Source organism: Anomalospiza imberbis, chromosome 6 (genome assembly GCF_031753505.1).
Source record: "Anomalospiza imberbis isolate Cuckoo-Finch-1a 21T00152 chromosome 6, ASM3175350v1, whole genome shotgun sequence".
Classification (NCBI taxonomy): Eukaryota; Metazoa; Chordata; class Aves; order Passeriformes; family Viduidae; genus Anomalospiza; species Anomalospiza imberbis.
Window position 1 is genome coordinate 56,328,161 of NC_089686.1, and position 543,414 is coordinate 56,871,574.

The following is a 543,414-nucleotide window of genomic DNA, read 5'->3' on the forward strand; positions in this document are numbered from 1 at the left end:
GTCTCCGTTGTGCTTCACACTCTTGTGCAGCTCTGGAACACACAGTTCCCCATCCTCAACCTGTCCATTGTCCAGATGTTCTCCTATTCCAGACACCTGAAAGAGGGAATGTGGCCTCACCTCCACTTTCCCCAGACAGCAGCTGTTAAATGATATTTGTCATCAACTTTCATCATGAATTTTGCCCAAGTGTTTCCCTCTGGAACACTGTGACACTGTGGGTTTATTGCTCGAGTTGCAGGGGGATTTCAGAACTTTGAAATTCTCGGATTCTTCACTTTTCTGCTCAAATATCATTCTGTTTAGCTATGGGAGTCTGAGGTGGTAGATGTTGGAAGTCACTTGAACACATCTAGCAACAGGAGTAAGTGTGCTCTGTGTAACACCAAAATTGAACTCTGATCTCAGTGTGCTGTGATTTCCCTCCTGTTCCTGTGGCTCACAGCAGAGGGAAAGACTCCAATAAAATATCATTTTTAGGGAACAATTTGGCAGCACCATGAGCTGCCTTTGCTTTTCAGGTGGGGAGCAGTTCTGGTCTGAGGAGACAGAACCTTTGTGCTTATGGAGTGGCTCTTGGTGATGTCCAGCTGTATTAAGAAGAGCCTGGAAAAGTCTCCTCCAAAGGTTGCATTTCCAAAGGGCAGCAGTGAAATGGGGTAATCACAGAATATCCTGAAGTGGAAAGGATGCACAAGGATCATCCAAGTCCAGCTCATAAACAATATCAGAGAGTTCTTACGGAGAGTTGCCCTTCTGCACCTTGAGGGCTTCCAGGGGTGTAGCTGTTAAAGTTACTTATTTTTCCCTGCTCCATCACCAATGACTGGTATTTGTTTCAGGAATCAGTGTCTCCAAATAGCTGCATTTCCTCTCAAGCTTCTCCTGTGCAACATCTGGATCCTGCAATAATCATACCAGTGCTTGATCCTGCTGTATTTTGCAAGATCCCTGTGGACCACCGGAACAAGGCAGGAAGTATTTCAGGCTCTTATGTCTCCTGCAGTTTAGTTGAATTTCAAGCAGATCATCAGGGTCTCGCCCTCACTGTGTGTGTATTTATCTCCTGGAGCCCCGTGGGTTGCTTGTTCCATGTGCCAGTTCCTTCCCAGCTGTTTCCCAAATTTAAAAGAAATAGGAGAAATTTGGTACTGGAACAGGCTCCCCAGGGAAGCAGTCACAGCTCCAAGCCTGAGAGAGCTCAAGAAGCGTTTGGACAATGCTCTCAGGCACATGGTGGGATTTGGGGACTGTCCTGTGCAGGACTTGGAGTGGGGCTCCATTCCTGTGGATCCAACTCAGAAGATTGCATGATTCTATGGAAAAACCCCATTCTGCAACTGATGGAGAGGCTTCAGGGATGGGGACTGTGGTACTGCTAAAGATCAAATAACTTCTGTGGCTTGTTGGGTCTGCTTTAGGGCTTTAAGCTCATTTTACCAGGAAAATACGGAGTTTTCCAGATGTTCTCACTGCTGCCATGTCTCACCTGTCGGTAAGACCATAGAAGCCATGGACACCTGAGTGTTGCAGTGAGGACAGATTCTGTGGGGAAGCTCTGGGACACCTGAGAACTCCCTGTCGGCCTTTTCCCCAATAAAATGCAACGGGATATTCCCCTGGTGCTGACTCACAAGGCTGCTCAGGGATAGCTACCACACAGGGGTTGTCCGTGGCCTTTCCAGTGCCCATCTCGGGGTGGGAATGATGGGCGCTCAAAACCGCTCTGCCTTTTGCCTCTCCTCCCTGGCAGCTCTCAGCGGAGCTCCCGCCGGACCCCTGGGACATGCAACTTTCCCGGAGTTTGGATGCAGGGCTCGGTTTAAGGGTGACTGCCCCCGGGATGCGCCGGGCACACCCGCGAGGTGTGAGGGCGCCTCGGGCGTCTCTGAGGGACCCACGGGGGGGGGCCCGACTGGCGCGCGAGGCCGCCTCACGCCCCCGTCCTGTGAGGGAATCGCGGCCATCGGGGGCTACCCCAGTGCTCCCGTGGGGCGGTTTTCCCGGTTTTCCCGGTTATCCCGCGCCACGGGCGAGGGGCGGCAGAGTGGGGGGCTCCGTGAGGGGAGTGGGGGGGCGCCGAGGGGGGCTCGGGGCGGGGGCGGGCGCGGCGGCGATTGGCCGGCGGCCGCGGGGAGAGGCGGCCGTGATTGGCCGGCGCGGCGGGGCGAGCGGCGGGCGGCGGGCGGCGATTGGCTGCGGACGAGGAAGCAGGAAGGAGGCCGGAGGCGCTCGCGGCTTGCGGGGAGTTCGCGGCGGCGGCGGCGGCGGCGCCCCCGGTCCCTCCTCCGGTCCCTCCTCCGCCCCCTTCTCCGCCCCTCCCGGCCCCTCCGCCGCCCGCTCCGGCCTCCGCCCGCCCGCCCGCTCCGCGACGCCCCGCGGCCAGGGGCGGGCGGCGGCGGTGGCGCCTCGTCCCCATCCCGCAGCGGAGGAGGCGGCGGCGCTGACGCAGCAGCAGCGCGGAGCTCGGGACTCGCGGCGCTCCCGCCGCTGGATTTCTCCCCCCCGGGGCCTGCGGCAGCCTCCCGGTGAGTCCACACGCGGTCCCCGCGGCGCCGGCTCGTCCCTCCGCCTCCGGGAACTCCGCCGGGCCGAGAGCAGGTGCCGCCGCCCCGGGGTTTGGGGGGCGGGGGGTACGCGGGGCCACCGGGAACTTCCCGCGGCGGCGGGGAAGCGCCGGGAGGGCACGGCGGGCTCGGTGGCGGGTGGGCCGGGCCGGGCCGAGCCGCCGTTACCCCGCGCGGTCCCTCCGGTGCGAGGCCGGATCGGCCCCGCCGAACCCCCCCGGGCTCCTCCGCCCCTGCCGCCCGGGCAGCACAAAGGCGGCGGGGCCGGGCCGGGGCGGCCCGGGGGAGTTGCGGGGCTCGCGGCCCCGGGGGGCTCCTTGCCCGAGGGGCTGCTCGCCTCGGCATCGCCGGATCGGAGGCGATTCCCGGGGAAAGCCGTCGCTGTCCTCGGCGCCTCCGGATCTCGGAGCTGAACCGGCGCTGCCCGGCCGGGAGTTGGCACAGGACGGGCTGGCTGGGGCTTGGTGTCCTGGGGCTCCCCACGGCCGAACGGGGCGATGAGCCCCTCCCCTGGAGGGTCGAGCGGTTGAGTCCGTCGAGTTCCCGATGGTTTGCAGGATGTGATGCCGGGCGGGCTGTGAGCCCCGTGTCCCTGTCAAGCAGGTACCACCGAGCCTCTTTGGGGGATAGCAGAGCAGTTTTCATTTCCATCGTGATTTTTTCCCACTTGCCGTGCGCTCCCCGTGGCTCTGGACATCTCTCCTTTCCTGCCGGCTGCTCCGGTAGCCGACGGCTTGTTTCCTCTTCTCCTTTTGTGTAGCGGTGGCTCCTAATGGAGGCAGCTCCGCTGGCTCCCTCTTTTCCAGCTGCTTCTATAAGGCGCAGGAGCCAGCACATGTGACTGGGCAGATCTCAGGAAGACTAGCAAGTGCTCCCCGGGCTCCTGCTTGACAGCCAGCCCCAACACGGGGATACCCACACCCCGATGTCCCTTTCCCTGCCCCGGCACAGGGAGACGCAGGAACCCCCTCTCTTTCACAAGAGCAGCCATGAAAACTTAAAAAATACGAGCATTTGGGATCTATTCTGTTTGCCTCTCCCCCTCCCCTCTCTCTTTGCACAAAATGCTTATCTGAAAGAGGTTCTGGTTGTGTTTTGTTTTAAAGAATCCAGCTGTCCCTCGTGCTCGCTCTCCATCTGAAGTCATCATTGTCAGGAGCAGGCGAACCTCAAAGCAAGAGGCTTTGCCGGGCTTTTGCTTGCCTGGTTAATTGATCTGTCCATCAGTTTGCCACAATTAGCGAGTGCTTGTGCCACGCTGAGGGGCTCAGTGGTGTTCTGGGGGGCTCGGGGTTTTATTTTAAGCCTTCTGGTTCTCGTGGTTGTGAGAAAGAGTGACACGAGCTGCGTGATAGACTGATGCTTTTGAAATCTTAATGTGATTTAAATACCAGCACGCTGCTGATCGCTTTAACAGAAATATCCTGCTCACATATTCATCCCGGGCCATCCTTCACGTTTGTCATGTCCTGGCTACCTGAATCGTTCCCGAGCTTCAGCTGGAACTGTCTAAATGCTTGCTGGTGATAGGAAATAGTGCATTAGTGTGATTTACCAGGACGTTTTGGATTTAAACATTGATTTCTGTTTGTTTTCCTCATGAACTCAGTGCAACATTTCCAACTGCTTTCCAGCTGGAGCAGAGAAGTGTAGTGCTACTGATAGGTGTAAAATCAGCTGGAAAACGCCAAGCCTGCAGGGAAAAACAATTCCTTGAACTTTGTGCGAGTGGATCCTTTCTGGATGCTTTGTTTGCTGGGGGTTGATGGTGACAGTTGCACAGAACAATAAGATGCAACTTAGAAATGTGGGGTTTAGGGGAAAAACAGTCACACCCTTGTGTCTTGAGGCAGAAATGTTATTTTGGAGGCCACTGACGTGTTCTCATCCAACTGAATCATTCAGTTAAGTGTTGGTACTCTGTCCTTCTTGCCAGTTCGTCTTCATCACCTTTCTGTTTCCTCTCTGGAAGCCTTAGTGTTTATTTGGCTTTTTAACCAGTTAGAGTTGGAAGGGCCTCTGGAGACCATCCCCACCTAGAGCAGGTGACACAGAAATGTGTCCAGGTGGGCTTGGAATGTCTCCAGAGAGGGAGACAGCCTGAGCAGCCTGTTCCTGTGCTCTGCCACACTCAGTGGAAAGTTCTTCCTCCTGCTGAGGTGGAACGTGTTGTGTTTTAGGTGATGCAGGTTAGTTTTGTTTGCTGTGGTGGTGTTAATCGCTGTTGTGTGACTCGGAGGCTCTGTGGGACACGTGTGCTGGTCCAGTCTCTGGAGATCCGATTTAGGGATCGCCTGGCCGTGGTTTGAGGGGAAATCCACCCTTCAGCAAAAGCTTTTCTAGTGCTGCTGCAGCACTGAAAATAAGCCCTTAGCAGCAAATCTGTCCAAAGTAAACAGTTGAAAAATAATTAGGAGTGGTAGGCAAAGGCATGCTCTCTGCTTGGCATCATGTTCAGATCACAAGCAAATGAATGAGTGATCTGGCTCTGCAAAAACAAGAAGGTGTGCTCAGATGTGCAAATATCACATCCAAAAGGAACTGCGTGAGGGTTTTTTTGCCCCATCTCCCAGTTAGTTGTCCCACTTTGGACATCAGGAGAGATTTCTTCATATAAAGGGCTGTCAGGCACTGGAAGGGGCTGACACCAGGGAGGTGGTGGAATGCCCATCCCTGCAGGTGTTCAAGGAAGGACTGGGTGTGGCACTGAGTGCTCTGGGCTGGGCGACAAGGTGATGGTTGTTCACAGGTTGGACTCGATGATCTTGGAGTTCTTTTCCAAGCTCACTGGTTCTGGGATCTCAGTTAACCACGGGGATACAACTCATGGAAGCAGCAGCAGAACAGCCTTGGCCTCACACCCAACCAGCCGAACGATGTCATAACTCTCATGTTGATAATAAAAAATGAAGCAGATGACTGGGGAATACAGGGGAAAAAAGAAAAACCAACCAAAAATAAGCAGCCCAAAGAAGTTGTATATCTGAAAATAGCTTCAAACACAAGCTGTGAGCTGGCAGGGGCTGGGGTGGCTGGGCTCTGACGAGAGGGATGTGCTTCAGTCCCGGGGGATTTCCCCATCCGAGGGCTCTGACCGTCTGGTTTGCTCTCCTGCTTGAACTCACGGTGTGAGTGATGATTTATGTGCCTGTTTCCAGCAGCTCATAGGTGAGCTGGTTATATTCCCAGCTGCAGATTTGGGCTGTCTTGAGCTATTCTCCAAGTGTGAAGGCTGGAAGACATCGCAGTTTTGGATGCAGACAGTGTTTAAAGGGAAGAACAGGGGATGTTTTGTGGAGGATGCTAAGAAGGAATTGTTCCTTGTGCTTCAGCATGAGGACTGGAGGCTTTGGGTCCTTCAGCCATGATCACAGCTGTCCAGCATGGCAGCTCCTCTTTTACTGAGACCAAAGACATGGATTTAATGGCAGAAAATACTGAAATTTGTGGCCAGATTGTTGTTCTTAGTGAGTGAGTTACCTGTAGGAAGACCATCACAATTTAACTCTCTATGCTTTCACACTTGTACTGGCACCTGATATCCTTGAAATGGGGAAAACACACTTAAATTTGATACTACTGGTTTTATCTCTTAAAAGACAGAAAGAAACAAGATTGTATGTGACAATGCCATAACTTTGTCCAGTCATTGCTCAGATTTGCTATTTTAGCATGGAGCTTTATTATAAATAAAGTAGAATAGAGTCACAGTAATATTTCATGTGAATAAAATAATAAAAAACCCCTCTTCCATTAGAAGAATAAGACACTGGAAAACTTTATCATGTAATAAAGTGAAATGAGGGACTGAAGTTACTAAAAAGAGAAGCCAAGGGTATCATTAAGAAAAATAAATATAAATCCGGTTTAAAATCAACTCATTTGGGCCCTGTCAATATTTGTGCCATTGGAGTTAATTGATCTGTTCCATGTTATTTTTTCTCTGGCCATGGGGGTGAAGCCTCTATAAAATCAGAGTATGGAGAGCTGGCAGGATATAAGAAGTATGGTCAGCAGAGGGAACTGAACCCCTGAACCTTTGCGAAATCTCTGGTCTCTCAAAATTACAGATGTATAATTTCCAAAGAATAATTTGATTTAAATCATAGTGGAAGCCCCTCAGTGGGGATGGCAGTGCTGCTCTGCTTCTGGAGAAAAGCAGCTGAAAATTAGGATGGCTGCCCTGGAGGAGCAATTGTTTTCCCTTCAATCTGCTACTTACTGATATACATTAAATTTCAGGGCATCTTCCATAGAGGTTGGGTGGTTATTAACTCCACATGGGTCAAAAAATAATTCAGGGGACGCTGTTGATTTTGGCCTGATCTGTGAGTGATGCTCACATTTGGCAGTGCTGGGTTCTTGCTGGTTGATGACGAAGAAACGCATGGATGCGTCTTTCCTTAAATTAAAACAGGTGGGAATGAGCCGTGTACCACCCTGCGAGCCTGGTGGCACCGGGCAGTCGCCCCTGGGGTCTGAGCCGTGCCGCTGGCGTGCAGCTAAACAAACACTGTTAACAGGGGAGGGAGGGAATGTGTGTCACTCCCCGGGAGCACGCCGTGCTCCGGGCCCTGCCGCTGCGCTCTTCCCACGTGGCACGGCCGGGAATGCCGCTTTTATCACCTCTTTTAGCAGCTCTGCCTTAGATAAAGAGGTGCATTTTCGGTAGAGGTGTTTGGCCGGACCTTGCCTGAGGGCTGTTTGGAATCCCTGGGTTTGTCGTTCTCCTTCCTGCACCGTTTAAAATTCCCAGTGCTTTTGGAGAGTTGGCAGCACAGGGTTTTGAGGGGTGTTTGCTGTCACACGTGCAGCCAGGCACCGTGACAGGAGTCTGGTGGCATTGGCAGGGTGTCAGCTCATCCCATGGGACGGCACAGCCGGCACGGCGATGCTGGGAGCAGGGAGGATTTGGGATCCATGTGTCTTGTGGCTCCCTCCTTCCCCTGCCAGAGAAAGGGATGCAGCCCAGGTGGGATTTTTCTCCTGCTGTATTCCCTGGGCACTACCCTGTTGTGGGCAGAAACGCTCCGGGAAAAGGCACGTGGAGAGCGGGTGGGATTTGCGTTAAACGTGTGGTGCTCAGGAATAAAATTACGCTTGGGCTCCGAGCTGCCTGGTGCTGCATTCCTTGTGTCCCAGTTCTCCTAAACAAAGATATGACTGAAGAAAATTATGATTTTTAGGTTTTCCCCCTTTGTAAGGCACATCACAGGAGAGCTCACTGGCACCCATTGTTCTTCCAGCAGTTTTTGAAGGGCTTTCTCACGCTCAGCTTTGAAACTCTACAGCTCAACAGCCTTGATTTTTATTATTTTTTTTTTAAATCAAAGATCTTGGCTTTTAGAGGCTGCCTGTATCTCAATATTTCAAATTATTTACGAGGCTCTTAGAAATAAAAGGCAGGCGTTTTCCTCGCATTGATTGGAATAAAACTGCTTTGTTGGCAGCTGATTTTTCGGTGTCTAAATTATCATCCTTGAAACAAAATCTCAGTGCTAGGGAAGCATCGAGATCCCGGGCACTGCTTCCTACTTACACCGTGCCTGGCCTTCTATTGTTCCTGCCTGTGGCCTGTGGGAAGCACGGAAAATCGGGAGCTTCAGCCAGCCTTCCCGCAGCACAGCATTATCCGGTGCTCGTCTTCATTGTGTCTCCGGGTGCCTGCGGAATACCTGGGATAGGCTTAAATCGACCGCGGAGGAGAGAAATGGGGAGTTCCGGGACGCGAGGGAAGGATGGCTGGGCTGAGTTTGGGAGGCAGGAGGGAGCAGGCGCCGCGGGGAGCGCGGCCGCAGGCGGAGGCTGCTGGAGCCGGGAGCTCCCCCGCACTCCCGGCTTCACCTCCTCGCCGGGCGAGCTGGGGGAACGAACGAGCATCCCAGCTGGAAAGGGACCGGGGCCCGCATCCCTGGAATCCCTTCGGGAGCGCTCGCTCTCTTAGGGCACTTGGCCGGTTGAGCGTGTTCTCGCTGGCTCAGGGTTGGGAATTCTGTAAAAAAAAGAGCAGGATTTGAGGCGGGGTGTAGAGGAGCATCGAGGTCTCTGCTGAGGGAGGATGGAGAGGCACCGGGGGGAGTGTAGGCAATGAGGATTAAGCTGCAATAATCACATATTGATAAATACGAATGATTTGGAAGGAGAGAAAGCAGGAAAGTGCTGGCTTGTGGAGGGAACTAGCAGGCTGCAGGAGGTTTATTTTTGATGAATAAAAAGCTCGTAAGAAGCAGATGCAGGAGGCATGTTTGGGTTTGGTCCTTTGTTCAGCTCAGCCAAAGTCAGTGGATGGATTCAAGGTTGGAGATGGCTCAGAGTAAGGAGACAGAGCAGCTCTCTCCAAGGTGAGCAGGATAGTAAAGGAAAAGGATCTGGCAGCTCACGTGTAGACAGAGAAAAAAGAGATTTTATTAAAATCCTGGCTAAATGCCAGGTGTCAGAACAGGTACAGAAATGCTGAGTTGGACAGGTAAATCCCAACCCAGGAATTCCTTAGGTTTCAGCAAATGGCACAAACAACAGAAGCAAACCAGGCATTTTGGGGATTTATTCTTTAAAAATTACTTAGTGACCCTGACTCTGTGGCATGTCTCTAATTCCTGGAGCTGGTGATTACCTGGAGATGGCCCCTGCAATAACAAAGCATGTGATGGGCAGAGTTCCTGGTGAGGGGGAATATGCAATGCCTGCTGGCTGCCCTCCTGTTCCTTCCCAAGAACTCGGTCATCTTGTCCTTCCTAGATGCTGGATTTCATCAGGGATCTCTAGGGATGTAGTTATGTGGGATTTCTTCTGTCCTCCTTGTGTTTTGGTTGGAAAGAGGTGAATCCTTTCCAATCCTGTTAGGGTAGACAATATGGTTGGGAAGCAATGTTTAACCTTAAAAAAAAAAAAAAAAGCTATTTTCATTTCTTTACAGTTCTGTTTCTTCTCATATAGTGGAAGAGGATCCAGGGAGTAATTCTCACTTGAGAATAAATTGCCAGCTTTGCTGAAAGTGCAGTCCTGCCAGCTCTGAGGCTGTAAAGGAGTGATACAAACCCTGTCCCTCTTGGTGTCTGTGGGTCAGGATCAGTTACCAGGAATAACTTCAGCCTAGGGATGAAGTTTTGGATGCAAGTGGCTTAATTACAGTGCAAATGGAGCATCGCTGTCTGTGCTCAGCCCACGTGTGATCTGCAGCAGTTCTCCTGCCTGAAACCACTAATGAGCTTAAGAACTCCTCTGTTTTCCCAGCGCTTAACAAAAATTAAATCCTTCCCTCCCAACAAAACTGGTCGCGTGCTCAGCCCGCTGCTTTCATCAGGAACAATGGGTGAGCGCTGACCTTCCTGAGATGCCACCTCAGAGCTCGTTACTGAATAATTAGGTGATCCTTCCCCTTCCCACAAAGCTTGGGGGCTGTTTTTTGTATTGATAATGTGACATATCCCAAGGCTCGGCCTTGAATTTCAGGCGCTGGGCTGTTCCAAACTCCATCTGTCCACTAAGTGAATGTCAATCCAATTTAAGCTTGCATATGTTTCCAAGGAAACCATGGGAGGCAGTGGGGAGAAATGGATCATGGAGGGGCAGGGAGCTAGCGCAGCAGCAGCGCTTTGACTTTTCACTATTTAAATAGAATTAAACCCCAGTTCACTGTAATAACCCTATATAGAGCAGTGTCTGGAGGCCTTGAGGGTCAGATGGTTGATCTTGGAGTACTCTGTGTTATGTGTAAAACAAACACAGTGAATTTAAAAATAATAAAAGGAAAGTGGCTTTAGGTGCTTCTGTGAGGCCTCAGTCCAGCTCATAGAGCTCTGCACTTTCTTATGTAGATCCCAGAATCATTTAGGTTGGAAAGGACCTCCAAGATCATTGAGTTCCATCTGTGGCTGATCACCACCTTGTCAGCCAGACCAGAGCACTGAATGCTGTGTCCAGTCATTCCTTAGACACCTCTAGGAATGGTGACTCCACCACCGTCCTGGGCAGCCACTTCCAGTGCTTGAAATCATGGGTTTGGGTAGTGAGGTCCTAGTTTTCTTTCTCTCAGGCTGGAGAGCTCATGCAGCCATATAAAAACCTATCCAGCCCTCAGCTGAGCAAAGCAAGATGTGAGTGGACCCAAAGGAGTCGTCATATGTGTATTTAGACCCCCACAAAAATATGAGTGGAAAGTGTTTAGATAAATTTAAGGCCAGTGTCCCTGTCAAGTTGAAAGGGCCAGGTTGGATGAGTCTTGGAACAGCCTAGGCTAGTGGAAGGTGTCTCTGCCTGTGGGGGTTGGAATGGGATGGTCACTGGGGTCCCTGCCCACCCAAATCATTCCAGGATAAAACACCTTAATGCTGCACACTGATGTACTTGTGTTTGGAGGGCAGTAACTGTGACAGGCCTTGCCAGGGGAGCAGGAAAGTCAGTGAATATTCGGATATTTGCTCCTGATCCCTCAGATAAGCTGCAGGTGCTGTGGCTCCCCAAGGGCTCATCCTTCACCAGAGGTGTGAGAACTTCCAGGCACACCCCAGCTCGAGCAGAGGCAGGGAAGGAAAGCTGTGAAGTGACACTGAGCAGGAGGCCCCAGAGGTAATTTGGGGTCTGTTCCTTTTGCAGACCCCGTGTCAACTACAGCAGAGACCTGACAGAAGTTGTGGCATCCTCTAGGAAGCGTCACTCAGCTCTGCACGTGTGTGGCAAAGTTGTAAGCAGGGTGGGAAACAGCGGAGCTGGAGACTCAAACGTAGACTTTGTGCTTGGTTTCTGTTCAGAAGAAATGAGGGTTCCCCCGCCCCATTTCCAGGAATTCATCTTGAACTGAGAGTTTAAATGCTGCAGAAAGCCAGGGCTGTAAGTCTGCCTGCCTTTCTGAAGCAAAGTGTGTTTCTACCTGTTAATACAGCTGTTAAATAAAATGTTTATCTTAGTTATTGAAATGAAGAGTGAGGAGCTAGCTTTGGAGCTCTAAAAGAGGATATTATCTGTCATTTTACTTTGAAGAATGCTGCTGCCTTAAAATGTTTTACTGTGACAAATAGCTGGAGCTGAAATTCTGGTGTCTGGGGATGTCCTGTGTGGACACGTCTCTCCTTGTGCGTTGTAACTGCAATCTGAGGCAGAAACTCCTCAGCTCTGAGCTCTTTGCAGCTGTTGTCCAACATCAGATCCTCTTTGGTTCAAATCTCCTGAGATTTGGACTGCCAGCAGCAAAACTGGCCGAGGGGAGGTTTGTGCTGGGCACGGGCACTGGGAATTGTCCTTGGGCCGAGCTGTGGGATAGCAGGGGGGTTCTGGCTGCTTGGGGGGGCTGTGCAGCACATTCCTCCTTATCAGCTGTTTACCTTTCCACTCTGGGCACAGCCTGGGAAAGCAGAGCTTGCTGCAGCTTGCTTGGATCTTCCAGCAGCTCCTGGAAAGTTCCTGCCAGCTCTCCCGACATTCGACCGGTAGCTGCGAGCGTCTCCCGCTGCCACTTTGGCTCTGCTTCAGCTGGCAGCTCGTGCAGCTCAGGAATCCCTCTGGGATCGCAGCTCCGGTCGCATTTCCCGTGGTCTGGCTTCACACGCTGTCTCCTTGTCCCCCACTCCTTGGAGCCCGGTGCTCTGAACCGTGTGCACCTTTTACCCTTCTGCTCCTGTGCCGGTGACTGGGATGAATGAGGGCAGTTTTCTCTTCCCTATCCTCTGACCCCATGCATTGAACACCTCAATGTGCAGTCAGTGTTCTCAAATCCTATAGCTGATAATGAAGGGGATAGTTCTGCTTATTTTTTTGTTTCTCCACCTGTCAGTGCTGGGAGTTCCTCAAAAGTTTTGCTGTTTTCTTCCCTATAATGAATATTCTCCTCGAGGCTGGAGGAAGCACGTGGGGGGTGGTATTGCAGTATCAGAGCATCACTGGGCAGAACAGTACTTGTAGGACTCTTCTTCCCGCTACTCAGCACACCTGGATGTTATGAAGCCACAGCCTGACTTCAAGGGATCTTCCTGAAAATTAGTCGGAGGCAGCTGTGGCATTTCCATAAAGCTAGGCTGCACTGTTTGAAAGCTTTGTGGTTCCCCAGAGGAAGTTGTAATTAGGCTCCTTTGCCAGAGAGCTGATGGTTTATCCTCTGGAGTTCCCACTGGCTCCATGGTGACCTACTCTGGTGGGAGAATAGAAGCGTTCAGCCTCCCTCCAGAATTCAACCAAGAGCTCTTGGGACCAAGGCTCTAACTTAGTCATTGCTCCTGATGCTCTTAAGTCTGTTTTCCTTCTGGCTGTGCAAGGTGCAGTGAAATCCAAGTAATATTTCAGTGTGATGGAGTCTGTAAGACCCACCTTATTGAAAGAGTCTGATCCTAGCCCTGACTTGGAGAGCTGAGTGTGTTTAATTGCTGCCTTTCCGAACGGCTGAGCAGCATCACGCCCGTGTGGGTCGATAAACGCGCCTTAATGAGTGCATATAAACCAGATCACTCCCAGCACGGGCTGCAAACCCTGTCCAGTCTGTTTAAAGGTGGTATTTGTTGCCTTGGCTGATCAAACCTGGGGCACAAGCAAAGGTGTGTGTTTAAATATGCCTCTAACGATGTGGGTAAGGGATGAAAGAGCTGGGGCAGCTCCTAATGGGAGTTAAACGGGCTCTCGTGGAAGCAGCGTTCCAGCGAGCTGGGCTTCTCCCTGTCTAAAGTGGCTGAATTGCCTGTGTTTGGCTTGTGGTTCCTGGGATTTTAACATGTTACAACATCCAGCTTCTGCTTGAGCTTTCTCTCACCAGATTTCTGATCTGTGCCAGCTGCTGGTTCCTAGAAATGTTCCTCTGGCTGAGCTCGGGACCTTTGGCTACCCTGAGTCCCCTGCTTCCTGGGCTTAAATGATCCAATTTGACCCAAATTTAAATGATTCCTCTGCTAACACCCTAGGAATTAAAGAACATGTTCTTGGAGGCATCAGCTGTTGCAGCACCATTCAGTAGTGCTACATTTCTTCAGACTGACCTAATCCATGAAACCAGTTGAGCTGTGAAATTTTAAGTGGAACTACTTCACTTTGTGGGTAACTGATTTGTAAATACTGTCTCTGGTGTTAATGAGAGGGAGGAAAGGGTTTAAAGCGGGTTTGGGTAGGTTTGGCAGTTCTGCCTTGGCTAAAACCTTGTCACCAGAAGATGTGTGAATATACACCTGTATTTATGGTGGTGATTGGTCCTGTATTTTGTGAAGGAAAAAAAAAAGTGTGTATTTTCAAACAAGATCTAGACTTTTATTCCAGAAGTTCCCAAACCATTCTATGATTCATGGAATGCCAGAATGTTTTGGGTAGGAAGGGACCTTAAAGCTCATCCATTTCCACCCCCTGCCATGGACAGGGACACCTTCCATCAACCTGTGCCAGAGCCTCACCACTCTCACGGGGAAGAATTAGGTTCTCTGACTCTAGTTCGAATCCAGCAAAGTTGGCTCTGGATTTAAGCTCTGCTCGGCATTCATTGCGGCACTGTGGTTTACAAGACATCAGGGAAGGAGAGGGTTTGGTTCCAGGAGTTGCAGTGGGAATGCAACCGTTCTGTAAAGTCTTTCTTTGACTTGAGTTTTGAATTGGTACTGAAAGTCTCAAATGGAAAAATGCTCAGCATAAGTCATCCTCTGTCACCTTTGTCCCAGCTGGGAACGTGTGGGGTTAAAGCTGGTGTTTCAAGTGATGATCAGAAAGTGAGAATAAAGAAGTAGAAAGTCTGTTTTCTTTTGAAATGTCTGTTAAACTTTGAAGAGAAAGAGGAATCAAAACCTTTGATGAAGGAAATCCCAGAGAGCTGTTGTGCTGTATGGACACTCACAACCCCGCTGAGGGTGAAATGGTGTGCTACTACTTTTTAAACCATATAAAACAAAAGGTATTTCCAAATGCAAGATGATACTGTCTGAAGTACTTATTCTAGAACTGAAAATAATTCAGGTAGCAGTTTTAGTCTGAAGAGGTAGTTCTGGTCAGTGTATTTCAACTGGAGATGAGTCAGAACACAAGAATCCTCAAAAATACTACATGAACTTGTTCTTTAACAGAACTTAGTTTTGCCTGCTTGGATTTAAAGCTTCTGTGAATTTAAGTCGAGGTTATAAACATGCATGTCTGTTAAATTTTCAAATTCAGGCTGTCTTTCGCACTCCTCAGAGATGATAATTCCTGGAGTCCATACCTGGAACCATGGTGCGAAGGATTTGGACGCTGAGGTGGGGCACAGGCAGTTTTGAGGGACACTGAGGTGAGGAACATAAGATGAAGATTATTTGAAAGAAAAAAAAAATTTAAATCAAGCATTTAGTTAAATGTTACATCGAAGGAATGCCTTCCCCTTCCCTGAATTTCTTGCATTTCTTTTATCTCCCCTAAAGCCAGTTTTGAACGTGTGGAGTAGGAATGTATTGTCTTTGGATCCTGAGGGTGCCGTGCTGACAGTTCCCAGTCAGGAGAGAGTGAATGGAGACCTTTGTGGGAGAGATGTACTGGAGGGAGGAGAAGGGAAATCCACATCCAGTGATAGGATGGCAGTGACAGCTCCGTGACATGGAGAGGAGCTGGCGGGGATGCACCTGCCCTTGAAATTCCCACAGGCAGCACAGTTTGCAGCTGCACGTGTAGAACACAGAATCACGGTGCAGCTTGAATTATTTAAGCTCAGCAGCTAGAAGGAAGCTCCTAAAGCAGTCGTGGAAGAGTGTGATTATAATATATAGAAGAACTTTAATATTTACTATAGAAAAACCTGACACCTTGTTCTTCAAAATAAAGCCTTAGGAATAATTTGTTATTCCATTTTGCCCGTGGAACAGGAAGGGTGCCAGAGCTATCTGAGCAAAGTGACATATGATTGATATTTTACCAGACTCAGCCTTCTGCCACGAAGGAATCGAGTTTGCATTTTGCATATATGAAAAATCAGATGAGCAGGGCTTGTGTGGGTTATTTTTTTAAAAACCTTGATTGGCAAAGCTTGTGCTCTTTCTATAAACACTACTGCAAAAGCTGTCCCGGAATATTTTTGACTTGGTTTTTCAAACTACTTATAGGCATGTTTTAGGGTGTTGTTGGCATAGCTGTCACATGGCAGCTTTGTACAAAACCTATTTAAAGTTGTAACAGGCAATTCTGTGTAAATGGGTGGTATTTAATAGATCTGGTATTTTATAGAGTCAGAGAATCCTAGAATTATTTGGGTTGGAAGGGTCCTTAAGGATCATCTCGTTCCACACCCTTCTACAGGCAGGGACACCTTCCACTATCCCAGGTTGCTTCAAGCTCTGTCCAACCTGGCCTTGGACACCTCCAGGGATGGAGTAGCCACAGCTTCTCTGGGCGATCTGTGCCAGGGCCTCCTCACCCTCACAGGGAAGAATTTCCCCCCACTGTCCTGTCTGACCCTGCGCTCTGGCACTGGGAAGCCATTCCCCCTTATCCTGGCACTACCTGCTCTTGTAAAAAGTCCCTTTCCTTCTTGCTGCTGCAGTTCCCTGGGATGTTTCAGGATTGCAGTATCTGTGTAAGCTTCAGCCTTCTCATTTTTCCAAGTGGTCTGGTGTGCACCTCCCATCCTTTCCCGTGTTTCTCTTGCCTAATTTCTGGACTCTGAATGCCTTCATTAAAAGGAAACCTTAGTAACTAGTTCACTGGGGAATGATGCAGCAAAAGCCAAGTGTCAAAGCATCTCTTTCCATCAAATTGTCAGCCTGGAGACAAGCTCAGCCTCGTGTCCACCCCCACATCCTTGTACTTACCTGCAAATGCCAGGGAGTTCCTGTGCCCTACCCAGGCTTTCCTTTGCAGCAGCATGCTTAAGGCTGCTTAGCCATGGTTCTCCATGGGTTGCTGCTGCTGCTGCTACAGCTGGGAGGCTCCTGTGGGAAGCACAAGTGATGGATGCTGTTTGGGAATTGCCATATGCTCTATCGCACTCTAGAATCCATTAATTCCAAGTTTCCTTCTCCTCCTGGTGCATCCCTCCCTAACTTGTTGAAAGGCAAAGAAAATACATCCCCTCTTGAGAGTAGGAAGGTAGTTGTGTTATCCATCTCTGAGCAAACTAAGGGCACAGGAACAAATCCTGGTCTCTGCTTCCAGTTTTCATGGCTTTGGAGTGGTTTTGGAGTTTTGGGGAGGCAAGGATACCTTTGCCTGTGAGTAAGTACAGCTTTTGCATCTCTTCTGCACAAAGTATGAAACTGTGGCGGTGCTATTGTCTCTTGAGCTCTGACCCCACTCAAGCCAATTTTGGTGTGATTTGGAAGGCTATGAAGAGCAGAAGAGGCACCAGAGCTTCCACAGACACACATAACAACTCTGCTTTATGTTGGGGTCACAAGCAAAAGGCTTGTGACAGCTCTCGGGGTGGAAATCTGCAGTTCTTCAAGGCCATAGGAAGTGGTTTTGCCAGAGTTGATCACGGGTGTTCAGTGAAGGCTTTGCTTTCAGAAACTTGGGGTTTGCTTTAATACAAATATGTACCAGACCCCAAAGCTTTGGGGCTCCAAACTTGGTCGGGGTTTGGCGCCTGATGTTGGAGTTGCTGAGGTCACTTATCAGTCCTCACATTAGATTTTACTTCATCATTTCCTGCCTATTTTGCTCGGTTACAGCCTGTCACTGGCAACGTGAAACAGTGTTACAGATTCTTACCGTGGGTAAAGAGCGGGGAGGAAAGCGGTGCTTTTCCCGGGGTCGTGTTCATTACCCAAACACCCTGCCCTGTTGTTGATTTTGAGGAAATATCCTGTGACTCTCCCCCACGCTTGTGCATTGTTCACTTCCACTGGTGTTTTCCTGCTTGTCCCCTTATTTCCTCCCCTCTTTTCCCACCCCATTTCCCTCTCTCATTTCCCCCACTTTTTCCACTTTTCCCCCACTTCTTCACCCCCATTTATTTTCCCCTTCTTTTTATCCCCCTCTTCTTTCCCCACCTCTTCTTCTTCCCCTATTTTTTCCCCTTTCCTCTTCCCGGAGAACGCTGCTTGTTGAGGCTGCGGAGAGTGTGAGAACAGCCAGAGAAATGTAATTTTGGCTTCCCCAGACAGAGCACTGCCACTAGGCAAGATCTGAAACCAGATAACCGGGGCTGAGCCAGACCTTCCCAAGGAATCAGCCGGGGAGCTCCTCGGGGGTGCTCCCAGCTCTGGCTCCGGGTAGCGCGGCTCAGGCCTGCGCCCAGCCGGATTCGCTCCCTGCGCCGCTGCTTTCGGACGCATTCGGCGCTCAGGGGTGCAGCCCCGGGCTCTCGTTGCAGTTGTCTGTGATTTATCACGGCCACACACGGGCTGCAGAACTCCCAGCCGGCTGGCTGGAGCACGCACAGGCTTTCGCAACGGGGGGATAATTATGGGCATTGGAGCAGGGAGTGAAGCAGAGCCCAGTCCAGGACAGCTCCCAGAGATCCTCTTGGCTGTGCCAGAGTTGCCCCACATCCCTTTTTAAAAGCCTTTTGGAAGCTGTGGAGGCTGCATGTCCACATGGCTTTTCAGGAGCTGCTGGCAGTGAATCATAGAATCCTGGAATGGTGTGAATTGGAAGGAATCTTAAAGATCCAACCCCCTGCCATGGCCAGGGACACCTTCCACTATTCCAGGTTGCTCCAGGCCCCATCCAGCCTGGCCTTGGGCACTTCCAGGAATCCAGGGGCAGCTACAGCTTCTCTGGTCAACCTGTGCCAGTGCCTGAGCACTGTCACAGGGAAGAATTTCTTCCCAGTATCCCATTTAACCCTGCTCTGATACAGTGGTCAGAGTTATGCTGATGAGTGAGAGAAGCCAGCCCTTGCTGCAGCCTAATGAGCTCTGTATAAACAGTTTCCTCTAGAGCATGTGCATGATGGAGCTTTCAGTGGATCTCAGGAGAAAAATCAGGACTGGACCCTGGGAAGACAAATTGTAGGTTCCAACAGCTACAGATTTTCTGAATGTTTGAGACAGAGGCGATGTTTCCACTCACAGGACGTGCGTGGCATTCAAGGAACTCAGCCTGGGATACCTGATGCTGCTGCGATTTATCCGGATTTCCCAAAGCTCCTGCAAGGCTTCTTCCACGCAGCACGTTCCTTAGAGCACTGGGAATTACTCGCCTGCAAAAGCAGCAGGGAGAAAGGAGCCAATCCTCCAGATACTCACAGTTGTAGGGCTGTTGTCACAGCAGAAGCTGTTCCAATGGAAATGGATAGACAGGATTCAAGTAGATGGGGCTGAGAGTCATCAGAGCGGTGCCATGCGTGGAGAGGAGGATTGGTGTTGTCGTAACTCTTTGTGTGTTATTGAAGTGCCAAATGGATTAGGAGCTTTAAAAGCTTTAATTTCTGTGCTTTTGGCACCGTCTCTTGGAACGCGCACGTCTCCGTAGTGAAGCTCTGGAGAGGAAATGGGGCTTGAAGGGGTAGTCCCAGACTAGTTTCTTCTAATTTCACTTGCAATCAAGTGCTGGAGAGAGAGAGACAGATGCTGCAGCTGCATGATTACAGAACATGCAGCTGTTATCCCACTTGCTTCTTTTCCTGCTAATGAGGCATCAACTCTCTCCTGAGTTTGCTGTTTGGGTAATGGTTTTATTCTAGCATGAAACTAGAAGTGGTTTTAATTTTTCTTTATTCTGATCTGGTTTGGGTTCAGCAGCTGGAAAGGTGGTTTTTCAGAACTAGTCTGGTTTGAGGAAGGAGTTGCCAGAGCACCGTTGCCCAGAGGAGCTGTGGCTGCCGCATCCCTGGAAGTGTTCAAGGCCAGGTTGGATGGGGTTTGGAGCAACTTGGGCCAGTGGAAGGTGTCCCTGCCCACAGCAGGGAGTTGGAATGGGATGAGCTCTAAGGTCCCTTCCAATCCAAACCATTCTGTGATTGTATAAGGAAGCAGCAATTCCAAGTGCTTGGTGGACTCTGGATGCAGCTGGATAGACTGAGCTGCTTGAAACTTTAATTTCCAACACCTCAATGTCTTCTCACCATTAATCCAGTTCCTCAGCCATGAGCAGTAAATGGGTGGTTCTGATTTAAGTATTTTCACTTTCAGTTCTTCACATTGTCTCGCACTTTCTTGGAGACTTCTGGGCACAGGCAGCTTTTCTGTGCTTTGTGAAGCAATATGAAGGTGGAGAGAGGATGAAGAGCTCTGCCACTCTCCCTTCCCAGCTGGCAGGAGCACAATACCTGCTGGAAGGAAGCTCGGCAGGACTCTTGATTTTGAGGAATGATGCATTTGCCTGTCAGAGGGCTGAGTTTTGAGCTGCGTTCAAAAGCTCTGTCTCTGTGTTGTGCTCAGGGAAGAGGAGGGATTGCTGGATCCCAGGTGAGCTGGGAGCAGGAGCATCCGCCTCACAAAGCACTGCATGCAGTGCAGGTGATTGAGGAGGTGTGGAAAAACCTCTGAGTAGTCCATACTGAGGATAGGTTTTGTTCCATAGGGGCTGGCAATGAATCATAGAATCCTGGAATGGCTTGTGTTGGAAGGGATCTTAAAGCTCAAACAGCTCCACCCCCTGCCAAGAGCAGGGACGCCTTCCACTATCCAAGGTTGCTCCAAGCCCCATCCAACCTGGCCTTGGACCCTGCCAGGGATGGCACAGCCTCAGTTTCTTTGGGCAACCTATGCCAGGGTCTCACCATCCTCACAGGGAGTTTATTCCTAATATGCCATCTAACCCAGCCCTCTGTCAGGGTGGAGCTGTTTCCCCTTCTCCTGTCACTCTAGGCCCTTGTTCAAAGCCCTTCTCCAACTTTCCTGTAGGCCCCTTCAGCTACTGGAACGGGCAATTAGGTCACCTCAAAGCTTCTCCAGGCTGAACAATAGACACCCTTCTCTTAGACCCCCTTCCCTCAGTCTGTCCCAGCCTTTTCCTAACTTTAGAGCACCTATGGCATGAACAGCCACAGCTGCAGCACCCAGTTTTTAGCAGTTATTCCAACTCATGTGGGCACAAAAACCCCAGGATATGTGCTGCTAGGCCAGGTCAGGCTCCTGCCTGTGGAAATCTGAGAAGAACAAGGTGCCTGATGCTGGGTTTAAGGCAAACCATGGCTTTTTATTTGTGGATTTTCACCTCTGCCAGAGGCTCAGTCTCTCAGTAGGGACAGTAAAAAATTGGATGAAAGTCGCAAGGAAATCACTGGTCCACATAGCCTGGAAGAGTTGTCCTCCCCAGGGCATGTTCTGCAGGACACCTGTTCTGCCTCTGCTAAATGCTGCTTTGTCTGATCCATTTTTAAAAATTGTAGTCCTCTTCCAAACTCCATAGGTTCCATGTGGTCAGTTTAGCCTTTTGTGCAAGAAGAATTCACTTCTGGGGGAAATTCTGTCTGGCTTGATCCTCCTAATGCCCAGAGCCTGATTTTCTAATAAGAAAAACGTGGACATATATAAATGTTTGTTCCTCACCAAGCTCTCCTCCTGGGGCACCAGCCATGGGATATACCCTGTTTACCAGGGTGGAGGAACTCAGTCACCCCAAAAACACATTGCCCAGAGGATGACATCTAGAAAAGCACCATGCAAACCCCAGCGGGTTTCAATTCCTGAATTTCCCTTAGTTAATGCATATATAAGTAAGGCAATTAAAACACATTGGGCTTATTTCAAATAGATAATCTAATTATCAGCTTGATTAAACCATATCAAATGAACAGTTCTTGTAATTCGGGAGCTTTGTTCTAATCACTGCCAAAGCAGTAGGAGCTTTAATTAAAAGCCTCAAAAGTGGCAGACCAGTGTCAATTGAGGGGAGTTACAGCCCGAATCCTGATTGCAGGGAAGAGCAAACCCCTCCTAGGTGGATGCTGATGAAAAGATCAGCTCTTTGCTGCCAATAAATGGAATCTGACTATTTTGTAAATACCATTGAATGAAAGTAATTGTCCTTTGCTGCTGTTTCTGGTGCTCAGAGACAGACTTCATTAAATCTGTTCCACTACCACTCATTTACACTGACATTTTTAATGTCTGTAGGTTGGTATCACCCAGCCATATCCTCTGTCAGCCTTGAACCTACAAGCTGTAGACTGCAGAATTTCTTAATTAAAAATTGGGTGATGGATAATTTGGGAAGTCCAGGCTTATTTTTCCTGCCATGAATATATCTTTGGGGCCTCTCTGCCCATTGTGATTTGGTGTTCAATGCCCACAACTTTTATAAAACACAACTACAGGGAATGACAAGAACAGTGGGCAGCCAGGTTCCAACCTGCACAGGGATTTGCATGTATTTAATTTATTAATGTTGGCAGGTCTCTGCTTAATAGCCCAAGTTTTCTTTTCACCCGAGTAGGTGGACTTTTTGTTTCTCTTTTGCCTAACTGTCTCAGAAAATGAAACTGGAACAGCCTGCCTGTATCAACATGCAGGTAGTCACAGGCTGGGGGTTATTTCTGCTCTGTGCCCTGGACCAGCCTTCAGATTTTGGAGATTTGATGGGAATTTGTAATGTGTTAGGAACAGCATCAGTGGAAGAGGGAGCTGGGTGGACAGCTCTCTGTCCGGACCCAGCTTTCCCCGGCTGCTGTGGCATTTGCCATCACCACCTTGATTTAATTACTGTCGTGTTCCATGGCTTAATATTAAACCACATCTAATTGCATCCTGTCTCTTAATTGGCTTAACTGGCCATCACCCAAATAGACTCTGCTGTATAGAAACAAGCTTCCCCAAATATTTCCTAATTGGCAGTTGGTGCTTTGTGAGGAGATTGGGCCCTCTCAGCAATATTAATAGATGTTTTCTCCCGTTCGTTCCCAGGATTGGACATTGATCCTATGACGCATGCCCGGAAAAAACAACTTTTCCTTCTGAAACATCCAGCTGGTTCTGCTGGCCAGGCCTCATCGCCACCAGGCAGCAGGAGGATGGACAGGGCCAACGCAGAGCAGCGGGACGGAGATGCCTCGGAGGCTCCAAACTGTCCCAGTGGGTTTGTAGGGAATAACAAAAGCAAGAGTTTGCGTGAAGTGCGAAAGACGTACCCGCTGCGGAGGCGGCTGCTCCCCTCGGTGAGCAAAAAGACCTGCAAGGTCCTCCTCACCAGGCTGGAGGATGTCGCTGGCTCTCTGTCCAAACAGACCCCGAGCTGTAAAAAAAAGCACCTTGCCAGCTGGGTTGAGGGTTTGGGATCTGCTTTGTTCTCGGAACAAGTTCAGCCTGTGGGAGCGGGCAAGAGTGAGTCATCCGGGGAGAAGGGCACAGTAACTTATCCCGGGCCGGAGCAGGACTTTGATCCTGCTCCTTCGGAGCCCAGGAAGCGCCGGCTGGCCTCGCTGAACGCCGAGGCGGTGAACAACCTGCTGTTCGAACGGGACGATGGCTTGTTATCCAGCAGGCGCTTCCGCAGGGACTCTGGGAAGGCTGCTGGGGACTGCACCCTCAAGGGCTTGCAGTGCAAAGCTGGTGACAACTGGCCTGCCCTGGAAAAACCGCCTGTGAAAACAGGGAAAGGAAAGAACCGGCATGAGCCCAGTCAGAAATGCAATAGCTGTGAGCATTCGCTGGATGAGGTCTTTGATGATGGGGCAAAGAGGGAGGATGGTGCCATCTCCTACCATCCCACCCCAAAGAGACTGGCCAGCCTGAATGCCGTGGCCTTCCTGAAGCTGACCCATGAGAAAGACCAACCCCTGAAACAGAGGAGTAAATCGGATGGAGAGGGCAAGTCTGAGAACCACTGTTCGAAATCTACACTCAAATGGGCCAAAGCCGGACGGAAGAACTGTGTCAAATCCAAGAAAGAAGTGGCTAGCTTAAAAATGGATGGCCAGCACGGCTGGCAAGGCCAGACCCTGGGCACGTTTGGGAAAGGGGAGCAGCGGGACTCTTCCAGGCTCTACAGGACGACAGAGCCCGTCCCCTACGAGTCGCTGTCTGGCTCCTACGCCAGCACGGAGGGCTTCTACCACAGACTGCCTTTGCTCATGGGAGGACAAGCTTCCATGAAGCCCGAGTATGGAAGACCTGGAGAGAAATCCCCAACCCCCAAACAGGAATTTCATCAGCCTTCCTTTCCCGTGCAGCAGTTCCCTCCCTTGCCTGTGCCCGGGAATCACGCGGATTGTGGATGTCTCTACGAATCCTCAGATCTGACTCCGTTGAACGGGTTTTATGTTTATTATGGCCAAAGCGGATACAGTGGCTATTCCCCCTGCTCCGTTTATCCCAAGGACGAGCTGTCGCAGGCTGCGACCTGCGAGGGGCTCCTGGTATCTTCCGGTTCCTTGCCATCAGGTGCTCATTTCCAGCCCCTGCACTGGTGCAGCTCTCCGTACTGCTGCGGGGAGGGAGCAGCCGTGAGCAGCTACAGCGTCTGCGGCGTGGTGCATGTGCCGGAGGGCAGGATCGGCAGCGTGCATGCGGGACGGAGCAGCTACCCCTACAAAATGCCTTTTGCAGCAGGTAAGGTGCAAAGTGCACGCAAATCCCGGCCGGCGTTCCTGGGAGAAGAGGGTGGCTCGGCGCGGTGCCCGCTCGCCTGGAGGCTGGTTCCCTCTGCGAGCAGTTCTCAGCTCCACAGCGGAGCTGCGGCTTGGAAGGGATCCGCCTTCCACCTCTCCTTCCCCCGTTTTTTGCCCGGAGGGTTTTTCCCACTGAAAGGTCTTGTTGGTGTGGAAAGCAGAGAATCGGTGAAAGGATTTTGGCAGCGAGAAGTTGACTCACGGTTTGTCACGCTGGAGCTAAGGCTGAGCTTTGATCTGTGTAAAACGAGCAGGGTTCAGTTCCTGCACGCCATCCCGCTGTGCCACTCTGAGCGCAGGGTCGGGAGCACACCAGCATGAGTTACTCCTCCCATCCCAAAGCCTCGCTCTGGGGGCTGAGGCATCCTCACAGAGCCTGTGGAGAAGCAGGCATTGCTGTTAGACCCTAGTGGTGCCGGCTGAAGGCTGCAGACTTTTTGGATTCCACGGATCGATCAGAGCTGGCAGGGCTGCGTAGCGAGTTTCACTGTGGTGGTCTAAGCGCCAGGTACACTGTTAGTTTGGGAATTCTTGAGCCCGTCTTTGCTCTCAGTGTCTGACGACGAAGCACTGGAATGAGGAGGGATGAGGGGGTATAGAAACGTTGTTACCTGCCTGGCTCTCCTCTGTCCCCGCCTGCTTTGCAGACTTCCTGCTTTATCTTGGAGCTTTGCCTCTGCCATTGAAAAATACCTTTTTAAATATTTAAAAGTGGAGTGCTGTGTGGGGGTTATCAGACACCAGTACTGTGTGTAATGCCGGGCTGGACAGTGCTGCAAACAGTCGGTCTGTAGAGGAGGCTGCTCTCCAGCTGCTGGGAGTGCCAGCGTGGGATCTTTCCACTAAGCACGTGTTCCAGCCAAGAGCTGGCATGACTTACCCGCTGAGAACAGATTTTCAGGTAGGTGGATGGAGTTTTGGTTCAAGCGAGGCTTTGTCATCTTCCGTTGTAGGAAGCTGCTGAAGCTCAGGAGCATTTGGTTGAAGTGTAATTTCTGTTTTCCTGAAATAGCCCCGCTGTCATGGTGCTGCTTCCTACGGCAGCAGCCAGACAGGGCTTGCTGGTGGCTTCAGAGCGCTTGAAAGGGGAATGCTCACAAGACAACCAGCTCAGCAGTGTGTTCTTGCCTGACAGTTTCTGTGTAGTGCCCCGAGGTCATACCAGTCTGCTTTGTTCCTCAGCTTTTGCATGCTAGTGCCTCTGATTTTGTGCAGCCAGAAGGATGCAGGCAGTGCAGACAGAGTATTTTCCAGAGCTCAGCCCTTCCTGTGGATTCAGTGATTTCTCCTGGTGCTGGCAAGGGCAGCAGCAGTTCCAGGAGTGAGTATTTGCTAGTGTGTCACCCCGCTACTGAGATCTCCCTTGCTGTGATTTCCTTGCTGGGAACAACTTGGATTTAAAAACCTGTAACAGCAGAATCATTGAGATTTTGGTTTGTGGATTGAAGAATATGAGGTGGTCTCAGAGAACACTGATGGGGCCTTAGGCTTAGGGATTGATTTTTATATAATTATGCACCTCTGAAATATTTTCCTTCCCTAGAGTGGGGCATTTTAGTGAACTGAAGAAGCACTTTGGCTGCAAGCAGCAGGCTCCCATCAGAGAGGCATCCAGCCTGACATGCCGAATGCTGTGTGTTGCATCTGTCTGCTTTGGCGTCTTCCAGGTGTTTGTAGGGAAATATCTGTGTCTGTGTGGTACAAATCCAGGGACTGGGCCATGATCTTGGGTGATGATTGGGCAGTGTGGAAGCAGGGTGGTGGAAAGGAGCTGGGACAGGCTGTGAGAGCTGCTTTAGTGCCAGTGCCGTTGGAGAGCCTGGAAGTGTGTGTGACCAAGGAAGGAGTCCCGGGGGTGCCAGCAAGAGCTGTTCTGCACCGGGGCTCTGATGTTCAGTAGAGATTTTTGTGAAGCTTTGTCCTGCTCTAGCTAAAGCTTAAAAGCTGCTTTTCTAAGCAAAATACCTGAGAGGTGATTCCTTGCTCCATGTGTCCCGTGCCTGCATCCTGATGTCCGGGCACTCTTGGAGGTTCCTGGGCATTTGCTACTTGGGATTGATTGATTGATTGATGAGGATGATGGCATCCCTTGGACTCACAGCTCCACAGTGGCTTGGCTGCAGCCCTTAGGGAGGGTAAGATGGGGAGGCAGGAGTTCCAGCAGTTCTTTGGCTGGAGCTGTGTGGCTTTGGGTGGAATTTTCCCTTCAGATTTGTAAGCTCTGGTCTGAGGCAGCTCCTGGAGCCTGACTGGAGCTGTGCTTTGGTCACCCCAAAAAGCAGTCTCCCATTTAGGGAACAGGGGTGCATCATATATTGGTCCAGGAGCTCTTTTCCCGCTGATAGGGCGTAATTACAACTGGTTCTTCCATTGGCCTGAGTTGAGACTTGTTTGTGACTCCTGAGTGGAACAGTGTATTTCTGGGATGCTCTGAGAGGCAGTGTCAGCCAAATTCCAACCTGCTGAGGCTCCCATGTCTGCTGCAGGGACACAGTTTTGCTGAGCATGCAGCATCTTGTGGTTGTGTTCCACCTTGTTTAATCTCTCTGGACTTAATTTGGAGAATCTTCTCAATTTTCCCTGATTAGTAGAATTTGGCTTTTTGAAAGAAGCTGGCTGCTTTCGGCAGTGTGATTTAATCCTTCTCATTGTTTCAATAAGCCTTTTATTTCTTTTATACACATTGACAGGCTGGAACTGCTTTGGACACTGGCCAGCCTTGTGTGTATTCCTGGCTGGCATTACTTGGGATTCAGATGGGTTTGTTGTGGTGCAGTGTCATCTGCGGAGCACTGGAACACGCAAGCTCGGAAATGGCTTTGCTTTTACAATCCAGTGACAGTGCAAAATGAAATTACAGCCTGGAGAGTCTTTACAGCTATAATGCAATAAAGGGGATTTTGGGCAAAAGCGGCCGTGGTGTGGGACAGTCCCGGCTGCGTAGTTGCTTTTTGTTCCAGATGAGATCCGTGACTCAATTCTTCCCTTCCTTTAGAAGGCTGCAAGTCTCTGGACCAGCTGAACCTCACAATCCCGGTGGCAGGACACCCCGCGTCGCCTGCCCACCCGCTCTCAGGATGTCCTGTGCCCAGCGTGCCGCCGGCTGCAGAGCCCGTTCCTCACCTGCAGACCCCCAACTCTGACCCTCAGACCATGGCCCGGGAATGTCCCCAGAGCGCCAAGCCTCCCAGCGGCTCCAAGTCCGGGCTGCGGAATACTCCAGGCTGCCTGCACGCCTCCAACAGCAAAGCGGCGGGGGGCCATTCCCACCCCAAGCAGCAGCGGATCAGCCGGCGCAGAGCCACCAACGGCTGGATCCCCGTGGGCACGGCCTGCGAGAAGGCCGTCTACGTTGTGGTAGGTGTCTGAGTGCTGGGGCTGGGCAGGGACAGCTGTCTGTGAACCCCCAGGCGTGAAGGCTTGGGAGTTCTGGGGCTCCCTTCCAGCTGGAGATGGTCACTAGGTGCTGTCTAGAACCTCCCGGTGAAATTCTGATGGGAGCAGAGGCACTGCTGGCTCTGTTCCCTGTGTGTCCTGGTGTTACCTTGCACGGTGTGGTTTGGGAGGGGAGGAGAACTTGCTGCTCCTGTGCTGGCCTCAGCTCAAAGGTGACGGATCCTCCCAGCTCCGGCACGTACAAGGGTGGCACCTGAGGCACGTGGGAGTCCATCCCACTGGGATCATCCTCCAGCTGCTTTCTCCTGGGTAGGGCAAACCTGTCTGAGACGCTGAGGGTTGTTGTAGCCTCAATTACGAGGGGCACGTCTAGAGGCAGCTCTCATAAGGTGGCTCTCACGGTGTCTGTAGCCCCACAAGGATTTCCCAGCACGCAGAGGACTGAGACAGTATTCTGGTTCCCAGGTGGAATTTTTCTAGCACCCAAAATCCCCTTTCTCTTAACTTGCATGGTGGCACAGCCAGTTGCTTCTCCAGGGATTTCCTGTCTGTACTTTCCCATTTGTTGCATTCAGGAGCAGAGACTGGTTCCTGTAAAGATGGGAGATTTCCTGCCAGAGAATTCAATTAGGTCCAGTCAAGTCCACTTCAATTGTGAGAGAAGGCAATATCCTTCATCTTATTAAAGCATCAGAGCTCAAAATGGGCCCCACGTGGTGTCTGGGAAGGTGGGACAAGGCACTGATGTGCAGTAGATGTCAGGAGAAGGGAGGGCCATGGTCCAGGCAGGATCTGTGCTGCTGCTTGGTGTGGTGGCACAACCTCAGGCTGCTGAGAGCAGCAGACAGGGTAGGTTTTGGAGCTTTAGTCTTTGGGACTGTGTCCAGGTGCCAAGGACTATGCCAGAATGAAGCCTGTCAAGGCCAGGGACTGGCCTTGTGCATCCATCCCTCAGGCTGTCACACCCCAAAGGAGCACCGAGGCGTTAATCTCCTTAAGATGCTTCCAGTCCTCCCTGGGAGATCTGGCAGGAGGTTAAACCATCCTGCTTAGGCATTCTGAAATGAAACTCAGAGCAAAAGCAAACTAAAAATCCCTGGTTCATAGTCCCAAAAGTGATTATTTCCTGCTGTCAGAGGGTACAAAGGAATCATTGCCAGTCCTGCTAAGGAAGGCTTTGTGCCATGGCCTCCCTGCCACTCCCTGCCCTGCTTTTGTCAAATATTTCATGTTTTATTGTTTTTTTACCGTGTTTGTATCAGAGAAACATCATTCAAAACACACCTAGTTTTTGGTGCCTTTGAATGGGAAGGAAAATCAGGCCTCCAGGTAGGCAGGTGGAAAGGTGATTTTCCTGAAGATTTTGCATGCAGAATGGAAGGAGCGAGTGTGATTTAATTTTAAATAAGAGTATAAATTTCAGCAATTAGTGCTTTTGTGAGATGTGCTGTCCCCCTGATGAGCTGCTCCTCATTGCCTGCACTATGGAGGAGAACCATGAAGTCGCCCTTTGCCTGTTGACTGGGGTTGTTTTGGTTCCTGTGTGTGCAGAACGAGCCGGAGCCGGCCGTGCGCAAGAGCTACCAGGCGGTGGAGAGGGACGGGGAGATCATCCGGGTGCGGGACACCGTGCTCCTCAAATCGGGGCCCCGCAAGAAATCCATGCCCTACGTCGCCAAGATCTCTGCACTCTGGGAGGACCCCAAGACAGGTACAGTGCCAGGAGAGTGTGTGTGTGCTCGACAGAGCGAGCTGGAAGAAGAGAAGGAATGGAGCTAGGGAGAGCTGCAGGCTGGTTAGGGTACCAGTGTGATGGAGAGGAGATGAGTGCCATGGCTTCCATTTGGATTGTTCCAGGAACTGAAATGCTCCTTAATCACTCATCTGGGGCTGATAAATGGAAATCTTCCTGGATATGAAAGCACAGAATATTTGCCAAGTGCCCGTCTTAGCAGCCCTCCCGTGTTATTTCGTTGCTCAAACATCGGGGGAGCTGCTGTTTGCTCCAATCCAACATCTGGTCTGGGAGCTGTTGGGAACAGGGCTCTTCTGCAGCAGCTCTGATGGACCCCAGTAGAGCTGGGGGTGGGAATTGTGGGGACTCGTGGTGAGATCTGGTGTCTGACTGGCAATCTCTGAGCCAAGGATACTGAGCCAAATGCTTTAAAGTAGAGGTCGTGCTTAAAAGGGGGCAAAAGAAACCCAAAAAACTCTGTGTAAAAGACATGAATCGAGGTGTGGTGGGGGCCATTGTGGTTGTGTCAGTGCAGCAGCAATTCTGCCCTGAACCTGGGAATCAATGCTGCAAGTTCACACCTTTGGACGAGCATCTTTTCCAGCTTGTGTGCTGAATGGATTTTTTTTGCAGGTGAAAACAGTTGATTTTTGAATCTTTGGGGAGTTTTTTTGTGCCTGACTTCTTTGGTATGTTGTAACCTGAGCAGAAGGAGGCAAAGGTGTAGTGGAAAAGCAACATGACCGACTCCATGCAGCTCCTTGCTGTAACAAAGGGCCACCTCATTCAGCATGAAATATTTATCAGCCACAGCTGCCTCTCCGTGAGCGCTGTGGGAATGAAGGGGATGGAGCAGCGGGAGGAAGCCGGGAATGAGTGGGAAAACACTCGGAGAAAGCTGAGGCTTGACTTGTTTTAATCCATGCTGTTGCAGGGGAGCTGATGATGAGCCTCCTGTGGTATTACAGACCAGAGCACACTCAGGGAGGCCGCAACCCCAGCATGCACCAGGTGAGTCCGGATCGGGGCAGGGCATCCCGGGCTCTCTGTGCTCCTGCAGGAGGAGGGGACTGCCCCAGCATCTCCCTGCATTCCTGGGTGGCCTCAAGCTGAGTACAGCAGAGCGCTCTTGCCTGTGATGCAGCTGTTGCCAGATGTGTTGAGTGGTGGTGTCCTATAGTTGGGCTTTTCCCTCAGATTTATTGTCCTGTGGAGAAAATCTGGGCTCTCAAAAAAGCTGCTGAGTTCCTTACGTGGAGGCTCTAACAGAGTCTGCTGAGTGTTGATGTTTCTCCCTTTAATCTGAGAAAATTCCACATATTAAGTAAAAAATAATTTTGACTGTTACCTTAAGGAAGAATAAGTTTATGCTGAATCAAGATCAGACTCCTTTCCAAAAGCATCTTCTAATTCCTACAGGACTGCAGAGCCTGATGCAAAAGCTCCTGCTGCCATTTTGCAGGAAACTGAAGTGCCTGTGTCATGTGCTGCCTTTTAATAAATCCCTTAATCTGCTTCTTAAACTCCAAAAATGTGTTAGTTTTGTACAGAAACGTGGATGCATCATCCTTGCCCTGCATAGATTTATGATGAGAACTAAAGTCTGGCTTGAGGATGCTGTGTCAGGATAATGGAGTTGCTTTTTAAAGAAAAAAAATGTGTGAATCACTGTGACTTCACGCCTTGCTCTGCTTTGCATGGGCTTGTGTTGGGTGACAGAACAAGCTGGTTTTAACTGGGAATGAAGAATTCACTGCTGTGCTCAGCCCAATTTTAAAAACTTGGTGCTTTCTTAATGTCTATTACTTTTTTAAATAAAAAAGGGAGGGAGGGTTTGAGGGCAGGACTCGGGAGCAGCCAGGGAATTGTAACTGCCTCACTTGCAGGGCACAGGTGAGTTTCTAAACCAAAATGTGGCACTTTATAAATGAAAGGTGAGTGTATCCAGTTGCATTTCAGTCCAGAGAGAATGCCAGGAGGAATTAAGCCAGGTTTTTGCAAACCCATTTAAATTACACAATTCTTCAAACGAGAGAGCTTGGGCTGAGGGCTGGGCCAGGCTTGCCAGGGTGACTCAGGTAGTTTTGACTCAAGGAGTAAACCAGAACCCCAAGGTGCAGAAGGCAGGTGTGGCATTCCCAGTGTCCCTGATCAACCCTGTCCCCAGATGTTCACCCTTTTGTGAGTTTTCCCTTCCAGCAAAGCAGAAATGGAGCCTGCAGGGAATGCTTCCAGACTCGTGCAGGGCATCCGTGTTCCCAGAGATCATCTCTGCTGATCTAACCATACCTGAAATTCTTCTCAGTGGCTCTGTCCTGGTTACCCTGTGTATAACCAATCCTGCTTGCTGCAGAGCCTAAATTACTCTGGGAAAAATTGAAGAGAAGTTTGCCAGCAGAGGTTGTGGCTGCTCCTCCTTGGATGTGTTCAAGGCCAAGTTGGAAGGGGCTTGAAGCAACCTGGTGTAGTGGAAGGTGTCCCTGCCTATGGCAGGCATTGGAAGGAGATAATCCTTAAGGTTCCTGCCAACCCAAACCATTCCAGGATTCTATTCCATGATTCTGCAAAAGGCTGTTGCTACTTCTCTCACTAAAGCAGCCTTTTTAATTGAACCGGGAGGAGGAGGTGATTGGACAAGAAGGGTTTCTTTAAGTTTTGTTATAAAGATGGATTAGAGATTCCAGGAGGAAAGGGGAGACTGAGGGCTACAGCCAGCCATGGCCTTGCTGCTGAAGAGCTTTGTGACATTGGAAATTCATGGGATATTGGAGCACTCGGTCTCACAAAATGTGCTGGTGGGAGAGTCAGTCCTTTGCTCACTGTTGCTGGATAAAAATGTGGTGCACAGGGCCCACGGCAGGTGCCTGGGTTGTGTGGGACACTGGCTCTGAAGGGTATTCACTGTGGGCGTGCTTTGGTGACTCCACATGTAGGTGATGGGTGAAGGTGCAGAGTTGGCCCTTCCCTCTCTGGGTGGGTGAGGGTGGAGCTGGCCGTGCCTCCCGGGGCTCCGGGCCAGCTGGGTGACCTGTCCCCTCCCCTCCTCGCGCAGAATGAGATCTTTGCGTCGCGGCACCAGGACGAGAACAGCGTCGCCTGCATCGAGGAGAAGTGCTACGTGCTGACCTTCGCAGAGTACTGCAGGTAGGTGGAGCTCTGAACCTGCTGCACTTCCCAAACCTCCCCCTGCCTCCAGCCTCTCTCACCCTGCCCATTTCCAGCCAGCCCAGCTGTCCCAGCCCGGCGGGCTGTGGTGTGGCTGGAGCTGGGGTAGTGACACTTGCTCTGCTGCTGGCAGGGGGCTTCTCCTGCTTCAGACCCATTGGATGTCTGGATTGTGTAGGATCATGGGATCTTTTGGGTTGGAAAAGACCCTTAAGATCATTGAGTCCAGCTGTTCCCCTGGAGCTGCCAAGGGGAGCTGGCAAGGTGGCAGGTGTCACACCACAGTGTAGGATTAGAGCTGGTCCTGTCCCAAGTGTCCTGACTGAGCCCACAGGATTCTGTGCTCCATTCCACACTGACCCGTGTCCCTAAGTGTCACATCCACGCAGCTTTTAAATCCCTCCAGGGATGGTGACTCCACCACAGCCTGTTCCAAGGCCTGGCCACCCTTTCCCTGAAGGAATTTTCCCAATATCCAACCTAAACCTCCCCTGGTGCAACTTGAGGCTGCTTCCTCTCAACCTGTCCCTTGTTCCCTAGGAGCAGAGCCTGACAGCCTCTGGCTGCACCCTCCTGTGAGGGAGTTGTATAGAGCCAGAAGGTCCCCCCTGAGCCTCCTTTTCTCCAGGCTGAGCCCCTCCAGCTTCCTCAGCTGCTCCTGGTGGTCCAAACCCTTTCCCAGCCTCTTGTGCTCCTCTCAAGGGACTCCCAAATACTGATGCTTGTATGACCACTGCCCGTGGTTTCAAGGAAGACAGGAACAGGTGTACAGGAAAACATGGAACTTGGAGCTAAAAACTAAGTGAGCTAGGAAGAGATCCTATATATCCATCTCTTGTGGGGCACAGGTGCCAGACTACCCAAAAAACCTGCTGATACAAGTGCCGGTGTTTGTGCTGGACACCACATCCTGGGATTTTGGCAGCAGCACCCCCTGGAGCAGTGACTCGGGCTGTTACAGCTGAGCTCTTGCTGCCTGAATTGCAGCTTTGTCAGTAAGAAGTTGCCATATTCCAGCCTGCCATCCCGTGATGGATACACAGGGCTGAAGGAAAATAGGGATTGAATGGGCACAAACCCATAATGCAAACCAGTGCTTTAAATCTCTTCAGTTCTGCTGGGCGCATCTTGTGGTCTGTGCAGTCCTGCCACGGAGGGGATGCCTGAGGCCTTCTCCTCAGCCTGCTCCTTGCCCAGGGCTCTGCTCTTGGAATTTCTAAAAACAAACTGGTGTACAAACTCTTTAGAAGCTGAATTTTGGTATTTCTTTTGAGAACACTAAAAACCCCCAAACCAACAAAAAAACCCCAACCTTTCCCCAAGAATAACAAACCAAACAAAGCCAACCAAACAAAATCCTGCGTCCCCAAGCTTTGGATCAAAGCAATTCCTTTCCATTCTAACACCCCAGTCTTCTGGAACAGCTGCTGGCAGGAATTATTTCATACTCTTGTGGGTCAGGTCACCATTGAGGGATGTTCCCTGAAGGCATCCTGAATTCTTTGCTTTCCTAAACATTGGTTCATAAGCATTTATTAGGGGCTAATTAACAAAAATTAGGCCAAAGCAGTAAAAACAAGGTTTAAAAACTTTTTTTTTTTTTAATAGCTATCATCTTTGGTGCTGTATGATATCCACCAGTATGGAAATACAAACTTGTGTTGCTTCCTGCAGGAGTTCTCTTTGAACAAAGCTTTGTCCACATTCCTTCCCTTCCCCTTATCCTCCAGCAGCTGCAGTTGTGGCTCCCAGCAGGATACAGGCAGCAGGAGAGGGAATGAGTTCATGGTCCCCAGCACAGGAAGGACACGGACCTGTTGGAGCGAGTCCAGAGGAAGCCATCAGTTTGATCAGAGGGATGGAGCACCTCTCCTGTGAGGAAAGGCTGAGAGAATAGGGATTGTTCATCCTGAAAAAGTGAAGGCTTTGGAGTGACCTAATTTCCCCTTCCAGTACCTCAAGGGAGCCTAGAGGAAAAATGGAGAAAGACTGTTTACAAAGGCCTGGAGTGCCAGGACAAGGGGGAATGGCTTCACACTGCCAAAGGGCAGGGATAGTTGGGATGTTAGCAATAAATTCTTCCCTGTGAGGGTGGTGAGGCCATGGCTCAGAGAAGCTCTGGCTGCCCTATCCCTGGCAGGGTCCAAAGCCAAATTGGATGGGGCTTGGAGCAACCTGGGCTAGTAGAAGGTGGAACCTAGTGAAAGGTTCCTGCCCATGGCAAGGGGTGGGACGGGATGAGCCTTAATGTCCCTTCCAACCCAAAGCGTTCCAGGATCCTCTGATAACTCTTCCGATGTGATTGCCCTGCAGATTTTGTGCCTTGGCAAAGCGTCGAGTCGAAGGGATCCCGGGCAGGAAAACCATCATGGTTCCTCCCTCGGAGGAATATTCCACCCCTCTGCACCGCAAGGTGCCCGAGGACACGGACCCCGATCTGGTTTTCCTCTGTCGTCACGTCTACGACTTCAGGCACGGGCGCATCCTGAAGAACCCGCAGTAGCACAGCCCTTGGGTCGGAGCACGGCGGGAGCGGGCGGCACCGGAGCACCCACGGCCTGGGACACCTGTGCACTCTCACCCACCTCGTGCTGCTGCAGGTGGGAGCGCCCAGCGCTCCGTCCTGGGACACGGGAGCGTGCGAGGAGCGGAGCCCGTGGAGGGGGAGGCAGCAGTTGAAAGCACAGCACTTCATTAAAAGCATAAATGAAAATATATACGTAAAAAAATAAATATATGTATATAGATATAGGGATTTGCATAAGTAAATCTATATCTATATATGTATGTAGAGCTGCATCTGTTGGGAGGGTTTGCAGGGGATAAAAGCCAGGAAGCAGTGCAGAGCCATGGCTGGGGGAACAGCGGGAAGGTGCAGGAGGGATGTGTCAGTGCACTGTTTGTTGAGGCTGGCTGGCACAGTTGGTGGTTTTCGGGTCCTGAACTGAGCCCAGTTCTTGGCAGAGCACATGAGAGTCTCCTTGGTTCCGCAGGACAGACTCTGAGGATTCCCACGGTGAGAGCTTCAAAATACAGCTTTGGGAGCTGCCTGGGTGCAGAGTGGCCTTGTGTCATGCTTGGATAGGAGTTGCTCCACCAGGGAAAGAGGTGACTCCTGTTTTCCCTCGTCTTTTCCCTCCCCTCACCTCGCTGCTCTGTGATTCACCACCTAGACTGGGGCTTGGAGCCTGCTGCATGGTGGAGCAGAGGGAGCTGGCAAGGTGGCAGGTGTCACACCACGGTGTAGGGTTAGAGCTGGTCCTGTCCCAGGAGTCCTGACTGAGCCCACAGGATTGTATGCCCCATTCCCAAGGCCCGGCACTCATCGCTTGGAGCTCACAAAGTGGGCTCTACTGGGGTCAGCCATGTTTCCTCTTCTCTTCTGAGTGTTGCTCTTTCCTGATGGCTCAGGGGGCCCTGGATTTTCTCTTTCTTCCCAATTTTTTTCCTGTAATGTCATTTACAGACCCTGATTATCCCCTGTGTCTGCAGTGGGAAGAAGCCAGAAGGGGAAGTGGCAAACCATTTTCATGCGTGTTTTTGGCTTTTTAAAATTCTTTCCCCATGTGACTGTCCTGTTCCTGGGGAGTGCTGTTGAAGCCATCAGCAACCTCTCCCCCTCCAAACTTACCCCGGTGTCCGAGCAAGCTCACCAAAGTGGCTTTGTGGCTCCTGAAAGGACCTGAGCATCGGGAAAGGTTCGCATGGACCGTGCGAGCCCCGCAGGTCCTGCCTCTTGCCTTACCTGTACAGAACCCAGACAGACCTTAGATCCCAGACAGACCTTAGCTTATCTCAATGCTAACTTGGAGTTAATCCCAAAGCAAACCAAAGGACAGTGTCACATCCTGGGCAGTCACTGCACCAGGCTGGGAGCCCAGCCCGAGATTGCACTAACTTACAGCAGAACTGACCCCGTGCCACCCACGTTCCTGCTGGAACCACTCACTGAAATGAGGGACCTGCCTTTTCCCAGTCTTTTGGGGCTTCTGAACTTGTGTTCCATGGTGGAAGTGTCCATTCTGCTTTGATGTCCTGTCAGTGGAAGCAGCATTCCCTGTACTCCCTGGGGACGCAGGGCTTGTCACCTTGCTCCAGAGGCCGCATACCTGCCTGGCCTGGAGAGAAAGCCCATGGCATCCAGTTCCTTACATGGAATAGTTCAGGCACACAGGAGTTCTCCAGAGATTTGCTCTACATACCAAAGAGGGGAACGTGTCCGGAGGCAATGGCTTGAGGGGATGACAAGGTCTGGCACCCGCTGCAGTGGGCGGGCATCTCCCTGCAGCTGGTGGATGATTCCTGCTGGAAAATCCCTGTTTATTCCCACCTGCATAGCCCAGGGAGAGCACCCAGCTCCAAGAAGGGGGATCCCAGGTGTGCAAGCAAGAATTGTCAGGTGAAGCATCTTCTCTCACTTATACCTCAAGATACTGTTGGTGTCAAAGGGATTGCTCAGATCTCTCCCGAACAATTCGCTTGGCACTGGGGGTCTCTTGGAGTGACATGGTGGGGCTTTGTTGGGTTGGGAAGTGGTGGCACTTTGGGGACACTCGGGTGAAGGGGTGCAAGGAGGCATTGGAGATGGTGGTCTCTGATGCTTCTGGGGGAGGATATGAAGTGGTTTCCCCTGTAGCAGGGAGGGAGGACGCTGGAGAAGTGGAGCTGCTCCTGCCCGTGACACGGAGGGAATGGCAGCTGCCCGGCCGTGGGAGGGGAGCGCAGCAGCTGCACCCCACAGTGAGTGGAAGGTGGTGGGAAGCCCTAAATCCACGTGTTTGGCTTCATGGGGACTCCTTTGTCCCCGAACCTGAAGCAGGAGAGCTGCTGTGGCCATTTCTCCCTGGCAGTGCTTTGGACACGGAATGCTGCAAGACCCACCAGCCAGGTGAGCCTGAGCACTGCTGCAGCTGGGCCCAGGTGTGAGACCCAGCCTTGGAACCACAGTAACTCGCCAAAATTCCTCCTGCCCCATCTCCCCCTGCTCCCACCTTGTCCTGGCTCCTCTCCAGGTAGCAGGGAAGTTATCCTTGCCCTGGGTCTATAACAGACTCCGGTCCAGCTCTGGAGAGGACAAACCTGACTCTTCTCATGTTGAATTTGCTTCAGGCCATGAACATTGAGGTTCACGTGGTTGCTGATGCTGTTGTGCAAACAGCATGTAAATGAACTGAAATGTCTTATCCCTAATGAAAAGATTTCCTGCTTTTTTAATCTATTAGATATGGAAATATTTTTTGAAACTGAAAAAATGCAGTCGGTAGAATTTAAATTGAAGCGTAATACATGTAAAATATATTTTAGTTGATAATTTTGTAAAATGCACTTTTTTGTGTCTCTTCCCTGGTTTCCCAGATCTGTATTTCATTGTTTACAGATGGAATGAGAACATTCCCTATTCCCTCCTTCTGTGAGAAAGATATATTAGAAGTAATTCTTAAAAAATAAATTTGAAAAATCGTATTGATTTAGAAAACAAACCAGTGCTGGACTGTTCTTCTCATTCCTGCATGAACTTCCTGCCTGGACCTGGTGGTTTGCAGGAGTTAGGAGTGCTTGGGAGCAGATGTGGGTGCTCAGGGTTGTGGGATGAGCGATCCGTTGGGTTTTCCATGGAAATAGAGCAAGTGGCAACAGGACAGGCAAGGATTGACTGACTTTTCTCCAGTCTGCTCTTGACAGCTGCTGTCAGTGGAATGTTTGAGTCTGTGCTGTCCAGGAAGGGCAGGTGATGGTGACAGATCTTGTTTCAGCTAGGCTTTAGGAACCCTGAAGGAAGCATTTGGGAATGTTGCTTTGGAAAAGTGTCTTGCTTGGAACACTGTCTTCACCAGCTTCTGCCATCTGAGTGTTACGGCCCCATGGCACCAGGTGTCACATGCACCCTGAGGACAGTTCCAATAGCTGAGCTATCTACACAGACATCCCAAATGGCCAGAAGGATTCCAAGTGGGAGAAGAGCAGACAGGAGTCAAATAACCTGCTTGAGGAGCAATGAGGAGCAGGATAATGGGATTGAGATGACCTGGTGGGAGTGTCTGCAGCCACATGCAGGTGAGAGCTGTTCAGGGGTGCTCCCAGCCAGCAGCAGGGCTTGGGGGCACAAGGCCGAAGGCACGGGCGTGTGCAGGGGCATTGCATGGGGCTCCTGCACACTCATCCTCAGGGGGAGCAGCCCCCATGGCCCTGGGTGGTGACGCAGCCACTCCCACACAGTCCTGAGCCATGGCTCCTCTGGAGCTGTCCCACAGGCTCCTCCTCCTCTTTCATGATTTCCATTCCATGTTGAGATGTTCTGCTGCTTCCTGGGGCTGTGGCCCTTGCACACCTGGGGAGGGAGGGGATGAGTTCTGGGGACAAAATGGGCAGAAGAAAAGAGTAATGTCTGACATGGCATTAGCTCCTAATTACAGAGACGGAAGCAAGGGGCACGTGTGGCTTGTGGCCTCAATGCAGATTAGCTGGGCATGGCAGAACTGCATCCACAGCCCTTGGATAATCCATTGGACCTTGGCTGCATCTTTCTGAAAATTTGCAGCATCTTTCACTGCCAGGTCACCTTGAGCAGGAGATTCTGAGATGGTCCCATTGGGTGAGCTGGGGCTCCTCAGTCCCTGTCCCCTTACAGCCCTGCTGGCATCACACCTGTTCTTAAGTTCCTGATTAAATTCCTTCCTAGGATTAGGGATTTTTCTAGAGGATCCTTGCCTTTTGCTTCCTGCTCCCAGCCTTGTCAGCACAGCTTTTCGCAGGGAGCTGCTGGAAGCACAGACCTGGAGAAGCAGATCAAACCAAAAGAATTCCTGAGAAAGGAAACCACAGTGATGATGTGAATTCATCCAGGAATTTTCCTCCCAAGGGGAGGAAGGAGCTCATGCAGGGACATGTACATTTGTGAGCTGCTGTGGGATCACTGAGCATGACATTCCCAACCCCCTGGCCTGGGATTTCTGCTGAAGAACCAATTTGAGATTTTCCAGTTGGATTTAATGTGACCTGGTTACTGGGAACCATCAGTGATGTGGGTGCCAGAAATGCAACAGAAACCTGACCCCGTGCGTGACCCACGGCCAGCTCTGGCGCTTATCCGGGTGTCGATGCTCCCTCAGAGAGGTCCTTTGGAAAGACAACTAAGAAAAAGCTTTTCCATCCCTGCTCTTCCTGCATGGTGAGCCATTACCAAAAGGATAATCTGTGGCGGGCTGAAAAGTTGGGATTAATGTCAAACAAAATTGGATTTACTGTTGAAATCTGCTACCCGAGGGAGGCGCGTGGAGCCATATCCGGCTCTCCTGGATCTGACATTCAGCAAACTGCTCTTGTATCATGACCGACGCTGCCAGGAATGTTCTGCTGCCACTGTGGCACGGTCCTTTTGGCCACTGGTTGTCCTCGGAGTCCCTCATGCATCAGGAAGGCGTGGGCTCACTGGCTGGAAAGCGTGAGGTGTGTGGCCATGGGAATCCCGCCCGGCTTTGGCCAGCTGGGCATCCCCTGGCAGGTTTTGGTGACCAGCAGTGGTTCAAGTACTTGGCAAAGCCAACCTGCTGTGTCCCATTTCCCTCATTTCCATGTCTGGTGTCTGAAGGTGACAGAGCCTTGTGGCAGTTGCAGGGAGAAGAAGCACTTGGGGTGCTGAGAAGGAGCTGATGGGGCTGTGGGCACTTCCAGAGGCTTTGGCTAAGATTTGGGCACCAGGATGAGCATGCTGAGTGGGTGGGAGCTGTTGAAAAGTGCATCCTGACCTTTGGGAATTAATCCTTCGAGAGGCACAGCAGTGTCCTGCAGATTCAGGGATGCTGGTATGGCTCTTTGTTCTGCTCTGGAGCAGCTCTTTTTTCCAGGGAAAGTGCCAGCTGGTCTCCTGATGCTGCTGTGGGAGCCTTCTTGGAGTTTCCTCACCTCACTCCCCACATGTCCCAGCCAAGCAGATCCAGAGCAGCATCCAGGACTGGCTGAAGTGTTTTCCCACCTGGAATGAAAGCCACAAGCTCCTGCTTGCGGTTAACTGGGGCTTTAATGCTGCTAATTATAATTGGCTGTAATTGTGCCAAAATCCCTGCGAGCCAAGAGGCGGGAGCAGTTGGGACTGTCACATGAATGTGGCAGAGTGCTCCAGCACCTGCCCATCTCCTTCCCTGCTGATGGAGGAGCCGTGCAGGGGCTGGGAGTGGGGTTTGTCCCATCGCCGGTGGCAGGACCAGCCCTGACAGGGTTGGTGCCACACAGGGAAAAGGGGTACACATCCCTTTAACCTCCAGGGACCTGAGCATGGGCAATTCCCTGTTTTACTGTGCCCTTGTCATCCCATCCATATGGGATAAACACTTGGCTCACCAAGCTGGGGGCTTGAGGGGAGATAATGGATAACTGCTCACAAACCCCTGCATGTCAGCGTTGGCTCTTGCTGTTCCATGCCGCTCCAAATGCTGCAGTGGCAGCACAGGGAGCCCCCAGCTCCATTGGCACAGGCTCCATCCACGGGAAAGCAGCCGCAGCCTCGCAGAGCCACTCTTGGAATGGCTCCTGTACTGCCTGTGTCATTCAAAGCTGAATTAAAATGAGGTTGAGCTTTTCGTGTTCTTCTCCAGCTGCTGCTCCTGCCATGGCTGCATCCCTGTGCCCAAAACCTCAGGGTCCTGGAGCAGCAGTTCAGGGAGCCATTTGTCTGGAAACATCAAGTTGGACATTCCTGGAGGCTCTTCCCTGTGATAAAGCCCTTGGCAGAAAGGTAATTCCGATCTGGCCCTTGGGAAGGGAGCTGTGCTGAGGGGTCACATGAGGACTGGCCAGGACTAGCCTCCTGCAAAACCCCAAAATCCAGCTAAATCACCCCTTTATATATGAATTTTCCTTAAATTCCAAATGCCAGCCTGGAACACATGTTGAGAGCTCTGCGAGGCCACTGGGAGCAGCGCTGGGAATTGTGAGAGACTGAGGCCAAAAGTAGGAAGAAAAGGAAAACAACAAGCCCAAAAATCAGGGGAACAGAGGAGGAAGCGGGTGAACACTGCCAGGTGTGCTGGGAAAGGCATCCAACCTCTATCCATGCGTTCCATGTGGGATGGGACTCACGGAGGCAGTGGGAACTTGCGGCACAGCGCTCAGTGCCGGCCTCGGGGTTGTAATTAATAGTGGGAGATGATGATTAATAATTGGAGGTGGTATAAAGAGGATACCTGGACTGGGATGAAGCCGAGGGGCTGGCACGGAGCGAGGGGTCTCTCGGAGCACGGCGTTGCCATAGGGATCCAACAGCTTCTCCGTCAGAGCCTCCAGCGAGAGCAGTTAATCCATTTTTAAGAGGAAAGGATATTTAATAAAGGGAGCCATTTAAACTGGATTTACAAGGCACACTGAATGGAGGCCCCATTTATTCCGTGACTTCATATTTAATTTTAATATCTCTATAAACCTCTCCAGAGTGTTTTGCACAAACAAGCTGAAGCCAGAGCGGTTCGACCGCCCAGTGATTCTTAAAAGCAAATTAATTTAACAGGGCTGGAAAAAACCTCCCTTTCCAGGAATATTCTTCTGCTCTCGGAAGGAGCACCGGAATAGCTCTATTAGAAAACAACAAACAAGCTCTTCTGATGGAGAGGGATTTTTTGAAAGGATGTGGTGCAAAGCGGGGTTGGGAGCCTCCACAGCGAGCCAGATTGTTGGGAATCCACTTTGTTGCTCTGTTTTCTCTGCACTCATAAATAATGTAATTAATAATCATATAACTTTATCAGTAATCCAGCTTTTTCTGTAGCCATGCTCACTGCTATTCCTGTGCTGCTGCCTGAGCAGGGATGCAGTGACTGTAGAAGTCCATACAAAAGCTGGGACAGGGACCATGGTACCTGCCAATATTTAGCACTCTATAAATGAGAAAAGGACAGGAAGGCAGCCGCATTTCCCACGAGGAAGCAGTTTGTGGCTGTTCCCAGAGTGCTTCTGCTTCCTGCACTGGGAATGTCGTGGGTTTGGAAGAATCAAGTTCTCTGGGAAGAGCTGGTGAGAAAACTCCCTTCTCCCTCTGCGACAGGTAAACTTGTGCTCCTCAGCGCCTGGCTGAGGGCACAGAGCAAATTCCTTGGGTTTCCTTTGTCCCTGGAACATCTCGTTTTTATTTCTTTTTACTATGTAGAGACTGTGCTGCACAAAGCTGGCTCTGATTTCTCCTCCGTCTTTCAGTTGGTCCCTGAACCCGCATTTAAGGAGCAGAGCAGGTGCCCTTGGCCACCACATCCCAGTCAGCCTGTGCCGTGGTTTGTGCTCTCAGATCACAGAATGTTCCCTCACCTCCACTTAATCCCTTTTTCCTCCTCTTCTTCCTTCCACACAAATGACCCCCCTAGCAGGAAACGGCATCCTCTGCCGTCCTGGGTCACAGAGATGGATTTCTCAAGGAGCGGACTCTGGACTGCTCAGAGTGAGGGTTTCTCCCTGTCCCAGGCTGGGGGATGTTTCTCCCTATCACAGCCAAAGATCTGTGAGTGGGATTGGATTCGTAGCACATCGGATAATTAGCCTGTAAAAAGGGAATTACATGGCATGTTAACGAGCACGGTTGAGTTTTGTTCTCGTCTCCCTGCGAGATGAAGGCTGTGACTCCCCGTGGGAATTGATTTCCTCGTGGGACCTCCCTGTCTCAGGAATGGGATGTCCCGAAAGCAGTGCCATGGGTACATGTGGATCTGGAAACCAGGATCCAGGCAGGCAGCAGCATCCCATTTCCAGGGACAGACCCCTTGCTCCTAACCCTTTTTTTTCCTAATATTTGAGCAAATTTTCTTATAATTTAACTTTCCCAATTAGTTTTCTTCTAAAATCTGGAAATAATGCATTTTTTTTATTGATGTGGGGGAAAAAAACATTTTCATCACTTTTTAACAGAAAGCCTGTCTTCTATGGTCCAGAGCAAGAGGAGGCACAACTGGACTGATTTATTTCATTCTTCCTGATGTTTATTTAAAATTAATCCTGTTGGGACAGATGTCAGGCCAGAATTCTTGCTGGAATCACTTATGTTCTTTGATCTAATTAACAATGGCTCATGTTTTATAATAACTCATTTTTCTAATAATTAATTTTTCATGAGTGATGGGATTCACTTACTCTTTGCCTTCCCCTAGATCCTGCATTTCCTCCCTCATTCTTCTTCCTTTCGTTTTCCAAACCACCTTGATGCTGATACATTTCAGGCTTAAAAACACTGTAAATAACTTTCCAAATATGCTGCATTTAGAGAAAATTTCAGATTAATTCTACATGTTTATTCATTAAAAGCACCAGTAGGATCCTGCTATGCACACACAGGGAATTTAACATGGAAAAACAAGTGGAATGTGTACATAAGTGTGTGACAGTAATAATAAAATAGGAGCCATGCTGCTGTGATTCATTGACCCAGGATTTCCGACTGGAATTTACAGTGGGCTTGATGATAAACCCTCAGACTTTCCTTGGGAAGTGCCCCTGGAATACTCAGGAAAATGCTTTTAGGGATTACACAGCAATTTAAACAACATGCTGCCTAGGATGGCCTGAAGGCACAAAACTTCCCGTTCCTATAAAATCCAGGCTACAAATGGAAAATCCTATCAAGAAGAATAGGGGAAAAGACCAGAATATTGAGAAGTTTTCCCCAGTACCACAACTGAAGATTGCACCTGATGATCCATCTTCCAAATGCTGGGATTCTGCGAGTCAGCCAGCCTGGACTCCACACAGATGGCACCATTCCTCCGATGTCTGACTGTCCCCTCCAGGATAAATTTGTCCATGTTTCCGTCCTGATCCACACCGCGTCTCGTTCAGCTTATCCCCAAAACTTGCCGGCGCCCATCACCATCAGTCTCCAATATCCCAGCCAAATACTTTCCCTGGGGCCAAGCACGTCCTTCACAGGCCATTATCACTCCTAGCACACGGAAGGATGTTACAAACCTAAATAGGGTTCAGTCAAATGGGTCCTTATCGGTCCCTTTCTGGTTTTTTTTTTTGTTGTTGTTGTTCTTGGGGTTTTTTTGTGGGTTTTTTTTGGGGTTTTTTTTGTGTGTGTTTTTGTTTGTTTGTTTGTTTTGCCTTGGGACAATGATTGCTGGTGTCAGGGATGAGATGCTGCAGGTTTTGGAGGTGTTGGAGCAGATTCAGTCCTCGTCCTACTGCCTGTGAAACCACAAAAACATTAATTGCCTACAAATTCCAGCAGGAACTTCACACGCACACAGTCACGACTTCATTACAGCCCCGCAGGAGCCGCCTGAGAGCCCCGAGAAGCTCCGTGTAAAGAGCAGCGGATAGACCTGGAATGAGTTAAGAGACTTGGAGACTCTCCTGCGACACAGGTTTGGGAGCCGTGTTGGATTTAATGTGTGTTTGTACTGAGCGCTGGTGGTAAAACCCCAGCTGGCTGCGACTCCGAGGATGCCCGTGTGCGCATCCAGCAGCCCTGGGCTCAGAGGGATCAGAGATGGGTCAGCGGGAGGATAAAGGGTGCAGCAAGGGAGCTGTGGTGTTACTGGCTTAAAGCTGGACGCGCTCAGCCTGGCACTGGGCTGTGCATGTCGACCTGATTTTTGGGGGGGAAGGTCTGGGAGCAGGAGAATAAGTGGGCGAGCTCTGCCTGAGCCGCTGTGCCCGTTACGGTATTCCTGCCCTCGCTGCGACCTCCGGCCCGGCTGCAGCGTGCGGAGCGTGTGACAGCTCTGCGCCGCTCGGGCAGCCGAGCCGGGGGGGTGTGGATCCATGCGGTGCCTGCCAGCCCTGCTGGCTGCCTGCCCCGCAGCCTCCGCTGCCGTCCCGTTGTCGTCTGTGCCATCCCCGGGGAGCGGGATGCGCTCCGGCTCGCTCCCTGCCTCCTCACCCCAAATCCTAAGGGGAAGAGCTGTCACGGCCTCTGCTGAGCGAGCGGTGCCTGCTGGTTCTCCTGGCGCCAAGGAGCCGAACCTCCCGGGAAGGCTCCGTTCAGAAGCGATTCCACAGCCGTGCCCAGCGGAGCAGAGAAAGCGGAACGGAGCTCAGCGTGAGGAACTGAGTAGGGATCTGAGCTCGCAGTTAAGGCACTGAGCTCAGAGCAAGGTCTTTGCAAGTCCAGCCAACTGCATAGCAATGAATTTATAACCAGATCCGTCAGCACAAAGTTTTCCTTGAAAACAGTGATTTTTGTGTTTGACCATCTCCTTGGAATCACACAGTGTATTCATCCAGAGTGCTTGACTTTGTTTAAAAAGGCTTTTTTCCCCAGAGATAAGGAACTCTGCCTCGGCAGTGAGCTGATTGTGGAGCGGCTTCTGTGCTTATCCCCTTGGATAAGAGGCTTTATTATACCAAATTACGGGATAATCTCTGGACACGCAGCCACAGCATCGTCTCTCTCCTCCTTTGCTTGTTTTACTTTTTGATCCAGAGCCGCTCAAACCAATCCAGGGGTCTCCTCTGATAGGAATCACCGTCCTGTTTCTTGTCTGGGAAGCTGGCATCGGCCCAAACTGATGTTTTTTCAAGAAACCTCCTTTTTCTTGCTCAGCTTTTCCAGACGCCTCACTCGTTTGTCCTTTTTGCAGTTCTTCAGACCAAAATAAATACCTGATCTCACCCCAAAGACCAGCAGAGCCTTGGCAGGGCATTCGTGATGATATCAGTGTCCAGCCTCACTATGAGCTGGAAGGACAGAGGTATCCCTCAGTCATTCTCTCCAGCCTCTCTGGGAACTGGCTTTTTCCTTGTCACACTGATACATATTCCTGATTTCTCACAGCCAAGGTGAGTTCTACAGCCTTCCTTAAACCTGTGTGTAAATGCTGCTGGGAGACAGGCTCCGTGTAAGTTGGTTGATAGTATAGTGTAATATAATAATAATAATAATAATGTATTTTAATATTGTTTTTCTGCTTGTGTGAGTAAACAGTGAGGAAAAGGCCCAGGGATTTACTGCTCCACTTACCCAGCGTGGAGGCTGTGGTGCTCTTAAGGTGAATATTGGGGTTTGGAGGCATTTTGAAGAGTGCTGGGAAGTACAAAACTCTTTTTATACCTGTAAGTGGGAATTTTAGGGATGAGGCTGCTGCTCCAGCCCCTGGTGGTAGATGACACTGAGGCCTGGCAGAGCATTTGCCTGGGAAGGGCTGTGTGGGTTTCCCTTCTCCTGCAGAAGAGGGAACCAAACCCTTCCATCATTGCGGTGTGTTCTATAAACTTGTAGGCAAACCACAGCAGCCTGAAGTTGGGTTTCCTCAGTGACATTTTATTTGCTAAATGTGCTTTTTCTGAAGGGATGGATCTGTCTGGGAAATATGTTCCTGTAGTTTTGCACATTCTGAACATGAGGCGGCTTTTAACTGCTTTAGAAAACAAATTAGTGCTCACTCTGGGTGTTAATTAGGCACACTGAGTGTAACCACAATTGATTTTCCCTGGTGACAGAGGGTTTAGCCCTGCAAACCAGCCCCTGAACCCTGTATTTGCTTGGCTGTGCTGTTCCTGTAAAGCCTCTGCATCCCACCCCATACCTTTGCTCTTCAGACCAGTCCTTAAATCCAAGTTCCCTTTGGAAAATAGCCCGCTGACCTCGTGGGCAGTTTCCTGTTTCTCTGCATTTCCAGAACCAGTGGGCTATCCTGTATAACTGCTCCTGACCTAGAGATATTAGTGGGGAATAGGAACAAAAAGGGATGAGCAGTGCCAGACTAACACGCCTTCGAAGAAATAAAAATTCCCCTTGGCTGCTTTGGAGTTTGCTGCAATCAGGTTTTTTTCCCCAGGAGGAGGGATTGATTTTTGTCTCAGTGACACGGATTATATATGTTGGCACGGCTTCAGTTTGGGCTGGTGGTGAGATCAGATCAGGACCTGCCCTCTGAAATGAGAGCAGGAATCTGATAGCACCTCGTGTGCAGCTTTGCTGGTGGCAGGGTCGGATATCGGTCTCTTCCTAGAGCTAATGCTGTATTTACATCCAAATAAAACTGGGAAATGTGCAATAATCTAGCTGCAGGCTCTCATGCTGCGCTCCAAGTGCTTTGTCTGCCTTGGCTGACAAAATGCTCTTGGCTCCTGATCAAAGGAAAGTAAGTGGAAGCTGGTTTTCTCTTGATGTTAAGAAAGCTCCTGACAGAGAGTCCCTGCAAGGCTGGTTAAGAGCCCAGGCCCCGTGGTAGGCTAGGAAAACTCATTGAAGGAAAATTCGGAGAACAATGGCAGTGTGGAATGATTTCGGAAAGGGCTGTGTGAGGAAATGGCATCCCAATGGCTGGGTTAGTGCCGCAGGCATCCAGGGGATGGCCTGAAGCAGCAGGTGAGCGGCTGGGGTCATTCTCCGTGGTGCTTTGGGGGAAACGCCTGCCAAGAGTTGGAAAATCCCTCCCTCTGGCTCTCGGTGGTGGCACAGCCTCCTCGGCTCAGCAGGTAGCCAGTGTCTTCCCCTCCTCCCGGTGCTAAACCTGTGCAGGAATTATAACATGCTAGAATTCCTTAAAGTGGGGCACAATGCCAAATTATGGATAGTTTGGCCTGGTATTGCAGAAACCATCCGTTGTCACCGCTCAAGGCCAGGGAAGCCCTGGGATGTGAACTGTGCTGCCGGCAGCGCCCGGAACCGCGGAGCAAAGCTGGTGGGCTGTTTGAAGTGACACTTCAATGTGTTTTGGGATGAGAGCAGTGTGAAGTGCTGCTCAGGCCTTTGCCTGACTGACATCCCGGCACGCCGAGGTGCTGGTGGATGGATGGCTCTGGACTCGCTCCAGAGGGATGATCAGTGGGAGTAAGTGCTGTGAGGAGCAGCCGAGGGAGCTGGGGGGCTCAGCCTGGAGAAGAGGAGGCTGAGGGGGACGTTCTCATTCTCTACAACTCCCTGACAGAAAGGTGCAGCCAAGTGGGGGTCAGGCTCTGCTCGCAGCGAACGAGGGACAGTAGAGGAAATGACCTCAAGTTGCACGAGGGGAGGGTCAGGTTGGACCTCAGGGGGAATTTTTTTCGTGTAAAGGGATGTCAGGTGCTGGAAGGGGCTGCCCAGGGAGTCCCCAAACCTTCAGGTGTTCAAGGAAGGACTGGACACGGCACTCAGTGCTCTGGGCCGCGTGAGAATCAGTCACAGGTTGGACTCGGTGGTCTGGGGGATTTTTTCCAACCTGATGATTCTGTGATTAGAGGACCGGAGCAGCTTTGCTCTAGAGACGGGCTGGGAGAGCAGGGGATGTTCAGCCTGGAGCAAACTCCAGGGTGACTTTTGAGCCCTTTCCTGTGCCTAAAGGGCTCCAAGAGGTCTGGGGAGGGACTTGGGACAAGAGATGGAGGGACAGGACAAGGGGAAACGGCTTCCCACTGCCAGAGGGCAGAGTTAGGTGAGAGACTGGGAAGAAGTTCTTCCCTGGGAGGGTGCTGAGGCCCTGGCACGGGTTGCCCAGAGAAGCCGCGGCTGCCCCTGGATCCCTGGAAGTGTCCAAGGCCAGCTTGGACGGGGCTTAGAGCAACCCAGGCGGGTGGGAGGTGTCGCTGTCCATGGCCCGGGGTGGCACTGGGTGTGCCCTGAGGTCCCCATCACTCCCGCTACCGGATTATCCCGTGACTGCGCGGTCCCCGCCGCAGGGCCCCGGCCGGGGCGGGCTCAGTGCGGGGCGGTCCCGCCGCCTCTTCCGCCCCGCGCCGTCACCGCGCCCGCCCCGCCCCGCCGAGCCCGGAGCCCCCCCCGCAGCCCCGGCCGAGCCCGGGAGCTCGCGGCCATGCAGCCCCGCGGCCCCGGCCCCGCCGAGCCCCGCCGGGCGGTCCCGCCGGGCCGCAGCCGGGCGCGCTCCCGGGGCGCGGCGGGCGCGGCGCTCCTGCCCTCCATGCTGATGTTCGGCGTCATCCTGGCCTCCAGCGGGCTCCTCCTCATGATCGAGCGCGGCATCCTCGCCCAGGTCGGGCCGCCGCCGCTGCACCCGCCCGCGGGGCCGTCCCGGCGGGACGGGCGGGACTCGCCGGCGGAGCTGGAGCTGGAGGTGCTGCGGGACACGCGGAACCGCACGATCCGCGCCCTGTGCGGGCAGCGCTCCATGCCCCGCAGCGTCTGGGAGCTGCCGCCCGGGCAGCGCCGCACGGTGCTCCGGCACCTCCTGGTCAGCGACAAGTACCGCTTCCTCTACTGCTACGTGCCCAAGGTGGCCTGCTCCAACTGGAAGCGCGTCCTGAAGGTGCTGGACGGGGCTCTGGAGAGCGTGGACGTGCAGGGGAAGATGGACCACAAGAGCGACTTGGTGTTCCTGGGCGACATGAAGCCGGAGGAGATCAGCTACCGCCTGAAGCACTACTACAAGTTCATCTTCGTGCGGAACCCGATGGAGAGGCTGCTCTCGGCCTACCGGAATAAATTCGGGGAGATCAAGGAGTACCAGCAGAAGTACGGCGTGGAGATCGTCCGGCGGTACCGCAAGAACGGGGGGAACTCGGCCGGCGACGACGTCTCCTTCTCCGAGTTCCTGCAGTACCTCCTGGACGAGGATGTGGAGCGCATGAACGAGCACTGGATGCCCATCTACAACCTGTGCCAGCCCTGCGCCGTCAGGTACGACTTCATCGGCTCCTACGAGCGGCTGCACGCCGACGCCAACCACGTGCTGGAGCACATCCGTTCGCCCTCCTTCGTCCGCTTCCCGGAGCGCCAGGCCTGGTACAGGCCCGTCACGGCCGAGACGCTGCACTACTACCTGTGCAACACCCAGCGCCGGCTGATCAGGGAGCTGCTCCCCAAGTACATCCTGGACTTCTCCCTCTTCGCCTACCCCCTGCCCAACATCACCAGCGAGTTCTGCAGGCAGTGAGCAGTTCCCGTCGAGAGACGGTGGGAATTCTGCCTTGGCTACAAGGATTTGCTCGCACAGCCCTTGCTGCTGTGTGAAGCACGCTCCTCTATGCATTATTTCCTAATTTTATACTTTGCAAACAGTGTTTATATAAAATTCTCTCTACTGCCTTCACTACTTAGGATCCTTTTTGTACCTCTCTGACTTTCCCGTGTACATACGCCACTGGCTCGAGCAGAATAGCTTTTGTATCTCTATTTTGCTCTAAATCCTTTTTTTATGGAGAACTCCTGTAAGGAAGCTGAGAAATTTATATATTTAAAATATTTTTCTTCCTTTTTTGGGTTTTGTACTAAACATTGGTTGAATTGAGATCGTTACATGGCAGTTAATGCACTAAAAATTAGCATTGTTAAGCCAGTCCTGGGTGGGTTTTGGCATAAGTAGAAAATAAAGGTATACCAGGCCCCATTTATCCTTTATTTTTTTTCATTGTAGATGGTACTTAAATGAGGCTGGTCATTTTTTCTGTATTAGTAGCACCTCTGGTTTTAATTTTTATTTTTATTATTATTATTATTATTTTATGTACCATTGAAATATAATTAGGGATAGGATAATACCCCTTTTTTGGGTGATTTTGGGAGTACAACTATTTACCCAACATCATGTATCAGATGCAATACCAAGCCATCACATTCTGCTCTTTTCTCTGAATTGAAGCAATACAGACTCAGGATAACATCAAAGCCCATCCTGGTCCTTAGGATGGAAAACAAATCCCACGGGCCACGTGCCAGCTTGCAGCCTCGTGGGTCCCTGCACGGAAACCACTGTGGAAAAACCCTTTCTCCAGCCATGTTTGAAACAATGGCGATTTATGGATTGATTTTTCCTCCTTTCATAGCTGTGCATACTCTTTTTATAGCTGTTGTATTTAATTATGGCTCTGAAATCGTAAAAGTTTGGGAGATAGGGCAGGATGTTGTTCCTGGGAGGCTGTGTCCTCGTTTCTAATAAAGTTTTTTTATGAATTAGCCTGTTAATGCTTTTCCTTGGGATTGTTTGTGTCCTTGGAGAGGCTTCTGCCCCCCACGCTGAGCCACAACACAAAGGTGGGATGAATTGGTTGTTCCTGTCGTAATTAAATAATGTTTTCATTGCCAGAGCAGCACCAACACATGGAGAATGGACACACTGGAGCCAAAGGCATAACAGGACACAGGGAAATGGGATGAAAAGCAGCAAAATGGGCTCCTAATTGCTGTGGAGTTAGTACAAAGTGATTTTGGAGCTGGCAACTTCCTGAGATTCCTCTTTTAATTTTCTTTCCCCATTTTTAAGGTGTTTTCTTCAGGATTTTAACATTTTCTGAAAGAAGGGCATGGAGCCGCATCCAAGCCCACTGTTGGGGTAAGTGGCCAAGGACAGTTTGGGCTGAGGGATTTTTACCTTTGCTGAGGAGGTCGTGGCTGGGTATGAGGGCAGTGACTGGAACATTCATGGATTTGAGCTCCTGGCCGTGTCCTGAATCTGTGGGCACTGATCCCAGGCCAAAATTGAGTCAGAAATTGGCTTTTCTCTCTTCATGCCCACTCTAAAATTGGCAGCATTCCTGTCTGTCCCCCGGGGTTTTGGTGCCCGGTGCTGGAAGAACTGGAGATCTGTCCTCCAGCCAAGGGCACCAGATCTGGCTGGGAATCAGCTATCTTTGCTTCTGGGAACATTTCCCGCTCATTTGGTAATTTGTTTTTTAATTAAATGTTTATTTCTCTGTATTTTTAAAGGTTTGTGCTGCTTGTTTGTTTATCTGCTGCAGCTTCTGTTCTCTATATTAAATTTCTGTCTCTTTTCCCCTTAATCTAATTTACTGTGCACAGGATTTTGCTTTTCTCAGACTCCCTCTCTCTCCTTTTCTAAGCATCAATGATCACCCTTTTCTCTTTAAATAAAGCAAACATGCTTCCACCTTCTTGTACCTTCCCGTGAGGAGGATTTTAATTCAGGTAGAGCCTTGTAGCTTGGGAGGAAGTTTGTCTGCAGGTCAGCAAAAATGAGAAATCTATCAGCTTTCCAGTATTTGGGCTTCATTTTATCTGTGACCAATGGTACAATTATCCATGGCAGCTTTGTACAAGTAGAGTGAAAAAAAAAGTCAGCTCCCTCTGCAGCTGTATAATTTCTTTCCTTTGTCAGGTGTTTCTCCAGGGTGGAATAAATCAGGAGGAGATTCCAGAGCTGACAGCAGGCGCTGGAGGTGAGAGGAGCTGAGCAGGATTCAGCCATCCCCTGGAGCACGGGGAAAGGGATGATGGCTGCAGGAGCAGGGAGGAAAACATGAAGTTATGAACTGGTTTGGATCTGCTCCAGACTGGCAGCTCCTTTTCCCACCTTTCCATCCCTACACATGTAGTTATCCCACAGAATCAAAAGGGAATCTTTCCTCTTGAATTCTATTTTGTTAATCCTCAATTCTGCACTGAATGACCCAAACTCCTCTGAGTGAACAACCTGAGGTTTTGGCATCAGGGTTTGTCCCTGCTTTTTCCTCACTTGCTTATTCCAATTTTGTGCTGATAAATCCTATCCCTGACCCCGCAACTCTCATGTTCTCCCTGTAGAACCCTGTCCAGGCATGTGGAGACACCCCAACAGTTTAATTCCACCTCATGACACAGAAACCTTCTGATTCCCTCTGAAGTACCACAATGCTACTGTATTTTGTCATTAGTCTCTTCTTCTCCTGTTCAGTTCTTGGAATTTGGAGCTGGTTTTATGTTCCCCTGCAGACCAGGGAACAAGACAGGTTAGGAACCTTTGCTGCTCCAAAAATCTCACTTCACATGTCATCTTCTTTACTAATTCCAACATTACACCTGCAAAGCCTCATTCCACCCTTTCCAAACCCCAGTCTGTTGGCTTTTGGCAACATGAAAGGGGTTTGGAATATGTTCCCTCTGGTCCCCATGCTCAGCGCAGGGTGTATGTCAGGTTCCTCCTCTTTCCTGTGGGTCTTGTGTGGATTTTGCAGGAATAACCAACTTCCTGGCCAGGCACTGGGACTGAAATAAACACATTAAGGCTGCCAGTCACCAAGTTGGCTGGTAGCCATGACCCCAGATCTAGCGGGAATAAAGCTTTGGGAATGGCGGCGGGAGCAAGCGGTGCCAGGGACGGCTGCTCTGACGCCTGCAGACGGCATCACACCAGCCTGGCTTCTGCTCCTCTTGGCTCCCAGCCTCCCTTCTGATGGACGAGAGTCACCACGGGCTGTGGACCTTGCTTGGAGCACGAACATCCTTGGGATGTTCCTTCCCTCGCAGGCAGGATTTTGGAAGAGCCAAAAGGAAGTGTCTCCAATGGGTCTATTGTGTGTCGAGATATTTTGGTATTCATAGAATCTCGGAATGTTTTGGGTTGGAAGGGAACTTAAAGATTGTCAAGTTCCAACCCCCTTCCATGGGTTTGAGAGGGTGTCAGGCACATCCCTGGGTGAGGCTCTTTGCCACTGTAAAGCAAGGAAATGAGGAAGGCTGGGATGAAAAGCTCCGTGCCCAAGCGCTGCCCCCCGCCCTGCACCCCTCGGCTTTTATCGCAGCTATTTTGCATGTGAATGAGAACTTTCCCATTTCCTTCTGGGGCTTGAATTGGCAAACGGGGAGTTGTTAAAAAATCTCCAGTCTTCAGCCCCGACAAAGGATGGTTGCCATGGAAATAATGGAAGTTGCATCGTGAGCAAAATATGTCCAGGCCCGCTGCCAGCGGGAGGGAGGAGGGAACACCTTGTCGGTCAGGAACCTTCTGCCAGGGCCCATGTGCCTCCACGTGGTTTTCCTTGTCCTTGGCAATTTGTCCTTTGGGATAAAAGAGGAGAAATCAGAAGTGTCATGATTGGATGGGAAGGGCTTGTGGAACTTCCCCCGCTCTTTCCACAGTGCTGGTGCCACCAAATTCAGCAGAGCTGCCCCACATTTAGGATCCCAAAGGACGCTGGTAGCGGGGTTGGAGCCAAAGCTGGAATCCCATCTCAGGTAACAGGCAGGAGTCTCCTGTCTCAGTTATATCCAACCTCTTCTTCGTGTCCAGGAATCTTCCAGGTCTGTTTTCCTCCTGCCTATAAAGACAGACAAGGTGGCTTCCTTTTCTTCTGGGGAAAAAGCACCTTTGGATTTTAAACTCTCCAAAAGCCTTTTCTTTGCAGACCCACAATGATAACCTGCATTTTCCGTTGCTTTCAGCAAATCTTAAGGTGATTTCGAGCCAAGAAGCTTGAGGATTTTGCTTTATACCTCTCCAAAGTGCTAATGGGAGCCGCAGAATCCTTGCTGAGCTATGAGAGGGACTAAAATAAATCTCCGTCAGGGTTTATCCATGAGCTGCAGAGCTCTTTGGTGAAGCCTGGAATCAGTGTGGAAACTGCACCTTTCAGTGGCTCTGGTGAGTGGTATTTTCTGGTTGGATCTTGGAATGGGGAACAACAGGGCACTCTGGGGCCTAAACACTTCCTTCTGCTCTCCTGAAAGCACCAGGGGCTTGGGAAGAAGCTCAAAGCAACCAGCAAAATCCTGTTTATTGCTGTTGGGGAGCATCAGGTGAGGAGGAAAACAGGGATGTGGGAACCAGCAGCAGCACACAGGTGCCTGAGGAAACCCCTGTTGAAGCTGCCACTGTTTGAAGGGATTTTAAGGTGCTGGAGTGAGGAGTAAAGGATAAAGAGCGTGGCTGGGTGTAGGCTCAGATCTCCTGCCACCAGCAGAGCAGAATTGAGAAGGTTCAGGCTGATTTCTAAGCTGGGAGAGGGCCAAGCAGGGAGAAGCAGAAAAGGCTTGAGATTTAAAATGTGAAAACATAGTAAACGCATATAAATATCTGGATCCTCATGCTACTTTTTCTTCCCACACCTCAATCCCACCTCCTGATCATTGGCAAGTCCAGGTGGATGTTAAGCTGATGAGAGCCAGCAAGCCTGACCTTTGGGGAGAATCCCAGAATGATTTTGGTGGGAACAGACCTTAAAAATCATTTAGTCCCACCTCCTGCCATGGGCAGGGACACCTTCTAATACACCAGGTTTCTCCAAGCCCCATCCAGAATCAAGGTGTTCTGTGGGATCCAGGGGCTCAGGAGGCTTTTGGGGGCTGGGGGCTTTGAAGGAAGCAGCAGCTGGGAATGAGGAGCTGGGGACACTTGGGGTGGCTGTGAAACCATCTGGTTTGTGGCAGAGCCCTGACAGCAGGGCAGGGCTGGGGGGTCTGTCCTGCTGAGTGCTCACAAAGAGCCCCCCGGAGCCAGGACTGCAGGAAAATCCTGGCTCCGACGGGCCAGAGCTGCAGAGGCACAGAGTCTGTGAGCACCATGGCCGGAGCCGGAGCCTTCCCCGGAGCAGCTCTGCAGGAATCCACCCTCCGCTCACTGGCTTCAGACAATTCCGTGTGAAAAATCGCTTTAACCAAGTCTTGCAATAGCAAGGGTGAGCCCCGCAGCGTTGCAGTGGATCTTTGAAGACTTGTAAGTCTTCAAAGCTGCCTTGGTGGGGACACTGCACGGTCCCACGGCCCCATCCCGGCCTGTCACATCCCTGCTCCAGCCTGGGATGCTCCTGCACACCCCATCCCTGCCACCCCTCTGATCTTCCAGGGCTCAGCTCCGCCTGTTTGTGCAGTGTTTAACCCATCCCCACCCCTCCCCGTGGCTCCCAATTCCAAACCTGCTCCGTTAGAGCATCGTCTTTCCGGGGGGCTCTGCCAGCTGCTCCCTCCCATCCACACGCGGCCCCGGAGGGCTCGGCAGAATTCCCCATCCCATGCTTCCCCTGCTGGCAGACAACATGTTTAGAGGAGACTGATGTCTCGGAGCCACCAAACCATTTAATTGCCAATAAACACAGCCCACGTGTAAATAATTATGGAGACCCAGGAACTGTGTCGTCTTCCATGGAGGGAGGGAGCTGTCATCCTGGAAACACCCCATGGCAAGGGGAGAAATTAAGATTTCTTGTTAATGCAGGAGGGATGAGCATCAGTAAACCTGCCTGGATATTTCCTGGTGTTGCTTCAGGCTCAGGGTGGTCCAGGAGGTGATGGTTCCTGATGAACTGAGAAGGACCAAGGCTGTGCTTTGGGGTGAGTTTGAGGGTAAATCTTGAAAATTCATCCATTTGCTTCACCAGGTTCTTGTTGCAACCCAGTGGGATGATTGCAATATCTTTTTTTTGCCACATGTTTGGGATAAAAAGCTGTGAGGAGTCTAGTTCAGAACTTTGGAGGTTTATAAACATCCTGCACGTTCTCGGCAATGCAGAGCCCTTCAGAGCCCTGGTAAAACCTGCAGGGACCCTTTGTTCCCCTGCCAGGACATGCCATCCCACCCCAGCCCCTGCCTTGAGCAGGGACACCCCCCACTAGACCAGGTTGCTCTCCAAGCCCTGTCCAGCCTGGCCTTGGACACTTCCAGGGATGGGGCAGCCACAGCTTCTCCGGGCACCTGTGCCAGGGCCTCAGCGCCCTCACAGGGAAGAATTTCTTCCCAATCTCCCATGCTGCCCTCTGGCAGTGGGAAGCCATTCCCCCGTATCGCTCCAGGCCCATGTCCAAAATCCTTCTGCAGCTCTCTCGGAGCCCCTTTAGGCACAGGAAGGGGCTCCAAGTTTTCCCTGGAGCCTTAGGCATCCCCACTGCCATCTTTCACCCCCTGAGGTTGCCCTGGTTCCATTCCTGGAGGAGGAGGGTGTCACCATGCAGAGCCCCCCACTGTCACCGCCACAGAAGCCGCCTCGATCCAGTAATTTGGCTTTTCCCAGGAGGTTGATGGTTCCTATGGCAACCAAGAGCCGCTCTGCAGCGCTTCCCTGCGTGGCAATCAGCGCTCACATCATCTGTGGAATTATGTGGAATTAGTGCCCGTCACCCTCACGCTGTGCGTGGCCTCGGCCTCATCCTGCTCATCACAGCCGGGACAGGGGCTGGAGCATCCAGGGGAGACAACCCCCCCTGCCTGGGGGGATCTGACTGCAGCATCACCCCGAGTTCTCTGCTGCCAGGGGTTGTGGGATGACTCCATCCATCCCTGCTGCAGGAAATGTCTGTGTCTACCTCGTTGCTCCCAAAATTGGATATTAGCCTGCAGTAAAAATGATGCTTTGAGTGGGAGGGGTTTGGGGTGTCTCCCAGCCCTGCTCAATCTTTGGCATGCTGGAGAGTCCCAGGCAGTGCCACCAAGCCAGGGATGTGTCTGTAGGTTTTTGGGGACTGGCACAAGGCACATCATCCCTCATCATCACCTTGGGGAGCAACGTTGAACTAAGTGTGGTAAATGCCAGATTTGTCCCTGAACTGGGGCGCGGTGACCGTGGTGTGTGACTAAGGAGATTCTTGGCAGCTGCAGCGGGAGCGGGATGATGGATAAAATAGATGAATGAGGAGCAAACTGGGGTTTAGGAAATCTTGGTTAATTTGCTGCAGCGAGAGCTTGCTACGCTCACAGAAATTAAAGTGTGAGTGCTCGCAGCGACGGAGGAGGAGGAGGAGGCACCGGGGGAATATGGGATGAGTCGGAAGTGGGTACATCCATAAATCACCTGTGGTGCTTTCAATAATTCAACAATGCTGGAAGATCCAGCAGTTCACAGAGAGGTGATGTCCATGGGAAGGTGCTCAGTCTGCCTGATCCAGTGGGATCCAGCCCCCAAGTGCCCAAGGGCGGGTTGGATGGGGTTTGGAGCAACCTGGGCTGCTGGAAGGTGTCCCTGCCCACGGCAGGGGGTGGGACTGGGTGGGATTTAAGGTTCCTTCCATCCCAAACCAGGACCAATTCCGGGTCATTACTGTGAGCCTGAGCTGTATCAACTGTGCTTTTAGCAAAAAGAAGTTAAAATAAGCCTGATTTACTCATGTACATGTCACAAACCTGCCTCTTTAACCAGAGCCAAGATCTGGGAAGAGAGCTGGCCACGGTTTGTACAGCCCATGGAATCTGCTCAGAGAAATGCAAAAGATATTTTGCAAGCTCTGTCAAGGAAATCAGAAGTAGTGGCTTGAGTCAGAATGTTATTCACAATAAACCAGGAAATAATGATAGTAATAAAAATAATAATAATAATGATAATAATATAAAATGAATCAGCAATTTCTAAGCTCTTTCCAGATCCACAAATAAAATTTGACCAATGATCCTGGCTCAGTGGAAGAGCTTCTCTGTTCTGGATTTTTGTCATCACTGGTGATATCCAGACAGAACAAACACAGCAAGAAGGGGACTAAAAGTCAGTGGAAAATTACCAGGCTAATTTTGTTTGCTGTGCCTGTTTTGGAGACAGAGGAGGAAATTTCTAGGAGTACACATGAAAACAGTGTTGATCCTTTGTGTGCATTTAGACCTGATCCTCATCTCAATTCATTCTGCAGTGCAGGACAAAGGGCCTCATCATCTGCAGCCATGGGAGAAACCTGGATGGGGACCAAATAATGGGTATAATACCTTGCTTGTAGGTAAGCTCTTTCAAATAATCATGTCTTGAGTGCTTTTGAGAGACCATCACTGGAATAAATTTTATTATCTGCCCCAATTATATTATCTGCCCCTTAAAGCTGTAAACACTTGAACAGGCTGACCAATATTTTCCCTTCCTGGGCTGTGTCCTGGCAGATGGGAGAGCTACAGGCACCAAATCCAGGTAGAGGAGGGGGTCACAGAATGGAATTGTTTAGGTTGGAAAAGATCTTTAGGATCATGAAGTCCAGCTGTTATCCCAACAAGGGAGTTTGGGAGGAAGAAACACTCTCAGGGAGAATATTGTGCAAAGCTCTTAATAATTGAGGATGATTTAACCAAAATATCCCCTTTATACCCCCTGGTTCCTGGGAGAAAAGCTTTGAGCAGCTTCCTGAGGAAAGCTCTGCAGAATTAGCCTTCAAACATGTTTTCCTCCCTCATTTATCTGATTAATTTGCTCTCATTAAGAAAACCAACCGTGTTCTCCTTTATATATCCAGTTTCTGTGAATCCCAGACTGCAGCTCCGGGATTTCTGTGTTTATTCTCAGACGTCTCTCAGCTTTTAGCTCACTCTCCCAAAATAGTGTTTTCCCTTTTCCTGCAGGTAGTTTGGGGAACAAGCAAAACATCTAAACAGGGGGACCTGAGGGTGGGGGTTTTCTCTCCCAGTGCTCAATAACTGCAAATTCTACTCTAGTCTGGAAACATGGAAGAGGAAACCTCTTTGTGGATCACTTCTCCAGGACGGATGTATGGATTTTAAATGGTCCTGCAGATAAATGCAGTGATGAAAATGAGTGGGTGGTGGAGTTGGGGGGGGGGGGAAAGGCTAAGAAGAGGAATTTAGGGAAACTTAGGGGTTTTAATTAAGAGTGAAATAATAGAGATTGTGATGGGATGAAATGAAGAGAGAAGGAATCAACATCAGCAGTGACAGGACCAGGGGAAATGGCTTCAGTCAGACAGAGGGCAGGATTAAATGGGATACTGGGAAGAAATTCTTGGCTCCAAGGATGGTAAAGCCCTGGCACAGGTTGCCCACAGATGCTGTGGCTGCCCCATCCCTGGAAGTGTCCAAGGCCAGGCTGTATGGGGCTTGGAGCAACCTGGTCCAGCACTAATCCCAGCCTGACCTCCAAGGACCTGCCTCTGCCCAGGACTGGGACAGAACTAACCATATCCAAGCTGGCATCTTCCTGGGATGTGGCTGAGCTGCAGTCAAGGGTTTCTGGGTTTTGTGGGATTCACATCAACACACACACAGCCCAAGCTCTTGAAGCCTTTATTACAGGAAGGACAAACAGGAATCTTCTGCCTCGCTTGGCTCCTCCAGGATGAGTAGCCCAGGCCCAGGGAAGCTGCAGGAAGCCAAGGAGGGAGCTGCTCTGTGGGAACAGGACAGAGGTCACTGGCACTACTTTAGATGGGTCCCTGTCTCTGCTGGTCACCTCACAGAAGACCACAAGTCCTTCTAGGGCCACCATGAGGGCCTCAGCCAGAAGGTGAGTGAGCTTGTGGGTGGCTGTAAGGAGAGTGGATTAGGGATCCTGTTGGGGTCCAGCCAGCTGTGTCTGCCCTGGATGTTCCCCAGCTGCTGGCGGAAGCGGGGATGATGGCCAGTGCCATGGGCAGGTTCTGTGCAGGGCTGAGGACCTGTTGCCTGGGGGCTTTGAAGTCCTGTCCTCGGGCAAAAGGAGCAGTGGGAGGTCACAGCTCAGCCCCACAGAGCAGGGCAGCTGGGAGCTGCCACGGCCCTGAGCTGTGGTGCCTATGGGCTGTTCCCAAGGCTTTCTCCTGGGAAATCAAGAGGTTAAAACCTACATGGGAATTGGGTGTAAGGAGACACTGCCTTCTGCATGTGCTGCTTGCACAGAGCAGCCTGAGAGGCCACAGAGGCACTTCAGACACCGAGGAGCACTGACAAGCAAACCCACCCTTCATCTGGTAGCTTCTGGGATAGAACAGCCTGGCACTGGGATTCCCACCTCCACTGCAGGACCCTGGACGTGGACATACACCAACCTCAGCTTTCCTGGGAGCAGAATTTGAAACATCATTCCTAGCAAACTCATCACTTGAGATCTTTTGAGTCCTACTCGGCCATGAAGAGCAGTGATGACTTCGTGGATGTGCCCAGCTGCATCTGCACCTTTGGCTGGAGAAACTGGGATGCCCTGCCTGGTTACAGGGGTGGCTCCTCCAGCAGGCCAAGCAGGTTATGAAAGTCACACCCATTCCAAACCAGCCGCCGCTGTCAGCAGCCACGTGCCCTCATCTGCACCTGCAGAGTGCACATTGTCCTAAATTGTCCTTTCACCAGTAAGCCACAATTTTAAAGGATAAATTCACAGCAATTTCATGGCTCCCTGTGCAAGTCGACCTCTTCCCATGGCACAAAGTGCTGCCTGTTGCTTAGGAACAATCTATATTCTACAAAATGAAGACGTGCACTCTCCAAAGAGTTTTTTACACAATGGGTGTTTGCTTTGCTCAGACACTGACCCACCTCCTGCATAAACCACAGGATGAAGTCTTTGTGCTCCAAATGTAGCACTGGACACCTACTACACCCAGCCATGATTCGGTATGTAGGGGTATGTCCCAGCTGTGGTTTGGGATATAGGGGTGTGTCCCAGCCGTGGTTTGGGATATAGGGCCACGCAAACCCAATCCCTCAAGGTCCTCCAGCTAAGGTAATCTGGACTGCAAAGCTATCTTGTCCGAGGCCCCGGTGGGAGCATCTGCCAGGGTGGAGCAGGTGTTGAAGCGGGAAGCCTTGCGGGACGTGCTCCTGGAGCTCTGCTTCTTGCGGTAGAAGTAGCTGCTGAGGTGGAACCAGAACTTGTCGTGGAGGGAGGCGTAGATGAAGGGGTTGTAGCAGGCAGAGCTCATGGCGATCAGGTGGCACGAGACCTGGATGACATTGACGTACCTCTTGTCCAGGATGGTGAACTCTTCGTCGATGTCCCGGATGAAGTTGACCACCTGCAGGGGCAGCCAGCAGACGGCAAAGCAGACCACAGAAATGGTAAGCACCCGGAAGGTCTTGTGCTTGGTCCTGGTCCACTTGGCCTGGCAGGGATAGGCGGCGCCCGGCACATTCCTCCTGCGCAGGTGGTAGGTGATGGCACAGAAGGAGACGGACACGGCCAGCAGTGGGAGCATGTAGGAGAGCAGCAGCATCAGGCACGAGTACAGCAGCCGCTCCCTCTCCTCGTGCTTCCAGAACTCCTCGCAGATGATCATGTCGTGGCCGATGGCGTTGAGGTCCAAGTAGTGGGTGTGCAGTGAGGTGGGCACAGAGGCCACGATGGAGAGCAGCCAAATGCAGGCCACGAGGCCGATGCAGGCCCTGCGGCTGATCCGCCTGCGGATTGGGTACGCCACCACCACGTAGCGGTCGATGGCGATGGCCGTGAGAGACAGCACTGACACGAAGACGGTGGCAGCCTGCAGCAGGGTGACGAAGTGGCACATGAACATGCCGAAGAGCCAGCCCCGCTCCTCGAAGGCGTAGGACACGGTGAGGGGGACGCAGGCCAGGCACATGATGAAGTCGGCCACCGCCAGGTTCCCGATCAGGAAGTTGGTGGTGCAGTGCAGCTTCTTGGTGAGGGTGATGAGGAGGATGAGGAAGAGGTTCCCAATGCACGCCACCACCACCACTGTGGCATAGAGCGGGATGAAGAGCGGCTTCAGCTCCAGGAGCAGGTCCAGGCCGGCAAAGATCAGGGCGGAGTCATTGTGCCAGGAGTCATTGGGCAGCGGAGCCATGGGAAACCCTGTGGCTGATGCAGCTTCTCCACAACTCAAAGTCAAACACAATGAGCCTCTGAGCTCTGGAGGGGACATAAATAGATTTTGGCTGAACTTCTGGGCAGAAGGACCTGTCCTGAGTCTTGGCCCTTTGCACAGCCCTGTGCAGAGGCACTGGCTGCTTTAAGTGACTTGCTTAAGAGTGAAGATGCCCTGTGACAGACACAGGGGAGCTCCGGTATGGAGGAGAATTGGAAAGCTGGCTGTGAAATAGTCAAGCAGCCAGCACAGATCTGTGGGGATCTGCCAGCTTAGGACAGATCAGCTCGAGAAACCTCCCACACGTGGGAGCTGTGCTGACTTAAGGCAGGAAAAAAAAGACACTCCTGCATTTCTTGCTTTTTATTTTTCCCAGTTAATTCCACCTTGACCCACCAGCCCCATGCCACCGGGCTGGGATGGGAAAGGAGCATCCTTTCCATTCCCTGCACTCCTCTATCTCTCCCACCCCAACCCATCCCACTGGGTTCTTTTATCCCCTTGGTGATGTCTTCATCACCCATGGAACTTTGGCTTCTCCTTTCTTTCCCCGTGGCAGCTGTGATAGGAGGGAGGGAAGGAGGGAGTGCCGTGCTCCCTGAGCACCTCCACAAACCCACTCAGAGTAGCACAGGGGAAAATGTATTCCAACAGAAAGTGTATGGAAATTAAGAGCTCCCCTCCAGGACCCTCCTTTCAAGCCCCACACTCTCAAAATTAGTATTTGATCCCCCTTACCAGGATCTGGACAGTCTTTTGCCCCCATTGGAGAGTCAAATCAGCATTAATTAAGAAACCCTTGTAATTAACCGAGGGATATTGAGGTTTTCTACATCCCAGATGCACTCACAGGGCACACGCTGTGATACCACAGCTCCAGGTCCCCGCACCCTGCCTGGGGCAGGAGCACAAAATCCATCAGGAAACTTGCAGCTGAGGAGCCAAAATGCTCATTAACTTACAGAATGTAAATTCTGAAGCTCAATTAAATTCTCTAATTCTGCTTCGTGTACCCACGAGAGTCAAACCAGCCCCTCTGTGCATCGCCGGGGTCCTGCTCCCTCTCCGATAAATGCTGAACCCCACAGCTCTGGCTGGAGTTTGGGGGGTCCAGGGTGTGGCTGCGGGACCCCCTGTCCCAGTCCGGAGCGCTCTTACCTGCCGAGGGGTCCGGGGCGCTCAGGGCCGGGAGCCGCCCGCTGCCCGCCGATGTTCCCGTGAGGATGAGGAGGAGCGTTCCCTTCGCAGGGTGTTCACCGGGAGGCTCCGGCACAGCCGATCTCAGCCGGGTTTTTGTGGTGTGGGGTTTTTGTTGTCTTGCTTTGTCTTTATTTATTTATTTATTTATTTTTCCACGCTGCCTGAGCCTTTCAGTCCCGGAGGAACAGGACGTTCCCACCCACGGCGCTCGGTGTTCCACGTACCCGGGGGGACGCGCACATCCCACCGCCCCGCACCGCAGGTGGAGCCGCATCCCGCCCCCCGGCCCGGCGGGGAGCACCGGGGGGCTGCGGGGAGCCCCTCCCTCGCCCTCGGGGCCGGATCCAGGGACATTCGCCCGACAGGGAAGGGGAGGAAGGCGCGGAGAGGACGGGGCGGGCGGGCACAGGGACCGCGCGGAGCTCCCGGAGTCGGCAGCGCCTGCCCCGTCGGGGTGTCCCGGCCCGGGGGCGAGGGAAGAGGGGGGGAAAGTGGGGTGGGGGCAGAGTGGGGCGAGGGAAGAGTGGAGTGAGGGTGGCCCAGCCGTAGGGTGACGGGCACCCAGCCCCGGGGTGCTGGTGGCCCAGCTGGGGGGGCAAGTGTAGGATGGAGCGAGGGCGGTCCAGCCATTGTGAATTGCCCCAAATGAGAAAGGGTACCAGCGTCAGCCTTACTTAAATAAGGGAAAACGATAAAAAATATCATCCATTGGAATTTTGGTGGGGATAAGAGGAATGGAAATTTGCAGAGCAGTCACAGGAGCTCTGGAAAATTGAGAGTTTTGGTGCAAGACGGTGATTAATTCATCCCAATCTGATGGAGCTGGGCTGGTTATTAAAACTGGCTGAGCCGATCAAGAGGAGAGTGCTCACCCCTGCCAAATAATCAGCAGGAAGAAAATAATCTTTGTCTCCATATCAGTGCCTGACGAGAGCTGCTGTTAATTTTAAAGAGCAGAACAATCAGATTAGGAGAGCCAGAGGCTGGTTTGAGAGGAGAGCTGGGCTTTGGAGCCGACAGCAGGATGATGAGTCCATCCCAAGGCAGGCACAGGCTCCATCCCCGCCCGGATGCGCCATGGCCAGGGTGACCCGGCTGCAGCGCTGGGAGCTCTTCTCTCGGCACAGACTCATGCTGGAAAAACCTTCTTTGACATCATCTTTGCTGCTTCCAGAGCCTGCAGAATAAATCGCTCTTATTCCCAGCGCTCGTATTGCCCCACTCCAGGTCCTGGCTCGGGGGTACAAGGGTGGGTTTGAAAGCTGCAGCCCACCCTGATGGTCGAGCTGGAGGCCTCTCCTGTGGCATCCTGGCGTCCCTCCCATCCCGTACAGATTATGGACAGGTATCAGTTTGCTGTGATTTTTGTTCTTTTCCATGTCATCAGGGTGGTTTCTAGAAATAACCAGAGATCCCTGAGACCCTGTCCATTCCAAAGGAGGATGGAATATTTAATGGCCATAAGCTGAAGGAGGGAAGGTTTGGAGTGGATATTGGGGAAAAAATCCTTTCCTGTGAAGGTGCTGAGGTCCTGGCACAGGGTGCCCAGAGAAGCTGTGGCTGCCTCATCTTTGGCAGTGTCCAAGGCCAGGTTGGACAGGGCTTGGAGCAGCCTGGCATAGTGGAAGTTGTCCCTGCCCACAGCACCGGATGGAACTGGATGAGCTTTGAGCTCTCTTCCAACCCAAACTATCCTGGAGTTCTGTGATTCTCAGCAGCACCACACGGTGCTGCCAGCTCATGCTTCTGTGGGATCGATTCCTTTGGTCCAAGCTTGTGGAGAAGCACATTTTTTCCTGTTTGGATGGGTGGGAGCCTCTCCTTGCTGCCCAAAGTGCTCGGTCAGCCCTGCCCTCCCCTGCTCTGACAAGGCAGCAGGTGGATTGTGTTAGATACTTTATTCTGCCCCATTATGAAAGCAAACCCCTGCCAGGCTGGGGCTGCATCAGCACGTGGGCTCTCCACTCTGTACCTCTCCAGGGGTACAGAAAGGCTCTTTTATTCAGAGAAAAAGGTAAAATATTGTCTTTAAAAGGTACAAAGGGGAGGGGGGGCTGCTGTTTCCTTTGTGATTTACTCATTTATCCTGCCTGAAAGTCACTCCCTGTATTTGCCCTGTATTTGGTCAAATTTGGGTACAGAAAGGCTCTTTCATACAGAGAAAAAGGTAAAATATTGTCTTTAAAAGGTACAAAGGGGAGGGGGGGCTGCTGTTTCCTTTGTGATTTACTCATTTATCCTGCCTGAAAGTCACTCCCTGTATTTGGTCTCATGAGATGAGACCATCTCATGGTCTGGACCTGATGCCACCAGGCACTGCAGCTGCAGATCTGCCTGCGCCTCTGAGGATGGGCCCTTTCTCCGTCCCTGAGATGTCACTGATGACTCCTCTGGGTTAAATTGTTAAAAACAGGCTGCCCAGGGCAAGAGTAGAGTCCCCCAGCCCTGGAGGGATTTAAAAGCTGTGTGACTGTGGCACTTGGGGACACGGGTGGGCTCAGCTGTGCTGGGCTTGGATTCGATGATCCCAGAGGGTTTTTCCAGCCTCAGCAAGTCTCCCTCTGTGGGAGTTATTTCCACACACAGCAAGACTGGTGTTGCTGTAGAAGCAAAACCCACCCCTAGTGAGGCTGCTGCTTTTACCACCAAGGGTTGGTTTGGTGGGGAGGAGCTCAGCAGCCTGTTTTTTCCCAAAATAAACCCCAATACTGGGAGGTAAAACCCTTGCTACTCAAATCGTGTGCCATCACCAAGTGCAGCGATACTGCTCGGACACATCACACTCCTATTCACAGTTTCAGTGATTTTCTAAAGAAGTTTTAAAGGGTTTTTTTTTAATGGTGATTTAAGTATAGACCCACCCCAAGTCTGTACTCTCAGTTATAATTTAATTATATGTAATTATATTTATGTAGCTATATTTATTATATATGGGAGGGAGAAAAAAGTTTACATAAAGGATTAATATAAGGAAATTATTGCTCAACCTTGGCAATTATCAGTTGGATTTTCTTTTGCCCCACATGTTTCCATAGAGCAGGTCACAGAATCCTGGAATGGTTATTATTTTTACAAGTGAAATGATAAGAGCTGTTCCCTCAGGTCCCTTCTCCAAAGGAAATGCTTGGTGATGTGGATGTGGAATAATTTCAGCAGAGTTCTTTTGGGTATATTTCTTCCTCAAATATGTTTAAGAACAGATAAGATAATATAAAGCATCCCCACAGTGCTTGCTACCCATAAGAAGAATTTTATTGACTGGGAAATAGGCTGGGGACAGAGAAATCGCTGCTTTCTCTCTCTGCACAAACCATTTCTGGGAACAGCTCAGAGTTCTGCATCTTTGTCACAGCTTTGTTACAGCAGGTGAGAGAGATCTGCACAGGGACACAGACTTAATAAAGGACAGTTAAACGATAAATTAAAAGGGACATTTAATGACCAAATCAGCAAGACACGAGGCTTGCGAGTTGTGCTTCACTGGCACTCAGATGATTCACCCCCTTCCTTGAGGTTTCAAAAACAAGGGATTGTTTTAATGGAGAATTCTGAGTGTGGGAGGGGAACTTTTTTGGGAGGTGAGTCTGGGTTGGGAGTTAGACCAGGAAAGCTGATGGTGGGAACAATCTCCGCGTTGTGACCTGGTGACTGAGAGAGCAGCGCCTCTATTTGGGCACAGAGACAGGAAACTGGGAGGCTCCAGCAAAAATTTACTCCTAAAAAAGTATTTTCAAACAGATACATAAATGAACACGGCATGAATCCGGTGAGAATTGACTCCTAGAACCACAATTTCCCCAAAGAAGCTCTGACAGACTGTGCTGCTTCCCTCTACCGACCTCCAGTGTTGGTGCTGAGGCAGAGCACACAGATCAGTGAAAAATCAGCACAAAATCACAGATTCTTGGATTAGTAAAAGGGAAAAACCCTTTGAAGAGTTAAGCAGGGTGAAAAAAAAACAAAACAATTAAATACTAAATAATATTTCAAGTCAGAGAATTCTATGCAATTCTGTGATGAAAACAAGTTGTTTGTAGCTTCCCTGGCTACCCCTCTTGGTTTCCCCATACAGAATCTCATGTAATCTTTTTCTGGAGAGGCTGAACAGGTACAAAACGACCAACAAGAGGAAAAATACTCCCCCTACAGTCTGTAATAGAGATTTTGGGCAATGAAGTGGGATATTAGGGGGTACATAACAGAGAGGAATGTGAAATAGCTACAACATCAATGACACCATCAATTCATTGACGGCAGCGAGAGCTTCCCTCAGGGTCCCAAATTCACAGAGGTGGGAAACATGTGTCTTCTTCCTGGCACAGCTTGAGGCCAAGTCAGATTGAAACAGTGAAGATCTGGAGAAAACACCGAAGCGGGTTTGGCAGGAGAGGAAAACAATGCCCAGCTGAGTAATGAAAAGGTAAAAGACAGAACAAAAGTGATTCAGTGGTTTCTCTGCTCTATTCTAGACCGTGATGTCTTCTGGTGCTTCTCCACAACTGCTTTTGTTGTTGTTGTTGTTGTTTAATGTGTCTCCTGATGGATTCCAAACAATCCACTTCCAGGCTGGAATGAAGAGGTGGCTGCAGGCTGGAGAAGATCCACATGAGGTTTTGGTTCAGCTGTGTCACAGGTGTTCCCTCTTGTCCCTACCAGTGCCAATCACTGCCTACGGAGCTCCAGAGCTGGAATTTGGTGTGCTGGGGGTTCTTTATTTTGAAAATTCCTTTCTCAATTACTGACAATTTGCTCTGTGCCCCTCTTCCTGCTATTCCTATGGCTGGGTACATCTTCCTGGGGGCTGGGACAAGAGGCAGCCCTGGGCACGGCTGTGGGTGCTCACTGCTCCGCAGCTGAAGGCTCCTCCTCGGCCTCTGGCTTCTCCGGCTGCGATTCCGGCGGGATGAGGCACTGCACCTCCTCGGAGCTGATGGCCACTTTGTCAGGCTGCAGCCAGCGCTTCAGGTGCTCCAGCGTGCTGGGGACAGCAAAGGGACACCCTGAGACCGGGGAGCGACAGAGCCGCAGGGGAGCGCACGAGAGAAGCGACAAGAGAAGCCTCCACAGGCATCTCCTGCCCCTCTGCGGGAATTCCCGTTCCCACAGGTGAGGTGAGGTGTGGGATGGATCCTGGTGCCAGAGGGAGAAGCAGAATCTGTCATTCTCCAAAGCCATTCCCTGCAGGAGGGCCTTTGAAACTGTGGTCAGAACATGTTTTATGCTCTGATTTCTCTCAGTGTAAAGGATTTGCACAGGATCCCTTTCAGCCTTTACACACCTGAAATTCTCCTCTGCCTCTTGTAGCCAAAGACTCCAACTTAGTCAGACAGAGGGCAGGGTTAGATGGGATATTGGGAAGAATTTCTTCCCTCTGAGGGTGCTGATGCCCTGGCACAGGGTGCCCAGAGAAGCTGTGGCTGCCCCATCCCTGGAAATGTTCAAAGCCAGGCTGGATGGGGTTTGGAGCAACCTGGGACAGTGGAAGGTGTCCAGGGCAGGTGGGTGGAACTGGATGGGCCTAAAGGTCCCTTCCAGCCCAAACCAATCTATGATTCCAGGAGTTTCCAGCTTTCTGGTCTGGAAGTAAAAAAACCTCTTGTTCAAACAAACCAAACCCCCAACTGCCTCTTTGTGATGAAGATCAGGAAATATGGGGTGGGGGAAGGGAAGGGAAAAAACCCAAAGCTGGAAGAATATGTCAAAATGTGTGAGCATTAATAGCACTGGAAGGTTAAAAAGCACTATAATCCCAACAGTCTAACATCATAATTCAGTGCACTTAAAAGTTAAGGCTTGTTTAATTACATCAGTGGGTGAGACTTAAAACTTCAGCACCATTCAGGAGTGACCTCTAACTTCATAGTTAAGTTCTAGGGACTGAAACTCTTTCATGGATAACATCCTCACCCTTTAAAAACAGTAGAAAGAGCATATAAAAGCTTGGTTTTAAATGTAAATAGCATTGAAGTTAACTGGGGACCAAAGAAACCATCTGAAACCTCCTTATAAACAGGGATTACTTTTCATAGTTCTGGCTTAAGTAGATTTTCTTGAAGGGAGAGAAATAATCTTCTTGTCATCCAGAAGAAATCATGGAAAATGTCAGCTGAGGAGTGAGGAATTTGGAGAGCATTCCATGTGATTGGGAATGGGAGATTGCTTAGGAAAAGGGCCCATCTTACTTCTGACATCATCTGTGAGAGGGCAGTGGGGGAAAGAGCAGAAGCACTGTAAGACAAGCAGGGAAGGGAAATCTCATCCCAGGACTGGCACCAACCCCAAATCCCCATCTGAGACACACTGGACATTCCCTCCTCTGCTCCATTCCTTCCCTACCCCACGTGTGAGGAGGGAAACCATTGAGTAGGTCCCAGCTGCTTCCATGCAGTCTCAGGGGTGCAAAGATCAGAAAGGAGCACTGGAATGTCAAACCCTAGGTGCTCTGTGCTCCCTCTAGCACAACCCCAATGGGCATTCCCCAAACGCTGCAGGAATCCTGTGGCAGCCTCTCCAAGCTGCAGGGAGAATGTATTTCTGTGCAAAGTCCTGACAAAACCTCCTTCTAGGTTTCGAGGGGTAAGTGGTGACCCCTTCCCACTGACTTGCTCGTTACCTCTCGTCAGCATCGTGGCCCTCAACGTAACATTCTGCCTCAAACTTCTCCTGCAGGAACCTGTCCCAGCATTCCTTCTTGGCCTGGGACAGCGTGCGCAGCATGTCCTTGGAGGTCACCTCCTGGGACAGGCCTTTGATCCTCATCAGTCTTCTCTCTGTGAGGAGAACAGGGGATTTTGTTATCTTGGTTATGGTTTTTTTTTTTTTTCCTAGAAGGAGAGAAGAGAAGGATCTGGATTTCTATATCAAAAAGTAAGTTAAATTAACTTTTCAAGACTAATTTCTATTTAAAAAGTATTTCCCCCCTGTGTTTCAAGCCTACATAGCTTTCTTTCCCATATATACACAAGATGGTGTTTTTCAGGTGATGCATCTGAAAGAAATAAGGTTTGTGCAGTCAGCCAGCTCTGCCCATTTGGGGTTTTAATAACTTTCACACTTACTGCTCAGCTTCCATGAAATCACACAGGACAGCACAGATCTCACAGGCACTGAGTTCCCACAATTTCCATGCAAATTGGAAAATAAATCACTCTCATTGCACTACTTGGCACGCTGCGAAACAGCAACGAAGGCACGATGAAAGTTCTGGCAGAAATAAAAGCTTAAAAAGCCACTTCTGCCACCTGTTCTGTTGCTGTGTGCAACCTCTTACTTATTGTGGAGGGTAAAAACCAGTTTTTTCAGCTTTTGCTTTTTATAAAGTCCTTTTCTGTGGCAGAGATGAAGAAGCTCTGACTGAGCTTCACCTTTCCACTGCTACACTTGAAGAAAATGACTCAGATTCTGTGTGAAATAGCTGGGAGACTTTTTGCTCACAGCACTGGCACAAAAAGCAGAGCTGTCACCAGGCACCTCAGCAGCGGGAGACACTCACCCAGGGACGCTAAATACACCTCTGAGTCGTTCAGGGGTGCCCAGGGCTTCAGGGTAGGCTGGGAAGAGCCCCCCGATCCACTGCCCTCGGCGTAGGAATCCACGAAGGAGTCCGTGAAAGCATCGCCGGCGTCCTTGTGCTCGGCATGTGGCAGACAGGAGCAGATCTCAGCCCAGAGGTCCTCGCTGGACCTGGTCACCACGGAGTCCACGCTCTCGATCATCCTCATCGTGGGATCCTGGGACGGGGGGGGGAAGAAACCGTGAACACCGAGCCGGCCCGCCCGCCCAGGCCTCCGCCACCCCCCTCCCTCTGCCCAAGTCACGCCAGCGGACATTCCAGGGAATTCTCATCCCACCCGGCCGCCCGGTCGCCCTGCAGGGAGCGATGTCCCCGCGGCTGCCCGTGAGGCGGAGGGGCCGCCCCGCCGCCGCCGCCGCCGCCGCTCCCGCACCCACCGCCCGCGCTCCGGGCACCGCGGCCGCTCCGCCCGCGCCTCTCCGGCCCCGGCCCGGCCAATCACCGGCGCCACCGGCCCCGGTCCGACCAATCACCGCCCGCCGCCGGCGGAGCGGGGACGCCCATTGGTCCGCAGGGTGGGGGACGCTGAGGCCGCCGCGCCGCCATGTTGGCAGAGGGCGGAAGTTGTCCCGGGCGGCGCAGGCGAGTGCGGTGTGACATCCCTGAGCCTCTGCCGCACCTGCCCGGGCTCTGTGAGGGCGGGATGTATCCCAGCGGGACACGGGGAGCTCCGGCGTGGCTCTGAACCCCCTCTCTCCGCAGGCCGCTGCCGTGTCCGTGGGATGAGCCAGCTGCCGTCCGGCGCCGTGCTGGCACTCATGGGGCTGCTCTTCGCCAGGACCATGGCCTGGACATCCAGCGGGAAAACGCACGCGGAGCTGGTCAACAACCTCTACAGTGAGTCCCTGCAGCATCCCTTGGAATGTCAGTGCACGGATATTTCATGTCTGTGTATGGATATTTAGTGTCACGCCGTGTGACACTGCTCACTCGGCAGGGTTGGGGTTAATGTTCCTGAATTTCGGCGTTTGCCCCAGCCTGAACTCGTTCTATTTATAGCTGGAAACGAGGTGTTATGCCAGGAGGGGCAGGAAAGCCTCTCCACACCTTCCTTGCCTGCCTTTGGAAGTGTGTGGCGCCCTTTAAAGTGCTGCAGCTCGGTGTTCCGAGCCCGGGGGTTGCAGCCGAGTGTCCCGCACATCCATGCTGTTCCTCCGGCTCTGCCCGGCGGCTGGAATGGTGCCCGCTGGTCCCGCTCCGCTCAGGACAGCGGGCTGGAACACACATAAAAATAGCTGTCAACTTCCCCAGAATTCCCGCAGAAAGGTGCGAAGGGATGTTGGATGTCTCGGCAGTCATGGCCCTTGAGTTCACTGCTGAAACCTGAACCGGAGTCTCCGTTTCCCGCCGTGAAACGTGACTCCCGTTACACTTGGCAGTGTCAGAGGCGCTGCGCATGCAGGTGGCCACCCTCTGGAGATGGGCTGGTGGCTGGGCCCATTCCCAGCGGGAATGGGAAAGGATGGCCTTCCATCGGCATTTGGTTTGCTGTCCCTCTCAGATCCACAAACTCCCTGAAGTGTACTTCCCCTTTCAAATCTCTTCTTGCTGGAATGCCCAGGATTTCAGTCCTGCCTGTCTCTCTTTTCCTTCTTTCCCAGAAAAAGGGATCGTTAAGTCTCAGCGCGTCTTCGATGTGCTGTTGGCTACGGACAGAGGTCACTACATCAAGTATTTCCCATACATGGATTCTCCTCAATCCATTGGTGAGTCACTTCTGCCAAAACACCTGCTGTCAGCAGGGCACAGGGTGCTTTGGCAGGTGTTCCATGGTCATGTTGTGGAATCCCTATCCCTGGAAGTGTCCAAGGCCAGGTTGCATGGGCCTTGGAGTAACCTGGTCTAAGGAAAGGTGTCCCCACGCATGGCAGGGACTGGGCCTGGATGAGCTTTAAGGTCCCTTCCAACCCAAATCATCCTGTGATTCTGTGAAAGGAGACAAGTGTTTTCCTATTTTTGGGGGAAGGCAGGGGAGAATTAGGAACTGTTCCCACTGGGAATTTTATTCCTCGTCAAATAACTTGCGTCACCCTTTTCCTTTTAGGCTACAAGGCTACGATCAGTGCCCCGCACATGGTAAGGTGAAAACACCTCACTTTCAACAGCAATGGAGGGAATTGCTTATTTCTCTTTTTATATTTAATTTTTCTTCAAGTAGAAAACTGAAACATCCCATGGACATGATTATCCTGCTTGTTTCTTTAGGGATTTTTCTTCTTTAGAGGAGTTTCCCCTATACTCTTTCAGTTGCTTTAAAAGTGTCCTTAGATGGGAATTCCATGTTGTTCCTTTTCTTTGCATGCGACCTTTTTTCCTGCTGTTTCACATCTAATTCCTGAGCCTCTGCCTAAATTATGTCCTGCAAAAGATCTTCCAGGTCTGACACTTGAGTTTTGCTCTGGAAGTGTCAGGCACGAGGCCAGGTGTGCTGTGATGAAATCAGAAAACAAGAAAAAGTGTTGGAAGAGGATACTAATCCCGGGATGTTTCCCACTTCCTTGTCCTGGGTGTCCCTGCAGCATGCCCACGCACTGGAGCTGCTCAAGGATCAGCTGGTGGAAGGTGCCAAGGCGCTGGATGTGGGATCTGGGAGCGGATACCTCACCGCGTGCTTCGCCAGGATGGTGAGCTCATGGCACTCTATTCCCAGCCTGGAAAGCACATCCCCTAATTAGCTGATATAACTGGGACCACTCAGCCTTAAAACCAAGGATGGGGCACAGGGCTTGCATGTCCTCTTCAGAACCTCTGCTCTGGAGTTTCTTCCTGGAGATTCCCTAGTTGCCACTGAAACCTGCCCTGTCTCTTCCATACGGGAGGCATCAGGTGTTTGACTGATGTTCTTTCCAGACTGGCCCGACGGGAAAAGCTGTGGGTGTGGAGCACATCAAGGAGCTGGTGCACGAATCCATCCGGAACGTCCAAGAAGATGACCCGACGCTGCTCAGCTCCGGCCGCGTGAAGCTTGTGGGTGAGCTCCCTGCGATCCTGGGGTTTTCCCCTTGGCTCTGCTCCTCGAAGTCCTTCCCGTTTGTGTTGCTGCTTTGAGTTGTTGTGACAACCAAAGTCTTCCCTGCATGTTTTCTCTCTGTAGTTGGAGATGGCAGGCAGGGATACCCCGAGGAGGCTCCTTACGACGCCATCCATGTGGGAGCGGCCGCAGCCACCGTCCCCAAGGAGGTAAGAGAGGCCGTGCTGGGTGTCCCTAGAGAAAATGAGGGAACCACCGCAAGCTTATCTTCAGTCACAACCTCCACGACGCTGCTTATTCCCATTGTCTGTGGGGGTTTTTTGCCTCTGCTGACTGGGATTTCTCCGTGCTGCAGCTGCTGAAGGAGCTGAAGCCGGGTGGGCGGCTGATCGTGCCCGTGGGGCCCGAGGGAGCGAACCAGGTGCTGATGCAGTACGACAAGACCAGCGACGGGCACATCGTCGAGACCCAGCTCATGGGCGTCATCTACGTCCCTCTCACAGACAAGGAAAAGCAGTGGCCTCGGTAAAATCTGCTCTTCCCTGAGGAACACTCCTTCCTCTCCCTCTGAGCTTGCTCTCCTTGGCTTTGCTGACCGAGTCCTGGATCCCTGGCAGATGCTGTTTGTGGAAAACAAAAGGAGAGAACAGCTTGGCAAAGCAGGGGTTGTTTTCTGTTTGATAGGGCTTGCAGAGTTTTATTTCCTCTTTTCCTGAAGCCTGTCTTGTGTTTTTAAATTCCATGTGATGCTGGCACAGAACTGAGGGAGTAGTAACTGTTGGTTTTCCTTTGCCTCAGGGATGACCTCTGACACACGGCTGGATGTCTCTAAAGGCACCTCAGAAAGCTCATGAGAGGGACTTAGGCCTGTAGATGGTCAGTATGGTTTGGCTTTTTAATGGAAATTTCATCAGTGGATAAAGGGAAGTTCTGCTTCAGAGGAGCTCGTTCTGGAGGGATGGAGAACAGGGAGAGGACCAGGGAAGGCTCTTGGAGGCCGTGGCAGCTTCCAGGGAGCGTATCCAGACAACTCCAGCTTTCCTCCCTGATAAACTCTAGATAACACCAGATCACAGAGAATTCTGACAGCAGACAGGAATGCCTAAAGCTTCACTAAAACCACTTTAATATCGACTACTCTGCCTAATGCTTGGCGAAAATAAGTCACAATTAGTGTCTTGGAGCAGCAATGTACCCTGGTTTGTCAGTTTTTAAAGTATGGGAGCGTGTTCTCTTCCTGCCTGCACCAACTAATTCAGTGATGGGATTTTGAGGGTACGAAAAACGCTCGGGGTTTTTTTCTGTTTGGAGTTTTCAAAAATATTCATTGCTGGCCTTGACCCTCTTTGGGGTCACCAAAAGCACGCATTTCTTGGCTTTTCTGATTGGGGTTACAAAAAAAATGCTCGTGTTTCGGCTTTTCCCTGACGCGTCCCTCCCGCAGGCGGTGACTGAGGAGGCTCACGAGGGGCAGGCGGGCTGCGGTGAGGCTCGAGGGTCATTTGTGGAGCAGTTCTGAGGGGGGACACTGCTGGGAGGTAAATAAATTAAAGAAATACGTAAATAAAGGCGGTCTCGCTCCTCCATCGCCTCCGCCTCACGACGCTGTGGGGGGGGGGGGGGGGGGGGGGAAGGCGGGAACGGGACGGGGGTGCCGGGGGCGTGGCCTGGCGGTGCCGGCCCGCGCTGATTGGCCCGCGCCGGCCGGCGCGGCGCGATGCGTCACGGCGTGCGGCGCGCGGTGTGGCCGGTGTGGGCGCGCGCGGCGGGGATCGGGGTCCGGCCGCCGCCGCCGCCGCCGCCGCCGCCGCCCCGCGGGGACATGGCCGAGCCGGGCCCCGGCCCCAGCCGAGCCCGCGAGGAGGAGCCGGGCCCCGCCGGCAAGGAGGAGGCGGCGCCGGCCCCCAAGAAGCGGCGGCTGGCGGGCGGCGAGCGGTACGTGCCGCCGCCGCGGAAGCTGAACGCCGGCGTGAGCTTCGGCGCCGAGCACTTCGCTGAGACCTCGTACTACTTCGAGGGCGGCCTGCGCAAGGTGCGCCCCTACTACTTCGACTTCCGCACCTACTGCAAGGGGCGCTGGGTGGGCCGCAGCCTCTCGCACGTCTTCGGCACCGAGTTCCGAGCGCAGCCCCTCGCCTATTACCGCGCCGCCGCCCGCGCCGGCCGCCTGCGCCTCAACGAGGAGCCCGTGCGCGACCTGGACATCGTGCTCAAGGTGGGCGGGCCCCGCCCTGGGCGCTCCCGAGGGGGATCGTGGGCTGGTGGCAGAGCCCGGCCTGCCCCAAGCCGTGAGCATCGCCCCACGGGCGGTGTGGTCGGCTAACGGAGGTTGGACTCGATAATCCTGACGGGTTCGTTTCAGTTCGACGTGTTCTACGGTTCTGTGAACGCTGTAGGGAGGTTGAAGGGGAAATCTAGGCTCCCGGGGAATCCCTGCCCCACTGGGAATGTGGGGATCCTACAGCCCCACGCGTGCCCCACAGCTTCCTTGGCCCCTAGGAATGGGAATACCCTATGGGCAGGTGATCGGATTTGCGTGGTGATGCACACGCTTGTTAGCTTGTCGTCCTAAATCCGGTATCCCAGGAGAAAGGGGCTTTCATTCTTCTCCCACAGTGTCAAGTCCCTGTTGTTTGTGGCCGGGTGGGTGGTTGCACAAGCTGGAGTCAGGCTAATTGTCCATACCCCTTCCAGAACAACGACTTCCTCAGGAACACGGTGCATCGGCACGAGCCGCCGGTCACTGCCCAGCCCATCCGCATCTTGGCGGAGGATGAGGAGGTGGTGGTGGTGGACAAGCCTTCGTCCCTGCCCGTCCACCCCTGCGGCAGGTTCCGGCACAACACGGTCATCTTCATCCTGGGCAAGGAGCACGGCCTGCGGGAGCTGCACACCCTGCACCGCCTGGACCGCATGACCTCGGGCGTGCTCATGTTCGCCAAGACCGCGGCCGTGTCCAAGCGCATCGACGAGCAGGTCCGGCAGAGGCAGGTGAGGGCTTGGAGCTGCTGCTGTGCTCCAAAGTCAGCTAGGTTTGGGATCTAGATGAGCTCAAGTTCCCCAGACAACTCACGGCTGTGTTGCCGTTCTTATCTGTTGGTGCTTCTCGTCCCTAAAAGGCTAAAGACACAGTAAAAAATTGAGTTTGGCAATACTGGATTGGAAGGGAGCTCCTAAAAAATTTAATTGAATTTGGTAATACTAGCCCAATAACATTAGAATGAAAATCCTAAAAATATGACTGCTTTTGATATTGGATTGAAAGGGATCTCCTAAAAATGTAGTTCAACGTGGTAATTTAATTTAATTTGGTAATATTGGACTAAAAGGGATCTCCTACAAATTTATTTTGATTTGGTAATATTTAATTGTAAAGGGTCTCCTAAAACTTTTAATTGATTTTGGTAATTTTAGGTTTAAAGTGATCTCCTAAAATTTAAATTGTTTTGGTAATGTTGGGTTGAAGGGGATCTTCTTCCTTAAGGGATTGTCCCACGGACTGTGCAAACTTACTGGGGTCATGTGAACCACTTAGAGATGAGATTTATTTGTGAGTGGACATATGTCAACTAGCCACCACTTCCGTAATTTTAAAATTCCCATTTTTCCAGAGTCTCTCGATCCAAACAGAACTTTTTCCAGGATTGGCTTCAGGACTGTAAGCCAAAGGCTGAGGAGAGATGGCTCCTGAATTTAAAACGAGGCAAATAGGCCAGGCCTTTCTGTTCTTGATTTCCCAACTAGCTGGGGGAAATGTGAGGGGAAATTCGGCTTTAAGTAGCTGATTGAATTATTTTCCCTTTCCTGTTGTGATAAAACGCCACCTTTGGGTGTATTTTATTGAGGGGCGAGGGAGGAGGAGCAAGGCTGGAGCTTGGGTGTGTTTTCCCCTGTGTTTCCTGAGCCTTCCTCTTGTGTCTCCTGGCAGCTGGAGAAGGAGTACGTCTGCCGGGTGGTGGGGGAGTTCCCAGAGCACGAGGTGGTCTGTGAAGAGCCCATCCTGGTGGTTTCCTACAAGGTGGGTGTGTGCCGCGTGGATCCCAAGGGGAAGCCCTGCCAAACCCTCTTCCAGAGGCTCAGCTACAACGGCAGCAGCAGCGTGGTGAGGTGCCTGCCGCGCACGGGCCGCACGCACCAGATCCGCGTCCACCTGCAGTTCCTGGGGCACCCCATTGTCAACGATCCCATCTACAACATGGAGGCCTGGGGCCCGGACAGGGGCAAGGGCGGGAAGATCGGGAAGACGGATGAGGAACTGCTGAAGGCGCTGGTAGAGGAGCATCGTTCCAAACAGAGCCTGGAGGTCTTGGGTATTGGGGAGGAGGACTTGAACTCCAGCGGTGAAAGTAAAGACTGTGGGAATTCAGGTGACTGCGCAAAGTCTGCGGAGGCTGATCCTATAAATGGGAGTTCCTGCCCTGCTGAGGACAAGAAGGATCCCGAGAGGAATGACGTAGCAGCTTGTCCGCTAAACTCTGATATCAGCCTGGAAACACTTGATAAAGACAAAGAGCTCAGTTTGTGTGGGAATCAGGATGGGCAAACGGGGGAGAAGGGTTGGGAAGAGAAGGACCCTTTGTGTGTGGAGTGCAGGACGAGCAGGCGCGACCCATCTCCCAAGGAGCTGGTGATGTTCCTGCACGCCCTGCGCTACAAGGGCACGGACTTTGAGTACTGCTCCAGCATGCCCGAGTGGGCCATGGAGGACTGGGAGGAGTGACCAGGATAGCTGGCACCTGCAGACGCTGCTGGCCGGGACAGCGGCGTGCAGAGACCAAAGATTGACTTTTCATTGTGGTTGAGGTGAACGAAGGGTGCCTTGAGCTGGGGTGGGAGGGAGCAGTGGGGCTGGAGAACTGTCCCGCTTCCCACAGGTGCTGTGAAAAATGAGCAGGGAAGCGAGGCTCAAACAGGAGTTTTATATTGCCCTTCAGTGAACTGGCAGTTGAGGGCAACAAGGACTGAACTCTGCTTGGCACAGGCAGCTTTGCCTTCACCTCAATGGATTCTGGATCAATTATCCACGTGGATAATGAAGTGTATGCACTAAAAGTCAAAAACTGATTTTGCTTCCAGCCTGCTGTGTTCCTGTGTCTTACAGTAAGAGCTGCTGGATGTCATGTCATAAAAAACACAGTTTTTATTGCTTTTTGTTGTGAGATAGATTTCAAAACTACAAGATTACCTCTGAGAACACTGTGAGGTAAAACCAGAACACTGTGATCTCTTTTGTGCCTGCTGTTTGTCAGCAAGATCCACTTGCCTTTGAAATTACCAACATTCATTCAAATAATTACTTCAGTTAGTAGCTCTGGGTGCAGGTATTGGGCCTGGTTTTGGAGGTACTGTTCCCTGGATTTTGTCTTGAGATTTTTAATATCATTTCAGTGTGACAATCAGCTTTCAAGAAAAAGAAAAGCAGTTTTATGAAGGAGAAGACTTCTTTTAAAATAGTTTTATATGAATGATTATTGTCACCATAGTTCTTGTTTTCATTATTGTTTACACAGTTGATTCTTGGCTTCTGGGAGGGTTTTTATATTAATTTTGGAGATCTCCAAAGGGAGAGGTTGGCCAGCCCACAGGAATTAGTACCTTTCTCCTCAAATTACTTGGTGATGTCACCAGGGTCAGGATGTAGCTACCAAATCACAATAAACCCTTGCTTGCTTCCAGCCACCCAAAGGAGCCAAGTGGTATCTTTGTCTGCTGGATCATCCAGCTGTTATTGAATATTTCCATTAAAATTCACTCAGGTTTGAACTTTGGGCTTCCACATCCTGCCAATGGTTTTGCGATTCTAATTTAATTCCAGATATTCAGAGAGGTGATGCTAAAAATCAGCGTTATCCAAATTTTTGATGCACTGGAATACACCTTTCATGGAAATAAATGGAACTTGGGCACCTTCAGTGTATAAAAAAGGGTGGCTGGAGCTCTTACTGGATTTGGATGCAGGGGAATAGGGGCAGATTTAGGGATGACAGTTAAATTAGATTTTGATGTGTCCCAGGTTATGCTGGGAGTTTTTTTGGTAAGAAATTTCTGTTACAAAAAAAGGCTCTGTCAGGGATTTTCCTGACTGACACTGGGGCCAAAGGGCCTGATGAGGAACTGGAGCTCAGCGCTGCTTTTTCTTCTTTTCCTGGAATAATGGCTGCAGTTGGCAACTTTTAATTTCCTGGTCAAGAAACCCCTGGACTTCTGTTTCCAAGATTCTTTGAACAATGAAGATTTAGGATTTAGTTCACAAGGATTGTACCTCTAATTGCATTTTATTTAATTTTAATTTTATTTTATTTTAACCGTGTTTGATGTTCTGTTAGCTGGGAAAATGTTGCTCTTGGAGATGCCCTGGGATAAATTCCCATCTGAGATTGGGTCTGAGGTAAATACTGAATCCTGGTTGTCAGCATAAAGTTTTCCACACAAGAAGAATTCCTTTCTTTAGTACACCTTTACTTGGACATGCCTTGACAGCGCTGGGTTAGGTTTGGACTTGATCCTGGATGATCCTATAATTCTGTCTTTATCAGGAAAATGTCTGTCTCACTGTGCTAAAGCACTTTTCCATACAAATAAACCCTCCTGGCAAACTTCCCTGTGCAGGACTGACTGGAATTAGCCCCTGAACACTCAGCTTCCACACAGTGGCTCCTGTCCAGTTGTGTTTTAACCCATACATCGTGTCTGGGAGCCTTTTGTGAGGCTGCACCGTTGTGACCTGGTTCACTCTCTGCCCAGGGCTGGGTATGATCTAATTTCAAGAAGGATTTAAGTGTAGTTAAAACTTTGGTAGCACGTGCAGGGAGGGCTCAGAGCTGTCCCGGCAGAGGTGGGAGATGTCCTTTCTCCTGGAAGCTCTGTGTTTCACTAACTTCCACTTCCAAGCCTCTAATCCCAGACTTTTTTTTTTTTTTTTCTTTTTTAAGTGAACCATGGATGGCGTAGGCAGAGAGGAAAAGTTTTCCTGTATCTTGTCAATACACTCATTTATGCTTTTTAAATTGCCGTAACTTGATGGAAGACAAAGCCAAATGCAGTAATTACTTACCTGAAGAGAACTTGATGTAATTTTCAGTGAGGGGCTGGGGCCTTAAAGCCCATCCACTCCCACTCCCCTGCCGTGGGCAGCGACACCTTCCACTATCCCAGCTTGCTCCAGGCGCCGTCCAAGCTGGCTGTGGACACTTCCAGGGATCCAGGGGCAGCCTCAGCTTCTCTGGGCAAACCTGTGCCAGGCCCTCAGCACCTTCCCAGGGAAGGATTTCCTCCCAATATTCCATCTAAATCTCTCCTTTTCCAGTCTGGAGTCATTCCCCCTTGTCCAAAGTCCATCTCTCGGAGCCCCTTTATGCCCTGGAAGGGGCTCTAAGAGTGCCCTGAAGCCTTCTCCTTTCCAGGCTGAAAAATCCCAGCTCTCTCAGCCTTTCCTCATAGGAGAGATCTTCCATCCCTCTAATTCTTACCCAGCCAGCCCTAACAGGACATTTTGTTGGGATCTCAGAGGAGGCTGAGATTAAAAGGGATTTGTTCCCAGTGTCACAGCTGGAAGCTCTGCAGCAGAGCTGTGTTCTGAGGAAAGGAGGTGCGTCAGGCACCTCAGGAAGGTGGATACTGGGTGAGACCCTTCAGTCCCTCGGGACACTGTCCTGGCTGTGACCCCTAAAATCTTTGGGACACTCTATCCGGCCTTGTGACCCTAAATCCCTCAGGATGCCATGTCCTGTCTGTCCCAGGTACTGCCTCTGCTTTTCCTTCTCCCCATAAGGGCCGAAGGGAAAGGCGGGAGGAAGAAGTCTCCTTAGAAGTGATGGGGAGGGGAAAAAAAAAAAATTGGCGTGAGGGAAAAGTTTTCACTCCCGACGAGGATGGGATTCGAACCCACGCGTGCAGAGCACAATGGATTAGCAGTCCATCGCCTTAACCACTCGGCCACCTCGTCACACCGGCTCCTTTCTCACCGAACCCATAAGGAAGTGTGCTCACCGCTTCCACCATTTCCTCCCGCCCGCCGCTCCCCTGTGCGGCGGCGCCAGTTACGTGGCCCTGCGCGGGCACAGTACGGAGCGAAGCCGCCGCACCGCGAACGAGCACCCCGCGGAGCCGGTGCAGCACCGCACCATCCCCATCACCGCGGCGGCGGGCGCGCGGGCCGCGCAAGACACCGAAATGGCAGCAGCGGGACGGTCCGTGGAGAGCGCCATGTCGTACGGCACAAGGGGGCGCCATGTTGTACGGAGCCGGGAGCAGCCGTCCTGTACGGCGCCAACGTGTCGTCACGGGCGCGGGGCGGGCGGTTGGATTTGAACGGGGCGGCGGCGGCGGCCGGGCAGCGGGAGCCGGGGCCTGGGACCCGGAAACCGGGATTCGGGAGCGGGGGGCCCCGAGCGGGAGGTAAGAGCGGCCGAGGGGCCCCTCGGAGGAGGAGGCGGCGGCGCGGGAGCGGCGGCCGCCGTTGGCAGGGGCCGGGGCGGGCGCTGCCGGGAAGGAGCGCGGGAGAAGGCGGGGGGAGAAGGTCGGCGCTGCCCCGGGAGCGGCTGGATGGAAGGAGGGCCGAGGCGGAGCCACCTGCGGCGGGCGCGCAGCGTGTGGGGAGCCCCCCGATAAGGGCGGTGCGGCTCGATCCGAGGTAATTAATGTCCGGAGAACGCGTTGATGGGGTGTAATTAATGGCAGAGGTGATTAATGCGGGGTTTGTGGTCCATAAGGGATTGGCGCCTCGGCTGTCTGGGCGGTAAAGCGAGGGCGCGGGGACAAAAAGAGACGGGAAAAGAGATTATTATATCGGTTTGTCCTAACGGGGGAAAGGCCGAGGAGGGGCGGGATGGGCGGCAGGGATGCACTGAAGTGTTAGGGAGCGATTCCCGTGTCCGCAGAGTCAAACGGGGGAAGAAAAAGCGGGGGGTCTTCGTCAGCACAGCGACTCAGCTCCCCGCTCCTCCCTCAAGGACTGTAGAGGACTTCCAAGCAGGATTAGAGAAGAACAGTTAAGGAAGGTGGTTGGAAAGTGAATTTCAGGCTAATATCTCCAATGGCAGAGTGATCAGGGCTTTTATTGCTCCAGGCTTATCTGCCACAGCGATCTTCCCCGTCCTTCCCTTCTTTGTGTGTTCAGCCTGACCGAGAGTGGGTTGAGATGGGATATTGGGAAGAAATTGTTCCCTGTATTGGGAAAATTAATTCATGAGGTTTGTGTCTAAAAAGGAGACAGAGGAGGCACGTAGTTTTAGTCATGAATAAAGGGAGAGGCCATGGGCCATTTTCCATGGGGTCTCTCAAATTGCTGGAAGATGCAGCCCCCTTTTTGTCCCAATTTACCTTTCCCATTGGCTGAGGTACTTGAGGGATACAGACTTCCTGAATTGCCTAATACAGACCCTCTTCGAATGTGCACCTCCCGTCCCCTCCTTTTCTTTGTGTACTTGTTCTTTTTCCCCAAGTCCAGGAATTGAGCAGCACCTCGGATAAGCAACAGTTTGTGTCAATAAATAACATTCTTCTGTTGCTTAACTCACCTGTTAGTCTCTGGCTTAGGCAGACTCATAGTTTGCAAAAACACATTCCTCTTATTCATTTCAGGAGGGTTTTAAGAAAATTGAGCCATGCTTTTCTGGTTATATCTAGAGAAGGAACAAGAAGCAACAGACACAAGCAGAAATTCAGTTTAGAGCGAGAGGGAAAATGTTCTGTATGTGTCAGAGCAAACATTGTCTTGGATAAGGTTTGATCTCATTTATCCCCCAGCATTTACCAGAATCTCACCTTTAAATAAGAGGTCAGATAACCAGTAATACTTAAATTGTTAGCACAGCTGTTTTCTAACATGATATACAATAGGAAATACATGTCTAATGTGAATATAACAGGAGAACATTGACATGAGAGGCCTGTCATACTTCAGAGCATTTCTGTGACTAGAGAAGGATGGAGAGGGAAAAGCACAGCATCAAAAGCTAATAGCCAGTTGTGGGTTTATGCAGTTTTCCTACTGAGGCTCATTAATGGTTTTGAATTTTGGTGCTGTATTTTATAGGAAAAGCATATCCCTCAGCAATGGACAAGATTTACACAGACCCTAACATGGAAATGTGAGTCAAAACCCTCTAAGAATTTTACTGTGGTATAAATATTGCCCTTTAGAGGCAAAACCTTTTGTAATGCACTTCAACATCCCTTGAATGAAATGCGTTTTCCTTTGTGAAGAAGACCAGGGAATTTCTTTGGTGTTTGATGAGGGGTTCCTAGCGATTGATTGTCAGGAGATGAACTGACCATGGGGCTGCGGAGGGTAGTCTGCTGAGTTTTCCAAAGCTCATCCTGAGAACCAGTGCTGAAATGATCAATCTTCTCCAAGCACGTTGTTTATTTAATTTCACTCTTGTAAAAATAACAGAGAAATCAATTCATTAACCTTAAAACCGTGGCAGGACCATTCATGAAACTTACCTTGGTGCAATTTTGTGCCTTCATACTGATGCCTGGAAAAAGAACACAAACTTTTCCAGGCTATATAATGATAATATAAAAGCAACACTTTACTTGGAAGCCTTCAGGTACATAATGTGGTGAAAAACAGTGCCCCAGATTAGATCCTTGCAATTGATAAGATGGGGCAATTAGAGTATGTGGCCAGTATTGTCCAGTGAGAGGAGCAGTTGGTTAGGTAATCTCCCTGCAGGGTTCTGCCCTCCTCCCCTGCCTTTATTATGCCAGTGATTACGTGGTGCAAAATAAAAATGTCCTTGGAGAAGTAGCAGGCAAAAGTAAAAAAAAATTTTAGGAATGTGTCAATAAGCGCCTGTTCACTGTGGGAAAGAAAGGTGGGAAGGTGCTGGAAGTTACACTGAGGCATTTACCATTCTACAGAATCACAAATGCATGAAGGATCCATAAAAGCTAAAAACCTGAGGCATCAATACCTGTTTCCCTCTTTCCCCTGCAGGGATAACACAGAGCACATCAGAAGGAAGCGACTGTCCTCTGTGAGTAAACCTTCAGCATTCCTCAGAATAAAACTGTGTGAGGGGGGGGAAAGGAGCCAAGGGAAGCTGACAGAGGAACTTGCTTACTCTTGGGAGTTGAAGAAAAGCATTCCAAAAGAGCCTGTCAGTCCTGAGAGGATTGACTGAAACTCTCTTCTTGGAGCTGCAGCTGAACTCTCAGCTATTGTATTTTCTTTCAGATTTTAAAGGCTCCACGAAATCCTCTGGATGATCTGGGAAATGGGAATGAAATGACAGAGGTAGGTCTGCCGAGCCCTTTCCTAGCAATCCTCCTCAGTGTTTTGCTGATCCAGCTGTGTGTCTGTAATAACACAGGTGGTTTTGATGCACCATTTCTGATAATAACGTTCATACACCACTTTTGTTTGGTTTTGTGTTTCTTGGAGAGCTGTGCCTGTCCTTTTTTGTTGGCAGGACATCCACATAGAGAGACGCAGGAGGAGCTCACGCAGGGTCAGCTTCGCCAGCACCATCAAGTGAGGGAGCTGCACACCTACATCCCTTCCTCAGCCAAAAAATGCAGGGAGTAATCCTTCCCCCTAAAAGTGTCCTCACTGAGTAATCACAAATGACTGCAAGCTGCAGGAGGGTTCTTATATTGAGTTGGGTTGAACCCTGAGAGCCATTATTCGTTTTCTTGTCTGAAAAAAGCCCAGTTCAGTGAAATTAATATAGTTGGGAATTTTTGTTTTCCATTCAATTTCCATTCGTACATCATAATTGTCACAATGGCATCTTTTTCCTGAAAATTACAGCTGGATTCAGTACACTTCTGGCATTTGATATCTCATTTCAGAACGTGTATAAAGTATTTAAATTGCTGCTGGTTTTTTTTTTTTTTTAATTTGCTTTTCGAGATGTTTTTGTGTTTTTAAAAACTGGTGGTTTTGTTTTTAGCTGCAGAGTCTTCCAGCAAGATCTTAAGAACAGCACATCAGAGACAGAAAATACAGGTAAAACTCCTTTTTCTTTTCCTGACAGGTTTCCCAGACTGTTAACAACAAGATTTTAGCTTGAATTTAAGAAATTAGAATTTTTCCATTTGGGGAAGGAACAACATGGTCAGCTCTTTATCCTGGTCTGGCTGAAAACTCCTTAGTCACAGAGTTCTTGCCTTGAGAAGACACATCAAGAGTGAGAACTTCAGAACATTGTTTTCTGTGCACTTCACTCTTGTCTCATACTGAGTCAGAATTGTGTGGGTTGGGCAAAACCTTTAAGATAATCAAGTACAACTGTGATCATGCTTCTCACATTGTAATGTTGTCATTTTCTTATTTTAGGGTGTTCAGCAGATGAGAAGAATGATACCTTGACTAATCGGTAAGTATCATGTCTGACAGATACTTGTTTTTATTCAATGTTTATTACCAAACTTTTTTTCCTCAGGAAAAGATAAAGTGTTAGTCTGGCCTCAAAGCTCTTGTAGATAAAGCACAATGGTGGGATCTGTAAAATTGAAATCACTTGGTGGTAAAATAACAGATAAGACACTTTGTCTGTGAGAAGGGGAATTTCACAGAATCGTAGATTCTATGAAAAATAAAGAATTAATCTTTTCTTGTAATTTAAAAATTAAAATACCGCTGTATGTTAAACAGTAGTTTGGGACATAATAGATAATTTCATGGGAAAAATAAGGTTGTGACTCAAATTAGAATATATTGAAGAGAGATAAGCAGTGTCTGGTATGTGCTGCCCAGGCCCACATGAGCTCTGCCACAGAATTCTGTGCAACACAATTCTCTGCCTCTTCAGTTTACAGACCAAGGCTTCCCTTTGCAACCTTTTAACAAACTGTTTCTCAAACCCACCTTTTGTAGGAATGAAAATCCTGGGGCTGTTCCATGTGAGATCACTGGTGAGTCTGAAAACAGATTTAACAGCTAAATGACTCTGTTTATTTAAAACTATTGATTATGTGTGAGAAAATTTAATGTTCCTAGAGCGATCTCCCTGCCTTGGGAGAGCTCTCTCTGGATGGGCTTTGTCCATTGGAGTTGTTTACAAGGATTCTGTTATGGAAGTCTGGGTGGCCCTTTGAGGTGCTGAAGGGAGGAATGAAAATATTTTTCAGAATATATTTGGGCTTAATTATATTTATTTACTCAGAGCATTGAGCTTCAGCTCAGTGCATAAAATAATAAGCAAACAACACAAAACCTGGAGTATTCCCTTTCTTTCCACAGGGATGAACACTTTGCTTCATGCCCCCATCCAGGCCTTGGGGCAGCAGACTGAGGTATGTGAAGGCTTTAATTTTTTGGTGCTGAAAATATCATGTCCAAAATACATCACAAGAATTCCTGTAGTAAAGATTAAAAATGTCAACTGCTTTTGTAGTCGCATAAAATCTCTTGAAACTGAGTATTCTATATTTTGAATTGTGTCCTAATCTGATGGTCAATAGACTGCAACATAAATAACTCTTCCTTCTGAAATTCCTTTACAACTTCTCAGTAATGAAGTAGTTCCTCCATTCTTGCCTTCTTTGCAAGTCTTCATGAGCCCCACTTACTTTTTTTACTAATACATGTTTTTAAGGCAAGTATAATAATCACATATTCCTATGATCACAATTATATTTTGCAAAAGTAAGGCCAACTAACCATTCAGAGAAAAGAGAAATTCTTTAAATATTTTATTTAACTAGTTACTTTCTAATTCTGCCCTTGATTCTCTGCTAGATGCAGCAACCAGTTCTGATCTTACTTGATCTAGCAGTCACATTTGGAATATGCACAGAGCAAGAATTGTTGTTTAAATTTAAATAACCACATATTCCATGTTTGTGTAACAGTAATAGCTCTAAAGCTAATCTGCTTTGTAAGGTCCAACATGTTATGGGAGTTACATTGTGTAATTTGCCAAAATCTTGCACTAACTTTAAGACTACAGTACATTACACTACATTAAGAGTTTAAGACCACATTTTCCTTCCAAGAAATTAAGAATATAGTTCATATTATTACTATAATTATGTAATTATTTATCATTTTCATCTAGATGTAATAAAAATATTTCCCTAGAAAATCATATCCTATCCTAAAACAATAGGATTTGCATATCTACGTAAAAACTCCCCGGTGTGAGTCAGTCTTTGTGCTGTGTTTCATGTGTGGTTGCTTGTTTTACCCACATGTGATGAGCTCAGGGCTCAATTCCTGCAGCTCTGAGAGCAGTGTAGGTCACCAGGGGAGACTTGATTTGGTCCCTTCCACTTCTCCTGGGTTGGTCCAAAACTCCAGGTTTTGATGAACACTCGATCTTCTGGTTTGAAAGGATGTACAGGCGAGTCGGGTCCCAGTGATTTGTTGGTAGCAATGTACCTTTTAAAACTTTCAAGAGTTAATTTTAATACTATTATATTAATTCCAGTAAAATTTTGTGGCTTCCCTTGCCTTGTTGGTGTGGCATGGGAAAGTTTCTGGCCATCTAGAGAAAGTACCAAATTACTAAATTGTACCGGCCCCTCATTCTGCCTGGGCAGTTCTGCAAATTCAGTTTGCTAATAATTACCTGGTAAATTCCTCTGTTTTACTAGCCTTGGAGGTGGCCTTCCTTCCTTGAGATTATTTTGCAAAACAAATAACTTATTTTTCAGTAACTGATCTTAATTTCTGTCATCTTTGTGCCTACTATATTCCTTTATAAATTAGTTACTGTATTTTCTATTTCTTGAAGTGTTTCTTGATGGTTTTAGTTCTGTTATGTTATACATTAATTTTTACATCACCTACATGAATTTTCTAATCACTTGCTGGGGTTTTCTGTAGCTTCCAGTAGTGGGGCTAACCGCCTGTCCTGATTTGGTTTTTGTTCCCAGACACTCAACTTTTTGCTAGGTATTAGTGCAAGGATACCTTTGTCAGTAGCCTCTCTTGCTGGTTTGTCAGCTGATTGATTCCCTGTGTTAACTGGGGAGTCTCCAAACTGAGGGGCTTTACAAGGACAATATCCAATGTCATCCTTTTAGTTCCAAACCAGCTGTGCCCATGTGGGGCATGCGTCAGCTTTTGTGCTTCTCTGTAGCTACCACTGCTCTCAGGTATCCAGGTCACCTTCCCTTGCATTGCCCAATTGTTTGGACAGGCTGCTTCCGTGACCCCAAAAGCCAGCCAACGCCCCCATTGCCAGGTGCATGCTTTCATGCACGGATAACTCAAATGGTTTGGTTCAAGAGTGAGGCTCCCAGTGCAGGGAGGTTCTTTCAGGGCTTTTCAGGTGCTCTGACTCTCAGGAGTCCAAACCAAGTATTTTTTGTGCAAGGGTTTTGCCAGTACCCCAAAATTGCAATCCAAAACTGACACCATCCGGCCATACATAAGAAGGCTCATAGTCTTTGGCTCTGGAGTCTGGCAAATGGGCTCTTTTCAGCTGCTTCCCAAACTTCTTTTTTTCCCTGCAAGATCTCAAAACTAAAATATGTTACTGCTTCTTTGCTTATTTGTGCTATTTTCTTTGACACCCTGTATCCAGATTGTTCTAAGAATCGTAGCAGAATTACTGTAGCATTGAGTCGCTTACTTTCAGTCTTAATTGCTGGCAGAATACTTTCCAATTTTATGTGCTCTCAAGAGTGTGCATGAATTAGCTACCACTGGATGAATGTCAGGAGCTTTTCATTAATGGCCCTTAAATCTTGTACTGATCTCTAACTGGTAATATTGATGTGTTATATTCTGATTCATATTCTTTCAATATTCTAACATTTTTTATAAGTCTCTCCAACTCCCCCTTGCCTTAGACTTAATAGGCTATTGGTTTTGCTTTACCAGTCTGGCTTTAGGTTTGAGAGTAATCCTCACTGATTTGGCCACCTTTGATCATCCAGGCATCTCAATTGCGCATACCAACAGGGTTACAGCATTCTCTGCCTCCTCTGGCGTTTCGTCCAACTCTTCTTAGACCTGTAACATAAAAATCTTTGCCTTGATGGCTTTTGATTCTGGTGTTTCAATTTGTATTTCCCCATCCTAGAAAGTTATTTGAACATCCAATTTTCCGAATGAATCTTTCCCCAGAAAGGGGATAGAGCATTCAGGAATATACGGATTGGTGTTTCCCCCACTGTTTTATTAATTTAAATAGTAATTGTTGTAAAAAAGGTCTGTTCTCTTTCCTCCCTGTTGCGCCCACAGCATACAGGTTCTGAGCTAAGTTTTCCTTTGCACATATTCAGTACTGAATAAGTTGTTTCTGTTTCAGTTAACAAATTTACCTTTTCATTCCCAGCAATAATGTAACCAGGGCTCAGCTGAGGATGATTCCCCTGGTTCCTTTAAGGGGATTTTTCATTTTTGCTTAAAGTCTTGGGCTTGATGGCTTGAAGAGCCTGGTTTATGTTCTTTGTTTGATTTGCCTGGCTTGGGGACACTCCCTTTTCCAATGTCCCCTTTCCTTACAAATTGCCAAAAAAATTTCAGCTATCAACTACCACAACACAAAGTGCCAAATACATTTCAGACACTGATTGTCACAATGCAAATTGCCAGATATACTTCAGCCACTAATTACTTCAAATTACTAAAGTATACTTTATACAATTAACCAATTGTTTCTGACTGAGGGAGGTCCTGAGGTCTAACTATGGTTTCAAACACTTTAGCAGCTCTATCCAGATTTTCCCTTTAAACTCCTGCCACCTGTCTCCATGACATTAAATTCACTATTAAAAACAAGGTTACTGGACCATAACTCCCAACCACCTACTGGAGGGGAGCCATTAGAACTTCCCTGGCATCTCTCCCAACATCTCTTTGCTGCCTTCTAGTGTGTCCCACAATCGGACCAAAATCCTCCTATCCCCTAAAACGTTCTTTCTGTTCCAGTCCACTTTTCCAAGACTCACTTATGTGTCTAACTGTATTCCCTGGTGATTCATGATTCACCTCCTCTATTCTTTGCCACAGAGCAACCATCAGCTCTAAATCATCCTCCTCCTCTTCTTGCCTGTATTCCCTGGTGATTCATGATTCACCTCCTCTATTCTTTGCCACAGAGCAGCCATCAGCTCTAAATCATCCTCCTCCTCTTCTTGCCTGCACTTTAAGCACCTCTGTCCCATGCTGCACACAAAACACCACCTCTTCCAGCCCTTTGCCTTTCTTTTCCTTTTCAAGTGCACAGGGAATTTCTTCTCACTTACTTTCCATTCTATGAAACAACATTAATTGCAATATATGTTATACTGCAAGGTTCTATCCTTAGGCCACATCTCTTGATCTTCCAGGGTATAGATGGGCCACCACTGACTACAAACTTTTACAGACTTTTATAAGTTCTCCTTCTTACACAATGGGCATTGAGCAGTTCCATAGACCAGTAGTTTTTGGAGAACAAGTGTTGTGATAATTCACCAGGTGTAGACAATTTATCATCTGGTAACAAATATATTCATTATACTTGATAAAATATAATATATCTCATTACAGTTTCCCCACACAGGTAGAAAACTGTAAGTGCTTTCTGTTAAAGAGACTAAAATCTCCCTTATCAGTGGTAAAAAAGTATTTTGAAATATCCAGCATGGTGCTCCTGCTTTGGAGCAGGTGGACAATAAAAGGCGTAAATCATGTTGTAGAGAAATAGAAAGTACTGATCCATAAGCCTCAGTAAGTGGTCTGTGCTTGCCAAGATGTGGCTAGATGTGAAGTGTAAGATGAGACACATTGTTTAATTAAAGGCCATTCCAATGTTATATATTTGCATACTTTAGTCATTGTCCTCTCCTCAAATATGTTACTGCTGATCAGGGAGGCCTGAAATTAGCAGGTTGGTTGGTTTTTTTTTTTAAGACTTCTAAAGCTAAAACCTTAGGACTTTACATTAATCAACATTCGTTAATCAACATTAGCTGGCTTCTGTTTTAAATAGAATAAACCACCGATCATTTGTTTTAAGTGCCAGTCACTGAATTCTCCTTTTTTTGTTGTTTTTCAGTGGCATGACATGGACCACGCCGCTCCAAGGATGGACAGGCCGGACACCACCCTCCTCTTCTCGGAGGAGAATGAGATGGAGATGACAGCCAGTCACACAGCTGTGATCTCACGGAACCTCAAAGCCCACCAGCCCGACAGAACTGAGAAAATAGACTTCGCCTCCTTCCTGGCTAAGTTAAACTCCAGCCAGGGGAAGGCAGAAACCAGCAAGGAATTGAGTTTGCTTTCTGACTCCACAAACCATCCGGGCCTGTCTTTGGAACAGAAGGAAGAGGCCACTACTGTGAAAAAAATAGATTTCAATGAATTTCTGCTGAGACTGAAGTCAAACAATCCTGCTGAGAGACCTGACAAGGACAATGTTTGCTGTGTCCCTTCCCAAGGCTCGGGAGACGTGACACAACTGTCTGGGGAATTTGGCTATTCCCATGAGCCGCTGGACACCTGCAATGTGACAAGAGTGTTTCGAGGCCAAGAAGGTGGGATGGAGATGACAAAATGTGAAGCAGCTGATGTTAAAATTCCATTCCTTGGCGTCAGTGAGGTTCCAGCAGAGCAGTGGGAGTGTGGGGATGTTACTGAGGCGTTTGCAGACAAGGGCATGGACGTGACAACCAGTCACACTGCAAAAGTGTCCTTTGCCCTCTCCACTGTCAGGAACCAAAGTCTCAACTTCCAAAAGGATTTCCCACCCGCAGAGTTAGATAATTCTGAGTTCAGGAGAGCATCTTATCATGACTTAAATGTTCAGCAGGACTCTCAGTTTTGTGCAGACAGAAAAACAGCAAGTGCTGAAGGCAGAGGAGACTCCCTGGTGCTGCGAGCTAGGAAACAGGAGGCCAGGGCACTGTCTGCCATCCAGGGATCTGTTTCGTCGGAGACCATCTTCCGAGGGGACAAAACTGTTGTGTTTTCCAAGTGTGATGACATGGAAATGACTGGGAATTACACAGACATCATCTATGAGGCCAGCACCACAGAACAGAGCAGTTCATGCCATGAAACCTGTGAAAAGCCAGTGAGTACCAACCCTCCGCCGGCAGGGAGCAGATCCCTGGCATGTGGCAGCATCCCAAAGGGTCTGGCACCTGGAGATAATCCTGCTGCTGGGCCCTATAAAAACAGTGCACTTGAACTGCCCTCGGCCTCAGGTGGACACATGGAAAATGTGTCTCAAGCTTGTGGTCCTGCTGCAGCCAGCACTGGGTTTGGCTCATACGCACATTTTGTGGCTGGCAGTGCTCTGAAGAGCAGGTTTGATCACTCTGCAACCCCCCAGCTTGTTTTTTCAGGTGAGAAGACAGTAATATTTGCAGGAGAAGACATGGACTTGGGTAAAACCTGTGTTAAGGATGGTGGAGAGCATGTTGACAATGAACATCCCACAGCAGTGTTCACCTCCATCACCTGCAAACCTCATTTCCTGGGTAACAGATCCATGTCTTCCAATGTAACTGAGCAGGAAGAAATGGAAATAACAAGATGCCACACTGTTTTCTTTGATGGTCAAAACAGTGGGATACCAGCAGAGCCAAAACAAATGCCCTGTACAATCATTCCAAGAAAGAACCAGAACAAAAATGTCACTGAGGGTGACATATCTGCATATTCTGTAGATATGGACAAGGAAAATGTTGAAGTGAGGAGTATTGATAGGAATATTAAAAAGAGCCAGGCTATGGAGAGGAATGCTCAAGCTCTTCAGATGGTAATGGTTGATAAGAAGCTTGGAAAAACCAACTTCCAGGCAACTGGTCCGAGTTCCCGTGCCAAGAGCACGTGTCTGTTACAAGAGCAAAACAGAGGATTCCTCAAGAATGTTGGCACTAACGCCGGTGCACCCCTGTCTTTGCAAAGCCAGGAAGTTGTATCACAACCTCTGGGAAAAAGCCCTGCAAGCCTCTCAGATTTCTGCACAAATGACACAACAGGTGTGTTTTTAGGTGATCAAAGCATGGACATAACCAAAGCTCATCCTGCTGCCTTTGAGATTGCTCCTATTAACGTGGAGCAAGAATCCAATAATTGTAATCAAAACACTGCACTATCCAAGCAGCTGCAAAACCAGCCCTTCCCATTTTCCAGCGGCCATGGTGTGGATATCGTGAGTCAAACTGCAGCAATGGAATGTGGGGACTTGAACACCAATAAGCAAATCGTTACTGCTTTGGCTCCAAGTGGTTCATTTACTTTCAGTAACAAACCTGCTCCCTCTGGAGTGAGAGGAAATGAACAGTTTGGGACAGGAATAAGTGCAGATGGCCAAAACTCAGAGAGGCAAGAGAAACCCCAGCCTGTGAGGGCAGTCAGCAAAGTATTGCCAACCCGAGGAGACTCTGACAGACATTTTTCCATGGATGAAACAGGTTCTTCAAGAGAGGATTTAAAAACTCCTCCCTCAGCTCATGGGCTGCTCCAGAGGGGTGCAGAAGAACCAGTGTGGGCCAGGACATCTGAGGCACCCAAGGAAAGTTCCCAGTTGTCTGTCTTTGGAGAAAAGTCTGCTGTGTTTCCCCACGGTGAGAACATGGACATGACCGGCAGGTGTGTGGTGATGGGTCCAGATTACAGCTTCAGCGTTTTGTCACAAAACAAAGCAGCACCTGGATGCTTTGGTCAAGGTGGAAATGAAACAATGCCCTTGGAAAAAGGGGTCACAACAACAATGGCAGCAGAGCGGGGTGGGCAGGAGGCTGCACATGGCAGAACCATCAGTTTTGCTCCGGCTGAGGATATGGAGATCACCACAACTCACACAGCATGGCACAGACAGCCCATCCCAGCCATTCCTGCTGACAAAACCATTGTGTTTGCCCACAACCAGGAGGACATGGACATCACTGCATCCCACACTGTTGCTGTCAGTAAGACCACCTGTGGGTTTGAGGCCCAGCAGGTGCCCCACACAAACACCCAGCAGCCACCACCGCACATGCATGGTGGGTTGGTGCCCTGCAGAGTTGAAATGGATTCCTCACAATACGCCACAAAACCTAAGGATGAGCCCAGCATTCCCTCTTCTGCCTCGTCAGACTCAGCATTTCCTAGTGAGAAAGGAGTTATCCAGGTCCCCAGTGGCACAACACCACATTCCATTTATTCTGTCTCCCTTCAAGAAAGTACTACAGATGTGGGGGCACCACAGGATGATGGCCTTCCCACAGATAATTCTGTCCCTGTGAGCAGGGAGCAGGATCTCACACCACCAGAAAAACTGCAATCGGAGGGAGTATCTTCCGAGTTCCCAAGTAAAGGCCCTGTGGATCACAGGAAAGAAAGTGGTGGTTTGGGATCCTGTGTTACCTGTCCCATGCAGGGATCAGATCCTTGGAAGGGTCATCCAGATGCTCCTGGTACTCAGAGAAACCAACTAGAGGAAGAGGATTCATCTCAGCCTGGAGATTCAGATTTGGGCTTGGCTGGAGCAAACCTCATTCCAGCTGCTAACAAGGAATCCAAGAAAAATGAGGAGCTGTCAGCTGAAGGGGAGGCGCCTCCAAAAGACTTCCAAATAAGCTCTGAACAAGCTAGGCAGCCTTTGGTCAGTGACAGTTCAGGGGATCAGACACAAGCCACTCTTCCACCAGCAGCTTCAGGTATTATAGGTGTTTGTTCAAAACTGATGGGTTTGACAAGGAAATCTGTTTCTGTTTCCAAAACTGCTTCTTCTGACCAGTTGCCCAGTTCCTCAGCTCAGCCAGAGGATACCCTGAGGTTGGGAAAAAACACTGCCAGTGAAGCAAATAACTTAATTGAGCCCAAAAAGCAGGAGAACTCAGGTCTGGAATCTGGAGCTGATCCCATAGGAATGGTGCCTAAGGATAAATATCCAGGAATAAATATCCCTCTGGGTATATTCCAGCCTAAATTACCAAACAAGAGAAATCGTGTTTCCAGTGCACAGGACATAAATACAAAAGCCCCAGTTCCAGCAAACACCAGTGAAACCCCAGGTAACAAGTCCAGCAGGCAGAACTTCAGTCCTTTTCAGTTCATAGCAGAAGAATTTCTCCCTGTGTGCCTGGAGGAAATGGATTCCAATGAATCTGTCAGCTCCGAACTCATGGAAAACGCTTGGGATGATAAAAGTAAAAAACAAATCCCCCACTCTGAAAAGGATCCATTTGAAGAGACAAAAACTTGCAACATGAAAAGAGCTTTAGGACAAACTGAGGAGGATCCTCAAAGCCCAAAGAAGGCCAAGAGGGATCAACTTGTGGATGCTGGGGCCTCTCAAGACTTGGAGGTGAGCTTCGTCCCTCACTGTAAGAATATGGGAACACCACCAGGGCTTAAGTTTTGGGGGTGTAAGTGGATCTGCTAGTAGATTTTCTTGTTTTTCATAACCACCAGTTTGCTGTCATTTTCCTGTGTGATTCCCTGTGGTTTTCACTGTTTTGCCAAATTAGAAGAATCAGGTTGGTGTGTGCAGCACTCCTGTACCAGGCAAAACAGGCAGAATGAGGGATTTGCCGATTTTAAACCATTCTCTGCGTAGTGTCCCTTTAATACTTTCAAAGAACACCTACAATAAGCCACTGATCCAGTTAGGTTGTCTTATATAGCTATATTTATTTATTTTCTAAAAATGTGTTAATATTAGGTGACTTTTGATGTTGTGCCTCAGGACCAAGCAAAAGCTGATGAAGCTGGAGAACCTCCAAATCTCTCAGCTAAAAGCCCTGGGTGTCCTCACGCCAGCACCAGCAGCTCCCTGGATTCTGTGAAGGCTGACGTAGAGTCAACAAGTAAGAGACCATTTGTGATAGGAGTCCCAAGCCATGTGTTCTTTGCCCTGTACGGATGTCATTAACCCACCAATACCTCCCCCTTTCTGTTTTGTTTTCCCAGTCCAGCGCAGCAGTCAGGTGGAATCCCAGCTTCTCACGGACAGCATTTGTGAAGAAAATTTATGGGAGGTATGGACAGGGCTGGAAAACAGCAGTTTCCTGTCCTAACAGGAAAAAAACTTCTATGTTTATTCACCAGTGAGCATTCTGTCTTGAAAAATGAACTTACCAGTATGTTTTTCCTCAAATGTACAGAAATTTCAGAGTGGTGCTATCACAGTTGGGGAGTTTTTCACTCTTCTTCAAGTCCATGTTGTGATTCAGAAGCCCCGGCACAGCCAGCTTCCAGCCAGTGTGAGTGCAACAATATAATTGACCTTAAATAATACACCTTTGTTGGTTTGGGTTTTAATTTTTAGCAACTCAGACGTCTTTAAATGAAAACCAGAACAGATTTCCATTTCCACACCAAATCCCATATATTCAGGATTACTGTTCTTGGATAAATAGCTAATTCTTGCTTTTTAAATTAGTTTTAAGGACAATAAATTTGAAAGAATTAGAAGGTCAGTCTGACCTTTTCACTTTATCTTCTTACTGTATCTCACTGGTGGTGTCAGCCACCACTGCCTGCAGCTACTCTGAGCTCCTCCTGACTGTCCCACTCTCTCCTTTAGAAATGCTTCACTACGATATTGCTACTCTTTTATTTCCTCACCTGAAGAAAGGGGAAGAAATACAGAACAGAAGTCTGCCTTCTGAATCCTTTCCATTTTTTTATTTAAAATACTCTCCTAGCTTAGTTACAGTTTACTTTACAAATTTATTCATACTGAGTTGTCTCTCAGTATTCATCAGGCTTAATAATGCTGCTACTGTGGACTAGTGACCGATAAAAAACAGACACCACCCCCACAAAAGCCCCTGAGAACTTTCTCTGAAGGAGTGGAAGTAATTAATGTCAGTTATTTATGAGCTTTACTATACAGGCAGCTTGCTGAAATACCCCCTTCATATTTATTTGAGGAATTAAGCTCCTAAGGCTTGGGGGCTTTAATTCTGAATTAAGCATAACTTTGAATTAAGCATTGTTTTTTTGGGGAGCACTCTTTTATCTGCATAACGTATACATATTTTCAAGTCTTCATCTAAAAGGGAGACCTCTTTCAGTAATATTTAATTTCATTTTTTTGAGCTCTAATGGCGAGGCACATATCCCAAAAGGAAGCCTCTCCTCTGGTGTGAGGAAGCACAAGGCGTGAAAGCAGAATTGAAATGACTGGAAGTTACTATTTCTGAAAAATATGGATTTTTTTTTCTTTTTCTTCCTACTTTTCCCTGTGTTTTTCCTCAGTGTGCAGTCAGTGCACCTCCCACTGCAGAAGATCTCATCTACAGCCAGTACGTTCACCGGCCCAAGCTGAGGATTTACGAGGAGGATTGCCAGGACCTGTCTCGGAAAATAGTGGAGTGAGTGGTTTTCCAGTCACACAGTTTATCAGTAATTCCATTTTTTCTGCTCTGGGTGCGTGGGAATAGCCTGAAGAAAGTTAGTACATTACATACAGGAAAAGTAAAAATATAGTTAGTAGTTTATTACAGATTTAGGAATGAATTGTGTAAATATCACCCTGCTGCTTTATGTGGTCAGTGAAATTGCTACAAGACTTTCAACTTTTTTTCCCCATATTTCAGGTTAAAACCACATGTGACTGTCCTGGATCAGCCCCTGGTGAACGTGATCAGGAGTTTGTGGGAAGTAATGAGAACCTGCACTGATGAAGAGGTAATGCTGCATGGAGAGAATGTTTGTGTGTAATGAAGAAGTGAGGTTAATTTATTTATTCACATCAGATAAGAACCAGAATGGTCACAAGACAACAGCAGGTGAAACAAGGCAAAATATTTTCTCTGTGGAAAACTGCTGAGAACTTCTAGCATGTCAGGAGAAAGGAAGGAAATGTGTCCTTTGAAAAACATTAACGGGGAAAGAAATTACCCACAGTTACTGCATAGAAAACCCAGAAAATTTATAAAAGTATCCCACAAGAATTGAGAAGGTGGATCAAGAGATTTTGTTTTCTGTGGTTCTGATGCTCAGAATAAAGATCTATTCCTTGAAAATAAAGAGTCTAAATTGTTTAGAGACATGGCATTTTTCATAATTCAACGTTAGTTTGGCATAGGGATGTCGCTGAGGCTGGGTGCTGAGCTAGAGTCAGGAAGGATTATATTTCCATTGACTTTCTCTTCTGTATTTCCCATTCATCACAGCTGAGTAAGTTTGGAGCAGAACTGAACAAGATGAAATCCTGTTTCACCAAGGAGGCTAAAATCTTTTCTCACAATGAGAAGGAGACATTGTACAGGAAACTGCTGCAGAGTGCTGAGGTAAAGAGCCACAGGGCTACAGGCATTTACCTTTAAAAATCACTCCTACCACATTTCTTGTCTTTAAATGTGTAGGAGCTTAATTATTATAGTGTGTACTCTTATGGAAGTTTCTTTCTTTTAAATACATTTCCCTTTTATTTATATGCAAATATAACACTAGGACAGTGACATTCTTGCAGTTACACTGTAGGAACCTTCTGCCTCAGGGTTTTGGTGATTAGAAGAGTGAAAAATGGGAGTATTAAAGGAAACACCACCAAAAATGAGCTCTTTATATTGTAGCAATACCAGTGTTAGTAAGTAGGTAAGTAGTAGTAGCAAATATTTAGGAAGAAATTCTTCCCTGTGAGGGGGCTGAGGCCCTGGCACAGGTTTGCCCAGAGAAGATGTGGCTGCCCCTGGATCCCTGGAAGTGTCCAAGGCCAGGTTGGATGGAGCTGGAGCAAGCTGGGATGGTGAAAGGTGTCCCTGCCCATGGCAGGGGGTTGAAATTGGATTATCTTTAAAATCCTTTCCAACCCAAACCGTTCAGGAGTTCTCTGATAAGTAACAAGGGAGTGCAGAAGTAATGCATTGTGACAGGGATCGAAGTTGTGAATATATTAAAGCTCTACATTCAGTGAGCATTCAGTAATTTCTTATTGGCTACTCCCCCACGGTTTGCCAGCTGCCTCTCCTCTCTAATGATGACAAATTTCACTAGTTGCTTTAATTAATCGGCAAGCAAAGAGCCCCATGGTGATCCCAGAAGAAAATTCAGCTTTTAAAATAATATCATTGACTCAAGTACAACTTTCCCATCGTAGGAGCAATACAGAAAGCTCCAATCAAGAATGGAAAAGCTGGATGACTGGATGAAGGAGGCAGAGAGCTCTGTGGTTGCTCTGGAATCAGGTGTGTGTTTCCAAAGAGGTGGCCAATATGCTGCTTTCTCTTTTTTCTGCAGAGCTGCTGTTGAAAAGGTCAGTTCAGGATTCTGTGTTTGTGGTTGCTTGATACAAGCTGCAGTCAGAGCTTGACATTACTCTGTAATCATGCTCTGTAGTTTCAGATGCCTTGAGTAGAAATCAATGCCTTCAATGCCTTAAGTAGAAATCCAGTTGCACAGTAGCAGCTCTAAATTAGTGCAATAAAACAAGTCTTGCTTGTTTTTGTCACTTTTGAGGTTTTCGGTAGATACTTTTCTATGTGTTTGTATTTTTTTTTAGTTAACTTTGAAGTGCTGAGATTTCTAGAGCCCACAAACAAACGAAAGTAACTCAAAGTATTGAATCTGGAAGTTCTGCACAGACCTGACACTTCTTTCCCACAGATTCTTTTTGGGATGAAGAGGAAGCTGGCTGCAGTGCTGGAACAGCAGGAGAGCAGAACATACAGAAAGGTGATGGAACCAGCTGAAATGCACTTTTTGTCTGGTGTTTTACAACCTGGGGAGGGTGATGCTCAACCCCCACCCTGATGCATTAACTGTGAGAGGGATGCAGACACTGCTGCTGTCTTTCCTGCATTGCACATAGCTAATTACATAGGTGTTAAAGAATGAGAAGGACTGGTTTTTCCCTGGAAAAAGGGAATTTAGAACTTTCTACCAGAAGAGTGTGTGCTGGTGGTCATATTCAGCGCTTTGTTGTCCCATAATTATAACCTTTAACTTCATAAGAACAGTGAGTGCACAGCAGATTAGGGCTGCCTGTGCTGCTCTTTTCTCTCATTTTTTCCTTTTCTGTCCTTTCTTCTCTTTGCTTTAGAATTGCAAAGCATCACAGCCCAAGAAGAGGAACTTCTGAGGTAAGATGTCAATGAGGATTTAAGAAGCAGGTGCGAACTCAGATTTTAGAGGGTTGGTCTGTTTTTCAGCCACTGTACCACATCCCATGAGATTGGTTTATCCTTGCAGAGAACTGTCAGAGATGGATGCTGAGGATGAGCTTGATTTGGCTGAGATGGAGAAGTTCAAGAACACTGAAAGGGACTGCCTGGAAATCCTGAAGAAATATGAGTAAGGAAAACACCTCCAGGTTTTATTTTTTAATAACTGCTTCTCAGGGCTCATATTTGTACAGCAATGTGTTTGGGTTTGGTTTTCCTTGTTATTTGATGTGGGAAATCTTGGAATGCCCATCTCCCTGCAGCCTAAGGTAGGCAATAAAGCCTTGGCAAACTTCCATTTCATTAGCAGCTTTGCAGTGGTACTCTGTGTTCAGAGTTTCTACATCCAACTCTCCTTCAATCACCAAAGTAACATTTATATAAAATTTATAGCAATATGCTTGCATTCCCAAGAGATTCTTATATTCTGTTGGAATGACAGGCTCTATTTGGCTTTGGAAAATTTCATTACTCTATGATGTGGTAAGAGCTGCAAGAGCACTTAATACTCTGATGTTTGTCCCTCAGAAGTTGTTTGGGTTGGTTGGTTGAAACTTGGGGTGATCTTTTTGGTTTTTTTTTCCATTTTCAGCTTCACTGAGTGGGAGTTGGTGGAATGGAGTGAGCAGCAAGCTGTCTTTAATTTTCTTTATGATTCTGTGACGCTCACAGTTGTGTTTGGACCCCCAATAGGTGAGTCACAAAATAGGTAGGTTTGTCTTTTATGAATTTGCAGTGCTAAGAGAACAGAAACATAAAATGTCCATATTTGTAAAGATGTGCTGAAAAGAAGTAGGAAATAGAAAATACACCACCGTGTGTAAGCTGAGGGAAGTGACTTTGAATTTGTCTTTGATATGAAAATTCAGAAATGTATATATTGCATGGCTGTTTCTGAAGATGAAGAGCTGTAACTCCAGAACTAAGTATGGAAATAACTGGGGTTTTTTTCCAACTTTCTTTCTCAGATGATGAGTTTTTTGCTGCACGTCCTTCCAGAAGCATCGCTACCCTGGACTTTGAATCTTTCCTGGATGGTGAGATTTTTGAATACTGTGAAAGTGGCAGCCCTGCTAATCTTTTGTTGGGAAGACTAAATGTGTGCTCAATCTTCTAATGCTTTCTGAAATGGCTTTTCAAAGATTTCTGGTTTTCTTTTGTGTTGCAGAGGAACAAGCTCCACCCTCCTCCTGTTTAGTCCAAAAACTCATCTTCCAGTTTATTGAAAGTCGGGGATGCTGGCAGAAAAAGTGTCCCAAACTGTGCTACTTGCCCCAGGTAACATTCCAGGGAAATTTAGAAGACTCTGAAAAAAAAATCCAATTATTATTTTCTGCAACAGAGAAAACAGAGCTGAGCTGAGAACCAAAGCACCTCAATGAAAGCTTCAGGAATGCAAACCAAAATCTGCTTCAGGAATATTGTGAGGTGTCAGGGGAAATATCTGTCTCTGAAGGCAGGAGTCCTAAAAGCTGAAGTTTATTAAAAAAACATTGTTTGCCTTAAAAAAAAAAAAAAGAGCTGAAGATCATTTTGCCTCCTAAAGAATGTAGGTTTAAATTGCCAAGCCAAACTTTTGTGTTGCTGTGTGGCTGTTGGCAAAGCTGAAAGGACAAATTTAAAGCAAAAAATGTACATTAGTTCTGCTTGTACAATTTCATTTTTCCATCCAAACTGAGGCAGCAGTTAAAGCACATTTCTTTTTTTGTACTTTCTAGGATGAGCTGTGTGTTCAAGCATCACACAGTCACCCCCTGAGTGCTGATGTTGTTTTTCTGGTTGCCCCCCACCAGGCTCTCTTTGACATCTCGTTGGTGGTGAATCGCTGCAAAATCTTAGGAGAGGAGTTGGAATTTCTGCAGAGGTGGGGTGCAAAATTCCAGCTCCTGGAGACAGATATCAAGGACACAGAGTGAGTAAATTCAGAAAATCATGATGGGATTGTTGGGGTGTCCTGTGCAGGGCCAGGAGCTGGACTTTGATGATCCTTGTGTGGGTCCCTTCTGACTCGGGATGTTCCCTGACTCACTAAGATGGAGTTCACAGTAGCCTTAAGGGGGAGTTTCTAGATAATCAGAATAAAACACTGAAATAGTTTCAATTTGCTTTTCTTAAAAGTGACATTTTATGCAGCTATTTTTAAGAACAATACAATTTATTTTCATACAATCGCACTGCAGTGTCCCAGTGCATGGAAATTAGGCTGTTCATGGATTCATTGATTTTATGACTATCAGACAGCCTCTCCTTCCTTGCTGCTTTCCTGCTTGACTTGCCTTTCTTAAATATTGAGGCCAAATTGTAGCAATGCAAAGGAAACAGAGCCAAGAGTTAACCTGTACTTAGGGCTTTGTTTGCTTTAATCTTGCATTTGCCTCAGCCAAGCAGAATCAGTCACGGGAGGAGGGATGCACTGAAACTGAAGTTTACTTTCTTTACTTTCCATTTTCCCTTGCTACTTCCCAATTTTGTGGCATGTCCCAGTAGTACAACACAAATACAATTTCACCTCATCCTTCCACTACTGATGCATATCTTTAATTAAGAAGTGCCCAATTATGAACTTGCTCTGCCCACCTTGGTGCTGTTCCAGAGGTTATTCTAATTTTGTAGCTCTCTTTGCAAGAGTGTCAAAAACCCCATGGAGCTGGAGGTAAGGCAGTCCTACTTAAAGCATTAGAAAACATTAACTGCCTGGGAATGTTTCATGTTGTTAGTCTCTATTCTCCCACAGTTTCTGGATGGTTCTGTGAATTATGTGTGCATTAACTTTTTCTGTGGGGAAGTTGGGAGTTTGCATTACGAAGGGTTGATAAGGTGTGAAGGGCCTTTTTTATCTTATTCCTGAAGTTCCTGTGGGTCTGTGCTGGAGCTCTTTAGAAGTTACTGTGCTTCTTGCATCAGTGACATCACTTTTTTCTACTCTTGGCACTAATTCCAAGGTGAAAGCAGCCCATTTGACTGCTCTGCATGGATCTTTGTGTTTATTTCCACAGGGTGAAGCTTCTGTTCTCCTCTTCGGTGGCTTTTGCAAAGTTTGAGTTGACTCTGACTCTCTCTCATGATTACCCATCTGCTGTACTTCCCTTCAGGGTCCAAACCCACATTGGGAATATCGGGTGAGCTGGCAAAGCACTGCTGCATGTGACTCCATCCCAAAGTTGGGATGGGGGATTGAACACTCAGGATCCTCTCCAACACGTGTGATAATTTTATCTTCCCCAGGGAGAAGGAAATTGCTGCTGTTCTCTCCAGAGTTCCAGCTGGTCACCACTATCTGCAGAGAGCAGTCATCTCGATCCATCAGAATCTGCTCCAGGGTCCCAGATGATCTGCTGGATCCACAGGCAGGACTGAAGCAGTCAAAAATGGGTAGTCTGTGACTTTAGTCTTAGGAGAATTCCAGCTGTGTCTCCCTGAAATGGGAATGCTGTCACCCACTCAGCTCTAGTATTCCTGCCTATTTAGTATCCTTGTGGCTTAGACCAAGTAGAACACTTGGTGTAGGCCACAAGTTTTACAAAGGCAAGGGTGTCTAAAGAGGAGAAGAAGGAAATTCGGGGATCCCTTCTAAGTTCAAGGTGCCTTTTATCTTCTGCCACTCACTGGTGATCATTCCTGGCACAGATAGTCATGGCTGGATAGTCATTCCAAGCATGGATATTCTTCTGCCATAGCCCATTAATTTTGTCATTTACAGAGCTCTTGGACAAAACAGTGATGAGTGTTCTCTAAATTATTACAACTGGGATTTACCTTTGCTGTCATCATTCCACTACCACGTACAATTTAACAGATCCCACCACGTCTGGTGTTTATCCATTGCCTGGCACCCCTCCCAGGCCAGACACTAGATCCCTGCATCTGATTAATTAACCAATTAGCCTGTAGCAATTAACTCCAGTCACCAAAGTCAGAAATATTTTTGGAATTAAGGCTAAAAATCCCTGTGCTTGCCCACAGGCTTTGGGATGCAACAGCCTCGAAGCCATCACTGAGATTCCCTGGCAGCTGTTAGTTCTGACATTGCCTTAGTCCAGCACTACCTCTGGGTGCTGGGGCACTGTCCCAGTTTGGAATGCCATGGAATTCTAGAGAGGAGACTAAACTCCTTAAACTTGGGAGTATCTGTGAGCTCCAGCTTGGTTTTGTGTATAATTTTGTGTATTATGTGGGTCTTGCTGTTGGAACTGATCTCCCCCTGTGTTGCCCAGCCAAAGCACCAGCCCTGGCTCAGCTCTCAGTTCCGCAGCTGCAAATATTTCTACCCTGTAAAATATGTTGAATTTTAAAATGTTTTCCTGTATTCTAGTGTTTATATATTTTGTCTTTTTACAAAGTTTGTGTCTGTTTGAAAAGTGGAAGTTTAATAAAGATTGGCTTCATCACTCTTCCTGTTTCAAATGGGGATTATGGGCCGCTCTATTTAAACTGGTGATTGAAAAATCAAAATATTGAAATAATTTTGTTACATACATGGGGAAGGAAGACTTTTCTTAATATCATATTTTTTTCCTTGGCTTTTCTAGTGCTACTTTTCTATATTCTGGCTTTTCACAAGAAATAATTGTAATTTAATTAGGAAGATAGCACCCAAATCATTCTCAACTTAGGTACTATACCTAGAATTTGGAGTTTCCCCAGGCCATTCTCTGTGCATCAGTAACTAGCAGAGTGTGCTGTGGCAGCTCTCCGGGAGCATTATCCACCCCTTTTTTTTTTTTTTTTGTCTTTTGGCTGGTTTTCTTTTCTTTCAGTGGGTTTACACACTGAAGCATCAGTAACTATAAAGACTCAAGTGAGTTTTTGGTGAAGTTTATTATATTGCTCCAAATATTGAATCAAAGCTGCAGGTCAAGCCAAGTGTGGCTTTCCACACTTTTGTAGTAGGAAAAGGAGCTTGGGCAGAAATTATTCCATTATCCAGCTTTAAAAAATCATGGAAAACTGCACTTCCACGTGCCGAGAATCAGCGGCTCCACTCTGTGCAAGGCCTCAAGCAAAGGGATTCCATCAAAGTCAAGGGCTGGGGCTTCCAGTGTGGAATTGCAGCCTCTGCTCCAGATGTGTCTCGATCTCCAGCTGCTGTTCTTGCGTTCTGGCTGAGGAATTGTCGCTGCTCAGGAATTGCGGGGGCTGCTGGATTTATGGGGGCAAGAGGGAAAAGAAAAGAGAGAAAATAAGAGAAAATAACAGAAAGGAGAGAGAAACAAAAGGAGGAGAGAAAAAATGAAAAGAGAGGGGGAAGAGAAGGAAAAGTGGGGGGAAGAGAAAAGGAAAGGGGGAAAAGAGAAAAGAAGGGCAAAAAGAGAGAAGGGATGGAAAAAGGAGTGGGGAGGAAAAGTGGGAAAAGGAAACCAAAAGGAAGACAAGAAAGAGAGAGGAAGGAAAGGGAATTAGGAAGGAAGGCCGCGGTGCCCCGGGGCTGCTGCCCATGACCCCGCTCCCGCTCCCGTTCCCGTTCCACGCCCGGTGCCGCTTCCCGCGCTCCCCTTTAAGGCGCCGCCGGGGCGGGGCGGCGCCTGCGCGGTGCGGTCACGTGAGGCGGCGGCGGGAGCGCCCGAACGGCCGGAGCGGGGCCGCGGTGAGGGACGGGCCCGGGAACGGGGACGGGGATGGGAACGGGAGCGGGAACGGGCACGGGGCGGGCTGGGATGGGCTGAGGCGGGCGGGACGGGCCCGGGAACGGGGATGGGAACGGGAACGGGCACGGGGCGGGCTGGGATGGGCTGAGGCGGGCGGGACGGGCCCGGGAACGGGAACGGGGATGGGAGCGGGAACGGGCACGGGCACGGGCACGGGGCGGGCTGGGATGGGCTGAGGCGGGCGGGACGGGCCCGGGGCCGCCGGACCTCTGACGCCTATCGGGGCTCCCCCGGTGCGCGGAGCGGCCGCGGGGGCCTGAGGGGCGTTGGCGGCGGAGGGGTGGGAAGGCCGTCAGCTGTGGGCAGCCGTGAGGGGCGATAAATAAAGGGCTGGAGCTGAGCAAAACGAGGGAACGCGGCATGGAGAGTCCGAGGAGTTTTAGGTCGCCGGCGGGTGGTGCTGCTGGCCGGGCTCCCGGTAAGGTTGGGATCGTGGGATGCCAGAATGGCCGTGAAGTTCCACCCTCTGCCATGGACAGGGACACCTTCCACTATCTCAGGTTTCTCCAAGCCCCGTCCAACCTGGCCTCGGTCACTTCCAAGGATCCAGGGACTGCCGCAGCTTTTCTGTGCCAAAGCCTCAGCACCCTTACGGGGAATCATTTCTTCCCAGTATTCAATGTAAATTTTCCCTCTGTCAGTTTGAATCCATTCCCCCTTGTCCTGGTATAATATTCAAATTGTAGTCCCTTGTATCCTTCAGTTTCCCACGACAGCTCCTGCCTGCCGTCCTGCTCAGCAATCCCAAGGGTGGTGCAGATCCTCTGCAGGGTCTTCCAGCCCTTTCCAAGGTGTTTGTGGCAGTCCCAAGGACAAGCTCTGGGGCACAGCCCAGCCCCAACATCAGGGGCCAGTTCAGAGGGCTTTTCCAGCTTTAAGATCTCCCATGATTCTGATGCATGTGACCACATAACTTGTGGCTAAAAGGGAACACTGAAATGTCTGGTTCCTTCCAGGGGGTGTTCTGGGCCCTCGCTGCCATGGCCATGCAGATGCAGCTCGAGACCAGTGCAGACACCTCAGCAGAGGAGGAGAGCTTTGGGCCACAGCTCATATCCAGGTTGGAGGTAAGTGAGGAGGAAACCTCTGGAGGAAGTTTTCCATAGATGCACTCGCTGCTCTTTTTCCTAGAATGGAATCCTGTGATGGTTTGGGTTGGAAGGAACATTAAAAGCTCATCCCATTCCATCTGCTGCCATGGCCAGGGACACCTTTCACTAGCCCAGGTTGCCCCCAGCCCCATCCATCCTGACTTGAGCATTTCCAGGCTCTCCACCAGGGCCTTACCACCTCACCAGGGAAGAACTCCTTACTAATAGCCTACCTAAACCTTTTTCTTTAAAAGCAAGGTGAAACTTGAAAACTCTGTCGCTAAATTCTTACCTGTCTATTGTTAAAAAAAACCCAGCCAAGCAAAAAACCCAGAAATACCCAAAAATACCAACAGGTGTCATTTTTCCTCTCTCTCTCCCTCCCTCCTTCCCTCCCAGCAATGTGGCATAAATGCCAATGATGTGAAGAAGCTGGAAGAAGCTGGATTTCACACAGTGGAGGCTGTGGCTTATGCGCCAAAGAAGGAGCTGCTGAATATTAAAGGGATCAGCGAAGCCAAAGCCGACAAAATCTTGGTAAGGATGTCCTGGAACTTTAACAGAAGATATTCCATACGTTTATTTGTGCTGGCTGAAAGCGTTGTGGTGAATTTGGAAGATCTCCAAAGGGCAGTAAGGGGTGATTAGAGGTGTGACATGAGTTGTGATGGGAAAAGACAAAATGCACCAGGACAGGACTGAACTGAACGGGTGGGGGACAAGGGGAGGATATTTCCAAAAAAAGGGGTGTTGGAGCTTTTTCTTGGAGCAGAATTTCAGTTCTGTTCAGAGGTACCAACTAGGGCAAGGTCTATGAAATGTGCATGGAATGATACAGGCACCTCTCCACAAGGCAGGAAATATTAGTTACTGGGGGATTAACAAATGTCATTAACTCGCTTGGCACTGCTCAGTTGGGTTTTCCCTCAGGCTGAGGCAGCCAAACTGGTTCCCATGGGCTTCACCACGGCCACGGAATTCCACCAGCGGCGGTCAGAGATCATCCAGATCACCACTGGCTCCAAAGAGCTGGATAAGCTGCTTCAAGGTCAGCATTTTATTATTTCTCTTTCCTGCTTAAGCTCAGTTATTGGGGTGGGGTTTTCCCATGAGTGGGATCCTTGCACAGAACCATGTAAGGCAAGTCCTGGTTGGATGAAAAACCTCTAGGACTGCTCTTCAATAATTGCTTTTATTTTAGAAGCTGCAGAAATAGCTTTTAGTCCTTTTAGTCATGGTGCAAGATCCAGAGCTGTCCATTTTTGGATTTAAAGTCCATGATGCGTTTAGGGAAAACAAAACCAGGCATCACCATCTCCTCATTCCTCTGGTAATCCAAAAATGAAAACAAGTCATTTCAGCTCTTCAGCATCTTCAAAAACACCCGTGAACTTCTTAACCACAGCATGAACAAACCTCCTGATGGCAAGCAATTTTCCCTCTTAGCTTTGAAACTTTCAGCCAAATTCAGTGTTTAACTGAGTCTCTGTAAATGTCATATTTTATATGTGAGATAGATACATAGATCATACATGTAGCACGTGACCTTTTAAATTTGATTAATAATTATTATTGTTATTTTCCCTTCAGGAGGAATAGAAACAGGGTCCATAACAGAATTATTCGGGGAATTCCGTACTGGGAAGACGCAGCTGTGTCACACCCTGGCCGTCACCTGTCAGGTGGGGGGGTTCACCTCATTACAATTCAATATTCAGACCCCACAGCCTTGGGATATTTGCTAATTATTAGAGGCTTGGACTTAATTTGATCATTCAATTGACTCCCTAAACTTCCCAGCTCAAAGCTGAGCACCTGTCATCTTCTGTAGGGTCATGGAATGCTGGAATGGTTTGGGTGGGAAGGGACCTTAAAGCCCATCCAGTTCCATGGGCAGGGACACCTTCCACTAGCCCAGGTTGCTCCAAGCCCCATCCAAGCTGGCCTTGGACACTTCCAGGCATCCAGGGACAGCCACAGCTTCTCTGGGCAACCTGTGCCAAGGCCTCAGCACCCTCCCAGGGAAGAATTTCTTCCCAACATCTCATTTATCCCTGCCCTGTGTTAGTGGGAAGCCATTCCCCCTTGTGCAGGCACTCCAGGGTGACAGGTACTACAAAAGGAAGGTGTCAGCAGCGATGGGGACCGGGGATCTTTCCTCTCACTTTTCCCAGCTAAATGGGACTTTAATCATAATAACTTGGTATGTTATTTGTTGTATGAGCTCAGTGAGGGCATGTGGCAATATCTGCCCTATTTATGGATGCTTTATTCCCTGTTCATTCCTTTCCTTGTCCTTTAGCTCCCCATAGACCGCGGCGGCGGTGAGGGAAAAGCCATGTACATCGACACGGAGGGGACCTTCCGTCCAGAGCGGCTCCTGGCCGTGGCTGAAAGGTCTGTGAATGGAAGACAGGAATAGATGGACTCACAACTCAGCTGGAAAATGTTTTCCACGGGTCCTGGAGGTTGATTTGGCAGGTGTTCCCTTTGGGAAGCTCTAGTGTTGCCATTCCTCTCCTGTGCCTGCTGCTCTCTCCCCACAGCTCTCATGTCATTGTCCCTTGGCACAAGGTGATTTCCCTGTCTTTTGCTACTGGAAGGGACTGGGAGCTTCCCAAGTAGCTGGGACAGGACTAGCTGGATCCTGTTTGCTCTTTCTGAAGGGAATTTGATCTAATCCTGCTGGCTTCTCCTGCCACTAGGACTGCTCCCATGTTCCTTGTCACCAGGGAATATTTGGCAGCCAAGCGAAGGAGAGGACGATGTTTGCAGCAAGCACAGGTGTGTCTGTGCTGGCCATGTACAGAGTGTCCTTGGAATCAGGGAATCGTTGAGGTTGGAGGAGCCCTTGGAGATCCCGTGCCCAACTGTTCTCCCGCTGCTTCCGAGGCCACCACTGTCCCATGTCCCCAAGTGCCACATCCACATGGCTTTAGATCCCTCCAGGGAGCTTCCACCACTGCCCTGGGCAGCCCGTGCCAGGGCTGGTCAGCCTTTCCTCTAAGAGACTTCCCAATATCCAGCCTAAACCTCCTCTGGTATCACATGAGGCCATTTCCACTTATCCATTTCAAATGGTCCCAATCATTCCATTCTCTTTTCATCACCACGGGTTGCATTTTTTCCATCTGTTTTTATCTCTGCCAGGGATGTTTTTCTTCCAGTCTTTTGGCAAAGCTCCTGGCTAGCTGCTATGGATGAAGTTGTCACTCAAGGTTCATCCCTTTATTTTCCCTGATTTTGCAGGTATGGCCTTTCTGGCAGCGATGTCCTGGACAACGTGGCCTATGCTCGGGGCTTTAACACCGACCACCAGACCCAGCTGCTGTACCAGGCCTCGGCCATGATGGCTGAGTCACGGTAATTACACTGATTTAATGGATTTTGTTCCCACATGGGATTAGCCTTTGGCTTCTCCAAGGAGCCAGTTTGCTCCATGGGCAGTCAGCAGCACATCTTGCTGCTGGAATTCTGGGTGCCAGCAACTGGCTCCAGCTGATGTGGCTGCACAAACACAGGGCGTTCACGGTTCCTCAGTGACAGCCTGAGGAGCAAGTTGGAAGCTCAGTTTAGATCTGTGGTTAGAAACGGTGCTGATGATTTCCAAGCTGCCAGGAGAGCTGTGCAGGCGGCTTGGAATTGGAACCGGGACTTAGAGCCCTGCCTGCCCTTTGCCAGGTACGCGCTGCTGATCGTGGACAGCGCCACGGCCCTGTACCGCACGGATTACTCGGGAAGGGGGGAGCTCTCCGCCAGGCAGATGCACCTGGCCAGGTTCCTGCGGATGCTGCTGCGCCTGGCGGACGAGGTGAGCATCCACTGGGCTTTATGTCATGGGTTGATGCTGGCCAAACACCAGGCACCCACGAAAGCTGCTCACTCACTCAACACTCCTCTACAACTGGACAGAGAGAAAATGTAATGAAGGGTTTATGAGTTGAGGTAAGGACCGGGAGAAAACACTCATCAATTACCAGCAAGGGAAAAACAGGCTCAGCTTAGAGATTTGAAGTTACTTCATTACTAACAAAATCAGCAGGATACTGAGAAGTAAAATAAGCTCTTAAAAAAACAGCTTACCCCTACTTCTCCGTCCTTCCCAGCTCTACCTCCTCTGCCAGTGGTGCAGGAGATGGGAATGGGGGTTTTGGTCAGTTCATCCACCCAAGGCTTCTCCCACTGCTGAGGGAGAAAAGTCCTTCCCCTACTGCACCATGGGGTCCCTTCCACAGGGAGACAGTTCTCTGAACTTCTGTGATGTGGCTCCGTCTCACAAACAGCAGCTCCCTGTGAACTGCTGTAATGTGATTCCATCCCACAGGCAAGTGCCCTCAAACTGCTGCAGTGTGGGTCACTCTTCCACAGGGTCAGTCCTTCAAGGACAGGCTGCTCCAGCCTGGAAGCAGGGCCCCTCTCCACTGGATCTCCCACTGGATCACAGCCTCCTCCAGGCATCCACATGCTCCAGCCTGGGCATCTCCTCCACGGGCTGCAGGTGGATCTCTGCAGATCTCTGCATCCCCTGTGGATCCCCACGGCCTGCAGGGAGGATTACCATGGTCCTCACCACGCCCTGCAGAGGAATCTCAACTCTGGCACCGGGAGTGCCGCCTCCCGCTCCTTCTTCACTGCCCTTGGTGTCTGGATGTTGTTCTCCTCATATTCTCACTCCTACTCTTCTCTAACTGGAATTGAAGCTGCACCACAAGTTTTGTTTTGATTTCTTCTTAAATCTGTTATCACATTGGTGATAACAATTATCACAATGGTGGCATTACCACCATTTCTAATTGGCCCAGCCTTGACCAGCAGCATGCCCCCCTTGGAGCCATCCTGGAATTGGCTCTGCCAGACATGGTGGAAGCTTCCAGCAGCTTCTCACAGAAGCCACCTCTGTGCCCCCGCTACCAAATCCTGGCTGTAGAAACCCCATACGATTGCCAAAGTAAAACTCACCGGTTTTCTTACAAACCCCAGCAATTTGGTCACAAGGGCTTTGTCTCCACTTCTGCTCCCATTGGTTTGCAGAGGCTGGATCCCACACTTCTGGACACCAGGAGTGCCCCTGTCCTTTTCCCTGTTTTTTTGTTCTGATTGTGGGAAATAATTGGGTTTGGGTTGTTTCTCCTGCAGTTCGGCGTGGCCGTCGTCATCACAAACCAGGTGGTGGCACAGGTAGATGGAGCTGCCATGTTTGCTGCAGATCCCAAAAAGCCCATCGGAGGCAATATCATCGCTCATGCTTCCACCACCAGGTGAGACAAGAGGTGGTCATATCCCGGGAGCCTGGGTTGGGAATGTTTTATGGAATTGGCCAAGTAGCTTTTACTTCTGGGGTTGCCAGTCTGTCCATGGCAGGCCCAGCCTGTGCTTCAGCTCAGCGCCACTCTGGGCCCTCAGTCCGCAGGGAAATGAACGTCTCGGGCAGTTCCTACAGCTCTGTTTACTCCTTTATGGATCAGGATGATTTTCTGGGAGTAGGCTGTCCATCCTGACCTGTTTCCTCCCCTCTCCCTGTCAGGCTGTACCTGCGGAAAGGCCGAGGTGAGACCAGGATCTGTAAAATCTACGACTCTCCATGTCTTCCTGAGGCTGAAGCCATGTTTGCTATCAATGCCGACGGAGTGGGAGATGCTAAAGACTGAAAACTCCTTTTCTCCCCCTGAATCCCAAGACTGTGTCTGTAAGAGGCTCCTTTCCTGGTGGCACCTTAGGGATACTTCCCAAGGCAGCGGGCGGAGGAAGCTGTGCCGTGTCAGCGTGGGAACCGTCGGGACACACCGAGCTCAGCCGCGGCTGTTGGAAGAGATCTCCCTCCGGGCTGCAGGCACGGATGAGCTCCGTGTGCTTCCTCAGCAACATTCCCAGGGGACCGCACCCTGCGTGTTTCCCTGGATCCCAGCGTGGACATGCTGCAGCAGAATCTTGGTGGCCACAGTTGGGAACTTGGCGAATTGGAAGCAGAGCTGAAGGGTTTGTCCTCTAAGAGAAGTGGTGATTTATAAACCAAAGCAGAGTGGTATTCCACACGAGGACTTGGGATTGGTGATGGTCCCAGTCCATCATCTTTCTGTTCATTTTCTTTTGGATGCTGCAATCTGCTGGGCTGGGGGAGCTGTTCCTTTACATCTCTGTTTAATTTTCTGTATTCTGTTAATGCTCTGGAAATCTGCTTTTAATAAAAAGGCTCCTGAGGATACTGATGATGTCCCAGGTTCCTGGGATTCACAGCTGTGTGTTCAGACCAAGGATTGTTCTGGCTGGCAGAAGCTGCACCAATCTCCCAGGAATCTCAGTCTGGGTTTGTCTTTTCTCCCAGTTCTCCTCAGTCTGGGGGTGCAGTGCAGCGCTGCCCTGTGGATCTTCTGGAAGAGTTTTGGGGTTAAAAAGATTCTTTTCTGTTCTGCAGTTTTTCTCTAGAACTTGATTAAAAAGAATAATGTGCTGATGTGATCTTAATTGGTTCATTTGCATTGGTTAATTAAAGCAGATCATTGAGAAGGGGCTTGAGCACCCCTTGGCTGGAGCTGGCAGTTCTTTATTGTCTCTTCATTCTTTGAATTTACTGTAATTATTTCTTAAGCAATGGCTGCAATTAAGATACACAGCGAGGAGAACAGCATTGCTGCCCTGCTGGATTGGGAAATCCAAGTGCAATTCCTTGGAGAGATTGAGGGGATGGGGAGCTGAGCCTCAGGCTGGGTTTTGGCAGCAGGAACTGGGTGAGGAGAGGAGAGGGGAGATTCCCCCAGAACTGGTTAAAGCCAATTCTGCTGGGTTTGGGTGCCCTCACCCCAAAAAGGATCCTGGCTAAAGGGGACTTGAGGAAGCAGCGGGATGTGCTGGGGGGCTGTGCTGGAATCCCCAGCCCCTGGCCAGGGGTGGTGGACAGTGCCAGGTTCACAGGGACACTACGGAGGGGCTGTGCTGGGATCCCCAGATTCCAGCCAGGAATGCTGGGAAGTGTCAGCTCCATGGGGACACTGTAGAAGGGCTGTGCTGGGATCCCCCAAATTCCAGCCAGGAATGCTGGGCGCTGCCAGACCTTTGGGATACTGCCTGATCCAGAGAGATTTCCTATCATGTTCCCTCAGGCTTAGCACCTGGCAACTCATTAGAGCTCCACAGGTCGCAAATCCCATGGGAGGTGTTGGAATGGCAGCCGATCACGGAAGCCAGTGCAGGAGAGGAAGTGAGCTGTTCCACAGATTTATTTTCTCCAGTGAGTTTTAATTTAAGGTAGACCTTCCCCTCCCCAACCCAGACCCCATATCCTTTAGCTTTGGAGCTTCTCCATGACAATTCTCTGCCCTCACTGGACAAAAAAATAAAAAAAAAAAAAATGCCCCGGCGCTGCGGGGACCTGGAGGATTGGGGGGATCCGGGGCCCGCGGTTGGGCCGCAGCCGGAGCAGGAGCGGCAGCGCCGGGCTCGGCCCCAGCGCCCGGCCCGGAGAGGCTTTTCCTGCCCGCGGCGAGCCCGGTCCCCATCCCAGCCCCAATCCCGCGTCGGTCCTGCGGGCCTGGGACCCGTAACCAGCCCGGCGGCACCGCCCAGAGACAGCGGCACGACCCGGAGCCGAAGCCCTGGTCCCGGTGCTGCCCACAGCCCCGGCCCGGCCCAGGTGAGAGGGGCAGGGTCGGGAGCGATGGTCCCGCCGCCATCCCGGGCAGGGCGGGGGGCCGGAGCTCTGGGGCGGTCCCGGGCTCTGGGGCGGTCCCGGGGCTCTGGGGCGGTCCCGGGCTCTGGGGCGGTCCCGGGGCTCGGGGTCGGTCCCGGGGCTCTGGGGCGGTCCCGGGCTCTGGGGCGGTCCCGGGGCTCTGGGGCGGTCCCGGGCTCTGGGGCGGTCCCGGGGCTCTGGGGCGGTCCCGGGCTCTGGGGCGGTCCCGGGCTCTGGGTCGGTCCCCGGGCTCTGGGGCGGTCCCGGGCTCTGGGGCGGTCCCGGGGCTCTGGGGCGGTCCCGGGCTCTGGGGCGGTCCCGGGCTCTGGGGCGGTCCCGGGCTCTGGGTCGGTCCCCGGGCTCTGGGGCGGTCCCGGGGCTCTGGGGCGGTCCCGGGGCTCTGGAGCGGTCCCGGGCTCTGGGGCGGTCCCGGGCTCTGGGGCGGTCCCGGGCTCTGGGGCGGTCCCGGGCGGAGCCGGTCCCGGCTCAGGTGTGCCGGGCGGGGCCGAGGTGATTTAATCCCCCGAAATCGCCCCCTGCGCCATTTGCTCCCTCAGAGCTTGTGGGGTTTGCGGCCGGGTTGGGCTCCCCCGGCGGGCCCCGGGTGAGGCCCCCCACGTCCTGTACCTCTCTCCTTACTCCCCCCTCTTTCTCCTCCCCTTATCCTCCTCCTTCGTGTCCCCCTTATCTCAGTTTCTTTCTCCCTCCCACCCCGCCCTTTCTCTCCCCCTTTGCCAGCCTTCTGCACCCTGCTCTCCTGCACATCCCCGACCCCGCCACCCTCTTTTCGGCCCTCTCCCTACCCCACTTCCCAGCCCCACTCCCCTCTCTTCCCCCTCCTCTGTCCATCATCCCGCTCCTTCACCTACCCCACCTCCTCCCCCCATGCTCCGAGTCTCTCCCTGCCCCTCTCCCTCCTTCCCCGCAGCCGCGGGGCTCGGGGCGCCGGAGAATAAAGCCCAGAGAGCCGGAGCCCCGCGCCCCCCGCTGTCCCTGGAGCCCCACACGGGGCCGGGCCCGCTCGGACCATGGACTCTCGGGGTGGCTTGGAAGGGACGACGAAAACTCTCTGGACTCTGTTGTCCCATTGCACGGCAAAGAACGCGTCCAAAACTGCCTCCTCACCCTCATGGAATGGCAGTGGCTGTGTGGAGCTCTGGCAGGACCACCTGGAGACCAGGTAAGAACAGAAATTGGAATGTTTTGGCTGCTGGTGGATGTAGTTTTCTCTTTTCAAGATGTTCCTCTGACTGATGTTTTCACGGTGGTTTGCTTGAGGGTAGTTCCAAGAATTTTGAAGTAGTAGGAAAAGAGTGAGGAAAAAAAGTGAACCTGATCCATTTCTAGTAATTCCAAACTTCTCCCACAGCACCGCTCTGGGGAAAAGCTGGTTAAAGTGTACAGATACAGAGGAACAAGTGTTGTAAACCTCCTTGGCTCTCTGACAGAGCAAACCTTCCAGTAATCCCAGTACATCTCTCTGAGAGACTCTGGGATCATAAGGTCTTCCAGGAAAGCAAAACAAGCACAGAGATGAGGGAATAGGATTCCAGTTAATAATGATTTGATGGGTGTAGGAATGATTCTTGTATGTTTGACGCTCCCCTTTTAACTCCTGGAATCATTTTAACATTATTGCTTTAACAAATGGTCTAAATTTGAGAGGAAATGGTGCAAAATAAATGCGTAGAGAGATCATGGAACCCCCAGATGGTCTGAGTGGGAAGGGACCTTAAGGATCATTTCATTCCATCCACAGCCCAGGCTGCTCCAAGCCCCATCCAGCCTGGCCTTGGACACTTCCAGGCATGGAGCAGCCACGATTTCTCGGGGTTTATGGGCACAGGAGGAAATTTCCAGCAGGAACTGAGGCGTTTCCTTTGCTCTGTCCAGCCCCAGCAGGGCTGTGGGAGGCAGAGGATGTGGGAACAGGAGCTTTGCCCACTGCCTCGGGGGAGTCTCTGCTGTCCCAAAACGCAGCAGAGCAAACGTTTGTGGTTGAACACCCCGTTGGAAGGAGCTGCCAAGCCAGGAACGGGAGCGGGCCGCGGAGCAGAGATGGTGCCAGGCAGAGGGGTGACATCCAGAGGGTGCCACCAGCCCGTCCCTGCTGCCCAGGCTGGGGATGAGCAGGCTGGTGACTGTCCCTGTGCTGGCTCTGCAGGATGAGGAAGCCAACCCTGCCGAGGAGGAAGATGAGGAGGTGTGGGAGGATGGAGACAGCGGCCACCAAAGCTGGGGAAGGCATGAGTCCAGGTAGGAGATGCTGCCTTCCAAGGAGAGGGACTTGTCTGTCCCACTGGAATTTGGGGTGTGAGGCCAATGGAACAAAGGGTTTGATTCTATTTTCTTACATTCTCATGTGCTTTAGGAGGTATTTGTGGAAAGGTCATTATCCCTGATGGACTCTCTGAAAAACAGGGATTGAAACTTTCTGAAGTGACCCAAACCTGCCTGCATGTATCCAAATGCAGCCCCCAATCCCTGTTTTTGTGTACAACTGGAATGAGACCTCAGCTGCTGTTGCTTGCCAGCTCACAAGTTGTGTAGCTCAGAGTGTGCAGCCCTGAAGGGCCAGGCTGTGTTTAAACAGAGAACAGAGATCTGGAGTCATTTCCTAGCAGGGAACTTGACTTGGAAGCTGCGTTCCAAACTCTTGTGCACCTTTATTTTATCTCCCACATGGAGTTGCCTAAGGAAGGTGGGGTGTTCCTAACAAAAGAACATCCAAATTCATTGGTGGTAGAGGGCTTAAAATCAAAGTGTGAGTGGAGGTGCCTTTAGGACACTTAAAATTCCTTAGTATATGAATGGAATTTAAATGAAATATCCAAATCCTGACAAGCTTGTATGAACTCCAAAGCCTCTGCAAGTGTTCTACAGGCAGGGAGGGAGACAACAGTCTGGAGTCTCTCCCCAAAAACTGGCTGCTGGTTTGTTTGACCAGGCATAGGAACGATTGTGTATTCCCTGGGGCTGTCTTTATGGAGAAAGGTTTATTTATGTGCCCTGGGTTATTCAGGGTATCTTCAGAATGATGGAAACTGATTCCATTGAAATGCCAGAGGTGCCCAATGCTTTCCCCAGCCAGAGCTCGGAGCCAGCCCTGTGGGAAGGGGTTTAATGCCCATTTTCCCAATCCCTCGAGGCAGCAGCACTGGAGCACTTGAGCCAAGCATGCCCGAGGTGCCCAGTGCTGGCAGGAGGCAAATCCAGGGATTGGACACTGGGAGTTTGCCCTGCTCCTGGAATCCCAGACCTGGAGCTGTGCTTCAGAGAGCCCAGGAGAAGCTGCCTCACTCAAACCTCGTTTAAAGCTCAGCATCCTCCCTGCTCCCTTGTAATTATTGTTGCTGCTGTTGCTATTTCCCAATACTATTATTATTGCAAATTCCCACTCCATGTCTTCCATAGCCCTTTGCTTCCCACAGGTGGTGCTTTAGGAAAGCCCCTCCAGCCTGGGAAGGAGCTTTTGGCTCTGGACACATTCCCAGTCCTCAGGAGCAGCAGGACCTGTGCTGTTCCCAGCAGGTGAGGCAGAGGTGCCTTTCCTTCCTCCTTCCCTTCCCTGCTGCACTTTGGCTTTTTGAGGGATCTCTGGGGGTCTGAGGGAGAAGTTCTTTGTCACTCCAGGGCAGAATCAGCCCTGGTCCCACTAAAAGCAGGAGGAATCATTTTATACCTGGTTTTGGATAACATTTTGTGCTTTTTCTCTGTTGCTGACACCGTGTGGTGAAGCAGCAGATCCCAACCTTGTCAGTGCTGCGCCCTGGAATGGTTTTTATTTGTAACACCAGGAATTCCCTGCTGGAATCCCAGTCACAGCCCCCCAGATCAATGTGCAGTTTAAGGTCTTACACCCTGACCAGGACAATTTCCTGTCTCTGGGCATGGAAAATGGGGAAAACTCAGACTGGAGTGGAGCCAGGATCCAGAAGAGGGGAGTGAGGCAGCGTGCTCAGCCCAGGCTGGGGTTGGCACTGGGGCTGTTCCCCGTTGGATGGTGCCCATGTGGAACAGATCCTTCTCTTCCTTTGTCCAAAGTCCAATGGCAAAGGATTCAGAAACTCACAAGTGTGGCCTGGAATGAAAATGGGTCTGTTAAAATTAGGCAAAGAATGCAATAAGAAAAAATGGGCATCTTTTTATGTATGAAAATAATAAGGAATAAAATGTCAAAAAAGAGGCACTTTAATTTGGTGTCACCTCTCATTTTTTATGGATAGAACCCCATAGTGGGCAATCAGAAGAGAAGCAGGAAAGCCAGGAGCCTTTGACTTCCAGAGTGGACCTAATTTCCATTTTCTCCTCTCTTTCAGGACAGGAAAAACCACTTAACTCATCCCATCTCTGCCCAAAGCTTTGGTGTTTGAGCAGCCAAACCCAACGTGCTCTGGCCTGCACTGGAGAGCCCCTGGTCCTGCCCGTGGTGTGGGGTGAGTCCCCAGTTGTCCCCAGAGGGACCTGCCCTGGTTTCAGGCTGTCCTTGCCCTGGTCCCTGCAGTCCCCAAGGCCTGGGACACAGAGAGCCCTGTCCCAAGGGGCCTTTGGCTCCGTCAGGAATGTGGTGGCAGCCCCGGAGCAGTGGGAGCTGAGAACTGGGGCAGTGGCCGAGGCTGAGGCAGGGCAGGGCAGTGTTTACCTCGGGGGGTTGGCCCCACACGCTGAGTTTCAGCAGGATCAGGGTCACAGCTGCTGCACTTTGTGCACCCAGGGAGTTTCTGTCCCCCCTGGAGATTTCCTGCCGGGATGTGGCAGCGCAGGGGGCAGAATGAAACCCGCAGCTCCCGTGGCCATTGCTGGCCCTCGTCCCTCTGTTGTGCCATCAGACTGTGGGAATGTGCTGCTGTCACTGCCACTGCCACCCCAGCTGGGGGCTGTGTCCTCCTGGCAGCCCTTCCCAGCCCCAACACGAGCTCCAGCGGTGCCTCTGTGCCGCGTTGGGAGCCTTTGCTGGGAATGTGCCTCATCCCTGGGAGTATCCTTTTGTTCCAGAGCAGACAGACTCCAGAGCTTTTGGGCTTGTCAGCTTCAGAGTTTGATTGCCAAGGTCCCTGAAAGGAAGAATGACAATGAGGTTTGTCCAGGTGGTGCTTTCAGACCCCGCCTGACAGTGTTTGCTTTTGTTGGAGGTGGTTGTGCATTTGCACTGCAGGGAATGAATGTCCCCTTCCCAATTCAGCCCGGCAGATCCCAAAGGCTCTTACAGGAATATTTATCCTTTACTTCCCTCTGTGATAACTTAATCTCCACCCTGCCATGAGCCATTCCTTGAGTTCTCCTGGAGAAAACCTCGCAGCAGAGGAGTTTGCAAAGGAGCCCAGAGCTGTGTTTGGAGCAGAGAGAGCTGAGAGCTGCATCTGCCTGTGCTGCCCCAGCCTGGCAACATCCACACGGAGCAGCCTGGGCAGATGGGATTTGATGGAGCAAAATCCCTTCATGGAAGAGGTTTTCTCCTGTGCAGATCAGGCATGGGGCAGGCAGTGAACTTTGGAAATCAGCTGATTTCCCCAGAAAGCATCACTCCCATCAGCAGGAATGACAGGACCTGTGCCCACTGCTCAGGATTCACCCAGCCAAAATCAAGGGTAAAGGTTGGTTTAGGTCTGAGAACTTGAAATAACTTTGAAAGAGAAGAAATCACCTTTTTCTTCTTCCTTTCAGGTGCTGGAATCGCCTCTGGATGTGTGCTGAGCTCTCACTGCAGGGAACTGCCAGGCCTTAATGATTGTGAGTTCATGTTCTTCTCACTGGGGAATTAATAATTATTAATTATTAGTTACAGAAATGTTTTCTGGAACCCCCTTGCTGGTAGATGTTCTCTTTCTGCCTTTGAATTTACAGCTGTTCCCTGCTGTCATTTGCCCTGCCTGAATTCCTTGCAGCTCCTAGCTGGGAAAACCTGGGATAACTCAGAGGGGACAGAGGTGACATTTGTAGCTGAAAACCTGGGGCAGTTGAGAGGGGACACAAGAACTGCTTGTGCAGGAAAATGTGAGGGGATGTCAAGGGGAGCAAGGTGGCACTTTTGAGGGAAAAGCTGGGGTGATGTTTAGGGGAGAGAATGCAGATTTGTGGAGTAGAAAAGAGCTAATCAATATTGTACCACAAGGAAAAATTTTGAGAGTAAAACGCGATGTAATCTGTAAGGGACAGAATGAATGCATTGCAGTAAAAATGAGGTATCAGTAGTACACAAGGAAAATTTTGGAGGCAAAACTTGACAAAATCTCAAGAGTAGAGAATGAACACTTTGAGGGGAAAATGAGGTGATGAGTACTGAACATGTAGGGAAAATCTGGGGGCTAAATCTGAGCTAATCTCTAGAGGAGAGCATGAACATGCTGAGGTAACATGAGGGAATCAGTTGTGGGCAGATGGAGAAATTTTTGGGTAAAAATTACATGGAATAATCTGTAGAGTGAACATTTTGAAGTAAAAATTAGGTACACCTGGAAAATTTTGGGGGTAAATCTTGACAAAAGCTCCATGGTAGAAAGTAAATCTTACTTTACTTAAAGTAATGGAAAAATGAGGCAATCAGTAGTGGACAGGTAGGGGAATTTTGTGGGGCAAAACCTGAAATAATCTAAAGGTTGAAAAATAATATTTTTGGGTAAAAACAAGGCAATAAGTTGTAGACAGTTAAGGAAGATTCTGGGGGTAAAACTTGAGGTAATCTCAAGGGAGAGTGTGAACACTGACAAACTGAGGCAATCACTGGGGGTAGGCAAGGAAATTTTGGGGGTGAAACTTGGGAAGATCTGTAGGGAAGAGAATGAACACACTGAGGTAGAAATGAGGCGATCAATAGTTAACATTAGGTAGAATTTGGGGGGCAAACCCTGAGGTAATTATGTAGGAACAATAAGTGGTTTTGGGAAAAAATGTGACATAATTTGTAGGGGACAGAATGAACATTTTGGGGATAAGAGACATAACCTGTGTGGTTTTGGTTTTAAAATCTAGTTGGCAAAGAGGGGACAAAATGGACATTTTGGTAATAAAATCTGAGGTAATCTGTAGAGGAAACAATGGATATTTTGAGGTGAAAAGGAGGTAATCAGTACTGGGCAGGTAGGGAAAATTGGGGGGTAAAATGTGAGATTATCTCTAGGAGAGAACAGGAGCATCCTGAGGTAAACTGAGGGAATTGCTGTGGACAGGTGGTTAACTCTAGGGATAAAACTTGAGGGAATCTCCATGGTAGAAAATGAATATTTTGAGGTTAAAATTAGGTACTCAGTGGTGGAGAGGTAGGGAAAATTTCAGGGGTAAAATCTGAGATGATCTGTAGCACAGAGGATGAACTTCATGGGGTAAACTGAGGTGATCAGTTACAGACAGGTAGGGAAATTGCTTGGTGGGGGGAAGCTGAAAGCATCCATAGGGTAAAGAAGGAAAATACTGAGGTGGAAATGAAGAAATAGGGAATGGATAAGTAGGGAAAATAATGGGAGTAAAGCTTGTGCTAATCTCCAGAGTAGAGAAAGAATGCTTTCTTGCAAAAAGTGAGGAAAACAGAAGGGGACAGACAGGGAAAATGTGGGGGGAGAAATCTCAGGTAATCTCCAAGTGAGGGAAGGACTGTTTTGAGGTAAACTCAGGACTCGCTGTGTCCTCCTCCTTGGCAACAGCCAGCAGGGAAGGGAGAAGAGGCCTCGAGCTGGAGAGGGGCAGGAGAAAGGCACTGTGGGCAGAGGAACCCCCCTGGTGTCACCAGGGCATTTGTGGGGAACAGAATGGACACTCTGGGAGCAAATGGAGGTGATTGGATTGTCCCTTTGGGGGATGCTGGCATTTAGATAATTCCATCCATTTGGCTGCTGAAACTTCCCAGCCAGGGCTTTGGCTGACAGGGCAGCACAAAGATTGTTCCCTGTGTGGTGCCCAGATTTGGGATTTAGCTTGGCTAGTCCAGATGAGTTAGAGCTATAGGCCTGAATTCCTGCTGGAATAATCTCACAGTGCCTCATGCAGCATGGATATTCCCACACAGAGCTGCCTATTTAACTCCAGCTGTGCCAGGAACCAGCAGAGGTTCCAGGAAAGCTCAGTGGGATCAGGACAAGGACAGGTTGATATTCCACAGCATTTCCTATTTATAACCCTTTGCTATTTATTCATCCCCCAGCCCCACCCATGTCCCTGGGGGCAGCTGACAGAGTTCCCTGGAATTCAGTGGTTCCACCCCCTGAGCTCGGGCTCCAGGTGATGTTTGGAAGCAGCAGAAGGCGGTGGCCGGACGCGCTCCCGGCCGTGCTGAGGCAGCCCCTGTGCCCAGGGGAGGACATCTCTCCCTGCAGAAGCTGAGCTCGTTCCAGAGCCTCGGGAGTGGCCTCTGGGAGTTCTTTTCCCTGAGGAAAGGGATGCACATCCCTGCCTTCAGGGCACCTGCACTGTGACCCACCTGTGAAAGCTTCCCAGCAGTTCTGCAGCTCCAGCTGGCTCCCTGAAAAACTCCAGACTTCATCCAAACCAAACTTCATCCAACTCCAACCTTTTACTTTACGGCATCTCCGAGGGCATTGCTTGGGATTGAATTTCTGTGAGGGAAATTCCCTTGGCTGAAATGCTGCTGCTGGAGGATGTCCCCAGGCTGGAAGGGAAGGGATTGGGGTGGCTGGGACATACCTGGTGGGTGTGTGGGAGCTCCAGGAGGCGGGCACGGGAATTGCTGTCTGAGCTCCTCTGCAAAGCCAACGTGCCGACATTCCCAGGCAATGCCAGCTGTTCCTTGGGCTATTTTTGGGATGTCAGTGGGCTCTGTCCGGGCTGCAGCATCTCCAGGTGCCTGTTCAGAGCAGCCCCTGGCCGAGGAGCTGCGGGCAGCCCTTTATCCGTGCCCATCCCGGCGCTGCCCAGGCATCCCAGTGCCCATCCCTGGGATGTGTTTGGCACGCTGCCTGCCACGGGCAGGACACTGAGGCACAGCTCCTCCCCTGCAGGTACCAAGGACAAGAGGGGCTGCTTCCCTTCCTGGGGCTCGGCCTCCTCCCGCCCCGCGTTCCCGGCCAGCTGGGACGCACCGAGGGAACACCGAGGAACACTCCTGGCAGGGAGCAGGAGTCCCCGAGGGCTCCGTGCAGCTCTGGGCCCGAGAAGAGCCCCGGCCTCAGCCCCCACCGTGACTTCGGGCTGTGAACACTCACCTGCAGGAAACGCCCCTCTGCAGGCGGGACCAGCCCCGACACTCTCCAGAACTTTGGCCATGGACCAAGGGAACCCTCAGGACTTGTCTTGCTCATTTCTCCCTGGAAAGGGACATGGCACAAGCACCTTTGCAGCCATCAGGGAAATGCTGGAAAGGGCAGAAAATCAGGGTTATTGCAAGAGTTTTGTGCTGTCACACAACTGCTCACCTGTGTTGTTCCACAGTCAGATGCTGGCCGTGGAGCTCTGCCCTGTGGATGTTCCAGGGGCTGGTGTGTAAAGGAGCATTAGCATAACAGAAGGAGGCATACTAGCATAGGAATTCCCTTGCTGGCACTTGGCATTCCCATCCCAGGCAGGACATTGCCATGACCTGACACGGGCTTGGTTGGAGCAGGGTGCTGAAAATGCCCAGGCTGTGGGTTCAGTCCCCAGATGAGCCGTTCACATAAGGGCTCAGCTTGGTGCTCCTTGTGTGTCCCTTCCCACGCAGGATATCTGATGACCTGGAAATAAAGACTAAACAGTTTCCACTGGCTTTTTGAACCCAGAGGTTTTTGCATTGGAGAGTGCGAGCCACAGGGAACCTGGGGGGAGGAAGGAGAGCATCAGGTCTCAGCTGGCAGGTGTCAGATGAGCGGCCCGAGCAGAACCGAGCCCCAGCGGGGCCCCGTCCAGCACCGGGCACAGCCGGAGCAGGAGCGGGAGCGCCGGGCTCGGCCCCAGCGCCCGGCCCGGAGCGGCTCCTCCGGCCCGGAGCGGCGGGCGGCGCTGAGGGGTCCCGGGGCCGGCACGGGCGGTCCCCGCGCCCCGCCCGCTTCCAGCCGCGATCCAGCGCCTGCTCCAGGAAAGCGCCGCTCTCCTGCCGGGCCCGGCAGCGGCACAGCCGCGGCTCCCCACGGCCGCAGCGGGACCTGCCCGGAGCACCGGCGGGGCCCCAGCTCCGCGCCGGCCGCGGTCCGAGCAGGAGCGGCAGCGCCGGGAGTGGCCCCAGCGCCCGTCCCGGAGCGGCTCCTCCTTCCCGCCTGCAGTGAGCCCAGTCCCTGTTCCAGCCGCAATCCCGTGTCCGCTCTGCGGCCCCTCGGCTCGCAGCCCGCCCGGCGAGGGCGAAGCGGCTCAGCCCGGGACCCCCAGCAGACACCGGCAGGACCCAGACCCGAATTCCCTGGCCCGGGTCCCGTTCCCACCTCAGCGCCTCGAGCTCCTCGCAGCGCCGGGAGCAGCCCCCGATCCAGGGCTCCGCACAGCGCTCCGAGCGACGGCCCCGCCGCATCCCGGGATGAGCACCCACCGCACAAAGCGGAGCGGGCGCGGATCCGCCGGGATTTACGGGAGCGGGCGGGGCGGGGCGGGGCCGGCCCAGGTGTGAGGGGCGGGGCCGGCCCAGGTGTGAGGGGCGGGGCCGGCCCAGGTGTGAGGGGCGGGGCCGGCTCAGGTGTGAGGGGCGGGGCCGGCTCAGGTGTGAGGGGCGGGGCCGGCTCAGGTGCGCGGCCCCAGCGCGGCTGCGCGGGGCGGGGCCGGGGGGATTTAAACCCCGGGAATCGGCTCAGGAGCCATTTGCCCCCTCGGCGCTCGGTGGGGAAGGTTGCGGCCGTGCCGGGCTCCATATCTTTCTATCTCTCTATTTCTTTTCCTTTTTGCTTCTCTTTACCTCTTTTCCTCTATCCCTCCCCTCTCTCCCTCTCTTCCTCCCCTCCCCCACCCCCCACACCCTCCCCCCCCCTACCCCCCCTCCCTCTCCCCCCTAGCCCTCCCCTCCCTCCCCCCCGGCCGGACCCCCCCTACCCCCGTCCCTACCCCCCTACACACCCCAACCCTGCCCTACGCTTCCACCTTTCCCCTGCTTTATCCACGCTTCCTTCCCCCGCCACCCCGGCTCCCACCTGCCTCCTCACCCTGCTCCCCTTCCCCCGAATTCCTCCCCACCTGCCCTGAATCCTTCTCCTCCTTTCTTTATTTTTCTTTCCTCTCTATCTTTCCCTTTTCATTTACTTTTTTTTCTGTGCACCTTGACCCTCCCAGCTGTGCTCCATCCTCGTCCTCCGTCCTCCACTCGTCCTGCCCCCCTCCCTGCTCCCCTGCACACCCCGACCCCCCCCCACCTGCCCTCCTTCCTTGGCCCACCCTGACCGCCCCCGCTGTTCCCCTATTCCCGTCCTCTGTCCTCCCCTCCCTCTTTCCCCCGCAGCCGCGGGGCTCGGGGCGCCGGAGAATAAAGCCCAGAGGGCCGGAGCCCGGCGCCCCCCGCTGTCCCTGGAGCCCCCACACGGGGCCGGGCCCGCTCGGCGGGTCCCCCCACACCGGTCAAATACACCGCCCGACACCGCCGGGGCTCCGGCCTTCCCTACATCACACTGGGGGCTCCCGGGGAAGGGGTTGGGGGGCTGGGGTCGGGTGGGTCAGGGAGGGCCCCCTCCTCGGGAGGGGGTCCGGGGGGTGGTGGGTTGGGGTGGGATGGGCCCCCTCCGGAGGAGGGGGTCCCGGGGGGGTTCGGGGTGGGCCCCCTCTGGAAGAGGGGGTCCTGGGCTGGGGGGTTTAGGGAGGGCCCCCTCCTCAGGAGGGGGTCCTGGGGGCGGGGGGGTGGGTTGGGGGGGGGGGAGGGCCCCCTCCGGAGGAGGGGGTCCCGGGGGGGTTCGGGGTGGGCCCCCTCCGGAGGAGGGGGTCCGGGGCAGGGGGGTGGGGCGGAGGGGGGCATTCCCCCCTCCAGTCCCCGCCCCCCTTCCCCGGATCCCCTCCTCCGGACGGGGCTCACCCGGGCCCCTCCCGGGACCCCCTCCTCCGGACCGGGGCCCGGGGGAGGGGAGGGAGGGGGCGGGTGGGGTGGGGGGGAAGCCGAGGGGGTCACGTCACTCTGCAGCGTGAGCACACACAGCGATCACCGGACAAACAAACGGCCCCTCGCGGCCTGCGCCCCCACCCCACCCGCCCCCCTCCCTCCCCCGGGCCCCGGTCCGGAGGAGGGGGTCCCGGGAGGGCCCGGGTGAGCCCCGTCCGGAGGAGGGGATCCGGGGAAGGGGGGCGGGGACTGGAGGAGGGAATGCCCCCCTCCGCCCCACCCCCCTGCCCCGGACCCCCTCCTCCGGAGGGGGCCCACCCCGACCCCCCCCCGGGACCCCCTCCTCCGGAGGGGGCCCTCCCCCCCCTAACCCACCCCCAGGACCCCCTCCTCCGGAGGGGGCCCACCCCGAACCCCTCCGGGACCCCCTCCTCCGGAGGGGGCCCATCCCAACCCAACCCCCCCCGGACCCCCTCCCGAGGAGGGGGCCCTCCCTGACCCACCCGACCCCAGCCCCCAAACCCCTCCCCCGGGAGCCCCCAGTGTGATGTAGGGAAGGCCGGAGCCCCGGCGGTGTCGGGCGGTGTATTTGACCGGTGTGGGGGGACCCGCCGAGCGGGCCCGGCCCCGTGTGGGGCTCCAGGGACAGCGGGGGGCGCCGGGCTCCGGCCCTCTGGGCTTTATTCTCCGGCGCCCCGAGCCCCGCGGCTGCGGGGGAAAGAGGGAGAGGATGGAGGACGGGAAGAGGGAGGCAGAGGGGGTGGTCAGCGGGGAGTCAAGGACGGAGGGCAGGTGGGGGGATCGGGGTGTACCGGGCAGTAGGGAGAGGGGACAGGGGAGGGGGGCTGGGAAGGAAGGAAGGGTAGAGAACGGGGTGAGAGGAATGAAGGCAGACTGGGGGGAAGGTGGCGGGAGAAGGTAGCACGGAAAGGGGGCAGGGGGAGCCGAGGTGGAGGAAAAACCTGGAAGGAGGAGGGGTAGAGTGGAGGCGTAGGGTAGGTTTGGGGTGCAGAGGGAGCGGGGAAAGGGGACTAGGAGGGGACCGGGCTGGGCCGGGGGGGAGGGAGGGGAGGGCTAGGGGGGAGAGGGAGGGGGGGGAAGGGGGGGAGGGTGTAGGGGGTAGGGGAGGGGAGGAAGAGAGGGAGAGAGGGGAGGGATAGAGGAAAGAAGCACAGAAGAGAATAAATAAATAGGAAAATAAATAAAGAGCCCAGCCCGACCGCAAACTTCCCCACCGAGCGCCGAGGGGGCAAATGGCTCCTGAGCTCCTTCCCGAGGCTTAAATACCCCCGGCCCCGCCCCGCGCAGCCGCGCTGGGGCCGCGCACCTGAGCCGGCCCCGCCCCTCACACCTGAGCCGGCCCCGCCCCTCACACCTGGGCCGGCCCCGCCCCTCACACCTGGGCCGGCCCCGCCCGCTCCCGTAAATCCCGGCGGATCCGCGCCCGCTCCGCTTTGTGCGGTGGGTGCTCATCCCGGGATGCGGCGGGGCCGTCGCTGTGCAGAGCTGAGCGCTGTGCGGAGCCCTGGATCGGGGGCTGCTCCCGGTGCTGCGCGGAGCTCGAGGCGCTGAGGTGGGAACGGGACCCGGGCTTGGGGATTCGGGTCCGGGTCCCGCCGGTGTCTGCTGGGTGTTCCGGGGCGAGTGGGTTGCGGATCCCGGAGCTGTAAGACCGAGGCAGGATTGGGGTAGGGATCGGGACAGGCATCGCCGCGGGAAGGAAGAGCCGCTCCGGGACGGGCGCTGGGGCCGCTCCCGGCGCTGCCGCTCCTGCTCGGACCGCGGCCGGCGCGGAGCTGGGGCCCCGCCGGTGCTCCGGGCAGGTCCCGCTGCGGCCGCGGGGAGCCGCGGCTGTGCCGCTGCCGGGCCCGGCAGGAGAGCGGCGCTTTCCCGGAGCAGGCGCTGGATCGCGGCTGGAAGCGGGCGGGGCGCGGGGACCGCCCGTGCCGGCCCCGGGACCCCTCAGAGGCCGCCGCTCCCGCAGCGCCGCCCGCCCCGCGGGGCGCCCCCTGGCGGACACGGAGCGGGCCCCCGGTGCGCGCTCCCCGCCGGGCGGCCCCCCCCGGTGCGCGCTCCCGCCCGCGGCCCCGCGGAACGAGCGGGGCTGCATCGCCGCTCCGGGCCGGAGGAGCCGCTCCGGGCCGGGCGCTGGGGCCGAGCCCGGCGCTGCCGCTCCTGCTCCGGCTGTACCCGGTGCGGGACGGGGCCCCGCCGGGGCTCGGTTCTGCTCGGGCCGCTCATCCCGACACCTGCCAGCTGAGACCTGATGCTCCCCTTCCTCCCCCCACGTTCCCTGTGGCTCCCACTCTCCAATGCAAAACGACTCTGCATTTAAAAAAACAGTGAAAACTCTTTATTTCCAGAGCACAGGATATTCTGAGTTAGAAAGAGCCACGAGGATCACCAGGTCTCATGATGATAAGTGACTGGCCCGTGTGGGCATTAAACTCGGAATCCTGCCCCTCTCAGCATCCTGCTCCAAGCACCTGAGCCCATCTCAGGGTCAGGAGGAAGGTCCTGCCTGGGATGGGAATGGCCGCTGCCAGCAAGGGCATTCCTATGCAAATCAGCAAATTTTCTGTTAATGCTGCTTTATACACCACCCTCTGGAATAGCTCTAGGGCAGAACTGGCTGGCACCTGACATGACAGCACAAAACTCTTCCCTTAATCCTGATTTTCTGCCCTTTCTAGCATTTCCCTAACAGCTGTAAAATAGCCCAAGGAACAGCTGGGAATGTCGGCACGTTGGCTTTGCAGAGGAGCTCAGACAGCAATTCCCGTGCCCGCCTCCTGGAGCTCCCACACACCCACCAGGTATGTCCCAGCCACCCCAGTCCCTTCCCTTCCAGCCTGGGGACATCCTCCAGCAGCAGCATTACAGCCAAGGGAATTTCCCTCACAGAAATTCAATCCCAAGCAATGCCCTCGGAGATGCTGTAAAGTAAAAGGTTGGAGTTGGATGAAGTTTGGTTTGGATGAAGTCTGGAGTTTTTCAGGGAGCCAGCTGGAACTGCAGAACTGCTGGGAAGCTTTCACAGGTGGGTCACAGTGCAGGTGCCCTGAAGGCAGGGATGTGCATCCCTTTCCTCAGGGAAAAGAACTCCCAGAGGCCACTCCCGAGGCTCTGGAACGAGCTCAGCTTCTGCAGGGAGAGATGTCCTCCCCTGGGCACAGGGGCTGCCTCAGCACGGCCGGGAGCGCGTCCGGCCACCGCCTTCTGCTGCTTCCAAACATCACCTGGAGCCCGAGCTCAGGGGGTGGAACCACTGAATTCCAGGGAACTCTGTCAGCTGCCCCCAGGGACATGGGTGGGGCTGGGGGATGAATAAATAGCAAAGGGTTATAAATAGGAAATGCTGTGGAATATCAACCTGTCCTTGTCCTGATCCCACTGAGCTTTCCTGGAACCTCTGCTGGTTCCTGGCACAGCTGGAGTTAAATAGGCAGCTCTGTGTGGGAATATCCATGCTGCATGAGGCACTGTGAGATTATTCCAGCAGGAATTCGGGGCTATAGCTCTAACTCATCTAAACAGCAAAATTGAATCTCAAATCTGGGCACCACACACGGAACAACCTTTGTGCTGCCCTGTCAGCCAAAGCCCTGGGCTAGGAAATTTCAGCAGCCAAAATGTATGGAATTATCTAAATCCCAGCAACCAGCATTTTGCCTTCTATATATTACCTATTTTCAAAACAGAAAACCACACAGGTTTTGTCTGTCTCATCAACTAAATGTTAACTCTGTCCCCTACAAATTATATCAGATATCTTCTCCAAAATACTTCTACAGATTATTTCAAGTTTTATCCCCAAGGTCTTCCCTACGTGTCTACTACTAGTTGTCTCATTTTTACCTCAAAATACTAATTCTCCATCCTGGAGAAAGTATCAAATTTCTACACCCAAAATTTTCATTACCTGTCCACAAGTGATTACCTCAGTTTACCTCATGATCATTCTCTTCCCTGGGGAATATTTCACATTCCCTCAACAAATATTCCCTGTCTGTCCCCTTCTGATTTCTCCACTTTTTACAAGAAAGCATTCTTTCTCTACCTGGGAGATTACCACAAGATTTACCCTAAAATTTTTCCCTACCGATCCACTCCCTATTTCCTCATTTCCATCTCAGTATTTTCCTTCTTTACCCTATGGATGCTTTCAGTTTCCCCCCTCCCCCGCCAGTAATTTCCCTACCTGTCTGTAACTGATCACCTCAGTTTACCCCATGAAGTTCATCCTCTGTGCTACAGATCATCTCAGATTTTGCCCCTGAAGTTTTCCATACCTCTCCTTTGCTAATTTTAACCTCAAAATATTCATTTTCTACCATGGAGATTCCCTCAAATTTTACTCCCCAAATTTACCCATCTGTCCACAGCAATTTTACCTCAGAATGTTCCTGCTCTTTCCGAAAGATAATATCACATTTTACCCCCTCAGTTTTACCTACCTGCCCAATACTGATTACCTCATTTTCACCTCAAAATATTCATTCTTTCACTTCCAGATTAACTCAAATTTTATTACCAAATTGCCTATTTTGTCCCTTGTATACTAACGAGGTTTTAAAACCAAAACCACACAAGTTATGTCTGTCTTATCCCCAAATTCTGTCCCCTACACATCACATGAATTTTTCTCTAAAACATACAGCCTTCTTACATATTACCTCAGGGTTTGCCCCCCAGATTCTCCCTAGCTGGTCCACTCCTGGTCACCTCATTTCTACCTCAATGTGTTCATTCTCTGCCCTACAAATCTTCCCAAGTTTTATCCCCAGAACTTCTTTGCCTACCCCCAGTGACTGCCTCAGTTCATGGCAGTGTTTACTCTCTCCCTAGAGATTCACTCCAGTTTTACTCCCAAAATTTTCCATACCTGTCCCAAATTTATTAACTCATTTTTACCTTAAAATATTTATTCTCAACCTTTAGATTATTTTGTTATTCCTCTATGTGTACACTACTGATTCCCTCATTTTCCCTTCACTATATTTTCTACCATGTAGCTTCTCTCATGATTTACCCCCCCCCAATTTTTTCTGTCTACTATACTGATGACCTCATTTTTACCTCAAAATGTTAATTCCCTGCCCTACAGATTATTCCATATTATTTTTGCCCCTCAAAATTTCCCCATCTGCCCACAACTGATTCCCTCATGTTACCTCAGCATGTTCATGCTCTCCTCTAGAGATTAGCTCAGATTTAGCCCCCAGATTTTCCCTACATGCTCAGTACTCATCACCTCATTTTCCCCTCAAAGTGTTCATTCTCTACTCTTGAGATTTTGTCAAGTTTTGCCTCCAAAATTTTCCCACTTTCCTAAAAATGAGTACCTCATTTTTACTGCAATATATTCATTCTGTCCCTTACAGATTACATCGTGTTTTACTCCCAAAATTTTTCCTTGTGGTACAATATTGATTAGCTCTTTTCTACTCCACAAATCTGCATTCTCTCCCCTAAACATCACCCCAGCTTTTCCCTCAAAAGTGCCACCTTGCTCCCTTTGACATCCCCTCACATTTTCCTGCACAAGCAGTTCTTGTGTCCCCTCTCAACTGCCCCAGGTTTTCAGCTACAAATGTCACCTCTGTCCCCTCTGAGTTATCCCAGGTTTTCCCAGCTAGGAGCTGCAAGGAATTCAGGCAGGGCAAATGACAGCAGGGAACAGCTGTAAATTCAAAGGCAGAAAGAGAACATCTACCAGCAAGGGGGTTCCAGAAAACATTTCTGTAACTAATAATTAACAATTATTAATTCCCCAGTGAGAAGAACATGAACTCACAACCATTAAGGCCTGGCAGTTCCCTGCAGTGAGAGCTCAGCACACATCCAGAGGCAATTCCAGTACCTGAAAGGAAGAAAGGAAGAAGAAAAAGGTGATTTCTTCTCTTTCAAAGATATTTCAAGTTCTCAGACCCAAACCAACCTTTACCCTTGATTTTGGCTGGGTGAATCCTGAGCAGTGGGCACAGGTCCTGTCATTCCTGCTGATGGGAGTGATGCTTTCTGGGGAAATCAGCTGATTTCCAAAGTTCACTGCCTGCCCCATGCCTGATCTGCACAGGAGAAAACCTCTTCCATGAAGGGATTTTGCTCCATCAAATCCCATCTGCCCAGGCTGCTCCGTGTGGATGTTGCCAGGCTGGGGCAGCACAGGCAGATGCAGCTCTCAGCTCTCTCTGCTCCAAACACAGCTCTGGGCTCCTTTGCAAACTCCTCTGCTGCGAGGTTTTCTCCAGGAGAACTCAAGGAATGGCTCATGGCAGGGTGGAGATTAAGTTATCACAGAGGGAAGTAAAGGATAAATATTCCTGTAAGAGCCTTTGGGATCTGCCGGGCTGAATTGGGAAGGGGACATTCATTCCCTGCAGTGCAAATGCACAACCACCTCCAACAAAAGCAAACACTGTCAGGCGGGGTCTGAAAGCACCACCTGGACAAACCTCATTGTCATTCTTCCTTTCAGGGACCTTGGCAATCAAACTCTGAAGCTGACAAGCCCAAAAGCTCTGGAGTCTGTCTGCTCTGGAACAAAAGGATACTCCCAGAGGTGAGGCACATTCCCAGCAAAGGCTCCCAACGCGGCACAGAGGCACCGCTGGAGCTCGTGTTGGGGCTGGGAAGGGCTGCCAGGAGGACACAGCCCCCAGCTGGGGTGGCAGTGGCAGTGACAGCAGCACATTCCCACAGTCTGATGGCACAACAGAGGGACGAGGGCCAGCAATGGCCACGGGAGCTGCAGGTTTCATTCTGCCCCCTGCGCTGCCACATCCCGGCAGGAAATCTCCAGGGGGGACAGAAACTCCCTGGGTGCACAAAGTGCAGCAGCTGTGACCCTGATCCTGCTGAAACTCAGCGTGTGGGGCCAACCCCCCGAGGTAAACACTGCCCTGCCCTGCCTCAGCCTCGGCCACTGCCCCAGTTCTCAGCTCCCACTGCTCCGGGGCTGCCACCACATTCCTGACGGAGCCAAAGGCCCCTTGGGACAGGGCTCTCTGTGTCCCAGGCCTTGGGGACTGCAGGGACCAGGGCAAGGACAGCCTGAAACCAGGGCAGGTCCCTCTGGGGACAACTGGGGACTCACCCCACACCACGGGCAGGACCAGGGGCTCTCCAGTGCAGGCCGGAGCACGTTGGGTTTGGCTGCTCAAACACCAAAGCTTTGGGCAGAGATGGGATAAGTGGTTTTTCCTGTCCTGAAAGAGAGGAGAAAATGGAAACTAAGTCCACTGTTCTGTTCTGATTGCTCACTACAGGGCTCTATCCATAAAAAATGAAAGGTGACACCAAATAAATATGCCCCTTGTCAAAATTTTTTCCCTACCATTTTCACACATAAAAGAGATGCCCATTTTTTCTTATTGCATTCTTTGCCTAATTTTAACAGACCCATTTTCATTCCAGGTCCCACTTGTGAGTTTCTGAATCCTTTGCCATTGGACTTTGGACAAAGGAAGAGAAGGATCTGTTCCACATGGGCACCATCCAACGGGGAACAACCCCAGTGCCAACCCCAGCCTGGGCTGAGCACGCTGCCTCACTCCCCCCTTCTGGATCCTGGCTCCACTCCAGCCTGAGTTTTCCCCATTTTCCATGCCCAGAGACAGGAAATTGTCCTGGTCAGGGTGCAAGACCTTAAACTGCACATTGATCTGGGGGGCTGTGACAGGGATTCCAGCAGGGAATTCCTGGTGTTACAAATAAAAACCATTCCAGGGAGCAGCACTGACAAGGTTGGGAGCTGCTGCTTCACCACACGGTGTCAGCAACAGAGAGAAAGCACAAAATGTTATCCAAAACCAGGTATAAAATGATTCCTCCTGCTTGTAGTGGGACCAGGGCTGATTCTGCCCTGGAGTGACAAAGAACTTCTCCCTCAGACCCCCAGAGATCCCTCAAAAAGCCAAAGTGCAGCAGGGAAGGGAAGGAGGAAGGAAAGGCACCTCTGCCTCACCTGCTGGGAACAGCACAGGTCCTGCTGCTCCTGGGGACTGGGAATGTGTCCAGAGCCAAAAGCTCCTTCCCAGGCTGGAGGGGCTTTCCTAAAGCACCACCTGTGGGAAGCAAAGGGCTATGGAAGACATGGAGTGGGAATGTACAACCATAATAGTATTGGGAAATAGCAACAGCAGCAACAATAATTACAAGGGAGCAGGGAGGATGCTGAGCTTTAAACGAGGTTTGAGTGAGGCAGCTTCTCCTGGGCTCTCTGAAGCACAGCTCCAGGTCTGGGATTCCAGGAGCAGGGCAAACTCCCACTGTCCAATCCCTGGATTTGCCTCCTGCCAGCACTGGGCACCTCAGGCATGCTTGGCTCAAGTGCTCCAGTGCTGCTGCCTCGAGGGATTGGGAAAATGGGCATTAAACCCCTTCCCACAGGGCTGGCTCCGAGCTCTGGCTGGGGAAAGCATTGGGCACCTCTGGTATTTCAATGGAATCAGTTTCCATCATTCTGAAGATACCCTGAATAACCCAGGGCACATAAATAAACCTTTCTCCATAAAGACAGCCCCAGGGAATACACAATCGTTCCTATGCCTGGTCAAACAAACCAGCAGCCAGTTTTTGGGGAGAGACTCCAGACTGTTGTCTCCCTCCCTGGCTGTAGAACACTTGCAGAGGCTTTGGAGTTCATACAAGCTTGTCAGGATTTGGATATTTCATTTAAATTCCATTCATATACTAAGGAATTTTAAGTGTCCTAATGGCACCTCTAATTTTAAGCTCTGTACCACAGATGAATTTGGATGTTCTTTAGTTAGGAAAACCTCTGCTTCTCTAGGCATCTTCATTTGGCAGATAAAATTAATGTGGACGAAAGTTCAGAAAGCAGCTTCCAAGTCAAGTTCCCTGCTAGGAAATGACTCCAGCTCTAGGAAGCTACTGTGACACAGATCCATCAGAGGAGCCTCTGGAAAAGAAACGCACACTCCGCGGCAGCCAGAACAATCCCATTTCTGATTTTACCTCCAGGTGCTCTGCCAGAGCTCCCACCAGCCGCTCCCATTCCCAGACAGGCCCGGGCAGCACTACGGAACGCACTGACACTGTCCATGAGGCCGAGGGGCCAGACGCGTTCTTTGCTGCAGAATCGGAAAGCAGGGGTTTTTAGATGCGCTTTGCGGTCCCTTCTGAAGCAAACTCGGCTCCAGAAACATCTCCCCGCCAGCCCAGAGCTCGCCCCTCCCTCCCCTCGGCCCCCTCAGGGCAGCGCGGCCGGGCAGTGCCGGGCGCTCCTACAGGGCGGCAGCACAAGGGGCAAGGAGCCCGCCCCGACACGACCGGGCTGCGCCGAGCCCCGCGTGGCGCCGCTGGAAACCGGGATTTTCGGGTAATTAAAGAGGGAAATACCGCACCAGGATAGAGCATCGAGAAAGTGCAAGGCTTCTTCCTAGTGCTCCTCCAGCCAGGCGTACATGCAAGTCCACGATTTTCCCAGTTCCTGCTGGAAAAATGAAAATTTTCCTCGTCTTCTGAGTGCTCCCAGTCCCGGCTGAGCACCTGCTCCCCATGTCCCAGGAACAGCTTTCCTATGTGAAAGCACTAGGAATAAGAGCTGGGCTTTGTCTCACCTCACTGTGCTCCAGATGTGATTCTTCATTGACAGATAAAAAGATAAATTCAGGCCCCGTCTTGCTGCTCACCAGGGAGAGATCAACAGTTCCTAAAATCCCACTCTGCGACAGATAGAATAAATAAACATTGATTTTTCTCCTGGATAACATTAATCATGGCTTGACAGAATTACACCAGAGAGTAAACCAAGAGTAGGCACCGCAGGCTCCTGACAAATGGATCCAAACCTACAAATCATCATTATTGGATAAACCTTGGCTGAAGGGCTGAGTTTCAGCCCCAGCCCCTGACATCCCATTTCAGATGTCCCAGAAGCGATGTGTCTGGTCTCCTGGTGCTGTAATGAGGATTTAGAGCTGCTTTTCATCACCCACGAGGAGATGCCGGAGGCGAGGTGGCGCCGGGACACCAGGACGGTGCTGGAGATGTCACAGATAATGAAAATCGAGCGCTTTGGGGGCTGAGTCCTCCCCGGGGGCAGCCTCCACCTGCCTGCATCTGGAAATCTGCCCCTGTCAGAGAACTGACTTCAATGCTTTGATGAATCCAAGTTCAGCCTCGCTTTTTCCTACTCCACAAACCTTTGCTTGCTGTGAAGGCTCAGAGACAGAATGGAAACGAATTCAGTTAAAAAGCAGGGATTAGATTTCATCCCTACTGAGAGGGATGAGGCTGCTGCTTGGTCTGTGCTCTGTGTGCAATATTCATCCCTGTCCTCCTGGGGCAAGGATCTCCATCGTGGCACCTGCTGTCCTACTCAAATTCCATAAGATCCTTGTGCAGGGCAGTAGAGGACCTTCCAACAGGCTGTACTAGGATTCACCAGGATCAGCCTGTCCAGCCTGGCCTTGGACACTTCCAGGGATCCAGGGGCAGCCACAGCTTCTCTGGGCAACCTGTGCCAGGGCCTCAGCACCCTCCTAGGGAAGGATTCCTTCCCTATACCCAATACAAACATACCTGGAGGAAGATTTTGGCTCCTCTTTCCTCCCAGGTGCAGCTGGAGCAGGTTTTCATATGCTGTGATCTCTCAGGTAGAATTAGATGGATCAACTTGCCCAAGGTAGCCCAGAAGAGGATGTGCCATGTCCCAGTGAGACCTACACACGGTCACACAGAATCCTGGAATGGTTTGGGAATTGGTTACTTTGGAAGCAGCTCCTTAAGTGGGGACCTGCACTGATAAATAAACACAGTTAATATAAATTAACTGTGTTAAATTAATTCAGTCCGTTTCTGAAAGTTACATGGAAACTTGAGGATTGATTTCCTACTTCTATGTACATATATAACATATTTGTAACTTTTATAGTATTTTATATATTAACAAACATATAAAAATAATTTCAATATAATTATATATTTTAATATATAAAGAAAATGTTTATATATAATTCCTTAATATATATAAAGCATTTTTTTCTTAGAAATACACAATTGTATATCTACAAATTTATCTCTTGGAATATGTAATTGATCTACTGGCATCACAGGGAATTAAAAAGAATTTATGTAGGAAATCAAGATTCAGGAGTTGGGAGACAGGCCAGGATTCGGAGAAGTGTTCCAACTGCAAACTGGGATAAAGGGAAAACTCTTCAGGAACTCTTCTGCTGCAAATTATATTTCAACTTCCTGGTGATGATTATAGTCTGAATTGAAGCCCTTGAGGCTCAAATTGGCTCTTCAGCCTGTGCCCAGAGTGTGCCTGCTCTGAATAAATCCTGCATTCCCATGTGACCGTGTCACCCCGCCACCCTTCACCACCAGGCAGCAAGTGGAGAAATCCATGCCATGTTTCCATTAAAAAATGTTTAAAATAGATCAGATGAGTCAAAGCCCCCAGACACATTGTTGTCTCCACCAGGGGAACCTGTGGTGACTCATTCAAAGCCTACAAGGAGAGAGGATGAGTCCTGGGCTGAGATGACTCAAGTCCTAAAACCTGGAAGCAGGAATAATCAGAAAACTGCAGCTGGGGTGGAAAATCACCCAGCCTTGCCTGGGTGGGAAGAGACACACTAGAGAGGAGACGGTGCGGGAGGTTTGGAGGCATCGAAGGAGCCGGGCGCGTCTGAACACAGCACACAGAATTATGGAATCCTGGAATGGGTTGGGTCGGAAGGGATCCTAAAGCTGACCTTGTTCCACCCCTGCCATGGGCAGGGACACCTTCCACTCTCCCAGGCGGCTCCAGGCCCTGTCCAAGCTGGCCTTGGACACCTGTGCTGGGGCCAGAGAAGTTGCAGATGCCCTGTCCCTGGAAGGGATGACATTTTGCAGGGGGGGGGAGGGAGATGTTCTTATTTAGGGACAAATAAATACAATAATAAATACAGTCACATCCATAACATAACAATAAAGCCTTAATTTTCCACATTAATTAGTGCTGCATTAAATTGACAACAGACACCGTTTAAGTGATTTCCAATAAATTTGGGTCAATTAAAATGAGACCAGCATTCATCCACATGCAGCTTCAAGGGAAAAAAAACACCTCCCTCCTAATGCAATTCATGACCATTCCCATCCACCAACAAATTGTCCCAAAACCACAAAGTTCCACCCTTTAATTAATGGCAGCTTGAGTCAAGATACTCACAGGTCCTTGAGCTGGAGTCCTCAAACCCCATCGGTCTCGCCAGAACCAGGAAGTTTTTCCTGTTCCATCCTCTAACGTGGCTGGAAGATTTTAACTTTTACACCTTCCCCACATGAGCAGTTGCCAAAGGGTCTCTGAAGCACCTGAAAACAGAATGAGCCTTCCCCAGAGGCCTTGGGATCCATCCCGGGGTTTCTGTCTTGGGTTTGAGGGCTGGGATCCCCAGGGCACATTGGAATGGATGCCCGCAGAGATGGAGCGATGCTGCTCACGAGCACAGTGGTGTCAGCAGGAGTGAAACAAAATCAAACGGGTTTGTTGGAGACTTGAGTTTGAAAGATTTCTAAAATTCTTCTCTATTTCTGTATTACCTTTTAATTATACAAAATTATATTTGAATAATGTATCTTTTATTCATTATTTACGGGAGGGGGAAAGAAACATTAAGTATTGGACATATTGAAGGAAATTTTTGCTTTATCTTAGCAATTATCAATTTTCTTTTGTACTATGCATTCCCTAGAGCACATGGAACCTGGAATTGTTTGGATCGGAAGGGACATTAAAGACCATCCAGTTCCATCCCCTGCCATGGGCATGGACACCTTTTACTAGACCAGTGCTCCAAGCTCTGGCCGATGCAGCCTTGGATGCTTCCAGGGTATAACTTTACCTGCTAAAATTCTCTTTTCTTAATTAGGCTTTTAAAAATCAAAGAAAAAAATTTAAAATTAATAAATAAAATAAATAAAGAGCCAACTGCTGCTCAAGAGCTGCCCACTCTTACCTAACAGAGACGTGTATTTCTGGTTGAGAAATGAGTATTGTCACTTCCTGCCTTCTCACTTCCCTCTTGTCCCCGCCGTGCCGGCTGTTCAGTGTTCCCTGCGAAACAGGGTCAATTCCTCTTCTCCCCTCACTGCCCCCCCCAAGCCCCTTTCACTTCCCCATTCCAGCTGAGTCAGAGGCTCATTGCAGGGAGTCATCTGACTGTGTGCTAACGCTCTTCTCCTGCTCCATCTTGGTGGCCTCCACAGCTCTGTCCAGCCTGTCCTGCTGTCTGGGGCAGTTATTCCCCGTGAGAAGGATTCACTGTTTCCCTTTTTTTGAAGTTTTTTCTGGCTCCTGTTTGCCCATTTGGCACCAAAAAAGTTCATTTTGAAAAGCCCATTTTGTATCATGTGCTTCAAGAGGGATTCAGGAGACCCACCTGCAGTCATCTACACCAGCCAGAGAATCCTGGCCTGGCTCGGATTGGAAAGGACCTTAAAGCTCATCCAGTTCCACCCAGGAGGTCCAGGAGCTGCGCATGAGCCCTGGCAGGTCTGATCCTGCCCAGGGCTGAGCCCCCTCCATCCTCCTGCCCGCTGTCAGCTCTGCCTCTCTCGCACCTCCTCATCTGGCGCTCGATTCCGGCCCCACAGCCAAGCCTGGCTGACAGCGGGAGATGGATGGGGCTGAGCCGGCTCCGCAGGGCACGGACACGTGTGGGGGATGCGGGGGGAACCTGGGGAGGCGGTTCCTCCCTGCTTCACATCACTCCTGGCCCTGGTCCCAAATGCTGGAGCTGCCCGGGCTGCTCCCTTGGCTGCCCCACGGTACCCGAGGACACGTGGTCCCCTCTGTGTTACGATGTTCAAGTGCCAAACACAAGGCAGGACAGAAGGCTGAGTCCCAGCTGGGAGAAAATGTCCAGCTCTGTGCAGAGCAGGGAGGGAGTTCAGGCCAGTGCTGCCATCATTGGGACACCAACAGGTAGAGAAAGCCACCAGTAACCCCACAAGGACATCCCCTGGTCCTCCAGACCCTCTCCCAGAGACTCAGCATCCCTCATCCCTCTAGAATACACTCCATGGTGTGCTATGAGACAGCATCCATGGCCCCAGAGCAGTTTGGAGGGGAGTAGGGGGGCTCTGGAATAACCCCTCTGCTTTTCCCAGTGAACGCCCCATCCCGGTGTCCGTCACCTCCCACAAAGAACCCTCAGCCCCGCGGCGCCTGCTCGTCCCCATCCATCTCCCGCTGTCACTGCTGAGAGGCACAGGGGGTCCCAGGCTCCAGGGCAGAGACTGGACCCACCTTTGGGGGGGGTTATGGGGAGGAGGAAGCTCGTTCCTCCCTCCAGAGCCACAGAGGCTCTGCTGGAGCACTGGATCTTTGCCAATGCCTCAACACCTCACCGTGATTTGCAATATCAGGTGGTGATGGCCGTGTACCGAGAGGGGCTTTGCCTGGGGGAGCCCCCACCTCCCCCCGCTTAGATCTGTGATATGAAGGGACAAGAAGACCCCAAAAAAATGTCCCTGCCCAGCCCGCGGCATCCCAAGCCCTGTTTGGGGACTGGCGGTGGTCCCAGCGGTGCCACCGCTCCCCTCCCGTCCATCATCACCGCGTCAAGGTGCAAAGGCAGGCCGGGCAAGGGGGCCGTGCTTCAGCCCCCAAGGACCATCTCAGCTCCAGCCCCCGCCTCTCCATCCCCGAGCTGGGGCATAAAACCCCCGGCAAGCTGCAGGAACATTGCAGAGCCAGCGCTGCACTGAGAGGGGCTTTGGCAGGGTCCCACTGCCACCATGCCGGGGAACGGACCCACGGACACCTCCTGCCCTCCCACCACACCCATGGCAGGTAAAACCGACCCATGACAACACCCCCTGCACCCAGTGGTGGGGTCCTGCGGCATTTTGGGGTGTGGCAGGGATGGGGATAAAACCCCACTGTGGTGGGGGACAGGACACCTCGATCTGCCGCCATCTCCATGGAGGAGAGTGTGATGGGGTGGCCCTGCACGGGGTCTGCTCCCCGCAACCAACACCCCTTCAATCCTCTGCAGCCTTCCTGGGGGGCCCAGGTGAGGGGTCTCCATGCACCCCCTGCCTCGGGTGGGCTGGCGAGGGGCCGGGGGCCAGCGGCAAGAACCGGCACGTGTGCCACGCCGCGGCACGGCTGGAGATGGGCAGCCTCTGGGAAGAGTTCAACCGCCTGGGCACTGAGATGATCGTCACCAAGGCAGGCAGGTGGGAAACGGAGTGGCCTGGGGGGCTGCAAAGGTTGGGGAGCACCCCCTTCCCACCCTCCTCTCTGCGCAGGAGGATGTTCCCCACCTTTCAGGTGAAGCTTTCGGGGTTGGATCCATTGGCTGACTACGTCCTGCTCATGGATTTCATCCCGCTGGACGACAAGAGATACAGGTGAGGATGGGACAATGGGGGCGGGGGACTAGATCTGGGGGTGCTAAGCCCCTCCCTGCCCTGCAGATACGCCTTCCACAGCTCATCCTGGCTGGCGGCGGGCCGGGCCGAGCCGGCGGCTCCTGGCCGCGTCCACTTCCACCCCGACTCCCCAGCCAAGGGTGCCCAGTGGATGCGGCAGATCGTGTCCTTCGACAAGCTCAAGCTGACCAACAACCTCCTGGATGACAACGGCCACGTGAGGACCCCGCTGCGGGCTGGGTGATGGGGCAGACACAATGCATCCCTGCCTGGTGGGTGTCCTGCCACCTTCTCTTTCCCACCCCTAGATCATCCTCAACTCCATGCACCGCTACCAGCCCCGCTTCCACGTCGTCTTCGTGGATCCGCGGCGCGACAGCGAGCGCTTTGCTCACCAGAACTTCAAGTCCTTCAGCTTCCCCGAGACCCAGTTCATGGCAGTGACAGCCTACCAGAATCACCGGGTGAGCACCAGCCAGACGGAAATTGGGGCACCCTCCCAGGAGCTCCCTGACCCCGCTCCCCTCTGCAGATCACCCAGCTGAAGATCGCCAGCAACCCCTTTGCCAAGGGATTTCGGGACGGCGACCCCGAGCCATGGTAAGGCACGCCTGGACGTTGTCCCCACACCACGGCCAGGATGTCGAGCCACCTCCCTGAGCCCCCACCCCTCTTGCAGGTGCGGGGTGCCGGCAGGGTCCCTGCTGGGTGCGATGCCCCGCGCCCGGGCCACTCCGCTGTCCCCCCGCCCCGAGAAGCAGGAGAAAGGTAGGGGGGCTGCAGGGGGGGCCGAGCCTCTGCTGCTGCCTCTCCCCCCCGCAGGGGCTCCACGCAGCCATGCGACTCTGGCTGCTGCCCCCCAACAGCCAGCAGCACCCCCCAGTTTCCCTGAGCTCCCTGCACCCACCTTCCAGCCCCTCACCTGCCCCCCTGGTGTCTGTGTGGGAGCCAAACCCCGCACCCTGCCCTACCCTCTGCCTGCCTTCCCCCAGCTCGGCACCTACGGCCCCACCGCAGCCCCCACCTTTGGCTACAGCCAGCAGTGATGGGGGGCACCCCCAAGCACCCCTGCACCTCCTACCCAAGCAATGGCAACGCAGAGCTGGGGGAAGCCACAGGGATGGCTTTATTCACCACCAAGGAGACTCCAGAGGTCCAGTGAGGGGGGGGAATTTGGGGCACAGCCGATGTTCCAAGCCCCTGGAATCCCCTTGGCATGGTTATTCCCAGGTGTCCGGGGCAAAGGCGAAGGGGCACAGCTTGTACCCGGCACCCACGTAGAACTTATTCTGGAACTCCACCCTGGCAAGGAGAGGGGGTTGAGGAGTGCTCTGGGGGATCCATCACCCCCCCAAACCCATCCAGTGACCCGTCAGCTTTGGGGGCTCACCAGTGCAGGCGCAGGGCATGGAGGAAGGCAGAGAGCCCCTCCATCACCAGCAGGATGGCCACGGTCAGCACGGCGAAGGCGGCGAAGACGGGCACCAGCACCACACCGCCCACGTAGCTCAGCCCCACGAAGCCGTTCCGCATCACCATGGACCACAGGACCTCCGAGAGCTCTGGGAATGGGAGGGACAAGAGCAGGAGGGGGGAGTGAGGGTCTGCCTGGCTCTGAGCGGGACAAGGGGGGACCAAGGGGACTCACGGGCGTGTGCCAGGCTGAGCGCCCAGAGCCGCAGGTAGGACGCGGTGTTGGAGACACAGCCCAGGCAGTACTCGATGGTGTGGATTGCCTGATGCATGAAGATTTCGGCGAAGTCCAAGTGCTGCAGGGAGGGAGGGGACATGGGACATCAGCAGAGGGCACAGATACCCACATCCCACCAAAGCCCACCTGGATGCCCCTCACCTTGGCGTCAGGGCTGTGCCCCCCGCTCTCCACATCCTCCGTGGTGGCGTTGACAGAGTTCCCAGCCTCCTGCCCCTCCAGCAGCGGCTCCTGTTCCCCCGTGGCCAGCGGCTGCAACGGGACAGCACCAACAGTGAGACCTCCTCGTGACCCCCGTGGAGCCCCCCGTGGCCCCTGGCCTTACCGTCCTCAGGGCACGCTGCCGGCACCACTGGTACAGCGGCGTCCCCAGGAGCAGGACGGGCACCGACGCCAGCGCCAGCACCACCAGCACCATCTGCACTGGCACCTGGGGGACAAGGACAGCATTTTGGGGTCTACCCCACCTGAGAACAGCCCCACTCCTGACACCTGCTCTCCCAGCCAGGGTGGGGAGCAGGTGCCCGCCAGGGTGGTGGGGCGGTACCTGCCCCGGGTAGAGCGGGAGGTTCTCGGCATTGGAGGTGAAGAGGAACATGTCGATGAAATGGATGAGGATGCTGGGGGCCACCAGGGAGTCAGCAGCACTGAACTTGATCCACTTGTAGAAGATGAGGAAGACCAGGTAGCCAAAAAGAGCCAGGAGGAAAATCATCTCTGGGAGAAACTCCAGGACCAGCCGGTGCCGCTGCTGGAAGTGCCTGGGTGGGAGGATATTGGCCGTGTTCAGCCTGTCCCTTCTCACCCTTGCACATCCTCGGCACCCACCGAGGTGCAGGGGTACAAGACCCCAGTTGCCACCCCATCCCACCCAGGTGAGTCCAATCCCAGTGCCCTTGGCATGACCAGAGCCCGTGGGTGCAGCCCAAGGACTCACACGTGGTTGAAGACCCCCAACATGACACCGAAGCCCATGTGCACGATGCCCAGCACCACTGACATCTTCATCTTGAAGGAGTTGAGGAAGTTGAGGTGGTTGGTGGCCAAGCTCCAGATCTATCACAAACAAGGTGGGTGAGACTCTGCATCACCCCACAGAGGGTCCGACCTCGTTGTCATCCCCATGGGACACTCACTGGGTCGATCCCAAACGGATATGGCCCTCGGAAGACACCGGTGACATTGGGGTCCAGGGTGAGTGAGGAGTGGGTGGCGAGGTACGTAGAGCTGGGGGCAGAGTGAGGGGTCAGTGCCAGCAGGGAGATGGGGACCCAGGCAGGGGCGTGGGGGCGGGATCCCACCTCCAGGAGGAGTGGTTGGCCATGGTGGCCACACTCCAGGCAGAAGGGAAGATGGCAGTGGCTTTGCTGAAGCACTCATTGTAGATGAAGCCGGTGTAGATGGAGAAAGCACCCATAAGCAAGATGAGGTAGCGCCCCTCGAAGAACGTCAGCCAGATCTAGGGGGGCAAACACAGCTCCCATGTCCCACACCACCTCCCCTGCCCTACACCACTCCCTTCCCACAGCACCACCCTGCCCCGAGCCACCAACCCCATCCTGTGTCATCCAGCCCCATCCCACATCCCCAGCCATGTCCCAAACCACCAACCCCACTCCAAGCCCCCAACACCATCCCATGTCTGTAACTGTGTCCCACCCCTCCATCGTGCCCCCACCTCGTTGGTGCCCTGCCGCAGGCGGGGGCTGTCCTCGTACAGCACCATCCAGAGCGCAAAGAGGAACATGAGCAGCCCGTGCCCCACGTCCCCAAACATGATGGCGAAGATGAAGGGGAAGGTGATGATGGCGTAGGGTGCTGTGGGACACAGGGACTGCGTTACACAAGGTGTCCCCTCTCAGCCCTGGGCCTCAGGGGGTGCCAGGGGGCCTTACCGGGGTTCACCTCCTGGTAACTGGCTACCCCATAGGCATCCACGATGCTCTGGAAGCCGGCGGTGAACTTGTTGGTGCGGATGAGGGTGGGGGGGCTCTCTGCGGTGGGGACGCGCTGCACAAAGCACTCCACGCTGGAGCCGCTCTGGTACTGCGGGAACAGCACCCGGAACCTGACCCTGGCACCCCCGGCACTCTCCTGCCCCCGGCACCCACCCCACAACAACCCCCTTTCCTGGCACCAGCCCCCAGCACCCCTTGCCCAGCACCTGGAGCCTGCACCTGGCACCCACCCCACAATCCCCTCCAGCCTGGCACATGCTCTGCCATGATGAGGGGACATCGGACACCAAGCGACCTCTGGCATGAGGACACGGGGACACTGAGCAACCTCACAAAAAGGACACCAAGAAACCCAGGTGCAAGGACATGGAAACACAGGACAACTCCTGACACAAGGACAACTGAGCAACCCCAGAACAAGCATGTGGATACACTGAACAATTCCTGGTGCGAGGACATGGGGACACCGAGCATGCCCAGGATGAGGACACTGAGCCACTCACAGATCCCTGGCGCAGGGCATCCTGCACTTGGGTGAGGTCCTGCACGGGGCACCAGACTTCGGCGATGAGGCACTTCTTGGTGACATCGAAGCTGCACTGGTTGAGGACGAGGTAGATGGCCTTCATCTTCTGCACCTGCACACGCCAGGTGGGCAGCACCTGCGCCACCTTGTCCAACACCTCCGCCAGGTACTTCTCCGTCTCCTCCAGCGTCTGCGGGCACCTGTGTCAGGGATGGCAATCCAAGCGTGGCCCCCACATCCCCTCATGGCACCCAGCTCACCACGCTGAGCTCCTGGATCTGGCCATGCAGCCTGGTAATGGCCTCTGTCCTGCTGGCCTCACTCTCCGGGTATGCATACACCTGGCAGTGGAAGCTGGGACAGAGGGACATCGCCGTGTCAGGGGTGTCAGGGCTCCCCAGCCCGGCCCCGCAGCAGGGTCCAGAGCGGGTGTTATTAAATAAACCTCCCTGCGGGCAGATGCATGGCCACTCACCAGTCCGATATCTTGCGGATCTTCTGCCCAATCTGCTCGCCCCAGTAGGAGATGAGGAAGATGACCCAGGTGATGCTCTCACCCTGGGGACAGCACTGTCCGTGTCACTCCTGTGTCCCAGTCCCCACAGCCGTGCCAGCCCGCCCCCAGGTGCTGCCTCACCGTGGCCGGGTCTTCCATTGGCTCGGGCATCTCCACGAAGGAGGCCACCAGGTACCCGCGGCAGGCGCGCCACAGCAGCCGCTCGAAGGCGGTCACTCGCCACGGGTGGATGACACCGGCCACGAAGCTGCAGAGACACAGCAGGAGCGCTGGGATAGACAAACTGCTCCATGGCTGCACCACTGCCCCAAAGGTCATCTCCAAGCCTTATCCCACAGTTTCCCAGCTGCCCCACGGCCACACCACAGCCCCAGAGCCCCTCTCCACTCCCCACCCCACACCCTTCCCCCTCTCACTTGATCTTGCGGTCGAGGTGCTGGTGCAGGGAGGGGTCGAGGATGGGCTCACGCTCCGAGAGCGCCCGTGGCCGCGGCGGGGAGCCCAGGGGGGCCTGCGGCGATGCGGAGCAGAGGGATGAGCCAGGGGGAAACTGACGCACAAAGCAGCACCCCCAGGTCGGCGGGGACCCCCGGACCCACCGGCAGGCCGGTGAAGCGCTGTCCCTCGCGCAGCACGTGCAGGTACTGGCGCAGGTCCCGCAGGCGGCCGCGCAGGGACGCTCGGTTCCGGGAGACCTCCCGCAGCTCCTGCGCCAGCTGCTCCGACTGCTCCTGCACCCGCAGCGCTTCCCGCGCCGCCGGCGCCCGCGGGCTCTCGGGACACGGCCCCGGCACCCGCCCCGCGGCCCGCAGCTCCTGCTGCAGGAAGGCTGGAGAAGGGGGGGGACACGGTTCAGACTGAGCGGCTGAGCCGGGCGTTCCCCTGAGAAGCCCCCCAAATTCAGCCCGCGGCCCCCCGGCACTCACTGAAGGTTTTCTCCATCTCCTCGCAGCGCCGCACCTCGCCCACGAAGCGTCGCTGGAAGGGGCTCACTTTGGGGTTCAGCTGCGGGGGTACAGTCAAGGCATGGCCCCACACTGGATTGGCGGGTTCAGCACCCCGGGGGAACAGGCGGCCCAGGCACCAAACCCAGCCTGACCAGCTTCCCTGCTCCCACGGCACCCTAGAACACCCATCCCAAACCCGACCAGAACAAACCGCCTGTACACAGAGCACCCCAAACCCAGAGCACCCAGGCCCGCCCAGCCGAACCCCCTGCACCGCAGACACCCCAAAACGTCCCCCCAGCCCCTGCTTACGTCTCTGAACTCCAGCAGCCCGCGCTCCCCCAGCTCGCTGATGCAGCTGTAGGCAGAAGCCGACTGGAGGAAGAGCTGGGCCAAGCAAACCTCCTCGCTGCGGAACAGGGACCCCATGGCCCCCCGGAGACGCCCGGTCCGGCCCGGGATGCGGAGGCGTCAGGGCACACACCTGGGGATGGGACAGAATGGAATAGCAGGCAACGCGGGTGGGATGAGAATGGGAAACCGAGAGCTTCCTCAGGCGTGAGGGCGGGAAAGGGGGACAGCAGGGCAGAGGTCGCCCCGGTGTCTCGGCGGCTGCGGCGACGGAACCGGGTTGTCCCCGTGCTGTGACCGGGGGAACCCGGCCCGCTCAGTCCCACGCGGCTGTGCCCAGCACCGGGCTGGCAAAGTACTTTGAACCTCCCCCTTCCCCCGCCACCCCCCGGCCCATTCAGCTGCCTCTGAGTCAGGGCCAGCGCATTCCCCGCCCCGGGACCGCCCGGGCCGGACCCTCTCCGGACCCACCCGCCCGTGCTGGCCTCCCCCGCCACCGAGCTCGGCCGGGATCCAGCACTTCCTCTTCCCCAGGAAGAGCCCGGCCCCGGGGAGGGAGGGACCGACCGGCCCGGCCCCGCCGCCCCCCTGGAAACCCGTTCCCCGGGACGCACCGCACCCCGCAGTGCGTGGGGAGCGGCCCCTCGCAGACAGGAACCCCGCAACATCCCCCGAGGAGGATGGAAATGGGAAACATCTGGCGGAGCCGGGAAACCGCCCGCCAGTATCAGCAGGACTCCCGCACCGGTGTGAGACCGGACAGTTGGTGAGTAATTACTCCCAACAATCCCCATTTGTGCAGGAGCCGGGCTGCTTTGCTGGGGCCAGATTGCCATCCCTGGAGACAAGAGGTTTGGGGTGCTGCTGCCCAATCTGCATAAAACAAAGGGGGTGAACTATCACTGCCTGCATCCTGCAAGGCGCAGTCGTCGTTCTCGTCACGCTCACGGCCCTCCCTTGCACAGCTGGCTCAGTTCTAATGCTTCCCCTCCGGAAGAAGGGAGGCCGAACTGCGCCGCCGGGAGAGGCAGCTGAAAAGGGATCACCGAGCATCAAAGACGCCCGAAGCGCTCCCAGACTCATTTCCGAGGCATTCCCCCGGAGCCTGATCACATTTTAATCCATCGGACTTTGTGTTTTGTGGGCTTCTTCCCCCACTGCCGACAGATCCAGACCATCACTTTTGACCAAGGGACAAATAAATTGCAACAGTCGAGTCACAAGATCTGCTGGGGTGATTTGGTTTTACCCTTATCTTTTAGTTGTTTTTTTCTCTTTTCCCTTAGACATTTCTTTAAAGTAGCATTTTTTAATGCCTTCACGTAGCTGTATTACTGTAGATAATAATGACCAAAACACCTACACACCTGCTTTCCATTGCCACCCAACTGCTCCAAAATAAACCCTACAAATACATACTTACAAACACCAATCATTAAGAGTCTTTTCACTCTTAATTTGCCCCTCTCGCCTTCGAGGGACAACTCCTAACAACTGGCAGCACTGGAATCTCCCTGCTGGGATCACTGGGACCCCCACACTGGTACCACTGTGAGACCACAGATTTGCCAGGCACCCCACGCTGGTACCCACACACCAGCATCACTGGAACACCCATACCAATACCGCTGGAGGCTCCCCCGCTGGTACCATCAGGACCCTCTGCTGGGATCACCCGGATCACAGGCATCACTGGGACCCTCACACCAGTACTGTGAGCCCTCCTTGCCAGGATCACCAAGGCCCCCCCACCCTGGCTGCCCTCAGAAGCTGGAATTGACCCTCCCAAATTCCTAAATCCCTCCAGCACTGCTCCTCCATCCTTGCCTGCCCTCCCTCCACCTCTCAGCTTTCCTTTCAACCCACCCCCTACCCCAACATTGATGCCACCACCCCCAGGACCTGAAGGACTCCCCAAAACACAACCACACACTCAGGGGTGGGATCCCCCCAAGGGTTGGGGGGGTCTGACCCCAGCGCTGGAAAGGAAAAGACACGGAGTTATGGGAAGGGGCTGGCACCCACAGTGCCAACAGAGGGGGTGAACCCCCAAACACTTTATTTGGGGGGCGGGAGGGGGCCATCATCGGTACAGGTAATCAGCCTGGATGTTGGCCGCGATCTCGGCCTCCCACTTGTCGCCGTTGTTGAGCAGCTTCTCCTTGTTGTAGAGCAGCTCCTCGTGCGTCTCCGTTGAGAACTCAAAGTTGGGGCCCTGCCAGGGTGGGATGAGGTCACCCTTGGGGTCACCGTGGTGGGAAAAGGGAGTCCCCTGCAGTCCCCCCTGCAGGCCCCACTCACCTCCACGATGGCATCCACAGGACAGGCCTCCTGGCAGAACCCGCAGTAGATGCACTTGGTCATGTCGATGTCGTAGCGGGTGGTGCGGCGGCTGCCGTCGGCGCGGGGCTCGGCCTCGATGGTGATGGCCTGGCGCGGGGACACTGTCACGGCCAGAGCCCCGGGTGAGGACAGGGAGGGGGACGAAGTCTCACCTGTGCCGGGCACACGGCCTCGCAGAGCTTGCAGGCGATGCAGCGCTCCTCCCCGGATGGGTACCGGCGCAGCGCGTGCTCCCCGCGGAACCGCGGGCTCAGCGGGCCCTTCTCAAACGGGTAATTGATGGTGGCCGGCTCACGGAAAAGGTAGCTCAGGGTCATGGCCAGGCCTGCGAGGGAGAAACAGGGGTTATGACATATTTGGGGAGGGGGGAGGTCACCCCACAAATGAGGAGAGTGAGCGGGGCCTCACCTCGGATGAGCTCGGTCCAGAGCAGGGTCTGGGCGGCGCGGTCAGTGATGGATCGCATGTCCATGGCCGGCTCCTGGATGTTGACGTACTCTGCGGGAAGAGGGGAGCTGTGCCCACCCCGCAGAGCCCTGGGGTGGGAGCCGAGCCCCCACGGGGGCGGCACGGCTGTACTCACTGTAACAGTCCCTGGGGGTGCTGGTGCTGAGCGGGCGCAGGGAGCCCAGTGGGGCCAGGGGGCCTGGGGAGGGACAGGAGGGTCAGCAGGGTCACAGTGGGGTTTGGGGGGGCCAGGAGGTTTGGGGATTCCCGGGCGGCCTCACCTGCACGGGCAGCCTGGTACAGCAGTCGCAGCGCCGCCATGGCCGGTCCTGGGGTGCAGAGAGAACCTCAGCAAGTACCAGTAAGGGACTGGGGCAGCCAAGGCCCCTCCACTTCCCACAGGGGACGCTGGCACCCTGATTCCCACCCCTCCACCCCAAGAGACCTGGACCCCCAGGCACTCCTGTCCCAACATCCCATAAGGGACCACAAGTGCTTCCCCCTAGGGACCCAAGCATCCCGTTTCCTCTGCCAACCCCTCTCGAGGCACCCAGGCATCCTGCCCCTCCCTGTGGACCCCTTTTAAGAAACCCAAGTGTTTCCCCCAAGAGATTCGCGTATCTTGTCCACCCCCTAAGAGGGACTCAGTCGTTCCCCGCCCCGGGCATCCTGCTCCCCACCTCCCAGGGGCGTCCAGGGGTCCCGTCCCCTCCCACCCCTAAGGATCCAGGGGCCCTGACGTCCTGCCCCCTCCAAGGGACCCACGTGTTCTCCCATCCCCGTCCCCGCTGCCCCGCACCCACGTCAGCCCCGCAGCGGGACCGATCCTTCCTGCCACCCGCTCAGCCTGTGTGTGTCCCTTCGGAGAGGACGGGGGCGGAGGGTAGCGCAGTGTCCGGGTCCCCCCCTCTGCCCCAAGCGGGATTTGGGCGGCCACCGGGGGGACCACAGCCCCGGGGCGCCGTCCCCAGCTCACCCGCGCCAAGGGCCCTCCGGCGTCCTGACCCCTGCTCGCCCCCGCGGGCACTGCGCGTGCGCGTGCGGCGGCGCGTCGTGGGCGGGGCGAACGGCGGCGGACGCCCTTCTCATTGGTCGGAGTCCCGCAGAGGGCGGGAGGGGCGGGAAGAAAGAGGGGAAGCGTCGCTGATTGGGCGGAGCGTGGCCGTGCTGCGTGGCGATTGGTGGGACGGGAGGTGGGGCGTGTCCGAAGGGCGGGCGGAAGCGGAAGCGCGTGTTCACGGCGGAGACGCGTGGTTACGGTGCCGGCGCGGAGCCTCCCGCTCGTCCAGGGCTTCCCGAGACTCCGGAGCTTTCCGTCCGGTTTCTGGAGCAGCTCGGGTCACAGGTTCCGGGAGGTCTCGAAGGTGAAGCGGCCCAGACACTTGGATTCACTACAAAGCCCGGCTCCGCCTCTGGCGGGCTCAGCGTTGGCACCGACCCCTCAGCCCCGGCACAGTCCATGGAGGCGGGCACCGCGGCTGTTTCCCCTTCCCTATTAAACTGTCGTTATCTCAGCTCCCTCGTCCAGTTCTCTCCATCCGCCCACCCGGGGGAATCCCCGTGGGATTCAGCCAGGACAACCCACAGCCCTGCAGGAATGGGTATCCCTTCACCGGCACAACCAGGCCCCCAGAATGGAGCAGCGTGGGGTGAAGGAAACTGGGAACACAGGGCAAAGGACACTGAGATCATGGGGCAAAGGAAACGTGGGATCATGGAGTAGGAGAAACTGGGAATAGGTCAAAGGACACTGAGATCACGGGGCAAAGGAAACTGGGATCATAGAGCAGGAGAAACCAAAATCATCCCAGCTCAAGGATTTGGGATCAGGGAGTTGTGGACCTTCTCACGCAATGAGGGGCACAGGAGACCCCTCTGCTCCAGTGGTACCAGTGGTAATAAAGCTCCAAACAGACAGAAAAGAGGGATATGGGACTGGGATGGAGGGAATTGTGGGGGACCAGCAGCAAGAGATGTCCTGAGTGGGCAGACTCCAAGTGGGATGTGGAGACCCTCAGAGCAGGGTACAGTAATTCTTACATGTCACCTTGGAAGTGGCCCGGATGACCCCAGATTTCTGCTGGCTGTACGGGGGGGTGGCACAGGGCGTTGAGGGACTCCCAGCCCATCCCACGCTTCAGGCACCCACGGGGGAGGGAGAAGGTGTCAAAGCTGAACTTCCCGTGGTGCGTTCCCCGGCCGCTGTTCCCTGGAATACACAGCACAGGACCCTGGTGGGTAGCTGGATCTGGCCATCCTTTGGGTCAAAGAACTCAAAATTAAGCTCCCAGCTCTGTAAAAGCAGCACCATGCCTTCATCCAGCTGCTTTACAAGCCATGGAAAAGCTTCCCAGGAATGTGACCCAAAGAGGACCACGGAGGTGACCTAGTGCACACCCAAGTGGATGTTTGGAGTGGGAAGATTAGGCTGGAAGGTGGAGAAATTCCCAAAAACTCTCTTGTCAGTGGATTTTACCATTTCAATTAACATAATTCGCAACTGGAAGGGTGTCACTGATGAGGTGATGGCAGCAGCAAGATGCTCCCACCAGATGAGCTTCTCTCCCACAGGAATACCCTCCAAAAGACATCCCATCCACGCTGGATCCAGCCCTGCTGCAAGGGGGCAAGACTGCAGGGGTGGAGAGGCACATGACCAAGGTGCCTTTGGCGAGGTGGGACCCAGCACCAAGGATGAATGCTGGGAGGTGGAAGCTGGCTGGCCAGGAACAAGCACAGGAAAGGCAGGCAGGCTGGCAAAAAATAACAAAATCCATACATCATTTGATAACAGATGGGATAAAATTCCATGAGTCAGCCTGAGCCAGTCTTCCTGATAAAATGCTGATCGTGGTTGGGGTGATGCGTTGGGTTCAGTTCCTCGCACATCAGCAGCCCCAGGATAAAGGGAGGTCACTGATGCCTCCTGGCCAGCTGAGAGAGAAGAGAGGAAAAAAGGTGAAAAACAGAAGTGGAAAACAGCAGCTGGTAGTGGACATCATCCCATAAAAAGCAGGTGTCTCCATCATGGAATGCCAGAATAGTTTGGGTTGGAAAAGACCTTAAAGATTATCCAGTTCCACCCCTCTGCCATGGGCAGGAGCACCTTCCACTAGACCAGATTGCTTCAAGCCCTGATTCCCTGTGCTTTAAGCAAGACACTTCCATGGATCCAGGGAACACAGAGCTTGGGATGGGGAATTTGGAGAGAAAGTACCTCAGGGTGCTCCATAGATGTCCAGCAAAGCCCAAGAGCCCAAGGTGAAGCAAAGGGCTTCTGGAGGAGAATTTCGCTATGGACTACTGAGCCCTCTGGAGCTGAGAGTTCCTCCTGAGACCCTTCCTCACCATGGCTGGGATCACACCTGGCTCCCAATGGCCAGGATCGGGGATTTTGGACCTACCAATGCCTCCAAAGGGCAGTGAGGGCAGTGTCACATGCATCAGGGTGTCGCTGCCACAGGAGCCACCACTGCTCGTCCGCTCCAGGACCTGGTTCACCACCTGGGAGTGACACAAAGAAGATGGGACATGGGTCTCCCACCCCATTCCTCTACTTCCAAACACAATCCATACCCCCTACCTAGGGCTGTGTGCTGTAAGGGAAACACTTGGAGCACAAACATGGCTGGATACAGCTGCCAAGGAGCACAGGGCAGGTGTAGTCCTGGCTTGGCTCTACCTTGTCATCCGAGGAGAAGGCATAGACATCCAAGGGCTGCTCCCAGCTGTTGATAAAGTCAATGGCTTCATCCATGTCGGCGATGATGACGATGGGCAGGATGGGCCCGAAGATCTCCTCCCACGTGATGGGATCCGAGGGCTGCGCATCCGCCAGCACGGTGGGAGCTGCGGAGAGGAAACCCAACAGCATCAGCCGGGCACAGAGGTTGGAGATGGCACCTTGGTCATCCCTCATCCCCCCAGGACACACCTCCTGTACAAAAGGCCACCTGGCCAAGCACCCAGTTCCCGTCATAATCTCCTCGAAACCTGAAATGTGCTCCGTGCAAGGATGAATATGTGAGTGACCCCCAGGCCTCACCGATGTAGCGCTCTGCCTCATCCGTCTGTCCCCCGATGGCCACACGCCCGCTGCACAGCAGTCTCTGCACCCGCTGGAACTGCCTGTCCCCAACAATGCGGCCGAAATCCGGGGATTCTCGGGGGTTGGGGCCACAGAAATCATTGATGGCCTTATGCAGGGCCGGGAGCAGCTTCTCCTGCATCTCTATGGTGCAGAGCAGGTAGTCGGGCGCGATGCAGGTCTGCCCCGCGTTGAAGAAGCGGCCCCAGGCCACGCGCCGCGCCACGTTGGTCACATCGCAGGTGTCGGACACGTAGCAGGGCTTCTTGCCCCCCCAGCTCCAGCGTCACCGGTGTCAGGTGCTTGGCAGCGGCTGTCATCACGATCTGCCCCACCGGGGGGCTGCCTGCGGGCAGGGAAAACATGGATTGAGGTGGGAATCCCACCAGCCATCACACGGCTCTGGGATGTGGCACTGGGTCCCACCAGACCTCAGATACACATCCCAGATCCTCCAACAGATCCTGGCACACATCTCCAACCCAATCCCTGCCTTCTTAGCAGGGATGTCTGGAGGGAACCTGTCTTCCTCCTCACACAGAATCCAGGCAGGGCTCTGCTCTGTCCCATGGGACGTACCCGTATATAAGATGTAGTGAATAAGTTGTAGTCAAACTTGTTCTCCAGCAGCCTGGTGGTCTCTGGCACACCACCAGTCACCACAGCAAAGCAGTCCTGCAAGGAAATGAGAAAGTCCCCCTCTTGTCTCCATCTGTCCCCACCCATAGCATCCTGGGAGGCTGGGACACTGGCTGGGCATGGAGGAAGGAAACTGGGCAGTACATGGAACTGGAGATGGTGTGTGAGGCAGGCACAGAGCACAGCTCTGCCCCAGCCATGCCACAGGGATGGGACAGTGTCCCACCTTGTCCAGGTAGCTGGGCAGCACTTCTGCCACGAGTCTTTCTGTCTTCTTGGACACCTCAGAGGGTTTGACAATGACACAGTTCTCTGGGGAAGACAGACAGGATCTTGGAGCTGTGACACGGTGACAGCCAGCCCTTCTATGGACGAAGTGCCCTCACCTCTGCTTGGCACTGCTGGGATCCTCCAGGCCAGGGGACTGGAAATTTGGGCTCACCAGCAGTGATGGCCCCGATGAGGGACACCAGGAAGAAATGGATGGGTTAATTCCAGGGTGCTATGATGAGCACCACCCCATGGGGGTCCTTGCGGATGAAGGCACAGTCCAGCTGCCATCACCTGTGGGACACCCTGCACCACTATCCCACCCAGCTCTGCCTCCCATCCTCTCTCTCCTCCTCCCTCTCACCGGAGTCCTGCCCACCTTCTCGTCCTTCATCCAGTGGGACAGGTTGTTCAGCGTCTCGTGGAGCTCATTCTTGCTTGCACAGGAGGATCTCAGATAATTCATCTTCAAAGAGTGCCTGCAGACACCAAGGATGCAGCATGTGACCATGACATAGTCTGCAGCTCTTATCCCAACACTCCACAGTGTTTTGCCCAGGATTTGGGGACTGGAGCCCTCTATATCCCTTGCTGGATTTGAATCCCTAAGGGCATTGAGCACCCCCTGTATCTGCAACATGATGTTTTTAAGCAGTGGTTGCTTAAAAATAGGAAAAATTATGCAGATCCCATTCGTGCAGACAAAGGGGAAGAATAGGGAGGGTGTCCAAAGGGACTAGGTTGGAGAAGAGAAGATAGTGAGCCTGTGTGGTATTAAGGTTCTGGATGCAGAGCCAGGGGATCTGGGCTTGGGGAGTCACAGCCTGGGTGAGCCCTGTGGGAGGAAAGGGGGTGATATCAGGTGGGAAGTTCAGGGCAGGGAGCAGGGACAGAAACCAGGGATTCATTTGCCCAGGTAAGAGGGAAACTTAGGCTGGTGGGTGTGGGAATGGCTATCCATGTCAAGGGGCTCCCCATAGCCCCCTTTTCTATGGCAGAGCAAGGATGGAGTCTGGAGGATGGTGACTGGGATGTGCTTCATCTCAGTCTCCGAAATCCAGAGGCTGCAAGCCTGAGGCAGAGGCCAGGCAGGGCTGGAGAACCCAATGAGAGGAGGACAAAGCACCCCCAGCTGGGCTGTGGGAGCTCCTCAGCTCCTCTGGCCACCAAGTCCTCCTGTTCCTGTCCCCTCTCACCTTGCCCAAGTCAGAGGCAGTGGCCTCCAGGATCTGCTGCTTCTTGTCATCCAGGAAGCATCCCAGAGTCTCCAGCTGGGCCATGTATTCCATGGGCCAAGCCTTCCCAGAGAGCCGGGATGCCTGCAGGTGGCTCACCAGCCCTGCAAAGGGGTTCTGCTGTGGGGACAGGGGTGTTAGAGGGACGCCATCCCCGTTCTTCAGAGCTCCACATAGCCCCAGCCCGGCATCCAACTGCGACTCCGGGGAGAGGATGGAGCACCGGGACCCCTCCTGCCACCCCTCTGTCCCTCCACACTCTCACCTCATGGCATCACCATCCACACTCCCGTTCCCACCGTCACCCTTGGCGGCTCTCTTGGCCTCGCTCTCTGGGAGCTTTGGGAAGACAGTTCCAGTCTCCACGCTGCCACAGCTGAGGTGTGGGATGCTTGCACCGGGGTGATCAACTACAGCTTCCCTCTTCCCAGCTAACAGGGTGGCTGCCTGCCCTGCCACACCTCCATTCCAGCTAAAACCACCTGGGATGGGAAACGCCCCCCAGCCCTCCCTGCACCCCCCAAACCAAAGGAGGGAGGCACAAAGAGAGGCTGGGAGAGAGTTTGATGCAAAGTCTTTACTACAGGCAGAGTTACACGGAGCAAAGAGCAACAGCGAAGAGGGAGAGAGGTTCATTCCAAAGGAAAAGTCCATGTAAGGGGAGGTGGGACTGATGGGAGCGCTTCTCCGCCAGAAAGAGAAGCTTGGAGTAAGAAAAAGATTTTGGTCATTTCAGCTGTGTCCTGGAAAATGGTTTGGAGCAGAGGCCACAAGGGTGCAGGAGGGGATGTCCATCCCGGCTGTCCGACATGCTCCAGCGAGGCCAAGGACACGGTGAGGAAGTGGGCAGCGTGATGAAGAGGGAGAGAGGACAGTCCCAGTCCTTCCCACTGACTCCGTGGCATCTTCAGAGCAGGGCATGGCAGCCTCAGAGCAGGGTGCAGGTGCCCCTGCGCTTCACCTCGAAGGTGGTCGTGAGGAGCCCCAACTTCTGCTGGGTGTAGGGCGGGTAGCGCGGGGTGTTGAGCGTCTCCAGCCCCATGTTCCGGTGCAGGCAGCCACGGTGGTGAGAGAAGGTGTCAAAGGTGAACTTCCCATGGTATTTTCCCAGGCCACTGTTCCCTGGAACACACAGGACAGGTCCATGCTCAGGACAGGACTCTGCTCCTGATGATGCCTTCTCCAAGCATCAAAATGAGGGAAAAAGACACCTGCAGGATTGTCTGAGCAGCACAGACATGGTGGAGGAATTCCATTTTTCCAGTGCCTCCTCCAGGTATATGGATGCTCAGTCCAGCAAATCCTGCTGCAGCTCAGCAGTTTGGAGGCCCCGGCATCTCCTTTTTACCCACCTCCATTTATCTACACAAGCTTTGCTGGGTTCTGCAAGTCTTGATTTCACTCCATGATGCTCCACCGTATCTCCCCACAGTTGGAGCTGTTCAACCTTCCTCCCAGAACTCTAAAAACCTGGAGCCACATTGGCAATGCCAGCTCTCCTAGTTCCTGTGGCTGGTTTAACTGGAGGTTAAGTGACTTCTCATGGAAGCTTTGGTGCCATCTCACCCCAATGACTTCAGCCCCTTCATCTGCTCTAAAGTGGCTTTACCTAATAATTGAAGGTGGTTGGTCTGAATCATTCCCAATTAAGATAAGTTAGGAATGGGAAGTACAAAAAATTGTTCCCTGAGCCACAGGCAGGTGAGGAATTAATTGTTTGGGTGTTTCGTTATGCCTGACTCAGCTGCCAGCCCCGACAGAGATGCTGAGCAAGGGCAGCACCAAATGAAGGGACTTATCCCAGAAATATTTTGGGAAGAGATCAAGTCATGGGGAAGAATTCTGGGAAACAGCATTCCTGTATTCATGTATCCCTGGACCTTGCTGCATGCACAGCCCAGGGCTAAGTAGCCTCACTTTTCACCTGAGAAAGCAAAAAATTGGTGCCCCTGGAGACCAAAGATTTCTTCTTCCCCAAGGAGGCTCCCCAAGATGCTGTAAGAGGTTCTCCAGGTTTTCATAAGCATTTTCTTCCTACTATTTTGTCCTAAAAGTTGGAATGAATGTACAACCTGGCTCCTGAGGAACATTAGGGGATCCAGCCCAGAACCATACTGGCTGCAGGAAGAAACTCACATTCCTCACCATGGCTCAGGCCATGGATCACACCTAGTTCCCAATGGCCAGGACTGGGGATTTTGGACCTACCAATGCCTCCAAAGGGCAGCGAGGTCAGTGTCAAGTGCATCAGGGTGTCATTGCCACAGAAGCCTCCGCTGCTCGTCCGCTCCAGGACCTGGTTCACTATCTGGGAGGGAGAAGAGAAGGTAGATGAGGGGCTTGCACTTGGCAAACATTACCCAGTTTACCCATCAGATGTTCCCAGAGTGTTTGGGCTCTAAAGACCCTTCAGAGTACATCCTGGGGCTCTTGGAGGTGGTGCCTGACTTCCCTCCCCACTTCTTCTGCTCCACAGACACACCTTGCTGTCACAGGAGAAGGCGTAGAGGGCCAATGGCCGCGGCCGCGCGTTGATGAAGTCAATGGCTTCATCCATGTTGGCAATGACAACGATGGGCAGGATGGGCCCAAAGATCTCCTCCTGCATGGCAGGGTCCGAGGGCAGCACATCTGCCAGCACCGTGGGAGCTGCAGAGAGGGAACCCGACAGCATCAGCCAGGCACAGAGGTCGGAGATTAAACCTCCCCTCAGGACCCATTTTTAAGCACCCCTAAAACTCTTTTCTCTCTAGAGCCTCCCTTCTGTATGCAGATCCCCTGAAAACCACCAATGTGCTCACCAAAATGTGAGTGACCCCCAGGCCTCACCAATGTAGCGCTCTGCCTCATCCGTCTGTCCCCCGATGGCCACACGCCCGCTGCACAGCAGTGCCCGCAGGCGCTGGAACTGTTTGTCATTCACAATGCGGCCGAAATCCGGGGATTCTCGGGGGTTGGGGCCGAAAAACTCGGTGATGGCCTCGCGCAAGGCGGGCATGAGCTTCTCCTGCATCTCTATGGTGCAGAGCAGGTAGTCGGGCGCGATGCAGGTCTGCCCCGCGTTGAAGAAGCGGCCCCAGGCCACGCGCCGCGCCACGTTGGTCACATCGCAGGTGTCGGACACGTAGCAGGGGTTCTTGCCCCCCAGCTCCAGCGTCACCGGTGTCAGGTGCTTGGCAGCGGCTGTCATCACAATCCGCCCCACCGGGGGGCTGCCTGCGGGCAGGGAAAACACGGATTGAGGTGGGAATCCCACCAGCCATCACACGGCTCTGGGATGTGGCACTGGGTCCCACCAGACCTCAGATACACATCCCTCCAACAGATCCTGGCACCACATCCAGGCCGGGCTCTGCCCTGTCCCATGGGACGTACCAGTGAAGAAGATGTAGTCAAACTTGTTCTCCAGCAGCCTGGTGGTCTCCGGCACACCGCCGGTCACCACAGCAAAGCAGTCCTACAAGGAAACAGAAAAAATCCCCTCTTGTCACCATCTGTCCCCACCAACAGCATCCCAGGAAGCTGGGACATTGGCTGAGCATGGTAGGAGGAGGTTCTGCACATAGATGATGTGTGGGGATGGTGGGTGTGAGGCAGGGTTAGGAACACCATGGTCTAGGAACGACAAAGACAAGAATGGATTCTCACATTGTCCAGGTAACAGCTCAGTGTTTCAGCAATGAGTCTCTCTGTGTTCTTGGAGATCTCTGAGGGCTTGATGATGGCGCAGTTCCCTGGGGGAAGATGAACAGGACATCAGCACAGTGACATGGTGACAGCCACCCCTTCTGGGGATGAGACCCCTGGGTAGATCCTGGCACTTCTAGGCCAGGGGACTGTGAGTTTGGTTTTACCAGCAGCAATGGCCCCAATGAGGGGCACCAGGAAGAGGTGGATGGGGTAGTTCCAGGGTGCTATGATGAGCACCACCCCATAAGGGTCCTTGCGGATGAAGGCAGAGTCCAGCTGCATCACCTTCGAGGAAGAACAAGAACTCAGGACTGCCTTCCCCACCAGCAATCCCTCTCCCCCACTTCCCTTTCCCCAGAGCTTCCTTCTTACCAGGTTCTTGTCCACGTACTCATCCTTCATCCAGTGGGACAGGTTGTTGAGGGTGACATTGAGCTCATTCTTGCAGAGGAGGATCTCGCTGAAGAAAGCCTCGAAGGATGGCTGGGGAGAGACATCATGGAAGTGCCACCCCAACACTGACTCCATCATTGACCCTTTCATCCTAACAAAGACCCCATCAACCCAATGCCAACACCACCACCCCAGGAGGCATCTCTCCCCTCTTCCAAACATGAATAGCAGGAGGATCTCTTCAGCAGAAGTTTCCATCATCTCCTGTAACTCCCAGGGAATATCAGTGTCCCAGAAATTTTATGAAAATAGTTATTTGGCCAGAAGGAAAAAAAAAACCAAACAAAATTTAATATTTTCATGTTATTTAACAAATTCCTGAGCTCAGCACTGTGAACTGGCAACAGAGCCCCAAGCCAAGGGAACACCCAAGCAATGTGACCAGAGCTTCTGAAGAGCTGGTCCTGGTGGAAGGCATCCTTACCACTTGGATATTCAAGCTGGAAGCAAAGCCCCGAGCTCCCTTCCATTGCCTGTGGACAAAAGCTGCACCTTTTAGTCTTAAGTTTAGTCAAAGTCTTAGGACCTTGACTAAAGGGAAGTAATAAGAACCACACCTTAATTAAACCCCTTGTGATGGAGAAGTGGGTCCTCTCCATAGCTGCGGAGCACAGATTGGGATCATACCATCGTTGCAGGAGAAGTGTGAAGACATCAGGAATAGCCCAGCAGGCTCATGGAGCCCCTTCATGACCATGGAGAGCAGGGGGAGCAAAGCTCCTGTGCTGTGACATCATATTTTGCACTCTTCCAACCCAAAACCACGCCTGGATTGGAGTCTTCCTCCCATCCCACACCACTTTGGGGTTGGGAAAGCTAGTTGCTGATTCCTAGGATCTTCCACCACCAAGAGACCTTCAGGTCCCTGAAATGCAGCTGCCAGGAGGTGCGAGGACCCTCTTGGACGTGAGGGCTCAGCAGGCACATGAAATAATGGAGTGAAGCAATGGGGCTGTTCTCAACCTAGGATGACTATGGCATTACCAGGACGATGAAAGGAAGATGATGGTTCATTAAGAATTTTGATGGGATACAAAGGTTGTGAGATAGGACATTAAGTCTGAGGTCATCCAAGTGCCACCAGTCATCAGCACCAGAGAGGAACTGGCACCGCTGGAAGTGAGACACCACCTCAGCTACGTAAGAGCAGGTGAAGTGTCCCTCTAGCTATGAGGGCCCGGCTGCATAACAAGCTCATTACTGGACAACCGGATCTAATTAAGCATAATTAGGAAAGATGATGGATACACTCAGAGCACTGATGCCTATCAAGGCCTGGCTGAAGGAGAAGGCCTCGCCTCTAACAAACAATGCAATTAGGAGCCTTGGGAGACAGCAGGACGTGGAAAGACATCGCTGAGGGCATCGGCCACTTCACTGATGCCGAACAAAGAGGTGAGGATTATCTCCTGGAACCCTGGAATGGTTTGGGTTGGAAGGGACCTTGAAGCTCATCCAATTCTGCGCCATCACGGGCAGAGACACCTTCCACTAGCACAGGTTGCTCCAAACCCCATCCATCCTGGCCTTGAACACTTCCAGAGATGATGAGCTGAGACCACTAAAATTATCCATTTTATCCAATTATCCACTTCACCAGCAGATCATCCAGGAGCTCCTGGCATGCCACAATACCCTGAGCCATATCCAGAGCCCTGCCCATACCACTGTGCCAGTGAAACCAGTCCCTTGGAGGCCCTGGGAGGAATGTGCAGTGCCAGCATGTTGCACAATGCCAGTAATCCCGGGCGTGCTGGGTTGGCCAGGAGCACCCCAGGATATCACCCTTGTAGAGGTCACATGGACCCCCAGGATGCAGACCAGAGTGTGAAACACTTCCACCTCAGCTGGTCACTGATAGGTCAATGGGGCCTTTGCCTGGTTTCAGGGCACCAGGCATGGAATCAACAGCACAGTCCCTCCCACTGTCCCTGGATCTGCAGGGATCCAGCACTTACAGAGGCACCAGCCTGGGAGCACATCAAGGGAGAATCAGGACCCCAAGGAAGGGACACCCCTGTGCCCAGACCCCCACAAGGATGCAATACCCAGACAACGGAGTATGAAGGACTTCAAAGATGTGATGCCAGTGCCCCCCAATTCCCAGCCCCTCTTACCTTGCCCATGTCCAATTCAGTGGCTTCCAAGATCTCCTGCTTCTTGTCATCCAGGAAGCGTCCCAGAGCCTCCAGCTGTGCCACACGGTATTCCATGGGCCGTGTCTTCCCCGAGAGCCAGGATGCCCGCAGGTGGCTCACCAGCCCTGCGTAGGGGTTCCCACTGCAGGGACGAGGGTGTTAGAGAGGACTCAGCTCCATTCTACCTCCCCAGAGCTTCATGTCATCCCAGATCTATGTTATCCCATTCTAGCATCAAACTGGACCCCAGATTCCCTGGGGAGAGGGCAGGGAGTCAACAGACACCTGTCTCCCTTGCTGCTGGGAGTAGCCCAACACAGCACCATTCCCTGCAGATCCTGTCTTCTCCCTTGGGCCATGCCGTGATGTGGTGGCTCACAGACCTCAGACTTTTCCCCCAGCACCAACCTGGGGTCCCCATTGCCCTGCCACTGTCAGAGCTTCCCCTGCCCACCTCCCTGTCTCCCTCCTGCCCCCAGCCCCTCACTCTCACCATGGAGTGCTGCAGACCATTGGCACTGGCCTCTTCCCGATCCCGCTGCCTCCACTGCACTCAGCAGCTTTCCCAGGATCTTTGCCAGGATCACTGCCCGTGGTGCCGCATTTGCCATAGCCTGGGAGCTGCTGCCTGGGGGGCTCGAGGTGCTGCTGCATGCCAAGCTGTTGGAAGGAGCTGCCAGTCTCCATGGAGAGCGTGGTGGCCCTGGGGAGAGACACTGCGTGGGTTATGCCAGGATGGAAGTGCTGGAGATGCCGGCTTGATCCTAAGAGGAGTCACCCGCGGCACCTTTGAAGGGCGGCTTGGTGCTCGGGGCCGTCCTGGCTGTGGGGTGACTCAGCCCAGGGCAGCTGCCGGAGGCCCTGGGAGATGCCTGGGATTCCCGGGATAATCGCCATCCTCTGGACACTGACCTGCCCAGGCTGCCCTGCTGATTTAGGGTCACCTATGGGGACCTCAGGGACAAGACACCCCCAAACCTGAGGGGCAGAGCTGCAGCCCTCCATCTGTCATTCTCTCCCTCTCCATGCCCAGACACCCACCCTTCCTCGAGGGAACACCCCCTGTGCCCCACAGCTCCCACCAGCATGGGGGTGTCAGAGGGGTGCCATGCAGGGAGTGCCAGTTTTGGGGACCCCGCAGTGCTTACCTGGGAGCTTGCGTGGAAGCTGGAGGAGCGCGAGGCCAGGCAGGCACTGCAGAGGCTCAGGCTGGGGGTCCCTAAATGCTGTGGGGCTGGGCCCCATGGCCAGGGGCGGGAAGGATTGGGCCCCGCCTCTGTGGGGCTGGCAGTGGGGACAAGGTTTGGGATGGGATAGGATGGAATGGGACCTCCCCCTTTGCATGGTGGAACTCCCATGGCCACTGCACCACTACCATGAACCTTGACCCATTTGGACCCCACAGACACCCTTCATCCTGCTCCCATGACCACCCTGACCCATGGGGCTCCCACAGACACCCCTCATCACGCTTCCCAAGGGTTCCATGATTGATAGACACCCACCATGCTGCTACCATGACTACCCTGACACCCTGACCCATAGGGATCCCACCAACACTCCTCATCCTGTTTCCCAAGGGTTCCATGATCAACAGACTCCACTCATCCTGCCCCCAGGAAGGGTCCTTTGTCCCGACACTCCAGGGTGGCTCTCATTGTCTGGGGTGTGAGGGACCCTCAGGATCGGTGTTGCCCCTGCCATGACCCTTCTGGGGCTGTTCCATACATATCCCCCTATCCTGCAGAAGCCAGCACCCTCCCAAGACTCCCATCTCAAGAATCCCCCACTACCGGCTGGGCCAGATCCTGCCCCGGAGATGTCACCCCGTCCGCCCTGCCCAGCAGTCCCCTCGCCCTGCCCCGGGGCACCCCGCCGTGCCACGCACCCAGGCACCTTCCCGGCCCCAGCTTTGGGGTGACACCAGGGCAAGCACGTGCCCTACACCCCCGACTGGGGTGTCCCCTCGCCCTGGCACTCTGGCACATCCCCCCGGACCGGGAAGGGGAAGCGAAAGCAGCAGGGCACAGCACCCAGTGCCACGGGGCACCCCGAGGAGGCAGCACCCAGCCCGAGGCCTGGTGGAAGCGCTGGGGAGGCTGAGGGGTCACAGGGAAGCAGAGAGGGGGGGTAGGGCTGGGGTGCTGTGCGATGGGGGGGCAATGGGTGCCGTGCGGGGGGCTCAGGGTGCTGTGCGGGTTGGGGTATGAGTGCTGCAGAGGCCGGGGTGCTGAGAACGGGCGCGGGTGGGGGGCACTGAGGAATGCGGGCAGGGACTGGGGGTCCGGGAGCGGGGGGAGTCCGGGAACGGCCCCTTTAACCATCTCCGTCCCGCCCGTGCTAACCGAAAGAGGAAGAAAGCGCCCGCCCCGCCCCGAGAGGCTCCGGCACGGGCAAGCGGGGCTGGGGTCGGTGTGACGGGGCGGGGGTGAGCAGGCTGGGGTACTGAGCCCACAGGTGCAGTTCTGGGGAGTGCAAAGCTGGGTAGGGAGCATGGGATTTAGGGGTGCAGGATCTGAAGGTGTAGGGGCGTAGAGCACAGGGGTGCAAACCACGAGTGCATGATCTGGGGGTGCAGAGCACAGAGGTTCAGGGCTTGGGGGTGCTGTGTACATGGGTACACGGTGCTGGATGTAGGGGTGCAAGGGCTAGGGGTGCTGGGCATGAGGGTGCAGGGTCTGTGTGTGCAGGTCACAGGGATGCAAAACATATGGGTGCAAGACTTGGGTGCCAACAGCGTCCCTCCAACCCTGACACCATCCAGGGCCCTCCAGAAGCACCAATGGAGAAGGACGTCGACGGCTGCCAGGATGGGGCCAAGACAGTGCCAAGCGCCAGGCTGGGCACTGAGGGGACAGAGACACAGGTGAGACCAGGGGGACACCCGTGGGGGAGAAGTAGGCCCGTGGTGGCCATCCCCAAGGGGTGACGGCTGGAATCACCCACAGCTGGATGATTTTGTGGGTGCTCACACTGACTACAATGAGGAGGAGGAGGAGCAGAAATACTTTCGCCGCAAACGCCTCGGTGTCATCAAGAACGTGGTGGCTGCCAGCCTGGCTGGCACCCTCACCTACAGCGTCTACCTGGGTATGGGACCTCCCAAGGAGCCCCAGAACAACTCGGGGTGTTCAGGGCATGGGGTGACCACCCCTGGACCCCCCAGGTCTGCTGCAGATGCAGCTGATCCTTCACTATGACGAGACCTACCGGGAGGTGAAGTACAGCAATATCCAGTTGGAGGACATTGACCGCAAGGTGCTGATGGGTATCAATGTCACACCCGTGGCGGCGCTGCTCTACACACCCATCCTCATCAGGTACGGCCTCGCCACGCTCCAGCTGTCATGGCTCACTGGCATGTCCACTCACTCTTCCGCTCCTTGCTCCGGCAGGTTCTTTGGCACCAAGTGGGCCATGTTCCTGGCCGTCGGCATCTACGCCCTCTTCGTCTCCAGCAACTACTGGGAGCGCTACTACACGCTGGTGCCCTCCGCAGTGGCCATTGGCATGGTCATCGTGCCCCTCTGGGCCTCCATGGGCACCTACATCATGCGGTAGGCATCGGGGGGTGGGTGGGGCGTGCACGGGGTGCCGGCTGACCCACTGCTCCACGCAGGATGGCCCAGAAGTACTACGAGTACGTTAACTACAAGGAGGAGCAGGAGAAGGAGAAGCAGCGGGCGCCGCGGGATGCCTGCAATGCCTACATCATTGTCTTCCAGACCGTCTTCTATTCCTGCTTCCACGTGAGCCCTGGTGGGGTGGCTGGGATGGGCGGGGGACCACGCCAGCAGCACTGAGCGTGCACCCCTCTACATCCTGTAGTTGAGCTTCGTCTGCGCTCAGATGCCCATGGTCTTCTTCCTCAACAACTACGTCTACCAACTCAACCACACGCTCTTTGCAGTGAAGCACTGTGGTGAGGCTGCGGGGTGGGGCGTGGGGCAGCGGCGGGAGCCCCCCGGTTGGGATTAACCATGGCCTGTGCCCCACTGGCAGGGACCCTGAGCCACGGCACGCTGCCTGGTTTCAACAAGACGGTGCTGCAGAGCCTTCCCCGCAGCGTCAACCTCATCATCGTGGAGAGCGCGTTGATGGCCGCCGCCTTCCTCGCCATGCTGGTGGTGAGCGCTGGGGCGGGAAGGGACAGGGATGGCCTGGATGATGGCAGGACCTCACCCACCGCCGCTCCGCAGGTGCTGGTGCTGTGCGGCGCGGCGTACCGGCCCATGGAGGAGATCGACATGCGCAGCATCGGCTGGGGCAACATTTTCCAGCTGCCCTTCAAGCACATGCGGGACTATCGCCTGCGGCACCTCTTCCCATTGTTCATCTACAGCGGCTTCGAGGTGCTCTTTGTCTGCACTGGATTTTCCCTGGTAGGATCTGTTATGGGGTGGGAGGTCACAGAGCAGGGACAGATGATGCTAAGCCCGTGCTCGCTGCAGAACTACGGCGTGTGCGCCCTCGGGCTGGAGAGGTTGGCGTATCTCCTCATGGCCTACGGCTTCTCCGCCTCGGTGTGCTCCAGCCTGGCCCTGTGCATGCTGCGCCTGCGCCGGCACATCCCGCTCCTGGCCGGAGCCTTCATCCACGCTGTACTCCTGGTGACACTCTTCTGCTGGGCGCCGGAGCCCCGGTACCTGGCGCAGGCGCCGCTGCTCTACAGCATTGCCGCACTCTGGGGCACAGGCAGTGCCCTCAACAAGACCGGAATCAGCAGTGAGTAGTGGGAAGGTCCTGAAAACAGCCTCTGCTGACCCCAAAACGCCTTGGTGATCCCCAAAATAGCCTGGGTTGTCCCAAGTTTTTCCACACACCCTCTTCTCATGTCCCCCAGAACCACAAGTTTGTGGTCTCAGTCGGATTCATGGGACGCATTCACTGTGATTGTCCCCCACGCCAAGGGGACATGGCACAGGAAGGGGACACTGATTCCATTCTCTGCCACAGTCCTCCTGGGAATGTTGTACAAGAAAAAGGAGCGCCAAGACTTCATCTTCACCATCTACCACTGGTGGCAGGCCCTGGCCATCTTCACCGTCTACCTGTGGTCGGGGCTGCCCATGAAGGTAAGTCCCAGATATGCCCCAGGCATATCTGCCACTCTGAGACATTCCAGGCTTTTTGGGGACTCACCCCCACACCAATCCCAAAACTCCCGCAGGCCAAGCTGTCCATCATGCTGCTGACGCTGGTGGTGGCGGTGGGGACATACCTGTGGATGGAGCGGAAGGTGGCGCGGAACGTGGAAGTCCGGCTGCCCCGCATCCCGCGCCCACGCCACAAAACACGTGGATACCGCTACCTGGAGGACAACTCGGATGACACTGGCTCCGACGGTGACGGGGACAAGGAGGACGATGACAGGCACCCAACTGAGGCCACCAGGGAGGATGAGCTGCCCAAAGAGGACGGGGAGCAGCTGGGATAGGGACAGCCTTGTCCTGGGCCCCATCCTGCTCTTGGTACCTGAGGGGGTTCCACAGCTCTCCCTGGATGGGCCCAAAATTCTGCAAACCCCCTCAGGTCAGGCTTGCAGCCCCCGAACTAAGCCTGAAGCCCCCAGGCAGCTCAGATCCCCCCACACTGGCTGACAGACCCCCAGACTGGCCCATGGCCCCCTAGGTCAGGTCCGCAGCCTCCAGATTGATCTGCAGCCCCCAGATTGTGGTACGGAGACCCCCAAATTGTGGTACAGCCCCGAGGCAGGCCCGTAGCTCCCCAAATTATGATGTAGTTGCTCAGGTCAAAGCTGCAGACCCTCAGATCAGCCCCAGAGCCCACCCACCCAAATCCACAGCCCCTCATACAAGACTCACGCCCCCCAGGAAGATCCACAGCCCCCCCAGATTTGACCAAAGCCCCCCCAGGTGAGGCCCACAGATCCCTGAGCAGATGCACATATCCCCTAGCAAGGCTTGCAGCCCCCCACCATGTCCTGCAGACCCCAGGCAGACCCCCAGCCCTCCCGCATTAGCCCGCAGGCAGATCGACACCCTCCCAAACTGGCCCACACACGCCTCAGGCAAACCCTGCAGCCTCCTCTAGGTTGTCCCGGAGCCCTGCTAGTTCAGCCTGCAGCCCCCCAGGCCGGCCCCACAGACTTCCCGACCTCTCCCATCCCCATTTTCCTTCAATAAACCCCCTGCCTCCGTGCCCTTGGCCCTCACCTGCTCCATCCTCCGGCTGCGCACCTTCAGCGTCCCCTTCCCGAAGCGGAGACTACAGCTCCCGGCGTGCCCCGCGCTGCCCCGCGCTATGTACGCCGGGAGTTGTAGTCCCCGCCACGTGGAAGATGCCTCCATCGCCCCACTCAAACCACAACTCCCATAACCGTTCGCGTCGCCCGGCGCCATCATTGCCCCCCCCCGACTTCCGCGCATGCGCGGTGCGGGCTGTTGTTGTGGCGGCGCGGCCCGGCCCGCGGCTTCACCCGGGCGGGAGCGATGAGCGACAACGATGACATCGAGGTGGAGAGCGACGTGAGTTAGACCCCCAACCCCGGGACAATCCCTGCGGTAACCCCCCCGTGGCTCTTCCCCACATTAGGAGCTCTGGGAACGGGGTAATGTTTGGTTTGTGTGTGTTCTTCCTTCATATGGCGGCGCCCCCCCCACCATCTTCTTCCTCTTCCTCCTCGCCCGGGTCGGGGCTCCTCAGGAGGAGCAGCCGAGGTTTCAGTCCGCGGTAGGTCGCTGGGGGCCGCCCCGCAGCGCCCCCGGGGTCGGGAGCACGTGGGCGGGGGTGTGAGGGGGCGGGATTTGGGGAGGGGGTGACATGGAAGGGCACTGGGGGAATGGGGATCCTGGGGGAGATGGGGGTGTTGGGCGTGTCCTGTGGGGATCGGGGTGTTTGGGGGACACCAGTGGGGTTGGGGGGTCTTTTTGTGGGGCACACACTTTGGGGCTGGGGTCTTCTGGAGGGGCTGTGACACGGAGAGGGATCTGTGGGAATGAGGGTCTTGGGGGAGAAATCTGGGCTTGGGGGGGGTGTCCTGTGGGGATGGGATTCTTGGAATGGGGGGACACCAGTAGGGCTGGGGGTCTTTTGGGAAGGAGGGTTGAGCTTGGGGAGGGGACACCTCTGGGCTTGGAGGTCTTATTTGGATTGGGGGCTGTGACACAGAAGGGGATCCATGGAGTCATGTCTTCCCAGCTACCAGGGGGGTAGCTGGGTTTGGGGGTGTCCTGTGGGGCTGGGCGGTCTTATGGGGGGGGACACCGGTGGGGCTTGGGGTCGTGTGGAAGAGAATCCGGGGCTCTTTAGGGGAGGGGGAGTGGGAGGCTTTCTGGGGTAAAGCGGGGGTGTTGGGCTGAGTCATTTGAGGGGCTGGGGCTACGTTTGGGGGGCACAGGGGGAGCAACACAGGGGCTTGACAGAGGGCATGGGGGGAGCTTGTGCCTGGTTGGCTGGGGAGCAGGGCAGGAGGTGACCGTGTTCCAGGGGGAAGGTGCTGTACCTCTCCCGGGGCCCGGAGCTGCCCTGGCAGCAGGAAGCTGAGGAAACCGAAAGCACCGGGAGCCGCCTCCTTCCCACGCCCTCGCGGCCCAGCCGGAGGCGTCACGGCCACGGAGGCGCCCTGGGGGCTCAGCTGAGCTCCCACAGCGATTCCCAGAGGGAATTTTGGGGGTGCAGGTGGTGGCCTCCTCCCAGTGCCACCCCCGTCTCCCCCGCTCCCAGGCCGACAAACGGGCTCATCACAACGCGCTGGAGCGCAAACGCAGGGACCACATCAAGGATAGCTTCCACAGCCTGCGGGATTCCGTGCCCTCGCTCCAAGGAGAGAAGGTGAGTTTATGGAGCGTGCTGGGGACACGGACAGCACCCACCCCTGGTCCAGGCTCCTCGATATGGGACATTCCCGAGGCTCTCCTGCACCACAGGAGTCCCCAGTGAAGACCAGAACCAGGGTGGGATGAGACAGGTAAAATTCCAGTTTTCCCTCCTGGACTAGGTCTTTATCTTGCCTCTGGCTTTTCCCACTATTGCAACAGGCATCCCGGGCCCAAATCCTGGACAAAGCCACAGAGTACATCCAGTACATGCGCCGGAAAAACCACACACACCAGCAGGACATTGACGACCTCAAGCGGCAGAATGCACTGCTGGAGCAGCAAGGTGGTAGCTGAGATCTGGCTGGAGATGGGGTCTGGCAGGGTCTGAGATCCAGGAGCTGGGGCCTGGCAGGCTTTGGAAGCCAGGATCTGGCATCCGGTAGGGTTTGGGATCCAAGATCCAGTGGGAGCTGGGGGCTGGCAGGAGATACGATCCATCAGAATCCAGGATCTGGCAGAAGCTGAGATCCACTGGGAGGTGGGTTCTGGTGGGAGCTGAGGTCTGGCAGGACCAGAGTTTGTCAGGGTCTGGAATTTAGTGGGAGCTGGGGTCTGGCAGGATCTGGGGTCTGGAATTTTGGGATCCAGGATCCAGTGGGAGTTGGGGCCTGTCGGGAGCTGGGCTGCAGGCAGGGCCAGGCCCAGGGGTGACACAGTGCCGTCCATCACAGTGCGTGCGCTGGAGAAGGCCCGAGCCAGCGCCCAGCTCCAGGCCAGCTATCCCGCGGACAACAGCCTCTACACCAACCCCAAGGGCAGTGCCATCTCCGCCTTCGATGGTGGCTCCGACTCCAGCTCCGACTCGGAGCCCGACGAGCCGCAGAACAGGAAGAAGCTGCGCATGGAGGCCAGTTAGGCCCCTCCGCCGCCCCCCGGCCCGCGGCAGGACTCGCTCCCTCCGCTCCTAGAAGCTCTTGGACTGCAGCTTCCCAGCCCTCCCTGGCCCCTTCCCTGCTCCCACCGCGCCGGCCCTGGGGGGAGCCGGCCAGGCTGAGCAGAAAGACTTGGGGGGGGTCAGGGAGACTCCCCCGCCAACTTCCCTCCGCTAGTGACCCCCCTCCCCTTCCCTCCTGGTTTTATAGGAGCATTTCTATTTATACCCGGGGACCAGTGCAGTCCAGAACGGGGAGGAGCCAGGCAGCCCCCCGCAAAAAAGGAGCAAGCACTGGGGGGGGATCTCCCTATTTATTTTCTCCGTGTGCAACTCCACCTGCCTGAGTCGGCGGAGCACAGAGCCAGGCTTGGGGGCTCCTTCCCCACTCCTCCTCCTTCCCTCCCTTGACCCTTCCCAACCTCCGTGGCATTTTCCGAACTCCAGTGGCCCGTCCCTGCCCCGTAGGTGCCCCTTTTTCCCCCCATTTTGATGCCATTCCATGGATCTAAGGTATGTTGTACATACTGCCCAGAGTTGTCTTGCAAGTTAAGGCTTCCCTTTACTATAAGACTATAAATAATAAACAAAAAAAGCCAAAATTCCACTTATTTTATCCTTCCCTGTGGTTACCGTGTGTTCTTGGAACGGGGGACGTTGGTGCCACCGGATCCAGACGTGGCATCACCTCCTGCCCCGCATCCCCGGGGCCACCAGCACACGGCGGGTGTGACTTCTGGTTTATTGATGCCAAAAAGCTCTGCCAGAGCCCGTGTCCCACCTCGGCTCTGGCCAGGATGGCAGCAGGACACCAGGCCTGGAGCAGGCTGGATTTTGGTATTGCTAGCACCCTGAGCACCGTGCTCTGCCTGGCCAGGCCGCCGTGGGGACGGGCTGTGCTGCTCGCTCCCGGGGCTCGGCACCCCGAGCCAGCAGCAGCACCCCCCTACTCGGCAGCGGATGCTGGATCCAGGCTGGGCACGGGATACTGCAGGAAGTGCATCACCGCCCTCGCCACCTTCTCCGGGGCAATGTTGTAGACAGGGTGTGTGGCCTGCTGTGGGAGAGAGAGAGGGATGGTGGATGTTAGTCACAAAGTCCTGGAATGGTTTGGGTGGGAAGATATGTTAAGGATCACCTAGTCCAACCCACTGTGCACAGGGAATCTCTGCAATCCCAGGTTGCTCCAAGCCTGGTCCATCCTGGCTTTGGATGCTTCCAGAGATGAGGAAGCCACAGCTTCTCTGGGCAACCTGTGCCAAGGCCTCAGCACCCTCACAGGAAAGAATTTCTTTCCCATATCCCATCTAAAATTCCCCTTTTCCAGTTTGGAGCCATTCCCCCTTGTCCTGTCACTCCAAGCCCTTGTCCAAAGCCCGACTCCAGCTCCCTTGAAGCAGCTCTAAGCTCTCCCTCAAGCCACCTCTTCTCCAGGCTGAACCCCAACTCTCTTCACTGCCATTGGATCTGCCCTTCTCAGTGCTGTGGGGCACTGGAAGCTCATCCCTGCCCACCCCAGCAATGCCTAGCACTTACCAGGCAATTCTCAGGGATGCCCAGGACTACCTCATTGTGGAGGTCTCCACTTCCAAAGTGCTGTGCAATGGCCAACCCACTCAGGCAGTAGCAGGTGTGGTAGAAATCCCGGGATCTGCATGCAAGGAGATACTGGGATGCTGAGGGGGCATCTGGGCATCCCTGATGCCAGGCAGCCCTATGTTTCCCCCTGCACTCACTTTCCTGGCTTATCCAGCAGCCCGCCAGCTGGGCACTGGCAGCACAGGAGAATGTATTCCTGCAGTGCCAGCTGGTCGAACATCCAGTGTGCCATGCTCAGTGCTGGATCGCCTGGAAGGGAAACCCAGAGGAGAAACACCAGAGAAGGTGTCAAATACCTCCAGCTGGCATCCTGGGGACAGAGGAAGCCTGTGGCAACTCACCCCTGGCATGGAGTGCCCGATGGAGCAGGGGCAGGAGCCCGGCTTGCCAAAAGGAGTAGCACCCATCCACCAGCTTGTTGCAGCGGCCCTGGAATCCGCCCTCGAAGCGCATCTGCCGCCCGGTCACCCAGTGCTGCGGGGTGATGGGAACCAGTGTGGGACCAAAGATCCCTGGCAGGATGAGACCCCCAGTATCCCGGAGAGGGGTCACCCACCAGCAGGCTCCGGAGGTTCAGCAGATGTTCCTGCTTGAGGATGACCAGCGCGGCCACGCCACAGAACGTGTAGCCACCATGCGCCTCCATGCCCGGCACGCCGCCGATCCCACCCTCCCAGTTCTGGCACCTGTGGGAGCGGGGTCAGGGCAGCAGGGACACCAGGAATGTCATCCCCTGTCCCCCACCTGTCCCCAGATCTCACCTGGCAATCCACTCGGCCGTGCCAGCGAAGAGCGCGGGCGTCAGGATGTTGGTCAGCGAGGCCACTGAGGCGGCGCAGTAGGCGCTCCTGCGGGAAAAGGGTGCCCAGAGATTCAGGAGATAGGTGCTGAGGGACGTGGCACTGGCACCCCAAAGTGGTACCAGCTCCCTAAAATTACACTGGCTCCCCAAAACGCACACGGTCCCTGTTCCAGCACTGGCTCCCCGTGACAGCACCCTGCCATGGCAGTAGCTCATGTCACTGGTCCCCTACCAAGGCACCAGCACCCCAAAACAGCATTGGCTCCCCAAAACTACTCCTCCCTATGGCACTGGCTCCCCATCACGGTACCAGCTCCCCCAAACAGCACTGGCACTCCAGTGTGGCACTAGCCGCTCCCCAAAACACCACTAGCTCCCCAAAACTGTACCTTGCCATGGCACTGGCTCCTCAGAATGGCACCAGCTCCCAGCACTTGCTTCCCAAAACAGCAATGACTGTCCAAAACTGTACCCCAAATTAGCAGTGGCTCCCCACCATAGCACCAGCTTCCCAAAATGATACTGGCTCCCAAAAACATCACCAGCTACCCAGCACCGAATCCCCAGAATGGCACCAGCTCCCCACCATAGCATCTGCTTCCAGCACTGGCTCCCCAAAAGACCCAGTCCCCCCAAAACAGCCTGCCCATGCAGCCCTCACCCACCTGACATCCACCTCTCCACCCACGTGCATGAGGAAGGAGCCATCCGGCTGCTTCAGCGAGTGCAGGTATTCCAAGAGCTTCTTCCTGCAGGAGCCAACGGCTGTGAGAGCGGGGACAGGGACCCCACCTCCCACCCAGCTTCTCCCGGCCCCCCGGACCTGTCGATGACGCCGAAGGCCTCCTCGGTGCCGATGATGCAGAGCGCGTTGACGGCGGCGTAGGTGGGGGCGAGGTGGGGGTGTTGGCCGGGACCCCCCCCAAATCCACCCTGGGGGCTCTGGCACCGACTCAGGAATTGGCAGACACTGCGGGAAGGTGGGGAAGGGGCTCAGCGTCACCTGTGTCACCCCGCTGGGGTGATGCACCCCTCCCAGCCTCGTGAATCCCCCGGAGGTCGAAGCCGGGGGTGTCACCCTCCCATCTCCGTCGTCACGAGGGAGCCGCCGGAAGAATGGGCGGCATTGACGGTGGCAGGGAGACAAAGCGCTCCTTTGCTCTGGGGACAGCGGGAGGTGGCACCTCCGGAGTCACGCGGGTGGCCAGCAGCGACAGTGGCCATGGTGGGGTCCCCCCAGCTCTCCCCACTTACTCAGAGGCCACTGAATCGGGAATGGGCTCATCCAGCAGCTCCAGGCTGTGCAGGATCCAGTAGCAGAGCCAGGGGCGGCTGGCATCCAGACACTGCAGGGACAGAGGGGACAGTCAGAGAATGGCACTGGACACAGCAGGAGCAGGCAGGAGTGAGGAGACAGCCAGGAGAACCCCCAGAGCGTCGCTGGGATGAGCGTGGACACACAGGGAATGACGTGTCCACTCCGGGGCTGGCAAACCCCCGGCAACAAACAACCCTGGTGGCAGCCCCAGGGCGAGGGGTTCCCCGCAGGCAGGGGCTCCAGGTGGCACCTCCGGCATTCCCGATACCTCATAGGCTTCAGTGAGCTGCCGAAGACCTCTCTTCAGGTAATGGAAGTGCTTCTCCCGCTGCAGGACGTACCTGGAATACAGACAGGATAGGATGAGCAGGCAGGGTGGCCTGAAAAAGCAGGAGGACAGTGGCAGGAGGGGCAGAATCCTACTGCAGCACCCACTGGGGTCAATGGGTCTTTTGGGATGGGAGTTATTTATGGTTATTGGGAGTTGTGATACTCACTGTGAGGAGTGATGGTTTGTCTTGTAGGCATCATAGACCTCCTGCACGATGTCCTCCACCTTGGACTTGTAAGGAAAAATGGGAATAAAGACTATGGTGAGCTCTGGGAAGAGGCTCCACACATCCCAAACATGATCCCCACTGAGCCCTGCAACTTCTCTCCCATCCCAGGGGTTTATCTGATTCACAGCCCCGTCTCACCCAGTAAAACCAAAGTAGGAATTCCCAGGAGCTTTGTGCCCCAAATTATGCCAGAATCCAGCACCATCCCGTGCTGCTTTACAAATCCAGCTTGAATTTGGTTCATTGCAAGACTGTCATAGAAAACACTCTCCTGCCGCTCACGCTGGGATAACTGGGGACTTGGACACTCTAAGCCACGGTAATCCTCAAGGAAATACCCCAGGATCAGCCTCGGGGGTGAGGAGGGGCCGCACGGGGACCTGCGCTCATGGCACTGTGTCCTGCCAGGGCACAATTGAGCAAGAACCCCATAGATTGGGAAACCCGGAGTCACTTTTTACCCCATCCCAGCACCCAGGGGAGCTGCCAGGGGCTGGCTCAGGACAGAGGGACGGAGGGGAGAGTCTGGCTGCCCCAGGACCCCTCACCCTCCCCCAGATGGTTCTGGGGGACGTGGAAGCTGCCGTGGCTGGCGGGCGGCAGCACCGCCGGGCCCCCCAAAACACTGGTCACTGCCGGGGTGTGGGGACAGTAGTTGCGTGGGGATACCGGGATAGGGATCACCCAGTCCCATGGCACCCCTGAGCCCCGTCCCAGAGCCGCCCAAAGCCCAGCCCCACGGCAGCCCCACACCCCGCCTCCATGGCACCCCAAAGCCCAGCCGCACGGCACCCTGGCACCCCACGGCCCACAGTGCGGCCCCCCGGCGCCCCCCGGTACCTGCTCGGCGGAGGTGCAGGTGCGCAGCCCATCGTCCCGCAGCCGCCGCCGCCCGCCGGAGCCGGGGGCCGCTCCCGCCATGCTGCGGCCGCGGGGGCAGCGGGCGACGGCGGCCGGGAGGGGACGCGCGGCCGCGCTCCTGGCCACGCCCACCACACGCGGCCACGCCTCTCCCCGGCTGACCACGCCCCTTTCCCTCTTGGGCACGCCCAGCCCCGGCGCGCGTGCGCGGAGGAGTTTCCCCCCCCCCCCCCGGGGCTGCTGCGTCATCGTGATGTGACGTCATTTATTGCATCATCATGGAATCCACGGGTTGGGTTGATAAGAACCTGAAAACCCATCCAGTTCCACCCTGTGCCGTGGGCAGGGAGACCTTCCACTAGACCAGGCTGCTCCAGCCTGGCCTTGGACACTTCCAGGGATGGGGCATCCACAGCTTCTCTGGGAAATCCACTCCAGTGCCTCACCACCTTCACTGTAAAGAATTTCTTCCTAATATCCAATCTACACCTCCCCTTTTCCACTTCGGAGACATTCCCCCTTGTCACTAGATGGGCTCATCCCAAGCCCCTCTCCGTGTCTCTTGGAGCCCCTTCTCTTCTCCAGGCTGAGCAATCCCAGCTCTCCCAGCCTGTTCTTAGCCCTTGGAGGTTTTCTGTGGCCTCCTCTGGACTTGCTCCAGCAGCTCCCTGTCTTTCCCATGACAAGGACCCCAGGGCTGGACACAGTGCTCCATGTGGGGTTTCACTTGAGTGGGGCAGAGGAGGACAATCCCCACTCACCTGTCGCCCATGCTGCCAGTGACACAGCCCAGGACATGGTGGCTTTCCAGGGCTGCCAGCACGCGTCACCAGGTCATATCCAGCCTCTCATCCCCCTCAAATTCCTCTCATCTGGGCTGTTCTCCATCCCACCACCCCCATCCTGGACTTATCTTGGGAATTGTCCTAATCCATGTGCCAACCCTGTCCTTGGCCTTGTTTACCCCCACAAAGTTCCTAAGGGAACCTTGTCCCTGGACACCCCACCCTTGTCCAGGTCCTGCTGGATGCCATCCCATCCTTCCTTCCTTCCTAAGCGTCACCAGTTCCTCTGGTGCAGCTCTATGTCACCCCAGTGTCCCCTGCTGCACCCCTTTGTCCCGTTCCCAATGCCCCCAGAGCAATCCCGGGTACATCCCTGGTGCTCCCAGAGCCCCAGGAGTCCCCGCTGGTCCCCCTGGTACATCCCCTCTCTCCCACCTCCGGTTTTCCAGGGCATCCCAAACATATCCTACGCTGCATTCCTGGCTCCGTCCCCCCGTTCTCCCCAGCTCTCCTCTCAGTCCATCCCCCGTGTCGCCGCCCAATTCCCCACAGCATCTCCCGGTGTATCCCTGGTGTATCCCCGGTGTCCCCTCCCCACTCCCCACAGCATCCCCCGGTCCATCCCCGGTGTCGCCCCCCTCGTTTCCCCTCCCGGTGCCCCCTCCCGCCGCCGCCGCCCCCGCCCCGCCCCGCCCCGGTGCATCCCCCGGTGCCAGCCCGGCCCGGCGCGGCGGCGGCGCAGCTCGCGGCCCCGGAGCGGCCCCGGTGTGGCGGCGGCGGCGGCGGCCCGGGCCCGCCATGGCCAAGCAGTACGACGTGCTGTTCCGGTTGCTGCTGCTCGGGGACTCGGGCGTGGGCAAGACCTGCCTGCTCTGCCGGTTCACCGACAACCAGTTCCACCCCGCCCACATCTCCACCATCGGTACCGGCACCGGCAGCGCACGGCGGCCGAGGCGGCGGGAGCGGGGAAATGGGGAACCGGGAGCATCGGGGAAGCGGGAGCAGTGGGGAGGCGCAGCACCGGGGAAACGGGAGCATCGGGAAACCGGGCAGCCGGGAAGACTGGGAGCCGCAGCACCGTGGAAACGGGAAGTCAGAGAACCGGGAACACCGGGGAAACGGGGAGCCGCGGCACCGGGGAAACGTGAAACCGGGAGCATCAAGGAATCGGGAGCAATGGGGAGGCGCAGCACCGGGTAACCGGGAGCACTGGGAGCCGCATTACCGGGGAAAAGGGAAGCCGGGGAGCTGGGGAGCCGTGGGCACCAGGAAACCGTGAGTACTGGGAAGCCACAGCACCGGGGAAACGGGAAAATGGGCAACCGGGGAGCGGGAAAACCATGGGAACTGGAGAACCGGGAGACGCAGAAACCGAGAAACAGGAACCCAGGGGATGGGAAAACCGTGGGCATCAGAGAACCGGGACTGCCGAGGAACTGGGAAGCCACAAGATCGGGGAAACGGGAAACCAGGGCACTCGGGAGTCGTGGGAACCGGGGAACCGGTGGTGGGCACGGGAAAACCGGGGGCACCGGGAAAGGGTTAAACGTGGGCACTGGAGAGCTGCAACACTAGGAACATGGGGAAACAGGTAACCAGAGAGCGGGAAAACCGGGCGCCGGGGAGAGGGAAAACTGTGGGCACCGGGGAACCAGGAGCATCGGGAGTCACAGCACCGGGGAGCCAGGAAGCCGTGGGCATCGGGAAACTGTAAGACTGTGGGCATCCACAAGCCAGGACCACCGGGGAACGGCAGCATAGGGAAACTGGGAAACGGGGGGCTCTGGAGAGCTGCGGTTCCAGGGAACCGGGAGCATCAGGGAGCCAGGAAATCATGGGCATGGGAGAACCAGGAGGACCAGGCACCTCTGGGGAACCGGGAGCACCATGCAGCCGGGAACTGAGGGCATTGGGCAGGCCCAGCACCGAGAAGCCGTAGCACTGGGGAACTGGGAGAACTGGACAGCTGCAGCACCAGGGAACTGGGAGCACCAGGATCACCACCTGGCACCAGGGCCTCCTGCAAGGCCAGGCACTGGGTGTGGGGACCAGGACCAGGCCGTGGTGGGGCAAGGTGTGGGTCAGGAGGGGTGAGGGGACCAGAGGGCCCCCAGTGACAGCAGTTCCTGGCAAACACCAGGACACCACACAACCTCTCCCATTCCAATCCCAGGTGTCGACTTCAAGATGAAGACTATCGAGGTGGATGGGATCAAGGTGCGGATACAGATCTGGTGAGTGGCAGCACTGGATCCCGGGGGGAAGAGGGAAGAAATTTTGGGGGGTCTGAGTTCTGATCCCCCCCACCCAAGGTAAGGGCTGAGCCCTGCCAAACTCATGCCATGGGTGGTGGCACTGACCCGCTGTCACTGGGCAGGGACACAGCCGGCCAGGAGCGGTACCAGACCATCACCAAGCAGTACTACCGGCGGGCACAGGTATGGGGGCTCCCTGTCCTGGTACACAGGAGAGGGGAAACTGAGGCACAGTCTTGGGGTGTCAACAGCAACCCCCCACCCCCTGCAGGGCATTTTCCTGGTGTACGACATCAGCAGCGAGCGCTCCTACCAGCACATCGTGAAGTGGGCCAGCGACGTGGATGAGGTGGGGGTTCACGAGAGGCGGTCTGGAGGTTCCCCAGCCGTGTGGGGGGGGGGGTCCTTACACTGTTCCCCGCCCAGTACGCACCCGATGGCGTCCAGAAAATCCTCATCGGGAACAAGGCGGACGAGGAACACAAGAGGCAAGTGCCCAAAGAGCAAGGGCTGCAGGTGAGCGGGGGCTGCTGTGTGCCCCCCCCAGGGGGCAGGACCCCTCCTGCACCCCCAGCATGGCCAGCCTCTCCCTGAGCCCCCTCTGCACTCGGGACCCCGACAGCACTCCTGCAGCCCTACCTCTATCCAGGATCCCCAAGCCTCCCCAGCTCCTCCCAGCATGACCAGGGACCCCCCCACCTTCTGCAGTCTGTACTCAGGCACCCCAAAACCAGCTCCCCCACTGTCCAGGAACCCTCTTCCCCTCCATCCCTGCAGTGGTTTTGCTCCCCCAAGGCTCCCTCCTCCCCACCTGCACAATGTTCAGAGACCCCTAACCTCTCCCTGCACCTCCAGCACAGTCTCCTGCACCCCTGAAGCACACAGTGACCTCCTTGGTATCCCCCGTGGGACCTCTTGACCCCCAAAGCACCCAGTGCATTTCCCTGCAATCCCAGCATGGCCAGACCCTCCACAAGCTCCCCCTGCATTCCACATGGACCCCAATAGCCTTCCTGCAGCCCTACCCATATCCAAGGACCCCCAAACATCCCTACCCACCATGCTCCTGCAGTCTGAACCCAGGGACCACTGACCTCCCCCTGCAGCTCCAGAGCATCCAGGAACCCCCTTTACTGCCCAGTGCTACCCCAGGGCGTCCACCAACCCCCAACCCCTCCCTGCACCTCCATCATGCTCCTCTGCACCCCTAAAGCACCCAGTGCCCCCCAGTATCCCTCACAGTGACCTCTGGACCCCAAAGCATCCAGCACCCCTCCCAGGCCCCCTGGGTACACCCAACTCCAGGTGTGCCCCTGTGCCAGCCCCCCCCGCAGCTCTCCTGTCTGTCCGTGCCCAGCTGTTCACCTTCCAGAGAGGGGGGGCAGGGGTATTGAATCCCCCCTCTTCCCAAATCACGCTACGCCCCCCCCCCCCCCCCGCCAAACCCCTGGTGCTGCAGCTGGCCAGGGAATACGGGATGGATTTCTACGAGACCAGTGCCTGCAGCAACCTCAACATCAAGGAGGTATGAGGGGACTGGGGTGGGGGGGTGGTGGGGTTCTGAGGGGGTTGGGGCTGGCCTGGGGGGCCTGGAGAGGTCAGGGGTTACTGGAGGGGTCCCCCAGGTTCACCCCACCCCTCTCCCACAGTCCTTCACACGCCTGACGGAGCTGGTGCTGCAGGCACACCGCAAGGAGCTGGACGAGCTGCGGGGGCTGCCCCGTGCCCCCACCCTGGCCCGGCTGGAGGAGGATGAGCAGCAGCCCCTGGGGAGCGAGGATACCCCCAAAACCTGCTGGTGTTGAAGGCTGGGACCCCCTGACCCCTCCTCCCCAGTCTGTGTCAGGGGCCTGGTAGGGGCAGGATTGAGGCAGCCCCCATAGAGTGGGGGCAACACTGGACACACCCAGGGACAGGGAAGTGGCAAGGGGGGCCCCCCATTCTGGCACCTGTGCCCTCCTTGGCTTGCGGGTAGGGTGGGGGGTGTACAGGTGCTGTGTGCCCACCCTGTGCCACCCCGTGCCCGTGAGACCCCCGGTTTTACACAGTGGTTTGCAGAATAAAGGTGATGCTGGAGGGGCTGGTGGTCCGTGTGCTCCAGGGGGGCTGTGGGCATGATGCCATGGCGGCAGGCACGGCCTGGGCATGGACACCCGAGCGGTGATCAATAATTGAGGGTGATCTGGGGCTGCCGGCATGGTGTCCCCTTTCCAGGCTGGGCACGGGGACATGAGGCATGGTGCCCATGGAGTGCCATGGCCACCACCACAGCCTGCCAGGCTACCAGCTCAGCCACAGCTGTGGGAACAGGGTTGGAAAATTGGTGGCGGCACTGGGATGAGGCAGCAGCAGGATGGTGGTGGGCTGGGATGGGTGGTTATTGGGATGATGGTGGGCACTAAGATGATAGAGCCTACTGGCATCTAGGTGGGCACCAGGATGCTGCCAGGCACTGGGATGGGCATCACGCGACAACGGTGGGCACCACAGCAGATAGGCCCAAGGGTGGAGCTGGTACTGGGACCAGTGGGCCCCAAGACTGGTGGGCACTGGGATGGGCAGCACAGGAGGACCCAGAGGTGATGCCATGGCAGCACCAAGCAAAGAAGAGTACTGGAACACTTGTCCCCTCCTCCTCTGCCCCACAGAGCCCCAGCTCCCAGATTCCCATTATTCCCTGACTCCTGTTATTCCCCAACTCTCACTGTTATTCCCAACCCTCGGGAACATGCCGTGCCAGCCTGGGAGCATCCCACATCCCACAGGCACTAGGACGAGCAGCTGCAGCGCGCCGTGCCATGAATTATTGAGGCAGGTAGAGCATCGCCTTGGCCCCGTGCCACCCTCCTCCTTCCACGGGTGGGACGGGCGGCTCAGGTTTCTCCCGAGCCGCGGCGGGGCCTGGAGACCTTTGGACCATGACGTGAGCACCAGGAAGCCCTTAAGAGGCAGCGCAGGGCACGGGGCACAAGCCGCCGCGCTCCTGCAGCCATGACCGTCCCCATCGCCAAGTCCTTCTATGACCTGAGCGCCACCTCCTTGCAGGGGGAAAAGGTGGATTTTGGTGTTTTCCGGGGCCGTGTGGTCCTGATCGAGAACGTGGCTTCGCTCTGAGGCACCACAGTGCGGGATTACACCCAGCTCAACCAACTCCAAGCCCGCTACCCCCGGCGGCTGGTCGTGCTGGGCTTCCCCTGCAACCAGTTTGGATACCAGGTAAGTCCTATGGGCTACGAGGCAGGGGGTGAGGAGCTGGGAAACACAGGGCTCTGGATTTCTCCTTCCCTGCCACAGGAGAACGGCACCAACGAGGAGATCCTCAACACCCTGAAGCACGTGCGGCCCGGGGGTGGCTTCGAGCCCAACTTCACCCTGTTCCAGAAGTGCCAGGTGAACGGGAGTGACACCCATCCCGTGTTCGCCTACCTCAAGGCTCACCTGCCCGCACCGGCTGACGAGCCTGCACACCTGATGGCCGAGCCCCGCTTTGTCGTCTGGAGCCCTGTGCGGCGTTCCGATATCTCCTGGAATTTTGAGAAGTTCCTGGTGGGGCCTGAGGGGGAACCGTTCCGGCGCTACAGCCCCCGTGTGCCCACGGCTCAGCTGGAGCCTGACATCCAGCGTCTCCTCAAGCTGGCCAAGTAATCCTAGCTCCAGCATGATCCTGGCTCTGGTGTGATCCTGGCTCCGGCGTCACCCCAGGATGGCCCCAGCTCTCCGCAGAGTGACAGCCCCCTCTGAAACCTCCATGGGGAGGGGGCTTGATGGGGGCAGAGGGTTGGAGCCACCGGGGCGGCGTGGGCTGGTGGCAATAAACGAGCCGCAGGGAGCGTGCCTGGATCCACGTGGTTTTTGGGAGCGTAAATGGATCCATGAGGTTTCTGGAAACATACCCATACCCATGTGGTTTTTGGGGCTCTTGGGGGGAATGCAAGGAGGACACAGCCCTGAAGTGCCAGATCCAGGAAACGGAGGCTCAGGGATAGGTGGGTGCCAGGCCGGCTGCACCCAGTTCCCCATGGGTGTTGCTGGGGCCGGGTGCCAAGAGCAACACTTCACCCACCCCAGGGCAGTGATTTCCCACACCCAGCTCCTTCCTGCCTCAGGAATATGGAATTCGCAGCAGGGCAGGGCCAGGTTCCAAACCCCAGGGCAGGGGAAAGTGACCCCAAACCAACCCCGTGGGAAGGGAAAATTATCCAAGTCCTTTCTCTGCAGGGTTTAGGAGAGCACTCTCACTGGGAGAGTGTAGTGGACTCTCCAGTGCTGGGAAGGGCCAAGGAAGAATTCCACAGGCTCCTGGGATGGAGAAAGTCTCCTGCATCAGCCCCCAACACCCTTCACAATCTCCAGGGGGTGAAGCCCACTCCCGAAATACTCCTGCCTGTGCCACCGAGCTGTCACACATCACATTTATTACCCCACATACGAGGGCTCCTGAGGCAGGATGGGAATCCTTTTGGATCCTGTTTTGGGGACCCCTTTATGTCTTCGGCACACGGGGGGCTTGGGCCGTGGCACTGCATCCCATCCTTGCAGAAACATGGGTGCATCTGGTGTTGGGTGTTCGCTGCATCCAGGCTGGAAGTTCGGAGGAGCAAATCATGTCAGGGACTGTGTGGTCCCCAGAAATTACAGTGCCAGGGATCCAGGGATCTCTCAGAGCTCCTGGAAGCTCATCCCAGGATACACATGGGGATCAGAACAGCGGGGTCATCTGGCGAGGGTCGTCAGGCAGGATGCTGACGGAATCCTCAGCACGGCCGCAGAGCAGGCAGAGCATGGTATATTCCTGGGGGAAGGAAAAGGGGAGGGGCTGGAAAAAGAGGGGCTGTCACAGCCCTGCTCCCCCACAGGGAAACTTGAGCCAGATCTGGTACCCGATCCCCGATTGCAATCAGAGCCTGGGGATCTCGTTTCCAGCCCTACCGGCTCCCCTGAGCCCTTTTTCCAGCCCTTTGCTGCATAGGAGATGTGCCAGGAATGAGGAATGGGGGTCACAGCCCCCTCCCATTCCCATGCCAGGTTAGCTGGTCTTCCCCCACAAGGCACAGACTAATGCTGGGGGGATTCCAGGTAGCCCTGAACACAGGGATGGGGCTCTGAATCCTTCGAGGCTCTGTCCCAGGGAAGGTGGGAATCAGCCCGTGGAAGAGTTGGTCTGGAATTCCAGAGAGAGTCAGGAAGGGCTTTTGGGGGACAAGAGACAAACCTGGTAGTCGTCCACCACGCTGAAGGTGTACTCGTGGCGTGCGATCAGGTGGTGGCAGTTCTTGCACAGGTCTGTGGGGCAAGGGACAGTATGGTGAGAGGACATGGACACTGTCCCTGGGGCATGCCCCCACTCCCAATCTCTTGGGACAAGCTCCAATCCTCTGTGCCTGCCCTCACGCCCAGGGCATAGACATCCCAGTCCCCAAAGCATCAAGCCCCCAAAATTCCCCTCACAGCAACTTCCTACCCTTAATGCCCATCGGCAGCTCCCTGATACTCCCTCTAGAACCTAAGACCGCCCCTCCCGGGTATCCACCCTTCCCACTCTCAGGAACTCCCCAAATATTGGGGCTCTAAATTTTCCCTACTCAAACTAATCCTCCTTTAGGCCTCCCCCTCCTTTGACCTCTGAGCCTCCCACCCCATCACGCCCCAGCCCTCGAGAGCCCCCACACCCCAGGAGTCCTTCCCAGCCCCCCAAAATCCAAATGATACCCCCAGGCCTCAACCTTCAAAGTCTCCACCTGTGTCCCCCAGTCTTCAAGACCCCCAGATCCCTAAGGTTCCCTCCAGCCCCCTCTAACCCTCAAGATCGCCCAAGCTCCAGACTCCAAAGGTCCCCCCGAGCCTTCAGCATCCCTCAAGACCTCTCAAGACCTTCAAAACCCAAGGTTTCACCCGGACCCCCGGCCCCTCCCAGCCCTCAAGACCCCCAATCTTCCGCGATCTCTGAGCCCCAGGGATGGCTCAGAGATCCCCCAAATGTCGCCCTCAAAAGCCCCAAACCCCAAAGTTCCCCTCAGGCCCCCCGACCGTCAAGAACCCCAAGCCCCAGACCCCAAAGGCTCCCCCATCCCCTTAAGCCCCCCCGGGCCCTCACCCCCCCGGTGTCCCCCACCGCACGGTCATAGGTGACGATCTCCTCCCCGCCGTGCAGGCCCTCGGCTCGGTTGCTGACCAGCACGAAATCCCGGCGGCCGCACTGCGCGCACCCCACGAAGTTCAGGAGGAAAGATCCGCCCTCCAAGCAGGTGGTGCCCTAGAGAAGGAGCACAGGCTAGGACCGGGACCGGGACCGGGACCGGGACCGGTGCCGGTGCCCCCCGAGCCCGCCCTCACCCGCTCCGGGTACTCGGTGCCCACACAGCCGCCGCACATCTCGCGCCGCCCTCCCCCGCAAATGTCGCGAGAGCTGCGCCGAGGGGCGGGGCTCAGTGACGGGGCCGGGGCCGAGGCGCTGGGTGTGGGCGTGGCCTGAGCCGCTATGGGCGTGGTTTACGGAGATGGGCGGGGCTTGCGGGGCCGTGGGGCTGCTTGAGGCAACCAGGAATATTTGGGGGGGGTCTGGGCTAGTCGGGCACCCAGGGCTAGTGGGGGACACCTGGAGCTACCTGGATGCACCCAAGGCTAGTGGAGGACACCCAGAGTGACCTGGAAAGCATCCGGGGCTAGCGATGGGCACCCGGGGCTAGCTGGGATTGGCTGTGAGATATCCAGGGCTAGTGGAAGACCCCGGAAAGTACCTGGGGGGCATTCAGGGCTAGTGGGACACACCCAGGACTAGCTGGGGGACATTCAGGGACAACTGTGGGGTGTTGGAAATTGGCTGGGGAGCACTCTGGATTAGTGTGAAACACACAGGGCCAGGTGCGGTGTGCCTGTGACCAGCTGGGGGGCATCCAGGGATAGTGGGGGACACCCAGGGCTGATTTTAGGGCGGCTTGGGCTAGCTGGGGGTCATTCAGGGCTAGCTGGGGACTGCCTGGGTTAGATGAAGGACACCACGGACTAGTTGGGGGATACCCAGGACTAGTGGGGGTCACCCAGGACAAATCAGGGGGTGCCTGGGACGAGCTGGAGTACACTGAGGTCTAACTAGGGGGTGCCTGGGACGAGCTGGGGAACTCACAGGGCTAGTGGAGGACACCTAGGGCTAGCTGAGGGATGCCTGGGACTAGCTGAGGGGCATCCAGGGCTAGCGGGGGACACGTGGGCTGGCCGGAGGGGATGGCCGGGGGCCCCCGCCGGTGTCGGCGGGGCGCTGCGCCTCTCCGCAGCCTGCAGGCGCCGGTGCCGCCGGTGCTGCCGCCAGTGGTGCTGCCGCCAATGGTGCTGCCGACGCCGGTGCTGCCGGTGTCGGTGCTGCTGGTGCTGCTGCCGGTGCCGGTGGCGCTGGCGGCCGGGGGGCGCCGCTGTGCTGCATTGCGGGGCGGGCGGCCCGTCCCCGTCCCCATCCCTGCGCCCATCCCCGTCCCCGCCCGCCCGGTCGGCTCGGCCCGGCCCTCCCGGGGGGAGCGGGGCTATCGGGGCCGGGCAGTGCCGCCGGCTCCGGGTAGGAATGTCCCTGCGCGCCCAGATAATGTTATTTATATCGCGGTGCAGGGCGGCTCCGCTCCCCCCGCCCCGCTCCCGCACCGGCCCCGCCGCCGCCGCCGCCGCTCGCCCGCCCGCCGCCCCGCGCAGGTGAGACCCCGCGGCACCGGGATGCGCCGCTCCGGGGAGCACGGGAGGGACCGGGGGACAGTGGGAGGTGCCGGTCCCCGGGGACACGAGGTGCGGGGGGGACACCGGCAGGCGCTGCCCGCCCCGGGTATACCGGCTGGGGGGTGCGGCACCGAACACCGGGCGCGGTACCGTGGGGGGACGGTGGGCACGGGGGAAAGTTTGGTGGCGAGGGTGAAGAGCCCTCCGGGGAGCCTGAACCCCCTTTTCGCCCGCGGTGGGGGGGTCTGCTGTCACCCCGTGTCCCTCGGGGCTGCTCTCGGAAAGGACGGGGCGGACGAGTGGCGGTGACTTTCTAGGGACACCCTGTGGACAGCCCGGGGACAGTGTGGGGACACCCTGGGGACACTTTTCCTGGGGTGCCAACCCCTGGAGGGCTCCCCACACTAGTCCTTGGTGTTCCCAGCATTGTTGGGACGCGGTGGAAAAGCCGAATCCTGAGGGTCTTGGTGGGACACATCACCCAACCCACTTTGTTCCCCAGTATTTAGCAACTGGGCAAACTGGAGGGTTACTGGGAAGGGGTTTTGGGGTGCCATGCCCTTGGTCCCCCTTGTCCCGGTGCCAAGAGGATTCTCATGGGTGGGTGTTGGGCTGGGGGAATTCTTACCCTCACCCCAATAACCCAGGGGTCCCCCAGGCCTGATTTCCCAGCTTTTCCCTTTATAAATCTCCAGCTCCCAAACCAGGGGATTGGGGTGCCCTGGAAGACGGTGGCAAGCACAGGAGACTCTGAAAACCCTGCTGGGTGCCAGCACGGCCCCCCCGTGGAGTATTTTATAGCTATCATGTGGTTTTGGGGCACTGTCTGGTGATTTTGGGGTACAGGGGGGGGCAGCTCTTAAGAAGGGAGTGGGGCTTGGCTAGCGCCGTGCGCAGGGGAGGCCTATTTATAGCCAAAAATGTCTGTGGAGTGTCAGCACGTGTGCGTGTCACCGGCTTGGGTGACATGGGACAGTCCTGGCATGGCCGGCATGTGGCCCTGGGGAAGCCCAAATTCTCCTGGCGGGTGGGAGTGTGGCTGGGGAGCCCTGGCCGGGGCAGGGCATCGCTGCCGGAGGAGCTGTGCCGTGCCTTTCCATGCCCAACTGCCCCGTGCTGTGCCGCGCGGCCGTGCCGAGAGGAACCATCTGCTCCCGGCCCTGGCCCTGCACCTGGCAAGCACGAGACTGTTGGGGGGCTGGGGGATGCCCCCCGGCTCCTGCCCCTTCCCAAGCAGAGCATGGCTGCTTGTGGACATGGGGGAGATGCCAAATCCAAGTGTTTTGGTAAAGTGGAGCAATGGGGACATGCCAGGCTCTAGGTGGCAGTGATGGAGCAGAATTTTGGGGTGTTTTGGGGGATTCTGATGAGTTTCTGTGCACTGGAAATGGGCTTGCTGGCAGCGTGATGTGGCTGTGAGGGATGAGCCAGGGAACGGGTTTGAGGGTGCCATAGGTGCTAGGTGCCAACCACTGCCCCGGCCACTCTTGGGGTGTGGGGGGACATTCCCTGTGCCCGGCAGGGGGACCGTGGTGGTGGCACGGTGCCAGCCCCTCACTGGGAAGTGCTGATTCACCGAGGCGAGCCGCTGGCCGGGGAAGGCAACGCTGCCCGGGCCACGGCTGCAGGATGCTGGCGGCGAGGCCGGCATGCTGGCATTCCCAGCTTTCCGCACGCTGAGCGGCAGGAATGACAATTCCCGGGTGGCGGGTGCTGGTGGTGGCGTGGCTGTGGCAGGGAGGGATGCTCAGGAGGCGCCGGAGTGGCGGAGGGAGATTTAAAGGGTGGGTGAGCGCCCGCTCTCAGAATGCTCCCATGGGCCTGCTGTGGCTCCCTTCGGCGTCATCTCCTCCTCCTCCTCCTCCTCCTCTCTCCTCCTTGAATGCTCGCAGCCATGGCCCCGCTGCCGTGTTGTCGGGGACACAGTCAGAACTGAGGTATCATGCAGAGACCAGACACTACTTAGCACACCCAAACTGCTGGCAGTCTCTGAAGTTTTGGGGGCAAACTCCCCAAATTTGGTGTCCCAGAGAGCTTTCCTGCCAGGGCGAGCTGGGTCCTCTGGCAGAGACATGGAGTCACGGCATGAGGGGCTGCAAGTCCAGCTCCAGCACCCTCCTGCCTGCTCTGGTACACACCTGCATGGCCCTGCACCCACGCGAGTGCCTGTCCTGTGTGTCCCATGCACACTCTGGTGTGTTCCCGCATGTCCTTGCTCAGGCATACAAACTCTGGCACATTTCTACTTGTCCTTGTTCACCTGTGCACGCTCTGGCGTGTCCCTGTGTGTCCTTGCTCACAGGCGCACTCTGTCACACTTCTGTATGTCCTCGTTCACATGTGGATGCTGTGACAAGTCCCTGCATATCCTGGCTCACAGGTACACACTCTGCCACCCTTCTCCATGCCCTTCCTCACACTTGCACACCCTGGTGTTCTCCCGAGTGTCCTTGCTGTGCTGCCCACACTCCTGCACGCTCCTCCATGTCCTTGCAGGCTCCTGGTGCCTCCAGGTCCAAGCCAAGGCCCTGCCTGTGCGGCCCCGATTAGGGTGCGGAGTTGGGGTGTGGCACAGCCTGGGCCGCCCCGATAACCCTGCCAGGGGGGACATGGGGGATGCCCGGGGCATCTGAGGGGGACCTGGGGGCCCATGGGTTGTCACAGCTCAGAGGGACAGCAGGGATTTGGGGCACATGGAGTTCCCCCCTGGCACCCACTACTGAGAGCTCTGTGCAGCTCTGGGTTGCAGGAGAGGTCCTGGACATGCTGCTGGCTGTGGGGAGCCCCAGGCCATCTCCTCGCACCCCTCAGGGGCCCCAGCAGCCACCGACAGCTGCTCAGAGGCATTTTTAGATACCAGCCATGTCCTATCTGTGTCTCAAATGTCCCCGGGGGTGGGTGCCCCCCCCTGCTGGCAGCTGTCACCCACTTTCTGCCACCAAAAGAAAGCCCCTGTGCAGTGCAGGGGTCGGGGTGGGGGTGAGCAGCAGCCCCTTCCCTGGGGGCATCCAAGGATTGGGGGGAGACCTCTTGGGACATAGGCTGGGGTTTCAGTGGGGCAGAGGGACCTGGGTGGGGACATAGCACCGTAAATAGCCATTAGCACAGCTCGGCAGAGCTCAACACGGTGGTCCTGGAGCGGGCAGCTGCCAGGTGCCCCCCCAACACCTGGGTGGGGCGAGGCTAAATCCCTCTGAGCAGCTTATCCCGAGGCTCTGAGCCGCAAATCCCCACGTGCCGCAGGGCCAGCGAGCCGCAGCGGCCGCACTGATGCTCATGGTTCCGCTGTCCCCCAGGGGCCTCTCACCGGTAGCCGACGGCCACCGGGCCGGGGCACACTGGGACCATGACCTCGGCCAATGACTACGAGCAGCTGGAGCTGCAGCAGCAGTACAGCCGCATCAATGTCCGCTGGGATGCGTCCGACGATGAGCTGGACAACGACAACAGCTCCGCACGGCTCTTTGAGCGCTCCCGCATCAAAGCCCTGGCAGGTGGGTGGCAGGTCCCCTTGGTCCCACCTGGCTTGTCCCCACTGTCGGTGACCCCATCCTCGCTGTCCCTCCAGATGAGCGGGAGGCCGTGCAGAAGAAAACCTTCACCAAGTGGGTGAACTCGCACCTGGCTCGTGTCACCTGCCGCATCTCAGACCTCTACATGGACCTCCGGGACGGGCGGGTGCTCATCAAGCTGCTGGAAGTGCTGTCAGGAGAGCTTCTGGTAGGAATCCCATCCAGCTGGAGACCCTGGGACCTGTGGCCTGCCATGGCACGCTGCACCATTTCTTTTGGCGTGGGCCAAAGGCTGGGGTGGCAGCATGGGCGTGGGGGTGTCCCTGGGCAGGGCTTGGGGTACCTGGTGTGGGAGGGAGGGTGCTGAGCACTGTCATGCCCCAGCCCAAGCCCACCAAAGGCCGGATGCGGATCCACTGCCTGGAGAATGTGGACAAGGCGCTGCAGTTCCTGAAGGAGCAGCGGGTGCACCTGGAGAACATGGGCTCCCACGATATTGTGGACGGCAACCACCGCCTCGTCCTTGGCCTCATCTGGACCATCATCCTCCGCTTCCAGGTGAGGACAGGTGGTTTGGGACATCCCTCTGCTCCACACCTCATTCCCAGATGGGAGCCATCCTCCATGGAACTGCTGTTCCAACCCCAGAATGTCCTTTTGTTCCCAGATCCAGGACATCATTGTGGAGACGCAGGAGGGCCGGGAGACACGCTCTGCCAGGGATGCACTGCTGCTCTGGTGCCAGATGAAGACAGCAGGGTAGGTAGTGGGACCCCCACATGACCAGGTTCTATGAGTGTCTGGAGAGTGACAGTGACACCCTGTCCCCATTGTAGGTATCCCCATGTGAATGTCACCAACTTTACCTCAAGCTGGAAGGATGGGCTGGCCTTCAATGCCCTCATCCACAGGCACAGGTAGGTGGCACAGCAGCAGGCACTGGGGTGGCAGTGGCACCAAGAGATGTCCCACAAGTGTGTCACCGCTGTCTCGTGTCCTCTGCCCCCAGGCCTGAGCTAGTTGACTTCCAAAACCTTACCAAATCCAATGCCCGGCACAACCTGGAGCATGCGTTCAGTGTGGCAGAGCGGCACCTGGGCATCACCCCTCTCCTCGACCCCGAAGGTGAGGCAATTGCTGCCAGTCCTCCTGCCTCAGTTTCCCCTGGGACATTTCCAGGCTCCATGGAGCACAGAGAGGTTCCCAATGCAAGGAAGGAGGTCCTGGGTGGGCATAGGAGGGACCTCATGAGGCTGTGGTGGCCTGTGAAGTGGGTTGAGGTTGGGTCAGGAGTGACACCTCTCACTCGCACCGGGCAGATGTATTCACGGAGAACCCTGATGAGAAGTCCATCATCACCTATGTGGTGGCCTTCTATCACTACTTCTCCAAGATGAAGGTGCTGGAGGTGGAAGGAAGACGCCTGGGCAAGGTAGGGAACAACGTTGAGGCAGTCGGGAGTGTTCTTTTGGGGTGCCGGCCCCTCACGCTCATCCCTGGTCCCACCGCAGGTCATTGAGCACGCCAAGGAGACAGAGCGGATGATTGAGGGCTATGGGGGGCTGGCGTCCGACCTGCTCACCTGGATTGAGCAGACCATCGCTTCCCTCAACAGCCGCAGCTTCGCCAACTCGCTGGCTGGGGTGCAGCACCAGCTGCAAGCCTTCAGCACCTACCGCACCGTGGAGAAGCCCCCCAAGTAAGACCCCCCTGCTCCCCATGCCCGCCCGGTGGTGTGGGGCACCCAAGGGTGCCCAACGCTGAGCTCTCTCTGGGGCAGGTTTCAGGAGAAGGGCAACCTGGAGGTGCTGCTCTTCACCATCCAGTCACGGATGAGGGCCAACAACCAGCGAGTCTACACCCCACACGAGGGGCGCCTGGTCTCTGACATCAACCGGGTATGGGCTCCGTCCGCTGTGGTAGCTGGAGGCTGTCTCCTGTGGTCCAGTCAGGTCCATCTCCTGGGGGAAACTGAATTGCTCTCTTGGGGCAGATTGGGTCCATCCCCGAGCAGTTCAGGTCCTTGAGCAGGCTGGGATGGGTCCTGGAGCAGGTTGAGTCTATCTCCTGAGGCAGTTCAGGTCCATCCCAGGACATGCTGAATCCATACTGGGACAGGACTGATCCATCCCATGGCAGGTTGTGTTCCTCCACCTGGGGGTCATGCTGGGGTTCACCAGCAGAACAAGACATGGGTGGCTGGGGGGATGTGGGATATGGGTGCCACCTGTCCAGTGCCACCTTCCCCCAGGCCTGGGAGCAGCTGGAGAAAGCGGAGCATGAGCGGGAGCTGGCGCTGCGCAACGAGCTGATCCGTCAGGAGAAGCTGGAGCAGCTGGCACGGCGCTTTGACCGCAAAGCAGCCATGCGGGAGGCCTGGCTGAGCGAGAACCAGCGCCTGGTGGCTCAGGTGAGGAGGGGACCACCCACCCTTGGGACCCCCACCCTGGGGAGCTCACCAGAGCCTCACCACAGGCTCTCTGTGCCGGGCAGGACAACTTTGGGCAGGACCTGGCGGCAGTGGAGGCGGCCAAGAAGAAGCATGAGGCTATTGAGACAGACACGGCTGCCTATAGGGAGAGGGTGCAGGCCATTGAGGCAGTGGCCAAGGAGCTGGAGCTGGAGGGCTACCACGACATCCAGCGCATCAATGGGCGGAAGGACAACATTCTGCGACTCTGGGAGCAGCTCCTCGAGCTGCTGGCTGCCCGGCGCCAGCGCCTGGAGATGAACCTCACCCTGCAGCACCTCTTCCAGGAGATGCTCCATTGCATCGACTGGATGGATGAGGTCAAGGTGAGCTGTGGATAATGGGTGTCACCATAGGTGAGGTGTCTTTGACCCACCAGGTGTTGGTGGGAGTTCACTGGGGAGGGAGATGAGATGTTGAGGTGCTGGTGCTGAGTTTTGGGTGTCAGTGCAAAATGGCTGAGTGTCTCCTGCAGGTGAAGCTGGCATCTCCTGAATCTGGGAAGCACCTTCTGGAAGCAGAGGAGCTGCTGCAGACCCACCGTCTGCTGGAGGCCGACATGGCCGTACAGGCAGAGAAGACCCGGGCCATCAGCGCTGCCGCCCTCCGCTTTGCTGACACTGAGGGTAGGTGTGCCAGGACACCTCTGCATCCCTGGCATGGCCAAGGGAAAGGAGGACACTGTCCTGATGAGCACCCACCCTGCTCCCTGCCCAGGCTATCGTCCCTGTGACCCCAAAGTCATCCGGGACCGCGTGAGCCACCTGGAGATGTGCCGGCGAGAGCTTCAGGTACTGGCGGCGCGGAGAAGAGCCTTGCTGGAGCAATCCCGCTCCCTCTGGACCTGCCTGTGGGAGCTAGATGAGGCAGAAAGCTGGATCAAGGAGCAGGAGCAGCTCTACTCCTCCCTGGACTTCGGGAAGGACCTGCCGGGCGTGCTGCTGCTCCAGCGCCGGCACGCTGCCTTCGAGGCCGAGCTGCGGAGCCGGGGCGGGCAGCTGGAGCAGACGCTGGCGGTGGGCGAGGGGCTGGCGGCTGCAGGCCGGGCGGCCGAGCAGCTGCGGGAGCGGGGGGCGGCCGTGCGGGCGCTGTGGGCACAGCTGGAGGAGCTGGCGGCATTCCGACGGCGCGGCTTGCGGGAAGCCGAGGGCTTCTTCCAGTTCCAGGCGGAGGTGGAGGAGTTGGCGGAGGGGCTGCAGGATGCCCGCCGGCGGGCGGCCACCGAGGAGCTGGGCCAGGATGAATCCCGCACCCTTGTCCTGCTGCGGCAGCACCAGGAGCTGCTGGACGAGCTGGCGGCCGCCCGGGAGCAGCTGGACAGGCTGGCTCAGCAGGCCGAGGGCTTCCCGCCGGAGCTGCGTGCAGGCCCTGAGGCGCAGAGCCGGCTGGCGGCCCTGCGGGAGCTGCACGCCGAGGCGGCCGTGCTGGCCGAGCGCCGCGGCCGCCAGCTGCAGGATGCCCTGGACCTCTACACTGTTTTCGGGGAGAGTGACGCCTGCCATCTCTGGATGGGCTCCAAGGAGACCTGGCTGGGAGAGCTGGAGGTGCCACAGGCGCTGGAGGACCTGGACGTGACGCAGCGCAGGTAGGAAGGAGCCCCTGCCGTGGCAGTGCTGCTGTGCCCTGTCCTGAGCTGCTGCTCATTCTAAGCCTGGACATTCCCACAGGTTGGACGGGCTGGAGCAAGACATGGCCACCGTGGCTTCCCAGATCGCTGCAGTCAACCAGGCAGCCGACGGGCTCCTGGCTAGCGGGCATCCCCGGAGCCCCCAGGTCCGGCAGTGCCGGGAGCAGCTCAATGAGAGGTACAGTGGCGGTGATGCTTGGGCAGGCGGGTGACGAGGTGCTGGTGTATTCCCCGCCATCCCCTGCCTCTGTCCCGCAGGTGGGGCCGGTTCCGGGAACTGGTGTCGGAGCGCCGGCGGGCGGTGGGCTCGGCACTGCGCCTCCTCAACTACAACCTGGAGTCCGAGGAGACCCAGAAATGGCTGCGGAGCAAAGCCCGGGCGGTGGAGGCCACGGCCGAGCTGGGCCGTGACCTGGCCGGCGTCCTGGCCACCCAGCGCAAGCTCTACGGCATCGAGCGGGAGCTGGCAGTGGCCCAGGACCGCCTGGCCGCCCTGCGCTCCCAAGCCGAGCGCCTGGCCGAGGAGCGGCCCGAGGCGGCCACGGAGGTGGCCCAGAAGCTGGCGATGGCCACCTCTGCCTGGGACGAGCTTCAGACGGCCCTGGCAGAGCGCGCAGCGTCCCTGGGGGAAGCTGGGCAGCTCCGGAGTTTCCTGCAGGACCTGGATGACTTCCAGGCGTGGCTCTTCAGCGCTCAGAAAGCCGTGGCGGCTGTCGATGAGGTGCCGGCGTCGCTGGGGGAGGCAGAGGAGATGCTGCAGCGGCACGAAGCTGCCCGGCGCGACGCCGAGGAGCATGCTGGAGCCTTCGCCGCCTTGGCGGAGGCGGGGGAGCGGGTGCTGGGGGGACAGACGGACCCCGAATACGAGGGGCTGCGGCAGCGCCTGGGCGGCGTGAAGGACGGCTGGGCTGCCCTGGGCAAGATGGCAGAGGCTCGGAAGCGCTTCCTCACCCAGTGCCGCAACTTCCAGGAGTTCCTTCGCGACACCAAGCAGGCGGAGATCCTCCTCACCAAGCAGGTGGGTGCTCAAGTGATGTTCTTTGGGTCTCTTGGCTCATGGACACCCCAAAAATGACTGATCATGCGCTGATCCCTTGCTGTGCCCCTCAGGAGTACACGCTGTCCCACCTGGAGCTGCCCTCCACGCTGGAGGGCTCGGCTGCTGCCCTGCACCGCTTCCAGAACTTTCGTGCTGGTGTGGAGAGCAATGCCAAGAAGGTCCCAGAGGTGGTGGTTGGTGGCACCAAGCTGGTGGCTGAGGATAACATCTTTGCCGAGAAGATCTCTGAAAAGTGCCGAACTCTCCAGGAGCGGTGAGTCCAGCACAGGGCTGGCGGATGGGTGGGCAGAGTGTGGGCAGCGGGGCTGATGCTGCACATCCATGGTTCCCTGCCAGGCACGGAGCTGTCATGGACAAGGTGGAGGAGGCAGCGGGTTTGATGCAGGACAACCACGACCTACAGACTTTCCTGCAGAGCTGCCGTGAGGTAGGAATGCAGCATGGCTGGTGGCATCCCTGGGAGGTCCCCACTGGCTGCGCACTGACACCCTTTCCCTGCAGTTTGATGCCTGGGTGGATGAGAAGATGCTGATGGCTCAGGATGTCTCCTATGGAGAAGCCCGTGGTCTCCACAGCAAGTGGCAGAAGCACCAGGCATTCATGGCTGAGCTGGCACCCAACCAGAGCTGGCTGGAGAAGATTGAGGCGGTGGGTGCCAACACTGTGATCGGAGAGCTGGAATAGAGTTGGGAAAGAGTCTGGAGCATGAGGAATTGCTGAGGGAGCTGGAAGGCTTGGCCTGGAGAAAAGGAGGCTCAGGGGGGACCTTCTTGCTCTTAACAACTCCCTGATGGAAGGGTGCAGCCAGGTGGGGGTTGGCCTCTGCTCCCAGGAAACAAGGGAAAGGACAAGAGGAAACAGCCTCAAGGTGCACCAGGGGAGGTTTTGATTGGATATCAGGGAAAATTTCTTCAGGGAAAGGGTTATGCAGCCCTAGCCCAGACTGCCCATGGTAGTGGAAGAATCCCCATCCCTGGAGGGATTTAAAAGGTGTGTGGACGTGGCATTTGGGGACATGGTTAGTGGTGGCCTTGGCAGTTCTGGGGCAATGGTTGGACTTGTTGTCCTGAGAGGTTCCATGACTCTGGAATGCTCCCAGCCTGCTGCATGGGTGAGATGTCCCCATGCCGCAGTGACCACCCAACTCTCTGCTGTTGCCGCAGGAGGGGACAGAGCTGGCCACGCGCAAGCCGCAGTACGGCACGCAGGTGACGCAGCGGCTGGAGGAGCTGCGCCGGCGCTGGGCCGAGCTGCGCAGCGCTGCCGAGGACAAGGGCCGGCAGCTGTTTGAGGCCGAGCGCTCGGCGCTGTACGCCCGGAGCTACGGGGAGCTGGAGAGCTGGCTGGGGCGGGCACAGGAGGAGCTGCGCCATGCTGAGAAGGTCAAGGACCTCACCGCCACCAACCTGCTGCTGAAGAGGTTGACGGTGGGTACTGGCACCTCACAGGGTCCTTTTGGGAAGGGGCAGGAAAGTCCAAAGTGATGAAGTTTGTTCCCAAATGGGACTGGGGTTCTCCATCTCGGCTCAGATCCCTAACTCACATGGATTTGCCCTGCCAGAGACTGGAAGAGCAAGTGAGAACATGGATGAAGGAGCTGGAGGAACTGGGGTGGCAGGGCACCCCTGGTACCGGGGATGTGCCAGATACCACCAGGCAGGAGCAGATGCTCCGGCAGCGAGTCCTTGAGCTGCTGGAGCCACTGGAGAGGAAGAGGAAGGAGCTGGAGACTGCCAAGGCCATGTACCAGCTGGGGCGGGATCTGGAGGATGAGACGGTGAGTGTCCTTGCTGTGGCAGGGGCTAGGCGGGCTGGGGGTACCCATCGGTGCTGCAGGGGGCTCAGTGGGTGCTCCTTCCCGCAGCTGTGGGTGCAGGAGCGGCTTTCCCTGGCAAGGTCCACGGATCACGGCACTGATCTCCCAAGCGTGCAGCGCCTGACCAAGAGGAATGAGGTGAGCCTGAGTACTTCAGCAACAGCCACCATCCAAGGTGGTTCCTCGGGATCCATCCCATGGGTGACTCTCACTGTGACTTCCCTCCTGCCGGCAGACACTGCAGAAGGAGCTGGCGGGCCATGCCCCCCGCCTGGGCGAGGTGCTGAGCCGGGGAGAGGCAGCGGGGAGCGGTGAGGAGCCAGGCCCGGAGCTAGCGGCACAGGCACAGGAGCTGCGGGCACTGTGGGAGACGCTGCAGGAGGAGGCAGCTGCCCGGCACCGGCGCCTGCGGGAGGCTGAAGAGGCCCAGCAGTATTACCTGGATGCTGACGAGGCTGAGGCCTGGGTCAGCGAGCAGGAGCTCTTCATGGGTCCTGAGGAGAAACCAAAGGTGAGGAGTGATTCCGTGTGGTTCTCCGTGTTTGGGGGGTCTGTGCTGCACTGGGCCGTGCCTTGCTGGGATGTCCAGTGTTGACCCAGGCAGTGCCACGCTGTTCTGTTGAACATCATCCACATGTGACACACCATGATGTTTCCTGCTCTTACGTGTCGTTCTCGTGCCATTACACAGCATCCATCCCATTCTATGCCATGCCCCACGGAGCTCACCATTGCTCCCTGTGGCATCAGATGGAGACAGGACATTCCCATAGGGCAGGCACTGAGTCTAGACCCTAGTCCCTGTCCCCCAACCATGCCAGGTGCTGATGGCTCTGATGTTTTCCGTGCCATAGGATGAGGAGAGCTGCTTGATGATGCTGAAGAGACATGTCCGTCAGCTGCGCTCCATCGAGGACTACGGACAAACCATCAAGGAGTTGGCAGGGAGGGCGCAGCAGCTGCTCTCTGCTGGCCACCCTGAGGGGTAGGTGCTATGCCACGTGTCCCCTGTCCTTCGGGGCAATCCTGTGCCCTCAGCACAGTGTGGGTGGAGGGTTTGGCTGGAGCTCTGGCAGTGTCAGCTGCTCCAGTTGGGCAGGGAGATGGTTGGAGAGGGATATGGGGAGCACAAAGCGGGTCCTTCACCCCCAACCCCCCGGATGTCAACACGGGTGGGTTGGGGACATTTTTTCGTGGGTGAGAACTGGGTGTCTGTGTGCCGGGGCCACGCAGGGAGCAGATCATCCGGCTGCAGGGCCAGGTGGACAAGCACTACGCGGGGCTGAAGGAGGCGGCCGAGGAGCGCCGCCGGCGCCTGGAGAACATGTCCCACCTCTTCCAGCTGAAGCGGGAGGTGGAAGAGCTGGAGCAGTGGATTGCTGAGCGTGATGTGGTTGCTTCCTCCCCGGAGATGGGGCAGGACCTGGACCATGTCATGGTGAGAGTGATGGTGTGGATGTGGCGGTGCTGGTGGGTGGCTTGAGGGGGGCAACGTGACTCTTCGCTTCCCTCCATGCAGCTCCTGCGAGAGAAGTTTCGTGAGTTCGCGCGGGAGACAGGGAGCGTGGGGCAGGAGCGTGTGGACCGGGTGAACCTGACTATTGAGGACCTCATTGATGCGGGGCACATCGAGGCAGCCACCATAGCTGAGTGGAAGGATGGGCTGAATGAGAGCTGGGCCGACCTCCTGGAGCTGATTGACACCCGCATGCAGCTTCTCGCCGCCTCCCATGACCTCCATAAATACTTCTACGATGGTGCTGAGCTGCTGGCCCTCATCGCCACCCGGCGCCAGGAACTTCCCCAAGATCTGGGCGAAGATGCTGGCACAGTGGAGGCTTTCCACCGCATGCACAATGCCTTTGAGAGGGACCTCCAGCTGCTGGAGGCACAGGTGAGGCTCCATCCTGACGTGGATGCCAGCACTCAGCATTCTCTGTGATCTTGTGGAAGGTGTCCCTACCCATGGTGGGAGGCTGGGCTCAATGGTCCTTGAGGTCCCTTCCAACCCAAGCCGTTCTGTGGTTCGTGCAGGTGCAGCAGTTTCGGGAGACAGCAGCACGCCTGCAGACCGCCTATGCTGGGGAGAAGGCGGCTGGAATCCAGGAGAAGGAGCAGGAGGTGTCCCGAGCACTGCAGGAGCTGCTGGAAGCGTGCAGCGGGCGCCGGGCACGGCTGACGGACACGGCTGACAAGCACCGCTTTTTCAGCATGGCACGGGATCTGCTCTCCTGGATGGAGAGCACTGTCCGGCAGATTGAGACACAGGAGAAACCCAGGTATAGATGCACCCAGCGGGCACCCGGGATGGGACATGGAACCGATGGCACCACTGACCCTGGCACCTCTGTGTCCTCAGGGATGTCTCCTCGGTGGAGCTGCTGATGAAATACCACCAAGGAATTAAGGCTGAGGTGGATGCTCGGGGCAAGAACTTTACCAACTGCATCGAGCTGGGCAAGAAGCTGCTGCAGCGCAAGCACCAGGACTCACCAGAGGTGAGGGAATCAGGGATGGGGGGTGGTGGGGGTGATGCCATCTGGGCCACTCCCTAACAGCATCCCCTCACAGATCAAGGCGAAGCTGGTGGAGCTGGTGGACAAGAGGAAAGCCATGATGGAGACATGGGAGCAGCGCTGGGAGCGGCTGCGGCTGCGTGAGTGCGCTGGGGGTGCCGCAAGGAGTGTGGCAGTGCTGGGTGTGTCTGGGCGGCTGGTCCAGGGGCTGAGCACTGCCCATCCCTCCCACAGTGCTGGAGGTGTGCCAGTTCTCCCGCGATGCCTCGGTGGCTGAGTCGTGGCTCATGGCTCAGGAGCCCTACCTGGCCAGCAGCGACTACGGGCAGACGGTGGACGCGGTGGAGAAACTGCTGAAGCGGCATGAGGCTTTTGAGAAGTCCTCCGCCACTTGGGAAGAGCGCATTGCTGCCCTCAGGAAGCTCACAACGGTGAGAAAGGCTCGGGATGAGGCCTCTGCCTGCCCTGGCGCAGTCTCCCCCCCCCCATCTCTTACCACTTTCACTCCTTGCCTGGCAGCTGGAGCTCCTTGGCGGGCGGTCTCTACGTGAGGGCCTGGTCCGGGATGGGACGACACGCTCCGAAGCTCCCGACTACTGCCTGGATCTGGATGGGGAGCTGGAGGCCAGGTAAGGGATGCCACCATAATTTCATGTGACCAGGGACACTGTTTCCACATCCCTCTTCTCAAACCATTAAGGATGTTTTGTAGCATTAAGGGGCTTTTTAGCAATTTGCCTTTTCCAAGCAATAATTTGATGCTGATGAAGAGGAGAGATGAAGGTCAAACCTCACCTTGACAGGTCTTTCATCCCTCAGTGGGGACAGGAGAGTAGCAGCCAGCCCCATCCCTCTGGGATCATGCCTAGGATGGGGATGCTGAATGGCTGTTTCCCTGTGCAGGTCGGAGGAGGAGGAAGGAGAGGAGGAGAAGAAGGATGAGAGCACACAGGACACTTCGCTGCCCATCACGGATGGACCAGAGCCGGTCAGTTCTTGAGTTTAGCTTTTACCTTCCCTGACGACCAAAAAGGTGTCCCTGCATGCAAAAAGGTGTCCCTGCATGTCCCACAGCTCCTGGCACCACCTGTGACCATGACCTCACTGTGTTGACAGATCCTCACATTCCCAACCCTCACCTTGTCCTTGCCTTGTGTTGAATAAATGTTGAATGACCCTAAAAAGGCCGGGTGGGCAGAGGGGTACTGCAGGTCCCCTTTGCCCCAACTCCTGGGGTGACATGGGGGGTGGCATCCATGGTGTACGCGTGTGTCTGGGATCCGTGCAGCAGCCAGAGTTGGAGTGTCTGCCCTGGGGCCACTGTGTCACCCCAAGGGACATCATTGCTGTATGGGACATCAGCACCCTGCGGGGCATCGTCACCCTGCGGGGCATCATCACCCTGTGGGACATCATTGGAACCGTGCAGGACATCAGCACCCTGCAGGGAATTTTCACCCTGTGGGTCATTATCACCCTGTGGAGCATCGTCACCCTGAGAGACTCAGTCACCATATGGAGCATTGTCACCCCGTGGGGCACTGTTGCCCTGTGGGACGTTGTCACTCTACACGGCATCAGCACCCTGTGGGGCATCATTACAGCCTGCAGCATTGTCACCCTTAGAGGCAGGCATCATCGTCGCCCACAGGGCATTGTCACCGTGTGCCAGCCCCTGTGCTTGCTGCCAGCTCTCTGCTCCTCCCACGTGCTCTGCCTGTGCAGGGACATGATGGCTCTCTGTGGCTCTGCCTGCTTGGGGACAGGAACCCCTTCTGCCTTTTCTGCCTGCCTGGAGACATGGGCATCTCCTGGCTCCTCAGGGACCAGATCACTCTCCCCTGCCAATGGACAGGATCCTTGAATGCCTACATGGGAACAAGCTCATTTGTGCCTGATCAGGGACATGGGGATCTTCTGGCTGCTCAGGGAGAGTGCACCCCTCTGCCTGCTTGGGGACATGGCCATTTTCATCAGCTTGGGGACAGCAGCCCTCTCTGCTTACTGCCAGCCTACTCAGGGACCTGGGCATGCTCTGGCTCCTTGGGGACAGGAACTCCTTCTGCCTCTTCTGCCTGCCTGGGGACCTGGGCATCCTCTGGCTCCTTGGGGACAGGAACTCCTTCTGCCTGCTTGGGGACCTGGGCATCTCCTGGCTCCTTGGGGCAAGATCATTTCTGCCACCACAGGGACATGCACATCTTCTGGCTACTCAGGAACAGGATACTCTCTGCCTGCTTGGGGACATAGCCACTTTCAACTGCTTGGGGACATGAGTGCTCTCTGCTTACTGCCAGCCTGCTCAAAAACTTGGCCATCTTCTGCATCCCGGGGACCAGATCACTTTCCCCTGCGTGGGGACAGGATCCTTGGGAACCTGCTTGGGGACAAGAACATTTCTGCTGGCTCGGAGACATGGGCATCTCCTTGGGGACAGGGTCCTGCTCTCCCTTCTGGGGGACATGGGAATCTTCTGGCTCCTTGGGGACAGGGTGGTCTTTGCTTGCTCAGGAACACAGACACCTTTCCCTGCTTGGGCACAGGAGGCCCCTCTACCTCGGACATCTCCTGCTGCCCTGGGAACAAGATCACGTTTGCCTGCTTGGGGACAAGACCCTGACTACACATCTGGGGACAAGATCACTGCCTGCCTGGGGACATGGGCATCTCCTGGCTCCTTGGGGACAGGGGCCCTCGCCAAGCCTCTCCTGTGGCACCCAGCTGGATATGCATCCCCTTCATCAGGCACCACTGATGCCTTGAGATGATGGCACTGATGCCATGGTCCCCAGCCAGACCTCCCACTGTCCCCATGTCCCCTAGGCTGGCGACAACACTGTGGTGGCTCCCAGGACTGCTCCTCTAGCTTGGTTCAACCTCCTCACCCCAAATCTGAGGAGACACTGGCACCAAGACTGGGGGCTGCCAGGGCTGGCCCATGTCCCAGCCTCTCACTGCGGTCCTCCCAGTAGCCACCAGTTTTTGTGTACTGGAGCTGGTAGCTTCACTGGCACTGTGCTGAGGGTCCCAGCTGATTGCTGGGGTCGTTCCAGTACCTACCAGTTCCCACATACTGGAACTGGTGGGGTCACCGGCACCAAGATCTTGGGGTCCTAGGGCTGGACCATGTCCCAGTCGCTTACTGGGGTCCTCCCAGTGGCCACCAATTCCTGCACACTGGAGCTGGACATGTGGACACAGGCACACGTTGACACAACACTGAGTCCCAGGGCTGGAGCATGTCCCAGATGCTCACTGGGGTCTTCCCAATAGCCATCAGTTCCCACACAATGGATCTGGTGGGTCACCGGCATTGCACGGAGGGTCCCAGGGCTGGACTCACTGCAGGATCCCAGACACTCAGTGGGGGATCACATCTGGCATGGGGATGCTGAGCGGTCCTCCCAGCAGTCACCAGTTCCCACCTATTGGAACTGGTGGGGTCATTGGCATCCAGCCACTCACTGGGGTCCTCCCAGTGACACCAGTTCCCACATTACAGAGCTGGTGACATCACTGGTATGGAGACCTGGGGTTGACCCACCCCCAGGCCACCAGACTGAGGTCCATGACCCACTGGTGACAGCAACCCGTGTGCCCAGTGCCACCACAGGAGGGGACAACACTTTGCTGGGGGTCCATCAGTAGCAGTGGGTGGGTGACACTGCGGCATAACCATGCTGTTGCCTTGCAACAGCTGGCACCGAGGACAGGTGACGAGGAGCCGGTGTCACCGACCCCACGGCCACCACGGGAGGAGCCGGAGGAGCCGGCCACGCTGCCCGCCCGTGTCAGCAGCGTCCAACTGGAGGGCTACCTCGGCCGCAAGCACGACCTGGAGGCGGCCACCAAGCGCGCATCCAACCGGTAGGCACAGCAGCGGTGGTGGCAAGTGCGGTGTCCCCAGCGGGGCAGCGTCCCCAGGGTGACACGACGCTGGTGCAGGTCATGGAGCACGCGGTACTGCGTCCTGCGGGGTGGCCAGCTCGCCTTCTTCAAGGACGCCAAGAGCCGCGCGCTGGGGCTGCCGTGCCAGGGTGAGGAGCCCCTGGGGCTGTGGGACGCCCGCTGCGAGGTGCCCGCGGGCTACAAGAAGAAGAAACACGTCTTCAAGCTCAGGTGAGGGTGCGGCACCTTGCGGGGTGGCACAGTGGGCGTGCCTGGCACTGGTGTCTGTGCTCTGTCCCTAGGCTCAGCAATGGCAGCGAGTGGCTTTTCCATGGCAAGGATGAGGTGAGGGGTGGCCTGAGGGGACACGGGGTGGCTAGTGGAGCCCAGGGGGCACAGGGTGGCTGGGGAAGTAGTGGTGGTTAGCAGTGTCCAAGGGGACATGGGGTGGCCAGTGGTGCTCAGGGGACATGAGTGGTCAGAGAGGTCCAGAGGGACACAGGGTAGCTGCTTGTTCCCAGGGGGACATCAGTGGTGCCCAGGGGTATATGGAGTGGCTGTAGTTGTCCAGAGGACGTGGTGGTGGCCAGCAGTGACCAGAGTACACAGGGATGGCCGGGGGATATAGTCAGCAGTGGCCAGCAATGCTCAGAGGGCCAGGGGATGGCCAGGGGTGCCATGAGGACACAGTGAGAGGCTGGCAGTGCCCAAGGGGACATGTGTACCTGTGGAAGACTTGGAGCAACTGGCATCACCTGGGGGGCCCTGGGGTTGGCTGGGACTCTGCTGGGGGGCCAGGGAGGGCCCCCCTGACCACCCCCCCCCCCACCCACAGGAGGAGCTGCAGGCCTGGCTGCAGGGGCTGAGTGCGGCCATCACGGAGTGTCGGGGCAGCCGTGGGAAGGTGCAGAGCCTCCCCCTGCCCATACCCCCGGCCCCCCCTGAAGCCCCCCTGCCCCGCAAGGACAAGGAGAAACGCTTCAGCTTCTTCCCAAAAAAGAAATAACCCCCTGGATGGCCGGGGGGGGGTGGATGACACCCCACGTCACGCCAGCGGGGCCACGCGTGCGTAAGGAGACGCGTGTGCGGTGCCTGTACAGGTGCCACCAGGTCTAGAGGGGCACGCGGGGGTCACGCGCGGGCAGGAGCCCCCCAGCCCCCCCGCCATGAGCACACGTGTCCGTGTGCACCGTGTATATATATATATTTGTATTTATATATATACATACATTTACACGCTTCAGGCACGCCCCTGTGCGGAGGCGGCCGCAGGCGCCCCCCAGGCGTGTGCCCCCCCCCCGTGCCCATACGTGTCCCTGCACGCACACGTCTGCACACGTGTGTCCCCGCATGCAGGTGCACCCCCGGCCCCCCTCCGCACGCACGGCACAGGTGTGCACCCCACAGGTGTGCATGGACCCCCCCCCCCCAGCACCTGCACGGGGGATGCGTGGGTGCCCCCCAAAGCCATAACCCCCTCCCCGCAGCGCGTGGGTGCAGAGGGGGGACCCCCTGGCCCCCGCGGGCACCAACCAAAGAGCGTCAGCCCATGGGGGCCCCTCTCTGGCACCCCCCATCCCGTGCCCCCCCCAGCCGGGGTGGGGGGGCCCCCTGCACCCTGCAGCTGGGCCGAGACACCCTGGGGAGGGGGGGGGGGGGCGGGCGACCACAGAGGAACTTTGGGTTCAGTTTGGGTTTTTTTTCTAATAAAGATGTGAAAGCAAGTGGGGTGCAGTGCTGGGTGCCTGCGGAGCATGGGGGGCCTCTGGTACTTGTAATGGGAGGTTCTTGGGGTGCCCCTGGTCCTGTGGGCAGAGAACAGGGGGTGTCCCTTGTCCAGAGCAGGCTGGGAGTCCCCAGGGTGCTCCTTCTGCCAGGTGGGTTGGAAGAGTCCATGGGGTGCCCCTTTTCCTGTGGGCTGGGGGCCATGGGGTGCCCCTTCTTCCAGGTACATCATGGGTCCATGGGGTGCCCCTTCTTCCAGGTACATCATGGGTCCATGGGGTGCCCCTTCTCTTGGACAAGCTGGGTGTCCATGGGGTGTTCCTTCTTCCAATAGGGCTGAGGGTCCACAGGGGTGTCCCTTCTCCTGGGCAGACTGGAAGTTCCCAAAGGGCTCCTTCTTCCAAACAGCCTGGGGGGCCCTGGGGTGCCCCTTCTTCCAGTTAAGTTCGAAGTCCATTTGGGTTTCCTTTCTCCCAGGCAGGTTGAGGATCCATGGGGTGACCCTTCTACCAACTAGACTTGAGGTCCATGTGGTGCCCCTTCTCCCACGAAGGTTGGGGGTCCACGGGGTGCTCCTTTCCTTGGAGTCCATACGACACCCGTTCTACCCGTTCCTGCCCCTAGCTGGCAGCGTCGAGGGTCTGAAACTTCTGCCGCAGGTCCCTGACGAGGCCGTGGCGCAGCGGCTCGGGGCTGCCGGGGGTCTCGGGGCAGCGCCGCCGGTACTCCTCGGAAGCCTGGTAGGCTTTGCAGCGCTCCACCACCGCTTTCAGACAGGTCTTCTCCCGCGTGGTGGGCGAGCGGATCTGCACGTAGGCCGGGGGCTCTGGCAGCCGCTCCAGCACCAGCACCCGCTGCCCCGGGCCCAGGGGGGCTTCGGCCGCCACCCACAGCGCCCCGTCGCTGCTGTACCGCGCTGGCGCCGGGCTCGGGGTGTTGGAGCCCCCGTTGGCCTCAGCGCTGCGGCTCCGGCCGCTGCCCCGCTGCTCCTTCCCGGTCGGGCGCCCACCACGGCTGGGACCCTCGGGCGCCGAGCGGCTGCGGCTCACCAGCGGCGGCCGCGGGGCACCGAAACGGGCACGGAGCTCCCGCACATCGGGCCAGGCAAAGGGTTCGGCGCCCACGGGGCTCGAGGGGCTGCGGGGGGCACGTGGGGACGGGGACGCCACCAGTGCCTCGTCCTGCGGCACAGCCAGCGAAGGGGTGCTGGGGGGGGGGTCCCCATCCTCCTGTGGTGGCAGCGGGGGGCGGCGGGTGCCAGCCCGGCGGCTCTTGATGCGGAGGCTGTACTGCCGTGCCAGCTGGTACACCTTGGTGCCCAGGTGAGGGGGTGTCAGCAGCAGCTGCGGGGGTGGCCCTGGGGGTGACACCGCGGTGCCCACATCATCCTCCTCCAGGATGAGCAGCGGCTCGGAGGGCTGTGCCCCGTTCTCCTGGCACAGCTCTGGTGCCTCGGGCTGGGTGGGGGGCTCAGGGCTCTCGGGGGGCCGTGGGAGCCCATTGAGGCGGCACACGGAGCTCCGCACCAGCCCCTTAGGGATGAAGGAGAGGCTCTCGCGGCGGCGCACCCCGAAACCGGCATCGCGGTGCTCGGCATGGCCATAGTAACTCTTGATCTTGTCGAGGAGCAGGCGGTCCCGGTTGGAGAGCAGCGATTCCCGGCGGGCTCTGATGAAGGGCTCGGGCGAGGGGATGGCACTGCGGGACTCCCCGGGCTCCGCGGATTCGAGCGGGGGGCCCCCATCCAGACTGAGGGTGCTGCCACCATGGCTGGAGGTGCGTCCCAGGGTCCCCTCCAGTGCCAGGCTGCTCCTTCGGGACAAGCTGCTGCCGCCGCCGAACCGCTCGGCGATGACGCTGGCCTGGTCCAGCACTGAGGGTGGCAGGATGCTGGCGGCTCCTTCCCCCTCCTCCTCCTCCTCCTCCTCGCTGCTCAGCACCTGCAAATCCTCTGCAGCGTGCTCCGGTTCCCTGTCCCCACTGGGCAGCGCCAGGGTCCCCACCAGGGATGGGGATTTGGGGACCTTGGGGTGCTCCCCAGCACTGCTGTTAGGGGTGTGGGTGCTGGGTCCCTGGGCACTCCCGGGTGGGGGCCGGGGGGTCGCACTGACCTTCTCACAGCTCCCTGGCCCCCAGCTGCTCGGCCGCTTGGGTCCCTCCAGCACCCATGGGTGTTCCCCAGCCTGGGCAAGACACATGTGGGGAGTCATGAGCTGGGGGGTCACCCAGGTGCTCTGAGCAGGATAAATCCCAGCCAAGCCATGGGGCCTTGGGAGGGAGCACTGGGAGCAACGTGGGGTGCCCTGGAGTGGTGTGGGATGTCCTGGTAGTGAGGCGGGGGTACCCCAGGAGTGATGTGGGAGTGCTCCAGAAGTGATCTGGGGTGCTCTGCATGCCCTCCCTGGGGTTTGAAGGGCTGGTGTAAGTACCTGCTCCTCCTGGGGCTCCAACAGCAGATCCCTGGACCCTGGCAGCTCCTCCTGGCAGTCCTTGCCCAAAGCCTCCTCTTCCTCCTCCTCCTCTTCCTCTGCCACCATGCCTTCAACCACTGCCCAGGCTCTGGGGTGCTGGCCTGGCTCCCCCACTTCCAGGAGCGCCCCGTCGCTGCCGGTGTTCTGTGTGGGGGTGAGCGCCGGGCTCAGCACCCCGTGCCAGGGCTGGAGGGACTGGGCAGCCCAACCCACCACACCCGGCCTTACCTTCAGCCCTGCCAGCCGGGACAGAGAAAAGCAGAGATTAGTGGAGGGAGCACCCATAATTCCCCCTCATGGCCCCCAGACACCCCCTCTGCCTTCCACACCGGTGCAGTGGTTGTGCCAGCTCACCTTGCTCACCCAGGTGCCACAGGTTGTGCTTGGTGGGCTCTGGGGGGAGGGGAGGTGACAGTGGCATCATCCCCGTGTCCCCCAACTCATCAGCACCCCGAGCCCCCTGATCCCATCCGCGGTCCACACCCGACTGCCTGCGCCCCCCGTGTCCCTGCAGCCGCTCCAGCAGCGTCTCCGTGTGCCCCTGGTGCTGGAAGGGCTCTGTGGGAACAGGGACGAGGCACCATCAGCACCCAGTGCCACCCTCCCTACGGGCTTTGGTGTCACCCAGCCACAGCTTGGCCCTGGTGAAGGGGTGACGGTGGCGTAGCGTAGTGGGAGCACACAGGACAGCAGAACACTGGTGACACGTGGCTCTCACCAGACTGCCGGCGTCCCTGGAGTGGTTCGGTGGCAGTGTCACCCAGGGGCTGGCAGGACCAGCTCTTCTTCAGGCGCTCAGGGCTGCAGCGGGGCAGGCGCGGGGGGTCTGTGGGTACAGGGAGTGACACCATGGAAAATGGGGGGGGACAGAGTAGGACAGAGAGGGAATGATAGGGCACTGGTGACACTTACAGAACAGATCCATCTCCAGGATGGCTTCCTTAGCCTAGGTGGAGGAAGGATGGAGACAAATGGGGCAAAGGTGGGGTACAGCTGCCCCCCTTCGCTGTGCCAGGGGGTCCTTGGTGTCACTGAGGTGCCCACCCCACCAACCTCACCTTTTGGGGTATGGTGGCGTGGTGGTTCTCCAGGATGAGCCGCTTGATATGGTGAGTCCACACACGCTTCTCCTCCACACTCTTGGCCTGAGGGGCACAGGGAGAACGGTGGGGTCGGGCAGGGGGTTCCGGAGTGTCCCCAGGGTGACCCCCACCCCATGCTCCCCTACCTGCAGGCTGTGCTGCTGCTTGCCGTGTTTGTAGTGTGCCAGGCTGAAGCACAGTGAGTCCCGCGTGCTCTCAATCAGCATCAGCGAGGAGCACTGTCAGGAGAGGCATCAACATCCCTGGAACTTCCCACCCCAGCACCCACCAGGGTCCCTGGCACTCACTGGGCCCCCCTGTTCCCAGCATGCCCGAGTTCCCCCAGTCCCAGCACTCACTGGGCTTCCTGGCACCCACCCTGTCCCTCCATCCCAGGCATTCACAGGAGTCTCCGGCACCCAGTGGGCTCCCCACCCCTGTCACCCTCACAGTCTCCTGTCCTTATCCCGCACCGGGATGTGGCTCTTGTAGACATAATGGTCACCACGGCGCTTGGTGATGAGCAGGGCCTTGTCGAAGAGGAAGAGGGCACGGTCGTGGCGCACCCGCTGTGCCCGAAATGTGCCCTCCAGCACCAGCTCCCCGTAGCTCGTCAGGTCCGGCCCCTTCCAGCCCAGCAGCAGCGACTGGATCTCCTGCACGGATATGGAGACAGAGGCGTCAGCACCCCTGCCACAGTCCCCCTCTCATGTCACCTGGTGCCACCCACCGCCCCTGTGGTGTCTCCCTGGTGTCCCACCAGTGCCCACCTGCTGGCGGATGGCGTGCTCGTGCTTGCGCTTCATGTCATTGATGTACCAGGCCACGCAGGTCATGGTGTCGATGGCCTCCAGCACCAGTTCGTAGTCCTCCCCTGCCTTGTGCTCGAAGTGCCTGGCGATCTCCTGGGCACAGCACGCGGCATCAGGACATGGGAATGTGCCGTGCCAGGTGCTTGGACTGCTCCAGGCACCCAAGCCATGTACCTGTGCCACCCCTGCTAGCCGGGCTAGGCCAAATGCCCACAGCCCCTCCCTGTGTCACCCCAAGCTGTGCCAGGCACCCACGCCACAGCAGGTGCCCACACCGTGCCTTTCCGGGTGCCAGGCGCTCACCTGGAGCAGCAGGTGGTACTTGAGGATCCTCTGGACAGGCTTAAGCAGGTAGGCCCCGAGGGGCAGCGCATGGCGCAGCTGCTCCTGGCATTCCCGCAGGAACCGTGCCTGGACCTTGCTCCTCATGCACTCGGTCAGTGCCGCCACCGAGCTGCGGGCAGGGAGGGGGCTCAGATCCCTGCCCACCTGTGCGCCCCCTGCCCACCTCCCTGCTCACCCAGCTCAGCTGTGCCCCGTACCCACCTGGGGTAGTTGTTGCAGTACTGGGTGTAGATGGCAAATTCCTGGCTCTGGAGGTAAGGAGAACACAGTGAGAGCCTGGTATGACCACGTGTCCCCCTCGGTGTCCCCACAAGGCTCCCTGTGCCCTTACCCGGGTGACGAAGCACACGGCCACAGCCACGGGGTCATTGGCGCAGCTCTCCAGGTTTTGCAGGAGGGTGCTGGGGGGCACAGAGAGGACAGGGTGACCACAGCCCCCCACACACCCACAGGACAGGGTCACACCCCTGTCACCTCCCAGTGGCATCTGCTCCCCCACCTGCTGAGCTCGTAGATGTCCTCGATGTTCCCGAAGAGCGCGCTGACCTGCTCCGGTCGCAGCACCGGCTCCTCCGCGTCGATGATCTTGCCCAGGTAACCCTGCCAGGTACCCACGGCGGCACCATTGCACCCCTAGACCCCACACCATGTCTAAGGGGCGTGCCCCCGTGTGCCCCCTGGCACCCACCTCCACGATGCTGCGCAGGTCACGGGCGTAGGTGCGCTCTGACTCCACGATCTCCTGCACCACGCGGTCCAGGTAGCTGGGCTTGGCCCCGGGACCCCCGAAAGCTGCCAGGGGGTGCCCACCCCGGGCACCCGGCCACCCCCCTGGGGACGCGTTGTTGTTGGCGTTTTGGAGCCCCTCGGCCCACACCTCGGTCCTGGTGCTGGGCGGATCCTCCATGGCACAGCCGGGCTCCAGGCTCAGGGCAGGACGCTGCGGGCACGCGGGCACCGGCATCCCGGCATCCCCTGGCACCGGTGGGGCACAGGGCGGCTCTGGGGGGAGAATGGTGGGTTAGAGGGTGTGGAGAGCCCTCAAATATGGGTGGTGTGTGGCACCAAGGGAGTTCACCCTGGTGTAGAGTCCTGATGGCCAAACCCTCTATGCCAAGGGGTGTAGCACCCCTAAACCCCAAAAATCCCTGGGTACAGCACAACGGAGTCTCTGTACAGCCCACCAATGCTGAGATCTGGGAGTCCAGCCCCTCCTCATCCCAGACCCGGGGACCGCGCTGGGACCGGGAGCGACGAGCGCCTCTGCCCCCACCCACCGGGGCCGTGCGTCACCGCCGCGCCCGCGGGACACCTTCCAGGTGAGCTCAGCGCCGGCTCGCCCTTCCGGACCACCGGTGCCACCGGGATCCTCCCGTGCCACCGAAACCGCTCAGTGCCACAAACACGGTCGGGACAGCCAGAAAACAGCGGCCAGTGGCAAAGCGTGTGGGAGTGTCGAGGCCACTGAGCCCGGTCACCGCGGCGGGTGGCCCTGGGGACAGTGACCTTGAGCTGGGCCACGTGCTGCGCCGGCGGCGTGGCCGCCCGAGCCCCCCGGCACCCCCGGTGCCGGCACCCAACCGGTCAGGCCGGTTCCCGCCGCCGCTTCCCCACACCCACCGTGCCGCGTGGCCGCCATCCAGCCACCGCCCTCCCCGGGGCTTCCCCGAGCACGCCAGGAGCCCCCCAAAAACGCCACCGCGGTGCCTCCTAAGTGGGGTTCGGGCCCATGTCCCCAGTGGTGCCACAGCCCGGGACCCCGGGTGCTGGCACATCCAACCGTGCCATGGGGCACCTCCTGGGCACCCCAGATCTGGGCGATTTGGGGAGCAGCTCCCCTAGTCCCCAAATTCCTCACCCCTACAGGCATGGTGCACCCGGCCCCAGGGTCACCTCGACCCCGGGGGGGGGGCACCCAGCCGGTGACACCAGAGAGAGTAGACCCCGAGCATCCCTCCCGGCAGTGTCTGACCCCTATCCCACCCTGCCGGGGGGACAAATGAAGACACCCAGGTGGCACGGGGGGACCAGACAGGAGCTCCCCCACTTAACACCCGGGCGGGGATTTATGGCTACCGCAGCTCGTCCCTGAAGGCCAACCCCGGGCATCCTAATCCGCTCACAACACCGGGATTACGGCTCCGGTCCCACGTCACCGGGACCGCGGCCACTCTCCTGGGCCCGTCGGCCACCGTCACCCGCCCCGGTGATCGGGGGGGGGTTGATCCTCTTACCCCCCCCCCCAGTATCACCTCGGTGGGCACGCGGCTGCCCAGAGCCCTCCCGCTCCCGCCTGCTCCGGGCGGGATTAGCTGTGACCTTCACGCCCCCGACCCTCCCCAACCCCACCACAGATCCCCCTGGAGTGCCGAACACGGGGTTCTGGTGGGTCCCCAAAACTCCCCGGTGGTGTTTGTGGTGCCGGGTTTGTGGTGCCGGGCCGGCAGGAAGGAGGTGGGATTTTCTCCCCACCGTGGGATCACCGGCCCCGTTGCACATTCCAGCGCGGGAGCTGGGGCGCGAGGCACAGCCCACGGCGTTTTCCCAGGATCTCGGCACGGCACGGCACGGCACGGCACGCCGGGAGAGAGGGACCGCGGCGCGCCAGCCCGCCGGAGCCATATAAGGGCAGGCGGTTCACCATTTCCAGGCATTTTCCAGAATCCCAGCGGCCTTGGGAGCGGGGAGGTCGCCGCCGGCTCCGGCGCAGCTGCCGCGGCCGTCGCTCCCGGCCCCGGCTGGCACCGCCGCTGCCCGGCGGGCACGGGTTGGGCGCCGGCGTTCCCGCCCGCGGGGACTCGGGGGGCTCGGCACCACGGGGATCCCCGTGTCACGGCATTCCCGGGACAAGGCGGCACCGACCCGCGGGGCTGACAAAGCTTCTTAGTGCCCGGCGCCCATGGCGTCGCGCCGCCTAATCCCGAAGGAGGGGCGCAGGACACCCCCACCTCCCACTGGGACCCCTGTCCAGGGTCACCCCACATGCCACAGCCTGTCCTGCACCCCCTGCTAGGCCTGAGGACATCCCCAGTTTCTCTAGGTGCCTGTCCCGGGGGTCTGCCAGCACCCAAGGTCCTGCTGTCCCCTGCCCCTCGGGGATCCCAGTATCCCCAACTCCCACTTCGTGGGGACCCCCAGCTCCTGCCTCACTCCGGGCATCCCTGGACTCACGAATCCTGCCTAACCAGGGCCCGTGGATCCTGCTCCACCGGGATGCAACGGCTCCTGCCCCACCAGGACCCACGGATCCTGCTCCACCGGGACCCACAAATCCTGCCGCGCGGGAATGCAACGGCTCCCGCCCCACCGGAACTCAGGAATCCCACTCCACTGGGATGCAACGACTCCCATTCCACCGGGCTCCTCGGCTCCCGCTTCACCGGGATGCAACGGCTCCTACAGCACCGGGACCCCCGGATCCTGCCCCACCGGGAGACCCCCTCTGGCGGGGACCCTCGGGACCGCCGCCTCCCGGGGAGGACCCCTGGCTCCCCTCCCGCGGACCCCACGGCCGTGCCCCGCTCCCGCCCGGACCGGACTCACCGCTCTCCGCTACCGCCGCCGCCCCGACCCGTCCCGTCCCGCCCCGTCCCGGCCGTGCCCGCAGGAAGCGGCGGGAGCGCCCCGGGGCGGGGACAGCGGCCGCCCCGCCCGGCCCCGGGAACGGGAACGGGGACTCCCGGGAATGGGAGCGGGACAGTATCGCAGCGAGCCCGGGCGTGACCGCGGGGCATGGTCCGGTACTGTCCCGGTCCGGTCCGGTGCAGGCATAGTTCCGGTACAGTCTTGGTACAGTCTTGACACGATCCCGGCACAGTCCAGGTACTGTCCTGGTCCGGTCCAGAGATGGTTCAGGTACTGTCCCGGCACGATCCCGGTACTGTTCCGGTACTGTCCAGGCACAGTCCCGATGCGGTCCTGGGACGGTCCTGCTCCTGTCCTGGGGTGCACTGAGCATGGTGGACGGGAGCCCGCAGCCACCGGGTCACCCATGGGGTCCCTTCCCAGGGGACAGGAGCACCCGAAGGGGTCCCAGCCCCAGCCATGGGCACCCCCCCATTCCTGCCCGAGGGGACGTAGACAGCGACATAGACACCCACTGCCACCAGCCACGGGGTGGATGCAGGGCACCCCTCGGTGCCAAGGCAGGATGGGTGCCCGCGGGTGGGGCCGGCTCCCAGTGCTCCTCCATCCCACCTCAGCCCGTCCATGAGTGCTGCACGGCCCTGGCCCTGCCGTGCCACTTGAGCCCCCAAATCCAGCTGTGTGCCAGCTCCCCACACCGACACGGGGGGCTTCAACCCCCCCAGTAAAGCTGGGGGCCAGCTGCAGCCCCCGGCCCCTCACGGCAGCTGCCACCAGAATGGGCCCATTCTACAGGCAGCGCCTCGCGCGCCGGCACTGGATCCGCTCAAAGGCCGGATTGTTCCGAGCGGAGCGGGAGCCTGGCCAGGCCCGGCGCTGGCACTGCCACTGTGTGCTATCGTGGGGGGATGTGTGGCATCCATGGGATGGTGGGGTCCCCGCTGCCCTCACCAGTATGGGAATATGGGCTCTGCCAGAGGCTGGGTCCGGTGTGCCGGACACGTCCGGGAAGGCGGCTGCGGCTGCTTCGCCGGGATGAGGTATGGGCATAGGTGGGTGTCGGGAGCTGGCGCGGTGGGTGCTGCTGAGGACACGCGCCCCCACTAAACCAGACCTCCTGTCCTGTTCCCCAGTGTCCTGCCCCGAATTTCATAGATCCTCCTCAAATCCCCCTTTACCTTCTCCCCATATCCACTCTCCCTGTAGCCCCCCCACCTTCTCCCCACAGTCCCCTTCCCACAGCTCCATGCCAGATCCCCAGGCGCTCCCCGCGCCCTCCCGCCCCGAGCCCTCCCCTCTCTCCCTTCCTCTCCCTCTTGCCCCCGTCCTCCCGCCCGCCAGGGGGCGCCCGCTCCCTCCCCTTCCCGTCGTGCCCCGCGCGGCCGAGGCGGGAACGCGGCGGCCCAAGATGGCGGCGGCTCTGGCGGCGCGGAGCTGCCTCGAGCTGAGCGCGGCCGGCCGGGCCCCGCCGCGGGCCCCGCAGGAGCTGCTCTTCGTGCCCCCCGGCATCGCCCCGCTCCCCGCCGGGCGCTACAGCGACAGCGCCGGCGGCTTCTGCTACCAAGAGAGCGCGCAGCTCGGGGCCGCCACCAGGAATCGCTGGGTGCGATGGTGAGTGCGCGACCCTCCTCGTCCACGCCTCACCCTTCTGAGACCCTCCTGTCGCTCAGATCCTCCTCATCCTCACCTCTGCCCTTCTCTCCCCTCTCAGACCCTCCTCATCCTCAGCTCCGCCCCTCTGTTCCCGCAGGAGCACGTCGGGGGACACGGTGGAGCTGGTGGAGGAGTCCCTGGACGTGAACCTGCTGAACAACGCTGTGCGGCTGCGGATCCAGGGCTGCCCGTTCCTGCCGGGCGGGATCCACCTGTGCGAGGTGCAGAGTCACCTGGTGGTGCTGCTGCTCACGGCGCAGACGGTGCACCGGCTGCTGCTCCCGCACCCCGCCCGCCTCTACCGCAGCGTGAGTGCCGGGAATGCCGCCGGGAGCCGGGGCAGGCGAGCCCGTCAGCACTGGGAGGGCTGGGGAGGGGGTGGGTGACCCAAAATACATCGGGAACAAGAGGAAAAGTGGAGGTTTGGGGAATTTAGCCGTGTTTTGCTCAGGAACTGGCTGGGCGTTCAGCCTGTGTCATGCGGACTGTGGTGACACTGGAGTTGAGCTGCTGCTGGGAATGAGCCTCAGCTTTTCCAGAGCCCTTCCTGACTGGATTGTCTTTTTTTTTTTTTTTTTTTTTTTTCCTCAGCTGAGGAGGCTGCAGGCTGGTTTTGTCTGGGTTGGAATCCGTATTTCATGTGGCAGATGGGTCCTAGCCAGGGTTTATATCACATTTACCATCTTTCCATGGATGTGGGTTGGAACTGAATGGTTTTTAAGGTTTCTTCTGACTGAAACCATTGCAGGATTCTGTGTTTCTCCCCATTTGCTCTGACTTTTCCTTTTGTGCCTGCTTCTTACCAGGAACCTCTCCTCTCTTGGAGAGCTTCTCTCTCCAAGAAAGCTCCGGAGAGCTTTCCCAAGGGATGACCCTGTGCTGTGGCAGAGCTGCTCTTCCTGGGATTTGTGACCAGTGGTTTTCTCTGAGCTATGCCACATACTTTTTACTGGAAAATTCCTTTTGATCAAGGAGACAGTTGCCATTCCATCGATGTCTGGTGGTTATTTTTTTTTTCCTGTGCCTTAGATATATGTGCTCAGGATTTGATGTTTTATGGAATCCTCTAGGATCATGGAGTCCAGCACTGCCAAGGCCACCCATGTCCCCAAGCAGCACATCCACACAGGATGGGAACTCCACCACTGGAGCCTGTTCCAGTGCCTGATAACCCCTTCCATGAAGGAATTTTCCCTGATATCCAACCTGAACCTCCCCTGGCACAACTTGAGGCTGTTTTCTCCTGTTTCCCCACAGGAGCTGATAACGGAGAGCCAAGTGCAGTCTGTATTTACAGATATCAGCAAAATCCACATCAGGGATCCCTCCAATTACTACGTGATTCCCAGCGTGCCGGGGCTGGCTCCCAACTCCGTGGCCTCCGCAGCCTGGCTGAGCAGCGAGGGAGAGGCTCTCTTCGCCCTTCCCTCTGCATCAGGAGGGATCTTTGTCCTTAAGCTGCCTCCTCCCGATGCTCCTGGTAAGGATTGGGCATCACAACCCCTCTCCCATCTTGGAATTTAATTTGATCTTTGTTTTTGATTTTCCTTTTCTTTTTGAAGGGAGTGTTTCTGTCGTGGAGTTGAAGCAGAGCTCGGTGGTGCAGCGTTTCCTCACAGGCTGGATGCCAACTGCCATCAGGTGAGTGCCTGGAGGGAGACAAACAGAGCTAATTTTGGCTTTTGGATCCCCTCACCTGGAATTTTTAGCTTGAGTCACACAGGCACCTATAAATACTCCCCCCAAAAAAGTTAACGGGGTCACAGGAGCTATCAGTGTACGGAAGTTGGGAGTGGAATGCTGGATTAGCAGGGTCCTGCTGTTCCATGTGTCTGTGAATATGTTCTCTAGTAATTGGCCTCCGAGGATTTGCCCAGGATGTGGCTCGCAGCCAGCATGGATTAGGGATTACTCTGCCCTGGTGCTGAGGAGCCAGGCGCGTTCCTGACGAACAGAGGTTACGTGGGGATCACATGGATGCTCCGTGGTGGGTTGGGATTGTTAGGGTGGTTTAGAGTGCACAGCTGAATCCTAGAGCCTTTTTCTTGGAAGTGGGAGTGGGTCCCTTGATGCCCTGAGTGACTTTGACCACTGTGGGGGTGATGCCCAGGGGCCAGCAGGATCCATCCTGCCAGATTGCTCTCCTCAGTTTGCTGCTGTTTAAGGTTTACTTTTTAACTGTTTATTGTTTACTTTTTGGGCCTGAAGCCGCAATGGTGTCCTTGGTTCTTGGGCTGAAAAAGTACTGTTTTTGTCTAACTAAACTGTGAAGAGAACTTGCTAACACCTCATATGAAGTTCAGAGTTATATACTAATACAGTTCAGAATCTGGAAAATATGAAAGCTAAGGCATCATTTGAGGCTGTCAGGATCCATGCCAGGGGCTGCTTAGATCCTTTTTTCCCTCTGGATCCTTCACCTGTGTTTTGCAAGTACCAGGCTGGGGATGGGGAAGTGGGAATGTGCTTCAGTTCCACCAAAGCATGGATGTCACTGGTGTGGTGGGATCCTCTGCTCTGTGGATGCTGAAACATTCCCTTCTCCTGATCTCACCTACCGGTTTATTTGGATTTAAGCACAGTGGTGGCACCCCACTGCCTTGGATCTGTGCACCTACCATGATTTTAGAATCACGAAATCCTGGAATGGTTTGCATTGGAAGGGGCCTTAAAGCTCATTCAGTCCCACCCCCTGCCGAGGGCAGGGACACCTTCCACTAGACCAGTGTCCAGGCTTGGTTTGGACACTTCCAGGGATGGAGAATTTTCTTTGAAGGTGTTGATGTAACCTCTGGTTTTCCAGAGGTGATGGCGGCCCCTCGGATGTGCCCGTCAGCCTCTCCGTGCACTGCCTGGATCACGATGCCTTCCTCTTCGCCCTCTGCCAGGACCATAAGCTCCGGATGTGGTCCTACAAGGTGAGCAGAACCTGGGTTTGGGGGAGTAAAATGAAGCCCAAGGAATCACAGGTGAGTACTTGGCATGGATCTGTCTCCCATTAAATTGTTGCTGTGGCTTCTCCACACTGGGATTTGGGACAATGTGTGAGAGCAGTCGTGGTGTGTGTTTGTAGCAGTGTCTGTGAAGTGAGGGGTTTCCTGCCCAGCCTCATTCCTGTGGGCACACAGTTTGTGGTGACTGGGAGCGGGGCTGGGGCCGAGCCTCATCCCCAGTGGGCACAGCTGTGAGAAGCAGGTGAGCAGCACTGCCAGCAATGAGCCATGGAGTGCCCAGGTGCACTGAGCAACCACCAAAGGGAGCAGAGGGCACACAGGGGCACTGCATGAGCAGTGAGGGCTATTGAAAGGTTGGGCTGAAGGACACACAGGTGCAGTGCATGAGCAGTGAGGGCTATTGAAAGGTTGGGCTGAAGGACGAGAAGGGCAGATGCTTGCAGCCTTCTGAGGTGATACGATGTTGCTCTGTATGGGCAGACACCTGAAGCCTTCTGATAGTGTGTGGTGATACTCTGGATGGGCTGAAGCCTTCTGATGAGGTATGGTGTTACTCTGGATGGGCTGAAGCCTTCTGATAGTGTGTGGTGATACTCTGGATGGACTGAAGCCTTCTGATAGTGTGTGGGGATACTCTGTGTATTGTGGCTGTCTCAGCTGCAACCACTGCTGTGGCGTGTGTTGTGACATATGATGACCTTGATGTGACTCAGGATTGGGCTGTAGGGTGAGACAGAGCCCAGCCGAGTGTTGAGAGCAGTAGGAGAAGCTGCCTGTCTGGACCAGACTGATTTTGACACCTGGGGTAGGTGAGCTGCTGGGGACATAATGGGAAATAATTTATCAAGTGAAGAACAGAATGTTTTATCTGCATGGAAAGCTTTGTGGAAAAGAGAAGTCATTAAGTCTACTGACTATGCCCTTTGTAGTGTTTTACCATGGGCAAAGTCATAAGATTTTAAGACTGATGCAAGTACTGCATTTAGTGTTGGGAAAGACTCTGGGACCTAGACAGAGCTGCCAGTGAAAGGTGAAGCTGGGAGATGTGGCACACCTCCAGCTATTCAAAGTGGAGAGCTTCTTGTCTTCCCCTTGCAAGAGTATCAACAAGGTGATACTGTGGAATACAAATGCCCAAATTTCTGTCTTGAAAGGATTTCCAACAATCAGCTGTCTCAATGGGCAGTGGACAAGCCCCCCAGTTTGCCTGGTGTCCTATATAGCATCAGAAGAAGGTATGGGCAGAAACAATATTGAGCTGAAAGGGGTTGAATAAACCAAGCTGTACTCCACATCGGGTGACTATATTGAACTCCGTTGTAAACCGGGATATTTGGAAGACCCAAATACTCCCAACTTCAGAGTACAGGGTGTGGAGGGGACATTGAAACACCACTGGGAAGGAACTGCTCCCTGGATAGGAACACTGTGGAAAAAAACAATATTCAGTTGCAGTCATCCAGCCATTCGAGCCCTTGCTATCGCTCAGGGGACCCTGTTGTGTTTGAGTGCAAGCACTGGTACCGGCAGGTTTCCCAGAGGGAGAAATTCAGAACACAGTGCCTGGATGGAGTGATTCCCTATCCTATGTGTGAATAATCGTCGTTGTTTGGGTAAATGGAAATGGCATGAGGGAGCCCAGCTGTGGAAATGACAGAGCCCTCAACCAACCTGGTGACTTGAGCTCAACTTCTCCTGGTGTTTCCTATTTTGCTGTGCTTTGTTTGCAGCTTAGCCAATGTTCTGTCTTAGAATTTGTTCTTGTTTTTATTACTGGATGGTTGTCTTTGCATATTATCCACATTAGATCTAGTTTTGTAAATGTATTTACATTTTGTAAATACTAGTTTTGTTTTTGTATTTACATTTTATGCAGACTAAGGTTTGTGCTTGCATTTTATCACTTCTGTACTGCTCTCACTGTTATTTTATTAACAATTGTAAAAGGATTAGAACTTGGAGTTCTATAGCTGTATAATTATTGGTATTGTTAAAGTTGTATAGATGTTGAGGTAATTGTATAGCTGTTGATTTTGTTGATAACCTGGTGTTTGGGCTTTGGCTTATTCTTGTATGTTGCTATTGATATTGTCAGTATTCTAGAAATGTAAGTATAAAGATTTTAATGATATGTAAGTTTAGAGAGTGAATCAAGGTCAGTACAGGGAAGCATTCCAGAGTTGGTGGAACCTGCAAAACAGACACTTGTACCATGTTTACTATTTCTTCTGCAAGGGCCCTGTAGAGAAATAGTAGACATAGCATTTATTTAAAAGAAAAAAAAATATAAAGGGATAATTGTAGGCACACAGTTTGTGGGGATTGGGAGCGGGGCTGGGGCCGAACCTCATCCCCAGTGGGCACAGCTGTGAGAAGCAGGTGAGCAGCACTGCCAGCAATGAGCCATGGAGTGCCCAGGTGCACTGAGCAACCACCAAAGGGAGCAGAGGGCACACAGGGGCACTGCATGAGCAGTGAGGGCTATTGAAAGGTTGGGCTGAAGGACACACAGGGGCAGTGCATGAGCAGTGAGGGCTATTGAAAGGTTGGGCTGAAGGACGAGAAGGGCAGACGCTTGCAGCCTTCTGAGGTGATACGATGTTGCTCTGTATGGGCAGACACCTGAAGCCTTCTGATGAGGTGTGGTGATACTCTGGATGGGCTGAAACCTTCTGATAGTGTGTGGTGATACTCTGGATGGGCTGAAGCCTTCTGATAGTGTGTGGGGATACTCTGTGTATCATCATACAATGTATGTGTGGCCTGAGACGGCCACATACAACTGCAACATACACGTTCCTGGGATAAGAGTTGTTTCTAGACCTACTGGAGCCTTTGGGAAGGCAGGCAGGAGCACTTTGAGGCCCCAGGAGCCATCCCAAATGGATTTTCTCCTGCTTTCAGCAGTAATGAAAGTGTCTTTGTCAATAGGAAGTTAATAAAAGCCTCTTGCTCCAGATATTGAGTGCCAGAGCTAATGGAGCAGCACGGTGCTTTCACGGCTCAGTGGCACTGGAATGTACTGTGGGAGGGAGGGGAAGCTTTATCCTACATGCCTGGGCTCCGGCAGCCTGTGGGAAGGGGGTCCAGGTGAGCTGGGAGAAGCTAAGAAGTGGTTCAGTAATTGTATGGAGCCTTAATTAACATTTGTTGTGGCAGGTGTTGCCTGGAAGGGGAAGGAGAGGAGCAGTTTCTCAATCCAGAATATTTCCTAAGCTGCTCTCCTGATACTTTTGTTGTTTGCAGGATCAGATGTGCCTGATGGTGGCGGATCTGCTGGAATTCATGCCGGTCAGCAGGGACCTGCGGCTGGCGGCCGGCACCGGGCACCGCCTGCGCTTGGCCTTCTCCCAGTCCCTGGGCCTGTACCTGGGAGTCTACATGCACGCTCCCAAGCGAGGGCAGGTATGGAGCCACGGGCTCTTCAGGCTGTAGGAAGAGGAGTCATTCCTCTAGGACTTGGGTTTGGAGGGCAAGAAATAGGGAAAAGTTTCATGTGTGACCCTCTGGAGGGATCAGTGGTTTCTAAATAAACATTTTTCCCCTCACAACGCTGGGGGATATGTGTGCCCGAGCTCTGGGAGTGGAATTCCCTGTGTAACTAAGCTGATCCATGAGGGATGGTTCACTTTTTTACCTTCCGCTCCGAAAGCGTGGATGTGCTGTGGGAAAAGAAAAGGTCCAAAAGGAGCTAAAAGCATGGAAATGCTGGTGGTGTGTTTACACCAGGCTCCTGGGAGTGTGTGGATGTTCTGTAACTTGGGGAGAACTTTTCGTGGAGAATGATAAATTTAGCAGGAGGGGAAGGACGGCACAAACCAGGCTCATCTGTTGGAGAGCTTATCCCTTTCTCCAGGGAATTTCCACACAGAACAAGAGTGTGTAACTTGAGTCCTGCTGTCCCACGAGTGCTCTGCTCTGGGAGGAACATGCAGAGCTGGGCTTGTAGCTGAGGAATTGGGGCTTTCCCACCTTAGTCCCCTTCTTTTCCCACATCTTGTGGTCACTGGGTGTGGTGGTCTTACAGTTTTTCAAGTTTAGTGTTTGGAAAGCCATGAGAGTCGTTTGGGTCCAGGCAGGGATGAGCGCCCTTAGGGAAAAGGGTGAAGCCAGGATATCTGTGCAGAGGGTCCAGTGGTGTGCTCAGCTCACCCCTCTTGTTCTCTAGGTTCGGTTAGCCCTAGCACCAGGCAGGGAGATGGACTGGAATGATGATATTCCATGAGATGTGTTGGTTTAGTCCTTCAGGAAATGATTTATGAGGTGTGTTTGTAGTTTTGTGTCTTCCAGCTGGTGAGCACTGAGAGCAACCGCTACAGCCTTGACCACATCTCCTCCCTGTTCTCCTCACAGGTGAGAGCTGGGGCCTGGCCCCAGGAGGGAGAGGTCTGGACTTTGGGATTTAAATTGCAGAGTCACAGGATGGTTGGGTTGGAAGGAGCCCCTTAAAGCTCATCTTGTTGTTCCAACCTCCTGCCATGGGCAGAGACACCTTCCACTAGACCAGGTTACTCCAAGCCCTGTCCACCCTGGCCTTGTACACTGCCAGGGATGGGGTAGCCACAGCTTCTCTGGGCAGCCTCAGCACCCTCACGGGGAACAACTGCTTCCCAATATCCCACCTGAATCTCCTCTTTCTCAGTTTGGAGCTGTTCTCCCTTGTCCTGTCACTCCAAGCACTTGTCCAAAGTCCCTGTCCATCTTTCTTGTAGGTTTCCTTCATTTCTTGTAGGTTTTCCTTCCTGGAAGGGGCAATTAGTTCACCCCAAAGCCTTCTCTTTTCTGGGCTGAACAATTCCCAAAGCCTGTTAAATTCTAGAGGGGAATGTTTTGCTGTTGTTAAGTTCCCACCTTTCTATGCTGTACTCTAATTTAGAGGATAAGAAAGGAAACTGGCTCTTTCCCTCTTTCCTAGGAGACTCTGGTTGACTTTGCCTTAACCTCAGCTGAGATCTGGGCACTGTGGCACAACGAGGAGAACCAAACTGTTGTGAAATACATCAACTTTGAGCAGTGAGTTTTGGGCATGGATCGCTGGGATAACTGCAGGAAAACCTTGACAGAGCTCCTCAACTTAGAGATTTACACTCAGGCTGCTGGAATATGGAAAATGTAAAACTCCAGGCAGCAAGATTGCTGAAAATGGAGTTTGAGCGTGGCAGAGGGCACGTTGTGCTTCCCCACAGCTCCTTCAAAACAGCCAGGTGCTCCCTTCCAGGAAAAAACACGTTGTGGGGAGATGGTGACGGGAGAGGATCATCCCTGAATATAAAGCTGAGAAGGTGGCTTGTTGCAGAGCCAGGGAGTTGAACAGTGGAGGAAAAATGCTGTGTCCAGATTTTAGGAGAAGAAGCTACTGGTCAGTCTGGTCAGTTGCAAGTGAGCTTGTGGGATGGGGAAGAAGGTTGATTGAAATGAAGGATTCCAACCTGTTCCATCAGTTTATGGCTAGGAATGCCACAGTTGTTAACCTCTCCTGCCAAAATCTGTCCCTTGTCACTGCACAAACCTCCTTTTCCACACCCAGAGGGCTGTTTTTGCTGATGAAAGCCACAGGTTTGGTTCAGGTGGATGCCAAGTTGATTCCAGGTTTGTTTCCTTCCAGGAATGTTGCAGGCCAGTGGAACCAGGTGTTTGTGCAGCCACTCCCTGAGGAGGAGGTGACAGTCCGGCAGGATCAGGACCCCAGGGTAAGCACCGTAGAACAGCACCAAAAAATAATGAGGTCACTCAGGAGAGAAAATTGGAATAAACAAAGTCAGGAGTGTGCAGGAGGTCATTTTTGATGCCAAGTTGGAGCAGGGTGTGGACAGAAACACAGATCCAGGGGATGACGTTGATAATGGGAGGAAAGACCAGAAGCAGCACCTTAAATGTTCTCCTCATCCTTGAGCTTCCTTAAGTTATGATCTTTTTGCAGGAAATCTACTTGGAATATCTCTTCATGCCTGGTCGGTTCACTAATGCAGCTATCCAGAAGGCTTTGCAGGTAAGTGAGGGAGAATTTGGGATGCTTTCTGTTCATCCTCTTCCTGCCCCTTTAGATGTGAGGCAGCAGGATTCCTTGGAGCTCTTGCCAGGCATGTTTTTATGGGGTGTCCCTGGAGCGAGCTGATGGCTGCTGGGCTGTGCTACAGCTGCTGTATGCCCACAGCTGGAGACAGAACCTGGAATCCAGATAATTGCTTTTTTTCCCCCCTTGGATAGCACAGCAGGTTGCTGAGCTTGTTTTTCATTCCTGCTGATGTAGCCAGGAGAATGGGGACTCAGCTCCCTGTGGTGCTGTTTGTCAGGATATGTCATGGAATCATGGAATTACTAAGGTCAGAAAAGCTCTCTGAGATGGTGGAATCTGATGGTGGTTCCCTCCAGCACTGCCAAGACCACCACTAACCCATGTCCCCAGGTGCCACATCACATGGATTTTAAATCCCTGGAGGTATGGTGGTTGCACACTGCCACACATCTGCGTATCCCAAATTTTGCATCCAGACCTTTCTTTTAACACTTCCATCCCACGAAGTGCCAGCTGACGTTCTTGTCCTGCTTTACCTCAGTTCTGCTTGAACCTTCAGTGAGACTTTTTTTTTGCCTTAAAATCCAAGTTTCTTGTGCTGCTTTGCAGATCTTTTCTCAAGGAACTGAGAGGCACATGGATCTGACATGGGATGAGTTAAGGAGAGAGGTCACCTTAGCTGTGGAAAACGAGGTGAGATGGATTTTCCTTCCAGGATATTGTGTGGTACATGGTGTCATGATATTTTAGGTGCCGGGTGACCCTGTGCCTTGGTTTATCCTTTATTCCTCCAAAGGGAATGATGTAACTTTTTAAAAAAGTACAAGTTTTCATCCTTCCTGCCTGGGGTTTCCTTTCCCTCTTGGGATTTTGGAATCCTGGCTGTTCTCTCTGCTCCCTGTGTGCACTTTGGTCACCCATCACATGGTGCCCAGACCGCTACCACGCAGAGCGGTTGCTCATCATTTTGGAAAAGAATCCAAAATAGAAGGATTATCTTCCAAATAATCCAAAGAACAATTATTAGGAGACCTACCTGAGAGATCCCTGTGTTATTTTTGGGTCTGAATTTCACTTGTTCTCTGCTGTTTTTATTTCACTTGGCTGTTCCTGATTCCCTTGTTTTGCCCCCACCAGTTCCAGGCCAGTGTGACAGAATACGAGTGCTCCCCGGAGGAGTTTTGGCAGCTGCAGGTGGAATTCTGGTCCAAGTTCTATGCCTGCTGCCTGCAGTACCAGGAAGCTCTTTCCCGGCCCCTGGCCTTGCACCTGAACCCCTACACCAGCATGGTGTGCCTGCTAAAGAAGGTGAGACTGGGTGGTGGTGAGATTCCCTGAACAAGTTTCTCCAGAGGATTTGAGAAGCTCAAGGACTTTCTCCTCACCTTTCAGGGCTCCATGTCCTTCCTCGTGCCCTGCTCCTTGGTCGATCATCTCTATCTCCTCTCCAATGAGCACCTCCTGACCGAGGATGATGCTGCCATCTTTGAAGGTGAGAATACATGGCGTTTCTTCCCTCCTGTCAGAGATGTGGGAGCTTCCATAGGCATCCCTTGAAGAGCTCCTGATCCATAGTTGCATGGAGATAGTTTTATTTTGGCTTTGCAGGGGTACTTATTTTGTGAAATTTGCCGTCATGCTCACACCAGCAATTAGAAAATAGTGTCAAGGCTGCCAATAGAATCATGGAATTGTTTGGGTTGGATGAAATTCTTCCCTGTGAGGGTGGGGATGCCCTGGCACAGGTGCCCAGAGAAGCTGTGGCTATCCCATCCTTGGAAGAGTCCAGTGCCAGGTTGGACAGGGTTTGGAGCAGTCTGGGATAGTGGAAGGTGTCTCTGCCCATGGTGGGGGGTGGCACTGGATGGGCTTTAAGGTCCATTGCACCCCAAACCATTCCAGGATTTATGAGATGTTTTCACATCAGCTGTGGAGAGGGGCTGTGCTGTTCCTTGTCTCCAGGAAGTGAATGCCAGAGTATGGAAAACATGTCATTAATAGTGTCACCACAGTGCCCTCTGTGCTTTGCTGGCCCTGGAATGCTGTTTCACTAAGAAAAAGGCAATGGAAAATGTTACCTAAGCTCCACTTTCATGCTTGAGTGATTTTTATATACTTTTATAAAGCGGGATCGTCATCTGTTTGGTTGAGCTTTTTGTGGAGCAGAGGGAAGGAAAGTTGGAGGCCTGGGCTGGATTTGGGAGTCCCAGCAGGAGCCCCAGCAGTTCCTTTCCTGACTGTTTTAAACAGTCATAGTCTCAAAAAATGGGATTTAATTTAAAATCTGACCCATAAAGGATTGCTGAGCTGAGCCATTTTTTTCAGGATATATTTTTTTTACACTCCTTATTTTCTTTCAACCTGTGGCTGGAAAAAATCCCTTGGAGGGAATTTCATTTCTTTTATTGTTGCATCATTTTTTATTTTCTGAACAATAAAGCCCAAATCTTTCCCTTGTCAACTCCTGAGCTTTAATTCAGCCTTGTTATTGGGGAAGGTTTGGCAGAGGGAACTGGGACCAGTCTGCTGTTACTGGTGATAGGAGCTGAACTAACTGGCTTTTGCATGGTCTTCCAACCTTTCCTTGGAAATCTCTTGGAAAATACACAGTTAGATTCTTTCATTGCAGATTTGGAGATGTCTCGTGATGTTGTCTGTCTTGTCCAGTGCCTTCGCCTGATTGGAGAATCAATTTCTATGGAAATGGCATTCATCATGGAAATGGCTTGCTCCCGCCTCCAGCCTCCAGAAAAGGCTGCAGAGCAGATCCTGGAGGACTTGATAGCTAATGACACGTAAGGAGATGTGTTTTCCAGAAGCTTCTCAGAGTGGCTGAGCTGGGATTGTCCAGAGCTGTCCCTGCTTGACATCCAAGGGTGTTTGAGATTTGTGGGCTCCTCGGCCTGTGCTGCAGGAGACTTTTCCAGGGATTGGAGACCGTGGTTTGGTGCTGTTAGCAGGGCCTTCCATCCACAACCTAGAGAGCAGAAGAGGCACAAATTCCTGTAAGGTGTGAAAAGAAGTGCCTGGAGACAGCAGGGAGAGGACAGAGCCTTGGTCAAACCCTGTGGTCCTGTGCTAACCGAAATTGTTTGCTTGTGGAATGCCAACTATCTGGCTGTTATTTCCTGGTAGCCTGAGGGAGTGGAATAAATAGACTGGTCCCTGCAGGCGCTGTAATAAAACTCACGAGCTAGCCAAGGATTCCAGTTAGGAATGTCCAGGCTGATCAGATACTGACCCTCACTGGAAGGGAGCGTAAGGGAGCCCTCTTCAGTTGGAACCTCAGCTTGCCGTTCGTGATGATGAGGATCTTTTTGATTTTGCAGGGAAAATGTGATGGAGGATATCCACAGCAAACTGCAGGAGATCAGGAGCCCCATCCATGCCATTGGTTTGCTCATCCGAGAGATGGACTACGAGACGGATGCTGACATGGAAAGAGGTGAAAGCTCATTGCCGGCTTCTGGGAAACGCTAGGAAGTGTCTTTATCCTGGGAATTGTTCCTGCCTGTGTGGCTCCTGCCTCACCTGGTGGTTTTCCCCTCAGCTCCTCACCTGGCGCTGCGCATGAGCCTGTCCCAGCTGTTTGGCAGCAGCACCGCGGCGCATGTGGTGTGCGGGGGGGTGGCCAAGATCTGCACCGTCCGCTTCCTCCTCTGCCGGGACCTGCTCATCCTCCAGCAGCTCCTGCTGCGCCTCGGAGATCCTGTGAGTACAGCTCCTGGGACCTGGGAATCCTGTGGGGCTCTGCTGGCGGTGCAGGGTGGAGCTCTGCCTCTTCCCACAAGGCTGTTGGAATGGCCTGAGGCTTGGGCAGGTCTTGCTCTCCTCCCGCTAAGCAAAGCGGCCTAATTCCATTTGTTCCTCGATGAACATCCAGGAAGCGGGAAGTAAAGCTGTATTTGTGGGAGAAGGGCATGGATTCCAGCCTCCTGTGTGAATCAGCACACATGCAGCTTTTCCAGCTATCCCCTGTCCCTCTCCCAGCAGCGATGGCAGCGCTATTCTCTGGCAGTGCACTCCAAGGCTGCAGTTTCTGCCCCTTGGAAGCTGCTCCAGCCAGAGCAAACAGCCTCCACGATGTGTTTGGAGTGGTGGGATGGACTGGTCTGGGTCTGTCCCATCAGGCCTGAGGCCACGTGAGGCATGGTGCTGCTGCTTTGGGTGAACGCAGCGATGCGGAACAAGTCCCCAGACAAGGACAGCCTTGTTTAAACCAATATTATTTGCTTAGAAATAGTCAGGAGTTTCCTGGTTGAAAATAAATCTCTTTTTCCTGGATAAGGTTATCCTGATAGCATTAAGATGCATTGCAAGGTGCCCTCTGGAGCTGGGCTCTCCCAGACCATGAGGCATGTGACCTGCTGCTTTCCCACCTTGATGTACCTGTGTCCTTCAAAAGCTCAGATTGTTTCATCTCCTGTGACTCGTGCTCTTTGCTGGAGCTTATGGAGACCCTGAGGTGATCTCTGCAGCAAAGCCATGATTTCAGTCCATCCTGGAATGCTTTGGGTTGGAAGGGACCTTAAAGACTGTTTAATTCCATGCCCCTGACATGGGCTGGGGCATTTGCCACTCGGCCAGCTTTCTCCAAGCACTTTCCAATCTGGCCTTGACCAGTTCCAGACGTGGGACAAGAGTCCTGCTGGTTCCCTAGGAGGGCTGAGTTCCTGCCAGGCTGTTAAGGGACGAGCTGGGCCTGACACAAACCTCTCTGGTTGCCCTTGTCCTGCTCCAAGTGTGCCAAGCTCTGGGCTTTCCTTGCAGATGGTTTTGGGAGGGGGACAGCTCTTCCAGTCCCAGCAGGACTTGCTGCACCGCACCTCTCCCCTGCTGCTGTCCTACTTCCTGATCCGGTGGGCGAGCCAGTGCCTGGCCTCCGACGTCCCTGTGGACACGCTGTAAGTCTCTACCTGACCTGGCTTTGAGTCCTCCCTAATCCACCTGAAATGCCCTTCCTGGTGTGCAAAGCAGGTGGTTGCTGTGGGAGTATCACTCCAGGAGCACTGGGGAGGGTTTTTTTCCCTTCCATGTTCTGAGCTGACTCTGCCTTGTGCTAAATCTGCCCTGTGAGGCCTCGCTGTTCTGCGCTCCGTAGGAGTTGAACAATGAGCACAGTTAAAGCGGGAGGCGTTTTGTTGTCTCTTCACTGATGGCTCCTTTCTTCCCCAGGGAATCTAATCTGCAGCATCTCTCTGTGTTGGATTTAGCAGACACCACGGCCCTGACACCACACAAACTGGGTAAGGTGTCCACGGATCATCAGCTCTCCCTTTCTGTTATTTAAGCCTGTCTCTGCCACCTGAGGGAAGTGCTTTATGCAGGGAGCTAATGGACTGTGTGGTTGAATGACCCTGATTTAAGTGGGGATGTTTGTCAGGCTGTCCACCAAAAAAAAACCAAACAACCCACAACAAACCAACAACAAAGGATCTTGGAGTGCTGAACTCTGATTTTACTCTCAGCCTGAGAAGGATGGGAATGTCTCACAGAAACAAAAATTTGCCATTCTACCTCTGGCAGCATCAGCCAAACTTATTGCTCGTGTACTTTATAGTGGCTGTAGTAGCTCACACCAGGTCTGTCACAGAATCCTGGAATGGCTTGGGTTGGAAGGACCTTAAAGCTCATCCTGTTCCATCTCCTGTCATGGCAGAGACACCTTCCACTAGCTGGAATTGTTCAGAGCAGCCTGCTCCATCCAACCTGTCCTGCTCTCCAGCCTTTACCCTACAGCAACAAAGGGCAGCGGCTCAGGGAAGCAAGAAAATGTAGAAATACTTGCTCAAAACCTATTTGAAAATATGGAAATAACTCCCCAAAACATTGCAGCTGATATTTGGTTCATATTTTTTTTTTTAAGTTTTGCTGCAAAGATGTAACTTTTGGGTTAGTTTTTTATTGGGAGAATATAAGGCTGCTTAATTAGGGAAATGTGGGCCTTGAAGTGGTTCCAGAGGGAGGAGGTGAACAGGGATGGGAAGGAAACATGCAGGTAAGAGCCTGCTGTGACTAGTCAGCACTTGGAGGCTGATCTACTTCAGAGGGAGCTGGGGAAATCTGGGACAAACAGGCAGCAGTGCCACGTGGGAGCTGGGAAAGAGCTTCCTCCACTTTCTGACATCGGTGATCCTCAGAGCCCGAGCTCTCCCTGATGGAGAGTCTGGGTGCAGGAGGCAGCTGGAAATGTCAGGGAAGTTGAAAACATCCTTTGTGTGTGCTGGTGTCGTGGGTTATTTCTTGGCTGGCTCGTGAGGAAAGTGCTGTTTGGCCACTGTTCTCTGGGGAGAAATATGTGAAACATAGGGAAGGAGGTGGCAGCTCGGGGAGAGGCGTTGGGAACAGTCAGTAAGGGGGGATTTTTGGGGTGCTGGAATGAGGAGGGAGGGAATAGAACAGCCAGCTCAGCACTCCCTCAGCCCTGTCATGCTGGGAATAACAAGTGGAGAGGGAGCAGAGCCCTTTTCTTGTGTGTTTTAATTGAGCTGTGGTTAATAAACACTTGCAGGATGGGGCACTTTGATCTCCTGCTGCTCCCTCTGACTTAACCAGACAGCAGGAGAAATCCAAAACCAACAAGCTGGAGTGTGGAACGAGCATTTGGTTTGCCCTGACTTAATCTGTGCTGTTTGGGCTGATGAGCAAAGGACAGGGTGGAAAACCTGGGATCTCTTCTACAGGCTCTCTACTCACTGTTCCTTTAATTTGTACTTTTAGTATCCGGTCCTCAGACAATCGTGGAGCTCTTCTTTCAGGAAGTGGCCAGAAAACACATCATATCCCGACTCTTCCTGCAACCAAACACCTCTTTGGCTGAGACAAGCTTGAACTGGCCCCACCTTATCACCTCAATAGTGGCTGATTTTCTGCCTCTCCTGTATCCTTGGCTGTGAATCCATTGCTACTGAGCCTCCTGCCATTCCAAAATCAGTTTTCCACGCCTGAATTTCCAAGACAAATCTCCCAAAGGAGCGAGGTTGTTGGCATTAATGGGATTTGTGGGTATTTTAAGATTTCACAGATTTCATCCTGTTTAGGTGCACGATAAAGGATTTGAGTTTTTGACTTTAAGCCCCTGAGCTCTCACTACTTGGCTTGGTGGGGTGGGATGCTGGGGGATTTGGAAGGGTAACAGGAGCTGGGGATTAGATGTACTGGTGATTTTGTTCTAATATGGATAAATCTTATTACAGAATAATGATTTGTATAAAGAGCAGCTTAATCTTCTCTTCTTTCCCCCCACAAACGGAGCATGAGAGGCATGTTGGCTTCCAGACTAGTCCTCCAAGCTCTCCAGACTGGATTCTCCTGTGTTCCTTAACCTCTGCTCAGATGGCCCAGCAATCCCAGCTTCCTCTTCCCAGAGTGCCTGATGGGGAGCTGTCAGTACACCCAACTCCAGGTGAGTGCATCATGCCAGCCCTCTCACGGGTGCTGGAAAACTCCCTAAAATATCTTTCCAAGTGCTGGAGTTCTGCTTTCCCCTAGTCATGAAATCCTGGAATGGTTTGGGTTGGAAGGGACTTCAGAGCTCATTCAGTTCCATCCCCTGCTATGGACAGGGATGCTGTCCACTATCCCAGGTTGCTCCAAGCCCTGTCCAAACTGGCCTTGGACATTTCCAGGGCTGGGGCAGCCACAGCTTCTCTGGGCAACCTGTGCCAGGGTGTCCCCACCCTCACAGGAAAGAATTTCTTCCCAATATCCAATGTAAATCTTCCCTGTTTTAGTTTAAAACCACCACCCATTATCACTGTTCTCTGAGCTGAGACAGTGCCACAGAGTGTTTGATGGGGTGTGATTTAAGATTGTGGAATCCCAGAACAGTTTGGATTGGAAAGGACCTTAAAGCTCATCTCATTCCCCTCCCCTGCCATGGGGGAATCATCATCTGCATTTTCTCTTTCATCTGTTTTCAAGAGCATCCAGACACTCAGGTTTATGCTACTCCCTTTCCATGAAGGAGTTTATTCTCCCAGGGCTTTTCTGACCGTGTGATGCCACGCTCCTGAAACATCTTTGCAGAGCCTGTTTAAATATCCCAGCAATCCTAGAGCTTGTTGGCCGCTGGTGTGCCCACAGCCTTTCCTGTTCCACCTCTGCCCGTGATTGCCCCTGGTACCTGGGTTCAGAAGGATTTCTTCAGCCCAGAAAGTGTTCATCTATTTCTTAAATATCCTTATTAGTGAAATAAAGTGTGAGAAACACCTGTCATCATTCCATCTCTGGCTGCCCCTGGCATCCCAGTAGCAGAGATGGTGAACTCCTGATTTTTCCAGGGGTTTTAGACTGCTATATTTCAGATCACTGTTTCTCCACCTTTCTCCCTGTGCTCCTGGCAGCTGGAGTTGCTTGTGCTCGAGTTCTGACCTGCACAATTCCTTGTCTGCAGCTCCACGTGATCTGCAGCTTTATCCCTGTCTGGGCATTCCTGGAGGCACCAGGGCCAGGCAGGCTGTTAGTGACGACCTGTTTTTCAGCAGAACCTTTTATCCTCCCAACCCCTCATACCTGGGGGCTGAATTGCTTCCTTTTGTGTTGCTGCTGAGAAGAATTGAGAGAAGAATTTCAATTCTTCAGAGCTTTTGAGCCAGGAAATGCCAAGATTGGAGCAGCATCTTCTCCCTCCTGGCATATGTGCAGGCTTTGAATCTCCTCGCATTTCTTTCGCCTCACTGGTGTCTCCTCCAGGCTTTTATCTTTGCAGAGCCTGGCTCCTCCTCCTCCCCACTGCCTTCTGTTCCTCTCCCTGATCCCAGTCGGTCACGGAAGCGTGGATTAAATGCCTTGACCCCAGGGAGATAACAGTAGCTTTGCTGTGAGCATGGTGACCCAAACTGTGGGGGTACAGGAGGCTCCTTGCAAGGAGCAGACAGGCACGGGCAGTCTGGTGTCAGAGCAGGGGCCTGGGACATGGGCCAAACCTCTCTGTGTTGCTCACTGTGTGTTACAAGCTGGAGCAGGATTTATCCCTTGTGGCTGCTAATCCAGGGAGCGAATCTGGGCTCTGGATACGTCGCCACGTGGTTTTGAGAGGACTCACGGCCAGGAAAGCTGAGGCAGGAGGTGCTGGTGGTTTGTCCACCTGTAGAAGTGACTTGACTTCCAAGTCCTGGTTTCTCCTCCCAATTCCTGCTGAGTCCCACGGCACTGCTAGCAGGACGTGGCTGCTTCTCCAAGGATGACGAGGATGCTGTGCTGGCACAGGCCCAGGCTGGGTCATCTCGCTTTGTCTGTGCCCTCAGTGCCATCGGCACTCCCTCCCATATGCTGTAATCCATGGGCTTCCTTGGCTTCTGGCCCTCTCCTGCACAGGTATTCCCCTTCTAGCACCTGCCTTGCCCATTGTACTGCAGTCTTTGCTCTGCCCTCCATGTTCTGTCCACATTTCCCCTGCAGTTACGTGCACCAGGATGTAGGAAGAATCCTGTCTGATTTTTGGAACTGTGTTGGGAGCTGCTACTGAAGTGCTTCATACAGGCACTGGAGCTGAGCTGTTCAGAGCAGTTTTTTTCCCAGGAGCACGTGGGGGATATCTGCCCCTTACAGGCCTGGAGCAGCTCTGCTCTGGAGAGCTGAGAATGTTCAGCCTGGAGAAAGGCTCCAAGGTCTCCTGGGAGCCTCTTCCAGCGCCTAAAGCGGTTCCAAGAGAGCTGGAGAGGGGCTTTGGACAAGAACCTAGACTGACAGGAGAATGGCTTCATACTGATAGAGAGCAGGGCTAGATGGGGTATTGGAAAAAATTCTTCCTTGTAGGGGAGCTGAGGCCGTAGCACAGGTCACCCAAAGAAGCTGTGGCTGCCTCATCTCTGGAAGAGTCCAAGGCCAGGCTGGACGGGGCTTGGAGCAACCTGGTCTAGTGGAAGGTGTCCCTGCCTTTCACAGGGACGTGGGTCTGGATGGGCATAAGGGGTCCCTTCCAACCCAAATCATTCCAGGGTTTCATGCTCAGTGCATCCAAGGGACTTTGGGGCTGGAAAGAGCAGCCCTCGAGCTGGAGAAGCAGGATTTGAGCACAGTAATTAAAGGAGCCACCAAAAACTTGCTGGTCCTGGCTGCCTCCAGATCACAAGTGAGTGCTGACCTGAATCCAAACTCCCGTTCCTTCTATTCTGTAGGAATATATCCGACTGCTGCAGCCATGGTGCCACGTGAACATGGGCTCCTGCTGCTTCATGATGGGCAGGTGCTACCTCGTCATGGGTGAAGGGCACAAGGTGAGGCCTTCCCTCATCTCCTTCCCGGGGTCTGGGACCTTTTCTCTTGGGAGGGGGAGGTGCACAGGAAACATCCTTCCCAAGCTCTGCCTCCTTTGGGAAAGGATGGGATTGGAGCAGAGTGGTGTGATCTCCTCTTGGGAAGATTTCACAAGCTTGGGACAGGTGGTATTGTCCCCTCACCTGTATAGCAGGTGGATCAGTCACCTGAGGGGATAGCGAGCTGATTCCAGGTCTGCTTCCAGGCTTTGGATTGCTTCTGCCAAGCTGCCTCTGAGGTGGGAAGAGAAGAGTTCCTGGACAGGCTGATCCAGCCCGAGGAGGGTGAGGTGGTCTCCACGCCACGCCTGCAGTACTACAACAAGGTATGGTCCTGAGCAGGTAAACTGACACTAAGTCTTTCCACACTGGAGAGGGAATTCCTGCTCCATCCTTGGCTTTGTGGGAAGTGATTTGAGCCTCAGGAAACTTAGGTTTTGGAATGTGAAACGTTTACTTTCTTTTTTTTGTTTGGGGGTAATGACAAGCTGAGTATGTGAAATTTAGGTACTTTCTACCTATTGGTTTCCTAATAGCCAAGGACTTTGTTATCCAGCAGAAAAAGGCAGGATGAGATCCAGATGCTGGAAGCAGAAGCCAGACATGTCCAGTCTCGATGTAAGATGCTGCCTAAGGCAAAGGTTACTCAGCTCTGAGGCAAATTAAAATGAATATGTTTAAATTGAGATAGAATTTATCTTCTGCATAATACTGTGGTTCAGGCAGGCTTCAATTCTGGAGCTGGGCTCTTGGAGAGGGATTCCCTGGATTTAAGATCCAGAAACTAATTATTAATGCTGAAATGCTTCAAAAATTCCCCATGTACAGAGGTGAATCCTCCAGAGAAGCTATGACCTGGTCCTGTTGTGCTGGGATTTCATCCAGATCCCTGCAATTTACCCAAATATTCCCCTTTAAAGTCTAATTCCTTAAATATCTTTAGGGGCAGGAAGAGTTCCTAAAATAAAAACTACAAAAAACCTTCCTGCCTTCCAGGTCCTTCGCTTGTTGGAGATGCTGGGTTTGCCAGAGCTGGTCATCGAGCTGGCCACCCTGGCCATCATGGAATCAGCAGATGACTGGAGAAGCCAGGTACAGCCACTTCTTTCTCAGCAAGCTGTTTCTTCAGGAACCTCTTCCACAGGAATTTCTTGCTGGGTTTATAACCGATCTGTGCTGTTTTCAGGCTACTTTGAGGACCTGCATCTTCAAACATCACTTGGATTTGGGGCACAACAGTGAAGCCTATGTAGCCTTAACACAAAACCCAGATCCAGGCAGGTGGGTGGCAGGCCTATGCCTTTGTTGTGGAGATCCGTGGTCCCATTTTTCCATGAAACTGAAAGGAAAACGATACTTTAGGGGAGGGCATGACTGCTGTGTTAAGCAGTTGATGTGTAGAGGTGGGTTTAAAAATGTAGAGGTCATTTTTGGATGTTCATCTGAAGGACACTTGGGATTGGCACCCTCTCAAAAGAGGAAAATGGGAGGAAGAAAAACAGGGAGGAGACTGAAGGATCACGTTTGTAGTAGTCTGTGTTTAAAAGCTGTAGGAGCCTGGTTGATTTTGTTTAATAAAAAGATTTAGTGTTGAGTTTTCAGTTTGGAAAGTGAACTGGGTAGGGAAAGCTTTATCCTAGCAGAGAAAAATGATGGAATAACAGGGGAGGAAAAGGAATGCTTTTTAACTAATTGAAGGAGGGAGACTGCCCTTCTGAGAGGCCTTTCCAGAGGATCTCCGTTTCCAGTACAGGAGAAACTTGAAGGTTTAAGTTGGTTCTGAGCCAGGAGAAAACCTGCAGAGCTCATCCAGAAGCAGGAGCTTGTCACAAAGTGGTTGTTTGTGGCTTAAATCCTGGGTTTGTTCCTGCTCCTGGGTTTATTCCTGTTCCTCCAAAGGGTTGTGCTTCCCTCTGCAGGCAGCTGGACTGCCTACGCCAGCTAGTGGTGGTTCTCTGCGAGCGATCCCAGCTCCAGGACCTGGTGGAATTTCCCTACGTGAACCTGCACAATGAGGTAATCCTGCGCTGGAATCAAGGCCTGGAGGAGGCCACAACCCTCCCTTTAAAGGGATTATGGATTCACTGGAGCCTCTGTGTGCTGCAGGTCGTTGGGATCATCGAGTCCCACGCTCGGGCCATGGATCTGATGACTCACAACTACTACGAGCTGCTCTACGCCTTCCACGTGTACCGGCACAACTACCGGAAAGGTAAATCTTGGGATGGCACCTTGTACCTGCCCACCCACCTGGGACACTCTTTCCCCGCCCGTGCCAGGTGTGTGGCCTCTCCAGGCTGTTGGCTGATGCACTTTCCCTGTTTTCAGCTGGAACAGTGATGTTTGAGTACGGCATGCGGCTGGGCAGGGAGGTGCGGACGCTCCGAGGGCTCCAGAAGCAGGGGAATTGTTTCCTGGCTGCCATTAACTGCCTGCGGCTGATCCGCCCGGAATACGCCTGGATAGTGCAGCCAGCCTCTGGAGCTGTGGTAAGAATGCTGAGCTTCCTGAAAAGGAGCTTCCAGAATCCTTTCTGATGGGAACAGAGGTGTTGGACTTCTTAATCTGCTGCTTGTGACCAACTGTCTTGCTCTGCCCATTGGCCCTATCCGTTACCCTTGTGCTGTTCCCCCCTTTTTAGGGCAGGGGGGAAGCAGGATAACTTTTGGGAATGGGCTGGTGGATAGATGTGGGAGTACATCACGTTGTGTTAAAGACAGCAAATGTTTTGGGGAGTGTGAACAGCTGGCATCCCAGTCCAGAGGATAGTTAGTGTGTAACAGGGGTTGTGTTTCAAATCCCAGTCAGGACTCAGGGAGGTGGTGGCTGCAGCCTGGTCACCTGATTCTGATGTTCCTGATAGCTGGGGATAAAGTAACCTGAATTCCCAAGGGACTACACAGCTTCCCTGGTCCAAAGCAAGGCTTGAAATGGAGAGCTCTTGTTGGGATTTATCCTATCAGTGATTTATCCTTCAGAAACCAGGTGGGTATAAATCCTCTTTCTGCTTTTTCCTGCAAGTACGAGCGCCCGGGAGCATCCCCGAAGAGGAGCCACGATGGGGAATGCATGGCTGTTCCCAGTAAGTGCCCAGTCCTAGTCCTTCCCATGCCTTTGGAGTTTCCACAGCCCCTCTGCAGCTCCCATGGGAGCTGGGACATGGCTCAGGCCAGCTCCTGCCTCCACCAGATCAATAATTTGTGGGATTTTAAGGTCATTAATTTTCCCAGTGTCTCCCAGTTGCAACACGCTGCCACTGTTCCCCAAGGAATACAGTAATTTCCCCAAGGGAGCAGCTATTCCCCAAGGAGCTCCTGTGCCTGCTCCTAACAGCTTGATGCCTTGACAGCATTTTTTTTCCAGTGGAAGTAACTTGTAATTTAAAACAAAACCAGCTTTTTGAGGCAATTTCTAGTTTTTCAAGGCTCTTTGTGCCTTTGGAAATCCTGTTGGGAATAAGCTCTGCCTGTGTCTGCCATAGCCCAGGATTTGGGATCAGGTTATCCTCAGTGTTCCAGCAGGAAAATTTAAGGTCAGGTATTTTTAAACCTGCTTTTTCTAAAGATTTTTTTTCTGTGGCATGTACCTGGCAGGCAAAGCAGCAGCTGTTCCCAAATATTATCTAACATCTGGAGGAGGAGGAGCTGGACGATGGTATCAAGGACATAAGCACAGTCAAGGGAGCAGGGAAGAGTCAGGAAAATCCTGATCCTTCCTTTGGTGCTTTTTGGGGTACAAATCCTCTTGGGATGGCAGAGGAGTGTGGAGATGCTTTTACAAGGGCTCCAGGGAGTCCTCAGAGCCCCTTCAGTGCCTAAAGGGGCTCCAAGAGAGCTGGAGAGGGGCTTTGGACGAGGGATGGAGCGCCAGCACAAGGGGGAATGGCTTCACACTGACAGAGGGTGGGACTAGATGGAATGTTGGGAAGAAATTCTTCCCTGTGAGGGTGCTGAGGCCCTGGCACAGGTCACCCAGAGAAGCTGTGGCTGCCCATCCCTGGCAGTGTCCAAGGTCAGGTTGGACGGGGCTTGGAGCAACCTGGCTTGGTGGATGGTGTCCCTGCCCACAAAAGTGGATGAGTTTTAAGGTCTCTTCCAGCCCAAACCATTCCATGATTCCATGACATTCTGCACAGTACCCAAAGAGCCCTTTTTGAAGTGCTGAGAGCTCGGTATCCATCTGTTCCAGCCACTCGCCAGATCGAGATCCTGGAGCTGGAGGATTTGGAGAGGGAATGTCTGCTGGCGCGGATCCGGCTCACCCTGGTGGAACACGACGTGTCGGCAGCAGCTGTGGCAGGTGAGGGGTTTCAGCCACTCTGTCCTGCTCCAGAGGCAGACCCAGAAGCTGCCAGGGACCATCAAATTCCCATCCCTACCATGAAATCCAGCCACTGACTTCAGCAGGGTCTGAGACGCACATCAGGGAAACCACTTTTAAGTTTTCCATTTTGTTTTGGCTTTTCCAAGCTCTGGTGGTCTGCAGTGGGGATGGGATGAGCTTCTGAGTTGGGAGAAAAAAGACATTTTGGAAATCATGGAAGCATAGAATTATTAAGGTTGGAAAAGATGTCCAAGATCATAAAGTCCAGCCTCTTTAGTCGATTAATAATTTATTTTCCTGGACAATCCTGCTTCATGGAACAGTGTTAAAAAGTTGTGACAGTTGTTCCTTTCTGGGAAGCAGGAAGGTGTAGCTCTCCCACCTGGAGTATTTTAGTATCTCTGGTACAAGTTACACAACGTGTCCACATCTTTCCCCTCTAAATGTCAGGAGGAGGTGACTTCCCAGCGCGGGATTGCAGGGAAAGGTTGGAACAGCTGCTTTGAGGGCAGAGTGGTGACGCAGGGAGCCGAGTGCCACAGTTTCTGTGCTGGCAGAATATGTATGCTTGGATGCAAGCCTGTGATGAGGCTGTCCCCTCCCTAACCTCAATGATCTTGGGGATCTTTTTCCAGCCTTAACAATTCAGTGATTCTCAACATCAGCAGCATTTGCCTATCATGTATTGCTACCCATGTCCCTCTCCAGCTCCATCAGGAGCAGCTCTGTGGGTCACAGCTGCTCTGTCCAGTCCCTTCAGGGATAGCTGCTGGGCTCATGGGATGCTCTGGAGGCTAGGAAAGCCTCCAGCCATGGATTGAGGAGTACTGCTGCGGGGTGTTGGAGGCTGTTGGCGCCCTGCTGCTGCATCTCTCGATGAGTAACACAGAGCGAGGCCCTGGTGAGCACTGGGGTGTTACTGGAGAGGCTTTACCTGCTCTTCCTCCCCTTCAGGCAACTCCACACCTGAGGAAACAGTGTCTCTGCTGGTCCGGGCTGGGCTCTTCGACTCAGCCATCACCCTGTGCCAAACCTTCAAGCTGCCCTTGACACCAGTCTTTGAGGGCCTGACCTTCAAGTATGTCTGGGTGCCCTCCCACCTCGGGGAACACAGGGCTTGGAGGGATGCAGGGGCTTGGGCATGGAGCTTGCCCAAGAGCCTTCTTTCCCTGCCAGTCCAGCTGGGTTGTTCCTTGGGAATAGTCCTGCAAGGGGTGGCTTTGATGCTAGTGGGAAGGGGCTGGGCTCTGGAGGGACCCACCTTCCCATGGCTTTTGATCGTGCAGGTGCATCAAGCTCCAGCTGGGAGGGGAAGCGGCACAGGCAAAGGCCTGGGACTGGCTGGCAGCCAACCAACTCTCAGCCCTGGTCACCACCAAGGAGTCTAGGTAGGTTTATCTCCACAGTTCAGGAGGAGGAGGATCTGAAGACAAGAGCTCTGTGCAAATCCAGAGGGTCACGGGTCCTTAAAACTCCTAAGGCCAGAACTCTGGGCAGGGGATGTGGGGAGAGTTGTGCTTCCACCCTGTCCCGACATCACTTTGAGCACACCGTGGCCTCACAGATGGGGCAGGAGCTGCTGGCACGTGTTCCACGGGGAATTGTTTCCTTGCAGTGCCACAGATGAAGCCTGGAGGCTGCTGTCATCCTACTTGGAGCGTTACCCATCCCAGAACAGCCTGTACCATCGCTGTGTCATCAACAAGCTCCTGGCACACGGGATACCTCTGCCCAACTGGCTCATTAACAGCTACAAGGTGAGAACAGGGAGACAGCTCTCCCCAAAAACCCCAAAATTCCAGGTGTCCCAGAGCTGCCTCATCACCCTCACTCCAATGGACACCTGCCAGGTGCTCTGTGCCCAGTACCAAGGCTCAGAGCAGGTTCTCAGCGTGGTCCCAGTCCTGGTCACATTCCCTGGCTGAGTTTCCCAGTTTCTGGCAGGAAGTGGACGCTGCCGAGCTGCTGCGCCTGTACCTGAACTACGATCTGCTGGAGGAGGCCGTGGATTTGGTCCTGGAGTACGTGGATGCTGTGCTGGGCAAAGGTCACCAGTATTTTGGGATCGAGGTGAGCTGACCCGCTGTTGGGATGTGGCGGGATGTTCCTTGGGGACCTGATGTGAGGGTTCCTGTCCGTTCCAGGTCCCTCTGTCCCCAGCGTCCCCCACGATGTGGCTTCCCTACACTGCCATTGACCAGCTGCTGCAGGCGCTGCGGGAGAGCAGCGCCAGCGAGAACAGCGTCGTGGTGGGTACCGAGCTCCCGGACGCCGCGATGGGAGGGGTGGTGGGACAGGGTGGGATCCCTCGTGACTCCTGTGTCTCCCAGCTCTATGAGAAGCTGAACGACAGGATGGAGGACTACCAGCAGAAGGTCAGCGTGGCCACCATGGAGCGCCTGTACTGCCGGCCCTAGTCCAGGTGACATCCCAGGAGCGTCACCGTCCCACCCCGCGGTGCTGGTTTTACCCATTGTTTTTCCATAAGGATCCGGTTCAGGGAGGTGGACTGCCGAAGGGCATGTCCCCTCGCTGTCCCTTTTGCGGGCAGTGGGTGAGCAACAGAGCTGGGGTGTGTGGCCATGACACCCCCTTGCTCTCTGCCTCCTCCAGACATGGAACTGTTGGGAATTTCTTTTATTTATTGGTATGTTTTTGGATCAACTTTAATAAAATGGAAGTGTTATTTGAGGTGTGCATAAGGATGCGGTGGGATAAGTGGGGACTGTGGTGCTCCTCTCCAGGAATCGTGCCCACACCGCCTTTGTCCTAGGGCTGAGATACAGGGCGGGATGGAGCTGTAGGGCCCCGGGGACGGATGGAGCCGTATCCCCAGTGGATACAGCTCAAGGGAGGTTCAAGGGACGGGGGTATAGGATAATAAGGGGCTGTCGCCCCCGGGAAGAGCTACGGGGTTGTGCCGGGGGGCAGGGCAGGGCAGGACGGAGCCGCCGCTCCGGCTGGAGCCGTCACCTCTGGCTCGTCCCCGGCCGTAGGGAGCGCGCGCCCGCAGCCCCGCCCCCTCTGGTGACGTCAGCGCCCCGCCCCCTGCGCGCGGCGCGCGCGGCCACAGCCCCGAGGCGCAGCCGCCGCCGCCGCCGCCGCCATGGGGAAGAAGGCGCGGACCGCGCCCGGGCGCCGGCCCATCCTGCAGCTCTCCCCGCCCGCGCCGCGCCGCGACGAGGCGGCAGGACCCGCGGGCGAGGGGGGCGACTCGGGTTCCGAACCGGGTAAGGCGAAGAAAGCGGGTGGAAGCGGGGGTCGCTTTGTTAGCGGGGTGCGGCCTAGTGCGGCCTAGCGCGGCCTCCCCCGCGGTCCCGACCCGCTCTCCCCCGCGGTCCCCCCAGCCTGAGCCCCCCGTAATTGGCGCTTGTGCCCCGCAGATGAGCCCGAGACGGTGGCGGAGCCGCCCCGCAACCCGCCGAATCCGCCGCCTCCCGCTCCCGCCGCGGTGAAGGCCACAGGTAAGGGAGCGCTCTGGGATGAGACGCGGGATTACATTCCCCCTATAGAAACCAGGGGGAGAATTTCAGGATTTAGGGGTGCTTGCGGCCCCTGATGCACAGTAATGATTAAAAAAAATTGTTGGCGTTGTGGTTATAAATGGGGATTTTTGTCTTAATTTTGGGGGTGGTCGGTTCTCAGAGATAACTTTTTTGGGTCCAAAAGTTCAAAATGTGGGGATTTTGGTCCTAAAAGTGGTGTTTTGTCCTAAGTCTAGGCCTTTTTGAATGTGGAGGCTTGGGGGTCCTAAATATGTAGGAGTTTGGTCCTTTGTGTGACTTTTTTTTTTTTTTTTTTGGTGGTATGTATGGAGTTTTGGCCTTAAAAGTGCGGGGCTGTGAGGTTCCAAATAGAACCACAAAACCCACACGCAGCACCTCCAAAAACTAAGTGTGGTGGGTTTTGTGCTAAACTTAGGGGTTTTTTGTAGACTGTGTGTTTTATTCCCTCTTCATAACCCGGTATTTTTAACGCAGGGTAATTAACCACATTTAGCTATTATTTTTAAGGGAAGAGAGATAACCCTTTCCTAAATAATTCACTTTGGAGCTGGAGTTGTTTCCATGTTGATTATTTTAATTGTGCTGTTATTTCCCAAGAGGCGGTTGCTCATTCTTAAATGCATTTTATTACTGGCTCTTGATTCCCCCCAGGCTGTCCCTGGCATTTGTACAGGGGCTGTTCCCCCTGGGATGACAGTGGCACCTGGAAAAGAGGTGGGGGTGGTATCCAATGCCCTGTGGCAGCAGGAGGATTCCCCTGAGGATTCGCTCTCCCTTTTCCAGGAGGTTTGTGCCTGCTGGGTGCCTACGCCGACAGCGACGATGAGGAGGGTGAGATCCTGGAGAAGCCGGCCCGTTCCACAGATGCCAACGGCAGCAATTCTGCTGACATTGACAGCACCCTGGCAAACTTCCTGGCTGTGAGTGCCGCTCGATCGAGGACAAAGGGAGGGAGGGATGGCAGGAGGAGGGGAGTTTCATAGTCCGAGGCATTGTCCTCGTCAGTATGTGCTTTGATTTGGCTTGGGATTTGAAGTTCATGGTGGGATGCTGTTTTTCAGGAGATCGATGCCATCACGGCCCCAGCGCAGCCCGCTGAGCCCACTGCTGCCTCCTCTTCCTCCATGCCACCCCCCACGCCTCCCCGCCCGGAGCCAAAGGATTTGGGCACAGGCGCATCGTCGGGCACAGCCAATGGCACGGGCTCAGCGCCGGCCCCGGAGTGGCAGTATGACACCCAGTGCTCGCTGGCCGGAGGTGAATGCCATTCCTCTCTCCAAAGGGGGTGCTGACAAACAGGTGTCGCTGGGGAGAGGGGAGTGACACGCTGTCCTTGTGCCCCTGGCAGTGGGAGAGCTGGAGATGGGCGACTGGCAGGAAGTGTGGGATGAGAACACCGGCTGCTACTACTATTGGAACACCCAGAGCAACGAGGTGACCTGGGAGCTGCCGCAGTACTTGGCGACGCAGGTCCAGGGCCTGCAGCATTACCAGCACAGGTGGGGAAGACCTCCAGGATGTTGCCTGTGGGATGTTGTCCCAGTCCCGCCCTTCATTCCCTCTCCTCTTCCTTAGCAGCACCGTGGCAGGCACCAACGGCAGCTTCATGGCAGCCACAGAGCCATTCCCTCAGGAGAAGGGGACCCCAGGCAGTGCTGGCTGTGGGACCAGCCTCAGCAAGCGGGAGGTGAAGAAGGTCAGTCATGTGGGTTCTGGCTGCCATGGGGCTTGCAGGCACCTCCTTGGGTTTCCTTGGAAGCAGCTGGGATGCTCTGCTCCATCTACAGCCCTAGGAGGGGCCTGGCAGCATGGGTGCTTTCCCAGACAGCTGCCAGAAAGCTCACACGGAGCTCATCCCACAGGAAGTGAATGAAGGAGTGCAGGCTCTCTCCAACAGTGAGGAAGAGAGGAAGGGAGTGGCTGCTGCCCTCCTGGCCCCGCTTGTGCCCGACGTGGTGAAGGAGGAAGAGGAGCGCTGGAGGAGGAAAGTGATCTGCAAAGAGGAGGTTGAGTCGCCTCTGGAAGAGGAGGCAAAAGTGGAAGAGACGCCGGCTGTCCCAGAAGAGCCAGAGCCCAGCAGGGATCCCCTGGAAGACACAGGGCAGGAGGATCTGTGCAGTGTGGTGCAGTCAGGAGAGAGTGCGGAGGAGGAGGAGGAGCAGGACACACTTGAGCTGGAGATGGTGCTGGAGAGGAAAAAGGTAATGGGAGAGGTTTGTCCTGGAAACAGGGCCACACGTGGCAGCCATGGTGTTGCTGGGAATAAACTGGGATGTCGTGTCTCGGCAGGCAGAGCTGCGTGCCTTGGAGGAAGGCGATGGCAGCGTTTCGGGCTCCAGCCCACTTTCCGATGGGAGCCAGTCGGCCTCGCAGGATGCGTCCCGCAGGCTGGCCTCCAAGCGAGGCAAATGGAAACTGTTTGTGGGAGCCGCCAGCCCTGAGTCCGCCAGTCGAGGCTCCAGCAAAACGGGCCGGGAGAGCCCAGAAGCAGGAGAAGCAGGTAATTGGAAAGGTTTCCTTTGGAGGGAGGAGCAGGGGATCTCCTTTCCCTGAAGACCCACAGAGCAGTGCCAGGAAGGGCCCTGAGGTATGTGTGCCAGGTGGGGACAAGCTGAGGGGTGGCTCTGTCACAGCCCAGCCTCACTGGGATAAGCTGCTCCTCTGCCCCAGTCTCCCTGTCCTAATTACCCACATAGGAGAAGGGTGCCATATTCAGTGGTTGCTTGGGAGACAGGATGTAGATAATAGCTGCCTCACATCCCATTGCCTTCCTGTTCCTCCCAACATCACAAATCCAGCCTGTGGCACACTGGGTGCTGTCACCCTCCACTTCTAAAGTTCCGTTTTTGAGCTGCCTGGTACTAAATTCCAGACAGCTGCAGTGTCCCTAGAGCCACTCCAGGACCCCACACCCAGTGTGTAGGGAATGTAACTCCAGCCCGTGTGGCAAGGCAGCCCCTGTTTCTGTGGGCCTGGTTCACCTAAGGATGTGCGTGGATATCAGTCTTACACAACTAGTTCCAGTTAGATCCCCCAGAGCTGTGCTTCCCAAAATGCAGCAGCTATAGCATTTTAAGGAACACTCTGTGCCCAACAGCTCTGGGACTCCTAGATTGTAGAATCATGGAGTTGTTCAAGTTGGAAATGCCTTCTGAGGTCATGGAGTCCCGCTGTTCCCCCCAGCATTGTCAAGGTCACCACTAACTCTTGTCCCCAGGTGCCACATCCACACGGTTTTTTAATCCCTCCAGGGATGGGGACTCTACCACATCCCTGGGCAGCCTGTGCAAGGGCTGGACAGCTCTTTCCATTAAGAAATTTCCCCCAACCCTTGGCACAACTTAAGGCTGTTTTTTGTCTTGTCTCTTGTTTGCTGACTCCACCCTCCTCTCAGGGCATTGTGGGGAGCAAGAAGGTCCCCTCCGAGTCTCCTTTTCTTTGGATGTGCCAGTCCCTTCCCAGCACAAGATTTATGTGCCTGCCACACAGAAAGCTGAATGAAACTGCTTTTACAAGGAAAAACTGATACAAAAGTGCCTAGAGCAGGCTGTGTCCTGCTGGAGTGTGAGTTGGTGCATACCCTGTCCCAGGGTTCTTGTGGCCCTGAGGCACCTCTGCTTCAGGCAGGGGCATGAGCTGGGTGATAGCTCTGGCATTAAATCAGTGATGTAATCAGTAATTTTTGCATAGGAAAATTAATGGTATTGCCAGAGGGCTTTCCAAATAACCCTGAAGCCAGCTCTTCCCAGCAGCATCAGATTCCACCTTAACCTAGGGAACAACAAGCTGTCACTCCAAAATAACCTGTTTAAGTTGAGTACCCTGCTGCTGGAGGGTGGTTTAGGGAAGTGTCCTGCCTTACAGCACCAAGACATGCTGAGAATTGGGGTTTCTCCCCAGAGGCTTGTGGGCTCTGTCACAAACTTCCTTCTTTGGAATTGATGGCTTTGACAGTGAATTAGTTATCTGAAGGCAAAACCTTCTGGTATCAGCAGCTTTTGGGGACCTCTTCAGTCTTTAATCATTAACTTATTTAATACTTAGTACCTGTTATTGACAGATTTGGGAGTTAGTCTCTTCCTGCTTCCCGATGCCCAATTTTCCATGCCTTGTCTCATTGCTGCTTTGCACTGTAGCAGCTCCAATGCTCCCGTTCCTACGTTATCCTTTTGGAAGGATCCCCACCACCAAAACACAGAGCAGTGACCATCTCTCCTTTTAAATTTCAGGCTCTTGTCACTGGCTCTGGTGGGTCCCAGCTCTTTCCCCACTGTTGCCCACACTGGCTTTGTTTCCAGGCACAGTGTCCAGCCAGCTGCTGGCACTGCCAGGGTGGTGGTGGGACAAGGACTGACCTGTTCTTCCTTCTCCTGCAGCCCCAAGCACAGAAGCAACTGATCCAAGCTCAGACAAAGAGCCAGAATCTGAAGAGCCCCAGGAAAAAGCCAAATCACAAGGGGCTCCAAAAGTGGAAGAGGAGGAGCAGGATCTAAAGGTATGGAGAGGTAGAGGTGCATGTCCATGAGATGAGGGATGTGATGGGTGCTCACGCTGCCAGCAGGAACAAGGGACATGCTGGCTCCCCCAGCCACCTCTTCCCTGGGGACACCAGAGCTTTGGGCTCTGGATTTTGGACCACCTGAAGCTTTTAAAGCTCTGATCCTGGTGTGGCTGCGGGAACAGCTTGTGAAGGAAGGGCTCTGCAGGGCTGGGACAATATCCTGTTTCCAGTAGGATTCAGCAGCAAAAGCTTGGATGAAAGGAGGGTGTGGGGAGGCAAAGACTGAGCCCTGGGTGTTGTTGTGGCAGAGGACAAGCAGTTTGATCTTGACTTTGTTTTCACCAATAACAATATTCCAGTCTCTGGCCCGGTCAGTCGTCCCGTTTCCAGGCGGAAGACTCCTCGTCCGTAATCTCTCCGTTTCTTGAGGCTAACGGTACCGCTCTGCCCTTCGCCTGGCATTACTTTTAGATACAAGCTGGGGAAGCCCTGGGGATTTCTGCAGCATCCTGCTGATCGCTCTTGTCTGAGCCTTGGTTTGCTCCTTTGGCTGCACCGGATCAATTCCCTGATCCATAGCAGAGCTCCAGGCTCTAGGGCAGTATGACAGAGCAGTAGGGGAGATATTTCCCATTTGTCCTTAAGTCCCCATGTCACCTGTTACCCGGAGATCTCTTGCAGCATAAAATTTGGCTCTGGAGTTATTCTGTGATGTTGGGAAATGTTGTCACCTCCCTGTGGCAGATGGGGAGTCACCGGCTTTTGGTGGAGCCTGGGTGGAACCTGCAGTGAGAGTTGCCCATCCCTGTCCTCATTTCCCACCACTTAATCTGGTGTGAAAGGGAAGGTCCTTTTGTCCTTGTCTCACATCTCCCTCGTAAAATGACTCCTTAAAGGATTTTGAGATGTAACATTCCCAGACCAAAACTGAGCCTTCCTCAGTGCAGCATCCATTTGAGACCTGATTTTTAAATTAATTTATTTAAATAAAAAGAATAAAAGCCTGTAGCAGGGCTGGACTTGCTGGTCCCCTCTGCAGTCCTCACCTTCCTTCTGGTCCCAGTGGGCTCTGTGACAGACCATGTGGTGCTTTTCCATGCAGGATTCCCTTAGAGCTGTTGGAGGAATGCTGGCTCCCTGGGTAACCAGTACCATTTGCTCATCAGGTTGGGATCTCCCTGGTTACAGGAGCTGCGCCGGGGCCACCTCTCCCAGGTCACCCTCTGCTCCGGGATGTTCCTTGGCTTCTCCAGAGACACATTAACATGGAAATTCATATGCCTGCCTTGGTCTTCTCTAGGGCTTGCTTTTCTGGCCCATCCCCTCTCTAGAGACGGATGCTTCCTTGGTGGCTTTGGTGGACATTCAACAGCCTCTTCGAGGAATGAAGTTTAAAATAGACATTTTTAGAGCCCTCCTTAAAGCAGTGGTGATGCCACTTGTAGATATTCCTGTTCCAGATTCCTTTCTGGCTTGTGGTTGTTTCCATGCAGTGCCTCCAGTCAGGGAGGTGGATGCAGGGATCCCCATGTCCCCACATTGGAGGTTTCACTCCCGTGGGACACTGGGCTAGGGTAGCCATGGCTGCCATGAGCTGACCTGAGTTTTGATGTAGCTGCTGCCTCTGCTCTGGAGTAAATCCAGAGCTGTTATCCCTTGCCAGTGCTTTCCAGCTAGTTCCTCTGGAAAACAATTATTTACAGAACCTGGAATGACATCCTGGCCCATTTATTTGGGAAACATTCTTAGATATCTGCCATGGTAATGGTTCTGCTGTAACTTCAAAGTACCGGAGCTACCTGAGCCCGTGCTGTCCTTCCACACAGAGTCAAGCGCAGTCCGTGGAGGAGCTGTCACCCAGCCACCCACACTGCCCTGTCCCTGGGGCGCAGGATGTAGTGGGGTTGAACAGAGGGGTGACAGGCACACAGGGCCAGGGTGGCACATCCCAGTCCCTCCAGGCTGAGGGGCCACGGGTGGTCCCGAGCGGTGTTTCCTGAGAGCCGCGGGGCCGTAGCCGCCCGATGCTGCTCCCAGAGGGCAGCTCTTGACTCTTGCCCTTTCTCCTGGCAGTTTCAGATTGGAGAGCTGGCAAATACTCTGACTAGTAAATTGGAGTTCCTGGGCATCAACAGACAATCTATCTCCAACTTCCACATGTTGCTGTTGCAGACAGAGGTAACCGAGCCTTCGCCCCTCGCTCCGGCCTCGTGTTCCGGAGCGGATCGGATGCAATCCGCCGTCCGAGCACCGGTGCTGCGTGAGCCTCGTGGCGCCTCGCCGCGCAGGGCCCTCCTTTCCTCGGCGGGGGGAGAGCGTGGCTTGGCGCGGAGGCGGGGTATCGTCCTCCTGGCCCCCCGCGTCCCGTGCCGGAAGGGAGCCTCCCGATCCTCGAGTCCCGTCCCCCCCAGGGCCACTGGCAGCCCACCTCACCGGCTTCCCTCGGTTCTTGCCCTCTAGACCCGCATTGCAGACTGGCGAGAAGGTGCTCTCAATGGAAACTACCTCAAACGCAAACTCCAAGACGCAGCCGAACAGCTTAAACAATACGAAATAAACGCCACCCCCAAAGGCTGGTCCTGCCACTGGGACAGGTACGCGCTCTCCTCCTTTCTCACCTTTCATCTCTGACATCTCAGACATGATTTGTGACCATCAACCACCTGACGACGCTGGCGCCGTCCCTCTGGCAGACTGAGAGCGGCTTCTGTTAGTGCTGGGCAGGCAGAGAAACGTCCGGCACTCGCAGAGTTTGGGCCAGCCACCAAACTGGAGGATCCAGACGGAGTGCCCAGTGCTTTGCGACGGAGCCGATTCCCTGATGGACAGAGCTGGTTGTCCCTCTCGCGAGTGTCCAGCACTGTGAGGGGCGGGCCTGGGGGGTCGCGCATGCGAGAGCTCTGTGAACTTTGCAGGATCTCTGGATCAACTCTTCTGACCAACAGCTCTTCTAAAGGACAAACTTCAACTCACCGACGGAATGAAGAACAAGATTTCTGTCTCCTGCCAGCAGGTCAGACCCAAACATTTCTTTGTCTATTTGGCTTTCTTGATTAATTTTCCTTTGTTTGAAATCTTTGCTCTTTTGTTTTTCAGCTCCCAGATCCGCTCCCTCTCTCTAGCATTCACTGTGTGTTTGACACCAAGAGTATCATAAAAATCTGCGCACCATGGGGTAGGGGGGCAGCCGCTTCCCTCCATTGGGCTGTTCCCCTGTGCCTCTACTCGGAGGGCGACTTTCAGCCAAGGCCGTGCTGAAAGTCCCAATGTTAGCGAGACGTTGCCAGCGTTCCCGGCCCTCCTCTCCCTCGGAGCGGGGGGGCTCAGGGCGACGCTCCCGCAGCCAGCGATAGCAAATAGCTTTGAGCGAGTCGGCTCGGGCCTCTCCTGCCTCTGTCCTCAAAGTTGTTTGTTGTGTGTGGGAGAGCGGCAGCCCTGCTGCACGAGGGTCTCCCCTGCGAGAGCGCACCGCTGTCGTGGGCAGGCCCGCCTCGGAGTGTCGGGGGCGGAGAAGGGAAGCTGAAGCCTCCTTCTCTTTCTTGTGATCTAGGGAGCATAGACGTTATTTCTATGTTAACGAGCGCTCGGGAGAGTCACAATGGGAGTTCCCCGACGGGGAGGACGAAGAGGAGGGACAGCGAGGCGCCGCCGACAGAAAACCCGACAGTCCTCCAAAGCCACCTCCCAAAGACAAAGGAGAGCACGCCGAGGGGCCCGCCGAGCGCCCCGCAGGTACGCCTCGCTGGCACTGGGGGTCCTGGCCCCAGAGTGGGGGGTGCGGGGCAGGGCAGTCCACAGTGGCGGTGCCTCCAAGCGGGGCCACGGGCGGGAGCAGATGGTACAGGCCGTAGGCCGGGCATTCAAGCCTGTTTCGATGTGTGTTCTTCAGGCTCCCTTTGTAAAGAATCCTTCTCAGGCCAAGTTCCTGCTACGTCTCTCATGCCGCTCACTCCGTTTTGGACTCTGCTTCAGTCCTCCGTCCCAGTCCTCCAACCTCCCTTGCCTTTGGAAATGCCTCCGCCACCTCCGCCCCCCCCAGACTCGCCCCCACCACCTCCACCACCACCCCCACCGCCCGGAGAAGATGGGGAGATCCAGGAAGTGGAGATGGAAGATGAGGGAGGTGAGGAGCCGCCTGCCCCAGGAACAGAAGAAGATGCTCCCCTGAAGTCCCTGGTGCGCCCGGCTGCCAGCAACAGCCAGGTAAGCAGAGGAGCCAGAGCTGCACTGATTCCAGAGTATGAGACTGGGAAATGGGTGTGTAATGGTGCCCCTGGCTCAACACTCACCTCAGCACTCTCTTGTAGGTTACTGTTGATCCAAACCCATCCCCGCTGCTCTCGGCCAAGCCACAGAAGAGGAAAGCAGTGGAGATGAGCCCAGGGCTGATGCAGCGGACGGCCACCATTGGCAGCTGCCCTGTCATCTACAGCCAGCCCCTGATGGCCACGGGCAAGTACCAGCCATCAGCCGTGCCCTTGGCCTCCCTAAGGCCACGCCAGCGTCTCCAGAGCGAGATCCAGGCATGCCCCAACATTCGCATGGCTCCAGGCCACGCCGGCCCTCAGCCCGCGGCGCTGGGGCTGCAGTCCAGCTACCTGGGTGTGACAGGACCTGCTGCGCCTTCCATGATGGGATACTCGGAGTGCCCTGTGCCCGTCAGCCTGGCTGCCACGGCCACTGCGCAGCCAGCACCAGCACGGGGAGCCCTGCCAGCCGCGGGCACGGCAGCTGAGCAACCACCGCCCCCACCACCCCCACAGACGCCCCCACCGCCCACCCCCAAGGCGCCGCCGCCTCCAGAGAAGGAGAAGCCAAGGAAGGGGCGCAAGGACAAGGTAGGCCAGATGGGTGGTGGTCTCACACCAGCACCATTCCTTCCCACCTCCCTTTCCAGCCGTGCTCACCACTGTTATTTTTGTGGCACAGGGCAAGAAGGGCAAGACTAAGATGCCATCGCTGGTGAAGAAGTGGCAAAGTATCCAGCGGGAGCTGGATGAGGAGGAGAATTCCAGCTCCAGTGAGGAGGACCGGGAGACCACAGCCCAGCGGCGCATCGAGGAATGGAAGCAGCAGCAGCTGATGAGGTACAGACCCCGGGGGCTGGCAACAGGACATTTCCTGGTGCCTTGTGAAAGTGGGGGGCTCCATGAGAGGGCCAGCTGGGTGCTGACATCCTGCTTTATCCCTGCAGTGGCATGGCTGAGAGGAACGCCAACTTTGAGGCACTGCCAGAGGACTGGCGGTCACGGCTGAAACGGAGGAAAACAGCCTCAAGCACATGAGGCATACAGTTCCGTGCCCACCTCTTGGGGTTTTTTTGTTTTGGGTTTGTTTTTTTTTTTTTTACAGATGTACAGTTCTTTTGACCATTGTCCAATAAATCGTAGCAGTTTGAGAAGTGCCATCTCATTGATTCTGCTAAGGGCAGGTGGTAGATGGGGATGGGGTTCACAACAGATCTCTGTAATCCACGATTACGAGTTGGGTGGGCATGTGGATGGTGGAGGCAGGAAAGCTCTGCAGAGAAAACTGGGCAGGCTGGATTGAAGGGCTGAGGGTAAAGGCCAAGTGCCAGGTCCTACACTTGGGTCACACAAACCCTGTTGAATGCTCCAGGCTGGGGGAAGAGAGGCTGAAAAGCTGGGAAAGGCCCTGGGGGTGCTGGTGAGAGCAGCTGAACGTGAGCCCAGGTGGACAAAAGGCTGATGCTGCTGGGCCACCTCCAGCCCTGGGGACAAATCTGGAGCCCCCATGGCAAAAGGGGCTGTCCAGAGAAGGGAATGGAGCAGAAGAAGGGTCTGGAGCACCAGGAGGAGCTGTGGGGGCTCAGCCTGGAGTGAAGGCAGCTTGGAGGGACCCTCTGTCTCCCTACAACTCCCTGACAGAAGGGTGCAGCCCGGGGGTGTGTCAGGCTCTGCTGCCAGGGGAACAAGTGACGGGACAAGAGAAAACAGCCTCAAGCTCTGCCAGGGGAAGTTGAGGTTGGACAAGGGGAGGAATTTCTTCATAGAAAGTGGTGTCAGGTATCAGAAGGGGCTGCTCAGAACGGTGGTGGAGTCCCCAGCCCTGGAGCTGTCCAAAGAATGACTGGACATGGCACCCAGTGCTCTGGTCTGGGTGACAAGGTGGGGATTGATCACAGGTTGGACTCAATGATCCCGGAGGTCTTTTCCAACCTTAATGACTAAAATTCCTCTGGATCCTTTCCCAGCTCTGTTCCAGGACCGCCCCATTCCTCCCTGTAGCTCAGCAACCAAGTGCCAGCCCAGCCCTGACACTGCCACTGCTGTTCCGGGTCTCCCAGGGCTCTCACGGCCATGGAGTCCGCAGGGCGCCGCACTGCCCAGGGAGGGGAGGGGGCTTTGGCAGGGTTCAGTGGGGGACAGGTCCTGAAGCCCTATGACAGCTTCATCCGCACCCACCTGCGCTTCTATGGCTACTTCCGAGGTGAGTCCTGGCCACTGTGCCCTCCCGTCCCGGGGCTGTGTCCCCTCCTGCCCTCTGGCTGCAGCGTTGTTCTCCCCAAGACAAGAAGACGGGCAGGGAAGAGACTGCCATGTCCCCGGGGAAACCTGCTGGGCAGCATCCCAAGGCATCAACCGTGGGCAACACCGGCCCTAGCTGGCAACGAGGTCCTGGGCATGAGCCAAACCGTGAGTGAGACCCTGCAGCCCCTCACAGCTCCCCAGCACAGTGTCCTCCCAGCACAGCAAGTGTGGTGGGAGGGCCTGTCCCTGCCTTGGTTTTGGGGGATGCCCCTACCCCAACCACACTGGAGACTCCCAGCCCTTCCCGGTGCTCCTGCAGCCCCCAGGGTGGTGTGGACGCTCCACCAGAGCAGAGCAGCCCCCTTAACGCAGCCCTGGAGGTCTCCAGGAGAACCACAGGCTGCATTCTCCCTCCCTGCTCCCCGCTGGCCTGTGGAGTGTGAAGTCATCCAGGAGACGATTGAGCACATCGGTGAGGGGATGCTCCACCTGTCCCCCCCACCTCACCCCTGTGCCAGTCCCCTGTTGTGCGTATGGCGTTTGTCTCTGTGTCCTCCCCTCTCCCAGAGTGGGTCCCCCCAAAACCAGAGCCCTTCTGCCCACCCATGGGCCCGGAGCAGGCCCTGTACACTGTCGGTGAGGAGCAAGGCACTGTTGTCTACCACTCCAGCCCAGGTAATGGGGCATGGGCAGCATCCCTGAGTGCCTGCACTCTCCCCAGAGCCCCATCGCTGTCCCTGCTCCCCCCACAGTGCTCCAAGCCTCCGGCTTCACCTGTGCGCGGATCGGAGGAGCCCCGGGGCCACTCTCCTCACCATCAGCCCCCTTGGAGGGTCCTCAGGACACCACGCTGCTCTTCGAGTCCCGCTTTGAGAGTGGGAACCTCCAGAAGGCCATCAAGGTGTAAGAGAGAGGCCGGGGGGTGTGGGACCTCTTGTGTCAGCCTGGATCCGGAGCACCACCCTTCCCTCCGCACAGGGGTCCCTACGAGTATGTGCTGATGCTGCGACCGGACCTGTACACGGCCAAACACACACAGTGGTTCTACTTCCGTGTCCAAAACACGCGACAGGAGCCGCTCTACCGCTTCACCATCGCCAACATGGCCAAGCCCAAAAGCCTCTACGGCCAGGGCCTGCAGCCACTGCTCTACTCCCAGCGGGATGCCCAGAGCCACGGCATAGGCTGGCGCCGGGTCGGGACCGACGTCCGCTACTACCGCGGCCGTGCGGGGGAGCCGCCGATGTTCCGGCTCAGCTGGACCGTGCGCTTCCCGCACGACGCCGACACGTGCTTCTTCGCCGCCTGCTACCCCTACACCTATTCGGACCTGCAGCGCTACCTGCGCGCGCTGGCAGCCGACCCGGTGCGCTCACGGTACTGCACGGTGCAGGCGCTGTGCCGCAGCCTGGCCGGCAACACCGTCTACCTGCTGACCATCACCAGCCCAGGCGGCGCGGCCGGCAAGCGGGTGGTGGTGGTGAGCGCCCGCGTGCACCCCGGTGAGAGCGGCAGCTCCTGGGCCATGAGGGGATTCCTCGATTTCCTGCTGAGCACCCAGGAGGACGCGCAGCTCCTGCGCCGCCTCTTCGTCTTCAAGGTGGTGCCGATGCTCAACCCTGACGGGGTGGTGGTGGGCAACTCCCGCTGCTCCCTGGCGGGACGGGATCCCAACAGGGCATATGGGAAGGCGCTTCCTGGCTCCTTCCCCGGCGTGTGGCACCTGCGGGCCATGGTCCAGAGGTGAGGTAGGCGTGGGGAGCCGGCAGGACAGGGCCACTCCTGTGGCGGTGCTGGTGGCCACATCCTGATGTGTGCAGGGTGCTGGCGGAGCGGGAGGTGGTGCTGTACTGCGACTTCCATGGACACAGCCGGAAGAACAACGTTTTCATGTACGGCTGCGATGCCGGCAGGGATGGCACCAGGACACGGCTGCGCCAGCGCGTGTTCCCCCTGATGCTGAGCAAAAACGCCCCCGACAAGGTGGGACACGGGTGCTTCAGAGCCATGTGTTGCGGTGACTGCAGGAATGCAGCCACCGTGCCGCTTCCCGAGCTGTCCCTGTGGGGCTGGGACACCTCTGACCCCGTGGGCCCCCAGTTCTCCTTCTCCAGCTGCAAGTACCAGGTGCAGAAGAGCAAAGAGGGGACAGGCCGGGTCTCCATGTGGCGTCTGGGCGTCTCCCACAGCTACACCCTAGAGGTGGCCTTCAGTGGCTCCACGCTGGGTGAGGGGCTGCCACAGCCATGGGGACGGTGCCAGCGGGGTGGTCCTTGGTTGGGGACCTGCCCTTGTTTCCTTTTCCCTGTCCTTTCCAGGTGGGAGGAGCTCCCACTTTAGCGTGGAAGACCTTGAGTCACTGGGCCGCCTCCTCTGTGACACCCTGCTCGACTTCTGCGACCCTGCACCCGCCAAGGTGGGCTTGGACCTGGCTCAGGGTGCCCTGGTGCCATGGGACCACGATGACACCCTGACACTGGCACTGTCCCACAGCTCCAGCAGTGCCTGGTGGAGGCGGATGCGCTGCTGCAGCGGCAGATGGGTCGTGAGCCAGGCTCTGGAGGCAGCTGGAGCGATGTGTCCCCCTCAGAGCTTGAGTCCAGGTATGTCATCCCCTGTCACCTCATGTCACCCCGTGGTGCCACTGGGAGCTGCAGATGGTTCTTTCTCCCTGCAGCACCAGTGGCTCCGACAGCTCCGTGTCCGACGGGATCCCAGATGACTTCCACAGCCCTGACCGACCAGTGAGTCTCCATGTGCCACTGATTTTGAGGTGGCAGGGATGCAGAGCCAGGGTGGAACACGGTGACAGAGGGTGCAGATGTCCCAGTGCCTCTTTACCACCTGGTACAGATGGAGCCACACAGGAAGAAGCAGCTGCAGAGACGGAGAGCAAGGAATGTCCTACGCCGAACAAACCGGAGCCACACCAGCATCTCGGTGAGCCTGGAGCCACCACAGTCCAACCAGGCCCCAAGGGGACAGTCCTGCAGGGACGCTTGTCCCCAGTGCTGTCCTACCCCTCAAGAGGGTCTGACGCCTCTCCTGTGCCCCCCAGGCTGGGACCCACAGGCATCCAGTTCTTCCTGGTGTCCAGAATGGAGGTGTTAGTGCTGGAGAGAAGCCCAGAGCCAGCTCCAGTGTCACCTTTCCCAGGGCAGCTGGAACAGGGAATGGCCCCCGTGCCGTTGCAGGAAGGGTGCCTGGAGCTGACTCTGGAGTGGCCCTTCCCAGGGTACCTGAAGCAGGGAATGGCCGCTGTGCCACCAGGAGAAGGCATCAGCTGGACAGTGGTACAAGCGCTGGGGCACACCGCAAGCCACCACTGAGCCCCTGCCACCGTGGTGCCACCAGTGACTCTTCCCGGGATCCAGCCATGGGAGCGGTCCTGGGGCCATCCTGGCAGCGGGGCGGGCGCAGGCCCAGGGACAGGGCGCGTCCCCTCACTGTCCGCGCAGTGGCCTCACGCTGCTGCGCCTGCGCTCGGCAGTAAAGACGCTGCCACCTCCATGTCCATGCCTGGTGCTGCCTGTTCTCATTGTGATGTCCCCTCAGGGGTCCTCTTGTCCCCGACCCTGGCCAGAGTCTTGCTGGCACCCAACCTCGAGCCACCGTGGTGTCGGCGTACGCCCGTGGTGCCCCCTTGGGCCCTGCCACCAGCGTGTCACCTGTGTTGCCTGGTGTCACCTCAGCCCTACCACCATGGTGTCACCTTGGGCTCTAGGGATGCGGTGGCGCTAGCTCTGCCACCCAGGTGGCTCCTCAGCCCTGTCACCACGCTGTCCCCACAGGCCCCGGGGGTGGCCCCAGTCCCCGTTGCCATGGCAACACCCCCGCGGCGCCGCCGGCCGTTTCCGCGGCAGCCGCTGCGCTCCCGGGGCGCCCCCCAGCGGCCGGAAGCGCGTCACGGCAGCGCCGGAAGGATCGGGGAGGCGGAAGCGGAAGCGGCGGCAGCCGTGGCCGTGTCCTTCTGTGCCGTGAGGCCGGGCGGCACCATGGCAGACGCGGCTTCGCAGGTGCTGCTGGGCTCGGGGCTCACCGTGCTCTCGCAGCCGCTCATGTACGTGAAGGTGCTGGTACAGGTAAGGGCGGGAATGGCGGGGTTGAGAGGGGGTACCGGGCCCGGTATCGGCCGCGCGGGGGGTACAGCCTGCCCGTTCCCGCTGCAGGTGGGCTACGAGCCGCTGCCGCCCACCTTGGGGAGGAACATCTTCGGCCGCCAGGTATACCAGCTGCCCGGCCTCTTCTCTTACGGTGAGTCCGCCTTGGTGGGGCCGCCCCGGCGCCGTCCCGGTGCCGCCGTGGGGTCCCCCCGGGGCTGACGGTCCCCGCTGTCCCCAGCCAAGCACATCGTAAAGGTGGACGGGAGAGCAGGACTCTTTAAAGGCCTCGCCCCCCGCCTCTGCTCCAGCGCCATCGGCACCGTGGTGCACAGCAAAGTGCTGCAGGTACCGGCACGGGCGGGGCGCCGGGCCCGGGGCGCTGCGGGGACCGGGGGTTCTGCCGCCGGGACAGGGGCACACCGGGCCCCCCTGGCCCCCCGCACGGTGCCGACCCTGCGCTGACCCTGCCCTTTGCTCCACAGCGGTACCAGGAGGCCGAGCAGGCTGAGGTAGGTGCAGAGATGCTTCCCACGGGGAATCCTTCCCTTCCCTTCCCTTCCCTTCCCTTCCCTTCCCTTCCCTTCCCTTCCCTTCCCTTCCCTTCCCTTCCCTTCCCTTCCCTTCCCTTCCCTTCCCTTCCCTTCCCTTCCCTTCCCTTCCCTTCCCTCCTTTCTCCCTTTTTCTATTTCTGTTCTTCTATTCCTCCTTTCTTTCTCTTCTTCTTTCCCACATTCCTTTCTTCTTTTTCTCCTTGTTTTTCCCTTCTCCTCTTCTTTCTCCTTCCCTCTTTCTTTCATTCTGTTCTTCTGTCTGTTTTCCCTTCTCCATGCTTTCCCTCCTTCTTTTCCCCTTTGTTTCCCTCCGTTCTTTCGTCCCCTCCTTTCTCTTCCCTCTCTCCCTCCTCCCCACGACCCCTGCATTTGGAGGCTCCAGGCCCCAGCCCTGCATCCGGAGCGCTCCAGTGGGCCAGGAGCTTCCACCCCCACCCTGGGGACAGCGTCCCCTCTCTGGGCAGCTGTTCCCACCTGACTCCTCCTTCCCCCTCGAGCCTGGACCCAGCAAGAAGGAGCCAGTGTCCTCACTGGAGCAGGTGCTCAAGGAGGTGAGGAGCAGGAGCAGGAGGAGGAAGGCAGTGGGATGTCACATCCCTGTCCCCTCCTGGTGATGCTCCCTTTGTTCCCAGACGTCCCGGGAGATGGTCGCCCGCTCTGCTGCCACCCTTGTCACCCACCCCTTCCATGGTAGGTGTCTCCCCATCCCGAAGGACCGGGGGGCGCGGTGCCAGGTGCCTCGTGTCACTCCCGTGTCACTCCCGTGTCACTCCCGTGTCCCCGCAGTGATCACCCTGCGCTGCATGGTGCAGTTCATCGGCCGTGAGACCAAGTACAGGTATGGCCCGGGGGCTCTGGGTGCTCCGGGAGGCCTGGGACCGCCCTGACGTTATCCCTCCTCTTTCTCGCTATCCCAGTGGGACACTAAGCGCCTTTGCCACAATCTACCGGGAAGAGGGAATCCTGGGATTCTTCGCGTGAGTGCCGGGAAGGCAGAGAGGGGCACGGCGGGCGTGACATCATTGGGAAGGTCCCAAAGCCTCTTGTGGGAGTATCTTGGATCCCTCCAGCAGCTCCAGAACTCACCCAAGCATCCCCGCTCCCAGGGATGGCTGTTCCCTCATCACCCGGCTGCTGTGGGAACAGCTGCCCCCTGTCCCAACCCTCAGCCAACATTCCCACTGTTTCTTCCCTTGCAGCGGCCTCATCCCGCGGCTCCTCGGGGACATCCTCTCCCTGTGGCTGTGCAACATGCTGGCCTACCTCATCAACACGTACGCGCTGGAGAACGGGGTAGGCTCCGCTCCGCGATCCAGAGTGCCAGGAGCTGATGGGGGGCAGCTCCAGGGGTATTCTGGGTGCCACAATCCCATTTTGGGGCGATTCAGGTGCTGTTGCTCCTCCCTCAGGTCTCCACCATGACTGAGATGAAGAGCTACTCCCAGGCGGTCACTGGGGTGAGTACAGGCACGGGCAGGAGGTGGATCCTTTCCCTAGGGAGCGGTACGTTCCCGGAATCCTGCGGCTGCCAGGGTGGGGATGGAGCCAAGCTGGGATCAGCTGGATTAGCCCACAGGCCAAGGGATGCTCCGAGGAGGACACGTGTGACCCTGTGGAGGTGGCAGGAGTGGGCTCCCTCCCCGGGGTGAAACTCCAAGGGGTTCTCCCGATGTGGAGGGAAGAGGGAACATCCCACCGATCCCCACTTTTCCTGCAGTTCTTTGCCAGCATGCTGACCTACCCCTTCGTCCTGGTCTCCAACCTGATGGCCGTGAACAACTGTGGGTGAGTCCCTAGTGCCACTGGCACCTGCGTCCCTCTGCCCCAGGTCAGCTCCTGGAACCACTTTACTGAAATTCCCAGGTGGAAAGGTGCTTCCAGCGCTCCACAGGGTTGATCCCTCCTTGCTTAAAGTGGGAGAGGGTTGTTTTGGGGTTCAACCCAGTGTGGAGCTACAGAGGGAATGGGTCATTCCCGGGTGGGAATAATTCCCTGTGGTCTTTCCTCCCTTCCCCAGGTTGGCCGGGGGTCTCCTTCCCTATGCACCCACCTACTCCTCCTGGCTGGATTGCTGGAGCCAGCTGCACAGGGAGGTAAGTGCTGAAGCTGGGATACACTGGCATACACCGGGACACAGAGAGGAACCAGGTGGGAGCCCCATGGGGTTTGGAGAGGCCACCCTGGACCTTTTGTGGCCTCTCCATGGTCGTTTTCCCTTTCCAGGGCAACATGAGCCGAGGGAACAGCCTGTTCTTCCGCAAAGTTCCAGCAGGGAAGCGATATGTGTGGGAGGAGCAGAGGTTCCGCTGATTCCAGAGATGGGAGTGGGATTGTGGAGCCAATGACGGGCTCTGGAAGCAAAGAATCATGGAGAGTGATGATTTCTATACAGTTTTTTAAAAATAATTTCCTGCTGAGAGCTGAAGATGCAGGTGTGAGTGAGAGTCTCTGTCTGTGGGGGTGCCCTGGGAAGAGGGGCTGGCCGGTCACCAGCATTCCCTGATGTATCCGGGAGCCTTTTCCCAGCCTCGAACACCGTTGAGGTTGTTTCCACAGCGGAAATTCCCTGACAAGCCCAGGCACCTGGTGACATGGAGGACCGGTGGCACGCGGAGTCTGTCAGAAGTGGGGGGAGTGTATGCCTGGAAGGGGTTGTTGGATGCCTGGAAGGGGTTGGTTGGACTCCTGGAAGGGTCCTTGCAAGGCCTGTGGGGTGTCAGAGGTGAGCGTGGCACACCTGGGGGGTGTGTGGAGCTGGGAGGTGGGGTCACACAGCAGCAAGAGGGACACACCCCGGAGGCGTTATTGCACACCTGGCAGGGGCTGCTGCACACGTCATGAGGGTTATAGCACAGCCGGAGCAGGACTTGCACAGCCGGCAGAGCCAGAAGGTTGTTGCAAAGCTGGAAGGTAGGTGGCACACCTGGCAGGAGTTGTTGCACACCTGGTGGGGGCTGGAGCAGGGCTTGCACACCTGGCAGGGACACTGCGGAGGTGGGACGCGGGTCACACACCTAGGGGCGGCTGGCGCACGCAGCCAAAGGGCTGCACGCCGGGGGCATGGTCACACTGGCAGGTGGTTTCATCAGGGTGCTTTCGTACCCGGCAGGGGCCGTTCCGCCCTGGAGGACGCTGTCACACACCGGGCAGCGCTGCGCCACCCCCGGGGCAGCAGGGCCGCGGCGGGGGCGGGCTCGGTGCGGGGGGCGGTGCCGGTCCCTCCTCCCTCGCTGCTCCTCCCCGCCCCGTGCCGGCGCCATGGCGGGCCCGGGCGGTGCCGGCGGTGCGGGGGACGCCGGGGATGTGCTGAGCGGCGGCAGCGAGCGGCGGTGCCGGGCGCGGCTGGCGGCGGGGGGCGCGGCGGCGGCGGCCGCGGTGCTGGTGCCGCTGTGCTCGGTGCGCGGCCGCCCCGCGCTGCTCTTCACGCTCCGCTCCCGCCGCCTCGCCGGCCCCCACAGCGGCGACGTCAGGTACCGGCGGGGGGAGCGGGCACCGGGGCCGGGCCGGCCCTGACCCCCCCCGATCCCTCCCGCAGCTTCCCCGGTGGGCGGCGGGACCCGGCGGACGGGGACGCGGTGGCCACGGCTCTGCGGGAGACCCGGGAAGAGCTGGGGGTGGCGGTGGCAGCCACCAGCGTCTGGGGACAGCTTCGGACGCTGCCCGACCGGGTACCGAGGATCGGCGGGGCTTGGAGGCGTGGGGACAAGGGCGTGCGGGGACAAGAACAGAAGGGCAAGCGGCAGGGACACAGGGATGGGTTCAAGGTGACAGGGAAGGCGGCAGGGTCTCAGGTGACAGGGGCAAGGCAGCAGGGTCATGGGTTATGGGTTCGAGGTGACAGGGACGAGGGTTCTGGCGTGATGGGTTTGGGGTGACAGGAACAAGGGGTGACAGGAACAAGGCTGCAGCGACACCGAGAAGGAAGTGGTTCTGCTGACAAAGCAGTAGGGACACAGGTGACAGAGCAAGGGTTCTGGGTGACAGGGGCAAGGCAAGGAGATGGGTGACAGGGTGCAGGTGCCTGGAGTCCAGGGGGACGGGAACACAGGTGAGGGGGGTTGCAGGTAGCAGAGGATTGGAATGACAGGGAAAAGGCAAGCAGGGTCACAGGTGACAGGGACAAAGCAACAGGGTCATGTGTGGCAGATTCAGAGGGACAGAGACACAGGTGATGGGTGTTACGAGGTGATGGGGACAGGGCAGCAGGGACAAGGGCGGTGGATTTGGTATGACAGGGACAGATCAGCAGGGACACAGGTGACAGCACACAAGGCAGTGGCACTGGTGAGGGGGTGACACACATGGTGGGTGCCTGCACTGGGTGCAGGGGGATCAAAGCACGGGGACTTTGGGGAGGGGGTGTCACCCTGTCCCTTGCTGACACACCTTCCAGCATGGAATGACCGTGGCACCCGTCGTGGCCAACCTGGGGCCGCTGGAGGCCTTGACACTGAACCCCAACCCCGATGAGGTGAGTGACTCGTCCCCAGGCCCGCTCCCCTTCCCGTGGCAGCTGCTCCGGTCACTGCGGTCTGTGCTGACAGGTGGAGGAGGTGTTCACCCTGCCCCTGGCTCACCTGCTCCGCGAGGAGAACCAGGGCTACACCCACTTCCGCACGGCCAGTGGCTACGGATACACCTTGCCCGTGTTCCTCAACGGCCCCCACAAGGTGTGGGGGCTCACGGCCATCGTCACCGAGCTGACCCTGGAGCTGCTGGTGCCTGGCCGCTACCGCAGGAAGACCCACGTGCCTCCCCGGAAAGCCCCGGCCTGAGCGGGGAGGGGGCAGGGGGTGGCTGTGGGTTCCCTGTGCCTCAGTTCTCCACCCGTGCACGGGGAAAACGGCTCAGAGCTCAGCAGTGATGTCGCACACTGTGATTCAGTAAAAGCCATGTTTGGAACTGCCCTGGGCTCTGAGTTGTGGAGTGGGGCCAGGACAGCTGACCCTTGGCACAGGCTCAGGAGGAGGAGTCCTGGTGCCACTGTGGTGAGGACAGGGAGTGTGGGGTCCCCAGGGAGGGGACTGTGTCTGTTAGTCTGTTAGTACCCTACAGCCATTGCCTCTGCTGCAGCCCCAGCCTCATGGAAATCCATGGTCTCCACTCTGGGGTATCCAGGCCCCAGCGGTGTGACCCCATGATCCCTGGGGATCTCCTGCTCCAGGGGCAGCAGGACCCAGAGGCCCTCTGCCCCCTCAGTCCCTCCCGACACCCATTTAACGTCCACAGAAGAACCTGGGAGCACAGCAGCATTTATTGAGAACCCTCTTAGTGCTACCAGCACCCCCGAAACCCCTTCCAAGCAGGAGAAGGGAGGTGTGGTGGTGAATCCTTATGCTGACGCCGCTCGGGCTTTGGCCTCGCTGTAGCGCCGCATCCTCTCCTCCAGCTCGGGGCGGAAGTGGCGGATGAGGCCCTGCACGGAGCGGGGAAGTTGGTTAATGGGGTGGGGGAAGGCTGCTGGCCCTCCAAGCCCTCCGGGCCCCTCACCTGCACAGGCCAGGCCGCGCCATCGCCCAGGGCGCAGATGGTGTGTCCCTCGATCTGCTTGCTGATCTCCCAGAGCGCGTCGATCTCGGCGGCCTGCGCGTCGCCCCGCACGAACCGCGCCATCACCTTGTTCATCCAGTCCACGCCTGCGGGAATTGGGACGGGGATGGGTCCCTGCGGTGCCCCGCCCCGCAGCCCCTCAGCCACGGCCCCCCGCTCACCTTCCCGGCACGGGGTGCACTGCCCACAGCTCTCGTGCTTGTAGAACTCGATGAGGCGCGCGATGGCTTTGACGACGTCGGTCTGGGAAGAGAGGGAGAGTGAGGAAGGCAGGGGTCCCACCGCGGCTGGGGGAGTCGGGGGGGCCCATCCCTTACCGATTTATCCATGACGATGACGGCGGCCGTACCCAGCCCGCTCTGCGCCTGCACCAGGGAATCGAAGTCCATCAGCACCGTCTCACACACAGACTTGGGCAGCAGCGGCGTGGAGGAGCCGCCTGGGATGACGGCCAGCAGGTTGTCCCAGCCCCCGCGGACACCTCCTGCAAAGAGGAGGGTCAGGACAGGGTCAGGCAGCTCCAGCCCCGCTCCGGCCCGGCTGCGACACTCACCGGCATGTTTCTCGATGAGCTCCTTCAGCGGCACCGACATCTCCTCCTCCACTGTGCAGGGCGTGTTGACGTGCCCCGAGATGTTGAAGAGCTTGGTGCCGGAATTCCGCTCCCGGCCGAAGCTGGCGAACCAGGCGCCGCCGCGCCGGCAGATCGTGGGGGCCACCGACACCGTCTCCACGTTGGCCACTGTGGTGGGGCAGCCAAACACACCTGGGGAAACATTAGGAAAAAATTCCTCCCTGTGAGGGTGGCGGTGCCCTGGCACAAGTGGCCCAAAGCTGCTGTGGCTGTCGCACCACTAGAAGTGTCCAAGGCCAGGTTCAACAGGGCTTGGAGCAACGTGGGATTGTGATATGCAGCCCATGGAAGCGGGGTGGAACGAGACAGTCTTTTCAGCTCCTGTCCAACCCACACCATTCCGTGAAACAGCGGGAGCTCTTCATGGACAGGGTGCTGGCTGTCTTGTCCCTGCAGCAGGACGGTGTCCTGGGGACAATTGTTTTGGGGTGCCAGCTGGGAACTCAGGACAGGGGCCGTACCCACATCAGCAGGGAAGGGGGGCTTGAGGCGGGGCTTCCCCTGCTTGCCCTCGATGGACTCGATGAGCGCCGTCTCCTCCCCGCAGATGTAGGCGCCAGCGCCGCGCACCACGAACACGTCAAAGGCGTATCCCGACCCGCAGGCGTCGCCGCCCAGCAGCCCGGCCTCGTAGGCCTCACGGATGGCCACCTGCAGCGGGGCAGGGCGTGAGCCCGGGAGCGCCCCGAGCCACGCCGGGGGGTGTGGGGTGGCTGTGGGGGGCTCCCCCCACCTGCAGGTTGGAGGCCTCGTTGTAGAACTCCCCGCGGATGTAGATGTAGGCGGCGCGGGCGCCCATGGCCCGCCCCGCCACCAGGCAGCCCTCCAGCAGCTTGTGCGGGTCGTGCCGCATGATCTCCCGGTCCTTGCAGGTGCCCGGCTCGCCCTCGTCCGCGTTCACCACCAGGTACTTGGGTCTGCGGGCAGCTCACATCAGGGGGGGCTCCCCGCAGGGCGGGGCCGCGGTACCGGAGCCGTGGGCGGTCCCGGTCTCACCTCCCGTCCGGGGGTTTGTTCATGAAGCTCCACTTGAGCCCGGTGGGGAACCCGGCCCCGCCGCGGCCCCGCAGCCCCGAGGTCTTGATCTCGCCGAGGATCCAGTCCACGCCCTTGAGGAGGATCTCCTTCGTCTTGTACCAGTCGCCGCGGCGCAGCGCGCCCTGCAGCCTGCGGGCACCGGGCACGGTGGCACCGGGCACTGAGCACGGGGCACCGGCACTCCCCACGCTGCTCCCGCTACTCACCGCCAGTCGTGCCGCCCGTAGAGGTTGGTGAAAATCCGGTCCTCATCCCGCAGCGACCCGAACTGCGTCTTCTTGGGCGCCGTCTGCGGGAACACACGGATTCAGCACCGGGAACACCGGGACCGGTACCGCATGGTCCCGGCGCTCCCCGCCCCGTCCCCGCTCACCGAGAAGGAGGCGGCGGGCAGGCGCCGCAGCGCCAGCAGCTGCCTGCCGGCCATGGCGGGGGGGCACCGGCACCGGGACCGACCACCGTCACCTTCAGCCGCCCCCGCGGTGACGTCAGGGGAGCGCCGGCGGCGCGGCAGTGACGTCACGAGAGAGGCCGGACCAGGGCCTGTTTGGGGGCGGGGCCGCGTGTAGGGGGCGGGGCCAGAGCGGGGGGCGCGTTCCCAAGGCGGGCTCGTGGGCCCCGAGGGGGCGTGGCCTCGCTGGCGGCGCGCCGGCACGTGCCCCGCGCCCGGGCCCGGGTCGGGTTTCGGCGCTGAAACCGGAGCCCCCCGTCCGCCTCCCCCGGAGCCCCCCGGGGCGCCCCGCTCGCCCGCCTCCAGCGCCCCGGGGGGTCGCTGCGCTCCACCCGATCTCCTGCGCTACACGGCGGGTCCCGGGGACAGCGGTGGCCTCGTCCCTGCGAGGGCCGAGCGCAGGTTCGGGGCGATCTGGTTTCCTCCTGCTTGGCCCCGGTCGTGGGGAGAAGGAGCAGGAGCGGGCGGAATGTTCTTCCTCTTCCGCGGGCCGCAGCGGCGCGGCACTGGCAGCCCCGCGCCCCCCACCTGCCGGGGCGCCCCCTGGCGCCACGGCCCCGGCCGGAGGGGGGCCCGCGGCTCCCGCCCGGCCCCTCGGCTCAGGGGTCCCGGCACTGCCGGCACTGCGGGGAGCCAGGGGAGATTAAGCCGTAGCGGTGCATCCCCCATGGAGCTTCAGCGGGCTACCGAGGAGCCGGGACCCCGGCCGCCCCCCGCTTTTGGGCAGGTAACCGGCGGCAGGGACAGGGCCGGGGCACGGTGGGTGCCGGGGATCCTGCGTGCCCTCGCAGGGAGGCTGCGGGACTGGGGAACAGCTGGGCGGCTGCCCACATCTGGAGCAGGGCGGCCGAGCGGGAATAATCCGGAGGATTATGCACGCGGGCGCGGCACCCACCCCCCCGCGCCTGCCCTGCATATCCCCAGATATTCCATAAAAACCTCAAATCCCCGGTGGCAGCCCCACGGTCTGCGCCAGCCAGCCCCTGCCGGGGCCAGGCATGTCCTGCGGCGTGGGGGCAGCCCCCAGCCATGGGCAACTGCACCAAGACCCCTGAGCGGCGGCTCCCCAAGGTACGGCGGGGCTGTGACACCCCGCGGGGCGGGAGGAGCCGGAGGAGGAGGGGGTCCCTGCTTGGCCCCCCCTCGCCGCTGACGCCTGCTCCACCCGCAGGATGGGAAGCCACGCTCGGGCGCTCCAGGCTCCGGCGCAGGGGACCCTGAGGACGTGCTGGACGCGGCGCAGACGCCCCCGATGCAGGGATACTCGGTGCTGCAGGGGCTGGTGGGGCCGGCCTGCATCTTCCTGCGGCAGAGCATCGCCATCACCCAACGGGTACGCGACCGTCCCCTCCCGTGTGCTGCCTGTGCTCCCGGGGCGCTTAGGGCAGAATCCCTGTGGGATCCCCGGGAATAGAACCCCTCCTTCGTCTCTTCCCGTTTTCTCTTCCCCAGGACCGGGAGCTGCGGCCCGAGGAGATCGAAGGTGAGGCGCTGGGGAGGGGGTCCCGCTCGGGTGGGTGGCAGTGCGGGGGTGCTGGTGGTGACACTGTGGTGTCCCCAGAGCTGAAGCAGGCGTTCCGGGAGTTTGACAAGGACCATGACGGCTACATCAGCTACAAGGACCTGGGCGAGTGCATGCGGACCATGGGCTACATGCCCACAGAGATGGAGCTCATCGAGCTGTCCCAGCAGATCAGTACGTGGTGGGGCAGTGGGTGCCCATCAGTCCCTGCCCCACGCCCCGCTGACACCCCTCTCCTGCCACAGCCGGGGGCAAGGTGGATTTTGATGATTTTGTGGAGCTGATGGGCCCCAAGATGCTGGCGGAGACGGCGGATATGATTGGGATCAAGGAGTTGCGCGACGCCTTCCGTGAGGTACGGGGCCGGTGGGGACAGATAGGTAGGCTTGTCAGCGTGCCAGGGGTGGCCGGTGGCAACGGGACCTTGTCCACAGTTTGACACCAATGGGGACGGACAGATCAGCATGGCGGAGCTGCGGGAGGCCATGCGCAAGCTCCTGGGGCAGCAGCTCAACTATCGGGAGGTGGATGAGATCCTCAAGGACGTGGATCTCAATGGCGATGGCCTGGTGGACTTCGAAGGTAGGAGCAGGGAAGGGGCCAGGAGCACCCCCAGGGACATCTGGGATGTTCCATGTGTGTGTTTCCCCCGGCAGAGTTTGTGCGGATGATGTCGCGCTGAGGGCAGTGTGTGCCAACGCGGGACCCAAGCCCCCCGTGCCTTACGAAGACAAGGGGGCCACAGAGGGACCCCCAGCTCCAGGGGCTGGGGCAGTGCTGGCACAGTGGCGCCCATGCCTGGGGGGAGGCTGGGTGCCAGAGCTGCTCTGATGTTGAGGTCTGGCCGTGGTGGGAGGCACCGGGGCTGAAGTCGGGACCCTTTTCTGCGCAGGCTCAGCCGAGCTTCAACTACTCTTGCCCTCATCTCTGCTCTCTCCCTGCATCATCCCCCTTCCCACCCGGATCTCACCCTAAAGGTCACACCTCTCCTTCAGCTGTGGTCCCCTCTCCTTCAGCTGTTCCCCATCCCTGCTGCTCATACTTCCAGCCTCCTTTCCCACTCTGTGTGCCGCCCTGAGCTGCTCAGGCTCCCCCCACACCAGGTGTAATGCGGACTGCACAGCATAACCCGCCCCGTCTCCATGGTTTGAGCTCAGACCCACCCCAGACCCCCCTAGGGTGAGGCGTCCCACCCCTTTCGGGGCTGGCACGGACCCTCACGGATGTTCTGGCAGCTCCCAGCACAGGGGAAACTCCTGGCAGCCCAGCCAGGAGACGCTCCAGGAGAGAAATAAAGCATTACTGGGTGGAAGGGCCTCAGCCAGCTGCAGGCAGGGCTGCTGTAGGTACCCTCCCTGCCCTGGCTGCAGTTTTGGGGCCAATTTTGCCCTTTTGAAATGATAAAACTCTGTCTCTACATACTTTCGGTTCGTGTTTTATGTTGTTTCCAAAGAGTTTATTCGTGATCGTGCCATCCACTGGTATCCCCCAAAACCCTGGACTCCCACTGTGTCTCACGGGAACCCCGGAGTGAGCCGGGACCGCGGGCATAGGGCTCCGGGGAAGGCACGGCCGGCGGGTGGGGCCGGTTCCCCAAAGCCCGGGCCGGCTCGGGGCTGTGCGGTGACACGGGGTCCCTTGGCGGCGGGGGGAGCGCGGGGATGCCGCTCCCGGTGCCCCCCCCCCGTGGCCCCCGAGGCGGTGGCACCGGTCGGTCACGTGACCCCGAGAGGCCCCGCCGAGCGAGGGGGCGTGGTCTGCGCGGCAGTCACGTGATCGGAGCGGCACCGAGGGGGCGGGGCCGACGCCGCGTGTTTCCACGGTGACCGGCCGGCGGGCGCGCGGCGACGTGATGACGTCGCGCTCGTGACGCGCCTGCGTCATCACCGCGAGCGCCGGCGGCGGCGGAGGGGGAAAGAGACCCGGGTCAGGCCGGGGCCGCGCAGCGCTACCGGGAACCGGGGCCGCCGCGCTCCGCTCCGGTTCCCGGCTTCCCGCCGGGCCGAGCGGGGCCGAGCTGAGCTGAAGAGAGGCGGGCACCGGCGATACAACCGGCGGGGCGAGCGCGGGGGCCGCACGCCGACCCCCGCCGCGGGGCTCCAGGGATCCGGGAGCGGCGGGCGGCCGTCGGGGATGTCCTACAAGCCTATCGCTCCCGCCCCCGCTACCCCCGGAGCCGCCAGCGCCAGCCCCGCCCCGCCGGGGCCCGGGGCACCGTCCGCCGGTGAGAGAACGCCGCGGTAACCGCGGGGGACGGGGGGCACCGGCCGCAGAGAGGGACCGGAGGGGTGGAGGGGGGTATCCCGGGAAGGGATGGTACCGGATGAGGGAGGTACCGAGGAAGAGGGAGTGCGGCCGTGACCCTCAGTTTCTCGTAGCCACGAGTGTCCCGTCGCCCTCCGGTTCCGTCCCTGGCGCCGCCGCCCCTTTCCGGCCGCTCTTCAATGACTTCGGGCCGCCGTCCATGGGCTACGTGCAGGTGAGGCGCGGGGCCGGGGCCGGTGGGGCCGGGCGCGGCGGCGGGGACGGCTCCCAGCCCCTCTGTCCCTGCTCGTCCCCCTGTTCCCGCAGGCCATGAAGCCCCCCGGGGCGCAGGGCTCGCAGAGCACCTACACCGACCTGCTCTCGGTCATCGAGGAGATGGGGAAGGAGATCCGGCCCACCTACGCCGGCAGCAAGAGCGCCATGGAGCGGCTGAAGCGGGGTAGGGGCAGGGTGGGGAACCGGGCCGCCGCGGGGCTGCGCCCCCGAGGCTCCCCAGCCCCGCGGGGAGCGACTGGAGGGTGATTCGAGGTGTCCCTGTGCTTCTCCCCGCAGGGATCATCCACGCCCGGGCGCTGGTCAGGGAGTGCCTGGCAGAGACAGAGCGAAACGCCCGCACGTAACGGCAGCTGCCACCCGGGACCCCCCGGGACCTCCCGGTGGTGGCGGCGGGGGCGGGGGGGCCGCCCTGCTGCCCGAGCCCCCCCTCCCCGCGCTCTCCGCTCTTTATAAATGCGTGTTTTTATAAATAAAGGACGATGTTGGGACTTGGCCTCGGTGTGTCCCCGCGGGGGTGGGTCCCGATGGCAATGGTGGGACGCGGGGTAGAGGTGGGGGAGTCGGGGGAGGGTTTGGAGCCGCGCTGGGTGGTGGTCCCGGAGCTGAGTGGTGCGGGAGTGATCAAGCCACTCGCTGATCACTTTAAAAAGTGGCTTTCTAAATAAAACACCGGGTTTTTCCGGGGTGGCGGTGCCGGTACACGCGGAGCGCCCGTGAGTGGCGCTCGCTGCCTTCCGCTCTCTGACGTCACGGCCCCCCCTCGCCTCCCTACGTCACGGCTGTCGCCGTGGGAACGGGCTGTGATGTCACGATCCGAGGGGCCGGTGCGGAGCGGCGCAGGTTTGGTGGGCCCGGGGGCGGCGGGGACCGGGCGGGCGGGGGGGAGTGGAGGGGGCCGCGTTGCCATGGCAACGGAGCCGAGCCGAGTGCGGCCGAGCCGGGCCGAACCCGGGGCCGAGAGGGGCCGAGCGGTACCGGACTGAGCCGAACGTGGCACCGAGCCGGGCCGAACGCGGGGACGAGGGTGGCCGAGCGGTACCAGACTGAACCGAACCGGGAGCCGAGCGGTGCCGGATTCCGCCGAACCCGGAGCCGAGCTTTTCCGAGCCGGGCCGAACCTGGGGTCGAGCGGTGCCGGGCGGTACCGGACTCAGCCGAGCGTGGTGCCGAGCCGGGTCGAACCCGGGACCGAGCAGAGCCGAGCGGTATCGGACTCAGCCGAACCCGGGACCGAGCGATACCGGACTCAGCCGAACCCGGGGACGGAGCGGGTCTGAGACGGGCCGAACCCGTACCGGGCTGAGCTGAGTGTGCCCCGAGCGGTTCTGAAGGGGTGCCGAACCGGCCCGAGGTGTCCCGAAGCCGGCCCGGTCCGGTGTAACGGAAACCCCCTCAGGAGCTGCTCCCGCTGTGCCCCGCCGCCGCCATGCTGATCAAGGAGTACCACATCCTGCTGCCCATGAGCCTGGAGGAGTACCAGGTGGCCCAGCTGTACATGATCCAGGTGGGAATGCGGGGCTGAACGGGAGGCTGGGGTTGCAGGGGTCTGGGGGATGAGCCGGGGGGCTGCACGGCTCTGGGGTTTGTGGGGCTGCGCCTGAGGGCTGTGGGGTGTGGGGTCCAAGGGCCGAGAGCGAGGGGGTGCACGGGGCTGTGGGGCTGGCCATGGGGAGCTGGAGGGGTGCAGGGATCTGGGGACTGTGACGGAGGGGGTGCAGGGGGCTGAGAGAGGCTGGAGACTGTAGCCTGATGGGTGTAGTGGAGAGGCATGAAGGGTGCAGGGGCTGAGCCTGCGGGTGCGCAGGGCACTATGAGGCTGAGCGTGGGGTCCTGGAAGGGGGCTGTGGGGCTGAGTGTGGGGAACTGGGGAGCTGAAGGGCTGAGCATGGAGCCTGGAGGGGCACGGTGGGGTGGGGCTGAGGCTGATCCCAAAGGATTGGCAGGTTGCAAGGGTGTCACTGAGGCTTCGGATGGGTTTGGGACCACCGAGCCAAGCAGGGGGTCCTGTGAGCAGGTGTGGGGCTGGTGCATGCAGGCACGTGGGGACGGGAGCGTACAGGGATCCTGGGCGCTCGTGGCAGTCTCGGGGCTTGGAGGGGCTGCACTGAGCCATTGTCTCTGTGCAGAAGAAGAGCCGGGAGGAGTCGAGTGGCGAGGGCAGCGGCGTGGAGATCCTGGCCAACCGACCCTACAGCGATGGCCCTGGGGGCAGCGGCCAGTACACCCACAAGATCTACCACGTTGGCTCCCACATCCCCAGCTGGTTCCGGGCACTGCTCCCCAAAGCTGCGCTCCAGGTGGAGGAGGAGTCCTGGAATGCTTATCCCTACACACGCACCAGGTGGGATCTGGGAGGTGGCGGGGTGGGCTGCAGGACTGGCCATGCCCTTGGGCTCAGTCCTGTGCCCCTCCAGGTACACGTGTCCTTTCGTGGAGAAGTTTTCCATTGAGATTGAAACGTACTACCGCCCGGATGCGGGGCAGCAGACCAACATCTTCAACCTGAGTACGGCAGAGAAGAGGCAGAGGATTTTGGGTGGGTATGGCTGGCTTAGGGAGCTAGGCAGGACGCTGTGGCTGCTGGAATTCCCACACAGTGCTTCAGGGATGGGTGTGTGGTTGTGATGGGGCCTTAGGGGCTCAACTTCACTCTTCTTGCCGGTCCTCATGTTTCAGGGATGCTGGGAGGGAAGAGCTCCCCGGATCCTGAGCTCCCTGCCTGCTCCCTCTTAGTGCTGCTGAATTAAGTTCCACATTAAAGATATTTTCAGGGACAGTTTTGTCCTCTGCCTCTTCCCTTGCCTCTATTTCTGTTTGCAGCTTCTCCTTTCTACTGCCAACCTGCTCCCCTCTCCTTCTGTGTCCCAGCCTTATCCTGGCATGGATTTGCCTTCTCAGTCTCTCCCAGCATACATGGGACCCCACACCTGGGTCCTGTGGGGTATTTTGGATGAGCTGGAGCAGGGAGAGCTGGAGAAGCATGTCCCCATTTTCCTACTCCCTGGCCTGCTTCCCCTCTCCCCAGGGCTTTGCTCTAGATCGCTGTCTGGCTCCTTTCCACTGGGAGTGGTGGGCAGAACGGGGAGCTCGGGGTGGGATTCTTCCCTCTCCATCGAGTTCCCATTCTCAGTGGTGTGGACATGGTCAGTTCAGGCACCACAGTGTGGAGTGTGACGCTCTGCCTCTTAAAATGGAGGCCCAAAATAGGCACTTGGAGGAAATGATTCATCTGACCTATTTCTCTCCCTGGCTCCTGCAGCACTGGGGATGTCCGGCCGGGATACCGATGGCTGGGACCTGGGGGTGGGAATTCTGCCCCTACTGCCCCCGGGAAGTCACCAGGGCCAAGCAGACGGCATCAAGGCATGGCCCTGTGCCCACTGCCTGGTTTTTCACTCTCATGCCCGTCCAATGGGCATTCCACAGGGCACTCAGCATCTTCAGTGGCTGCTGCCTTCCACAGGGAGAAGGGTTGAAGTGGACCCTTCAGCCCCAGTGTGGATCCCACTGGGATTTTCTCTGCCCTGGTGTCTGGTAGCACTGACAGATTTAAACCCCTCTCACGTTTCAAAGGGCAATGGAAAAACATGGTCTGGGTGATCCGCAGGGATAACTGCTTCCTTGGCAGCTTTCTCCCAGTGGCAAAAGCAAAGGGAATTGGATTGTGATGGGAACGACACTGCCAGGAGCTGCTTGGGGACAGCAGGTCCTATCCCAGCTCTTTGCTGCTACTATCCAAGATGCTTGGCATCATGCTGTGCATAATTTTTGTGGATTCAGGGCATCTCTAGTTTTCTTTTGACATAGCCTGGAAATGGGGACAGTGCTGTGGTACGGTACTGGGAGCTAGTGAGATGCCCTGGGATCCTCCAGACCATGATCTGGAGACAGGGCTGGAAAAGCCAAATTCTAGCAGATTTTGTGCTGGATTGAGCCTGAATGGCTGTTGGATCGTGTTTTCCTGGGTATCGTTCAGGAGCCTTTTTCTGGTTTTGGGAGGTCATCTTCATCGTGGGGGAGCTCACCCTCATTTTGGGAAAGGTCACCTTTGTTTGGGGATGGGGCTCATTGCCCTCCCCCTGGCTCTCTGGAGGCTCCTGTGTCACATGGTGGTTTTGCTGTGCCCTGTTTTTGGGGACCCTCGGGCTTTTCAGGGTGCCCGGGATCACTCTGCAGCTGTCAGATCTGCCGGCTAATGCGTGTGTGTGTATCAGTCCCGGCTCTCACCACGCTCCCAGACCCTCCCTCCCTGTGCTGCTCCCTGGGGTGCTGGCTTGGGATCCCACGTGGGGATGGAGATGTCTTTGGCTGCACCAAGGACATCTGTGATGTTCCAGCTGTGGGATTTTATATGTTCTATTAGGAAATTCTTCCCTGTGAGGCTGTTGAGGCCCTGACACGGGCTGCCCAGAGAAATTGTGGATGCTCCATCCCTGGAAGTGTCCAAGACCTGGGGCTTAGAACCACCTGGGATAGTGGAAGGTGTCCCTGCCCATGGCAGGGGGTGGAATGAGATGATCCATAAGGTCCTTTCCAACTGAAACCATTCCAGGATTCTACGATTCCTGGAACTCCAAGATTATAGAATTTTGGGACAGAGAGTGCTTGCTGCCACCTGTGTTGGGTGCATGGCTCATGGGAATAATTTGGCCTTATTTTTGTCCATTTTTCCTTTTTTTCCTACCTGTGCCCCCTTGCCAAGCGCTGCGGGGTGACAAGCGCTGTTCCCCCCACAGACACCATTGACATTGTGCGTGATCCCATCTCCCCTGGGGAATACAAGCCCGAGGAGGATCCCAAACTCTACCACTCATCCAAGACGGGCCGGGGGCCGCTGGGGGATGACTGGCTGGAGGCAGCAGCAACCAGCGGGCCCCTCATGTGCGCCTACAAGCTCTGCAAGGTGGAGTTCCGATACTGGGGGATGCAGTCCAAGATCGAGCAGTTTATCCATGACGTGGGTGAGTTCAGACCTGTGGGTTGCTGGAGAGTCATTTGGGCAGCACTGAGATCACACTGGACTCGCTTCCCCCCTTCTCCCCCCAGGTTTGAGGAAGGTGATGCTGCGCGCCCACCGCCAAGCCTGGTGCTGGCAGGATGAGTGGACGGACCTGACGATGGAGGATATCCGGCAGCTGGAGGAGGAGACGGCGCGAATGCTGGCACAGAAGATGGCCAAGTGTGCCGAGGGCGAGGAGCCACCTGCGGCTGGGGTCAGACCCGGGGGGCAGCTGGAGCCAGATGGTCCTGGCGGTCAGGAGGAGGCTGAGCTGCAGGCGGGGACCGATACCCCCTCGGATGATACCTTTGCCAAGCAATGGTCCACCTCTTCCCGGTCTTCCTACTCTTCCCAGCATGGAGGTGAGACCAGGTCCGGTGTGGTTTTGCCCTGGATGCTGCGGTTCTCCACAGGAGATGTGTCAGGGGACTGTTTTGCCTGGCTTGGGTCTCCTGGGCTGGGGCTCTGGGTGTCCCAGGTCTGGTCCCAGGTTTCTTGAAGGGGCCCTGGATGACCCCGCGATGGTCACAAATCTCCCAAGGAGGGACTCTGGGTGACACAGGGGTGGCCCCAGATCTCCCTGGGCATCTGGGTCCAGGACCAAGGGGGGTCTGTGGGGCAGGAGGTGGGGTCTCTCTGCAGGGGGCTGTGAATGCTGACCCCCCATGGGTGGTAGGGGGAGTGTCTCCTCAGAGCCTGTCGGAGTGGCGGATGCAGAACATTGCCCGGGACTCGGAGAACAGCTCAGAAGAGGAATTTTTCGATGCTCATGGTACTGGCACCATCTTGGAACAGGCTGGGTGGAGGCAAGGGCATCTGAGGATGGGCGTGCAGGCACAGGGGTGTTCCCCCACCCATGCTTCCCTCCTGCCTCTGCAGAGGATTTGTCTGACAGTGATGAGGTCTTCGCCAAGGAGATGACCAAGTGGAGCTCTAATGACTTCTTGGACACGCTTGAGCGGCCAGTAGAGCTGGACGAGGCATTGGGTGAGTGCTGGGGGTGCTCTGGCCCCAAATCCTGGATGTCCTGGGAGGGGCCCTATTCCCACCTGGAGACCCCAGCTGCCTCATCAGGGCTGTGTGCTTGCAGGGGATGGAGCCAGCACCACCAAGGGGGATGGTGAAGGATTGGGAACATCCAGCTTCCCTGAGGTGCGTGTCCCCTCCCTCGGGCTGTGCCCTCCTGCCGTGCTCCCCAACTTGACTGCTTTCCTTCCTGCAGGGTGGCACAGCAGAGAGCACGGAGCAGATGTGCCGGATCCACGCACTCTTCCTCATCCTCCACAGTGGGAACATCCTGGATCAGGGAGCAGGCGAGCCAGGCTCCAAGCAGGCGGATGTGCAGACACTGGCGGCCACCTTTGATGCTGTCACCCGAGTCCACTTTCCCGAGGCACTGGGACACGTAGCCCTGCGCCTGGTGCCCTGCCCGCCCATCTGTGCTGCAGCCTACACCCTTGTCTCCAAGTATGGATTCCCACTGGGAAAGCAGGGGACCAGGGAGCTGGTATTCTTGGAGAGGGGACTTCAGTTCTGGTGGGACGTTAAGGACTGGGGGGGGGGATGGGGGTTAACTCCTGGTGCAGCGTCTTGTTGCAAGCGTTATATGGTGAGATGGGATGGGATACTTATAATTCCTGGTGTGGTATCCCAGGGCACGCAGGTGTTTTGGTGTGGGATGAGGACAGTGAGGCGGGATGGGATAGGATGGGAATAACTCCTCGTGCAGCATCCTGGGTTGACCAAGCATTGTGCTGAGGGATGGGGACATCAAGGCAGCATGGAATGGCATGGAATTGGATGGGATGGGGTAACTCTGGATACAGCATCCCGGGTGAGCAAGTGTCTTGTGGTAGGTGGGAATGGGATAGGGATTACTCCTGGTGTGGCATCCCGGGGTGAACCAGTACCATGCAATGGGATGGGATATCAGAACAATCACGTTCATCCCTCGCCATGTCCCCCTCAGGCTCAGCCCCTACAGCCATGACAGGGACAGCCTGTCCAGCAGCCAGGACCACATCCCGCTGGCAGCGCTCCCACTGCTGGCCACCTCCTCTGGCACCTACCAGCAGGCCGTGGGCACTGTCATCACCCGCGCCAACCAGGCCTACGCAGCCTTCCTGCACTCTGGAGAGGGCACTGGTTTCTGCGGCCAGGTGAGGTGGAATCTGGGGGGAAGCTTGGCTCTGGGATCCAGCTGTGACCCTGCCTGGAGGGTTTAGGGGTTTCACTCTCCTTGTGGATCTGTGGTCTCCACAGGTGGTGCTGCTGGGGGACTGTGTGGGTGGCATCCTGGGATTCGATGCCCTGTGCCAGAGCCGGGCAGGCTCAGGGGGCAGCCGGAGCAGCAGCCGCCGTGGCAGCCTGGTGAGTGCCTTGCATTCCAACACCCCATGGGGAGGGTTTGGGGGTGCACTGGGGGCTACATGGGATCTGGGTGTTTGCTGCCTCTCCCTGCAGAGCACAGAGCCCATCTCCCCAGAGCAGTGTGGCGGCCTGGACCCGCTGGCTGATGGGACAGAGGGAGCGCCGTTATTGGGCCAGGCCAGCCCTGAGCCCCCAGGGACACAGGGGGACAGTCAGCAGCACAGCTCCACGTGCAGGTGAGCCCAAGGGGGATGGTTGGCTATATTGTCCTTTATGGAAAGGGTGCAATTCCCATCTTCTCCAGGCTGGGAAGGAGCATTTCATGGAGGCTACCTGCCCCGGGGGGATCTTGCTGGAGCTCCTCCAGCAGGAGGAGCAGGACCACACCAGGCACAGCTTTGTCTTTAGGATGGTGGGAGTGCAATGTTGCCATCCCTCTCCATGCTCACTGTCTCTGCTGTCCCAGCCTGCAGGCCACTGAGGCCCCGCTGGAGGCGGAGGCACCCCGGAGCAGTGCTGTGGCACTGGATGGGGCAGAGGGTGCCAGCACCCGCCTCGAATTTAAGGTATCCGGCTTCTTCCTCTTCGGTTCCCCCCTGGGGCTGGTGCTCGCGTTGCGCAAGACCGTCATGCCTGCTCTGGATGGTGAGGATCCCCGCCTGCCACGGTGCCAGCCCCTGAGCCTCCCTGCAGGGCTCAAGTCCCTGAGTCATGCTCATCTGACAAGCCTGAGCTCCCCAGGACCACCCCAGAGAGCCCTGCTTGGGTTGGCGCCCCTCGCATGCCCAGCCCTGGCTGTGTGGGTGTTGGTGGGTGGCTGAGTGTTCCTGCTCTGTGCCAGCCTCAGCCTATCCCTGGTGCCCCAAATTTCCCTCTCCAGCCTTTCCTCTTGCTGTGTCCTGCTTTACCCCTCCTGTGTGTTTTGCTCCTGGTGCCCCCCAGCCCTTGTGGATACCCCTGACCCCGCTCTGTGCTGCAGTGGCTCAGCTGCGTCCTGCCTGTGAGCAGATCTACAACCTCTTCCACGCCGCCGATCCCTGTGCCTCCCGCCTGGAGCCCCTTCTGGCCAAGGCCTTCCATGCTGTGCCCCCGCTCAGCGTGCCCCGATACCAGAAGTACCCCTTGGGTGATGGCACCTCGTCCCTGTTGGGTGAGCAGGTTCCCACCCGGCTGGTACCAGGCACCCTGGGGCCACGTCAGGGTACCCAGAACACCCACATCCTGGCTGGGTGTGGGTAGAGGGATGTGCAAGCCCTTCCCACTGCTCTGAGGCTCTACTGGAGCAGTGGGTGTCCCTGGGGGCTCTGAATGTACTCACCCAGCTCTCTCTTCAGCGGAGGCCCTGCAGACACACTCTGCCCTCTTCCTGCCCAAAGTGGATGTGGCTGCTCCCCCTACCCCCACTGGCAGCTTTGGGGGCTTCTGGAAGGGCAGTGAGCCAGCAGAGCCCCCCACTCCTGCCAGCACCAGTGAGGTTGTCAAGAGTAAGTGTCATCCCCACCCACCCCATCCCATGTGGGCACCTCAGGCTGCACAACAGGGGATGAGGTCTGGAAAAGGCTTCATTCCAGCTCTCCCTGCAGTCCTGGAGCGCTGGTGGGGCTCGAAGCGCATTGACTACTCTCTGTACTGCCCTGATGCCCTGACTGCCTTCCCCACCATCACCCTGCCCCACCTCTTCCACGCCAGCTACTGGGAATCCTCCGATGTGGTGGCCTTCATCCTGCGCCAGGTATGGTGGGCACGGTGGGGTGGGTGGCAAGCTGGGGCTGGCCGAGGCTAAGCTGGTTCCGTGCTGTTGGCAGGTGATGGAGAAAGAGGGGCCACAGCCTGCGGAGAGCGAGGAGAGCTCCATCTACAGCCCTGCCATCCCTCGGGAGAAGTGGCAGCGCAAGCGCACCCAAGTGAAGATCCGGGTATGTGGCCAGTGGGAGGCCACCTGGGGCATCCTGGGGTGTGTGGGTTCTGGGACAATCCCACAGCCCAGTGGTGTCCCAGTGGCACCTCAGGAGCTCCCTCAGGAGCTGCTGAACACTCCATGTGCCTGCAGAATGTGACGGCCAACCACCGTGCCTGCGATGTCATTGTGTGTGAGGGCAAAGCGCAGGTCCTCAGCGGGCGCTTCATGTACGGACCCCTGGATGTGGTGACACTGACTGGGGAGAAGGTATTGCTGGGCTCAGGGGGCCACCAGGACCCCTCAAACAGGGTGGGGTGTCTGGGACCAGGCATGGGGCTGGTGTAACCCACAGTAGGGGAAGGATGTGGTTAACAGGACCCGGTGTGGGATGGTGGGAGAAGGTTGTAAGGACTTGTATGGGGACACAGCAGGATGTAGGGGTCCAGCCTGCGACCAGCCCGTTTCCCTCTCTTAGGTGGACATCTACATCATGACGCAGCCACTGTCGGGGAAGTGGCTGTACTATGGCACCGAAGTGACGAGTGGCAGCGGGCGCGTGACCTTCACCATCCCTCCAGACAAGGCTCTGGCCATCGGGATCTACCCTGTGCGCATGGTGGTCAGGTGAGGTGTTGCCTCAGTTTCTCCTCCAGCCCTTTTGGCAGAGCTACACCTGCTGCTCTGGCAGCAGAGCGGTGCTGAGCCACCACCTCTGCCATTGCAGAGGGGACCACAGCTATGCCGAGGCGTACCTGACCGTGGTGGCCCGTGGTACCGAGTCCGTTGTGTTCAGCATCGACGGCTCCTTCACTGCTAGCGTCTCCATCATGGGCAGTGACCCCAAAGTGCGGGCGGGGGCTGTGGACGTTGTAAGGTGGGTGCCCTTCAGTCAGGGAGTCAGTCTCCCCATCTTTCATGGTGTAACAACTCAGTTTTGGGGTGTCAGAGCACTGACACGGGGGAGGGTATTCCTCCACTCCCTTGCCTCCAGCACATCATCTCTATGCTGGTGCCCTATTGTGGAAAATAATCCTCTCCAAGTTTGGATGTGGTCCCCAGTGCTCTGCCTTCTCCTTGATAAAATCCCTGGGAGCAGGGAGGTTTTGGAGGTAGCACCCACACATGCTATACTGGGAGATCCCAGCTTGTCATAGCAGGACTGTCTCCACACAGGCTCCTGGCAGCCACCCATGTCCCCTCCTAGGCACTGGCAGGACTCGGGGTACATGATCATCTACGTGACGGGGCGCCCTGACATGCAGAAGCACCGCGTGGTGGCCTGGCTGTCCCAGCACAACTTCCCCCACGGTGCTGTCTCCTTCTGCGACGGGCTCACCCACGACCCGCTACGCCAGAAAGCCGCCTTCCTGCAGAGCCTGCGCACCGAGGTGGGCATGGGGATGCTGCTGGGACACAGGGCTGGTGATGGGGTGGTGTGGGCTGTGCTGAATCCTCTGCACCTCTGCATCCCGGTGGAGATGCTGGGAGCTGGACTGTATTGCCATGGCAGAGCTGGAAGCTTCTCAGGTCAGCTCCCAGCCATCCCTCTTAACATGAAGGTGTCCCAGCCCTTGGGGGTAGTTGTCCTTGTGGGAAGGGTTGTTCCTTGCCCTAATGCTCTTGTCCCTGGGCAGGCAGAGATCTCCATAGTCGCCGGCTATGGCTCCACCAAGGATGTCTCCGTCTACAGCTCACTGGGACTCGCGCCAGCACACATCTACATTGTGGGACGGGCCGTCAAGAAGTTCCACAACCAGTGCCAGGTATGCTGGTGGCGGGGCTGGGGACAGACTGGGGATGCAGGGGGGATGATGGCTGACCCCACCAGCTGGCTGTGGCCACTGGCTCAGGCTGTGTCTGTGTCCTGCAGTTCCTCTCTGAGGGTTATGTTGCCCACCTGGCCCAGCTGGAAGCCGCAGCCCTGGCTCACTCCCCCAAGGGTCCCCCACGACCCATGCTGGGCAAAGGCACCTATGGCTGCCCGGCACCCGTTGACTTCCTGCGGAAGCAGAGCCAGCTCCTGCGCTCCCGGGGCTCCAGCCAGGCAGAGCGGGATGGGGGGCCCCCCTCAGCACCCCCCGGCTTTTCCCGGACCAAGCCCCGCAGCATCAGCCTCAAGCTGGAGGGTGAGGAGTGAGGGTGGCATGGCCATGTCCCCCCTCTGCCACATCCCTGATTTCCCAGCAAGGAGCACCTGGGGACAGAGCCGGTTCTGGGCCATGAGGCCATTGCAAGGAGATGAGGGTGCTGAGTCCCCTGAGACCAGGGGTGCTGTGAGAAGGCTCAGAGTCCCCCAGAGGACCAGAGTGATCCCCTCTGGGCTGGCCACCCTGGGTCCTCCCTGCTGCCCCCAGCCCCGTCCCCTCTGGTCCTTTGGGGCCGTTGGGCAGTGCCCAGTGGGGTCTGCACCCCAGGGTCATTATCCCTGTGCAGAACTGGGGGCTGTGGCTGTGTCCCAGAGCAAGTGGCACCTCCCCACCTATTTATTTCCGTCCGGTGTCACGGCGCAGGGCTGGGTTGGGGTTCCAGAGTGGTTCCTCTGTTCCCCCCCTTTTGTTTCGGTGTTGAATAAAGAGATGTTATGACAAGGTGCGAGCACCCACGAGTCTGCTCTGTGTCTGTGGCCGCAGGGTTCCCACCCACTGGGAAAGCCCTGGGGAGCCTCCAGGGACACCGTGTCCCACAGGGAGGTGGCTGTGGGGCACAGCAATTGGGTTATAAGCAATTTATTACAGGGAAAAGAGCCTGGGGTGTGTGGGCTGTGTGAATGCTGATACCCTCCCCCTCTCCAACTTGGTTTCCCCTTATTCCACCTCTAGCAGCAAATTTTTTTGTGACCAGGGGCTGTGACTGGTTTTACTTGAGTTCATCTTGGTATAGCATGACCAGAGATTTATAGAGATAGCAGAAACAAGCTGTTACTCTATATAAAATATTCCCGACACTGACATGACAAGAGGAGACACTGGTTTGGGATGATAGCAGCAGCCTGGAGAAGTGACAATGGGGTGGCATGGAGAACAGGCATGAACGGGTTGGAGCTGGGGCCGAGGCTCAGTGCCACCCCTCCATGGCCACCATAAAGTATAAAAACATCAAATAAGTGATACAAGTTGGCAGGAAGCAGCAGGCTCGTCACCCACACATCCCTGGCGTGACGATGAGCCCCGGCTGTGTCCCCAGGCCGTGGTGAGCTCTGGGGCCATTTCCACTGACTTCAAATAAGTAAAATCTGTATTAAACATTAATAAACATCCATGACCATTCCACATGTGGAATATCTAAAAGAACCTGTCCCGAGAGCACTGGGCTCTCCCTTGCAGCCACAGACTCTACTGGGAGAAGATGCCCTTGAAGCGGATCTTGTCTTCGGCGTCCTTCTCCCGCAGCCGTGCTTCCAGGCTCCGCAGCTCCTTGGAGACCACAGGGCGCAGCGAGGGGTCGAGCGCCAGGACTTTGGCAAAGTCAGCCTGCGCCTCAGCCACATTCCACACGGCCGCATGGGCCTTGCCCCGCTTGAAGTAGGCCTTGACATTGTCTGTGGGGAGAGAGCCAGGGTCAGTGGAGCGTGGGGGTGTCCTGGTGCCCACCACAGCCACCTGGGATGGCTCGTTGCTCCTTACCCTCGTACTTGTTGAGGATGGAGGAGCAGTGGTCCAGCACCTCGTAGTACTCCTCACACTGCAGCTTGCACTGGCAGTAGTTTAAGAGCAGGGGTGTGATCTTCTGGTCCAGCTCGATCCAGTCTGGAGAGCCTGGCTGCTCCTGTGGCAGACAGAGCAGGGGCAGTGAGGGGCAGCTCTCAAGCCCTGCATTCCCGAGGACGCCTGTGTGTATGTGGGGAAACCCACCTTCATCTGCAGGTTCTTGAGGCAGGCAATGGCATCGTAGTATTTGGCAGCCGCCTCAGGCACCTTGCCCTGCCGGTACAGCTCGTTGCCTTCCTTGTGGATCTGGGGCACAGCCTGGAGCTTCTCCTCATCTGTCATGGCCCATGGGTCCTGCTGGTAGGAGCCAGGTGGCTCCACCTGCCAGCACCCCATCATGGAATCAGAGAACAGCATCATGGAATTGTTTAGGTTGGAGAAGACCTCTAGAATCATCGAGTCCTGCACTGCTAGGGCCACTACTAAACCACATCCCACATGCCACATCTGTGTGTTTTCTGGACACTTCCACCCAGAGCTCCCCATGCCGGCACCTCACCTTCAGCACCTCGATGTCAAAGATGAGGGGCTGGGGGTTCTTCTGGAGCTCATCGAGGTCGGGGTACCCCAGGGAGTAGTGCTCGTGCATCTGGGCAATGCTGCAGCAGTGCCGCTGCCCCTCCAGCGGGTCCTTCCCTGCTGCGATGTTCCGCAGGCTCTTGGACACTAGCGGGTAAAGCACCACGTGCTGCGGGAGGGAAGGGAGCCGGAATTTGAGGAGGGCAGGGGGGAAAGTATAAGGATGCTCCAGCCTCCAACCTCACGGCTGGAGCGCACCGAGGCGCCCGCAAGCCCCGCCCACGACGAAGTCACCGCCCACCAGCGCAGGCCACGCCCCCGAGCACCAAACCACGCCCCCGCCAGCTCCCGGTCCCGCCCACCTTGGCGTCGCAACGGAAGCGCGCGCGCTCGCCGGGCCGCATGGTTCGCAGCGCAGCTTCCCAGACCGGCAGCTTGAACTTCTTCCCGGCGATGAGCTCCATGGGCTTCCCCCGCGCCCTGCTGTCGTCCACCGGCGTCTCCTCATCACCGCACCGCAGCGTCCGGTAGTGGAAAGTGGCCTGAAGGAGGAGGAGCCCGCGGTGTCACCATGGCGACGCAGGCGGGGGGGGGGAGGGCGCGCATGCGCGCCTCCCCCGCCGCGTTCCGCTTCCCACATCCCCCCACCCCGCCCGTCCCCCCGCAGACCTGACCTTGGTGCCGTCGCGGAAGTCTGGCAGCGGCCCGGTGCCCTCCCGCAGCACCTCCTTGTCCACGCCGTCCGCCCGCAGCTGCTCCACTTGCTGCGCCATTGCGCCCGCTCCGCCCGCGCCGCCAGCCCTGCCTCGGCCGCCTCCGCCGCCGCTCGGTTCTTTCCGGACAGTCGCGGCTGCGCGGGGCTCCCCCTGCCGGCCCGGAGGTGGCGCTGCGGGGCGGGGGCTCGGGAATGGGGCGTGGTCATTGGAAGGGGGCGTGGCCAGCGGTGATAGCCGCGCCCGGTTCCCACGTCTTTTCCCCGGTTTCCCGTCTCCCCCCACGCTTCTCGGGCGCCATTCCAGGAGACACGGGAGGCATTCCGGAATGAAAACCTCCTGTGACACTTTGCCACCTACATGGAAAGGCCGCGGTGTAGAATGGGAGGTGGATAATATCGCCGAGACCCACTGTGAGGGTTCCCGCCCGCCGCGAGGAGTGCGTAGCCGGGTCGTCTCCTCCCGCCAGCCCTTGCCAGGGCTCAATGCGGTCAGGAAGGACAGGCAGCCGCGGAAAGGCAGTGCGACACCGCTGGGGGAGACACCTCAGAGCTTACCAGGGTTCAGCCAAGCCCACTAGCCATCCAGGGGTGACATGAGGACACTGGCATGTGGCAGGTCCCCGGTACCACAGAAAGGCTGGTGGCTCACGGAGGTGACTGCGCTGCTGCAGGAGTGACCCCATAGGAAGCACGCGGTTCTGCCGGCACTGCCACTGCTCAGCACTGCTGGGGGTGGCTCAGGCCAATCGTCACCCTCACACTCAGCGAAGAACGCAAGAGAGCTTCTGCTCCCCCCTCTTGCAGCCTTCTTTTTCGGTGGCGTTTGATCACAGCTTACATAGGTGGGGCCCCAAAAAATCAAGTGGGCTCTGTGCCACCCCGCGATTGTGGTTTCACGGCGGGGCAGGGGCGGCGGAGGCGCGGCGTTATCGGCGGCAGCGCAGGTGTCGGGAGGCGCGTGCGGTCGCTGGCGACGCCGGGAGCCGCCGGGGGGTAACCGCCTCCTTCCTGCCCTGGCGGCGAGGCGAGCGCGGGGCCACAGCTGCGGCAGCAGCGCCATGTGCCAGCGCCGCCGCGAGGGCCCGGGGAGCTGGCACCTGGCAGCCCCGCGCGGAGCCGGGGGCTGCTGCCACCGCCGCGGGGGCTCCGAGCAGCCGGGAGGGGAGCGCCCCGAGGATGGGAGGCTTTGAGCTTTGCGGGTGCCCGACCTAGATGTGGTCCCGAGGAAGCTCTTGGCTGGGATGTGGGCTGAAGGCTGTCATCGCCGTCAGGATGGCTCTGCTCGGGCTCCAGCAGCAGCGTTGGAGGCACGGGGGAATAGAGGAAGGGCCCCCGCAGGGCAGGTGCTGTGGGGGGGCTTGTCTCCCCCCGGGGACATCCGGGTGGCAGCCCACTGTGGCGAGGTGTGTGACGCCAGAAGCGCAGGCGAGGCTCATATTTGGGCACGGAGCAGGTTATTGGAGGCCGCGGCCCCGCAGCCGGGAGATGAGGCGCCTGATAAAGGCTGCCCCGGTGCCGCTGCCTGCATTGGCTCGGGCGCTGGTGTGCGAGAGCTGCCCCGGCTGCGCTGGGTCGGGGCGGTGGCCATGGGGCCGGTGGCCATGGGGCCGGTGGCGGCGCTGGGGCTGCTGGTGTGCGTGCGGCTGTGTGCGGGTGAGTGGCGGGCGGGCGGGAGCGGGGCCCGCGGCGGTGGCGGGCCCGGCTCAGCAGCCTCCGTGCCGCAGGCTCCGGGGAGCTGCGTCTGGTGGGCGGCGGCGGGCGCTGTGCCGGGCGCGTGGAGGTGAAGCACGGCGGTGAGTGGGGCTCCGTGTGCGCCTTCGACGGCGACGGGGAACTTCTCTGGGCCGTGGTGGTGTGCCGGCAGCTGGGCTGTGGCCGGGTGGCCAGGGCGTCCCCGTACGCCCCGTTCGGGCAGGGCAGCGGGCGGATCTGGCTGCAGCCCTTCTTCTGCCGAGGCACCGAGGATGTGCTGGAGGAGTGCCCGCATTTCGGATGGGGACGGCACTTCTGTGGCCACGAGCGGGATGTGGGGGTGACCTGCACAGGTGAGGGGACTCGCTGGCTGTGCTGGGACAGCCACCTTGTGCTGGTGCACGGTGGGCAGGTCTGAGCTGTGCCGGTGCCCCTGTGCAGATGCCATGGAGCTGAGGCTGGCGGGCAGCAGCAGTCCCTGTGCCGGGAGGGTGGAGGTGAAGCTGCAGGGACAGTGGGGCTCGATGACAGACAGCGACTGGGACTTGGATGACGCCGAGGTGATTTGCCAGCACCTGGGCTGTGGCTCGGCGTCCGGTGCCTACTACGCCCATGACAGCTTCCGTGTAGGGGTTGGGCTCGTCAGCCTGGCCCTGGTAGACTGCAGTGGGAACGAGGCCACGCTCTGGGACTGTGAAATCCGTAGCTGGGGACCCTATAACAGCAGCATTCATGATTTGGACACTGCTGTTGTCTGCCAAGGTAGGAGCTGGGCTTTGGGGGGTTGTGTCACTTCATGGACATCCATTGACACTGGCCCTGCACTGCTCCCACAGGCTTTTCCCAGCTGGTTGGTGGTGATGGAGCCTGTGCCGGGCGTCTGGAGGTGCGTCAGGGCCGGGCCTGGGTCGGTGTCTGTGAGGATCAGGTGGACATGAAGGCGGCCCAGGTGGTGTGCAGGGAGCTGGGCTGCGGTGAGGCGCTCGCCATCCCTGGCCGTGCTCGATTTGGGAGAGGATCAGGGTCATTCTGGGAAGGGGGCTTCCAGTGCAATGGCACCGAGCCCCTCCTCAGTGCCTGTGCCCGGCGTCTGCCCCGCAGCCAGGGCTGCAGCGGCCCTGCCAGCGTCACCTGCTCCTGTAAGTGCTGGGGACAGCGGGGGCTGTTGGGGTCCCTGCGCCATCGCCCCCCTCAACGCCCTTCCTGCCACAGCCTACACGGGCTTCCGGCTGGGCAACAGCAGCTCGGGATGCTCCGGGCGAGTGGAGGTGGCAGTGCGGGGGACGTGGGGATCCGTCTGCGCCAGCGAGTGGGACCTGGCCGATGCGCACGTCCTGTGCCGCCACCTGGGCTGCGGCCGCGCCTTCAGCGTGCCCCCGGGAGGCTCCTTCGGCAGCGGGGAGGGGCCCCTGCGGCCGGACGCCTTCGGCTGCAGCGGGAGCGAGCGGCACCCGGGCGAGTGCCCCGTGGCCGTGCTGGGGAAGCCGCCCTGTGCCCCCGGAAACGCCGCTGCCGTCAACTGCTCAGGTGTGCCAGGCGGCTCTGTGAGGAGCCTTAAGGGCTGTTGGGACCTGGCCAAGAATTGGCAGCAGAGGATGCAGGGTTATTTTGGGATGAAGGGCTGAGCCCGACCATTTCATAGGCCGTGTCGAGTCCCTGCGGCTGGTGGAAGGTGAGACCCGGTGCGATGGGTTTCTGGAGTTGGCCATAAGCACCGGGGCGTGGCGCCGTGTACCAGGAGAGGTTTCGCTCGTACGGAACTTCAGCAAAGTGTGCTGGGAGCTGGGCTGTGGAGGACTGGACAGGACTGATGCTGTCCATGGTAAGATCCACCTGTCGGATGTCAACACGACGGAGAGGCCCATCACAGAAAGGGTGATGCGAACCATGATGGACATGAGCCCCAATGTGACCAGTGGGACAATTAGTGATGATAATTTTTGGTATGAAAGGGAGTTCGTCACCAGTGCACCAGCTGACGTCCCTCATGGGAACTACACTGTCTGCTCAGGTGGGTGTCCCGAGAAGGGCCGGAGGTGCCGGTGGCCCAGGCAGCCACCCCAGCCCATTCCTTCCGTGCCCACAGGCAGCCGGCGGGTGAGGCTGGTGGGGAGCTCTGGGCGCTGTGCCGGGCGCGTGGAGGTCTATTCCGGTGGCAGCTGGAGCTCGGTCTGCCAGGAAGGCTGGGACCTGCAGGACGCCGCCGTTGTCTGCCGGGAGCTGGGCTGTGGCACGGCACTGGAGGCCGCGAGCACGGCGCGCTTGGGCGCCGGCATGGGGCCGCAGTGGCCCTACATCCCCGACTGCTCGGGGTCCGAGGAGTCTCTCTGGGAATGCGGGCGCACGGAAGGGCGCGAGTGCGGGCGCGGCGGCGGGGCAGGGGCCGTCTGCTCAGGTCAGTGCCGGGCACCCCCAGATCAGGGCCCGGCAGAGGCCCCGGGGGGTTCCTGGCCGTGCCGTGACCCCCCTGCCCCCCTTGCAGAGCAGCTCTCCGTGCGGCTGGCAGGAGGCCACGGGCGCTGCCGGGGCTACCTGGAGGTGTCCTACAACGGCACCTGGGGCCTCGTGTGCGCCAATGGCACCAGCGCCGGCACCGCCGCCACCGTCTGCCGCCAGCTGGGCTGTGGGGACCGGGGCTGGCTCTCAGCTGTCCCCACCCAGCAGCCGTCCCTTGCGTGGCTGGCCTGGGTGGGCTGTGAGGACGGGGCCCGCTCGCTCTGGGGGTGCCCCTCGGCCCCCTGGCACCTGCAGGGCTGTGGCACCGGCGGGTACGCACAAGTGGAGTGTGAGGAGGACAGGGATGGCACCTCTGATGGACACACTACCCCATATCCGGAGGGTGCCCCCAGCACAGGTAGCTCTGCCCGTGCCTGCATCCCCCACAGCAGGCTGGCTGGGATCCCCCTCCCCTCACTGCCTGCCTGTGTCCCCACAGGTGTCCCCAGCAGAACGCCCTCAGCAGTGGCCGCGGGGACCGTGCCCACCGTGCTGTGCGTGGTGCTGGGGACGCTGCTGTGCCTGTCCCTGGGTGCCCTGGCCCTGCTGCTGTGCCGTGCCCGACGCCGAGGTGGGTCCCGGTGGGTGGGGTGGGGGCAGATCCGGTTTGGGGGTCCTGCCCTGCAGAGCAGCTCGGAAGGTGGCCACGAGTGATCTCCGTGCAACCTACCTTGCCCAGGGCCCCAGGTAAGTGCTGCATCTCATTCCAGGCCCGGGCAGAGCAGCAGATGCCATCTCCAACGCTGTCTACGAGGAGCTGGATTACAAAGCCATGCCAGAGTACCAGGAGGTGCCCACTCCCCCAGGTGGGTGCCGCCCTTGTGCCCCAGCTGTGTCCAGAGTGAAGGCTCTGCCTGACAGCCCCACGGCAGCTTGAGGTGCTGGTGGCCCTGCCGTGGCTCCTGGCCACGGGCTGTGGGTGTCCCTCGGTGCCACAGCAGCCCCGCTCTGTAGCGTGAGGTTCTGTCACCTGCGGTGCCACTTGGGGCCACCCCCAAGTGCCTGTTTGTCCCCTGCAGGTTCCCTGTCGGAGGGATGGGTGAAGAAGCTGCCGTATTACACGGGGGACAGCGTGGAGGGGAGCGACACCGAGGCAGCCCCAGGTAGGGTTACAGGGCAGGAAGCCAGCAGGGAGAGCTGGGGAGAGGGGACACTCCCGGGCGGGGGCAGGGGGCTGAGGGGACAATTCCCCCCTTGTTCGCGTGCAGCGAAACATCGCCTTTCCCTGTGGGACCACAGGGCCTCCAGCAGGTGCCCAGTAGAAAGGCTGGAGGGGATGGCACAGGCAGAGCCCGGCCAGGGACACTGGTCACTGCCATGGACCCCTCTGCTTTTCCCAGATCCCCCTGCCCAGCCCCAGCAAGGAAGCCCGGATGGCTACGACGATGTCCTGGATGTGCCACAGGAGCCCCCTGCTCCCAGCCCTGGGGACATCTCTGAGGGAGTGGCACAGCAGAAGCAGATCTGTGTCCTCCCCACAGGTAAGAGGGCTCCCAGCTGCCCTGTCCCCTCTGCAGAGCCACTCCATGGCAGGGTTTGTCTGTGGGGGCGGGCAGGGCCCCAGCAGCAGATCCATGGGTGCTGTGGTCAGATCCCAGGTGGGGTCTGTCAGGGGGGACACGGAGCTGCCTGCCCCCTCAGGCACCTTTCCGTGCTGTCCCCAAGGTGGGATCCGCTCGCCTCCAAGTCCCCCAGGAGCCACCAGGGACCCCTCGGAACAGCCCCCTGGGCAGATGGACTATGATGATGTCGGCTGCAGCGCCCTGGGGACGCTGCCATGAGGATGTCCTGGCCATGCCACAGCCCTGGGGACACGTGTGGGGCAGTGTGGTGGGGCCCAGCCCATGGAAGTCAGCCCTCTCTGTGCGGCGCTGCAGGAAAGCAGCTCCTGTGTAGGGGTTTTCTTTGATTGCAGTGTGGATTTCCCTTTTTTCCTATTAAAATCCAAACTGGTCAGAGACTCGCGGCCAGGCCTGGGCCCTCATTCTGGGGCTGGCGCTTCCATCCCAGGTACACCAGCCATTCCTCGGCGATGTGAGGCACAGACACATCCCTGGGCGTGGTGGGCTGAGCGGGGAAGAAGAGCACAGGAGCATTGCTGGGATTGTCTGCAGGGCCTTTATTTATCAGTGCCAAATGCCCAGAACTGTTGCCAGCAACAGCGAGGGGAAGAGGCAGAGGGCAGGAGCCGGAGCCCACCCCGCAGATGCGGCAGGATCTCCTCCCTGTGCCCCGCGGGTGGGGCGGGCTCAGCCCCGCTGTCAGCACCGAGAGCTGGGCTGGGAATGGCTCTGGCTGTTGGAAGGACTTGTCCTAAAGGAGGGGAGGTCTCCTGAAGGAGGGCAGCGCCTTCCTGCCCCCTGCAGCACCCCGCGGTGGCAGGGCAGCCGGGCCATGGCCCCTGCCTGCGGCACGTCGTGCTCCAGGAGGTTCCCGATCTTCAGGGCGGGCTGCAGAGCCCGGAGGGCGGCCAGTTCCTGCAGCAGGGCCTGGCTGGAGCCGTCCGTGCTGAGCCTGGGCGTGGAGGAGGCAGGAGAAGAGGAGAAGGTGCTGGAGCTTGTGGGGAGGGAGGTGCTGACCCTGGCTGGATGCCGGTGCGGCCCTGCCTGTGCCGCGGCCTGCGCTGCCCGGCTCGGGAATGCCGGGCATGGAAGGGGCCGTGGCAGGGCCCTCACTCACCCGAGGCTCCGCAGCGGGCAGGCGCGATGCCGGAGCTGCTGGCGGAGCTGCAGGACGCCGTGGGCTCCCAGCTCGTTGTCACTCAGGCCCAGGCAGGTGAGACGGGGCCCCTGCGGCAGCCGCGCAGCCAGGGCTGGGCAGGAGGCGCCCGGCAGCCGGCAGCTGCCCAGCCTGTGGGAGCGAGGGACACAGGGAAGGAGGGCTTTGGCCTCCGCCCGCTCCGCTGCTCCAGGTGGGAAGGGCGGAGCAGTGGCTGAGGTCCTGGCAGCAGCAGGGGCTGGTGAGGCGGCAATACCGCAGCCCAAAGAGAAGCCTCGGCAAAGACCGGCAGAGCCCACCGAGGGCCCCCAGAGGTATCCGTGGACGCGGAGAGCTCCTGTCTCCTGTGGCCGGGGCAGCAGCCATCCACCCACCCAGGCACCCACTGCCCTCCTGTTCTGACCCCCGGCGCCCTGGCCCGGTGTGGGCTCCGTGCGGTGCGCGCGTCTGTGAGCGGAGCAGCCCCGGACACGGCCCGGTGCCGCAGTGCCCGGCAGCGCGGGGGGATGGGGCAGGGCAGCTCCTCCCGCCGCCGCGCAGCGAGGGACCGGGACGTTCTGCCCGTGGGGAATTGCTGCGGTGCCGGTGGGTGGGCAGCAGCTGCAGTTCCAGCCGCTCCGTTTGCTCTGCGGGGGTGCCCGGGACGAGAGTCCGGGAAGTGCCGATCGTTTGCATAAGGAATGGCCGGGGAAAGCGTGACCCCGGCCAGGTGAGGGACACGGAGAGTGACTGCGGGATACGGGGATCAGGACGAAGAGAGACTTTAGTTTGGAGTTTTGCGCGCTTGCAATGTGAGGGGGTCAAAGCCCTTTTACGTTTCGTGGGACGCTCCTGGGAGGAACCAGTTGGGGTGGTTTCTGTATTCCTGCGGTGGCAGCAAGTGGATTTACAGAGGGAGGCAAATGGGACTGTGCCTCGGGAGAGCTGGCTTGAAACGAGAGAGGGAACGTGAGGTCTGGATGTCGGAGCGGGTGTTCCGGGAACCTCCGGGGCCAGCGGGAGTCCAAGGAGAGCCGCAGCTGGAAGGGGCGTCGGTGTCAGCAGTGCCAGTGGATCCCTGCGTTGGGAATGTGGTGACAGAGAGCGTGGTGAAGGGGGAGAGCGGGCAGTTTCCTGCAGAGCGCGGCTGCCGAGCTGCAGGGGGACGGAGCGGCGGGGCAGGGGCGGCGGAGGCGCGGCGTTATCGGCGGCAGCGCAGGTGTCGGGAGGCGCGTGCGGTCGCTGGCGACGCCGGGAGCCGCCGGGGGGTAACCGCCTCCTTCCTGCCCTGGCGGCGAGGCGAGCGCGGGGCCACAGCTGCGGCAGCAGCGCCATGTGCCAGCGCCGCCGCGAGGGCCCGGGGAGCTGGCACCTGGCAGCCCCGCGCGGAGCCGGGGGCTGCTGCCACCGCCGCGGGGGCTCCGAGCAGCCGGGAGGGGAGCGCCCCGAGGAGGGGGGCTTTGAGCTTTGCGGGTGCCCGACCTAGATGTGGTCCCGAGGAAGCTCTTGGCTGGGATGTGGGCTGAAGGCTGTCATCGCCGTCAGGATGGCTCTGCTCGGGCTCCAGCAGCAGCGTTGGAGGCACGGGGGAATAGAGGAAGGGCCCCCGCAGGGCAGGTGCTGTGGGGGGGCTGTCTCCCCCCGGGGACATCCGGGTGGCAGCCCACTGTGGCGAGGTGTGTGACGCCAGAAGCGCAGGCGAGGCTCATATTTGGGCACGGAGCAGGTTATTGGAGGCCGCGGCCCCGCAGCCGGGAGATGAGGCGCCTGATAAAGGCTGCCCCGGTGCCGCTGCCTGCATTGGCTCGGGCGCTGGTGTGCGAGAGCTGCCCCGGCTGCGCTGGGTCGGGGCGGTGGCCATGGGGCCGGTGGCCATGGGGCCGGTGGCGGCGCTGGGGCTGCTGGTGTGCGTGCGGCTGTGTGCGGGTGAGTGGCGGGCGGGCGGGAGCGGGGCCCGCGGCGGTGGCGGGCCCGGCTCAGCAGCCTCCGTGCCGCAGGCTCCGGGGAGCTGCGTCTGGTGGGCGGCGGCGGGCGCTGTGCCGGGCGCGTGGAGGTGAAGCACGGCGGTGAGTGGGGCTCCGTATGCGCCTTCGAGTACCATTGGGATGCTCGCTGGGCCGTGGTGGTGTGCCGGCAGCTGGGCTGTGGCCGGGTGGCCAGGGCGTCCCCGTACGCCCCGTTCGGGCAGGGCAGCGGGCGGATCTGGCTGCAGCCCTTCTTCTGCGGAGGCACCGAGCATGTGCTGGAGTCGTGTCTGCACTACGGATGGGGACGGCACTTCTGTAGCCACGAGCGGGATGTGGGGGTGACCTGCACAGGTGAGGGGACTCGCTGGCTGTGCTGGGACAGCCACCTTGTGCTGGTGCACGGTGGGCAGGTCTGAGCTGTGCCGGTGCCCCTGTGCAGATGCCGTGGAGCTGAGGCTGGCGGGCAGCAGCAGTCCCTGTGCCGGGAGGGTGGAGGTGAAGCTGCAGGGTCAGTGGGGCTCGGTGGCAGACAACGGCTGGGACATGGAGGACGCCGAGGTGGTTTGCCAGCAGCTGGGCTGTGGCTCGGCATCCAGTGCCTACTACGCCCGTGATACCTTCGGCTCAGGGGACTGGCTCATCAGCCTGGTCCAGGTGGACTGCAGTGGGAACGAGGCCACGCTCTGGGACTGCGAGTTACGTGGCTGGGGACCCTATAACGACAGCATCCATTATTGGGACACTGCCGTTGTGTGCCAAGGTAGGTGCTGGGCTTTGGGGGGTTGGGGCACTTCCTGCGCATCCCTTGACACTGCTGCTGCAGGATTCTCCCGGCTAGTCGGAGGTGATGGAGCCTGTGCCGGGCGTCTGGAGGTGCGTCGGGGCCGGGCCTGGGTCGGTGTCTGTGAGGATCAGGTGGACATGAAGGCGGCCCAGGTGGTGTGCAGGGAGCTGGGCTGCGGTGAGGCGCTCGCCATCCCTGGCCATGCTCGATTTGGGAGAGGATCAGGGTCATTCTGGGAAGGGGGCTTCCAGTGCAATGGCACCGAGCCCCTCCTCAGTGCCTGTGCCGGGCGTCCGCCCCGCAGCCAGGGCTGCAGCGGCCCTGCCAGCGTCACCTGCTCCTGTAAGTGCTGGGGACAGCGGGGGCTGTTGGGGTCCCTGCACCATCGCTCCCCTCAACGCCCTTCTTGCTACAGCCTACACGGGCTTCCGGCTGGGCAACAGCAGCTCGGGATGCTCCGGGCGAGTGGAGGTGGCAGTGCGGGGGACGTGGGGATCCGTCTGCGCCAGCGAGTGGGACCTGGCCGATGCGCACGTCCTGTGCCGCCACCTGGGCTGCGGCCGCGCCTTCAGCGTGCCCCCGGGAGGCTCCTTCGGCAGCGGGGAGGGGCCCCCGCGGCCGGAGGCCTTCGGCTGCAGCGGGAGCGAGCGGCACCCGGGCGAGTGCCCCGTGGCCGTGCTGGGGAAGCCGCCCTGTGCCCCCGGAAACGCCGCTGCCGTCAACTGCTCAGGTGTGCCAGGCGGCTCTGTGAGGAGCCTTAAGGGCTGTTGGGACCCGGCCAAGAATTGGCAGCAGAGGATGCAGGGTTATTTTGGGATGAAGGGCTGAGCCCGACCATTTCATAGGCCGTGTCGAGTCCCTGCGGCTGGTGGAAGGTGAGACCCGGTGCGATGGGTTTCTGGAGTTGGCCATAAGCACCGGGGCGTGGCGCCGTGTACCAGGAGAGGTTTCGCTCGTACGGAACTTCAGCAAAGTGTGCTGGGAGCTGGGCTGTGGAGGACTGGACAGGACTGATGCTGTCCATGGTAAGATCCACCTGTCGGATGTCAACACGACGGAGAGGCCCATCACAGAAAGGGTGATGCGAACCATGATGGACATGAGCCCCAATGTGACCAGTGGGACAATTAGTGATGATAATTTTTGGTATGAAAGGGAGTTCGTCACCAGTGCACCAGCTGACGTCCCTCATGGGAACTACACTGTCTGCTCAGGTAGGTGTCCCGAGAAGGGCCGGAGGTGCCGGTGGCCCAGGCAGCCACCCCAGCCCATTCCTTCCGTGCCCACAGGCAGCCGGCGGGTGAGGCTGGTGGGGAGCTCTGGGCGCTGTGCCGGGCGCGTGGAGGTCTATTCCGGTGGCAGCTGGAGCTCGGTCTGCCAGGAAGGCTGGGACCTGCAGGACGCCGCCGTTGTCTGCCGGGAGCTGGGCTGTGGCACGGCACTGGAGGCCCCGAGCTCGGCGCGCTTGGGCGCCGGCACGGGGCCGCAGTGGCCCTACATCCCCGACTGCTCGGGGTCCGAGGAGTCTCTCTGGGAATGCGGGCGCACGGAACGGCGCGAGTGCGGGCGCGGCGGCGGGGCAGGGGCCGTCTGCTCAGGTCAGTGCCGGGCACCCCCAGATCAGGGCCCGGCAGAGGCCCCGGGGGGTTCCTGGCCGTGCCGTGACCCCCCTGCCCCCCTTGCAGAGCAGCTCTCCGTGCGGCTGGCAGGAGGCCACGGGCGCTGCCGGGGCTACCTGGAGGTGTCCTACAACGGCACCTGGGGCCTCGTGTGCGCCAATGGCACCAGCGCCGGCACCGCCGCCACCGTCTGCCGCCAGCTGGGCTGTGGGGACCGGGGCTGGCTCTCCGCTGTCCCCACCCAGCAGCCGTCCCTTGCGTGGCTGGCCTGGGTGGGCTGTGAGGACGGGGCCCGCTCGCTCTGGGGGTGCCCCTCGGCCCCCTGGCACCTGCAGGGCTGTGGCACCGGCGGGTACGCACAAGTGGAGTGTGAGGAGGACAGGGATGGCACCTCTGATGGACACACTACCCCATATCCGGAGGGTGCCCCCAGCACAGGTAGCTCTGCCCGTGCCTGCATCCCCCACAGCAGGCTGGCTGGGATCCCCCTCCCCTCACTGCCTGCCTGTGTCCCCACAGGTGTCCCCAGCAGAACGCCCTCAGCAGTGGCCGCGGGGACCGTGCCCACCGTGCTGTGCGTGGTGCTGGGGACGCTGCTGTGCCTGTCCCTGGGTGCCCTGGCCCTGCTGCTGTGCCGTGCCCGTGCCCGACGCCGAGGTGGGTCCCGGTGGGTGGGGTGGGGACAGATCCGGTTTGGGGGTCCTGCCCTGCAGAGCAGCTCGGAAGGTGGCCAGGAGTGATCTCCGTGCAACCTAGCTTGCCCAGGGCCCCAGGTAAGTGCTGCATCTCATTCCAGGCCCGGGCAGAGCTGCAGATGCCATCTCCAACGCTGTCTACGAGGAGCTGGATTACAAAGCCATGCCAGAATACCAGGAGGTGCCCACTCCCCCAGGTGGGTGCCGCCCTTGTGCCCCAGCTGTGTCCAGAGTGAAGGCTCTGCCTGACAGCCCCACGGCAGCTTGAGGTGCTGGTGGCCCTGCCGTGGCTCCTGGCCACGGGCTGTGGGTGTCCCTCGGTGCCACAGCAGCCCCGCTCTGTAGCGTGAGGTTCTGTCACCTGCGGTGCCACTTGGGGCCACCCCCAAGTGCCTGTTTGTCCCCTGCAGGTTCCCTGTCGGAGGGATGGGTGAAGAAGCTGCCGTATTACACGGGGGACAGCGTGGAGGGGAGCGACACCGAGGCAGCCCCAGGTAGGGTTACAGGGCAGGAAGCCAGCAGGGAGAGCTGGGGAGAGGGGACACTCCCGGGCGGGGGCAGGGGGCTGAGGGGACAATTCCCCCCTTGTTCGTGTGCAGCGAAACATCGCCTTTCCCTGTGGGACCACAGGGCCTCCAGCAGGTGCCCAGTGGAAAGGCTGGAGGGGATGGCACAGGCAGAGCCCGGCCAGGGACACTGGTCACTGCCATGGACCCCTCTGCTTTTCCCAGATCCCCCTGCCCGGCCCCAGCAAGGAAGCCCGGATGGCTACGACGATGTCCTGGATGTGCCACAGGAGCCCCCTGCTCCCAGCCCTGGGGACATCTCTGAGGGAGTGGCACAGCAGAAGCAGATCTGTGTCCTCCCCACAGGTAAGAGGGCTCCCAGCTGCCCTGTCCCCTCTGCAGAGCCACTCCATGGCAGGGTTTGTCTGTGGGGGCGGGCAGGGCCCCAGCAGCAGATCCATGGGTGCTGTGGTCAGATCCCAGGTGGGGTCTGTCAGGGGGGACACGGAGCTGCCTGCCCCCTCAGGCACCTTTCCGTGCTGTCCCCAAGGTGGGATCCGCTCGCCTCCAAGTCCCCCAGGAGCCACCAGGGACCCCTCGGAACAGCCCCCTGGGCAGATGGACTATGATGATGTCGGCTGCAGCGCCCTGGGGACGCTGCCATGAGGATGTCCTGGCCATGCCACAGCCCTGGGGACACGTGTGGGGCAGTGTGGTGGGGCCCAGCCCATGGAAGTCAGCCCTCTCTGTGCGGCGCTGCAGGAAAGCAGCTCCTGTGTAGGGGTTTTCTTTGATTGCAGTGTGGATTTCCCTTTTTTCCTATTAAAATCCAAACCGGTCAGAGACTCGCGGCCAGGCCTGGGCCCTCATTCTGGGGCTGGCGCTTCCATCCCAGGTACACCAGCCATTCCTCGGCGATGTGAGGCAGGAAGTGGAACCACAGACACATCCCTGGGCGTGGTGGGCTGAGCGGGGAAGAAGAGCACAGGAGCATTGCTGGGATTGTCTGCAGGGCCTTTATTTATCAGTGCCAAATGCCCAGAACTGTTGCCAGCAACAGCGAGGGGAAAAGGCAGAGGGCAGGAGCCGGAGCCCACCCCGCAGATGCGGCAGGATCTCCTCCCTGTGTCCCGCGGGTGGGGCGGGCTCAGCCCCGCTGTCAGCACCGAGAGCTGGGCTGGGAATGGCTCTGGCTGTTGGAAGGACTTGTCCTAAAGGAGGGGAGGTCTCCTGAAGGAGGGCAGCGCCTTCCTGCCCCCTGCAGCACCCCGCGGTGGCAGGGCAGCCGGGCCATGGCCCCTGCCTGCGGCACGTCGTGCTCCAGGAGGTTCCCGATCTTCAGGGCGGGCTGCAGAGCCCGGAGGGCGGCCAGTTCCTGCAGCAGGGCCTGGCTGGAGCCGTCCGTGCTGAGCCTGGGCGTGGAGGAGGCAGGAGAAGAGGAGAAGGTGCTGGAGCTTGTGGGGAGGGAGGTGCTGACCCTGGCTGGATGCCGGTGCGGCCCTGCCTGTGCCGCGGCCTGCGCTGCCCGGCTCGGGAATGCCGGGCATGGAAGGGGCCGTGGCAGGGCCCTCACTCACCCGAGGCTCCGCAGCGGGCAGGCGCGATGCCGGAGCTGCTGGCGGAGCTGCAGGACGCCGTGGGCTCCCAGCTCGTTGTCACTCAGGCCCAGGCAGGTGAGACGGGGCCCCTGCGGCAGCCGCGCAGCCAGGGCTGGGCAGGAGGCGCCCGGCAGCCGGCAGCTGCCCAGCCTGTGGGAGCGAGGGACACAGGGAAGGAGGGCTTTGGCCTCCGCCCGCTCCGCTGCTCCAGGTGGGAAGGGCGGAGCAGTGGCTGAGGTCCTGGCAGCAGCAGGGGCTGGTGAGGCGGCAATACCGCAGCCCAAAGAGAAGCCTCGGGAAAGACCGGCAGAGCCCACCGAGGGCCCCCAGAGGTATCCGTGGACTCGGAGAGCTCCTGTCTCCTGTGGCCGGGGCAGCAGCCATCCACCCACCCAGGCACCCACTGCCCTCCTGTTCTGACCCCCGGCGCCCTGGCCCGGTGTGGGCTCCGTGCGGTGCGCGCGTCTGTGAGCGGAGCAGCCCCGGACACGGCCCGGTGCCGCAGTGCCCGGCAGCGCGGGGGGATGGGGCAGGGCAGCTCCTCCCGCCGCCGCGCAGCGAGGGACCGGGACGTTCTGCCCGTGGGGAATTGCTGCGGTGCCGGTGGGTGGGCAGCAGCTGCAGTTCCAGCCGCTCCGTTTGCTCTGCGGGGGTGCCCGGGACGAGAGTCCGGGAAGTGCCGATCGTTTGCATAAGGAATGGCCGGGGAAAGCGTGACCCCGGCCAGGTGAGGGACACGGAGAGTGACTGCGGGATACGGGGATCAGGACGAAGAGAGACTTTAGTTTGGAGTTTTGCGCGCTTGCAATGTGAGGGGGTCAAAGCCCTTTTACGTTTCGTGGGACGCTCCTGGGAGGAACCAGTTGGGGTGGTTTCTGTATTCCTGCGGTGGCAGCAAGTGGATTTACAGAGGGAGGCAAATGGGACTGTGCCTCGGGAGAGCTGGCTTGAAACGAGAGAGGGAACGTGAGGTCTGGATGTCGGAGCGGGTGTTCCGGGAACCTCCGGGGCCAGCGGGAGTCCAAGGAGAGCCGCAGCTGGAAGGGGCGTCGGTGTCAGCAGTGCCAGTGGATCCCTGCGTTGGGAATGTGGTGACAGAGAGCGTGGTGAAGGGGGAGAGCGGGCAGTTTCCTGCAGAGCGCGGCTGCCGAGCTGCAGGGGGACGGAGCGGCGGGGCAGGGGCGGCGGAGGCGCGGCGTTATCGGCGGCAGCGCAGGTGTCGGGAGGCGCGTGCGGTCGCTGGCGACGCCGGGAGCCGCCGGGGGGTAACCGCCTCCTTCCTGCCCTGGCGGCGAGGCGAGCGCGGGGCCACAGCTGCGGCAGCAGCGCCATGTGCCAGCGCCGCCGCGAGGGCCCGGGGAGCTGGCACCTGGCAGCCCCGCGCGGAGCCGGGGGCTGCTGCCACCGCGGCGGGGGCTCCGAGCAGCCGGGAGGGGAGCGCCCCGAGGATGGGGGCTTTGAGCTTTGCGGGTGCCCGACCTAGATGTGGTCCCGAGGAAGCTCTTGGCTGGGATGTGGGCTGAAGGCTGTCATCGCCGTCAGGATGGCTCTGCTCGGGCTCCAGCAGCAGCGTTGGAGGCACGGGGGAATAGAGGAAGGGCCCCCGCAGGGCAGGTGCTGTGGGGGGGCTGTCTCCCCCCGGGGACATCCGGGTGGCAGCCCACTGTGGCGAGGTGTGTGACGCCAGAAGCGCAGGCGAGGCTCATATTTGGGCACGGAGCAGGTTATTGGAGGCCGCGGCCCCGCAGCCGGGAGATGAGGCGCCTGATAAAGGCTGCCCCGGTGCCGCTGCCTGCATTGGCTCGGGCGCTGGTGTGCGAGAGCTGCCCGGGCTGCGCTGGGTCGGGGCGGTGGCCATGGGGCCGGTGGCCATGGGGCCGGTGGCGGCGCTGGGGCTGCTGGTGTGCGTGCGGCTGTGTGCGGGTGAGTGGCGGCGGGCGGGAGCGGGGCCCGCGGCGGTGGCGGGCCCGGCTCAGCAGCCTCCGTGCCGCAGGCTCCGGGGAGCTGCGTCTGGTGGGCGGCGGCGGGCGCTGTGCCGGGCGCGTGGAGGTGAAGCACGGCGGTGAGTGGGGCTCCGTGTGCATCTACGACTTCGACTGGGAACTTCTCTGGGCCGTGGTGGTGTGCCGGCAGCTGGGCTGTGGCCGGGTGGCCAGGGCGTCCCAGTACGCCCCGTTCGGGCAGGGCAGCGGGCGGATCTGGCTGCAGCCCTTCTTCTGCCGAGGCACCGAGGATGTGCTGGACGAGTGCCCGCATTTCGGATGGGGACGGCACTTCTGTGGCCACGAGCGGGATGTGGGGGTGACCTGCACAGGTGAGGGGACTCGCTGGCTGTGCTGGGACAGCCACCTTGTGCTGGTGCACGGTGGACAGGTCTGAGCTGTGCCGGTGCCCCTGTGCAGATGCCGTGGAGCTGAGGCTGGTGGGCAGCAGCAGTCCCTGTGCCGGGAGGGTGGAGGTGAAGCTGCAGGGACAGTGGGGCTCAGTGGGAGACGACAGCTGGGACATGGAGGACGCCGAGGTGGTTTGCCAGCAGCTGGGCTGTGGCTCAGCTTCCGGTGCCTATTACGCCCGTGATACCTTCGGCTCAGGGGACTGGCTCATCAGCCTGACAGAGGTGGACTGCAGTGGGAACGAGGCCACGCTCTGGGACTGCAAGATCCGTGGCTGGGGACCCTATAACAGCAGCGTCCATGTTTGGGACACTGCCGTTGTCTGCCAAGGTAGGAGCTGGGCTTTGGGGGGGTTGGGGCACTTCCTGCGCATCCCTTGACACTGCTGCTGCAGGATTCTCCCGGCTAGTCGGAGGTGATGGAGCCTGTGCCGGGCGTCTGGAGGTGCGTCAGGGCCGGGCCTGGGTCGGTGTCTGTGAGGATCAGGTGGACATGAAGGCGGCCCAGGTGGTGTGCAGGGAGCTGGGCTGCGGTGAGGCGCTCGCCATCCCTGGCCGTGCTCGATTTGGGAGAGGATCAGGGTCATTCTGGGAAGGGGGCTTCCAGTGCAATGGCACCGAGCCCCTCCTCAGTGCCTGTGCCCGGCGTCCGCCCCGCAGCCAGGGCTGCAGCGGCCCTGCCAGCGTCACCTGCTCCTGTAAGTGCTGGGGACAGCGGGGGCTGTTGGGGTCCCTGCGCCATCGCCCCCCTCAACGCCCTTCCTGCCACAGCCTACACGGGCTTCCGGCTGGGCAACAGCAGCTCGGGATGCTCCGGGCGAGTGGAGGTGGCAGTGCGGGGGACGTGGGGATCCGTCTGCGCCAGCGAGTGGGACCTGGCCGATGCGCACGTCCTGTGCCGCCACCTGGGCTGCGGCCGCGCCTTCAGCGTGCCCCCGGGAGGCTCCTTCGGCAGCGGGGAGGGGCCCCTGCGGCCGGACGCCTTCGGCTGCAGCGGGAGCGAGCGGCACCCGGGCGAGTGCCCCGTGGCCGTGCTGGGGAAGCCGCCCTGTGCCCCCAGAAACGCCGCTGCCGTCAACTGCTCAGGTGTGCCAGGCGGCTCTGTGAGGAGCCTTAAGGGCTGTTGGGACCCGGCCAAGAATTGGCAGCAGAGGATGCAGGGTTATTTTGGGGTGAAGGGCTGAGCCCGACCATTTCATAGGCCGTGTCGAGTCCCTGCGGCTGGTGGAAGGTGAGACCCGGTGCGATGGGTTTCTGGAGTTGGCCATAAGCACCGGGGCGTGGCGCCGTGTACCAGGAGAGGTTTCGCTCGTACGGAACTTCAGCAAAGTGTGCTGGGAGCTGGGCTGTGGAGGACTGGACAGGACTGATGCTGTCCATGGTAAGATCCGCCTGTCGGATGTCAACACGACGGAGAGGCCCATCACAGAAAGGGTGATGCGAACCATGATGGACATGAGCCCCAATGTGACCAGTGGGACAATTAGTGATGATAATTTTTGGTATGAAAGGGAGTTCGTCACCAGTGCACCAGCTGACGTCCCTCATGGGAACTACACTGTCTGCTCAGGTGGGTGTCCCGAGAAGGGCCGGAGGTGCCGGTGGCCCAGGCAGCCACCCCAGCCCATTCCTTCCGTGCCCACAGGCAGCCGGCGGGTGAGGCTGGTGGGGAGCTCTGGGCGCTGTGCCGGGCGCGTGGAGGTCTATTCCGGTGGCAGCTGGAGCTCGGTCTGCCAGGAAGGCTGGGATCTGCAGGACGCCGCCGTTGTCTGCCAGGAGCTGGGCTGTGGCACGGCACTGGAGGCCCCGAGCTCGGCGCGCTTGGGCGCCGGCACGGGGCCGCAGTGGCCCTACATCCCCGACTGCTTGGGGTCCGAGGAGTAGCTCTGGGAATGCGGGCGCACGGAAGGGCGCGAGTGCGGGCGCGGCGGCGGGGCAGGGGCCGTCTGCTCAGGTCAGTGCCGGGCACCCCCAGATCAGGGCCCGGCAGAGGCCCCGGGGGGTTCCTGGCCGTGCCGTGACCCCCCTGCCCCCCTTGCAGAGCAGCTCTCCGTGCGGCTGGCAGGAGGCCACGGGCGCTGCCGGGGCTACCTGGAGGTGTCCTACAACGGCACCTGGGGCCTCGTGTGCGCCAATGGCACCAGCGCCGGCACCGCCGCCACCGTCTGCCGCCAGCTGGGCTGTGGGGACCGGGGCTGGCTCTCCGCTGTCCCCACCCAGCAGCCGTCCCTTGCGTGGCTGGCCTGGGTGGGCTGTGAGGACGGGGCCCGCTCGCTCTGGGGGTGCCCCTCGGCCCCCTGGCACCTGCAGGGCTGTGGCACCGGCGGGTACGCACAAGTGGAGTGTGAGGAGGACAGGGATGGCACCTCTGATGGACACACTACCCCATATCCGGAGGGTGCCCCCAGCACAGGTAGCTCTGCCCGTGCCTGCATCCCCCACAGCAGGCTGGCTGGGATCCCCCTCCCCTCACTGCCTGCCTGTGTCCCCACAGGTGTCCCCAGCAGAACGCCCTCAGCAGTGGCCGCGGGGACCGTGCCCACCGTGCTGTGCGTGGTGCTGGGGACGCTGCTGTGCCTGTCCCTGGGTGCCCTGGCCCTGCTGCTGTGCCGTGCCCGTGCCCGACGCCGAGGTGGGTCCCGGTGGGTGGGGTGGGGACAGATCCGGTTTGGGGGTCCTGCCCTGCAGAGCAGCTCGGAAGGTGGCCAGGAGTGATCTCCGTGCAACCTAGCTTGCCCAGGGCCCCAGGTAAGTGCTGCATCTCATTCCAGGCCCGGGCAGAGCTGCAGATGCCATCTCCAACGCTGTCTACGAGGAGCTGGATTACAAAGCCATGCCAGAATACCAGGAGGTGCCCACTCCCCCAGGTGGGTGCCGCCCTTGTGCCCCAGCTGTGTCCAGAGTGAAGGCTCTGCCTGACAGCCCCACGGCAGCTTGAGGTGCTGGTGGCCCTGCCGTGGCTCCTGGCCACGGGCTGTGGGTGTCCCTCGGTGCCACAGCAGCCCCGCTCTGTAGCGTGAGGTTCTGTCACCTGCGGTGCCACTTGGGGCCACCCCCAAGTGCCTGTTTGTCCCCTGCAGGTTCCCTGTCGGAGGGATGGGTGAAGAAGCTGCCGTATTACACGGGGGACAGCGTGGAGGGGAGCGACACCGAGGCAGCCCCAGGTAGGGTTACAGGGCAGGAAGCCAGCAGGGAGAGCTGGGGAGAGGGGACACTCCCGGGCGGGGGCAGGGGGCTGAGGGGACAATTCCCCCCTTGTTCGTGTGCAGCGAAACATCGCCTTTCCCTGTGGGACCACAGGGCCTCCAGCAGGTGCCCAGTGGAAAGGCTGGAGGGGATGGCACAGGCAGAGCCCGGCCAGGGACACTGGTCACTGCCATGGACCCCTCTGCTTTTCCCAGATCCCCCTGCCCGGCCCCAGCAAGGAAGCCCGGATGGCTACGACGATGTCCTGGATGTGCCACAGGAGCCCCCTGCTCCCAGCCCTGGGGACATCTCTGAGGGAGTGGCACAGCAGAAGCAGATCTGTGTCCTCCCCACAGGTAAGAGGGCTCCCAGCTGCCCTGTCCCCTCTGCAGAGCCACTCCATGGCAGGGTTTGTCTGTGGGGGCGGGCAGGGCCCCAGCAGCAGATCCATGGGTGCTGTGGTCAGATCCCAGGTGGGGTCTGTCAGGGGGGACACGGAGCTGCCTGCCCCCTCAGGCACCTTTCCGTGCTGTCCCCAAGGTGGGATCCGCTCGCCTCCAAGTCCCCCAGGAGCCACCAGGGACCCCTCGGAACAGCCCCCTGGGCAGATGGACTATGATGATGTCGGCTGCAGCGCCCTGGGGACGCTGCCATGAGGATGTCCTGGCCATGCCACAGCCCTGGGGACACGTGTGGGGCAGTGTGGTGGGGCCCAGCCCATGGAAGTCAGCCCTCTCTGTGCGGCGCTGCAGGAAAGCAGCTCCTGTGTAGGGGTTTTCTTTGATTGCAGTGTGGATTTCCCTTTTTTCCTATTAAAATCCAAACCGGTCAGAGACTCGCGGCCAGGCCTGGGCCCTCATTCTGGGGCTGGCGCTTCCATCCCAGGTACACCAGCCATTCCTCGGCGATGTGAGGCAGGAAGTGGAACCACAGACACATCCCTGGGCGTGGTGGGCTGAGCGGGGAAGAAGAGCACAGGAGCATTGCTGGGATTGTCTGCAGGGCCTTTATTTATCAGTGCCAAATGCCCAGAACTGTTGCCAGCAACAGCGAGGGGAAAAGGCAGAGGGCAGGAGCCGGAGCCCACCCCGCAGATGCGGCAGGATCTCCTCCCTGTGTCCCGCGGGTGGGGCGGGCTCAGCCCCGCTGTCAGCACCGAGAGCTGGGCTGGGAATGGCTCTGGCTGTTGGAAGGACTTGTCCTAAAGGAGGGGAGGTCTCCTGAAGGAGGGCAGCGCCTTCCTGCCCCCTGCAGCACCCCGCGGTGGCAGGGCAGCCGGGCCATGGCCCCTGCCTGCGGCACGTCGTGCTCCAGGAGGTTCCCGATCTTCAGGGCGGGCTGCAGAGCCCGGAGGGCGGCCAGTTCCTGCAGCAGGGCCTGGCTGGAGCCGTCCGTGCTGAGCCTGGGCGTGGAGGAGGCAGGAGAAGAGGAGAAGGTGCTGGAGCTTGTGGGGAGGGAGGTGCTGACCCTGGCTGGATGCCGGTGCGGCCCTGCCTGTGCCGCGGCCTGCGCTGCCCGGCTCGGGAATGCCGGGCATGGAAGGGGCCGTGGCAGGGCCCTCACTCACCCGAGGCTCCGCAGCGGGCAGGCGCGATGCCGGAGCTGCTGGCGGAGCTGCAGGACGCCGTGGGCTCCCAGCTCGTTGTCACTCAGGCCCAGGCAGGTGAGACGGGGCCCCTGCGGCAGCCGCGCAGCCAGGGCTGGGCAGGAGGCGCCCGGCAGCCGGCAGCTGCCCAGCCTGTGGGAGCGAGGGACACAGGGAAGGAGGGCTTTGGCCTCCGCCCGCTCCGCTGCTCCAGGTGGGAAGGGCGGAGCAGTGGCTGAGGTCCTGGCAGCAGCAGGGGCTGGTGAGGCGGCAATACCGCAGCCCAAAGAGAAGCCTCGGGAAAGACCGGCAGAGCCCACCGAGGGCCCCCAGAGGTATCCGTGGACTCGGAGAGCTCCTGTCTCCTGTGGCCGGGGCAGCAGCCATCCACCCACCCAGGCACCCACTGCCCTCCTGTTCTGACCCCCGGCGCCCTGGCCCGGTGTGGGCTCCGTGCGGTGCGCGCGTCTGTGAGCGGAGCAGCCCCGGACACGGCCCGGTGCCGCAGTGCCCGGCAGCGCGGGGGGATGGGGCAGGGCAGCTCCTCCCGCCGCCGCGCAGCGAGGGACCGGGACGTTCTGCCCGTGGGGAATTGCTGCGGTGCCGGTGGGTGGGCAGCAGCTGCAGTTCCAGCCGCTCCGTTTGCTCTGCGGGGGTGCCCGGGACGAGAGTCCGGGAAGTGCCGATCGTTTGCATAAGGAATGGCCGGGGAAAGCGTGACCCCGGCCAGGTGAGGGACACGGAGAGTGACTGCGGGATACGGGGATCAGGACGAAGAGAGACTTTAGTTTGGAGTTTTGCGCGCTTGCAATGTGAGGGGGTCAAAGCCCTTTTACGTTTCGTGGGACGCTCCTGGGAGGAACCAGTTGGGGTGGTTTCTGTATTCCTGCGGTGGCAGCAAGTGGATTTACAGAGGGAGGCAAATGGGACTGTGCCTCGGGAGAGCTGGCTTGAAACGAGAGAGGGAACGTGAGGTCTGGATGTCGGAGCGGGTGTTCCGGGAACCTCCGGGGCCAGCGGGAGTCCAAGGAGAGCCGCAGCTGGAAGGGGCGTCGGTGTCAGCAGTGCCAGTGGATCCCTGCGTTGGGAATGTGGTGACAGAGAGCGTGGTGAAGGGGGAGAGCGGGCAGTTTCCTGCAGAGCGCGGCTGCCGAGCTGCAGGGGGACGGAGCGGCGGGGCAGGGGCGGCGGAGGCGCGGCGTTATCGGCGGCAGCGCAGGTGTCGGGAGGCGCGTGCGGTCGCTGGCGACGCCGGGAGCCGCCGGGGGGTAACCGCCTCCTTCCTGCCCTGGCGGCGAGGCGAGCGCGGGGCCACAGCTGCGGCAGCAGCGCCATGTGCCAGCGCCGCCGCGAGGGCCCGGGGAGCTGGCACCTGGCAGCCCCGCGCGGAGCCGGGGGCTGCTGCCACCGCGGCGGGGGCTCCGAGCAGCCGGGAGGGGAGCGCCCCGAGGATGGGGGCTTTGAGCTTTGCGGGTGCCCGACCTAGATGTGGTCCCGAGGAAGCTCTTGGCTGGGATGTGGGCTGAAGGCTGTCATCGCCGTCAGGATGGCTCTGCTCGGGCTCCAGCAGCAGCGTTGGAGGCACGGGGGAATAGAGGAAGGGCCCCCGCAGGGCAGGTGCTGTGGGGGGGCTGTCTCCCCCCGGGGACATCCGGGTGGCAGCCCACTGTGGCGAGGTGTGTGACGCCAGAAGCGCAGGCGAGGCTCATATTTGGGCACGGAGCAGGTTATTGGAGGCCGCGGCCCCGCAGCCGGGAGATGAGGCGCCTGATAAAGGCTGCCCCGGTGCCGCTGCCTGCATTGGCTCGGGCGCTGGTGTGCGAGAGCTGCCCGGGCTGCGCTGGGTCGGGGCGGTGGCCATGGGGCCGGTGGCCATGGGGCCGGTGGCGGCGCTGGGGCTGCTGGTGTGCGTGCGGCTGTGTGCGGGTGAGTGGCGGCGGGCGGGAGCGGGGCCCGCGGCGGTGGCGGGCCCGGCTCAGCAGCCTCCGTGCCGCAGGCTCCGGGGAGCTGCGTCTGGTGGGCGGCGGCGGGCGCTGTGCCGGGCGCGTGGAGGTGAAGCACGGCGGTGAGTGGGGCTCCGTGTGCATCTACGACTTCGACTGGGAACTTCTCTGGGCCGTGGTGGTGTGCCGGCAGCTGGGCTGTGGCCGGGTGGCCAGGGCGTCCCAGTACGCCCCGTTCGGGCAGGGCAGCGGGCGGATCTGGCTGCAGCCCTTCTTCTGCCGAGGCACCGAGGATGTGCTGGACGAGTGCCCGCATTTCGGATGGGGACGGCACTTCTGTGGCCACGAGCGGGATGTGGGGGTGACCTGCACAGGTGAGGGGACTCGCTGGCTGTGCTGGGACAGCCACCTTGTGCTGGTGCACGGTGGACAGGTCTGAGCTGTGCCGGTGCCCCTGTGCAGATGCCGTGGAGCTGAGGCTGGTGGGCAGCAGCAGTCCCTGTGCCGGGAGGGTGGAGGTGAAGCTGCAGGGACAGTGGGGCTCAGTGGGAGACGACAGCTGGGACATGGAGGACGCCGAGGTGGTTTGCCAGCAGCTGGGCTGTGGCTCAGCTTCCGGTGCCTATTACGCCCGTGATACCTTCGGCTCAGGGGACTGGCTCATCAGCCTGACAGAGGTGGACTGCAGTGGGAACGAGGCCACGCTCTGGGACTGCAAGATCCGTGGCTGGGGACCCTATAACAGCAGCGTCCATGTTTGGGACACTGCCGTTGTCTGCCAAGGTAGGAGCTGGGCTTTGGGGGGGTTGGGGCACTTCCTGCGCATCCCTTGACACTGCTGCTGCAGGATTCTCCCGGCTAGTCGGAGGTGATGGAGCCTGTGCCGGGCGTCTGGAGGTGCGTCAGGGCCGGGCCTGGGTCGGTGTCTGTGAGGATCAGGTGGACATGAAGGCGGCCCAGGTGGTGTGCAGGGAGCTGGGCTGCGGTGAGGCGCTCGCCATCCCTGGCCGTGCTCGATTTGGGAGAGGATCAGGGTCATTCTGGGAAGGGGGCTTCCAGTGCAATGGCACCGAGCCCCTCCTCAGTGCCTGTGCCCGGCGTCCGCCCCGCAGCCAGGGCTGCAGCGGCCCTGCCAGCGTCACCTGCTCCTGTAAGTGCTGGGGACAGCGGGGGCTGTTGGGGTCCCTGCGCCATCGCCCCCCTCAACGCCCTTCCTGCCACAGCCTACACGGGCTTCCGGCTGGGCAACAGCAGCTCGGGATGCTCCGGGCGAGTGGAGGTGGCAGTGCGGGGGACGTGGGGATCCGTCTGCGCCAGCGAGTGGGACCTGGCCGATGCGCACGTCCTGTGCCGCCACCTGGGCTGCGGCCGCGCCTTCAGCGTGCCCCCGGGAGGCTCCTTCGGCAGCGGGGAGGGGCCCCTGCGGCCGGACGCCTTCGGCTGCAGCGGGAGCGAGCGGCACCCGGGCGAGTGCCCCGTGGCCGTGCTGGGGAAGCCGCCCTGTGCCCCCAGAAACGCCGCTGCCGTCAACTGCTCAGGTGTGCCAGGCGGCTCTGTGAGGAGCCTTAAGGGCTGTTGGGACCCGGCCAAGAATTGGCAGCAGAGGATGCAGGGTTATTTTGGGGTGAAGGGCTGAGCCCGACCATTTCATAGGCCGTGTCGAGTCCCTGCGGCTGGTGGAAGGTGAGACCCGGTGCGATGGGTTTCTGGAGTTGGCCATAAGCACCGGGGCGTGGCGCCGTGTACCAGGAGAGGTTTCGCTCGTACGGAACTTCAGCAAAGTGTGCTGGGAGCTGGGCTGTGGAGGACTGGACAGGACTGATGCTGTCCATGGTAAGATCCGCCTGTCGGATGTCAACACGACGGAGAGGCCCATCACAGAAAGGGTGATGCGAACCATGATGGACATGAGCCCCAATGTGACCAGTGGGACAATTAGTGATGATAATTTTTGGTATGAAAGGGAGTTCGTCACCAGTGCACCAGCTGACGTCCCTCATGGGAACTACACTGTCTGCTCAGGTGGGTGTCCCGAGAAGGGCCGGAGGTGCCGGTGGCCCAGGCAGCCACCCCAGCCCATTCCTTCCGTGCCCACAGGCAGCCGGCGGGTGAGGCTGGTGGGGAGCTCTGGGCGCTGTGCCGGGCGCGTGGAGGTCTATTCCGGTGGCAGCTGGAGCTCGGTCTGCCAGGAAGGCTGGGATCTGCAGGACGCCGCCGTTGTCTGCCAGGAGCTGGGCTGTGGCACGGCACTGGAGGCCCCGAGCTCGGCGCGCTTGGGCGCCGGCACGGGGCCGCAGTGGCCCTACATCCCCGACTGCTTGGGGTCCGAGGAGTAGCTCTGGGAATGCGGGCGCACGGAAGGGCGCGAGTGCGGGCGCGGCGGCGGGGCAGGGGCCGTCTGCTCAGGTCAGTGCCGGGCACCCCCAGATCAGGGCCCGGCAGAGGCCCCGGGGGGTTCCTGGCCGTGCCGTGACCCCCCTGCCCCCCTTGCAGAGCAGCTCTCCGTGCGGCTGGCAGGAGGCCACGGGCGCTGCCGGGGCTACCTGGAGGTGTCCTACAACGGCACCTGGGGCCTCGTGTGCGCCAACGGCACCAGCGCCGGCACCGCCGCCGCCGTCTGCCGCCAGCTGGGCTGTGGGGACCGGGGCTGGCTCTCAGCTGTCCCCACCCAGCAGCCGTCCCTTGCGTGGCTGGCCTGGGTGGGCTGTGAGGACGGGGCCCGCTCGCTCTGGGGGTGTCCCTCGGCCCCCTGGCACCTGCAGGGCTGTGGCACCGGCGGGTACGCACAAGTGGAGTGTGAGGAGGACAGGGATGGCACCTCTGATGGACACACTACCCCATATCCGGAGGGTGCCCCCAGCACAGGTAGCTCTGCCCGTGCCTGCATCCCCCACAGCAGGCTGGCTGGGATCCCCCTCCCCTCACTGCCTGCCTGTGTCCCCACAGGTGTCCCCAGCAGAACGCCCTCAGCAGTGGCCGCGGGGGACCGTGCCCACCGTGCTGTGCGTGGTGCTGGGGACGCTGCTGTGCCTGTCCCTGGGTGCCCTGGCCCTGCTGCTGTGCCGTGCCCGTGCCCGACGCCGAGGTGGGTCCCGGTGGGTGGGGTGGGGACAGATCCGGTTTGGGGGTCCTGCCCTGCAGAGCAGCTCAGAAGGTGGCCAGGAGTGATCTCCGTGCAACCTAGCTTGCCCAGGGCCCCAGGTAAGTGCTGCATCTCATTCCAGGCCCGGGCAGAGCTGCAGATGCCATCTCCAACGCTGTCTACGAGGAGCTGGATTACAAAGCCATGCCAGAGTACCAGGAGGTGCCCACTCCCCCAGGTGGGTGCCGCCCTTGTGCCCCAGCTGTGTCCAGAGTGAAGGCTCTGCCTGACAGCCCCACGGCAGCTTGAGGTGCTGGTGGCCCTGCCGTGGCTCCTGGCCACGGGCTGTGGGTGTCCCTCGGTGCCACAGCAGCCCCGCTCTGTAGCGTGAGGTTCTGTCACCTGCGGTGCCACTTGGGGCCACCCCCAAGTGCCTGTTTGTCCCCTGCAGGTTCCCTGTCGGAGGGATGGGTGAAGAAGCTGCCGTATTACACGGGGGACAGCGTGGAGGGGAGCGACACCGAGGCAGCCCCAGGTAGGGTTACAGGGCAGGAAGCCAGCAGGGAGAGCTGGGGAGAGGGGACACTCCCGGGCGGGGGCAGGGGGCTGAGGGGACAATTCCCCCCTTGTTCGCGTGCAGCGAAACATCGCCTTTCCCTGTGGGACCACAGGGCCTCCAGCAGGTGCCCAGTGGAAAGGCTGGAGGGGATGGCACAGGCAGAGCCCGGCCAGGGACACTGGTCACTGCCATGGACCCCTCTGCTTTTCCCAGATCCCCCTGCCCAGCCCGAGCAAGGAAGCCCGGATGGCTACGACGATGTCCTGGATGTGCCACAGGAGCCCCCTGCTCCCAGCCCTGGGGACATCTCTGAGGGAGTGGCACAGCAGAAGCAGATCTGTGTCCTCCCCACAGGTAAGAGGGCTCCCAGCTGCCCTGTCCCCTCTGCAGAGCCACTCCATGGCAGGGTTTGTCTGTGGGGGCGGGCAGGGCCCCAGCAGCAGATCCATGGGTGCTGTGGTCAGATCCCAGGTGGGGTCTGTCAGGGGGGACACGGAGCTGCCTGCCCCCTCAGGCACCTTTCCGTGCTGTCCCCAAGGTGGGATCCGCTCACCTCCAAGTCCCCCAGGAGCCACCAGGGACCCCTCGGAACAGCCCCCTGGGCAGATGGACTATGATGATGTCGGCTGCAGCGCCCTGGGGACGCTGCCATGAGGATGTCCTGGCCATGCCACAGCCCTGGGGACACGTGTGGGGCAGTGTGGTGGGGCCCAGCCCATGGAAGTCAGCCCTCTCTGTGCGGCGCTGCAGGAAAGCAGCTCCTGTGTAGGGGTTTTCTTTGATTGCAGTGTGGATTTCCCTTTTTTCCTATTAAAATCCAAATCGGTCAGAGACTCACGGCCAGGCCTGGACCTTCATTCTGGGGCTGGCGCTTCCATCCCAGGTACACCAGCCATTCCTCGGCGATGTGAGGCAGGAAGTGGAACCACAGACACATCCCTGGGCGTGGTGGGCTGAGCGGGGAAGAAGAGCACAGGAGGATTGCTGGGATTGTCTGCGGGGCCTTTATTTATCAGTGCCAAATGCCCAGAACTGTTGCCAGCAACAGCGAGGGGAAGAGGCAGAGGGCAGGAGCCGGAGCCCACCCCGCAGATGCGGCAGGATCTCCTCCCTGTGCCCCGCGGGTGGGGCGGGCTCAGCCCCGCTGTCAGCACCGAGAGCTGGGCTGGGAATGGCTCTGGCTGTTGGAAGGACTTGTCCTAAAGGAGGGGAGGTCTCCTGAAGGAGGGCAGCGCCTTCCTGCCCCCTGCAGCACCCCGCGGTGGCAGGGCAGCCGGGCCATGGCCCCTGCCTGCGGCACGTCGTGCTCCAGGAGGTTCCCGATCTTCAGGGCGGGCTGCAGAGCCCGGAGGGCGGCCAGTTCCTGCAGCAGGGCCTGGCTGGAGCCGTCCGTGCTGAGCCTGGGCGTGGAGGAGGCAGGAGAAGAGGAGAAGGTGCTGGAGCTTGTGGGGAGGGAGGTGCTGACCCTGGCTGGATGCCGGTGCGGCCCTGCCTGTGCCGCGGCCTGCGCTGCCCGGCTCGGGAATGCCGGGCATGGAAGGGGCCGTGGCAGGGCCCTCACTCACCCGAGGCTCCGCAGCGGGCAGGCGCGATGCCGGAGCTGCTGGCGGAGCTGCAGGACGCCGTGGGCTCCCAGCTCGTTGTCACTCAGGCCCAGGCAGGTGAGACGGGGCCCCTGCGGCAGCCGCGCAGCCAGGGCTGGGCAGGAGGCGCCCGGCAGCCGGCAGCTGCCCAGCCTGTGGGAGCGAGGGACACAGGGAAGGAGGGCTTTGGCCTCCGCCCGCTCCGCTGCTCCAGGTGGGAAGGGCGGAGCAGTGGCTGAGGTCCTGGCAGCAGCAGGGGCTGGTGAGGCGGCAATACCGCAGCCCAAAGAGAAGCCTCGGCAAAGACCGGCAGAGCCCACCGAGGGCCCCCAGAGGTATCCGTGGACGCGGAGAGCTCCTGTCTCCTGTGGCCGGGGCAGCAGCCATCCACCCACCCAGGCACCCACTGCCCTCCTGTTCTGACCCCCGGCGCCCTGGCCCGGTGTGGGCTCCGTGCGGTGCGCGCGTCTGTGAGCGGAGCAGCCCCGGACACGGCCCGGTGCCGCAGTGCCCGGCAGCGCGGGGGGATGGGGCAGGGCAGCTCCTCCCGCCGCCGCGCAGCGAGGGACCGGGACGTTCTGCCCGTGGGGAATTGCTGCGGTGCCGGTGGGTGGGCAGCAGCTGCAGTTCCAGCCGCTCCGTTTGCTCTGCGGGGGTGCCCGGGACGAGAGTCCGGGAAGTGCCGATCGTTTGCATAAGGAATGGCCGGGGAAAGCGTGACCCCGGCCAGGTGAGGGACACGGAGAGTGACTGCGGGATACGGGGATCAGGACGAAGAGAGACTTTAGTTTGGAGTTTTGCGCGCTTGCAATGTGAGGGGGTCAAAGCCCTTTTACGTTTCGTGGGACGCTCCTGGGAGGAACCAGTTGGGGTGGTTTCTGTATTCCTGCGGTGGCAGCAAGTGGATTTACAGAGGGAGGCAAATGGGACTGTGCCTCGGGAGAGCTGGCTTGAAACGAGAGAGGGAACGTGAGGTCTGGATGTCGGAGCGGGTGTTCCGGGAACCTCCGGGGCCAGCGGGAGTCCAAGGAGAGCCGCAGCTGGAAGGGGCGTCGGTGTCAGCAGTGCCAGTGGATCCCTGCGTTGGGAATGTGGTGACAGAGAGCGTGGTGAAGGGGGAGAGCGGGCAGTTTCCTGCAGAGCGCGGCTGCCGAGCTGCAGGGGGACGGAGCGGCGGGGCAGGGGCGGCGGAGGCGCGGCGTTATCGGCGGCAGCGCAGGTGTCGGGAGGCGCGTGCGGTCGCTGGCGACGCCGGGAGCCGCCGGGGGGTAACCGCCTCCTTCCTGCCCTGGCGGCGAGGCGAGCGCGGGGCCACAGCTGCGGCAGCAGCGCCATGTGCCAGCGCCGCCGCGAGGGCCCGGGGAGCTGGCACCTGGCAGCCCCGCGCGGAGCCGGGGGCTGCTGCCACCGCGGCGGGGGCTCCGAGCAGCCGGGAGGGGAGCGCCCCGAGGAGGGGGGCTTTGAGCTTTGCGGGTGCCCGACCTAGATGTGGTCCCGAGGAAGCTCTTGGCTGGGATGTGGGCTGAAGGCTGTCATCGCCGTCAGGATGGCTCTGCTCGGGCTCCAGCAGCAGCGTTGGAGGCACGGGGGAATAGAGGAAGGGCCCCCGCAGGGCAGGTGCTGTGGGGGGGCTGTCTCCCCCCGGGGACATCCGGGTGGCAGCCCACTGTGGCGAGGTGTGTGACGCCAGAAGCGCAGGCGAGGCTCATATTTGGGCACGGAGCAGGTTATTGGAGGCCGCGGCCCCGCAGCCGGGAGATGAGGCGCCTGATAAAGGCTGCCCCGGTGCCGCTGCCTGCATTGGCTCGGGCGCTGGTGTGCGAGAGCTGCCCCGGCTGCGCTGGGTCGGGGCGGTGGCCATGGGGCCGGTGGCCATGGGGCCGGTGGCGGCGCTGGGGCTGCTGGTGTGCGTGCGGCTGTGTGCGGGTGAGTGGCGGGCGGGCGGGAGCGGGGCCCGCGGCGGTGGCGGGCCCGGCTCAGCAGCCTCCGTGCCGCAGGCTCCGGGGAGCTGCGTCTGGTGGGCGGCGGCGGGCGCTGTGCCGGGCGCGTGGAGGTGAAGCACGGCGGTGAGTGGGGCTCCGTGTGCATCTACGACTACGACGGGGAAGCTCGCTGGGCCGTGGTGGTGTGCCGGCAGCTGGGCTGTGGCCGGGTGGCCAGGGCGTCCCCGTACGCCCCGTTCGGGCAGGGCAGCGGGCGGATCTGGCTGCAGCCCTTCTTCTGCCAAGGTACCGAGGATGTGCTGCAGGAGTGCCCGCATTTCGGATGGGGACGGCACTTCTGCGGCCACGAGCGGGATGTGGGGGTGACCTGCACAGGTGAGGGGACTCGCTGGCTGTGCTGGGACAGCCACCTTGTGCTGGTGCACGGTGGGCAGGTCTGAGCTGTGCCGGTGCCCCTGTGCAGATGCCATGGAGCTGAGGCTGGCGGGCAGCAGCAGTCCCTGTGCCGGGAGGGTGGAGGTGAAGCTGCAGGGTCAGTGGGGCTCGGTGGCAGACAACGGCTGGGACATGGAGGACGCCGAGGTGGTTTGCCAGCAGCTGGGCTGTGGCTCAGCTTCCGGTGCCTACTACGCCCGTGACACCTTCGGCTCAGGGGACTGGCTCATCAGCCTGACAGAGGTGGACTGCAGTGGGAACGAGGCCACGCTCTGGGACTGCAAGATCCGTGGCTGGGGACCCTATAACACCAGCATCCATTATGGGGACACTGCCGTTGTCTGCCAAGGTAGGTGCTGGGCTTTGGGGGGTTGGGGCACTTCCTGCGCATCCCTTGACACTGCTGCTGCAGGATTCTCCCGGCTAGTCGGAGGTGATGGAGCCTGTGCCGGGCGTCTGAAGGTGCGTCAGGGCCGGGCCTGGTTTGGTGTCTGTGAGGATCAGGTGGACATGAAGGCGGCCCAGGTGGTGTGCAGGGAGCTGGGCTGCGGTGAGGCGCTCGCCATCCCTGGCCGTGCTCGATTTGGGAGAGGATCAGGGTCATTCTGGGAAGGGGGCTTCCAGTGCAATGGCACCGAGCCCCTCCTCAGTGCCTGTGCCCGGCGTCCGCCCCGCAGCCAGGGCTGCAGCGGCCCTGCCAGCGTCACCTGCTCCTGTAAGTGCTGGGGACAGCGGGGGCTGTTGGGGTCCCTGCGCCATCGCCCCCCTCAACGCCCTTCCTGCCACAGCCTACACGGGCTTCCGGCTGGGCAACAGCAGCTCGGGATGCTCCGGGCGAGTGGAGGTGGCAGTGCGGGGGACGTGGGGATCCGTCTGCGCCAGCGAGTGGGACCTGGCCGATGCGCACGTCCTGTGCCGCCACCTGGGCTGCGGCCGCGCCTTCAGCGTGCCCCCGGGAGGCTCCTTCGGCAGCGGGGAGGGGCCCCTGCGGCCGGACGCCTTCGGCTGCAGCGGGAGCGAGCGGCACCCGGGCGAGTGCCCCGTGGCCGTGCTGGGGAAGCCGCCCTGTGCCCCCGGAAACGCCGCTGCCGTCAACTGCTCAGGTGTGCCAGGCGGCTCTGTGAGGAGCCTTAAGGGCTGTTGGGAGCCGGCCAAGAATTGGCAGCAGAGGATGCAGGGTTATTTTGGGATGAAGGGCTGAGTCCGACCATTTCATAGGCCGTGTCGAGTCCCTGCGGCTGGTGGAAGGTGAGACCCGGTGCGATGGGTTTCTGGAGTTGGCCATAAGCACCGGGGCGTGGCGCCGTGTACCAGGAGAGGTTTCGCTCGTACGGAACTTCAGCAAAGTGTGCTGGGAGCTGGGCTGTGGAGGACTGGACAGGACTGATGCTGTCCATGGTAAGATCCACCTGTCGGATGTCAACACGACGGAGAGGCCCATCACAGAAAGGGTGATGCGAACCATGATGGACATGAGCCCCAATGTGACCAGTGGGACAATTAGTGATGATAATTTTTGGTATGAAAGGGAGTTCGTCACCAGTGCACCAGCTGACGTCCCTCATGGGAACTACACTGTCTGCTCAGGTGGGTGTCCCGAGAAGGGCCGGAGGTGCCGGTGGCCCAGGCAGCCACCCCAGCCCATTCCTTCCGTGCCCACAGGCAGCCGGCGGGTGAGGCTGGTGGGGAGCTCTGGGCGCTGTGCCGGGCGCGTGGAGGTCTATTCCGGTGGCAGCTGGAGCTCGGTCTGCCAGGAAGGCTGGGACCTGCAGGACGCCGCCGTTGTCTGCCGGGAGCTGGGCTGTGGCACGGCACTGGAGGCCGCGAGCACAGCGGGCTTGGGCGCTGGCACGGGGCCGCAGTGGCCCTACATCCCCGACTGCTCGGGGTCCGAGGAGTCTCTCTGGGAATGCGGGCGCACGAAAGGGCGCGAGTGCGGGCGCGGCGGCGGGGCAGGGGCCGTCTGCTCAGGTCAGTGCCGGGCACCCCCAGATCAGGGCCCGGCAGAGGCCCCGGGGGGTTCCTGGCCGTGCCGTGACCCCCCTGCCCCCCTTGCAGAGCAGCTCTCCGTGCGGCTGGCAGGAGGCCACGGGCGCTGCCGGGGCTACCTGGAGGTGTCCTACAACGGTACCTGGGGCCTCGTGTGTGCCAACGGCGCCAGCGCCGGCACTGCCGCCGCCGTCTGCCGCCAGCTGGGCTGTGGGGACCGGGGCTGGCTCTCAGCTGTCCCCACCCAGCAGCCATCCCTTGCGTGGCTGGCCTGGGTGGGCTGTGAGGACGGGGCCCGCTCGCTCTGGGGGTGCCCCTCGGCCCCCTGGCACCTGCAGGGCTGTGGCACCGGCGGGTACGCACAAGTGGAGTGTGAGGAGGACAGGGATGGCACCTCTGATGGACACACTACCCCATATCCGGAGGGTGCCCCCAGCACAGGTAGCTCTGCCCGTGCCTGCATCCCCCACAGCAGGCTGGCTGGGATCCCCCTCCCCTCACTGCCTGCCTGTGTCCCCACAGGTGTCCCCAGCAGAACGCCCTCAGCAGTGGCCGCGGGGACCGTGCCCACCGTGCTGTGCGTGGTGCTGGGGACGCTGCTGTGCCTGTCCCTGGGTGCCCTGGCCCTGCTGCTGTGCCGTGCCCGTGCCCGACGCCGAGGTGGGTCCCGGTGGGTGGGGTGGGGACAGATCCGGTTTGGGGGTCCTGCCCTGCAGAGCAGCTCAGAAGGTGGCCAGGAGTGATCTCCGTGCAACCTAGCTTGCCCAGGGCCCCAGGTAAGTGCTGCATCTCATTCCAGGCCCGGGCAGAGCTGCAGATGCCATCTCCAACGCTGTCTACGAGGAGCTGGATTACAAAGCCATGCCAGAGTACCAGGAGGTGCCCACTCCCCCAGGTGGGTGCCGCCCTTGTGCCCCAGCTGTGTCCAGAGTGAAGGCTCTGCCTGACAGCCCCACGGCAGCTTGAGGTGCTGGTGGCCCTGCCGTGGCTCCTGGCCACGGGCTGTGGGTGTCCCTCGGTGCCACAGCAGCCCCGCTCTGTAGCGTGAGGTTCTGTCACCTGCGGTGCCACTTGGGGCCACCCCCAAGTGCCTGTTTGTCCCCTGCAGGTTCCCTGTCGGAGGGATGGGTGAAGAAGCTGCCGTATTACACGGGGGACAGCGTGGAGGGGAGTGACACAGAGGCAGCCCCAGGTAGGGTTACATGGCAGGAAGCCAGCAGGGAGAGCTGGGGAGAGGGGACACTCCCGGGCGGGGGCAGGGGGCTGAGGGGACAATTCCCCCCTTGTTCGCGTGCAGCGAAACATCGCCTTTCCCTGTGGGACCACTGGGCCTCCAGCAGGTGCCCAGTGGAAAGGCTGGAGGGGATGGCACAGGCAGAGCCCGGCCAGGGACACTGGTCACTGCCATGGACCCCTCTGCTTTTCCCAGATCCCCCTGCCCGGCCCCAGCAAGGAAGCCCGGATGGCTACGACGATGTCCTGGATGTGCCACAGGAGCCCCCTGCTCCCAGCCCTGGGGACATCTCTGAGGGAGTGGCACAGCAGAAGCAGATCTGTGTCCTCCCCACAGGTAAGAGGGCTCCCAGCTGCCCTGTCCCCTCTGCAGAGCCACTCCATGGCAGGGTTTGTCTGTGGGGGCGGGCAGGGCCCCAGCAGCAGATCCATGGGTGCTGTGGTCAGATCCCAGGTGGGGTCTGTCAGGGGGGACACGGAGCTGCCTGCCCCCTCAGGCACCTTTCCGTGCTGTCCCCAAGGTAGGATCCGCTCGCCTCCAAGTCCCCCAGGAGCCACCAGGGACCCCTCGGAACAGCCCCCTGGGCAGATGGACTATGATGATGTCGGCTGCAGCGCCCTGGGGACGCTGCCATGAGGATGTCCTGGCCATGCCACAGCCCTGGGGACACGTGTGGGGCAGTGTGGTGGGGCCCAGCCCATGGAAGTCAGCCCTCTCTGTGCGGCGCTGCAGGAAAGCAGCTCCTGTGTAGGGGTTTTCTTTGATTGCAGTGTGGATTTCCCTTTTTTCCTATTAAAATCCAAACTGGTCAGAGACTCGCGGCCAGGCCTGGGCCCTCATTCTGGGGCTGGCGCTTCCATCCCAGGTACACCAGCCATTCCTCGGCGATGTGAGGCAGGAAGTGGAACCACAGACACATCCCTGGGCGTGGTGGGCTGAGCGGGGAAGAAGAGCACAGGAGCATTGCTGGGATTGTCTGCAGGGCCTTTATTTATCAGTGCCAAATGCCCAGAACTGTTGCCAGCAACAGCGAGGGGAAGAGGCAGAGGGCAGGAGCCGGAGCCCACCCCGCAGATGCGGCAGGATCTCCTCCCTGTGCCCCGCGGGTGGGGCGGGCTCAGCCCCGCTGTCAGCACCGAGAGCTGGGCTGGGAATGGCTCTGGCTGTTGGAAGGACTTGTCCTAAAGGAGGGGAGGTCTCCTGAAGGAGGGCAGCGCCTTCCTGCCCCCTGCAGCACCCCGCGGTGGCAGGGCAGCCGGGCCATGGCCCCTGCCTGCGGCACGTCGTGCTCCAGGAGGTTCCCGATCTTCAGGGCGGGCTGCAGAGCCCGGAGGGCGGCCAGTTCCTGCAGCAGGGCCTGGCTGGAGCCGTCCGTGCTGAGCCTGGGCGTGGAGGAGGCAGGAGAAGAGGAGAAGGTGCTGGAGCTTGTGGGGAGGGAGGTGCTGACCCTGGCTGGATGCCGGTGCGGCCCTGCCTGTGCCGCGGCCTGCGCTGCCCGGCTCGGGAATGCCGGGCATGGAAGGGGCCGTGGCAGGGCCCTCACTCACCCGAGGCTCCGCAGCGGGCAGGCGCGATGCCGGAGCTGCTGGCGGAGCTGCAGGACGCCGTGGGCTCCCAGCTCGTTGTCACTCAGGCCCAGGCAGGTGAGACGGGGCCCCTGCGGCAGCCGCGCAGCCAGGGCTGGGCAGGAGGCGCCCGGCAGCCGGCAGCTGCCCAGCCTGTGGGAGCGAGGGACACAGGGAAGGAGGGCTTTGGCCTCCGCCCGCTCCGCTGCTCCAGGTGGGAAGGGCGGAGCAGTGGCTGAGGTCCTGGCAGCAGCAGGGGCTGGTGAGGCGGCAATACCGCAGCCCAAAGAGAAGCCTCGGGAAAGACCGGCAGAGCCCACCGAGGGCCCCCAGAGGTATCCGTGGACTCGGAGAGCTCCTGTCTCCTGTGGCCGGGGCAGCAGCCATCCACCCACCCAGGCACCCACTGCCCTCCTGTTCTGACCCCCGGCGCCCTGGCCCGGTGTGGGCTCCGTGCGGTGCGCGCGTCTGTGAGCGGAGCAGCCCCGGACACGGCCCGGTGCCGCAGTGCCCGGCAGCGCGGGGGGATGGGGCAGGGCAGCTCCTCCCGCCGCCGCGCAGCGAGGGACCGGGACGTTCTGCCCGTGGGGAATTGCTGCGGTGCCGGTGGGTGGGCAGCAGCTGCGGTTCCAGCCGCTCCGTTTGCTCTGCGGGGGTGCCCGGGACGAGAGTCCGGGAAGTGCCGATCGTTTGCATAAGGAATGGCCGGGGAAAGCGTGACCCCGGCCAGGTGAGGGACACGGAGAGTGACTGCGGGATACTCAGGACGAAGAGAGACTTTAGTTTGGAGTTTTGCGCGCTTGCAATGTGAGGGGGTCAAAGCCCTTTTACGTTTCGTGGGACGCTCCTGGGAGGAACCAGTTGGGGTGGTTTCTGTATTCCTGCGGTGGCAGCAAGTGGATTTACAGAGGGAGGCAAATGGGACTGTGCCTCGGGAGAGCTGGCTTGAAACGAGAGAGGAAACGTGAGGTCTGGATGTCGGAGCGGGTGTTCCGGGAACCTCCGGGGCCAGCGGGAGTCCAAGGAGAGCCGCAGCTGGAAGGGGCGTCGGTGTCAGCAGTGCCAGTGGATCCCTGCGTTGGGAATGTGGTGACAGAGAGCGTGGTGAAGGGGGAGAGCGGGCAGTTTCCTGCAGAGCGCGGCTGCCGAGCTGCAGGGGGACGGAGCGGCGGGGCAGGGGCGGCGGAGGCGCGGCGTTATCGGCGGCAGCGCAGGTGTCGGGAGGCGCGTGCGGTCGCTGGCGACGCCGGGAGCCGCCGGGGGGTAACCGCCTCCTTCCTGCCCTGGCGGCGAGGCGAGCGCGGGGCCACAGCTGCGGCAGCAGCGCCATGTGCCAGCGCCGCCGCGAGGGCCCGGGGAGCTGGCACCTGGCAGCCCCGCGCGGAGCCGGGGGCTGCTGCCACCGCCGCGGGGGCTCCGAGCAGCCGGGAGGGGAGCGCCCCGAGGAGGGGGGCTTTGAGCTTTGCGGGTGCCCGACCTAGATGTGGTCCCGAGGAAGCTCTTGGCTGGGATGTGGGCTGAAGGCTGTCATCGCCGTCAGGATGGCTCTGCTCGGGCTCCAGCAGCAGCGTTGGAGGCACGGGGGAATAGAGGAAGGGCCCCCGCAGGGCAGGTGCTGTGGGGGGGCTGTCTCCCCCCGGGGACATCCGGGTGGCAGCCCACTGTGGCGAGGTGTGTGACGCCAGAAGCGCAGGCGAGGCTCATATTTGGGCACGGAGCAGGTTATTGGAGGCCGCGGCCCCGCAGCCGGGAGATGAGGCGCCTGATAAAGGCTGCCCCGGTGCCGCTGCCTGCATTGGCTCGGGCGCTGGTGTGCGAGAGCTGCCCCGGCTGCGCTGGGTCGGGGCGGTGGCCATGGGGCCGGTGGCGGCGCTGGGGCTGCTGGTGTGCGTGCGGCTGTGTGCGGGTGAGTGGCGGGCGGGCGGGAGCGGGGCCCGCGGCGGTGGCGGGCCCGGCTCAGCAGCCTCCGTGCCGCAGGCTCCGGGGAGCTGCGTCTGGTGGGCGGCGGCGGGCGCTGTGCCGGGCGCGTGGAGGTGAAGCACGGCGGTGAGTGGGGCTCCGTGTGCATCTACGACTTCGACTGGGAACTTCTCTGGGCCGTGGTGGTGTGCCGGCAGCTGGGCTGTGGCCGGGTGGCCAGGGCGTCCCAGTACGCCCCGTTCGGGCAGGGCAGCGGGCGGATCTGGCTGCAGCCCTTCTTCTGCCGAGGCACCGAGGATGTGCTGGACGAGTGCCCGCATTTCGGATGGGGACGGCACTTCTGTGGCCACGAGTGGGATGTGGGGGTGACCTGCACAGGTGAGGGGACTCGCTGGCTGTGCTGGGACAGCCACCTTGTGCTGGTGCACGGTGGACAGGTCTGAGCTGTGCCGGTGCCCCTGTGCAGATGCCGTGGAGCTGAGGCTGGTGGGCAGCAGCAGTCCCTGTGCCGGGAGGGTGGAGGTGAAGCTGCAGGGACAGTGGGGCTCAGTGGGAGACGACAGCTGGGACATGGAGGACGCCGAGGTGGTTTGCCAGCAGCTGGGCTGTGGCTCAGCTTCCGGTGCCTATTACGCCCGTGATACCTTCGGCTCAGGGGACTGGCTCATCAGCCTGACAGAGGTGGACTGCAGTGGGAACGAGGCCACGCTCTGGGACTGCAAGATCCGTGGCTGGGGACCCTATAACAGCAGCGTCCATGTTTGGGACACTGCCGTTGTCTGCCAAGGTAGGTGCTGGGCTTTGGGGGGGTTGGGGCACTTCCTGCGCATCCCTTGACACTGCTGCTGCAGGATTCTCCCGGCTAGTCGGAGGTGATGGAGCCTGTGCCGGGCGTCTGGAGGTGCGTCAGGGCCGGGCCTGGGTCGGTGTCTGTGAGGATCAGGTGGACATGAAGGCGGCCCAGGTGGTGTGCAGGGAGCTGGGCTGCGGTGAGGCGCTCGCCATCCCTGGCCGTGCTCGATTTGGGAGAGGATCAGGGTCATTCTGGGAAGGGGGCTTCCAGTGCAATGGCACCGAGCCCCTCCTCAGTGCCTGTGCCCGGCGTCCGCCCCGCAGCCAGGGCTGCAGCGGCCCTGCCAGCGTCACCTGCTCCTGTAAGTGCTGGGGACAGCGGGGGCTGTTGGGGTCCCTGCGCCATCGCCCCCCTCAACGCCCTTCCTGCCACAGCCTACACGGGCTTCCGGCTGGGCAACAGCAGCTCGGGATGCTCCGGGCGAGTGGAGGTGGCAGTGCGGGGGACGTGGGGATCCGTCTGCGCCAGCGAGTGGGACCTGGCCGATGCGCACGTCCTGTGCCGCCACCTGGGCTGCGGCCGCGCCTTCAGCGTGCCCCCGGGAGGCTCCTTCGGCAGCGGGGAGGGGCCCCTGCGGCCGGACGCCTTCGGCTGCAGCGGGAGCGAGCGGCACCCGGGCGAGTGCCCCGTGGCCGTGCTGGGGAAGCCGCCCTGTGCCCCCGGAAACGCTGCTGCCGTCAACTGCTCAGGTGTGCCAGGCAGCTCTGTGAGGAGCCTTAAGGGCTGTTGGGACCTGGCCAAGAATTGGCAGCAGAGGATGCAGGGTTATTTTGGGATGAAGGGCTGAGTCCGACCATTTCATAGGCCGTGTCGAGTCCCTGCGGCTGGTGGAAGGTGAGACCCGGTGCGATGGGTTTCTGGAGTTGGCCATAAGCACCGGGGCGTGGCGCCGTGTACCAGGAGAGGTTTCGCTCGTACGGAACTTCAGCAAAGTGTGCTGGGAGCTGGGCTGTGGAGGACTGGACAGGACTGATGCTGTCCATGGTAAGATCCACCTGTCGGATGTCAACACGACGGAGAGGCCCATCAGAGAAAGGGTGATGCGAACCATGATGGACATGAGCCCCAATGTGACCAGTGGGACAATTAGTGATGATAATTTTTGGTATGAAAGGGAGTTCGTCACCAGTGCACCAGCTGACGTCCCTCATGGGAACTACACTGTCTGCTCAGGTGGGTGTCCCGAGAAGGGCCGGAGGTGCCGGTGGCCCAGGCAGCCACCCCAGCCCATTCCTTCCGTGCCCACAGGCAGCCGGCGGGTGAGGCTGGTGGGGAGCTCTGGGCGCTGTGCCGGGCGCGTGGAGGTCTATTCCGGTGGCAGCTGGAGCTCGGTCTGCCAGGAAGGCTGGGACCTGCAGGACGCCGCCGTTGTCTGCCGGGAGCTGGGCTGTGGCACGGCACTGGAGGCCGCGAGCACAGCGGGCTTGGGCGCCGGCACGGGGCCGCAGTGGCCGTACATCCCCGACTGCTCGGGGTCCGAGGAGTCTCTCTGGGAATGCGGGCGCACGGAAGGGCGCGAGTGCGGGCGCGGCGGCGGGGCAGGGGCCGTCTGCTCAGGTCAGTGCCGGGCACCCCCAGATCAGGGCCCGGCAGAGGCCCCGGGGGGTTCCTGGCCGTGCCGTGACCCCCCTGCCCCCCTTGCAGAGCAGCTCTCCGTGCGGCTGGCAGGAGGCGACGGGCGCTGCCGGGGCTACCTGGAGGTGTCCTACAACGGCACCTGGGGCCGCGTGTGCGCCAACGGCGCCAGCGCCGGCACCGCCGCCACCGTCTGCCGCCAGCTGGGCTGTGGGGACCAGGGCTGGCTCTCAGCTGTCCCCACCCAGCAGCCATCCCTTGCGTGGCTGGCCTGGGTGGGCTGTGAGGACGGGGCCCGCTCGCTCTGGGGGTGCCCCTCGGCCCCCTGGCACCTGCAGGGCTGTGGCACCGGCGGGTATGCACAAGTGGAGTGTGAGGAGGACAGGGATGGCACCTCTGATGGACACACTACCCCATATCCGGAGGGTGCCCCCAGCACAGGTAGCTCTGCCCGTGCCTGCATCCCCCACAGCAGGCTGGCTGGGATCCCCCTCCCCTCACTGCCTGCCTGTGTCCCCACAGGTGTCCCCAGCAGAACGCCCTCAGCAGTGGCCGTGGGGACCGTGCCCACCGTGCTGTGCGTGGTGCTGGGGACGCTGCTGTGCCTGTCCCTGGGTGCCCTGGCCCTGCTGCTGTGCCGTGCCCGTGCCCGACGCCGAGGTGGGTCCCGGTGGGTGGGGTGGGGACAGATCCGGTTTGGGGGTCCTGCCCTGCAGAGCAGCTCGGAAGGTGGCCACGAGTGATCTCCGTGCAACCTAGCTTGCCCAGGGCCCCAGGTAAGTGCTGCATCTCATTCCAGGCCCGGGCAGAGCTGCAGATGCCATCTCCAACGCTGTCTACGAGGAGCTGGATTACAAAGCCATGCCAGAGTACCAGGAGGTGCCCACTCCCCCAGGTGGGTGCCGCCCTTGTGCCCCAGCTGTGTCCAGAGTGAAGGCTCTGCCTGACAGCCCCACGGCAGCTTGAGGTGCTGGTGGCCCTGCCGTGGCTCCTGGCCACGGGCTGTGGGTGTCCCTCGGTGCCACAGCAGCCCCGCTCTGTAGCGTGAGGTTCTGTCACCTGCGGTGCCACTTGGGGCCACCCCCAAGTGCCTGTTTGTCCCCTGCAGGTTCCCTGTCGGAGGGATGGGTGAAGAAGCTGCCGTATTACACGGGGGACAGCGTGGAGGGGAGCGACACCGAGGCAGCCCCAGGTAGGGTTACAGGGCAGGAAGCCAGCAGGGAGAGCTGGGGAGAGGGGACACTCCCGGGCGGGGGCAGGGGGCTGAGGGGACAATTCCCCCCTTGTTCGTGTGCAGCGAAACATCGCCTTTCCCTGTGGGACCACAGGGCCTCCAGCAGGTGCCCAGTGGAAAGGCTGGAGGGGATGGCACAGGCAGAGCCCGGCCAGGGACACTGGTCACTGCCATGGACCCCTCTGCTTTTCCCAGATCCCCCTGCCCAGCCCGAGCAAGGAAGCCCGGATGGCTACGACGATGTCCTGGATGTGCCACAGGAGCCCCCTGCTCCCAGCCCTGGGGACATCTCTGAGGGAGTGGCACAGCAGAAGCAGATCTGTGTCCTCCCCACAGGTAAGAGGGCTCCCAGCTGCCCTGTCCCCTCTGCAGAGCCACTCCATGGCAGGGTTTGTCTGTGGGGGCGGGCAGGGCCCCAGCAGCAGATCCATGGGTGCTGTGGTCAGATCCCAGGTGGGGTCTGTCAGGGGGGACACGGAGCTGCCTGCCCCCTCAGGCACCTTTCCGTGCTGTCCCCAAGGTGGGATCCGCTCGCCTCCAAGTCCCCCAGGAGCCACCAGGGACCCCTCGGAACAGCCCCCTGGGCAGATGGACTATGATGATGTCGGCTGCAGCGCCCTGGGGACGCTGCCATGAGGATGTCCTGGCCATGCCACAGCCCTGGGGACACGTGTGGGGCAGTGTGGTGGGGCCCAGCCCATGGAAGTCAGCCCTCTCTGTGCGGCGCTGCAGGAAAGCAGCTCCTGTGTAGGGGTTTTCTTTGATTGCAGTGTGGATTTCCCTTTTTTCCTATTAAAATCCAAACTGGTCAGAGACTCACGGCCAGGCCTGGGCCCTCATTCTGGGGCTGGCGCTTCCATCCCAGGTACACCAGCCATTCCTCGGCGATGTGAGGCAGGAAGTGGAACCACAGACACATCCCTGGGCGTGGTGGGCTGAGCGGGGAAGAAGAGCACAGGAGCATTGCTGGGATTGTCTGCAGGGCCTTTATTTATCAGTGCCAAATGCCCAGAACTGTTGCCAGCAACAGCGAGGGGAAGAGGCAGAGGGCAGGAGCCGGAGCCCACCCCGCAGATGCGGCAGGATCTCCTCCCTGTGCCCCGCGGGTGGGGCGGGCTCAGCCCCGCTGTCAGCACCGAGAGCTGGGCTGGGAATGGCTCTGGCTGTTGGAAGGACTTGTCCTAAAGGAGGGGAGGTCTCCTGAAGGAGGGCAGCGCCTTCCTGCCCCCTGCAGCACCCCGCGGTGGCAGGGCAGCCGGGCCATGGCCCCTGCCTGCGGCACGTCGTGCTCCAGGAGGTTCCCGATCTTCAGGGCGGGCTGCAGAGCCCGGAGGGCGGCCAGTTCCTGCAGCAGGGCCTGGCTGGAGCCGTCCGTGCTGAGCCTGGGCGTGGAGGAGGCAGGAGAAGAGGAGAAGGTGCTGGAGCTTGTGGGGAGGGAGGTGCTGACCCTGGCTGGATGCCGGTGCGGCCCTGCCTGTGCCGCGGCCTGCGCTGCCCGGCTCGGGAATGCCGGGCATGGAAGGGGCCGTGGCAGGGCCCTCACTCACCCGAGGCTCCGCAGCGGGCAGGCGCGATGCCGGAGCTGCTGGCAGAGCTGCAGGACGCCGTGGGCTCCCAGCTCGTTGTCACTCAGGTCCAGGCAGGTGAGACGGGGCCCCTGCAGCAGCCACGCAGCCAGGGCTGGGCAGGAGGCGCCCGACAGCCGGCAGCTGCCCAGCCTGTGGGATCGAGGGAAACAGGGAAGGAGGGCTTTGGCTCCTGCTCACTCCACTGCTGCAGGTGGGAAGGAGAGAGGTCTGGATAAGTAGGAGGGTGCACTGGCCCATCCTGCAGCTCCTTTACCGCAGTGTCTGTAGCGGACAGGCGCAGTGCTGGAGCCCCTCACACAACAGCTCCACGCCGGTATCGCGCAGACCCTCGCTGAAGGACAAATCCAGCTCTTCCAGGCAGGTGTTGGTGCTCAGCACGGCAGCGAGGTCCTCGCAGCTTGCACTGGTGATGCGGGAATACCGTAGCCTGATGGGAACCCCCGGGAAAACCCTCAGAGACTCCTGAGTACCTTCACCACCATCCCACCATGGTGTCGGTCTCCACCTTGGTGCTCCTTGCCCAGGAAGTGTGGGACAGAGGCACGATGCTGCCCCAGGGGGACCCTTTGGCGTGCCTCCCAAGCTCTCAGGTGTGAGATGCCTGAGTGATTCTGGAGGTGCTCACCGCAGGATGCGCAGGCGGCTGCCCGGAGTCCGCAGCCCCTCACAGAGGAGGCGTACGCCACTGTCGCCCAGCGAGCTGTCAGCCAGCTCCAGATGGGCCAGGCCCGGGTGCTCCGCCAGCAGCGCTGCCAGCTCCGCACAGCAGCTCTCGGACAGCCGGCACCACTGCAGCCTGCGGGAGAGCATGGAGAACAGGGGCTCAGCACACCTCACCTGTCCTGGCTGCTCACCTGCCCACCAAACCCGCGGGACAACACCGACCCTCAGGTGAAGAGGGCCTGGCCTCCCCATGGTTGCTTGCCATTGTCCCCAGGGAGCAGCGGGGCAGCACCAACCCACTCGCCCACTGCACTGCGGTTCGGGTGCCCCCACCCACACCCCGGATCCCAGCCCTGGTTTGGGCTGCACGTGCGTCTCTCACCGGAGCACCTGCAGGGCACTGTCCCGGTGCCGCAGAGCCCGGCAGAGCAGGTGGATGGGGCAGGGCAGCTCCTCCCGCCGCCGCACGACGAGGGCACCAGGATGTCCTCCGGCTCCCGAGACTCCAGAGCTGCAGTGAAACAGAGCCGCGGGTCACGCGCAGCCCTCAGCGGTGCTGGCAGCTCCCGATTCTGACACCAGCACACAACCCCCCCACCCCGAGCAGAGCCTCCAGCTCCTCCGGAGGGACCTTTGTGGCTTTGGAGGTGGGAAGGACCTCGAGCATTGCTGCTGGAGCCACCGGGGGAGATGTAAGGTAAGTCACAGGGTGCACTTAACATTCCAGCACCAGGGATCTCCCTTTGTGAGGGAGAAGGGTGACACAGGAAGCCAAAGTGACAGCTGGGCACAGGCGGGCCTGGACAAGTCGAGCCAAGAACTCCATCACCATCAATCCCACAGTGGGCAGCGGATGGAGGAGCCCATGTATTCCTTATTCTCCCCAAGAATAAGTAAATCTTCTGCTGAAGAACCAAACACCAAGGGAAAGGCCAGGCTGGTGTTCGGGAGGGAGGAGCTGAATCATCCTTTGGGGCAGACAAAGAGAAATCTTTGCAGCTTTGGGTCATTAAAGCAAGGAGGAGCAGGACTTACCAAGGCACTGACGCATCCAGCTCTGCCTCAGGATCCTGCCAGTGGAAGGAGCATCCCTGGAGGGTGACAGAGCCCAGCCCAGCCCAGTGCTGGATGCAGAAGGAAAGAGCCATCTGGTCGTACAGGGTCAGCTTGGTGTCGTGCAAGTCCAGGTCAGTGAAATGACCCAATGCACTTTGTGCAAAGCTCTTCTCGTTCATCTCAAACAAGAAGTGGAAAGTGTCCATCTCCGAAATCTTCAGTGCTTGGCTAGGGTGGGAGAGGCCTCTGTGCCTCCCTTGAAGCCACTCCAGCAGCTCTTCCCTGGCTCGTGGTGAAATTCTGCACCCGATGGTTTTGTCCATGTACTCTATGGATTTCTGGCTGAGCAGACCAAAAAGGAATCGCACTGTTACATTCAAATCCTTTCTGGACTTGTAGCTTTCTAACAATTTATTTACATCCTTCTCAAGCCTCCCCAAGCTGCCGACCATTTCCCCATCATCCTCCAGAACGTAAAACAGTGCTGCAAAAAACTCCTGGAGGTGCAGGTGGGTGAAGGCATAGACACTCCCATTGTCTTCTCCTTTTCTTGGGATCCTTTCATTGAGGAAGTAGGGGAGAAGACCTGGCTGGTCCAAGCCATAGTCTTTGATTTCCTTCTCCTCAAAGAGGACCTTGTGCTTCCAGATACCCTCGGCAGCCAAGGAGCAAAGCTGGAGTAGGAACCGCTGGAGGACCTGTGGGTTGTCCCTGTCCCTGTGCTTCAGTAATTGGGAGAGGTAGAACATCGTCATCCCTGTGGTGGCTTTGGAGCACTCAAGGAGGTTTTTCTTCCCACAAAGCTCTTGTTCAAGGATGGTGCAGATGGTCCAGCTCATGATAGGGATGACACACAAGCTATAGAGGATCTCATTGCCTCTCACAAACCTGAAGGCCACATCTGCTTTGTTGGGGTTCTCAAAATACCGGTGGAAATACTCCTCCCTCCTGGCTGCTGAAAATCCCAGTATCTCTATGTAATACTCACCCTTCAGGCATCGCCTCAGGCTTCCAAGAGCTGTTGGCCTCATGGTGATGAGCAAAGAGGCTTTGGGGAGCACAGTCTTCTTCAACAAGCTCATGAGGGTGAGCTCCAGTGGCTTCACCTCCCTTGGATCAGAGCTCAGCTCAGCTTTGGGGTCAACCAAGGAAAACCCCAGGGCCTCGAAGCCATCAAAAATGAACAGGATCTTTTTCTGGTCATCCAGGATCTTCCCAGCCGGCACTCGCAGATCAGGACAGCACTGTGAAACCAGGTCTGCCACGCTGGCTTCCATGGGAAGGGCGATGGCTTTGCAGTCAATGCAGAAGACAAAGTCAAACTGCGTGTGGAGTGTTCCTTCTCCCCACTCCACCATCACCTTCCTGACCATCATTGTCTTCCCCATCCCCGGGGCTCCCACCAGCACCACAACCTGTGGGGTTTGCCTGTCTCCGCCGGGTTCAAACAGCGCGGTGGTGGTGGCGGCTGCTCCGCTGCTGGCGCTGGCACATCCCTGGCCGGTTTCCACGGCTCCATCCTTGGCTCCGTTCTTGCTCCGAGGCTCCCTGGTGATGGTCAGGGTGGTGAAGCGGCTGTGGAAGGACGAGCTCTCCCTGGGACAGGTGCCCAGCTCCCTGTCCTGGCGGGACTCCTGGCCCATGTGCTCTCTGCTGTCCCACCTGCGCTCTGTGCCAAGAGGAGCAGGGTCAGTCCCCAGCCCAGACATTCCCCACCAGCCCACCTGTGCTCCCAACACACCAGCAGCCGTTTATTTCAATGCTCAGTTCTTTCCTAAGTCTGGCTGGGGCACAAGGGACACAATTTGTGAGGATTTGGAAACTCTGGTAGGTTGGGTGTTCTTCTTCCAGGTCCTGATCCTGATCTATCAACCCTTGTTTTATCATCCTCATCCACCTGGGAGCAAATGTAACTGCCTGGGGCTGCCTGCAGCCTCTGACTCAGGGGACAAGGGGCTGTCAGCTTCCAGGGAACAAAGGCACTGTCCCTGGGCTCCTGAACACAGATCTCCACAGAGATATCCTTAATCCCCATCCCAGGAGGAAAGAATCTGCCCAGGTGGCTGCCAGAGCACTGGGTGAGCTTTAAGGTCACTTCCAACCCAAAGCATTCTGTGATTTTAAACAATGCATTTATCGAGGAATTACAAGCCCATGTAATTCACTGCAGGGATGAGCTGCCTAGACAGAGCTGGTGACCCTGTCCCCAGAACAGCTTCAACAAAGAGTGCCCAGGACTGAACTCAGGCCCATGCCAGCTGGTGGGGAGGCTCCAGGTGAGGCTGCTCAGCATTCTGGGCTATTAATAGTACCCCAGGGGGAGCAGGGCTTGGATTTTCACTGCAAGGACTTCCTGCTGCCAGAGAAACCCACCTTGGCTGCTGCAGTGAGTCATTCCACTGTGAGAAACGTCCTTCATCCTGCTGTCCTGGGAGTTTGAGGTACGGACAAACAGCGCTGCCCAAACAGCCACAGGGTTTTGCTGCTGTGTGGCCTTTTCCCCCCCTCTCCAGCCGTGGGAGGGTTGTAACTGGGGCTCTAGGAAGGGAGAGAGACTCCTTTAGAATCTTTGGATGCTCAGGGATGAAAGGGGTGTGAGCCTGTGCTGTGACCTTGCTCTCCTGGTTTGGCTGCTCCAGTTTATGAACAGGGCACCTCTGTCTGGATTAGGAGGGGGTAACCCTCTTGATGACTTTATTTTCTGTGAATGATGATTTTCTTTCCATGATGGAAAAAAAAAAAAAAAAAGCTTTAGGATGATGTGTTTAGTAAAGCAGCCTTTGAGGGATACTGGGAAAGGGGGAAAGGGTGTCTTAAGGCACATTGGGAGTTTAAGGACTCCTTATTTCCCTGCTCAGAGCCAGACATCACACTGTCCCTCCTCCTTGCAGGATGTCAAATAATTCTGGGGACTACTGTTTCTCTCTAAAGGAAATGGTCTCAAGTGTGTCAGGGGAGATCTAGACTGATTATTGGGGAAAATTTCTTCACTGAAAGGGGTGTCCAGTCCTGGCACAGCTGCCCAGGGCAGTGGTGGAGTCCCCATCCCTGGAGGGATTTAAAAGCAGTGTGGATGTGGCACTTGGGGACATGGAATAGTGATGGCCTTGGGCAGTACCGGGGAATGTTTGGTCCTGATAACTTCAGAGGGCTCAAACAATTCCACGAGTCTATGCTCCTTCCCATGGATGCTGCTGCCACCAACATTCCCCTGTGGGTTTTGCAGGCGGGAGCTCCCCAGGAGCCAGGGCTGTCCTTATCCCTGCTAACTCCTCCTGGGAGGTGCTGTGAGCTGAGGGGGAGGGGGCAAATCCAGCAGCACCGTTTCTAAAGGTTTCCTACTCCTTCTGACCTTGAGAAAGCCATTTTCACCTTGCTGTGTCTCAGCCAGGGTTGCTGCTTGCTGTGCCTGCACTGTTAGGGGGGATGTGTCTCTGCCACGGGGAGACGGGGGAAGTGTATTGTTTTTACAGCTTTTCCTTTGCTTCCCTTTTTCCTACCGCAGTAAAAAAAAAAAAAAAAAAAAAAAAAAGAAAAAAGTTTAAATATAATGTGAATCCTGGTCTGAGGCGTGGTGTGAGAGCATCACATGGGGCTGTTTATCTCCTAAGGCAGAGGCAGAGTGTGTGAACATAAGGAAACCGCTGCCAGAACCCCTCATCCAGGCTCTGGGGACAAGACCCTGAGGTTTCCACTTGCAGGAGGCTCCCTCCCTCCTCCTGACACCTTGAGGATATTCCTGCCTGATACAGAAGGAGCAAAGAGATTTTGCTAGGGAAGTGGCGGTTTGGGGGTGTCACCTGCATTAAACTGTGGATTTCCACCAGCTTTGCAGGAATTCAGCCCCTCTGCTGCTGTCATTAGATCAGCAGATCTGGGAGGTGTTAGGAAGGGGAAGCAGCTGTTTGGAGCCATGGAAAGGTCCTGGCTGTGCCTGGCACAAGTCTCTGAAAGAGCAGGGAGTGCTGGCACTGCTGGGACCAGACAGCGAACAGAGGGAACATCAGCATCAGCCACAGCTAATCCTGTCCGTGCCAGCCTGTCTGAGCTCAGCTGGCTCCTGGAGCCAAGAACTACAAAAGGAATAACCTTGCTCATCCCTGCCCCGAGGGGGTGGGGGTAGCTGCATCCCAAAGCAGCCCCTAGAAGCACAGCATGTCCTGGGTGATTTGGGTTCTTGCATCCAGCCCCTCATTCTGCAGCTCTCTTCAAACACAGGCAGGATTTTTCTTTGCAGTGGGATTTAAGCAACCTGAGTATTTTTTAGACATGACATGCACCTGGCTGGGCACTGGTGGCTGGTTGGTGGGTCCTGAGTAGCTGATGGAGGCAGATGGGCAAGTAGCACACTGCCCAATTTGCTCTGAAATAAGGGCTAAAAGAGCTCCAGATAATCTCAGAACCTGCTGAGCTTTGGGATACAAGCAGGAAGTGACACAGGGATGGGAATTTGAATGGGAACCTGTACCTGGTTGGAGGGGTGAGGCTGTAACAGAGAGGGCTCTTTGCTTTTAGCTGGTGAGGATGAGGAGTGGGAAGAGGATGAGGAGGAGGTGGCTGTGTCTGGCAGTGCCTGGCTGGTTGACAGCACTCTGCAGTGGGACTGGGCTGCATGCCCGGCTCTGATCTGGGAAGGGGTGTCAAACAAGGAGCAGTCTGGGGAGAAGGGAAGCAGAGCTGGCATAGAACTACCCCAAGGTGCAGTATTTCAGTGACCTCCCTGCACTGTGCAGACCTTCTCCTTGGCAAGTCAGTTTTATATTCCTTAACTCACTGCCAGGGATCATCTCAGTTGGAAATGCTTTATCCTGGTGGGGGGAGGCTCATACTCCTATTGCCTGTGGTCTACACAGAGGCATCCCAATTTGTCAGGCTGGTCTGCTCCCAGGTATTTTTCCCAGTGTGTCCTCCCCACTTCGTTGCTGTGTTTCAAGTAATTGCTGCAAATCCAGGCAGGATTTGGAGGAGAAACAAATGGAGCAGCAGAGGGGTCACTGCTGCAGAGACAGCCCTGAACTGCTGAGCCAGCTCAGCCCCAAATGACAGAGGATGTGGAGATGCAGCTGGGCTGCCTTTACCACCCTGCGGCCCCCCCCTTGGCATCCTGCCCCTCCAGATCCCAGCCCTTCCCTCTGGATTGGAGCACCCTCTCCCCCCCTCCCTGCTCTCCATCTTCATGCAGTCTGCAGAGGTGCATTGTGGGAAACTCCCAAGTTTCCCCCCCCTCCCGCCTGCCTCCCTCCCTCCTCTCTGCGCAAGAGCCAGCTCCCAAGGTGTGACTCGTCCGGCCGGAGGACAGAGGTAAGGGATGCCGCTGGGATGGGGGGCGCGGGATGGCAGGGCCGGGGCTCCCGGCTCCGGGACGTGTGGATGTCCTGCGCAGGGTGACAAAGAGAAATGGAGACGTGGAGCGACCTGCCCAAGGTGAGTGTGCACCTCCTCGCAGCCGCCCGGGATGGAGGCCGGGGGCTGCCATGCCGGCTGCCTCTGGAGCCGGCACTCCACAGCTTTCCCCGTAAGAGGCAAAAAGTGCCTTTTTGACCCCAGACAAGGAGCACGGTGAGGATGGCCGGCCCCGAGAGGCTCCCTTCCCGTCCCAGCTCCCATGTTTTGCTCCCTGAAGGTCAGGCAGCCACAGAAGGCGTTTCTGCTAATGCACGGGTGCCTCCTGCCCGCTTCCTGCCCGCAGCTTCCTGCTGCCTGCACGTACCTGCAGCCTCCGCCGCCTTTGCGAGCTGTGCCGCCCAGCCCGAGCGGAGCCTTTCCGCCTGATCCGAGCCGGGCCGGGGCAAGGAGAGGCCCTGGATGCCGCAGCAGCGTTCCGGAGGCAGGAGGGCGCCGGGCACGGGGAAGCGGAGCCGGCCATGTGCCGGAAACAGGGCTGCTGGGAGGGAGGAGGGGAAGCAGCAGCCCGGGCTGAGCTCCTCCAGCCTTGGCAGGAGAGCTGCTGCACCTCCCTGCAAGGTTTTGAGCGGTTTTCCAGCTGTTTCCCCCCCTCCCATCTGTGTGGACAGTGGGATTTCTTTGCCTTTTGCTCTGCCTGGATGGATTTAATGACTCTGTTTAATTCTGTCCGTCCTGAGGCAGGAGGGAAGCAGGAACAGCCAGCAGATTGGTTCAGCCTTCACCTTTTCCCAGGAAAGGGGGTTGTTTTGTTGGGCAGGGACAATTTGATATCAATTAGGGGGTGTATCCGTCGATTTGACCCTGGGCTTGCGCTGGAGAGGAGCTCACAAAGGGAAATCTGCCCCCAAAAAAAGCCAACAGGGAGAAAGATGTCAGAGGCAATAGTGCCTGTTTTAAGGGAGAATATTGCACCGAAGGAGTGGGAGAGGGGTGGATACCAGACCAGGCCTCCTGAGTCACGGTGGGTGCTTCCAGGGAGGGAAAGCTTTGGGAATGTCTCAGGCTCTTCAGTCTGATGTCCCTGCTCTCTGCACATCCATGTGCATCCCTGTGATGTGTGCTGGCAGGAACCTGTTGATTTGCTTCTGTTTACTTCTCTGTCCCTCTGATGGCTTCTGGGGAGGTCCAAAGGGGGAAAGAAGAGGATTTTAAAAATTGAATCGAGGTCAGGCTGGGAGAACTTGGGCATTGGGACAAGAGGAGGAAACCTCCCCGCCGCAGCCCCGTTTTCCTGGGTGGGGCTTGGGCAGGATGCCGTCAGGAGAGGGAGGATGGACTATGCTGGATTAAGCTCCCTGCTTCATCTCAGGACTGACCTCCAAAAGTCTGACCTTCACAGGTTTGACCTTCAGTGTTTTCCATCTGTCCTTTCTCAGCCACAGTACCCCACACCAACATCTAACCCTGTGATATTGTGGTGGGGTGGGGGAAGAAATCCCAATTCTCCCCTGAAAGTGCATTTTCATCCAACTGCATCCGTCCCCTCCCCTAGCAGGCTGCTGGGATGTGGGGCTGGAGAACACCCTGGCACATCATCCCCATCCTGGATCAGGTGTCAGTGCTGGCAGATGGGGCGGCGGGAGGGATGGAGCTCCCTGAGCAGGGATCTCCATGCTCGAGGAGCTTCGGCCATCCTTCCCCAGATGCTTTCCAGCTTTCTGCTGGGAAGGAGAGTGCCCTGGTGTTGCTGCACAAGGTAAGGGATGAGTTTTACCCCAGAGAGTGTGGGAGCCTCCCTGGAAGGGCACTGCCTCGTGTGGAATTGGCCCCTTGTCTGCCTGCAGTGCCTTCTTAGATTTCAGCTGCAGAGCAACAGTTTTCAGGCTGATGCCTGCAGATCCAGGGGCTGCCAGGTTCCAGACCCAGCTCTGCATGTGAGGAATTGCTTCCAGAATCTTTCTGCTGGCCCCAGCTGAGCTACAAAGGGAGTGATGCCGCATCAGGCAGAAGGGATGGATTTAGGATGCCCATAAACTGGGGAGGGATGTTGAATTTGCTGATGCTTCCTGCAGTGGTTGGGGCTATTTCAGTGTGTCACATATATTCCACATCTATTTTTGCTTGTGGATATTGAATTTGTGATACAGGACCGGGAGGAAGACACCTAAATAGCAAAATCTGTCAGAAAGGGAATCAGCCTTCTGAAGCTGGGGACTGGCTCGTGGTTGCTTGGGGAGCAGCACCCCAATTTGGAAGCATCTGCTCTCTTCCCAAAGGCTTTTCCCAAGTGCTGGCAGGCCTGGAGTAAGGAGCAGGGCTTTGTGGTAGGAAGGAATGAGTATTCATCATTTTTCAAGAGGCAGGGAATGTTTGCTGACCTTGTCACATTATCCCTGAGCTAGCATCACAGATCCAGAGCTGAGCAGGGAACCAAGACAAGCCCCATAGTCCCAGCCAGGGTGTTGCTAGAACTGAATTTTTGGCTCTGGGAGGGCTGGAAAAACATCATAAAGACATTAACTGTGTTTGCAAAAGTCAAAACACGAGGAGTTGCCCAGGGTAGGGTTCAGGATGTACCCAGATCCCTGTGAGGTGTCACACTCATGGGTTAAGGCTCCAGGATTCCTATTGCTGCAGTGTCTCCGAAAGTGTTCCCCTTTATTGCTCCAGTGCTTTGATCCAGTGTCCTGACAAATAGCTGCCATGGAAAGAAAAAGTCAAGCTGGCTGAGATACCTTTCCTATGTGCCCTGAATTTCTGTATTGGAGTGAGGGATGCCCAGCCCTGCCAGGGAGAGGCTCAAGATCTAACACCTCGTGGTTTTTGAAAGGTAAAAGCTACAGTTTTTCTCTGCTACAAAAAATGGAACTATACAGGGGAAAAGAGAATTTGGTTTTGTGTCTGAGGGGGGTTCAAACCCAAGATTAAAGTGAGATTAGCACAGCTAATTGAGGTGCTCTGAACTCTGTTTTAGGGGCTTGGGGACTTCGTTGGGACCCTGAGGAGCCAGGCTTTGCAGCAGGGTATTTCCAACCCAGCCTCAGCAACGTATTTCCAGATTCTGTTGAATTCTAGAAATGATTTTGCTGTAAGATGTGTCTGGGAGATATATCCGTAAGATGGGGGGGGTGCTGGTGGCACTTGAGGGGCCTTGCCAGGTGTGACTTCTCTTGCTGACAGCAGGCCAGGGCTGTGCCAGCTGTGACTCAGTGCCCACCCCTAGGGAGTCAGTCGGAGCACGTGGCTGGAGACAAAATCTTCTCTCTCCCACGGCTGCTTGGCAGTGCCTGGTTTTTGCTGTGCATGTGGCTGTGTACAGACAGTGTGTCTTACCAGGGTAGCTTGGAGCTGTGTTAGGGGTTAAACCCCTCCAAAAGAACACCGGTTGATCCCCTGACAGGCGTGTGGTGTGTCTGAAATGCTGCCTCCATCTCGCAGAGAATAAAATGTCTGCCACGTCCATCCCAGGAGCTCTTTGGGGACAGGATGTGTGTGGCTTGCAGAGGTGACGATCAGCTCAGAGCTTGTCATCTGCAGAGGTTGTGGTGTAGAAAAAGACTGTATATTTCCTGTTCCTGTGCTCTTTCTGGTGGGGAGATTGAAGTGCTGTGTCACCTGTGTGGGCAGCATGGCTGGGCAGCCTCTGGAGAGAACACTGGCAATGGTGTCACACCTCTGTGCAGCTGGTGGCCCAGGGTCTGCATCCCAGAGCCCTTCCCTTTGCAAATGGAGGGCAAAGCTGCCTTTGCTGGGCTACAGAAACTCGTCCTGTTCCCACACCTCACCTTGGTGCCAGGTACAGCCCAATCTCTGAGTGTGGATGCCTTGCCCAGCCTGGAGAGAGGGGACGTGGCTTGATGGCACTGGGAGTGAGAAGGGGGGTCCTGGCCACGCTCTGGGGGCTGTGGGGGCGGTGGGGACAGATGTTTGGTCACTGCCAGCACCAGCTGGATGAGTGAGGAGCATGCTGGGGCTCAGAGCAGCTGCAGGAATTGCTGCAGCCATGGAGCAGAGGCTTGGCTGGCAGATCTCCCCCCGTGGCAGCGATTTGAGGCTGCTGCCATTGCTAAACTACTTCCAGTAGTTCAGCATTGCTAAACTACTTCCAGCAAAGGGCTTGTTTGAGAGGGAAATGTTTAATCCAGGGATGGGGGGAGGGATGTGGGGAGTAACAAACAACAGATTGGGAAAAGGATTCATAAATATCTCATCAGAGTGAAGTGGGTCACCAGTGTTTGCTGTGACTTGGTGCTGCTGTCTCTGAGGGTTGGATTTGGGAGGGCTGGGAAGCACAGCAGGCTTCTGTACAGTCTGTTCCCTGGCAGTGCAGCACTGAGGCCGTTCAGAAGCGCCTGTGACAGGTGACTCTGCTGGCGTGGGGTTTGCGTTGCGTTGTGTCACGTTTGCCGTGCGTTGCGTCAGGAGCTGGGGGCTGAAATAGCCTGGAAGGGAGCTAAAAATCCTCCTTGGGGAGCTGCTCATGGCAGCTGAGAGAACACAAGCTCCTTATGTAAAGCTGCTTTAATATTTATGGTAATTTCAGAGGTGGTGCATTACCTCATCCATCTTCACTGCCCTTCTTGGGCAGGGGGAAAGGCTTAGTCACTACTCTGCCAACCTTCTCCTGAGTGCTTGCTTGGCATCTACCTGTCTTTAATGCATTTATTCCCCCAGCAGCTCAGAAAAAGGGACAAATGCTGGTTTTCCCCATCGGGAATGGGCAGCTGAAGCACTGGGAATACTGCTCAGTTGCAGGAGGGGACTGGACACAAATCCTTCTAGGCCTGACAGATCACTCCACGTGTGACAGAGAGGACAGGCACAGAGCCCTGAGGACAGTCCCAAAGGACAGGGTGGTCCAAGCTGCATTCCTTAGGAGAAGGTGGAGGAGAGTGGGATGGTGAGAGTGCTGGGAAAGGAGCTCCCTCTGCTGCACCAGAGCCACCTTTGGTGCCAGCTGCTGTTTCCTTAGGGAGAGCAAGAGTCTGTCTGTCCTGTGCACGAGGGGATGAGTGCCTTTCTTCCAGACAGGCAGGAGTGACAAAGAAAGGAAGAGGAGATTAGGGGATGAGGGGGAGGATTTGAAGATAAAGTGTTTCCTGCCATCTCTGGCTCTTTCTGCACAGCATTGCTCCAGGTCACATGTGGTCAGTAGCTATTTCCAAGATGGATGTTTCCAACTGGAGGACACTTGGAGTGTAGGGATGGACCTTTGTTGCAGGATAAATCCTGATACATAACCCCACTGTGTTGTTAAATCCTTCCTTGCTGCCAGTCTCAGTGTGGCAGTCAAGGACCTGATGGAAACGCGCTGCTTTTCACGACAGAGGGAAAAGCCCTGTGGATGAGCTTCCCACTGCACACACTGCTCCCAGACCCACACCCCGGAGCAGCTCCTCGGTCTTGCAAAGTGACTGACTTTTCCTTCCAAATGGAAGCAGTAGGGGAGGATGAGAGGATTTGGAGATGGGATGGGGCTGGTCCCTGCAGAGGGAAGGGGCCATCCCGATGGAGCTGTGCTGTGGCACAGCTTAGCAATGACTCATCCGCTGCGCTCGGTGCAGGATTGATGCAGCTTTCATCTGTGCACGCGGGAGACAGAGGAATAGATGTGTTTGGTGATTTGCTGGGATTTGAGGCAGGAAAAGTGCCCTTCAGGGAGCCAGGGGAAGCTGTTCCTCTGCTGGCCTGTTGCTCTGGCGGAGGGCAGCTTGTTGCACTGGGTGAGTCCGACTGCACTGACCTTGAGAGCATCCCAGGGGAGCTGTGGCGTTTGTGTGCCAATCTTTGCAGCAGCAGCAGCGATTTGGAAGGCTTTCCTTTTCCTTTTTCTCCTTTATCATCCCTGGTTTTATTATGCCAGCTCCCTCTTCCCAGCCTGGGGAAGAGCTGGTTAGCTGCTGGCAATGAGAACCTTCCAGAAAGGGCATTGATTGTTAAACAGAAATAGCGTGGAGCAGGGAAAAGGGAGGGAATGAAGCCTGTCTCCCACAAAATCTTATTCCCAAGTGCTGCTGCCTGTGTAGGAGGCAGAGAGGGAGCTGGAAGGGGGAGGAAAGGGTAGACAGGCAGAGACAGCAGCTGACAAGAGAAAAGGGAGGAATGAAAAGATGTGAGGAGCTATAAAGAAGAAAGCAAAGGTAGGAAAATGTGTCATTAGAGAAAAACTTGGTGTGATGGAATGAGGGAGGAGGAGGAGACAAAGGAATGGGGGGAACCCCCATATGCAAGCTTAGTTTTTTGGAGTGAGGAAAGCACCTCTTTCTTCAGTCTGGGGGAGGCAGAGGTGCTTAAAGATGAGCCCATGGCCATGGCCTTGGAAGTACAGGATGGAGAGGAGAGATGATTCCCAAGGTAGGGAACTAAGAGCACACAGAAGTGGGTTAAGTACTGGGATGGAAGAGGATGTGCTGCTAAGGGTACCCAGGAGCCAGAAGAGGAGCCAGGCCAGAGGGTCTGGAGAGGTGCTGGATGATCCTGTGGCTGCTTGCAGTGATGGAAAACCAGAGACAAAAGCCCTTTTGTGCAGGCACTTAAGAACTGCCGATATTGATTTTTGGCTTAGTTTGGTTTCTACATCTTTTGAAACCTTTTCTAAGCTGCATGATGGGTTTGTGTTGCTTTTAGTGGAAATGCACTTAGAATCAGGAAATTCTGTTTGTGGCAATGCAGGGCATGGCGGCAGGACAAAGCTCCTGGCTCCATGGCTCCAAGCAAAACCAGCTTTGGTGCCCCCAGGAATCTGGATCAGTGATGTGGATAAGCCTTGAGGTGCCTGGGCTGTGCAGGGTCCCCATTTCTCAGCAAAAAGGTGAGTCTGCCCTCTCTGATTTACCTCATGATCTCCATAGGCTGCACATGATTTTCCTAGGGAAAGAGCAGAAGTTTAAAGCTTGGTCCATGTGCTGTAACCACACGAATGTCAGAGTGTGTGAGTGGCCCAGTTAATTGATATCAAAGCGACAAAGAAGGTAAATTAATATTTATGCCATGATTAATCTGACTCTCCCTGCTTTAACCTCCGAGCCCACTTCAGTTGTGGGCTCCACTTACTATTTCTTTGTGTCTCATTGTACCAGATTGAAAAAAAAAAATAAAAGGGTAAACTGGTCCCAAACCAGAGGAGCAGAGTCCTGGGAGTGACTGTGTGCAGCCTCAGCTCTGGATTTATGTAGGACTCGTGCTGACAGAGCAGTATGGATGCTCTCTGGAAAAGATAAGGCAGGTGATATCTACAGAAATATTCCAGAATGAGCACTGAGAGGAAAATATTCTTGCACTTGGCCAGGCCCTTGTTTCCCTCCCACGCCCCAAGCCACAGCGAGGCCCGAAGCTGGGTGAGCATCCAGGGTGGTGTTTGTGTGGTAGAGGATGCCCAAGTGTCTGATACGTGCTCAGCAAGCCGTGAGAGAGGCACAGTTTGGGCTTTCCATAACAGTTTAGTATCCCAAACTAGGGAATGCAAGCACTGTCCAGCTGCAGTCAATGAGAAATACGGGATTTTATGGTCACCCAGCCTAGTGCAGCGTGAGGAGCTGGGCTGGAAATCCTTGTGGGCCCCTTCCAACTTGGGATATTCTGTGAGAGTTGTGGAATTCCATGATTTTGGCACTGTAGTTCCCTCAGTCTGCTCCAGCTGACTGGTACTGGAGCAGCTGGTGTCCACCAAGCAATGGCTGGCAAGGGAGAGCAAGAGAGGGAGGTCTTTCCATCTTATACTTAGGAGCCATAAGGTGTTGCTCAGCTTTGCTCTAGTCCCAAACGTGTAATTTCTGTGAGATTTCCTCCACTCCTGCCTAAATGGAGATGAAAACCCCATGTTTGTCAGCCTCTTTCCCAGAAGAGTCAGCAGCACAGATCATTGCTGCAGTCCTGGGACTTCATTCCTGTCGTTAGAGAAGTGATCTGCCCTCTGAGCTGCTGTGGAAGGAACCTTTGCTGGCTGAGGTTTTTGAGGAGCCTCTTCAGCTCTCAATCCAGACAATGAGCTCTGATTTCACTTAGCAGGCAGAAAGCTCCCGGCAGGCTCCTGGCAGCCCTGAAGGTCAGCAGGGAGCCAGCAATGCCGGCGGCTCAGATCCGATGCTGCCTCCTGGTTACTCTTTATTTCCCGAGCTCGGAGCTGATGTGGTGCTGAACTGCCAGAGCCTGCTGGCAAAATGCCCAGTGCATTGTCCTCTCCTCCCATTACATGGAAGTGGAGCCACAGGAGCTCAATCCTCAGCTCACCCTGCCCTGCCAGGTTTGTGGGGTGAGGTTGTTGTGGTAGTTTTACGTCCCCTCAAAGTCCACTTTGTGCCTTTGCTGAATTCCCGTGGTGCAGCTGTGCTGTTCACCACTTCCACCAGTTCCCTGGGGAAGATAGCCCCAGCTGATCACCAGCTTCCTCTTTGGCTCCATGGGCAAGTCCAGCAAACCCTGAAAGGAGATGACAGGACTGAGATGCCTCTTATCACCAAGAGATCCAGCTCTGCAGTAAATCCGAGCAGTCAATTCTCTGTTTCGCACCAGCTGAGGATCTGGCACTCTGTTTCGCTGTTGCTCTACCAAACTGCTGGTAGAAATAATCCTTTTATCCCTGATACCTGTGAGAACTGAGGAAATAATCCTGGTTTTCCTGCAGTACTCATCTGGAGGGAGAGCGTCACACAGGATCACATATGGATTATAAATGGATCTTGGGATAGTGCTGCAAAAGGAAGGGTGGAGGGTGAGACAGGCAGGGAGGATCTATCCATCTGCTTTCCCATGGAACAAAGTGTTCTCTCCTTACCCAGAAGGAATTGAAAGGGTGAGCAAAGGCAAAGATAGGTTTATTTGGTTGGATGTGAGTTTGTCATTGCTGACAAATGGCCTCACACACACAGCCAGGATGGACTCAGACTACAGATGCCCAGAAGTGGCAGTCATAGATGACAGTCAGTCCAACTTGTTTGATGTTCCTGTTCGATATTAGGAAAAAAATCCTTCCCTGTGAGGGTGCTGAGGCCCTGGCACACATTGACCAGAGAAGCTGTGGCTGCCCCATCCCTGGAAATGTCCAAGGCCAGGCTGTACAGGGCTTGGAGCCCTCTGATCCAGTGGAAGGTGTCCCTGCCCGTGGCATGATCAAGGTGAGTTTTAAGGTCCCTTCCAACCTAGGCCATTCTCTGTTTCTGTGACTGTTACAGGTACAGAGCCTGTAGTAAATGCTTTGAATGGAGTTCACAATTCTGAAAGAAGGAGCCAGCAGTTTTCCAGTCTTCCTTTCTGTCCTCCTCCATCACCCCCAGGCAGAGCAGCACTGGCTTGCTCTGCCCTGTCACTCACCTCTCCTTGTTCTGCTTCCCCCTCCAGGTGCTGTACCATGTCCAGGTAGGACACTGCCAGCGTAACAAGCATCCCAAGACAACTGCTCCCAGGCCTTGAGCTCGGGTGGCTCCTCTGCTTCCTGCAGCAGCCGGGCAAGGGAGAAGAGCTGGGATAGCCCCGCGTATCCAGTCGCTGCCCACAGCACCCCTAGGATGGATTCCAAAGGCAACGTCCGAAGCGGAAACAAACCCGACGCCAAGGCCGCCAGCTCTGGGAAGCCAGAAAAACCCAACCCTGGGCCTGCCACGAATGCAGACAAGAAGGAGGCCCCCAAAGAGCAGCCTGCTCCTGCCACGGCCACCAAGAAGGCAGGCGGTGATGCCGCCATCGCCAACAACCACAGCAACCTGAAACCCAGCCCCGCCACCACGGAGACGCAGGAGGCCAGCGGCCAGTCCCCTGACTCTGACCACAAGGGAAACAGCTCCGAGGAGTCACCGGGCAGCTTCTTCGACAACATGAAGCCCTTGATCATCGTCGGAGGAGTGGCGGTGGCTGCGCTGGCTGTGATTGTGGGAGTGGCATTCCTAGCCCGGAAAAAATGAAGACCGAGACGGGGCGGGGATGAGAAACCCAGCCCAGCTGTACAGCTCCTTTTGAGACAAATGCATGCAGAGAAATTCTATACATAGCTATATATATAGAGAGCGAGCTAGATAGGTCAACAACAAAACACCAACTGCAACTCCAGGGTCTTGTTCAAGACAACTGTGCAAGTCTGACCCGCTGTGGGTAACTCCATGCACTCAGTGTGTTCTTTCATGTACTATATCTTGGCTTATTCCGCTGTGTATGGATTATAGCTTCTCCTGATCGGTGTAAATGACGGTGTCCCCTCCCCTCCCCTGCTGTCCTCCCTGGGAGACACCCTCCCCGCCCCTTGCAGTCCCGTTTTCAAGTCCAAAGTGTTCTACGTCCCATTCGGAGTCCCAGTTTGTGTTTTGGTTTCTGTTTGGTTCTGTTTTAACTTGGGCTGTGGTAAAGAAGATGGAAGGGGAGTGCTAAGGCCTGGCTCTCCTGTCACGCTGGGCTGGGGGTGTTTTCTCAGCCCGCCCTGGGACAAGGGAAGCGCAGGGGCAGTGGCAGGGAAGAGGCAGCTCCCTGACCCAACAGCCATCCCTAACTGGTGTCTGTGTATCTGCCCCTTGTCATCCCACCTTGGAACACCCTCCAGGGAACTGCTCCGGAGGAACCAGGGCGGCTGCAGCGTGGCAGAGCCAAGTGTGAGCCTGGGATGTCACATCAGGTCACTCTTCTGGCTGAGCTGCCAGCGGGACAGTGACCAGAGGGGCTGTGCTGTGGCCCAGAGAAGTGCCATCGCAGCCTTCAGGATCCCAGGGCTCGCCAGGGTCACGTGGGCAGCATTTGGAAAAGAGAGACTTTGTTTTGGATCTAGTATTTCCTAAACTTAGGCTGGGCTTTGCAGGGTGCTGTAGCCTCAGTCCAAGCTCCCTCGAGGTTGGCTGAACTATTTGTGTTCATTTTTTGGGATTTGGATAAGGCTTTTTACTGGATTTTTTCCCCCACTGAAGGCTGTGGTCTCTCAGCACATGGGAAGACAGGAAAAGGGGGAGACATGAGCTGGTGTTAGGGCAGAGAGGACCTGGGATCCCATGAGAGTAACACTGACCTGCCTGCTTTATACCAGAGAAATCCCTTTCAAGGGCATTGCAGTCTGTCCTGGGTGGATTTCTTACCTCCCTCTTGACAGTAGTAGCAGGGATTTGTAACGTCCACACTTTGGAAATGGAAACAATTCCCAGCCCTTGAGAGCAGCCTGATTTCATGGGTGAGTACCTTGGCTCTAAAGCCAGACCTTTTGAGGGGGAGGAGAGAGGGTTTTTAGTGCTTTGGACGATGCTCAGCACTAAACAGCGAGAGGTGAGGGGTTCTGCCTCTGAAAGCTTCCATTAGGCTTCTCTTGGCTGTTGCAAAACAGCCAAGTTATAAAAACCCCTTACATTTTGGGCTTAAGTTGGGTCAGAGATTAGATGAAGTCCAATGGGAGCTTGGCAGCGGCCACAGGGGCTGTGACACAGTGGGGTGAGTTCTGTTACAGAGCCCATCATGCGCCTTTAACTGAGATGGATGGATGGATGGATGGATGGATGGATGGATGAATTCAGGGGCTGCAGAGATAGAGGGAGGTGTGCATTCCTCAGGTGCTGCCTATGCAGTGTCTGCCTCTGGCACAGTCCCTGGACGGGCCGGTGAGGGGGTATAACCTGACCTGGCAATTCTTCTCTTGGCTCGTGTCTGCCTTATTTACCTCCAAATCTGACCTGCTGAATGCACATGGTCTTGGAATGCATGGCTACTCCTATGGTGAGCTCAGAAAATGTTCCCAAAGGTCTATGGCCTCTGGGAATACCAGACACTGTGTCCTGGTGCAGCTGGAAGTTGATCTCTCCACCTTTGCCAGCACAGAGACAGGAGCAGGCGTGTTGGGCTCACAGGAGTTTTGGGAAGCAGGGCTACAGCTCCAGGTGAGATCCTGGTAGCCTAAAACACTCTTGGCATGAGCTGTGGATGTGTTCCCAGCAGCAGTGTGTCACTTACAGCCTGGGGAAGGGTTAGAGGGTTAGATGGGTCCTCCTCTCCCCTCTTCTGAGGGGAATTTTCACAGGGAGTTTTGCTTACATTGCTCAGAGGGAAGGGAAATCACCCCCTCCTGCTCTGGTTCATGTTGTGCCAAGTAGGGTAATGATTTTCAGACTGACTTTAGTTTTCAAGAGCTGTTTCTACCTTTCCTGCCCCCTCCCTCCCTCTCAGCTCTGGCCTAGGATTGTTTTTAGCAGTGTGTGACATTAGCCACAGCATCTATCTATTCTGCCCTGACCAGCATAGATAGATCCGGTGAGGAAAGTGAAGAACCCGCTCCACTCGAGTCTCCAGTTCTACTTTCTAAAATGTTTTTATTTCCTTGTCTTCACCTTTGGCAACAGAAGAGGGGGAAAACAGTTCTCAGCTAATGGCCTTAACCTTTTCTCCATCTCCAAGCCCCGCTTGCCCTTAGAGCACTCGGATGCAAGGCCACCAATTTCATCCAGAAGCACCACCGAGGTGGTGATGTGGCTGCAGCTCCTCACTGGGGCATGTTGCTCGTTAGAGCCCTCCCTGCTCAGCAAACCTGGTATGTTCTGTTTGTAGGGGGTTTTTGAGCATGGTCTGTCCTGTTCCCAAGGGATTTTCCTCTTCCTGTGATCACTTAACAGTCTGCTGTCGAGGTTCAGCACCTGGAACCCACCTCTTTGGCAGTTTGGTTTGGAAAACATCTGTCTGTGTCTGTGTGTGCCTTGAAGCACCTCCTGAGTGTGTGTGTGTACAAACCTTCACGTTGCATTGCTGCAGTCTGGGATGGGGAGAGAATCCAAGCTGGAGATGCCCCTTCCCTGCATTCACACCAAGTGTCCATGATGTCTTTTCTGTGCCATTCCCACTATGCCATGCAGCTCCTCAATTCCTTTCTGGCCCTGGTTTCTCCTCAGTGCAAGGAATGTCTGGCTGATGAAGTGCTGAGTGTGTGGTGTGCTCGGAGCCCTGAGCCCCTGCTCCCCAGTCATGTGGGCTCTTTGCTTTAAAATGAGGCACCTTTAGACTATCCTGGACTGTAGCACTTTTCCAAGTGTCTAGTGTTGAGCCGGGCAGATCCAGCGTAGATGCCACAGCGCGCCGCAGCCCTGACTTGCAAACAGCTCCTGTCCTGCCTTACTGTGCCAGGCTGTGCAGTGCTTTCCTTCTGAGCCAAAAATGTCCAGCGAGCACCGGGCTGAGGGAGCAAATCCCCCTCTCTCAGCCCCAAATCTGTTGAAGCAGAAGGCTTTAATGACTGACCTCGCTGTGCTAAATAAATAGTTGTCTTTTCTCGTACTGAGCACACGCCGTTATTTGCTTGATGTCCTTCTTTGTGTGGTTTTTGTGCTATGAAGTCCTTCCAGTGACATCTCCATGGGGACAGTGAATTAACACTTAAAACTAATCAGAGTCTGTGCTTGGGGTTTGAAGAGATCTAGATTGCTAGTTTACTTTTTTGATCAAGTCGATAAATTAAATATTGGCAAAACTGATTGCAGACCTTTCAGCTTATCACCAAAACTCTCGATTGAATCACTGCACCCGATCTCAATCTCTTTATAAGGAAACATAAATTTTAGTTGAATATAAAAGATGTCATTTTGCTGTCTTGGACAACTCAGTAGAAGGTTTTTGCTGCTTCTATTTTAGGAGAGATGAAATGGATTATGCTTCTGCTTCCTCTTCTTGCTGATTTAATACCCTGTAGATAAGTCCTGTTATTCCTAACAGTGCTGCAGCAGGATGAAAACAAATCTGGCAGCCGGGGGATTATGTAGCAGCATTTTTGGGAGGGTAAGAATGCATTCCTGTTTGCCTGGGGCTCACTTAAAGCTCGCAACAGTCGCTTGCCCTGAAGCATTTCATAGGGGGCTGGGTGATAAACTAAACATCCATTTGTGTCTCTGATGGGCTAGAGTTTGAAAGTTGAGCCATAGGATACTGAAAACAAGGGGAATTTTTCCATTGGCTTCACCATGCTCTGGCCTTTCAGTTCTTGTTGGCACCAGGGATATGATCACAGGTCATCATAAAATTGTCTCAATTACACATTTATTTTTCAATTGATACAAATGTTCCTTAGGCTGAGCGTAAGGGAAGTCTGTTCTCTGAGGCAGCCCTTCTTATGCTGGCATCAGGATTTGTTTATGAACAACAGCAGTGCAACCAAAAACTCCTGGAGCTGGTGAGAGATGATTTATGCCTTAAAATATTCCCTACTTTTCCTGGAAACGCTACTGGGGTGTAGAATTCAGTGGCCTTCTAACTATTCTTAGAATTGGTTGAAAATAACAGTGCTGAAGATTGGAGAAGAAAATGATTCTTCAAGAAATAAACCAAAAAAGGAAGGCAATGAAAAAATATGTTTGAAAGGTGAAATTCTTGGAATTTCAATCAGCTCCATGGAAAGCTTCAAGTCAATGAAGATTCTGAAAGGGTGCAAAGAACAGAGCAGAGAAATGGAGAGAAAAAAACACTATTTAATTATCTTAATAGCTTTGGTAAGGACATACTAACTTTTATGTCCTCTTCCCCCTTTTTTTTTCCCTCAGAAAAAGGCAAAAATTATGAGCTCTGGTGCCATGCAAATTAACCTCTGCTAATTGCCTTTTCCAGATGAATTCCTGCTGGCTCTGTGCAATGTTAAGGGTTAGAAAAATACCTGAAGTCTTCTCTAACCAACTTTGCATGATTCAGGATAATTGCCAGGACATCAGGAGGGGCTGTGTTCTCTTTTCACATTATGACAAGGACTGCAAATGCATCCTGCTCGCAGTTCCAGCCTCCTGGTCTACCCTTCGTGCTGGAGCAGGAATGCTGATTCCCTTCCCAGGCCTTGCAGCATCACATCCCATTCATGAGCTGGCTGCAGTTCTGCTGCACAGGTTGGGCGCTTCCCACCACAAAGAGGAATTTGCTTTGATCTGGAGCATAACAGCTCTATATTCCAGTAAATTCTCCCTGCGGGACATTGGAATTGGGAATATTTCCTGCTATTTACACTGGAGGTATTTGATCCTTTACTCTTTTGGGTAGAAATCTGCTGATGCTGAGGACTTGTTGGCACATTTTGGGTCTTATGAGTGACACTTGGCTGACAGCCCTAAAAAGCCTGGGAGCCTGTGGCCCCATTCAGCAACCCTCAGGGGGGTTTAATCCACTGAATAAGGTGGATTTATGATGACTTCTTCCTCTTCTTTTTGAGACCATCAGTCCAGCCCTATAACCTGCTTTCCTTTTAATTCCCTAATTCCTGGGATGTCTGTTCACACCAGATCTTCAGCTGCTAAAAACTACGGGGTTCCATTGGTTTCTGATCTGATCATTGCTTGTTCTTTCCTCCTTCTTTGGCCACTGCACTACATTCTCTTTTCTTTCCCTGCTTTCTTCCTGGGCAGCTCTGCAGATGTGGCCTCTCCATAGCCCAAGGCTGGGGCAGATTTTGGGTTGTCTGAGACAGGTTTTAGGTGGGTCCCCCAAAAATACAGGCAGTGCTGGGCCCCCAGAGTGTGTGTCACAGCAGAGAATGTGAGGAGCTTTGATCTGCCCTCACCTTTGAGGGTCTAAGTCTGCAACAGGCTGAGTGCTCATCTGCCACAGGATTTGTAATGGATGACAAATCCCCAGGAAGGTCCCTTCTTGTCCTTCCCTGTCTGTCAGGCGTGAGCTGTTCTGGCTGCTTAAGAGGGGCTGACATGGTGTGAGCACACACCGCACTTGGCTGCAGCCAGAGCTCTCTCAGCCCTCTGGAGCACTAAAAACTGAGGGAAAAGAGAAGTTTTGAAGTCGAGGACATGTACTTCTGCTGGCCTGGAAGGATCAGCTGTTGTGTCAGGGGTGAGGGTGCAGGAAGTGCAAGGATTGTCTCATTTCAATGAGCTGATCAGGTGTCACTGGGTGATAGGGAACTGTGGGATGTCTGGGCCTCTAAAATTCACATTTCATTCAATTGACCATAATAGGCCTCAAAATCCTGTGAGAGATCAAAGCCTTTGTCTTTCCAAATTCATGAGTTTGGATCTACCTTGTGCTACAGCTCTGCTCGCTTCTGTGGACCGTGTGTGCTCGGATATGCAGTACTCTGGGACTCGTGCCCTCTTTGATGCTCTTCAAATGAAATAGATTTTTTTCTGCTGAAAAGCATAACTTGGGTTAAACAGGCTTTGGACTGGCTGTTCCCATTTCTCTTCTGGTTGTTCCCAGCTTGCAATTCTCAAAGAGTTCCATCACTTTTCCACTTCTCAGCCTCAGTGCAGCATCCCAAGCATGAATGTGCAGGTTCTTTCTGTCTGTGTGATGATGCTGCAGCACCAAAGCTCCCACCAGGACAAGAGGAATCTTTAATCACCTTCCACCAGTCACGTCCTGCATCATATCCCTGGTTCTGCCACGGCTGCTTCAAGCAGCCAAGCTTCTGGGGCAAGCTGATAAGAACAAGGGTGCCACACAATTTTCTTTGGTTAAAAACCAACCAACCAACCAACTTGGGAATAATTTGGCTTTACTGAGTTTTGAGCAGCCCTTCATACCCTGGTGCCTTTTCCCAGGACTGTTTCAACTGAAGCCTTTAAAAGTTGCAGTTTCACCTCCCCAGGAAACCAACTCTCTTCCAGTGGTAGGTGCAGGTCGGCTATCAGTTTGTGGAGTAACTAAAATTTTAGGAAGGGAACTCGAAGGTCAGATTACAGGGGATTTTTATTTTGTTTTTGGTTTGTTTGGATTCTGTTACTTCCCCAGGGACTGATCCAAAGCCCTTGGAAGTCAGACTGGAATGCCTGCTGTTCCTTTGGAAGCCTCAGGCACCTTTCCAACGATGTTGGTGGGTTTTGAGTCAGCTCCTGAGTGTGTTTTCCAAACGATAGGAATTTTCCAAGTGACACCTTGATTTCTTCCCTGTACAACCAGACCTGCTTGTCACTTACACACCTGTGTTCAACATACAGGTTTGGGATATTTTTTTGCTCTCAGAAACACTATGCTGCTAGACACATTTCCTGGAGGGAAATGGACACCTACCTACACACAAAGCTATCCAGCTAATTTATACCTTGTTGAATTTATAATCTTGTCTATGCTTCTATGGACACTTTGTATGGGCTGCAGCTCAAATCCTAAAATAGTCAAGAATTTTTTCCTTTCCCATATAGTATTCTATTTACTTTGACTTTGAAAACAAAAAAAGCGTATAAATGCAATAATGCAGGTAGACTAGAAATACTAGATTGAAAATTTAAAGTAGTTTAGCTTGTCCCATTGTGACTGACAGTGTTGTACGACACCCAACGCTGTACCCTGACATTTTCCAGGCTTTCTCTGTAGCTGAATCTAGTATTAGCTTTGGAAACCCATTGTGTGAGTGGTGGGTGGATGGGTCGGAATCGTGTGCTCTCTACACACTGTATGTTACATCACAAGCTGTATGGCCACTCCATATGCTGTGAAACTGTAAATGATTCCCAAATACACCTGTAACTCTTACCAGGATTGTGAGAAATAAACTATATATAGATATATATACACACACATAGAGAGATTGTATAATTCCTCCCGTGAGCATCTTCGTGTACCTGGGGGTGTGAGTGGAACCTGCTGTGACCCCTCTGGAGGTTGTCTGGAGAAAGCTGTGGCTGCCCCATCCCTGGACACGTCCAAGGCCAGGGTGGACGGGGCTTGGAGCAACCTGGGATAGTGGAAGGTGTCCCTGCCCATGGCAGGGGGTGGAACGAGGTGAGCCTTAAGTCCCCTTCCAACCCAAACCATTCTATGATTCCCGGATTCTATGTCTGTGTTTCCCGAAGGCTTGATGTTTTCTAGGTGATCCCACTGAGAACTGTGAGAAAAGGCAGTTCCTGCCCCAGATAAACTCCTGCTTGCCCAGGGAAAGCAGGCAGAGGATGATTATTTTTATTCCCAGATAGGAACTAAATTGAATTGTAGATTTACCCAGAGACACAGGGGAAACATTTGTGATCCAAGAGATCTCCTATCCTGCAGGCTGGTCTCCAGCCCATTGTTTGCTGTGACCTTTCTCCTGCCAAATTTATCCTGCTGATTTTCTGGTTTTGTTTCTAAGATGGCCTGGGAACACCTCCCAGACAAACCATTCCCTGAGCACTGGGTGATGTCTCTGGGGTCCCTGTGCACAGATTCCCTCCAGGCTCTCGGAGGGGAGGAGGGTTTTGGCAGCACGTGTCACCGCACAGGGTTGATGTTGTGTTACACCAGCTCCAATCAGGGTACCGACAGAAGCCTGCAGGCTTTTGGAAATTAATTTCTTAAGAACTGGGCAGAAAAATCCTGTAAATTCCACAGGGTCAGGAAAAAGGGCATCCTTCAGCTGCAAAAGTGTAATCATCTGAGGGTTTTGCTGCAGAAACACAGCTGGGGACTCGAGTTTTAGTTTGTCTTGACAGGCGCAGGAGATCAAATAAGTTCCTGTTTTCTGAGTGGGAATGTTGAAGCTGAGAGGCTGGGATGGGTGGGCGCCTGACCCTCCCACCGGCCCCAGTCAGGGTGTGTGGAATTGCACATGCAGTGCGGGCAGCGTAGGGAGGATGGGAAGAGCTGATGGAACTGGGGTTGGACGGCACTGTCCTTTGTGTTTGTTTAAAAAGCACTGGAGTCACAAGCAGAGAATAAGGACCATAAATGCGATGCTCTGTGATATAAAGGCTGAGACTGCTGGAGTGGCACTAAATCCTGAAGTACCCCACACAACAGCGAAACCAAATAGCGAATGAGATGCTTTTTTTTCCCTCTTGAAAAATAATTTTCTGCTATCTAAGCTGGAGCGGTGAGGAACATCCAGATTAGCCAGCCTGCGGATTCAGAACACAGTTCTGGAGAGAAAAGGAGACAGATGATTGAAGAGAACGACAAGGTGCCATAAGCTACAGTTCCTTTGGAAAACCAGGCTGGATATTAAGCCCTTTCAAATAAACAAATAAAGCCAATAGTAGAATTGTGCTGTCTTTATTTTACACCTTTCATTTCGTAACGGCATCATGTCCGTAACGCACGAGCAAGGAATAAACCGATTAAATTCACACAGGGATGACAGATGCAAATGCAGAAATACAACACTGGGGTTTACAAAAGTGGGGAAATGAGGAAACAATTACAGTTGCCGATGGGACGTGGCACTGGGGGATTCTCGGGACACCGGAGGGCTTTCAAAGCGCGCGGCAGCGGCGGCAGAACTCCCTCAACGCTTCCCGGGCTTTTCCGCTTCCCGCGCTTTTCCCCCGCCCCTCAGCGCTTCCCGCGCTTTTCCCGCCTCCCTCAACGCTTCCCGCGCTTCCCCCCCCCCGCCCCTCAGCGCTTCCCGCCTCCCTCAGCGCTTCCCGCGCTTTTCCCGCCCCTCAGCGCTTCCCGCGCTTTTCCCGCCCCTCAGCGCTTCCCCCGCCCCTCGGCGCTGCCCGCACTGCGCACGCGCGGCCGCACGAGGCTCCGCCGCTGCCCTCAGGCCCCGGCGCCGCCATGTCGGACCGGCTGGCCAAGCCCTCCTGCCTCATCGTCGCCAGCGCCGCCACCGCGGGTGAGACGCTCTCGGGGGAGCCCCGGCGGTTCGGGGAGAGCCGCCGCTACGGCCTCTGCGGGTGTCCCGCGCTCCCCGTCCCTCCCCAGCGCCGCGGCGGGCGGGGCGGGGCGGTGCCGCGCGGGGCTGTCCCCGGCGCGGCAGTGGCGGCGTGGCCCGCGTGGGCCCGCCCCGCAGCCCTTGCCGTGAGCGTGTCCCGCGTGGGCCCGCCCCGCAGCCCTTGCCGTGAGCGTGTCCCGCGTGGGTGTCGCCCCGCTGCCCTTGCCGTGAGCGTGTCCCGCGTGTGCCCGCCCCGCAGCCCTTGCCGTGAGCGTGTCCCGCGTGGGCCCGCCCCGCAGCCCTTGCCGTGAGCGTGTCCCGCAGCCCTTGCCGTGTGCGTGTCCCGCGTGGGTGTCGCCCCGCAGCCCTTGCCGTGTGCGTGTCCCGCGTGGGTGTCGCCCCGCAGCCCTTGCCGTGTGCGTGTCCCTCAGCCCTTGCCGTGAGCGTGTCCCGCGTGGGTGTCGCCCCGCAGCCGGGCCGGGCCGAGCCGCCCCTCGTGTGCCCTCCCCGCGCAGCTGTGCTGGTTTTCCGTGCGTGCCCATCCGCGCTGCGGGCGCGGCCCCCGTGTGCAGCTGCGCTGCTTGGCTCCTCTGCGTGCGCCTTCAGTGGCTTGGAGGGGAGGGAAGGTCGGCTCGGATTGAGTGTTAGGGGAAACAGTCTTTACCTGAGAGGCTGCTGAGGCCCTGGTGCACATTGCCCAGGAAAGCTGTGGCTGCCCCATCCCTGGAAGTGTTGATGGCCAGTTTGGGCAGGGCTTGGAGCCACCTGGGACAGTGGAAGGGGTCCCCGCCCATGGCGAGGGGTTGGTACGAGATGGGCTTTAAGGTCCCTCCCAACCCAAATCATTCCAGGATTCTATTCCTCAGCGCACCGCTCACCTGTAATGAAGGCTGTACATTTCTGGTGTCTTAAAATCATTAAATCATAACAAAATAATCCTCTGCAATTATCTAGAGCTTTCAAGATGAGCAAACACCCAAGCTTGTGTACTTTGCTGGGTAAAGTGTGGTCTGCATTGAACTATCACTGTTGTTTCCCTAAGGATCTAAGAATCTGTTTTCCAGGTGTTTCAGCCCAGTCATTCCTTCACTGCTTTACTCTGGCCAGCTCTGCCTTTAACCTGCAAGTGGCAACTCCTGGGGTGAGTGAGAATGGACAAATGCTGTGATTTCAGCCTGAAACTAATTGATATCTAAGTTGGCATGAAATAATTGTACTATAAATATATTGAGAGGTGTTTTATTGGCTGTAGACATCAAGGGACCTGTTTAATTCTGGTTTTTTTAATACCCCAATGACTGCAGCCTTCCTATAGCGTGGATTTGGAATTCTATGTTCCCACACAGAGTGGAGGGAAATCTATTAACACTAATTCAATGGGGAAAATGGAACACTTCAGATTTTTGAGAGCGGAAAGCATCTCAAAATCCCACGTGGCCATCCTTCAGGAAGTGCCATGGATGCTTGTGCAGTGGTCCTGACCACGGTGTGTGAACTGTGTTATCCCCAGGGGAAGCCCATTGATTTTGTGGATGTCAACGAGGGCAACACACGCTGGATCCAGGACTTCCGCATGAAATCCTACGCCAACCCCGCCAAGCTGGAGTCCATTGATGGTAAGGGTGGCACCATGGGCCACTGTCTGGGAAGCAGGGCCTGCTTAGGGCCAGGATTTTAGGGAAGAATGACACAGAAAAGGCAGGAAAGTTGTGTCTCAAGAGCTGCAGGTGTTGGTTTACTTTTTATTTCAGAGGAAGTCCAAGCAGCAGCTTTGCAATTTTGTTATTTATTTTGGAATGGTCATTCTCTTTTACTATGTGTGCAATGTATACAAATAATGTCTGTGTTGTCTATAAGCACACACTACATTGTTACTCGTTGATGGTAAATATTTTGCTGGAGCAGGAGCCAGCAGACAAGACAATTTTAAGTTTTGCCTGGGTCATAATGAGTCATTAAAAATGTATGTTCCTTGTACTACGAAGGACCTTTTTCTCTCTTCTGTGTACCTCTGTTAGTTTCCTTAGGTAATTTTTAATTGGTTTATATCGGTTAGTACTTTTTTTTTCCAGATGTGCAGTGGATTTATGGTCAGGCTTTTTGGGTTCTTTTAGCTGTCCTACAATCAGTTCCTGCTTTCCTCCCGACCAGGGGCTCGGTACCACGCCCTGCTGATCCCAAACTGCCCCGGGGCCGTGACTGACCTGGCCAACAGCGGGTACCTGGCCAAGATCCTGCAGCACTTCAGCACTGAGAGCAGTAGGTGAACATCCTCGGGGGCTGGGTAAATGAAACAGGGCTCCTGTGCTGCCTCTGCAGGAGCCTTGGGCCTTCCAGACACTTCAGAGTGTTTGTGTGGCTAAAGAGCATTCCAAACTGGGAAGGAAAAAGGAGAGGTCAAGGGGGGAAACAAATGTCCTAATGGGCCTTTTAAAAAGGAAAGGGAGACTTGGAAGGAAAAAAAAAAAAGTGTCCAAAAATGTCTTAAAAAGGGAGTCCTAAAAGGAAAAAAAAGAGTGTCCTAACGTGTCTTAAATAGGAAAAGGAGCCTTGAAAAGGAAAAAGAGATCTTAAAGTATCTTATGGAACAATGCCAATAGCTTTTCAGAGCTTATCTCAGAAAAAGGATTTCCTGCCTTACAGTGGTACAGAAAAAGTTCTGTCCAAATCAGCAGCATTCAAGGCTCAGAGCCAAGTGTGGAATGTCTCGGGATCATCATTAAGGATGCAGTTAATCAAGACTTGGGGTGTGCTCCACATTTGAGCATTTGTGGAGCTGTCTCTGGACTTGGGAGTTAAAAGCTGCAATTCTTCTTCTTCCTCTTACTGTAATAACAATAAAATAACGGTAGTGATTCTTATGATAGACAATAATTGCTACTGCAGGGTGCAGGAAAGGCCCTATAACCTAGAGGAGCACCATCAGTGCAATGTAGCTTCACTGCAGGAGGCCAGCATGAGGCTCACCTGTGTTTTAAGTGTTTGGAGATGCTCACAAATGTGCTTTATTTCTTTTCTAGAGCCTATCTGTGCTGTGGGACAGGGAGTGGCAGCTTTGTGTTGTGCCACCAATGAGGATAAATCCTGGGTTTTTCAGGGATACAGCCTGACAGGGGTAAGTCAAGCTTTTAGCTGATTTTTTGCTATTTGGAGGCTCTTTTTTTTTTATTTTTTCCTGTGTGATTTCTGGTGGTTTTGGTCTTACCCAGGAACTTCCTATAAATATAAATTATCAGTTTGTTACCCTTGGCTTGTGCAAGATGTGCAGAGTTGTCTTTGACAAGGGGCCCAGCACTGAGTGCATGAAGGGTTTGTCCCACTTGAGTGGGATGTGGGGAATGCTTTAAACTGAAGCAAAAAAAAAAAAATTGGAAATTACTGGAAATTCCTTTGCATTTGTTGTTGAGGACTTATAAAAAAATTTGTTTGTTTGTTTGATGAATGCTGGAGATAAGTTATATTTCTCAAGGTACTGTTTCTTTTTAAAAGGTAGAGGGAGTCTTAGGAAAAAAGTTAGGAAAAGTTTTAGGAAAAAAAGGCTGTTTGTAAAAACTGGCTTGCAATTAAAGCAGCCAGTTACTGCTGATACTTTATTTTGTGTGCTCTGGCCTCACAGCCCATTTTATAGTGTCAGAGTGATGCAAATTGTTCTAGTACAGCTTTCTGGCATGGAAAATTTACATGGAAAGTTAAGAAATTAAGATTTCATGACTCAGAAATGCTATTAGTCTTCCCATGTGCTTCTCTTTGAGTTAAGGATTATTTATGGCTTTTGTAGTCCATGATGAAATAGTTTAAATTGTGTTGTGGCCTAGCCATGGTTGCTGTGGAAACCATAAAATTAAATTCCTTCCTTTTGCATATAAAAATTCTAAGTGCTCCTAAATTTTCTGTCTGTAAGCTGTTTCCCACATTCATTCCAACATGGATTACTGTTTTTGGACTCTGCAGGTGGCACGGCATCTGTGTCCAAATATTTGTGTGCCGCAGACGGACCGGTCTGTGTCTTCTTGAAGTTAATCACACTTGCAGAAATTGTTTGGTGGTGTTATTTCCTCTTTACTTAACTCACTTAAAAGTTTGCAATTTGCTCCCTACACAAAATCCATCAAAGCTGCTTGTGGTCATTTGGTTGGGAAAATAGTAGAGTGAACAGAAACACAAATTTCAGGGAAATATGTGCTGGTTTTTCTTGGCTTTTTCTGTAAAAAAAGCCAGCCAAACTAATTTCCTTTTGATCCGTTTCAGCCCTCTGTGTACGAGCTGGTGAGGCAGCCGAATTTTGCCAGTTTGTCCATCATTGTGGAGGACTTTGTGAAGGATTCTGGAGCTACATTCAGTGGTGGGTCATGCCTGGTGTCTGGGATGGACACTTTGTGTCTCCTTTGGGAACTGAGTGTTTGTGTGCTACTTGTATCCAGCTGAGCAGGACTCTGGCAGGATCTCTCACCTGGCATTCCCATTCCCTCATCTACCAGGACATCACTGGTCGTTTGCAAGGCTGGGTTGGACAGGGCTTGGAGCAGCGTTGGATAGTGGAAGGTGTCCCTGCCTGTGGCAGGGGGGTGGGACTGGATGAGCTTTAGGATCTCTTCCAACCCAAACCAGTCTGGGAGTCTGTCTGGAATGAGGAAACTTAAAAATTCTGTTTGGGGTGCTGAGCAGTTGCTGGTAGATATGAGCACACTGGGGTGTTGTAATTGGCCAGAAAAGGAGTATTTAATTTTTGTAGCATGGTAATCACAGCTCCTGTCTGGCATAAGGTGAGTTTGTGTTGTGTTGTGAGGTAATTGTAACTTTCAGATACGTACTTTGAGGATTTTTATTATCAAAATCTCCTGATAGGTGTACTTTACGCACCTGCTGTTAACTGAATCAAGGACCCAGTCCTGTCCTTTCAGAAAAGGATTTCCTAGGGAAATTGATTCAGGATGAGGAGCTTGAGACTGCCCCTCTCTGCTGGGGTAATAGATCAGCACCCAGGAAATTGTCTGCCCAGAACAGTTTTGTGCTGTGTTGGGTTTATCAGTGGTGTGATCCTGGCACTGAACTCGTGTGCTCTGACACAACCCCTGTGTTTTTCCTCCTGTGTTCAGCCAGCAGCCCAGATGCTGTCCATGTGGTGCTGGACAGGCACCTGGTGACAGGACAGAATGAGAATTCCACCCTTCCTGCTGTCCAGAACCTTCTGATTCTTTGCAATGTCAGGTGAGGCAAGATGGGGCCTAAGAACTGGGAACAGCCAGTGGTGAGCTTTTTTTATTTATTTTTTGTTTGTTTCAAGAATGCTGTGTCTCAGAAGAGGTTTTTCCCCTTGGTTTTCTGCTGAAGTGTGTGTCACTTCTGTTTGATCAAGCCAGCCAGGCAGCTGTGTCTTTTGGCAAAGAGCATTTGATTATTTAAAAGAGAAAGATGAAAATGTGCGGGGAAATGCACAGCTGTAGTGGAACCGGCAAAGTAAAATGCTGAATAAGGCTTCACTAAACATTTCTGTTCAGGGAGACATCTCTTGTTTCTTGAGCTTTGGCAGGCTGGCATTGAGTCAGCTCTGGTATGTATTCTGGGAATGAATGCATTTAATTTCTTTGGAAATGGCTTGGCTTGTTTGAGTGTCATCTGATCAGATAGAAGAGCCCATATGAATAACCACAAACCCCTTATTCTGTTCAAGTGAGTGTGTGGTGCCAGTCTTGTCCTGCGTGCACTAACAGGTCCTGTCGTGTCTGGGTGTGTTTCCTTCAGCAGGAAATGAAGGAGAAGGTCTGTTTGCAAAGAGGATGGATGGAGAGCCAGCAGGCTGAGGATTTCAATGGCTGTGACCTGTATAAAACATCCCTCTGAACCTCTGTCCTGGACTCTGAAGTGACTGTGGCAGTGAAGTGGCAGTGTCAGGTTCTGTGTGGATGGAATGGATGAAGGTTGTCAGAAGCAGCTTGGACACCCCCTTATATTTTTGCTGCTCCATTTTCTCACTGCTTCTCTAGGCTCTCAGTTTACAGATGTGGGGAACTGTCTTCTCAAAACCCCCCAAAAGTTGGTGCTGTGAATACAAATTGCTGAAGCTGAAGCCCTTGCTCTGGGTTGGCACTGTGCTGGTGCACAGCGTGCCCTTGTTTTCTTCCTGTTCACATCGCTGGAATTGTGTTAAAAAAGTTTGCTCAGCTTTTTTTTTTTTTTTTTTTAACATGGTCCTACAATTGTTTATTTGTTCTCCTTTGTGCTGCTTATGTTGTGGGTTTTGTTCTCTTGGAAATACTCCTCTTTGGGAGTACACTGCTGCTGTCTCTTGCTGGAATTTTGTGGACTAGGGCACTGAAAAATGCAGGTGGCTAATGTGGGTACCACCTGAGGAACCAGCTGTAGGGTGGAGTCTGGACTCCTCCTTCCTTCTGAGCTGCAGGTGTGGCTTGAAGCCGAGTGTGGAAAAGAATAACCAGACTCAGATTTTTTGTAATTGTTGCAGGCTCAAATGTACCAAATATATTGGAAAATAGATAAATTGACTTTCAGATAATTGATTTTCCTTCCCTCTCGGAATTGTGGGCAGCATTTCTCCACTGCCCCAAAGAAATGGGGTTGCATTTTTGTTTTCTTACCAGGATATTACAATATTTTGGTTCTAACAAGTCATCAAGTAAGGAAATTTTGTTTTTCTGTGGAAATCCATTTTTTAGCTCTGTCTCAAGAATTCGGTGTGACTTTAGAGGACAGATTGCTGTGGGTTTTGCTGGGTCTTCTGCTGTTGCATTCTTGAGCCCAGCTTACAGATCTTTGGCATTGATGGAAATGAAAACCAGAATTTGAAATGAAAATTGGGCTTTGATAGATATTAAATTATCAATTTGCTTTGATAATTTAAATCTTCATTCCTGTCAAGTCATCTTGGGGATTTGATGTTGACACCATCAGGGAATACTTTCAGTCTGGAAAGCTACATCATGTTTGTGAAATGGGAGACTGTATTTCCATGGGATTTTGCCAAAATCACTACATCTGTTCACTGCTTGCCTGTAAAAATAGAACATTGGTGTCTACTCTGTGTCCTGTTTTCATTCCTTGAATGAGGTTCTGTCCAGGCTCATTCATCTGCTGCCAGGTGAGCAAGCAGCGTTCAGACCACTACAGGCTTTGTTCAGTCCCCTGTTGTACAAATTTTCCTGATCTTTGTGGCATCTGGGACCTGCTGGAATTGCTCTGCTTTGCCTCTGTCAGGAAGCTGGACAAAGCACACTGTCTGGGGACTTGATGGTGCTTTCTTTTTCCTCCCGTAGGAGAGTAGAAAAAAGATGAATTCCTGTGTGTATTTTCACTCTTTCTCATCACACCATGAAGTTGCTCTGGGGAAAACTGTGGGAGAAAGGTGTGGTGGAGCAGCAAGTGGCTGGAGAGGGGATGTGTGCAGGTGTGGGCCAGCAGCTGTGTGAGGTGGCTCTGGATGTGGTGGGCTGGATTGTTTCACCTTCACGAGTCATGCTGACAAACTGGAAGCCAACTGAGTCATAGAATCATGGAATTTAGGTTGGAAAAGAGCTTTTACGGTCAAGTCCAAGCATCAGTGCAGCACCACCACCACGTTCACCACTCAGCCTCAGGTATCACATCCATGTGTCTTCTGAACCCTTCCAGGGGTGGTGACTCCACCACTGCTCTGAGCAGCCTTTTCCAGTGCTTGATGTCCCTTTCCACGAAGAAATTTTCCCTAATATCCAACCTAAACTTCCCCTGGCACAACTTGAGGCCGTTAGTGATGATAGCTCTTAAGTTCTTGTACAGTATGATCAATTTTAGCCAGGGATTGGAAAAAAATTGTTCAAAAAAAAACTGGGAAAAGAAGTTAAAATGCACACAGGAAACACAGAGTTGTTGAATGTCATCCAGGTATGTTCAGGAAAGTTTTATTCTGTTCATTTTCCATGTTAATTTTGTTCTACAAACATAAAACTTGGTAGTTTATTTGGTATTTTCTTTTCTTTTACCCAAAAGGTATTTACATCAACTAAAATCACGAAGTGGCATTACACAAAGAGCAAGGATTTTTGTAGAATTCTTGCATTTCAAACTTCCTGTGGGAAGAATTTAGGTACCTCAGTTTGTATCTTCTGTACCTTGTGCCTGGTCCAGCTGAGGAGCCCTGTCAATCCCATCCCAGGCATCCAAGCAGTGGCGTTTATACTGAGGGGTTTTTGTCTCTTTGTTTCCCAAAGAATTGAAAACCTTCAAATTTGGGAGATTTTCTTCCCACACAGACCTTTATTGTTTCAGCATTGTGCTGTGCAGTGCTTGGTGCTTTGGTCCTAGGAATGTTACCAGGCAGGCTTGTTTCCTTGGAAATCTATTCCTGGTAACATCCAGTTGGTGGGTTTTATTGTTTTATTTATTTGGGCGGGGGTTTAGTTTTCTTTTCTAGGGTTTTACTGATTTATTTTTTTGGGACTCACAGTGTTACCTGTTCTCTGGGCATAGTAGCTGGGATGACATCCTCCGTTTTCCTCTGATGTTTTTACAGGCAGATATGGAGGTACCTGCTGGAGGCATCAGAGTGCCCGTGGAGCACGATGAATCCAAAGGGATGAGGAGTTCTCTTGGATGTTGGCTCACAGCTGTAAAGGAGCACTGCCATCCTGCACCCCACAAAGGATTTCTTCACCAAAAAGAGGACAGCTCACCATCCCTAAGGTATGGGAGCCTTTCCTGGCAGGTTTACACCTGAGCTGGGAAGAGGGGTGCTGGTGCAGCAGTTGGGAAACTGCTTAACTCTGGAAAACAGAGCCCCAAGACCTGCCTGTGGGTATGATCTCAGTTTTCATGTTCTTGAGGATCCTGACAAGATGTTTGAGCTCTGGCCCTGTCTGCAGCTGGTGGTTGTTGGTCATACCAGCACTCAATTTGTGTATTAACATATTTAATTAAGATTCTTTCCTTGGAGCTTCCACAGTATAATCTTGTAATTTTTTTTTAATGGAATCTGCTGCTTTATTTATCTTGTGTGCATTCAAACAAGGGCCAGAAAAGATGGAAGTGGCTCTTTGGCCCTGATTTATTTTAAAATTTCTAATGGAACTGTCTGGGTTTGGTGCCATCCATACTTGCCTGTGGTGGCTGTATTGGATAGACATAACCAGTGAATCTAAGGACTAATTTTAAATTAAATTCCATGTTGGGAAAATGAATATAAATGGATGTACTTATTGTGTCTGTTCTTCCAACAGCTCTGCTTTCCTGTACCCCGTGTCAAGAATGGAGGAGGTTCTGGGAGCAGCAGTGTGTCTCCCTTAGCACAGTGTGCGATGGGATGCAAGGCATGGCTGGAGGAGGAAGGAAAAGCTTTTCCAACGCCCCTCCAAGCTTTGTGTGTTTGCACAGAGCTGGATGTTGGAATTAAGAGAGCAGCCAACACAAGGAAAGGTTGAGAAAGGTGCTGTCTTTTTATAATCAATGCTTTAAAGTTTTATCTATTGATTCTTTGGGATTTCTCCAAACATACACATTGTATCTGCCCCTAATTCCTGAGTCCTGTCCTTGTGACTGTGAGAGCCACAGACCTTCCTGGGAGACAAGAGACATCTCCTGATTTCTTAGTCTGAGGAGGTATGGAGATCTGGGAAATCGCAGAAGGAGTTTGTAAGCGGGGCACAGACAGGGCCCTGGGAGAGATCCCTCCATCTGCTGAACAAAGGGGAAGTTGAGGAAGAGTTAAGCAGTGAACACAATTTGTGTGACTGACTAAAGAGCTGTACAAGCTAAAGGTTTATGTGGTGCTTGGTTTTTTTTTTCCCCCACCATTTCAGAAAGGATGTGGACTTTGTGGCTTAGCCACGGATGTCAGGCACCTCACAACATCTGTGCTGCAGAGAAACAGCCCCAGTGCTGAGGAGGAAACACCAGCTGCCACCACAGGAAGGAAGGGATCCCGTGACTGATCGTGTGACCCCTCTTGTCCCCTCAGCTCTTGAGAGACACCTGTCTGTAAGTGGAGTAAGTAACTGTTACTCAGGCACCTTTTCCTACCTCTTTATCCCCTTTCACTGCAGTATTTCATTCTCTCTTGAGCACCTTCTGCAATGCTTCAGTTTCATTTCAGCTCCCCGGTGTTACTGACCCAGTTGTGTCTCAGCTATGTGAGGGACAAATTCCATGCATGTGAAGGTTCTTGCCTCACTCAGGGGGAAAAGGGGCATTTATTCCAGAGGCTCCAAGCCTCTGGTCAGCCACTTTGATACCACCAAGTCCCCAATTTCTGTGTGCCTGAATCCCTACCCTGCCCTGGTGGATGCAGTGTATGGTGTCAGAGCAACCTGCTCATGGCAGGGGGAATGAGATGGTCTTCAGAGCCCCCTTCCAACCCAAACCATTCTAGGAATCTCTGTTGGAATTCTCAGTTTAGTAAGTGAAAAATACAAAATAGGTTAAATTGGGAAGGGATGTGCAGTGGAGGGTCCAACGGCTGTAGGGAGGGGCAGGCTCAAGCTTTTAGTGCTGGCTTGACTTTGACAGGAAGAAAGGTCACCTCCCTTTGGGCAGCCTGCCTGGTCTGCTTCCCCCCTGGCCAACAGCTGTAGGACAGAGGGTCTGGATGAGTCCCCTGGGGACTTCACCTCGCTCTGGCAGACTGGCATTGTTCCCAGGGCAGGCTGGGAGGGCAGCACCAGCTGTCTGTGTCTGATTGTAGCTGGCTGTCCCTTTGGCTGGAACAGCAGCTCCCAGGTTGTTCTGGATGTGCTGACAGCAGAGCTGCTGTGTCACACTGCGGGGAGGATCAGTGGCTCCCTTGGTGTGGACAGAGCACGTGGCTATCAGCACTGGAGCCACACTGCTGCCTTTTCTCCCTTTGTTTTAGGTTCAGGCAACTTTGTCAGGAAACAGCAAATTGCATCCACATATAAGCAGGGATCTCTTAAAACCATGGAATGAATCCCTGAGGTTGGAAAGGACTGCTGAGACCATCAAGTCCAGCCATTCCCCCAGCACTGCCAAGGCCACCACTCTCCCTGTCCCCAGGTGCCACGTCCACGTGCCTCTGAAATCTCTCCAGGGATGGGGACTCAGCCCTGGGCAGCTGTGCCAGCTTGGACAGCTTTCAGTGAAGAAATGTTCCCTAATATCCAATATAAACCTTCCCTGGCACAACTTGAGGCCATTTCCTTCTTGTCCTATCACTTGTTCTTGTCTCCTCTTCATAGAACAGGATCTATATAAACAAGTAAGATACACATATATATTTTGACATATGTGTATCTCCCAGGAGTATTTGTGGGGTTTGTGCCAAGAGGGGCTTGTGAAATCTGTGCTTGCTATTTAAAACAACCTGAAATTAAAAGCTTTTCTTCTATATGTTAGGACTAGAGACTTAATTAGGAATTTGAAAATTAAAGTCCTATCAGGTGTCTCCTGCAGCAATAAATTGACCATGTTACAAGGCAAGTCGGTTTTAATTTGCATGTATTGACAAAAGTGCCACCAAAATTTGAAATTCCATTTGTCCCTTTGCAAATTGATAAAAAAAAATGCATGATACAGAAACTTATCCATACACAGCATGATACTTGTACAGGTAAGACATTTGTACATCCACTGAACCTCAGGTGATCTACCTCAGCTTGGAGCACTCGGGGAAATGCTGATTATTATTTTTTCTTTTTTTTATTTTCCATTCTCAGCGCTGAACATTCGCTCCTAGAAAAAGAATAAATAAAGCACAGCTAAGTAAGAGTTTGGGAATGCTGCAAGGAGCTGCCAGTCACCAAGTGCCTAGATCAGGTACACTCAGTATTTCTTCCCCAAAAAACACAGTTTGATGAATCCCTATAAAAGCCTCTCCACAATCTAACATAAGACTTGGATAACAGATCTGCTCTTTCTTAGTACCTGCAAGTACAAACGTGATTTATTTCCAGCTCACTACCTGCAGATTATTTGTGTCCTGTACTGCTGCTGACAGCTCAGAATCAGATTTCAGGGGCTTCTCACTTTGACAGTTACCCTGATGAGCTGCCAGCCCTGTGGCCTCAAGCTGCAGGTGTGCCCCACACCTGGCACCAATTTCCTGGCGTGCAGTGAGGCTTACCAAGTTCACTGAATTTAGGTGGCCTGTCCTACATAACCTGTCCAAAGACCTGACCAGACTTGTTTAATCCTCAGCCACACCAGGCTGGCCGCAGGGCTGCAGTACACAGGAGGAGTGTGATACCCACCTTTAACATCCTCTCCAGCTTAACTGCATCTGCAGCAAATCTCCTGATCCCATCGGAGAGCTTTTCCACAGCCATTTGGTCTTCGTTGTGCTGCCAGCGGAATGCCTTCTCGTCCAGGTGGATCTTCTCAAGATCGCACGCCTGAGCTGTGCAGGAGAAGAACAAAAAGAAACAGACCACAGGTGATCAGATTCTTATCAAATTCAGACTTGTTAAAATTGTCTTGAGTTCTGACCATTTCTATGTGTTGGAAAAATTTTAAATACTTTCAGTACGACTTGCTGCAGGAGCACAGTCTGGGATGTGAGATTGAAAGTGCTCCTGATATGGCTGGAGGAGAACAAAGAGGAAAAAGGTAGCCTAATAAATCAGTTTATCTTAAAACAGTGTTTGTGTGTGTCATTATCTTGTACCTGCTGCAGAATGGCACAGCAATTCCAGGCCTCTTCTAAGGAATTAGGCAACTGCCCCACAGCAGTGAGACATTCTAAGCAAATGTGAACAATCAGGGCTTTGATTATTTGGCAAGAACTAACAAAAGCTCACTTGATAGCAGGCTCCCAGGCCAGCAGCAGCCTGTGGGCAGCAACCCATGGCTACAGCTGTGCACAGAGCTGCTTTCTGAGATGTAAACCAGCATTTTAATGAGGCTGCAGAACAGGGAGAGTATCAGAGATTCCTTTAATGATTTGGGTGGAAAGGAACCTTAAAGCCCATTCAGTTCTGCTCCCTGGCCACAAGCAGGGACACCATCCACCATCCCAGATTGCTCCAAGCCCTGTCCAACCTGGCCTTGAAGTAGTGTAATGGGAACAAGGATTCCAAGCCAGCATGGCACAGTGTCACCAGATCGACTCACTCAGTCTTGTTTATGATTAGTTTCTAATTTCTGGAGGGAAAACACCTCTTGGCATGTCTAGAGATTAAGATGAAACCAAGTTTGGCATCTTTACTACTGTTCAGTAAAATTTCATCCTGAGCATGTGCAGATTAACTTTCCTCTTCTCTGCCTGTCCCATGGGGAGAGGTGCAGAGTATGGAAGCACACTCCAAACCCACTGCAATCCAATTAGTGCTCAGAGTCAGCAGTTGTAGCAGTGATGTTGTACTGAGGCTACAGTATTTGCTTCTGAAGCTACAATATTTCCTCTAGGAAATTGGATTCTTCCCTAAAGCAGGATGGCAGCAAGTACCCCAGCACTGACCAGAACCCCAGACTCTCCACACTGCTGAAGAAAGGAAGCTGGAACAAGCCCCAGGAGTAGACTCACCCTCTTTGACACTGAGTGTGGGAGTTAACTTGACATGCTCTTTGCTGAGCTCTGCCAGGAGCTTGGGTGAAATGGTGAGATAGTCACAGCCCGTGAGCGCTTTGATCTGGCCCGTGTTGCGAAACGAGGCACCCATCACGATGGTTTTGTACCCAAACTTTTTGTAGTAGTTATAGATCTTGGTGACACTCTTCACTCCTACAAGTAGAAAACAGCAACTTTATTGTGATTATTTAGAACATGCTTAAACCCGGCATTTTGCCATAAGAGGATTTTTATGAGTAAACTGTTTGAATGAGCAGCTGTTGTTTTCTCAGCAGTGTTAAATCTGTGCTCACCTGGATCCTCTGAAGGCTCATAGGTTTTCTTGTCTCCATTTGCAACATACCAGTCCAGGATCCGTCCCACGAACGGGGAAATCAGAGTAACTCCAGCTTCAGCACAGGCAACGGCCTGAGCAAAGGAGAACAGCAAGGTCATGTTGCAGTGAATCCCATACTCGGCCTCCAGAACCCTGCAGACACAGGCTGGCTTAGAAAAGCACTTTGCTCACCTATGGAATTCGTATTCAGGAACGAGCTGCTAAGGTCAAACTACTGAATTCCTTGAGTTAATTTAGGAATGGGGTGCACTTAGTAAGCTTTAAAGTCGTCAGCTAACAGCAAATGTTTGGTACTGCCAAACTCTGCTTTATTAATGCTGTTCCTCTAGCCAAGTGCAGCAGCATAGCAGGGTATTTCAGGAAACTGCAGCCCTTGTATGAAGAAACTTTGCCTATTTCAACAGCAAGCTGTGGCAGAGCACCTTCCGTGCTCATGACAGACTTCCTCATGCCGTGCTTTCAGCAGTGCTGTTCATCCAAGTGCAGAATGCGATGTCAGTGCCTGTGGACAGGCAGGAGCATGCCATGAATCAGCACACCAGGCACACACAGCCTCACCTGCCAGCCTGGATGCCTTCCCATGTTGAAGAGAGCTTGATGAGAATCCGATCTTTACCAACTCCTACTTCCTTGTAGAGGTCGATGAGGCGCCTCGCCCTTTGAATCATTCCTTCCTTATCAAAGGACAACCTTTAAGGCAAGAGCAGCACTGTTTAAAACTGATTTTTTTTTTTAATTCTCTCCCCCAGGGCCCCATGGAAAAACATTGTCCTATTTTATCAGCATTTATATGCCAACAGCAGATTTGTGTTCTCAGATCCCTCCTGGACTGTCAGCCCTTTGAAGGAAGTTTCTCATAATGAATTCAGAAGCTGAGCATTAACAAAAATTGGCACTGAGCAAGTTAACAGCCAAGTCCTGTGCAAGTCTTGGAAAAAACTGTCCAACAGATCTCTTGCTAAATTGAGCAGCTATTATCACATAGAAGAGAATTAGCAAAACTACAACTGGAAGTGTGAGGTTTCCCTTGCTTAAGCAGCAAGAGGAGGATTATGAAAATCCAAGGTCAGTGCTACTTGTTTTATTACAAAGTTCTAGTCAAACTTAGGGAAATCCACACTCTTTATTATTAATAATGTAAGTCCCGCTGGTCTTCTAGACAAAAAAAGATTTTGTATTTACAAATATCCAGGATGACCCAAAGGGAAAAGAGCCAACCTTGCATCTACTTCTGTGGACACACGGCCAGGTATCCTCTTCAGGATTTCAGCTCCAAATAACACAAAAAGTTTGTCAGAAGCATTTTTGATCTGCTCCTCTTCTGACCTGAAAACCACAAAGAGCAAAAGCATTTATGGGAGTAAAAAAAAAAAAAGGTGAGTTTACACTTTGCTGTGGATTTGAAGATCAAATTTCACAGCCCGTTTAACATTAAATTCCAGAGTTCAAATGAGCCACTTCTGTCCTGCCAGCAGGATTAGCCTTTGGATGCTCTTTCCTGTAGTGCTGTTGCTTTCCTGAGCAAGGAGGGCCAGGTGTGAGCTGGGAAATGAGGATGCACTTCTGAAAAACACATCTGGAATGGGCGTAAGGAATTTTCCTCAAAGTGTTGAGGCCTTCTGGGGCAGGAGACAAACCCACAAGTACACGAGGGGGAACCCCCAGTAGGTTGCTTGTGTATAATAAGGCATTTTAAATACAGGTCTGCTGAGATGAAACCCCTCTTTACTTACCCACCAAGCTTCTTCCCGTAGGCAACAGCATCATCCACAAGCTTCTGGTATGCCGGCATCTGAGCCGCAGCAAGGATCAGGGAGGGGTTTGTGGTGGCATCCAGGGGCTTGTACTCATCTATGGCTAAGGAAAGAAAACCAGCCTGTTTGAAACAGCCAGCCAGCCTGAGAAATCAGAAGGGTTTTGCTCAACCAGGTGAGAATGTAAACACTCGTTAATGACAGAGCACATCAGCACCGAGTGGTGTTTGAACACTTGCCTGAAGGCTGGTTTGTGCCAGAGTACAGAACAACTGGGCTGCAGTCACAAGATACAGCAAACTTTAAAGCTTATAAACTACAGAAATTGCCCAAAAGTACAAACCTGTAGAAATGATGGATGGAGAGAAGTAGTACTAATTTCCAAACTTCATCCCAACCAGCATAGCTGAGCTCCAGGAATCACAGAGGGGAATAAAGAACAGTGGACCTTCCCTTCAAGAAGTCAGAAGTTCAGGCTTTTGTTTGTGTCCAACTGGGGGGGCAGGACAGGTGAATTCACCTGTGAGATTCCAGCACCTTTTCTTACTGCTTTTTAAACCTTTTCCATACAGCTGCAGTTTCTCAATATCTGCCCTTCTCACTTCCTTTTCCTACCAGGAAGACACTTGACCCTTGGTCTTACCCTAAGCCCTGGACTGTGCCTGTTCCAGGTGATGCCAGGTTTTGCTCCAGCAGGCTGTGGCACACATTGCCTGGCTGTAATCACAGCCTGGCACCAGAGCAAACGGGGCAGAGCCTCTGCAGGCTGCTCAGCAGTTTCAACAATACAATTAAAATGTCAAAAAAAACCCCAAAATCTGTACTACCAGCCCCTTCTCAGCATTTCTGCACAGGGACGAAACTCCAAGTGAGAGAGTGCAACTGTACTAAAAATAAGCCTTGTTTTTCCATAGATCCCTCCCAGGCAATGATCAGGATCCTGGAGAGAGGTCCACTCCATACAAACAGCTCCTTCAGGACTTCAATTCACGTGGGTACTGCTTAAAGCAGAGCAGCACATCAATGGAACTCTGTTCTGTACTGACACCTTCCACAAACACCACTGGGAACCAGCAGCAGCAACAGCCACCTTCACCTCCACCAGTGTTTAACCTGCCAGCAGCGAGCCAGGTAAGGCTCTTGCCTCGTCAGGACTCTGAGAATAACCCCCAGCTGATAAGAGCAGCCCAGAGAACAACTTGGGGATGTCCTGAGCAGGGCCAGGAGCTGGACTCGATGATCCCAGTGGGATATTCTACAGTCCTTACTGTGCCTGCACACAAACACCCCCTTGGCCATCCTGGGGGTTTGTTTTTTTCCTGCGTCTGAGCTGTTGCCAGCCCTGTGCTCTCTGCACCTTAAGTTTAGTACTCTTAAGACATTTCACAGTGGCTGTTCAGGATTGTTTACTGTTACACCAACAGGATTAGGCAAGCAGTGGAGGGATTACTGCAGGCTTGGGTGAGGACAGGACAGGATTCAAGGGCTGCTCTACACAACCCAGAGACACCCAGGGAGGAAGTTCTCGGCTCCGATGGACCGAGCAGGCTCCGTGTCCAGGCAGTGCCAGTTTGGGAACAAGTGGCTTTTTAATCGAAGGCCACCTCCCTTTCTCACAAAGGAGTGTGCTGGCTCATTCTCAGGAGATAAGGGAAACAAAAGCACTCTGGCATTATTTTTACATAATCCTGTAATGACTGGGTTGGAAGCGACCTTAAAGATTGTCCAGTTCCACCCCCTTCCACGGGCAGCGACACCCTCCACTGGACCGGGTTGCCTCGAGTCTGGAAAAACCCCGAACAAATCCCAGATCCGGACAGGAAGAAAACCCGAATTCGAGAGCACAGCAGAGCCCGGCTCGAGTCTGACAGCACGCAGAGCTGAGCGTGGCGGCCAGGGCACACTCGAGGGCACGCCGGGAGAAGCTCACGGCAGGGTGTGGAAAATGTCCCGCCTGGCCGGGATCTGCCCAGGGACGGGGACCGAGGCGCCGCCACCGCGCGCCTTCCCCCGCCCCCCTCCGGCCGCGCGGTGGTTCGGTCCCCCCGGCGCGCGCCCCTTCGGCCGGGCGCGCCCACTCTCCGCGAGGGGGGGCGGGAGAGGGGCTGAGGAGAAGGCGCGGCGGCGGGATCCCCTCGCGCCGCCTCTCACCGTTGAAATCCCCGGTGTCGGCCACCACCGTGGTGTGGTGCTTGAGCTGGTCCAGCGCCGACTCCATCTTCTGCCGCTTCACGGGGGACACCGACATGTCCGCGGCTCCGGGGGCTCGCGCGCCTATGAGGGACGGCGCGTGCCCGGAGGGGACCGGCCTGCGCGCGCACCCGCGGCCCGCGCGCTCCCGCGCCAATCCCAGCCCGGCTGGGCGGCGGCGCCAATCGGGAGCGCGGACACGAGACGGACGCGGCCGGGAGGAGCCGGGGCGGGGCGGCGGGAGGAAGAACGATTCTGATTGGCCGGCTCGTGGTCCTGGGGTCGGGACGGGCGGTCGCCTTGGCGACCCTGACGCCGCCATTGTCCCCAGCGGGGCTTGTCCGGGGCTCTGCCGGCCCCGGGACCTCCCGGCCCCGCGATCTCCGGGCCTCGGAACCACACCGGGGTCTTCCCCACGGCCGGCCCGCCCCCAAGCCACCCGTCCCTCATGGCCGCGCGGGGCCCGGGCGCCGCCGGTGCCGAGATGGCGGCGGGCAGGCCCTGAGGGGAGGCGGCCGTGAGGGAAGGCTCGGAGCCGCGGCGGGGCTGCCCCGCCGCAGGAGCTCAGCGCCCTGTGCTCCTTCCCCTGCCGGCGTGGCAAGGCTCGAAATGGCTTGTCGGGCACAGCTCCTGCCGCTGGGAGAGCCCCCGACCCAGCAGGGCTGGTGTTTTGGGCTCTTGGTTTATATAAACTCTGTTCAGGCTGTAGAGAAGTGATCTTGTTGGTGTTATTGTTCACCTGAGACAGAGCATGGCCGGCCCTTAGCTGGAAATGTCGGAGAAGCTGTCGCTTGGCTGTGTCATGGGGTTATGCTGTTCCCTTTTTCTATATTGTTCCACTTGGGACAGCTGCCACAGAAGTTCCCCTTCCTGACAGGCAAGAATGTGCTTTTGTCCAACCTTTTCATGTTTTGCCCAACCCAAGAAAGAATGATGCAAAGAAGTTTTAGGTTTGAGTGCTGTTTGAATTGAAGCAGGTTTGTACTGTCTCTGGTTTCTTTGCCAAGGAATAGGAGAGCCTCTCCTGTGAGTCATGGAATCACAGATTCCCAGACTGGTTTGAGCTGGAAGGGACTTTAAAGACCATCCAGTTCCACCCCCTGCCATGGGTGGAATCTTCCACTAGACCAGACAAGAAAAGGAGTTCAGCTTGCAGCTTTTCTGGTACCTAATTCTTAGGATGTGTGAGATTTTCACCTCTGTTTTTAAAACACAGCTGCCCAGACCATAACACCCTTCCCGTTGAATGTCAGTCCCCAAACCCAAAAGGAAATGTGTGGTTTCAGACATTTTGCTGAGTTTCTGAGACTGTCAGTGACAAACCATTATGAAAACCCAGTGAAAGAGACGGAGATGGATTTATAAGTATAACTTCACTATTTTAATAACTCTTGTACAGTGCATGGTTATATCATCGTCTCCTTCGCTCAGTTACATCAATGTACAGTACTTTATAGCAGTGTCTGCAGGCAGTACAAACAGATCAGGTGCACAGCTCAGTCACTTGGAAATTTGTAAAAGTGACCTCTGCAATAAGGTCTGCTGAGATATCTGTTTTAGGAAGTGCTCCTGTGGCTCCCAGCTTTACAGAGCTGTCGTGTACACTCCTGTTAAAATCCCAGGTAACTATAATTCCCTGTGATTTGCTTTCCTCTACACCCCAGGACTAGAAGGTGGCTTGTTTCCTAGCTCAACATTTGTTTTTATTTTCATTTTAGAAACTTTTTCGCCTCCTGTGCTTGCCATCCTGCTTCCTTTCTCCACCCTAATCCAGAGCCAGGGCTTCTCAGGAGGATTGTCCTCTTCATCCCTCCCTGACAAGGTGAGTGCCCTTCTCAGATCCCAGCAGGGCTGTGACTAAACCCAGGATCCCCCCCTGCCTGCACCCTAATTCTGCTGGTGCCAGCAGTGTCCTCTTTCAAATGAAGAAAACAGATTATCCATCGGAGACACTTGAGAATAAAGCCAAAACTGAGGTGCACTGGTGTTCTCAGATTTAGACACGAGTTCCCCAGATGCTGTGTTAAAGCTTTTTCCATTAAATGTGCAAGGACAGACACAAATTTGGGCAAAGACTCAGCACGTGCTGAGAGAGAAAACCCAACTGTCCCTGGGCTGTGGCAGCTCTGGAGCTGTGTTTGCTTCGCTGCTTTGCAGTCAGGTTGGTCTGTCAGTTAAATAGAGATAGAAATGCAATGTGCCAAACTTGCTGTGGACAGGAACTACGCTGCTTGCTTGAGTTTTGAAATTGTGAGTAAATTTTGGAAGCATAATCACTAATTCTGCCTCTAGGGAGAGAGATTTTCCTCACCCCCTATTTACAGATTGTTATATACAAATGCACATAACTTTATGAAGGACAACAGGAAGTCAAGAGCAACACCCTGTGCTAAATTAGATTTTTTTTTTCTTGTGCCCATTTATTTTGAGTTAAACCTGCCTTTCCCAGTGTGCTTTGGGGTTTCAGCTATTTGGGAGTCATTTCAGCTGACTTTTTACAGTGAAAACCTGAAGGTGGGGACGAGTGACCAACACCCTGGGAAGGGCTGTGGGTGTGCCTGGGATGGGAGCAAATGGTCAGGGTTTATCTTCTCCTGGTTTGAGGCCGGGTTTGGCAGCACCACAACATTCCAGTGCAGGATCAGTGGCCCGGGGAAGGGCTGCACAGCTGCCCTGAGCCCAGGCCTGTGCATCAGCAGCAGTGGGCAGGTAGAACTCGCCTATGTCCACGTTCAGATCCCTTTGTTTGTCACTCCTGCTCATTTCTGGGCACGGAGAGCTCATTTCAGCTGTTCAGAGACACCACTAACTGGTCTGTGGATTTAAGGAAGCAGCCAGACTTTGGGAATGTGTGTTGCCTTGTCCAATGAGGGGACACAGGGGGACAGGAGGGGGACAGGGAGTTCTCACCGGGCCTGTGCTCTTGGGCTGCAGGGGACACCTGCAGGAGGAGGAAATGGAAATGGAAATGGGGCTGCCTTAGGTTGCCCAGAGGGGCCGTTAGTCCCCATCCCTGGAAGTGTCTGAGGCCAGGCTGGACAGGATTTGAACAACTTGGCCTTGTGAAAGGCATCCCTGCCCATGATGGGGGATGGAACAGGATGAGCTTTAATGTCCTTTCCTTAAACCCAAACCACTGCAGGGCTCCAAAGCCTTATTCCCGTGGTGCAGGCTCCAGGCCTTGAGGCTCTCCTGAGCCTCTCCTGAGCTGTGTGCCATGCCTGCCCTGCCAGCCAGGGGCTGGGAGCAGGGACAGCCCTTGGAGAAAAGCTTTGGGGTCTTTGAATGCAGCCCTTGTCGTACATCCAGCCCCGTGTGAATCCTGCTCTGATCGCATGCACGGAAAGTTTCAGTATAAAATATATAGTTATAAAAAAAATACTTCATGCAAAATTAAAACACCTTTCCCAGTGGGATATGGTCTTATTGTCAACCCTTCCCAACAGTGTTCAAGGAATTGTCACTCTGATGGCAGCTGGACCCCAAGGGGAGCTCTACTGCCTCCGGCCTGGGCCGGGAATCATTGCTTTCATTCCCTTTTTTTCTGCACTACTTAGGGCTAAGAGCTGAAATAAAGCAGAGAGACTTTAATTAGCAGAATCAATCCTTTCCTGGCGGCGCTTCATGATTTCTTGGAGCTCTGACTCCCCTCTGCTTTTCTGGAATGGAAACAAAACAGGAAGTTTGGATTTGAATTTCAAGCTGTAGTTAAATGACAGTATTTAACAAATGCTGTAGGAGTAGAGCTAGTTTCAAAGGGATAGGTGATACCAGTAAAAAGCAGATTAATTAGTGGAAACAGGGGGATCTTATGGATTTGGGGCTTTTTAGCTTAAAGGACACTTCAGAATTCTTACGTGTGTTTTATTGCTTGTATAGGTTTTAGTTGTGTTGGGTTTTGTTTATGTTTTTTCAACTGCATTTCTTAAAATGCCTGTTTAATGAGCTATCTGACACTGCTGGTACTGACAGCCTCCATTCCATCAGGAATTATCTGGAAAAACACTTACCTCCAGCTGGTTTTTCTCCACCGTGATCTTGCTGTACACTCTGTTTCCCTCATCACCACACACCTTCTTCAGCTCCTCTCTGTTGAGGGAGAAGAGCTGAGCTCCAGTGAGGATGCCCAGGTGTTCCACAGTCCTGGGGAGACACAAATGGGGAGATGATGGTTGTGCTGCACGTGGCCCCATGCCAGAGGTGAGGAGTGGGAGATGGGAGGCTGGAGCTGCACTGCGATCGTATCACAGGGCCCTGGGGCTGTGCCAGGGTGGCAGCTGTGATTCCAGTGGCGTTTCAGGCCGTGGGTTTAGTTCGTTGATTATTTTTCTCCAAGAAAATGTTTATAGCAAAAAATGGAGAGTGAGTTTGGGCTCTGAACATCCTGGTTATAGAGCCTGGATTTAACAGGATTGAAATCTAATTTACAACACAGGCTCTGTAAGTAAATCCCAGTGACTTGTCCCAGGGGAGATGGTGCCAGCGGCCTCCCAGCTCCTTCTCCAGGGAAGGACGAGCGTTTCATGTGGCAATAGAGCAAATCTTACTCTTTGCTGAATGACTTGGCCTCCAGCCAGGCTTTGACTTCTTCAGTGCTGGATTCAAAGGTGAGGGGCACAAAAACTTGCTGAGGCTTTCCACTTTGAAATTCCTGTGGGGAGGCTGAATTTTATTGTTTGTGATCTTTTTTAGCAGCTCATCGTTCAGCTCATCCATTTGGTGAATAAGTTCTGTAGAAACAGGTAGGGGGGAATGAAATCAAATCTTCAGTCAAAAATCCCATTAAATCTGTTTGTGGGGAAATTGGAAGGAAAATGGGGGTGTGGCTCAGCATTTTTATTAACTCTGTAAATACAGCCCAGGAGAGTGCTTACTTCTGTATTTTAGCTCTAAAGAATGAGATTAAGTGCTCTGTTGGAGCAATAGGTGGAGCAGTGACATTTGGACCTTCAGAGTACCATCAGGAACAAACGTGTACCGGGAGATTGCCACAGTTTTGGAAGCTGGAGGGCCCTAGAGGGGAGTGGGGGATCTCCCCTTTCCCCCTGAGCCAAGAGTCTCCCTTCAGCTTTTGAAACCTCACTTTCTCTTTGGGAAAAACTGATTTCTGCAGTTCTTCTACAGGATGAAGGAGAGGAGGGATCACACAATCCCAGCCAAGGGATCTAAAACGCTGCTTTATGGTTTCTTGCACTATGACTGGGGAGAGAACCTCCCTTTCACCTGTTTTGTGAGCAAATTTACAGTGGGACCAGTTGTTTCTCATGTGTTTAACTCACCCTGTTCCTCCTGCTCCATTCAAAGGACATAAAACCCCTCAACACCCACCAGCTTCTGCTCCAGGTGTGCTCAGGGGTGTAAACTGATCTGGCAGAGTCTTTGCTCCCAGTGGTGCTCTCAAGTGGTGACAAGGGACAGGGTTCCGTTCCCTGAGGGCTGGTGTTGGTGTTGGGGTTTTGCTTCAGTTTGTCATATTCCTGGGTTTGAGTTATTTAGTTCCCTTTGGGCTGGTGAAATAAGGGAACTGCCCTGCAAACTTCACAGCAAGAGGGGAAAATCCCAGCCCCTGTGAGGCAGCAGATGTTGGGGGGATGGACTTTGTGTTTCCGAGAACCATGTTCCCATTCTCCTGCGACCCTGTGTTGCCATTTATTTTCCTCCCATCACCATCACCACTGGCTGTTGCCTGATCTGTGGAAGGACAGATCTTTGAGAATCTACAACTGGAGATTTGGGATTGAGACCTTTTCAGTCCTCTCTGCTACTTCTAGTCAGTGATTTGCTGATCCCAGAGCTGCAGGTTTTGCTCCACAGCAGAAGAGAAGCGGCAGGAAGCACAAACTGGGAGCAAGGAACACACTCATGATGAGATGAGTTTGAAGGTCCCTTCCAGCCCAGGCCATCCTGTGATTCTGGGAAAACACCAGTGACACTTCATCCAGTGTCACTTTCCCTGTGAAACTCCTGAGGACTGTGGAGAATAACTCGGTGTTAGGAACAGATTTGTGCCCAGCAGGGGATGAGCAGGGAGTTGTTGTCCTCCCTCCTCACCGTGGTTAAGATGGGACTGATGTGTTTGAGCTGAGGAAGTGACACAGCCCAGCACTGGGAGCCTGTTCCAGCTTTGGATTTGAGCAAAGCTCCGTGTCACTGCTGAGACATCACCGGGGGAAATGGAATTGGTGCTTGCTGGTATCCTGAGCTCTCTCCTGCCCCTGGGAAGGGGAGGGGACACCTTTTCCCAGGAGTGGTCACGTACCTCCAGGATTTCATCCTTCAGCACCAAGAGCTCGTTGGCATTTCATGCAGTGAAATTGTAGCGGATTTCGGCAAATCTCCTGGGCACAGCCACTCCCTGGGCCTCAAAATTCCTTCAGGAGAGAAAAACTGGAGTTTTAGTGGAGGCCCATCTTAAAATGGAACCAATTGTGGGTTCACTGGTGGAACAGGAGTGATGGTGGCCGGGAGTTTGCGTTTGGAGGGGCAGAGTCCCTCTGCTCCTTTTTTCAGGAAGATTTTTCAGCCCTTGTTTCAGTGAAATCCTCAGGGGCTGGGAACAAGCAAGCAAACCAAAGCTGTTGGGGTTTGATATGGGGCCTTCCTGGGGAGCTGTGAGGCAGCTCCTGGAAGGGCGGGAGGAAATGCTGCTTTAGAGCCTGGAGAGACTGACACAGCAGGACCCAAAGGCTCCGATTGCAGCTCCCAGGAGAGAGGAGGTGTGAGACCCTCCCTGTCCTGCCCAGTGGAAACAGCTGCCCCAGATGCCACAGCAGGGAGCAGCTGGGGGAAGTGTAATTGAAAATCCCAGAAGGCAGAACGCACTGGAAATCTGTGGGGTTTTTATCAGGCAATGCTGCGCTGCTGGCACAGAATTCTGCAGGTTCCCAGGAAAAGTGGGTTTGGATGTTTCTATGCTAAGATGTATTTGAGCACAGGGGAAGAGAAATGCATTGATGTGTTAGCTTGGGACACCAGAATATACGGTTTTCAAAGTTGAATTGGCTTTTTGTTTGAAGAGAGAAAAAAAATGAATATGGTAGATTGTTGAAAATGGTGAAAAAGTGGAACGAAAGGTTCTTTTTGACCCAAACTGAAAAGTTTTGCTTTGTTTTGTTTTGTTTTGGGTTGCCTGGCTTAGGGAAATTTAGCAGATCTAATATTTTTCTTCTCCAGCTGAGTGAAATGTTATCTTTTTAATTCAAAAAACATTTGCTGTAGGGGAAAACAGCCTTGCTTTGTGAAAGGACGGGCAGGAACAATGTTAATGCACTTCCCATGGATCCTTTTGCTTATGAAATGTAACCTGCACAGATACCTGATGCCAAATTTACAGGGGCTCAGGTTCTCCTTCAGCTTAGGTCAAGTTTTGTAACTCGGAGCCATCAGTGCTTCCAGCACTGCCAGCAACTGCTTTTCCCTTTCTGACCTACTGGGTTTGGCCAGTGGTTTGAAATCCATGTACTGAGGAAGCTCTTCTTTGTGAAGGTTCTTTGTGAACCTGTAAAACCTGGTGTTGGAAAATGAGCCCATTATGCTTAGTTTAAATTAATTTTCCTGCCCTCATTAGCTGTCTTAGGTGGTCAGAAGGAGGTTGAAACCACTAATTTAGTGTTGGATACCACAACAGTGGTTGCAGAGTTGTCTTTAGCTCACATGCTTTGGGACAGCTCCTGGTCTGGTTATACCCCTGTGGAACATTTTAGTTGTCATTCCACAGTGGGGGAGAGCTTGGAGGAGTCAAACTGAATTCAACAGGCCAGGGAGGGAGTGCTGCCTTTGCCCAGCAGTGCCCTGAAGGCCGGGAGGGGAAGGAAATCCCAATTAGGTTGGAATTCTTTCTGTGGCATTCCAGAAGGTAACTGAGTCAGGAGGGAGGAGTTTGAGGCCGGCGTGTGCTCTGTGTGCACCTGGATTGTGCAAGGGGACCTGTGCTGAAGGTTGTGCTCCTGCTGGGGCTTCCAGGACACTTCTCTGCAGCCAGGAGCCGAGGTGTAAATAACTGTAGTACTGAGGGGTGGCTCTTTGTGCTAAGACGGGGTCTCCTGGCTGGAAAACTTGTTCAGGCTACTCTGAAAAGAGCAGGAGCACAGCAGGAAAAATGTCTGTCCCAGGGCTGTCATCCTGGCAAATTAACAACTCACTTGCAATTTTTCTTTCCTGATGTGTTATCCATAAGGCAAATTTGCTGTTGAGGGTGTGGAAGGCAGGTAAACAGGTACAACCCTATCCCAGGAGAAGGGAGATCTCTCCTCTCTCCTCTCCTCTCCTCTCCTCTCCTCTCCTCTCCTCTCCTCTCCTCTCCTCTCCTCTCCTCTCCTCTCCTCTCCTCTCCTCTCCTCTCCTCTCCTCTCCTCTCCTCTCCTCTCCTCTCCTCTCCTCTCCTCTCCTCTCCTCTCCTCTCCTCTCCTCTCCTCTCCTCTCCTCTCCTCTCCTCTCCTCTCCTCTCCTCTCCTCTCCTCTCCCACTGCTGCTGTCTGGGGAGATGCTACCTTGGCAGAAGGCACCTGATCATTTCTGTTCCAAGATTCCATCCTGCTGTTTATGGTTTGCCTGTGCTGAGACAGGTGGAAATGTTTCCCTACATGTGTTTTCTGCCAGTCATTAAAAACAGACTCCAATCTTCTAATGTAAACGAAATTCTCCTTATTTTTCCCAACCTTAATGAAAAAAAAAAATGGAATTGGAGAAGACAATGATCCTAATTCATTCCCTGCTCCACACTGCATCTCTACCACTTGATGTTCCTACCAGGACACGCTGCAGCAGAATCTTGGTGGCCACAGTTGGGAATTGGAAGCAAAGCTGAAGGGTTTGTCCTCTAAGAGAAGTGGTGATTTATAAACAAAAGCAGAGTGGTATTCCACACAAGGACTTGGGATTGGTGATGGTCCCAGTCCATCATCTTTCTGTTCATTTTCTTCTGGATGCTGCAATCTGCTGGGCTGGGGGAGCTGTTCCTTTACATCTCTGTTTAATTTTCTGTATTCTGTTAATGCTCTGGAAATCTGCTTTTAATAAAAAGGCTCCTGAGGATACTGATGATGTCCCAGGTTCCTGGGATTCACAGCTGTGTGTTCAGACCAAGGATTGTTCTGGCTGGCAGAAGCTGCACCAATCTCCCAGGAATCTCAGTCTGGGTTTGTCTTTTCTCCCAGTTCTCCTCAGTCTGGGGGTGCAGTGCAGCGCTGCCCTGTGGATCTTCTGGAAGAGTTTTGGGGTTAAAAAGATTCTTTTCTGTTCTGCAGTTTTTCTCTAGAACTTGATTAAAAAGAATAATGTGCTGATGTGATCTTAATTGGTTCATTTGCATTGGTTAATTAAAGCAGATCATTGAGAAGGGGCTTGAGCACCCCTTGGCTGGAGCTGGCAGTTCTTTATTGTCTCTTCATTCTTTGAATTTACTGTAATTATTTCTTAAGCAATGGCTGCAATTAAGATACACGGCGAGGAGAACAGCATTGCTGCCCTGCTGGATTGGGAAATCCAAGTGCAATTCCTTGGAGAGATTGAGGGGATGGGGAGCTGAGCCTCAGGCTGGGTTTTGGCAGCAGGAACTGGGTGAGGAGAGGAGAGGGGAGATCCCCCAGAACTGGTTAAAGCCAATTCTGCTGGGTTTGGGTGCCCTCACCCCAAAAAGGATCCTGGCTAAAGGGGACTTGAGGAAGCAGCGGGATGTGCTGGGGGGCTGTGCTGGAACCCCCAGCCCCTGGCCAGGGGTGGTGGACAGTGCCAGGTTCACAGGGACACTACGGAGGGGCTGTGCTGGGATCCCCAGATTCCAGCCAGGAATGCTGGGAAGTGTCAGCTCCATGGGGACACTGTAGAAGGGCTGTGCTGGGATCCCCAGATTCCAGCCAGGAATGCTGGGCGCTGCCAGACCTTTGGGATACTGCCTGATCCAGAGAGATTTCCCATCATGTTATCTTGTGCTCAGCACAACTGGCAACTCATTGGAGTCCCACAGGCTGAAAATCCCACGCGAACAGCGGGAATCGCAGCCGATCGATCACGCAGAAGCCAGTCCGGGAGAGGAAATGAGCTTTCTACAGAGGTGTTTTACCCAGTGCGTTTTAATTTAAGGCAGAACACTGCCCGCCCCTCCCACCTACCTCAGCCCCATATCCTTTATTGTTGGGGCTTCTCTATGAGAATTATCTGCCTACGCTGGATAGAAAATTCCGAAAATATTCCTCCGGCGCTGCGGGGACCGGCGGGGTTTGGGGGGTTCCGGGGCCGCGGCGGGACCGCGCCCGGAGCCCCGGCGGGGCCGCAGCCGGAGCAGGAGCGGCCGCGCCGGGCTCCGCCCCAGCGCCCGTCCCGGAGCGGCTCCTCCCGCCCGCGGCGAGCCCGGTCCCCATCCCAGCCCCAGTCCCGCCCGGTCCTCCGGCCCCGCGACGCCCAGCGGACACGGGCGGGACCCGGACGCGAAGCGCCGGTCCCAGCGCCGGGAGCAGCCCCGGTTCGGCCCAGCTGTGAGGGGCGGGGCCGGCCCGGGCGAGAGGGGCGGGGCCGCGAGCGATGGCCCCGCCTCCATCGCGGGCAGGCCGGGGCTCCGTGAGGCGGGGCCGGGGCTCCGTGAGGCGGGGCCGGGGCTCCGTGAGGCGGGGCCGGGGCTCCGTGAGGCGGGACCCGGGCTCCGTGAGGCGGGGCCGGGGCTCCGTGAGGCGGGACCCGGGCTCCGTGAGGCGGGGCCCGGGCCGGTTCCAGGGGCGGGGCCCGGGCCGGTTCCAGGGGCGGGGCCGGGCCGGCTCAGGTGCGCGGGGCGGGCCCGGCTCAGGTGCGCGGGGCCCCAGCGCGGCTGCGCGGGGCGGGGCCGAGGTGATTTAAGCGCCGGAACTCTCCTCCGGCGCCATTTGCTCACTCAGAGCACGCTGCGGGTCGCTGCTCCCTGTCCGCGCTCCCCGGGAGGGGCGCGGGGCTTTCGGCCTCCCCTCCTGCCCCCCTCTACCCCTCCTTCCTTCTCCCCGTGCTCCCCTGCTTTCTTCTCCTTTCCCCCTCTTCTCTCTCTCCCCCAAACCCTCCCCGCCGTTTTCCCCCCCCCCCCCCTCCTTCCTCTCCTGTCCCAACCCCGTTAATTCCTTCTGTTCCCCCCCCCTCCCTCTCTCCACGTTCCTTCTCCTCCCTTTCTGGCCTTTCCCTTCTCCTCCCGCTTTCCTCCGCACCCCGATCCCCCTTCTCTACCCCTCCATCTCCTCCACATCTCTTCTCTCCCCGTCCTCCCCTCTTCATTCCCCGCAGCCGCGGGGCTCGGGGCGCCGGAGAATAAAGCCCAGAGGGCCGGAGCCCGGCGCCCCCCGCCCTCGCCGGGAGCCCCACACCGGGCGGTTCTCAAGGATCGCCCGACACCGCCGGGGGTCCGGCTTTGCCCACATCACAGTGGGGGCTCCCCGGCAGGGTCGGGGCTGGGGGTGAGGGAGGGACCCCTCCTCCGGAGGGGGTCCTGGGAGGTGGGCTTGGGGGCTGGGTGGGTTAGGGAGGGCCCCCTCCTCAGGAGGGGTTCGGGGGGGTTGAGGGGCTGGGGCGGGTTGGGGGGGGCAGGGGGGGAGGGCCCCCCTCCGGAGGAGGGGGTCCTGGGGGTGGGTTAGGGGGGGAGGGCCCCCTCCGGAGGAGGGGGTCCTGGGGGTGGGTTAGGGGGGGAGGGCCCCCTCCGGAGGAGGGGGTCCCGGGGGGGTTCGGGGTGGGCCCCCTCCGGAGGAGGGGGTCCGGGGCAGGGGGGTGGGGCGGAGGGGGGCATTCCCCCCCTCCAGTCCCCGCCCCCCTTCCCCGGATCCCCTCCTCCGGACGGGGCTCACCCGGGCCCCTCCCGGGACCCCCTCCTCCGGACCGGGGCCCGGGGGAGGGGAGGGAGGGGGCGGGTGGGGGGGAAGCGGAGGGGGTCACGTCACTCTGCAGCGTGAGCACACACAGCTATCAGCGGACAAACAAACGGCCCCTGCCGGCCTGCCCCCCCACCCCACCCGCCCCCCTCCCTCCCCCGGGCCCCGGTCCGGAGGAGGGGGTCCCGGGGAGGGGCCCGGGTGAGCCCCGTCCGGAGGAGGGGATCCGGGGAAGGGGGGCGGGGACTGGAGGGGGGAATGCCCCCCTCCGCCCCACCCCCCTGCCCCGGACCCCCTCCTCCGGAGGGGGCCCACCCCGAACCCCCCCGGGACCCCCTCCTCCGGAGGGGGCCCTCCCCCCCCTAACCCACCCCCAGGACCCCCTCCTCCGGAGGGGGCCCACCCCGAACCCCTCCGGGACCCCCTCCTCCGGAGGGGGGCCCTCCCCCCCTAACCCACCCCCAGGACCCCCTCCTCCGGAGGGGGCCCATCCCAACCCAACCCCCCCCGGACCCCCTCCCGAGGAGGGGGCCCTCCCTGACCCACCCGACCCCAGCCCCCAAGCCCCTCCCCCGGGAGCCCCCAGTGTGATGTAGGGAAGGCCGGAGCCCCGGCGGTGTCGGGCGGTGTATTTGACCGGTGTGGGGGGACCCGCCGAGCGGGCCCGGCCCCGTGTGGGGGCTCCAGGGACAGCGGGGGGCGCCGGGCTCCGGCCCTCTGGGCTTTATTCTCCGGCGCCCCGAGCCCCGCGGCTGCGGGGGAAAGAGGGAGAGGATGGAGGACGGGAAGAGGGAGGCAGAGGGGGTGGTCAGCGGGGAGTCAAGGACGGAGGGCAGGTGGGGGGATCGGGGTGTACCGGGCAGTAGGGAGAGGGGACAGGGGAGGGGGGCTGGGAAGGAAGGAAGGGTAGAGAACGGGGTGAGAGGAATGAAGGCAGACTGGGGGGAAGGTGGCGGGAGAAGGTAGCACGGAAAGGGGGCAGGGGGAGCCGAGGTGGAGGAAAAACCTGGAAGGAGGAGGGGTAGAGTGGAGGCGTAGGGTAGGTTTGGGGTGCGGAGGGAGCGGGGAAAGGGGACTAGGAGGGGACCGGGCTGGGCCGGGGGGGAGGGAGGGGAGGGCTAGGGGGGAGAGGGAGGGGGGGGAAGGGGGGGGAGGGTGTAGGGGGTAGGGGAGGGGAGGAAGGGAGGGGAGAAAGGAGAGTTACAGAGAAAAGAAGCACAGAAGAGAATAAATAAATAGGAAAATAAATAAAGAGCCCAGCCCGACCGCAACCTTCCCCACCGAGCGCCGAGGGGGCAAATGGCTCCTGAGCTCCTTCCCGAGGCTTAAATACCCCCGGCCCCGCCCCGCACAGCCGCGCTGGGGCCGCGCACCTGAGCCGGCCCCGCCCCTCACACCTGAGCCGGCCCCGCCCCTCACACCTGGGCCGGCCCCGCCCCTCACACCTGGGCCGGCCCCGCCCCTCACACCTGGGCCGGCCCCGCCCGCTCCCGTAAATCCCGGCGGATCCGCGCCCGCTCCGCTTTGTGCGGTGGGTGCTCATCCCGGGATGCGGCGGGGCCGTCGCTCGGAGCGCTGTGCGGAGCCCTGGATCGGGGGCTGCTCCCGGTGCTGCGCGGAGCTCGAGGCGCTGAGGTGGGAACGGGACCCGGGCCAGGGAATTCGGGTCTGGGTCCCGCCGGTGTCTGCTGGGTGTTCCGGGGCGAGTGGGTTGTGGATCCCGGAGCTGTAAGACCGAGGCAGGACTGGGGTAGGGATCGGGACAGGCATCGCCGCGGGAAGGAGGAGCCGCTCCGGGACGGGCGCTGGGGCCGCTCCCGGCGCTGCCGCTCCTGCTCGGACCGCGGCCGGCGCGGAGCTGGGGCCCCGCCGGTGCTCCGGGCAGGTCCCGCTGCGGCCGCGGGGAGCCGCGGCTGTGCCGCTGCCGGGCCCGGCAGGAGAGCGGCGCTTTCCCGGAGCAGGCGCTGGATCGCGGCTGGAAGCGGGCGGGGCGCGGGGACCGCCCGTGCCGGCCCCGGGACCCCTCAGAGGCCGCCGCTCCCGCAGCGCCGCCCGCCCCGCGGGGCGCCCCCTGGCGGACACGGAGCGGGGCTGCGAGTGCGGCGCTCCCGCCCGCGGCCCCGCGGAACGAGCGGGGCTGCATCGCCGCTCCGGGCCGGAGGAGCCGCTCCGGGCCGGGCGCTGGGGCCGAGCCCGGCGCTGCCGCTGAGCCCGGCGCTGCCGCTCCCGCTCCGGCTGTGCCCGGTGCGGGACGGGGCCCCGCCGGGGCTCGGTTCTGCTCGGGCCGCTCATCCGACACCTGCCAGCTGAGACCTGATGCTCCCCTTCCTCCCCCCACGTTCCCTGTGGCTCCCACTCTCCAATGCAAAACGACTCTGCATTTAAAAAAACAGTGAAAACTCTTTATTTCTAGAGCACAGGATATTCTGAGTTAGAAAGAGCCACGAGGATCACCAGGTCTCATGATGATAAGTGACTGGCCCGTGTGGGCATTAAACTCGGAATCCTGCCCCTCTCAGCATCCTGCTCCAAGCACCTGAGCCCATCTCAGGGTCAGGAGGAAGGTCCTGCCTGGGATGGGAATGGCCGCTGCCAGCAAGGGCATTCCTATGCAAATCAGCAAATTTTCTGTTAATGCTGCTTTATACACCAGCCTCTGGAATAGCTCTAGGGCAGAACTGGCTGGCACCTGACATGACAGCACAAAACTCTTCCCTTAATCCTGATTTTCTGCCCTTTCCAGCATTTCCCTGATGGCTGCAAAGGTGCTTGTGCCATGTCCCTTTCCAGGGAGAAATGAGCAAGACAAGTCCTGAGGGTTCCCTTGGTCCATGGCCAAAGTTCTGGAGAGTGTCGGGGCTGGTCCTGCCTGCAGAGGGGCGTTTCCTGCAGGTGAGTGTTCACAGCCCGAAGTCACGGTGGGGGCTGAGGCCGGGGCTCTTCTCGGGCCCGGAGCTGCACGGAGCCCTCGGGGACTCCTGCTCCCTGCCAGGAATGTTCCTCGGTGTTCCCTCGGTGCGTCCCAGCTGGCCGGGAACGCGGGGCGGGAGGAGGCCGAGCCCCAGGAAGGGAAGCAGCCCCTCTTGTCCTTGGTACCTGCAGGGGAGGAGCTGTGCCTCAGTGTCCTGCCCGTGGCAGGCAGCGTGCCAAACACATCCCAGGGATGGGCACTGGGATGCCTGGGCAGCGCCGGGATGGGCACGGATAAAGGGCTGCCCGCGGCTCCTCGGCCAGGGGCTGCTCTGAACAGGCACCTGGAGATGCTGCAGCCCGGACAGAGCCCACTGACATCCCAAAAATAGCCCAAGGAACAGCTGGCATTGCCTGGGAATGTCGGCACGTTGGCTTTGCAGAGGAGCTCAGACAGCAATTCCCGTGCCCGCCTCCTGGAGCTCCCACACACCCACCAGGTATGTCCCAGCCACCCCAATCCCTTCCCTTCCAGCCTGGGGACATCCTCCAGCAGCAGCATTACAGCCAAGGGAATTTCCCTCACAGAAATTCAATCCCAAGCAATGCCCTCGGAGATGCTGTAAAGTAAAAGGTGGGAGTTGGATGAAGTTTGGTTTGGATGAAGTCTGGAGTTTTTCAGGGAGCCAGCTGGAGCTGCAGAACTGCTGGGAAGCTTTCACAGGTGGGTCACAGTGCAGGTGCCCTGAAGGCAGGGATGTGCATCCCTTTCCTCAGGGAAAAGAACTCCCAGAGGCCACTCCCGAGGCTCTGGAACGAGCTCAGCTTCTGCAGGGAGAGATGTCCTCCCCTGGGCACAGGGGCTGCCTCAGCACGGCCGGGAGCGCGTCCGGCCACCGCCTTCTGCTGCTTCCAAACATCACCTGGAGCCCGAGCTCAGGGGGTGGAACCACTGAATTCCAGGGAACTCTGTCAGCTGCCCCCAGGGACATGGGTGGGGCTGGGGGATGAATAAATAGCAAAGGGTTATAAATAGGAAATGCTGTGGAATATCAACCTGTCCTTGTCCTGATCCCACTGAGCTTCCTTGGAAGAGGAAGGAATTCTCCTGTGCAGAGAATTTGTCCCACCAGCAGCAGGAATTCAGGGCTATAGCTCTAATTCATCTAAACAGCAAAGCTGAACCCTAAATCTGAGCACCACACAATCTGGGGAACAATCTTTGTGCTGCCCTGTCAGCCAAAGCCCTTGGGCTGGGAAATTTCAGCAGCCAAATGTATGGAATTATGTAAATCCCAGCAACCAGCATCCCCTAAAAGGACAATCCAAGTCCCAGGGTGTGAGCGCTCCTGTCCTGCTACTGGCGGGACAAATTCTCTGCTCAGTTGGCCCTGGCTGGGCAGAAGCTGAGAGCAGGAGGGGTGGGAGAGCGGATCCGGCTGCCCGGGAAGTGCTGGGAGATGAGGCTGCTGGAAACTCATCTGAATCAGCTGAAAACATTCTTTCCCTGGAAGAAGACAGGAGCCAAAGCAGATCCCTTGTGGCCAGCAGCTGGATCCACTCTGGGGGAAAACACCTTGCCCCTTCCAAGAGCTCTGACTGTTTTTCCTCCCAGCTCCTGAGCAGTGTCAGGGCCACCGTGAGGGAGTTCAAATCCAAATAAACCCCAAAGCCCACAGAGTGAATAATCCCAACAGAGAAATGCATTGCTGTGGTAAAAAGTTTAAAGATCTGTTAAAAAGGCTATGACAACACTGTAATGGAACCTTCTTAATGCTCTTGGTTCCGTTATGAATTTTTAGTCCCTCAATGGGCAACTTGTAGAATTTATCCTGGGATTTAGAGGTTGAGCAGGGTTGGCTATGGATTGACCTTCTGTGCAAACACAACTTGGGCCAAGGTGGCTGAACTCATTACCTCAGCTTTCCCTTCAGAAATATCCCCTATTTATTTCTCTGTAGATGAACTCAGATTTTGCCCCAAACTGCCCACTCCTCACCTCCACTTACCCTCAAAGTGTCCATTCTGTTTCCCACAGGTGCCCTGGTGATGCCAGGGAGGTCCCTTTGCCCACAGTGCCTTTCTCCTGCCCCTCCCCAGCCTGAGGCTGCTCTTCTGCTCACTTTCTCTGCCCTTGTCACACACAGTGGGGCACCAAAGGGGGAAGGTTTCAGAAAACATTTCTGCAATTAATTCATAATTATTTCCAATTCCCCAGTGAGAAGAACATGAACTCACAACCATTAAGGCCTGGCAGTTCCCTGCAGTGAGAGCTCAGCACACATCCAGAGGCAATTCCAGCACCTGAAAGGAAGAAAGGAAGAAGAAAAAGGTGATTTCTTCTCTTTCAAAGTTATTTCAAGTTCTCAGACCCAAACCAATCTTTACCCTTGATTTTGGCTGAGTGAATCCTGAGCAGTGGGCACAGGTCCTGTCATTCCTGCTGATGGGAGTGATGCTTTCTGGGGAAATCAGCTGATTTCCAAAGTTCACTGCCTGCCCCATGCCTGATCTGCACAGGAGAAAACCTCTTCCATGAAGGGATTTTGCTCCATCAAATCCCATCTGCCCAGGCTGCTCCGTGTGGATGTTGCCAGGCTGGGGCAGCACAGGCAGATGCAGCTCTCAGCTCTCTCTGCTCCAAACACAGCTCTGGGCTCCTTTGCAAACTCCTCTGCTGCGAGGTTTTCTCCAGGAGAACTCAAGGAATGGCTCATGGCAGGGTGGAGATTAAGTTATCACAGAGGGAAGTAAAGGATAAATATTCCTGTAAGAGCCTTTGGGATCTGCCGGGCTGAATTGGGAAGGGGACATTCATTCCCTGCAGTGCAAATGCACAACCACCTCCAACAAAAGCAAACACAGTCAGGCGGGGTCTGAAAGCACCACCTGGACAAACCTCATTGTCATTCTTCCTTTCAGGGACCTTGGCAATCAAACTCTGAAGCTGACAAGCCCAAAAGCTCTGGAGTCTGTCTGCTCTGGAACAAAAGGATACTCCCAGGGATGAGGCACATTCCCAGCAAAGGCTCCCAACGCGGCACAGAGGCACCGCTGGAGCTCGTGTTGGGGCTGGGCAGGGCTGCCAGGAGGACACAGCCCCCAGCTGGGGTGGCAGTGGCAGTGACAGCAGCACATTCCCACAGTCTGATGGCACAACAGAGGGACGAGGGCCAGCAATGGCCACGGGAGCTGCGGGTTTCATTCTGCCCCCTGCGCTGCCACATCCCGGCAGGAAATCTCCAGGGGGGACAGAAACTCCCTGGGTGCACAAAGTGCAGCAGCTGTGACCCTGATCCTGCTGAAACTCAGCGTGTGGGGCCAACCCCCCGAGGTAAACACTGCCCTGCCCTGCCTCAGCCTCGGCCACTGCCCCAGTTCTCAGCTCCCACTGCTCCGGGGCTGCCACCACATTCCTGACGGAGCCAAAGGCCCCCTGGGACAGGGCTCTCTGTGTCCCAGGCCTTGGGGACTGCAGGGACCAGGGCAAGGACAGCCTGAAACCAGGGCAGGTCCCTCTGGGGACAACTGGGGACTCACCCCACACCACGGGCAGGACCAGGGGCTCTCCAGTGCAGGCCGGAGCACGTTGGGCTTGGCTGCTCAAACACCAAAGCTTTGGGCAGAGATGGGATAAGTGGTTTTTCCTGTCCTGAAAGAGAGGAGAAAATGGAAATTAGGTCCACTCTGGAAGTCAAAGGCTCCTGGCTTTCCTGCTTCTCTTCTGATTGCCCACTATGGGGTTCTATCCATAAAAAATGAGAGGTGACACCAAATTAAAGTGCCTCTTTTTTGACATTTTATTCCTTATTATTTTCATACATAAAAGAGATGCCCATTTTTTCTTATTGCATTCTTTGCCTAATTTTAACAGACCCATTTTCATTCCAGGCCACACTTGTGAGTTTCTGAATCCTTTGCCACTGGACTTTGGACAAAGGAAGAGAAGGATCTGTTCCACATGGGCACCATCCAACGGGGAACAGCCCCAGTGCCAACCCCAACCTGGGCTGAGCACGCTGCCTCACTCCCCCCTTCTGGATCCTGGCTCCACTCCAGCCTGAGTTTTCCCCATTTTCCATGCCCAGAGACAGGAAATTGTCCTGGTCAGGGTGTAAGACCTTAAACTGCACATTGATCTGGGGGGCTGTGACTGGGATTCCAGCAGGGAATTCCTGGTGTTACAAATAAAAACCATTCCAGGGCGCAGCACTGACAAGGTTGGGAGCTGCTGCTTCACCACACGGTGTCAGCAACAGAGAGAAAGCACAAAATGTTATCCAAAACCAGGTATAAAATGATTCCTCCTGCTTTTAGTGGGACCAGGGCTGATTCTGCCCTGGAGTGACAAAGAACTTCTTCCTCAGACCCCCAGAGATCCCTCAAAAAGCCAAAGTGCAGCAGGGAAGGGAAGGAGGAAGGAAAGGCACCTCTGCCTCACCTGCTGGGAACAGCACAGGTCCTGCTGCTCCTGGGGACTGGGAATGTGTCCAGAGCCAAAAGCTCCTTCCCAGGCTGGAGGGGCTTTCCTAAAGCACCACCTGTGGGAAGCAAAGGGCTATGGAAGACATGGAGTGGGAATGTACAACCATAATAGTATTGGGAAATAGCAACAGCAGCAACAATAATTACAAGGGAGCAGGGAGGATGCTGAGCTTTAAACGAGGTTTGAGTGAGGCAGCTTCTCCTGGGCTCTCTGAAGCACAGCTCCAGGTCTGGGATTCCAGGAGCAGGGCAAACTCCCAGTGTCCAATCCCTGGATTTGCCTCCTGCCAGCACTGGGCACCTCGGGCATGCTTGGCTCAAGTGCTCCAGTGCTGCTGCCTCGAGGGATTGGGAAAATGGGCATTAAACCCCTTCCCACAGGGCTGGCTCCGAGCTCTGGCTGGGGAAAGCATTGGGCACCTCTGGCATTTCAATGGAATCAGTTTCCATCATTCTGAAGATACCCTGAATAAACCCAGGGCACATAAATAAACCTTTCTCCATAAAGACAGCCCCAGGGAATACACAATCATTCCTATGCCTGGTCAAACAAACCAGCAGCCAGTTTTTGGGGAGAGACTCCAGACTGTTGTCTCCCTCCCTGGCTGTAGAACACTTGCAGAGGCTTTGGAGTTCATACAAGCTTGTCAGGATTTGGATATTTCATTTAAATTCCATTCATATACTAAGGAATTTTAAGTGTCCTAAAGGCACCTCCACTCACACTTTGATTTTAAGCCCTCTACCACCAATGAATTTGGATGTTCTTTTGTTAGGAACACCCCACCTTCCTTAGGGAACTCCATGTGGGAGATAAAATAAAGGTGCACAAGAGTTTGGAATGCAGCTTCCAAGTCATGTTCCCTGATAGGAAATGACTCCAGATCTCTGTTCTCTGTTTAAACACAGCCCGGCCCTTCAGGGCTGCACACTCTGAGCTACACAACTTGTGAGCTGGCAAGCAACAGCAGCTGAGGTCTCATTCCAGCTGTACACAAAAACAGGGATTGGGGGCTGCATTTGGATACATGCAGGCAGGTTTGGGTCACTTCAGAAAGTTTCAATCCCTGTTTTTCAGAGAGTCCATCAGGGATAATGACCTTTCCACAAATACCTCCTAAAGCACATGAGAATGTAAGAAAATAGAATCAAACCCTTTGTTCCATTGGCCTCACACCCCAAATTCCAGTGGGACAGACAAGTCCCTCTCCTTGGAAGGCAGCATCTCCTACCTGGACTCATGCCTTCCCCAGCTTTGGTGGCCGCTGTCTCCATCCTCCCACACCTCCTCATCTTCCTCCTCGGCAGGGTTGGCTTCCTCATCCTGCAGAGCCAGCACAGGGACAGTCACCAGCCTGCTCATCCCCAGCCTGGGCAGCAGGGACGGGCTGGTGGCACCCTCTGGATGTCACCCCTCTGCCTGGCACCATCTCTGCTCCGCGGCCCGCTCCCGTTCCTGGCCTGGCAGCTCCTTCCAACGGGATGTTCCACCACAAACGTTTGCTCTGCTGTGTTTTGGGACAGCAGAGACTCCCCCGAGGCAGTGGGCAAAGCTCCTGTTCCCACATCCTCTGCCTCCCACAGCCCTGCTGGGGCTGGACAGAGCAAAGGAAACTCCTCAGTTCCTGCTGGAAATTTCCTCCTGTGCCCATAAACCCCGAGAAATCGTGGCTGCTCCATGCCTGGAAGTGTCCAAGGCCAGGCTGGATGGGGCTTGGAGCAGCCTGGCCTGTGGATGGAATGAAATGATCCTTAAGGTCCCTTCCCACTCAGACCATCTGGGGGTTCCATGATCTCTCCATGCATTTATTTTGCACCATTTCCTCTCAAATTTAGACCATTTGCTAAAGCAATAATGTTAAAATGATTCCAGGAGTTAAAAGGGGAGCGTCAAACATACAAGAATCATTCCTACACCCATCAAATCATTATTAACTGGAATCCTATTCCCTCATCTCTGTGCTTGTTTTGCTTTCCTGGAAGACCTTATGATCCCAGAGTCTCTCAGAGAGATGTACTGGGATTACTGGAAGGTTTGCTCTGTCAGAGAGCCAAGGAGGTTTACACTTGTTCCTCTGTATCTGTACGCTTTAACCAGCTTTTCCCCAGAGCGGTGCTGTGGGAGAAGTTTGGAATTACTAGGAATGGATCAGGTTCACTTTTTCCCCCCCACTGTTTCCCAACTACTTCCAAACTTCTGGAATTACCCTCAAATGAGGCTTAGGAAACAACTGTGAAAACATCAATCAGAGGAACATCTTGAAAAGAGAAAGCCACATCCAGCAGCAGCAGGAATGATCCCATTTCTGTTCTTACCTGGTCTCCAGGTGCTCCTGCCAGAGCTCCCAACAGCCATTCCTATTCATAAACAAGAGCTAAGGAAGATATTCCTGCTGTCCCTGAGGGTGAGGAGGCAGTTTTGGATGTGTTCTTTGCCATGGAATTGGACAACAGAGTCCAGAGGGTCTTTGTGTCCCTTCCAAGACAAACCAGCCCATGATTCCATGATCAGCACCTCTCCCAGTTCCACTCCAGAAACATCCTCCCACTAACCCAGGACTTCCCCCTCCTCTTTTTGCTCCACATCAGGGATGTGCTGCGAGTGCCACAGGCATGGGATGCCTCAGCATTCCCTGGGGATGCCATTCGAGGCTGAACTCGTGGCCTCAGAGCTCTGCACTGACTGCTCAGCCCCAGCTCCAGTTGGGAATGTCTCAAAGAGCAGTGTGGGGTGTTTGCTCCCTCTCCCACCCAGCCATTGGGACAGCTCACACAGAATGTCACTGACTTACCGGGTCTGGAATTCCTGGCTTGAAAGGCAGGGGGTGGAATATCCTCTCCTGGGAATATCCAGGATACCAGGAGGGTCCCTGGAAGCCACAGGTCAGGGGCAGAGTCAGATGAACAAACCTGAACTGCTTTTCAGGAGATGGATCCCCAGCCTGTGTCTGCAACAACTCCAAAGCTGTTCCTTCCACTTGGCACAGCCAGGGAAAACATCCCCATCATGGATTTCTGACAGGAAAAACCTCACAGCTCCAGGATACTTGGGTCCTCCCAAAACCAGGTCAGCACTCCAACAGGCTCTAAGGAATAAACAACAGGAAAGACCATCTCAGCCTGCACACCACAAGCTGGGCACCACATTCCTCACTGAACTGGGCTGTTCCCACATCTCTGTGACACAGTTGGTTGGGAGCATCCCCATTTCCTCGCTCCTCCATTCAGAAAGAGACATCAGAGCCCTTAAACAACCAGTGTGCAATCCCAACAACCCAGGGAAAACCTCCTCACTCAGGGAAGAAATGTAATGCCCAGTTTTGGAAAAAAAAAAACAAATAGCAGGACTGGAAACATTTCCAGGCATGGAGCCTCTCAGCTCTGGAAATGCAGCTCCCAGGCTTCTTCCCATGGAAGCCCCAAACTTACCCCTGACTGGGCTCAGGGAGAAAACCCCACCCATTTCACCAGCCTGGTACAGAACAAATCCCATGCACATCCCAGGAAGGTGTCCCTGACCATGGCAGGGCAAGGAAACAGGATGATCTATAAGGTTCCTTCCAACCCAGACCATTCCAGGAGTTTAAGGCTACTTAAACTTGATTTGAGCCACTTCTCAGCTCACAACTCCTTCCCAAGCCTCATCCTCTGGGCTGCCTTTCCCAGACGTTGCTGGGAAGGGAAGCAGTGGCTGCTCTCCCCAAACACACCCCTGCCGGTTGCTGTGCCCTGCCCCAAAACACCAGGTGACACGAGGGGCTGATCCACTGTCTTGGCTGTTTTCCACAATCCAGCACTTCAGGGACTCCAGAGTCTGTCGGAACCCAGAATGTCCCTTGGACACTCTTGGATGTTCCGGGCCCAGGTCAGAAGCATTTGAGACCCTGGAATGCAGCCACAGACCCCTGTGGCTTTGAATCTGACCCATGGAACAATTTACCAACCTTGCAGGAAGAACAAGAAATCACAAAAGTTTAGATATTATAGTAGAAGTAGTCACAAAGTGAAAGGAAGAATCTTTGAGTGCTGTACAGGGGGGTTTTAGGCCTTGTACAGAGGGTTCTGAGTTTTGTGCATGGGGGTCAGAGGTTCTAAGATGGAGGGATTTGGGTGTGCCCTGCCCTCTTTCCTTCTTCTTCCTAACCTCCATGTTCTTGGTGATGTTGGCACTCACAGGTTGGTTTAGAGTAGAAAGTCACTGTTCAATGTAGGTGATGGGCATTGTGGAAAAACCATAAACATTTAACACGTAATGTATGATATAAAAGAGGGCACCAGCCCCCTGGGAGTCAGTGTCTGCCCTTGCCTGACTGCTGAACGGACCGCAGCAGCTCAGGGAGAAATCTTTTAGATAACACACAATAAACTACCTTGAGACCGGACGACAGAAGACTACTGAGTCTTTCTTTGAAGGCACAGGTTGGAGGAGAGACTTTTCCATCTTTCGGGGTCACCCCAATCTGGGGGTGAGCCCTGTCAAGAGTCCTGACAGGATCAATCAGTTCCAGGCACTGGCTCAAAGCAGCTGCTGTGCTGGAAGGGGCAATTTCAGAGGCTCCTCTCCCCTCAGCTGGGAATTCAGTACTGCAAAGGGCCTGGCAGTGATTGAGGATTTATCTGTTCCTATGGATTAATCCCCAACATTCACTGCAAAGTGCTGCTGGAGCATGTCTCCACAGAAAAAAGCTGTGCCCAGTCCAGAGGGTCCTCAGTGGGGTCCCTGCCCAGTTTCCCAGGATGGATGGAAAGCTGCTACTGACAGGCTGGATATCAGGAGAACTTCAGTAATTTACTGAAAGCTTCTGAAACAGGGACTTATTTCCAAGTCTAAGGCAGCTCAAACCCAATGGCTCACCAGGCTTCCTAATAAAGTGCTGCAAAAATGTGTCTGTGTGTAGGAATCTTCTTTTAACCCAATTTCAGAGAAGATTACCTGAGATTTCAGTTAAAATTTAAACCAGCCTTTGACATATCAGACAGAAAAAACCTATTTAATAGCTCCTTTTTTCCCAGCTGCATGGCCCAGACCCAACACTTTGGCTTGTGTGGGAAATGGCTAGGAGTGCAGAAACCAGTTCAATCCTACCTTCAAGCAATTCCCAGGGAGTTCATGACTCTCCAGTGAAGTCCTGGCTTGGAACAATGCTGTCCTGCCTGCAGAAATGACTGGGGCGAGTGCAGGTGCTCCGAGCTGGGAGTGACAGCTGCCGCACCGCTTCCTGTGCCTCACCAAAGCCCCAGGCACTGGGAGCAGGGGGCTTGGTGTGGCTGCAGGCTCGCTTCTGGCCACAGGTGCCTGCAGGGGAACAGTGACCCTTTTCCAAAGGAAACAACGCTCAGTCCCCCAGTGCCTTGAGGTCAGGTCAGAGATGGCATCTGGGACTCCAAGGGCAGCCAGAGTCTGAGCTGCTGGCAGCTTTGATGTGGGAGAAATCCTGTGATTTTAGCAGGCAGCAGCCACTTTTGGCCACAGGTGCCTGGATGTGAATGGTGGCCGTTTTCCACAGGAATCAGAACTCATCCCCCCGGTGTCTCAAGGTCAGGTCAGAGACAATGGACATGCTCCTTCTATATTAAATCAAATGGTTTAGCATACCAATATTACATCCTCTATGCATTGTTACATTCACTCCTCTTATTTCCATGATGGGCTGTACCTGAGGGAAAAAACTTGTAAAAGTGAGATAATTTAAAGAAAACTCCTCTTGCTTCCTTTGAAGTTGTTTAAAGGGTATTATGTGAGTAAAAGTATTACTATTAACTATTAAACTAAAATTACTAATTACTATTACTACTAAACTATTACTATTAATGAAAAGTATTACTATTAACTATTATTACTATTAATATTATTACTATTAATATTAATTTTTGACTTCTAAATAATAATGTGACTTTATTCCATCCAGTTCATCTGATCAGTATCAGAAGTGATCCTTCTCTTATCTACTATACTGAAAGACCACTTCTGATCCTTGTGAGTACCAAACAGAATCTTTATGTTAGCCTGGGAAACTTTTGGAATATGGATATTACCTCGGAAAACGAATCTTTGTAGAAATGACAGCACAACTTCTGAGATAACAGGAAGCCCACGAGTCACAAAATACTTAAGCTTTTCCTTAAAATAGCTAAACTGCAGTGAAGAAGTACTAGAGTACCTTCCAGTTCAGTTTCAGCGCTCAGCGTCATGCCATGGCAGTTTTATTTCACTTCTCTGGGTTGCTGGGCAAGGAAAAAGCCTTTTGTAGACATTTTGAATGATCAAAAAACCTGCTCTTGCCCAGAGAAGCTCTTCCACCTGGGAAAGGCATGGCAGAAGGAGAGAGTTTGTCTTAAATACCTACTAGGGCTGCAGGGACACGGAAATCTGCTGAGCAAGGCATGGAAAAATGCCACAGGTGAGAAGAGGCACAGACAGCAAAAATGAAAGAACAGCTGGGCTTCACAGGTAGGGAGGTGGAAGTTACATGAAAAACAAAACAATTCCACCGATAATTGAAGGAGAGTGCTGGGGATTTTCTGGAGAGTAGAGGCCAGCAGCATTTGTGTAACTGCACCAGTAGCAGCACAAAAGACTGGGATTATCTAGGTAATGGCATCAGAAATGCCAGATCTGGGTAGAGATGCAGCAAAACTGGGACCAAGATGAAAAGCAAGAGAAGGAAAAGACTGGATAGGAGAAAGGGAAGTATACCAGCAGGAAAAAAGGGACAGGAAATGGGAAAGAGGATAATAAGGTATGAAAATCATGTTGCCTTGGAGTGCTTGCTGGGAAGCATTCTGTTCCAACACCTCAGCCTAAATCAGGACCATCAAAGCAAAGCTGCTGCTCTGGCCATGCCACACAGCCCAAACCAACTCCCATGGTTAGGAGACACAGGAGGAAAGCGATCCTTTGCCTGACAAGCGAGGGAACACCCCATCAGACAGGGCAAGCACCTGAATATTGTGACAGCAATGGTGCTACCCACTGCCTCAGAAGAGCCTGAGTATTTGTGAGTCCTCCCACTCCCAGTGAGCTCAACACTATTGTGGCAGTTACTCCAACATCGCTGAATCCAGCACAGTGCAGAGACCAGCTCAAATATGCTGCTGTTATCAGTGCCCAAGTTACCAGATGAACAGAGGGCTTTATTAACCAAAATTAAACAAGAACAACGCCACTGAGTGCAGGAACATGCACTCATGCAACAGATTTAGAACTCAAAACTCCCTTCAGAACAACAGATGTCGGGGTTTGGTGGTTTTGAACCAGTACATCTCAGCACAGATTTGCAAGCATACACCCATATTTAAAAAAACAAAACCCCAAAACCACACAACCAAGCCCTTGTGCCATATAGTAAATATTTTATTATCCATTTGATCTAGAGTTTTGAATTTCCTTACTGCCAGTGGAGGAGAGTTACACCATCACTGGCTGCCAAGAGCATACCATTTATAGAAAGACCTTGATAACTAACACTTGGAACCAGCATGAGGACTACTCCAGATCCTTCCAGCATGCTTTACAAACCAGTCTGAAACTGCATTTTAGATAATCTTTAATCTGGATTAGCTCTCAGCAACATTTTGCCTCAATGGACAAAGAACATGATTAATTCAGTATGTTATATTCATCACAGCTTGGCTCAATTTAGAGTTCCGCCATCCACTTAAACCTGACATGTTTCCTGGCTCTATATAAATGCCAATTTTAGCCAAATCTGACTTGGATTTTAGTAAGAACACATAATTTGTCTGTCATTCTCAGAAGCAGAAAGAACTGCCAGTGGCTGGCTCTGCATATTCATAGTTACTTCACGTTTTCCTCTATATTTCTGAACATCCTGTTTTATGGAGTTTGTGTAAATACATGGGTGAGCATCTGCACCACAGGCTGGTGGAACTGTTAGTAACTCATAGGGGAAAACATCTTTCCATCTGAAAGATGCTGTTCCCACACTTTGCTCAGAAAGGATCACTTTCCATCACACAGATGTTTTTGGCCTAAAGCCTCTTCTCAAACCACCTGCAATGCAGCAGTACAAGCAGCAGAGACCTGTAATGAAGACAAATAAGGTCAACTGAAGAAAAGGGGCCTTATTTGTTCTAACTAGAGGAGAATAGAAACCACTGAGTATGCCCAGAGCTTGCTCGTCCCACTATTTTAGGCTACCTAAGCAATGACAGGCAAACAGAATCTGACATAGGAAATGTGAGAAAAACTGGAACAACATAGTTAAAACAAACCCCTAAATTAATGGAGAAATCTAAAGAACAACTCATAAAAAGTGTTTATCTCTAAATTAATCTAAGAGTCTACCTTCAGACACTCTTCATTTTTCTTTATTCTTTAAATGAATCAATTTATAAATACATGGATCAAATTATCAAAGGCAACATAATATTATTATTCCGTGTTTGATGGGACAAGACTGTTTTCTGACACTGCTTACACTGCTTGGTTGAAGTGGAATGGTCATTGTATTGGAAGTTTTCCAAAGAGCCTTTGCCATTAGAAAAGAAGGGAAGTTTGTCATGTGCCCTTTCACTGCACTTTTCCGAGTCAAAGAAAAACCACACAAACAGTCTAAGGAGGCACCCTGCAGGCTCAGTCCTCTCAGACACTGCAGAATCAGCTGCAGCTACTTAAACGCAGTTCTGGAAACAGCACTGAACTGCAAAGGCACTAAGGTACACCACCCTCTCTGTGTTTGAGGAGCAGGAGTCCTTCTGAATACACAGCAAACCAGACATTTATGAGCCAGGATCAAGCAATGGAAACAATATTCTACCACAGCAAGAAACCATCAGGATTTCTCCCACTGTGTGCTGCCGGGGTCTGAAACATCAATCTGGAAATGCTGCATACAGAATTCTTGACTTAAATTTGTGCTGCAGCCCCACTCAGCTTTTTTGGAAAGGCTTTGTGCAACAACTACTACTGAAAACAAACAAACAAACCAACCAAAACAAAACAAAGACAGAACTATTTTCCCCAAACCCCCAGACATTTTTCTTAGGTCCAGGAAATGCAAACAAACCCAGAGATTTTGAGATCTCTTCTGTATGTTGGAAACGTTGCAGGTGTTTGATAATCCTCAGTTTAGTCAACAAAAAGAGCCCTAAGGCAAACTTCAGAGAGTTCCAGTGCTATTTTTAAAAAGCAGAGTACTCCTGAAACAGGAAACTGCTCTCTACTGGTTGCCAAGAGTGTTATTAAAGAATAAAGGAGTTAAGTCCCAGAAATGTAATGAGAAGGATTATTGCAACGTGAAGCCACCCTCATGAAACAGATTATATCTGGAAAAGAATTCAAGTCCCATAAGAAACCAATGGAAGCAAGTTTCAAAGTGATGGCAAAGTAATTTTCTTTCACATTACTTAGCTAATTTAAATGAATTAAACCATTAAATTAACAAAACACATTTTGAACTTACAGTGCTTTCTTTAAACAAAGTTTTAAATCTCACTGGATTAAAACATGGTCTAAAGGTTAATTAGTTTTAATTGTCACATTAAAAAACAAACCTTTATCTTAAGGTTTATTTTAATGTGTTAGGCCCCATCCTCCCATTCCATCTCCTACATTATCACACCAAGACCATGTGATTGAACGAAAAATGAGCTACTGCACCCTAACAATGAAGTCCTCAATGTCCAGTAAAACCAGCATGGAGAAAACAGGATGAGAACAACTCTGATAGGAGAAAAAGAAGAGACAAATTCACATGTATAAAAGTATCAGAAAATATCTAAATTTGGAGTTTATTCTGTCAAATATAACTAGCATCTTACCAACTACTTATTTTTTTTAAGTATTTCAGGGGACACCATGTGAAAACTGATCATTTGAATATTTATGCTCACATGCACAACCATAAAGCAGCATGAGGATCAGCCATGGAAATCCAGATAAAAATAAGAGTTTAGCATAACCTTTTTTTTCTGCTTATGCACACTGTAAAGCAGTAGGAGACAGGGAACTTTCAATAACTCTTTACAACTGCTCAATACAGGTTCTCCTATAAAGGTGAGTTAAGTGATCCCAGCAGTGTCATTCCTGCCAGTGGCACCATAAGTAACAGCACTGAAGTTAATGAATCTCACCAGTTCAAGGAGGGTTTCCACACTCAGCTGTGTGCCCTCACTCTGTCAATCTGATTAAACTCCACTGACACGGGAGCTAATCAGCTCCTTGCAGAGTTCTGCTTGTACCCGTGGCCCCTTGTGAGGTTATCTGGGACAAAGGAGGTCATTCATGTCACAAGGAGGTTCTTGGGTGCCTGCAGTTTCCAAGTCACCCTGGCCCAAGCATTTCTGCAGTTCCTAACTACAGCTTTTCTAACCACCCCTTTGGCAACCTCTGAAAATGTAAGAATATGATCCAAGCCAGCTGTTCTGTCTACCTGTGTTAGCATTAACTGATTTAGGACTTTCTAGACAGGAATCATAATTACCCGAATCAGGCCATAGTTTACAGTTCAGCCTCTGATTCAACATGAGTTTCAAAGCCCAAAACTCCAACAGAAAATAGGCTTAAAACACCTCATGACTCTCATTTGAGTTAATAGTCCAATCATGATTCACTTTCTTTCCTGTTTGTTGGATTTGATCTGCAGCCTGAGCAGCAGCACAGTTGCTTAATTAATAAAGTAGGAAGGAAAACACAAATACTGTTAAATCTTAACGAGCAAAATGAGCTTGTAATGCTATTGTCCGAAGGTAAGCTTGGTTTATGTCCCTTGGTTCAGTGAACTAGGAAAACTTAGGCTGACTCAATTGTACTTCTTACAGCATTAGCAATAATCCAGCCAGCATCACGCTGCACAAGAACGGCCACAAAACCTTCCTGACAGCCAGTTTCTCTTGGAGCTCACTGCAAACCTGTTAGGGTATTTAACATTCCTGTTCATGCAAAACCCAATGCACTTCAACAACTTCAAGGTCCAACTTTTTAAAGAGTTTGATTGTTGTTGTTCACAATTCCAGTTTTCCAGGTTCCATAGGTCAAGTGTGAACTTTGCCTGGTGAACAGAGGCTGTTACACCAGAGGGAGGTTGGTGCACATCCTCCTCCCTCTATGTGGGAACTCTTACAAATCCTATTAAGTTATGTCCATTTCACAAATATCCTGATGCAGCAAGCCAGGTTCATAATCCAGATAAAATCATCATTGGAGAAAAAGTCCCCACTAAACCCAGTAAAATAATCCATGCAATGACACTGGATTTACCCCTCAGTATGACAAACGTTCCTCTCCGTAACCAGATTTACAGATTAGCACCACAGAAACTTCAAAGTGTTCCTGCTGCCCATCAGTACACAACACATCCAGCATTATTTTACACACAATCAGTTTGGTTCAAGTGAAAAGGTCTGCTACAACATCTGATTGATAAACATCATGCACGGCATGGATTTTCTTTTGGAAAGCTGGTATTAAAAATGCTTGCAAAACTTTCAGCAAGAAAAAATTTCAGCAGAAAATATTTTGGGGGCAAGGGGCGAAACACAGGAAAAACCCAGAGGTTTTTTTTCATACTTTTAATGCAGTTACTGTCAAAAAAGGCCTGCCTTGTGTATGAGGAGAAATTTTGTTCCTGTGTGCTCCTATGTGAGGGTATAGATTGTGGCTTCTGCTCTCCTCTGTTTAAAAATGCCTCCCAACCCTCTGCATCAAGCTTTGACCCACACTCACGCCTGCCTCCACGGTGTTGATGGAATTGTGTGGGAAGTCACTTTACAAAGCAGACAACTGAAATACTTGAGTTGAAGGTATGAAGAGAACAGCTCAGTGTACAAAAGAGGAGCTCAGTGGATAAATCATCTTCCCAGAACGTAAGAGAAATGCCAAACAGGATTTACATCCAAATATTCCCTTCCATCATATATCAAGCATCATATATCAAGCAGTGATAGATTTTTTTTTCCCCTCCAGGAAATCTCCAGTTTTATAGTTTTTTGTTAAAAACTGCAGATGAACACAGCAAAGGGTTAGGGGGGATGGTGCCCATGGGCAAATTTCTGTCTGAGAAACAGTATAACAACAGGGAAATAAATATTTTCCTAAAAGGTTCACAAGTCAGGAATGTCAATTTTCACCTGTGCCTAACCAAAAAAAAAAAAAAAACAAAAAAAAAACCAAAAAAAAAACCACCCCAAAAAAAACCCACCAAAAAACCAAAACCAAACAAACAAACTAAAAGAAACAACCACAAAAAATAGGTAATAACTAAGTTGTTTTGATAATTTCTTTAGATCTTTCTACCATGAAGACAGGGTGGATGGTGTAGACTTTTGACTCATTTGCCTAGGAACACTGGCCATTTCTCTTTTGCACTGAGTCATCTAGAATAAAATAGAGCCACACAAATCAAGTCTATAATTTCCTGGAAATCTTTGAGAATAATGTTATAGGAACATCAACAAGAGATCTGCAGAAAGAAAGGATCAATCTCTTTTTGAGCTGGGAGGAAAAAAAGTGACTAGAAATGTCAAAAGTTGACAGCTTTGCCAAAAAGGAACCTAAATCTTCTGAGCTGATGTCAGCTGGCATTTCTGCATTTCTAAAAGAACAAACACTAAAACCTCTGGAGTTACATCCTAGTTCCACAACACTGATTTCCTGATGAGTGTTTAAATGTCAAAAGCTACAGAGAAAAGCTGAGAAACTTCCTGCAGAGCATATGATGCAAAGCAACAACATAAATGACACATTAAAGCAACAACACAAGTGTTTCCTGTTCCTCATGGAGAAAACAATGGAAATGTAACAAGGACAGACAACTGAGCACACTGATTTTACAATGTTTGATTCAGTAGCCATGCTTCTTCCTTTTCTTATTAATTCTACTCTTATTGGAGGCCTAAGGGAGAAAAAAGTCCATATCTTCAGAAAGAAAATAATGTTGGTAGAGTAGGATCATTTTCTGCTCTTTCATCCATTTCAAACCAGAGAAGCTGGTTCCTCTTACCTTCTTTCCACTGTCAGCTTCCCCACAGCAGGAAATGATTAGTAGCCTGCCAATTATTTTCCTGATGACAACTTAAGAAAATCTTCAGGACTCCCAATAAGACACTGAATGTACCTTAAGAGGTGAAATAATGAAGTAAAAAAAAAGTCAGTTCTATATTTGGGCATTTCTGGGAAATAATCATAACCCTGAATTGTAGCAAACAAGTGTTGGTTAAAAAGGAGGCGGATAAAAAAATCCCCAAAACTCTGCTCCTATTGAATCATCAAATAAAACAGATTGGTTCTAAATTATGCATACAAAGGCAATAAAAAGGAATAAAAATGCAAACTTTAAATACAAGAACAAATAAAAGATGGCATCTCCGATCAATACCAATTCCTAAATGCCAAGACAGCCACAGGGGAGTCAAGGTAAGCTGGGACAGTGACAGGCTGGTTGGGAGGTCCTTAACACGGAGCAGACTCCAACCAACGTACCACATTCACTAAAACAGCGGATGAAAACACATAATTGTGCTGTAGATACCATTTTTAAAGCAAGATGCCCTATCCTTCCATCTCTTCAGGGATCTACAAGCAGAACTAGGAGTCTGAATAATTAGTTTCTTTTTATTTTTGCCACTTTGCCCTCCTTTAAGTGTCGGCAGGCTTACATTATCTAGCAGTAACATACTCCTGAGCTCTTACCTATATTTAATATCATAGATCGTTCCAATGAAACAGAAATATATTGATTTGTATTGCTGTATTTCCTGTTCCAGTTCAAAAAAATTGCAAGGTTAATTCCTGTGAATTGTACTAGATTTGCCAGGCATGGAGAGGGAATTTCTCCAGCTCTTCACACAATTATCACCTGCTAGACTGCAGTGATTTCATTTGACCCGTGTATCCTAATCCTGTCCCAGGGTGAGGATTTCTAAGTTGACACCTATACACAGTTTAACTTTAATCATTTAGCCTGTGAAGTCATTAAAAATGCCAGTCAGAGTAGTGCTAGTCAGAACAGGATTACATGGGCCATAAATAAATCCAGTGCCTGCATTCCCTCACTGTGGTGTCAAACACACCCACGCCTTGTGTCCTGCTGTTCCACATTTCCTAGAGCTCCCGCGAGCAGCACCATGAACATCTCTCCCCACCTACAATTCAGGAAATTGCTGATGCTTCAGGTACCACTGCAGCTGCCTCCTTTCTCTGCCGGGTACAAAGAGCACAGGGCTGGGGAGCAACACTGAGCTGCTTTTCCTCATGGGAATATTTTCTCCTGAGCTCAACTAAACCATTTCTCCTAGACTGCTCTGTGTCACTGTTATAATCATTCCCACCATGAATTGGGACACTATTTGTGACAAATACTTTCCAGCCTGACTCTTAGCAACAAACTCCTGTACTAGCAGAGATTCACGGTGCTCCTGATCCGTGTTTGGATCCCTGCCTGTGGGAGGAAAATTCACATGTGACCTAAAAACATCCAAATGCCACTTTTTATGAACTTCCTGATGAACTGTTGCATGATTCAAGGAGAGGACAGGGGGAAAATATAGTTTCCATTGCTGTCCAGGGAGACTCTTGCCATTCATTTTCAGGGAAGGAGATAAGATCTAGTCCTTCATATATATTGTTTATTTTCCTTGAAGTATGTATTTGTGAACATTTTTAAGCCTATATTTAAGTTCCCTTTTCTTCCAGGCCTTTATCTGGTTAGTTTAGATGAAGCAGCTACTCTTCAGAAACTGTCAAATAAATACTAAATTTTTTTCAATATACAGACACCACTTATCTCATTGCTATTGTTAAATATCAATTTACACTCAAAACCACCGTAAGATATATTCCCAAATGCAAGAAAGCATCTAGTTAACATCTAAAGAAAATGCTAAATACCCTGTTCCTGAAGCATAATCAAACTTAACAAAGCAGTAGTATTCAATGGAATATGATCTACATGATGACACTGGAAAGCATCTCTGTATCTCCAGCTGAGCTCCAAGCCTGCATGACTCTGTCAGGTCCTCAGGCTTCCCTCAGGCACGGTGCAGACAATATTCACACACTAAGGGATGCTATTCCAGCATGGAAACAAATACCAATCACAGTCTGTGCGATTATCCTCAAATCACACCTTATAAGTTGCACACAATTTTGCCCTCAATGTAATATATGTAAAGAAATCATTTTTTCGTAAGTCTTAATGTGCACATAAACAATCATAGCAAGTATTGTGAATACAACAGAAATAGACCCGTGAAAGCTTTTCTTTATAAAAACTGGTACCAGAACTGTTGTGAACAGCTATAACGTGCTGTTCAGTTCATGTCCCTCTCTTTTGCCAGAAAAGCAGGGGAGATCACGTTTACCAAGTTCTGCCTTTCAGTAGGAAAATCATGACTGATATCAGGATGACTGATATCAGGATGACTGATATTATGAGCTACGCACACAACTGAACCAATCAATTCACATTTCAGTGCCTAACACAAACATATGTTCAGGATAAGATTGAATAACCACAGTTTTAAAAATGAGTCAATTATTTATAGACACAGATGAAAGGTCTACTATTACATATATTAAATATCTGATGAAAGAAACCCGAGGGGGTATTTTTCCCACTTGTACCTAAAAGCCTAAATATTCAAAGTGTCTCTTCTCACCTGTAAATGCCTGCTTGAGCAGACTGTGTCAGCTTCTCGTTTGTAGTGAATGACCCAAATGCATGGCCTAAGCATAACTCTGAAGGCTTAAACTGTGCAGAATATAATTATTTCAAGACAAACATTTTATTTTGTACTTAAAAATTTAGCAGAACTTGGACAGTTTACAGAATGCAAATGCTCTGCTTTTTATGATTCTTTGAAAATTAATAGATACAAGAAATGAAATTAATTTTTTTAAAGTACCTTGTACTTTTACCTCTAAACTGGAAAATTCCTTTCAGCAAAAGACCAGGCTTAAAAACACTGCTGCAACAATTACCAATAGCCTCTCAAAAATGAACCAGACTGTAGGGTACGAGGTGTAATTTTGGTTCCTAAATACTCAGATAATACCATCAAATACATTAAGGATAATTATCGCCAACATTTTCAATGGAAATGTCAAAGAAAACTGAATATTAAAAGCATATTTTTTCTAATAGAAACAAAGTCTGTATAGGAGTAACATGAAACCAAAGAGGCTGTATGTGGTGACCCTGCGTGAGCAGCCATCTCTCCCTTTAGCAGACACTGAAAAGAAATCAGCCTAAAAGACCAAGGAAGGTCTTGGTCTTGGTCTGCTTTTGTGTGCTCAGTAACTCGCAGATGAGCCTGGAATACAAACACACTGATTTGGCATTTTGGGACATACATGGAGGAAATGCCACTGACAATTGAGAAACGAAGTTAAAACAGATTGGGACACTTAACCTCTTTCTTTAGGCTTGTGTCAGCTGCTTGCAGCAGCTCTGTGGGAGCAAAACCCAGCATGGTACAGAGCTTCCAAATTCATCCACAGGGCTTTCCTTCCAGCCCACGTAAGTGTTTCCTGTGGTATGGGTACAGGGAGGAGAGGGAGGACCCTACATCCATATAAATTCGATCCCCTCTGCTCTGACCGTGAATCCAAGTCTCGTGACAAAGACATGAACTTCACGACTCACCTCAGAGGAAGGTTAACTTCCAAGCTTGTTCGTGACAAATATATTCTGACATTGTGGCTGTCACACTAAAGAGCCAAATTTCTGAGTTGTGTCATTGAAATGTGGTCGTTTTGTGCTGTTCTATGCAACCCTGAAGAGAAGTGCAAAATAAAACACCACAGAACCAGGAGCATCCTGTGACAGCTTAAAGAAACGCAGGCAACCAAAACCCTATGTGTGAGATATTTTAAATTGCTGCTTCTGATAGAGCATTACAGAACATCAATTAATAAGCAGTTTAGCTCATTGGCATAACCCAAAATGACTTTTGAGAGTGTATTTACTAGGGTCAAGTCTCTCTTGTACACTGAATTTACAAAAGCAAGTGGTGGAAAGGAAAGCAATGTTGTCCACTCCATGCCAGCCACTTCTGTATTTGGCTGTAGAAAACATACAATTGCAAACAAAAAAACCCCAAACAGATTAAAAAAAAAAAATTAAACCCCACAAAACCACAGCTCCCCCCCATAAAAAACATAGTAGTAAGCAAAGAAACAAAATAAGGAAAGGTTAGATATCAAATATAAAAAAAAAAAGGAAATTTATTGTGGAGTATCAGGTCTCCCAAGCACAGGGGAATTGTTTGAAATAGACTCATGAATACATTCTCTTAATACCTGAGAATTTCATCCAAGAGCATCTCTACACTGTTAAGTTTCACAAATTCATCACCCCTTCAGAAATATGCTAGATCACACAAGTAAAAGCTAACTCAACGTATCATCATCACTATCTTTAGCACTTCCTCTCCTTAAAAAATACACTTAGAACCATGAGGTTACATAAACATCTTTTAAAAAAACCAGGCAAACCAACAGGTATCAGGTTGATGCAGACAACCCCTTAGTGTTAAGCTCCCACAGACCTAAGCTAAGAGTGACATCCAGTGGAAACAGAGTCTACATCCTCTTGGTGGCTGTAGCTGAGATCAAACCTATCATATCACAGACGTGATGAATATGAATATCACGGATGTAATGAATATTCAGAAAGATTTGTCTGTCTTGTATTATATATGTCACTGGGAAGGCAAAGGTGTGCAAGAATGAAAAGCAGTATTGGATTTCCACAGAGATGGCAGCTGTGCCACATCTTGATTCATTTGGTCAAAGAGACAAAATTCTTAATCAATGGTTCACCAAAACAAATTATGTGCCTCAGAGTTCACTGAAAGCCAGGGAGATTTTGCACATAAAAACTAACAAGCTTCTGATGCTATATTTACACAGGTATTTATTGTCATTGATAATAAAGCTATCTTGGGTAATACTCTATCCAATTTCCTAATGGCAATTAATATTATGAGGTAAGAGAGACACTGATGGAAGCTGCTATGTTTTGATCAAATGGAGCTGAACTGGGAACAAGCTGAGTAAATGCTGACAAACTGATTTTTTTTTTTTTTTAAGCAAGATGGAAAAGAATCCCTTGTATGTGAACAAGCCAGTTTCCCCAATTCATCTCTTTGGATGTACACCCTTCTGGACTGAAGGACAAAAACCCAAGGAGTCACATTTCAGAGTCACAGATACTTTCCTCTGTGGGAGATGTATTTAAGCACAGGGGGATGTGCTCCGTGTCACCAGCAACCTTTTCCCCACTTTCTTTCACACACAGGAAGGGAGATCAGCCATCCATGATGCTGTCCTCCCCCACCTCCTCAGGTGCCCCCAACAGTTCCAACACACTGGCCCTCGCTCCATTATTCCCTGAGCAGACTAGGAAGAAAGCTTCCCAGCACTCTGGCTCCATTTGCACTATCTGTTTCCCACTTTGCTTCGTGTTAGAGTCAACACATCTTGAGAGAAAGGATTGGGGTAAGACAGGGTTTTTGCTTCCCATCACATGCCTGCAGCTAATGGCTCTTACCATACAGGCCTCACTTCTGCAAACTCATACTTAAATCAAAGTCTCACAGAAATCTGGTAGGTGCTGGAGAGTCTCCCTGGCCCTGTCAATAAAGGACTCAGCTGATAACAGGCACTGATAAAAGACAAAATAGGCAAATTACCATATGGTGATTGTATGAATTTCTGTGCTCCTGAAAGAATGTTCACTTCTGATCCCAGCTGCAAAGTAAACCCATACTAACTATAACTAGACAGGGGTTTGTGCCTAGGCAACTTGAAAACCCACAATCAGGAGCTCTTATTCAGCTGCTCACTACCTCTGTCCTGCATATAATATTGCCTCTGCAAGAAAAAAATGGTAGTATTCCACTTCAAGGTTTCATAATAACCATTTGCAGGGTATGGCAGTAATATTCTTCCTTTGGGGTATTCATCTTTACAATATTCCAAAGCACATCTTCAAGTACTTTTCCCAATATATTCCCCGGCTTCCAAATCAAATAAGCATCAATAAAGTAAAAATAACACTTATATTTTCTAGCATTCTGCAGTAGATTGCATATATAAAAAGATACTGAAGTAATTAGTGTTGAGTGTTTTTCTAAATTCTTAGACAATTAAAGCAAGAACACCATAGTTTAAGAAGGCACCTTTCCAGTGCTTAGCTTTCTGTTCACAGAGTTTAGTCAGGGCTTAGTGTACTGGCAATCTCTTTATTAAATGAAATTCTCTTTTTAAAACAGTAATTATGCATAGTTTTTATAACAAAAATAACTATGTATAGTACCAGGTACTGTAGCATAAATGTGTGTGTGAGTGATGTTCATTATTCAGAGTAAATCACCCTACACAATACTCTTTCCATCAGTAAATAGTAAAATTATTTTCATTCAAAGTGTCCTTAAGAGTTGTAGGAGTAAAGCAAATGTAACCAGATGATCATTGGCACTATCCAAGAGCAGAATTTCACTCCACAAAATTAGGCTTTATAGCCAAAAAGTACCAGCCTCTCAAAGACACAACAGATGAGGTGCTCATCTGCAGACACAGAATCTCCTGTCTCGTCAGGATGTGCTCTTTGTGTAATATTAGGAATTACTAAACGGGCAACCAGCTGTGGGAGTGCATGTCATAACCAAGCAATACTGCAAAATGCAGGAAACAGAGTGAAAACAGAGCTCTGAAATATTTATTCACCTGTAACAAACCGAAAGCATGCAGATCTAATTAATGCACTGTAGATGGAGCTGGTTAAACCACAAATATGATTGAAAGTGTGAGATATTAGAAAGATCTTTCAGAGATAGAAACAGTGGCTATAATACTTAAGAATGATAATAAGTCCCATTTTGATGGGAAAAATGGAAGACACCTTGGAAAAAAATAGAAAGGCGTGCCCGGATGCACTGGGTACACTGTAAGTGGAATTTTTCTCAGTAGAGGGGATAAAAGCAGTTCTTGATTACTGAATCCCTTGAAGGCAAATTGTCACCTTTTCCCCCATCCATTTAAACCTCAGTCCTGCAGCTAGAGCTGCATAAAGAGGCATTTACTCTCTTTGTACCGCTCTTTCATTTTGGTGGGAGACTTCAGTGGAAAATATACCAACCTTAATATCTAGTACAATTCAAGAAATATTCTAAGGATAGAAGTATAATCTGCTTTTTGACAGAATTTGTCAAAAGCCTGCTGTTGTCTCACTATAATTGAAAGCAGCCTGGAAAGTGAAAAAACAGGCCTACTTCTAAAGCCAGAAATAGTTACAGAAAAACAAAAAGGAATCATGGACCTAGTAGTGAACATTGAGCACATGTTAAGGTGCATTCCTGGTCATTTTTGTGTGGCTACCTGAGCAGCTACAACATGGCAAGTACAGCTTAAGAGTCAAAATAGCATATTGAAAACAAAGGGCAGTTCTTCCATTGCTTTAAAGCAACCAGTCCATTTAAATCAGTAAAGAGCTGTGAAGGCTGCACCAGCTGAAATGCAAATTTGACATATTTAAGCTGGCTGTTTACGTGTCACCATAACTACACTGGGAAAAATCCCACAAATAGGGTGCTGATGTCACCCGAACAGCAGATGGAACAATGACCCAAACAATGAGCCCCCTCCCGAGTGAATCAACAGCCATCCTAAGAAGTCAGCTGTGAATCAAACTGAGGAACAGAGCAGCAAGAAATTTGGAATTACTTGCATCACAGGCAGAATAGAGCAAGGACTAGAGTCTCCTGACTAAACAGAACAAGCAGGAATCAAAAAGGCTGAGGGATGTTTTTGGCCCTCAAATGTCTCTGAGCAGAAGAATTAAAAGGCTCCCCCGGGTCCAAAGGCTGCAACAGGCAAAGGAGGAAAGATCACTGTTGGCTGCTCCAAACCTCATCAGCCTGGGCTGAGCTTTTATGTACCCAGTTTGTCAGTGAATGATGACAAAGAGTTGAAAAATAACTGTATGGCACAGAGGGCAGCAAGTTAGAAGTAAAGAAAGGGAGTTGTAACCAGATTTAAAGAATTTGATTTTAAAAGATGATGGGAATTTAATTTCACTTAGCAAAGTGCTTCACCTAGGGACAAACCAAAAGAAGGAACTATATATTAAATGAGACAAGTGTACTGCAAAGTTGGTGAAAAGAACAAACGAGGCTCCCTGAAGCCATTTCCATGAAGTTATGAGCACACACTGACAATATAAAAAGGAAAAATGGGTACAAAGATTCATTGCCCACAGGAAAAAAGTCACAAAATACTGTTTTGTAACTGTCAAGACAGGTTTCTATTGTTGCTAAAAGAATTTCTGGGAAGTACAATCTTTGTATCCTTACTCATACTTCTGAAGCTTTGAGGGTCAAGCAATCACTGAGGTCAGAGCTCTAGGTTTTCAGAGAACCTCATGTAGACATAAATCTGAACAGGGATCCTATAACTACTCACCAAAAAATCAAGAAGAAGGAGAACTTCGAAAGTATCCATCCTTTCTCCCAATTATTCTCTCTGGGTCAAGGAATGTGGCCTGAAACACTGTGAATAGCACTATGCAGAAAATCCTTGTGTTTTACTTGTCAAAACAGCTTCAGAGGGAATGCAAGTCAGACTTGCTTCTTCACAGCAAGAATTCCACTGGAACTATAATTAAATATAGAAGAAGCAAGATAAATCTGCCACTGGCACCAGGCAAAACTCAAAAACCATCGCAAAAATAACAACAAAATATAAAAGTGGACACGAGTCTTCTAACAATGAAACAGTCTTTAAATGGACTGGGAAATATGTTCAATTTGCTGTAAATTACAGCCCTGATAGAGCACTGCACATTAAGTAACAACATTGAGTGGCTGCCATAGGAGGCATAAATTGTCCAGAAGTGCCCTGTCCTACAGCACTGCCAAGCAAAGTGAGTGTCTCTGAGGCTCTCTGGAAAATACCATCACAGGAACAGTCACTGCAGATTGCTTGTGCTGAAACAAAAGCAAAGTCATTCAAATAGCAATAACAGCCTTGATCTGCTGCAGCAGCCTTACTATTAACAGTGCAGGTTAATGAATTCTATGAAGACCATAAGGGCGTCACAAAGTTTTGGGACATTGGGATGGCTTTTTTGGTTTGTGGTGGGGTTTTTTTTGTTGAATTTTTTCGTGGTGGTGGTGATTGGCTTTTCTTTGTTCAGCTTTTTTTGTTGAATTTTCTTTGTTTGCATTTTTAAATTTTTATTTTGCTGGGGTTTTTTATATAGGTATTGCAGCAGCATCTAAAAGCACAATTTCAACCTAGAGCTCCATTAGACTAGCAAAGTAAAACATTCCAATAGAAATAGTTCCCTGCAGGGTTGATTTAAAAGGGGGCTGGGAAGCAACTCCTGTGAAAATCATCATAAAAGCAGTACAAAAAAAAATAGTCATAATTCATCTTCAAAATATTTCAGATCTTCATTTAAAAGTTGCAGTTTTCACTTTTGGCCAAGACTTCTTCAGCAAAACATTCTAAGTATGACGAAAATATTTGTTTTTAAACAAGAACTTCTATACTTGTTCACTACTCAAAAATACATAATCTCATTAAAGACAAGATAAAATTAGAGAATGGAACAAACACTATGAGACAGACAAAAATTGCTAACATAACTACTGAAGTTTGGTACTTAATCTTTTGAGGGATCTGTATTTTAATATTTACCTTGTTGCAGCCTAGGTTTCCTTCAAACTGCTGGGCTCTCAAAAACCAGGTATTTCCAACCTAAAACCCAGTTCCTCTTAGAGTAAGCTAACTAACCACATATAAGAATAATTTGTACAGCAGGATAAAACACATGAGCAGAACAGGGGCTGAACATCAAATCATGATCCAAAACTTTATTTGAACATGAAGATTATAGAGAAAGCAACCAAAACTCTAAATGTTAATGACTCTTCTCTTACAAGGTTTTGAGAATCTACGTAGTAAGGAATTGAAATACTCTGCATGGTATTTTACCACTGAAATGTCCTAAATTTTTAGGAGAAGGTTCGTGCTGCAATCAAAAGTTTTGTGATTCAAAAAATCCAAGGCCAAAAGCTCCAAAGACTTAACAGTCTGTACAATTTTATCTTCTGACTGTATTAACGTAGTGATCTGTATAACAGAACAAAACCACGTAATACTGAAGAATATTGATAGATTTAATTCTTATATTCAGTCTACTAACTCAGCCATTATCCACAGGGAGAATATCTATTATGTTGCATGAGAAAATGGCAAAAATGTCTCACATTAATCTGCAAGTGGGAATAATTCTCTTATCTCAGGAAGAATTGAAATAATTTTGATTTATTCCAAATTCTGCCAGAGGCCAACTGCACAAAAACTGCTGCACAAATAAAAGTGCCAGCTCACCACCGATAGCTATTCCTTACAAACTTTCCACTGGGGCCTTGAGTGCACCAACAGCCCTTAAATGACTTGGGAGCTGCAGCCCCAGGGACCTGGGACTGCGCTGGGGACAACAATGGCACTGTCCTGCCTGGGCCCTGGTCCCTCTTGGCTCCAGGACCATCGTCCTTTATGGGACAGCCCGCACCCCTCTGCAGCCAGCTTCTCCAGAACACAACTTATCTCCTCAGGAAGGGTAAAGGCAGGGAAGTACTAGCCATCTGTTCGATCTCAGTGGCCAAGATGAGATTTACAAAGAGATTTCTGGGCAGTCTCCTGGGTTTCGGGTGCCTGCACCCCTTGAAGCCCTCACTGATCTTCTCCCTCCGGAGCAGGCAGAAAAGTGAGGATGGTTTCTTGACACTGCAAGAAAACACAACCCCCAAAACACAGTGTTCTTGTGGCAGGAGGGTTTGGGACGAGCACTCAGCTGGAGGTATCACCCTTCTGCTTGTGGGCAGGTTTTGGTGTCAGCTGTGGGGGAATCTCTTTAACAGGATTCCATCTTTCACAGCTACAGCAATTTCCTTTCTTTACAATAAGAAATATGTCTGCCTGCTCACTCTACCTAATTTGCCAGTTCATCTCACCCCCCACTTAAAAACACTAAAGGCAACAAGTTGGAAGTAATTGGAATAAAAGCAGGGGGTGCAGTCAGTGCCAAGGCCTGGCAGCCACTGCTCAAGCACAGAACTGCTGCACCCTCCAGCACTGAGGAGGCATCAGCCAAAGAACCTTTCATCACACCCACCATGGCAGCACCACAGCAGCAATTAAATAAGAGCAAACATCTGGGAAAGAAGTTGATGCCTCAGTGATTCCATGACAAATGATAAGAATAAACTCCCAGATTATTAGTTGAATTTGGCCCAAGTGTCAGGTGGAATGTTCTTTATTTCACAACAAGGACTTTCAGCCTTTTCTTCAGGCTGAAACTCTTAGAAATGTTGATATATCACTGTGCTATTCTGTGAACATGCCAGTGAAGATGTTTCATTTTACAGACCCATTCACATGTCACTCTAGAGGAAAGAGCCAAGTAGGCAGAATTGAAGTGTTTTAATAAACAAAATTAGGAGACAAACGAGAAAAAAATCAGAAAAGGATTAAACTCATCCTTAAAAAAGGAAGGTGAGATTAGAGCACTACTAGCATATTGCATTCTTATTTCTATCTCCTTTCTTACCTCATTCAATACCTACACCACTTTGTAACATTTGCTTAACAGCATTTTATTGTTATGTAAATTACCACCAAATTGTGTTCCTGAATTAAAGCATTGGGCTCGGGGGTTTTTTTTTTAATTATTCCCAAGCATATTCAGTATGCTGAAAAGTGATACATGGAATGAGTCTCCAGTGACCCCAGTTCCTCTGGCACTGTACTCTCCCAGTCATTTGACTACCATAAAGGTTTCAGAAGGTTTATACAATTAAAATATTAAATTCAGAAGGTTTATACAATTAAAATATTAATTGGTTTTCTGCTAGTTATTTCACTTTAAAAAACCCCAAAAATCAAGCTAAATAAAAGCAGAAAGCAGCTACAGTTTGGGATGCTTTTACTGTGCAGCCATTGCAGAACACGTACTGCTGTCCAGGACACTGATGATGGAATATTAAGGCTTGGAAGGGACTTTCTGGATCATTTAGTCCCAATCCCTCTGCCATGGGCAGGGACACCTGTCTGATGACAGGGAGCTTAAGACATTATCTTTCATTCTAGCACAGAATGCTGGAACTTGGTAATTAGTGTTTGAATAAGGACTTTATCTTTCAATTATTTTTTTTCCCTCCCATGTCATCACTGAGGAAATAATTTGGTGTTCTCTGATGTAACCACAATGGAAATGAAAAAGTGACAGGAACATAACTTTGCTGCAGATTTAAGGAGAGAGGGGAAAGAACAGGCTATCAGATAGGAAGCCTACTTTTGGAAATCCATATCTGCTTTTCTGGAGAGTTTTTTCACCAGATAGCAAATAATTTCATTTATTTTTGTTGCTCTGTCTGCAAGTTTCTTCCACTTCCAATTCCCCCTTTCAGCTGCAATTTTAAAAAGTCCAATATTCAACAGACAGCAAACTAATTGCTTGATAACGACCTTTTAAATGCCCAGATTATTGGCTTTAAGTGAAATGTTAATGAGTTATTCTGATATTTGCTATTTATAGGCTTAGACATGAACAGAGTATTTTTGATTAAATGAAACTTTATCATAACTGTTATTCCAAGCTGCATTCTTTGCACAGAGCTATACCATAGGAGAAGCATACATATGAATATATTCACATAAACTTGTGCTCTGCCCTGATAAGCCTGTCTAGTGGCGTGGTTTGAAACAGGGGATCCATATTCAAGTTCATGCCCTGCATGCCTCCAGGTAATGCAGGGTAAACTGCTCTGAATCAAGAAGAGCAGAGATTTAAATCTAGACCTCTCACATTTTGTGCTAGTGCTCTGTGCATGCTACACATATTGGTGATAGTCATACACATAATTCCCAAAATCAAAAGCTGAAATTCTGACTTGGACAACCCAATTTCAGGAGAATGGCCAAAACATTTCATATTATTCTGGCATAAAAGAGGGAAACAACTTGCAACATCAGGATTTCCTTAAAAATAAGTGTAAAAAGAATAGATTTGCACTACAATTTGAATTAGATTTGCATTCGACTTGCATAGTACTTTACTGTGAAAACCAAAATTTGTCTTCTGGAGGAAGGGGGAAAGGTAACCAAACTCATTTATTTAGCCTCTTAGTCAATTGACAAGGTGAAGACAGGTTTGTTTTGCTTTTGATGTAGTTTGTGTTTTTTAAAATACAAGCAATGTTTCTTTTACAACTCTTCATTTCAATATATGCAACTCCTAGGGTATGAAGATTGAGGGAAGAGAATACTACCTATAAAATTTACAAAGGATAGAGAGGAGAAAGGAGCATTCTAAATTGTCTTACAAGCCTGGGATTGAGGGGATCAACAATCAATGTCTTGAAATATTAGCTTCCTTCACAGGCCCATAAAACCAACGCTGATATGTGCTATGACATGGCACAAACTTGGACATAACTACTTGTACGCTCGAGGTTGTGCTTGAGCATTTTTACATCTTCCAGACTGCACTGTCAAATGAACTTCGTCTATCTGCATTTCAACTGCTCTAAAACTACATTTCAAAATGTTTTAAATAGGTTGCACAAAACTGCCTTTAGCTGTGAGCATGTCACTCAGCTGTAACAGAACTTCAGGATATCATACAAAACCAAAATACAGATAATCATTGAGTTCTTCTCACTCAGTCTTAATTTGGATTAATTCACTCTTATTTTGCTTTTCTCATTAAAAAAGCGTGTCTCATGTTATATGATATCTGCCACCTGAGATGTTCCTATACAAATACAAAAAGATCTGAAATTTACTTAGAATATCTATAAGAAAGTGGCTTTCTCCCATTTGTTTCCCACATGATAAAATGAAGGTACTTACATGCCCAAAAAAAGCCACATTAAGGAAAAGTAGTAAAAAGCTAAGTTACTTTATCCAAAAGATGGATACAACAAAAATATAGTTTTTAGAAGTGGACTACCTTACAGATTTTCAGGAAGTAGATAGCAACTTCAGGAATCCAGGGCCAGCAAAACACAGAGTATCTCCAACTAAAAGAGCATTCAGCTTTATCTTTCTGCCAGACATCAACTTGTATTTTCAAACAACAGATAAGCCAGAAATGGCATTCAGCCACTGTCCCTCGTATCCTCACCTCTTCAAAGCTCTCTGTTGTAATTATCTACAAAAATATTTTGGGGGTGGGGAGTGGAGATTTAACCATATTGAGATAAAAAGCAAGATCTCTTGAGACAGATATCTACCATGATGTCTCACTGGTATCTCACACTCTGCTAAACCCATTGGCTAAATTCCCTAATAAATCAGTGTATTGGTCTGACCAAGGTAAAACAGCTTTTATGTGCTAGTCTCTTCTTCATTGTAAAGCTTCTTGCCACAACAGAAAAACATCATTAAACCAAAAGGAAATCATTCCCCCAAGACTGGGAAACTGAGGACACCAAAATAGAGTTTTCATGAGTTAGTACACTGGCACAGCAGAACCTAAATACTGTAAGGTCATGGAGCAGATACTCCTGGAAACTATGCTGAGGCACATGGGAAATAAGGAGGTGACTGCTGACAGTCAACATGGCCACACCAAGGGCAAGAAAGCTAAAAAAAATTTTTTTTCTCATACCTTTAGGTAGCTAACAGGAAAACAAAGCAATTTTAGGAGTCAACTTAAATAGGTTCTTTACGATAAAAGTCAGCAGAACTCCTCCAAGTAGCAGTATGTGCTATTACACTGCTGTGTCATACTTCTCAGATGTCAAAGATAACTTTACCCTCAAAAGTTCACTGGACACATGTGTGTACAGAATTTTTTTTTTCCTAAAATAATTAGAAGGCTGTAAAGCAATATTGCCTTTGCCTGACTGACAAGTTAATGACCTGCACTTCTCACACATCAAGACAGACTAAAGAAAATTGAAACTAGCAGAAGAGTTGAAATACCCATCACCATTATTAAGGGGTTTGTTTCCAAATAAGTATAGAAATTCAAGCTTTGAGGAGTTTGGCACAGAGTGATGCATTTGTCATTTAAGCACATCACAATCCTCATGTGAATGATGTTGTGTGACACACAGCGACATGGCATGTCTAAATTATAAACCACCAGCTCTTCACTGAACTAGCTCACCGTTATTGGCACCTTGGTAAGCTGCAATCATTTCATATTTCCAGGAGAAAAGGAAGCAGAAAATTGGTGTGGCAGAAATAGAGGAAATGTCCATGTGCATTATGTGCTTCCAGGAAGAAAAGGAAACATCAGCTGACCATTGGGAGTACAACCAAACTGTGCTATTTTTCCCCTCATCTCCTATGGGGCCCAATGGCATTCATCCCAGGGTACTGCAAGAGCTGGCTGATGTTACTGCAGCACCTCTCTCCTTATTTTTGAAAACTCTTCATAGTCTAGAGAGCTTCCAGCTGACTGAAAAGTGGCAAAAGTTCAAGAAGGGTGAGAAGGAAGACCCTGGTAATTACAGGCTTGTCACTCTCACTTCAGTGCCTGGTAAAATTAGGGAGAAAGTTATTCTGTCAATCTTGGGATTTTACTAATCCGATTCCAGTATCTCATAGTTGGGATGCATCCCATGTTTGATCGGCAAGTTTGGAGAGCATGCTCAATATTGAAGCAATCTGCTCCTGATTCTTCCTAATTATCAAAGGTTTCTTTTTAATTATCAAAGTTCACAGCTATGCACAGTCATTCAGAAATTGCCATACTCTAATGCCATTAACCTCAAATTCTACCTACTGTAGACAATTTCAGTTTGTAAAATACAACCTTGGAATAGGTTTGTCCCCCCATTACATTAAACAAAAAGAGAAAAATGTTTTCTACAATCATAATACAAGGAAAGCATATTTTAAACCACACTTCCCATGGAATAGAGCTGGTGAGCAGAGGAGGACACAGCTAGCCTAAAACCTAGGATAACCCAGATCCTCACTTACCTATAATTTGTATTTTCATTATAACTGATATATCCTGATATCCATAGGCTTCAGCTGGGCTGATTACAATGTTGAAACATACCGAGTGTATTTTTTTATTTGGAAGTAGAAAGGCAAAACACAATTTAAGAAAAAAAAAAAGTTACTATTGTTCATAGAAGAGCCTAGCAGTCACCTATGAAATATAAAGCTCAACCTTGATTTCTCCTCAGAATGAGTGAGCTCAAATCCATGTCTTCCATTTTCCCAAGGAATGCATTAAGAAGCAAGCTGGAAACTATTCTATAATATTCAGCAGAAGTTGCATTATTGCAAGGAAAATAATTCAAGGTTTCTTGGGCCCAGTAGAAGGATCATATTTGACAGAGCAACACAGCATCTCATTAAGGATTCTTACATTTGTTATTGGTGATAGAAATTTTACTGGAAGCCAAACCAAAAACTCGAGGTATTCTTCATCTCAGACAGATGCTCTATTGAGTGGAATATAGAAATAGCACTCATTTTCTTGATGGCATAAATACAATTACATATGCCTTGAAAACTGCTTTCCACATATTTACTCAAAAGAATAACAAATCCATTAGTTTATAGTGCTCATTTGTCAAAATTGAGAATGTTTTAATCATACTGGGGAACTTTCAACTACAAAAACAAGCCAAAAATGGACTCCACATGCCAATAGAAAGCACTTGCAAGAATTTTCAGAACGGCAACTTAGATATGTGACTTTGACAAAAATTACACCTTTAAACCCCTGATCTTTTGGGACTATCAATAAAATTCAGGCTTTTACTCTAAAATACTGAAAATATAAAAGCAGAAGACAGCAATGAAAAGACAAAAAGCATAAAATCCAAAATGTTTCAATATGCTACATTCTTCCACCATGATCTTCTGACAGTGGGTTGGTGTTTTTTAGGGATTAAAGGTCAAATGAGGCCTGCAATGTTTAGCAGAAGCAAAGACAGCATGCCAGGAAACATGTTACATTCCTGCCTCCTCCAGTCTTACTTTCAATACACCACGTTACAAGGAAACAGTCATGGCATTTTTCCATGTTTTTACCCATTAAACACAATCCTCCACTGTAAACTTACCAGATAGAAAGGTGGTACCAAACTGAGATCCTCATGTAGATGCTGAAATGTCTCATTTTTCACTCCCTGATACAGCTCCAGGTAGGAAATCATTCCACAGAATTTGTTATCATCTCCTGGATAACAGTATTCTTTCTCTGCCTTAATGGTGGAAAGTATTTTAAGGCTAACTTTTGGGAACATACAAATTAACCTCAAAACTGACAACAGCACTACATGAAGTGGAGACTGATCTGTTTTCTCTACCCCTCACAGTTGGCAGCTCCAACAAATTAAAATCTTGTTCGTGAAACACCTAGCAGAGAATTTTACGCCTTGCAAAAATAGCAGCACTTGACATGAGACCATGAACAGACCTCCTAGAGAGGCATTGTGACAGGAAGTTAATTTAAAAACTGCCCCAATTACATGTTCTTACCTCAGGTAATTAGATAATTGCCTGAGTAGTAAACATGTCCAAGAGAGTAATCAAACAATTGGAGTTACAAGGAGACAAACACTGTCACTGTTAAATGGCAAGTTAATTTAAAATCAGCTGCTCTATCAGCAAAACCTGTTTTAAAATGGTGTGTTGATACTATTAAGTGAAAGACAAATATTTGGCATTAAACATGCTCAAACTGTTCATACTGCACAATAACATTATTAATAAATAACTGAATAAACCTGAATCAAGCTCAGTCTGGTGCCTCTGAGAAACTAGAGCCTCATTACCAATATCATTATCTAAAACTAATTAGTAGTTGGTGATTGTAGCCTGCTGGCACTAGGAAGCTGATTAACATTCCTCAGAAACAAACAGGGCTGGCTTGGGGAGGAGAGGGATATTTCCCTTTTGCTTAAGACTCAAAGAACAGAAAGGGAATTAAATGTTTAAAACCTGTGATCATTGCAGCTCAGTTTCTTTCATTAATCTGTATAATGGGCTGGTATTTGATGTCCTTGAGGCATTTTCATTGCTGGACATTTGTTAGATTTGGAATTTTTTGCATGGTTGGATGACAGAAATAGAAATCTTAAAGTGCAATTAAATATTTTATTACCATTATTTAATTAAATAAATACTGGATTAACTTGTCAAAGCAGATTTCACTGGCATGCTAGAACAGCATTTTCTTTTTTCTTTATGAATGTAATCTATGCCTAAATATTGTGATGATTAGTATAATTACTTTAAATAGTACTGGATGCATTCAGGGCAGAGGGATGGACCAATTACTGAGTATTCCACAGAAAACAGTTCTTTTAATTTCCCTAATAATTTGCTATGTGACCCTTTTCCTTCTTGTTTAACTGAAGAATGAGTCAATTTAAAAATCCTACACTGAAGTTTAGGTTAAACTTCAATTCCATACCAGAAAAAAGCCCTGCAGTGTGTCATAATTCCAAGTTTCTAACTCAGTGCACATATTAAGAGCCAGATCTGCAAGTAAACCTGAGATATCTGTGTTGGAAAATTTTCTCTCTGCTACTATCCAGCCACCTTGTAAACCTGTGCTGTTATAAATAATCCATGACCAGTGTAATCCCCTAACACAGTAAAAGCTCAGATGAGCAAGGGGTGAAGCTTCACTTGTATCTCTGCTGGTTTCCATAGGGTGAGATACACATTCCTGCACATATATATGAATATGCACAGACTCAGTTAAAGTATGGGAGAAGACAGACCTGTTGACTCTGCTGGAAACAAAGCAGGGTTATTTTTCTATCCTTGTTTTGGTTAATATTCTGAAGCACTACACTGAGAGCTGAGACAAGACCGTGTACTACTGACCTCCAGTGAACCAGGTGCTCAGCACCATGACCAAAATCCTCAGGGCTGCTTCTTTAGTGTCAATATTTTCCTTTGTCTGGGTGGCAGATGATCTCCTCTAACTTAATGAACTGGCAGAAAACTAACACTTGTGCAAACCTACGTACACAAAAATTTACTACACCAGCATTATAAAGAACAGTCATTTTTGACAGAAAAAGTTATTTAAAGCAACAAGTAATATGACACAAAGGAAAAGCTGTACGTAACTGTACGTAGCTGTACAAAGGATGCTGTACGTAAGTTTTTGTTTCTGTCATACACAAAATACAAGTACTAGATGTTTTGTTTAAAGTCATTTATTCATAAGATTAATTACAACACTCTCATAATGCGTGCAACATTCAAAATGTGCCTTGGCTCAAAAGATACACCACTAGTACAAAATGCTTCTAGAAAGTAGTGAGCAGTACCAGTAAGACTAAGCTGAACAAACTGAAAATGCTGAAGTTTCTTAAGCTTTGGAATTTAATGCAGGTGACCATGAGGCTGTATTAATAACACTCAGCCTCAGGAGAAATGTTCACTATCCATATATGGCAACTGAAACTAATTACAGATGAGGCATTTCTGATTAGAGTAATAGTTTACTACAAGATTGGTACCTTTTACAGAAATACATGTCTGGATGCTGAAGAATTGCACAGATTGAGTACCTGCATTCCATAATTCTAACCTGGTTTAGGAGGACATCATGTGGCAGAATAATATATGAACAGACACTGCAACCTTCCCACAAAAAACCCCTCCTTCTACAGCTGCTGCCCCTTACAGCCCAAAATATTCAATACTGTCAAGAGACTCAGTGAATGTAGAAGCAGTGTCCAAAATCGGATGTTAGGATACAAGAAATGATTATTAAGATGATCTGCAATTCTGATACAAAGTGGGGGTGAATGACTGGACTCAGAGGAGGTTTCCTCAGTTACCAAGCCCTAAGCAGCCATTTTCAAATTTTGGAAGCACACAGCCTCACTTATGGTATTAAATTTCTCCCTTCTATGCTCTTGGGTCAAACTGCCTTTGCCAGAGCCCTACCAAAATTTGTGCAAATGTGACCTGAAAGCATCAATAAAGAACTTCAAGGAATATATGAAAGAGCCCCATCCTACTTCATCAAGAAAATGTTTCATGAACAACTCCATGATTACTAGCACTTGAATACAAAAATAGAGTTCTAGAGAGGTATTTCTGGATTTTTTGTTGCATTTATCTAAAAATCCATTTGATTTTCCTTGCCAGAGGCTGATAGTAAATTCTGATATTCTTAGAATATCAGATGAAAGTGAAATCTACTTACCCATTAATTTTAAAATGTAAAAATAAGGTAACCTGCTTAATTTATAATACCATTATATAAATTATGGATTCAATTCAGAATGTTATAGTATCAGTCCAGAAAATAAGAACTGAAAGGAAAAAGAACAATTTAATGGCATAGCTAAGAAATTAGCTATGGACGTAGTTAGAAATTCACCAATGAAGACAACAGAAGTTGTGAAGGAAGAGAAAAAAAATCTGGAAAAGAAAATTTTAAGGATATTTTTGTCATTCCTGTTCCTGCCAGAAGACATAAGCTCGGGTCATGCTATTTCCTTTCATAAAAGCCCTGAGATGAGCTCAGGTGGTCAGAGCATGGTGTTAATAACACCAAGATTGTGGGTTTGATCTTTGTATGGGCCATCCACCTAAGAATTTGACTGGATGATCCTTCTGGGTCCCTTCCAGCTCAGAATAGTCTGTGATCACAGAAGCTTTCTTAAAGTATGTTTTTCACTGATTTAGGAAAACTATCATAGAGACAGTAACACTACTTTTCAATGCATTCTAAACTTAAATCCTCCCCATGGATGAGAAGAATTCTGTAATGCTGACTTTAAACACACAACTGAGATATCTTGAAATATTTCTATTTACAAAGCTTTTGTACTCTGTCTCAGTCTGTTCATACTCTGATAACCCAGGCATTTCTTCCCTTACTACAGTGTCACTCAGCAACCCTGGATCTTCCACCCTATTCCTACATTCTTCATGTAATATAAACTGACAAAATAAGTTTGTGCATGCCCATAACTCAGTGAGCAATCCTAGACTTATTTGAAACAAACCTCCCCAGAAGAGTTCTGACAGCACAAGAAACTGCATGACCAAATCTGCAAGCTGGGTGACACTTCCAAGCACAGATCAATTTGCCATGAAGGCTGAGCAAAATAATTGTGTTTCTAATCAGTGGGGTCCCAGAGCAGCATTCTGGCAGGAGCAACTGGAAAGAAACACCTACACACCATATTTTCATGTGTATATCTTGGGGAAAAAAAAAAAAGAAAAAAAATAGAAAAAAAAAAAAAGAAAAAAGCTTAATTAGCAGCAGTAAGGAGAGCTGAGGCCTTCCAAGTTCATTAACATCATTTTTTAAACAATGTAAGATATCTCAGAGCAGGTGAGGTGCATGACAAAGCAGTTTCAAGACTAAGTTTGGATGTTTTTAAAGGGAATTTATAAGATGTGATGAATGCTGCAGCAGAGAGGTGGATTCTATGATCCAGTGAGTCACTTCCAGTCTCACAACTTACAGCAAGACCACAGCTGTTCACTACCTTGGTCAGAATGAAACTTAAGTACAAAATATAAGAAACCTGTTTTTCAGGTTATTTTGACAGAGAAAAAGGGAAAACTGCACGGTTAAAATCACACCATATAAAATGGGAAATAGGATCACCAAGTCTGCTGGTGACTACATTAAGTAAAACTCATTATTGAATAAAAAACTGAAATTGTCTTTATCTGCTCTCATCAAACCTGCTGTGGAGAAGTCAAGAGTACAAAGTGATTCTTCTGTCATTCTTGCTTCCTTCCTGCTTTAACTGCTTTTGCTTTTCCCTAGGCAAATACATCAATAGGCAGAATACTTTTAAGAAAGGAAAAAACCAGTATCAATGAAAGGACATTGGTGTTGCAGAGGAGACTTCTATTTAAAAAACAGATTCGATTCCTCCACATCTATTGAAGTGAAGCAACAGAGGGATTACAGAGACTCTGCCACCAGAGCATTATTTTATCTCAGTGAAAGGGGAAAGGGAAAAGGAAGAGCATTTACAAGTGAATACACTGTTCTTAGAACCCTGAAGGAACACTTCCCAAGGTCTATCTAACAAGCACTCCCCGTGAGGGACAGAAATCTCTGCGTGCCAGCCAGGGAGCTTGCACAATGGGATTCCAGTCTCACCTGCCCCCATCAGTCCTGGCTGGTACAGCCAGTAGGTTAAAACGCAAAAAGGAGGAATGCAAGTTTCTTCAGTCTCAGTGCTCAGACAAGGAAAAGGTTCTTATCAGCCAGTATCCAAAATAACCCAAGGTCAGATTTCCAGGAACCCGGCTGCAGAGGGCACGCACTTGAGCGTACAACCCTCTGCCATTCTCATATCTCCTGGTTCCCTCCAGGCTCCTGATTTACATCTCCCACCTGCTGGGGAAATCATACACTCCCCAGCAGTAAGATGTGTCTCATGGATTGCTGTTTCCCACATCGGGATTGTTGAAGTTCCAAACCTCAGGTGGCTGTTCCAGTTGCCTGGGACAGGATTGTGCAGTCTCGCTTGGCAGGTGTTTTGAAAGGATTTTGCATCTCGTCCTTTCAGCAGTCGAGTGAAAAATTTCTTGAGCATCTGGGCTGACATGTATTTGAGGCTTAGTCAAAAAGATATTTATCCAACAGATGGAAACATGACAAACTAGTCTCTAAAGTAAGCATGTCTTCTGAAAATCTCATGCCTGAGTCAATATCTGTAGCTGGCAGGAGACTGTTACGATTTTAAAAGTGTCATTGCACACAACTGAGAAAATGTCAGAATCAATCTTCCCTCTTCTTTATATAAAAAATCAGTTGATAACCTAGGAAACATATGAGTAATCTGAGTAATTGAAAAAAAAAATCGAATACATTAGAGCAGCTATTTATACACAGGGTGAGTCAAAATTACATTTGTTTTATGTACTGTGACAAATTAATCCAAGATCTGAAAAAACTTCAATAGGGTCTGATCTACAATTAAAATCTTTTTCCACCCTAGAAAGGTTGGCTAAAATGATGACAAAAAAATCACAGCCCTGCTTAGCAGTTTTATGCAGCAATTCACTTCTTAAAGAAATAAATGTATTTATTTTAAGAAGCAATTCACTTCTTAAAGAAATAAATGTATTAGAGGAAAGGAAATTGCTTTTGCATTTATTTTATTGAGCTGTAGAGGCAAAAAGAATTATCTGTTTAAGTTGCTTTTATGTAAGTGGGAATTGTCAATGGCAGCACAGAAAACTTCAGTTTCTGAACACTGAAAACTGAACACTGGGCCCAATCTAAACAATACATTTAATAGTGGTCATCTTTGATATTTACTTCCAGCCCTGAACTTTGAAGACAGAGTATTTACCTAACTAGTAAGAGGTGGTACAGCTGTGTTTGCATTAGCAGACACAAATATTACCTTGATTTTCTTTACTTCCATCACATATTGTGCCATCAGAGTAAAAACATAACTGAAAACATTTGGGCATGTAGACATAATAAACTCTTTCATGGTAAAAAACTAGTGACCCTAGCATTCTGATTGCACAACTTATCACAAGCCACAGGAAAAAGAAGATGTGACATTTCATCCTGAAGAGCCCTTTGCCAACAATTATTTGTTGAGGCAAAGTTCAGGAAAAATTGCTTGCTACTTCCTCTCTGATAACATTTATGAATATTATCAATAAGATCTTAAGAATATCTTTAAAGCTTTTGTTCTGCTTCAAAGGACTTTACAGATTATCTCCACATAAAATATTAAGCAAATCAGAAAGAATAATCTGCATGAATAATCAGAAATTACTTGTCTTTACTCTTTGCACTTGTTTTTTTGTTGTTTTGGGGGATTTTTAAATTTATTTAAATATGTACTGCTACCTTCTAGAATAGAAATTCATGAAAATATTCTTGTCAAGACTTCATAAGCATGACCATGCTCTTGGAAATCAATTATTTCTGTAGCAACTAATTTTATGTAAAATAACTTTCACTCTTGTGCAAGACCTTCAACTTGACAGACGTCAAATATCAACTCAAAGGGAAAAAAACTAACTAAATTCTAACTAAATAGTCAGATCACAACCCTATGAAACTCAAGAAGTTACACTCAAGCACTTACAGTTTTTCCCCAGGAAACTCTGAGTTCTACAGGTCTTCTTGGTGAATAAATTTTGTAAAGTTTAGTATTTTTGGGGTCAGACCTCAGTACATAATTTTACACTTTTTTCCTTGCTGCTTCCTTAAAAAAGAGGTGCTTTTAACCTGCATAGTGCACTTAGTCATTGCTCATAAATTGGCACATCACAGAGAATTGTTATTCTTCTCCTCCATTTGTATCCAAAATTTGAAAGTTACCTCTGATTCCCCATCAGACACACTGAGGAGTTCTCACAGGTGTCACATACTTCAGCAGAACTAATTCACCATCTTTACAGGGCTGCTGATAGATGTTTCAGCCTTAAAAGCATATTGACAGCCACCATTTTTCAAAAGACTTCAGAAGAAACCCACTTTTAAGCTTCATTTCAATCAATACTAATGACCAAAGATTACACTGGCAAAAATGCTGTGAAGTTATTTGTTCCCCTATGACTCAAATCAGCTGGCATTAAAATTCCTGACCCTCTCTGTTGCAGGTATCTTGTAAAAGGCTGGAGGAGGGAAACAGAGTTTTAGTATTTTTCAGTGACTTTTTTTTTTAACCATAGTTGCTCAGCTGCTGAGTACATATGAACATGCAGAAAGAGCCAGAAAATCAGATTGAGAGTTGTAGAGAATACAATACCTTCAGGGAATTAATTCATTCTTACATATGCCATTGCCTTTTTTCAAAAATAAAGGCCAAATCCTGAGGGATCAAGTAGCATTTACTATTCAAACAATGGTTAGAATAACTCAGGCCCTAAATATGATTAAAAAGTAGATGTTCACAATAAGATCAAACCTTAAATGCTCAGGGTCAGAGAGTTTTTGAATGTAGTACGCTACACTGTATTCTTTTTTCCCAAATAGGATGCTGAGGATGCTCACAGACATGCAGCAGAATTTAAAAATATCTCCAACTCAAAGAAATTAAATGCTGCTCACCACATGATCTTAAAATCAGCAGTATGAGGAAAGGACTTCCCAGCTCCAGGGATTCTGCTGAGTTCTGAGAAACATATTGGTTCACTTAGCCAACTTTCTCAGTGTTATGGCTCCTAACCCCATGCTAACTCTGCTGCCAACCTTCTACAATCTGCAATCACAGTTTGCCAAAACCTGCTATACACTGTACTCTGACAAAACTCCCACTGACCACCACACATGCTGATGTAGTGCTGAAGGAAATATCACATGTGGAACAACAATATAAAGTGGTTCAGAAGGGGGGAGAGAGACTTTGGGTTAAAAGAATGCTTATTTTACACGTATTTTTTGAAAAGACAGCTTTTCAGTTATGGATTGACTACCTTTACAAAAGGCCAACGATATTAATGTGTAAAGCTACATAAATGCTGCAGCTCTCCTGCTAAGGCTTGTAAAAGCTTTGGTACAAATTTCTACATGGCTCATTACCTCTGCTCACCTGACCACTTAGCTATTTTAAGCAAAGTCTGTGTAAAAAGCACCATGGCCTCTGGCTTTGTGTTCTCACCTTGGTGGTACATACTGGTGTTACTGGTTTCCACTGAGAGCCGCACCAAAAGCAAGTGCAATACAGCTTTGTGCAGACAGTTGTTTAAACAGAGTTTGAATGCTAAGATGTAGGGTTGGATTCCATCCTGCTTTTTTTAGACTGTCCATTTTTAGACTACCTCATGAAAATGAATGCATTCATCGCTCAGAGCAAGTCCTGCTCCATCTGAATGAGGCAGCAGAATCAGCCTCCTCATCTCATCTCATCTTTCCTCATGGGCTTCTGTGCTACAACTCCTGTAAACAATCACAGTCTCAGAAGACAAGCCTTGGCAAGAAATCCATAATTCTACTACTTTCACAAGTGTTTGAATTATATAACCTTTTCCAGTTCCACCATTATTACGGGACTATCATATTTCTCTGTATTCACTGCTGCAATATTTTACAGTACTGACTAAAAAGAATAAAGGTAGCAACAGTATTGTCTGCAACTAATGCTACGGAATTAAGTGGTGTACTGGATTTCATGCAAGGCCTTCAACTTGTCAGTTTTCATTTTATGAAGAATAAAAATATTTGAAAACAGGGAAAGCTCTCTTAGTTGCAGCTTTAGAAAAAGGTAAATAGTGAAGGCTTTGAAATAGTAAAATCACATATATGGAAGACACCTTTCTGTCCATGTACCTTCTGTGCTAGTTATGAAACAGAATGTCACAACTTACCAGGTGAGTCCTTTGTTATTAACCAGACAAGTAGCTTCTCTTGTGAACACATTTATGTTCTGCCATGTTTCCCTCTCTCACCCTAGCACAGAGAATAAATACTGGAATATTGTTTTAAGCATCAGTGAACACAGAGAAAAATTATTTTCAAAGGGCAGAAAGTATTAATTCCCTACAGTCTGGCAGAATATGTTTACTTTTCAAACCATCCAATCAATGGAGGCATCTTTATGAGTTTGTAAGTTCACTCCAGGAATATGCTTTTTGAGGGGAATCTCCTGTTCATTCCCTCTCACCTTACCGTGTTCCATCCCGCCCAGATCAGACAGTACAGCCAGATATCCCCAAAAGACACAAAGCTGAAAGCTGCACTCTACAGACTTTGCAGAGCATCTCTTGTGCCCCAGCTATTTACTGGACTTTCAGCTCACAGGAGCAAACTGGAGCTAGTTCAAAGCACATTCCCTCCTTTCCACCCACTCACGTGCAGTGTGGACATCAGGCTCTTGGCACCAAAGGTAAACTGGCTCCAACTGCGCAGCACCACATGCAAATGTAGACATGGACAATATTAGCTCAAGGTGGTGGGCGGGCTGGAGACAAATTTTGCACGGCAGGATGTATTTCCTTTTTGCATCTCAGCTTTCCTCTTTATAAAACTTCCTTTGATTAAATCATTCTAAAAATAGATAGTTTTGTTTGCCTGGGAGGAATGGAGCAAGTTGGATTCACCTATGTCAGGAAGTTCAGGATGGAAAGTTGAAGTTGTAGCAACCCCAGCACATTATCTGCATGCACAAAGACCATGTACTGAATGTGTGGGCTATGTGGTTCCTTTTACCATGTCTAGAGTCTGCTATCACACTTATCCTGCAAATCCAACACATTTTCCCTGAAGGCTGAAAACCTGTGTATTTATTTCAGCCTGTTTTGTGGCAAGCAAATTCATCTCTCCACGGAAGCACTTAAAAAAATCAAAGCAAATTTGGAAATCACAGCTAAATTAGGGAGAGAGAACTAGGAATATAATAGATTGATAAAATGCATTTATTTAGTCTGGATATAAACTCACAATTGAGATAGGTTTTGCTGGTTTTGAAGCACTATTGTAGAAAGGCTGAAGAAGGTGGATGAACCAACTCTATTAGATGACAACTGGTTTTTGAAAATAACACTGATTTTTCTGTCCAAAAAATGAAAAAGAAATGTACTGAATAGGATAGAATAGTTCAGTTGTAAGGCACCTACAACGATTATCTATTCCAATTGTCTGACCATATAGATACAAGATTTTTTTAATCAAGAGATTTAGTGATGTATGTTAAGAAAATCGTCCTATAAGAAATCAACACCTACAGTAATTTTTTTTAGTGAAAACAAGCTAACTTCATAAAAATGTAGGATTTTTTTAAAGGCATAAAAGATGAAAATATTAACATTGCAGGTACTATTTCTAGTTACTTAATAACTTACCATTTTCATGCTTCCATCTGTAACATCTTAAAGAATTAGATACTTTGCAACAAAAATCTCATAAAAAGATTGGCTAGAATCTGTAAAAGAAAATAAGTAGTGTATAAGACAATATTATGTTAGGAATAATATCTATAGTAGATACAGCTTGGTCAGAGGTAGCATTGAGGACATGGTTTAGTAATTTAGTGGCAAACTTTGTGGTGGTTTGGGACTTTTGGATCTTATGGTCTTTTCCAATCATAATGACTCTGTGACTTTAACTTGGGACTTAAACTAAAAGTTATAACTGAGCAAAGAATACCAAACATAATAACTTCATTTTGTGGACATCGGACAGCTTAGTGGATTCCTAATGTGAGGATGTGCAAGCTTCTCTTTATCCTGAAAGCTGTTTGGTGGCTTACAGGGAATATTCCTGTGCAGTTTGGTTGGTCTGCATCAGAGATGTACATCACTGCAACCAGCACTGCCTGTCACCTACTTTTGCAGTTAAAAGAGAGGCTAATTGCCGAATCCAAGAGTGAGATACCATTTCCTCTTTAGAAGTGCCCTCTTCACTTTAAACTGGCAGAAAGGAAGGGAGAAACTTATTCATTTTCCACGTGTTCTGTGTCCTCTGCTACACAGTGTGCTTTTTTGTGCACCTGATGTAGGCTGAGCACAGGCTGCCACACGAGCCAGCCTGAGCAACCAGTGCCACCAGCATGCCCAGGGCCTCCTGAGCCCCAGCAGTGCTGCTCCACTCAGGAACAGGAACCAAATCTCTCACAGCACAATCATCTGTCCATCCATACTTCAGCAGGGCTTCAGCATCTGCCTTCCCAGCTCCCAGATCCTCAGCACCACTGAAACACAAAGTATGGGGCAGAGTTACAGCTTTCCTCTGTTCCCTCAACTGTACTTGCCAGATTGCCTCAGTCCCTAAATACAGCAAGTGAGGCTGAGGAGGTGAGAAAAGCAGTGGTGCCATGTGGGAACCATAAATAATAGCAGTGCTATGACAGCAAAGCAGAAAAGAGAGTTTAAACCCTCCCTTCACCTGAAGCCCCACTCCATGGGATCACCCACAGCATGCGATCATTTCTATTTTTAAACACAGTATTTTCTAACATGAGTCAGTTACCAATCTATTTCTGATCTGAACAGGAAGGACAGTGGAACATCCTTAATCACAGCTGAACCAAAATTAGAAGAGAAAAATGGATCAGTTCAGGTCCTTTATTTATACTAACCAACTTTAGATGTACCTATATGAAAATATATACATAAACTCCTTTTGCAGATCCTCAGTGAAGTATCAGAAGCTGGTTTAAAGAGAAATTAAAAATGCAGAATTGGGTATTAGAAGAGGCCTGTTCCCCTCAAGGCTTTTACTTGGACAGCTGTAATTCAGCCAGCCAAGCCCCCATCTAAGGGATGGTGACAGCAGCATGTCTAAGCAACTCCTCTAAGAGTCACCTCTTGGTCACTCTTTGCTCAGCACTTGTCAGGCCACAGCCAAAACACCCTTGACTGGAATTCTGTGTCCAGTCTTGGCACTCAGCACAGGGGAGAGAAAGAACACAACAAGGCCCTGAACCTTGGAGATTAACCATGCCTGCAGCAGGACTGTGAACCAGGTGACCTCCACACACCCCTTCTGACCTTAATTCTACACTCCTGAGACTCCCACACCACACATATGCTAAAAGCACGTCATGAACTGGTTAAAAAACAATCTAAAATAGTTAAAAAAAAATAAAAGGTCATGCCAATGTGTGACAGCAGAAGTCCTTTTCTCCATGGCAGAACAGTGATACTCTAGCAACAAAAATAACATTGAAGAAAATAAGAACAAATCCTTAGTAATCAGATAATGACATTGCAGAGGACATATTATTAGAAGATCACCAAAATACACTGGATGACACTGGAAATGCAATCAAGCACCAAGATAGCAAATAAGAGCTCAATAAATTATTAAATGTATAAGCTTTGCAAAACCAGCAGAAAGACTGCTGGCATTACAACCTGCTAAAGCCCTGCTGTTGGTTTTCACACTAAGTCCTCTATCTCAAAATTCCTTTGGAAAACTTGCAAACAGACAATCACAGTAATCAAAATCTCACAGGAGCATTCATTAAATTAAGGAATTATCCTGATGTAAAAAAAATTGTAGTGATTAATAAATAAATCTTTATTTCTTTTAGTCCAAAAGAAAGAAGTAAATTTTCAGCATTAAGGCTGCCCTTTAAGATAGGAACATGTGAGGAAAACATGTCTAAAAAGGGGGAGGGGAAAATCTGTGCCTTTTTCCAAGCTGTTTTGATTATTAACAAGTCATTTTCAAGATAAATTCCATATGGGTAAGATAGGCAGCATGTTTACATTTGACGTTTACAGCTGCACTTAGGTAATTTTATAGATGTATGTATAGATAAGCACAGGGTCAGCATGGTTACAGCAAACTGCTTCATACAGAGATGGAGATTTCTGATTTAGTTGCCTAGCAATAAGAGCTGACTCCTGGAAGCTAACAAATACTGATTAGAAAACAGACTAGAATTATTTAATATATCACATGCATCATACAAAAAGGAACATAAGGCTATTGAAGGAAGGAAAACATTAGGCCAGAAAAACTAAATTCTATTCAGTGGAATTTATCCACGAAATATGTGATGCTAAGAAACTGCAATATTTAGATTAAAGAAAGCCTCAGTCTGTTCAGGCTGTCAGTACTTTTCATCATTCTTCCTTTAGCAGAAAGTCCAATTCCATCTTGGCTAATGGATCTGACTTTTGAATTGCTGTGTTTAATTTTGTCCAGTCTTCTCAACAGCGCTTTAAAGCAGGAGGCAGAGAGAGAGATATTTTTAAAAATTGAATAGGATGAACATGATGGCATTTCTCTTCTTGGAAAACACAGCATGGTACTAATGGGAAGTTTGATGACATTTACTACACTGGTGGAGAGGCAGAAGTCCACATTTCTGGTTTACTTTTTACAAAGAACTTTAAAACTGCTCTGATGCCTTTTAGCACATTTATAAGGTCTCTCTCAGTTCTTTCAGTATTACAAATGTTTTTCTTTCAGTACTTCAGCAGTAGAACAGGAAGATCACAAGCCAAGGATAGGCAGCCTACCACAAATTCAGCACAAACCAGGAGGACCCACATCTTGCATCAGTACTAGCATTGGTCTTTCCCCCTTATAGTCTAAATTTAAATAGATTAGTTGAAATTAAAACTGGGGAAACAGAGGCCACTGTATAGTATTCCAGCATTATAAGCAGCATGGACTTGTAATGCATGACTCAGGCATTAGTTAAACCTGAAAAAAGAACATGATTCCTCTTTCTGCTATTTCCAACCTTTCTTTAAAACATTCTCCTTTAACAAGCCTTTAAAACAGTACTTCCCAAATCTGTCCCTGCTGGAGCTGTCACTTAACAGTATTCCATCTGCTTGGGACTGAAAGTCAAAAAATTTCTCTCGTGTCCTGTTACATCAGCATAAATCTGGAGTAACTCCCCAGACTTCCTGCGTGACGCACTCGCTCGGGGTTTGCCTACACAAGGAAGTAAACATAAAGGAAAACTTGCCTCAATCTGACCCAGCACCAACCCTGGCTCGCTCCTGCTGGAAACATTCTTACCAGCCAGAAAAGGAAAGCAGCTTTTTCCACTCTGAATATGGGCTAAACGACTCTGAACAAAGAGAACCCTAGTAAAATCCAAAGTATAATCACATTCCATAATGAGGTGCTTTACGAAAATAAAGTTTCAGGATCAGAAGCAGCATGTTTTCCATCTAATCATAAATATCCCACTTCTCAAGCTTTCCCCAATTCAGTTTAGAGGTACTTTTAGATCTTGGACACAGCTTTGCATTTTGGCATGAAAATACCCTTTCACTATCCATAACATAAATTGTTACAATATAGTCCATAACTTGGTACTTAAAAAGTACTCACTTTTCCATGAAGACAATGACTTTATTTTTTAATCTTCCTTTCCCAGTCGCAAAGACTATCACACAGACTAATTACTTACATCTTAATTTGGTCTTGTACTGTGTCTCCTTTGTCCTTGTTACAGCACTGTGAAACACCCCTAGATGGAACATAAATTATATTTAAAACATTAAAGGTTGTATTAAGACAGGAATTTATAGTAATGTATTTTTCTGTGTTGGTCAGACACTGTGATAGAAACTACACAAATATCTAGAAAAGCAAAAGCAGACACAAACAAAGGACACACAAGGGAAGATTTTGATGTGTGAGTCATGGTAAGTAAGTTATTCAACTGGGGCTAATTTACTGAGATGCAAATCAATTGGTAGTTTCATTATGGTACTCTCTGTGTAATAATAATAATAATAATAATAATAACGATAATAATAACAATAAAAACAATATACAGATTTCTAATAATGTAATTACCTATGTGACCACCACCTACATGTTTAAAAAGCTAAGAAACAATAGTATTTATTTGCACACATTCCTTAGAAGGCACTTGCTCTTTGCAAAGATCTGTCAATAAAGAATAGATGGTCTGGGATGAAAAGCCTTGCTCCTAAGCTTTCCCACATGGATATACATCCCAGAATAATCTGGCACTACAATAAGTCCATCTGGTCAACAGAAAAAAAATCATAATTTCATGGGGAAAAACCGTAGAGGGAGTAGGGACACAGAGTTGTCTCTGATCTCTTGTTGATTCTCACAAGTTTTGTACAAATTCTGTGCTAATAAACACTGATTTCAGAGAGTTTCTGAAACTGAGTAAATTGGACAGAAACCTCAAAGGCAGAAGTAATTAATTTTCTCATTTAATGCTGTGTGGTCATCTTTGCATCTATTCTGAGATCCCAAGTACAGAATACAACTTCCACTTTTTTTTCCTATGTCACAAGAAATAATAGCTTGAGCTATTAATTTCAACTTAATGCACTGTAATTTGAACCCTGCTCTTCCTTCCATTTTTAAAATGTTGATCTCTTTTGACAAGTAATAAGAAAAGTAAAATACTAAGTTTGAACTCTTAATTCATTGTGAAAATAGTACAACATCCACCCTAATTTGTATTTCCATGTCTTAAATAATAGTCAAAGATCTGCTGTCAATTACATAGCAAAGATCATATCAAATTTGTAAGATGAGAGAAACGGGTATTCATAAATGCATGAACCAAAATACTTCAGGTTCCCAACCAAGATTCAGCAATTCTGGTTGCTTATGGATAGTCCAGTGTGGAGAATGAGAAAAGAAGATGCTCTGGTAAGTATTTATATATTCTGTATGAAGTATGACTACCCTTTTCTATCTTTTTATCTAAAGTATAACCAGCAAATAGCCAAGAAACTGTCTTAACAAATAAATTTCATAATAGAACAGAGATAACACATATATGTAGCACAAACCAGGTTTTATTCTGGCCTAATAGCAAAGGTTATCAAGGTAAATGTACCATAAATTCTCACAGTATTGGAAGCCAAGGAGTAATGGCACTCCTTCTTCAATTAGACATCAGTTTGATGTGTACCGTTTTAGGTAGTCTTATCCTCTTCCTTTTTTACCACCCAAACTACAAACCTTGCTTTCATTATTTCTAAAATTCCTTTCAAAACTTAATAACGATAAGGCCTGCATAAATCCTGCAACTCAGTAACCAAAAAAAAAAAAAGACATTTTGGTACAAGACTATTCTGTATAGTTTTATCTACAAATTTGGCTACTCCTTTTCTAAGTAAGCATACTTAAAACTGAGGTAAAGCTTATGTTGTACTCTCTCACTGTAAGCAGGAAACATCCATCCCACTCTCTGTGTTTGTTGTCCTGTGAGGCAAGATGTTGTCCTCTGAATTCTCCCTCTCAGAACACACACCCTAAAAGCAAGAATCACTATTACAGTAGTCTGGCCATAATTTTTTCGATTACAGGTAATTCAGGCTGTTATCTGTAACAGGTTGTAACACCACACAGAGGAGCTGGCATCCTGTGAGGCCAGATCACTGCCTGACATCAAAAGGGGCCAACAGTGTTTGCAGTTCTTTCTCTCCAGGCAGTGCCAGCTGCATTAGTAGTGATTTCCTTTCAAAAGCTCAGTGGCAGCAGGTCTTAGAAGGGGACAACAAAAGTGACAATTTTGCATCTTGTAAAAGATGAAACGGTTTAAAACATGAGTGCCAGCCCTTTTAAGATCAGCTCTAGCAAGCCCAAGAAGTGAAACTTGTGACATCAGTTTTGTTTGTTTACTTTCCAGTAAAGTTTCAAGCTGCAAATCCCTCTTTTGAATCCTGAGGTTCACTGATTCTGAGGCCTTGCTGGCCTAGAGTATAAATGCTGAAATGTTTTGTTGATTTTTTTTTTGTCTTTTTTTCCCATGCTAGTTGGCTAAACCCCCCCAAAAAAACCAATTAATGTTTCACAGTAATATTTACAGAGATTTTCACATTTGTAAACATAAATACCATGGTGATGTTCTGCATTTTCTAAAAGAAGCCTGAAGACTTATTTTAGATTCTTTCTGCCTAAACGATGTGAATCAATGAAATAGCAGTTGGAAAAAAGGATCAATAATTGACTGATCAAAATTTTCCATACCAGCTAGGATGTGTTTTCTGTTGAAATATTCTTGGTCTTGATACAGACTTGCAGCTTTTGAAACCCTCCTGTCCTTCAAAGATTTGTGGAAAGAGATCACTATCAGAGTGGAGGAAGCCACTACTGAATTTAATATATCAGCAACACAAATATCAACTCTCCAAATGCTGTGTCTTAGCCAGAATTTCTGCAGATTGCTACCAGACTTCATGAAAAGTGAAACTGAGACACACAGCCTAGAGTATTGGAAAAGGATGAGAGTTTTATGAAGATTGAATATAGCTAAAATATCAACTCTCCAAATGCTGTGTCTTAGCCAGAATTTCTGCAGATCTGGGCAGTCACTGGCGTGAATATTGATTAAAAGACTTTTTGTTCTTACTTCCTTTGAGAAGTGACAACTATCTCCAGCAACTATAAAGTTAAGTTTCCTGTTCTGCTGTCACTGAATTAGATAAGATTACACTCAAAATACAGAGGGTCTAGGAAACTTTGATAAGAAGAGAGAAAGGACCTCTGAAGTATCTAAAAGGTAGCTGCTAGAAGGTAAAATACCTGCCCAGGTGCGTTGGGGTTTTTGCCTGTATTCTATCTGATGTTTCTGTAGGAGTTTATGATACAACTTGGGCAGGATGAAGCTTGTAACAGATAAAATCTGTCTTCCATAACTTGGCTTCGACGGCTTTGCAACTTTTGTGAACACAATACAGAAATACTGTTAGAAGGGAGCACCCTGCACCCCGAGTTCACTCCAGTCAATGAACATGGAGTGTAAGTGTTCTTGGCACCTTTCCTTGCCCTGCCTGCTCCTGCTGTGCTGCTGCTCACAGTGCAAAGCAATGGTCAGTCACGTGTACTCTCCTTCAAGAAAGCACCGTCCCTGTGCGAGACCCTCTCGGCAATGCAACATCTGGAGGTGCAGCTGTGTGTTAAACAGGGCAAGTATAATCTTGGTTGGTCCCAGGTAGGAGGAGGGATAATTTCCTTCCATAATACAATCTAGCTTTGTGCAAGTTCCTCCTCAGCCTGCCAGCTGGTGTGACTACATTTGTTGCTACCGGACTTCACGAAAAGTGAAACTGAGACACACAGCCTAGAGTATTGAAAAAGGATGAGAGTTTAATGAAGATTGAATATAGTTCTTGTTTTACTCCACTTTAAAGGCAGACAGCTTTAGTTCTTATTTATCTGTATGAGGTGAACTGCTCCGCTTAAGTCCTGTTTCTATGTGGGTATAAACAGGGAAAGTTAACTTAATTATCTTTTTAAATGACCGCTCAAACTGTGCTATATTTCTAATCAGACGTTCTTACTGCTCAGAATTAATTTGGTTTAACTGTTTTTGTAATTTGCTTAGAAAGTGCTTTAATAATTTAATTTAAGACTCCTGGCTGAAAGCGTCCAAGTTCCACTTTCAATTAATCCATAAACTGTGTGTGTTTGGACTCATCTTCCAGAGTGTTCTGCTGCTGACACATCCTCATCCTTGTACCTTCTCTGTTTGTTACACTGCTATCATGGCTCTAGATCTGTTTAGTGAAGGGCATAATGTGAGTATATTTACCATATGGTTGCTGGGAGCAAGATGAATGGGGAGCTGACTAAGAATGTATTTATTACTTAAGAAAATCAGAGCCAAGGAAAAGAAGGACAAGTGTAGAGAGCTCCAGAAAGCTTTCACCAAGCTAACTGAGGCTAGAAATATCCATTGGCAGGAATAGTTTTAAAACATTATTTCTATATGTTTTGGCTTCTCTAGGTACTTTAACCCCATACAGGAGTAAGAACCTGAGCTTGTGAGGTTTTCTAATGCAGCTTCTGACCTGCAAAGGGGGACAAACCAAACTGTCTCCTTTAATCAGAGCAAGTTTTAAATTGAGATTCCTGGCTCCTCTTTTTTGTAAGCTTTTCTACCAGTTGTTTAAGAAACAACCATGACAAACCTGTAATTTACTAATGGAACCAGATGAATTATCAGGATGTGAAGCCAGCACCCTATAGCTGTGCTCTCAGCTAACTCTCTGAGAGCTGTTGCATTCAATAAATTAGTCAATAAAGTGTACAATATGGATAAAATACTGAGTGAAATGAATCCCTGATAAAACTGACCTGAAGTCAGTGGTTATGTCCTTTAGACTTCTCCTTCAGACACACAGCATGTAAATGCTAAGCCTGAAAGCTTTGCAAAATTAGTATTATTTCAGAAAATCATTTATGTTAAGCAGAATAACTACCTAGGATGAAATTATGCTTATTTATACTGTTTCCACTTAAAAAAATAAATCACCACCACCACCAACAAAAAAAACCCCAGCAAAACCCAAAGCAAACAAACACCTTCAACTTAAACAAATGACCAGAAAAAAACAGACACACTGGTTTTTACCAACTACTTCCTTTTTACCAAGGAAAAAATTGCTCCAGCTTGAGATTCTCCTGCTTACAGGTATTTTACAATAAGCACACGTACAAGTGAACTCCCCCATACCCTTCACCTTGCAACCCATATTCACCTTGCAACCCTTCTTGAGATCAATCCACAACCAGAATACAGCAATTCCCACAGCTCCATGTAAGGCTGCGAAGACAAACAAGCTCAGAAACTTGCAAGAAAACCAGGTTTTCAGAATCTTTTCTTTTCAGACCTTCCAATTTCACTCAAAATTTCACAAAAGAGAATTCAGAGAAATGGGATCATGCTATTCAAGTACATCTCTGAAATAATTTTTACCTTTTGTTAATGACTGTCAATTTCCTGTTCATTAAACTTGTAAAGCTGGCTAACAGGAAATAATTCTATGGTGCTGAAATGGCTTGTATTGCCCCAGAGAATTAATTATTTTCAATCCACAGAACACATTTAACACTTTTCATAGAATCATAGAATACTTTGGGTTGGAAGGGACCTTTAAAGCTCATCCAGTCCCACCCCCCTGCAACGAGCAGAGACATCTCCAACTAAATCAGGTTGCTCAGGGCCTTGTCCAACCTGACCTTGGGTGTTTCCAGGGATGGGGCATCCACCACCTCTCTGGGCAACCTGTGCCACTGTTTCAGACCACATGGTAAAGAAATTCTTCCTTTTATCTAGCCTGAATCTACCCTCTTTTGCTTTAAAACCATTGTCCCTTATCCTATTGCTACAGGCCCTATTATAAAGTCTGTCCCCATCTTTCTTAAAAGTGCTCTTCAAGTACTGAAAAGCCACATTAAGCCCTCCCCAAAGTCTTCTCTTCTCCAGGATGAACAACCTCAACTCTCTGAGCCTTTTCTCATAGGAGAGGTGCTGCAGCCTCTGATCACTTTTGTGGCCCTCCTCTGGACCAGCTTTTCTGTATGACATAAAATCATGCCACATAAAGCCAGAAATACCTACTGGTTAATAGAAGCTACTTTCAGAGTCAGATTTAGCTTTCTTTTTTTTTTAATATCTGGCAATCTTCCAGTGTTTGTCCTGATTTAGGTCATGTTCTGGTAGTAGCTTTGGTTCTCTTCTCCCACCTCTCTTCCCAAAATGCCTCTTTTATGCAATTTCTTTAAAAACAAAAGAGATTTCACCAAAATAGGAAAAAAAAGTACAGCTGCACTCAAGCTGCACTTGCTTTAAATGGATTTTAAGGACTAAAAAATGACAATATAAAATTAATCTACAGAAATGCAAAACAATTTTAACATACTCTATGTGGCCTGGATTTAATAAAGGGAACCATAGATCAAACAATGGAAATGCTGTTTATTGTAACACAATGGTTTAATGTTCTTGCACCTATTTCAAAATACAGGTTTGTAATAACATGCTCATACATACAAATAATCATCTTTTTTTAAATTAAAAAAAGGTTTTGAACTTTTCAAATGGGTAACAAGGGAAAACGGAAGGACTTCGCTGCCTTCCAAAAGTTAACCTGGATTTATAACTATTTGCCTGATTTCCTTGTGTTTTTGCTTCCTCCTAAGGACTGAAAAGGCAAAATAGTTTTTCCTCATCCTTTTCCTAGCTCAAGTGGATCTTTGATCCTTAAATATCAGCAAATGTGGTCCTTACAGAAATCGAACAGAGAATTAATGCTCTCTTTTTTTCACTAACAGAAATCATATTAATGGCAACCACTGATAACTACTATGCCTGAATATTACCTTAAATTGTAAGAAGCCATTCTGTGTTTCTGCCCATGGAAAAGTAAGGCAAACAGCAAGGAGTAGCTCTTTACATCCAACAAAAGCTCTTTGCTACAAGCAGATAAATGTATATAAATGTTCTATGGTGTATTCCTACTGTTTTTTTTCACACACAAACCATGACACAGCATCTTCTGCACTGAAAAAGAGAATACAAAATTAGTTTGGTAAGATTATGCGCAGCATTTCAGTAACAGTAATTTCCCATCCATGCTTCTGAGTTCATCAATAATACATATTTTTTAAGGAGTAATGCAATGCAGCTATAGGACATTCAGATGCTCTTCCAACTCAACCAACTGTACTTTGTGTTCAGCTGCAGTAGGTGTTTCTGAATATGGTAAGTATTTCATATGGAAGATGATTGCCACAAAACCACTTAAGCAGGCAGATTACAATGGAATCAAGCCAATACATCCTAAAACTGATACAAGAATTATTACTTCTTAAACATCATACAATTAAACTGCAGAACTCACAAAAATGTGTTACTAGAGGGCCTAAAAGCTGTCAAAATTAGACATTAACATAGAAAATAGAAATTCAAATAACAGCAAAAATTAGAAATTACGGACATGCATTAAGGAAACTCAAACATAAGCTGGCAGTGGTTAGGAGAAAGAAAAGCTCTTCTCCTGGAAAATTATGAAAATTACAAATTTGAAACCTTTCCTACTGGGTTTTAAAGCTGGTGCTAACCAATGCCAGAAACAGAACATTGCAGCACAGCACACTCACTCTGCTGAGCTAAGGACCATGAACAAATCTGTCATTTTAGAAGACTAGAGAATGTGAAAATTTTGCAGCTTATATATTTCACTGAACTGGACCTGATGAGAAGACAGTCACTGCTGGGTTTATTTTTTGGTTCGTTTGTTGTCCTAAACCATTCTGGGAATTCATATGCAATCTCCCTCTTTGCAAGTTATGATGATTATGCATTAGTACAATTATATTGGCTAAAAATATTCCCTGTTCTAAATAGGCCCGTGAAAGCAAAGCAAGCTGTGCTGCTACGGGCACTGCCTCGCTTCCATCACGGCTTGCACAAACATTCCCTGGTGAAATCTCACTATCTCTGACACTTGACTATTCCAGGCAGTTTTCACTGGCTAACTCTCAAGTCACACCCCAAGTATCTTTCCAGATTTTGGAGGGAGAAGCACCGTAAGAGTCCTGTGCAATTGTAAGTGCCAGACGTATTGTTACTCTTGAAAAATCCAGCAAGTCTTCTGAGTCTTAAATTGGGAATCAGAAGGTGGATTTTTAAACATATATTTTAGTATGTCTGGCTCTGAGCAGCAGGAATCCAGCTGGTGAGTTAAGGTATTGGATGCAGAATTTCAGAAGACAACGGAATGAAAGCAAAATAATTTATTAGATGGAAGACTCAGTGAAATCTACTGCAAAGAATTTTCCAAAGGAAGGGAAAAGGGAAGGGACCTCCCAGGTGGTTTAAAGTGCACCACTGTCTAGAAGGATTGGAATGTCCTTGCCTCGGTGAATATTGTTAAATCAGTGTCACTCAAAGTCACCTCTACAGATATACTGAAGTTTAATACTAATACTCTGCAAATTAAAATCCTGTACAGAAAAACCACAAAGCCTTCTGCAATGCTCTGACACTATCCATGCTATATTGTACAATTTAGGCACATATCCAATGTATTATTAGTGCATTTCTCCAAGAGACAATGCAAACAATTCCTGTAAAAGTGAATCTGCACAGTATGAATGGGTTTGTTGTTAAGAACATTCTGCTTCAGTAGAACTGCCAATAAAAATGTTTAAATGAAAAATATAGGTGTATTTTCAGTTTGGGGTTTGGGTTTTGCTTTTTTTTTTTTTTTTTTTTTTTTTTTTCCCCAGGCCTTTTTTTCTACAGTACAGCCCTCCTTGAGACAGGCTTCTATCACAGGAAAAATGAAATGAGTACATTTCACATTTGGTTAAATGTGTGTGCCAGCTACTTCATTCATCGGCTGGGTCACGATGGCTTTGGAGAAAAACAAGGCTCCCCTGGAAAAGCACAGGCTGAAAAACTGTTGGGAAAATTAGAAGGTGCAGGAGGTGATTATTATGTTGGAGAAATTAACATGGAATAATCTAGGATGCGAATTGCCAGTGCATTACTTTGCAGTAATTCCCCACACGGGTGCTTTGGTTCACGTTATCTGCATGTCCACCCTGCATTAATGGGGCACTCTGAATAAAGGCAGCCCAGGCAGCCCCACGGCCAGCATGCGATGAGATGCAGGATGCACTGGGGTGCTGCAGTGCCACACTGCCCCAGCCACCCTGTCACCAGCACTGTCTGGAACCTCCACCCAGCAGGGCTGGAATCACTGCAAGGCAACCTATTACACTGGGTAAGTCCTGGGGATTGCAGCTCAGCAACAGTAAGGGAAAGCTCCCAGCCCTGAAAGCTCCTTTCCCACATTTTGTGGGCTCATTTCAGGAGCCTGCCCGGGTTCTGAGCTCTCCCACATGTGCAGCAAGGAGCATCTCTTCCTCTTAGCCAGATGCTGCATCTGCGCAGCATCTCCCGCTCCTGTGGCACGCAGAGGGTTCCTCAGGACACTCGACAGACATCCCTTCTCAAAGTAACCAGTGGCAGTGCATTCAGGCTGGAATTACGCATCGATTCTGCAAGTTCAGACTTGCAGGAACAAATCCAGAACTGCCGCTATGCCAATTGGAAACTACCTGATTTAAATTAAATATCACTGGTGTCCAGTGCAAGTGGAGGAGAGAAAGAGGGGAAGTACACTGGGGAGGTAGAATTTGGAGAAATCACAAAGGGTGGATGGATGGATGGATGCAAGGTCGTACTGCAACTGTTAGCCATAAAATGACATTTTGTTTTTTTGGTTGTTTTGTTTATTTTTTGTTGGGGGGGGACAGCTGCTGTGGGTTTGGTTTTTTGGTTTTTTTGGTTTTTTTTTTTGGTAAAGTCAAGGGAACAGACTGAATAAAAGATTCTTTAGGTACATTTTTTACCAAATAGTCAAACAAACAATTGGGCTGCTTTATTCTCAGACATGAATAATGGTGTCTTCCATGCCAAGAAGCAAAGGAATTTAGGAAGAGGGTGAGATGTATAAAATAGAAGGCATTTCACAATTTTTTTTTTTGTCCTCTGCGTTATGGTTCACTGCCTTCATCAATTGTACTTGTGCAGCAGGTCTCAGAGGCTGACAAAGTGTGGCACATGTGAAGGGATGCTATGAGCAGCCAAGCACAGAAACTTCTTTGGCTCCCACCTGCTAAAATCAGTGTGAGCTATGGAACCACATATATCCTACTGAATCCTTCACCATTCAATCCTAAAAAAAAACAACCACAGCTTTAAGGAAACATTGCTATTCTCTCACTGACCAAATGTTGGGGGATCTTCTGTTGTTACGGTAATAAGTATTTTATAGTATGCTTTAAAAGAAACAATGAAAGGTGACGCTTTGTCACCGTGTGCCTACGATGTTTTGCAGGTTTCCCAATCTGCCCTCTTCCCTTCCTGCCCTTTCCCCCCCAAATACATATAAATCCTTAGGTTTTATTTACGGTTTAACAGTATTGGAATGCTTATGCTGGAAACACTAAATGAGAATATTCTGCCATCCAATCCAAAACAAAATCCCTGGTTTCTCTTCTATGATTTGTAAGTAATTTTTCATTACTTTTTACCCTGAAAACGTTCAATAAACTTCATCGGTTTTAACATTGGTTTAAATCTTGTTGACTTTGCTGTTTCCTCTGTGCCCATTGTTGCCTCCTTTCAAGCTGGATTCCATGGATTTCAATGGCATTCTGCACAGTTCTGTTCTTGCAGATTTACTTGTGAAGTCCAAGCTCTTGCAGTAGTGTGCTTATTGGGAAAGTGTCATTATATAAAAATTCTGGTATGATAAGTACCTGTCACAGTTGTGTCACCCTTATTCAACACAAATGAGCTCAAAACTTACTTTCAGGTAGTTTGTTTGAGATTTTCCATAACACAATCCAGTGAATAAATTACGCTTAATGCTTACAGGTATGGGGAAACCTAACTTGAAGAAGTTTCATCCCGGATAAGATGCAATGTAAGAACTCCCACATGACAGCCTCCTTTAGGCCTTAACTACGTTGAAAGCATTAGGAATGAGGTTGGCTTTGGAAAGAAACGGGAAGTTGTGCAGGATCGTGTGTTTGGACTTGCCATCTGCACGGCCCAGGAGTTACCACATGGATCACTTTCTCCCAGCCACCTGAACCGTGAGTCACACCAACCGAAAGCAGAAGGCGGGTGTGAGAACAAAGCAGATGTGGGAGTTTGTGGGGCTTCTCCTCACCTCTCCAGAGCCCTTCTTCTCTGCCCTGCCCCATCCAGGGCAACTACACTTAGACCTCTGGGAAGCCAGGGTGGCAGCCACCTTAGCCACCACCTGGGTTGGAGGCCGGGCTGGTAAAGGATGAAACCCCTCACGGGTGAGTCTCTGGAAGTCTCCATGACTCAAACTTCCACCTACAGCTGGAAGCCTGGCCATCTTTGTTTTGTTTAAGTGAGCAGGAACACTGCACTAGCTGAGTGCTTACCACGACAAACGCCAATGTCTCTCCCGAGCCCTGGCTGTCTGAGGGGCGCCTGCAGCCCCGGCCGGGCCGGTTCACGGCCAAAAGCACATGCAGGGAAACAGCTTCCAAACCCCAAAAGCAAACCTGAAACTGGATCCGCACAGACAGGCTCCTGGAGCTCAGACAGCAAACGTCCTCCTCCGGGCCTGATTGCAAGCCCAGGGCTACCGTGGGCTATCATCGGCTCATTTTTTTACCTCGGCCAAATCCGAAACGTGGGCTGACGGAAGGGGCTTAAATAAATTTATTCAATAAAATTTTTAAAACCACAAACGAACAAAAATCTTACGAACATATATATTAGCATATGTGTATATAATATATACATACATTAAAGTACCCTTCTGTGAACGTGCCTGCAGCTCGCACAGCAGGCCCCTAGCACTGGAGTTCTGTGAGGGCTGCAGCTCGACAGCAAACGGCGCGGGGACGCGGCAGCCGAGCGGCCGCCATGCAGCGGCTGCGCCGCTTGCGCAGACCCCGATGCCCTGCGCGGCGGCGCCGGCCGCCCCTGGCGTAGCAGCGTTCGTGAATACCGGTGCTGCACTGCGGCGGCGGCACGGCGCAACCAAACCTCCTCCCTCCGCCGCCCACCCCGGTCCTGGCACCGCCCCCTTCCTCGGCTGGGATTGGCAGGACGGGTGGAGCGGTCGGCCGCGATTGGCGGGTGGCGGCGGGAGGTGGGGTAGGTTGCGTGAAGGGTGATAAAGTTAGTGGGGCTGCCGGGGAGCACCCGAGACGCGGCGGCGGCGGTCGGCGCTCTATGGAGGTGGCGGGGGGAGCCATCGGGTCGGTGCTGCTGTTGCTGCTGTGGTGACTCGGAGACTCGCCCTGTCCCGCGCGCTCCCCCCTTCCCCTCCCCAGCCCCGGTCCCCGGCTCCCTTCCCCTCCCCCCCCTTCTCTTGCCTTTTCCCCTGCCCTTGGTAGCCGCCGGGACCCGGGGAAGCTGACAAGGCCTTAGGGAAGGTGAGAAATGCGGGAGTGGCGGGAGAAGCGCGGGTCTGGGGCCGGGAGTGAGCGGGTACTGCTGCAGCTGCAGCCTAAAATGGCGGCTGCCCGGAGCGGCCGCCATTTTCTTGTCAGTTGCTTGTTTGCTTCTCCCGCACAAAATGGCGGCCCGGGCCGGCGGTCGCTCCCGCTGCCGGCTTCGGGAGTCCCGCCGCCGCTGAGCGAAGGGGTGGAGGAGCTCGGCAGCCCCTGCCGGGCGCGGAGGGGAGGCTGAGCGGCAACGTTTCAGGTTAGAGCGAGGGAGACGGGACCGGGCAGTGCGTGTCCGTACGGACCATGCCTTTAGCGGCCTCGGCTCGGCTGCAGGATGGTGCCCGCACTGCCCCCCAGATTTCCCTTGGAGGGGAAGCCGCGGTACACATAGCGGGCTGCGGTCTGAGGAGCCACACTGCTGGTGGGGAGGGGACGAGAGGATTCTCTTAATTATTTTTTTGTAATTGTTCGTTGCCTTCCCTTGGCGCGAGTGGAGAGCGGGCTGCCGAAGCGCCGCGTCAGCCGCCTCGCCCACGCTTCCTGTTTGGGGGCTCGGGCGCCGCGGTGCGGGGCGATGCCGCCTGCTTCTCCCTCGTGCCTCCCGGGGCGGCCGCCGTGGTGCGGGGGAGCGGGTCCCGCCCGGCGCCCTGGCGGAGAACAAAGAGCCGGGCGGGCGCGGGCAGCGGGCGGCGCCCGCCGGGCGGGGCGGGGGGCGGCGGCGCCGCGCGGCGCCTGCGGGGGGCGCCCTCCGCGGCCGAGCCTTTTGTTCACCGCCGCCGCCGCCGCCATGTTGTCCCCGCTCCGCGTGCCCGCGCCGGGCGGGCGGGGGCCGCTCGCCGCGCTCGGCCCGGGCAGGGCTCCGCGCGCATCCGCGACGCTTGGAGGCTTCCCTCCGCCAGGCGTTTCTGGCCCCGTGCTTGCCGTTCTGCTGCGTGAGCGATGCAGTGCGGTTCTTTCTGCAAGCTGAAAGTTGAGTTGGTTGTGGACGGTACTTTTTCTCCGTTATTTGGTGGCTTGGTACGCCATTTGGACGCAGAATACACGCCTTTGACTGCATTAAAGCGTGCGTTTTGTTGTCTGGTGTTCTTCAATTCAGAGTTTGGCTCCTTTGTCGTGCCATTATAAATCGTAGTTTCTAAATCACGTCAGTAAAGGACTCATTGTGCTGTATAATAAGAAAAAAGTACTTGCGCTCTTCTCTGCGAGTACTCTTGGCTTTTGGGTGGACTTAAGGGTTTTGCTCAGTCCATGATTCCCGTGTCTCTTTGCCCTCAGCCCCGCTGGGAAGCACGGCTGTAATGATGAAATCGGCCTTTCTGTGACTGTCTCGAAGTATTGCATGAATGAAAGTTTTCTTTTTGTAAAGTTCAGTGTTGGAGGGTTCTCATTGTCAAACAAACATTTGTACTTTTTAAAATTAGACGCTGTGGCTGATAGTAAACAAGTATAATATGAATGCTTGGTTTGTCTTTCTAGGTTTTGTTTTTCCCTACCCCGTCAATTTAATTTTATTCTTTTGAAGATTCTTCGTTGTCAAGCCGCCAAAGTGGAGAGTGCGATTGCAGAAGGGGGTGCTTCTCGTTTCAGGTACCATTTGTTTGTTTGATGAGTACTTAGCAATGGCAAATCTCCTTGGAGGGCATCTTAAATTAGAGCAGTGTTTATACCAAAACAGAGATGTTTGGACTTACCCGGTGATCCGTGGTTGTTTTTAACAGTGCTTCTTCAGGCGGAGGAGGTGGTAGGGGTGCACCTCAGCACTATCCCAAGACTGCCAGCAACAGGTATGTCATCTTGCTCTTTGATTTGCATGATTTCAAAGTCAGAGCATGCTTGATAGTGAATATAGAACTGAAAATAGGCTAGCTTTAATGTTGTACCAGAAATGCCTACCGATTTAAAGACATTTAAATGTTTTCCAGTCTGTGCCCTTTAAAGTGTACCTCCTGGTTGATAGGCAGTGCCTGGGGTTGTTCATGTATTTAACCTAAGAAGCGTGGAGAGAGTTTTTGGGTGCCGGGCATTGTTGTTCAGTACTTTCCTGTGCAGCAGATGTTGCAGCTGGGGCAACTGTGTGCTCTTAACAAAGCAACTAATGAAATTGGTTGAATAAGGCAACACTGAAAGGCTAAAAGGGCACTTGTTTCTGTTTTAACAACTGTATTCTTCAAAATTTTGCAGCGAGTTCCTGGGGAAAACCCCAGGGCAAAACGCTCAGAAATGGATTCCTTCACGAAGCACTAGACGAGATGACGACTCCGCAAACGACAAAGAACGACATGATGCAATCTTCAGGAAAGTAAGAGGGTAAGTTCTTCACAAAGTTTCTTCTTGCCTTACTGCTTTCATTAGCATTGTGTACCTAAGAAATGGGCTGGAGAAAAGGGTGGTGTGGGCCTTGAGTCTGGGGGAGACGTGTCCTTTAGCAAGGAGCCAGCCTGATAATCTAGCAGCAGAAAACACTGAAAGTAATTCTTGTAAGCAGATTAGTGTTTTAAATGATACTTCACAGTCTGAAGATCTCAACCCAGTTGATTGGAAAATTGAACTTTTTAATAGTGTTAAAAAATAAAAATTAGACTAAAGTGACTTGTAACATACTTACAATATGCGTATATTGTGTGGTTTTTGTTTTTGTTCCTTTTTAGCATACTAAATAAGCTTACTCCTGAAAAGTTTGACAAGCTATGCCTTGAGCTCCTCAATGTGGGTGTAGAATCTAAGCTCATCCTAAAAGGGGTCATACTGCTGGTAAGCTGGTTGCATTTCTTTTAACTACGATTTTCTTGTATGCTAAAAGGTGGGGTTTGGTTGGTTTTGATGGGCTATAGAAGTAGCATGAATAATGCTTTTTTGTATTTGGATTATCAAACACCATGTCCCACCTCTGCTTCCTATGTAAAAAAGGATGTACTGAGGAGGAAGTAGGTGTAATGGTTTTAAGTTGCTCATTTAGACGTCTCCACGATCACTTACCGTGATTGGGGTTCTATGGTTATGTTTTTAATAATCTAAGGTGCCAGTTGGCCATCTTATTTGCTTGGTCTTTCCTTCTTCCTCTCATCCTGAGGAGCAAGCCTCTTGGTTTTGGAAAGGCTACCACTGGTGACCTCTGGGGACACTGATGTAACTGATACCTCACTTTTTTTCAACAGTGTCAGATTGGTGACGCTAACGTGGGTGTTGGCATAGTAAACCTGAGTTTTGGTGACCAAGGATTATAGAGTCTCTTCAGTAGCAAGCAATGGCTCTTGTCCTTTGCTTCAGCATTGACTGGTGTTGGACTACACTGTTTCTGTGCTTGATTAAGCAGAAACCAGAATGTTCTAGTTGAGAGTGGTAATAATCCATTCTGTGTCTTGTAACTCTCCTGATAACATTTGCACCCTACTGCTGCTTGCTGCATTACTCAACCTGAATCTCTGTAGATCGTAGACAAAGCCCTTGAAGAGCCCAAGTATAGCTCGCTGTACGCTCAACTATGTCTGCGACTGGCAGAAGATGCACCCAACTTTGATGGCCCATCAGCAGAGAGTCATCCAGGACAGAAGCAAAGCACAGTGAGTGCATCTCTCAATATGGAATGGTAAATTTTGCATGCATTTGTAGCTGCCCTGATTAGCTTAATTGTTTTCTTTGTTCTCTTTTTGCAGACATTCAGACGCCTCCTAATATCTAAACTTCAAGATGAATTTGAAAACCGAACCAGAAATGTTGATAGTAAGTTTTAAAACCACTTTAATACAGAATCTATTTGTTGTCTTTTCCCACAGCCACCTAAAACAGGCTTCTTTGTTTTCCAGTCTATGATAAGCATGATGGTCCCCTCCTCCCTGAGGAGGAGGAACAGAGAGCCATTGCCAAGATCAAGATGCTGGGGAACATCAAATTCATTGGAGAACTTGGCAAGCTTGATCTTATTCATGAATCTATCCTTCATAAGTGCATCAAAACAGTGAGTATTCAGACTGGGAGGAAGCTAGGAGCAAAACAGAACTTAACAACTGAAAAAAACCAACACGCAGTACTGCTCTTGAGAGTCTTGGAGCAGGAGCATAAAATGACACAAAAATGTTTCCTGATGTTTACCCATCCCCTACTGTTATCTTTTGGCATGATTTAGAAGTAAAGTCAGCTTTGTTCTAAGCTATAGGAATTGTCTCCCAGGGAAAATGTAGTTTTGCCCAGACGGAAGTGTGCCGTAGGGGCTTCAAAGTACACACAATTAAGAATTGTCAGTTCTTAATTTTTAAGTCCATTTACCTTCAGAACAAAACAATGTTTTTTTATGCGTCTGTAGTAAGTTTATTGCTTATTATGAATTGTCATTTATAAAATTTTTAAATCCTAAATTTTCCCTTTAATTTTTCAGCTTTTGGAAAAGAAGAAGAGAGTTCAACTCAAAGATATGGGGGAGGATTTGGAGTGCCTCTGTCAGATAATGAGGACAGTGGGACCTAGATTAGATCATGCGAAAGCCAAGGTATGTGCCTATCTAGAGCAGTCATCAACCTAAACTTAATTAAGTGGCTAAGACTTTTGATTGCTTGAACCTTCAGTATTCAGTATTCATGAGTACAAAACAGAGGTTCAATTTTTCAGAGAAGAGAGTGCCAACTATGGCGTCTAGACCAATTCTCTTGATAAAAAAGGACAATCTTTTAAACAGTTTTAAACATCTCACCAGGGTGCAGTTAGAGTCATCAGGAAATCATATAAGTGAGACTGTTGGTTTTTAAACTCTGCTGGAAAAGATGTGCTGAGGAACTACTCTAAGCACAGCTGGGTGATTAGAGAGATGGGAGCTTGGAATTCAAGCTTAAAATGAACAGAGTTTTGGCTGTGTTGCTCATCTCTGATTCAAATGTCTTGATGCATTAGATCCTTATTGTCAAGGAGCTAAAGATGCCAGGAATGGGCATCTTGTTGCATTATTTTGTCTCGAATGCCTTGAGGGAAAACACTCAAGGTACTGACAGAATTATCCTAATTTGTAACTTTTGTTCCTCTAGTCCTTAATGGATCAGTACTTTGCCCGTATGCGCTCCTTGATGTCAAGTAAGGAATTGCCAGCAAGGATTCGTTTCCTGCTGCAGGTATGATGATAAAATGTCTCCCTGCTGCTTTTTTTTCTTGCAAAATGGTCTTGAATCCTTTCCCAATATCCTCTTCTGTTCCAAGGATACTGTGGAGTTGAGAGAACACAACTGGGTTCCTCGCAAAGCTTTTCTTGACAATGGACCAAAGACTATCAATCAAATCCGTCAAGATGCAGTAAAAGTGAGTGTTGCGTGTGAGGTCCAGAGCCTGCCTTGGTACTGTGCACTCGGGAGTACTTCTCACATATGTGGCAGTTGGCTTAAGAGTTAAAATCAGATGGACTTTGGTAGTTGGGGGTTAAAAACCTGGCTTTCTTGGGACTGCTGCTTGAAACTGACCAAACTTACAATTCTTGTTTTAAAGGATCTGGGAGTTTTTATTCCTGCTCCTATGTCTCAAGGGATGCGAAGCGACTTCTTTCTGGAGGGACCCTTCATGCCACCCAGGATGAAACTTGACAGGGACCCACTCGGAGGGCTTGCTGATATGTTTGGACAAATGCCAGGTACACTGACACCACAGGGGTGATGGGGTGGCTGTGGTTCTGCTGTGCTCAACAAGAGCTAAAACGCTCATTTGTCTCCTTGCTGATCCAGGTAGCGGAATTGGTACTGGTCCAGGGGTTATTCAGGATAGATTCTCACCCACCATGGGACGCCATCGTTCAAACCAACTCTTCAATGGCCATGGGGGTCACCTCATGCCTTCTGCTCAATCCCAGTTTGGAGACCTAGGCAAATCTTTTCTGAAAAGTCAGGTAAGGATGATGTTCAGACAGTGACTTCAGCTTGTTTAGAAGCACTTCCTGAGATGCGTATGTTATGGATTAAAGTTTGCTTATGTTGAAAGACCTATTCAGATTTGATTCTGATAAATGATGCTCAGCTGATACAAAAATTCTAAACCACTTTTTAAATTGTACAAAAGATGCAAGTACACTTTTTTTTTTAACTGCAAGAAAAGGTGCATGTGGCTTTGGTGGGTCAGAACGGTGTGTTTTATTTAAGAGATGGCCCTGTTTTTAGGGATAGATGCTACTCTCCCACCACCCCTGCTCCTTCTTTCTCCCTTCCTGGCGAATAGAATCTTTGTTCCTCTGGTCCCTCTGGTACTACTTACCAAATGATGTACGCCACTCCATCATCTGCACTTCTTTCTCTATATCTCCCTTTCTGAAATAGGGGCAAAGCCAACTCTACCATACCCAGAATCAGGGACTCTTATCCCAGCAACAAGGACAGTCGAAGGATATGCCACCTCGGTTTTCTAAGAAAGGACAGCTTAATGCAGATGAGGTACATGACATGCCTACATTATTTACAGCCTATTCTAAATATTGCCCAATGATTATAGCAAGACGCGTTATTATGAGGACTAATGCTGGAACTCTTTCTCCTCTTCCTCATTCTCCTCCTTCTTTGTCCCTTCCTCTTTCACCTTTTACCCCCCCTCACTTTCCTTAGGGTATCCAGCGTCCTATGAGCAAGACTGAGATATGAGGGCAATTTTTTGGGGTGTCCCTTCCTTCCCACACACTTCCAGGAACACTACTCTGACATCAGTTCCCATGCATCCTATTGATAACAAAACATTAAATTAAAACTTCAGAAAATCCTGAACTTTAGAAACCCTGAAGTGCTGGACCAGGTTAATTTTTTTTTGTTTCTTTTTGTTTAGAACTGGCTAATAGGCAAAATTGCAAATGCAGAGTAAACTGCATTGTGATTTTGAGTGTTAACCAGACTTGTATCCCGATTTCTGAGCAATTTGGTAGAGTTTTATCTTGGCTGTAAAATACATCAGCAAACATGCTGATTATCTTCTTGGGTCTCTAACATACTGCATCTAAAAGGAGCATTTCCAGGTTTTTATACCAGTTGAACTAAATGCCAGTAACTTGCTTTTGGGGGAGTTTCAGAACACATGTGGCTTAATCTGTATTTGAGTATTAATATTGTAGAAATGGAGTCATGCTTCAGTGAGATCAGTTGGAGTGAGTCCATGGCTGTGTATTGCTGGTCAGAATACTTGAAACAGTTTGAGTTTTTCTTTGATTTACTGTTTACAGATTAGCCTGAGACCTGCTCAGTCTTTCCTGATGAATAAAAACCAAGTGCCAAAGCTTCAGCCCCAGATAACTATGATTCCTCCCAGTGCTCAACCACCACGCACTCAGACACCGCCTTTGGGACAGGTAAATACAAAAAATTCCTGTATGTTGTTTGCTATTCTTCCCTGTGCTTGGAAAACTTAATTTCAAGTGTGGGAGGGGAGAAGTATTTGCACACAGCAAGACTTGGGAAAAGAATGTGTGAAACCAAACTAATTTGAGTTCATCTGCTTTTTTATGTTTTGTATTTTAAAACTTGATATAAGCAAAGTTAGATGTGCTACAAAGAAACAAATTCTGGTGTCTTTTTCAGCCGCCTCAACTTGGTCTTAAAACAAATCCACCACTTATACAAGAGAAGCCTGCAAAGACCACGAAGAAACCACCTCCTTCTAAGGAAGAGCTACTTAAACAAACTGTAAGTTAGTGTGCAGTAGTGAGTTTTACAGCTTTGGATGTGAGCTTCAAAAAGAATGTTTACCTGTGCTTCTTTCCTCTCCAGGAGGCTGTTGTGACTGAGTATCTGAACAACGGAAATGCTAATGATGCTGTCAATACTGTGAGAGAAATGAGAGCTCCGAAACACTTCATTCCTGAGATGCTGAGCAAAGTAATCCTTCAATCCCTAGACAGATCAGATGAGGACAAAGAGAAAGCAAGTACGTTGATCAGCTTGCTCAAGCAGGAGGGAATAGCCACCAGTGACAACTTCATGCAGGTATTGTGGTCTGATAATCTTGCAGTTCTTGTTTCTTGGCTCTTCTTGGTGTTTAGATGCTGTAAAAGCAGTGTGCAAATATTTTTAAGCCCTACTAATCTGAGGGGGTAAAAATAGTACATGAACCTGTGAGGGGCGCAAGAAGCAGTTGAAAGGAAGAAATACAGTATTTAGGCAGTTGGAACCTGGGATCCTCTTTGCAAGTGATTACAGAAAATATACTATGAGTATTATGTTGCACAGGAACCAGATTACTTAAGAATTTCATCTTGTGTGTGTACTGTTTCTTAGGCATTCCTGAATGTATTGGACCAGTGCCCCAAACTGGAGGTGGACATCCCATTGGTGAAATCCTACTTAGCACAGTTTGCAGCCCGTGCCATTATTTCAGACCTGGTGAGCATTTCCGAACTGGCTCAACCACTGGAAAGTGGCACCCATTTCCCTCTCTTCCTGCTCTGTCTTCAGCAGTTAGCTAAGTTACAAGACCGCGAATGGCTAACAGAATTGTTCCAACAAAGCAAAGTGAATATGCAGAAAATGTTACCAGGTAAGATTTGCCACAGAGCTCTTCTGTTACCTGATCCTAGAGTAAGCAAGATGCTGTTCTAGTTTATGCCAGAGTAAAATAACACACAGGGTTGTCTTGGTGGAGTAGCTGCCATTATTGTTAGGAGTGATGTTTCTTATGGGGTGGCTGGAGCATGAACCATGCCTTACAGAGTAAAATAACACACAGGGTTGTCTTGGTGGAGTAGCTGCCATTATTGTTAGGAGTGATGTTTCTTATGGGGTGGCTGGAGCATGAACCATGCCTTACAGCTCTTGAGAAGTACTTAACACGTGTCTTTATTTCCTTGGCAGAAATTGACCAGAACAAGGACCGCATGCTGGAGATCTTGGAAGGGAAAGGGCTTAGCTTCTTGTTCCCGCTTCTGAAACTGGAGAAGGAACTGCTAAAGCAAATAAAATCGGATCCATCCCCTCAAGCCATCTATAAGTGGATTAAAGATAACATTTCACCCAAGCTTCATGTAGATAAGGGATTTGTGAATATATTGATGACCAGGTGGGATGCTGTTTTAATGTATTTTAAGTACTTGTTTGGTTAGGCTCAGTAAGGCATTAACTGTAAAGGGTCAAACAGAGCTCTGCAGAAATCTGAGATGCGGTACACGGGGAGACAGATTGTTCTGAGTGAACCTTCTCATGTAAAATCCCCTTGTATTGGAGAAGAAAGGCTTGCATCAGAGTGTGAAGTGTTTTCTTTGGGAGGAAGTCTAGATCATGTGTTTTTTCTAAAATGTAGAGCTGTAGCAAAGGCAAAACAAGGATTTTTCTGGTGCACTGTCAACCACAGTACAAGTCCCTGTGCTTGCTCCTGACTGCAGGTGGAAGCAGGAGGACAGTTGCGGTGATAGTTGTCTGAACTTGAAATGTCAAGTGCTTTGATCTTAGTTTACAGGACTTAGCTTGGCTTCTCTTCTGTCCAGTTTCTTGCAGTATATTTCTAGTGAAGTAAACCCACCCAGTGACGAATCGGATTCTTCATCTGCTCCATCTAAAGAGCAGCTCGAGCAGGAAAAACAGCTGCTGCTTTCCTTCAAGCCGGTGATGCAGAAGTTCCTCCATGACCATGTTGATCTGCAAGTGAGTGCTTTATATGCACTCCAGGTGCACTGCTACAACAATAATTTTCCAAAAGGTGAGTACATTGAATTCACCCGAATTGGCTTGTCCCTACATTTCTTAAAATTCAGCAAGTGGCTGAGAAGGTTATAAAGCTAACCAAGTTTAAATTTACTTTCATAGGCATGTTACTGCGCTTCTTTGTTCATTTCTATGACATGGAGATCATTGAAGAAGAAGCTTTCTTGGCATGGAAAGAAGACATTACTCAAGAGTTTCCAGGGAAAGGCAAAGCTTTATTCCAGGTAAATCTGCTAAGAGACTTTTGTTTGTTTGTTTGTTTTTTTATATTTCTGCCGCAGTGGAGCGTTTGAGAAGAATTTTGAAGTGTCTAAGACTTGCAAATATCTAGAAACCTAATGGAATATTTCACTAGGAACGAGTTGCAAGCAAGATGACCTAAATCTATTTACTAGAGGCCTATGTGTAGTGCAAATGTGGCTGAAAGGTTTTGTAAAATCAGTTGGGCGAGGGGAGGGGAAAAAGAGTGTTCTGTGGAAGTACCTAATGAGGAAACAATTCCTGCTCCCTTAAACCAGTTTTGTGTAACTGCAGGTAAACCAGTGGTTAACCTGGCTGGAAACTGCTGAAGAAGAAGAATCTGAAGAAGAAGCTGACTAAAGAACCAGCCAAAGCCTTAAATTGTGCAAACATACTGTTGCTATGATGTAACTGCATTTGACCTAACCACTGCGAAAATTCATTCCGCTGTAATGTTTCACAATATTTAAAGCAGAAGTATGTCAGTAGGATATTCTCTGCAAAAGGTTTTTGTAGTATGTCTTAATAGTCTACAATAAAAATATTTTAGAGTATCTTCAATGTTTAGATAACAGTGTATTAGCAGCATGCAATAATTATATCATAAGTTCTCGAGCAGAAGCAGTCTGTTGCAAGGGTCTTCTTTGCTGCCAGTTATCATAGGCTGTTTTTAAGTTAGAAACTGAATAGCAACACTGAATACTGTAGAAATGCACTTTGCTCAGTGTAATACTTGAGTTGTTGCAATATTTGATTATCCATTTGGTTGTTACAGAGAATCCTTAACTGTAATCGATGGTTGTTGCCGTAATAGTATATTTGCCTGTATTTCTACCTCTAGTAATGGGCTTTATGTGCTAGGTTTTAATATCCTTGAGCCTGGGCAAGTGCACAAGTCTTTTTTAAAAGGAACAGTTTACTTGCACAAAAACTGATCGGCTGAAGAGATGGTTTAATGCCCTTTGGAAGAGGTTTTTGTGGGTGTGAAACATGACATGGTGAGAAATTTGAATTGGTCCCTCTTACAGTACTGAAATTAAGTCTATTAATTTATCAAGACATGTTCATGCCCTGATTTTATATACTTGTATCTATCAATAAACATTGTGATACTTGACTTGCTTCTGAATGTCTCCCAGTAGAAAAGCTTTGGCCGATGACTTGTTCACTTAAGAAATGAAACAGCAGTGGGAGTTGCCTTAGGTTGCAACCACCTTAAAATTATTTTTACACTCCTTGTCTGGATATGTAGATGAATTCTAAAGGTCACAGACAAGATGAGACACTACAGATGTGTTTTGACAGGAGGAGAATGATGGAATTCTGCTGAAGAAGTGGTAGGGGTTTGCCTTGTGGTCCAATGTATGCTTTATCAGTGAGTATGTGCTTTTGACTTGGTTAATGCTTTGAGCTTCCCCCCAGGCCACATGCATGTTTCTGAATCAAGTGGCACTGTCTATTAGCTGCCTGTTTCTCAAATCAAATTGGCAAAAAGAATCCCTGCAAAAGAGTTGAATGATGTTGCATTGTACAGGCTTGAAATGTCATCTATTAAATACTCAAAACACCTTGCTTCCTAGAACCTTGTCCCCAGTGAGTTTTTTTGTCCTCTTTGATTCTCAAGACTTAACCTGTTGAAAGGTGATGTGTCTGTAATGGCAAAAGGGTAGTGGCTCCAGGACTGGAGCTTGGTTTGCCAGGGGTGTGAGTGCTGTAGCCAATAGACTGTTACACATCACAGGAGGTGAAGAGGTGGAGCCCAAGAAAAGGACTAGAGCTGATAACTAGCCTTGCTTTGAGGAAAGGGAGAGTTGGAGTTGGCAGTGGAGCACCTTGTAATGCTGCAGCTGTTGTAAAAGCATGTGATGGTTTGCTTTGAAGGGCTCCCTGACTGCAGTCACAGCTCTGCCCTCCTGAGTGTTTGTGGGCCATTGTCTGTCAGGGAGTTCTGCTACTGCCTTGGGAGCTTCTGTGCAGTGGAGCCCAGGAAACCCAGGGACTGTACAGCCAAATGACAGAAAGGGTATTGAACTTGAATTGCTGGCAGAATTCCATGGCACCATCCCTGCATTTAAGAAATGGAGTGTGATAAGCAGTTGGAGGGAGAGTAGGATACTGGAGTGGGGTTTAGTTAAGAGAGACTGGAATGCTTCAAATGCAGTTCAGTGGCTGGAGGTTGAGAGTTGTGTGATGGAGCTGCAACTCTCAGGTGCCAGTGGTGAGCACTGACATCCTGGGGCTTCCCAGAACACTTAATGGTATCTCATGACTCTTCCCTATCCATGGAGTGAGGTAGTTGCTGCTGGAACTACAGGGGTGCAGACTGCACTCCTCACTCGATGTGCAGGCTCAGGTGTGTGTGTGCTATAGGCACTAAGGTTCTGCAGTTCAATACTCATTTAACACGATGGACAAATAAAAGTGCAGTTATAGGGTTCACTTATTCCTAATGAATTCAAAATTCTGTTCCAGAATTTGCATTTTTAAGTGTAACAGGGTGCTGTGAAGTGAAATTTACCATTGTTTCACTAATAGTGTTGTGTTTCTCCAAGTTTGTCAGTTTATCCTTAAACTTTGCTGTTCCTGCTGGTTGGTTTAGTGGTGTGTGGTGCTATAACACTTCCTGTGTATATGGTAATCTGTACGTGAAGCATGTGATGCACTTTGCTCCTGGGCACTGCAGAGGGAAGATGGGGAGGAACCACAAGGCAGGAAAGAGTGGTTTCCAACTCAAATTATATCAGAGGTGAGAGGAAAAGGTAGAAGGATGTGCAAGTAAAAACTTTGGAATAGATCCAGAATCTGCAGCTAAGCTTTTCTGCCATATTTTGGAGAAGGCTGAGCTGGCAGCTATGGGCTCCTGGACGCAGTAACTAAGCCTTGTATTCTTGCCCAGTCTAACATGTCCTTACTACAGCCTTATGTACCTGTGCATGGAGGCTTTGCTGCTTGGCTTGTTTCTAACCACTGAGTTAAGAACTCTGCTAGAGAAAACTATAGAAAGAATAACTAAAAATGCAGAATAGAACAAAAACAGTAGAAAATGCTGCAAAAAGGTGGAATTACCATCACATGACTTGGAAAAGCCTCATGCAGTGTGAACAGCTCTGGGTTCTTCAAACTGGTGTAAAATTGGTGCTTACTGCAGTGTGCACAAAGTGGTCTCTCCATAGATGAGAGGTGGTAGCATCTTCACAATCTTTACTGCTGCTGAAGGTTTTAAGTGCTCAAGTGCTAATCTGGAACAGGGATGGCTGTTGGTTGGTCTCACTTCTGTGTTCCTGTTGACTATGAGTGGCATTGTACTTAAAATGTAAACAGAGTGCTTAATTCTACATAGTAAAGTCGCAGTCAAAATTAAACCACTGTAACTGATAAATTATAATGGCTTTTATTAATATTATTGTTGTTAAGGGTTGGGTATAGTTATACTGCTAGGAGCATTGGGAGAAACTGCTTATTAAACATTTTCCTACCAGTTAATAGCAACTCAGTTGATCGTCTGAAATTCTGAATTAGGTTGCAGTTCTTATTCAGGAGCCCTCACCCTGTCAGGTGTGGGTTGGATTCTGAGAAGGACTTGTCATGGTGAATTCTCACCTGCTCCTAGAGAGTGTCACTGTTGGACAGCTGCTGCCTTGTCACTGATCATAGCAGTAGGCTGCCATCTGTCCAAGCTGCATTGGTGCTTAGGTATGAAATCTGAGAATTCCAGGAATGTGTTCTGACAATTGAATCCTGGGAAATCACCTAGTTCCAGCCCTGCTGTGATGTGCAGGGACACCTCCCAAGAGACCAGCTTGCTCAAAGTTTCATTAAGCCTAGCCTAGAACAGTTAAAGGAATGGGGTAGTCACAGGTTCTCTGTGCAGGCTGTTCAGTGTCTACCACCTTCACAGTAAACAATTTCTTCCTTTTATCTCACCTAAACTCTGTTTGAAGCTATTCCTCCTTGTCCTGTCAATACCTGCCCTTGTCAGAAGTCCCTCTCCAGCTCTTGTAGAAGAACCTTTCACAGGCTCAACAACCCCAACTTCAGCCTCTCCCCCTGGGAGGAGTGTTCCAAATCACCTGATCAGTTCCCAGAAGTCAAAACACCTTCATAACTCCTATGCAGTTCTGTTTTCTTGAGGAACAGTGCAGGAAGAAAGAAGCCTTATGGCGTGTGGGAAAAGGGGGAGGCTGGGTCCAGAACAAAAATTTTTAAGAGTGGCTTATCTGGTCTGCTTTTTTAGCAGATGGAAGCTTCTCTCTGAATGCTGTTTGGACTTGGAGTGCTTTTTCCCCAGAGCAGTATGTAAATCCAAACAATTTGATCATTTCAGTGCACTCCTGAACTGTACAAATTTAGAACACATCTGAACCATGAATTATCATGGCTTATGTTGCAACCCAGGCAGGCAGCTGCAGAGACTGATTAAAAAAGAGTCTCTTGCTAATTCACGCTTATTCTCAAAAGTGAACTCCCAGGGAGCTGGTAACAGCAGCATGGAGGGTGGTGGGCTTGTGCTCACAGGTACCTGAGAAACCTCCATTTATCAGCTGTGGTTGCTGCACTGTTTGCTTCAAATGCTGCTCAGCTCCAGCCTTGTCCCAGTGTGGGGGGTGTGCGGGGCCTTGGGCTATGTGGCACCACTGATGTCACAAGGATTCCCCTAAACTTGGGAGGAGGTCAATACTTGGAAGCTAATAAATAGCCATGGTGCATCTCCTGCATCAATTTGAATGAATATCAGAAGGGACAAGAGTGTCAGTCTGTCCCATAGTGGCAGAATGGGTCAAAGTGTCACACAAAGGTAGTGGCTTTTCCCCTCACCTCACATAAATCTCCCGTAAATTGATCACTGCTCCTTTTTTTCTCTCCAATGCCGTTGGTCAGAGAACCAGAGCACACAGCAAGTCCTCTTGCCCAGCAGGCAGAGACAGGCTCAGTTCAGGGGGCAAGATCCTGTAGGCACAGCTCTAGCCTGGAACAATTATATCTCCACACGTTGCATCTGGAAAAGCAAAACAGAATCAGCGGCTGGGCTGGGAGCTGTGCTCTGTGACAGCAAAGGGAAAAGTGCACAGCTACAGTTGCAGGCATCAAGGAATAACAGGAATTTAAAAGAGACTGTATCAACATGGCTTTGAGGGGTTTCTTTATGCCAGGGTGGTTCTACTTACAACACAAGATATACCCCAAAAAAGCTTGTCAGTGCTTCAGAAGTAGCTGTATTTGTTATTCAGCAAGATACAAGGCAGTTACAGTATCTCCCTGGATCCACCCCTATCCTGCCATTTCAGAATAAGCTCCACTTCTGAGAGACCAAGAACTCTCTCAAACAGGTCCAGGCCTTTCCCTCTGATGGTCAGGGACTACGATTCTCCAGGTAGGAGCTCCTTGAATAATGTGCCTTTTAAGTGGTGCTGTAAAGGCACACAGGCTTGTCTGCGTTTGATTTAGGGAGCCCACATCCCTTTCCTTTAAGGGAGGGTAGTTGGAGAGGAGTGAACTGTTATTTTTAATGAGTTGACGAAGCAGCCATGGCAACAGTTACACTTGGCATGGATCATGGCTGGAGTGAGGAAAGCAGCCAGCTGAGGGGATTTTTATCTTCAAGTATTTTGCAGTTCAGAACAACGTCAATCTTGCATTTAGTTTTTGTTTATGTTAGCAGTAGAAGTGCTTGAAGGATCTGATGTGTGAAGTATTCCCAGAATTTTATTATCTAAGAAGCTGTGCAAAACCACTTAACTTTGTGAAAGGGAAAGGGATCTTAAGGTAACGGTTTGATAGTGTGGAGGACTTTATAGAGTTTGTTCTGTTAGAAAACGGATGCTTCTCTTTTTGGTAGGACAAAGTGAAATTTGAGAATGGAAGTAGATAGAGTTAAAACTGAAAGACAGGTGAAGGCTTGATCTGCCTTTCTTTAGGGATTTTGTTTAACCCTTAAAGAAATGGTTGCATGTTCTTTCAGATTTCAGAGACAGCTGGCGCCACAGCAGAGTAACAAACAAGGCTCCAGGCACATGCAGCAGGCCAGCTTTGTGCTCCTTCCCAGAGGCTTAAAGCAGGGGAAGAATGAAAGCCTTGAGTTTTTCTATTTGTGCAGATATACACTCGTACATATTCTGTATATCCCCATTTATCTTTATTCCTTTTATTCCTCCTGGAGAAATAGCATTCAGTTACTCGATTGTTTTCAGCTTAGGTTGTTAATATTTCTGAGTAACAGTAGAAGCATTAGTCCTAATCCCTCTTCCCAATTTCAACAACAAAACAGGAAACTGGCCTGGGCTTCAGCTGCCATGTTAAACAGCCCCATGAGCCAAGCTCAGAAAGGCAGGGCTCACTCAGTTCCATACAAAGAACATTTTAAAGTCAAGAGAGCCCCAGCCGGGCTATGGGGAAGAGGCCCAGCATGACACAGCCACGAGAGGCAGGGTAGGTGCCCTGCTTTTAGGCTGTACATAACTGATTGCTCACTTCATCAGCACAGCAGTTTCATTTCCTGCTCCAGTGAAGGTTTCCATGGTGACCTCCAATTTCCCACAGTTTCCCATCTATAGGATTGATGTAATTTAATTGGCAAGACCGTGAAGTATTTAGCTGTGATGAAAGGCCCTTCATAAAGTCAATTAGATAAATATCTCAGTAGATTCACCATGCAGGTAGGGACTGTAATGCAGTAAAACCCCAGCACTTACCTGCAACAGGTGAAACCTGTCAGTGTGAGTGCACTGATTGTGGCACTCCAGGGGCTGGAATGGCTCTGATAAAATACATCAGTTATAAACACAGAATGTGCTATTCTAACCTTGTGGAATTCTTGCCAGTGCAAATTCCACAATAATCTTCATGAAGGACTGAAGTGCAACTCAATTCAGGAATCATTTCATATTTTACATAATTTTCTTAAAGACTCTACACACTTTAACTGGTTTGTAAGGGGAAATGTCATTAATTCAAACTCTTCCTTCCCCTCTTGCTTTAGGAACAAGCTGCTCCTTGGATTGAACAGTAGAAATCCAGGTAATCCTATTACTTCTGACATCACATGAACTTTGGATTTTATCCTTCAATAAGGACCATAAAAAGACACTATAGATTGAGTTGAATCCTGGTACTACATCTGTTACCTGTACAGTAAGACACAGAACCAACAGCTAAATTAGACATTAGAGCCTGGAAAGATGGGAATGGGCTTCCTACAGAACCTGGCTCAGGCTGAGAGCTCTGGATCCAAGCATGTGCACCACAGAGGAAGAGTCTTCCTACACTGCAACACCACAAACACTGTGCTGTCTCTGTGTACTCACCCCAGCACCTCCAGGAGCTCCCAATTCCCAGATGCTGTTTGCCAGGCACTTTCACAGCTCCACAAGAAGTAATCCTTAGTTTGCCTGACAATCTGAATAAAGCTTGCTGTTGGCATTTGCTGAAATGGCAGACATAGAGCACCATTTGGGGAGAAAAACCCCTAAATGTGACAAAAAAACCTCATAAAAGCACAATTAAGAAGGGAACTGATAGATGGATGCCAGCTGTATTTATGCCTGTTCTGGGAAATCTCCCTTTCAGTTCCTCAGTGTGATAAAGGTTCATGTAAACTTGATCCTACTGGATTGGTCTAGGGAGGAAAGAGGGGGGAAGATTACATCTAAATTGGAAACCACTTCAAGTGAATAACAAAGAAAACAGCTGAGCTCCTGTGGTGCTGGGTGGGATTCCTCTTAAGCATCCCAATGCTGGGTGTCTAGACATCCACACACTCCTGGGGCAGCAGACAGGAACAGGTTCCTCAGAGTGACTCATGCCTCCTACCTTACACAATTACCTTGGGATGGGATGATTTGCCTCCTGGGGATGCCAGGCCATGAGTGTCTCTCTACAAGGTGTCTAGACTGCTAATTTTGAGATGTCTGAAGATAAAGAAAATTCACTTAAATCACCTGGCCCTATAACACTGTAATAAAACATGCCATTGTTGCTAGAGGAATATTTAAGAATATGATTGATCCAGTCCTAATTTTCTTCTTTCGTTCTTTTTTTTTTTTTTTTTTTTTTTAATGATGACAGTATGGCATTGATGCAATTTGGAAATCAACATAGTACTTTCCTCTACACAGCCCTTACAGCAACACATTTAATTAGAATTGCAAATTTAGATATATAACCTGTAGGATCAGGTGCAGGAAATACATACAGCTCTATGGGAAAAAACAAATCCAGCAATAAACATAATGAAACTCTTGGCCATAATGTCTCTCAAGGTCTCTGAAATTCTTATTTTTTTAATACTGCCTTTTAAATGCTCATTTTTTCAAATTGGTAATCATTATTTACAAAATTATTTTGTCTTTTTGTTTTTCCTTCTTGATTTTTCTACTTCTGGAGACTTCAGGAGTTTCCCTAAAACACTGGATTTCTGTACCTCTAACCCACATTCCTTCCCCTTCTCTTCTTTGCCCTGTTGAAGGGTGTCAGCCTACTTCCCTAAGGCCTCTTCAGCTGCTGCAGCTCTGAATTGCTGAGACAGCTCTCTCTGAGCCCAGGGGAGACAATAAGGGAATTTAGAAGCACCACAAAGGAAAATAAATGCACACGTGCTTCTCCTCACATCACCCTGTGCTATCTCCCTCCTCATTTTCCACCCTAACCATTCAAAGGATGTGAGATGAGTCCACCAAAAGCTAAATCCAGAATGTTTGAATTAGAAATCTTGACACATAGTAAATTCTGGGTTGTTTTTTCTTGCTTATCCATTTTTGCATCCCCAGGGCACTTCCCTTCAGATATCCAGGCTTTTCACTGCAGCCACAAAGGCTGAACACTTAAAACAACAAACAGCCAAACAAAAAAACCCAACCAAAGACAATAAAACGAAACAAAAAATCCTAAAACACTGAGGAGTGTTAGTTCTCATTGCTCTTGCAGGTGAGGCTTAGAAAAAGCAGCAGGTAAAACAAGAATCAGGATCAAACAAGGTGGCAATACTGAATACAGAACTTGATGCTCTGCAGCCCAGGGACAGCTGCATTAATCAAAAGGAACTCCTGGGAAGCACACAGTAGGTAAAGAAGCCCTGTAATCTGACAAAACTCCCTAGATTTATTAATATATCAGTACCTTTTATTTAAGAAGCTTGCTTTGCTTTAAATTTAAGATTTGTCCTCCTCTGATTCTCTCAGCTGGATTTTTAGCTTATTCTTTTCATGTTCTACATGCCAAGATAACTCTCCATTATTCTGTGCAGTCCCAGCTTGCTTTCAAAATAATCCTTTTTCACTTGACACTAATCATGGCTGTAATTTCCTTTAACTGAAGTGACAAGAACCTTCCCTTCTACATCTCTCAACTTCACAAGTCAATCTGAAATTATAGAGCAGCATTTTAGTTGTGAGATTAATGTTACCAACTGCTTTTGTTAAAAAACGAAAATTAAAAAAATCACCAAATAACAAATTCCTGAACATTATTCCCAAGTCTGGGTGTGCATTTAGCACATTTGTTACCAGGGGCTAGAGCAGCACCTGCTGCCTCTCAAGGGAAGTGAAGAAGCACAGCCAGGACATGGCTTCCACTGCCCTTCCCTGCCCACACCCTCAGCTGAATTCTGCTCACATTGTTGATTTTTAAGTTGACTTTGTTTTCTGGTCCCATGAACCACCTAGAGCACCCACAAGGAAGTATATTCCAAGGGTGCATCCAAATGGCCATCTCCATCAGAGAGATGCAAATCGGAAGGATTTCTGCTTCAGGAAAAGAAATGGTTGGCTATGGAATAACCAGCTCTGCTGTGGCTTTTCTCCTGTACCCCAAAGTTATACCACTGGCTCACTTTAGTCATGTCAGATTTACTAATTCTTAAAAAGAGACCACAGAAATGCATCCTCCTAGCTATTAACAGAAGCAATGTCTGCATTTGTAGCAGTTAATAGTTGAGAAAGCTGACCAGGGAGTTCACAGCAAAGACCATCACACCTGGGCATTAAACTAAACCCCAGTGGAAGGCAGGAGGAAGGATGCTAAATATTAGGACAGGATCAGAAGTCTAGGGAGATACAATCACTGGACTGTACCTAAAGCAGCTCTGATTCTCTGGGATGCCTGTGAGCCTGCAGGCTTGTCCAGTGAAGTTTTTCCAGACAATCCACATAATATGTGGACTTTGAGAGGGTTTTACATGGCTTTTTGGTTGTGCATTCCACACTCACCGCCCACTGCCACCCCCAATGATTGGTCTGTGGTAGTTTTGGGTTTGTTTTTTTAAACAAATCATCACATGAAGTTTTCCCAAACAAAACAAATGCATGTGATTATTTGGCAACCTCAGTGATTGAGCAACTACAACCACAGCCTCTGCTGAAGCTCTCCAGCAGATATTGATTAATTGCCTACAAAAAGTACTCTGTGAAGCAAAGCAGCTTCATAGCAGTCTAATTTGGACAGGAATTGAATCAAGTCATGCCTGGCCAAAACCCAGCTCTTCAATGTGGGGATCAACAAGGATGGTCAGCTTTTAGGCAATAAAGGTTTAATTCTGTAAGACAATTCTTGCCATAATTTGTTTTCAGGTCACATTCTTGGCCAGCACTTCAACCTTTCTAATAGCAAAATTATGTGTTTATAGTTTCCTTTATTTAAATTAAATCATTCAAAACCAAACACAGATCTTTTTCACTGGACTTCATCTTATGAAGAAGGAGAAAGAGACTGTGGTTCTATTACTAATCAAGAAACAATGTTTGTAATTTTTTTAATCAAGGTACAATTTATGCTCCAAAAACCTTGCAGATCAGAAAAAAATTCAGTACAGCTCTGTAAGGAATCATCCTGCCCCAAAGCAGCTTCATGTCAGTGTTAAGTGAAATGCTGTCCTGATGTACAATCTGGATCCCACATCTTCACCCACCCCCCTGCCCACCACGTTTTCTTACACGTCTCAAAAGCAACATCAAAGACAAAAACGTATGAAAACCCTAAGAAATACAACATCACTTCAGCTGGAATACAGCAACAGGACATTCTGCTAAAGTACTGCTGAAGGGAACTGCTGCTGTTGTGGGGCAATTCAGGCCAGGATGGAGAACAATTTAAAATTTCCAATTCTTTTTCAGTGAGAATTATTTCTATGCAAATATCACAGATACCACTAACGTCTCCTTATGTAGAGCTTGCACTGCTGCCAGCTGAGGTGAATCTTGGGCTCTTCTAGGATCACAGCAGAGTCTGGACTGGACAAATCCCTTTAGATACTTGTGTCTTTTATGTTACATTTTTCCTATTTTTAAGGTATACTTCTCTTGATTTTACTGTTACAACTTCTACCCTCTGGTTTTACAGTTGGATAGATCAATAGCTCTTGCACATGCACTGAATAAAATATCCTTTCCCTGCACTGCTTAAAGGCAACAGAAATTGAAACACTCATGGCAAGGCAAGTGTCTCTTGGGGCATTAATTACAAATGAGTGAGTGCAGAGTAAAAAAAAAACAACACAGAAGATCCAAAATAGCAATATGGAGACCCAAGTAATTAAGGATCAAGACTGTAAATAATATCTATGTAAGCACTGATCTGACACATAATTTATTTTCTTTCCTTCCTTGCCCCTTCCAGTAATACCATTCTACCCATATCTCAGCTACTGCCTGGACAAACCTGGAGCAGCCCAGACTGCAGAAGGAAACGAGGAACACTCCAAGAGTTACAGGTTCAATCTCCTGCAGTCCATGCCAGTTCCCCTGATGCAGTGACCATAAAACAAAACAGCTGCATGAATATGGAATTGTCTGTATGAACCCTTTGACTAAAATCACCATCTCGAATTTGTGCATGAACGTGCTTCATTCTGCAAACCCAAATGAGACCTAACTCCTCTTTCTTTTTTACTGTTAGTAAATAGCTGCTGACAATAATTCTTCTTTTCCAGGTGGTTTGGGACAGCTTCCCAAAAGAAAAAAGAATGTTACCTTTTGATTAGACAGATTCCCATGAGAATGGAACACGCACTGGAATAATTTAGCACAGCATAACAGATACAGACAGTTTAGAACAGTTCAAACTCTGTTGAAAGCTGGAACGAAAGCAGTTTTCTGTCTTTAAAGAATAGAGATGGATGAAGAGATGTTTCATCTTCTCTGAGGCATCTTCAGAATTGGTAGTTTACTGTCACCAGCTCGGAGCACGAGTGGCATTTATTATATTTATCAGTATTAGCTCTGCTTAAAGGAGTCTGTGGTTCAGCAGTGTCTCTACAGCCAGAACCTTCGGGTGCAAAGGTGAGAAGACTCCAAAACCAGTTTTCTCCAACAGAGTTGTGGAACCAGACAGAGGGAATATAGCATTGCATGAGATTCTTCTTAAATTACAACCTCCTCTGTCCTATAGAATGAGCAGCCAGCAAAGATGAGCTCTCTACTACTACCTGTGTGCCCTAAATCAGAAAGTCACTTCTGAATTAGCAGGTAGAATAGGGAACATTCTGGCTGAGACCTCTCTGTCACTGAAAACAGACTGTGCAACCAACCCAACTGCACCATTGACAGGAAGCGCTAAGAACCAGAGTGGGCTCACAATGCTCCTCAAAATGTCCAGGAATGTTTTAGGTATTCCTCAGTGTGTCCAAGAATGCTCTAGCTGTTGCAATTAGCATATGGGATTTGCATACGAGAGAGGCAAGAGAGGACATTCATGTGCTAAGAACTCTGAAGGGTTCAAAAACATTTAAAGAGTCAGAGCATTGCTTGGAGCCTTCCAAGGCAAAAGAAAACATCCAGGAAGTCATTACCACAAACTCACTCTCAGGTGCTAAAACCCCCTGTTTTCTTCAGCTAAGACTGGACATTTATATTTTAATTAGCAAAGGTTGGGTGGGAAAGTATGAAATTCTTGTATGCTGTTGAGCCAAACAGCACTGCTGGAGTTCAGGCAATAGCACAACAATGTTGGGGGCATCTCCAAACAGGGAGATAAAGGGACATGCTAAAATAAGGATGACACTTATTTAGAAGAAGCAATAGGGATTCTTTAGCATTTATCATTTCAAATGGAGGTAAACTCAATCAAGTTTGCCAGCCCCAAATACTTCACTAGCCCCAAGCTCTGGAAGCTGCAGTGCAAGAAGTTTTTGCCTCAGGGCAAAGGAAGAATTAAAAAGAGGAAGAAAACAACCCAGAGGCACTTAAAGAATAACATAGCTATGATAAGCATTCCTAATGTCTCCGACAGTTACAAACCACAGGTAAAAAGACATTACAAGCTGCATAACTGCACATCAACTGTACCTTCTATAGTGCAGCCAAGACCAAAAAACCCTGAAGTTCAAAGTATTTCTAGTATTAAAGTATGAAGCTTGAGCAGATGTGGACCAAAAGTCACAGACAGGCTAGAAATAATACTCATTTTCAGTACACTGACTTTGAATTTCTCTCCTAGCTATTCCCATACCTGGTATTCCCTTAGATTCTCTCTCCAATTCAAATTCTCTTCTGCAGAGCAATTAATGTTTAGACAAATAACAAAATACTATTATTAGGAGTAAGTACTCATAGCTATGAGAATAATGAACATTCAGTTACACACCTTTTTTCACATCCATTTTGCCAACTTGTTTTGTTACTCACATTAATACTGAATTTGTCCCTGCTGACTGCTGCTCCAGCTGTAGGAATTTTTCCAGGGAATTTCTGAGCTCCAGATTTTTTTTTATTGTAAAGTAACTACCAATATTTAACAAGGGAGTCTAAAAAAACTGTAAAACAAAGTAAGGAGGAAAAAAAGTAAGGAGAAAACTTGTTCCAGACAGCCTGCAAGTCATAATAGAAGATGTCAACAGTAATGTAAGTTCATGTAAAATTCTGCTGCAACAAACACTGCTCTAAGCAGTGAAATATTTAACGTGGAAAGGAACTTATTCCCAGGAAGTGGCACTTCCTTATAGAAAGAACTGATAAAATTTTAGCTGTTCTACTCCTACCATAGGTCTTGCCTTGTCCAAACCCTTCCTTGGCAGCACATTCGCAGTTATATTGCTTGCTCCTGTGTGGACGGAGTACTGTGGTTTTCTGAGTTAAATTAGCAGAAGTGGACATTTACTAAGAGAACGATCGATTCACACACAGATGCTTTGTCATTCAGCAATGACAGCTACTCCTTCCCACCAAGTACCGACCTGGAAAAGCTTCTGAAAGAGAAAACTGAGTAAGTGGATTAAAAAATCCAAACAAACGCACACCCCGACCAACCTCCCTCTTCCACCCCTCCTCCAAAAACCCCCCAAAATAAAATACCCAACCCAGCAACATTTTTTTTTGTCAAGTTACATTTGAAATGTTCTGTGAAAGGCCAAATTTACAAATTTCAGGAATGAGAGCAAATTCCACATGCCTCTTTCCTCTTGTATTCTGGAGATTATGTGCTGCTCACATGTGAGGAGAGCAAAATGCTGAGCTGCAACAGAGCTCACCGGGAAACACTTCCTACAGTCATGGAACTGTGGATTGAATGGATGCAATCCACATCAATCAACTGGATGCAAAACAGAAACTAGGAATAAAGCACTTCTCCATCAAGGCAGTGTTACACTTCTAACTTGCTGTATTTCATCCAGGAATAGATTACTGCTAAAAATAAAGGAATTTAATAGTTGCAAGCCAACCACCTACTTCAGAAGGCAAGGAATGCTGCCAAGAGAGAATTACGGCAATGTTATTCCACCACGGCACTTTCAAAAAAACAAGCATTAGAAAATATGAATTAAGCTAAAACACAGCTTTCTCTCCAATTACAGCAACACATGACTTTTTACATACCCTCAATCCTCCCATTAAAAAAAGAAAATTACTTCTGGTTTTTGGTGGCTTTTTGATTCCTATTTTGCTTTTGAAAAGCAGAGGAATAGCAAAGCAAAAGCATCCCTTGTCCCCTTTCTGTCCCTGTTGATTGGCCTCTTGTACATCACCCAGTTCAAGCTGTATTAAGTCATAACCTCTCCTTACACAACTCCTTTCTGTGGAGAGCACAAAAAATACCTCTCACAAGAGATGCCTGAAAACCCCTGTTATTTTACACTTCCAGAAAGCATTTCTCTCCAGCTGGATGTTAGGTCTGAAGACCCACTCAGCACTTCATCTAGAGCTATCTTTAGCCAACACTAAATGTATTTTCTGTACATACAGCATCAAACAAAATCTGCAGACTTTTCACAAGGAAGACAGTATTAGTAACATGATAAAGCTATGACAGCAGAGGTGTATTGAGGAAGAGGAAACTTTCTAAGATCCCATAGTAAATGCTGTACATCTTTTTCCTTCCTGTTGTTAAGAGCTGGCTTCTCTCACACCTGCCACTGCTGTCCATGCTCTTTTTGTTTCACCTGGCATGCATCAGCTTTCCTTAGTTGCACCAATTTCCTCACACTTCTCCACAGCCTCGTAAATGAAGCCATGTGACATCAAGCATTCCCACCTCAGTTATCCACTGCTTCCCTGTGGTTCTGGGTCATGATTCAGCTTTACTCTGACCCAACAAACACGAGGGTTGCTCTTCTACTCGGATGCTTAGTTTTAGGTAAAACCACAGATAGAAACTTGGTATCAAACTGAGCCACAAAGAGACATCTCGAGTGTTCTGCATTCTGCTATGGTTACCAGCTGCCCATAAACACATGAACAAACTTATCCACAATGAGAACAGCTCATGCTCACAACAAACCAGAAATAGCAGCATGGGAAACTTCACTTTCACTTAGTGCTTCAAGTGAACTATCAGTAGTGACAATCCAGGCCTCCTAAAAACAAGGCAACATATTTAGGCCATACAGTCTATTAGAACTGGTAGCAATACACTATCCAGACCTACAGAATCTTCTCTCAGCAAATGCTTGACACAGGAATTAATGACCAATGAAAAAAGAAAAACATTTCCTTGGACTGGTACCACTGATTTTTTTCAGAACCACAGAGAGAAATCAGATTTGGTCGACAGCACAGCAATTCTTCATTGTTATTCCTGAGCACATTATGTGAAAGGACTTAGTTCCCAAAGCCATGTACTTACAACACAGTGAGGACCACCTCCTCCAAACAGATTCCATTGTCAAATTCAACATTTTTTAGGTATTCTGCTTACACCTTCCTTCTAAGGAGTAAAACAAATCACTCCAAACAAATAAGCAAGAACATTTTATTGTGACACTGGCAGCTTTACCTTTCTCGAGTAACACAAGAGTTCTCCCAAATGTCTTTACCAGCCCATTAAATTATTCCATCTAAATCTGCATCACTAGTTTATAAAATTTCTCTAAGATCTGCATATTTTCAACTGATTTAACACAAAAAGAGAAGCAAAAGAACAAACCCTTGAAAACTTAAAAGAGCTGCATCGTGGCACATTTATTCTTTAATAGAAAGAAAGAAAAGCTTCCCTACTGACCTTTACTCCAAGTGAGGAAAAAGATAAATATCCACAGCTCTTTCTTGCATCTGGTAGGACTTTAAGATCCATCTATGCATGTATAATCACAGAACAAAGTTTCAGCCACACTGAACCACCTAAGGAGATTTTATGATCCATAGTTTTTACATGCATTCCATCCTCGGTGTGCTGACTACAGGACAGAGATTCTGTGCACCTACAGTGGTTTAAATTTAAAAATACACCATAAGCCAACTTGGAGAAACATCCATTAGTAACTAATAGAAAGAATCACAAGAAGGTCTCACAACAGTTTACTAAAACATTAAGGTTCTTTAAATCACAGTTTTGAAATATAAAAATTCTATCTCCCCTGTAACTGAGATGTATTTACATGAACTTTTTAAAAATACGGTCTGTAATTCAGCTCTAATCGCTGTCATCTGAGCCTCCTTCAGAGCCCTCATCATTAGACACCTCCGGCTCAGACTCGTTCCCAGAAGCTCTGGCAGACCCCTCGTGGTCAGAGCCCCTCTCGGAGTCTCTGTCGGACTCGGCGCTGCGCGAAGCCGGGCGCGATTCGTTCTCGGAGCCGCCGGAGCCGCGGCTCCTCCCCGACTGCACGGACTCATTGTCCGACTGCTCCGACTCCGAGCGCCGCCTCTTCCTCGGGGACCTGTCACTGTCAGACTCCTCCTCGGACACGCGGGCGCTGGACCTGCGGGGACTGCCTGCCTCGCTGCCAGACTTGTTCCTGTTATCGGAATCGCTGTCGGAAACAATGCGTTTGCTGTGCTGCTGCTCGCCCTCCTCAGAATCACTGTTGCTATTTCTAGCGTGCCTAAGGGGAAAAGCAGAGGGAAAAAATGGTATTAAAGGTGCTTCCTTTAGCTGATAAATAAAGCAAGACACGAGGATTTGGGTAATGCTAGTGTTAGAAGAATGAATGGAATTAATTTGCACTGGGATGTTGTGAGTACAATGAAAACTTTCTCATTATCTTCATGTTATCTCATTAACCCTGCATTTTCTCTTGAAGGCATGCATTGAAACTCTAAGTACATACAAAGTTAATTAAGGTTCTTACCCATCATCAGCAATTTTGAGTTTGTCCTCATCAGAAGAATCATCACTTGATGAAATGATGGCTTTTGATTTGATCTTTCCTTTCATTGAAGGAGGCAGACGTTCTGGTTTGGGCTGTATAGGGGGAAAACAAAGGGCTGCTTGTTCATGTGGCACAGGGCCCAAATGTAGAAACACATTCAGAAAACCAGACATGCTTTTAAAAAATTTTCCATTTACTATCACTTAATTCTAGATGGCTTTGGAAATATCCTTTTCATCCTTGAAGCAGCAACAGCAACAGGGGAGGAGGATAAAAACAAGCTCTAAGACTAGTTGGCTTCAGGAGGTTTTGCTGTAATTTTCAACACTAATAAATCTCTCTTGACCAGGGTAATGCTGAACTCCAAACACATATTTAGAGAGTGATGCAGTTATTCAGGGTTTAACTTACAGCCTTCTTCTTCTCTGCTTTGGGTGGACGTCGCTTTTTAGGCCGCGGGCCGTTTTCATGTTCTTCATCGTCACTCCCCTCTTCTGCCTTCTGGGGTCTTGAACAGAAACACATTTTATATGGCACGAAGCACAATATTGATAAAAACCCTTAAAACATACAAAAAATATCGGTCTCAAGAAATGTCCAGTTCATCCAGTGTTACTCCTACTTCTTTTGCAGAGTGGTTGCTTAAGTTTTATAAAGTGTAATGTGTTAGTAAAAAATAACCATGTGTCCTCTTGATAAGAGTTTGTTTTCAAACTATTACAAAAGACTGAAGAGAATTTACTTAAAAGCCCTACTAATGCTCAGGGAAGTCTAATATTAAATTGACATTAATAATTAATTAATTAATTAATTAAAGTATCAACTACCTCCTCCTCTTCTTCTTCTTTCTCTCACCCTCCTCTTCTTCCCCATCCTGTTCACTACCACTGCCCTTCCTCTTCTTTTTCTTTCTAGAGATGGGCAGATCTTCATCACTGTCATCATTGACAAACTCATCAAACTCCCCTGCTCCTTTTTTGGAGCGCTGTAAGAAACACAAACAACACAACCTGTTATTCACAGCCCAGTTACAAAGCTACCAGGAAACACTTCAAAATGGAAATTTAGCTGAACATGTTCTAGAAGAAATAAAAATATAGACCTTCTAGAGACTATGGCAAAGTTGGTACAAGACAGGTATACTTTAGAAACTGATTTGGCACATAATAAGATAATCTTCTGCTATTTTAACAACTGAACACATTTTAGTGATGCCACCACACTCAGAACTTTTAAGTATTAGCTTCCAATTCTGACATTTTAGTATTAAACCTTTGTAATTTTACTCAGTAGAGCATAGGAGCTTGAAATTAAAAACCTGAGCTCCTATAAGAGACTATATATCAGAAGGGGAAAATTAAGGAGTTTTAAAAGAAATAAAAAACAAGAGATTAAAACATTCTGTTCTACCCTGCCTCCACCGCCACCACGTTTTTTCTCCTTTGATCCTTCTACTTCACCAGTGAACATCAGAATATTCTTGGTCTTCTCCACATATTGAGCTCTTTGTTCCAGAAGTTTCTTCTGCTCTTCTTTTTCTCTCAGGCGCTTCTCTTCCTGAAACACCAAGGAAGCCAACCATTACCATTGTATTTGCACCCCCACGGTGATTATAACAGCAGGCACAGGAATGATTTGCTGTCAGGAGACTGGAAAATTGCTTTTTGATGCTCTGTGTCACAGCAGAAGGTGCACATGGGAAAAAAAAAAATTACTAAAAAGCCCATGGTAGAATAGCTAAAAGTCTGATGGCAGAACTTACGGCACATCTATTTTATTTCATTATACAACTAAATATTTCTGAGGCTACGGGGAAGAAAGAGTTAGCTGCAATATTTTCAGCTGGCACTCACTATGACTGAGAAAAACAGCTATTAGGTACCACCCCAGAGCAGCAGGAGCACACATATTGTCACTGTCTGTGCTTATAAAATGCAGTACACAGAATTTAGTGCAATGAAACCTGTTCTTTAAGCAGTTTCTGGCGAAGCAGCTCCTTCTCCTGCTCCTGCTTGGCACGCAGCTCCCTCTCCTCCTCATCCTGCTTGCGTGCCCGAGCCACATGATACTGGGCCTGGCTCAGTAAGTCGGAGCATTGCCTGCAAAATCCAAGGTTCTCAGGTAAGGCAAGGTGGCAAACACAAAAAGAAATGCTTTTATGAAGTGCCTGCACCACAACACTACATTCATATCCCCAGTCAACTAAAACAACAGCTACTTGAAATAGCACAAAGAAGAGCAGTGCAGATTTTTGAGAAAATGAAAGCATTTTTAGTAAGCTAATTTATCTTCCAATGTATCATTTCAGAACATATTGCTTCATACTTCAAACGTAGCCAATTCATATACAGAAAACCCACACATGAACATAAAAGGAATCATGCCAACCAATTCAGAGAGCTTCAGAAGTATGTTTAATAAGAACTTGTCTTTAATCACAACAACCTAACAAAACTTCTTGGAAAGGTAGGGCAAAATTCAAGCTTCAAACACCCAGTAGTGTGAGAGTTAAGGTTGCATAAAGTGTCCAAGTCACACAAAACATTAAAGTATGGTGCTTTCAACCCCCTCTTAGCTGATGCCAAAATGACATTTCTTTTAATACTGAAATTTTCTTCTCTGTACAAAGTGCTTCAATGATACCCATTCAAATGTACAGTGCAGGATGGCCAACACGTGGTATTTGTATGGGGCTACGGAAATCTTACAAGAATGTGCAGAAGTGAAACACAGCAAAAGAATGAAACAGTGGTAGGGAGTGACCCTGCACTTGTATTTCTACTGTTCTAACAAACTGACAGCTGAAATTTTGGAATTTAGTTTTAATACTAAAAAAAAAACAAAACCCAAAAAAAAAGGACAAAAAATATTTCACTTAGAATCTGAATGAAGGATTTGTTTGTGGGTTGGTTTTTTTTTTTATTTTTACCTGGCTTCTGTAGCAGCAAGTGCCAAGTCAAATCTCATCTTATCACCTACTTTACTCAAGTAACTGAAGTACCTGGAGGAAATCACAAGAAACCAAAGTAAGCAAAGATGACATTACTACCATATTTATTGCAATTTTGCCTTAAAACAAAGCATTTACTCCTGAATTGCAAACCTGTAGAACTCAAAAGATGAGGAAATCCCACTGTGAATTTCCTCTGTGCCAACACCTTTTAATACAGCACCTTTTAACAGTTAAGAAGTGCATTCAGACTACTCCAAATCTAAAGCATTCTAAAACCACTCTGGAGAGGAAAAATTCTAAAGAGAGTTCTGAGATTTCATTTGCTGGCTCCTACCAGTAAGTACACTGCTGACCCCAACAGACTGATTTATCTGCCACAGATCACATGCCTGAATTCAGCATAAGAGAAGGAAGGGAAACTTGTTTTTCAAAAATCCTTTCAGAGCAGCCTCCTTGACCTCATGGACAGGCCCTTGAGAATGTAACAAACTTACAAGGAGACAGTGAGCTATGGTGATCAGTGCTTTGAAAAGTTTTTCCAGTTACAAAGAAAATTACTTCTAACTTTCAAGATTGCTACAGCTTCTTCCCATATACCCTCAGAAGCATTTCAAAACAAGTGTTTCTGTGCTAGACTAAAATTCTTGGGTATGTGAATATACTAACTCCTTGCTTGAGGTCTACACTATGGAGAGTATGTTCCAAAAATTTTGGTAAATTTTAGTTAATAGATTCATTAAAAAATAACATTTCATACAACTTCTTCAAGACAATAAATAACAAGCTTCTCATTGAATTTAAGTCAGAACTTCTATCCTCAATGTAACAGCAGAGCTAGGAATGCAAAAATCATGCACCACCTACACCTAGGAGCAGGATAAATGGTTGAAAGTTCTGTTCAAGGATGCTGACAACAGGATCAGATTAATCACACTGCTGTCTGCACAAAATTTTCTATTACTGTTTTTTAAACAGAACTAAAATATCTCAAATGTACTTAAGAAATTGTTTCTGTTCTTAAACTGTGACAGTACTTGGGCTTTACTTACCAAAAGGAGGGTGAAATTAGTCTTAAGGGACTGCCAGTCATTAATTATGCTTATGTAAGATAAACAGATTTGCTTTTAAGCCTTATAGTTTGCTTCGAAAGAAGTCATAAAATAGTATTCAAGTTCTAAAATAATTATCAACATCTTTCCAACTGTGCATTTCTGGGAAGAAGAACATCTTGGTCACAGCAATAACAAAACTCTGAGAAACACATATTGGCACCTGGTGAAACAAAACTGGTTCTGGAATAAAATCTGAACACACAGTTTTGTCAGGCCCAATATTTTGTTTTCCTACTAGAAATTCTAGAATTACACAGTGCTTTGTAGAAGATGATTGCTCTTCTAACCAGATTTGTGCTCAATACTGCTAGTATACTGGAAGGGGACAACAACATGGATTATAATGATTAGAAACAAATGATCTTTACCTGTGGGCGAGCTCCAGTTCTTTCACAGCATTAAGGACTTCCTTCAGATTGCTTTTTTCATCTTTCAGGACAGAGGTAGCAAGTCTTTGCAGCACTAAAGCTACATTAAACATGAGGACTGTATCACTTGGAGCCACATGCCTGGCCTGGAAAAAAGCCATATTTTTAAGATAAGCTACAATGTGAAGCAGAAATGACATACAGAGAATAAACACCATCATTTCAACCCCAGACCACCAAACTGAAAGAAACACAAACACACATCAACTAACAGTAATTTTATTCTGTGATCCATGTTCCAGATCCATACCTTTAACAAAGTTTGTTTGCATTCCTGTAATTTGCCACATTTAAACAGTGCCCGGGCCAAATATAACAACACTTCGGTGTTTTGATGCTTATAGAACTTTCTGAGGCAGTTTTCATACTGAAATAAAAGAAAAAAAATCAAAGTAAGAGGCAACAGTGGTTTGTTATTTTGGTTAATTAACTCTATTAAATGCTTCTATTCCTAAAAAGCATTACTGCTAATATGCCTTTTATTTTTTTAAAGAAGTGTGTTATGCTACCTGGGTGCCTCCTTTTCACTGATCAGAACATTCTCTCTCCTATGCCATAGCTGATTTTTTCTAGAAACTGGCTGCAGCTCAGAAGGTTCTGTAAGTCTTAAGTACAAAAGAATACTTTTAAAAGTAGCATTTACTGCAACAAATCCAACCAACATGACTCATTTTAAGATCACTCAAATATTCTCCACAGTATGTGGGGGGAATAAACAATCTATTTTCTTTATTCATATCAGATGTTTTACCAAATGAAATATATCTAATATACTAATTCCATATATCTGATGTAATTAGTTAAAAAAAATCCAGACTTTCCAGATAACTCAACATCAAATTTGTTCTGTCCACCCAGCTAAGGAACTTGCCCATGCCAAGGGATATCAGGTTCTCTAAAGGGTAAAAGATGACTTGTTACTATAACTTTTGTGGGTCTGGAATTAAAGGCTTACAAGATACCAAATGTTATCATTTTCAGTAAAAGGCACCTTCTGTTTGACATACTCTTTTCTCAAAGAACCCTACACCCTCTCTAAGCCTCCAAAATAGCAAGGAATACAAAGTATGTTTTATTTGCAGCTCAAGTACAGAAAAACTGCCCTGAACTGTAACACCTGAGGTTGTAACTCTTGGATCTCGCTGTGCTGTGAGCACCTTCAGCATCCAAGATTTTGTGTTTAGCTCAAGCCTGCCTCAGATTTGTATGCTTTAGGGTAGAGAACTCAGAAGGATAATTATTGTGGCTGCACTAAGCTGGGCAAGTAATTTCAATTTGTCTCCCTTTGAATCCAATATAATGTATTTCACACTGTGACTGCATAGCAAAACTCAGGGAACAATAAAACACCTCAGTAAATAAACACAATTCTAATAACACCTTTTCTTAAATAAATTAGCAAATGAGTAAAATGTTTTTCTCCTAAATCGATAGGTGAAAGTGATACCCACTTCCCCACTGTAATTCACTGCTTAAACAATTGCTAAAATGAGATTTTCATTAGGCTTTTTGTCAATAAAAATAGTCAAAGTGCTAAAAAAACAACAGACCCCATTCAAGCACAACAGAGTGTATGTGACAGTGTTGCCAAAGCTTGCTAACAATAGTTCACTGGAGGACAGTGACTACTGAGCTCCTGATCATGTAAGAAAGGCCCAGTAACACTTCTTTATTAAGCATCACAAAAAGCTTCAGAATAGCTCTGAATGAAGTGTCTTTGAGCCTCAATAAGGACTCATCTTAAATGACACAAGTTTGTTAGTTTCTGTCCAGTTCAACATATGCTGTGTTTTTAAGCTTATTTGTATGCTTTTCATCAACTAATTGAGTCAATTTACTCAGAACAGGCTGACACTTGAACATTTCCTTGCTTGGGCAGGTCAGGTCAAACTAGCTGACCTCAAGAGATTTCTTCCACCGTGGATTATTTTGTGATTTTAACTGTGGTGAGTGAAATTACAGCCCAGACAACTTTTAAGACAGCTTTTAAAGTATTCATGTAGTCATTTACAAGAACAAAAATAGGAATTGTTGCTGTTTAAAAGAAAATCCCAGCAGCATATTGTATTTACTTACTTTGGAAACATCTGCATGTAAATCACATGCAGTAACTACAATGACTGATATTGCTCTGGCTAATAATTTATTCCACTAACAACATTTTAACCCTGCTCTCAAAAAAAGTATAAAAGTTGATAGGTGCTTTGTTATCCCCCACCCACATTTGGCAGTCTGCTACTAAATCTAGACTTGACAGCCAACAGCTTGCTAGAAATAGGCCTAAAATTTGTTAAAACAGTGCTCAGAAACTTTCCCAGCTGCCCTGACAACAGAGAAACATCTAGAAGCCATCTAAGCCAAGACAGGAGGTAGTTCAATGTGCAGATGTTACCATCTGCACAGCACTGATGTACTGCTTCTGCTCCACGTAGATATGTGCCAAATTCAGCCACACATCGCTGATATCTGCTGTGGCCTCTCTCACTTGGGCAAAAACATCACGAGCTTCACGGAAATATCCTTTGTGTGCCAAGACAGCTCCTGAGGGGAGAGGAATATGGACAGTGTGAGCTTCCAGGTTCATGCACGGTGCACTCCTACCACAGGAAGTTCAATACTGCCTCAATAAAGTGTCCCTTTAAAAACAGACATAGCTGCCATTTCCTGGGCTCCACTCTACAGTCAGTGCTCGGGCCCTGAAAAAAGAATTCTCTATTAAAGCACGAAACTTAAGAATATGATCACCTCTGAAGCAAAACTAGAGTTTGATATTCACCTATGCCATTAGCAGCATACAAATTCTTTGGGTCATTTCTGAGGACTTGCTTGTAGATGGCTAATGCACGGTCTTGGTGACGTTTCTCCTGCAGAAAGAAATGCCCCAATTCATCACTCACTTCTAAAGTGGGGAATTAAAAGACCTACCCAGAGGTTTTATGAACTAGAAGATGCCAAACAAACATTAAGAAGAGGTTCTGAATAGCTAACAACATACAAAAAATAAGCAAACAAGCCCACACACAGGGCAGAGAGATACCCATTACCTTTTCTCTGTCTCTTGTGGGTTGATGGAGAGTCTGCAACCAGACGTTGCCAAGAGCCAGCATGGAATAAGTATCATTTTGTGTGGAGGGCTGCTTCAATATTCTTTCAAATTTCTTCTGTCCTGGACCCCACTCTTGTTTAGCCAAATGAAGATTGCCAATCAGAGACCAGGCATCTGGATGATCCTAAATAAAAATTCCCTCTAAGTTACAAATAAAAGGAACCCTTTGCAAGGGTTCTTTTTCATGTATGAAGTGCTACTCTTCTTAAACATAATTCCATATTTAAAAGAACCCCAAACAAAACAAAGAGAGCAGATATGGCAGCTCTTTCTTCTTCCCCTAGTTTAAACAAATTAAAAACACAAAAAGAGGAAAATTAAATTTTAAGTTAATTTATTGTTTGGAGTGTTTTAATGTTAAACACTATAGGGTTACAAACCTGATTGATTTGAAGTGCTTCTTTAAACCAATCAGAAGCCTCATAAAAATTCCCTTTGTCCCTGGCCATAGCTCCCAAGCGCAAGTAGCCTGAAAATAAAGATAGAAAATGAAATAAAAATCAGGGATCAGGTTAAAGTCATCTTGAACACAGAAAATATTGTCCATGCATGAATTTCAAAAGCAATCTATCTCTTATCAGCTAAGGACAGCAAACACTAAGAGACCTTTCATATTCTACTCACAATGAGAAATATGATATGAAGAGGAACTTGCACCCATGATGGCCATACAAAAACTGCAGGTTTTGAATAGTTAGAGTATTGTAAATGTGTTAAATTTGCTTCATAAGTTAAAGACAACTGAAAAGAAATAAGGATCCATCAGTTACATAATTCTCCTCCCTCCACTTTAAAATAGCTCTCCCATTTCCACAAGCTTTGGGAAGGGTATCTGCGGGTGACAATGGAAAACAAACAGGGAAAAGGCTACAGATGAGGCTGGGGCATGATGTGTGCTGCAGCCCGTGGCAAATAGCACAGGTCAGCCCCAACACTACTGTGAGAACAAGGGAAGACAGACATAAGGAGAGCAGAAGACACTGTCAACCAGAAGATTCTTGGTATTATAAGGACAACTGTAGAACTGAAATACCAAATGTTTCTTACAATCAACATAATTTGGATGTTCTCTCAAAATGTTTTTATAGAGCTTTTCAGCTTCGTGAAATTCACACATGGCCTCGTAGAGCCTGGCAAGGTTGTAGGATGTTGTCACAGAGATGGCATTGTAGTAATGCTCATCGTGCTCAGCCTCTGCTTTCGCACGATCCAGCGATGCCAGGAAGTATTTCTGAAGTACAGAAAGAAAAGAGCAATGAAGCACTCCAGAATATCCTCAAAGAAAAACTTCTGTGTGATCAAGAAACACCATTCAAACTGTGAGTAACTGCACACCTTTGCTTCTCCCAGGTTTCCCAGCCTGAAGTGCAGGGCACCCACATTATTCAGGATCTCTGGAGGGACATCAGCCTGTACTTTCTCCTGCAGAATGCGTGTGGCTGTTCCATAAGCTGACAGAGCACCCTTTGCAAAGAAACAGAAAGTGGATGAAAGAAAGAAGAGAATGAGCTCTACATGCTCTCATGAAAAGCACACACACAATTCACCAAGTGTGTATTAATAATACCTGTATATCAGTCTGTTCTAGAATTTGGGCTAGCTCAATCCATGCCTCTACATCATCAGGATATTGTTCTGTGACTTTCTTTAAATGCCCCTGAAAAACAGCAGATAATTATGCCACTTCAAAGACACACAGCCTGTTTTAAAAAATGGAAACAAAAGAGAAGAGTGAAGGCATTCACTTTAACACTAGAAAGATGTACCATATTGCACAAGCAAGAATCCTAAACATCTGCACAGTAATAAATCTGCATTAGTTTTCTTTCTTCGTTACTCTATTCTTCTGTAGAACAGAACACCTGCTTCAAGTCTTAGAGAAACAAAGGCCATTACACCAACACGAAAAGCTAGAGAAATGTCTAACATTTCTTGCATTTATCTACCCAACATTAGATTTAAAATACCTTTCATTTAAAAAAAAAAGCATCACTGTCCTTCCAGATAAGCCCAGACAAGACAAGTGCTTTCTGGAAATGAAACATGAAAAGCTAGAGAAATGTCTAACATTTCTTGCATTTATCTACCCAACATTAGATTTAAAATACCTTTCATTTAAAAAAAAAGCATCACTGTCCTTCCAGATAAGCCCAGACAAGACAAGTGCTTTCTGGAAATCACCAGCCGATTTGCTCTTTTCATGAAATCATGAGCTAAATTCCCATCTTCAGACAATTTTATATATATATATGGAAAGGATTTTGCCCTTTTCACGTACCAAATAGAGACATGAGGCTGGAGCTTCTCTAAATTCTTGGACATGCTTTACCCAGAGCCCAGTGTAGTCTCAGTTCTGTCCAGAAGTTGTGACTCTTCACAGACAGGAAGACCCCTCATGACAGCCCATATGAAATATTCCATATCTACAGCCACCTAACCCTGAGTTTTACTCAACTTAAGGAACAATCTGATTTCAAGTCACATTTCCAAGTTCTACTCTTGCACATAAACACGATGCTGGCGGAAGGAAAGCTCACCTTTGCAATATCCCGTTTCTCTTGATCTTCTGAAGCTGCATAAAGAGATCCAAGGATTTTCATAGTCTCATAATTGTTAGGATAGGCTTTCAAGACTTTTTCAAAGCATTGTGAAGCATTCTCTTTGTCCCCTCGATAAATGTACATTTGACCCAATCCAAAAAACGGAAGTACAAAAGAAGATGAGGCAAACTGAGTGGCCTGGTAATAATACTGGAAAGCTTGATCATAATCTTCCTGATTAAAAGGAATTAAATGAAGAACAGTCAGTGTTTTTAGAGGCAACCTTTGCATGAACTTTTATAACAGAGACTTTTTTAAAACGTGAGCTCAAAGGGGAGTTTTAAAAACTGCCCTACCTGCACGTGAAAAGACCTTGCCAGCTGGTAACAGCTCTCTGCCTGCATTGCTTCCACTTCTGTGTTATGGAAAGCATGAAGAGCCAAGTGCTGTACTTTACCATAGTCCTGACAAAAAAAAAAAAAAAAAAAAAAAAAAAAAGGAAGTTAAATAAAATTTGGAAGGCTTCACTTCACTTTATTTATGGTCAAGTGATTTTATGATTTAAACATGGATAGCTGGAAAATACAACAATGCTTTAGTCACAGCACTGACTAAATGACAACAGATTTAGTTTTAGCCGTTACTATTATTTTCTCTATTTCATGTTTTAAAGCATGGAAGAGTGAGGAGGGGGAAAAACAAACCAACAAAAACCTCAACCAACCAAAGAAACCAATTCCAAACATCAAAAATCCAAAACCCCTTCAGGACACAAAGTTGATTTTGATTTAAGTAAGTGTACCTTTCTTGGTTTTCTTGAGAAAGGTTCATACAAAATTCAGGCCAAAAACCTCACAGTTCTTCATCTAGATTAACAGATATTAGGCACCTGATGAAATGTGTTTGAATCTAACACCAGAATTCTTGCTGTTCAGAGGTTTTCAAGCATTTAACTATAAAATGTCAGCGATCTCTTACCTTCTTGAAAAAGAAGTGATTTGCCAAGTGATTCAACACCATTGGATTACTGGGATCAATGGTGTAAGCCCTAGAGAGGAGTTGAACACCATTCTTGATGGAATCCGCCTAAATGAAACATTGACAGGTATCAGCAGCACCTCAGTATCTGTATCTTATTACCATCTTCAAAACCATTTTTCAGTCTAGGCTGCTCAGGATTTCTGACAAGACCATACTGAGCTCACAAAAAAAAAGTAAATTCAGCTATGGGCTTTTCTTCCTGCAGCATACAGGTGGAAAACGGGAAATGAAGCTACCATACAGGGATGGAAAAGAGCAGAGCAGGAATTTCTAGGAAAAAACAAAAAAGCAAAAAAACCCCAAAGACTTAGTGTTGATGTCCTTTGACATGTCCCACTCACAGCCTGACAGCTTTCTATCTGCTCCTTCTACTGTTCAGTGTCCTCAGTGCCTGTTTGGTTTAGGTCTCAATGTTTTACCCAATTCATTCAACAGTGGAATCAAGACATTTGCATCTTCAAATCCTAAACAACAACTTTAGATCTTGTTTTAAAATCAGTACAAGTTTGAGGTGTTTATATAGAAATATCATTGCATCAACTTACTCTTTTCTAAAGAAGCTTTACACCTTAATGCAAGCTTCCCATGGTAAAAATGTGATTTACTTACAAGTTCAAATCCACAACTGATAAAATAATTTCTCTTTATTTAGGACAATCATGAAATCTGTATCACAAGCATGTCAGCTTAATCTGTGCTTATTTCTGAACAGAAACATCAAAAATGCTATAAGAAATCATCTAATGGCTGTGCTTTACTCTGTAATTATGATGAGAAGAAAGCTGTCTTATTGAACATATTAGGTTTTAAGAGGTTAAAACATAACATGAAGGCAGCTAAAAAATCAATTTCAGTTTCAACAGGTGCAATCTTTCCAAACCTAGCATAACAGTAGACCTGGATAATGAGATATTGAAGCTTTCCTGCCTTCATTTTCAAAGGCTAATGTGGTTTATAATCACACTGTGCTTTTGTCCAAGCTCTCCAATACCTTGAGTCTCATGTCCAACTTCAACCCAATCCAGCAGATGGGTAGAGGCCCCAAAGCTCTAAGTGCTTTCAGTTAAGAAAAACAGATCAGACAGACCTCAATGAGAGCACAGTGTGATCTCAACCCTGATCTGACATCATAACATCTTCTAGGAGGATGAAACATTAGAAATATCTAAGCACAAAAAAGGTATCAATTAGTTTGATACTCAGAGAGGCTCTTTTCCCCAGAGTGTTCTCCCTTCCCTGTGTCAACTCTTCAATGTTACACTAACTTTTACTACAAAGTTGTGAGAACAGTTTGAAGTAAAGCACAGATGATATATTTCTTAGGAAGAACACAAAATGTCTTTGAGTGGCTCAGCTTTTAATCACAGCTTTTTGAATCTTCACATGAGTGGGCTCATCCCTTGACTTCAGTCAAAAGATCATCAGGAAAAGAAAGAGAAAGATACCAAATATCATCAACTTCTCATCTTTGGAATTTATTTAAATTTGACTTTATTTTTAGTTCTTTCTGTAGTTTTATGAAAAAAACACTTATGCCCACTTTTTTTTTTTTTTTTTTAGTTTCTTCATGGAAATATTAACAGGTTTTATTCCCCGCCATGAAGTAGTAAACCAAGACATTTTCAGACATTCTGTGCTAACAAAAGATCATTCTAGGGAACTATAGAAATCAGCAGACTAAATTTTAGCCACATAGAATTATGTAACAATATATATATGTATTTTTTTAAAAACACTTAAGGGTCTCTTCCTCCAGTGGTAGCATCTGAGATGGTTAATCCCTGCTAAGGAAGTTATGATCCCAACTAAGCTATATTTGCATGCATTTTTCTAGGGATACAATACCTAGAAAGGTGGATCACCACTTAAACTTACTTTTATCAGCCCAGTTAAAATTTCTTCTTGCCTACTCTTTGGTTTACCATGCAGCATGCATGCCTGAATGCAACTTTGAAACTTGTTTGAAAATTTCTTCTTAACTCCTAAACTTCTAAAAAACTTGTTCTAACCTCCTGGGAATATGTCTTTTACCTTGACCTTCCTCCACATATGTCACCATGGAGTTTTATTATTTTAAATGAAACAGTTAACCTAGCACTGTTTTTCTGTACCTAACTCTTCTATAAATAACAGAATTGAAGACTTTTAACAACAGAAGAAAGCGATTCAGAATGTGCTGCTCACACCATAAGCACATATCTATAATATCATTCAACAGAACACAGACTTAAAATTATTCAACCATAAAAGTTATTACCCATTTTAAAACTGGACTATCTTTGAAAGGATAAAAACTTTGCTTTTTTAGCTAAAAGAAAGTAAACTGAGCATGGATTCCTGCTAAGTCAGACCCACCTCCTTATTATTGAGTTCCAGAACAGCCAGTCCAACCAAGGCCCCGACACACTTGGAATTCAGCTCCAGAGCCCTGCTGAAGGCCAAGCGAGCTTTTTCCAGCTTGTTCAGTTTCACGAAGCAGTGGCCCATTCCCAACCGAACCTCGGCTAGAGAACAACATGACACCATTCAGAATGCCAAAGTTTCAACTTTATGCCTTTTTTTTTTCACAACCTGGAGTGAAAGCAAGAGTTTTTCATAGTTCCTTAAAGTCTGTAAAGCCATCTCACAATCTGCTGTTTTTCAAGGCAGCAGCCCATACTTGGCTGGCCACAAAATGAACTTGAATGTATTAGTAAGACTTTATTTCTTCATAAACCCCAGAACACTGATCTATCTCCCACAGACTCCAATGCCAAACAAATAAAAAATTACTTTTATGGGAATGTATTAAAAAATAATAGAGAAAAGCATTAAAAATTGCCAGATGGAAGGGCTGGACATTTCTTAGGCAAGTTAAGTTCACCCCAAACTAGCAGGTCTTCAGAAAACACAGATGAATAAACAAGTTAGCTGGCATTTCTCCTCAAATGATGAACTGATTCACATGCTGTTTATCATCCTCCAGCTTCCATAACCAAGTACAGATGTACTAATACAGAAAATTCGTATCATAGTGCCCTTTCAGACTGCTTGTGATCTACAGAGAATTCATAAATAGCAGTTTCAAACCTGTGTCCATTAGAAAAAGGGGAGCAAAGGAAAGATGTCTGTTGAAAAGTAAGGCTTTTGTAGCAACCAATATGGTAAAGAAGACCACAGACACATCAAGTTTGCAATAAACCTTTTCTCAGACAGATTATGGCAAAGTCTATCACATTTCTCAAGAGACTTTCAAGTATTTATGATCCTAATGTAAATACCTTGAATTAATGTATCTAAATCCCATGTATCACCTGTACAGCCATTAAAATTCATTTTCCCAGATTTTTGCATAAAGAAAATAATACAAGACCAGGAAAACTCACATCATGCAATATAAGTAGAATTTTGCTTTTTATGTCTTGTTTCATTATTGTTATGTCATTTCTGAAGCCTTATTCCAACAGCTTACAGAAAAATTCTGCAAGTATCTTGAACAGTTCCCTCCCTCTCCATACAACTTTAATTTCTCTTACATGCAAAATCTCATTTTCTAATACCTCTTTAAAAGGTAATACACCAAAAAAGAACAGTATTTTCCTAAATACAACTTTCTTCTCTAAATATTAAGAAATACTTCAAGTCAATGAATGCCTAAAGCACTCTATAATGAGGGCTGGGGTTCTTTTGACAGATATAGACCACAAAAATGCCTTTTGAATTTGAATTAGGAAGACCTGAGTTAGTTTGCAAGCAGAAAATACTTTCTGTCTTACCTGGGCAGCCTGGATTGGTACGCAGTGCTTTCTTGTAGTAGGCAAGGGCTCCTCTATAATCTTTCTTGTTGAAAGAAATGCATGCCTTACCTGTTAGAACATACCAGGAATAAAACCAAGATTATAAACCAGAAACTCAAGTATTATTTGGTTAACTTGTGCTGTGCCCATTTTCAAAAGTTACAGTTAAAAACTAACAGAAAATTTGGACAACAACTTCTTACATTTGATGATGTCAAGTATATGAAAAAAGCAAACATGAAAACACATTCAATTTGTATTTTCATATATTTCTGCAGAAACTTAATTCCTCATTGATCCAGAGGAAAGACATTAAGACTAGTGAACAACTTAAATTACAAGTGTTACAATCTGCTGACCCCCTCACAAGTGGTAACTTCACCCTTAACAGAGTGTCCAGCATCACTGCCACCACTAGGGAAGCATAAATAGCTGGACTGGATATTTGCCCTTGGGCCTCAGAAGATGCCAGTTAGCATTGCATTTTTCCTAGCTCTTCCACCTATGTGTACCTCCTAAATTTGAATTAGTCTCTGCCATGTGTATCTTGATCACAATTCTCTCTGCACACACCCTCTTAAGCACATAATTCATTCCAAAACTCAACCAAAGAGACCAGGTTCTTACAAATATCCAGAAACTCGTACCAAGTAGGGCAGGAATATTATTTGGAGACTGGTTGAGCACGAAGTGGAACTGTGCATCAGCTTGGTCCATCTTATCACCTTCAAGCAGGCAAAAGCAGGCTCTTCCCAACAAGTGATTCTAGACAAGGGACAGAATTTGTGATACATTTATCTTTGTAGAATATTGTAAAATATGTTTTCTTTACAATCACTAATACACAAAAATGTTTTTTTTTTTGATCAGATATCTGTTTTACCTGATCGTACATGATGATTTTGTCAGCCATAGTGTACAGCAGGGTGGCCTGGGTGATGAGCTCCTTCTTGTTGTCTTTGTTCTTCTCCTTCCGAGCCTGCTGTACATAGTAGGCTGCCAGAGTGTCCAGGCATGTCATCTGATCTTTCTCGTGGTCTCTGTAGTCCAGGTTGCCATCGATGCGGGCAGCTTCCAGCAGCTTCACAAAGTCTTCTGTTTTGCCTTGCTTGTAGTACTCCAGCTACAAAACACAGTTTTAACAGACAACACCACCCCAGTGAGTACAGAACATACCAAGCTGATGCGTTAGATATCACACAGACTCTTTTTCTAGGATGTAGGGATAAAGCAGAAATAAATGTAGGTATCATCAGAGAAAGGTTTTCTGGTAATGCCAAATATTTTTCTGCCCTAGAATCACTGAATGGCCCGGGATGGAAGGGACCTTGAAGATAATCCCATTCCAACCGCCGTGCCATGGGTAGGGACACTTTCCTGTTGCTCAAATGCCCATCCAACCTGCCCTTGAATGCTTCCAGGGGTGGGGCATCCACAACTTCTAAGGGCAACTTGTGCCAGTGCCTCACCACCTTAAAACACAACTTTTTTAGCTATTTATAAGAAGAATCCACTGGTCTTCCTCTGAAGTTCTTTGATGTTTTGACATTTAATCATACTTTCCACGGTATAGATACTGCCCCCTCCTTTTTTATGAAGCATGTAATCAAAGGCACAAACCAGGAAAACTATGGATTGAGGGGGAAAAAGCCATAGAAAGCAACAGTCATGAGGCATTGTTTCAGGAAAAAGAGATTAAATGAAAATCCTAATATGCACATGTCAATCAGAAACATCTGGCCTAGAATCAAAGACTGAATGACCCCATACAGTATCTGTTTGGAACTCAGTTATCACTGGTCATAAGAGTAGGGAACTGGAAATCATGACGTAATTATGTGAATACAGTATTTAAATACACAATTTGTATCTATACTGACCGCTAGGGCAATCCATATGTGCAGCTGCGTGTGTTCCTGTTTCAGTATACTTATAACTTCATCACCCTCGGGCAACTGATCGAAGTCAAGCTCAATAACCTAGAACCAAACAACACAGATCATCTTTTCACAAGGCTTTGAAAACATTGTCAGTCATTGAGCTCAAAGGAAACTGGACCTGTCAGAGCACAAAACATACATAATTACTTGTGTTTAAACAAGGTTATGGACAAAGAAAGGAGAGAAAATATATTGCGTTCTGTACAAGATGAAAGCGATGGCCTCCCTTTAGAGAAAAGACAAACCAATGTCTGGGGTACAAGCGAGGGAGAATAAGCAGAGATCTGAATTCAGCTTCTTTCACTATGGACTTCATGCTCAGAACCAGCTAATAATCAACTTGACTGCACACTGCCGACTTTCAAAAGCTTTTCCTACAGGTAACATATACATCTAGCTCAGAGACAAAATCTTCCAAGTCATCTGGTGTCAGAAAATCAATACCTAAGACTTAGATTCCTGAAATATTGTAAAGTCACCTTTATGCCCTAGGAAATTAAGAGACTATTGAAGCAGCTAAACTTATGAATATTTACAACTGTAGATATGACTAGCAAATGACATCAAGAACTTTTCATCATTCAGGCATTGTTTTGTGAGTATCAGTCTCCCATGTTGATCTAATCTTCTGATATTATAAAATGAGGAAATAGGAACAGGTACTCTCTGGATGGGATATTTGGGAACACAATATAACTGCTTGTTAGTTCACCTTACTCATTCATGCTGTCTTTAATAATTAGTCATCTGCGTTACAAGTTAATTTTACAGCAAGAACGAAGTGTAGTTGTTGTACCCTGATTACCAATGCCGGGACTCCTCTGTAGGCTGAATTAGAGCAATCCAGTTTAAAAAGGCTTCTAGTTTTGACTATACAAGACTTCAGCAAAAATATTTCTGCTTAACTTTGGCTCATTTTAGTTTATCTTGCGTAGCACCTCCTGTCTGACAGATAATGGCCCTCATCTATCAACTAAAATAGTTATGAATGAGAAATAGATATTACCCATACAGCAAAAAAACACAGAAGTAAAAAAGAGCAGGGGTGAGTGGAGGGGTATTTTATTGCATTCCCTAGTAATTAATTCAGAACTTTGGGATCCAAGAGTTCTAGCCTGAACAGCAGCACCAAGATCACAATTCATGTTGACACCTCAGACAGAAATTTCTGTCACAGAAGAAAATGCCCTTGAACATGTAAACTCCATAAAATAAAGCAATTTTGTGAGACTTAAAACCTCAATGGCAGCCACATAGAAATGTGTTTCTGTATACATATTTGTGAGTATATTAATGTCTCTGTGTACACGTATCTACGTATGCATATATGTATCATATGTGTATGTATACAGGAGAGCAGGCAGGTAGATATTCACAGAGAATATTCTTCAACCTGTAAGCATTATGTTTCAACACCTTACTTAGCTACTCTATTAATTCAGTATCTGCCACGGCATGATTGAATGGCAAACTTTGTTACACGCTGCAAATCTCCACGTACTTCTCCTGAACCTTTCTACCTTTCTACACTTGCGACAGTGTACCTTAAATAAAGAAAAGTTAAATTAAGTTTGTAGCTTCACGATGAAATAACTTCACAGAGAGGGTCTTCTGCCCTGCCTGTGTCTATGCGCTGCTTGAGGAACGCCAAGAGACCCCGACACGCCAAAGCGTGGCCGAGAACACACCTGCGACCCCGGCACGGGGGCTGCGAGCGACACCCGCGCCCCGAGCCCGGCGCACAACCACGGGCGGCAGCGGCGACCGCCCGCGCCCCGCCACGGATCGCCCTCCTTGCCCTGCCCCGCCGCCTCCCCGCGCCCGACTCGCCTCGTCGGTGTCCCGGAGAGGGATCTCGATGGAGCCCCGCGACATCCTGGCGACAGCGCTGCCGCAGCCGCCACTCGCCGGGCCGGGGCCGCCGCGCGCACTTCCCCTCACGGCAGCGCCCGACCCGGACGTGCTCGGCACTGGGGCGGAGCGGGCCGGGCCCGCCCCCGGGGCGGTGCGGGGCCGGCGCCTGCTCGTCCTGACACCCGTCCTGACACCCGTCCCGCACCTGGCCCTGGGAATAGGGGTATACGCACCTATGGAACAGGGAAAGGCAGCTCTGGGTGTGCGTATACGCGCAGCCACGGGTAAACCGAGCAGGTTTAGCTGGGTAAAGCTCCCTGGGCTTTGGGGCACGGCTCCCTCAGGCGGCGCCTCTCCTCACGGCATCTCAGAAGCGTCAGACGATTCCCAAATAAACGCGTTAAAACGTGCGGATTTTCCCCGTCTTCGTGGGAAAGCAAAGTGTAAATCCAAACTTATATTATCCGACTAGCTCAGCTGGTGTAATACTTTTGATGCGTATGTACAGATGTTCAGCCTCAGCTGGGCCAACTATATTGCAGTAAGGTGAGTGTGTGTGATGACAAATACGGACTGTGGTAACATTGGGATCCGGTCTGTGTGAGGGACTCGGCCACACGGAGGGGCAAAGGAAAGAAGGAATTCCACAACTGGGCTCCTCACTTGTGTTTTTCTAATGATGATGGCAGATACATTGCATATTTGGATCAAACCCAGCAAGCACAGTAGCCTATGACCCATCTTGGTCATTTTTACAGTTGTACCAAGGGGAAAAAAGGGTAGTAAGACTAAAAGACCCTCAGACATATTTCTACAGAAATTACTTAAAAAAACCCCAACTCCTGATGTTATTTACACAGCCTTGCTTGCTACCCTGCTAACTTGATTTTGTCCTATAGCTAATCGTCCACACAATACAAAACTTGGAACGAATTGATAGTCACAACTATAAGGTATTAAATGAGTTAATCTCATTTTAAAAATAAGTATGAATTGCTATAATCCTGTATATTGTAGTGGTAATGGCTGCATGACTTGCAGTGTCACCTGTTTGGTGAAGCCGAAGTAAGTAGCCTTTTTTGATTACTTAACATTTTGAATGTGACCTTCTGATTTTTCTTTAGGCACAAGTTATTCTCAACTTTGTTACCTTCTCCAATGCATTGTACCAAATATTTCTTCTACTCTTTGAGTAGATTTCTTCCATAAATACCTATTTTAGAGAAACATGGCAGGAAAGCAGAGTGATGTTGAAATTTGTGGGAGGGAGTGTGTATTTTTTGCACTAAAAACATCCCAGAAACAATGTTATGCAGAGCCAGATGCTAATTAATAAAGTTCCTAAGCCTTCTTTACTGATTTTTCAGAAATAAACTACTTTTTAGATATTTTAGTCAATGCTGGAGCTATTTGGATTGAAAAAGCAGCCTGTTCCTGAGGCATTTGTTCAGCAGTGTCTGTAGAAAACTAAATTTCCTCATGGACAGAAAATTAGTTTTAATGAATGATTTTATAGGCTCAGACCTTAAGAATATTAAGCCGAAGTTGAAGAGGAAAAACAATTCTTGCTCCCTGGTACAATCCTACTGCACACATTTTATACAGTTTAACATTTTATTGCTATACTATTGACTTTTATATTGTTTAAAGCAGGAAGACTCGCTTTCTTTCCATACACACTCATAACAATAAGTCACTGTTGGCTGTGTAGCATCTCTTTAGTGTGTAAACTATTGCTCTAGTGAGAACAGCTGCTTTTTTTCCACTTTATGAGTGCTTAGGGACATTTCAAGAAAAAAGGCTTGTTTTATCCTGCTGTCTTTTGTTTTTATTTCATTGGATTTTATTACTGGGGAAATTAAATTTACTACTTTTAAACTTGGATTGTTAAGAAGATCTTGTTAAACAAGGAAAATGTATATAACAAAAGTAAGATACAGTAAATTGAACTTCCAATTGTGATATATGTTATATACAGTAAAAAAACCCCAAACCTCTGGAAACTTCATTATCATATGGAATTATAAGCCTTTTTCAGGTGTGGAAATTGAGTTTAATGAAGCTACTTTAATAACAGTATTAAAAAAAGACCTCTACCTAGCTAACCACCTCTCTTTGCAAGCAAATTACCATTTGTGCTTCAGGTGCATGTCCTTAAATAAATGAGAGGTTAATTAAAAGCAGCTGGGTGTGTGCCCACAGTTTGTGGGGATTGGGAGCGGGGCTGGGGCCGAGCCTCATCCCCAGTGGGCACAGCTGTGAGAAGCAGGTGAGCAGCACTGCCAGCAATGAGCCATGGAGTGCCCAGGTGCACTGAGCAACCACCAAAGGGAGCAGAGGGCACACAGGGGCACTGCATGAGCAGTGAGGGCTATTGAAAGGTTGGGCTGAAGGACACACAGGGGCACTGCATGAGCAGTGAGGGCTATTGAAAGGTTGGGCTGAAGGACGAGAAGGGCAGACGCTTGCAGCCTTCTGAGGTGGTACGATGTTGCTCTGTATGGGCAGACACCTGAAGCCTTCTGATGAGGTGTGGTGATACTCTGGATGGGCTGAAGCCTTCTGATGAGGTGTGGTGATACTCTGGATGGGCTGAAGCCTTCTGATAGTGTGTGGTGATACTCTGGATGGGTTGAAACCTTCTGATGTGGTGTGGTGATACTCTGGATGGGCTGAAGCCTTCTGATGAGGTGTGGTGATACTCTGGATGGGCTGAAGCCTTCTGATGAGGTGTGGTGATACTCTGGATGGGCTGAAGCCTTCTGATGAGGTGTGGTGATACTCTGGATGGGCTGAAACCTTCTGATAGTGTGTGGTGATACTCTGGATGGGCTGAAACCTTCTGATAGTGTGTGGGGATACTCAGTGTATTGTGGCTGTCTCAGCTGCAATGTGTCCTGCAACAGCCGTGCTTAGAGCAGGCTATTTTAGTAGCAAAATATCTTTACAGTTAATTTTTAGGATAAAAGCTCTGGGCTGTAGGTAGGGTAGTGGTAGAGTGTGCCTGGGGGGGCTGTCCAGGGCCATCAGAATTTATTAATCTGCTTTAGGTCCTGACACAATATGTACATCTTGAAAAGGTAGTAAGCAGGTTTAGTAAAGTGCTGGGCCCTTTACTAAAAGTTAAAAAGGTGCTGAAAATGGGTTTAATGGGTCCATATATTTTTTTTTATTAGTTTAATATTGTGCTAGTCCCAGAGTCTGCTATATTAGCTGTGTATCTCAAATTTGTTAGGAGCTAGAATTTTCTTTAAGGAGCTAGGATTTTCTACCTGACACAATATGTACATCTTGAAAAGGTAGTAAGCAGGTTTAGTAAAGTGCTGCGCAGACTGGTTAAAAAGGTGCTGAAAGTAGGTTTAATGGGTATATATATTTTTTTATTAGTTTAATCTTTTGCTTGTTCCAGAGGCTGCTGTTTTAGCTGTGTAGCTCAAACTTGTTATTTTAAGGAGTTAGGGTTTTCTATCCTGCTGGTAAGGAATGCTGAAGTAGACCATATTAAATGGATTTTGAGCAATATTATAGGTGTTTTTTTTCCTTCCAAACTACATGAAGTGTAGCAAACCAGAGCTGTAAGAATGGATGGTCTGTACTGGTTTATGTTAATGCTTCACTGGAAGGTGTTGTGTTTTTGCAGATCAAGATATTTTTTTTTTTTTTGTTGTAGTTACTAAAGCTGCAGTTTTTTATTCTGGATAAAAGATTAGTATCTTTAATTGCTACTTTTTGTTTATGCTTCATCAAATGATTGTGTTTGCCTTATTTATCTGATAAACATAATTATATTCTACTGAGTTAGCTGGTCACCTAAATCTACGTAATTGTTTGCTCAGTTTTTGTTAGGTTTTGCACAGATAGCCATCCACCACCTCTGTGGTGCATTTAGGTATAAAAGTGTAGTTTAAAAAAATGGATCGGAGAAGCAGTCCAGTCTTGGCTTTGCTGTGCTTCATAGAATTTCTCTCAGAAAACTCGAGAGAGGCAGCTGTATGTTGCAGTACACTTTTGTTCTGCCCTGTGGGGATAGCAGGAAATGAAGAGTGCCATACAAAGTTATCAGTACAAGTGCAATTCTCCAAAGTTAGTTTTTTTAATGCTTAAATCCTCCCCAGCTTTCTAAATCTAAAGCTGTCCATGTAAGTACAGGGTCATTATTGCCACCTTCTGGCAAGCACAGGGATGATTCCTGTTCACTCTGTGTTCTGGTTACAGAGAATTTGGATTCACCCTCTGGAGTTTGAGATTTTCTCTGCTTATAGCTTTGCATTTTCCTATTGGGGTCACCTTTTTAGCTTTGGCTTAGTGTTTTCCAATATGTTACTTTTTCTAGGAAGATGTGGTTGATAAACTGAGTTGTTCAATGATGAATTTTATTTGAATGATAAACAAAGAGTTACTGGGCAAAGGCCTATTATTTCCCTGCTCCTTTCTCTTCCTGGTGAAAGCTGTTTTTAGGGATTATGCATCAACATTACAGGTTTAAAATGCATGTCAGCAATTAATAGGACAAGTGAGGATTACACAAAAGGCTGTGGAGCAGTGCTGAAATGTGAAGAATGAAGGTATCACTGATTTTTGGTATAGAATGTTTGCTAGGAAAATTGCTGTCTTTCAGACTTTAAACAGACTTACACCTAGAGAGTGAGGTTTTTTTTTTTATGAATCTACTTATGACGAACTTCGGGAATTTTGCGATTCCGTATCTTCTCTCTCTTTTAGAAATACTTAGTTTACAAAAGCTTGCAATTGTTCAGAGGAAAACTGAAAAGGAAAACACTTTGAGGTGGAGACTACACTGATTATTCCTTGCCAAAACTTTCTTCCAAGAGGACTTCTGAGTTCTGATACCACGTCCTTTGAAATGAACAGTACATTTCTAACACATTAAATCATATTACTGTTTCAATGAAAATATTAGTAGTAAACCCAAGAACAAGTGAGATCTAGCATCTCCATCTTCCTATAGTATTTTTGATTAAATTAGTATACATTTAATGTTTGGAGTTTTTTTGACAGGTACTTGGCCCTAAAATGTTGGCATTTGATAATGACACTTTTTTATCATAAAATGCTTAGAATAAGATTCTTTCCCTATTTGATAGACTGTTACTTGTGTACTGAAAATTGAAAAAGACTACAGAATAAATATAGAAATCTGTGTCTTCTGGTAGTATAGTGGTACTTTGGAAAATGTTACAAAGTAGTGGAGGAACATAATCTTATTTAAAATGTATCCTCTTTGTGTTATATTGCTTTAAAAATAATTCTTTGCATTCTGAATTCTGTGCATGCTCTCTAAAACCCAAGTTTTTAACAGAAAGCTTAGGGAAGGAAAAACACATTACAGAAGCAAGGACTTGAGTGCAGAAGTCAGTTCCAAAAATAACAGGGAACACTTGTGCTGAAATTCTCAGGAAGGATGAAGCCTGAGAATCAGCCTGAAGATGAAGAAAGCTTCTGGGAATATGTCAACAAATCTTTCTCTGTTTCCTGGAGGTGAGTGCTTGTTCTAACATCCTTTTCTTTAATGTGATTTATGATACAAACTCTATACTGACTTCTATATGTAGGAATTAAATAGAGAAAAACAACTGATTTTCATGTATCTAACATCCAGAATCCTTTCTCTGATAATTTACTTTTCTTCTATGTCTCCTTTTTTTTTTCTCTTGTAGAACAATTTCTACTTTTGTTTAAACACTTAAAGTGACAAGGTTTAAACAGATCCTTACTTTTTGCGGGCAGAGTCCTGTCCTGCCAGATGATCGCTGAATGATCTGTTGAGTTTTGCTTCTCCCCAATGTTTCATTAACATCTCTTACTTTTCAGATAGAAGTAATTTGTTTTTCTTGGGCACACTAATAACTTTTGCTCCAAGGGAAAGGGCAATAAATTTATGAGAGAGAAAAGTAATAATTCTATTTTTTTTCCCCACTCAAGACAGAAACTATTATTCTACTGAATCCAATTACTAGTTGTAAAGTAGGAACATTATCTGTAATTTATTTCATCCCAGGAAGATAATGTGCACTTTTCAAACTTGGCTTTTATACCAATGATTCTATGTTATGTCTTAACACACATTTTGCTAATAATGCAAGACTATTCTTTATCATCTTACATTGGAAATGAAAGCAATCAGATGACTTTAAAGCTCCAGTGTAATAGCACGTTGTGTATCTAGCTATTAATTAATTTGAGAGATGTCTGTTCTGTGTTCCTCCCTAGCACTTGATGTATTTGTATGCACATTCTTCTGGGAAGGCTGGGGACATTTTGTTTGGTGATTGAGAAGTGATGTGGATGGACGCCATGCTCGAGGCCCGTTTTCATAGCTCCTATCAACACGTAAGTTTACAGTGAACTTGATCCATGCAAGTAGAGCCATCTATTCTGGACTAAGCAGAAGGCTGGCTATCTTCTTGAATTAAGGCCTCAGGCTGGAAGAGAACCAGTAAATGTTATCAGCCAGAAGCAAAAGTTATTTTAAGATGCAAGGAGGTACTCTGAGGAATGGTTCACTAAATCATTTGGGACCTATTTTGCACGTATTGCACTGTGTCGATGTTCTTGCTCAACTTCTAAAGCCACATGGCAAGGGGATAATGGTGGTATGGGAGCAGCAGGAAGTATTCATTTAATAGTAATTTGAGTACCCGTGAAATGCAACTTCCCAGAAGCAGATGACTGCACTTAGAAAAACATGTACAGTTGTAAGTTTTCAGGGATTCCTTCTCACAGCATGTTTTAGAATTGGTATTCCCTGGTAAGTCAGGGTGGCTGTACTGGGAGGTATTGGATTTAGTATTTCCAACCTGTGTTGATGGAATCTAGGCACAGCAGTAGCAAGCTACTACACTAGAAATGCTCTGTATGGTGAACTGCCTGGGAATTTTGGGGTTTGCATTTAATAGAACAGTATCTACCATCCTCAAAACGAGTAAGATGAAATAGTGTAAGGAATGAAATTGTTATCTCAGTAAGATGCGTGTGGATGTTCTGGAGTTCTGAGCTACTTTCATTTGCCAGAGCAGTCAGAGCAGTTGGTGCCTTGCAGTCCTTGCTGCTGGAGTTACCACCCATGCTGCAATATGTTTACAAATAAAACCATTTCTAGCTGCAAGCTCAGCCTGCAATGGAACGTCGAGTTGTGTTTCCTCTGGCTTGCACGTTACCACTAGGAGAGCGACTGTTGGCACTCAGTCAAGAATTCTCTTGATTCAGAAGCCAGTAAAGAAACTCTCAGGACTGTGTTGCCTCTGCAAGTATGAATAAATGTTTATTTATATCAGTCAAGGGACTACATGAATACAGATCAGACCATTCAAATGAAGGAAGGTGCAGCTTTCACAAGTGACTCCTTGTTATCTCACTGGGCTCTCATTTGCACCTCAGCAGATAATTTTAGAATTTCAGGGTGCATGTACGGTAATTTATAATGTGCTGGAAGCACAAGACTTAGGAGAGAAACACCTTTAATTAGTTAATAATTAATTATGGTTTAGGCTTAATTCCTTGTGTTAATGAAATATAACACAAGCAACAAACCACATTCTCATGGTTTTACTCAGGTGTGTTTCTGATATTGAGTCTTTTTTTTAACAGTGACAAGGGTCATTATGTTTTCTAATATAATGTTAAAAAAAACAGGTTTCTTTCTTAATTTAGCTGTACCTAAGGAATGCAATGCTGATAATAATCTGTCTGAAACTGTAGCAATGGAAATCTTTCAACCCTTGTGATGATCAGTTTCATTGCTTGACTTTGTTGTTGGATTTTTTCAGAAAGTTTAGTCTGAATTTCCCTTGCTATTCTGTCCCATTCAGCAGTACACAGAAAAAGGGGGTTTACCTTTCTTTAGTGTAAATTTTATTTTCCATGGGCATGTAAAGAGATGTTTATGAAAGACATTTAAACTCTGTGAAGGATACCTAAAATCCTTTGAATTCATGTATGTGTGAATGGCCATCTCACTTATGCAAATATTTTTTTTACTATCTTACATCTATTATGAAAATACTTGTATAACTTGCCCTCAGAATGGTTCAATTATGGTGATTCTTGATTAACTAGGGAATACAGCTAGTTTACTAGGAACTCTTACTGGCCATTGAGACTGTAGGAATGCAAAATAAAAAAAAAATGTTTAGAAATTTTATGTTTAAAATAAGAGTAAGCACTTAAAAACTTGGAAATTAGTGCAAAATGGGAAAAAAAGAGAATAATTTTGCCTAGAAATTAAATTTAAGTAGACTGAACATTTTGAAGAGAGAACTTTGACTTTCTTTTGCAAACTTTTATAGCAGTTTTAATAAAATTTAATTCTCACACAACTGAGAAACTTCTAGAACAGCCAGTCATAATCCTGACAAGTGTTTAGAGAAGCTGTTGTGTGTTGTAATGTTTGTTTTGAGCATACGTCCATTTAAATTGTCTTAAAACCAGTTTTGATGTTGCCTTCCTAAGTAGACTCAGCCAAGGGTAAAGACAGTAAATTACACCAAAATCCTTTCTTTACTAGAGGTTATAATAAGTTTTTTTCTTTAACATTTGCACAGTTTTGTATATGTAAAACTACAGCTCAGGCAGGTGGAGATGAATGGTTGCTAATTCTGATATTCCAGGTTTGAGAGGTTTCTCTGTCATGTCATTTTTTATCTTCTCTTTCAAGTTACCTGCATGCATGTGCTGTTGCTATAGCAAGGGAGGCTGATAGTTATTTTTGGAGGTTTTTGTGTGTTCTGGGTAGGATTGTTCTGTAGCTCCGAAGGCTGCTGTGAACTATCCGAAGTTTTAATGGCAGAGGGTGAAGTGACATGCTTTGACTTTAAATACCCAAACAGTTTTTCCAAACTGACCTGGTAAGGGTGTTGATCACTTACATTCTCTGCCCTGTGCTGACTGAATATGAAGCAAGAACATTCTGCAATTTTCCTTCCTTCATTTGCAGGACAAGTGTTAACACGAATTCCCATAACATACCCTCACAATTTTTCCATGCAAATAACCAAGCAGAAAAAATCAGCAGAGGGCACTGTTGAGTTATAAATAGAATAATAAAACATTAACATAAAAAAAAAAAATTGTTGCCATGTGTTTTCAGTTCCCATTCATAGACTCACAGCATAATTTACAGTGAAAGGGGCTCTGGGGGTCATTGGGTCAGTCCCTGCCTCAGAGAGCCAAATTTGAAGGTAGATATAATTAATATGGCCATGGTACTGTTTCTACATTGTTGGATCATCTGTAAAAAGCTGCAATCAGATTCAGTTTGTCTCCAAACCACATTTATAGCCATTTGTGAGGCTGGATGCAGAGCATGCCCAGAGCTGAAACATAGTTATTTTGTATGAGCAAGACCAGAAAAAAATTGTTTAACCATTTCTGTTTCCAAAGTCAGTAAATAGGTTTTTGAATGGTTGATCCTAAACTTTAATAAAAATAAGCAATAATCAAAAAAAAAAAAAAAAAAAAAAAAAAACCAAAAACAGTTCTACAAGTATTTTGTCTGTTACTTCTGTAAAGGAAGATTGACCAGCATGGAAATTTCAATATAGGTGCTGTTGAAGCAGAGTATCATTGATTTATGCTTTTTTTAAAGTATGGTTTTATAGTATTTCTTAGTCAACAGTATGATTTTGTTTCTTTCCAAGCACTTTACAAGGAGAGCTGAGGTAGATAGCAACAGGAAGAATTTGCAAGTGAATGCCACTCTCATGTTTTAAAGCCTTTTTTTCAAAAGATGTTATATTCAATGTGTGGACAGATTTATAGAAAGCAGAGGCTTCTCCAAATCAGTGAGTTTTATTAAGGAAATTTTTTCTTGTTTTAATATGTCCTAGCCTGTCATCATTACTTGAATTAATTCCAGTTCCTTTTTTCAATCTAGTTGCTTATATTAGCTGAAATTTTATTGGCTAAAATGGTAAACTGTTGAATTTTGTAGGATACAGCATTTTCCTTTAGCTTATCTAATTCTGCAGTGCTTTTGAAGAGCATATTTGTGACAAAATTGCAGACTTCCAAGCTGTGGAAGAAATGTCTGTTGTAAAATACCAATCACAGTACTACTTTAGGGAGTTTACTGACTCTTATGTCACATTAAAGAACTTCAGATATTTACTGAAACCACTGGAATGCATTAATAATTTGTTAATTGCCTTAAAGCAAATGTTTCACTACTGTTTTCAGTCTGGGAAGCTCTGTTGTTACATCTTTGTCTGGTTTCCACCTTTTTTTTTTTTGACAAACTGTTAGCTACAATATCTATTCAGACAAAATATTTGTGATTTTACATATTAAATAAGGCTGTTGGAAAGGGTAGCATCTGTTTTTTAAAATTCTTATCACTCCTAGAAAAGTGACTTTTAGGTATTGTTAGAGTAAAACAAATGTTTGCCTACCCCTATGGATTTCAAGCTAGAGCAACTCCTAAAGAGATTTTTGGCCTCTTAAAAGCACTTTCCCCCTCATTTAATCAACTGTATTTGAATGCTCTTCAGCTATAATTTTTGCTCCTCACAGATGCTGAGCTATCCCTTAAACACAAGCAGTGGGGTTAGTGAAATGTCAGTTTATATTGCTGGCAGCTCTGCAAACAAATTAATTTTAACAGGCAAATGGCCTCCTGAGCCACAGGCAGCTGGGAGTGTTGCTGTGTGCTTGTCCTTGCAGGATGCAATTCCAGCTGGTGTGGAATTCTGTGGAGGTTGGAAAGGGCTGCAGGGAGCTGAGGCGGGACTGCTCTGTTATCAGCACCAGCAGAGGTAGGGTATGGTGAGTGTTTGGGTTCTGGTCAGAACTTGGGCAGGATTTATGTGCTCTGCGGTGTCCCCGGTTCCTGGAGCAGCGGCAGCCAGGTCTTTCAGCCACTGGTAAAGTGTCTCCTTGGTGTCACAGTTGGAGGCAGGTCCAGTTGAGCAGGCAGGATATGTTGATCACTGATAAGTAGTTTTTGTCTTTGATGAATGGGGATGTTTGCCATGTAGGAATAATATAAATTCAGAAAATATACACCCAACTAAAATGGTATTTTAAAAAAATGAAACAACATTTTAAAAATCTCTGCAATATTCCTAGTTTCAAAATGCTGAAAATCTCTTTATTTTTCAGTTAGGTGACTTCAGCAAAGCATTTATTGTTTTTCTATTTTATTTAAAAAATAAAAATTGCTATTAAACATGCAGCTGAGCAATATGGGTTGTCAAAGAGATATAGGCATGAACATCTGTGGAGGTAATGTGGCATTTTAGTGTGTTGGAAGATGGTGGCATGGAGAGGAGAAAGTTCTTGTGTAGTGAGTTCTGAATGATGTGGAAGACTTGGGGCACAGAAGAATTAGCACAGGACGACTGCTAATGACAACAGTATCTTTTCTGAATGCTGACCCAAACTGAAGAATGGCTGGGCTTTAAACAACAAAAAAAACCTCACAGTTGGCAGTCCCAGAAGTGACAGTGTGGGAAGTGCCCCTACCTTAAACTTCTGTATCTCCTGCAGAAAATGTAGCTCAAAAGGGATACAGTGGAGAATGATGGGGAATGACCAAACCGTAACAATGTGAGAGGTTTACTCTTGACTCCCAAGGTACAGTGGTGACCACCACTATAAACAGCAGCACATTTAGCATTCCTGCTGGCAGTGCTTCATGCAGTGAGTGTTTGGAGTGTTCTTGGTAAAAAGGAGTTCAAAGTCACACATTAGATCATCCAGTTACTGAAAGGAGTTGAGATACGTGAAATTACATGGGAATAAGCTGAGTTACACCTGGCAGACTGCAAAAGGCACAGGTTCCTCGTGCTTTAAGGCTGGTACTACATCTACAGAGCAGTTAGTAATGATTTTAGCTGTGACTTTGTGACATCAATGTTACCCTGACTGATTAAAATCAAGCATGCAGCACTACAGATCCTTCATGTAACTTCCTGTGTTTTGGTGTTCCTCTTCCTCCCCCCCTCACTACAAACGCTAGCACGTTGCCCTCAAATGGCTGCCAAGCAGTTTTGGACTCGCCTAATGAGATTCTATTGTGTATACTACTAAAAAAAAAAAAAGGCAGAAATTGCACATCCTTGTGTAGTTTTACATGACAAGTTTTACTTCGCCTTTGTAGCAAATTAGAATGAGAGCTTTGTGATTTTCTTTTGTTACCTTAATACTGTGAAGTTGGAATTCTTTGCTGACTTTTACTATCAGGATGACCAATTACTCTCTTGCTGAGTTTATATTCTGTTGCTATTTTAATGGGATGAGTGAAGAGAAGAGGATATTGTTTATTTTTACTTTCCTTTGTAGGCCTTTGGTTTGTGACACTTCTCTGTGAAATTATCCATATGTTTCCTTAGGAGTCTTCAAGGAAGTCTTAAATTCACTATTACACAAGAAAGGATGATATCCAAGGTGCTGCTCTTGTTTTGGCAACTTGAATTTAGTTCCAAAAATTCTGTTTGAAATAAAATCAGTGGGATTTATGTCAAGGCTGTTTAAATACTTCCTACATTGTGGAACAAGTTAGAATGAATTTAAAATCTTTAGTTTCCCCAAATTTATTCTGAACCTCTAAAGAAAAATAGTGATGGAATGGAATTTCTTATAAACACTTGTAGGGCACTTTACAATGTTTCTTGAATTCCTGGAATTAAAAGCAACTGTGTGTAGTGCATCTTCCCAAAGCTATGCAGCTAATTATCTACAATATACTTTCTAAAAGCAAACAGATAAGATCAGTATATCTCATAAGAGGAGCTTTACAAGGGTGCTTCGCCTCTGATCTGGAAACAAAATTGATAGGAATTTCCCATTTCTTTTGGAAAGACTGGCAGTGGTTATAGTGAATTATCTATCAGTTCTTTTATTAGGGATATGTGGACAGAGCAACTCTATAAAGGAGGGAAGCAAGACTTTTAACATTCTTTCAATTATTCAACTATTTTAAAGAAATAGTAAATTACTTTTGGCTATATTTTCAAAATGAAAGCCAGTGGCATCTTGGCCTGGACCAGCAATGGTGTGGCCAGCAGGAGCAGGGCAGGGATAGTCCCCTGTGCTGGCTACTGGTGAGGCTACACCTCCAGTGCTGTGTCCAGTTCTGGGCCCCTCAGTGCAAGAAAGACATTGGGGGGTAACAGAGCTGAGGAAGGGTCTGGAGAGTCCTGTGAGGAGTGGCTGAGGGAGCTGGGAGTGTTTAGCCTGGAGAAAAGGAGGCTCAGGGGAGACCTTATTGCTCTCTACAGTGATCTGAAAGGAGGGTGTAGCCAGGTAGATGTCAGTCTCTTCTCCCAGACAACCAGCGACAGGACAAGAGAGAAAATGGCCACAAACTGTACCAGGAAAGGTTGATGTTAGACATCTGGAAAAAATTTCTTCATAGAAGGGGTTGTTAAACAGTGGAATGGGCTTCTTGGAGAGGTGGTGGAGTCACCATCCCTGGAAGTGTTCAAGAAAAGACTGGATGTGTCACTTAGTGCTCTGGTCTAGTTGACTTGGTGGTGATCAGTAAAAGGTTGGACCTGATAATCCTGGGAATCTTTTCCTGCCTTAATAGTTCCATGATTCTGTGCTCCATGCAGTATGTGCTCTGTAAAATATTATTTGTAATGAAAAGGGACAATGTTCTGGAGGCAGGATTAGGAATACAAGATGCTTTACAGTCTGAGTGAGAGAAGGGCTTACATGGGAGTTAAATGTTGTGGACTGTAGGGGCAACTTACTGCAGGCCCTAAAAATTTAAATGTAGTCATGAGCTCAGCTGGATGGACAATAAGCAGCAGTGTCAATATTGTCCTGCTATGGCTGCAAAAATGTTAAGATTTTTATTACCATATACACAAGCTTCCCTCAATGTTGTAGAATTCTTGCATACAATGTTATATGCAGTATTGCAAGAGAGCTTTCATTTGAAAAATGCAAACCCACTACTGAGCAGATGGGGGGAAAACCACCTGGAAACAGATGAAACTCCTTGCTGATTGTTTAGAAGTTGCACCTTCTTGTTACGCTTATGAACTGCTAGGTGGTTTGTTAAATCCATTTCCAAATGCAAGACTTTTTACATGAGGGTGGCTTTGAGCCAAGGCCTGTGCTGGAGGCTAGGAAGTGCTAGGCAGCTGCTTCTCCAAGAAGCTGGAGCCAGCAGTGTGGAATAGGCAGTGTGGTGGCATCTCCTGGAGTGTGTGTGGACCATGGTTAGCCCCTCATCAGGGGGTCTGGGGAATGAGGCTGACTGTGGCTGAAGAAATGCAGCTTCTTAAAATGTGTTTGTGTCCAAGATGCGGAAGGGTTGGACAAAAGGGACGGCAAATCCATAACAGGCTGGGAGGGGGAGTCTGGTTTGCTGTGTGCAGGCAAAACACAGGAAATCCTACCTCACATATGTGAATGATGGAGGTGGTGAGGAAAACCTCCCAAAGAATGAAAGCTCCAGGGAGGTGGTGGAGCCAATTTTGTTGTGGATCTGAAACTGGCTCCCTTTGATGTTGTTTTATAGTGGTCAGATCTGTTTGGGAAGCTGAAGGCTTGAGTTTTAGAATCTCAGGCCTAGAAATTGAGCTCCCTTCTAAAATATGAGAAATGGGATCTGCCATACTTATTTTGTTCTTGTAAACTTCATGTTTGCATGAAAATAATTGAAAGCATATGTTATATATACGCTTGTCTCAGACTGTCTTGCCCCATGTTACATCTTAAAAATCAGTGGAAATATGTTTGGGAGCTGTCTGGCTTTGATTTTTGGGTTTTGCAGGGTTTTGTTTTCCTTGGCCTCTTGTTGAATGTGCAGAAGGAGCTGGTATGTTGAAGGTTTGCTCTAAAGCTGTTATGATCTGGGAAGTTATGTACTGTTGTAGACGACAGTGAAAAGGATTTTCAAGGTGTTTACAGATAAATGAAATTGTTTTCAAACATATTGAGGTGTGACTTGCAAGATCACAAAGTTCTGACAGCACACATACACAAAAAAAGGCAATGCTTCCATGAAAGTTAAGGCCAGGCCATCTTCACAAAAAGAAGCTTACTGCAATTATAGACTTGGTAGACTGAAATGTATGAAAAAAGAAGGCATTCTGAGATCAAGAGAAATGCTGGCATGCTTGAGGGCTCATCTGTGTCCCTGTAACTTATCATTTGGTGTAATAAAATATCTCCTGTATAGGAAATTCAGTGCAAGTCCAAAATACCAGCAGGTCTAGTAAAGCTGACTGTGTTCTTTGTAAGGAAAAACATCTAGAACTCTCATTAATCATAGAATGGTTTGAGTTGAAAGGGACCTTAAAGATCATGTAGTTCCAATCCTCAAGGTTATTTATCAGACAAGGATTTTTAGATGATGAGGACACTCCAATACCTGGCAGCACAGATAGAACAATGTGTGCAGGCAGTTGCTGTGGGTGAAGCAACAGTTGCTCAGAGGAGAAGCTAATTATGACAATAGCAACTTAAATATAATGAAGTGAAATATGCAGAGAAGTAGAGCAGCTGAGAAGTTCTGAGTACCACAAGGCACATGAAAGACATCAGTTTATCCATTTAGAAGCTCCTGTGACCGTCTGTGTACCTTGTATGACTTGGCCATTGGAGTACTCAAATAAAAGGAGTAACTTTTAAAATCATAATTGACGAGCAAGCCTGGTCCTCTAACTGCTGATGATTCTCACTTCCTTTTGCTGGGTATTCAGCAGTTGTTTAATTCTCACAATTCAATGAAAAAATGGAAACCCTCCACCAGCACACACAGAAAAATAAGATAAAAATTTGAAGAAATACAATAAAACTAAAGTCCATTTTTTTGCTTTTTTTTTTTATAAAGACAATTTTTAAAGCTTCCATGTGGAATTTACTGGTTTAGAGTTAAAACTAAGTTTTAGTGAACTAAGTTTTAGTGCATTTGTAAATGCAGCCTATTATAATGGGACAAGTAAGCACCTCTTAATGATTTCTTGCTTAGCTCTTTCCGTGCCACTGCTGCCTCATGTCCTCCCACCCCATGCAGACTTCCTGACACTGCCACTTAGCAGGGCACTAAAGAATGAGCCAGAAGAGCTTTGCCTTGGCACGCTTCCGTTGGCTGCGTTTGGGTTTCCGTGATGAAACCCAGAGAGGAAACAGAACCCAAGAGCTCAACAGTCTGGCAAGAGTGCTGCAAAGCATCAGATGTCGAAGGCATCCCACCATACTACTTCCCTCAAGTTTTCCTGAGACAGTTTTTTTCCAGACAAGTTGGGAGGGGTGGAGTGGAGCATGTTGTGTGGTTGGATTTCTCAGTTTGGTTTTTTAAAAAAGAAAATCTGAGTTTGAGCGGCACAATCTTTAGCAAGTTCACACTTGAGCTCTTTTAACTGATAATAAAGGAGCAGTGTGAGGATTTGTCTGTGTATCTAACCAGTAAAGAAAGGCAGCAATTAGAATTAATTAGGTTTTTAAAAATTAGAATTAATAGAATTTTTGAAAACAGGTACTGTTAGTTTATAACAAAGAGGGTTGGTTGCTTTGTTTTGTCCTATTTAGTTTGAGGTTTTGTTATTGCATTAGTATTTGTTCGTTTTGTTTCCCCAGGAGGTAATTATAGCTGTGTTTCCTTGCAGTTTGACAGGCTAATTTTTCTCCTGGTCATAATTAACATGGGTGATTTTTTTTTTTTTAATGGCAATACACTCATGTTACAGCAAGTGTAACAAAAATCCATAGTGATGACAATGGTATTTGGAACAGCTTATCTGTAGCTGACAAAACACACTTTTACAGTTATGTTTTAGTTATCCTCGCACAGACTCATTGGCATGGCATATATGTGCTTCTATTTTTCTAAAGGAAGCTGTTTGGTAGAATAAAACCATCCCAAACAGCAAAGGGAGAAACTTAATCCACTGTTTAACTACACTTTTTTCATTTTTTAATGAAGAGAAAATGAGTCATAAATAAAGCAGAGGGAGAAAGAGATAGATAAAAGCAGCTCACAATAGCTGATAACTACAAAAAGTACCGTGCTGACCCCAGGATCTAGCTGTTGAGAATAATACATTTAATGGCAATGTTCCTTGCTAAATTCATCAGAATGAGTGTCAAAATATTTAATTAAGAATGCAGGCATTCTTTCTTGAAAAAAGTGTCTTGAAAGACCACCTTCTCACTGTGGCCTGTGCATAAAGCTGTGAACAGGACAGCAATGTCCATGTCCTCAGTCCCTTGAGACTGTCCAGCTCTTTAAACTGAATGGCAAAGTTCTTGCTGGCATCACTGGAGTGGAGGGGGCCTCAGATATGTGCATTTTCCCTGTGAATGTGGGTAACGCTTTCTTTTTTCCTGTAAAGTCTGAGCAGTCTTACCTGCATCCCAAAATGTCAGTTGTGACATTTGAGCACCATTATATTTTTCTTCCTGCCTCCTCTTTTCTGCCTCACCTGCAAGAGGCCCACATCCAGTCAGGATCCATGTGTCTTTCTCTGTTCCCGGCATAAATTTACACTGGATTCAATTAAATGTAGGATTGCCACCATAAAGTGTAAACACATATAAAATTTGAACTTTGCTCCACATAAATTTATTACATTTACCTTAATTTTATAGAATTTGTTAGTGTTTAGTACTGAAAACTGTTTATTTACTTTCAAAAGGCAGTGTCAAAAGGAAAAAAATTAAGATACACTTGCTCTCTTGTTTTGGCACATAAAGTAATCATAACAATGGTTTTAGTGGAAAATTGTTAGGGCAGTTGTACATAAATGATAAATTACATGGACTAGATTTTAATGGAAATGGCTTTTTGTTCTCAGCTTTGCTTCTATTTAATGTGAAGGGAAGCAATGCAAGCTTGTTATTCAGTCATTTGCAGGAAAAAAAAATAGAAGTTTGTTGTTATTGGGATTTTTATAAACAAATCCAAACAACTTCAATAAATAATGGAGAAGGAGGAACAGGCAGAGTGCTAACTTCTGATCACACTTACCCATCTGTGCTCTGTGACAGTGTTCCTTATTTAATTAACAGTAGTGCACAAAGATCATAACATTGTTGTTTCTGACACTGTAAAATTAATGTTTTTCCTGTTCTGAAGAGCTGGCAGTCTAAAAATGCTCTCTTGATAGATTTAGTCAGTAAGAATAATTTGAGAGAAATTGACCTAAATAATATTACCAAAGAGATAGCGTTGCCACGTAAAGCTGGATTAAATATTTAAAAGAATGGAGATGCATTGTCAAAGGGACACAGATATTTGCTTCACTCTCCAGAAAGCTCTTTATGCATGACTTTGTGCACAAATACTTATAGAATGAGGACTTCAACAGTGCTTGAGTAAGTCTAATCAACTACAGTGTAACAAATAGGTTACTGGAAAAAACCCTGTAAGGTAGCAAAGGTCTCATTTGAGATGTAAAATACACAGTTTTATATTTTAGGGAGAAAGAAGATACTGTAATAAAACATTTTTAATGAAAATAAATATTGGTAAATGATACTATTCTATTTATGCAGCAAAAAAGATCTCAAAATACACCCCCGTGCCCTTGAAAAAAATCAAATTTAACGAAGGATTTGTAGAACAATGTAGAAGAAAAGCAGAAAATCCAACTGTTACTGAGACTAGGATGAATTGGAATAATTTTTCTGCCATCTTCCCAGGCAGTGTGAACTTTAGTTTTCAAAATAAATCCAAATCCAAACTGAAATGTCATCTGTATTTTGTACCAGGTAAAAACATTTAGGAGAGGTATTTAAAGCAGTAGAAGGAAAATTGTAGAGTTGGCTGCAAAGGCTTCAAGCAGCCCAGTTGTAACTTTCTGATAGCAAAAACTTGGGTTTCTACAATGCTTGCTAAAGGTTAAATTCCTTTCCAAGATAGAAAGCAGATATTCAGCAGGTAGAAACAAGATAGAAATAAGTCTTCCACATAAACATGACCTGATAAATATATAAATATGTAGAACTTTAGGTATAGTAAATTAGAATGATGCATCCAGTAAAAAAAGATGTCTTGTTTGCCTCATTGAAACATATGTTAGGAAGAAAAAAAGTTCTTGAATAAATTTAGAAATTACTGAAATGTGCTGAAGTGTTTTGAGTAGAGCACTTGTGAAATTTAAATAATTTGAAACTTGTGTAAAGACTTCTATGTAAAACAAGTAGAGGAGAAGATTCTTTGAATAGGAATACTTCTGTCTTAGGAGAAATAAAATATTGCTACTTCTTAACTACACAATGGAATGTGAGTCATTATGAAACCTGTTTTTTTCAGGTGACAAATGCAGTAATTTAACCTTGACAATGGCTCCTTCAAACATAAGCAGGCAAAAGAGTTGTCACAGATATTGCATGCTACTGGTAATAATTGTATGCCTCCCAAACTTCAAACAAAACCTATTTTTCAAGTTGTCAAGGGGTCTGAGATTAGGTCCTCAGAAACTGATATTTAGAAGGCCTTTTTTGCTTAAAGCCTCTTAAGCAAATGTTAACTGGTGCAGTGCAAACTTGTGTTTATATGTTGTATTGTTTATATTGGTGCCCCGAATTTTATAAACAACTCTGATTAAAAGACATTCTTCTGGCACTGTGCTGTCCCCCATTGCCAAAGATACATTTGTTTCCAATGCTTTTGGATTTGTAGTATCCCCATTTAAAAGGAAGGCGTAAATAACTTCTATAAGCCTTCAGAAATCTCTGTTAATGTCTCATGGCACTTGCTGGGCCTGTCTCCATATTTCTTTCAATCTTTCCCAGCCCTGTCTGTCCTTGGGAACCTTCTTAAGCATTTCAAGTTTTAAATTTTGTTGGGAAGGAATGGAATAATCACATGTGGCTTCATGAATTTGGTTTTGCTTCATTCTTCCTGCATCATGGCAAAAGAGAAGCTCTGTTAATCACATCAGTATCTTCCAGAACATCTGAGCCCAACGTTTTTCTTCCCTGAGCTGTATAGGATTTTCACAGCTGACCTTGTCACCTTTTAGAAGAAAATTTTTACTGGCACAAACCCTAAGTATTTAAATGACTGCTGGTATTACTTTTGGATCATTGTCCTCTGAAGCATGACTACAGCTGGGAAGTAAAATCAATAGAATGCAGAAGCACATAATAACAGTTTACAAAAACCAAAACACACACCACAATCCAGCTGATAGACAGGTCTCATCTTTCTGTTCTCAGTAGGAGTGTTTTCAGATACTGCTTGCAATTGTTAAAAACACTTTCTTCCTCGAGGCTTTTGGTTTCATTTGAATTAAAGGCAGTCTGCAGTTAAATGGGACCAGCTCTTTATTACATGTTGTGAACAAAGGAGATGTTTATGAGCACTTGTGTATTTCACTGTACACTTTTTACACTGTAGAATTTTCAAAACATTTGCTGCCATAAAACTGGGCCCATTTTTAAAGAATTCTAACATTGACTGATTTTGCAGGTAGAGGTGTAAATAGGGTGTAAAGTAAATTTCATGTGATTTTTCTCATTATTTTTCTGAGCATCTTTTTGGTGAAACTAGCTTGCAACAAGTTTACATGATAAATGAGTGTTCTAATTTCTCTCTGCCTTGCAAGAAAAAAATTAACAATATACCATATTGTTATTGTAACAATATCCAGTATAACAATAGTGCACTTCTAATGTGTGAAGCAAAGTAATACAGTGCATTTTAGCAAACACGTTAGATTTCTAGGATAATTTTTCATTTTATGTTCATGTATTCAGTTTCCCCTTATCTTAAACTGAAACTTCCACGTGCATGGTGTTGCTCACAGTAAAAATGCTCAATCTGTTCACTAACTTTGGATCTGAGGGAAAAAACAATGTATTAGCATGTAAAATGCTTTGACCATTGGAAGAATGCTGTATAAGAAGCAGGGAACTTTCAGATATGCTTCAGTCAGTGCTCCCTTTGTGTACAGCGGAATTTTAGTCCCCTGGGGAAAGATTTACTAAGCATCAAACCAATTTCTTGCATTTTATGGTAGAACTCACATTTCTGTGTTTAACACAGAGCTGACTTAGAATTGGAAAAATAGTTGCCTAAGTAAAAGCTGAAAATCATGATGTCAGGAAGGTTAGTTATTCTGAGCAAGACAGTCAGAAAGCTGTGGGAAAGGAAATAAAGATAGATGAAACAACGAGTAATTATGTAAATTAAGAAATGAAATGCTGTTTGGAATGACAGGCAATGTTAGAGAAACAATTCAGGACAAGAACTCTTAAATCATGGTTTTTCAAGGTAAATATATGAGTGATAGTTAAGGAGAAAGGTAAGACTTTGAAGACATTTGGAGGTGAGTTACTCAGTGTAGTGGCATTGCAGCTGTCCCATCCCTTACAAGATTTTTTTAATCTGTTTAACTGCTTTTTTGGAGGTATGCAGTTATTGAAGGACTATATAGTGTGGTATGGATGGTGTAAGCCAAAAAGCCAGGCATTTTTGAACTTAGGCTCCTTGTTTCTGGCTCTGAACCCACACAGACTACACATAAAGTCTCTAAAATCATCTTTTGTGGTCAGAAATGTTTGGAGATTGGGTAGGAAGGCTGAAGAGCATGTGGCAGCAGCTCTCAAGGGCTTACTCAGCAGGTATCACAGGTCAACTGCTGGAAATAATGAAGTGTGTGCTCACCCACAGCTAAACAGAAATTGAGACTGATTGAACAGATTCTACCATGTGAGGTAAAAATGCTTTGCTTAAACGTCAGTGAGGAACAACTGGTATTTCAGCATTCCTAAAACTATAATAAGGTTCATGTATAACATCTTTTTCTGTGAACCAAGGCTTTAGGAGAAGTTTAAAATGTCCTAAGGATCAAATTAACTTTTTGCTAAACATGTATATGAGTAATGTTCTCATATAAGATCATGGCAGATTAAATTTTGAACTGGTTCTCAGATGCCTTTGTCATTCAGCTGATGTAATGGCTGCTTGATCTCCTTTTTTAGTTGCTTGCTACTTCAAAGCACTTTATTGCTGTGTTCTAAAAATTCCATTAATTTATCTGTTGCTGCCTTTTATAGTCTCAAAAGAATGTCAGCCTTGCTGTGAGAAATGCAAGTACTGCAGGGAGGTGATGGAGCAGTAACTGCTCTCCTAAAGACTCAGCTGCATGTTCAGTCCTTTCTCAGGATTGCTTTTGGAGGTGATCAAGGCAGAGCAGTCTGTGGAAACAGCAAATGTGCCTCAGTTTCAAGGGTACACAGAGGCCAGAGCTGATTGCTGCTGGTAGTAGCTCTCATCCAAGTGAGGTTTAGTAGAGGAATGTGCTGGTGGAAAACTGGGAACTGCAGCTTGTGGTTTATAAATGTGTTATCTCCTCCTTTTTTCATGAAGTAGAAAGAAAATAACCTTTGCATCTTGAATTTACTATTCAAGCTTAATTTATTGAATATGCACTTGACTCTTATACCAGAAATCAATCATCCTAGCAGTGGAGATACTACCTGAAACCTCTGAACACCACTCTGGTGGTGCCTTCTTTTTATCCATTGCTTTCTTCTGGATAACAATGCCACCAAAATACTTACTCTGTATTACATCAACTGTTTAAGAGAGCCTTGATAAAAGTTAGCTTTCAGCAGGTTTAATATGTGATTGTTGATCATCGTGACTTTCATCACAGAGTCTGACAGCTGAAATACTTTTCACTGGCATTTGCCTGGTCTTTGAAAGGCTGAAAAAGTAATCTTTTCCAAACTGGAAGTTTATGCTCCCTTATTGTTGGTATTTCAACAGCAGTTAGAAAGTTCATTAAGCAATGCTTATTATTTTTGTACTGCAGGGGCTGCTGTGTAGTTAATTCTGTAGTAAAAGAATTGAAATATTTCGTCCATTCTCAGCATAACCTTGTGTTACACACTCATATTTAGTATGACTTTATTAACTAATTTTTTAAATATTTCAATGCAGGCTCTATTATATGTGTTATTAGCCTCTGTGAAGAGAGCTCCCAGAATCACAGAATGCTCTGGGTTCGTTAAAGATCATCTAGTCCCAACTCCCTGCTGTGGACAGGGGCATCTCCCACAGATCCCAATCCAGTATCAGGCATGGGGAGTCCACAATGTCTCTGGGCAACCTGCTTCAGTGCCTCACTGCCCTTATAGTAAAACATTCCTTCCTAATATCTAATCTAAACCTATGGTCATTCAGCTTACTTGAAAACAAAAAAAAAATCTTGAAGTAATTTAAAAGCTGAATTAAAGATTGCCTTGTAAAAGTGTAAAAGGAATAATTCAGCTTCCATCTATCCCTTTTTGCTAGGCCATTGTAGTCTCTTTAGATGAGACATCCCAGCCATTTCAAGTAATGCTTGTATTTACAGAGATGAAGTGGTGTAAGCTGCTCTGAATCTGTAGCAAAAGCTGTTCTACTTCATAATCAATAATGAAAATACTCTTCTCCTTTCCAAATGCTAAAAGAGCATGCAGAAGCAAATAGAAATGTATTTTGTTTCTGTTCACATGTTGTGTTTTGTCCACTTGGACATCAGGACGTGTGTGTGTTGGGGGGCTTTTCTCTTCTGCTGTAAGTGTGGAAAATGCTATAATGTTTTCCTGGTCTTGTATCTTAAGTTTTAGCACAGTAATTGGGCAGTAGAATGTGAGCTTATAGTGATTGAGGTAATCAAACAGGGTTAAATATTTTTACTTTCTTGGCAAGGTAAAATACAAGGTGAGTTTTGAAAAGGAAAAGAGAATAAGTGTGTGGATAGACTGTTCCAAAGCTATGCTTTTCTGTGATTCCATAAGAAAAATCAGCATTGTGCATATTTGTGTATTTGCAGGGCTCTGGTTTGAACATATTTGAAAGCCAAATTTATTCCTATGCAAGACCTGTAGTGTTAGGCCAGTGTCTTAACCGGGCAAAATATACTTAAGGGAATAAAATCTGCTTCACCTTGTGCATTTAAACCTTTATTAATTAGGTAGTTATGGCTGTGAAGGTAAGATTGGGAAAGGGAATGAGGAGCCAGCCCTCTTAAAAGAGGGATTTAGTTTTCTTTCCCCCTTACTTTCTGAAGAATTTCCATGGTGTATTTGACTTTGCTTAAATGGATCATTGTAGAAGGACCAGCAATCTTAGATATAAACAGTGAGAACAGAAATTTCCTCTCCATACTCAAATTGCTACACTTCAGGAAGAGAACGAGGTAGTCATAACAGGTTAGGCTGTGGGAATTGAGGGTAAGTGTGGGGTGATACAGTGCAAGGAAAAAAAAAAAATTATGTAAGTTACCAGCTCTGTTGTGCCTGTCACCTTAAAGCCTGTTTCTTAACACCTCTTCCAGACACTGAGGTCATTGTGTGGTATCTAAGGCTGAGAATTAAATCTTAGAGATAATGAGTCTGAATGCAGATACATTAAATTTTGCACCCAAAAACCAAAATGCAAGATCCTTTTTTTTTTTTTTATTTTTACAACAGTCAGTTTGAGATCTGTTTTGACCAAGATATGATCTAGATTGACAGTCATTAATTTGTGCTTTGCTGCAGAGTAGCATCCTTCCTCATTTTCCCTTTCAGAGGAATGGTGTGACTGCAGAAATCTTCAGACACCAGCATACAGTCCAGAGCAGTTGCTCACATGACCACTGAAAAAAAGGGAATCCAAAAGCTCTTCATTGCTGAACTCATGCCTCATAGTCTGATTTAGTAGAAGTCTGGCTTCTGCAGGGGGATTAGGCTGTGCAGTTGCAGAAGAGTGAAAGCCAAAGTTTTGACTTATGGTATTAGGAATCTATTAAAATGAGTGAGTGGACATGATGAGGGTGGTAATGCATTGAGTGGTTTTATTGGTGCAGTGAATTTAATCCTTTTAGCCTTTATAGAGAAATTACAAAGCTTGACAGGGTTATAAGTGAAGTATTAATGAAATCCACCAAGCTATGCAGATGTCTGCAAAGTATAGCTTACAAAACAGTAGAGTTAATTTTTGAAGTTCTCAGGAGGATAGTGCTGTGAAAGAGAAGATAAATGGACAATGGCAAACGAAATTAAAGACTCTGTAACTTAGGGACAGACAACATCTCACTTCACTACATCTAGCATTTTTGACCATCACTTCCCATATGAGTAAGCCTGGCCTATCAAGTGGGATGACAAAAAGAGATGGATGCTTAATCTAGTCATTTTAATTACCTGGATTTGTTCCATTGAAATGTGGTTGCCAGGATATTGTTGCCTGAGTTATATAGAAGACATGCAGATGCTATATTCTTGCTCGTACAGAGGATGAAAACATTTTTGTGAAGTTTTCCCATCTGAACATTTCTCATGCAATTCAAAAACCATGTTTAAGTCATATCTCAAGTGTTGCATTATCTCCACTCCTTAACGTGAACAGAGAAGTTACGCTGGATGTGAAGAATCCATCTTAGATGAAAGAAACAAGAGAGACCCTCAGCAAGGTAAGAGATTGAATCTGAGACAGATATTTTCATTTAATTTCTGGTTTTCTACTTGGATAAATCAACATGTTCAGATCAACTGAGCATAATGCTCTACCAGTCTCACTTTTATAGGCTAATATAGGGTTATAAAAGGACTAACTTGAAGTAGGATAATTCAGGCTGCTTATTCAGATGCCTTGCCTTGCAGGAATACATAACTGCAAGGCCCCTGCTCACCATGGGCTGGAGTGTGACGTATCAGTACTAAGGCTGCACTAGCCCAGCAAAGGCAGCATAGAGCTAATTAAGTTATTGCAATGCCAAAACTGTCTTCAATATCTCACTAAAATATGGCTTAGCTCTATTTGTTGTAGAGCATCAGGATTGCACAAGTTCAGAGGAGGAACTTTGAAAAAGTTAGTTAATGACTTTAGAGTTCATAGGGAAAGGAATAAAGTGGCTCCTGCAGCATAAACATGCAGTTATCCCAGAAAAAACAGCACATGGCTTCAAAATCTAATAGACTTTTAAAAGAACCATTTTAATTCATCACTTTAATTCTTCCTTCCCTTTCTTAAAATTACACATATAGATTATTTGAATGTAGAACAAGTGTGGGTTTCTTTAATCTTCTCTGATCAGAAAGGGCATAAAAAGAATCTTCAGGGCAGAAAATATTTGGTTTAGGGGCTACACATTTGGGTCTGATTTCAGTGGTTTTAGATTTCTTCTTGCCTTATAATTGATTCTCATGTTGCTGAAGGCTTTTTGGGTTTATTTGGTTGTTTTCCCTTTCTTTAAATGTTTTATCAGCTAAACATTCCAAAATCCTGTTTGTTAAATATTTTAACTTGTATGAATAGCTTCAGGTCCTTTCCTGGGAACAATGTTTGCTTAACCTTCCTCCTTTGCAGTCTTCATTCTACCATGGATTTGCAAACAACCCTTCTTCCCCACTCCTTGTTCCTGTGGCTAGTAAGAGTTAAATTCTCCTAACAGTCAGAAGAATTGCTCTAAAGTTCCTGTGATTTGGCTAAGTAGTAACATCTATTAGCCTTGGTGACAGTACGGGTGACAGCTCCCAATTTTCTGTCTGATTACATTTAAGTTCTACTGAGGATTTTATCCACCCACTTTTAAGAAGTTGTTTAGCAAAAAATAATTTTTAAAAAAGTACTTGTTTTGCCACATTCTAATTAACTTATAAGAACAGTGTTCCTGACAAATCTCAGAATACTGTGGATTATAGGTTGGTCTAGATAAGTAGATAAGTAGAGGGGCAGAACATGAAAACTATAAGTAAAATCTTATTTCTCTGCAGCTGGATAGTGTCCTAGTCACCCATTATATAACTAAATTTACCCATAATAACATATGTTACTTATGTGTCCAAGCAAATTAAGGTGTACACAAAAGGCAAGGCAATTTTACCATACTGAGAAGGGGTACAAAGTGGTCTGTGGTAACCACACCTGATATAGAATTGTATTTTGTCCAGAGGCATCATTAGATTTCTGACTAAAGTGTCAAAAATTGGATAGTAAAATGTCAGGTAACTGTTAAGTCACTCTTAGAAGGAAAATAATCTTAAGCTTTAGTTGAGGAAATCCTGGAACTTTTGAAATAGTGCTTCTATTTTATTAAATTCTCTTGTTTACATGGCACTGATCTGGTAAGGGAATAATTTTGTTTTTCTATAATGCAAGCATAGTTTGGTTTTAATTATGCTGAAATTTACATATTTTTTCCTTCTTGGCCTGAGAAATCAACTGGAATTCCCTGTATGTTTTAGCAAACAACAGATACCTGGATGAGGTGCCTCACAACTTAATGCTTATAAGGCTTTAAACATAGCTCTGCTCTCAAATTGTTCTATAAATGTGATCACACTCTTCTTACTTAGGCTTTTATTGGGCTCCTGAGCCACAGGGCTTGCATGCAGTCAGCTTCCAAGGATTTCGGTATGCACTGACATGCTTTCCTCCTTTGGCTCTGGCATTTTTCCTCTGCTGTTTCACAGTAGTAGAAATCTAAATCCCAACTGTTTAGGAAACATCCTAAATGTTTGGGGGTTTGTCTTGTTTGAGGACAAGTAACTGACTAAGAGATTCCTCACATTACTCCATAGATTCTTTGTCTTAAGTCTGTGGTACAAGCCTTGCAAAAATGATAGACTAGAAAAAAACTATAGTTTTCAGGGAGTCTTAGAACACCATGAAACTTTATTTAATGGCATACAAAATACCCAGTTTCAACCAAAACAAAACAAAATCTTCCTTTCTCTGTCTTATCTGCCTGAAACAGTCTGGGGGCCGAAAGATATTCATGACTCTGTCATTTTTGTCTTCTACACCATAATGTTCATCCAGCTTAGTACAATTTTTCCTGACTAGGTTTTTGCTCCTCATCTTGCCTATTTCTTACTGTTTTCTTTTTCCAGCTTTGTGAAGATTATGCCAGTCTCATCTTTGTTTCTGTGGACTCAGTCATGACTCATGACTTCTTTCCAAGAGACTCCATCTCCGTTTTTTCCCCCCTTTGTTTAAGGATGACTCCCAAACACCATCCCTAAGAAGGCTAATATTAGCAGCTCTTGCTAACTCTGGCCAATATTCTTTATGTTCTATTTTTATAGTCAGAGCAGTTTCAAATTTCAGCCTTTTCCATTGTTCCTAGCTTGGTGAATGTATTTACTCTATTAGCAGAAAAAGCCCCCTTGTTCTATGGATCCAGCAATTTTCAGAGTGATACTATTGTACAAATTCTTAATATGCATATATACACATAAGAATTCCCAAAATTATTACCTATTCCATTGCATTCCACTTAATTTGCATGTGCACACATGGTTTGTGGTGAAAAATATGGCATCACTCCAGTTGGATTCCTGTTGGCTTAGTGCCACAAGTCAAAGGAATACTGATAGAATGTGGCATGTAAAATTCTAATTGGTACAGTGACTTTTGCAGTTTTTCTTGCTCCCTCCTGATGTCAGGTCATTTAACACTTTAATCACCAAACCACTTGTGTAAAGAGCTGATTGTTACATCTTTTATTTGGTGTTGAGCTTCTTTCCTGTAAACAGCATCAGGCTTTGGATGGAGAGCTTAAATTCATATAGCTTTATCTGCATCCTTATTAAAGGCAAAGGATGAAGTTATTCTGAGCATTGACTTAGCCACATCTATTTACTGATCTCTATAGCTTGTAAAATTGTATGACATTTACACATCCTATTTAAGATATGACTGTCTCATTTCTTAAGATGACAAGCTGATAATATGAAATTTTGCATCTTAACTTTTTGTAATTGCCTGATGTCAAAGTTGTGCATATTGTCTACTCCAGCTGAAATAGCTTCTCTGTATTTAGTTGTCCTATTGGCTGAATCACTCCCAATTCATGCTGATATTTCCCAATTATTTGCTTTTAACTGAGAGTTTCCAGTGCTTTGTTTCTGTTGGATGTAAACTCGGTCGCTGCAAGAAACCATGTGTGAAAAGAGAAACCTAAATTAATGGGGGTTTTAAAATGTCTTTTGGGCTACAAAATGTCCAAATAGAAATACATTTGAATCTATTGGGAAAAACATATTTACCAGACACAGCATTCCATATTTCTTTTGTCAAGAAAGTAAAACATGGATAGGTGTATAAACAGATATAAAGAAACATTTTGATGTGATCAGGCTTTGAGGAGTTGATAAGAAGATACAATGATCCAGAATAAATTCAAGGGTAAGAAGGCTGAGCAGCCCTGCTAGTTTTCAGAGACTAAAACTGGAAAAGAAAAAAGTAAGGGTAAGAAATGTAAAGAACATCTTTGAATAAAACAGAATGAGCATAGTAGTTTGGGATTTTTTTAAGAGGCATCAAAGTAGGATAGAAAGCAAGTTTTAAAAAGTGTATCAGAAAGTATTACCCAACTGTGCATTTCCCCAAAGAGGAATCAAATGCCAGAGTGAACAAGCAGCACTTTGATTTCAATGTGCTGGCTGAGCAGCTTTTTCTTGGGGGTCTCTGGACCACAATTTAAAGGAGGATAATTGCTTTTACTTAAAATTGCAACTGCATGGTTTTCCAAGAGGACTAGGAATCCCCAGGAAGGGATTGATACCTTGGTGACTATTTTCAACAAAAAAAATCAGCAGGTTCCCCTCAAAGAATAATGCAATTGCATTGTATCCTAACCAGAGGTCATAAGATTTGATTGACAAGTTGATTTTGAACGGGATGCAGGCAGCTAGGAAGCATACATGGCTTTTGTGAAAAGTAGAGACAACACCTAAACCACTGTGAAGTCATGTGATTAACTCAGAAACAGCAGAAGCATTTCCAGGGACAAGGAATGCTGACAGTCATTTTTCCTAACTGAAGCAATCCCCTGCAAATGCAGCCAATGCTGTCAGTCAAGAGAGCACGATGAAGCAATACTGAATAGTTTTCTTCCTTCCTCTGGTAAAACCTATGCAGCTTGTTCTAGGGAAAACATCAATCTGGGGAAATCTCCTTCCCTGTCATGTCCATCACTGTGTGGAGGAATGGAGCATGTTTTTTTTGTCTATGCTCTGTTTTCATCCCTTATAGTTCACTGCTCAGGGGTTCTGAGCACATGCTTGTGAGTGAAATCCATTCAGGGTGGAAGGAAGCAGCTTTAGAAGCTGAGCTGCTGCCAGCAGTTCTCATCCTCCTGACAAAAGCCCAGATGTTCAGATGAACATCTGGCGGATAGAAGGTAAAAAGTGGAGGGACTTTCAACTTGCATGTTTGATCTCTCATACAAAACAGGTGCTTCCACTCTGTTCTAACCCCACTGAAGGGAGAAAGAGGGAATGTGAACACCCTGCCAGCCAGCAACCTGCAGGAGTACTGGGGCACCTGTTAACTTTGCTATCTTACTGCACAGCAGCCATGCAGAGTAGGACACTATGGCACTCTGAGATGCAGCAGTTATAAATCATACTGGCAGTTTCTTCTCTTGCTACACTTCACTACAGTGGCAGCACCAGAATATGGAGTGGCTGGATTCAGGGTCAATTAATATCCTTAACCTTTAGTTAAACTCTCTCAGTTCCAGGAACCTCATATCTCATCAGAGTTACAGGATTCTCACATATTCTTTGTCTAAATAATATTTGAGTTGTTTTGGTTTTGTCCTGGATGGTCTTGGGGTTTTTTCCTGTTATGGGGTAATAGATGAATAAAAGGTCTAAAGCTGTTGTGGATGAGGATTCTGTTTTGAATGAAGCAAACTCTATCTCAAAAAGCAGAATCACTTACTCTGGTGATTACAACACAGAACCAATGAGTGTTTCATTGCCTTGTTGCAGTATGACTTCATTCATCTTGGAATATACATTTCCTAGTAATGATATGTCTGTCTCATTTTGTGACAGTTCCATATATCACAAGGTGAAATTGATTTTTATTTAAATATATATGTAGGTTACAAATTTCTTTGTATAAGATTGCTGTTAAGCTTAACATTTCCTTGAAAGAACAGATAAATATTTGCTTTTTGAATTCCGTGAATAAGTCTATGAAAAATAGAAAATATTGCTTATAATTAAAGCAAACAAAATATCCTAACTTTGCTGGCATTTTTGAACAAAACACTTATGTCTTTTAGAACTAGGATATTCACCTTGGGGAGGATCTTAGGAAGAGAACATACAGAAAAATAGGTCACTGACTTTTCATTAATAAACACCCACCAGGAAAATATGAACAGACTGAAGTACAGGAACAAATGTAAAGAAGAGATTTTAGGTTTTAAATCAGAGGTGAGAAAGACACAGTCTAATTCAGAGGGGAGGATGAAAAGGGGGGTGTGGAAGGAGCAGGTGAAGAAAATGTAACTTTAGAGTCTCATATTGATAAAGGCATATCTTTCCAGCAAATCATAACATTGTATTTTAGGCAGTTCTGGAGGCATGGCAGAAATGCAGTGTGCTTTAAGGGCTGTCTGGCAAAAATTTCTATTGCAACACATCCCCTTATGCATAGGCAAAGAACGAAGCACCAGCAGCTACTTCTATGAGAAGCTGAAAAAATGCAAAATAAATGACTATTAATCCCAGCTTTGCAAAAGTTCAAGGCAGACAAACATTTAGCTATGTGCATATGGTGATAGTGACTATGCATAATCAATTCCTGTTGTTTTCTGAAACTGTAGACACATGCTCAGTAGAAATGTCTTATTTGAGACTTCTTAAAAAATTAAAAATTGAGTACTTCCAAAGAGTCAAGAAAAAATTATGGCTGCAGGCCTAAATTCAATCCCTTTTTCTGTAGAAAATCAAATAGCTGCTTTAAAATTTTTTAAAAATGTTCTTACATATATAGTGTCTATATAACAAATTTTGCCCCCCTTTTATTTTGGAAACAGTTGAAACATGCTGGCTGAAAAACAAAATTTTGAAGCCAGTCACTTTGACCCAAATGATCACATTTGTGTCATGTCTCAAATATCTGAAACTGCAAAGGTGCAGTGTTACAATGGAAAATGACAGATAACTTCATCTACAAACATTCCTACTGATGCTATTTTTTTTTCCTTTTTAAAAATATACTACCTTAGTATTGTCTAAGGAAAATACAAAAACACAAGCCATCCAATGAATCCTACAACAGTCCGGCAGCAGCAGTAATCCAGTCAACATAAATGTATGTTAAAGCTTTTCTCCAAAATTCTACTGGTAAAGGTGAAATAACTTTTTTGTCCATATCTTGGGAAACTTTAGAAGAAATGGCAGCATAAAAATACAGCATTGAAAGCAAGTGTTAACTAAAATTAGTCTCTGACCAGGATTTATACTTTACTTTTTGCTGTAGGAATGGAAATCCCTTACAGTGTACCTAATAAAATCTTCCCACATTGCTTCCTCAGAAGTTTAATTTTACCATGTGGTAAATATAAACTTCAACCTGCAAATAATTCTTAAAATCTGGGGCTGTTAATTGAGTGCAAACATTCTGGATCAGTATAGGTAGGGGATATGCTGATATCGAGTTTCACGTGAGATTAGCAATTTTTTATGATTAATTCAGCAAGGGAATGTCATCTTAAATCCTTAAAATATGTCTGTCTTGCATCCTTTTCCTGAAAATCTTAAATATCTTCTTGCAATATTTTAATTTCTCTTGTACTAGACTAGAATATGGCAGGAAGTCCAAATTCAGTATGAATTCTGAATTCAGGAAGAAGTATAACATTTACCAGTTTGGCCTAGGTTGGTGTGCAGTACCAGTCTCCTTCACTTGTACTTCAGTTTTCCAGAGCATGCTATTATATGTCTGTACAGCCATGTGGAAGGAGAAGCCTGTAATCCTTTGGAATTCTCCCAATTCTTCATTTCTGTCTTATTTCCCATAACCAAGGTGAGATGCAGCTTAGTGATAGTAATTACTGACCTCTTCAGCTTTCCTAAAAGATCCCCAGAAAATAATTTTAAAACTTCATCCCTCCTCTTCTTCTGGAATCCTGCTATTGTAGATCACATTTTAGCCCCTCACTGCCACCACCCCCAAAATCAAACCAGAAAATGAGCTCTGTTGGAGAAGCTCTCTGTACATGATTAATGACCCAAAGGCTATGACTGTGTCAAATCTTCTGGAAGATTTTCTTTGATTGATAAACTTTCCTTTTGTATGTCTTTCTTCCCCCTGCCCGCCCCCCCCAAAAAAAAAAAAACCCAAAACCCATCAGTGCTTTTTTATTTTATTTTTTTATATTGTATCATCTTCCCAAAAGGATTGTCCCTAGAACACAGGACAATCACATAACAATGTATTTAATGTATTGCTTGTAGGCATGCTAAGGTTTCAACTGCTATTAACAGAAATTAAAGCTCAGCCTCAGAAAGCAGTTAATTAGACTAAGTGAAATGCATCCATGACCTTGGAAGATTCTATGTGTGCTAAAAATATTTGATATATTTAGCTTCTTGGCAGGCTAGATTTTAAGGGCATGGAAACAGAGTAACTTCCTTGCCCACAGAGGTTTAAATTTCTGATACTGTTTTGCTTTCCCATAAGTTATTATAAACATCCTAATTTGGTGCTTTATTGGAACTCCATTTTTAAAACCACTTTCTTAAAAGGAGGAGGAAAAAAAAAATTGAAGACGTTAATATGGGAAAAGAAAATATAATGATTGCTGTAAATGCTTTGACTAACACTTGTCCAGAAGGACTTGGGCATTGAAACTGTGTTTGTCAGTTCAGTTCATTTTATGGATCATCTGGCAATGAAAACTGGAAAACAGATTGACATTTTGTTTCTTGGCCCCTGCCTGTTTCTCATATAGAGATTATTAGTGGCTATTTTGGGACTGAGAAAAACCATTATCTTTTTAGAAATAAAAAGACTTGTAGCTTGATGTAGAGGGGTTTTGCAGGTGCTTTGAGTCCTTGTCCCAAAAGTCTCGAATCTTTCCATCTAGCATGGGCTGGTCTACAGGATCATCTCTACTTCAATCATGGCATCAAAGCAAACTTGATTTTTCCATTGCTGTCCATAGAGATGCTTTCTTTAAGATGACTGGGTTCTAACAAACCTGTCCTTATCTCCTTCTGCAGGCTCTGCAATTGCATATTCTTTTAATTTAGCATTTCTGATTCATGTGAAGAGCTTCTCTTTTGCTGGAGAAAATTGGAAGCAAATTCCCTGCCTTGAAGAAGACTCATCTAGGTAAATTGCTGCATAAACATTATTAAAAGTTAATAAAATCTGCTACATTTTGCAGAAATGGTCTAGCATAGCTGAATGGCAAAGTGATATTGAGTAATACTACCCTTTTGAACCAGCACGCATTTTAGTTCAGTTTTTCTGGGTTGCATTTGGGATTTAATGTTCAGCACAATGAGTCCCAGATGGGAAAATTTTATTGCGTGTTTTTTCCTTGGGTTTTGTTTTTTTTGTTTAATTTATTAAGTTAGCAGAATTGTTATTAATTTTTGGTTTTTTCCTCCTGTCTGGATGAAGCTGGCAGATAAGAATTGCATACTGTGGTGGGTAGAAGAGAGAAGGTGACTTCAGTTTTGTGTGCACTATGATGGTAGCAACATAAAAGCCAGAAAAGCAATTGAAAACACAAATCTGATGCAGGACTAAATATTTAAATTTGGAAAAAATGTTCTGTGCAAGAAAACAAAAGGACACAGCAAAAATTTGGCATAAACTTTAACTCAGCTAACTAGTTTTTCCATACAGTTGAGAAATAAGATGATGAGAATGATTCAATAAACAAAATTGTCAGTGCATGTTGTTATTTGGGAGGTGGACAGAGATGCATTCTAAGTGTGATGCAAGTGAAGTTTTAACTGATAAAAACACCTTTGAGATCCCTTTAAAATGGAGCATGAAAACTCGTGTCCTAGAACTCCAATTTTAAGTGCAAATGTTATCACTTCTGCTGCAAATTTTTAGTCTGTCTGATGAATAACCTTTATACTTTAGTCATTGGGTAAAAAATAGAGCATGGAATCGTGACTTGCCATTATGGATGGCTATTACATATGCTCAGGAATGATAATAAAAACATTTTAATGCAAAGTATCTTTAAGTCCTGAAATATAAAATCTTCAAATATAACAGTAATCATAATAATAATAAAGTTAATCTTAAAAAATATGAGAATTCTCAAAAGCTCAAATGAAGATACTTACAACTATTTCTACACAAATATGCTATTTGAGTTAAAGTTCTCATCTCCCAGACTGCCCAATTAAAGCCAAAACTAGAAAAAATCAAAGATTGTGGCAAGATCATTTTTCTGCTGTTGCTAGACAAAGCTTGTGCTTGAAAATGTTTGTGTTCCAAAAATGGAGTCCCCATGTGGATCTTACCTCTACTTCAGCCTGAGAGGCAGAACTCTCCATTGATTCAGTATGACAAGGATTTTAGTGCTTGTGTTTAATGCTGGTTTTCACCTCCTCAAAGGCACAAGTAAAAATCTTAGAACTTGAGGAGCCCAGCCCAGGAAGCTTAACGTTCTGTGTTAAATTTGCTACTCCTGCACTGCTGTTTTCATAGGTCACAGAGCAGTGAAAATCAGAAAAATGGAAAACTTAACTGGTGGGATTGGGGCACACACATCCCATAACTACCAAGCCATATGTAACTGCAGAGAACTGCATCTAGCTACTCTGAAATACTTCACATACTTATAAAAAAATAATTTCATGCTCTCCCAGGGGTATACAATAGTGGAATACTGGCAACATAAGTATGTTGTATTATGGGGAGTTGCCAAGCCATCTGTATTAGAATGTTTTTTAAAAAAAAACAGATCTTAAAAAAACCAAGTAAACAAATTGCTTTTTTTATATGGTACATGTTACTGTGCCTTCTTTATATAATTTTAACAATGTACTTGAAATAATTAAATTTTAGCTGCTAATATTGTGTCATTCAATAATTTAGATTTTAGCAAGCAGCTTTCACCTCTGTTTGGCCTGAAATCATTCACATTAAACAAATCTCTGGGCAAAGGATCTGCCAAAGCTATAAAATAGAATATACAAAGCAGTTTCAGGAGCACAAGACTCATGGAAGCTTTGTTTTCCTCCTCTTGTGAGTACATCCAGGATCCTTCTGTGTTCCCTAAATCCTACCTAGACAGCAGGAGTCATGTTTGTGTGGTGCAAGTGGAGGGGCCAAACAAAATCAACTCTGCTGCTATAGGTTTTCCCCATAGTGGGGGCAGTGCTTTACAAGCACTGGTTTTTCACTAATTCTCTGGGAAATTGCAAATATTGTGAGGCCCCAATTACTTTAAGAAATTTGGGCTAAATTTGGCCAACAGTGGTTGTAGGATGCTAGACCAATGAACAGGTAACTTCAGCAAAAAGTTTTATTTCCCAGAGGACAATAATGCTGAAAGACAGTAAACAACTTGTTCTTTCCCAAACTGGGTTCAAAGCAGTCGTTGCTCTGAAAGGGATGAAAGCAGATTTAACAGGAGCACAACTTCTGTTGTAGACAAATGAAGCTTTTGACACTTGTGGCCTAGAAATTCTGAGATAATAAAACTGAAAAATGATGAGTTACTGATGCTAGTAAAAATTCTGTAACTGCAGATAGCTAGATGGAAGACTGCAACCATGCTGAGTCACAAAAGGCTGTTTCAGAACTTGATTTTGTGGGTAATGGAGTAGTAATTCAAAAAGATGAAAGGAGGTGTGTTAAAATGCCTTGTCAGAGTCAGTAATGGTGTCAAGGACTGTAAGTGGACAAAGGACATCAATACCTGAAAAGGTATTGGGAAAACCTAGCTGCTCCCTTTATGTGGGGAACGAGTTCAAGCACCGATGTTACAGACATTTTTCAGAGCCTTTTTTCACTGTGTTGATTTTTGGAACTAAGAATGTCTTAAGTGTAGAATAATACATGTTCTAGTGCCAGCTGAACCATGATGTGGCCCAGAGCATGCGCTCAGCTTTTAATTTTCTGTGCTTTGTTGCCATCAATTCATCTTTGCCCACTTCTTCTACAAGCCATGTACCAGTCCTCTATGGTGCTTTCCAAGTCAAATAATCAAATCTTTACTTTCCTTTGTCTGATTTGTTTCTGCCTTACTGATCTTATCAGCCACTGTCAAAAGGCAGTTAATTTAGTATTGTTCACTACTTTCTCTTAAAACAGCCCTAATATATCAGTTCAAAACTGAGTATCCAATAATTTTGCATGCAATCTGCTACCCTACCTTTTTTTTTTTCCCTTACATTACCCACCTTCTCTTCTCTTGTATTTACTTCAGTTGTGAAAGGATTTTTGGACAGGGTTTGGCTTTCTTACATTTAATTACTTCCCAGCACCTAGCATTAGAGAACTCCTAGTTAGGATCTGTGGATGTAATTGTAATACTCATAAGTAAATAATCTAAAGTAGCTAAAGGGCTGAAGTAAAAGCTCTATCAGTTTTAGAGTTGAGAGCTCTGAATCACATGCAGATGATTTCTCTGTAGGTACCTGAATGTACTGTGGTAAAGATTTTTGGGTTTCTTTTTCCCTCTTTAAGCCTCATCTGTAGCTACATTCTCTCATGGGATACAAGCAAATTCTGTGGACTTCATTGGGAATTATTCCTACTCTGCAAGTGGAGAACAGAGCCCATGACTGGACCGAAGCCAGCGTTCTTTAAAAGTTCACATGCCTTCTATTTGCTCTCTACTTTAGACTCCTTCTGACCAAACAAAGGGAGGGGGAGATGAATGAAAATAGTAGCATCTGTGTCAGTAGAAAATTCTAAGGGTTAACATAACATGATGTAAACTGTTTCATCTGTTCTTCCTACTTGCCCATTTTAATCCGAAATGAGTAAGTAGAGCTTACATGCACTGAACTTGAAGAATGCTGGTGGGATGTCTGCATCATGTTGTGCCCAGAGTACTTATGCCAGAATAGGAGAGCTTTTAATTCTGTAATTCTCTGAGGCAAGAAAAGCTTTCCGAAGAATTACTTTAAATTTCAACTCTCATTCTAATGTTAGGCAGCCTGTTGGATCTCCGACATAAAAATTGCTTCAGCTTTAGTTACTAGAGCCAGATGTAACATTGACCTTAAATGGTAAAAGCTCCCAAGAGTGAAAGAGAGGCTGGCCCGAGGGGAAAGAGAGGAATAACTGAAGTTTTAGGTAAGTAATCTTTATAACCAGGAATAAGCTCTTTTTCAGCCGTTGAACAGAACGGAACCATTTTTCCTCCTTAAAGGTACAGTACCTTGTTCTTGTGACACTGAGGAGCTGGTTCTTTACCTCTTCTCCTTCACCCCTTCAAATTCTACCTCTTTGTCAGATTTTAGCTGCTTAAAAACTGGGTGTAGTCAATGCAACATCGTTCTGCTTGCAAACTGTTTGGGACTATACAAGAATGAAAAATGAAAACTGTGTTTTTATACTGAAACTTGAATAATCAAGGTATGTAGCCAGTAATGCAAGGTAACCTGATGCACAGATACTGTCATCTGTATTGTACTAACCAAGAGGGAGTCTTAGGAGTAATCCATGTTATAGAGAAACAGATAAGTCACAGATTGCTCTTTTTCTTTTTTTTTTAAATTGTATTACTTTCCTTCCCTCATGCTTTTAACAGTGCTGGAGTGGTTCATGTTGGTGGATTACCTACTTGTCTGGAATTAATCTTTTAAAAGGCATTTCCAGAGCCATTTCTTTATACAGTCTGTTTGAGTTTAGTCCTGTTAGATGTAAATTAATACCACAAAGATGTATTTAATTGGAATGCTGTACAGCGAAAAACAAATATATTCAAGTGGTCAAATATGTTTCCTTTAGTACAGAAAAATCTCATTATTTGCTTTTCCTGGTATTTTGGTTTTTGGTTTTATCTGTGCTACTTGGTAGGTAACCTGCATTAAAGTGTTTTTAATTTCCCTGATAAATTAAGACACATTTTTTTCTTACTAATGTGTATATTAAAGTCTTCTTTTGCTTCAGACAGCAGAATGTAAACAACATGAAAGAATGTGGCCAGTGCAAGGAAGTGATAGCTGAAATTGAAGATTTAGGTTTCTGTTACTAACTCACATTTCTAGCAACTTGTGTTAGTTGATTTTTCTAATCTGCATAGCATGGCTTCATCTGATGAAAAATTCTATGCAATCAGTAGTGAATTTCCATCTCTGCAGAGTGATTAGAGCATAGTTTTTAGTTTCTGCCGTATAGAGGTTGGGTGAATTTAGAGTTCTGAGTGTAGACAGTGTTCTTGTGAGTACTGACAGTTACTGCATTTATGTTTCACATGGTAGGTGTTGTGTACACTTTTGTGAAAGTTTTCTTCATCCAGCTTCAAGAGGCTGTGGTAAATGAATCTTAGTTGTTAAAGCATTTCAGATCTTGTTGCAAAACTTGTAATAGTTTTATGTTTCTCTGGACGATCATTACTGAACAGCTTAGTACATTTAGGTTAAACTTCTAGCAGACCTTCATGTTTTAAATCAACAGTAATATCCCAAATCAACATTTATACCGCACTTAGAGCCTAATAATCTAATGATACAACTCACAGAAATCTAAGTTTATTAGAATAGTGGAAATTAAGAATCAGCCCAGTATATGAAATGCTGAATACTGAGGGTACTCACTTATATAATGTTCTTGTATTTCTGGCCTTCAAAGACCCTCATTCTGATTTGTTGATCTTGCATGTGTTACCTTACTTGTGATGTTTTATGCAACCTTTCAATTTCTGCAAGGATGTATAAATTTAGATGGTATTCTAGAAGGTGTTTAAGTTTCCATGACTTATTTTTAACCATGTCTAAAGGTTGGGATAACTAATCAGTGTCTCACTCCTCCAAGTCTGAACCAAGTATATATATATATCTAATACATGATATAGCACTTCAACAACTATTGTTCTTATTTCACACAATTCTATTTGTATACTTAGAATATATAATAAAGTACCTATGTGTAAATTTATCTTCAGTAAAGGTATTATGATGACAAAAGTGTAATTTCATACAAAAATTACAAGTTGTTTATTTGTGCATGGTGAATATTGTGTTTACATCAGCACTGATAAGTAGCTAGGATTTTCATTGTATTTAAATTTTAGAAATCCATCTGCTTCACATTCTTCTGGATTAAGTTCTAAATTGTCTGTGAGCATGAACCTCCCTACCTCCTAACTTTTTATATGTTAATTTTAATAACTATAGTCCTATTTATCTGGGACCAAAACCTTGGAAATTAAGAATTATCTAGCAACCAGATTCATAATTCCAATGTTTAGCCTGAGCTGCTTCTGTTCTCCTTTCAATCAGTCTGCTTCCTGACAGCTTTTAAGGATAGTTTGGTGTCAAATTACTTTTAAAAAAGTTATTTCAGACAGAGTACAGCAAGGTATAGGGAGCTGGACCTGGGAGAGACAGATGGGAAAGCTTCTCCTTTCATGGGTAGTATGTGTATGTTCCTCACATGGAGTTCTCCTTCCTCATCTATTTGCTGTTCTTACACAAGTGTGTAAGTCCAGGAAAAAGAAGGATAGAGTGGCTTGAGTGGAAGGAGAAAGAAAATCCTTGCTGTTTGAAGGTTTGTGGGCTATTTAAAGATCTGGGGGATTTGTGGGCAGAGATACATCATTTTGCTGTCCTAACTTGCAGCCTTCCTGTAAACTAAGCAGAAGAATTTCCTTGTGATGTGCTCTCTGCCTGTGCTTCCTTTGAAAAGTGGGTCAAAGAGATGTTTTGGATCTCAGTATCACTGACAGAAAGGAAATCTGAGTGGGTGATGGATCTCTGTAAGCTTCTAAACTAGTGACTCAAGACATGAATTGCTGCTTTTGTACATGTGTAGAGCTGTTGTGGAGAGCTAAGACTGTGACTGTTATGGTAGTGCTTTAAAATAATAACTCACTTTCCCTCCCTGGAGTAGGTCTTAAGGATTCTGAAAAGGAGAGAGGGATTTGTTACTTAGAGCAAGTGGACTTGTAACCTCAGGTTTTGATGGAGAGCTTCAGCTCTAATGACATCCCTGGATTTAATCCTCTAATCTAGGTAGATGTAATGGATTTTTGCTTTATATTTCCGTTGCTTTAGGTTAGTTTCAGTGTGTCTATTGTTAATTTTACAATCTCAAAAAACAATTTGAGAATTAAATTTTACTTAGGAATTGCCAGATTTATTAAATATCTAAAAGATTGAAGCAACAAAACCAACAGTAAAGACCACACACTCACCTCCATTTCATAGCTAAAATCAAGAATGCCTTACCATGTGCTAGAACTTTCACCTATCCTTAAAACGTGCAAAACACAAAATCTTTAGGTATCACAAGTAATCTGGGAGCTGTAGTATTTTAGATATCTGTAGAGATCTGTGGGTTTGGGCAAGTAAGGCAGGTGGAATGTGATCTTTCCTATGCTAACAGGGATTGCTGGGAGAGGGGAGGATGAGAGGAGCAGGGAGGGAAGCATGCAAACCTGCCAGCTAATGTATGTCAAGTGAGCATGTAAACCTGGAAATCTTTTCCCCAACTAAAGCATATTCTGTTGTTTTATTGTGATGCACATACACACTTTAGAGTCACTGCTGTCCCCTAATTTATGTGTAAATACACCTGGTGATTGTCCAAAGAGAGCTGCAATCTCATGGCTATAAAATACAGCCCACTGGACTAGTTACTGGGATTTCTGCAAAGAGCAAAGGGTTTGAAAAGTTCCTGTAACAAAGAGCAGTGGTGGGGAAAGCTTTCTGTGTTGGAGCTGCACACTGTTTTCTTACCCCCTGTAATAGTTTGCGTCCCGAAAATGAATGTGTGATAGAAATTCTGGGCTGCTGGGGCAAGTACAGTGATTGCTTTGGGGTAGAGACTTGCCTTCTGAGTAAAATGATTGCTGTTTATATAATTCTGCAGAATGTTTTGTAAGGCTGAAGTTATACATGGGGAATTTGGCTCTGAATCTTTGCTTTTGAAATCATCACCAAAGTTTCCATTGACTTCAGTGTTGCCAGAGGAGGCACTTAGTGAACACCACAAAGGTAAAGACTCTTTCAGGGCAATCTGAGTAGGAGAAGGTCTATTCTCATCCATCTTATTTTGGACTTAATTTGTACTAACAAATTACAAAATCAGTAAAATGATAGATTTTTCTGAAATTTTGGACTAGAAAGATCATCTGTTTCATTTTCAAATGTTCTCCCAGTATCTCCAGTCTCTTTTAGAAGGTAGTAGAATATAGTAAGGTCTCATATATCAATTAATGTTTCCTGTTAAAACTTCCAAATTTGTGCTGAACTGTGCTGTAACTGCTGAACAGAAAAATTAAAAATAAAGTGTCTAGCCATAAGCTGAAGGAGATCTGGTGGAGAGGAAGGGAAATAATTTGACAATGCATGAAGATTACTTCCCAATTTCAGCTGCTGAATTTCTCATATTTTTCTTTATAAATAGTGAAGGAAAGGCCCTGACCTCTGGGCTTCTGAAAATAGAATTACATTATTGGGGCCTAGTTGCAGTAGAGGGTGGAGTTTGTCCCAGGAGGAGGTGCAAAGTCAATCAGATGTTCTGCACATCACCTCAGACTGGAAAAGTCTTGGAAGCAACCCTACATATTGTTCCTTGTTCCCTTATGCCAGTGTAGTGGTGCCCATCCAGACTTCCCTGAGGGCTGTTGCAGTTAAGAACTTATTCCTGTTCTTCGTTAGATAAAATTATCAGCACTGCTGTAAAAGCTGCCTTTAGTAAGTGCAATAGTCAGTGGAGCAGACTGTTGAAACTAAAGCAGATTTATCAGAATTCCCAAGTGTCTTAGGAACCTGAAGCAAGGTTAGGAAGGCTTGAAAATTACTCAATGCATTAAGTAAAAATATCTTTAAGGGACAGGAAGTAAGAATTTTTGGGATATATTCTAAAACCTCAACATATAAAACTCAGTTTTTATCTTCATGTTAAGCTTTTGGGATCTGTTTGAAATCTCTTCTGCGTTAAACACAGCATTAAAATGTCCCTTCCAAACCTCATACATGATGTGCTAATGGAATAGAGTCACTGGAGTATTAACCAACTTGTACCCTTATAAGAAGTTCTTGGTATTTCCTGTTGGATTCATTTTTTTTGCAAGGCTTTGACATTTCTGTTTAACAGATTTTAAGTATTTTTCTTAGTTAAATGGCAGACATCAACCATTTCACTCTCTACAAAGCTGACATATAATTGTAACAGAAGGGTGAATAATACCTAAAGATCTCCAAGGAAATCTGTCCTGTTGCTTTTTGGTATTTCTCTGTCTAGTAATGTGTTCAGAAATTACATTAAATACCAGGTGGTGATTATTGCTGATCACTTTAGAAATGTTGCAGAAATTAAGGGCCCAGAGGAAAAATACTGCGCACAAGAAAAGTAGCCTGGGCTACATTGGGAAGAGTGCGGCCAGCAGGTCGAGAGAGAGGTGATCCTGCCCCTCTACTCAGCTACACCTGGAGTGTTGTATCCAGTTCTGGGCTCCTCTGGACAAGAGAGACAAGGAGCTACTGGAGAGGGTCCAGCAGAGGCCACAAAGGGGATGAGGGGTCTGGAGCATCTCTCCAGTGAGGAGAGGCTGCAGGAGCTGGGTGGGATTAGTTGAGAGAAGGCTGAGAGGGGATCTCATTAATGCTTAAAAATATCTCAAAGGTGGGCTAAGAGGATGGTGCCAGACCCTTTTCAGTGGTGCCCAGGGACAGGATGAGCAGCAATGACCATAAACTGAAACACAGGAAGTTCCATCTCAACATGAGGAAGAACTTCTTATTTAGAGGGTGTCAGAGCACTGGGACAGGCTGTTCAAGGAGATGGTGGAGTCTGGACACATTCAAAACCCACCTGAATGCGTTCCTGTGTCACTGCTCCAGGTGACTCTGCTTTGGCAGGAAGGTTGGACTGGATGATCTTCAGAGGTCCCTCCCAGCCCTAATTTTTCTGTGATTCTTATTATGAAAATGATGAGTTGTACTTCCTTAAACCATCTAGCAAGTCAAGCTATCTTCTTGTAAATCGCTGTTCCTGTTTGGATTGTGTGGAGCTTTGCCCATGTACATGACCTATGGGTCTGTCTCAGTGGACTTTGATCACTCCAGAGACTCTGACTCCACTTAATATGAAGATGATTTCCCTTTTTCTGTTGCTTGACAGGCAGAGTTGATGGACATTTTTTCCCTATAGAGTAGGACTCGTAAATTTTTGTACAGCTTTTTACAAAATGAGCACAGATCCAGCAGGTTTTCCACCTAATGTTATTCCTAGGTAGTAGTTGGTGATATGTTTTCTCTGGACAAAGTCTCTTAAACTCACGACAAAAACCTCACAACTCACAATGTATCTTACATTCATCTGTCGGCTTATATGATTCAGAAGTTGTGAAGCTGGGAGGTTTTTTCTTCCTTTTGAAGGTGGGTACTGTACAATCATCCTGTGTACTTATCTTGTGAGCATCTGCTTGGAAAATAAAACAACATGCCTTTTTGACATCCAAGAAAGTGCTATAAAAAGTCTGTTGCTATGTTTAAATGCCTACACTCAGTTGCTATAGCAATAAAAATATCAAAAATTATGTACGAATTGCCACAGTGCATTACCAGCCCTTTCCTGGACAGGGAGATTGTGGGACTGAGATTGTGGCAGAGGTGCTCAGTGTATTGGAGAGCAGAGTTGCCCCATAGTTCCAGGTGCCCTGTGGTGTCACCTGAGAGCAGAATGTGCCCCAACTGTGTGAATCCCAAACTGGCTGGGTCAAATGGGACACTTGGGTCCCTACTGAATTCAGTTGCTTTGTCATGACTTGTATGTTGGACCAAGTTCCCATTTCTCTGCAAGATTAGCTGCTGAAAATGTTGACCTTTCTCTAAATTCCTTCAGTCCCATGACAGCAAGTGTGAAAATCAGCTTACAGGCTGCATCAGCCCATGTAGATTTTTCTCCCTGTAACATCCCAGTGGTCAGTGTAAAATGACCTTGTTCCCGAGGCAGTTATGGGCACCCTGCTATCCAAAAGAAAAGAAATTAAATAGTAGCTAATGGAATGTTTAGCATCTCTGTGGGGCTCAAAGCCTTGATGAATGTTGCTTCTCGAAGAGAGCAGGAAATTCAACTTCCTTCATAAAACACAGCAAGCAGAGGAAGGCATGTTATTTTAGCAACTGTAAGTTTGGTTATGGAATTGAATTGTTTCCTCAGACATTTCTATGCCTCGTTCTCTTGTCTCCTGAGGAGTATTAGAGAAATACTTGGGGAAATTGAAGCCTTGTTTGAAAGTAAAATAACTGGTTCTCTTTATTCCAATTAGCTTGAAGAATCCTCAAGTTTCAAATGAGATTGGCTCAAACTGCAGAACAGTGTTCAGATCAATTTGCATATGGTAATCCATAACAATCACATAATTATTTCAAGTATTTTCTTTAACATACTCTTAGAAGTTCTGTTGAGAGGTCTGATATCAAGAGTGTATCAGTGGTAGAAATACATATTTCAAATTTTTGTTTCAGTTGTTAGTTATTATTTAATACTCTTTTTCAGGGGTGTTATAAACATGCTGATGAAGTGATTCTTAGAGGCAACTATGATACTCTGTAATTTGAAGGCCTACTTAAATTCTGCACTACCTCTAAGTACATTTGAACTTTTTAATTTTTCTATAAACGCTGGATAAACTACTGCCATGTACATGGATCACAGTTTTTCTCAAAATAAGCATTGTGGTGTTACATATATAGTTGCACCCATCTCATTTCTACTAGCTTGTATTTGCAATCTCAGTACAGTAATTTTCTATAATGAATCTTGAGCGTCTTTGGGGTTTAATTGTACTGTTTCAATTTTGGTTTTAAGTGTTGAAAAATGTGACAATTTGTAGCTTCACAGCTGCACAAACTCCAGTGAGTGTGGAAATGTGTCTTTCTCAACCTCTGTGGGAATTCTTTGTTTACTTTCCAGCTGTTCCACTTGGAGTACTGGGCATTTACCTGGGTTTATCCTTAAATGAGAATGTCAACAACACTGGGAGTGGGTTTGGTTTGTTGGTTGTTGCTTGCTTTTGGGTTTTTTTACCAATCTAATAGGGGAATCCAAATGTTAGGTCCATAAATATTTATTGATACTTGTTTATTAAAGTCATGTGTAATTAAAATTCCAAAGGTTATCCTTTTATGTCAAGCTTGGGAGGTGCTACTGTGGCTGCACATTGTGTGCCTGTAAAACCAGCACATCTGTGCTGCATTTACAATATTGTAACTCTTACTGTTGAGAATAAGTGGTCACATGAATAACCTAAGTGGTGAAGGGGAGAGGACAACAGAGAAGATGTGTGGAACTTAAAAACTGTAGCTTTTATTTTTCATAACGCTGTCAAATACTTGAAACAAAGAAACCTGATTTCCCTTAGAACTCTGTCTATAGCACCCTCACCACTGTTGTTATCACATCAGTTTATTCTGTATTTCTAAGCTATTCTATATAGTCTCTGTTTCAGATGCTGTACATCTGAACTTGCATCTGCTATGGAAATACAAACTTCCTGATATCTGCCAGTTCCTGCATCAGCTTAGCTTGAAACTCATCACCAGCTTATAGCAGTGCAGGAGGAAGAGGGAGACCTAAACACACAACATTAGCTACACAATCTTTTTTCTAGAGAAAATGTACTACATGGCTATTGTTGAGAGACACATTTCTCTTTATATGTTGTAGCCTTCTTGAAGTGTTAGCTATGCATTTATTCTTTCCAAAATCTATTTTTGGTATTGTTTTCCTTGGACTAAAAATGATGCTGTTATTCTGGTTGTCAGCCAACTGTCTTTTCCCCTTCTTCCCTGCCCTCCCTTCATTCCCTCCAGTACCCTTTGAACTTCTCCGACTTGTTGAATTTGGCAGGAGAGGATTGCAAAAGTATTAAACTCCTATAAGTGAAAATCAGTGGTGTGGTAAGAGAGGAGAGACCCAGCTTAGTGCTGCTAAGGGGAAAGGCTCCACTGTGAGCTGAAATTATCACTGATTCTGTTTGATCTGCCAGCTGGCAACCTGGCATGTGTGAAGCTTAAAACCAGGCACAGCAAATTCTGTCTTTTGGCTCTCCTGACTGGTAGGAGACATGTAAGCTTGCTATGAGGGAGATAAGACACAAAATCGTCAAAATAAAATACCCGAAGAACAGGTTTTGATAACTCAGCTGCTTAGAAACAGCCCATTTTTAACTTAGGGAAACATAGGTTACTAAATGGTCTGTTTGTGCACTGCTATCTTTATTTTGGAAAAATTCGTAAATGTCTGTGAAACAGATCGTGAAAGCTGCAGGCTGATAACTCCTGTGATTTCACACCAAGTTCTAATAGTTGGTGGCAGTCCATATGTTTGTCTGCTTTCCAAAGCGGTGCAGAGCACTGTTAGTTTGTAACAGACACCCTCATCTCTTTTGCAGATTTTTCCATTGAGGCTGCAATGCCTAAAAGGAAAAGGTCTGAGGTTCCTGCAGTCTTTGGGAACAGGCTATAGACTCTGCTCAGCCTGCTCTTTAGGCATGTCAGTCAGGCTCATGGGAATGTTGTTAGTGGACAGGTTCTTCCCATGGCAAGTAAATGTCAGCCATCCAAGTAGAGGCAGCCATTCTAATTAGACTTTCCTTATGCAACAGATGTTTTGAAGCTCAGCCAGGGAGAATAAAGTAATACCCAGAGAAAGCAGCCCTTATCTGCTTTCTGGTCATTTAAAGAAGGCAGCTTGAGCTCAGGAATCTGTTCCCTGAAACTTTTCTTGCATCTGAAGTGGTTTCTCCACCAATTATGTCCTTTTGTGCATGTTCAAGGTGACTAGGCAAGCTCTAAGGCTGATGAAACTCCAGGAGCTCCACTTGGACTCACTACTTTAGGTGCCCTTTAAATCACCTGTCATAGGTTTAGGGTTTGTTTGGCTTTTTAATATATAGGAAAATACTTAATTTCTTTCTCTGAAGTCTATTCAGGGTATGCAGATATTTGGTGTGTGGATGAGGAGTGTTTTTGTTCTTCTCCTTTTTTTAAAATTAACATTGGGAAATCCAGCAACACTAAACAGATGCTCTCAGAATGAGATCTAGTGATCCTGTTGAAGAACTCCCTTTCTG

General features: G+C 51.7%; 42 protein-coding genes, 11 long non-coding RNA genes, 2 other non-coding genes and 1 pseudogene across 90 annotated transcripts; 35 read left to right on the plus strand and 21 right to left on the minus strand.

Annotated features, from left to right (window-relative positions):
• The first annotated feature begins 2,208 nt into the window (after positions 1-2,208).
• Positions 2,209-52,749, plus strand: BAHD1 (bromo adjacent homology domain containing 1). Of its 7 annotated transcripts, XR_011000319.1 has the most exons (11): positions 2,209-2,528; positions 22,280-23,923; positions 26,978-27,339; positions 28,930-29,089; positions 30,048-30,124; positions 32,166-32,257; positions 40,870-41,009; positions 41,151-41,281; positions 51,219-51,459; positions 52,243-52,303; positions 52,668-52,749. XR_011000319.1 is itself a non-coding variant. In XM_068194541.1 (8 exons), the coding sequence occupies exons 2-7, from the start codon at positions 22,297-22,299 to the stop codon at positions 40,988-40,990; spliced, it is 2,439 nt and encodes an 812-aa protein (XP_068050642.1). In that variant the 5' UTR covers positions 2,209-2,528; positions 22,280-22,296; the 3' UTR covers positions 40,991-41,009; positions 41,151-41,621. The 7 variants fall into 7 exon arrangements, 6 of the variants coding, with proteins under 6 accessions (XP_068050642.1, XP_068050639.1, XP_068050641.1 ...); XM_068194541.1 differs by lacking the exons at positions 51,219-51,459; positions 52,243-52,303; positions 52,668-52,749 and having other exon boundaries at positions 41,151-41,621; XM_068194538.1 differs by lacking the exons at positions 40,870-41,009; positions 41,151-41,281; positions 51,219-51,459; positions 52,243-52,303; positions 52,668-52,749 and adding an exon at positions 34,009-34,557.
• Positions 48,980-51,083, plus strand: CHST14 (carbohydrate sulfotransferase 14). The gene has a single exon (XM_068194543.1). The coding sequence runs from the start codon at positions 48,988-48,990 to the stop codon at positions 50,062-50,064; it is 1,077 nt and encodes a 358-aa protein (XP_068050644.1). The 5' UTR covers positions 48,980-48,987; the 3' UTR covers positions 50,065-51,083.
• A 7,296-nt stretch (positions 52,750-60,045) lies between the features above and the next one.
• On the minus strand, positions 60,046-62,334 carry LOC137476331 (prolactin-releasing peptide receptor-like). Its single transcript, XM_068194544.1, has one exon. The coding sequence runs from the start codon at positions 62,310-62,312 to the stop codon at positions 61,227-61,229; it is 1,086 nt and encodes a 361-aa protein (XP_068050645.1). The 5' UTR covers positions 62,313-62,334; the 3' UTR covers positions 60,046-61,226.
• Positions 62,335-66,770: 4,436 nt separating this feature from the next.
• Positions 66,771-71,574, minus strand: CCDC32 (coiled-coil domain containing 32). 4 transcript variants are annotated; one of them, XM_068194547.1, is made up of 4 exons: positions 71,484-71,574; positions 71,026-71,263; positions 70,147-70,303; positions 66,771-68,511 (listed from the first exon to the last, which is right to left on the minus strand). In XM_068194547.1, the coding sequence occupies exons 2-4, from the start codon at positions 71,252-71,254 to the stop codon at positions 68,373-68,375; spliced, it is 525 nt and encodes a 174-aa protein (XP_068050648.1). In that variant the 5' UTR covers positions 71,255-71,263; positions 71,484-71,574; the 3' UTR covers positions 66,771-68,372. The 4 variants fall into 4 exon arrangements, with proteins under 4 accessions (XP_068050648.1, XP_068050650.1, XP_068050651.1 ...); XM_068194549.1 differs by having other exon boundaries at positions 71,480-71,557; XM_068194550.1 differs by having other exon boundaries at positions 71,384-71,501.
• A 125-nt stretch (positions 71,575-71,699) lies between these two features.
• Positions 71,700-75,500, plus strand: LOC137476332 (protein-L-isoaspartate(D-aspartate) O-methyltransferase-like). The gene is made up of 8 exons (XM_068194545.1): positions 71,700-71,943; positions 72,708-72,812; positions 73,151-73,182; positions 73,626-73,730; positions 73,957-74,077; positions 74,201-74,286; positions 74,433-74,602; positions 74,876-75,500. The coding sequence occupies exons 1-8, from the start codon at positions 71,829-71,831 to the stop codon at positions 74,886-74,888; spliced, it is 747 nt and encodes a 248-aa protein (XP_068050646.1). The 5' UTR covers positions 71,700-71,828; the 3' UTR covers positions 74,889-75,500.
• A 294-nt stretch (positions 75,501-75,794) lies between these two features.
• On the plus strand, positions 75,795-79,750 carry RPUSD2 (RNA pseudouridine synthase domain containing 2). Its single transcript, XM_068194551.1, has 3 exons — positions 75,795-76,292; positions 76,772-77,068; positions 78,006-79,750. The coding sequence occupies exons 1-3, from the start codon at positions 75,795-75,797 to the stop codon at positions 78,795-78,797; spliced, it is 1,587 nt and encodes a 528-aa protein (XP_068050652.1). The 3' UTR covers positions 78,798-79,750.
• Positions 79,751-81,940: 2,190 nt separating this feature from the next.
• TRNAS-GCU (transfer RNA serine (anticodon GCU)) lies at positions 81,941-82,022 on the minus strand. The gene has a single exon. It is a non-coding gene; the product is annotated as a tRNA-Ser (tRNA).
• A 2,091-nt stretch (positions 82,023-84,113) lies between these two features.
• Positions 84,114-105,471, plus strand: KNL1 (kinetochore scaffold 1). The gene is made up of 25 exons (XM_068194553.1): positions 84,114-84,168; positions 85,023-85,062; positions 85,263-85,322; positions 85,498-85,559; positions 85,981-86,036; positions 86,367-86,406; positions 86,907-86,944; positions 87,273-87,325; positions 92,026-96,273; positions 96,631-96,775; positions 96,879-96,946; positions 97,073-97,171; positions 98,172-98,287; positions 98,513-98,603; positions 99,092-99,208; positions 100,018-100,105; positions 100,524-100,592; positions 100,960-100,999; positions 101,109-101,210; positions 101,673-101,773; positions 102,049-102,117; positions 102,249-102,358; positions 102,874-102,992; positions 104,077-104,199; positions 104,306-105,471. The coding sequence occupies exons 1-25, from the start codon at positions 84,134-84,136 to the stop codon at positions 104,409-104,411; spliced, it is 6,195 nt and encodes a 2,064-aa protein (XP_068050654.1). The 5' UTR covers positions 84,114-84,133; the 3' UTR covers positions 104,412-105,471.
• Positions 105,472-107,638: 2,167 nt separating this feature from the next.
• Positions 107,639-114,345, plus strand: RAD51 (RAD51 recombinase). Its single transcript, XM_068194552.1, has 9 exons — positions 107,639-107,792; positions 108,216-108,353; positions 108,747-108,864; positions 109,407-109,498; positions 110,119-110,213; positions 111,066-111,179; positions 111,498-111,627; positions 112,953-113,074; positions 113,341-114,345. The coding sequence occupies exons 1-9, from the start codon at positions 107,664-107,666 to the stop codon at positions 113,462-113,464; spliced, it is 1,062 nt and encodes a 353-aa protein (XP_068050653.1). The 5' UTR covers positions 107,639-107,663; the 3' UTR covers positions 113,465-114,345.
• Positions 114,346-116,350: 2,005 nt separating this feature from the next.
• On the plus strand, positions 116,351-121,122 carry LOC137476338 (uncharacterized). 2 transcript variants are annotated; one of them, XR_011000322.1, is made up of 3 exons: positions 116,351-116,659; positions 117,644-119,010; positions 119,799-121,122. It is a non-coding gene; the product is annotated as an uncharacterized lncRNA (long non-coding RNA). The 2 variants fall into 2 exon arrangements; XR_011000321.1 differs by lacking the exon at positions 116,351-116,659 and having other exon boundaries at positions 117,360-119,010.
• Positions 119,611-125,319, minus strand: LOC137476337 (uncharacterized). Its single transcript, XR_011000320.1, has 2 exons — positions 123,890-125,319; positions 119,611-121,229 (listed from the first exon to the last, which is right to left on the minus strand). It is a non-coding gene; the product is annotated as an uncharacterized lncRNA (long non-coding RNA).
• On the plus strand, positions 121,286-125,178 carry LOC137476339 (uncharacterized). Its single transcript, XR_011000323.1, has 2 exons — positions 121,286-121,925; positions 122,016-125,178. It is a non-coding gene; the product is annotated as an uncharacterized lncRNA (long non-coding RNA).
• A 5,747-nt stretch (positions 125,320-131,066) lies between the features above and the next one.
• LOC137476342 (uncharacterized) lies at positions 131,067-135,859 on the minus strand. The gene is made up of 3 exons (XR_011000325.1): positions 135,378-135,859; positions 131,722-134,619; positions 131,067-131,266 (listed from the first exon to the last, which is right to left on the minus strand). It is a non-coding gene; the product is annotated as an uncharacterized lncRNA (long non-coding RNA).
• A 1,066-nt stretch (positions 135,860-136,925) lies between these two features.
• Positions 136,926-140,912, minus strand: LOC137476341 (uncharacterized). Its single transcript, XR_011000324.1, has 3 exons — positions 139,598-140,912; positions 137,960-138,173; positions 136,926-137,100 (listed from the first exon to the last, which is right to left on the minus strand). It is a non-coding gene; the product is annotated as an uncharacterized lncRNA (long non-coding RNA).
• A 1,386-nt stretch (positions 140,913-142,298) lies between these two features.
• Positions 142,299-143,862, plus strand: TBX10 (T-box transcription factor 10). Its single transcript, XM_068194963.1, has 4 exons — positions 142,299-142,789; positions 142,856-143,027; positions 143,119-143,274; positions 143,343-143,862. The coding sequence occupies exons 1-4, from the start codon at positions 142,299-142,301 to the stop codon at positions 143,412-143,414; spliced, it is 891 nt and encodes a 296-aa protein (XP_068051064.1). The 3' UTR covers positions 143,415-143,862.
• A 51-nt stretch (positions 143,863-143,913) lies between these two features.
• Positions 143,914-149,114, minus strand: TCIRG1 (T cell immune regulator 1, ATPase H+ transporting V0 subunit a3). The gene is made up of 19 exons (XM_068194555.1): positions 148,782-149,114; positions 148,449-148,527; positions 148,122-148,351; positions 147,939-148,033; positions 147,643-147,769; positions 147,481-147,563; positions 147,266-147,359; positions 146,983-147,195; positions 146,417-146,567; positions 146,200-146,339; positions 145,823-145,980; positions 145,658-145,748; positions 145,459-145,577; positions 145,069-145,282; positions 144,847-144,951; positions 144,663-144,773; positions 144,459-144,579; positions 144,201-144,372; positions 143,914-144,112 (listed from the first exon to the last, which is right to left on the minus strand). Exons 1-19 carry the CDS (start codon positions 148,896-148,898, stop codon positions 144,031-144,033), a joined length of 2,502 nt encoding a protein of 833 aa, XP_068050656.1. The 5' UTR covers positions 148,899-149,114; the 3' UTR covers positions 143,914-144,030.
• Positions 149,115-150,821: 1,707 nt separating this feature from the next.
• On the minus strand, positions 150,822-152,683 carry NDUFS8 (NADH:ubiquinone oxidoreductase core subunit S8). Its single transcript, XM_068194591.1, has 7 exons — positions 152,587-152,683; positions 151,892-151,939; positions 151,747-151,809; positions 151,572-151,661; positions 151,316-151,488; positions 151,122-151,250; positions 150,822-151,035 (listed from the first exon to the last, which is right to left on the minus strand). The coding sequence occupies exons 2-7, from the start codon at positions 151,929-151,931 to the stop codon at positions 150,904-150,906; spliced, it is 627 nt and encodes a 208-aa protein (XP_068050692.1). The 5' UTR covers positions 151,932-151,939; positions 152,587-152,683; the 3' UTR covers positions 150,822-150,903.
• Positions 152,684-152,835: 152 nt separating this feature from the next.
• LOC137476368 (aldehyde dehydrogenase family 3 member B1-like) lies at positions 152,836-158,495 on the minus strand (annotated as a pseudogene).
• Positions 158,399-167,467, minus strand: LOC137476353 (aldehyde dehydrogenase family 3 member B1-like). 3 transcript variants are annotated; one of them, XM_068194576.1, is made up of 12 exons: positions 166,858-166,988; positions 165,271-166,200; positions 164,616-164,825; positions 164,102-164,264; positions 161,904-162,014; positions 161,696-161,816; positions 161,490-161,575; positions 161,217-161,298; positions 160,671-161,057; positions 160,324-160,490; positions 160,050-160,149; positions 158,399-158,963 (listed from the first exon to the last, which is right to left on the minus strand). In XM_068194576.1, the coding sequence occupies exons 3-12, from the start codon at positions 164,807-164,809 to the stop codon at positions 158,770-158,772; spliced, it is 1,605 nt and encodes a 534-aa protein (XP_068050677.1). In that variant the 5' UTR covers positions 164,810-164,825; positions 165,271-166,200; positions 166,858-166,988; the 3' UTR covers positions 158,399-158,769. The 3 variants fall into 3 exon arrangements, with proteins under 3 accessions (XP_068050677.1, XP_068050675.1, XP_068050676.1); XM_068194574.1 differs by having other exon boundaries at positions 164,910-166,200; XM_068194575.1 differs by lacking the exons at positions 165,271-166,200; positions 166,858-166,988 and adding an exon at positions 167,333-167,467.
• On the plus strand, positions 166,484-169,559 carry UNC93B1 (unc-93 homolog B1, TLR signaling regulator). Of its 4 annotated transcripts, none has more exons than XM_068194572.1 (11): positions 166,484-166,530; positions 166,887-166,988; positions 167,071-167,212; positions 167,289-167,442; positions 167,518-167,679; positions 167,742-167,871; positions 167,951-168,044; positions 168,125-168,504; positions 168,574-168,847; positions 169,079-169,197; positions 169,293-169,559. In XM_068194572.1, the coding sequence occupies exons 2-11, from the start codon at positions 166,905-166,907 to the stop codon at positions 169,557-169,559; spliced, it is 1,806 nt and encodes a 601-aa protein (XP_068050673.1). In that variant the 5' UTR covers positions 166,484-166,530; positions 166,887-166,904. The 4 variants fall into 4 exon arrangements, with proteins under 4 accessions (XP_068050673.1, XP_068050671.1, XP_068050670.1 ...); XM_068194571.1 differs by lacking the exon at positions 166,484-166,530 and having other exon boundaries at positions 166,566-166,988; positions 168,125-168,249; positions 168,322-168,504; XM_068194570.1 differs by lacking the exon at positions 166,484-166,530 and having other exon boundaries at positions 166,563-166,988; positions 168,125-168,249; positions 168,322-168,847.
• A 918-nt stretch (positions 169,560-170,477) lies between these two features.
• On the plus strand, positions 170,478-173,445 carry MAX (MYC associated factor X). 2 transcript variants are annotated; one of them, XM_068194593.1, is made up of 5 exons: positions 170,478-170,610; positions 170,789-170,815; positions 171,809-171,916; positions 172,123-172,246; positions 172,635-173,445. In XM_068194593.1, the coding sequence occupies exons 1-5, from the start codon at positions 170,575-170,577 to the stop codon at positions 172,817-172,819; spliced, it is 480 nt and encodes a 159-aa protein (XP_068050694.1). In that variant the 5' UTR covers positions 170,478-170,574; the 3' UTR covers positions 172,820-173,445. The 2 variants fall into 2 exon arrangements, with proteins under 2 accessions (XP_068050694.1, XP_068050693.1); XM_068194592.1 differs by having other exon boundaries at positions 171,809-171,915; positions 172,116-172,246.
• On the minus strand, positions 173,432-179,082 carry FNTB (farnesyltransferase, CAAX box, subunit beta). The gene is made up of 12 exons (XM_068194581.1): positions 177,954-179,082; positions 177,051-177,115; positions 176,822-176,894; positions 176,490-176,581; positions 176,059-176,205; positions 175,901-175,984; positions 175,195-175,281; positions 174,990-175,119; positions 174,775-174,907; positions 174,571-174,682; positions 174,371-174,485; positions 173,432-173,891 (listed from the first exon to the last, which is right to left on the minus strand). The coding sequence occupies exons 1-12, from the start codon at positions 178,221-178,223 to the stop codon at positions 173,781-173,783; spliced, it is 1,419 nt and encodes a 472-aa protein (XP_068050682.1). The 5' UTR covers positions 178,224-179,082; the 3' UTR covers positions 173,432-173,780.
• Positions 179,083-179,356: 274 nt separating this feature from the next.
• Positions 179,357-183,090, plus strand: RAB15 (RAB15, member RAS oncogene family). 4 transcript variants are annotated; one of them, XM_068194577.1, is made up of 7 exons: positions 179,357-179,681; positions 180,933-180,993; positions 181,137-181,197; positions 181,286-181,363; positions 181,441-181,530; positions 182,474-182,539; positions 182,664-183,090. In XM_068194577.1, the coding sequence occupies exons 1-7, from the start codon at positions 179,558-179,560 to the stop codon at positions 182,817-182,819; spliced, it is 636 nt and encodes a 211-aa protein (XP_068050678.1). In that variant the 5' UTR covers positions 179,357-179,557; the 3' UTR covers positions 182,820-183,090. The 4 variants fall into 4 exon arrangements, with proteins under 4 accessions (XP_068050678.1, XP_068050679.1, XP_068050681.1 ...); XM_068194578.1 differs by lacking the exon at positions 179,357-179,681 and adding an exon at positions 179,703-179,955; XM_068194580.1 differs by lacking the exon at positions 179,357-179,681 and adding an exon at positions 179,919-180,034.
• Positions 183,091-183,235: 145 nt separating this feature from the next.
• On the plus strand, positions 183,236-184,854 carry GPX2 (glutathione peroxidase 2). 2 transcript variants are annotated; one of them, XM_068194586.1, is made up of 3 exons: positions 183,236-183,829; positions 184,060-184,230; positions 184,309-184,854. In XM_068194586.1, exons 1-3 carry the CDS (start codon positions 183,569-183,571, stop codon positions 184,657-184,659), a joined length of 783 nt encoding a protein of 260 aa, XP_068050687.1. In that variant the 5' UTR covers positions 183,236-183,568; the 3' UTR covers positions 184,660-184,854. The 2 variants fall into 2 exon arrangements, with proteins under 2 accessions (XP_068050687.1, XP_068050688.1); XM_068194587.1 differs by lacking the exon at positions 183,236-183,829 and having other exon boundaries at positions 183,964-184,230.
• Positions 184,855-185,412: 558 nt separating this feature from the next.
• Positions 185,413-187,498, minus strand: CHURC1 (churchill domain containing 1). The gene is made up of 4 exons (XM_068194597.1): positions 187,348-187,498; positions 187,132-187,267; positions 186,227-186,297; positions 185,413-185,806 (listed from the first exon to the last, which is right to left on the minus strand). Exons 1-4 carry the CDS (start codon positions 187,384-187,386, stop codon positions 185,714-185,716), a joined length of 339 nt encoding a protein of 112 aa, XP_068050698.1. The 5' UTR covers positions 187,387-187,498; the 3' UTR covers positions 185,413-185,713.
• Positions 187,499-187,706: 208 nt separating this feature from the next.
• SPTB (spectrin beta, erythrocytic) lies at positions 187,707-207,325 on the plus strand. The gene is made up of 36 exons (XM_068194556.1): positions 187,707-188,691; positions 192,009-192,206; positions 192,281-192,432; positions 192,609-192,782; positions 192,892-192,983; positions 193,061-193,141; positions 193,234-193,349; positions 193,544-193,656; positions 193,736-193,923; positions 194,005-194,122; positions 194,476-194,634; positions 194,718-195,020; positions 195,170-195,320; positions 195,412-196,279; positions 196,362-196,499; positions 196,580-197,339; positions 197,432-197,634; positions 197,718-197,808; positions 197,883-198,029; positions 198,545-198,808; positions 198,943-199,158; positions 199,246-199,335; positions 199,433-199,708; positions 200,052-200,182; positions 200,431-200,635; positions 200,717-201,091; positions 201,232-201,476; positions 201,557-201,695; positions 201,769-201,853; positions 201,948-202,144; positions 202,233-202,342; positions 202,617-202,701; positions 205,411-205,580; positions 205,659-205,832; positions 205,904-205,946; positions 206,437-207,325. Exons 2-36 carry the CDS (start codon positions 192,059-192,061, stop codon positions 206,605-206,607), a joined length of 6,978 nt encoding a protein of 2,325 aa, XP_068050657.1. The 5' UTR covers positions 187,707-188,691; positions 192,009-192,058; the 3' UTR covers positions 206,608-207,325.
• Positions 207,291-216,082, minus strand: PLEKHG3 (pleckstrin homology and RhoGEF domain containing G3). 2 transcript variants are annotated; one of them, XM_068194562.1, is made up of 16 exons: positions 215,580-216,082; positions 212,725-213,038; positions 212,536-212,636; positions 212,368-212,437; positions 212,238-212,284; positions 211,995-212,145; positions 211,650-211,784; positions 211,353-211,535; positions 211,026-211,118; positions 210,856-210,942; positions 210,710-210,743; positions 210,516-210,623; positions 210,281-210,355; positions 210,152-210,190; positions 209,756-210,033; positions 207,291-209,509 (listed from the first exon to the last, which is right to left on the minus strand). In XM_068194562.1, exons 1-16 carry the CDS (start codon positions 215,992-215,994, stop codon positions 207,947-207,949), a joined length of 3,693 nt encoding a protein of 1,230 aa, XP_068050663.1. In that variant the 5' UTR covers positions 215,995-216,082; the 3' UTR covers positions 207,291-207,946. The 2 variants fall into 2 exon arrangements, with proteins under 2 accessions (XP_068050663.1, XP_068050662.1); XM_068194561.1 differs by having other exon boundaries at positions 210,152-210,355.
• A 907-nt stretch (positions 216,083-216,989) lies between these two features.
• On the plus strand, positions 216,990-244,263 carry NUP160 (nucleoporin 160). Of its 2 annotated transcripts, XM_068194559.1 has the most exons (36): positions 216,990-217,232; positions 217,372-217,582; positions 218,532-218,754; positions 218,837-218,915; positions 220,078-220,192; positions 223,475-223,633; positions 224,504-224,581; positions 225,144-225,241; positions 225,834-225,918; positions 226,149-226,217; positions 226,854-226,937; positions 227,382-227,552; positions 227,637-227,736; positions 228,874-229,039; positions 229,574-229,689; positions 229,795-229,955; positions 231,015-231,148; positions 231,420-231,490; positions 232,965-233,124; positions 233,580-233,649; positions 236,366-236,464; positions 236,710-236,829; positions 237,500-237,595; positions 237,690-237,784; positions 238,423-238,519; positions 238,610-238,715; positions 238,832-238,992; positions 239,525-239,585; positions 240,692-240,802; positions 241,781-241,904; positions 242,113-242,214; positions 242,442-242,583; positions 242,771-242,896; positions 242,971-243,075; positions 243,157-243,248; positions 244,210-244,263. In XM_068194559.1, exons 1-35 carry the CDS (start codon positions 217,030-217,032, stop codon positions 243,241-243,243), a joined length of 4,185 nt encoding a protein of 1,394 aa, XP_068050660.1. In that variant the 5' UTR covers positions 216,990-217,029; the 3' UTR covers positions 243,244-243,248; positions 244,210-244,263. The 2 variants fall into 2 exon arrangements, with proteins under 2 accessions (XP_068050660.1, XP_068050659.1); XM_068194558.1 differs by lacking the exon at positions 244,210-244,263 and having other exon boundaries at positions 243,157-243,517.
• FNBP4 (formin binding protein 4) lies at positions 243,895-254,404 on the plus strand. 2 transcript variants are annotated; one of them, XM_068194564.1, is made up of 16 exons: positions 243,895-244,056; positions 244,210-244,290; positions 245,116-245,252; positions 245,394-245,589; positions 245,681-245,831; positions 245,908-246,028; positions 246,195-246,533; positions 246,622-246,832; positions 248,709-248,827; positions 250,907-251,011; positions 251,294-251,427; positions 252,384-252,565; positions 252,723-253,036; positions 253,141-253,671; positions 253,763-253,920; positions 254,028-254,404. In XM_068194564.1, exons 1-16 carry the CDS (start codon positions 243,933-243,935, stop codon positions 254,116-254,118), a joined length of 2,994 nt encoding a protein of 997 aa, XP_068050665.1. In that variant the 5' UTR covers positions 243,895-243,932; the 3' UTR covers positions 254,119-254,404. The 2 variants fall into 2 exon arrangements, with proteins under 2 accessions (XP_068050665.1, XP_068050666.1); XM_068194565.1 differs by having other exon boundaries at positions 243,896-244,056; positions 245,911-246,028.
• A 681-nt stretch (positions 254,405-255,085) lies between these two features.
• Positions 255,086-259,135, plus strand: AGBL2 (AGBL carboxypeptidase 2). 2 transcript variants are annotated; one of them, XM_068194567.1, is made up of 12 exons: positions 255,151-255,283; positions 255,364-255,796; positions 255,892-255,999; positions 256,077-256,227; positions 256,303-257,067; positions 257,145-257,307; positions 257,425-257,551; positions 257,643-257,740; positions 257,818-257,927; positions 258,002-258,068; positions 258,178-258,264; positions 258,383-259,135. In XM_068194567.1, exons 1-12 carry the CDS (start codon positions 255,236-255,238, stop codon positions 258,815-258,817), a joined length of 2,592 nt encoding a protein of 863 aa, XP_068050668.1. In that variant the 5' UTR covers positions 255,151-255,235; the 3' UTR covers positions 258,818-259,135. The 2 variants fall into 2 exon arrangements, with proteins under 2 accessions (XP_068050667.1, XP_068050668.1); XM_068194566.1 differs by having other exon boundaries at positions 255,086-255,796.
• A 113-nt stretch (positions 259,136-259,248) lies between these two features.
• Positions 259,249-262,403, plus strand: MTCH2 (mitochondrial carrier 2). Its single transcript, XM_068194582.1, has 13 exons — positions 259,249-259,406; positions 259,494-259,578; positions 259,666-259,772; positions 259,910-259,936; positions 260,476-260,529; positions 260,611-260,668; positions 260,765-260,816; positions 260,896-260,955; positions 261,178-261,271; positions 261,388-261,435; positions 261,696-261,763; positions 261,996-262,071; positions 262,202-262,403. Exons 1-13 carry the CDS (start codon positions 259,320-259,322, stop codon positions 262,286-262,288), a joined length of 903 nt encoding a protein of 300 aa, XP_068050683.1. The 5' UTR covers positions 259,249-259,319; the 3' UTR covers positions 262,289-262,403.
• An 833-nt stretch (positions 262,404-263,236) lies between these two features.
• NUDT8 (nudix hydrolase 8) lies at positions 263,237-264,884 on the plus strand. The gene is made up of 4 exons (XM_068194964.1): positions 263,237-263,448; positions 263,514-263,646; positions 264,372-264,449; positions 264,523-264,884. Exons 1-4 carry the CDS (start codon positions 263,237-263,239, stop codon positions 264,751-264,753), a joined length of 654 nt encoding a protein of 217 aa, XP_068051065.1. The 3' UTR covers positions 264,754-264,884.
• A 328-nt stretch (positions 264,885-265,212) lies between these two features.
• Positions 265,213-267,731, minus strand: NDUFV1 (NADH:ubiquinone oxidoreductase core subunit V1). The gene is made up of 10 exons (XM_068194584.1): positions 267,574-267,731; positions 267,407-267,489; positions 267,159-267,329; positions 266,896-267,079; positions 266,624-266,813; positions 266,082-266,294; positions 265,846-266,012; positions 265,690-265,771; positions 265,469-265,614; positions 265,213-265,394 (listed from the first exon to the last, which is right to left on the minus strand). Exons 1-10 carry the CDS (start codon positions 267,625-267,627, stop codon positions 265,311-265,313), a joined length of 1,374 nt encoding a protein of 457 aa, XP_068050685.1. The 5' UTR covers positions 267,628-267,731; the 3' UTR covers positions 265,213-265,310.
• A 43-nt stretch (positions 267,732-267,774) lies between these two features.
• On the plus strand, positions 267,775-270,586 carry CABP2 (calcium binding protein 2). 3 transcript variants are annotated; one of them, XM_068194589.1, is made up of 7 exons: positions 267,775-268,378; positions 268,823-268,984; positions 269,104-269,134; positions 269,213-269,347; positions 269,419-269,528; positions 269,608-269,755; positions 269,830-270,586. In XM_068194589.1, exons 1-7 carry the CDS (start codon positions 268,121-268,123, stop codon positions 269,853-269,855), a joined length of 870 nt encoding a protein of 289 aa, XP_068050690.1. In that variant the 5' UTR covers positions 267,775-268,120; the 3' UTR covers positions 269,856-270,586. The 3 variants fall into 3 exon arrangements, with proteins under 3 accessions (XP_068050690.1, XP_068050691.1, XP_068050689.1); XM_068194590.1 differs by having other exon boundaries at positions 268,242-268,378; positions 268,823-268,988; XM_068194588.1 differs by lacking the exon at positions 267,775-268,378 and adding an exon at positions 268,401-268,722.
• Positions 270,587-270,992: 406 nt separating this feature from the next.
• CDK2AP2 (cyclin dependent kinase 2 associated protein 2) lies at positions 270,993-272,202 on the plus strand. The gene is made up of 4 exons (XM_068194594.1): positions 270,993-271,397; positions 271,552-271,652; positions 271,745-271,877; positions 271,991-272,202. Exons 1-4 carry the CDS (start codon positions 271,307-271,309, stop codon positions 272,056-272,058), a joined length of 393 nt encoding a protein of 130 aa, XP_068050695.1. The 5' UTR covers positions 270,993-271,306; the 3' UTR covers positions 272,059-272,202.
• A 381-nt stretch (positions 272,203-272,583) lies between these two features.
• On the plus strand, positions 272,584-283,573 carry PITPNM1 (phosphatidylinositol transfer protein membrane associated 1). The gene is made up of 23 exons (XM_068194563.1): positions 272,584-273,218; positions 273,841-274,055; positions 274,129-274,250; positions 276,451-276,675; positions 276,761-277,075; positions 277,390-277,485; positions 277,593-277,700; positions 277,804-277,865; positions 277,936-278,180; positions 278,683-278,872; positions 278,976-279,083; positions 279,177-279,319; positions 279,550-279,728; positions 280,063-280,233; positions 280,418-280,567; positions 280,667-280,815; positions 280,889-280,999; positions 281,134-281,250; positions 281,459-281,607; positions 281,708-281,857; positions 282,188-282,371; positions 282,618-282,746; positions 282,854-283,573. Exons 1-23 carry the CDS (start codon positions 273,141-273,143, stop codon positions 283,118-283,120), a joined length of 3,663 nt encoding a protein of 1,220 aa, XP_068050664.1. The 5' UTR covers positions 272,584-273,140; the 3' UTR covers positions 283,121-283,573.
• Positions 283,574-283,809: 236 nt separating this feature from the next.
• AIP (aryl hydrocarbon receptor interacting protein) lies at positions 283,810-286,120 on the minus strand. The gene is made up of 6 exons (XM_068194585.1): positions 285,884-286,120; positions 285,572-285,751; positions 285,190-285,378; positions 284,835-285,011; positions 284,607-284,748; positions 283,810-284,521 (listed from the first exon to the last, which is right to left on the minus strand). The coding sequence occupies exons 1-6, from the start codon at positions 285,980-285,982 to the stop codon at positions 284,316-284,318; spliced, it is 993 nt and encodes a 330-aa protein (XP_068050686.1). The 5' UTR covers positions 285,983-286,120; the 3' UTR covers positions 283,810-284,315.
• A 169-nt stretch (positions 286,121-286,289) lies between these two features.
• Positions 286,290-327,875, plus strand: LOC137476344 (antigen WC1.1-like). Its single transcript, XM_068194557.1, has 30 exons — positions 286,290-287,577; positions 287,649-287,969; positions 288,058-288,378; positions 288,453-288,755; positions 288,829-289,143; positions 289,259-290,011; positions 290,099-290,683; positions 290,823-290,918; positions 291,132-291,215; positions 291,453-291,593; positions 297,699-297,836; positions 297,976-298,071; positions 298,285-298,368; positions 298,606-298,746; positions 304,865-305,002; positions 305,142-305,237; positions 305,451-305,534; positions 305,772-305,912; positions 312,309-312,404; positions 312,618-312,701; positions 312,939-313,079; positions 319,198-319,335; positions 319,475-319,570; positions 319,784-319,867; positions 320,105-320,245; positions 326,345-326,482; positions 326,622-326,717; positions 326,931-327,014; positions 327,252-327,392; positions 327,577-327,875. The coding sequence occupies exons 1-30, from the start codon at positions 287,166-287,168 to the stop codon at positions 327,690-327,692; spliced, it is 5,604 nt and encodes a 1,867-aa protein (XP_068050658.1). The 5' UTR covers positions 286,290-287,165; the 3' UTR covers positions 327,693-327,875.
• LOC137476485 (scavenger receptor cysteine-rich type 1 protein M130-like) lies at positions 293,790-297,691 on the plus strand (the record flags this gene model as incomplete). The annotated part of the gene is made up of 7 exons (XM_068194843.1): positions 293,790-294,042; positions 294,741-295,127; positions 295,216-295,536; positions 295,600-295,902; positions 295,976-296,290; positions 296,406-297,158; positions 297,246-297,691. Coding segments are annotated over exons 1-7 (2,778 nt in total), but the record flags the coding sequence as incomplete, so codon positions are not given.
• Positions 301,476-304,857, plus strand: LOC137476486 (scavenger receptor cysteine-rich type 1 protein M130-like; the record flags this gene model as incomplete). Its single annotated transcript, XM_068194845.1, is given in 6 exon segments — positions 301,476-302,292; positions 302,381-302,701; positions 302,766-303,068; positions 303,142-303,456; positions 303,572-304,324; positions 304,412-304,857. Coding segments are annotated over 6 exon segments (2,940 nt in total), but the record flags the coding sequence as incomplete, so codon positions are not given.
• On the plus strand, positions 308,580-312,252 carry LOC137476487 (scavenger receptor cysteine-rich type 1 protein M130-like). The gene is given in 7 exon segments (XM_068194846.1): positions 308,580-309,458; positions 309,547-309,867; positions 309,932-310,234; positions 310,308-310,622; positions 310,738-311,490; positions 311,578-312,086; positions 312,226-312,252. Coding segments are annotated over 7 exon segments (3,030 nt in total). The 5' UTR covers positions 308,580-308,656.
• On the plus strand, positions 315,448-319,190 carry LOC137476488 (scavenger receptor cysteine-rich type 1 protein M130-like; the record flags this gene model as incomplete). Its single annotated transcript, XM_068194847.1, has 6 exons — positions 315,448-316,234; positions 316,306-316,626; positions 316,715-317,035; positions 317,099-317,401; positions 317,475-317,789; positions 317,905-319,190. Coding segments are annotated over exons 1-6 (2,613 nt in total), but the record flags the coding sequence as incomplete, so codon positions are not given.
• Positions 322,450-326,337, plus strand: LOC137476489 (scavenger receptor cysteine-rich type 1 protein M130-like; the record flags this gene model as incomplete). The annotated part of the gene is made up of 7 exons (XM_068194848.1): positions 322,450-322,702; positions 323,386-323,772; positions 323,861-324,181; positions 324,246-324,548; positions 324,622-324,936; positions 325,052-325,804; positions 325,892-326,337. Coding segments are annotated over exons 1-7 (2,778 nt in total), but the record flags the coding sequence as incomplete, so codon positions are not given.
• Positions 327,876-327,997: 122 nt separating the features above from the next.
• On the minus strand, positions 327,998-333,075 carry LOC137476350 (NACHT, LRR and PYD domains-containing protein 12-like). Its single transcript, XM_068194568.1, has 7 exons — positions 332,738-333,075; positions 330,344-332,033; positions 329,691-329,819; positions 329,271-329,441; positions 328,899-329,072; positions 328,604-328,774; positions 327,998-328,438 (listed from the first exon to the last, which is right to left on the minus strand). The coding sequence occupies exons 1-7, from the start codon at positions 332,781-332,783 to the stop codon at positions 328,186-328,188; spliced, it is 2,634 nt and encodes an 877-aa protein (XP_068050669.1). The 5' UTR covers positions 332,784-333,075; the 3' UTR covers positions 327,998-328,185.
• Positions 333,076-335,509: 2,434 nt separating this feature from the next.
• CEND1 (cell cycle exit and neuronal differentiation 1) lies at positions 335,510-353,156 on the plus strand. The gene is made up of 2 exons (XM_068194596.1): positions 335,510-335,665; positions 345,047-353,156. Exon 2 carries the CDS (start codon positions 345,214-345,216, stop codon positions 345,604-345,606), a length of 393 nt encoding a protein of 130 aa, XP_068050697.1. The 5' UTR covers positions 335,510-335,665; positions 345,047-345,213; the 3' UTR covers positions 345,607-353,156.
• A 1,892-nt stretch (positions 353,157-355,048) lies between these two features.
• GATD1 (glutamine amidotransferase class 1 domain containing 1) lies at positions 355,049-361,658 on the plus strand. 2 transcript variants are annotated; one of them, XM_068194599.1, is made up of 8 exons: positions 355,049-355,172; positions 356,276-356,352; positions 356,722-356,827; positions 357,363-357,470; positions 358,232-358,326; positions 359,460-359,553; positions 360,308-360,419; positions 360,954-361,658. In XM_068194599.1, exons 1-8 carry the CDS (start codon positions 355,115-355,117, stop codon positions 360,961-360,963), a joined length of 660 nt encoding a protein of 219 aa, XP_068050700.1. In that variant the 5' UTR covers positions 355,049-355,114; the 3' UTR covers positions 360,964-361,658. The 2 variants fall into 2 exon arrangements, with proteins under 2 accessions (XP_068050700.1, XP_068050701.1); XM_068194600.1 differs by having other exon boundaries at positions 360,957-361,658.
• Positions 361,659-362,636: 978 nt separating this feature from the next.
• LOC137476371 (uncharacterized) lies at positions 362,637-368,798 on the plus strand. The gene is made up of 2 exons (XR_011000326.1): positions 362,637-363,887; positions 364,421-368,798. It is a non-coding gene; the product is annotated as an uncharacterized lncRNA (long non-coding RNA).
• On the minus strand, positions 366,634-373,202 carry TALDO1 (transaldolase 1). The gene is made up of 8 exons (XM_068194598.1): positions 372,961-373,202; positions 370,789-370,912; positions 370,274-370,381; positions 369,614-369,745; positions 369,012-369,187; positions 368,674-368,871; positions 367,403-367,548; positions 366,634-366,884 (listed from the first exon to the last, which is right to left on the minus strand). The coding sequence occupies exons 1-8, from the start codon at positions 373,055-373,057 to the stop codon at positions 366,852-366,854; spliced, it is 1,014 nt and encodes a 337-aa protein (XP_068050699.1). The 5' UTR covers positions 373,058-373,202; the 3' UTR covers positions 366,634-366,851.
• Positions 373,203-374,357: 1,155 nt separating this feature from the next.
• LOC137476372 (uncharacterized) lies at positions 374,358-377,679 on the minus strand. The gene is made up of 3 exons (XR_011000327.1): positions 377,547-377,679; positions 377,010-377,142; positions 374,358-376,658 (listed from the first exon to the last, which is right to left on the minus strand). It is a non-coding gene; the product is annotated as an uncharacterized lncRNA (long non-coding RNA).
• A 10,034-nt stretch (positions 377,680-387,713) lies between these two features.
• On the plus strand, positions 387,714-390,783 carry LOC137476384 (uncharacterized). The gene is made up of 3 exons (XR_011000334.1): positions 387,714-388,449; positions 389,944-390,057; positions 390,648-390,783. It is a non-coding gene; the product is annotated as an uncharacterized lncRNA (long non-coding RNA).
• On the minus strand, positions 389,890-422,684 carry LOC137476382 (uncharacterized). 2 transcript variants are annotated; one of them, XR_011000331.1, is made up of 8 exons: positions 422,280-422,684; positions 405,173-405,286; positions 398,372-402,837; positions 397,297-397,867; positions 395,003-395,296; positions 394,527-394,686; positions 392,167-393,534; positions 389,890-391,377 (listed from the first exon to the last, which is right to left on the minus strand). It is a non-coding gene; the product is annotated as an uncharacterized lncRNA (long non-coding RNA). The 2 variants fall into 2 exon arrangements; XR_011000330.1 differs by lacking the exons at positions 389,890-391,377; positions 392,167-393,534; positions 394,527-394,686 and having other exon boundaries at positions 394,708-395,296.
• A 4,931-nt stretch (positions 422,685-427,615) lies between these two features.
• Positions 427,616-448,901, minus strand: LOC137476386 (uncharacterized). Of its 6 annotated transcripts, none has more exons than XR_011000338.1 (8): positions 448,698-448,901; positions 443,705-443,885; positions 442,944-443,101; positions 438,750-439,054; positions 436,931-437,069; positions 432,973-433,820; positions 431,984-432,287; positions 427,616-431,071 (listed from the first exon to the last, which is right to left on the minus strand). It is a non-coding gene; the product is annotated as an uncharacterized lncRNA (long non-coding RNA). The 6 variants fall into 6 exon arrangements; XR_011000342.1 differs by lacking the exon at positions 448,698-448,901 and having other exon boundaries at positions 427,616-427,983; positions 429,272-431,071; positions 443,705-446,210; XR_011000337.1 differs by lacking the exon at positions 448,698-448,901 and having other exon boundaries at positions 443,705-446,216.
• Positions 448,902-449,056: 155 nt separating this feature from the next.
• On the plus strand, positions 449,057-460,333 carry EIF4G2 (eukaryotic translation initiation factor 4 gamma 2). 2 transcript variants are annotated; one of them, XM_068194607.1, is made up of 22 exons: positions 449,057-449,323; positions 450,815-450,925; positions 451,057-451,122; positions 451,520-451,645; positions 451,987-452,089; positions 452,767-452,898; positions 452,992-453,058; positions 453,142-453,293; positions 453,711-453,821; positions 454,351-454,434; positions 454,520-454,618; positions 454,802-454,943; positions 455,035-455,195; positions 455,620-455,733; positions 456,507-456,632; positions 456,862-456,966; positions 457,051-457,266; positions 457,558-457,816; positions 458,131-458,335; positions 458,760-458,971; positions 459,079-459,200; positions 459,511-460,333. In XM_068194607.1, the coding sequence occupies exons 8-22, from the start codon at positions 453,210-453,212 to the stop codon at positions 459,574-459,576; spliced, it is 2,106 nt and encodes a 701-aa protein (XP_068050708.1). In that variant the 5' UTR covers positions 449,057-449,323; positions 450,815-450,925; positions 451,057-451,122; positions 451,520-451,645; positions 451,987-452,089; positions 452,767-452,898; positions 452,992-453,058; positions 453,142-453,209; the 3' UTR covers positions 459,577-460,333. The 2 variants fall into 2 exon arrangements, with proteins under 2 accessions (XP_068050708.1, XP_068050709.1); XM_068194608.1 differs by lacking the exon at positions 455,620-455,733.
• LOC137476716 (small nucleolar RNA SNORD97) lies at positions 455,775-455,943 on the plus strand. Its single transcript, XR_011000551.1, has one exon. It is a non-coding gene; the product is annotated as a small nucleolar RNA SNORD97 (small nucleolar RNA).
• A 15,039-nt stretch (positions 460,334-475,372) lies between the features above and the next one.
• CTR9 (CTR9 homolog, Paf1/RNA polymerase II complex component) lies at positions 475,373-495,606 on the minus strand. Its single transcript, XM_068194601.1, has 25 exons — positions 495,452-495,606; positions 493,562-493,660; positions 492,565-492,804; positions 492,329-492,446; positions 491,661-491,750; positions 490,261-490,409; positions 487,843-487,950; positions 487,221-487,328; positions 486,862-487,098; positions 485,892-485,981; positions 485,660-485,788; positions 485,372-485,555; positions 484,705-484,793; positions 484,263-484,448; positions 483,995-484,082; positions 483,611-483,759; positions 481,469-481,585; positions 481,159-481,304; positions 479,655-479,726; positions 478,689-478,824; positions 478,136-478,282; positions 477,553-477,710; positions 477,137-477,233; positions 476,705-476,817; positions 475,373-476,458 (listed from the first exon to the last, which is right to left on the minus strand). Exons 1-25 carry the CDS (start codon positions 495,494-495,496, stop codon positions 476,047-476,049), a joined length of 3,507 nt encoding a protein of 1,168 aa, XP_068050702.1. The 5' UTR covers positions 495,497-495,606; the 3' UTR covers positions 475,373-476,046.
• A 2,333-nt stretch (positions 495,607-497,939) lies between these two features.
• On the plus strand, positions 497,940-522,033 carry LOC137476383 (uncharacterized). 2 transcript variants are annotated; one of them, XR_011000333.1, is made up of 4 exons: positions 497,940-497,955; positions 500,198-500,974; positions 501,707-501,826; positions 519,959-522,033. It is a non-coding gene; the product is annotated as an uncharacterized lncRNA (long non-coding RNA). The 2 variants fall into 2 exon arrangements; XR_011000332.1 differs by lacking the exon at positions 519,959-522,033 and having other exon boundaries at positions 501,707-515,102.
• The last annotated feature ends 21,381 nt before the right edge of the window (positions 522,034-543,414 follow it).

Coding starts and splice junctions, on each gene's coding strand:
- BAHD1 (XM_068194536.1), top strand. CDS start 22,297: ATGACGCATGCCCGGAAAAAACAACTTTTCCTTCTGAAACATCCAGCT. Junction 23,924..26,977: donor CAAAATGCCTTTTGCAGCAG/GTAAGGTGCAAA, acceptor CCCTTCCTTTAG/AAGGCTGCAAGTCTCTGGAC. Junction 29,090..30,047: donor CTGGGAGGACCCCAAGACAG/GTACAGTGCCAG, acceptor ATGCTGTTGCAG/GGGAGCTGATGATGAGCCTC.
- CHST14 (XM_068194543.1), top strand. CDS start 48,988: ATGCAGCCCCGCGGCCCCGGCCCCGCCGAGCCCCGCCGGGCGGTCCCG.
- LOC137476331 (XM_068194544.1), bottom strand. CDS start 62,312: ATGGCTCCGCTGCCCAATGACTCCTGGCACAATGACTCCGCCCTGATC.
- CCDC32 (XM_068194546.1), bottom strand. Junction 70,304..71,025: donor GGTGTATTTAGCGTCCCTGG/GTGAGTGTCTCC, acceptor TTCTCCTCACAG/AGAGAAGACTGATGAGGATC. Junction 68,512..70,146: donor GGCCACGATGCTGACGAGAG/GTAACGAGCAAG, acceptor TGCTGTCCCCAG/CACGCTGGAGCACCTGAAGC.
- LOC137476332 (XM_068194545.1), top strand. CDS start 71,829: ATGAGCCAGCTGCCGTCCGGCGCCGTGCTGGCACTCATGGGGCTGCTC. Junction 73,183..73,625: donor CGATCAGTGCCCCGCACATG/GTAAGGTGAAAA, acceptor GTGTCCCTGCAG/CATGCCCACGCACTGGAGCT. Junction 74,287..74,432: donor CAGCCACCGTCCCCAAGGAG/GTAAGAGAGGCC, acceptor TCCGTGCTGCAG/CTGCTGAAGGAGCTGAAGCC.
- RPUSD2 (XM_068194551.1), top strand. CDS start 75,795: ATGCGTCACGGCGTGCGGCGCGCGGTGTGGCCGGTGTGGGCGCGCGCG. Junction 76,293..76,771: donor ACCTGGACATCGTGCTCAAG/GTGGGCGGGCCC, acceptor TACCCCTTCCAG/AACAACGACTTCCTCAGGAA. Junction 77,069..78,005: donor AGCAGGTCCGGCAGAGGCAG/GTGAGGGCTTGG, acceptor GTCTCCTGGCAG/CTGGAGAAGGAGTACGTCTG.
- KNL1 (XM_068194553.1), top strand. CDS start 84,134: ATGGACAAGATTTACACAGACCCTAACATGGAAAT. Junction 96,947..97,072: donor GTGAAGAAAATTTATGGGAG/GTATGGACAGGG, acceptor TCAAATGTACAG/AAATTTCAGAGTGGTGCTAT. Junction 99,209..100,017: donor AACTGCTGCAGAGTGCTGAG/GTAAAGAGCCAC, acceptor TTCCCATCGTAG/GAGCAATACAGAAAGCTCCA.
- RAD51 (XM_068194552.1), top strand. CDS start 107,664: ATGTCTGGTTCCTTCCAGGGGGTGTTCTGGGCCCTCGCTGCCATGGCC. Junction 108,865..109,406: donor GCTGGATAAGCTGCTTCAAG/GTCAGCATTTTA, acceptor TTTTCCCTTCAG/GAGGAATAGAAACAGGGTCC. Junction 111,628..112,952: donor TGCTGCGCCTGGCGGACGAG/GTGAGCATCCAC, acceptor TTTCTCCTGCAG/TTCGGCGTGGCCGTCGTCAT.
- TBX10 (XM_068194963.1), top strand. CDS start 142,299: ATGGGGATAAAACCCCACTGTGGTGGGGGACAGGACACCTCGATCTGC. Junction 142,790..142,855: donor CTGGACGACAAGAGATACAG/GTGAGGATGGGA, acceptor CCTGCCCTGCAG/ATACGCCTTCCACAGCTCAT. Junction 143,028..143,118: donor TCCTGGATGACAACGGCCAC/GTGAGGACCCCG, acceptor TCCCACCCCTAG/ATCATCCTCAACTCCATGCA.
- TCIRG1 (XM_068194555.1), bottom strand. CDS start 148,898: ATGGGGTCCCTGTTCCGCAGCGAGGAGGTTTGCTTGGCCCAGCTCTTC. Junction 147,564..147,642: donor CAATGGAAGACCCGGCCACG/GTGAGGCAGCAC, acceptor TGCTGTCCCCAG/GGTGAGAGCATCACCTGGGT. Junction 145,283..145,458: donor TTGGGGGTCTTCAACCACGT/GTGAGTCCTTGG, acceptor CCTCCCACCCAG/GCACTTCCAGCAGCGGCACC.
- NDUFS8 (XM_068194591.1), bottom strand. CDS start 151,931: ATGGCGGCGCTGCGACTGCTGTACCAGGCTGCCCGTGCAG. Junction 151,810..151,891: donor GTACCAGGCTGCCCGTGCAG/GTGAGGCCGCCC, acceptor GTCCCTCCCCAG/GCCCCCTGGCCCCACTGGGC. Junction 151,489..151,571: donor CTGGACCGAGCTCATCCGAG/GTGAGGCCCCGC, acceptor TCTCCCTCGCAG/GCCTGGCCATGACCCTGAGC.
- LOC137476353 (XM_068194574.1), bottom strand. CDS start 165,127: ATGGAGGGCTGCAGCTCTGCCCCTCAGGTTTGGGGGTGTCTTGTCCCT. Junction 162,015..164,101: donor CTGAATTGGACATGGGCAAG/GTAAGAGGGGCT, acceptor GTCTCTCCCCAG/CCATCCTTCGAGGCTTTCTT. Junction 161,299..161,489: donor TGAGCTGTTACCTGGACAAT/GTGAGAATCCAT, acceptor GTTTCCTTGTAG/GACTGCTTTGCTGTGGTGAC.
- UNC93B1 (XM_068194569.1), top strand. CDS start 166,833: ATGGGTGCAAGACTTGGGTGCCAACAGCGTCCCTCCAACCCTGACACC. Junction 167,680..167,741: donor ATGGGCACCTACATCATGCG/GTAGGCATCGGG, acceptor TGCTCCACGCAG/GATGGCCCAGAAGTACTACG. Junction 167,872..167,950: donor TCTTCTATTCCTGCTTCCAC/GTGAGCCCTGGT, acceptor TACATCCTGTAG/TTGAGCTTCGTCTGCGCTCA.
- MAX (XM_068194592.1), top strand. CDS start 170,575: ATGAGCGACAACGATGACATCGAGGTGGAGAGCGAC. Junction 170,611..170,788: donor ACATCGAGGTGGAGAGCGAC/GTGAGTTAGACC, acceptor GGGGCTCCTCAG/GAGGAGCAGCCGAGGTTTCA. Junction 170,816..171,808: donor AGCCGAGGTTTCAGTCCGCG/GTAGGTCGCTGG, acceptor CCCCGCTCCCAG/GCCGACAAACGGGCTCATCA.
- FNTB (XM_068194581.1), bottom strand. CDS start 178,223: ATGACGCAGCAGCCCCGGGGGGGGGGGGGGAAACTCCTCCGCGCACGC. Junction 175,985..176,058: donor GCCTTCGGCGTCATCGACAG/GTCCGGGGGGCC, acceptor TGGCTCCTGCAG/GAAGAAGCTCTTGGAATACC. Junction 173,892..174,370: donor GCATCCCTGAGAATTGCCTG/GTAAGTGCTAGG, acceptor TCTCTCCCACAG/CAGGCCACACACCCTGTCTA.
- RAB15 (XM_068194578.1), top strand. CDS start 179,730: ATGGGGAACCGGGAGCATCGGGGAAGCGGGAGCAGTGGGGAGGCGCAG. Junction 181,198..181,285: donor AGTACTACCGGCGGGCACAG/GTATGGGGGCTC, acceptor CACCCCCTGCAG/GGCATTTTCCTGGTGTACGA. Junction 181,364..181,440: donor GGGCCAGCGACGTGGATGAG/GTGGGGGTTCAC, acceptor TTCCCCGCCCAG/TACGCACCCGATGGCGTCCA.
- CHURC1 (XM_068194597.1), bottom strand. CDS start 187,386: ATGTGCGGCGGCTGTGTGGGCACCGAGTACCCGGAGCGG. Junction 186,298..187,131: donor GGAGATCGTCACCTATGACC/GTGCGGTGGGGG, acceptor CTTGCCCCACAG/ACCTGTGCAAGAACTGCCAC. Junction 185,807..186,226: donor GCGTGGTGGACGACTACCAG/GTTTGTCTCTTG, acceptor TCCTTCCCCCAG/GAATATACCATGCTCTGCCT.
- SPTB (XM_068194556.1), top strand. CDS start 192,059: ATGACCTCGGCCAATGACTACGAGCAGCTGGAGCTGCAGCAGCAGTAC. Junction 195,321..195,411: donor CCGCTTTGCTGACACTGAGG/GTAGGTGTGCCA, acceptor CTCCCTGCCCAG/GCTATCGTCCCTGTGACCCC. Junction 199,159..199,245: donor GGGATCTGGAGGATGAGACG/GTGAGTGTCCTT, acceptor TCCTTCCCGCAG/CTGTGGGTGCAGGAGCGGCT.
- PLEKHG3 (XM_068194561.1), bottom strand. CDS start 215,994: ATGCTCAGTGCACCCCAGGACAGGAGCAGGACCGTCCCAGGACCGCAT. Junction 213,039..215,579: donor GGCGGCGGTAGCGGAGAGCG/GTGAGTCCGGTC, acceptor TTCTCCCCCCAG/AGCCGCCCTGTGCCCCACCG. Junction 209,510..209,755: donor TGGAGCCCCAGGAGGAGCAG/GTACTTACACCA, acceptor TGTCTTGCCCAG/GCTGGGGAACACCCATGGGT.
- NUP160 (XM_068194559.1), top strand. CDS start 217,030: ATGGCGGCGGCTCTGGCGGCGCGGAGCTGCCTCGAGCTGAGCGCGGCC. Junction 240,803..241,780: donor GTCGGCAGCAGCTGTGGCAG/GTGAGGGGTTTC, acceptor CCTCCCCTTCAG/GCAACTCCACACCTGAGGAA. Junction 242,897..242,970: donor ACCAGTATTTTGGGATCGAG/GTGAGCTGACCC, acceptor TGTCCGTTCCAG/GTCCCTCTGTCCCCAGCGTC.
- FNBP4 (XM_068194564.1), top strand. CDS start 243,933: ATGGGGAAGAAGGCGCGGACCGCGCCCGGGCGCCGGCCCATCCTGCAG. Junction 244,057..244,209: donor CGACTCGGGTTCCGAACCGG/GTAAGGCGAAGA, acceptor TGTGCCCCGCAG/ATGAGCCCGAGACGGTGGCG. Junction 245,590..245,680: donor CCAGTGCTCGCTGGCCGGAG/GTGAATGCCATT, acceptor TGCCCCTGGCAG/TGGGAGAGCTGGAGATGGGC.
- AGBL2 (XM_068194566.1), top strand. CDS start 255,154: ATGGAGTCCGCAGGGCGCCGCACTGCCCAGGGAGGGGAGGGGGCTTTG. Junction 257,928..258,001: donor CCCTCAGAGCTTGAGTCCAG/GTATGTCATCCC, acceptor TTCTCCCTGCAG/CACCAGTGGCTCCGACAGCT. Junction 258,069..258,177: donor TCCACAGCCCTGACCGACCA/GTGAGTCTCCAT, acceptor CACCTGGTACAG/ATGGAGCCACACAGGAAGAA.
- MTCH2 (XM_068194582.1), top strand. CDS start 259,320: ATGGCAGACGCGGCTTCGCAGGTGCTGCTGGGCTCGGGGCTCACCGTG. Junction 259,773..259,909: donor TGCACAGCAAAGTGCTGCAG/GTACCGGCACGG, acceptor TTTGCTCCACAG/CGGTACCAGGAGGCCGAGCA. Junction 260,530..260,610: donor TGGAGCAGGTGCTCAAGGAG/GTGAGGAGCAGG, acceptor CTTTGTTCCCAG/ACGTCCCGGGAGATGGTCGC.
- NUDT8 (XM_068194964.1), top strand. CDS start 263,237: ATGGCGGGCCCGGGCGGTGCCGGCGGTGCGGGGGACGCCGGGGATGTG. Junction 263,647..264,371: donor TTCGGACGCTGCCCGACCGG/GTACCGAGGATC, acceptor CACACCTTCCAG/CATGGAATGACCGTGGCACC. Junction 264,450..264,522: donor TGAACCCCAACCCCGATGAG/GTGAGTGACTCG, acceptor CTGTGCTGACAG/GTGGAGGAGGTGTTCACCCT.
- NDUFV1 (XM_068194584.1), bottom strand. CDS start 267,627: ATGGCCGGCAGGCAGCTGCTGGCGCTGCGGCGCCTGCCCGCCGCCTCC. Junction 266,013..266,081: donor GCTCATCGAGAAACATGCCG/GTGAGTGTCGCA, acceptor TCCTCTTTGCAG/GAGGTGTCCGCGGGGGCTGG. Junction 265,772..265,845: donor TCATCGTCATGGATAAATCG/GTAAGGGATGGG, acceptor CTCTCTTCCCAG/ACCGACGTCGTCAAAGCCAT.
- CABP2 (XM_068194589.1), top strand. CDS start 268,121: ATGTTCTTCCTCTTCCGCGGGCCGCAGCGGCGCGGCACTGGCAGCCCC. Junction 268,379..268,822: donor CGCCCCCCGCTTTTGGGCAG/GTAACCGGCGGC, acceptor CTCCACCCGCAG/GATGGGAAGCCACGCTCGGG. Junction 269,529..269,607: donor TGCGCGACGCCTTCCGTGAG/GTACGGGGCCGG, acceptor CCTTGTCCACAG/TTTGACACCAATGGGGACGG.
- CDK2AP2 (XM_068194594.1), top strand. CDS start 271,307: ATGTCCTACAAGCCTATCGCTCCCGCCCCCGCTACCCCCGGAGCCGCC. Junction 271,398..271,551: donor GCCCGGGGCACCGTCCGCCG/GTGAGAGAACGC, acceptor AGTTTCTCGTAG/CCACGAGTGTCCCGTCGCCC. Junction 271,653..271,744: donor CGTCCATGGGCTACGTGCAG/GTGAGGCGCGGG, acceptor CTGTTCCCGCAG/GCCATGAAGCCCCCCGGGGC.
- PITPNM1 (XM_068194563.1), top strand. CDS start 273,141: ATGCTGATCAAGGAGTACCACATCCTGCTGCCCATGAGCCTGGAGGAG. Junction 277,701..277,803: donor AGAGCTGGACGAGGCATTGG/GTGAGTGCTGGG, acceptor GTGTGCTTGCAG/GGGATGGAGCCAGCACCACC. Junction 280,816..280,888: donor TGGCCTTCATCCTGCGCCAG/GTATGGTGGGCA, acceptor TGCTGTTGGCAG/GTGATGGAGAAAGAGGGGCC.
- AIP (XM_068194585.1), bottom strand. CDS start 285,982: ATGGCGCAGCAAGTGGAGCAGCTGCGGGCGGACGGCGTGGACAAGGAG. Junction 285,012..285,189: donor TTGACATCGAGGTGCTGAAG/GTGAGGTGCCGG, acceptor GGGTGCTGGCAG/GTGGAGCCACCTGGCTCCTA. Junction 284,749..284,834: donor TCAAGAACCTGCAGATGAAG/GTGGGTTTCCCC, acceptor TGTCTGCCACAG/GAGCAGCCAGGCTCTCCAGA.
- LOC137476344 (XM_068194557.1), top strand. CDS start 287,166: ATGTGGGCTGAAGGCTGTCATCGCCGTCAGGATGGCTCTGCTCGGGCT. Junction 312,405..312,617: donor GGAGGTGCCCACTCCCCCAG/GTGGGTGCCGCC, acceptor TGTCCCCTGCAG/GTTCCCTGTCGGAGGGATGG. Junction 327,393..327,576: donor GATCTGTGTCCTCCCCACAG/GTAAGAGGGCTC, acceptor GCTGTCCCCAAG/GTGGGATCCGCTCGCCTCCA.
- LOC137476350 (XM_068194568.1), bottom strand. CDS start 332,783: ATGAAGGACGTTTCTCACAGTGGAATGACTCACTGCAGCAGCCAAG. Junction 332,034..332,737: donor GACTCACTGCAGCAGCCAAG/GTGGGTTTCTCT, acceptor CTCTTGGCACAG/AGCGCAGGTGGGACAGCAGA. Junction 328,775..328,898: donor TGTCCGCTACAGACACTGCG/GTAAAGGAGCTG, acceptor TCGATCCCACAG/GCTGGGCAGCTGCCGGCTGT.
- CEND1 (XM_068194596.1), top strand. CDS start 345,214: ATGGATTCCAAAGGCAACGTCCGAAGCGGAAACAAACCCGACGCCAAG.
- GATD1 (XM_068194599.1), top strand. CDS start 355,115: ATGTCGGACCGGCTGGCCAAGCCCTCCTGCCTCATCGTCGCCAGCGCC. Junction 358,327..359,459: donor AGGGATACAGCCTGACAGGG/GTAAGTCAAGCT, acceptor GATCCGTTTCAG/CCCTCTGTGTACGAGCTGGT. Junction 359,554..360,307: donor TTCTGGAGCTACATTCAGTG/GTGGGTCATGCC, acceptor TCCTGTGTTCAG/CCAGCAGCCCAGATGCTGTC.
- TALDO1 (XM_068194598.1), bottom strand. CDS start 373,057: ATGTCGGTGTCCCCCGTGAAGCGGCAGAAGATGGAGTCGGCGCTGGAC. Junction 369,188..369,613: donor GAAGGCATCCAGGCTGGCAG/GTGAGGCTGTGT, acceptor CTGTGTCTGCAG/GGTTCTGGAGGCCGAGTATG. Junction 366,885..367,402: donor AGCTGGAGAGGATGTTAAAG/GTGGGTATCACA, acceptor TTCTTTTTCTAG/GAGCGAATGTTCAGCGCTGA.
- EIF4G2 (XM_068194607.1), top strand. CDS start 453,210: ATGCTGGGGAACATCAAATTCATTGGAGAACTTGGCAAGCTTGATCTT. Junction 453,294..453,710: donor TTCATAAGTGCATCAAAACA/GTGAGTATTCAG, acceptor TTAATTTTTCAG/CTTTTGGAAAAGAAGAAGAG. Junction 455,196..455,619: donor AATCTTTTCTGAAAAGTCAG/GTAAGGATGATG, acceptor TTTCTGAAATAG/GGGCAAAGCCAACTCTACCA.
- CTR9 (XM_068194601.1), bottom strand. CDS start 495,496: ATGTCGCGGGGCTCCATCGAGATCCCTCTCCGGGACACCGACGAG. Junction 491,751..492,328: donor TAATATTCCTGCCCTACTTG/GTACGAGTTTCT, acceptor ATGTTCTAACAG/GTAAGGCATGCATTTCTTTC. Junction 483,760..483,994: donor GTATGCTGCTAATGGCATAG/GTGAATATCAAA, acceptor CTCTCCCCTCAG/GAGCTGTCTTGGCACACAAA.